Below are 487,153 nucleotides of genomic sequence, written 5' to 3'. Positions count from 1 at the left end.
TTACCATAATTGCAACACACCATAAACCTGTAGCCTACATTTTTGAGTACTGCCATATCCTGACACTTTATACCTGCACTTTTCTTTACCATGAAATGGTAACTTCCCTTTGTTGGGCTACAACATCAAAACACATATTTTTTTGCATCATGCATCATTAGAATCATCATGCATCATTATAATATAATCCGAATAAATATTATATTATATGAGTCTAATAAAAATGACACTGTATTTCAGAATCAGCATCAGCCTTACTGATCACATAAAAACACAACAACAACAAAAACATGAAGAACATCAAAGGTGAACAAGAGTAAACATAAACAAAAGTTAACCTTAAGGATTTGATAAAGGATTAATAAAAGTTAAGTTGAAGTTTTTGTACATTTTTAGTGATAATTATGAAGTTTTATTATTTAATCATTTTTTTAATTCCTTTTTTTTTGTAATGGTTTTGCTACTTTTTCATGTGTAAAAAATCAGAACACTTTCTGGTCCTCTCAGCCAAAGGTAGTAGCAGAGGAGAAACACTGGGGGGCAGCAACACATTACCGCTGAGTGAAGTCAGCCTCAAGAGGAAGAAGAAGGAGGAAGCGGTAGGTACAAACTGAAAACAACACAAAAAAGCAGTGCAATGTTTGGACTCTTCAAGAAAAGTAAACCCGTAAAAATAAGGAGTTGTCATGAAAACAGAAAGTACGGAGTTGCAGCAAAAGATGTGAAGGAGTTGCTCAAAAAAGGTTGCAAATTATTACAGGTAAGCTCGGGTGTTTTGTTGTAGTTTGTTTTAACAGCTGTACACCGCCAGTTCCGCTACATTAGCAGCGACGATATGGTTAAAAGGGGAAGACGGGAAAGCCAGAAACACAGCTGTCATACTGGAGCCGCTGGTGGGTAGAAGTAAGACAAGTGAGGTGCACTCATTTTAGTGTATTTTCAGCGTTGGTGCATGTAGCTATTTGGTAACAGCTGTTTGATAAAGGGGTACAAGATATGCAAACTACTTGATAATACACATGTATTATACTCAGGAGGACATAAACAGTCATCAGAGGTAGGTAGCAACAGGTTAGAAAGTTATACACAGTATACCAACCTCGACGAGTGTGCATAAATGTAATTTAAGAGCGCGTTTTTAAAAACATGTTGCTGATCCAGGTTGTTTCAGAGAGATTAGCCGTAACAGTTCATCTCAGTTCAGATGAGGGCGTACACGTAGATACACAGCACGAGATACACGAGATAAATTTAATCTTCACAGACTGCCATAGATAACTCTGTGGTGTGAGGCAACATTCAACCTAAAGATCAGGAAAAACACAGGAACTACAAAAAAAGCATATCACTGTATTCTGTCATCATAACTCTCGGTATGCACAGTGGTTATATTGTGAGACTGTGAGTGGAAGATAGTGTGCATCCCCTTGAATAATGTTAAAATTAAAAAATACTTTTGAATAACTACTTTTTTTTTAATAACTCAGAGTGTGTGAGACTCTGTCCTGCACATCGCTTACAATAAAATTAATCTCTTTGGAAGAAAATGAAAGAAATATCTTACTGTGGTCTTACATTTCACTCAAATTCAAATATCCTGTGTTATAATTCTTATTATTTTAAACATTGTTATCATTTCTAGTTGCCATTGTCTGGTGCACATGTTTGTTTGTATGCGGATGGGACAAAAGTGACAGAGGAATTCTTCCCAACTCTGGCAGACAACACTGAGCTTGTTCTTCTCTCCAGAGGTCAGACGTGGAGTGGAGGTAGGTGAATCAATCTCAGACAAAAAAAAATCAATTCTAAACTTGTGTATCTGTTACTTTGACCAGTGAGTTTAGAGCTACGATGGTGTTATTGTTGCCTGACCCCTTATAACCCCTGTGGTTCTGCTCCCAGTTGTTTGCGACATCAGTCAGTTACTGAACACAGACCGGCATGCGGATGACCTTATTGAAGCGGCGAAAGGGCTCCTGTCTGATGAACAGTCTCATAAAAGGCGTAAAATCCTGACTGACCTGCTGCGCAACCTGGAGGACAGATCTGAGCTGGAGAGCAGAGAGGAGGATGAAGGCTGGTTCAAAGGTACAAAGCCCAGTGGAGAGTCAGGCCATCTACACTTGATACCATGACACAGAAATTCTAACTAAATAACTTTCAAACTAACAAACTTTGTATTCATTTGCACATGCCAGGCTGCAAACACGCTTAAGTGTTAATGTGTGAATAAAAAACAAAAAAGGTGCCAGTATACTCCCATGAAAACCAATAAAAAACACTAACTGTGGGCTACAGATGTTCCACTAAACACCTAATCTTCAGTTCTTCTGCAGTTTGTCGTTCAGTGTGGTGTCATTTCAGGTGTTGATGCTCGATTCAAGACAAAGTCAGCATACATGAAGTTCAGCTGTGAAAGCAGGATAAGAAGCTACATGAAGGAGGTAAAACTCCTTATTCTATGAATGAATCTCAAGATGTCTGGCGTCATTTATAAAGGTATGGCTCTATGTCTCTGTTCTCAGGTAAATGGTGCTACCAAAACCATACAGAAAGCCAAAGTCAAGGCAGAGTTTCTGACAGCAACCAAATGCCTGGCAGAAATGCTGAAGGCGGCGAAGTACAACGGCTGCTACTTTGACAGGACTGAGAAGGAGCCAGATCGCCTCTGTACTCAGGAAGGATGGTTCACCTGCCAGGTATTTACAGAAATAAAACCACGTACCGAGCTTAAGACGAGTCATCTATCTGTTGGCTGCATTTCTATAAATTCCACCTACACTTTCGACAAAACATCTAAAACATTTTGAGAGAGCTGGACCTGTGTTTGATTCCTCCTCTTCCCTGCTGACTCCTCAGGGATCATTTGAGCAGGAAGTGTGCTCATCTCGCCACTCCATCAACCCCTACGGCAGCAGAGAGAGCAGGATCGTCTTCAGCACGTGGAATCTGGACCACAGGTTGGACGCTTCAGCCTTTAGTCAAAAGCATCTCACTGTCACAGAGGGCAAACCAAGGCCAGCTATATGCTGGTTATTTCTGATGCACTTAAAAGCAATCATCCACACATTGCTTTGACATATTGTAATAAGTATTTGAATTATCTGACCACACGGATGTGACCCATCTTTTAAGTGATAGCATCAAAGACGTGCCAGAGAACGATGACGGAGTTTTAGGACCACACTGAGGAAAAAAATACATTTTTTTTTAGACTTCCAGAATGAAGCCATAATACAATGAGAGAAAAAGTCACAATATTAAGAGAAGAATGTTGTCATTTTACGAGAAAAAATTCTTAATTTTGGGGCGTCCGGAGGCTGAGTGGATAAAGCAGGCCTCATAAATGAAGGCAGTGTCCTTGCCGCAGCGGCCGCGGGCTTGATTCCAGCTCGCGGCCCTTTGCTGCATGTCATCTCTCTCTCCTCCTTTCACGCTTTTGATCTGTCCTATCTAATAAAGGCAAAAATGCCAAAAAAAAATCTTTAAAAAAAAAATCATAATTTAATGACAATAAACTTATGTTATTATGAGAATAAAGTCATAATTTTACAAGAAAAGGTAATCATTTCATGAGAATAAAGTTGTAGTATTCAGAGAATACAGTCTTAATTTCACAAGAAAAAAAGTCTGAATTTTACGAGAATAAAGTTGTATTTTTATGAAAAAGAGGATATCATGCTACAAAAACAAACATACTGCTAGCAAACTATAAAACAGGCGGGAGCAAAGGCAGCTTCCTTGGCAACCACTGTCCCTGGTGTCGTGCCGTGCCACACGCAATCAGCAGGTAACCTGTTGACCTGTGCTCTCACCTCTTTTACTTCATCAGTCTTACTTGCTGAAGAATCAGTCAGGTTTTGGTGAAACAGTGATCTGATTAAACAGTTACCAATAACAGTGGGTGATGACGCACTAGGTTGACCATGATACCTCCTCGTAGAGGAACAAACTTGATTTTCTCCATCTCGTGTCCAGGATTGAAAAGAAGAGGACGATCATTCCCGCTCTGCTGGAAGCTCTGCAGAATCACAAGAGCACCGACGTCAACTTGAACTACTTCTACTGCCTGCTGTTCACCAGGGAAAACCTGAAACTGGTTCACATCGTGTGCCACAACAAAGGAGCTCACAACCTGCTGTGTGACACCGAGAAGATTTTAAGACAAGCGAGTAACACAGATGGCACAAAACAGAAGCTCAAAGGGAAGAAAAGGCGCTTGGTGTGAATATTTTTACTTAACTTTTATGCAAAATGACTGCATTGATTTGAAATGTGATGACATAATGAATTACACTGATGAGATTTGTCTCAGGTCCACTGTAGCGAGATCAGATGGACAACAACATGACCTCCCCTCTATACCTCACTTCATTTTTTAAAAAAAACATATTCTGCTTTCTGAACCAGTGTAGCCTGTCGAGCTTAAAAAGACTGGCAGTGCTTTGTTAGATAAAAATAATTACACTGAAATCATGAAAAACCTTTATTTTTTTTCTTAATGTTGGCACGGTAATGTTAAATGCATGAATTTATCACATTGGGGTATTCACTCAGTCAGAAAGTTGCATAGGAGTGAATAGCGCTAGTGCAATTACTGCTAACCACAAAATCTGAAAACTCAATTTCATTTAAAGTCAGGTTTAAGTTATCCTCAGTTTGCTTATATGCTAAAAACCTTTAGAAGTTTTTGAGTCCATATTTGTTTTAATAAAACATTTATATGTAGAATTTTTTTCATACTTGCAAATGTAAACCAAACAGGAACCTCAGGCCCAAACAGAATCTGTAGATTATTTTAAACCATTTTTAGTGGTGACCAAGAAAAAAAATCTGCAGAATGTTTTTTTTGTTTTTTTGCTTGTAATCTGATAGAAATATTCATTTTTAAGTTTTTTTTTTGTTTTTTTTTTTTTAAATCAGCTGAGGTCTTATTAGAATTCTGTGTGGGCCTGCTAATCAGGGAACATTATGAGCTGCATTGATATATATATTTATGTATGTTATTATTACAGATGTGTTGTATGGTAATCAGCTGCCAAAAACAAAAAAACTCAGCACACAAAGTTGAGTTGAGGAATATTAGACACTTAGTGAGCAATGACATTCATCTTAAACACTGAATATATGATATTAAAAAGCTCTTATTATGGAAATGCTCTTTGGCGCGTGCACCCTCCTTATTTACCACATTTATATACAGAAACCAGAAGATGAAATCTGTCTTTGCGCTGCCTTTATCAACACATGACATTTGCATTGAAAAGTTTAGAACTCTAAATTTGTAGATTTGTTAGAAGAAGCTTTTTAAAGCTTCTGGTTTTATTCCAACACTGTTTGGCATCTTCTGTAAGGCTAATCTCACACTGCAAATTTGCACTAAAATTAGGAAGCAGTATGTCATGTGAACCGACTTGTCTGAATAAAGTGCCACGCAAACATGCCATCCAGGTAAGACCAAAGTTGTCTGTACCATGGGTGGTGTGAGCATAAATTCAGCAATAAATAATTAAACAGGCACTATTGTATATGTTCCCAACATGTGGCTATATTTATCCCGTCAATGTAGCTATATTAAAAAAATATAAAATTAAATATTTCAAATTTCAGTCTTAGTACTACGAGTCGAAAACAATTCAGCATTTTTGTGCATTTGGACGGTCCTCATAGTATAGTCAACAATTGTATATTTCAAACTGTTGAAACAGTGATAAACACCAGCCGACGAATTCTGTGATGCTCGAGATTTTGAGTTGTGAAGAATATTTACATCGTTTGCATGTCTGTCCGTCCGTCCTGGAAGAGGGATCCCTCGTCAGTCGCTCTTCCTGAGGTTTCTACTTTTTTCTTTTACCCCTGTTACAGGGTTTTTTTGGGGGAGTTTGGGGGAGTGTTTTGTGATAAGGGGCTTTATAAATAATATTGAATTGAATCACTTCAGCACATGGAAGTAGGATTAAAGCAAACACGCACTTATACAATGTAGGCTTGTGAGCAAGATTCAGCAACAGCAAGTTAAAGCCTCCTAACTCCTCACCAGTGACTCATGAGCATCATCACGCATGGTTTTCGTGTGACGGCGTTATGATTTAAGGGCTGACTGAAGGCAGCATCTGAATACGTTTGGCCGCTTTTTTGTAAGTGCTGAGAAACATATGTCCTTCCACAGGCATGATTGTGAGTCCATCACAGTCATCAGTGCAGTTATTCTTCATTAAGTGTCCTCTTTGTCGTCTCGCTGCGTACTGCTGAGGCCCGCCTCCTCTTCATCACTGTCCTCTGGTGCATAGTAATGTCGTCTCCTGTTCTCCCTGTCAACACGGGCTGAAGACGCTGACGATCTCTGAGGAAAGTCCTGTGGAATTTAAGTCAGATTTTTGTAATTCATTCAACATGGACATAATCTTCACCTAAGCAAGGAAATCTAATCGCTTCAATATTAAGAAGCAGTACGGGTATACCACGTACATTGTGATAAGTGCATACATGGATAGCATTAATGGTTTTATTACAGTATACCAGTCAATTGGCAGTGAAGGTTTCTTAAGTCAGTTACTCAACATTTGATGCAGGTGCTGTGGTTATGAGAGCACCCTTTCTCTACATTTTGTCTTTGATCTAGAGAATGTCTTTGATATTACGTCTACAGTTCAATCAGCATCCTTTACTTTTACACCAATGTACTTTTTCTAATATTTGTAAGGACACAGGACAAACTGACCAAAGAATGACTGTATGCAACAATTCTCTTGAGGCAGTGTGTCATATTTTGAGCATGAGTTGATGAATGGAAAGGCAGAGAGGCACTTGTACAGCATTCACTCATGGTACTGTTAGCACTTTTCTGTAGCAACACAATGTTTTATTCTGCATTTTTACAACCCTTTTTTTTTTTTTAAATACTTAAGAAATTTTGCTGCACATCCACAGCTGGGAGTAGGGATGCTGGGGATGCTGCAGCACCCATACATTTATTTCCCCAAAAATAAATAAACCTGAAAGGAGAGGCCACACTTGAGGTTTTGCACTGGGTTGCACCAGCTTTTCATCCTCATGGTTACCATGTGCATCAGTTTCATGGCTAGCAAGCATCATTTCATAATGTAGCACATCATAGTAAGCTAGACAGATATTGAAATATCATGTCAATAAATCAGTCTTGACTGGATTTTTGTGTTGCACAATTTTGTGCAGGTAATGAATAATGATGTTGTGTACCAGAAAAGTAACTATTTTGGGCCAAAAGTAACTATTTTGTTATTGCTTAGAGTTATGTTGTAACTTAGCTCTTTCGTCAACCAGCTTTAATTTACTAATGCATGAATCACAACTCTAATAATTAACATTAGAACTCGGTTAAGTTTAGACTTACACACAGCTGGTGCAACAGGCTGCTGTGAAGAACACTGTAAATAATGTTCTTTTATTTTAATGCTCTCGTGCCTCATTTAGACTTTTTTTTTAAGTCTTCACAAAGAGGTGCCAAAAAGATTAAATGTGCAATTTGTGAGATACATTGAAACAAAAAAAAAAACTTTACTCATTACCAACCTAGAAGGGAAAAACAAATATCCAAAATGTATACAGCCACTGTGACACGTTGTTTAATTTTGCCTAGTCAAGCCTGCCCGTATAGTCAAAGATGTTGGTTCATGCTCTAAATGCACTCATAACATTTCTGCCAGTTCAGTCAACCCCCTGTTTCGGATATGTTCCATGACTGCGCTGCGTCATCCTAATATCTGTTCATAACAGTTAAAATTTGCGCAACTCCGTCCCATGCTGTTACGCCATTTAGGTTGTCAAACTGTACAACATTTAGTTTGAAAACAGATGCAGGTGCTGCTTTATCAATTGAATGTTAAGTTTTTAAGCAGAGCTGCTCCTAAATTGACCATGAGTTGGAAAATATTTCTTCTACATAACCATTTTTCACTCAACCCAACCTGAGACACAGATTGTCCCTGTTATAAAGATAAACCAAAACTCCTCACCTGTACTGCATCCAAGTTCCCAAAGAACTGCTCCACAGGAAGAATCTGATTACTGTCGTCATCTGGGAAGATGTTTTTGCTGGTTTCATCACAGTCCATGTCCTCAGATTCCTGTTTGTCCCAGATGCTGTACATTCCGCAGCTGTCCAAATCCAGCCCTGTCCTAAGTTCATTTTCTTTGCCCTCCTGTCCTTCGAGCTCTGGTGATGCCGAGCATCTCCTCCTGCCTGCCGACTGCTGACATTCACAGCTGATGAGCGAGAGTCTCTCCAGAGGATCAAGTGCTTTACTGTAGCCACTGATGACTGAACTGCTCTCTGCTGCTGACTGTGTCTTTGGACTTTTCATACATTTCCTCCTTGTAGTGGAAGCCTGTCACAGAAAGATATAGACCAGGGTTAGAATAATTTCACAGTTAATCATGATTCAAATCCTTTGGTCTTAAACCACTGTACTTCGTCTAACACCCCTGAGGATGCAAGACACATTTAGTAGCAAGCCTAACGTGTGCGTCAAGTACAGCTCTCAGATGTGAAAGTCAACCAGTTATAATTGTCCATATTATGAAAGAAACATCAATCATGGTACAATATAAGTTATGTAAAGAAAAACATTATTCGACTAAAGACGTATACCCAGAAACAGCAGGACATAACTGTTGTATTTACACGCTCTTTATACAGGCTGGTCTCTACCGCATACATGTTAACACAAACCTTTCTGGAGCTGCTTTTCCTCTTCCTGGGCTTCAAGCTGTCGAGTTGACCAGGCATCTGCAAATCAAGTTGGTTTCAATCAGCAGGGAGACAGAAATACACCAAGTTTCAGTTTCAGTGCATCAAGTTTTTTTTACTTGAGCATACCAGCACACAGATAAGGCTCGCTTATCGACAGATGGTATGCTGTCTTGGATAATCACTGTCATGTTGCTTGAGTTTAGTTCATGTATGATGTTATGCAAGCCCCATGTCCTGTGAAGTTATGCTCCCAGGAAACACAATATTAGGAGAAGACATGACTGGATATATGAATGTTTTACACATAGTGTAAAAGAGTGGGGTGTGTTTTTTAGCAGATAGTACTACATTTGAGACTCCTCAGGGCTTCCATTCTTCATGCCTTTCACCAAGGGTTAAAGGTGGTTAATGAAGTAGAGTGACATTTTTGGATTTAGAGTCCACAATGTTAAAGGGAAACGCAACACTACACTGTACACCCTTTAACCCTTTGAAAGCTGGATCGACATCACTTCTGTTGTGCTCAGACACATGTATTTAAACGCTGAGCAAATCTGCTTTATTTCTTTTATGGGGAAAAGGCAATGGCAAGAAATGTTCCACAAAAAATAAATACATAAAAATAAAACGGAAATAGATTTAGAAAATTATTAAATAATAAGTTTAGGGAAAAAGGTCCAGATACGTGCATTGAAAATTATGTTACAGAATAAGCATTATTTTTAAGTACGTTTTCGTCTTCTCTTTGTTTTTTTGTTTGTTTGTTTTTTAACTTTTCTTTTTCTTATTTTTTGTGTGCCAATTTTCAGGTAATTTGCCTTCTCTAAGTTTCTTGTTGTCATTGCCTTGTTTACTTATTTTCCTTTTCAGAGGGTTAAAATGAACACGTTTTGAAACCCACCACGGCTGTGTACAGTCGCCTGAGTGGTTTGAAACCCCAGCGGCCCTGTATCCTCTTCTGGCAAAACTCCTCCCAAATTGTTGTCTATTCAACTAGGTACAGTTTCACGTTGATTCACATGGCAAACGAGCGACTTAAACGTTGTCTGGCACACACTTCGTTGTGGAAAAAGCCAAGAACCCACTAGAGCTAGCTAAAAGAGTCCGATAATGTATCTCGAAACACCAGCTACAAGCTAATGAGGCTAACAGGATAGCTACCAGTCACTAATGTACTGGCCCTCTGCTTGTTAACGTCACCAAGCTAGGCTAAACACCTACCTTACGCATCATTTGACGGCGTAATGCTTCCGTTATTTAGCGACCCCGGTGTTAAATTTTGGACAGTGTTGTTCCTTGTTCTTCTCCAAGTCAACTGGCTCTCGTTAGCAATAAAACTACTACAGCAAGTGACAATTTATGGCGTCTCGTCTGGAGCCGTCTCGAGGGTTATTTCCTGCTCGCGAGGTTCACCCGGAGGTCAGAGTCATTCGTCACGTGAGAGAAACCACAGGAAGGAAAAACTGATATTTTGGTAGGACAGCACCACCACGTGGCTGTTACAGTGCCTGATATTTTGGCCGTTTACTCTGAAAACCCGAGCAGTATTGTAGTGTAATTGAGTAATAATCATGGATGTATTATAAGTATTATAATAATACTTCGCTACATTACGTAAGTATCTTGGTGGGTATCTGAACTTTACCCGAGTTTTTATATTTCTGTCAACTTTCACTTCTATTCCACTATATTTCTTAGACAAAATGTATCCTTTTACTCCACTACATTTCCTGAATACAATGTAAGCCTGAAGCCCATGGCTATAGCCTACTATTACTCTGCTACATTTCCCCTAAGCATTTCAGTACTTATGACAAAATATGGAAAGAAGGGAGGAAGTAAGGAAGGGACTGACAAAAGGATGAAGGAATGGGGAGAGGAAAAAATAGATTTTTTCTTCAAATACTTTTAAGTTAGAAAAAAGACACTGTTTTTCTTTAAGTGTTAGTGTTATAGGCTCAACTTTTAAGGTGGTTAAACTTCATAATTCTCAGAATTCTGATCGCTTGCTTTTTTGTTACCAGTATTTAGTTGTACTTTAACGTTCAATACTTAAGTACATTTAATAAACTAAGATTTCTTTTGCGATATTTAAGTTCAGTGACTATCAGATACTTTATGACTTTTACTCAAGGAATATTCCAATACGTAACTTTAATTTCTACCAAAGCCATTTTCTGATAAGAAATCTGTACTTTTTCTTCAAGAATGACTTTCAGGTACTTCAGCCACCCCTGAACACAGGGTCTAAAGTTGTGTGTTGTTTTCCTGGATTCCTTGGTATAATAATGAATCAGCCATAATTATTTCCACCAAAACAGGGTTTCTGCCATTTAAGATAATTTTATTGTGTGGCTCACATTATATTGATTGTTTAAAAGGGAACAAAACCTAAATAAAGCATTTCAGTATGTTATTTCCATGACCTCTAAAAGTTTAATCAATATTTGTGAACACAAGCTACTCACTCTCAAAGCCAGAAACCAAGGAAGTCCAAAACACAGTGTCATTGGATATAAAGTCGGGAGTTGCTCCATAGAGAATCAAATGGAGCCTGATTTTTTGGACCAACAGAAAAGGTACCCATACTCAACAATTTCATGGTTGTTCCCAGTGTCATCTATAATCTTTCCAAATTCATTGTCTATGGAGCAACTCTAGATTTTATTCCCTATGACATCACAAATTTTAATTTTGGCTCTCTAGCTTTGGGATTTGGGAATGAGTTGTTCATTTTTACTAATAATTTTGACCAGTCTTACACCATGGGAACAAAATATATACATTTTGAATCATGAAGGTTGCTGGTTAAAACTGTAGATAAGAAATCAGGCAGCAAATGTCTGTCAGAGTCTTTAGATGGTGGGACCAGTGCAGGTTAGTGACAGAAGCTGGAGATCCAGCTGCAGCTGTCTGCGAGCAGCTGCAGGTGGCAGCAGAGGGGAGGGTAGCTGGTAGAGGCTGGGGGTGGAGGTCTTGCCTCAGCTGTCTGCAAGGATCTGCAGCTGGCACATTTTAACATGCTTTGATTGTAGTCATTGCAATAAAATGAAGACCTATTTAAACACGATAGAAGGTTTTCTACATTTTTCAGGATCATAAAACAGTGCTTTATTTAGGCCAACATTTGTTTCCTGAACACTTGTGTCATTATTATTTATTTATTATGCTTTGTACTGTTTGTTTTATTGTATATTTTGTGGATTTTATTGTCTATAGTAACTTGTACCTTCTATAATACTTTGTACTAGACTACCCAAATACATGCATAAGTTAATGAAATGAATGTATTTATTTTACTTACGTAAGTCTCTTGTTTAACCCTTAAAAACCTGGTTTGACATCAGTTTTCTTGCGCTATATTCAGTCTCTCATGCTAGTTAACAAATATATAATATATATGCCTCAAATATGAGCAAATTGTTTTGATTTCTTAAAATAAAAAACACACAGTGAAAGACAATGACCAACTTGGCAGGAAATGTCACACAAATTTCAAGATTTAGTAAAAAGTGACAAAGAAAATGACCTGAAAATTAGTTTCAAAAAATGAGGGAGAATTATTAGAAAATGATCAAAACCGACTTGTGATGTGGAGTCTGCCTCTATGATGTATTTTTGTTTCATATTTCTCTGTACTGAAACAGTGTGTGCCATGTACCATGCCATGAGAAAACTTCGATAAAAACTTGAATTCCATAAAAAAAGAATATGATCAAAACCTAAATGTGTCCAGAAAAAAATCATTTAAATTACAGTGATGTACAGAAATCTTAGGCCACCTGAGAATTTGTTATTTTAGAAAGGTTACAGTGATCATAAATATTTATTTCTCAGTAATGTCTTTACTAATAAACAAACAAGAATATACAGGAAATATATATACAGTATTAAAAACGCAAATACTGCAGATGAGAAAAACTTCTGTCTTTTTTTTTTTTGATCAATGAGTATATATGTGTATATATATGTATAAAAAAAAAAGAATGTTCTTGGTTTTTTTACTGTTCTTTTTTTGCTGCTGCTACTGCTTTTTTTCATGTAATTTCTTGCTATCTTTTGGGCTATTTGTTGTTAAGTTGCTCATTGCCTCCTTCTGTTTTTGCAAGACATCAAACCAACTTGTTCAGGGTTCAAAGAGTTAATTGTTGCAATTATTCCACCATAATTGCTGTTGTATTTTACTTATAATTGTAATACCTTGTAATTATGTAGACTAATATTGTTTAAAACCAATAGACAGATCGATCTTTCAGTCTGATGGTCTGCACTGTAACGTGGTGGACACCTAGTGTGTGTGTGTGTGTGTGTGTGTGTGTGTGTGTGAGAGAGAGAGAGAGAGAGAGAGAGAGAGAGAGAGAGGGAAATGGGAAACCTGCTGGTCCCAGATCAGCGGGGATCATTGAGGGAGGAGATATTTGTGGGAGAGAGACGGACATCCTGCAGCAGGTCTCCAGTCCGCCTGAGAGAGAGAGCAGGCAAGAAGTGAGAGGACATGTTGTGTATCCTTCATCATTTTTCCTCACCGAGAGGAGATGCGTGACTCTAATGAGTGCCAGCATGGCCAAAAGGGACCCCGTGGCCACTTTTGGGTCACGTAGCCAAGGGCACAACCTCTGGTGTCCAAATGGAAGGCGGTGATGGACTCTACTCGGACGCACAGTTGTGAAACACTATGATGGGTCTTTGGGCGCCGCAGTGAGAGCCATGGATCACTTTTCCCGGAGAAAGCGGATCGGTCTGCTGAAGCCCCTGCTGAGTCTGTCTCTAGTCTTCGCTTCTTTTCTCATGATCCACAAGCTGAAGCTGGCAGAGAAGGACGGAGTGGGAGTTAAACACATAAGAGATGCCAACTGGTGCGGCCCCGAGTGTTTTTCTTTTAAAAAGGGAGTCGGGAAAACGAGTTTGGGGAGTTCAGACACTCCAGTGCTTAGCACGGATGCGCAGCGGGTCTCCAACGGGACTCCAGCTACCTGGGACGCGCAGGTTCTCAACTGCAGCGAGGACGCGTCAGTGAGGACGCAGGACTGGTTCCGGCGCTTGGACCCGAGATTTCACCAGTTTGTTCTGCACAGACACTGCAGGTACTTCCCCATGCTCATCAACCACCCGGAGAAGTGCGCGGATGGAGAGGTGCACCTCCTCATGGTGGTCAAGTCCGTGATCGAGCAGCACGACCGGCGCGAGGCGGTGCGTAAAACCTGGGGCAAGGAGCACACGGTGGATGGGAAGAAAATCAAAACTTTATTTCTTTTGGGGAGCCCCACGACTGGCAAAGACACAAAAAATCTCCAGAAACTGATCGAGTACGAGGACAGGATCTATGGGGACATCCTCCAGTGGGACTTCATGGACACCTTCTTTAACCTCACCCTAAAAGAGGTCAACTTCCTCAAATGGTTCGACATCTACTGCTCCGACGTCCAGTTCATATTCAAAGGAGATGATGATGTGTTTGTGAACACGCACAACCTGTTGCAGCTCATCGGCTTCAAAGTGGAGGAGCGCAAAGATGCCGAGCTGTTTGTGGGGGACACCATCTCCAAGGCGATCCCCATCCGGAACCGGCAGAGTAAATACTACATCCCCAAAGAGCTGTACGATAAGCCATATCCCCCGTATGTCGGAGGCGGGGGGTTTCTGATGTCCTCCCAGCTGGCCAGGAGGCTCTTCGTAGTCTCGGAGGATCTGGAGTTGTACCCGATCGACGATGTGTTTTTAGGGATGTGCCTGCAGAAGCTTCACTCGGCCCCGGAGATGCACCCGGGCTTCAGGACCTTCGGCATCACCAGGCGCAGGGTGAGCCCCATGAACAGCGAGCCGTGCTTTTACAAAAACCTCATCGTGGTGCACAAACTGAGCGCGCAGGAGCTGCTCAGGATGTGGAACGTGGTGCACAACGAGGATCTGATCTGCGCTCAGAAGGTCTCCATGTGATTGTATTGAAACTAAATTAATTCACCAAAGCTGAACTGAAAACACAGGAGACTTGTTTTAAATTAATCACGCATGCACTGTGAAATCTGACAAGTTTATCTTACTGAAAATAATCTTGGAAACCATTTACATTGAATAAGTAAAGTACAATTCATCTTAATTTATGTTTACTGTATAATTGTGAAATTTTACTCGAAATGTATTGGCATTTACTTAATTTTGTTAAGTTGTTGCAACTTAACAACGACAAGTGAAATCACTTTGTTCTTTCTAAGTGTTAACTTCAGTAAACTAAGTTAGTCTGACTTAACTCGATCATCACAGAGGATTTTGAGATCTGCGAGTTGTTTTGTTAACATGTTTAAGAAAACACAAATATAATTGACTAGTTTGCAATCAGCAGCATAACATGCTAAAACTTAGAAAGATTGATTTAATTAAACTTGTCATTTTAAGTTACAACAAATTCACAAATCAAGTAAATATAACTAAATTTTAAGTAAACTTAACAATTAAAGTAGACATAAATTAGGCATAATTGTTATAGCCTACTTACTTACATTTCCTAGAATAAAAAAGTTAGTCAACTTGTCAGATTTTACAGTGTGATGATCTTTACACATCTCTACTGAGTCATGTAGACCGAGGAAACTATGAAAAAAAATACACCTTTTATCCAAATCCACATCCAGATTTAGCATTTTAACATCTCCTATGTGTAAAATTCAAAAGGTTACAAACTCTCCTGAACAAGTTGGATTTCCTCCTCACTACTGCAACTTTGATTTTCCATTTTGTGAAACCACTACCACACATCTCCACAGTGTGCAGACATCCCAGGAAAGTTTCTCAGTCTTGGTGCCTTTTTCAGGTTGTACATTCATCGCTCTCGTCGTCTTAATCTGAGCTCTGTTGTTGATGTTGAGACACGGTTGTAATGGTTTTAGTGCGTGTTTGTGCAGGCATAAATAAGACTGGACTTGTTACATCCAGGTGTTCCTCTCAAACAGCTGATTTTATTGTCAATTCGAGTGTGACTGTCAAAGTGAACTAAATGGACTCAGCATGGAATGAACAGCTGCATTGAGTGATTACTTTGTAGGGTGCTGAAATTGTAAAAAATTAAATGATTGGTTGTAAGTTAATATATTGTTTCATTCCACCTTTTGTTTTTATGTTTTTAAGTGTCAGATCATGTGTATGATTTGCAGAGGAAGGCCAAAAAACCAAAGACACTAAAGGGATGTAATACTGTAGATTCATGTATGATAATGTCAATAAAACTGAGCTCTTTGACAGCTTTGTAAATACAGAAATAATGTTGCAGCATTTAATTCAAATTGATGTGTGAACAGCTGGAGAACAGCACATTACTGGGAATGATTTGGATATTATCCCCATGTCAAGTTCTGCTGTCAACTGTAACATTGTCTAGAAGAACTAAATGTGTTTGTGTAGTATATTAGTTTACAATTATTGCTAAATAGAAGGCTGTTTGAACTGGTAATGACCCCAAACATTGACTCTTAGGTTTAACTCTTTCAAACCTGAGCAAATCAGCTTGATTTCTTTAAAAAAAACAACATGGGAATAAGGCAACGAGCCGTGAAAGAACAAATGGCCCAATAAATAACAAGAAATTGGTAAAAATTACCTTAAAAGTTAAGTTAAAAAAAACAATAACCAAACACACACAAAAACCCCAAACAAAACAAACAACAATCAAGCAAAAAAAGAAAGTAAAAAAACACACAAGGCAAAGGACTTGGAAAAAGTGCTTAAAATTATAATAAGCCTGTGATACAACTTTAATATAAAATTATAAATTATAAAATTAGTTTTTGAAAAAAATCCCTAGCTTTTTCTCTAGCTTTATAAAAAATAATTTTCTAAATCTACCAATTTCTTGCAATTTGTGGAACATTTCTTACCAAGTTGCTTATTGCCATTTTCCATGTTTCTTGAAGAAATTGCACCAATTTGCTAAGGGCAAAAAGGTTTGAATACTTCTCAAAGGTGTCTGAAAGAAATTTGATATCTCTCTAAATTTCAAAGGGTTAAATAGTATCAGAAACCATATCTGCAATGTTCAGCTAAATGTTGTTTACTTTATTTAAACAAATACAGATACTTCTGCAGAAAAAAATAGCCATTTGAAGATTCTTATTCAGAAAATACTGACTACATAAAAAACACGAAAAATATAATTTGCTGCAATAGTCTCCAATACAGAAGCGTGTTAAAGCCAAAGTGATGGATTGTGAAGTTAAAACCAAATATACTCTCATATACATCCCCTATATTTAACTTGTTTCTCCACTGATGTAACAGCAAGTGTTATCACACACATTAATAAAGAATTTGCCCCACTAATATTACAATTTGCAAAAGAATATTCAAAAACATCTCAGAGTAGTCTTACAAATGTTTCTGTTTTAGCTCTTGTGAGTGTGAATGAATCACTAATATATAATACAATCAACATCGTCATAACACTGTGCAGGACAATAGAAGTAGTAAAATTGTAGAATTAGTGACAAATCTTGCAAACCATTGTTCTTAAACTCTGAGTTTTGTGTTTGAAAGTCAGTTTGATGTGCTTTGAACTGTCCGTCTCAGTCATATCCAGCAGAAGTTGGAGAAAAATAGGTGTTACAAAAATTCCACTGTATATAGTACATTCATGTCCACTGTGGATTTGTTTTTATTTCAGTTTCAATAAGTTAAGTTAGAAGGTTTATTTTGTCTCTCTCAATGGACTTGTAGAGCATATAAAACTGCTGTCTACTCAAGATTGTCAGTAGGTGTTAAGCAGGGAAATAAATTAAGTTCATACTAAACTGAAAATTCAACATCATCCCTTTGGCAAAGTGCGTCTTCATTCCTTCGTTATCCTTTGTTTACGGCAAGAAATGACCAGAGCATTGCAAACAGATGGCAAAGCACAAAGCTGATGGTAAAGCTACACTCAGATCGTCAGAGGCTTAAGGCTGCTGGCGCGTTGCCACGAAAAGAAAGTCCTCTGCTTGTAACTAAACCTCACTCCTCGTCTCCTCTAATTGCTGCCTCTATAAGAGCAGTGTTTCTGAGTGTCAGTTGCTGTCACCGTGCTCTGTTAAGAGATTGATTACACGCTGAATGGGATAACACTGGTTATAATGGGAAGTGGTCACTTGTATTAGTTTTATTTGGTTTAACTGAAGAGTTTATGGTCTAAATATAATTCTGAATATGCTGAAATCATTTTCTAAATGGAAACAAATTGCCCATTTTTATGTTTTTTAAAAATAAAATGTTCAAAATTATAGCAGCAACGGATCACTTTTGTAGGGCAGTTAGTTTACTTGCCTTGTCAAGTCTGATAAAATAACACTAATGATGTCATAGTGATGTCATCAGGGTTATATTAGCTTGGGTTCGGTAAAAACACATTTATAAGAGTAACCCTGCATTGCACGCAAAAGGTGTCCTATCTACCTGGCAGACAAGGTCTAAGAAGATGGCGTTAGGGGGTCTTTTTTTTTTTTTTTATCAGATCCCTTTTGAGTTACTTAAACTAAATGGATGTACAATACCGGATCAATGGACAAACCCTTTAAGCTGTAACAATCCCCACCATGGTGGCTCCAAAGGGCAGTGGGCGGTATGACAAATTAGAGCCTGAAAACCGAGACATCCTGTAAGGAGATAATCAGAAAAAAGCACACACGTGCTCATGTTTACTAACCCGACAGGTGTGTGACGCCAGAGGCCTGACATACAGACAACAGAGACGAGAGATCTAACACTGGTGAGTCCAGCCGTCTCTTCTCTGTGTAGATTTTCTGTCACTGACCAAAACGGGACTAGAAAGTTTACAAAGTAATCTGAATTAATATGCAAAGCTATCGCATTCAACACCATTTAATGTAAGTACATACACTGATAAGACATAGGTATCTCCTTTTAGGTAATCTTATAAAAGATGTGAAACCTATCAGATGTCTTTTAAGAAAGTGCAGATATACAGGAGCGTTAGACCTGGAAATATAGGAGTGGGGTGCTTCGAACCAGTTTCAGTGCTTCCCTGGTGGATGTCCTCTGGCCAGAGGTGCCAGGGCAGGGATCCGGCTTCCTCTGCCCATAGGCCTGGCTCTGGCCCCGACTGACCACGCCTGCTTCAGCCTGGCTCCACCAACAGTCCTGCCTAGACACACAAACAAACAAACACACGCACACACGCACGCATGCACGCACAAACAATGATGTCAATACAGCAAACCTCTGACAGAACTATAACATAAAAGACCTCCATCTGTTCTTGTGTGCAATTCTATTTATCACAAAACAAAACAGCCTGCATAACCTGTGATGTGACTATACACAGCAGGGCTTTATTACATCAGCAGTTTGTGGTGATTTGTGATATGTACAGTAAGCTACTAATCATGCACTGTCAGCTTACTTGTGGAATTAGACAAATGTCAGATCACTGATGAAAAAAAAAAGTTCACAGTACGTTGACTTGATAAAGCAATGCCACTAAAATACTTCATTACAAGAAAGAGTCCTGGATTCAAAATATAGTCAAGTATGTACAGAAGAATTAATAGATGTACACCACCTAGCCTCACCGCTTCTTCAACGTCATTCAAAATTAATACACTTTTATGGAATTAAACATGAATCATTAGGAAAAAAAGGGCAGAGGCGCTATTTCACTTAGTAAGTGTTACATATTTAACAAGTGTGGCTCCTGTTTGGGACATCATCCATTAATAAGATTAACGTTACCAAGATGTTTAAGGATCTGAGTGGCTTACAATGCCACCTTTATTAACTAGTTTTTGGGGGAAACCCTGAAAATGTAGAAATATTGACTGGTGAGCCGTTAACTCTTTAGAGTGTTAACTTTGATGCTGTAGCAAAGCACTCATTGGATGATGGGACTTCTGAAGGTTTTCAGAACCTGTATGGTAGAAAAAAAAATCCACCTGGGGTTTCTGGTGTTAATGGCTGTTGTGTTTTAATAATACGTCTTGAGGAGTTCAGTTCAAAACATACATATATTGGCCACCGGGGGCAGCAAACACACCTTGCTCTGCTACTTTATCAGGAATGCAACAGAGGAAGAGAGACTGGTTAATAACAGTGCTGCAGTCAAATAGTCTTTTTTTGCTTAGCAAGGTTACTAACTGGGTGAAAACAACCAAAAGTATCTAAGTGGCAGCCATAATAAGAGTTGCCAAATTCCCTAAATGCTAAGGAAAGGTACATTAGTGCTTCCTTTCTGAGCATAGGATACAGTGGACCATCTTTGGCAAAAACACAGGAGATAATGCCCTCCCACAATTCTTTAGAGCAACATTTACAGCAACTTACAATTCACATTACCCAAAAATAAATAAAATTCATATCATGCATAAATTTATTTATCAATTATTTTCATACAGTTGTACTAATTGTGATTCATATAGTAAATATGAGTAGACAGGAGTGTGAGCAACTATTCTCAATGTGACAACCATTTCATTTCACTGTTGACTGGTAACCTACATTTCTTTTAGTTAGTTATATTTTTCATCAGGTTGTCTACATGTATGCATGCATGGAACGACACGATTGCAAAATATCACCCAAAATGGATACATCAACACCCACTACACTGGGCTCCGATTTTAACCTGTCACTATTTTTATGTGTCTTATTCTGTGCTCTGAGGCAGGAAGCCATAGTGGAAAAGCTGCAACATGAAATTTTACCAACAAGCATGGGCACTTTGTATAGCTTTCACACTGAGCGTTGGGGAGGTGTGTGTAAGCAGAGAGGGTATGAATGCTTTACCTTGTGCTGGCTGAGTTCTCTGGGACACCGCAGTCCTGCGTGAGTTTTGTTTACAGCCCTCCCTGCCCATGAGGTGAGCCTTCCAGGCCTGGAACAGGGACAAAGTAGCTCAGTGAGTTCGTTCCTCTCCCAAGCACTCTCTCTATCAGGACAGCCGCGGGTGACTGTAGGCTCAGTCAAGGCCCGAATGGCTGCCCTCCCTCCCACAAACACTGCAGTCTTTCTTTGGTTCTGCGCTCACAGCTCTGGCAGGGAGAGTGTGACTTTCTCTGAGTGTTTTTTTTATTTTATTCATTTTTTAGGGTGTGAGAGTTGGGCATGTTGAGAATCAGATTTTGAATGAGACTACAAATGAGTTACAACTAAGGTTAAAAAGTGTCAGTGGTTTGAAGGGAATAAAATGGTTAAATGTTAAAGTACTGAATAATGCAACCATGTTGTATAATTTTCATGTTTAATCATCAATTATGCTTTTTTTGTTGCCAAAATTAGACAAAATGTTGCCTCAGAGACTCATATTTATTCTAAGCACATTAACAAGGATAATAGGTATTTTCAAAGCAAACATTGTCACAGCAGCAACAACACAGGTGTAATTAATACCATTAACTAAGACTGTATTCCAGCTACATGTGCCAGCCCCAGTATTATGCATGCTGTCTCACTGGCAACGCTCAGTGGGATACTTGAATTGAGTGTAATGTTATTTGTTGTGCTGTGCTGTGGCTGAAACAAGTCAAAATGCCTGCTGTCATTGATTTAATACTCAATTGAACAATGCGAGAAAATGCTGCTGCATTTAGACCTTTATGCATTATATACATCTGGCCGCACTCTAGTGAGTGAGATTACATCAGGTGTCTTCCATCAGCTGGCAACAGGAAAGCACCAGCTGTCAAATCACTGATTGGTTGTCAAAAGTTTGACTAAAAGTAGACTGCACTTCTTAAAGTTCTTCTGCCTTTATTCATGATTTATTATGCATTTATGTATTTAGTCATGCCTTTATTTTTTCTTCTGCATTTATTCCAAACCAACTGCTGCCACTGCTCAAAGTCACTGTATGCATTAGGGGTCGAACAATACTGGATTTTCAGGGCTGACACCGATACCGATTATTCGTAGTTAATGAGACCAATAACTGATATTTGGACATGATATGCATTTACATTCAAAATGAGAATATTTCTGTCAATATTTAGAATTTGGAATATAACAAACTCCAGCACAAAAATTTGTTTAAAAGCCTTTGGCAAATGTTTAATCAAAGCTGAAAAGTCCAACATCATATAAAGAAAGTTCAAAACAACTTTTTTTTAAAGTGAAAATTTAAATAAAAAATGAATAAATAAATGCCAAATGCCAAATATTGGCCCCAATAATCATCCAGGCAGACATCTGTCTACTCATGGTATGCATCATTCAAAGCATTAATGTAGCAGCAAACAGCTGTTTGCCATGTAAAAATAAAGTGGAGTAATGACATTCTGAGCAGAAGACGAGGCCACACTCCCTCTGTGTGTGCTGTAATCTATGCTTTGTAATAGATGGTCCATCTGCATGTGCATGTAAGTGCATGCGGGTCCCTCTCTATGTATCCCATTGGCTGGCTAATAGTTGACACTCTGCACCACAGTCATATGGTGTTTAACACTGATATCGGGGCGTTGTGGAAGCGTAGCACCCACCCTCCAGTTTCCTTTCACATTAACGATCAGTGCTGTTGTTTGTGCTGTTTATGGAGTTAGCACAAGTACCTGCTAGCCGCCGGATCAGTCACCTTCATGTTGAGAACCGTGTCAGGACAATCAAACCTCACACACTGAATCATAGACTCTTAATGTTGCATACATCTCCTTTAACTAACATTACTTACTATCATTTAAGTGTCTTAGGCCAAATCATTATTGCTTCTTGAGCAAAATAGGCCTTTGTTTTGTATGAAAAATAAAAAAATTCTTTACGTTCACTACTTTTTGTTTTTCAAGCAGTTTAAAGTTTCCTTCTGGATCGGCCAATCAGAACTCAGGAGCGACAGTATTAAATGCTGCCGGCACACTTACAAAAAATAAAAAAATATAAATGTTCAAGAAGTCAAAAATTATAAATGACCTCTCTTAACCTTACAAACAGCAATCCAAATGGGTCATGTGCCATTCCCATTACAAGGTCCCAAATGAGTCTTGTATTTTTGTAATTTTTCACCAATACCTCTCAGAGTTGGAGGAGCATAATTTGAGAATCTTCTGCCTTTCTTGGATGTGGTATCTGTTTGTGTGGCTGCATCACCAGAATCAAACCCTGATTTCCCTCGATTACCTGTGGTCATCACAGTAAGCCCAGAAGTACCATAATTTGAATGAGATGTCTATCTTCCATCAGTGATTAGCAGCCATTTTAATAACATTAATGAAAACAATCTTCTCCTACAAGCCCCACAACATGTTATGCCAAATTCTGAGGTTTTAAACACCATTTTGGATTCTTGTATTCAAATTTTGTTCAAAAGTATCATCTCCAAAATGCCTGTCCTAAAGTGGCCCTGCCTGTCCTATTCTGGGTCAGGGCAGGCACTGGTAAGACTGATTCTTGTAGCTCTTGTGGCTCCTTGAAAGACGAGTTGCATGATTTATTAGTCTCCACGATGACAGAAAGGTAACGAAAGACAAATGAAAGGCTATACTGTTGTTCCATTTTTTAGAGGGGCAGAGAATCTTGTACGCTGTATCTCGCTTTGAAACTTCTTTTGCACACAAAAAGTGGATGGACACAAAGGATTGGCAATGAATGAGGGCGCTGAAATACGAGCACTGTTTACTTATAAAGGATTATAATAAACTGTTTTCCTCGAGGTAATATTATGTAATATTCAACACCGGGGTTACACTCAGTGCACTATTGTTGAGTTATCCATTTTGATTACATTGTCCACACACAACACTCAGCCGCGAGCCACAGCTGGAAAGAAAGGAAACCTGAACTTGTACCAATTGTACAAAATACACAATCATTAACTTTTGTCCAGTGCTGATGATTAGTGTCACAAGCACTGCATTATCCTCAAGCGCTCTGACTACAAAAAAGATTTAGGGAAAGCTGTCAAACTATATATCAAAATATACTTTAAAGGATATTTTTGTCATTACTTCTTCTCAAACTAATAGGAATGTGAAGAATGTGATGGTATCTACTTTACCTTGAGACAAATGAAACAGCCCATTAAGAACAAAGGCTTCATGTCCTTTGAAGTCTTTGAAGGCCAACAATAGCCTTGTTTTACCTCAACACCTGTTTGTTCCTCAAGCCTAATATTAAATGCTGGTCGGGTTTCTGTGTCGATATAAAAGAGGGAGACGAGAAAAGCTCACTGAGTGAAATTCAGCCTAAGTTCTGTGAAAACTTAAATCGAAACTAGAGTTACCCTATAATTATCTAGGAGGCAGCTCTGTACAAGAGACTGTTGAATATTGCAAAGAAACAGTTAGTATACAGGCAGTAGCAATAGAGGAAAAATCAATACAGCATAGCATAGTATAAATAATTTATGCAGCAAATAAAAGTTAAGTTAATATTGTATTGTGACATAAGTATCATCATATCATCAGATCAGATTTGGTCAGTAGACTGAAGGGGCACACTTCTTCCACTTTACACTTATGCCACATTTCCGCCAAAAACTTTCCATATTGTACCCTTAGAACTGTACATAACCTGTACGGACATGTACATAAACCGTAGATCTGTTTTGGGTTTCCAGCGCAGTATTTGTATTATGTAAGCGAGGTTGCTACCAGATTGTAATAGCCGCATAAGCTCTCAGTGTGTTAACATGGACATATGTGCCCCGTTTATGATTGTGTTTTTGGATTATCTAATTTATGTGTTTGAGCATGTAAACACCATATTCTGTTTAATAGAAACCTGAATATATTAGCTGTAGCACTGAAAGAAACTGAAATGAATATGCGGAATATGAATAACCCGATTTCTCTGCACTCACGTAAACACCATATCCCCAAATTTGATCACAGTTGAGATAAGCCTCATACACCAGTTATTCATGTACATGAAAACACATTCAGTGTATTTCTGCACCACCCTGATCATCAATGGAACAAGGTTACGTTAAATTTTCAGCACAAAAATGAACATGCTGGAGTCTTTGGAGCACAACAGGAGCGTCGTGCTGCCATAACATGCACGAACGATGCTTCACCACTTTTTCTTTCAGGTGAAAAAATAGAATATTTGCAGTTTGCATAATCTGGTGGAAATTCATACATATTTTTAAGCACTTAAAGAGCCATTCATCAGTAAAGCTTAGTCATGCAGGAAAGCCAATGAAAAAATGAAATGGTCAGAATTATCACATAACAAGCACAACTAGTGCAGTTTGATGTCACTTGTGTAGTTTACATGTACATAAACTCACCTTCTCTCCAGGTGTGAAGTTGTTGTGACACAAAGGACAGTGGTTGGAGCCTTTACCCGAGATGGGGGCTGACAAAGAAACACAACACCTTTAAGCCACCTCTTACACAATTACAGAAAAGGTCCCCTGAACATGTCAGAGAAAATGATGAAATTACACGTCTGAGACAGAAATTTTTAAAAATACAATACACCTTTGAGGAATGGGATCAAAGGGGTGAACATAACCAACCAAAGTTCCAATTCAAATGTCAGTTAACCCTCTTATAACATACAGGAGTAGGGTAGACTTAAAGGTTATGGTAATTCAGTACAAAAGGCACACTGGTGTCAATTATCTATGGAGACATATGGCTGGTAACAGAGACGTACTGTACATCCTGATACAGTAAGCCTCCTTCTTCAGGTTAGTTGGTACAGTTTCAGTGAACTGTATGCAACTGGAATAAAACAACCAGGAGATTCTGATGATAAGCGGCCCTCAGCTTTCAGACAGTCAATACTGGTATCAGGGCTGGGTAGTTTACAGAAAATTTACTTAAACACTATGGAAATACTGACTCATATCTTGAAAGCTCTGTGTAGCAATGTCAACATGGAACACATTTTCCATGTTTTATAAAAGCTTTAATTTTGACCACAGATTTGTTGTGCCTATAACAAATGGAGTCATATATATTAAAAGAAAACGACACTGGGGTGCTAAAACAAGGCAAAATCCAGGCTGTGGAGAACCAAGATTAAAACCAGGAAGATAAATACAGTATCAGAAGTATGTTTATCTAACTGGGGTGGGTGGACTGATAGTGAAAAAGTGTCTTTTTGAAAAGAATGTAATGGTTTATCTGATTGAGGAAGAGTTTTGTGTGCTCTGTGAGAGGTGGAAGTAGAGCTTTGAGGCAGAGGTAATTAGAGAAATGGGCAGTTTGCTCTGACAAACATCATTGGGCGGATATGAAAAATTTTTCTGGAGACAAGTCTAAAGTCAACAAAGTAAGCATTTAGCAGCAAAAACAAAGACTTCAGTAGCCTCACAGGCATGTTACGAAGTTGCATTGTAATTGAATTGTGTCTAACATTGTAGTGTAGGAATGATGGCGTGTAATCCCCCAATGTAATGACGATATAGCAGGACAAGCATCTTTACACTTCACTGCCACCAAAGTAATCAAAGTGTTTGTATACCAAACAGTTAAAAACTTTTTGAATGGCCAAACAAATCACCTGACCTCATATTAACTGAGCATGTGTTTCTCTTAATGAACCCCCCAAAAAACAAGCAAGATATGCAGCTGGCTTCACTCAGGGCTTCACAGAGGATGACCAGCCATGATACAAAGTTTCTGCTCCACCCAGTCATTTACCAGAAGTATCTACAATCAAATTTAAATTTGATCCCTTTGTGTTAGATTATGTTGATTCATCTATTTACATTTAGTTGAGCTTCATACATTGAGTACATTTTAGTTAAAATTGGGGAACTATGTATAAGGATGACAAGGATGCAAACATGAAATTACAGCTGAGTCGGCACATGTGCCTCTTAGTCCATGTTCAAATTTGAATCTCAATGGACACAGTAACATTGCGCGTGCTGTATCTGTTAATGTCACAGCATTGCAATTAGACTTGAGCCCCAAACATTGGCTTGTGTAAATGTTACTAAAATCTGAGTTGTCAAATTCTGAAAAATAACTGGATCAGAAGTATATTTACAGATGAAGCGCACGTCTGAAAGGAACTTATCCCCTGATTATAATTTCAAATATTGCTGTTAATACAACAGTTATCAAAGTTGCAACTAATTTTGCCACAATGTTGCCATTTCCACCAGAAGGTGCAAAAGTAAAGCAATATTTGTGTAACAGAAATAAATTGGTTTTATTTAGTAGTTTTATTTAAGCCATTTGTCAATGACATATGAAGTAACAGTTTTTCCAGTAATTTTTTTGGTCACAACGAGAATTAGGCATCCTGGTGGACTTGCAGTGCTTTTTATCAGTCTAGACTGTTTGTATGCGAATTGCTGAGTGTTGGAGATATCGACGATAGAAATGTCTGCCTTCTCTTTAATAAACTGGAACTAGATGGCAGTCGGCTTATAGAGATCAAAGAATCCAAAAATACATTTGAAAAACTCAACAGCAATGTCTCTTCATTAGAGACAAAAAAATAATACAAGAAAAGTAAACCCTATTTAAACTAACTGCATGATTTCCATTATATAAGGTATTTTCAGAAAATTTCCATTGGCAAGGAGGAATAAAACTGAAAACGTACGGTTGCAGGCGGGTCCCTGGGCATGGCGAGTCAGATCTTCAGTAGCCACGGCCTCTGAGCAGCGTGGGCACTGGCTGAACCTGGAGCTGTTTTCACATTCCCCCAGCAGGTGCTCTGTGAGGCTGGCTATCTCGACTACCTGTGAACACAATGCAGAGTTGACGTCTTTGAGCTTAATTACTGAGGTGGTGATTAAATAGCTGGGACGATGTCCTTTCACAAGGACTTAAAAAACCTCTGAAAATGTCGACCTGTCTACATTCATCGCAGCGTCTCAGCATAGGACAGTGTTTCCAGTAGTGAAGGTCCAGTCCATCCTCAGTGAATGACTCATCCTTTTTGCCGCAAAATATACACAAGCTGAAACACGAGATCAGACTCCAGATCAGATTATATCCCTTCAAATTAGATACTAAATACTGATACACCGTTTGCTAATAAACACCTCAACGGGAAATATAATTGACCAAGTGAAAACTGCACAGAATACACTAAACCTATTAAATTGGGACTAGGCTAATATGTTATGTAAATCTTTTTTCTTTTTTTATCTTTTATTTATTCCAGCAATTATCTTAAAGATCTCCATTGTCACTTACTTGTCCAGATAGCTGATAGATTGTTGGACGTCAATATCATCTGTTACCTTGTTCTGCAGCACTTTTGTGACAGCTGAAAGCAAAAAGACAATATCTGTTACTTGTCATGACTGAACTACTTGGAGGCTACACTTTGTTTTGTTTTTTTTTGTGGGAAAACTTGCTAAAATAGGCTATAAACTGTTGTGCCATTGCCAGTAGACAAATATGCATTTCTTTTTCATTTCATCTTATCAATTTATTTTTTTTCCAGCTGTGCAACTTTTGACGTCACAAACACATGGCAAAACAAGTTAGAAAAGAATAGAAAGCAGCATGGAGACCAGGGAAAATGTTACAGTTGTTACTGCTTTGTTATATCTGATATTTTTTCAGTCTCCCTTTTAAACTTGGTGCCAAATAAAATAAAATAAAACTACAGTTGTAAGCAGCAAAATGATCTTATTTTTTGCTTACACTATTTCTATAGGTTCATGATACAAAAGACAGGCAGTGTCGGTGTCATGTCGTACATGTTATATTGCCTACAAATGGAGCTTTTGTCTCTGTTATTGACATGCTAAGATGAGCACTATACATAGAGTTCAAGTGGTTAAACTCTCGGGAGCACTGTTGCTGAGCAACTGACAACAAAAGTAGATCCTCTTTGAAAATGGTCAATGATTTGGCTGTGTTTGCATTTCAATGCCATGCTGAAGAAACAATAAAGAATGAGGACAAAAGTGTCTAACTACCAGGGGCTCTCCAATTTATGTTACAAGTTGTGACCCCCAAGGTACCCTCAAATTTTCCACTTGTATATTAACAGGTTCCATTTGTATGACTCAAAAGACTAATTAGCACCATACTGATGTTTTGTACCATAAAGTAATATATTGTGATGCTTTAAAGCAATCCAAATCCGATCTGTTTATGTTCAGTATATAAGGATGTTTAACTCTACCGAATAATGTCTTTAATGTGATTATGTTATAAGATGCTCTTATCTGCTTCTGTCTAGTAAAATGGGTGTACAAACTTGGTTTGCCAGCTTCTGGGGACTCATTTTTGGGAGCTTCTTTCTCAGGTGTTTGTTCTTTGGTGGTTTCAGCCCCTCTCTCCTTCAAAAGGCAGACAGAGAAATATGAATAGATGTCAGACAGCACAGTTCCAAAAAGAGTTGCTATTACACAGTCAAAGCTCTGCGCAACTTTAACAATGACTCGAGACTGAGACAGTCATTGATAAATGATGGGCCTCCTCTTCATGAGACTCTTAAGGAAACATAACATGTTACTATCTGTTCATGTGAATCCATGAGTTTCTCAAAACCTAAAGAGTAAAAATTCTATCAAATCTGCGTGGAGTCATAAAGACAAATTAGTAGCCATTACAAGAAGTGATGTAATTGCAGTCTGATGACAGCTCCACCTACTGTGATCTCTTTCAAGGCAGCCAGCTGCTCCTGAAGGGAGTGGATCTCCTCCTTTTCTTTTTGCCCATCCTGCTGACCACCTCCCTTCTTCAATGTCTGGATGAAAAACAACATGCCATACGCCCATAGTCAGAGTCAGTTTGTCAGTTTCATTTTCCTCTGTGTTTGCTTCCTTTATTCTCTCTCCTGTTAATATCATTTCATGATCACAGATTACACCAGCTTTCATCTCGTTATTTTTGTCTGTAAGAGTAGAAGAGCTTAAAGCTCTGCAGACTCTGAGGGCCATTACGTGATGGGAAGGCTAAGTTTCAAATAAAGCCAGAAGGAAATTAAACTTTGTCACTATATTAGTCACAAACTTGACAACATAGCATCATTACATCACGTCAGCTTTCTGGCTGCATTTGTAATTACAGCTAACAGCTGTCGTTTACCACATTATGTGTTTATAATATTAGAAAAGTCAGTCAGGCTTGTTATTGATGCAGCCTTACACACAGTTCAGTTGGTGACGACATGAAGCATTAAAAAAATAAAATAAAATAAGATGCATGGATCTGCCATGGACATTTTGTTTAACCAGATGAGTAAAAACCAGACTGCATCTTGGCTTTGGAAAAGAAAGCAGCAGAGGCAGTTGTCTGTGCAACATGAAACTCTGTTACTGTCAGAGAAAAAAAGACATGACGTCATATAGTCCCCTCTACGAAGCTCATCTCTTTTCAGCTTGAGAGAGTGCTCCCATCTGCCATGTCTGACAGTTTCACTGTCCATCTACCAGCTGCTCCTCGCTGACTACAGTCTGTTTATAAGGTGTGAACACATCCTAGGTCTGGCAGTTTGATGCAAATAATTTTTAACAGTGAAGATGTACTCCAATATAAGCATCAGAAATGACACATTTGTCATTATAGAAATATGTGATTTCAGTTATTTCATTCTTTTTTATATTCTATTTCTTCTTCAAGTAAAAAAGTGAGCATTAAGGAGAGATTTATTTGCAGTGAAGGAAAAAAAAACACTTGCCTGAGTGTCCACCAGCTTTCCATCAATCTTGGCAAAGCCGTCAAAGAGGGATTTGAAGAGGAAGTTCTTCCGTGCAGCAGCATTGTTTGGTGGAAGGTAGTTGAGAACAGCAGCTCTGTGCTGCTGGTACATGGATAAGATGACACGTACTGCCAGCTCTCGAACCTCTGATGTATTGTGCTCCAAAGCTGCTGTACAGAACTGACAGAGGAAAACAGGGCTTTCTATTAACATGTGAACATTGAGCAAAGATTTTGACTGACTGAATATTATTGTTCCAATATGTACGCTATTAGGCAGTTTGGCTTTGGTTAGACTTACTGAAGACTTTTTTTGTTGTTGTTGTTGACATTTAAGTTTTTGGGAGTTACAAGTAACATTTAAATTTTGAATGTTAAAGATAGAGAATGAAAGAAGTCACACACACACACACACACACACTACACACCTTGTAATTCACACTTTGGGCTAGGTTGTTTGGTGATCAGAAACCTGAGTGGACCACAAATCAGCACATGAACTTGAATAACCTGTCAGCTTTCTGTTGTGACCTCACTCATAAACATCATGTAAAGCAGAAACCACAAAAACCACACTGTAACCAGGTTTCTAATGCAGTTTTCCCCTGTGCACTCGTGAAGGACAAAGACATCCAGACTGTATCACTGCAAAGCAGCAGAGTGACAGGAGAGATCACTGCACATAGTGGAAAACTACACAAATATCCTCTTTAAGTCTAAATAAATTGGTTCCCATTACTGAATATTTGACTATTTGTAATCCTGTTTAACCTGATTTCTTTGAGTAATGTAACGTAATGTGGCATTATGTGCCCTCATCTAGTGTCTTCAAAAACTAAATTATGTACGCTATTGTGCCTTTGTTCATTTTTCTACCTCCTTTATTTCACTTCAAACAACTTAAATTACATTTTTGGACCTAGTTCAAATGCATTTCTTAGTCTTGTGTAAGCTGGTTACAATTGCACTGTGCTTGAAAGGTGCCATACAACTTAACTTGCCTTGTCTTTCCTCCAGTATGCTGGGGAAAATATTTAGAACAAAATAATTATGAAGAAATATTTGTAGTCTATTTCATGAGCATAGCAACAACATTGTTGAGGTCCTCTGAGGGACATGCACATCATGACGTAAAAAGAGCCCATATCCGACATAATCTGTGTGAAGAGAGTCGTAACACAATGGCAATCCCGCCAGTAGAGAACATTAACATTCAGAAGTAAACTGTGCACAAAGGCCACCCATCCCTTGCTCAACAGGCTCAGGGACAGCTTGCCATTATTCTCTGTTGTCTCTGCTGACCACTTCTCATTTTAATTACAGGAAATTCAATCACCCTCCTTATTCGCTTTGGCTCCCGCCTCGGCACAGATCGCCCAGGTAACAGCAGGGGAAAAAGGAAAAATTCTCAAAATATAGCTGGGCAAACACTGTAGAGCTGTCAAGAAGGATAGTCACAGGATCTAAAGCTGCAGATACCAGGTTTTAGCTGTACCGCCTTCAATGGCACATGTTTATGCAAGCACATGTAGTGTATAAATATCTATGCGCTATGTGAAAGGAATCTTTTTCTTTTTCCACTCAAACACATATACGATTGAAACGTTTTGTCTGATTGAGGTGCTTTGTGTGGTCTGAGGAGTAAGACTGCTTTTGTAATGTGTCAGCACAAAAAAAAGTTTACTGCAGAGACTTTCTGTACTTCTGTATTAAATGACATGTTGCTTGTCACGGCTAACCAGGTGTCACAACACATCATCAAGCCATTCATTTCTGCAACTGAGTTTCAGTCTAAACCTGGTGTCTCTTACATGTTTCTCATCAGGCAAGCTGAGAAATAAAGCACAGCCCTGCTGTCACATCTCAATCCAGACGGGAAAGGTTTCCCAGGCAAACATGGGAGGCAGCCAACACAAAGGGGACAGGCGCTGAGCAAGCATGCTCAAACATGCAAACGCAGGCCACCCAATGCCACCTGTGTGGCTTTGGTTTCAGAAGGCGGAGAAACTCAGAGGACAGACCTAACAATTTGCTCTTGCTGATAAAAGATATGCAGAGTCAAGAGGAGGGCTGGGTGAAGGGGGATGGGTGAAGGGCCGCTCGTAAACTGGAGAGGGGAGGACGGGAAGGCTTGGTCAACAGTTGGATAGTTTGCACGTAGATATTAGGTCAGTGCTGGGAACCAGAGGAGTGTAGGAGATGTTAAGTGGATGCCAATGGTGACAACATTGACTCAACTGACTGGAGCTTACTGACTGCCTGTTTGGGTGAATTGAAAGGCCACAGAAAACCAGGGAGGGATTGCTCCCCTTTCAGTTTGTCACACTGTAACTACTAAGTCAAATGTAACGGAAAACAAGTTTGATGGAAACCTACTTTTAATGTCGAATGATACAGGTATATACTGAATGTACCTCCATACAGGTCACATGCTTTTATGTTCAAGAGGATATGTCGTATTGTTATTTCCAAATTGGAAAGAGATTAATTTGACACAAAAAAACGCAATAGTAGTTGACAGAAACTCAAGTGTAGAATTTTGTCAATACATACAGGAGCATTTTTTGGCTGCCGCTGCTAATATTTACATTTACAATGTATTTGCAAGATTTTGCAGCTATAAAATCCCATAAAATGTTTTAGTGTCCCCAAAGTCTTTGAGTACGAAAGTTGGACGTTTGTTTCTCGTGATATAATGGAATAATTCTCTCATTATCCCAAAAAGAAAAGCAGTAACCAAAGCTTCTCTTGACTCCTATACTCTGAGGTGTTTGGGGTCAAAATGTCAAAATTTGGTTGTGAGGGAAACAAAATCTTGATTTCTTGAGATATCGAGATAGTTAACTTGTGATCTTGAGCTGCCCGGTTTGATAATTTCAACCATGGCTGCTCTCTGCTTCTGTATCAGAAACCTAAAATAATTCAAATTAAAAAAGAAGAAAGAATGGATGGATGCATTCAGTAGCGGTTTTTACACTGCCTGTTCAAGGCGGGAATATCATGTTATTGTGCTTCCTCGCCATTTTGCCGCCCTATCTGTTGGGAGAGAGTTGTCTTGCCTTCAAGCCAGCAGCAAAGGTAGTAACAAGCCGAAACAAGGTCTGTGTAAAAAGGACAACTGAAAGGCTGGAAACGTGTATGTGATCAATCGGTGATAGATTTAAAAAGCAGCTATTAGTAATTGGCAACAAAGTCAAAGAAAAGCAGAGGCCGTAAATGTCTACAAATTGGAAAAAAATGGGGTTTGGAGGCTCCTTATCATCTGAGCAGAGGACAAGATCAGCCCCTATATAACAGGGACTGTAAATGATTGTTATTGCCATGTCATGCCATTGTAATTGTTTACAAATTGCTGCCAATGCATGTGTTATATGTTACACTAGAGGCAGATGCTGTTGTGCTAATCATCATGCCCATCACAATTCTTTTGCTTCCACAATACCAGCATGCTTTCTAAATCAGACACCGGAGCGGAATAGTGCCGCTGTTGATTTGTTCTGTGAAAAAATGCAAAGACGGCATAAAGAAGGGACTTTTACCATCATGACGTTGTCCAGGGTGAAGCCAGAATTATCTGTGCCCAGTTCAGCAAGTAGCTTCTCGAGCAGCTCGGCCCGACTCTGAGCCAGACGAGAGGGGAAGTTGGATTTGAAGGGCTTCACCAGCTCTCCAGGGATTACCTGCAGGGTGCGTACATCCTTCAAAACAGCAATTTCCTAAATGGTGGACATGAGAAAGAGGCAAAGACTTTGAAATTTGTAAAGGTCATCTGATGTCACTATAAACGTACAGTATGCTCCTTTAGATTAAGTCATATGTGTGCTGTTATCTGTTAACAAAACATATGTGTGTCATGCGACACATGGTAATTTGTCATTCAACACAGGCATCTGTTGAAGAAACAAGTCATGACAGAGATCACAAGTGTACAATGAAAGTAGGACGGAAGATGGCTCTTGGAAAAACTTCTCTCAGTTGTTTGCCGTTTCAACCGCGTCAGGTGAGTGGAATGTATGTCGGAAACAAGGTGGACACACACACACACACACACACACACACACACAAATTGTATAAATTGTACTCATTGTAGAAATAATGATTCAGTCACTTCTCTAATAACAGAGTTCTGAACAGATCTAGAAGGGCTGGGCGATGATTTCAGAGGGCTGAGACTCATGGTAATGGCCTGCACAATTGTGTCCTGAGTTGAACTCATTGAAACAGAAGCTACTTTAGGTCATAAAGACCTCTTTCCCTTTCTTACTCACCACACACACACCCATGAATGAGCTACACTGCAACAGACACCAGTTAGCAAATGCACATTACGTGTTCACACCAACTTCCAGTACGGGCCACAAATGCCAAACACCACCTCTTCTGTATAGCACCCGAACTGCTGGCTCTGCTCCAGTTAAAGGCTACAAGGAACCAGTCTCAGCAGTCAGTGTGACTACAACATGGGGCTTGTTTTTAGGCTGGGGCAGAGCATGACAACACCTTAGACACCTCCTAACTCACCCTGTGTATCAAGCTGCAGTATAGCACACTGTTGCATGCAGGCATGAATCAGTCTCTGAGGTCAATGTTGTGTTAGGAAAGCTAACTTGAGACGTTACGAGATTCTTTTTAGAAACAAAACAAATAATATACACAACAGGATCTGCACACTCTATTTGATTAGTATTACTTAAATACAGTGCACAGATGCTAACGTGCAGAAGTTTGTTTCTGTATTTGTCCTTCCAGCAACTTAAAAAACCTCTCAGCTAGGTGAGTGGTGGATGCTTTAGCTCTTAAACAAAACATAATAAAGAAAACTCTACCAGTAAACAAAACTGGCTAAATCTGAGAGCTAAGGGTTACCAGCAAAACAGCAACACCTATGGTTAAGCTATTCGGTAAATCGGCAAGTTGCATAAAAACACACAACCTCATTCATAAGACACATTATCAGTTACATAGACTCTGGTGAAAAAGCAATACACGTATGAAAGGTGTTAAAATAAATGTATCCATTATTCTTCCTAACTGCAGTATACAGTGGTGGTATAACATTACAGGCTAAATACAGGAACTGATCTACAAAAACAAAGTCTTCATTTCATTCTGTTAAACAGTATAATCATATTAGAGAATTACATTAGGTCAGGCAATCATTTTAATTTATCTTCATAAATATCTTTCCTGTTTCTTCAGATGCTCACTCAAATAAGCTTAGTGTTAATAGAGAGGCACATAAGTCTCTTTCAGAATGTTTACAATTCACATGAACTCTGAACCTTTTTTGGATAGTGCGTCTTTCCTGGAAGAATCACGCACAGTTTTTGAGCGATAAAGTAAAATATTCCAATAAAACTACTGCGTCAATCCAAAAACACAGAGATAGACCGAGCACACATGGGGAATATTTTCAAAGTTAGCCTTTGGAGGAAATTTGAATTGGATTTTACACGTTGGAGCTCTGACCCTCTGTTTGCTCACTGTGTGGCGTGGAAATAAGGCACCTTTTTTCCATTTTGAATGCAGACTTGCACCGACTTACCGAAACCATTATCTGTGTTAACATGCACATAAAAACCCCAGTTAAGCACACAAATGAATAATATTAATGTGTGTCCTGCAGGTGCATATGAATCACTGCCAGTAAAGAGTGTATTTATCTACTGTGATTATTACTCATACCAATGACACTATTACTTTACTGACGTAAAGGTTATTTATGTACGTGCTTACAGAAGGAATTCAGCCTGAGAATTATACCATTAATCCATTAGCAGATTAACAACAAATTTGTTAATTGTTTAAGCCATTTATCATGCAAAAATGCCTAATACTTGCTGGTTGCAGCATGCCGTATGTCACAATTATAAATCAAACCCTACAATACAACTAAGCTTTTCTATGAATAATTTCTGCAGTATACCATTGTTTAATAATCACACACAAAAATAGTGTCTGCAGTATACTAATGTTAAATAATGGCACAGAATTTTGGTTCTGTACTTTAAGGCTATACTAACATGGTTACAACAAAAAAAATGCATGATCTTGCAATGTAATTGCAGTTTAGGCCTATTAAATTCATTTAGGGCTGTATTAAAATAATGTGGATAGTATCCTCCCTGGTTTTAAATAACAAGTTTCATAACAAGGATACTCCAGTTCAGTAACTTGAGGAGTAGCATATAACAAAAATAGTACCAAGCATACACGGTCATCTTTTTACAGTTTGCTTTTGGCTTTAAGTTGGAGTGTGAGATTCAGTTGTTAGCATAAATAAATGTCAAAATAATAAACTTCCCCTGCGTACAGTGGTTGCTGATGAGGTTAATGATTTTTATGTGTATATATCGATTGTCAATGTTAGTCATAGCAACTCTCAATATTACAGTGCTGCTTCACTGAGATTTGCGCAAACTTACATTAAGTTTATTTATATAATTACTTACATTGACAATTTTATACATTTATTTATTTTTTAAATGCAATCAATTGTTTTTCTTAACAATACCAAAACAAGAAAGCAGACAGAAAATATGTCTATGAAAATCATCAAGAGATGAATTTCATAATGTCTTTTTATCCCTCAGAAATCCAACCTCTTGAAAAAGACAGTTTAGTAAAGAAATTATCATCTGCTTATACCTAATCTAATAATTCAGAACTAAGAGGGTTGCGAGATTCACTCATTCATTCTTTCACAGTTCAGCTGTGATCTTATGACTTTCTCAAACAGCTGAAAATGTATAACCATAACAGATCCACCCTTATATGAATCATAACATTTTTTTCTCGTCTTAGTTCACAAAACATTTCCCTCCTCTTTGATGACTACAATATCTCCTTCAGCCGTCTGCCTGTATGTGGTAATAATGAGATCAAGGTCGACATGATGAACAAATGAGGATTTCTATATGAAAGGAGCAATGGCTCTTATATATGTACCATCAGCTCCTGAAAGGGGAGAACTGATTCAGCATCAAACTCTTTTGTATTTTGCTCTGTTTTTTAGCTGTCTTTGAGGCTTAAACAGAAAAAGATGGAACAAGAAGTAAGCCAGAAACATTTCTGGATATTACAGGATAACTGTTCATCTGTACATGATTACTCTATGTGCACACTGTTTTGTGTACTGCTGCAGTATCATTATTTTGAGGTAATTTTTCTTAGCACTCTCAGAGGACATGTACTATCATCTCACTCCTCTTACTTGCCCTTAATGTTGTCAACACTTAATTGTGTATATTCGTGTATGCATGGTTGTTATTTTATTGTATCAGTGCAATGTTGTATTGGTTTGATTTCTAATGTGTTTCGGGTTTCGCCTTCATGCTGGTAACAGTTCCAACCTTATGCGGGCCTGCCTCATGGGATCGGGAGTGTACTTAAGGCTTTTTGGGTTTGTTACTAGATGACAGGAGTTCCACCTAGTTCGTGTGTGTTAAAACTTAATTTCCAGAAATCAATTCAAATTTTGGCTGTAATAGCCATAAACAAATGAGTCTATCACCAAGGATATCAAAAGCCTCTTCAGTATGTTGCACATTGTTTTATGGAGGAAAAAAATAAAGACTGTGGTAAAAAACAAAAACAAAACCATTTTACAAAAATTTTACATAAGGAAAGATAGCGGAGGTAGACAAATTCATCATCTCTTCAGTCAAAGCAAAGCTGCTATGGAGGTAGAGGGTAGTCTGACAAGAAGTAAAAGGTTAAATGGAAATCGACTTGTGTACCATGTCAGTCCAGTGTGTTATTATACCTGTATGAAGGCAGTGGCCGCGCCCCGGAGGCGGCTGGCTGAGTCTCCAGTCTTTGACAGCAGGTTGGGCCAAGTCTGATCTATGCAGTAGGTCACCTCTGCCCGGCCCAGCCCCAGACTTGGGATCAGCTGGCTCAGCAGAAGCCGTAGCAACTTCAAGGAGGCGTGAAAAACCTATGGAGAGGGGCAGTGTTTGTTTAGCTCCAAATTTAGTCGACTTTCCAAGAAAAGTTAGCACCAGGCTGATGTCAATTAGCAGAGAGGTGAGACTTGTCAATGTTTAGTTTGAGTTGGTTAGAGTATGCAGATGGAGAGAGACAATGAGCTCAATTTAATTACTGGCGCATTTTTAATGTTTGGGCAGTTTTGTGTTTGCAATCAGTATCAGGAAGACATCTAACAAATACCTTAGGCTACATTCAGTCTCACAATGTAATGACATGACCTGCAGCTTTGACCACTGAACTGCCAAAGAAAGGTATATATAACATGAAGTGAAGTGAAGCACATTTATGGAGCAGCAAATTACTTCTTGACTTCTTAATAGAGCATTCTGTGTATCAATGCGGCTAGGAAAATGAATCACTAGAAGTATTGCAGCACTAATCTTTTCATTACCATACAAGCTGTAGATGACTTCCAGAGAGGGGTTACAAGGCCATCCTTGTCATAACTGTTTGTTTAAGGAAGCCAGCTTTGGGAGAGAGAACTAGGGTTGCATATGGGACAGGGGGGACATTGTTAAGAGTATGCATGTGTGAGTGTGTGCTTATGATTTAACTACATGAATGTTAGTAACTGGATCCAGAGAACATGATTTATAGACGACTTTGACAGTGACAAAGTAAACATATCCATAACGCCTCAATAGGGCGGCTTCACTGGCAGCAGTTCCTGTTCAATTAACGTGGACATTTACAGCAGTCAGAACAGGACAATTTTCTTTTGGGGACAAACTCACAGATGATACTTTATCCAGGAGGGCCTTCTTGACCAGGACGACTGCAGCTCGTATCATGTTTCTCAGCTCCTCCTTGGGGGTGGAGGGTGACAGCTCCAAAAGCTTTTTGTGCACAGCCAGGAGAGCATCCTCTCTGTGAGACCAGGTTTTGGAATACGCCCCAGCCACCTGGAAAAGAAGAGAGACAAAAGACTGGTCAAGGGGCAGGAAGATCTACCATTGGTTGCTTGAGTTCATCCTGCAACCCCCCCTGCTCCTTTCTTTGCCAGCTGCACACAAGGATGTTTAATTTACAAAAAACAACAGCACAAAACCGTTATCGGTCATTTTTTACGAACTAAACTATAAATGGCTGATTCACATGGCTAATACTGTAACTAAGACATCCCCTGAAAAGGCATATTTTTACGTTGATAGATGATCAGATATGATCTAATTATAATTAATCTCGCTTGAGCATTTACAGCAGTCAAAAATGTCCGCAAGCTGGGGAGACAATGAGGTCTGAGAACTTACTTACTCTCAGAGCAGAGGACGAGATCATCCGCCATCAATAATCCTACTGATAAATCAATAATCTATAATCATTATCACAGTGGTAATGATTGGTGTTGCCATGTAATGTCATTGTTATGGCTTTGTAAGCTGTCTGAATTGTATGTTATATGTCAAATTCGACGTCAAAGCTGTCTTCTGCGTTTGGAACAGTGGCATGACATCTGAAATATACTGGGGTGACATCATGCCGGTGTTGTTCGGATCTATGTAAATTGCAACGTAACGAGAGGGCTGTTGATAAAACTTAATCTGGACAGCAGAAATAGGGCTATAATATCAGAGTGCAAGTTAAGTTCCCAAAAATATTTGTCAGAGTAAATATTTAGAAAAAAAACATAGAAAGTAAAACCCTTTGTTTGCTTAGCAAACCAACATTTTCCGCCTTTGTTTTTCTTACCAGGCTTTCTCCATAGACCTCTATTGGAAGACCAGCCTCTCTCTGGGCCTTCTCTGTCAGGGGCTCTGGCTCTCCGCTTATCACAGGGCTGCGTGGAGTCCTTTGGGCATCAGGTTGGGGCGAGTGCTGCTCTGCAGGGCTCGGGATGGCCTCCACAGGCCAGTCTTTCCTCTGAAGGGCTGGTAGCGGCCTCTCATCATAAGGCACACTGGTTACCTGTAAGCAAAAACGTTGGTATTTAAAGTTTGGAATGTGATATTAACATATAATTTACAACTTCCACTTTTTTGTTTTATTAACATACAAGTACTGTATTCAAATTTCTCAGCACACAAAATAATACAAAGAAAACTGATCTACACTTTCAGTCTGTCCATCCTTTTAAAAAATTGATCATCTCTACCCATGTTCACTATCTCTCACTAGCATTTGATCACTGAATAGGTCGATCATTCAACATCATGATGACAATGAATGTTTAACCCCATCTTTACAAACCCAGTCTCCATCCAGTCCACACTGTCTTCCATGCCCCAGGGCCAACTGGCACCCTTCTGCCTTGTACAAGGCTCAAAGCCCTGCCCTCAGGCCAGGTTGGCAGCCGCTGGAGTCAGCCAACTGTTGCACGCTTTTAATTAAATAGTGAAACCCAACCTCCAGTAGGGCTGGTCTCAGGAGGTGGTGAGTAAAGCATAAAAGCCCCCACTGGTCATAATCTCCCCGTGTGCTCTGTGTTCCAACACTACAGAGGCTTAAGGCTGGAGACATGTTCCCAAGGTGCTAGGTTATTTTTACAACAATAAAGGGATTCATGCAAGCAGAACAAGCTCAAGGTGTCTACAGTTGTATCATTAATGAGAAAACACTGGGTTTGTCAATACTGACTATCCATACTGTCTTCAACAAATGAGTATTGGAGAAGTTGCTACAGTTTTTAAGTATGTGCAGGTGTTGGAGATGTTGTGATGTGCTGCATTATCTAGGCATTTTAAAAAGTATCACGTACATCAAGCTTGGGCACAACAGCAGGTGTGCATGGCGTGTCAGGTTGGCTGCTCAGTTTGGATGCAACAGTTCCTGCGTCTGACTGTTGGTTCTGATGAGCATTAGGTTTCTTCCCCTTCCTGAATGTGTCTGAGGACACAAGGGGCTCGGTAGGGACCGAATGGTGACTTGGAGAAGGCAGAAGGGAGGGAGGATCCCGGGTTGGGGATGAATCTGTGGCCTGTGTGATCTGAAGACATGGTGGGATGACAGAACAGAATTCAGTTTACAAAGAATAAGCCTTTTTTTCTAATATCCCATAATTTCTCATCTTGTTTACCACCAGAATCTTGGACAAAAACATATTGAGAAGAGATGCCACACTGTAAAATCTAACAACCTGATCTTACTGACTCTTTACTTTATATCTATTTGTAGCTTAAAAATGATAAGTGAAATAAGCGTATTCTTTTTTAGTAAGCAAATTTATCAAACCAGGTTAGTCTGACTTAACTGAACAGTTGTGTTTACTTGGTTGTATTGAGGGAACTGATTGAGTTTGACAAATAAAGTCAGAGTAACAAAGAAGGATTAGTTCATAGGATTATTTTAATTTGAACTAAATACTATTCTGAGAATCTTGAGACAAGACAACTGTTTGTATGAAACAAATGAAATCATACAATTAAAACGAACCCTCTTAAAAGGCTTACAAATAAATCTTAAATATATATACAAATATTCAGACAAAATCTTTCTCTTTGTTTACTTAAGATTTCAACAGGATTCCATGTCAGGCCGATTTATGACAAGTTAATTCACTCGTCATTTTTAAATTACAAGAACTTCACAGAAAAACTAGAATAAACTGCAAAATTAAGTATGTAAATATACATAAATCAAAATTAATGTTTATATTTGCTTGCTCATATTAAGGCAATTGGTTTCCTTGATTTATAAAAGTAAGATCAGCTTGTGAGTTCACAGTACATCAGTGGTTGGTGACTGACTCACCGTTGCCTTGTCCAGCAAGTTGTGGACCTCCAGCTGCTGGTAGACGCTCCTCCTGTACTCCTCCATCAGCTCCTTCTTCTTCTTGGCCAGATCATAATCTTCCTTTTCAATTGCACATCGCTTTTCAACATCATACCGAGCCAAGCGCTCCCCCACCTGAAGAGTCCCAGACAAAGAGAGGTAGAGACAGCTCTGCAGTAAAAATGGGAGCTGCTGAATGAGTCTGCTCATTGTCTTGTGTTGTCTTAGGATTTAAGCCAGTGTGTGTCTTTTGATTATTAGCTGCTATCTTTACCTTCTACAGCTGACACTTTACGAGTTTTCCATCATCTGTACTTATCTTACAGATGAAAGTAGAGCTACTGCTGAAATATCGACTGCATTTAGAAGCATCAATCATTATCATTTCATTAGGGAAAATAGAGTTTTTACACTGTTCATGAGCTTTTAAGTTTAATCTGCTCTGGTGTTGTTCTTACCATGTTGTTTTTTTTTAATGATTACTCCAGTTTATTACAACTTTGATCTTATTGAAATGCTTTTTTAATTGACTCCATTTCCACCTTCAAATTCTGTCTGGAAACACACCTTTTCAAGGTGGCATATTCAGCCTGATGTTAGGGTGACACACACGGAGATTTGCATCATAAAGATTTTATAATAATGATTTTATACCTGGTTTTTATAACTATGGTTTACTTGTTTACTACTTGTTTTTAACTGTGTGTTATAAGGTGTCCTTGCGTGCTATGAAAGGCTCCCATAAATAAAATGTATATATTTTATTTTATTTATATATTTATTATAATTATTAATCTTATTGGTGATAACAACATTGTTCTCATCAAGCGAATTGCTGAGACCTGGGAAAGTAGTGACATTACTAAAAACAGTTTCAACAGGCAAGAAACATTAGTCATGCGATCAGACAGGTTGTAAAGAAAACCCCAGATTAGTACCATTTATTTGGAGGAGAAAACAATGTTGAACGGTAGAGGTATGACCAAGTCGGAATAACTTCCTGGTTCAGCTTCGACAGACTGTACCTTCTGTGCACTGTTTTACCGTGCACTAAGGGATTATTACCAACATCTGAAGTGCACTCACTTTCAGTTTAACCTCTGAGGAAAAAGACATAGATAATCTGGCTAAATTGTCAGCTTGTTTACAACCTGTCTGATCGTAAAAATGCTTGTGTTTTTTTTTTACAGCCTTGGACCTCATTGTACTGGTGTTACTGTGTTCCCAGAGCAATTTCAGCAATTACTCTTGTGAGCACACTGTTATCAAAACCAACAGAAACAACAACCAAACTTAAACAAATCAGACCCAAAGTGTAATTACTCAGAATTATCCTATAAACCAAACTAGAGCATATTTGGGAATGGACATGGATTTGACACAGGCAGTTCTGCCCGGCCGAATACTACAGCCCTGGTTACGCATAGCAGTAAGTGTGCCACATGATGAAACAGGCTGGATATTTGACAGCAACTTCCAGTAAGTCAGGAAATTCCATAAAGCTGAATTAAGTTGCTAACAAGGTGCCAAGTGACACAGCCTGAGCATCAACACTCTGTTTTGGACAAAACCAAGTAGTGCAATTAACACTGAAACTCCAATTTATATTCAGGTTTTCTAGCATGTAGTTCTTTCTACGCCATGAGCACCACTGCTTCTTCCAATCAATGCCAAGTTGGCCAAATAGCTGAAGAAACATACCAGGCCAATTCTCTGCCTTTTGTCTTATCTTCTTCTGTCATGTCTTTTTAGATATCAAAAAATAATAACCATTCTCTGACATCCTAAGGGTGCAATGACAAGGGATTTTCAGCATGACTACATTGGTGACTGCTTTTTCCTCCATGTTAACAAGGTGCTAGTGAGTGGGTGTATGTGTGTGTGTTATCTGGTTACGGAAAGCCTTGTGGCTAGGAGTGGGACAGACACTACCCGAAGACCATCACTGCAGCTGTTGAGCCTATTAAGAATTCATGGTCAGCATGGTAACGTTGTATACAAGGAGGTCAGTGACAGGAATCTGAACAATGTTTAACAACTACTGTCACAAACGGTGGTGAATTTACACTTGGTGTCTGTCAGAGAAATACAAGCCTCACAAAGCTGAAATTTGCAAGAGCGAAATTATTATCAGTAGCAGTGCCAGTGGGTGGAATTTGGGACCTGAATTACTTACCAGTTGTTTGCAAAGTAAAAATAACTGTCGAAAGTCAATAGAGATAACATGGCCTAAAGGGGTCGAGAACAATGGTGGAAGAGTGTTAGTTATGTATCACATTTAATGAGATCATCTTATGTTTTCACACATGAAAGCTTTATCTACAGAGTAGCTAGTAGCTGTAACTGTCAGATAATTGTTTTTAAACTGAAATGTGGTAGGATAAAAATCAAGTAGAGTACATGTACTTGTTTACATTCCATTACAGGTCCAGACTGAATACTGGGAGAACAAATCCCAGTATTTTCCCTCTTGCCAAAAATCTTCTGCCTTTTGCTGGAAAAAAATACTTCCCTTAACAAGAGATGTTTAGCAAACGTCTGCTTGTGTGACTGTGAGCCTGTGCGTTCACATGCTACTTGTTTGTACTAAAACAAAGGCACATTTTCTAAACCCCAAACTGTCACAGCTAAATAGTGGAATCTAACCTTAAAATGCTGTTATGGTAAATAAAAGGGGTCAGCTGTTTTTCAGCAGCCTGTCCCTTCTTTAGAAAAATAAAATAATATTCATTAGAAAAGGTGTGAATGGAGCAGAATGCAAAATCTGTAATACAAGTGTCTTAAAGGAGTAGTTCAACATTTTGTGAAATATGCTTATTCACACTTTTTGCAGAGTTAAAGGATAAAATTAACACTGTTCTCATGTCTGTGTGTTCAGTGCGGAGCAAGAGCCAAACAGCGACTGGTTTACTTGAGCTTAATAATAATCTTAGAACCGTATTTAATTTTTTGTCGGCTTTAAATATAAACTAATTTATACGTTTTCAGACTGTGAGTAACTCCTGAAGAGAGAACACATCCTGCTATTTGAGGTGCATACTGTTCAAACATGTGAGCAAATATTTGGTGTCGATGTGTTGTAGTCACCCAGTCTGCCTCCCAGCGGCTACAGTACCTTTTGCAGGTCTGCGATGGCCTGCTTCAGATTCTTGGCCTGCTCAAATTTCTCCTGCCGTACCATGTCCTGCTTCTTTTGGTCCAGGAGTCGGATGATGTGGGCAACTTCGGGGTCCTGGTACATGTCAAAGGCCAGGTCGTCCAAGGGGGAGATGGACTCACATTTGCTGGGTGTAAGACAGGACACAAAAACAACAATTGAAATATTAAATGAACTGAAATCTTAAGACATTTCCAGCTATATGAAAGCACTCTTCTGACAGGTCTTAACTTGTTACACTTGTGAAACATGTTGAATATAGAAGTGTCTAAGTTCATTTGAGATAATACCAGTGTAGAATACATATCTTATGATCTGTTAAATATGCTCAGTATTGTGCAAATCCTGATCAAAGGGGAAAAACACTGACCGACCCCCAAAGGAGTGAGACCATGAGGTGAAACGTCCCTTGGGGATTGATTTATTAAAAAAAGAGATATTTCGAAATGTGTTTTCCTCTTTGCACGAACCACCACCTGCATTGTCTTCAAATGCGAGTGACCTTGAATGCCTTATTGGTTTTCTTCCAGACTAAATGGCTTTGTTGGACAATGTTATTGTCACAAACAAAGAAACCAGGGTTCAATGGCCTAGCCTCACCCCATGAAGGTCGTGTCCAAGGCGGCCTCCAGCTGGGTACTGTTGAGGTAGTGTTCGATCAGCTGCTCTCTGCTTGGCTGGGGGTAAACAGATGGACAAATTACACACACGTGCATATATACTCTTGTATTACTGTTGAAAGCAAGATCTGATAATTGTTTTCCAATCCCATTAGCTTTAAGGTGACCTTCACCTTAAACTAACCAGCCAAGCAGAAGAAGCAAAAGTGACAGTCAGCAAGACAGACTTAAACAAAAAAGTTCTTGGACCTTAAAATGAAAGTAATACAAGTACACAAACGCACAAGCACAAACACATGCGCACACACACACACACACACACACACACACACACACACACACACACACAAAAATCCCAACCCAATCATTCATTGGCACCTCCAAGCTACAGCCGTATATGGAAACTTGTAATCCTCTACATACACTGCTGTCACCTGAAATGTGAAGTGGCCAATCATTATCCGATTAGGAAACAGTTCCTACTGATGACATAATTTTTGCAGTGCTTCGCTGAACCAGCATTTAATATGATGAAGGCCAAACTTCCTGTTAACTATTAATTAGCTAGAACAACAACAGTACTGTCCACTTATCTAATCACACAGTACGTCATTATTCTGCCTGAAAGGCATGGAAACATAACTAAGAGGAAATAAAGAAAACTGTGATGGACATCTAGCTTTATCTACTTTATTAGTGACCTGAGTTTAAAATGTTACTAACCTATTTTGAAGTGTAAATGTCACATTATCTTCATTAATCATTTACACAGATTACGCATGATATTTTTGCGCTGGTCATAAGCACATTTTAATGTTGCTAAGGAACAGATGCTAAGGAACTACTTCTTAAAGGGTCAGTTCACCCCCTTCCCCACCAAAAAAAACCATTCTGCCTACACTCAAATAAAATTAAGGTTAATGAAATTTGGTAAAATTATTCATTGAAAATCATGTTTAAAACTCAACAGCAATATCTGTTTCCAGAAACAATGCACCTTTTTTATCTGGACAAATCCACAGACAATTTTCTGGAACTACTGTGTTCCAAAGAAACAGCCTCTATGAAAAGTGGTGATGGTGTGTTGTGTAAATTATCCAGACACACATCTCAGTGAAAGAGACCCCTATACCTTAAACCACCATACCAATATAATGCCTTCATCTGACCAATCCATCAAGAGAAAGACCAAAGAGGAAAAGACAAAAACTGTAAATAGAATAAATGAAAACATGTCAGAGGAGAGAGAGAGAGAGAGAGAGAGAGAGAGAGGGTCCTTGGATGGTCTTTTCATAAAACTGGGCTGTCTGTCAGTAGAAAGATGCAAATACTTTTGAAATTGGAACTAAATGACCAAAGAAAACTGAAAAAAGGACTGTGGCATTTGCTTTTGCTCAAAAGGCACAGCGGCCGCAGCTACATCTCCAACCTGTGGCCCTTTTCCTGCATGTCATCCCCTTTCTCTCGCCTTTCCATTTAATCTGTCTTGACAAATAAAGGCAAAAAGCCCTACAATTAACCTTGTTTTTTTTAAGAGGTAGAAAAACTACAATTACCAGAATGCATTGTGCCACAACAGACAAATAAACACTCCCACTAGTGGGTGACTTGATGCAAGTCTGTATTGGCTCATCCATAAACAATATGGCAGCTGGCTGGTTACAAATGATCTCTTAATAAAACACTAAAATGCACTAAAATATGTTTCTGAAAGCATTTGGAGTGAGAAACTGACAATGCAGTCACAGAATCTTGATTTATCAGCACTTCTTAATAGACTGCATGATCTCTGTTTTGTCTGAATTTGAAAGAGAGGAAAAAAAAGGGGGCAGCGGGCATACAAAAACCACAACATACATCACAAAAATAAATAAATCAAGTTGGAGCTCAAAATGTAAAAGTGACCTCAGGATGAAAATCTGATTTAATTTTACCTGCATCATTTAAAAACCTGGAGACTGGCAACTCTAGTTGGAGAACGACAGAATGGAAAGACTGACAAAGAACCTTTGACCTTCAAAGAGCCGATTTATAGTACGATGGAGAGCTAATGGAGGCCATGCAAGCAGCTTCAGCGTCTCTGTGACAGCAAAAAAAGCTTCTGTTTACCATCAGTCATCACAATTTTTTCACTGCTGTGAGCATCGTGAACAAAATTCCATTCACCTCGTTTCCACTGAAGTGAACGCAGAGATCTCAAAGACAGATCTGTGTGGGTACATACCCCCTAGAGGTAATGAGAAGATTTTTTTTTTCTTCATATTTTGGACAAACTGACACTTTTTAAGTGGCACATGCTCCTTGTATATACACACACACACACATACACACACACACTCAGTGTCCCTCCACAGGACCAACACAACTTCCACTCACAGAACAGATATAAGAGAACAAGATCTCGCCGACCCTCCAGGCAAGATCACTGCTGAGGTGGAGGTGCTCAGAGTCGGATTAGTGGAGCAACAATGCACGGCCTGTTCACTGGAATCTGTGCAAGTGTGTGTTCGTGTCTTTCCATGTCTCTGTGTCAGTGTGTGTGTGTGTGTGTGTGTGTGTGTGTGTTTTAAGGTGCTCCCTCTCCTCCAGAACCTGTCTGTCTGCAGGGCTATCTGATTACACTGGCTAACTAAAGGCCTCCTGTGTGATTATATACTGTCCTCCTTTTGTGTCTCATTACTACATTCCTGACACATACACACGCACATACACATGCGCACCATTCAGGTAAACACGTGTGTTTATGGACATGCTTTTATAGTGTCTTTGGATCAGTCAATATGAACAAATACTATATAAAACACCCATGCAATATAGTATCTATTATATCTCTACAATCCAGTCTAATACACCATTAAATATTGCCTTAAAACCCATAGGTAAGTTGAATCAACAACCCTTGGACATAATTTCAACAAATTTTAAGCTTCCCATCATTACGGGCAATTGTACTAGAAGTGCATCACATTTCATGGGCATTATTTGTCCATCATCATTCATATTTTTAAATAAAAAAAGAAAGAAAATACAACTTTTCACAGAGCAAAGAGCATCATAACAAAAAACAACATAAGTCTGTTTTTTTAATAGACCCAATTCCCAAATTTAACATGGCAAAAGTAGAGCCACAAATGTCAGAGGATGGATGAGGAAACATCAATCAACCCTGTCCTAAGTAACTGATGACAGAGAAATGTCCCACAGCACAACAGCCCCACCTAGTGCTGTGCAGATGTAAGTTCAGTGATAATTGATGAGTGACTGACAAGTTTGCCAACTTACAACTGTGTTAAAAGCGTTGCCATCCAGAGAATCTCCCAGAACGTTAATGGCAACCAAAGCAACCTGAAATCAGACACAGATGTTGGTGGTGACTGAACAGAACTGCCAAAGAAAATCAAATATCAATGCATGAAATAGGTAGGTGTGTTGGGAGGTTGTAGTGGAACAATTTTACTGCAGTTTAAGGTTAAACTGGTGATATTCTATAATTTATTATAACCAGCAAATCACATTTAAAAATACAAGAGGCATTAGACGAGTGAGGCTATGCTGAATATGTCAATTTACTGTGAGGAATATCTAATGTTTTAACTCTAGTTGATGCTGTATTTATGTAATTTTTCATTGAATTTATTTAATTGTACTGCAGTTTGATGTTTGTTTGTTTGTTTGTTTTTATTTTAAATTAATTATTCATTTATTAATGGCCTAATTGCATGTCAAATTTGTGATTAACTTCCTGTCCTCAGAAAGCTATTCATAATTTACTGACATTTTTATTTGATAACAGACTTTTCATTGAATAACTGATTGACTGAATATCAAAACTGGAAAACACTCTCTGTCAATCAAACAAATCATAATTCAGCTAATCATCTGCATGCATGTGCTATTGTAAATGCAAATGAAGCTTATGAAGTTGAGGGTATAACAGGAAAGAATATATCAGCAAATTATTCTCAAGATTGTCTAATACAGGATTCATTATGCACAAAATTTCAAAGTAATCCACCCAATTTGATATATGAAGATATTGTTAAACTACATATAGATTGCATACTGCAATCCCTCTTAAACAAAGCTATTTTTAACCCACTGTATCCATCAGTCACATTTACAATAGTCTGTTAAATGTCCTCATGTTGACATAATACATCATTATAATGAGACTCAAATGTTATCTGGTGTGTTGCCATAGGATACCAAGCTGATGGCAGGTGAAGTGCTGCTGCTGAGAGCCTCATGAGTCAGAAATGAAGACAAAATAATTATGTGCTTCAAACACAGGAGGGGATTCCAGAAAAAATAGCCAATCTAAAACACACGTATTTGAATAACACTGGTGACAGATATGACATGATAAAATAAGACTTTGTTGTTTATTTCTCATTAATGTTAGCCTACTTGGTCCTGGTAGGCAACATCAACCAAAATACTTTTTCACAACTCACAAACAAACAAGAACAACACACAAATCATGTTGTTCACACACACACACACACACACACACACACACATATATATACACTGTATATTTAGGTGTATTGTAACGGTTTAACAGACTACCTGATTGTGGTGATTGTAATGGTTGGCATGGTTCCTATGGAAGGTTATTCTCAGGTAGGTTCCGATGGCGTCTACATGGACTGACTTCAGTTCCCGGGCTTTGAAGCCTGTCTTCTCATTGTCTGACAAAGACACATACCTGTGGTGAGAGCACAGCGTTCAAATTATCTACTGAGATATACAAGACAAAAATGTATTGCTACATTTTAATTCTATGATGATATACTATATAGCCACTTTGATTATCCTTGTGGGGGAACAATTCCAATTGTGTGCCTTGCTACCATGTATATACTTTGGCTACAGGACACTCCCTTCAAGGACCTTGCTAGTTATAGTCTGAAGACCAGAAACTGTCCAATCAACATCCACTGTTTGATATTTACCAGTAAGATATTGTTAAACCCATTTGACGGCCATTTAAGTTCAACTAATGACTCCTAATTTCTACAGAAAATACCATAACCTACTTGCAGACTACCAAATGCATTTTGGAAATCCAACATGAGCTTTGTCGCCTTCCCTGTATGGTTAGTTAGATACAAAATCAAAACCAGATCAAAGAAAATAAGCAGAGTCTAAAGAGCATCATCACCAGGTGCCTGAACAAGACTGTCCCTATCAGAAAATTCAAGCAGACAGCACTGGTCATTCGATCACTAGAGAACTTGTTGAACCTGTTTGTGAAAATACCCAAAACGGTGAAGGTCAAGTCGAGCCTGCTCAAGACTGCAGTCTCACCCGAGTCTGCGAAGCTGCCCAGGGATCCCTGAGGTGTTGATTTCAGGGAGGGTGTCTCCAATGTGGAACTCCACCTTGGCTGGGATCAGGTACTGGTGGGCCAGCAGCTGCAGTTTTCTCACCCTGCTTCTTTCCACCAGCTGGAGGGTGATGTGCTGAGGGTAGGGGCACAACCTAAGAAAAATTTGATTCACACAATATTTAGTTTTTAATAACGATGGAACAAATTAACAAAAAACTATAATGGAATGTATTGCTTTTACAGCCTATGAAGGTATGAAGATGCAATCAATGAATGTGACATGTTTCTGAAACTAAAGTGCTGTGTTATTGTACCTGCTGGATCTCCAGCCATTGACTGTGGGTGCATGGACCATGAGCTCCTTGGCACTGAAATTGTCCTCATGACTTGAAGAGTTGACCACAATGAATCCTATCTTCCTGGGCATCCCTCTGATGAATTTTTATACCTGATATCTAATATCTGAAAGAGCAAAGAAATTCAATTGGTTGTAACCATTAATGCAAATATATATTGAGTGTGATTATTCTACAGGCCTGAAATGTGTGCGTATGAACATCTTCCATTACACTGACATAACACCTGGAGCTGCTCTCCTTACAATGAGTGACAACTTAATTGTGGGCTTCAAACGTTGCATATCTAGTTTAGACCAAGCAACTACATCCTTTTAATGTTTGGGTATCAAACCTCTTTAGTACCAACTAAAGTATGTCCATAGCACCAAGTACTATTAAAGACTGACAGTTGGCAGTTAATATCTGGTCAGATGTTCAGTCTTGTTTACTAATCCTTTGATATGATAGTCCCAGATTTAAATTTTAATCTGCATTTTATTCAAGTAGGGTTGTTGTAAAGGCGCTTGTGTTCAACATGTAAAAACTTTGGCTTCTTTTTATGATAAAAAATAACATGATTGTGTAGAAAAAATCTGAATATGCATGAATGTACGGTAATGGAAAAAAGCTTTAGTTTAGGTATCAGTAACCAGGCTGATGTAGTTTATCAGTTCTAGTGCTGACATATTGACCCGACCATGTTTAAAGGATATTCTTGAGGACTGTGGCAGCACTGTAATATGGTGAAAAATTACCAACGTGTCAGGAATTAAACAGCAAGACATATTTTCAGAAAGACTGCAATAGAACCAATACATGTATTTCAGTACATAACTTTAACAATAAAAAGACTGTGGCTGTGTTAAATTGTACTTTATTCATCATCTATGTGCACTGAATGTATCGTGTCAGTAACATTAGCTGTAACGTTAAGCGTGTCGAATACAAGAGGCTTAAAGACTTGTTGAAGGGTTAATTAGTGTCACAGGAAATACTACACAGCCAGTTTACTGAATGACGTTTGGCGTGTGGTTTTATTCTGGTAAAATAACTAACCTGGAGAGAGCAAACAGCCCCTTTAAGTAGGACAAAGAAGCCCCTCTTTCTGACTTGAACATATTGGGCGGAGGGCATTAACTACTCAGTGTGCCAACATACTAGCTAGTCTTACAGTAGTCGTATTATGAAGGTATTTTACCCGGCTAAAATTCAATAAATGTCCTGACAACCGTCAATAATTATTTCCTAGCTTTTGTTGTTGTACATTACAGAGTAAAAATACGTTTTCTTCCATGTATTTCAAAGATATCTTACCACAAACATCACCGTAATGTTGACAGCTCGCAGTCCCATTTCATCTCCATAACCACCGCCGACAACAACCATCGCGGCCCTGCGCAATGGTAGTATGTCGTCATTAGCAATGCATTGTTGTCAATGTAGTTTTATACGTATGCAAGGATTTTTTATTTTTATCTCCTTAAATTAACCGTTGTTTATTAGAGCCACCTCTGATTGTGGTATGTTTCTGAATATACTTTTAGACAATTGTTATATCGATAAGTATTCAAACTGCAGTTTCTTTTGGAGCGTTTTAATAACTTCTTCCTTAGTCCTCGGCGAGAAAATGCGGGTGGAGCGTGCTTGTTACTACAGGAAGTTGAACATTACGTCTTCAAAACAAAGGCATAGCATGTAGCTGGAACTTCGTAAACGTGTTAGTAGTTCGCAAAATGTAACACTTGTGATTTGAATATTCCGCAAAAAATAATAATAAAAATGAAAGTGTGCCATAAGTTAACAAGAAATGCACATGTCGTTTTATGAAAGCCCATGGGGTAAATAATGCAAGTTTTCAAAGTGGCCAACATTAGTAAAGTTACTTAATGTTCAAATCCGTTGAAGTGTCGATATTCACTCTTTGGTACAATTAAATCGACGGTGAATTTATTATCCACCAACGTATGTATAAAGAGTATAATGATTTATTTTGAAATATTTAAACGGATGTCATGTGTTTATTTGTCTCGAGTCTCTCTTGACAGTTGGTGTGTAGCAGTATGGGTGACATGGAGGAATGGCCAGAAATAGAGAAAGCAGCGACAGAGAAGAGACGTGAGTTGGTTTTCCAGGGTCCAGCTGTCGACAAGAGAATTTCCTCTAACGGGGGACTCGCCTCTGCTCTCTACTCCCTCACCCTGCTGAATTATCTGGAAGTTAGCCAGTGCCCGAGTTTGACAGAGATCCACGAGGACATCCAACATCTGACAAACCTCCAAAGCCTCATCCTGTGCAGGAACAAGCTCGCCTCCATCCCAGATGTCTTCGGTAGCCTGAAGTCCCTGAAGGTCCTGGACCTTTCAGTCAACAACCTCCGTGTGTTACCAGAAGGAATCACTCAGTTAAAGGAGCTAAACACTCTAAATGTGAGCTGTAACAGCCTGGAGGTCCTACCAGAGGGACTGAGCCAGTGCACCAAGCTCTCCACCATCAACATCTCCAAGAATCTCATCACCTGTTTCCCTGCCGATTTCTACTCCGAGAGGCTGGATCTCCTCAGCACACTGGTCGCCTCTGACAACTCTATTGAGCAGCTGAGTGGAGATGTGCACAAGCTAGCTGCCTTAAAGGTGTGCTTTTGTCAGCAGCTAACAAGCAGTTCTTATGTACACATGTCATCTTTAAGTGAAGATTTTCTTTAAGAAAGGATCTCCTGGGTGGACCAAATTTACGACGAATTTTACAGAAGGTGTCACCATGTATGGTGTTGATCTGAAATTATAGCTAACGAGATTTCACATTTGGGTATATGCTATGCAACGTTAAAAGTCAGATTTTTAAGCAGAGTTTGGGAGGTAACCGCCACAAGACAACCCACAAGTTTTTTATCTGTGCCAGCTATGTATAAATCAGGGTCCCAAAGTACATAGGAAATCTCGAAAAGTCATGGGATTTCCCAATCTTACTTTTCATACCTGGAAAAGTCATGGAATTAAGAAAAAATAATTATAAGTTAGAAAAAGGCATGGGATTTTGTTGTGTGCAATGAAACGGGTACACTATTTTAGAGGTGGAAATTACCAGAGACCATACGATATGATATCACCACAATAATTAGGTCACAATACAATAATATTGCAATTTTAAACTTGTTGCAAATGTTGGCTATTGCAATAACACATCTTTTGCAATATATATTGTGATTAGTTATCTTTTTTTCAACTGGAAATTGTGACATAAAGGAAAACTTTTTCAACATGTGTTTTGTCTGATGAGATTAAATTTTAAAGATAAAGTTTTTCACTTCAGTCATTTTTATAGCAGCTAAATGTATCTAGTGGACTGAAAAGCAACTGATTTTAGTATTCTAGAAGGCTGCCAAGAGTTTTAGTTATATTAATAATTTAAATTTATAAAATGGATTCTTGGTGCTTGTGTTTCAATATTGCCATGCAAATATATCGCAATACTATGCTGTATCTATGCTCTAATATAACCTATGTAACACAGTAACATAGTATACTCGTTTCTGCTGTTGGTTTTTCTTTACAGAACACTTGATGTCTTTCCCAGAGTGCTGAACTCAACTTGCGCATTTTGTTTTGTCTTCGTAGGTGCTCGATCTCTCTAACAACAAGCTGAGAGAGATCCCGTCTGATCTGAGCGACTGCCCCAAGCTAAAGGACATCAACTTCAAAGGTAACAAGTTAAGCGACAAACGTCTGGAGAAAATGGTCAACGGCTGCCAGACTAAGTCCATCCTCGACTACCTCAGAGGAAAAGGAAAAGCAAAAGGAGAGGACGGAGGTGATGCAGATGGGGGTCGCAAGGCAGACAAAGGGAAAAGACAGCAGAGGAAGAAGAAGGAGAAGGTAGCGGAGGATGAAGTGGAGGATCTGAACAAGATGGTGGTGAGGGTCCTCCACATTTCGGACACTTCTACAGCACCCAAAGTCACAGTGAGTGCAGAGGTGAAAGATGTTCGACCATACTTGGTGTGCTGCGTGGTCAGAGGCATGAACCTCAAGCCTGGGAATGCTCTCAAACGTTTCCTGATGGCTCAGGTGAGGTCAAACCCCTCATAAGGTGGTATATACTTGATTGTCTTAGTGGTGCATGACTAATAAAATAAGTGTGCTATGTGTCACCAAAAATGACTTTCCTGTTTTTCTAGACAAAGCTTCACGATGAATTGTGTGGTAAAAGGACCACAGCAACCATTGCAACCCATGATGTGCAGCTTCTCAAAGCTCCCCTAATTTATGATGTCAAACCCCCGACTCAGCTGAAGGTATGTTAACGCCCATTGGTCGGTGCGTTATTTTCAGATATCGATCCAATTATATGCCAGCCAGACAGGAAAAATGTGTAATTTGCATTAATCAAATCAAACAGATGAAATAATCAAAATCCAAAGTTGTAATCTAGAGTTCTTTAGCCATCTGGAAAATTCTTGTGTGAGATCTTGTCATTTTCAGTTGAGTTGCTGTGTGGTTAATTGTAAATGTCAGCGTAAAGTTTTCCAAAAAATGTCTGAGTTTTACAAAAGAACACAATGTTTGTTAGGTTGTGCCACTGGGTCGGAAGGAGATGACGGCTGTCGAGCTGATAAGACACCTTCAGCTGGAGGCTGACGAGCTGAGGAAGCAGAAGAAGAGGCAGAACGTCACTGGCCTCCACAAGTCAGTCAAACTTCTGACTTTTCTGTACAGCATGAGCCCTGTGAAAAGATCACATCATATCATAGTCCATATCAGAGAGAAAATCAGCTTCAACAACCCCTCTCCTACAAAACATTATGAAGTTAGTTTTATTTCTATTTAAAAAAAACAACAACAATCTTTTGTGGTATTTTAGTAACACAATTGTCTATCCTGTATGATATTTAAATGTGGGTGTGTCATCTAGATCCTTGCATAGTGGAAATATAAAAGTTCTTACCACAATAGCCCAATGTGAACTGTGTTTTATATGCATTGCATACAGTTTTATTATCGTTAAGTGCAATTTTGGAGAACGTTAAAGAACAGGTGCAGGTTGTTCCCTTACTCCTGCTGATCAGATAGGTAATTCAGGAACCATGAACAAGCTCTAGAATAAAAGAGAAAACAAAATTTGACAAAAATTTTAAAAATATATAAAAAATTAAAATAAAACATTACATTAAAGCGATGCGCAGTATATCTTTGTGACTTGCTTGCTGTTACATTTGAACACGAGGGCAGTGTAAGTGTGTTGGAATGCAGCTTTTTCAGTTTTCTTTAAACGTCAGTGGGAAAAAAGTTGTACGTGTTGTGAACACACTGCAAGGCATAAAAAGCTTATTAAGCTCACATTATGGCTGCAGGCAGTTGTAATCAATCTGTAATAAAAAGAAAAATGACTTTCTGTTAGTTTTGTAGATGGTTGGAAGACAGGAAACTACTTGATAAAATCAGTGTCACACTCTTAGAAAGAATACCACCTGCTATGTGTCTATTACATATACAAAGTCCCTTTATAATGTAATCCCTCAACTATTTTGTTTTTTTTACAGATACCTGCAGCTTCTACAGGGTAAAACAATGTATCCCTGCCTCGTGGATGCAGAGGGACATGTAATATCTTTCCCACCTATTACCAACAGTGAGAAAACCAAGGTGTGTGTGTGTCTGTTCCCTTCCTGGAGTTCATAATCATGTTGTCCTGTAAGAGAAGATTTCATATTTAATACTGTCATATGGTGTAAATGATGCTGACAGAGAAAACTGAACCCAAAAACACATCTGATAAGGCACATCATCCTGTTGTAGCCCACTGATTGTCTTTGTGTCTTCTTATGATGAAAAAAATGGCATGATTGTGCTTAACAGATCAAGAAGACAACCAAAGAATTGTTCTTGGAGGTGACGAGTGCAGTCAGCCTGCAGACCTGTAAAGACGTTATGGACGCTCTGATTGTGGTAAGCTTCACTTTTTCCTCACTTTTTGATCTGTCGTGAACAAATGAGTCAAGTTTATTACTGCGTGGGATTTGATTTAAAAGTTCCGATCAATATCATTTTATCCCAAAATGAGCCTGGGTTGAAGAATGGACCTTTGTCATAGATGTTCATGTCAAAAAACTAAAAGTCACCTCCGACCTGTGTTGGATGCTCTGTCACTTACAGATAATATGGCTTAATCAATAATTTCACGGTAACATTAGGTAGAGGGTTTGTGTGCAAGAGAAAGTAATTTCACAGTAATATGTCCTGTGGACAACTGGTAATTCTGGTTCGATGAAAGCTCTCGAAGAAACTTCACTTTTAGGTCTCTGAAACCATTTGGATTCATCCTAAAGTTGATCATGACGTTCCACAGGTGCATTCATGAAAATGTGTCATCTGGACAACAGTTTTGAGTCAGGATTCAAGATTAAAAAAACTTAATGTCCCAGAGAGACAATTTGCTTTACAGATAGTAATCCGATACAAAAACAAAGCAGTACACACAGCACAGCATTGATGACACAATGGCATGACATCCAGGGTTATAATGTGTTTAAAAATGTAATAAAAGATGGAAAAAAGGACAGTGTGTACCTATAGTGCTACATTCGATGAGATTCAACCTTTTTATTGATGGAAGCATCTGAAACTCAAGATATAAAGGATGTTGAGGGTCCAAAACAGTAGTCTTCTTTGCCTTTGAGGTGACCATGGAAGTTTATTTTGAAAAAGACACTATGTAACCAGCAAAAACTGACATATCCCTAACCGTCTAAAACTGACGCTTTAGGGGTACCTAAAAAGCATTGCAGGTTGACGTGTAGGGTCACTGACAAAGCATCTGTATTTGATTAGTTGGGAGTGAGAATGTGTTGCCTGTGTCTTAATGTCCACTGCCTTTTTCTCCCCTCACCCCTGTTTTTGTTTTTAATTTTTAGGCGAAACCTGAAAACCGTAGGACATTTATTTTGATTTTCTAATGAAATGCATCGAAGAAAACTGAAATAATTTAAGAAATTAAGCAGAAGATTTTTTTTTCCCCAGAGTCTTTGCCGCACAGCACCATTTGTTTAGAAACACTTTAAAAATGCAACGACAAAATCACACGCAAGCTTTTAAAGTGTATTTCTTGTTTCATCACAGAAAATGGCAGAGCTAAACAAGTTTACTGCGGAGCATAGGGAGGAGGCGGGGTCGGACGGGGAAGGGGACGGTCCACAAGAGCCTGCTGGTGAGATCTCCAGTGAACTCATTGTCCAGCAGGTCCGCACAGTGGACCAGGACGGTAACCTGAAGGTCGTCTACCCATCAAAGACCGACCTCTCCAATGACATCAGCAACTTGACCGTCATTTGGTAGCCGTGCTATAAATAACCCCTGATGTTTACACTCATTCACACGCTACATGAAGTAATTGTAACAGATTAACGTTGTGGGACATTAAGGCTAAGGTTTGACAATGGCAACAAAATTAAATCATTTTACTTCAGGGAGCACGGGAAATCTGATCCTTTAACATTTTTTTCATGATTGTGTTGCCTGTTGAAGAATGTTAACATTTCTGATTAATGCACAGGTTTTTGGACGGCATGTGGTAAAATGTTTAAAAAATAATAATTTTGCAGAAAAACCATTAGAATGACAAACCATATGTCCAAATATCCTTATTTTTCTATTATTTACAAATTAAAGAAAATTGTCCGTTGGTAAAAAATAATCTTGCTCAATTTATATTTTAACTTGGACTTGTCTGTAGAACTGAAACATTTCTGTGACTATTTATCAACTTAATGATCCCTTTAACCTGCATCAAATAACATCTGCCTTAGACTAAATAAAAGATACTCCTGTTTTCAGTCACTTTGTTCATATGCCACACACAGTGTTTTGCATTTCATTGAAGGGTCTGTAAATGTGCGTCTTCTTTGTTCAGCTGTTGTAGCTACAGCTGCTAATGCTAACTACCAAACTGTCACACACAGTCACTCAGAACAATCAGGTTGGTTTAGATTCAGATCTCTCCATTGAAGATTTAAACCTCTTAACAACCTGTATGGGCAAACTATTCCATACTGGTTTCTTTTATTTGGAGCAGGACTCTACAGTTAGTTTTTACATTTCTTGATTCAGTATATGACACTGTCAAGTATTTAATTTAATGCACTTTTATTGTGATATGACTGAAATTCAGTAGGTTAAGGAGTTGGTGCAGTGGTTCCCAACCTCCTCCTATCATTAAGGAAACTGAAGACCCCTGACTAAGTGACATATTTTATGGATAGCATAGAACAGCTAATCTTAAGATACAATTAATCTAAATGTAGTAAGCTAACTGCAGGGCATTTGTGTAAAACGAGGCACACAATAGAATAAAGGCCATTTGGGTATTAAAGAAAAAGAAAATAAACATTGTTTGGGTAAAAAAAAAAAAAAACTCACTGAAAGCCACTGAAAGAGCTCAGAGTAGCTCATGTTTACACATATTGATTGAAACTTCCTTGACCATGGAAATAACATGTTGGAATTCTTAATAGTTATGAATCCGGTACAGCATTCTGGTAGTTTTTATTTTATTTCTTAAGCCAACGAACAAAATGCATTTCATTCAAAGTATGTGTATTGGGATATGACTCAAATTTCAGTAGATTCATGCACTGGAGTCTGGCTTGTATTATCTACGGGATCTGCAAAGAAATAAAATATAAAATTCAGACAAAAATAATTCAAGCAACTGTCAAGTACTGCAGATAATTTTAAGATACTTACACTCGCATATGTAAGCTGCTTCCAGGTACTTGTAAGTGCCGCGGCAGGGGTCGCCAAATACTGAGTTGAGCACGTTGACAGTGCAGCTGTTTCTTCCATTACAGCTGTAGATGCAGAGAAACATGATGGAATACAGTACATATATATATATACACACAGTGTTTGCTGGTAGATATCATGATTTTTGCAGATTGCAATGGGTGCAGCATAACACACAAACACAACCAAATGTCCGTGTATTTTTTGTACATAATGTGTGCCTTGGCCCTGGATGTTCTTTGTGCATGTCTACCCTCTTTTATCCCCTTTCTTGTCAGTTTTGATGTTCTTTTAGCAGAGATTGTGCAGCTGTACCTTTCAGCAACTTTGTCAGTGGGTCTTGAGCAGGTGACGTTTTCAATCTGATTGGAAGGCCGTTGGTAAGAGCAGGTGGTTTGGTCACGGCGTCCATAGTCAGCACCATACACAAATATCACCTGTCCTACGTCTGTCCGAAAGAGCAGGGACAATCAAAGAATACAGAATTGTAGCTAAGAGTTAGTTAGATCAGATTATTTGAAAATGTAATTATGCTTATGCTTATCATATTAATTCACCGTAAATGCAAAAAACAGAGAAAAAAACATTACCACACTTGAGGTGTGCCACAGAGCCCTCACAGGCAGACAAGTGAACTGTCAAAGTGACATGAGTGAATAACATTAGACTTTACACAATAATGTATGCAGCTTTTTAGTTACATGCAGGCATGTGACTTACTTGCTGGGAAGCAGGTGTAGGTGGTTTCCAGGTATTTGTAAATGCCGCGGCAGGGATCTGATATGGCACGGACAGTGTTTATGTTTAGTTCACACTCCTTCTTGCCATCACACCTGTAGGAAACACAAAAGGAGCATTTTTTGGGCACAAAGCAAAACCGCACTAAAACGAGAGAGTCAGAGATGTTACTGTTTAATCCCCACACTTTAAATGCAATATGTAGTGTGAAATGTAGACTTGAATACAGGAAACCCATTGTGTGTTTTTGTATGAGGGGGGCTTTAATGATAGAACAGAAATAGCATGAAATGGGGAGAGAGAGAGAGAGGGGGTAACATGCAGCAAAGGGCCAAGGCCAGAATCAAATCCTCGGCCGCTGCAGCAAATACACAGCCTATGTACATGGGGCACCCGCTCTATCCCCTGAGCCACCAGGCGCCCCTCTTTATGTATTATAACAGTATAATGTCAAATTAATTTCTCTGCACTATGTTTGGTGAGAAAATATTTTGGACCAGGGATTGTATGGGGGATTGTATGTAGGGTCTGTCAATAGATTCAACCTAGTCATTTTAGTCTTTCAGTTTCACAAAAGAAATCTGCTGTAAAATGAATTAATCCCTATACAACGCAACTGGAAAATACAATGAGTCTGTGTCTCAAGGTGCATTATTAAGAGACTCATTGCCAGAAGTAACCACAGAATACATAATATATATATATATATATAATTAAAATTAAAATGTGTTACTGACACTTCAACACAATTAAGGATAGGAACTAATTTTATACAATTTCAATATTTGATTGATAACCAATGTAGGAAGAACAATTATGCAACTGCCAACTCACTGATAGTAACAAGTATTATAATAACCAACATAAACCACAATGTTATGAACAAGCACATTACTAACACTACCAAAAAGTGCCTTTTATGTTGTAGAACATGCATAAAACAGGGAACTTAACAGCAGCCTACAAATTTCTTAGTCCAGTGCTAGGCATCACGGGCGCTGTGGGCGTCCTATAATATATTTTTATCCTGTGATTGTTCATGTAATGTGTACCTTCTTTTGACCACGTCCACTGCGCCCTCTTGAGCGCAGTTTGTATTGGCAAGCTGTCTCGATGGTCTTCCCACACTGCAGGTCTCATTGTCTGCGCGTCCATACAGCACTTCCTGAACAAAGATCACTCCAAAGTCTGTTACACAACGAGGGACAGATCAGAGACCAGACAGAGAGTGCCACTCTAAAGAAATGACTTTAGGAATAATGTCTAATCTTTGAATGTTGACCGAGTCATACATTTCTAAAAGCTAATCTGGTGTGAACATTTTTCTCACTTTTCTCCTGTCTAACATGAACATCATAATGTTGCTTTAGATGAGACAGAAAATCAAAGCTCACCTATTTTTCTGGGGTTTAAGGGTATTTCAACTTGCGATGGCATAACTATAAAATTTCTGCCACAAAGGGTCTCTCAGCCAAAACCATAGGCTGTAAATAAAGATATACATCATATCTTTATAGCCTATACATATTTACACATATTTGTGTATAGACTATGGTCGTAACAGTGACAAAAGAATTTGATGTCACGAAGTAGCGTGGGATCATGGGACTTGTTGTCTTCACTGTTTGTTAACTGCCGTCACTGATGAAAATTTGTTCGACGTGACACACGGGAATCACATTCACTGAGAGGTAAATGTATTTTATTTAGATTTATTTATGTTGTGTTTAGTCACGTGACGATTTATTCTAATGAAACAGCCATAAGTGCAAGCATTAGTTCGGCTTATGCAGTTTTTTTTGCAATATTTTACCGAACGTATTAGCTTGTTGGCTAGCATAAGCTGCTAGAAACGCCCAGTATTGAGCTCTAAACCCCGGACACCTGTTAGCATGTCATTTGTTCCCTCGTCTCAAAGTAAGTTGTTTTTTTGAATGTGTTTTTGGCTCGAAGCATTAACAAGATCTGTGGTTAATGAAAGCTTAAAAAAGACTTAAGCGTTTACGGCATAAAATACGTTAATTAATACTCCACTTATCAATGTTTAAGCCTATATGTGTCTTAAAAAAGGGGGTTGCTAACAAGTGGCTAAGTGAGCCGACAAAACTTCACCAAGCAAAACTTTGATTAACATGACTTGACAGCCTTGTAGATGGCAACGTACCCGTAGTTTTTTTTTTTTTTTTTACCTCTGTTATTAGGTTAAAAATTCCTGAAAGTGTTGTTCATATGTGGGGATTATCTTTCTGAACAAAACGAATAAGTATCATAAACATTATTAATTTCTGTAATGATCCAAAATCCAATGGGAAAATCCCATAGGCTTTTGGAGGAGGGAACCAGGGTGATGTTACCTTTTGGGTTTGCCATCCGTGGAGCACTCTATTATGTTAAGCCAGATTGATATTTAAAGGTTAAATCATGTTACCTCAATAAATTAGGCCTCTGCTGTGTTGCAAAATGGCATGCAGTTAATGAAAAATTGTGGTGTGTGGCAGAGATATGCTGAATTCTTGTTACAAGAGAGGATAAAGTGTGTATGACGCCACTGACAGGCAACCAAATGAGTCCCACCATCACCTTCAATAAAATGACATATTTCTCTGTGTTTGAACATTGAAGTATTTGGTGTAATGGAAGTACACAAATCAATATAAGATATAACATAGGTCTTGTTGTAAATAATTTGTAAATGTCGCATATTATGTCTTTAAATGTACAACTCATTGTGGACACAAAGACTTTTAGAGTTCAGTCATACCGCAGCTCAGGCGCTGGACATTCCCACCATTGCCACAGGTGACAACTTTCTCCGTGGAAACAACTAAAATAACACATATGAGAGCACAAGTTGAGTTAATTGTGTTTTGAAGCCACATACGGTATGTAGAAAATAAATGCAAGCATCATAATTATCACATTCACCTGTTGTCATGACCAAACATGTTGTCGCCAGCACTGGAAGAGAAACATAAATGTCAAATTGTGTCAGAAAAACATTACCAAAAGTTACAAAGTCTTACAAAAAGAAATTGTTTATTATTTATTATTGTTATTCTGCTGTGTCAAAGTAGAAAATGGATTTTTCATAGCAGGCACTTTGACTTGTTCAAGCAGGAAAAGGACAGGTGGTGCTAATAACATTAAAAATGGCTCAGTTTTGTCCTAGTAGGCCATGGCAGTGCAACAAACATGCATCATAACTTGGCCTTACTCATGAAGGCCTAATAGAACACAGCTACACAGTAACCTGGATCGACATTGTCTTTCTTGTGCTGTGTTCAGACACCCTCACAAATGTTTAAACCTTTGAAATCTATGCCAAATGGTTTGCTTTCTTTTGAAACATGGGGGAAAAAAGCAGAGCAACATGGCAGGCACTGTTGCAAATTGCAAGAATTTACAGGATTTGGAAAATCATTTGTTTTAAAAAGCTAGGGATAAATATCCAAAAACTATAATTATCATTATCATTATTAAATATTTAAAGTTATTATCATTTATTAAGCACTTTTTTCAGGTGTTTCCTTGTGTTTTTTCTTCTTTTTTTCTTGAATTTTTTGCGTCACTTCTTTAGTTTCTCATTGCTGTCCATTTTCTATGTTTTAGTAAATGTGGAATATTATTATATTATTATGTTTTCTTACTACCCATAACTCAGACAATAATTTGATTGTACGTACAAAATGCACATTTATTTATACATTTCAAGAGCTGCGTCATGAGGACTGGTTGGTTGTGTTTTTCTGGCCTGGCTCTTGGTCCCTGTCTCCTTGTGATGTGCCATCCTCGAACCATCCACTAGATGCCCTCAGACTCACCTGATATTCCCTCCCATCCACAAACCTGTTCCCACTTTCCTCCTACGTCTATACCAGCACATTTCCACTTGTTCTCTAACAGATTGCCTTATGCACTCTTCACTGAGCAACCTTGCCTTGGAGTACTGCCCTAACTTTGAACGCCTGCCTTCTTTTGCCTGCTCACAGCCTGGTTACATTGGCCTTTCTCTGTTCAGTTGCATGATTTCAGTAAGGAAATTCTTCTTACCATTCGGTCTTAAGAGTCCTATTTTTGGGGCCGTGTCCACCAAATTGTAACACATAGTGCAGAACAATTTTCTTTCAGTGATTGTTACTTCCAGACATAAGTTTTGAACATGATCCATCAGATATTTGTCATCATTTGTCATCATCACGGCAACAGATGTTTAGTAATCAGAAATGCAAACACGACAATGTTTGAGGTGTAATGTGTCAAACTGAAAAAGCACTGCTTCACAAAAGTTATTGCTGGCAAATAGTGAAAAAAAACCCCAAAACAAAACGGTGTTGATCGGAAATAAACCCTTTGTTGGAAAAAACAGAAAACACAGCATCTAATGGGACAGGTTTAAAGTTATTAATATGGAAAATATGCTCATAAAGTAGAATATGTTATTTTCAGTGGCCCCTTGATGTGCCTAAGAAAGTTTTTTTTTACTTTCTCACTCAGTAGCAATATATATGTGTTGGGTTGACTTTAATCAGATATATTAACTTTGAAACCTGACCAAAATAGCTTGATTTCATCCAAAACTTGGAGGGAAGGTATTGAGCAATGAAAAAAGAAATGACCCAAAAAAATTAGCAAGAAATTTGTGAAAAGTACAATCAAATAACCTGAAAATTAGTTTTACAGAAATAAAAAATAAAACAAGGAAATGACCTGGAAAAATCATTAAAATGTATAATTCTGTAGCATAATATTAAGTAATTATGAGAATTAAAAATAGTTTTTTTCCCCTAGACATTTTTCACTTTTTTTATATCTTGTAATTTGTGGAACATTTCTCATTGAGTCGCCCATTGTCTTTTTCCCCTTTTTAAAAAAATTGTATTAAAGAAATCGCACCAATTTGCCCAGAGGTTTAAATGCTTGTTAAAGGCGTCTGAAAGCAGCACAAGAAAAACAATATCACTCCAGGTTTCAAAAAGTTAAAGCTTTTAGCTTCTTTAGCAAGACATCTCGAATCTTACCTAATTTCTAATTTTAAATGAACCCACACAATTACTGTTAATTGTCATTTGTGTACTCACACAGAGCGGTGGTGAAATGGAGCATGATGTTAGAGGACCGGCCTGAGGAACAGCGGGACTGATGGATGCTGGAGCAGATAAGCCTGTGTTTCTTCTGTCTGGTGAGGATCTGTCTTTGCCTTAAATACAAAACAATGGCTTGATCTTGCACAATTGGCTCCCATTCAGCTATGCAAAAATGTAAAGAGGAATGTAAACTAGAATGTCTTCTTTCTAAAGGTGTAACAGTGATGAAAGAGGACAGTGACCAGGATGATGAACCAGAGATTTCTCAACATGCTGACTCCAGTTACGGAAATGTCACAAGGTGAGTTGTGCAAAAAAAAGAACGAAAAAGTTAAAGTGAAATGTCAGAAGAAAATGGGTGTTCACAAAGTGCATTACTTGTTGCGTGGTGATGTTGGGATATGTCGTCAGCCTATTGAGAGATGGTTTTTCCAGCCTGACAACAAATTCAGTCGTTCATAACCTCACACTTTTTACATTTTCTTCGTTGAAGGACAGCTCCCGATCTTTTAGATGCATATAGACCTGGAGTAATTTTTAGGTTGTATTCTTGTGTGACTATTTGGTCTACCTACTGTATATGTCGCTTACCCTCCTCACAAAGGGTGTAGGTTTGTATTTAGGGTTTAGGTTCTCCCCATGTAATTTTAAACATCCATTACAATATTTATGTATCAATTTTTGCCTTGTCTGCATCAATTTATGGCCAAGATATCTTAAATTTTGTTGAAATAAAAGTCCTCTGCTACTTTTATGTTTTTATTGAAAACAAATGCATACTCTAAATATTAAGGCAGATGTGCCCCCTGTATCTACTCTCAGCAACTTGTGACAATCAGTTTTGCTTGGTTAGCAATGTCTTCATCCATTAGATTAACCGGTTTTCTAGCTAACAATAACATGTTCTCAGTTACTGCAAACTGACAAACAAAAGGAATTTTTGCATTGTTATTTTGTCTGTATACTTCCTGGAACACTATTGTTATTTTTTTGTCTCTGGACTTCCTGGAAGACCATGAAAACATCAGACACTGAGAGTCACTGCAGTAGAGCTTTGCTTGTGCCCGTTTCTTCAGATTTTCTTTTAATAATCATCAGCACTATAGCCATATATTAATCACAAACTGACAAGACACGCAGAACTGATTGAATGTATAATTTAATACATGTTTATTGTGTTATTTCAGTACATTTACAGAGACTCCTCTGGAATGTTAATGGGATCTGCAAAAAAAATAAAAAGGTCTGATGAAAAATTCACTTATGATAAATCCGAGTGACTGCACAACATGTGTTATTGCAGGATGGTTAAAAAATGCATTTTACTCTTAATAAGCACATATCATTGTGTCCAAATTGAGAGCCAATCAAACTGAACTAAAAATATAACACTTTTGGATTAAGGATGGATTAAGAATTTAAGAATTTTATTTATTTATTTTTTTTCATTTCAAATATACTTATTTGGGCATGTTATGTTATGTTCAATCAATCAAACAATCAAACTTTATTTATGTAGCGCTGATAATTCCCACCCAACTGGCCTTTAGGATACTTACATTCGCATATGTAAGCCACCTCCAGGTACTTGTAAGTGCCGCGGCAGGGGTCTGTAAACACTGAGTTGCTTGCTTTGATATCGCAGCTATTTTTCCCATCACATCTGTGGAGACAGAGTGGCATTGTGAATACAGGCTTGATTACACCATGATTCTGACTGAGCTGACAAAGAGTGGGCAACTGTACTTGTCAGAAACAACGCTGGTTGGGTTTGAGCATTCAGTATTTTGGATCTTAGTGGCTGGCTGTTTGTAAGTGCATGTGGTCTGGTCTCTGCGTCCATAATCAGCGCCATAGACAGTTATAACCTGTCCAACATCTGGCAAGAAGAGGCAGGAGAGTAGGGAAGATTATAGCATTTAGAGACATGTAACCAACGACCAAAGTAACATATTGACGATTAAAGTGGCATGAAAATACAGTAAATCATGCGTTTTCATTGTAATGCACCAAACACACAGAGGAGAATATGTGATCTTACCACAATGCAGGTGTGCAAAAGAGTGCTCACATGTCACCTGGTGAACTGTCAAAATAACATGATATACATTACTGCATTATTAAAACCCAGCTGATGCACTTTTTAAATGAAAAGTCACCCCTCCTCTTGTGATCTTCAAATCAGATCACACAAATAAAAACAGTGCAATTTAGGTTTATTCCATTGTTGAATTACACACTCCATGGGAACATAATACTTCCTGTTTGAATCACCCAAAGCTCTCAAAGCAGGGCCAAAAAGCTTAAAGGGATAGTTTTGATCTTTTGAAGTGGGGTGGTATGAGGCACTTATCTATCATATTACCTACTGTAGATGGAAGTCAGTATGCCCCTAGTTTAGAGAAGCAGGCTGAAGTACTGACACAAAAGCTAAGCAATGCACTGCTTTGAAGGGGGGCAGTTGCAAAGCAGCAAACATTTTTTAGCCACTTAAAAGCTCACACCCCCACAAATATATATATATGTAAGTATATAAGTGTACGTTAAATTGATTTAAAAAATGTGTGCTTTATTTTGACAAAGAGCCATTTCCAACAGCCTCAGTTCCCCATCAATGTTTTCACTAAAGCCACCAGACTCCATTGACAAAAACAGTAATTTTGGCACACTGAACACGTGAACTGCTGGTCTAAGACTTCCTCGAATAGTTGGTTTTCTGTATTATTGTGTGACTTTGGTGAATCAGAACTAACCCTTTAAACACCAAAGTCTTACAATAAGACAAACACACTAAATAATTGAGGCAGTGGTAGAGCAGCAACTCTTGTGTTCAGTGATGTGAAATGACTGTGTTTCTCCATGGAGTCTGGCTTTGAAGAGACTGTTTTAACAGTTTCAGTTTCCTGTTGGAAATCGCTGACAGCAAGGTAAGCATTTAAAATATTCCAAAGGTAGTTCACACTTAAACTGAAACTGCTTTTTTTTAAGGCGGCTAAAATAAATCACTGAAGTCCAGTTTTTTTACTATACATTTTTTGACAGTAGGCATAAAATGTCCAATGCAACAAGCCATGCATGAAAATCTTGACAAGTTGGCAAACAGAAACTATATCGCTATAAATAAAGTAGTGAAAAATATCAGGTTGGGCTTTGCAGCTTTAGTTTCATGCAGACATGTGACTGACTTGCTGGGAGGCAGGTGTATTTGGTCTGTAGATATTTAGAGGTGCCTTCACAGGGATCAGTTGTTCCAAAGATATCCTTGCTCACTTCACACACCCTTTTTCCATCACACCTGCAGGAAGAACATAAAACAAAATCACAACAAAACACTACAGTGTTGTGACTTTGTGCCATGCAAAAGTCCAATCTCTTCCTCGTTCTGCAATGAATCAGTCACCTTTTTTCAAAAGGAAGCTGAAGAATACACTTGATACTTAAGCAATATGCTTCTGAAGTAATGCACTCAGCAAGTGTGTTTTAAGATGTGTATCTATCAAGCATTGATGACAGCAGCTGCTTGTAATATTAACTGCAGTAGAAATGTTTGTACTATTTTTTGGTCTGGTTAAATGTTTTTTGTTTCTTAGTTGCTTCATTTAGAACACATATAATAAAGAACAGTATACTTTTATTCTATGATTGTACGGTACATGTAATGTGTACCTTTTCTTAAGGACATTCACTGTGCCTTCTTGAGCACAATTTGTATCCACAAGCTGTTCCTGAGGTATTCCCTCACTGCAGATCTCACTATCTGCACGTCCATACAGTGCTTCTAGCACACTGATCACTCCAATATCTGTTACACGGCAAAGAAGGAGAAATTAGGAAATGGGTCACTGTTGAACCGCATTCTGTGACCCATCACAATCCATGATCTAGCCCCTAAACCCTAACCACTGTCCAACTCACAGAACTCAGTGATTTTTAAGGATGTCTGGTACTAGGTCACAGAATCTGACAAGGTACAGGTTTTGGTGTTACGCTAATGATCACCTTATCTTGAAACTTACTGGCAAAAAAAAAAAAATCATGGCAGCAGATCAATATTTATATCATTTTTTCTCATACCTTAACAACAGTTAAAATAGAAACTAAACAATCAAACCAGCACTTTAGTGCTACTAAAATTCATATAAGCAGTGTTGTAGTCAAAACATTTCAGGACATAGAGGCATACCACAGCTTAGGCGCTGGACAGTGTCAACATTACAAGTGATAACCATCTCTTTGGCCACAGCTAAAAACAGATATGGAAGAATTAGTTTAACACAAATGGCATATATATATAAATGTATCCAAGCATCTTCATAACAAGCACAAAAATATTTACCTGGACTTACAAGCAGACAGGTCGCTGCCAGCACTACAAAAGAAACAGAACTCAAGAGAATCAAAGGGATCTCATTTCACAAAATCACTGTCCAAAATGTACTTAATGAATAGAAAGCATTATTTTTATAACCTTCTTTTTATTATTATGGTCGTCAGTATACTCACAGAATGTGATGCTGAAGCGAAGCATGTTTTTACAGGTCCAGTACTCGGTGAGCAATAAGACTGATTGTGGTAATTTCATAAGTGGTAAGTGATAATACACACTCACTATTTATTCATTTGGAAGTGGGGCAGTCTGTCATGCAAAGCAAACCTGAACTTTGCTCCTGTGGCTCCTATTCAACTGGCTGGAATTTCCCAAATTTGAAAGGAAACAGGCACACATACAGGGAAACGAAGGAAGATATGTGAGCGGAGCTGCAGTCTAATAAAATATTGGCTATTCCTACTTTTTCTTAGCTATGTCAAAATAAGAGATACATTTATTTAGAATAACATTTAATACTCAATTGTAATGATTGCCATATTCTACTATGTGTTACATGGAAGTGTGTACAGTGTGTGGTTACAGTTTTGGCTACAAAAACACTACAGGGAAAAGATTTGGGGTTAAATATAGGACCTATTTGTGATAACAGTCTGATCTACATACAATACAAACAGTTTATACCATAAAAGATTATATGTTTTAAACTCTCTGTATTTCTGCACGACAGGGTTGAGTCATTTTGTTGTTGTTTTATTTGAGTAGGGTTGAATTTTGGTTGAAATAAGGCGTTATACTGAGTGGTGTGCTTGCTGATTTGTTTATCTATCTGCAGTTCACACAAGAAAAGTACAGGTGTCACTACCAACATTTTATGAGCTAAATTCAGTTTGCGGCTTCATTTTCAGGGTCCTGGTATTGTCCTGGTTCACTCAAGATATCAATATCTGTGTTTTACTTTACTACTATGATAAGTCAGAATGATGTAAAATGGCCCATTTTAACTATATAATAATGAAAAATGTATTATATTGCACTGTTTAAAACCAGGTTTACATAGCACTGCAAAACAAACTTTGCAGTTCTGGATACTGCAAGATAAACAAGAAAACAGTGTATTACAATTTGTCAAGATGCCAAGAGACAAAACAGTGGATGATTTGTTTGAGCTGGTTGAAAGCAGGGCGTAGTTTGGCAATGTCATTGTATTAACTGAGAGAAACGACTGAATAACAAACCTGAGATGTCTCTCAAATTACACTGGGAATTAAAGTGCTAATGTAAAATTTCCAAAATCTAATTTAAGGCCAAGACAGGAATTTTGCTTTGAAAATCATAATACATTTGGGCAATAATATAATCTCCTTAAGAATATTATGTAAACATGCTAGGGTTGTCCCTTGTCTCTGCTTCTTTTCTCATTGGCATTTTATCCTCTTGCAGTCACTATAAGAGCACAGTTTATTATAGGGGGTGTTCTGGTTGCACAGAAAAAGGATGTCATTTTATGCAGATGATATTATGTTGTATTTGACAATGTGCTGTCATTGCTCCTTGCCCTTTGCACCCTGCAGATGAATATAGATTCATCTCTGGATACAAAATTAACACACACAGATGTGTGACAGGAAGTATTTTCTCCTCCTTCGCTGGGAAGGACTTTGTTTTAGAACTAGATCTGTGCCTCAGAGGTACTGTAATATTCAAAGCAGACTGGCAAGAATTATTTCAACCATTTGTGCGTTCTTAAAAATGTGAGAGTGCAATACACTTATGAGCTAAAAGGCTTACCTTCAAGACAGAATAAAATATAGCACATATAATATCTGAGTTGAGATCAACAAATTGCCTGTCCATAGTATAGAAGAAGCTGCAAGTGCAGATTAGGAGTCATGTGCAGGACTTGTTTTGGAAAATGTGATGCTAAATGAGAGTCGGAAAAACAACTTCAGGCGTACAGAAATCACAATGTTCTTGTCATGATGACAACTTGCAGCAGTATCAACCAAAGCGGGAATAAAATGTGCCCATCAACAATGTTCTGTTGGCGCCTACATGTCTGAGGGTGAGGCATGTAAGGGGTTGCAGTGGTTTGTCAAAAAAAAGGTTGTTGTTGTAACCTGACCGGGCCGTGGAAAATCCAGTTAGCGTTTAAACTGTATTGATTTTTCTAGTTCAGAAAAAAAAAGAACCTTTGCAGCTTGGGGCTCTGGGAGATTTTGGTGATGAAAAGGTAGAAAAGTTAGGAAAAAAATAGAGTTTTTTGTGGCCTTTGGAAATCAGAAGGATTTTTTCAGCAGTCAACTCTTATAACTGAAACACATCTTTAAAAAAAAAGTCACCAAAACGTTTCTCACCAATACATTATTCACTAAACTTGACAGTGACCCTGGATAACTCTCTTTTCCATGCAGCTTATCAGCGTTCACAAGTCAGTCACATGTAGTTCTCATCAACAGATACAGAGTGCAGTATTAAATATAAAATTTAGCTTCATCCATGTAAACATTTTACAACTTTCTTGTATTGTTTAGGGTCTGTAAATAAATCAGGAAAAAAATGAATTGTGTTATTTCATATTTATTATATAGTCTTGTAATTTTACACACCGTTTGTGCTTTGTACCTTAAAGGTCCAGTGTATAGTGTGTGTAGGATTTAGTGGCATCTAGCGGTGAGGTTGTAGACTGAAACTTCTCCTGTGTGCCAAGCATGTAGAAGAACTTTGGTGACTGAAGCGAAAAAGCCCGATCTAGATCCAATATTTGATTTGTCCATTCCAGGCTACTGTAGGGCGGCATGGCAGACTCCATGGAAGAGGACCCACTCTGTATGGACTGTAAATATAAACCGCTCATTCTAAATGAATGAAAACACAACCTCTCTTATTGTTTAGGTGATTATTAACTAATGAATATATGCATATTTTATACAGTTTCTACAATTAGATGCCCCTAAATCATACATACTGGACCTTTAACTGAATTATTACCCATCATGCCATGCAGACTGATCTATTATGAGAATATGGTCACATAGCTTTGATTAGTTCTAGCAAATAATTCAGGCCAATTAATTATTTAATTACAGCAAAGTATATCTATATGTATATGGGATAATTGAATTAATTGAAATAGGTTTTCTGGCAAAAAATGTTTACAAGCTTTAAGAGAGAAAACAAGTCTATGAATCTATGGCCATGCTATAGGTTCTGTGAGGCTGTTCAGGATATTAGAGATAAACATATGTGTGGAAAAGTGTGTATTTATCTGAGCAACTGGAATGCAAAAAAAAAAAATGTTTAACTTAAACTTAGTAAATGAGTTACTCGTGAGAATATGATCAGTAAAAAGGGCACCTTTTTGTTTTCTTTGATTTTTAATGTAATGCTTTGATCTAATTTATTCTTTATTATGTGCATTCCTCTTGGAAAATTGCTAACAAAGACAGAAATAAACCACCACAAACAAACAAAAATGAATCCATTTTTAGTTTTGCAGAGCCCCCTGGTGGCAGTGGAAGAAAAATAAAAAAACTCAACAGAAGTGAGTCAAAAACACTATCTATACTGGTGTTTGGAGATTTGAGTTTAGTCAAGATGACTCACTGAGTCACTGGAGAGCTCAGTGCATTAGAGTGACTGTAGCACTGTGTGTGTTGGAGCTGGACTAGGAAGCTGATGAGCCAAAGAATATAAAATGCTTTCTCTCTCAGCGGGGTGACAACACCATTGAAGTCTTATGCATATTTAATTATGCAGGAAAAATGGGAGGCACAATTAACTCTCATAGGTGACTCTAATCTTTTATATGGAGAGTCTTTCCTTTTCTCCACCCTCATTTTCACAAAATAACTCATGAAAAATCCATTTTGTTGAAAAAAATCAATATAAGAGGACTTGAAATAAGAGTCTTTTATGTCAACTTGCAGAATAAAAATTGAACATTACATTGATTGTCTGTTCTTGAAATTTGACAGCTGCTGTGATGACAAGACACAAAGTATACTTAAAAAATACCTTACCTAAACCTCATTTTCACAGTACATAAATATCTTTCCAAGATGATACCTTTACCCAAAAAGTTAATTTAGAAAAAATGTTAACACACAGTAAGACGTAATAGAAATGTACACTAAGACATGATTGTTAGTCTGTGAAAGAAAACCACAATTTAGCTATTTCATACACTTAGCAACTCTGCTGAGGCACAATCCCCACAAATTACAGCCATGTCGTACGGCAGTGAAACAAATTATCATTCCCTGAAAGTGAAACAAAAATTTTCACATTTGTACTCTGCAGATCGCTACGCTTGGGTTTGAAAGTGGAGAAGTTTGCGAAGGAAGTTAAAGGAGCCCGGCATTTGCTTGTAGAGCCCTTTTGCAGAGTTTTGGGAGACTTCATGGTTAACCTGGAAATAAGCACAATCAATTATCAGATGTGTCTATGGTTAAATTAAAAAGCTCTAAATGGTAAAGGGGATTCAATAGAACACCGGCTAGTTCTGCTGGTGTAATAAGAGAAGCTCACCATCATCAACATTGTTACCAAGTCATTGGTAGCAGCATTTTCCTCAAGGATACTGTCCAGTGTTTCGACGTACCAGGAGCCCGACTGGGTGTCTCGCCAAGAAACGTAACCTGTGTTTGTCACAATAGGATATAGAAAGACATGTATAGTCAAGTCTATGCGACTGTACTGTAAACACAGATGCATGTATACAACACACACACACACACACACACACACACACACACACACACACACACACACACACACACACACACACACACACACACACACACACACACACACACACACACACACACACACACACATATACCGGGGAAAGTAGAGTAGGACACCAGAATGTCACTCGGAGTGGGCAGTGAGGCTCTAGCATCCGGTTCATCTGACATGCTGAGAGAGTCGCTGCTAGATGACATTGGAATGGCGTCTGTCTGATCATCGGCTCCACCGATGGCTGGTTTAACCTCATCTGGGGACACCTCAAAACCTGTGTCTCTTTCACCTCAAGGACAAAAACAAATGCTTCCCTATGAGACCACTTTAAGTGATTTTACGCAGGCTATGTTACTTGTTCAACAGTAAATTCAATGTTTGTTACCTCCTCCGCAGGCCTGAATGAAGAAAAGTTTGGGTTTGCCCTGTAGAGATGGACAGTGCTGCCCGTTTAGGTAGTTTGTGATATGCTGAACAGGAACAAACTGTCCATCCACACCGTACACGGCACCAGGGAAGCGGTTGTGACTCACCTATGAGCATAAATATAAGCGTATAAGTCATTGTGATCTGAACTTTTAGCAGGTCAGAGAGGATGGTGTTTTCTGAGGAAAAAACATACAGGACTTTTCTTACCTCAGTCCCATGGGACAGCATGATAACCACACAGCAGTCATACTGTGAATGGTCTTTCTTCGATAAAGCTGACAGTTGATGTTTGATTTGCTGAAATGCAGTGATAAAAGTTAGCTTTAAAACTCTGAACTCCAAAGTTTTATTTGTGTTGTCAGGCACAGAGGCAAAAGAAAAGCCTCTTACTCTTTGTTTCAGGTTTGTCTTAACTTCCACAATGAAGTTAAGTGCCTTGAATCTTCTCTCCAGCTTGTCACAGTCTATGTTTGACCCTTTGCGATTGCTCAGCTCGCTCGCGGGTTCAAACTCTACGTTGTTTATGATGAGGCAATGTCCACATGGGCTGGCGTCCATTTTATAGCTCTGATACAAACACAGAAAAAGGGAGACAGAGAAAGAGACATGTAAATATATACTCTGAATTTAGCAACAACTTTTGTCTTTCTGTTGGTTGTAAAGTGTGTGATAAGTCAATGGTGCTTACCTGAATGCTATCCCGTCTAGGTCTTGGTGGTGGCCTCGGTCTTGCGTAATCCCTTTCAGGTGCTGTGACATAAATATCAATATGTGTTAAGCATCAAGAAACTTACCAGCCTGTCACTAGCATGTAAATTAATCACATATCTTACATGGACTGGGAGTAGGGTTGGGTCTCGGTAATGGATGGACAGGGACATCGTTTTGTCTTTGCTTATCAGCATCCACAGGAGAGGCTGTTTAAGAAACAAAGAGCACATACACATATAGGCCACGTGTATTTGTCAATATGATTAGACCAGAGAGTTACAAATCATTGTAATTATTAGCCCAAAAAGAAAAAATACTTAAATATATCATAGTATCACAAACTTACAAGTTGGGAGAGGCAGAACAACAGGACGGACAGACCGAGTTGGTTTTGCAGGTTGTAGTTGAAGTGCTGGAGCTCCACTCTGAAGACGCTCTGCCAAACTGTGCTGATCTGTCTCCTGAAGGCACTCTAGAAATAATGGAAAGGCCCGACTCCCACGAGTCTCCAAGTCCTGGACTAACTGTCTGGCCTGGTCACGTCTAGTCCCAGCATTCTGACAAGACAGAGACACAGTAATGAGTGCTGTTCTAAGTGTAGCCATCCCACAAAGACTTGGAAAAGTGGAATACCACATGAATTATTAATTGGAATATGTTATGTCCATGGCCTAGGAAAATGCAGTCAATATTTGTGAATATGAGCTACTCTGTCTCAAAGCCAGAAACCGGAGAACTGAGTACACTTGTGATTTTAACATGTATAAAATCTGAAACTGCTCCTTAGACAATGGATAGGAGTGGGTTCACAGAATGGTTGTTTTGCTTTTTTATAGACTGAATTAAAAGTTTGTTTACAATAACTTCCTGGTATAAAACCCCCGTGTCAAGCACATAAAATCACACAACGCTGAGCCAAAGCTGTGTCCATAAGTTTTTAGCAGCATAAAAAAGTAATTGTGCTACACTTAGAGTATTTTCACTGCTGTACCTTGACATCAGACAGCCCTTTCGGATGGAGAAATAAAGCTGTTATGTCAAAGCCACTTGACTCTATTGACAAAAACAGTAACATAACATCATAGAACAGGGGAGTTACTGGACTACCACTGCCTACATTAGTTAGTTTGTCAGGAAGAGCAAAGGAAATTTTCCAAATATAAATTTCACTTCAACTGATAGATTTAAACTGACTTTACACACCTCTATCTATAGCCAGGTGTCTACCCAAAACTGTTTTTTTTTATTATTTACACAACTACAGAGTTCATACTCAAAGTAGCTTTATTCTGCTGTAGTTTTCTCACTTCTGAAACAGAAAATGTTCCCATATACTCAGAGCATTCCCCTCGGTGAGCTCAGTGTCATCTAGAAAAGTAGTTCTTAACCTTTTTTGTGTTATGGACCCCTAAATTGATACACATTAGATCAAGGACCCACATTTGATTAGAATTTGCTTTAGCAATCTTCATCTGAAAAGATGCTGGTTGTTAGTTATGTGTATGCCCAGAGGTTTATAGTTGGACGCTACAAGTGAGAAGATAACCATGGAGGAAGTGAAACCTATGATCCCATTTTTCTTGGAACCCCCTGGAACTGCCTCTAGTACACCTGGGGGTCCCCGGACCCCTGGTTGAGTGCCACTAAACTGTAAAATCTTTCCCAAGTCATTGTCTATAGAGCAGCTCCACATTTCATACCTGATGGCATCACATATTTGAGTTTGAGCAGTCTAGATTTAGGATTTAGGACAGAGTTATCCACGTTTGCTTCTATTTTTGGAGTGCCTTAGACGATCGGAATAACATATAGACATTTTTTTAAATGGGCGTAGCTTCCCTTTAACCTGAAACTTGACGCCATGACCTAAACAGCTGTCTTACCTTTATCTCATCGATCATGTCCTGTGTGAAAACACCTTTTTCCAGAAGGCCGTCATAGAGGTCTGATGGGTTCAACTCTTTTACAAGAGTGCTCCTGTTGCTCCGAAGAGTCTTTCTATGACTTTCCTCCATTCTCCATTCAATAATAACGACTTCAGTGAGGGAGACAAAGACGTGTCACAAAAGCTCTAACCTACACCGTTTGTTAAAACTACAGAGATGGTCGGTATCCTAAAAATGAGAACAATTACCCCACTCGTTTATTAAATGGAAATGACACCGTGTTTCTATAAAAATATTAGAAGTTTCCTTTTCATTTCTCTGAACTGTGCTCGGTTGCATTAGCTATTTCCTTGTTTACATCACTGTTGTCTGTGATTGGTCCGCTGAGTGAGCACAGGGGGAAAAAAACAAGGTGCGTTTGATTTCAATTACCGCACGCTGCAGTGTCACAACCGGCGCGCTACGATAGAGTCACACTAAAAAGCGCGACGCGACGGGTAATAAACTGAACACACGCACACGAAGCATGAAGTGTCACCAAATACTCAATCTCCCGAAATGAATTTCGACACTTGGCGCCTCCCCCTCTACTCCTACTTCGCAGCAGCAGGTTGTGAGCTCGTCCTGGAGGAGCTGTGGGATGCTGCCGAACACACCCTGAACATTTAGCTGTCTGTTCACATCAGCGTTCACCGACAAGCTGGACAACATCAAAACCTTCACCAAATATGTGGCGTAGTACCGGCTGACTGCATCTGCTTCAGGTGACTGTAGAGCTGTTTCGTTGAGACAGCTAACCTCCGTAGCATCGCAACTAACCTTAATAAAAAATTAAAAATGCGTGAATGCTTTTATCCTCGAGGAATAACGTTAATGTCACAGCCCAGTGACATGTCAGTCGGATAATGATATTGAAATGTCTGTTGCTTTATTAGTTAGATGACATGAACCACCTAGCTTGCCTAGCTTCTGTGGTTAGCGTGCTATAATGCCATTTTCATTTAGCTATCCGGTTGTTATCATCATTTTTCATCATAACTATGATCACGTCAGTATGGAGGAAAGCCTGTTTGAGATTTGCATGTCAGCTAAAGGCTGTGTCATGATTTCCGCTGTTGGGTTGAATAGTGTTTGCCAGTTGATGTGTGTTTCCTTCTACCTAAACCTGACCCAAACCCTGTAAAGGACTGTACAGAGGGGGGTGGCTGGGATGTGACTTTTTAAATCTTGATCCTCTTCAAAGCTATAAATATTTTTTCCTAATCAATTACCCTCCCTCCACCATTTTTTTGTGTTCACACCAAAGGTTGGTAGTATTGGAACTTATGCAACTAGCAAACAGTGCAGACGTTTGTTATCACAGTAAAAAAAAACACAATTTCACAAGTAAAATGTAAATCCTCTTCGAAAATGATGTGTTGAAGACCTTGAGAAATTTTGTTTTTCCACTTTTTAAGTTCCTGGCTATGAGGAATGATATGATTTTGCAGATTTATAAAGAAAACATGCCTTTCACATCGGCTTGCAGGATTTGGGGTTCAGAGGTTACTTTTTTTTTATTTCTTTTTTTTTTTTAATTTAGTGAAGCAAGACAAAACGTGAGAACTGGCAAGACAAACAAAGCTTAATACATTTGGTGACATGACAGGTTTGTAACAAACAAGAGCAACATTGAAAGAAATTATGAAAAAGTAGAAAAGAGAGAATCATCATAAGGGACAGTCAGTTGCATAGGGTTGCTTTGTGTGTGTACTTAACAGATGTTACTTAAATATAATAATATAAATAGAAAATACCAACATTTAAAGTTTTATGTCCCTCACCTAAACCAAAATAAAAAAAAAACACGTCTATCCCAAGTGCATATTTTTTTGCACCACCCCTTCCCCTCATGAATAATGAATAGTCCCTCACCCTAAACACAAAGGGAGGCGCTTGCATTAACAGGTTGGAAACAGTATTTCATTGGGGAACACATTTTGACACAACACCAGTCTTAAAACCCTCAGAATGAATCCACTAACTTGATGGTGATGGTTCTGCTATGTTCAAGGTTTCTGTGATGGCAGGGTCAAAGATGTCTGTGCCTCTGGCTGTAGTGGTGATCCTCTCAGTGCTGCTGACAGGAGCAACACTTGCTGGGCCTGAGATGGACCCATACAAAATCTTGGGAGTAACCAGGAGTGCAAGCCAAGCTGAGATCAAGAAGGTCTATAAGCGTCTTGCAAAAGAATGGTAAAAATATTTTTAACGTTATACTGACCTGTTTTTATTGACCTCATTTAATTTTTTATCTAATGAGCATTTTCTTCTCAAGGCATCCTGACAAAAACAAAAATCCAGGTGCTGAGGACATGTTTATCAAGATTACCAAATCTTATGAGGTTAGTCATTTTTCAAAATGGAGTTTAATATATTGTGCAGCTTGTGTGTGTGTGTGTGTGTGTGTGTGTGTGTGTGTGTGTGTGTTTTTTTTTTAAAGGGATAGTTCAGATTTTTTTGAAGTGGGGTTGTATGGGGTATTTATCCATAGACACTAATTCTTACAGTACATGTCAGTGTGCGTGCCCCCAGTTTTGAGAGGTAGGCTGGAGTCTGACAGGGAAGCTAAGCAATGTGCTGCTGTGGACCGGGTCATTAACGAAATGCCTTAGCCACCTAAAAAAACAGTGTCAGTCTAAGTGTATGTTATATTGGGAGTATTTTCACTACTTTACCTTTCTTTCACCTTGTTTCGATGGGGAAGCTGTTAACAGCTTCAGTTCCTGTTGTTGCTGTTGTCAAAGCCAGCAGACACCATGGAGAAAAACAGTAATTTTACAAGGTTCATGGAAAACCTGAAAAAGTCACTGAAATTTTCTAATTGCACTTTTTCAGGCCCGGAAATGCCACGAAATTAGTCAAAATCATTGAAAGTTTTGGGAAAGTCATGGATTTTTTTGTGTGTACTGAGATTGTTACAGTAAACGTCTGTGAAAAACCTTTGACTAAATGTAATATAATCGTAAATTGTTTTATGTAGCTGTTGATTTAACGTAGCTTTAATATACATTAGTGTCTGAGGATTTGTTTGCCATCATGTACATTGCATCATTTTCTCCTTGGGTTTGTCTCTCCCTTCTTTTATGCCAGCTAGCTGAAATTATGTTTGAATAGAGTTGAATCTGAAATGTTTGAAAAAATGCTGGGCAAGTGGGGTAAGACAAAAGACATCATTGTCATGACTTTGATGAATCTGAACTAACCCTTTTAAACACCAGAGAAACACAGTAACCTACTTTTTCTCAGTAGAGCCTGGCTTTGAAGAAAGCAATAAAACAGATGAATTTTCACGTAAGAAACCCCTGTCTGACATTAAAGTAGTGGAAATACTCTCAATAGAGCATATCCTAAGGTCTGATGAACTGATATTGATTTTTTTGTTTAGGTGGAATTTTTTTGAGGTTGCTAAAATACATTTTGGTGCTTGCTTAACTTGTTGGAGTCCAAAATGCTCCTCCAAAATGGGGGCATGCCGACTGACATTTACTGTTTGTCATACAGTGGATGGATAATTACCCCGTACAACCCCATTTCAAAAAAATCTGAACTGTCCCTTTAACTGGTATGTGTATTTGAGCTGTGATGAGAAAAGCCAGTAACATACTAATGAGAGCAAGATGTCTGTCATATTAACATTTGTTCAATCCCGAATCTAGATCCTGTCCAGTGAAGACAAACGTGCCAATTATGACCGTTATGGGCAGACAGATGACACCCAACCACACGGCAGCGCCCGCTATGGTCATCGCCAAGACAGCTTTTACTTTGACGAGTCCTTCTTCAACTTCCCTTTCAACAGCAAAAACCATAGGGACTTTGCTGACAGCAAGTACACGTTGCACTTTAACCAGTATGTCAATGACGTGGTGCCTGACAGCTACAAGAGACCGTACCTGATAAAGATCACCTCTGACTGGTGCTTCAGCTGCATCCACATCGAGCCTGTGTGGAAAGAGGTGGTGCAGGAGATGGAGACTCTAGGTTTGAAATGAACCGATAAATCATCCAGAATTTTCTAGCTTTCCTGCTGTTGAAGAAATTGCATACATAGAGCTGAAAACGTGTATGTTTGTGGATATCTTGTCTTTGCAGGTGTGGGGATAGGCGTTGTGGATGTTGGCTATGAGAGACGGTTAGCCAATCACCTCGGTGCTCACCGCACCCCATCAATACTGGGAGTCATAAATGGCAAAGTGACATTTTTCCATTATGCTGTAGCAAAGGAGCACCTTAGGCAGTTTGTGGAAGATCTTCTTCCTCAGAGACTAGTGGAGTGGGTAAGTATCTGCCCATCTTGAGATAAACGTTCTATTAGGGGTCGACCGATATTGGTTTTTCAGGGCCGATACCGATATGGATTATTAGTAGTTAATGAGACTGATAACCGATATTTGGAACCGATATGCATTTACAATAAAAATGAAAATCTTTCTGTCAGAAATTGTTCAAATGCCTTTGGCAAATGTTTAGTCAAAACTGAAACTCTCAACGTTCTATGCAGCAAGTTCCGAGCAACTTTTTTTTTATTGAGTCAAGTGAAAATTTTGATAAAAAATTAATTAAAAAAGAGCCCCCTGAAGTTAAAGTTCCTCCCATGCTGAAGCTTTCTTTGAACTTTTTAATTTATCTGCGCCCATTCAAATAAAACGCAGGTACAAATAATCAGTAAAATATCAAATTTCGGGCCCAATTATCCACCAGGCTGATAATCTGTCGACCCCTAATATGTATGATCACAGGGAGGATGACCAAAGTATTGCTTTATTATGTAAAGTGTATGTGAACAGATTAATGGCTGTACGTGAACAATTCAAAATGATTTAAATATTGTGAGTTTTCCATACTTCAAGGTCACCGACAAGAACGACCTGCAGTTCTTGAGCAGCTGGCATGAACTCAACAAGCCACACGTGCTTCTGTTCGACCAAGTGCCTGTAGTTCCTCTGCTTTACAAAGTAGGCTTCTGCTTTGCTGTTTTTTTTATGCGAAATATAGTTCAGGTGCTACTGATAGTGACTACATCACAAACATGCCAGTAACTAATCTCTGCATCTCCACAGCTGACAGCTTTTGCTTATAAAGACTACTTGCAGTTTGGCTATGTGGACCAGGGCCTTTCAGAGACTGCTAATCTGCAGAAACAGTTCAATATCAACACTTATGCTCCGACCATGTTAGTCTTCAAAGAGAACATAGACAAGCCGGCTGACATAATACAGGTAAATCACAGCAGCAGGGAGACATTATTTATTGCTTTAAATATGCTTAACTTTTTGCGCCTTTGTTGGCTGAAATGTTACTTCACTGATATTCCATATGGTTATGTTTGTCCTCTGCAGGCTAAAGGAATGAAAAAGCAAATTATCGATGAGTTCATGTCAAACAACAAATTCCTCCTTGTGCCACGGCTGGTCAATCAGAAGCTCTTTGATGAACTCTGTCCTGTCAAACAGTTCCATAGACGCAGAAAGTAAAAGAACCTGACATTTATATTCGTTTTCTATTTTAATTTCCATATTTAATTTGAGGTGTTTTAAGATATGTAGATTACATTTACTAAGTTACTTACCCATCTTTCCTCCCCTCAGATACTGTGTCCTGCTGATCACAGGTGATGAAGAGACCTTTTCATTTGGAAATCAGGCGTTTCTATCATTTGCCTCTACCAACACCAAGGAAGTTGTGAGATTTGCATATGTGTATCAGCGGCTACAGCAACCTCTTTGTGACATCCTCATGCAGAACAAGGACAGCACACAGTCACCAGCACAGGTACACGCCTACATGTCCAACACTACACCTGCCAGTTCCTCTGTGAATCTATATATGGGGATTTGGTAAATGGTATCACTATGGGAGATGAAATGTTCGAAACCACCTCAGCTTATTTGTTTTAATTATCAGTGGGATATTGTTTAAGTTCAAGAATTTGAGACAAAATAATAATTTCAAGGGTTATTCCTCACTGCCAAAACAAAAAGCGTGAAAAATATGTTGTTAAAAGTAGTTGTGTGTCATAGTGTGTTAATTCCTTCCTATACACAATTTAACTGTATTTTCCAAACAAATCTTTGGACTTGGGTTACTTCTGTATTGTTCAACCTGGATTCTATTTAGTGACTAATGGAGACAATAATTGACGACACTGGTCCAGTATTGAGTGAGAAGACTGCGTTTAACAGATGTTAAACAGGCTGCAATGTAACATGGATGAGCAATTGTGCACTATTAATTTTCGTGCAGTAAAAGTCCTTGTTTTTGCCTCAGACAGTCTCAGATTTTTATTCTAAGTCTGACAATATTATGGAAAGGATCCTAACAGAGATATACTTTTTTTTGTTAAAAAAATAAGAATCCTTTTTGTTTAACCAGAAACAGTCTGGAATAGCTGTTGTCAAACCCACTGGTCTCCATCTAAATAATGAGTGGTTTTATCATCAAAAAAACAAATTTCATTCAAAGTCAACAGAAAAAAAATAAAATTCACAAAAATCATCTTTGTTCATCTTTCCACTGCCCCAAAAATCCAACTCTGTTAGAAAGAAACTCCATAATCTTAATTCACCCAGTTAGATCTGAAAATATCCTGACTCTTCACACGCAAAAATGGCTGTTTATTTAAATGGAGTCTGGTGGGTTTGCAGTTACTCATTTTGGGTTGTTGCTGGTTAAACAAAAATGATCTTACTTTTAAACAAAATGGTCAGTCTCAGCAGAGAACCTTTTCTAAACTGCTGTCAAACACTAAGAATAACAATCTGAGCCTGTCAGTAGCAAAATAAGCACCTGTAATGGATGTAAATTGACAGGGGTTACATTACAGCCTGTTTCTCTGCTGCTGGCTGCAGCTCTCTTGCTCAACACAGGACCAGTTTCATTTGTTGTCTCCTTTGGTCATTTAAACACAAAAGCAGGGGAAATAGGGTTAAAAATGACCAAAGTTAAATTCACGGTCCCATAAAAAGTGTATTATTTAAGATACAAATAAAAGGAAAGTGCTTTTTTTCTCAGGTGGTGATCCTTGAAAGGCGTAATGCTGCAGGGAAAGCCTTGTTCAAGCCAGTGACTGCCTGGAACGGCAGCGAGGAGGATAAACAGTGTCTTCTGGAGGAGCTGCAGCGACTACAAAAGGACCCCTCCATCCTCGTCCATGATGCCATGCTGCCTGAGCTCAACAACGAGTTTGCCTCTGTATGTTCTCTTTGAGTGAAAGTAGTCTAAACAATAATTGTCCGTGTGAAATATCAACCGCCAGTCCTTTACTAAATGTAATAATCTCACTCTATAGATGTTTGTAATCCGATGGATCTATGCATCTTACGATTACCTCTCTGAAGTCATCGATGATATTCTGCACAACAACTGGTAAGTAAAAATCTATCATTTCATTTCATAAAACAACCAGCTTTTGAACTGTAAGTACAGTGTTTTTTGTTGCACTAACACATCTGTGATGATTTGCAGGCGTGAGATGATGCCTCTTCTGTCCCTCATCTTCTCTGCCTTGTTTATCTTGTTTGGAACTGTGGTCATCCAGGCCTTCAGGTCGGTAGCTTAACTCAAACATTTAGACTGCCAAAACTGTAACTATAGCAACATCACCCGTTCCCAGGATTGGTTTAAGACACAGTATTAAGAAATCTTAAGACAAGCCAAAGAAAACAAAGTAATAATAATTTATTTTTACTCTCCCAAGTATGCACATCTCCTTTCGGATTTTTTTTTTGTGTGTGTGTTTTTAGTGACTCAAGTGAAGATAAACAGACTAAACCAAAGGCAAAGGATGGAACAAAAGCAGAAAATGGGTCTCCAGGGACCAGCAGTACTTCAAGGCAAAAACACATTTATAATTTCCATATTAGCGCTTTATCAAGTGCAGGATTCATCACCATGATTTAAGCTTTCTATTTTTGCTTTGTATTCTAGTCGGCCTCCGAAGAAGAATTTTGTGGAGGTGACAGAGCTGACGGATATCACTTACATGAGCAACTTGGTAAAGCTGAGGCCAGGACACATGAACATAGTGCTGGTGCTCACTGATGCCTCCAAAAACATCCTGCTTAGCAAGTTTGCCAAAGAGGTGTACTCCTTTACCGGGTAAATGTTCACTTTTTCTCGTGCTGAACGAAAAGGTTGTTTTTATGTCTCTGCGCCGGTGATGCCTATGGCTGGAGTCTGTCTGTCCGTCTGTCCCATTTTAGTGGATGTGATATTTCGACATGATATAGGACGCCTTGACCTCACAAAGCATGGTTATGAATTCTTTTACTTAAGAATTCATACACTAACTATGAAAACATTTCACACAAATGTCCAACAGGATTGAATAAGGGGAAATTTTGGAGGATGGTCAGATACTGAATTGATGACACTAATCTTGGGTGTCCACCTTGAAACTATGCTGAGTGTTTGGATCTTCTGTGCTGCAGGAGGGAAAATGTTTGTGAAGCATCCATGTTTTCACAGACATAATTGTAAATTGTGACTGCGACTTCACTAGTGTTCAGATGCATACAACCGCAAGGCGATCATTCTAATTTTAACATTTTTGTTAAAATTATTTAATCCTGTGTATCTATACGTCATCACATTCATTCTTTCAACCCTCTCCTAGGAGCCTGACGCTGCATTTTTCCTTTCTGAATATCGACAAGCACGGCGAGTGGATGAACACACTGCTGGAATACGCCCAGGACGCCATGCAAATCGATGCTGATGAGGATGACGCGGGAAACCACAAGATGGACTACACTGGCTATGTGCTGGCACTGAACGGCCACAAAAAGTACCTCTGCCTGTTTAAGCCCGTCTACACTGGGGAAGACCTCGACAGTAAGTCATCTGAAGATGAAGGTGGCACATCAGGGGGGAGGTCGAGGTCCAGTTCCCGTGACGACCACCCCCCGCGCAGATCCAACCGATCCCGCAGCTTGTCCACCCTGCAGATCCACCACAAACTGGACCGCCTGGGGTTGTGGATGGAAAGACTCATGGAAGGCACTTTGCCTCGCTACTACATCCCCTCGTGGCCAGGACTGGACAAGATCACCCCCAGTAAATAGATGGTGGTGAGTTAGAACTGCCCCCCCCCCCCGGGTTCTGCTGAAGTTAGGCTAGAGCTGCCTTTTTTTTCCTTGCACTTGAGATATTTAATAATCTTTAACGTTGGGTCAATATATAACAAACTTGCATTTAGTTCAACTACTGTGAGACAGGTCCTTTAGTGCACCTCTCTTATGCTCATCGCATGCTGTTTTCAACTGTTGGTAGGTTTATTTTATTCAGGCAAATGCTGCTGCTACAGAAAACAGAAAATAAAATCACTGTGGCCACCTGTACTCCTGCCTTCATGACCATCAGTCATACTCACACACTCTAAAGGAGGCAGGAGAACTACCTTTAGTCTTCATTGATGAATACTGTGAATAGAGATGCATGTCTCTAACACTAAATGTCTTGCCTTTTCATGCATCTCAGCCCAAGTTTTGTTCAGATATAGATTATCTCCTGAATGCTGACTCGCTTGTGCAATATAGCGCACTGCTGTAACGACGACGCCTTTTACCCTCAAGGGATTCTCCATGTTCTTCCTGTTCATTTTGTCACATAAAAAGAAAATATTAGTTTTGTTTACATGGAAATTGTCTGTGTTTTAAAATGTCCTTCATAGCAAGCAAGAATTATTTAGCAGCCTTGGTTTATTTAACAACCTCAGTTAGCCAGTAGCTTTATGTAGCAACCATTATCATCAGGCTGTCCTTTTCGTTTTATGAATGTTTCCCAAATGCTATGGATTGACTGATAATCATTATTTCATCTTAAATTATTATGAAGTCAAACTTACTGTGCGCTTGCTTGGTTTAATAACTTGTTTTGTCAGCACTGAGTGTAAAAATGTCATTGATATAATTTTGTTGGTACGATGTGATGTAAATTTTGTACATAATCATGTTATCTATAGGACTCGTATTTTAAAGAGTATGTAACTTGAAAGATAAGGTAAGTGTTTTACATGGATTTATCAAAATGCTGTAGTTATGTTTTGTTTTTTTTTTTCATTAAGACTTAAAAAAAGATATCTGCCACTGTCAGATGTTTCATTTGGTCTTCAGTAGTGTATTTATCCTCTTGTTGATTGTAATAAAATGCTTTATGTTTGTTAATTATGTTTGCAGAATTGGCCTTACTTATCAGCTGATTCAGCAGGACAGCCTCATCATTCAGCATTCAGCTTTTTGTGAGAAATGTCAAGTACCTGACACAGGTCATTTTCTTTCTTTCTTTTTTTTTTTTTTTTAACCTTTTTTCCCCCCATATTTTAGGTAATTTTCTTGTACTTTTTACTCTTTTTTTGTGTTACTTTTTGGGTCATTCCTTCTTCATTTTCTCATTGCTGTCTGTTTTCCTGTGTTTTTGAAAGAAAGCCTGCCAATTTTCTCAGTTTCCAAAGGCTGAATGTTTACTGGTGCGAGGCTGAGCTATCGTCACCCACTCAGCTTTTACCTGGTTGTTTCAGGAGGTCTGAGTAGACCCACACTCTCTAATATCGCTAGTGATTTATCATTTATGGAAAAATGCACCACCTTAACACCCTTATATTCTGCTTAGATATATGCAGTATAGGACACAGTGCTCCCTGCATTTGTACTGCACATTGACCCTATATGTAAATCATGTGCTCTGGTTTAAACTAATATGGATAATTCTCACGTTACTGGGCTGGTGAGACGGACAAGGATGAATTCTGTTACAGAGTAGATGGGAGAATAAACTGCCTGACATCCTTTGAACACACCCATCTTTAATGTTTAATTTGGCCTGCTCATTTTAATTGAAAGTTGACCTAATAAATGTTCATATACTATTTTGAAAATTCAGTAATGTCCTGCCCATGACCTTCGTAGACTACTGTGGTTGAACAGATTAGATCTCACAGGTGAGAGATAATGTGAAGTGACACCTAAAGACTGCTGAATCTACAAAAGTAAAATGAATTTTCTGCTGTGTGATCCTCTTAATGTGCCGTGTTGTGGTGTGTCTCATTCATGCTGGAGGCATTTGCAAAGCTTCCCAAGAAGTTTCCCAAGGTGTGTGAGCTTTCTGCTTGTTGTTTAAACAGCTGTCTACTGTGAGAAAATATATCCAAACCTGATGATTAGAGAAGATATAGTCTTCACATCGATGTTCCTTCCACATGTAACGACCGAGAAAGGTAAATCTATCATTTTCACTAGGTCTCCATAATAATTTGCAACTGGTACTTTTGTCTTACACTTCTTTGTCTTCATTTTTCTGAGACAACAGGCAGCAGATGTCCTTGGCACTGCACTAGTGCCATCCTGTGGAGGTATTTAACTTCTACAGCATCCTGCTTTGCAGATGTTTCCAGTCGGTCTTGAGGCGGACCAAACATCGTTTTCCTTGCCCACCTCCACCATACACTCTTAGCCCTCAAACCAAACTCTAATTTTGGTGTTCTCTCTCTTTCTCAACAGGCTGGGGGCACCTTTTTGGATGGGGGAATATCTCCATGAACTCTCAAATTCATCCAGTATTTGAATAGGAGCTGTTTCCTATGTGGCATCTCACCTGTTTCAACTTGCAGGACACTACATCATACAGATTTCTCCTTCTTCATTGATTTCCATGTCGTCAGTGCTCCCAGCTTTGCAATTCAGGCAGAGTAATGGCTGGTCCATAGAATCCACTGAGACAAAATGATAGATGTAAGGACAATCCTCTGCAAAAACCCACCTGCAAAACTGTGAAATAGGACTGCAAAGCTTAGAGAAAAAACATTGCATGTTAACACCCACATCACACCCACATATCTTTTTTTTAAGCTTTTAAGTCAGGTCACCTGCACTGCACAGTAGGCTATTACCTTTTTTTAAAGACAATATTTAGTCAGATAGAGGACCACTAGCCTTAGTTTTACTATTGTGTCATATCAGCAAATCAATTTGATCATCATTGTATTTTAATTCAATCTCTTATTTTGTGTTTTTGTTAAATTCTTTTCCAGTCTAGTCCATGTGCACACTTCCAGCAAATACCACCAGTACTGGGATGCAACCAGTAACCTAATATGTTTTTTTTCTTTTTAAATTCTTTATTGAACAAACATAGGAATATCAACATTAGCCTGTATTCACACACTGAACTGTCCTGTCAGCGCTATATTTTTACAAAGAAAAGACAGTATTGAAGTAGAGAGAAAAATAATGAAATGAATGGCAAAGAAAAAGCACAAAGAGAAAATAAAGAATAAAAAAAATACATAGAATGAATATAATAATACTAATACCAATAATAATAATCTGAAATGCATCGTTGGTTCATATAGAATGTATTAAAAACCCAGTTATTGGTTTATTGCCTTTTTATCTTTAAGGTCTCTTATTCTAGTGTCATATTGTTGTAGTTCTTGATAGGAAAGATCAAAGTCAGTAGTCTCATGTTAAGTATTGGTAACGTGAGCAGGCCCATAGAGGACCAGGTGGGAGAAGTTGACCTAATGTAGTGAAATAAAGAAATAAAAAAGAACTAGTTTTTAAATGTAGGCCTATGTACAGTCAGGGTTAACAAACGGCGCCACTGCAGGCGGAGCATCTCCTGTTCCTGTGATAATATTGGCGCAGGTGCTCCTAATTAAAAAATGTAAATGAGCTAGGTGAGGGCCTGTGGAGAGCTGAGGCGGATGGATGCAGCATTGTTAGAAGAGAAAATGTTATGATGTAGTCTCTATTACAGCACATTCCGTCTGTTATTGGCCCCTTTACTGCCTAATCGGACTGTTTGAAAGCGCCATTAGCGGCAGAGGAAGCGACAACTGCGACAAACAATGAGGATAAAACCGTTCAAAAAGAAAGAGCCAGGAGGATTTTAGGAAAATTTCTACTGGAAAATCCCGCCATAGGCTGAAACTACAAACTACAAACTACAATGCAAGGTAAGAAATGAAGAAATTCAAATGATGTGTTTATTGCTGTGTAATTTGACGTGTGTGTGTGTGTGTGTGTGTGTGTGTGTGTGCGCGCGTGCGCGCGGTGACTTCATGTCTGCTAGTTTGTGTTCTGCTAATTTGCGTCACTTTGAATAAATTGTGTTTTGTCATTAATGCAGTGACAGGCACCATTATATCACTACACGACCTCTCAGTAAACTTGTCGTGTTCTGGGTGTTAACTGATAGTTTGGTCTCACTGTTTTAAAGTTAAAGTCTTCTGGCTCATTTTTTCCTTTAACTCCTACAACGTTTTGTCGTGATTCTGCCACAGGAGGGCGCTGTACCATCAGGAGTGGACTTGGTCTTTTTATGCACATTGAAGTTTCCTTTTATCTGCAAATTGCACATGGAAGGGTTGTTCACGGGCATTTAATGCTGGACTAACTCAGAGGTATGTAGTCCTAGAGGTCCAATTTGCCTTGGTATCACGTGGGGCTCAGAAAAGTTGGAAGTTATGCAAGTTTAGGGAGAAGTGAGGTAATAGATGTGTAATTTGTGTCTCTCTTGCAAGCAGTCCCAGTCAAGTTGAAATTTTGTCCAGACTGTTCTGTTTTCTTGAGCAGGCTATGTGTGGGCTAAACAGTTTTTGTAGTCAACCTGTCCATTTTTTGCTCAGACAATGTATAACTTTACTGTATAATAAGCATGGTGTTGCTCGCTATATTGGTGGTTATAGTTCTGTTGCGCAATGCTGTTTATATGCAGCACACCTTATACTTTTATTAACAGTAGGGCTAGCACACCTCTAGAAATACTTGATTTACTAGTAGAACGTTCATCATCGTACACACTGTGTGCATATATGTGTAGTAAATATGCTGTATACGACCTGACTGATTTGTAGCGCTTTAATATGTCCATTAAGTCAAGCAACACCTTGAAAAAATACATTGGAACAAACTTTCTGTCCTGTCTGAACATCCATCAGAATATCAGATACACTGCTAATATAAAGGAAAGTCCTATTCACAACGGTTCTGTGTATCTGAATTTGATACCACAAATTTTTACAACAAAATGGACATGATCCTTGCCTGCTTTATGGTTTGTCCTTGTATGACCAAGGTCAGTACAGTCAGTAAGTCTAATAACTTGTCTGTGAGAGTCACTTTATGATAAATCAGCCACCCAGTTTAGTTGGTAGAGAACTGGACTTACAGACTGGAGGTTTGGGGTTTAAGTCCCCCCTTTAGGATTCACTCAAATTAAAATCCAGAAAAAGACATAAGTTCCTAATGTCCACTCAGTATTGCTATGAGAATAATAGGAGCCCAGTGTATCATGACAAACAGTTGGTGGCACAACTTCTCCAATTAGATGCAGAAGAAAAGGGTGCTATAACATGAAGTAGCTAAAAGTGAGCCAGTCAAACCTCAAACTGTGGAAAACACAGTCGAAAAATTGATGTAATAACACCATTTATTTTTGTTTCATGTATTATTCAACAGTCTAGTTGTCCTACACATATCTGATGTTTTTGTCTGTTGCTATTTTCTAGTCCCTTTAGTGGAGTGCATGTCCAAGCCATCTATTTCATATAGTTTATTTGCTAAGTATGCTTCTTTTAGTTGCATTTTGCTTTTGTCGATACATTATCTTTTCCATGTCAGGTGGAAGGAAATATTCTTACCCTTAACTGCATGTCTTGACAGATGTAGCAACAGTAACGAACTGCGTTGGGCTATGGTCACGCTTTGCACTGGTTTCACACTGTCTACCTCTCTTGCTTTCTTGCACTCACTGACCCCTCTACATTGAAACTATGCTGTCAATACAGCCTTTTAATGGCCCCCATGTGTATTTACTTATCTGATAGTTAATCTATAAGAGCAATAAGAAGCAGGGACATGCGAACAGAGCAAGGAAAGGTCAGATAGTAGTGGAGGTAAGTGTCTTCTTGCTGTTAAGGAGTTCATATTGGATGTGTTTTCCTTTCCTCGTTGCAGATATTCATGGTTACTTTTTACTGTCTTTTATTATGGGCTTTGCTGTGTATGTTTTTATTTAAGATAATAATGACTTGACAATGTTTGTTCAGTGTTTTGTTAAAGGAAAGTCACTCCCTTACTTCCTTCCAAATTTCTTGGCAAACATCTAGCTGTATGTGTGAGAGAGATGGTGAGTGTGTATCCATGTGTGCAACTAGTCACAAGTGAAGAGTTTAAGTTCCTCTCCTTGTGTTCAATTTTAATTACTGGAGCCTCACTGACTGTTTCCTGTGTTTGAATGTGTTTATATGTGTGCTTTTTGGTGTGTTCTTGGCTATATGGTGTAAATTGATAGGACTAAACCGTAAGTCACACACACATTCGAGTTGTTTTTATTTCTTTTAACTTTACATAATACAGTACCTGGAGCATGACAGTAGATCCCACAACTTCCCTGTTGGACAGTGATGGCAATAAATACCTCCGTCTTGTTGTTATTCCCTTTGAGATTGGCTAATATACTTGTGCAAAAAGTATGATTTTATAGGGTTTTTTGTTAAATAAAGCTTTTTTTCTTTAATCAGGGTCTTTTACTGGACTGAATATGCAAGGCTGAAATGTAAATGCTTACTTTTAGATAGATAGATGGACAGACACTAAAGAATACAGCTGGGTCTTGAATGGCTGCTTTGTGCTTTAATGTTAGACCTTCAAGCTTCCTCGAACACTGACCTATTTTAGCTAGGTTGAGACCGTGCACATACACACACACACACACACACACACACACACACACACACACACACACACACACACACACACACACACAGATCTACATCTTAAACTTCAGTGCCTCCTGAGTCTGACTCTGCAGTTAGCTAAATCCATTTGTTATTTCACCAAGGGACTGAACTCTTAAAGCGGGTTAGAATTTGAGGCAAAAGTCTAGAAAGGATAAAGCAAGTGAAAGTTTGAACAAAGTTAGAAGTGTGTTTGCGTGATGTTCTTAAGTATCTAAACCTCCTGTAATCCCACATCCTGAGTTGGCTGAATTAACAATAATCAAACAGCCCTGGAGTTAAATCTATACTTTAGTTTGACTCCTGCAGTGGGATTTGAGCTCAGCCAGATTGCTTATTGAAGAAAACGTCATAGTATAGCATGTCTAAACACACCGTAGTATAGCATGTCCAAAAAAGTTGACCTTTTCAACGTTGAAAGACATCACTGGGATGCATGTTGAAACACGTCGTGGTATAGCATGTCGTAAAATGTTCTGAAAAACTCAACTTTTTTAATATCCAAAAATGGCATAGTATGGCATGCCGAAGCACGCCATACTATAGCATATTAAAAAATGGTCAAAAAAAGTCTACGTTTTCCAGGTTGAGCCAACATTGTTTTAACTCTTTGCAGCATTTTTTTGTCCATTTTTAACTGATTTTTAAATTCTGGAATCTTTTTAACCTCCTAATTCATTGCTTGAATCTTAACTATTTTAATATTGTTTGGTTTTTTAAAAATATTTTGTAGGCTGTTTAAATAAAGGTTTTATAAACCTTTTTATGCTGGTTTTAGAAGTTATTTACAACCAAGCACGTTAAATAAAACGATCAAATATGTGAACTGGAAGCCAAGTCTCTGTCTTTCTTACAGATGGATCTGTATTTTATAAAATTCTCAGGTAGTCCAGGTAGAGTATGAATCCCACCTACCTTCCCTCTGGTTACAATAGCATGAAGAAAAAATGGCCAAAAACTGCATAATATAGCATGTTGAAAAACATGGTTGAAAATGACATAGTATAGCATGTCGAACAATCTCAAATTTTAAAATGTCCAAAAGATAGCTGAAAAGAAAAACAAAATCGCAAATTATAGCTTGTAGAGACACGTCAGCATGTTCGGAAAAAAAGGCCAAAAACATCATTATTTGGCAGGTAAAAACAATGACCAAAAAAAAAAAAAAGACCAAAAACGCCATATGCAAAAAATGTCAAATTTCACCATGTTATAAAAATGGCTGAAAATGACATATTGTAGCTTGTAAAGATGTGTCATTGTATACGAAGTAGAAACAAAGGCCAAAAAAGGCCAAAAACATCATGATTCAGCATGTCAAAAAATGACGAAAACGCCATAGTATAGTAGGTCAAAAATGTCAAATTTTGACATGTCATAAAAATGGCTGAAAATGAATTATTATACCTTGTAGAGACGTGTCTTAGTAAACAAAGTGGAAACAAAGGCCAAGCTGGTGCTGATTGACAAGCTGCTGCCCAAACTGAAGGCGGACAGGCACAGAGTCCTGGTGTTCAGTCGGATGGTCTGCTGTCTGGACATCCTGGGGAACTACCTCATCCAGAAATAATGAACGCCATAGTATAGTATGCGAAAAAAATGCCAAATTTTGACATGTCATGAAAATGGCTGAAAATGAATTATTATACCTTGTAGAGATGTGTCATAGTACACAAAGTGGAAACAAAAGCCAAAAACGGCCAAAAACATGATTATTTAGCACATCAAAAAAAATGACAAAAAACGCCATAGTATAGTATGCGAAAAAAGTCAAATTTTGACATGTCTTAAAAATGGCTGAAAATGAATTATTATACCTTGCAGAGACGTGTCATAGTAGTCAAAGTGGAAACAAAGGCCAAAAAAGGCCAAAAACATCATAATTTAGCACGTCAAAAAAATGACGAAAAACGCCATAGTATAGTATGCGAAAAAAGTCAAATTTTGACATGTCTTAAAAATGGCTGAAAATGAATTATTATACTTTGCAGAGACGTGTCATAGTAGTCAAAGTGGAAACAAAGGCCAAAAAAGGCCAAAAACATCATAATTTAGCACGTCGAAAAAATGACCAAAAACGCCATAGTATAGTATGCGAAAAATGTCAAATTTTGACATGTCTTAAAAATGGCTGAAAATGAATTATTATACTTTGCAGAGACGTGTCATAGTAGTCAAAGTGGAAACAAAGGCCAAAAAAGGCCAAAAACATCATAATTTAGCACGTCAAAAAAATGACCAAAAACGCCATAGTATAGTATGCGAAAAAAGTCAAATTTTGACATGTCTTAAAAATGGCTGAAAATGAATTATTATACCTTGCAGAGACGTGTCATAGTAGTCAAAGTGGAAACAAAGGCCAAAAAAGGCCAAAAATATCATAATTTAGCACGTCAAAAAAATGACGAAAAACGCCATAGTATAGTATGCGAAAAATGTCAAATTTTGACATGTCTTAAAAATGGCTGAAAATGAATTATTATACCTTGCAGAGACGTGTTATAGTAGTCAAAGTGGAAACAAAGGCCAAAAAAGGCCAAAAACATCATAATTTAGCACGTCAAAAAAATGACCAAAAACGCCATAGTATAGTATGCGAAAAATGTCAAATTTTGAAATCTCTTAAAAATAGCCGAAAATGAATTATTATACCTTGCAGAGACGTGTCATAGTAGTCAAAGTGGAAACAAAGGCCAAAAAAGGCCACAAACATCATAATTTAGCACGTCAAAAAAATGACCAACGCCATAGTATAGTATGCGAAAAAAGTCAAATTTTGACATGTCTTAAAAATGGCTGAAAATGAATTATTATACCTTGCAGAGACGCGTCATAGTAGTCAAAGTGGAAACAATGGCCAAAAAAGGCCAAAAATATCATAATTTAGCACGTCAAAAAATTGACCAAAGGCGCCATAGTATAGTATGCGAAAAATGTAAAATTTTGAAATCTCTTAAAATTAGCCGAAAATGAATTATTATACCTTGCAGAGACATGTCATAGTAGTCAAAGTGGAAACAAAGGCCAAAAAAGGCCAAAAACATCATAATTTAGGACGTCAAAAAAATGACGAAAAACGCCATAGTATAGTATGCGAAAAATGTCAAATTTTGACATGTCTTAAAAATGGCTGAAAATGAATTATTATACCTTGCAGAGACGTGTCATAGTAGTCAAAGTGGAAACAAAGGCCAAAAAGGCCAAAAACATCATAATTTAGTACATCAAAAATGACGAAAAACGCCATAGTATAGTATGCGAAAAAAGTCAAATTTTGACATGTTTTAAAAATGGCTGAAAATGAATTATTATACTTTGCAGAGACGTGTCATAGTAGTCAAAGTGGAAACAAAGGCCAAAAAAGGCCAAAAACATCATAATTTAGTACATCAAAAAATGACCAAAAACGCCATAGTATAGTATGCGAAAAATGTCAAATTTTGACATGTCTTAAAAATGGCTGAAAATGAATTATTATACCTTGCAGAGACGTGTCATAGTAGTCAAAGTGGAAACAAAGGCCAAAAAAGGCCAAAAATATCATAATTTAGTACATCAAAAAATGACAAAAACGCCATAGTATAGTATGCGAAAAATGTCAAATTTTGACATGTCTTAAAAATGGCTGAAAATGAATTATTATACCTTGCAGAGACGTGTTATAGTAGTCAAAGTGGAAACAAAGGCCAAAAAAGGCCAAAAACATCATAATTTAGCACGTCAAAAAAATGACCAACGCCATAGTATAGTATGCGAAAAAAGTCAAATTTTGACATGTCTTAAAAATGGCTGAAAATGAATTATTATACCTTGCAGAGACGCGTCATAGTAGTCAAAGTGGAAACAATGGCCAAAAAAGGCCAAAAATATCATAATTTAGCACGTCAAAAAATTGACCAAAGGCGCCATAGTATAGTATGCGAAAAATGTCAAATTTTGAAATCTCTTAAAATTAGCCGAAAATGAATTATTATACCTTGCAGAGACATGTCATAGTAGTCAAAGTGGAAACAAAGGCCAAAAAAGGCCAAAAACATCATAATTTAGCACGTCAAAAAAATGACGAAAAACGCCATAGTATAGTATGCGAAAAATGTCAAATTTTGACATGTCTTAAAAATGGCTGAAAATGAATTATTATACCTTGCAGAGACGTGTCATAGTAGTCAAAGTGGAAACAAAGGCCAAAAAAGGCCAAAAATATCATAATTTAGCACGTCAAAAAATTGACCAAAGGCGCCATAGTATAGTATGCGAAAAATTTCAAATTTTGACATGTTTTAAAAATGGCTGAAAATGAATTATTATACCTTGCAGAGACGTGTTATAGTAGTCAGAGTGGAAACAAAGGCCAAAAAAGGCCAAAAACATGATTATTTAGTACATCAAAAAAATGACCAAAAACGCCATAGTATAGTATGCGAAAAATGTGAAATTTTGACATGTCATAAAAATTGCTGAAAATGTATTATCATAGCTTGTAGAGACGTGTCATAGTAGTCAAAGTGGAAACAAAGGCTAAAAAAGGCCAAAAACATCATAAATTAGGACGTCAAAAAAATGACCAAAAACGCCATAGTATAGTATGCGAAAAATGTCAAATTTTGACATGTCTCAAAAATGGCTGAAAATGAATTATTATACCTTGCAGAGCCGTGTTATAGTAGTCAAAGTGGAAACAAAGGCCAAAAAAGGCCAAAACCATCATAATTTAGCATGTCAAAAAAATGACCAAAAACGCCATAGTATAGTATGCGAAAAAAGTCAAATTTTGAAATCTCTTAAAAATAGCCGAAAATGAATTATTATACCTTGCAGAGACGTGTCATAGTAGTCAAAGTGGAAACAAAGGCCAAAAAGGGCCAAAAACATGATTATTTAGTACATCAAAAAAATGACAAAAAACGCTATAGTATAGTATGCGAAAAATGTCAAATTTTGACATGTCTTAAAAATGGCTGAAAATGAATTATTATACCTTGCAGAGACGTGTCATAGTAGTCAAAGTGGAAACAAAGGCCAAAAGGCCAAAAACATCATAATTTAGCACATCAAAAAATGACAAAAAACGCCATAGTATAGTATGCGAAAATGTCAAATTTTGCCATGTCTTAAAAATGGCTGAAAATGAATTATTATACCTTGCAGAGACGTGTCATAGTAGTCAAAGTGGAAACAAAGGCCAAAAAATGCCAAAAACATCATAATTTAGCATGTCAAAAAAATGAGGAAAAACGCCATAGTATAGTATGTGAAAAATGTCAAATTTTGACATGTCTTAAAAATGGCTGAAAATGAATTATTATACCTTGCAGAGACGTGTCATAGTAGTCAAAGTGGAAACAAAGGCCAAAAATGCCAAACACATCATAATTTAGTACATCAAAAAATGACAAAAACGCCATAGTATAGTATGCGAAAATGTCAAATTTTGACATGTCTTAAAAATGGCTGAAAATGAATTATTATACCTTGCAGAGACGTGTTATAGTAGTCAAAGTGGAAACAAAGGCCAAAAACGGCCAAAAACATCATAATTTAGCATGTCAAAAAAATGACAAAAAACGCCATAGTATAGTATGCGAAAAAAGTCAAATTTTGACATGTCTTAAAAATGGCTGAAAATGAATTATTATACCTTGCAGAGACGTGTCATAGTAGTCAAAGTGGAAACAAAGGCCAAAAAATGCCAAAAACATCATAATTTAGCACATCAAAAAAATGAGGAAAAACGCCATAGTATAGTATGTGAAAATGTCAAATTTTGACATGTCTTAAAAATGGCTGAAAATGAATTATTATACCTTGCAGAGACGTGTCATAGTAGTCAAAGTGGAAACAAAGGCCAAAAAATGCCAAACACATCATAATTTAGTACATCAAAAAATGACAAAAACGCCATAGTATAGTATGCGAAAAAAGTCAAATTTTGACATGTCTTAAAAATGGCTGAAAATGAATTATTATACCTTGCAGAGACGTGTTATAGTAGTCAAAGTGGAAACAAAGGCCAAAAACGGCCAAAAACATCATAATTTAGCACGTCAAAAAAATGAGGAAAAACGCCATAGTATAGTATGCGAAAAAAGTCAAATTTTGACATGTCTTAAAAATGGCTGAAAATGAATTATTATACCTTGTAGAGATGTGTCATAGTACACAAAGTGGAAACAAAGGCCAAAAAGGCCAAAAACATCATAATTTAGCACATCAAAAAATGACAAAAACGCCATAGTATAGTATGCGAAAAATGTCAAATTTTGACATGTCTTAAAAATGGCTGAAAATGAATTATTATACCTTGCAGAGACGTGTCATAGTAGTCAAAGTGGAAACAAAGGCCAAAAATGCCAAAACATCATAATTTAGCACGTCAAAAAATGAGGAAAAACTCCATAGTATAGTATGCGAAAAATGTCAAATTTTGACATGTCTTAAAAATATCCGAAAATGAATTATTATACCTTGCAGAGACGTGTCATAGTAGTCAAAGTGGAAACAAAGGCCAAAAAAGGCCAAAAACATCATAATTTAGCACGTCAAACAAAATGAGGAAAAACGCCATAGTATAGTATGCGAAAAATGTCAAATTTTGACATGTCTTAAAAATGGCTGAAAATGAATTATTATACCTTGCAGAGACGTGTCATAGTAGTCAAAGTGGAAACAAAGGCCAAAAAAGGCCAAAAACACGATTATTTAGTACATCAAAAAAATGACAAAAAACGCCATAGTATAGTATGCGAAAAAAGTCAAATTTTGACATGTCTTAAAAATGGCTGAAAATGAATTATTATACCTTGCAGAGACGTTTTACAGTGGTCAAAGTGGAAACAAAGGCCAAAAAAGGCCAAAAACATCATAATTTAGCACGTCAAAAAAATGACCAAAAACGCCATAGTATAGTATGCGAAAAATGTCAAATTTTGACATGTCTTAAAAATGGCTGAAAATGAATTATTATACCTTGCAGAGCCGTGTTATAGTAGTCAAAGTGGTAACAAAGGCCAAAAAGGCCAAAAACATCATAATTTAGTACATCAAAAAAATGACAAAAAACGCTATAGTATAGTATGCGAAAAATGTCAAATTTTGACATGTCTTAAAAATGGCTGAAAATGAATTATTATACCTTGCAGAGACGTGTCATAGTAGTCAAAGTGGAAACAAAGGCCAAAAAAGGCCAAAAACACGATTATTTAGTACATCAAAAAAATGACAAAAAACGCCATAGTATAGTATGCGAAAAAAGTCAAATTTTGACATGTCTTAAAAATGGCTGAAAATGAATTATTATACCTTGCAGAGACGTTTTACAGTGGTCAAAGTGGAAACAAAGGCCAAAAAGGCCAAAAACATCATAATTTAGTACATCAAAAAATGACAAAAACGCCATAGTATAGTATGCGAAAAATGTCAAATTTTGACATGTCTTAAAAGTGGCTGAAAATGAATTATTATACCTTGCAGAGACGTGTTATAGTAGTCAAAGTGGAAACAAAGGCCAAAAACGGCCAAAAACATCATAATTTAGCACGTCAAAAAATGATGAAAACGCCATAGTATAGTATGCGAAAAATGTCAAATTTTGACATGTCTTAAAAATGGCTGAAAATGAATTATTATACCTTGCAGAGACGTGTCATAGTAGTCAAAGTGGAAACAAAGGCCAAAAAGGCCAAAAACATCATAATTTAGTACATCAAAAATGACAAAAAACGCCATAGTATAGTATGTGAAAAATGTCAAATTTTGACATGTCTTAAAAATGGCTGAAAATGAATTATTATACCTTGCAGAGACGTGTTATAGTAGTCAAAGTGGAAACAAAGGCCAAAAACGGCCAAAAACATCATAATTTAGCATGTCAAAAAAATGACAAAAAACGCCATAGTATAGTATGCGAAAAAAGTCAAATTTTGACATGTCTTAAAAATGGCTGAAAATGAATTATTATACCTTGCAGAGACGTGTCATAGTAGTCAAAGTGGAAACAAAGGCCAAAAATGCCAAAAACATCATAATTTAGTACATCAAAAAATGACAAAAACGCCATAGTATAGTATGTGAAAAATGTCAAATTTTGACATGTCTTAAAAATGGCTGAAAATGAATTATTATACCTTGCAGAGACGTGTCATAGTAGTCAAAGTGGAAACAAAGGCCAAAAAATGCCAAACACATCATAATTTAGCACGTCAAAAAAATGACCAAAAACGCCATAGTATAGTATGCGAAAAATGTCAAATTTTGACATGTCTTAAAAATGGCTGAAAATGAATTATTATACCTTGCAGAGACGTGTTATAGTAGTCAAAGTGGAAACAAAGGCCAAAAAGGGCCAAAAACATCATAATTTAGCACGTCAAAAAAATGACCAAAAACGCCATAGTATAGTATGCGAAAAATGTCAAATTTTGACATGTCTTAAAAATGGCTGAAAATGAATTATTATACCTTGCAGAGACGTGTCATAGTAGTCAAAGTGGAAACAAAGGCCAAAAAAGGCCAAAAACATCATAATTTAGCACGTCAAAAAAATGACAAAAAACGCCATAGTATAGTATGTGAAAAATGTCAAATTTTGACATGTCTTAAAAATGGCTGAAAATGAATTATTATACCTTGCAGAGACGTGTCATAGTAGTCAAAGTGGAAACAAAGGCCAAAAATGCCAAAAACATCATAATTTAGCACATCAAAAAATGACAAAAACGCCATAGTATAGTATGCGAAAAATGTCAAATTTTGACATGTCTTAAAAATGGCTGAAAATGAATTATTATACCTTGCAGAGACGTGTTATAGTAGTCAAAGTGGAAACAAAGGCCAAAAACGGCCAAAAACATCATAATTTAGCATGTCAAAAAAATGACAAAAAACGCCATAGTATAGTATGCGAAAAAAGTCAAATTTTGACATGTCTTAAAAATGGCTGAAAATGAATTATTATACCTTGCAGAGACGTTTTACAGTGGTCAAAGTGGAAACAAAGGCCAAAAAAGGCCAAAAACATCATAATTTAGCACGTCAAAAAAATGACCAAAAACGCCATAGTATAGTATGCGAAAAATGTCAAATTTTGACATGTCTTAAAAATGGCTGAAAATGAATTATTATACCTTGCAGAGACGTGTCATAGTAGTCAAAGTGGAAACAAAGGCCAAAAACGGCCAAAAACATCATAATTTAGCATGTCAAAAAAATGACAAAAAACGCCATAGTATAGTATGCGAAAAATGTCAAATTTTGACATGTCTTAAAAATGGCTGAAAATGAATTATTATACCTTGCAGAGACGTGTCATAGTAGTCAAAGTGGAAACAAAGGCCAAAAAATGCCAAAAACATCATAATTTAGCATGTCAAAAAAATGAGGAAAAACGCCATAGTATAGTATGTGAAAAATGTCAAATTTTGACATGTCTTAAAAATGGCTGAAAATGAATTATTATACCTTGCAGAGACGTGTTATAGTAGTCAAAGTGGAAACAAAGGCCAAAAACGGCCAAAAACATCATAATTTAGCATGTCAAAAAAATGACAAAAAACGCCATAGTATAGTATGCGAAAAAAGTCAAATTTTGACATGTCTTAAAAATGGCTGAAAATGAATTATTATACCTTGCAGAGACGTGTCATAGTAGTCAAAGTGGAAACAAAGGCCAAAAAATGCCAAAAACATCATAATTTAGCATGTCAAAAAAATGAGGAAAAACGCCATAGTATAGTATGTGAAAAATGTCAAATTTTGACATGTCTTAAAAATGGCTGAAAATGAATTATTATACCTTGCAGAGACGTGTCATAGTAGTCAAAGTGGAAACAAAGGCCAAAAAGGCCAAACACATCATAATTTAGTACATCAAAAAATGACAAAAACGCCATAGTATAGTATGCGAAAAATGTCAAATTTTGACATGTCTTAAAAATGGCTGAAAATGAATTATTATACCTTGCAGAGACGTGTCATAGTAGTCAAAGTGGAAACAAAGGCCAAAAAAGGCCAAAAACATCATAATTTAGCACGTCAAAAAAATGACCAAAAACGCCATAGTATAGTATGCGAAAAAAGTCAAATTTTGACATGTCTTAAAAATGGCTGAAAATGAATTATTATACCTTGCAGAGACGTGTCATAGTAGTCAAAGTGGAAACAAAGGCCAAAAAAGGCCAAAAACATCATAATTTAGTACATCAAAAAATGACAAAAACGACATAGTATAGTATGTGAAAAATGTCAAATTTTGACATGTCTTAAAAATGGCTGAAAATGAATTATTATACCTTGCAGAGACGTGTCATAGTAGTCAAAGTGGAAACAAAGGCCAAAAAGGCCAAAAACATCATAATTTAGCACATCAAAAAATGACAAAACGCCATAGTATAGTATGTGAAAAAGTCAAATTTTGACATGTCTTAAAAATGGCTGAAAATGAATTATTATACCTTGCAGAGACGTGTTATAGTAGTCAAAGTGGAAACAAAGGCCAAAAACGGCCAAAAACATCATAATTTAGCATGTCAAAAAAATGACAAAAAACGCCATAGTATAGTATGCGAAAAAAGTCAAATTTTGACATGTCTTAAAAATGGCTGAAAATGAATTATTATACCTTGCAGAGACGTGTCATAGTAGTCAAAGTGGAAACAAAGGCCAAAAAAGGCCAAAAACATGATTATTTAGTACATCAAAAAAATGACAAAAAAGGCCATAGTATAGTATGCGAAAAAGTCAAATTTTGACATGTCTTAAAAATGGCTGAAAATGAATTATTATACCTTGCAGAGACGTGTCATAGTAGTCAAAGTGGAAACAAAGGCCAAAAATGCCAAAAACATCATAAATTAGGACGTCAAAAAAATGAGGAAAAACGCCATAGTATAGTATGTGAAAAATGTCAAATTTTGACATGTCTTAAAAATGGCTGAAAATGAATTATTATACCTTGCAGAGACGTGTCATAGTAGTCAAAGTGGAAACAAAGGCCAAAAACGGCCAAAAACATCATAATTTAGCACATCAAAAAATGACAAAAAACGCCATAGTATAGTATGCGAAAAATGTCAAATTTTGACATGTCTTAAAAATGGCTGAAAATGAATTATTATACCTTGCAGAGACGTGTCATAGTAGTCAAAGTGGAAACAAAGGCCAAAAAGGCCAAAAACATCATAATTTAGTACATCAAAAAATGACCAAAAACGCCATAGTATAGTATGCGAAAAAAGTCAAATTTTGACATGTCTTAAAAATGGCTGAAAATGAATTATTATACCTTGCAGAGACGTGTCATAGTAGTCAAAGTGGAAACAAAGGCCAAAAAAGGCCAAAAACACCATAATTTAGCATGTCAAAAAATGACCAAAAAACGCCATAGTATAGTATGCGAAAAAGTCAAATTTTGACATGTCTTAAAAATGGCTGAAAATGAATTCTGATACCTTGCAGAGACGTGTCATAGTAGTCAAAGTGGAAACAAAGGCCAAAAAATGCCAAAAACATCATAATTTAGCACGTCAAAAAAATGAGGAAAAACGCCATAGTATAGTATGTGAAAAATGTCAAATTTTGACATGTCTTAAAAATGGCTGAAAATGAATTATTATACCTTGCAGAGACGTGTCATAGTAGTCAAAGTGGAAACAAAGGCCAAAAATGCCAAAACATCATAATTTAGCACGTCAAAAAATGACCAAAAACGCCATAGTATAGTATGCGAAAAATGTCAAATTTTGACATGTCTTAAAATGGCTGAAAATGAATTATTATACCTTGCAGAGACGTGTCATAGTAGTCAAAGTGGAAACAAAGGCCAAAAAGGCCAAAAACATCATAATTTAGTACATCAAAAATGACAAAAACGCTATAGTATAGTATGCGAAAAATGTCAAATTTTGACATGTCTTAAAAATGGCTGAAAATGAATTATTATACCTTGCAGAGACGTGTCATAGTAGTCAAAGTGGAAACAAAGGCCAAAAAGGCCAAAAACATCATAATTTAGTACATCAAAAAATGACAAAACGCCATAGTATAGTATGTGAAAAAAGTCAAATTTTGACATGTCTTAAAAATGGCTGAAAATGAATTATTATACCTTGCAGAGACGTGTCATAGTAGTCAAAGTGGAAACAAAGGTCAAAAAAGGCCAAAAACATCATAATTTAGTACATCAAAAAAATGACAAAAAACGCCATAGTATAGTATGTGAAAAATGTCAAATTTTGACATGTCTTAAAAATGGCTGAAAATGAATTATTATACCTTGCAGAGACGTGTCATAGTAGTCAAAGTGGAAACAAAGGCCAAAAAGGGCCAAAAACATCATAATTTAGCACGTCAAAAAATGACCAAAAAACGCCATAGTATAGTATGTGAAAAAGTCAAATTTTGACATGTCTTAAAAATGGCTGAAAATGAATTATTATACCTTGCAGAGACGTGTCATAGTAGTCAAAGTGGAAACAAAGGCCAAAAAAGGCCAAAAACATCATAATTTAGCACGTCAAAAAATGACCAAAACGCCATAGTATAGTATGCGAAAAAAGTCAAATTTTGACATGTCTTAAAAATGGCTGAAAATGAATTATTATACCTTGCAGAGACGTGTCATAGTAGTCAAAGTGGAAACAAAGGCCAAAAAGGCCAAAAACATCATAATTTAGCACGTCAAAAAATGAAGAAAAACGCCATAGGATAGTAATGGGAAAATGTCAAAATTTTACATGTCCTAAAAATGGCTGAAAATGAATTATTATACCTTGCAGAGACGTGTCATAGTAGTCAAAGTGGAAACAAAGGCCAAAAAAGGCCAAAAACATCATAATTTAGCACGTCAAAAAAATGACCAAAAACGCCATAGTATAGTATGCGAAAAATGTCAAATTTTGACATGTCTTAAAAATGGCTGAAAATGAATTATTATACCTTGCAGAGACGTGTCATAGTAGTCAAAGTGGAAACAAAGGCCAAAAAGGCCAAAAACATCATAATTTAGTACATCAAAAAATGACAAAAACGCCATAGTATAGTATGCGAAAAAGTCAAATTTTGACATGTCTTAAAAATGGCTGAAAATGAATTATTATACCTTGCAGAGACGTGTCATAGTAGTCAAAGTGGAAACAAAGGCCAAAAAAGGCCAAAAACATCATAATTTAGCACGTCAAAAAAATGACCAAAAACGCCATAGTATAGTATGCGAAAAATGTCAAATTTTGACATGTCTTAAAAATGGCTGAAAATGAATTATTATACCTTGCAGAGACGTGTCATAGTAGTCAAAGTGGAAACAAAGGCCAAAAAAGGCCAAAAACATCATAATTTAGCACGTCAAAAAAATGACCAAAAACGCCATAGTATAGTATGCGAAAAATGTCAAATTTTGACGTCTCAAAAATGGCTGAAAATGAATTATTATACCTTGCAGAGACGTGTCATAGTAGTCAAAGTGGAAACAAAGGCCAAAAAAGGCCAAAAACATCATAATTTAGCACGTCAAAAAAATGACCAAAAACGCCATAGTATAGTATGCGAAAAATGTCAAATTTTGACATGTCTTAAAAATGGCTGAAAATGAATTATTATACCTTGCAGAGACGTGTCATAGTAGTCAAAGTGGAAACAAAGGCCAAAAAGGCCAAAAACATCATAATTTAGCACGTCAAAAAATGACCAAAACGCCATAGTATAGTATGTGAAAAATGTCAAATTTTGACATGTCTTAAAAATGGCTGAAAATGAATTATTATACCTTGCAGAGACGTGTCATAGTAGTCAAAGTGGAAACAAAGGCCAAAAAAGGCCAAAAACATCATAATTTAGTACGTCAAAAAAATGACAAAAAACGCCATAGTATAGTATGCGAAAAAAGTCAAATTTTGACATGTCTTAAAAATGGCTGAAAATGAATTATTATACCTTGCAGAGACGTGTCATAGTAGTCAAAGTGGAAACAAAGGCCAAAAAAGGCCAAAAACATCATAATTTAGTACATCAAAAAAATGACCAAAAACGCCATAGTATAGTATGCGAAAAAAGTCAAATTTTGACATGTCTTAAAAATGGCTGAAAATGAATTATTATACCTTGCAGAGACGTGTCATAGTAGTCAAAGTGGAAACAAAGGCCAAAAATGCCAAAAACATCATAATTTAGTACGTCAAAAAATGACCAAAAACGCCATAGTATAGTATGCGAAAAAGTCAAATTTTGACATGTCTTAAAAATGGCTGAAAATGAATTATTATACCTTGCAGAGACGTGTCATAGTAGTCAAAGTGGAAACAAAGGCCAAAAAATGCCAAAAACATCATAATTTAGCACGTCAAAAAAATGACGAAAAACGCCATAGTATAGTATGCGAAAAAAGTCAAATTTTGACATGTCTTAAAAATGGCTGAAAATGAATTATTATACCTTGCAGAGACGTGTCATAGTAGTCAAAGTGGAAACAAAGGCCAAAAAATGCCAAAAACATCATAATTTAGCACGTCAAAAAAATGACCAAAAACGCCATAGTATAGTATGCGAAAAAAGTCAAATTTTGACATGTCTTAAAAATGGCTGAAAATGAATTATTATACCTTGCAGAGACGTGTCATAGTAGTCAAAGTGGAAACAAAGGCCAAAAAAGGCCAAAAACATCATAATTTAGCACGTCAAAAAAATGACCAAAAACGCCATAGTATAGTATGCGAAAAAAGTCAAATTTTGACATGTCTTAAAAATGGCTGAAAATGAATTATTATACCTTGCAGAGACATGTCATAGTAGTCAAAGTGGAAACAAAGGCCAAAAAGGCCAAAAACATGATTATTTAGTACATCAAAAAATGACAAAAACGCCATAGTATAGTATGCGAAAAAAGTCAAATTTTGACATGTCTTAAAAATGGCTGAAAATGAATTATTATACCTTGCAGAGACGTGTCATAGTAGTCAAAGTGGAAACAAAGGCCAAAAAAGGCCAAAAACATGATTATTTAGTACATCAAAAAAATGACAAAAAACGCCATAGTATAGTATGCGAAAAAAGTCAAATTTTGACATGTCTTAAAAATGGCTGAAAATGAATTATTATACCTTGCAGAGACGTGTCATAGTAGTCAAAGTGGAAACAAAGGTCAAAAATGCCAAAAACATCATAATTTAGCACGTCAAAAAAATGACCAAAAACGCCATAGTATAGTATGCGAAAAAAGTCAAATTTTGACATGTCTTAAAAATGGCTGAAAATGAATTATTATACCTTGCAGAGACGTGTCATAGTAGTCAAAGTGGAAACAAAGGCCAAAAAAGGCCAAAAACATCATAATTTAGTACATCAAAAAAATGACCAAAAACGCCATAGTATAGTATGCGAAAAAAGTCAAATTTTGACATGTCTTAAAAATGGCTGAAAATGAATTATTATACCTTGCAGAGACGTGTCATAGTAGTCAAAGTGGAAACAAAGGCCAAAAAGGCCAAAACATCATAATTTAGTACATCAAAAAAAATGACAAAAAACGCCATAGTATAGTATGCGAAAAATGTCAAATTTTGACATGTCTTAAAAATGGCTGAAAATGAATTATTATACCTTGCAGAGACGTGTCATAGTAGTCAAAGTGGAAACAAAGGCCAAAAAAGGCCAAAAACATCATAATTTAGCACGTCAAAAAAATGACCAAAAACGCCATAGTATAGTATGCGAAAAATGTCAAATTTTGACATGTCTTAAAAATGGCTGAAAATGAATTATTATACCTTGCAGAGACGTGTCATAGTAGTCAAAGTGGAAACAAAGGCCAAAAAGGCCAAAACATCATAATTTAGTACATCAAAAAATGACAAAAACGCCACAGAATAGTATTCTAAAAATCTCAAATTTTGACATGTCTTAAAAATGGCTGAAAATGAATTATTATACCTTGCAGAGACGTGTCATAGTAGTCAAAGTGGAAACAAAGGCCAAAAATGCCAAAAACATCATAATTTAGTACATCAAAAAATGACAAAAAACGCCATAGTATAGTATGCGAAAAAGTCAAATTTTGACATGTCTTAAGAATGGCTGAAAATGAATTATTATACCTTGCAGAGACGTGTCATAGTAGTCAAAGTGGAAACAAAGGCCAAAAAAGGCCAAAAACATGATTATTTAGTACATCAAAAAAATGACAAAAAACGTCATAGTATAGTATGCGAAAAATGTCAAATTTTGACATGTCTTAAAAATAGCCGAAAATGAATTATTATACCTTGCAGAGACGTGTCATAGTAGTCAAAGTGGAAACAAAGGCCAAAAAAGGCCAAAAACATGATTATTTAGCACGTCAAAAAATGACCAAAAACGCCATAGTATAGTATGCGAAAAAGTCAAATTTTGACATGTCTTAAAAATGGCTGAAAATGAATTATTATACCTTGCAGAGACGTGTCATAGTAGTCAAAGTGGAAACAAAGGCCAAAAAAGGCCAAAAACATGATTATTTAGTACATCAAAAAAATGACAAAAAACGCCATAGTATAGTATGCGAAAAAAGTCAAATTTTGACATGTCTTAAAAATGGCTAAAAATGAATTATTATACCTTGCAGAGACGTGTCATAGTAGTCAAAGTGGAAACAAAGGCCAAAAAGGGCCAAAAACATGATTATTTAGTACATCAAAAAAATGACCAAAAACGCCATAGTATAGTATGCGAAAAATGTCAAATTTTGACATGTCTTAAAAATGGCTGAAAATGAATTATTATACCTTGCAGAGACGTGTCATAGTAGTCAAAGTGGAAACAAAGGCCAAAAAAGGCCAAAAACATCATAATTTAGCACGTCAAAAAAATGACGAAAAACGCCATAGTATAGTATGCGAAAAAAGTCAAATTTTGACATGTCTTAAAAATGGCTGAAAATGAATTATTATACCTTGCAGAGACGTGTCATAGTAGTCAAAGTGGAAACAAAGGTCAAAAAAGGCCAAAAACATGATTATTTAGTACATCAAAAAAATGACAAAAAACGCCATAGTATAGTATGCGAAAAAAGTCAAATTTTGACATGTCTTAAAAATGGCTGAAAATGAATTATTATACCTTGCAGAGACGTGTCATAGTAGTCAAAGTGGAAACAAAGGCCAAAAAATGCCAAAAACATCATAATTTAGTACATCAAAAAAATGACAAAAAACGCCATAGTATAGTATGCGAAAAAAGTCAAATTTTGACATGTCTTAAAAATGGCTGAAAATGAATTATTATACCTTGCAGAGACGTGTCATAGTAGTCAAAGTGGAAACAAAGGCCAAAAAATGCCAAAAACATCATAATTTAGCACGTCAAAAAAATGACCAAAAACGCCATAGTATAGTATGCGAAAAAAGTCAAATTTTGACATGTCTTAAAAATGGCTGAAAATGAATTATTATACCTTGCAGAGACGTGTCATAGTAGTCAAAGTGGAAACAAAGGCCAAAAAATGCCAAAACATCATAATTTAGCACGTCAAAAAAATGACCAAAAACGCCATAGTATAGTATGCGAAAAATGTCAAATTTTGACATGTCTTAAAAATGGCTGAAAATGAATTATTATACCTTGCAGAGCCGTGTTATAGTAGTCAAAGTGGAAACAAAGGCCAAAAAAGGCCAAAACCATCATAATTTAGCATGTCAAAAAAATGACCAAAAACGCCATAGTATAGTATGCGAAAAAAGTCAAATTTTGAAATCTCTTAAAAATAGCCGAAAATGAATTATTATACCTTGCAGAGACGTGTCATAGTAGTCAAAGTGGAAACAAAGGCCAAAAAAGGCCAAAAACATGATTATTTAGTACATCAAAAAAATGACAAAAAACGCCATAGTATAGTATGCGAAAAATGTCAAATTTTGACATGTCTTAAAAATAGCCGAAAATGAATTATTATACCTTGCAGAGACGTGTCATAGTAGTCAAAGTGGAAACAAAGGCCAAAAAAGGCCAAAAACATGATTATTTAGTACATCAAAAAAATGACAAAAAACGCCATAGTATAGTATGCGAAAAATGTCAAATTTTGACATGTCTTAAAAATGGCTGAAAATGAATTATTATACCTTGCAGAGACGTGTCATAGTAGTCAAAGTGGAAACAAAGGCCAAAAAGGGCCAAAAACATCATAATTTAGTACGTCAAAAAAATGACAAAAAACGCCATAGTATAGTATGCGAAAAAAGTCAAATTTTGACATGTCTTAAAAATGGCTGAAAATGAATTATTATACCTTGCAGAGACGTGTCATAGTAGTCAAAGTGGAAACAAAGGCCAAAAAATGCCAAAAACATCATAATTTAGCACGTCAAAAAAATGACAAAAAACGCCATAGTATAGTATGCGAAAAAAGTCAAATTTTGACATGTCTTAAAAATGGCTGAAAATGAATTATTATACCTTGCAGAGACGTGTCATAGTAGTCAAAGTGGAAACAAAGGCCAAAAATGCCAAAAACATCATAATTTAGCACATCAAAGAAATGACCAAAACGCTATAGTATAGTATGCGAAAAATGTCAAATTTTGACATGTCTTAAAAATGGCTGAAAATGAATTATTATACCTTGCAGAGACGTGTCATAGTAGTCAAAGTGGAAACAAAGGCCAAAAAAGGCCAAAAACATCATAATTTAGCACGTCAAAAAAATGACCAAAAACGCCATAGTATAGTATGCGAAAAATGTCAAATTTTGACATGTCTTAAAAATGGCTGAAAATGAATTATTATACCTTGCAGAGACGTGTCATAGTAGTCAAAGTGGAAACAAAGGCCAAAAAATGCCAAAAACATCATAATTTAGCACGTCAAAGAAATGACCAAAAACGCCATAGTATAGTATGCGAAAAATGTCAAATTTTGACATATCTCAAAAATGGCTGAAAATGAATTATTATACCTTGCAGAGCCGTGTTATAGTAGTCAAAGTGGAAACAAAGGCCAAAAAAGGCCAAAACCATCATAATTTAGCATGTCAAAAAAATGACGAAAAACGCCATAGTATAGTATGCGAAAAAAGTCAAATTTTGAAATCTCTTAAAAATAGCCGAAAATGAATTATTATACCTTGCAGAGACGTGTCATAGTAGTCAAAGTGGAAACAAAGGCCAAAAAGGGCCAAAAACATGATTATTTAGTACATCAAAAAATGACAAAAACGCCATAGTATAGTATCTGAAAAAAGTCAAATTTTGACATGTCTTAAAAATGGCTGAAAATGAATTATTATACCTTGCAGAGACGTGTCATAGTAGTCAAAGTGGAAACAAAGGCCAAAAAAGGCCAAAAACATGATTATTTAGTACATCAAAAAAATGACAAAAAACGCCATAGTATAGTATGCGAAAAATGTCAAATTTTGACATGTCTTAAAAATGGCTGAAAATGAATTATTATACCTTGCAGAGACGTGTCATAGTAGTCAAAGTGGAAACAAAGGCCAAAAAATGCCAAAAACATCATAATTTACTACGTCAAAAAAATGACCAAAAACGCCATAGTATAGTATGCGAAAAAAGTCAAATTTTGACATGTCTTAAAAATGGCTGAAAATGAATTATTATACCTTGCAGAGACGTGTCATAGTAGTCAAAGTGGAAACAAAGGCCAAAAAATGCCAAAAACATCATAATTTAGCACGTCAAAAAAATGACGAAAAACGCCATAGTATAGTATGCGAAAAAAGTCAAATTTTGACATGTCTTAAAAATGGCTGAAAATGAATTATTATACCTTGCAGAGACGTGTCATAGTAGTCAAAGTGGAAACAAAGGCCAAAAAAGGCCAAAAACATCATAATTTAGCACGTCAAAAAATGACCAAAACGCCATAGTATAGTATGCGAAAAAAGTCAAATTTTGACATGTCTTAAAAATGGCTGAAAATGAATTATTATACCTTGCAGAGACGTGTCATAGTAGTCAAAGTGGAAACAAAGGCCAAAAAAGGCCAAAAACATGATTATTTAGTACATCAAAAAAAATGACAAAAAACGCCATAGTATAGTATGCGAAAAAAGTCAAATTTTGACATGTCTTAAAAATGGCTGAAAATGAATTATTATACCTTGCAGAGACGTGTCATAGTAGTCAAAGTGGAAACAAAGGCCAAAAAATGCCAAAAACATCATAATTTAGCACGTCAAAAAAATGACGAAAAACGCCATAGTATAGTATGCGAAAAAAGTCAAATTTTGAAATCTCTTAAAAATAGCCGAAAATGAATTATTATACCTTGCAGAGACGTGTCATAGTAGTCAAAGTGGAAACAAAGGCCAAAAAAGGCCAAAAACATGATTATTTAGTACATCAAAAAAATGACAAAAAACGCTATAGTATAGTATGCGAAAAATGTCAAATTTTGACATGTCTTAAAAATATCCGAAAATGAATTATTATACCTTGCAGAGACGTGTCATAGTAGTCAAAGTGGAAACAAAGGCCAAAAAGGGCCAAAAACATCATAATTTAGCACGTCAAAAAAATGACAAAAAACGCCATAGTATAGTATGCGAAAAAAGTCAAATTTTGACATGTCTTAAAAATGGCTGAAAATGAATTATTATACCTTGCAGAGACGTGTCATAGTAGTCAAAGTGGAAACAAAGGCCAAAAAATGCCAAAAACATCATAATTTAGCACGTCAAAAAAATGACCAAAAACGCCATAGTATAGTATGCGAAAAATGTCAAATTTTGACATGTCTTAAAAATGGCTGAAAATGAATTATTATACCTTGCAGAGACGTGTCATAGTAGTCAAAGTGGAAACAAAGGCCAAAAAATGCCAAAAACATCATAATTTAGCACGTCAAAAAAATGATGAAAAACGCCATAGTATAGTATGCGAAAAATGTCAAATTTTGACATGTCTTAAAAATGGCTGAAAATGAATTATTATACCTTGCAGAGACGTGTCATAGTAGTCAAAGTGGAAACAAAGGCCAAAAAATGCCAAAAACATCATAATTTAGCACGTCAAAAAAATGACCAAAAACGCCATAGTATAGTATGCGAAAAATGTCAAATTTTGACATGTCTTAAAAATGGCTGAAAATGAATTATTATACCTTGCAGAGACGTGTCATAGTAGTCAAAGTGGAAACAAAGGCCAAAAAAGGCCAAAAACATCATAATTTAGCATGTCAAAAAAATGAGGAAAAACGCCATAGTATAGTATGTGAAAAATGTCAAATTTTGACATGTCTTAAAAATGGCTGAAAATGAATTATTATACCTTGCAGAGACGTGTCATAGTAGTCAAAGTGGAAACAAAGGCCAAAAAAGGCCAAAAACATGATTATTTAGTACATCAAAAAAATGACAAAAAACGCCATAGTATAGTATGCGAAAAAAGTCAAATTTTGACATGTCTTAAAAATGGCTGAAAATGAATTATTATACCTTGCAGAGACGTTTTATAGTAGTCAAAGTGGAAACAAAGGCCAAAAAAGGCCAAAAACATCATAATTTAGCACGTCAAAAAAATGACCAAAAACGCCATAGTATAGTATGCGAAAAATGTCAAATTTTGACATGTCTTAAAAATGGCTGAAAATGAATTATTATACCTTGCAGAGACGTGTCATAGTAGTCAAAGTGGAAACAAAGGCCAAAAAAGGCCAAAAACATCATAATTTAGCACGTCAAAAAAATGACGAAAAACGCCATAGTATAGTATGCGAAAAATGTCAAATTTTGACATGTCTTAAAAATGGCTGAAAATGAATTATTATACCTTGCAGAGACGTGTCATAGTAGTCAAAGTGGAAACAAAGGCCAAAAAAGGCCAAAAACATGATTATTTAGTACATCAAAAAAAATGACAAAAAACGCCATAGTATAGTATGCGAAAAAAGTCAAATTTTGACATGTCTTAAAAATGGCTGAAAATGAATTATTATACCTTGCAGAGACGTGTCATAGTAGTCAAAGTGGAAACAAAGGCCAAAAAGGGCCAAAAACATCATAATTTAGCACATCAAAAAAATGAGGAAAAACGCCATAGTATAGTATGCGAAAAATGTCAAATTTTGTCATGTCTTAAAAATGGCTGAAAATGAATTATTATACCTTGCAGAGACGTGTCATAGTAGTCAAAGTGGAAACAAAGGCCAAAAAAGGCCAAAAACATGATTATTTAGTACATCAAAAAAATGACGAAAAACGCCATAGTATAGTATGCGAAAAATGTCAAATTTTGAAATCTCTTAAAAATAGCCGAAAATGAATTATTATACCTTGCAGAGACGTGTCATAGTAGTCAAAGTGGAAACAAAGGCCAAAAAAGGCCAAAAACACCATAATTTAGCATGTCAAAAAAATGACCAAAAACGCCATAGTATAGTATGCGAAAAATGTCAAATTTTGACATGTCTCAAAAATGGCTGAAAATGAATTATTATACCTTGCAGAGCCGTGTTATAGTAGTCAAAGTGGAAACAAAGGCCAAAAAGGGCCAAAAACATCATAATTTAGCACGTCAAAAAATTGACCAATGGCGCCATAGTATAGTATGCGAAAAAAGTCAAATTTTGACATGTCTTAAAAATGGCTGAAAATGAATTATTATACCTTGCAGAGACGTGTCATAGTAGTCAAAGTGGAAACAAAGGCCAAAAAGGGCCAAAAACATCATAATTTAGCACGTCAAAAAAATGAGGAAAAACGCCATAGTATAGTATGCGAAAAAAGTCAAATTTTGACATGTCTTAAAAATGGCTGAAAATGAATTATTATACCTTGCAGAGACGTGTCATAGTAGTCAAAGTGGAAACAAAGGCCAAAAAAGGCCAAAAACATGATTATTTAGTACATCAAAAAAATGACGAAAAACGCCATAGTATAGTATGCGAAAAAAGTCAAATTTTGACATGTCATAAAAATTGCTGAAAATGTATTATTATACCTTGCAGAGACGTGTCATAGTAGTCAAAGTGGAAACAAAGGCCAAAAAAGGCCAAAAATATCATAATTTAGCACGTCAAAAAAATGACCAAAAGCGCCATAGTATAGTATGTGAAAAAAGTCAAATTTTGACATGTCTTAAAAATGGCTGAAAATGAATTATTATACCTTGCAGAGACGTGTCATAGTAGTCAAAGTGGAAACAAAGGCCAAAAAAGGCCAAAAACATCATAATTTAGTACATCAAAAAAATGACAAAAAACGCCATAGTATAGTATGCGAAAAACGTCAAATTTTGACATGTCTTAAAAATAGCCGAAAATGAATTATTATACCTTGCAGAGACGTGTCATAGTAATCAAAGTGGAAACAAAGGCCAAAAAAGGCCAAAAACATCATAATTTAGCACGTCAAAAAAATGAGGAAAAACGCCATAGTATAGTATGCGAAAAATGTCAAATTTTGACATGTCTTAAAAATGGCTGAAAATGAATTATTATACCTTGCAGAGACCAGAGACGTGTTATAGTAGTCAAAGTGGAAACAAAGGCCAAAAAAGGCCAAAACATGATAATTTAGCACGTCAAAAAAATGACCAAAAACGCCATAGTATAGTATGCGAAAAATTTTAAATTTTGACATGTCATAAAAATTGCTGAAAATGTATTATTATACCTTGCAGAGACGTGTCATAGTAGTCAAAAGTGGAAACAAAGGCCAAAAAAGGCCAAAAACATGATTATTTAGTACATCAAAAAAATGACGAAAAACGCCATAGTATAGTATGCGAAAAATGTCAAATTTTGACATGTCTTAAAAATATCCGAAAATGAATTATTATACCTTGCAGAGACGTGTCATAGTAGTCAAAGTGGAAACAAAGGCCAAAAAAGGCCAAAAACACCATAATTTAGCATGTCAAAAAAATGACCAAAAACGCCATAGTATAGTATGCGAAAAATGTCAAATTTTGACATGTCTCAAAAATGGCTGAAAATGAATTATTATACCTTGCAGAGCCGTGTTATAGTAGTCAAAGTGGAAACAAAGGCCAAAAAAGGCCAAAACCATCATAATTTAGCACATCAAAAAAATGACCAAAAACGCCATAGTATAGTATGCGAAAAAAGTCAAATTTTGACATGTCTTAAAAATGGCTGAAAATGAATTATTATACCTTGCAGAGACGTGTCATCGTAGTCAAAGTGGAAACAAAGGCCAAAAAGGGCCAAAAACATCATAATTTAGCACGTCAAAAAATTGACCAATGGCGCCATAGTATAGTATGCGAAAAAAGTCAAATTTTGCCATGTCTTAAAAATGGCTGAAAATGAATTATTATACCTTGCAGAGACGTGTCATAGTAGTCAAAGTGGAAACAAAGGCCAAAAAAGGCCAAAAACATGATTATTTAGTACATCAAAAATGACAAAAACGCCATAGTATAGTATGCGAAAAAAGTCAAATTTTGACATGTCTTAAAAATAGCGAAAATGAATTATTATACCTTGCAGAGACGTGTCATAGTAGTCAAAGTGGAAACAAAGGCCAAAAAAGGCCAAAAACATCATAATTTAGCACGTCAAAAAAATGAGGAAAAACGCCATAGTATAGTATGCGAAAAATGTCAAATTTTGACATGTCTTAAAAATGGCTGAAAATGAATTATTATACCTTGCAGAGACCAGAGACGTGTTATAGTAGTCAGAGTGGAAACAAAGGCCAAAAAAGGCCAAAAACATCATAATTTAGCACATCAAAAAAATGACCAAAAACGCCATAGTATAGTATGTGAAAAATTTTAAATTTTGACATGTCATAAAAATTGCTGAAAATGTATTATTATACCTTGCAGAGACGTGTCATAGTAGTCAAAAGTGGAAACAAAGGCCAAAAAAGGCCAAAAACATGATTATTTAGTACATCAAAAAAATGACGAAAAACGCCATAGTATAGTATGCGAAAAATGTCAAATTTTGAAATCTCTTAAAAATAGCCGAAAATGAATTATTATACCTTGCAGAGACGTGTCATAGTAGTCAAAGTGGAAACAAAGGCCAAAAAAGGCCAAAAACACCATAATTTAGCATGTCAAAAAAATGACCAAAAACGCCATAGTATAGTATGCGAAAAATGTCAAATTTTGACATGTCTCAAAAATGGCTGAAAATGAATTATTATACCTTGCAGAGACGTGTCATCGTAGTCAAAGTGGAAACAAAGGCCAAAAAGGGCCAAAAACATCATAATTTAGCACGTCAAAAAATTGACCAATGGCGCCATAGTATAGTATGCGAAAAAAGTCAAATTTTGCCATGTCTTAAAAATGGCTGAAAATGAATTATTATACCTTGCAGAGACGTGTCATAGTAGTCAAAGTGGAAACAAAGGCCAAAAAGGGCCAAAAACATCATAATTTAGCACGTCAAAAAAATGAGGAAAAACGCCATAGTATAGTATGCGAAAAAAGTCAAATTTTGACATGTCTTAAAAATGGCTGAAAATGAATTATTATACCTTGCAGAGACGTGTCATAGTAGTCAAAGTGGAAACAAAGGCCAAAAAAGGCCAAAAACATGATTATTTAGTCCATCAAAAAAATGACGAAAAACGCCATAGTATAGTATGCGAAAAATGTCAAATTTTGACATGTCTCAAAAATGGCTGAAAATGAATTATTATACCTTGCAGAGACGTGTCATAGTAGTCAAAAGTGGAAACAAAGGCCAAAAAAGGCCAAAAACATCATAATTTAGCACGTCAAAAAAATGAGGAAAAACGCCATAGTATAGTATGCGAAAAATGTCAAATTTTGACATGTCTTAAAAATGGCTGAAAATGAATTATTATACCTTGCAGAGACCAGAGACGTGTTATAGTAGTCAGAGTGGAAACAAAGGCCAAAAAAGGCCAAAAACATCATAATTTAGCACATCAAAAAAATGACCAAAAACGCCATAGTATAGTATGCGAAAAATTTTAAATTTTGACATGTCATAAAAATTGCTGAAAATGTATTATTATACCTTGCAGAGACGTGTCATAGTAGTCAAAAGTGGAAACAAAGGCCAAAAAAGGCCAAAAACATGATTATTTAGCACGTCAAAAAAATGAGGAAAAACGCCATAGTATAGTATGCGAAAAAAGTCAAATTTTGACATGTCTTAAAAATGGCTGAAAATGAATTATTATACCTTGCAGAGACGTGTCATAGTAGTCAAAGTGGAAACAAAGGCCAAAAAAGGCCAAAAACATGATTATTTAGTCCATCAAAAAAATGACGAAAAACGCCATAGTATAGTATGCGAAAAATGTCAAATTTTGACATGTCTCAAAAATGGCTGAAAATGAATTATTATACCTTGCAGAGCCGTGTTATAGTAGTCAAAAGTGGAAACAAAGGCCAAAAAAGGCCAAAAACATGATTATTTAGTACATCAAAAAAATGAGGAAAAACGCCATAGTATAGTATGCGAAAAATGTCAAATTTTGACATGTCTTAAAAATGGCTGAAAATGAATTATTATACCTTGCAGAGACCAGAGACGTGTTATAGTAGTCAGAGTGGAAACAAAGGCCAAAAAAGGCCAAAAACATGATTATTTAGCACGTCAAAAAAATGAGGAAAAACGCCATAGTATAGTATGCGAAAAATTTTAAATTTTGACATGTCATAAAAATTGCTGAAAATGTATTATTATACCTTGCAGAGACGTGTCATAGTAGTCAAAAGTGGAAACAAAGGCCAAAAAAGGCCAAAAACATGATTATTTAGTACATCAAAAAAATGACGAAAAACGCCATAGTATAGTATGCGAAAAATGTCAAATTTTGAAATCTCTTAAAAATAGCCGAAAATGAATTATTATACCTTGCAGAGACGTGTCATAGTAGTCAAAGTGGAAACAAAGGCCAAAAAAGGCCAAAAACACCATAATTTAGCATGTCAAAAAAATGACCAAAAACGCCATAGTATAGTATGCGAAAAATGTCAAATTTTGACATGTCTCAAAAATGGCTGAAAATGAATTATTATACCTTGCAGAGCCGTGTCATAGTAGTCAAAGTGGAAACAAAGGCCAAAAAAGGCCAAAACCATCATAATTTAGCACATCAAAAAAATGACCAAAAACGCCATAGTATAGTATGCGAAAAAAGTCAAATTTTGACATGTCTTAAAAATGGCTGAAAATGAATTATTATACCTTGCAGAGACGTGTCATAGTAGTCAAAGTGGAAACAAAGGCCAAAAAAGGCCAAAAATATCATAATTTAGCACGTCAAAAAAATGACCAAAAACGCCATAGTATAGTATGCGAAAAAAGTCAAATTTTGACATGTCTTAAAAATGGCTGAAAATGAATTATTATACCTTGCAGAGACGTGTCATAGTAGTCAAAGTGGAAACAAAGGCCAAAAAAGGCCAAAAACATGATTATTTAGTACATCAAAAAAATGACAAAAAACGCCATAGTATAGTATGCGAAAAAAGTCAAATTTTGACATGTCTTAAAAATAGCCGAAAATGAATTATTATACCTTGCAGAGACGTGTCATAGTAATCAAAGTGGAAACAAAGGCCAAAAAAGGCCAAAAACATCATAATTTAGCACGTCAAAAAAATGACCAAAAACGCCATAGTATAGTATGCGAAAAATGTCAAATTTTGACGTCTTAAAAATGGCTGAAAATGAATTATTATACCTCGCAGAGACGTGTCATAGTAGTCAAAGTGGAAACAAAGGCCAAAAAAGGCCCAAAACATGATTATTTAGTACATCAAAAAAATGACAAAAAACGCCATAGTATAGTATGCGAAAAACGTCAAATTTTGACATGCCTTAAAAATAGCCGAAAATGAATTATTATACCTTGCAGAGACGCGTCATAGTAATCAAAGTGGAAACAAAGGCCAAAAAAGGCCAAAAACATCATAATTTAGCACGTCAAAAAAATGAGGAAAAACGCCATAGTATAGTATGCGAAAAATGTCAAATTTTGACATGTCTTAAAAATGGCTGAAAATGAATTATTATACCTTGCAGAGACCAGAGACGTGTTATAGTAGTCAGAGTGGAAACAAAGGCCAAAAAAGGCCAAAAACATCATAATTTAGCACATCAAAAAAATGACCAAAAACGCCATAGTATAGTATGCGAAAAATTTTAAATTTTGACATGTCATAAAAATTGCTGAAAATGTATTATTATACCTTGCAGAGACGTGTCATAGTAGTCAAAAGTGGAAACAAAGGCCAAAAAAGGCCAAAAACATGATTATTTAGTACATCAAAAAAATGACGAAAAACGCCATAGTATAGTATGCGAAAAATGTCAAATTTTGAAATCTCTTAAAAATAGCCGAAAATGAATTATACCTTGCAGAGACGTGTCATAGTAGTCAAAGTGGAAACAAAGGCCAAAAAAGGCCAAAAACACCATAATTTAGCATGTCAAAAAAATGACCAAAAACGCCATAGTATAGTATGCGAAAAATGTCAAATTTTGACATGTCTTAAAAATGGCTGAAAATGAATTATTATACCTTGCAGAGACGTGTCATAGTAGTCAAAGTGGAAACAAAGGCCAAAAAAGGCCAAAAACATGATTATTTAGTACATCAAAAAAATGACCAAAAACGCCATAGTATAGTATGCGAAAAATGTCAAATTTTGACATGTCTCAAAAATGGCTGAAAATTAATTATTATACCTTGCAGAGCCGTGTTATAGTAGTCAAAGTGGAAACAAAGGCCAAAAAAGGCCAAAAACATGATTATTTAGTACATCAAAAAAATGAGGAAAAACGCCATAGTATAGTATGCGAAAAATGTCAAATTTTGAAATCTCTTAAAAATAACCGAAAATGAATTATTATACCTTGCAGAGACGTGTCATAGTAGTCAAAGTGGAAACAAAGGCCAAAAAAGGCCAAAAACATGATTATTTAGCACGTCAAAAAAATGACCAAAAATGCCATAGTATAGTATGCGAAAAAAGTCAAATTTTGACATGTCTTAAAAATGGCTGAAAATGAATTATCATACCTTGCAGAGACGTGTCATTGTCGTCAAAGTGGAAACAAAGGCCTATAAAGGCCACAAACATCATAATTTAGCACGTCAAAAAAATGACCAACCATAGTATAGTATGCGAAAAATGTCAAATTTTGACATGTCATAAAAATTGATGAAAATGAATTATCATAGCTTGTAGAGACGTGTCACAGTAGTCAAAGTGGAAACAAAGGTCAAAAATGGCCAAAAACATCATAAATTAGCACGTCAAAAAAATGACCAACAACGCCATAGTATAGCATGCGAAAAATGTGAAATTTTGACATGTCATGAAAATGGCTGAAAATGACATATTATAGCTTGTAGATGCGTGTCATAGTACACAAAGTGAAAACAAAGGCCAAAAAAGTCCAAATACTGATGCTCTGTAGATGGGAACCAGTGATCTTCTGGGCATAAACCATGCCAGGTGATGTTTCCAGTCGGTTTGCTTTCTATTGCTGCTCTGTAGAAGTTAACCAGGATCTAGCTCTGGAATTTAGTTTCCGTAGAAAGCAGAGCTTTTTCAGTCTGGGTGGTGATGTGCGATGACCAAGATAGGTTTTCAGTGATCGTAATTCCAAGGAACCTATAGCTGTTCATGTGCTCCACATAAGCTCCACTGACGTAGACAGGGGTGTGCGTCCACTTCTCCAGTCGGCTTCATGGGAGAGATCGTGTTGAATGCTGAGCTGAAGTCAACAAACAGCATCCTGATGTAGCTGTTCTTGTTCTCCAGTTGATCAGTTCATCCTTGAGTCTCAGTGGATGTTTGTGCCAAATCTGCGGAAACTGTCGCAACGCCATCTTCAGATATTGTGTTCACAAAAACAAGATGGATGCAAGGTCACAGTAACCTTGACTTTTGACCACCAAATTCTAATCAGCTCATCGTTGAGTCCAAGTGAATGTTTGAGTCAAATCTGAACAAATGTCCTCGAGGCGTTCTCAAGATATCGCGTTCACAAGAATGGACTGGACAGATGTACAGACGTACAACCTAAAAACATAATGCCTCTGGCCTGAGCTATTGCTTCAAGGAGACCCAATGAACTGTTATTTTTCTCTCCACATTGCCCTCACTTTAGTCACATTTAGCCTTTCATAACTTTTTTGTTGAGCTGCACAAAAAGTGCTCGGCTATCACAAAGACAGAAGAAGGTAGGAAAACAAGGAAGAAGAACAATGGCTATCATACCTTAGTATGCAGAAAATGACAAGAAAACAAACCATGCTAAATTCCAACATTTATTTGTGATTTCTATGACAAACAGGAGGCAGTTATAATATCTCGTTTTACAAGCTACATTGGTCAAAAAAAAAATAAATAAAAAAAATCCCCCACCTTTTTAAAAATCCACTTGGATCAAATTTTCTCATTTTACCTATTTCACATTTGCTGCCACTTTTTGTTTTTAATCAGCCTCTAAATTGACCTATGTACAGAAGAAATGCTCAGGTGTGGTCTAAAAAGGGAGAGAGCTACATATTGCCACAGCGAACTTGTTCAGATCAGCTGTTGACATTCAGCTTTTCTCAAAGAAACAAATAGGACAGAGAGTACAAAGCCTTCTTTTTAATTTGCAACAGAAGTGGACACGTTTCCTGACTGTGTACTCATTTTATTTGTCTGTCATTGCATTCTCCTTTCATTCAAGAAACAAGCGTTATTAAAAAAAGACGCGAATAGGTTATATAAAGCGAATATACAGGCAGTCTCTAGGTAATAGTTTAGCTTAAATTATGAACAGCTAAGAATTTATTTACATACTCCCAGGATGTAATAATCATATGGATGGTATGGAAACACATCTAAAAAGCTGTAAAGATTCATGTTGCTTTTCTAACAGGTTTACGGACACACAAAGGGAATTATGAGACTCATAGTTTGTGCCATGCCCACCAGTAAGAACTCATCAGTCATTGGCTGGTGATGCTGTGTGACCTGTAAAACTGTCTGTCATTGGCTGCAACGTCTAGTACTTATAACCTGAGGGGGAGGAGCAAATGTAACACCTGACAGAAAGTTGAAAAGGCTGGAGAGGCAGAGACAAAACCGACCAATGACATGAAAGTCGGAAAGAGATTTGAGCCTTACGTTGACTGCGCCATTTTAGGTCTTTATAGCACATGCAAGAAAATACATCCACGTTGCAATAATTACTAGGAGCTGCGAGGTGTTTTTCCAGCTTTGATATGTCACGTCTGATGTTGTTATAGGAAAACTCATTGGAAATGATTATCATTAAGTTTTTCAGTAATATAAAGTCATTTTTGTATATGTAGTCAAATCAGGTTAAAAAAACATGAGAGCTTCCCTATTTTTTCGCACCCTCTAATGCAACATGAACTTAGCATTAAACTACAGTGGCAATTTATCCACAGCCTCAACACGTGCTGGCATCATCTAGTACATCACAAAATACAGGCCTATGCTCAACTCTGCAAAATCAGCAGAGAACCTAAGACTCGAGGTTGGCTAAAACATTTAACCAAAATGTAACCTTGGTCCGAATTTTCAACCGTTTGGAGGTCTGGTCACGTAAAAGTGAAACAACTCATTTCTAAGGCATACTGAACTCCTGACACCCCAATCCCTCAGTGGCCTGCAACACGTATTGTCTGACATAATTTATGTAGCAGCACAACCATCGGAGATTAATGTAAGCACAAATGAGTCTACATCTTCAAGACAACAAATTAAGACATGTAATCTTAACTTCAGATGTAATTAAAAATCATGCAGTTTGTACTCAGTTGGAGCCAAATATTTGCAGAAAAATAAACCAAGACATCTTTGTAGAGGAAAGGCACAAAGCGACCTTCTCATTGATAGTGAGACTAAATGACAATAGGGCAGCACCTGGTACACAGGCATCTGTTCAGAAGATCAGTATGTTATGTGTTATTTAATGACGCGCCTCAGAGTATAGTAATGGTGTAAAAAGTGTAAGAGGTAGAGCAGAATCTGGGAAACCTTCTCACAGTTGAACATTGAGCTGGGTACCATTGGGGACTTTTAAAAAGATCTGCATTAAAATCAATGCTTGAATATTTGTACTGAAATCATGAATGACAAAATGACAGAACTGATTTAGTAAAACATGCCAAGGAATCTTTTTTTGTGTTTGTGAGAAGTAGATCGTGTCAGATTTGTGCTTCTATTTACACGTTCAGACCTGTTATTGGCATTTGTTTGAATGTCAGACAATTTCAAACGCGGTGGATTAATGGCTTACTATGACATATTCTGTAGTTTTGTAGTGTATCCAAAAAGCAGAAATGGTGCCAGACCTAATATTAGGGTATGTTATAGGTTTCTTTGTGGTTTTAGGTTACTCATCTGGATGTGTGGTAGAAGAGACTGTGGGACGACTGAGTCATTATTGGACCGCGGCCACACTCTGTTCTGTGTATCAACTTCTCAAGCTCTTTTTTAAGGTACACAGAGATTGTTGGCAATGATTCTGCAGCCATAATGACGACCCCCAGGTTACTGTCCACATTGAAGGGAAAAATGTATTCAGTTGTCATTGATTTCTCTCTTACACCACTAATGTGTCTTAAGTATTTTGAGTGGACATAACATGTTCGTTGCAGTATATACTGTAATTTATGCAAGATGCTAGATTAGTGGCTTGATTTTGTCAAAAGTGGGAAATGTATCATTACCAGTAAATTCCTGTAAGCTCTTGGTTGGAAGACACATGGACGTCTGCAATTAAGTGTTTGTCTGGCTAACCGTACAGATTTTTGTTGGTATGCTGAAATTTATCGTGCTTTTCTGAAGTGTGGACTCTGGATGTGGAGCAGCCGTGACTAGGAATAGGTTTCTTCACTTAAAACCTTTGTTTTAAAATGGCAGCTACACATGCAAACAGCTAAGCTAACAAAGCTAGCACAAACAGAAGCAGTTTATTTAGCCAAATGTTTATCAAATATGAAATTGATGGAAACACAACCAAAACATGAAGGGCTAAGCAAACAATGTATTATGCTGCACAAATTCTAAACTGAAATTTGGTTTTTTTTTTTAATTGCCATGAATCTGAAATAACTGCAAAGGAAGGGGCTACAAAGTTTTCAGAGCCGGAGTATTTCCAAAAAGTGATTTATTTTTCCAAGTAAGGAAAAGCTAGTTCTTACAGACTGTAGCAGTTTTGCTCAGTGAACCAGTCAGCTTGTTAGTGAGCTATGTCTTACTGTGTTTCTGCCATGTCTGCCCTTTCTGTTGTCATTCATGTTGTCAACACATGATGTCTTATCATCAAAGTCATTCTCTTCAACAGCTACACCAGATGTGTGTTTAATTTTCTGAATTAACTACAAAGCTTTCTAAGGTAAAATGAAGGAATGTAGAGAGGAATGAATGTTTACCCAACGTTATTAGCTCTGCTTTTCAGGACACTTGGAAGGATTTTCATGAAGTTCTATGATTTCGTCAGACTGCTTAGCTAAAACTACCTGTTGTATAATTGTGGTTAAAAAATCAGTCTTTTCCTGTGGCAAGTCGCTTTTGAAGCGGTGACTGGTTTCAGACGGTTGGTTTTCTACCAGCAGTGAGGGCTGGAGCGGAGACAAACAAGCAGCATTTAGACTGTGGGTTTTCTTCACTGTGTCATTTAAATACGTACACTGTTACTGTAATGCCCTGTTTTAAACTGCTGACTCATGAAGCGGTGCGCAGAGATGGAGAAACACTCTGCAGCTCATACACAAACAGAGACATATCGAAATGGATGGTCAGCTCACAGCAGACTTTACACTAAGTAGCACCATGATAACTAAATAGAAAGAATAGAAACAGGCTAATATATCAGCAAAAAACATCCATATAAAATAAATGAAACAAAAATAATTTACTTTCCAGAGATAAAATAACCCTTGGTATAAAAAAAGTTAATATATCCTCCTATACCTGTAAACCATCCTGTCGTCCCTCCACTGTGGTACAGTACTTTATTGTAGCTTTAATACAGCCTGATCACAATTATGTGCGTAAAAACAATTTTTACCCATTTTTTTTTTTTAAAAAAAGGCCTGCTGGGCTTGTTGGTGTGTTTTATATATGGAGTCCAGTTTTGGTGTGAGCTGACTAATAGGTAAACTGACAGGCACTTTGAATATCTGTTGATTGATTAAAAAGAGAAGAGCATGGCAAACAAAGGGACAGGAGAACGAAATAGAGTGAAATCCCTTTCATCTATGATTGTTTTTAGTTTACATTATTTTATATTTTCAGTTCACCCATAAGACCATTTGGGTGAGTTCCCATCTATCATTTTTTTTTTAAAACCATTTACTTCTTTCTCAAATATGTCTCTCAAGCGTGCAGACATTCTACTTAAAGACAGTTTATATTGTTGGATCTGAGGGCCATGTAGGTAGAAAGGAATATACATCTTTCATCTGAAAATATTACATTAAATAAGTTAAAAAAAAGAATGTATTTCTTAAAAAGTAAAAGCTGTCAGTGCGTAACTACTCTGACTGCAGATGGACCTGTCACAGCTCTTAGCTTGCTGTTTGCCAAGATTACCTTATAATGCTACATTTTCAAAATGCTGATAGATTTTGTACAGTAGCTATGCCATCCGTGTGGTACTATGACATGAGGACAGTTGCGCGCGTGAGAGGAGCGTAGAGGTTGTATTTTTAACTATCCTCTGCCTTAAACCTACACTGGTACACCAGAACGCTGAGAATGAAATGGTTAAACACACATTACAAACACAACACATTTTGGAAAGACTCCCTAATAAAAGGAATGCATTGACTGAATTCTCCTTGGACATGGTTTCGAAATACTGAGCGTTTCTGGACGATGGTAGATTTTGAGTTAGGACACACATCATATCTAATCCCATGATGCATAGAGAGTAGGGATGCACTGATAAAGCTGATGGATATCAGGTAAATTTCATTACTGTTAGGAAAACATTTAATCATGAAAATCAGATTTACAAAGTCACGTGACACAAAATTCAGTGTAAACCAACTTAATTATCATACTTTTTCTCTATGTCTTGGTTTGGGCTTCTGTAGCATGACCCCAAACTAGTTGTTGAGGCACTCTGAGCAACTGGTAAAATAAGCACTTAAAAAAAGTGATATCAGTGCATCTCTGTTCAATGCCAACTGAAATTTGCAGATGGGGTTTTAGGTTAACCGATCGGAAATCAATCCGCGTAACCAACTTCATCAAAGGATTAGAAATGAAGCTTGACATCTGTGAAGGAATATCTAAAAAATATGAAAGGAACAGGCACTTTCTGCCTGTTTTGACAGGTTGAAACCAAAACAGTATTTTTTTTTTTTTTTTCAATCAGACTTCGGAGGGCAACATGTTTGTAGTAGTTTTTTGAGTCACGGCTACAATGCCACAAAATGTCCCCGTATTTGTGGCTTAAGTCCTGGGAACACAGTGGACAGGGGCTTTTTTTTGTTGTTTAGGTTTGCTACTAAGCAACGATGATAGGAGGTCCACTCGAATCAGTTGAATGGTCTCATTTATGGAGTTGTAACCTCCAAACATCCATTAGTGGAGTCTAAATCTGGTCAAAGTGGGATTTGTAGTCCAATGGTCCTTGAGTTTTTCCTTTTGAGATCGACTGTATAAGGAGAAACATTGAATGCTAGTCTGCAGCTGACGCAGGTGTGTCATCAAAAAAAGTGGACAATTTCAGATCCATGTTGGTGACTCTCGCTGGAATGTTTTTGTGCTAATCAATCAAAAAGGCGTAATTGCATTTCCCAGCACAACATGTTTATGATGAGGTTCAGGAATAAATCATCTGAGCTTTCCGCCAGATTACTCTTCTGAGACTGATGGTTTCAGAGTTTCTATCACAATTTGGAAGATCCTTCCAGCTGTGACGGATGTCTCCTCTCCAGGTTTATACTGTAGCTCACAAAGTAACACATGCACTTTTATATGTGAATTCAAACTGGGAGGACGTCCTTTCTTTCTCCTTGTTCATCTGCAAATCCAACATGGCTGCTGGTCCAACAGCATGGTGGCAAGGTAACATCATCAAGGTGGATTCTCAGTCCAAAAGTGGACATTTGTAGTACCTGTTATTCTGTAAATTGAGGGGGAGGAGAGGTTTAGTAGATCCAGTCCTGACATCATGGTTTGACTTGTTAGACTTTTCAGTTCAATGAGTTGTTGTTGTTTAGTGTGTCAGATTGCGTTTTCTGTACTGCTGGTAGTTTTTGTGATGGTTGGATCTGTTGCTGAGTTTCAGTCCTACCTGTCCTTGGCATCAGAATGGTACAGTCCAAAATAAGCTGAATATTGCCCAGGTGTGTGTGTGTGTGTGTGTGTGTGTGTGTGTGTGTTTATGAATGTGTTTGTGTGTGTGGCAGTGGGTTTGTGGGGCAGTCTGTGCAGTGTGCTAATGGTGTGTGTTATATTTGGCAGTGCACCTGTGTGGCAGGTTGTAGGTGTGTTTGTACATTTGCTCATGGGAGAAGTGTGAGAAAGTGTGTTTTCATGGCAGTGGTGTTCAGTGTTTGTGAAGAATCAGTATTGCTTGTGTGTGTCGCGTGTCTCTGAATGTGGCAGTAAATGTGTCGTCACTCATTGCAGGTGTCCCCCTTCTCCTCGGTTGCCACCGGGGGCTCTTGTGGGCGGTGCTTGCACTGGCCGGGCGAATGGCGGGTTGCTGCTCTTGATGGTCGGGTGAGGCAGGAGGACTGGGCAGCACAGTCACAGGGTGCATCCTGGGAAATGGAAAGATGTCTTTACCATACAAGCAGTTATGATTTTTTTCATATTTTTGATAGAGTTTAAAAAAAGACCATACTAGTGCAAGATTTAGCTTCTCAAAACAATTTTTTTTGTGGATCATTTTAAAAAACATATGGAATTGAGTGGAAATCAATGGCTGCCTGGGATGGTAGGAAAACTATGCATAAGGCGAAAAACTTTTAGCAGATGTTTGAAACTTGCTTAAGCTGAGGATGCACATTGTGATATTTGACTGTATTATGAAAAAGATTTATGCTTACGCTGAACCCCAACTAGCTGAAAGCAGCAAGCAAACAGCAAAATAATGAAATATGCTGTATATTGCAGTATATTATACGTATAATTAGTAGTCAACTATGTATTGGTACAGGAAAACAGTTTCCTGTGATGGTGACTGTAATCATAGTCTACCTGCCTCCTGTGTGTTGTCTGTGTATTTATTCAGTGAGTCACTGACGACAGTATGTGTTCTTTACCAGAGGTGTGGACTCCAGTCGCTTGACTTGAGCTAAATACACAAATTTGATGTCTTTGGACTCGACTTGACACAACAACAAAACACTGGCTACTCAAACCCAAAGAATTAAAGGTATGTTATTTTAAAGGTGTGCCATCAATGAATTATTAACCTTTCATTTCCTGAACCAGCTAACTTGAATGCTATGCAATCACAACAAGTCAACACTTTATTCTGCAGATCAACTTCGTTTGAATAAAATCTGAGAACATCCAATCCAGTTGAAGGAGAGAGACATGAAAAACCAATGGTGTGTTACTGATTACTAAACAATGAGTGCCAATGCTTAGCTAACATTACTACTCTGTTGTTAAAATTGTAATACATTTGAAGAGCGCATTATGACTTATTTGGGACTAAAAACTCAATGTTTAAACTTGAGTTTAGACTTGCATGTGACTTGCAAAACAACGACTTTGTCCCACCTCTGCTGCTTACTGACTACCAAAACTAAAACTATCTATGTGGTTTGTCAGGTCTTTGCTCATTCTGTGTAATCCTCTGCAGTGAACACCAGTTCTGCAGAAATCTTTGTTGATGTCAAATTACTGTTACAGGTAAGGCAGTGCACACTTTTAAAATTGATCCAAATTTAAACTGGACTGATAATGCAATGGACAGTCTATTCCATTTCATGGAAACTAACAGCATCTGAATCGAATCAGAACAGTTGGAAAGACATTAAAAATCTAAACTGTATAACTCACTTTTGAAAGCATTACAAAGAACACACTGAAATAGTTACAATCCCAGATTAAAGTCTGTGACCTCAGTACATGTTATTTAATGTAAATGGGCTAAAACAAGCAAAACCACTGGTATGGTATTTTTTTTTAAGTTTAAAGTAAAAGCACACCTCTGTTCCAGATCCTGCAGCTCCTGGGTTGGTCGTTGTTTCTTTCCCTCCTCCCATGATACTGACCATCTCCTCCCCAGCTGTCTGTCTCATAAATCTCTTATTGACGATCCTGGTCACATTGTCATTGCTTCCAGCCAGAGCTCCCAGGCCTCCAACCGCAGCTGATACGCACTCTGGCTTCGGCTCATCCACACCGCCAAAACTGCCCAAGACACCCAGACCCCCGAGGCTGCCATGGGAGTCTCTTTGCGCTCTCTCCCCAGGCAGGGTGACTCCTCCCTGTGCACGGCTGCTGCAGACATTCCTGATGAACTCCTGGACCAGGCCCCCGTACCGCTGAGAGCCGGGGTCAGAGCCACACGCTGCAGCACCAGAGGGTTTCCCTGCAGCAGGAGGCTGACGTGCAGGACTGGCACCCTGGCTGGCCCCTAATTGCAAACAGGAACCCAAGACAGGTATTAGAATTATTTCCATAAGTTGTAGTTTACAGGACTAATTAAATTCTGGAGGCATGTTTACACTGTGAGGTCAATGGCTTTCAACAGGATTGAAATATGTGGGTGTCAAAGCAAGATCGGAAATTTTTACTTAGGTCCCATCCTCTCTCACATGTTGTTTGTTGTTTGTTGTGTGAATCGTCACAATTAAATTACTGTCATTTCCATCTCTACTCTGATACGTTTTCCTTGGTTGTCATGTTATCGTCCCTTTTCCTAAAAGGGGACGTAACAGTAGAGATGTTAGTATAATCAGTACATTTTGATGCATGTGAGATCTTCTCTTTAAGACTTAAATTTTGATAATAAACACTTGAAGAGGAGTGATTTGATTTTATAGTTTACAGCAGATCATTGATTGTTTTTTTCCAAGTACGAATTGGCAATAAATTTGGCTATTAAATGATCAAATTTGAAGAGTAAACATTAACTGCCAGCAAACATCACTGGCAATAGATTGGCCTTTCTTATGGCAGGCATTTCGTATTTTGCAGGAAAACGACAGGTGTATATAACAGTCTCCATTTTATTCAAGTGTCCCGTTGAGCCAGTGTGAATAATATCACAAACCTGAAACTAAAGAATTCAGGCCTCATTTTATTCTGTGATATGTCAAAGTGTTTTCCATGACAGCGTTTTATTTTCCATACAGTCTCTGACCTCCATCACCCCTCCAGAGCGACTCCGTGCTTCCAGAGTGTTCCACCACGCTGAAGAGGCTGGAGAGGCCGTCGGTGAGGCCGCTCAGGACAGGGCTGTCCCTGGTGGTGGTGGAGCGGGCCCAAGCTGAGCCTCCTCCTCCACTGATGGATCTTTGCTGGAGGCTCCACAGGCTCCGGTCCCTGGAGGAGGAACTACCGTCCAGTCTGGAGGTGGAGCCTAAAAGCACAACAGTTAGATATCTCGTTCTCCCAAACAAAACTGTTCATATCATGAAGCACATCAATGGAGCTGTGTTAACAATTACAGATAGCCATCATGAATTGGCTTAAAAATATTCTCCAGACTAAAGGCACCATGACACGTGATGTTTTGAAAAAAAAAAAAAAAAAAAGGCTCAGAGAACAAAGAAATTACCAGAAGACACTCGACGTTGTAGTTTCGGGGATCCATACTTGGGTGAACAGCACGGCCTCTCGATGCGGCTGTGAACTTTATCCAGGGATGTTGATATCTGCCGGGTTCTGGCTGATGCCAGAGAAGACGTGGTTGCTGACGAGGGGCGAGGGGACCAAGCTTTGGAGTGTAACCCCGTCCCCCTGCTGCTGGGAAGGTGGTCGGTTTGCAGCCCGATGCTGACATACTGCAGAGCAGTCTGTGTGGACCTGGTGGACATGCCCACCGTCTGGGTAAAGACGAAAGAAGTGATGGAGAATGTTTAGAGTGTTGGAGAAAACACGATGAAGAGTATTTGGAACAACTACTGAAGAGAGTATATTAATATACTGTAAAAATATTTATCTTAACATGTTATATTTGTCTCTTTGTGAGTCCTGAACGTTTAATTTCGTAACATCTGCAAATCAAGTCACATCATTTCAACCCATTTACAGTGCAAATCAGCTTGTTTTATGAAATTTTCACACAAGAAAAATGTTGCTTTGTATTAGGTCCAAATTAACTAACAACAATAAACACGTCTTGTATGATAAACAAAAGACCACAATTACTTGATATGATAGAGAATCATAATAAAAAAGTAATTATTATTATATCTTACCATGTATATTGGATATTCATGACATCATTTTACTGTGGTATAATCAAAATACATCTTCAAATTTTGATTTGTCCTTATGAGCAGAAAATACAGCATAATCTTTTGGCCATAGGCCTTCATCGCACGCCTGTTAAAGTTATATGAAGTCCCATGGACAAAATATATTTGAAGCTTTATGTTCAACAGAACAAGTGCCTCTTTTGTGCATGAAAATCAACATAAAGGCCAATAGTTGGGCTATGAGACATTCATTTAAAAAAAACAAAAAAAACAATCAAAAAACAAGAACTACCTGATTCCCAGGTTCCTTGGTGGATTTTCTCTCTAAAGAGGAAGAGCGTATGGCCTGGCGGACACAGTTGGTCATTTCCTTCATGTCATCACTTAAGTTGGCTGAAATCTCCCCGATCTCGAGGCCGTGGAAAGCTGACGAGGACGACATCCCATCAACCGAACTACCAACACCGTTGTTAGTGACACTGGGGATGGAACCAGTGATACAGCCGCTTCTGCTCTCCAGCAGCTCCCTGTGCTGCGTGGACAGCGAGCTCAGCCACTGCTCGTACGAGGAAGAAAAGGAGGATGCAGGTTGTTGCTGCTGAACCTCAACGGTTTCCAGTGCAGCCACGCCCACGTCTGAGCCACTCAGTCCCAGGGACGAGCTCCCATTCTGGGCCTGCTGTTGCTGTTTGGCCTCCTGGCTTCTTCTTTGTTGCTCCATGCGTCGTGCAGCAGGAGGGCTGTAGTAGATCCGGATGCCGGTGCGGTCTGGAGCTGTGTAGCTCCTCTGGACTGAATCCAAATCCAGCTCTGAAGCCACTGAGCTGCTGCAGGAGCCACTGGGGCCGTCCCAGGTTTTACAGGTGTCCCCAACCTGTGGAATCTGAGATAAGATTATTATGAGTCTACATTTTTACTATGCTGTCCTCAGTCTGTGGAGAGGTAAGGAGAGCAGCAACATGCCCTAGCAACCGGATGGTATCTACACAATAGCTGCTGATTTTAATTAACTCATCTGTCAACTCCAAAGATGTAGCAGGATCAAGGACAAACTGTAATTTCATTTTTTAAACTCTGTTTGAAAGAGTTCATTTTTTAAACTCTCATTTCATTTTTTAAAAATCTTTAAAATTTCATTTTTTAAACTCTGTTTGAAAAATGACTAATAAATCTACCTTGTAACAGAATTTTTTGATGATTGTTATACAAATCAATCAGCTAATATTATAAAATCAAATAAAAGTATAAATATATATGAAAAAAATGCTGAATGATGAATAAATGCTATTTAATAATAATTAAAAAATGATAAATGCTTAATGTATAAAATCAGAACTTATTCACCTCATTAGTTAGGTTGGTCCAATTCTTCCTGGTGAGGTGACCCAGCCCTGGGACTGCACACTGGATCCTTTCCTCCTGATTGGCTGCTCCGTTGACTGCTGGGCTGTCCAGCTCGGATGTGGATTTGGTTCTATCATTGAAAGAGGAAGAGGGCGTTGATGAGGAAAGAGAAGCTAAATTATGCTCTGCTGCTGCAACATCTTGCAAATAAAAAGCATCAAAAAACATTCCTAGACTGAAAGTTTATTTAAGAAATGTTCTGATTTCTCCCACATCATGCTAAGGATGGATTTTAGGCTGTAAGATAATGTTTTTTATTGTTACCTTGGAGATCCTGTTCCATTAGTGACGACTGTGTCTGCAGAGGACTCACCGACGAATGACTTTGACTGTGAGGACCAAAGAAATCATTAGTCAAAAGGAAACCACAGAACTATCTTTTTCACAGCTGAGTTGCATTTTAAAGACCTGCATCATCTGCGCAATTTTTTTCCTGCAGCATTTTGCATTTCTACATTTTTTTCACACCCTTGAAGACATCCACTGTAGACACATTCCTTTCATTGCCATCCACTTCCTCTAGAGCTGTTTTGGCAGGAGGAAGTGGAGACTGACTAGTATAATCTATCTGTAGCAGACAGCATGCAAGCAAACACACACACACACACACACACGCGCGCGCGCACGTGCGCGGATGGTGATGCTGAGTCAGTGCGTTTCACACTTGAGAGGTGATCTCGCTCTCTGAAGCCATTTCCCCTCAGAGGAAAGAGACAGAGAGAGAGAGAGGAAAAGGACATCTACAGATAATGTGCTTAGTTGTGCAGATACACTGATGGACTTTCACCAGCAATGCACTGAACTGCAGTCCAGGCTGCCGGCATGTGTATCATATACTGACAGAGAGCTAAATACATACTACATCAGTGACTCCTAAACAGGGGTACCCGAGCCAGTACTTCTGCAGTTGCCAGGGGGAAGTAAAATGTTTGTAGAGCAGCTCAACTAATTTTAAAAAGTGGAAATTATGATTTAATAATAATTTTAAAAAATCCACATATTAAGCAAGATCTAACACCATGTAATAAGAGTGTGTAAAGCAATGAGCAGTCAGATTGAAAAAGTTTAAAGTAATGGGTTGGTCAGCTAAAAGAAATGGATACGAGTTAAAACAGATTTGGAGTAATGGCTAAACAACCAAAACAGGTTAATTAGTATGCTAAAGATCATGAGAAAAAATGGTTGAAATGAGCCAGTTTCTGCCACATCAGATATAAATGCAAATATAAAGGGCAGGCCCATCTGTATAGTTTCCCATGTTTTTTTGTTTTGCTTTTTCAAATGGAAACTCCCACTAGGTCATTGGCATAAAGTAGTGATTTAGTTAATAGATCCACAGTTAGTTATTACCAACAGTAGATGGCTGTCGACATGTCTACTAAGTAGACAGGAGTATTAGGGCAAAGAAGCGAAACAACATATTACAGCAGTAAATGCAACGTTAGTTTAGTCCTGAAAGTCATACAATAACACAAACAAACTTTTGATCAGAGGCAGCGGCAGACCAGCAACTTCCTGTGTTCTGTGAGACAAAATACTGTTTCTGTCAAAGGTGTGGATGGGAGCGGCAGCAAAGCATATTTTAGCTCTCTAAAAAACGCAACACCTAAAACATTTTTTTGAAGTGTTTGCCATTATTTTGCTGCTTTACCTTGCCATCTCACTGCTCATTTCTACCGGAAACTGAAGCTGTTTTATCATACTCTTCAAAGCTGCCAGACTCCTTTGACACAAACAGTAATTTTACTTCACAGCGCGCAGGAGTTGCTGGCCTACTGCTGTCTTGATTGTTTAGTTTGTTTGCTATTTTGTGATCTTTTCATGTGGTAAACTGCAGAAACATATGTCAGGTCACGTAGGAAAACATTATTAAAGGGGCTTAGGAAAATAGCAGTTTCATGCTAAAACATACATACTCTGACCAAAAATTTGAATTTAAATATAAGGAATATTTCTGAAAAGCTACAGAGTGATATAAAAAGCTAAAAATCCTTTAAACACAAGTAACTAAAATCAGTTCAAATGAACACATTAGAACATAAGGTACCACCGCCCTACTTAGTACATGCCACTGCATATTGGTTCCACTTTACTGTGTGTTATTTTTTGACTAGTTTTACCACAAAATCTTCCTGAATCCACCTGAACATCCCATCATAACAGGAAATACATCTACCTGAAACATAATTCATGATTCATAATTCAAACTTTGGTCCAACAGACAGAAAAATCCATCTTCTTTTACACTCACTGGCCTGATGGGGGCACTACAGTCAAATGTCAGAAGTCTGAAAGACCCCATAGTATATAACACAAGAAGAGCAGATAGGAGATAAGATTTGTGGGTGACAGAGCGTGACCCAGACACACTCGGAGACACTGAGACAGAGTGAATTAAAGTATGACAAGCTTTGGTCTCCTGCCAAGTTTCCAATGCAGGACACGGTCACTTAATGGAAGGTGTGAGACGGGATCCCACTCCACAGACAGGAGGACGAAAGGGAGGGACAGAGGAGGACAGAGAGGAATGATTAGAAAGCAGAGAGGTGGAGAAAGGGAGGACAAAGACGCCCTCAGACTGAAAACCTCAGAGAGAGGCAGACCGAGAAGTGCTGACCTACAAACTGTGTATCTGGAGCTTAACTTGTGTATTTGTGGAAAAACTAATGACAACTTTGAAACACTGATGCAATCCCTCCCAGACATGTTGCAGCAGCTTGGCAGTGACTGCCCTGGTGTGTAATCAGCAGATCGGGCTGACCATGTTTTCCTGGTGACCTCAACTTCACATTAAACTGCAGTAACACCAGAGACTCCTTACTCACATTATGGCATTAACAGCTGTGTGGTTTCTGTCAACATCAGCAGAGTCTCCTGAGAGGAAAATACCACTCTAAAGACAGCAGTAATGTGTATTGTTGGTCTGCTTTTTCCATTTCTAGTGTTGATACAGTAAAGTTTTGACAACACAGAAACTTTCAGCGGGATAAAACATGTCGGATTTGGTGTCACTCCCTCAGAATCAAAGAGTGAGAGCTTCTTTTTCAAGAGCGATTTTTAAATTTTTTTTTTATATATCTTCCAGTATATAAAGGGGTTTTGAAATAGGGATGTGATGCTTTTTTTTTTCAACTGGAAAAAGTCACTGTCTTGCTTTTCGTCTGTGTTAAGACCAAAAATAGCATTGCATTAAAAACACAAGCAGCTGCCAGTGTGTTGAAACAGTGAGAGGATGAAATATGTCCAGTTTGAGTTAAGATCAACAGTTTTGAAGCCAAAACACAGCACACTCGTTTATGATACTTGGAGAAAGGATTTTACGTCTCTGGAAAGTTCTCTTAATGATTCTATTGTCTGTTTCAATGTTTGCAATTCATCTGTGTATGTAACAAAAATTACTGTATTTAATATAGGATTTATACCGAAAGTAAACGAGGCCTACAGTGGAAGTTGTAAAAAAAATCATCTTAATTTCTTCAGTTCTGTTTCCTTCTTCCATTTACACTCTTTATATTATATGTAAAACATCATCCGCTCAAAAAATAACATAGGGCCTTATTTTAACTATCTCTTGCGTATGGTCAAAAGCGCATTTAGGGCAATTCCAGTCTAGCTCCACTTTGTTAAAATGTGCATAATCTGGACTAAAAATAAGGTGCAAGGGGCAAAAGGTTTGTATTCAGTCCCTTAGTTAATCATCAGGTGTGTTTTGGGCTGAACATAAATTCAACCAATCAGAGTGTCATCCAGTCTAGCAGGAAAATACTCTGCCACTCTAACTTTAGATTGTTTTTTTATTTGTTAGTTAATGGTGCAATCCCTTGACTCAAAATAGCAGTGATTTACAATGACGGAAAAAAAAAAAATATATATATATATATATATATATATATATATATATATATATATATATATATATATATATATATATATACAGATATTTGGGCCATATTGCGTATACTGTTAGAAGAATAAACAGTTGTGCATGCAACGGGAGGAGGTCCAGATGAAAAGTGTCCATGAAAAACGCGCTTTTTGATTTGACTCAGTTATGACATTTGTGGCTAATGTTCCTCAGGTGAGAAGAAGGAAAAGTAAATATTACTTCAATAATTCAGACGCTGTTTGCTCCTACATATATTTAAAAGTTCTCAGCTGCATTTGTTGCTGGAAAATAAGTTGGGGTTTTTTTTCACTGTATCAGTGGGTTTTTGGTGTAATGTTAATTTCAGTCAGAACACAGCCTAAATCCGATAGTTATGGCTCTCCAACCATGAGTTTATGTTAAATTTTAATTAAATTTCAGAGAAACCTGGGATATCAGGGGATGGGATTAAATGCACTGGGACAAGTGCACCAGGTAACACAACTGATCCAAAGACCCGATATCAGATGTCCTCCTTATCTCAGACTGCTCAGATTCCATCATTCCAAGACACACCAGCTTCTTATCTCTTCTTCATCTCTGACATTCATCTCTTTCTCACACACACACAAACACACGCGGCTCACAAGCAGCCCGTCATACCTTCCCCTGTTGTGCAGTGGCCTCTCCCAGTCTCTGCTCCCACTGAGCTCTCTCCTGGCTGAACCTCTCCAGCAGCTCCAGCTTCTCTCTGCCCCAGTTCCTCTCTCCGATCTGCAGCTGATTGGTCCGCAGGTGGGTCATAGCAGAGAGACAAGAAGAAGAAGAAAAAAACATTAGAGGAGGAAGAAACAAAATCGATGTGGAACAGCTTCTCAAGTCTGAACAGGTTTCTGAACACAGCTAAGTGATTTATCTCTGAAAATGTCTAAATGTTTAACCCACTTTGAGCACTTCTGCTTTTACAGTTTACAAATAACACAGTTTGTTCTGTTCATGTTAATCAAGTCACAAATTTTGCCAATTACCTTCCAAGCCACCTTGGTTGACTCACACACACGTAGTCTACCTGTTTTGTTAGATCCATCACAGCCGCGTAGGATTCAGCCAGCAGGTGTTGATGTTCTTCACGCTCCCTCTTCAGCGCCACCTTAAGGTCCGGAGGATCGGGTGCATCAGTGGCGGACAGAGCTGCTGCTTTTCCTGCTTTCATCTCAAGCTAGAAAGAGAAAGGAATAGAAATTATTGTAGATATCAAAATCGCAATTAAAAAAAAACTTAAGTACAGGGGGATCTGTAAGTAGAGAGCTTTCTTTTGTTGGAATCACTTAAGTTTGATAAATCCCTACTGTTAGACAAGTTGAGTTTTCTTAAAAGTAGTGCTGAAATGTAACCAAGTACATTTCTTCAAGTACTCCATTCACTCTATTACAATTATTAAAAAACATTATTTTAGTTTACAAATTAAGATTTTAAATTTCTCAAACACCATATTAAAATATACAAATAAAGCTGAAACAATTAGTCGATTAGAAAATTAATTGGCAACTATTTTGACAGTAAGTAAAAACATATCATGGTCCCAGCCTCTAAAATATGAAGACTTGCTACTTTTTTTTTTAAGTAGCTGAAATGTTTTCATCCATCAAATCAATAAATATTTCTGCAGTATGTACTTTTAATACTTAAATAGTACTTACAGATAGTACTTTCAATGCAGGACCTTTACTAGTAAAAGAGTATTTAAACAGTATTGTATTAGTAATTTTACCTAAGTAAAGTATCTAAATACTTCCTTCACCAGATTGAAAGCCATATTGCAATGTAAAAATAGTGTAAAATAAAACAGGATAAGAATAAAAGCTATGCATTTATTTTTTAGGAGCAAAATAAAAAATAAAATCAATTTAAAATAATATATATATATATATATATATATATATATATATATATATATATATATATATATATATATATATATATATATATATACATACACACACACATATATAACCAGAAGTTTCCTCTTTTGGACAATAAGGTTATATTTGAAAATGCACAAAAGCGTCAAAATAAAAGTAATCCTGATGAAACAGGCCCTTTTATAGAGGGTTAAAGTAATGATTGTACTGTAGTGAATGTATAAGTGGCATCATCATATGATGATTTTATAAGATGCAAAATTCTTACCTGCAAATAAACTAGTAAAAATGCTTTAACAAATTGCTTAATAAAATGATACAGCAAAAAGTAAAAACAACCCTCTTGGAAAAAAAGTTCAATATCGTACAACATGAAAATACTAAAAAGTAAAAAGTCCCTCAAACATTTTGCTTCGCGACTGCCCTTGATTAAATGTTACTTTCCACATCAAAGTGTATGCAAGTTTGACTTGAAAGGCTTTTTACACACATAAAAGCACACAACACACAAATAATTGTGTTGCCATCAATGCAACCATGACTCATTTGGCCACACAGAGATTTGTAACGGGAAATCCCAGCTTGTCCACGTGGTTCATCCTCACAGGTTTTTTAAATTACCTCATCAATTTCCGAGGCAACATCCCGACAGGAGGCAAAGTCTCCAGGCAGATGAGATCCTTATGAGGGCTCACTGCTGCTCATGAATGATGTTCATGTTATGGTAAAGGTTGGGATAAATTATGGACAGAGCATGGAAAGAAACCAAAATCTTAAGAATTGTCTCTTTTTTTTCCCTCTCCTCCGCTGCTATTTTTCCCTCTCCCTCTGTGTACTTCTAACCCATCCTTCTCACCCCTTTGCCCTCTCTCTTCTTTCTCACCCTCTATTTTCAAGCTTTCTCCCTCCTTTTTTCCACTCTCCATAAATCTGGCCTGTAGGTGGGATTGCTTGAAATTTTTATGAGCAGCTCTGCTTTCCCTTTTCCTCTGTCTGAGCCTCATAGTTCACACAGACGACACAACCGGGCCCATCAATTTCTCACACACACGCGCGCGCACGCGCACACGCACGCACGCACGCACACACACACACACACACACACACACACACACACACACACACACACACACACACACACACACACACACACACACACACACAAACTTACACACACCAGACCCATCAATCCTCTCTCAGTCTGGCTCTGTCGCACTGGCATCCGTATATGGTGCTAATGGAAGTGCCTGGCAGCCAATCACAGCGTAACACACTTACACATAGCCCAGCTCTCCGTCTCCTATGGCAACAGAGCGTTGCTCGTTAATGATAAACGTGGCCTAACGAGCCCCATGTTTTAACGAGGTTTATTGCTGAGGCGTTAAGAGAGAGGCGATTTTATTGGATGACTGGCATTTATTGGTGTATGAGAGACGTCTGGTTCACGACTCGCTACTCATCATTTAGCAAGTTCAATTACTTCTGCTTATTCAACTAAAACCCTAAATTTAGGAGCATATATTTATTAATTAAGTTTTACTAGAATAATCACTGAAAGAGACATTAGGGACTGAAAGTCAGGCACTGATGAAATGTTTGCCAGTGCATTTTTCACATGTATTTATAATGAAGCCATTTTTCACAGACATGGAAAGAGGCATAAAAAGTATTTGTAGGAGCACAGAGCTGAGAGCTGCTAACAGCACTGTGACAACAAACACCCATTAAACCCAACAAGCTCTTTAGGTGCTGAGTGGGAGGTCAAGAGGAACGAGTTAATTTCACTAACATTAGACCCACTGTTATTATTATTGTAACAATTAGAGAGCATATGAAAATTATGAATCCACCTACATGTTGTTGCCATCATGATCATTATGTAGTGCTTTAAAAAAACAAAAAATCAATATTAAATAAGGAACAATGCCTGAAGAGCAGAGGTATGGACTTGAGTCAGGTGACTTCAGTCAGACTCAAGTCACAAATTTGATGACTTCAGACTTAATTTGACAAAATCAAAAAAGACTGGACTCGTTACTTGTGACTTGGACTTGAGCTATTTGATCCAAAAATATTTGATATTTATCCCCACGCTTAAAGAATTATGTTATTCAGACAGTATGCCACAAATCAAATAATTTTGCTTAATTTCCTGAATCAAATAAAGTTTAAAGCTGACACTTAATTCCCTAGGTGAATTTGAACATATCTGACAGCATCTGATCAAGTTGCAGGAGAGAACCACAAAAAACTAACATTGTCACTGAGCAGCAGCCGGAAAAAACGATACCCAAGATAATTTTGTTTATGTACAACAAAAAAGTCCAACAAACCTGCTTAAACACGTTTAAAAAGCACTCAATATTATAACATACATTTAAAATATTACTGAATTGTATTTAAGACCTAATGATGACTTATTTTGAACTCAAAACTCAAAGTTTAGGACTTGGGACTTGGCTTAGGACTTGTCAGTCTCCACTTTGCACTTTGCTCATCATGTAAGTGCAAAGACTTACTTGTGACATGCAAGACAATGACTTGGTCCTACCGTCGCTGAAGTACTATGTGCTATGCAGTGCCTTTAAAAATGATTTGCTTGTTTTATTACATTTGATTTGTTATTAACTTTGATATTAAAGGGGTTTTTTGTTTGTTTTTTAAATGATTGACTACAATCACTTTGATTCAGTGATTTAAAAAAACAAAATATTAAAAGGGCAGAAAGGGTTTTGAACACTTTATATAGATACCGTTCAGCAGTTTACTGTTGAAGCAAATGATCTGGTAACAAACAGTAATTGTTTATGCAAACATTAACACTGGTCAGTGTAACAGTGAGCCTGAAGGCATTGTGAGCTATTTTGGGCAGCATAACATTTGTCTGCAGCAGATTTTTAGAGTTGATTTTATCTGTTGCTGTTGTCATAACTTCATACCACCATCAGCTGTTAATTCTAAGGCAACTTCAACACTCCCGAGTGATAAAAAATGTGTGCCAGGTTTATAAATAAAAACATAGCCTAGATATTACATAATAAATGCAGATGTTAAATATAGAAATGTAAGTAGTTGACTGTGTATTTAAAACTAAAGCTCTGAAGTCTCCACCTCAATTTTGGCTATTTCTGTCACTGGCTGTTAATAAATATTTTCTAATATGTAAACAAACATTAAAAAAATATTCAGAAAAGCATTTTGCCCACAGATATTATTTTGTAGAGATTCAAATCCTCAATTTACCTCTGACTTTCTTGGGTAAGGATCTCACATGGGGACTCAAACGCTGATTCATTTTGACAGCATGTTTACACCAGTCAGAAACAGAAATGCATGTGAAAAAGGAGGATGATGAACCAGATTTCTAACTGAAGGTGGAAAAATGTCTGTTGGTTAAAAAAACAAACAAAGTTGTTTTAAACGCCATGTAAAGAGTTCCTCCTGATACAGCGGCACTACATCATGTTGTTGTTTTCAAGTTAAGGCTGCAATGTTGGGTTCTTTTAGCTACAATTAAGGTTTTTTCTCTAACCTTAAAGCTACAGTTTGACATTTTGGGAAACATGCTACTGTATGCTAAATATAAGGCTGGCGCCAGAAGAAAGCTTCGCTCAGCACACATACTGGAAACATGCAGTAAGATACAACATGTTAATTAGTGAGCTTTAGAGTTTCTGACAGACAGACAGAGCCAGGCTAGCTGTTTCTCCCGGCATTTAGCAGACGGGGAGAGGTATCTGCTTGACAAAGTAGGTTAAAGGAGCTGCATGCAACATTCAGAGTATAAACTAAGATTACCCAGGGTTTCCTTGATATCCTTTCATTTGTGGCAGCCCGCCACGATTAAAACATCTGCCACCACATATAGATTTTATATTTTTGGAGCTGGCCTGTCCATTAGAAGCAGCGTTTGAATGTATATACAGTTTGGTCACTCATTGCACCTCTTGTAGTGCAGAAAACTCTGGGCAGAGATGGCAGATCAGAAAACACTATGAGTCACTTCTGGATAGTCATGTGTTTCATTTAGAAAGAAACAAACAAGTTTGTCCTTTACATATGAGGACTTGCTGAATATTGAGTTGCTAATGCACTTGTGCTACACGTTGATGTTTCTGTTGTCTGACAGCACAAATAATCTTTTATTTCCCTGCCCGCCTCTTTATCTTCATCCTCCCTTTATGAGTGATGTGGACTCAACAGATGTGATGAGCAACAACAGGTGTTTGTAACATGTCCTACAATCAGGGTGGATGACTGATTAAGAGAAAAAAAAGAGGGAGTGTTGTACTGCATGCATTCAGAGCTCTGGATATCATTTGTACTTCACTGATGGTGTTTGTTTATCAGGCTGAATGGCGGATAGAATTTCCCATCAAGCCGTTTGACAGGTAGGACAGTGTTTGAAATTGACTTGACTTGTTCGACAATGCAACAGCTGGAGGAGCTGCTGCATGCTGCCAGGAAGCGTTGGCACTGATTTGGTTCAGTGGGCCAGATATTGTCCACACACACACACACACACGCACACACACACACACACATGCCCACGCACATGCACAAACACATTACCAGGGCAGATTGATGGCATGCTTTACAATGTGCATTGTTGGCAGAGGAGAGATTGGTTCCAGCTGTGGCATCCAGGGTAACACACACACACACACACACACACACACACACACACACACACACACACACACACACACACACACACACACACACACACACACACACACACACACACACACACACACACACACACACACACACACACACACAGTGACAGGCCAGAAATGAGAGTAATGGCATAAAAGTGTTGCACAGATGTTTGTGTTTCTCTTTAAATTTGAGAAAAATTTGTTATAAAGAGCTACATAATGAAGAATGAAACTCAGATTTGTGTGTGCGTCGACATCCAGCACGCTCGCTCAGCTCAACATAAATTGATGATAAATTGGCTTCACGCAAAATGAACTGCAGTCGGGTGATTTGATTGTTGGATTAAGCCACAAAGTTTTGTCCGCAAATTTAATCTTGTAAAATCCTGCCGCTACATAATATTTAGGGAAAAGGAGAGCTTCTTATCTCTTTGCAACGCTGCTCGCATTTTCTATTGGCTGCCAAGGGACGTTGCCAAACCAAACAGAAGACAAATGATCTCGCACCACAGCACAAGGGCAGAATCTCTCTGATCATGACCATGAGTAATGAGTTTGTGTCAGTGTATGAGTGTCTCTGTGTGTCTTTGTATTTTGGTACTGGTGTGGACCAAAACACATTCCTCATAGTGAGGACATTTACTACCTCACAAAGGGGCATTCCAGTTTTACATTTGGATATAAAGAGATACTTCGCCAATTTGCAACCAGCTATGTATCTATCAGTGTTGGTCACATGTGTAAATGAACTGTGGTAAACTCCTGCATTTTGTCAGTGCCCAGATCTCGCCGCTCATCTCCCATGAACTAATCAAATCTGCAGTCGATGACATGTTTTTGCAGGCTTTTGAGTTGTTGCTCAAACTAACTCATTGTATTTCCTCATTTTTGTATGCTTGCCAAAACAGACACAAAGAGTATAGACGTGGATCAAGAGGAAGAGCTGCCCCTCAATCTCTAAAACTCAAACCAAACACCTATCAAAAGGTATGACTAGGCAGTGCTAATCAAATATGAACCAAGATTCTGTTACTGCATTGCCTGTTTCTTTCCTAAAATGTCTTCAAGTATTAATGTACTGTTTAACTGTAGTCAAGATTGTCACCATATATAGGCAACTCATATTACATCACCCAACAGTGAGAGAGTTTAATGGACCAGAGCAGCAAGGTGCATTCTGGTAGTTGGAGGATGTGTGGCTGTCTACCTCTTAATCAAAACAAAGAAAAAAGAAGAAGAAAAAAAAACCCACTGATTTTATTCTCTGGCACACCTGTCTTACAGGTATGCAAGGAGATTTATGCTCAAGTGTAATTTACTTTCCTTATACTTCATTCAGTGTATTCCTACATCTCCCAGACTGCCTTTCAACAACCCCCATGAAACAGGAATACACTTGTTATATTCTGTAAATGACAGAAAACAAGAAGAAAGGAAAACTTTTCTTAATGCTACATTAAATTTTGGTCTATATCCTGTATTTCCTTTTAGATTGCTTTAAAAGTTTTCAACTTTTATACACATTTTTGGCAGCTGGAAATGCCCTAACATGACGCTATACTGTATTTCTTACCTTACCTTCAGAATTTGAAAAATAAATAAATGAATAAATTATAAAAAAAAAAAACACAAGATTGTAAAATGTAGTTTATTTTTTTAGGTGGCTTCTTGCTTTAGAGAGTATGAAAAGGTTTAAGGATAAGGCTGCTGTGAATGGCGTCATGCACTTACCTGGTTTGACAGGTTTTTTTAAGAAACAGATGTTGTAAGAACTTAATGTTGAAATAGAAAGCGTGCTTTTACAAACTGACACGCTCCAGCCTGTGTTAATGCTGCTTGTGCTGGTTCTGTTAAGGACTAAGGATTTTGTGGAGCATTGATTTAAAATGTATAAAAACTGCATATTTGACAGGCTTCTAACGATGGGTAGTAGAATAATATACTTTTAGAGAACAAAAGTAAGAACACATAAAAATGCTTTTTTTTAAAAAATAAAATTGCTAAACTTTAACGGGCCTCTCTGTTTCTTCTCTCTTTCCTTTATCTCCCTCTCTTCTCTCTCTCTGTCTCAATTACCAGGCGGTAGCACACAGGCTGCGTTCTATCTCAGAGGCTGTTAATTAACACTGACACAATTACCGCCTTTGCTGCTGTTATGAAACAGACAGAGAGACGATGAGAGGGGAGAGGAGGATAAAACATGAAACCATAAATCACAGACTGTAGACGCGACAGACAGACAGACAGACAGACACACACACAGACAGACGGAGAAAGGATGAAAAGCTCAGATAGACAAATAAGCCACTTGATAGTTGGAGAAGTAGAAATTGACCATCTAGAATGTCACTGATTTTGAGAACCACTTGTCAAAATGAATACTGGCCACTTCAGCACAGGTGCACCACAGATGATTCTCTTTTTGTTTGTCTGTTACCCATCACCTCCACTTCAACTGTCCTGACACATGAAAAGTCTACTGGATTCACAATGGCCTATTTATTTTGTCAGACTTCGTTGGTGTTAACTTTAGCAAACTTTTCTGTAATCCACGAACAAAGTGCTCCACTGCTGATTTATTGAGGATCTTCCCTCTGCATTGATTTTTCTCCTTGTCCTGAATTTGTTAAGCTTTGCTCGACTTTCCCGGCATCCGAGTTTCAAATGGCTTTTAAATGTCAAGACTCAAGATACTGCAGAGCAACCAACGGAAACTAGATCATTTTGTTTTCTTAATGGACAACACAGTGGTTGTAGAACATAAAAATCAAAGGAGTATGATGCATTTTGTGCACTGTTGCATCAGAACCCATCTCATTATACCAGTTCAAATCTCCTAATGGACTGCAGTACTGCTCACTTTGATTGGAGCAAAGGGCTTTGGGCTATGCCTTGCTTTTTGTATGACATTAAAAAGCATGTGTACTGGTTTCAAGAAATATATAAAGTATAGCTTTTTTTTAAAGGTCTGTTTCAAGTAAGTGGGAAGTAATCCACTGCAAGATTAAATATGCATGAGTAATTAAACAATCAAATTTTAAGTCTAGATGAAGAACAAAAGTTTAGTTCTTGCTCATTAAAAGTTAATTTGGAGCTCAACTAAGCTGCTTAAACACAGCTTTGTGGATGTAGTTTGATCAGAGTTGACTGACAGCAGCCTGGAAACATGAATCCTTAGTCCTTATTGGTGCACAGAAATATGTGAAATTATCTTTATTCCAGACTACTGTCAACTTCAAACCAATGCGAGGAGCAACAACAGCACAAAAAATAACTTTCACATATGACTCTTGAAACAGAAAAAGTATTCTCATAGGAGCCCACTATTCATACTTGAGTGATTTTTTCCTGTCTTTCTGTCTGAGTTTATAAGACTATGTCTTACCTGAGTGATGAGGCTCTTTAATTCAGTTCTCTCCACCTCCCATGACGCCTTGGCCTTTGCGAACTGCTGGGTAAGTTCTTGGGAGCCTTGTCTCTCCTGTCGTAACTCTGCACTCAGATCCTGCAGCGCCACCTTCAGGTCTGCCAAGGTGCTGCTCACGGCGCTGGACTAAAAGGAAAGATTCGCACATAAGAGTGTGTCTAGGTGTGTGTGTGTACGGTTATGTGATTTATCTTACCTTGATAGTCGGGCTGAGGGGTTGTTCGTCTGCAGCAGCTCTCTTGTCAGTCTGGTGGGCGGGGCTTGTCAAGTTCTCCTCCTCCAGCAGCAGGTAGAGGTCCTTCAGACTGTTCATCTAAAAATGCAATCACAGAGCAGGATCACCTGTCAATCAGTTATCTCTGCCTTTTATATTATATAACACCAAAACGTGTCCTCTGGCAATTTTATGATTCCTTTTTTAACTTCTGCATGGACAACAGTTTTTTCATCTAGCTATAACATTCAAAATTTGGTACAATACAAAACACATTTTTATTTCACATTTTATGTTTAAAAAAGTGACTTTGTATTGGGGTCTTTGGGTTTTTTTTCTGCACCACATTGAACTTCAAAAGATTTCAGCTTTTGCTGGTTGAAAAGCTGGGATGACATCATTCCACCATTTCTGGGGACAAATGAAGATATCCTCTGAGGCTTTAAGGACAATGGAGTATTGATTTCAGATACAGAGCCTAGCTGCAAAATAAATGACTAAATATCTTCTTCAAAAAAGGAAATACTGTATGTCAGCAGATTGGATGGTCAGCTATAATGGCTATAATCAGTCAATAACCTATTGACTCTGCCAGACGTTTTTCCTGTCCGTTCTCTCATACCTCCAAGATGTCTTTCCACTCTGTGTCCTTTCTGCAGCCCAGCCTCCACTGTTTGAGGAAGCAGCGCAATTTGAGGCTGAGCAGTAACAGGGCTTGTTTGAGGTGCTGAGACTCCTGGACCAGCAGAGTCCTCTCCTGGCCCCATAACTTCTGCTGAAGGCGAGCTTGGAGGCCTAAACTCTGCAGCTGGAATTCCCGACGGAGCAGAGCCTTTTGGTGCTCCTCCTGAAGCTGAGACAGACATGAGAGACAGAACAATAGGGGAGGAGTTTTTTAGCGTTTCAAGACTTGAGACACCAACATACAACAGCACCAACTCCACAAAAAACATTGGGTTATTTTAAATTGACTGCCAAAAAAGTGGTGCTTCTGTTCATGTCTGTATAGAGTGGTGTTTCCATATGTCGGTGTGAGTTTCAGAGTGTTCTGTTTAGAAGGTAAGTTTATAAGTTTGTGTGCTCTGACAGTTTTCAATGCTGCAAACGAACCTGTGTGAGTTTGAGAGTGATTTCTCTCTGAGTGTGTCTCTCCTTCTCCAGCTCCCCCTGAGTTCCGAGAGCCGAGTCCTCCGCTCCGGACAGCCGAACCTGAAGGTCACTGAGCTGGACAGGCTGGAAGAAAAAAAAAAGGAAGTGAGGAAAGAAGGAGTGAGGGAAAACATTAAGGAAGATGGGATGTGGAGTAAAAGACAAAGTAAGAATAGAGAGCTAAAGAAAGAAGGAAAGGAGAAGCAGATAGGGAAACATCAGTGAGAGGAAACATGGAGAGAAGCAGGCAGAAATTTAAGCAAAAGAATCAGATGTAATATGAGGAGACGTGGTGAGGGAGGAGAGAGTTAGAAGAAATGAAAAAGAAAGGAACAGCCAAGTGTGAGAAGCAAATAACATGGCAGTTTTGTGCTAGAACACCCTTTAAATCACACCTCAGCTGCGGCACGCTACTGTATGTACACACACACACACACACACACACACACACACACACACACACACACACACACACACACACACACACACAAAACACACATCTCATCTCACGCACTCTCCCATGCCTCATTTGGCTGCTGAGTGAGTGCGATCCATCGACCCACCACTGTACCATTAATGTCCTCTTTCACCCTCCACTGGGCTCAGCCTCTGCCCTCCATCACCCTCCACCCTGAACACCACCCGGGCCGCTCACAGCCTCGCTGTCAGCCAGAAAAAAACACTCTGACCTCTGTTTCAATATGACTCATTGTTGTGAAAAAGAGGCAGCTGCTCGTGTAAAATGTGCAACATCATTTTAATCTGTAGCAACACAAAAGCAAATGTGTGAAGAACAAGAGTATTTAATAATAATCTTTAACAATACAGTAAAAGAATAACAGACTCATCTATCTTTTATCCTCTTAAAGATATTTAACAAGGAAATGAGGGTTTGTAAGGTTAAAGGTCATCGCTGGCTATTACGCTATTTCATTAAATTTCAGCATTCCCATGCCCAAAAAAAGTTACAAATATTTTTTTTACTGTGTAATTAAGGCAGTGTTACCCACCAAAGAGGATGAGTTGCTGCTTTTTGCAGAGACTCAATTCCACTCTCCTGTCTGTGCATTAAGTATGGAGCTAGAGTTGAATAACTTTTTCCATGGAACAAAAGAAAATGGAAAATTCAACAATATATCATATTTTGCCGTATTTATTAGCAAGCTGGCTAAAATTACCAGCAAACTAGTTTTCTTCTACGCTCACAACTTGCACTGCCCAAGTTATTGCTGTGGCAGGCAACTGTCGCTTGCCTGCATTGGCTGTGTGACCGTATGCTGTGCAAAATAATCAGTGTGTCTAAACACTGGGTGTGTGTGCTATAAACACAACTGTTTCATTATAAATTCTGACTCTTGTCATCTTTGTCTTTCATTCTATTTCAGACTCTCTTTCCCATTCATCCTCTAAGGCTTGGATAAAAATGCAGGAACACGCACACACAGCCGTGGTTACCATGGAGACACGCCAGCAAAAGGTCAACCAAACAAAGGTCTTTTCTTCCCATCAATCCCACAGCTGACGGTGAAGTCACTGTTTATGTTTGTTTACAACACTATGTTGCTAGCTGAGTTCACCACCACTGTACTTCATCAGCAACTTAAAATTACAGTGTGTGTGTGTGTGCGCGCGCGCGCGTGCGCAGATGTGCATGTAAATGAGCCTTTAATTAACCTCTGCACATCATCGTGTGTTTTCTTAGAAGGAAGTGATGTGAGTATACACAGAACGTATGGACATTAGAGGTTCGTTTCCAGAGGCGTAAATATGTTTTTTGTTTCAGATTCAATAACTCAAATATCAACTGTAAACCTTAAATGTTACTAATGGAGGGTAAAAGTTCATTTTTGACCCCAGAAACAGGAATCTGAGCCACTAATTTGTAATACAAGGTCTATTTAACAAGCTTTTTCCAGAGCTTTTAACCACAACTCAGATTTATTCATCGCTGGAGCTTCAGTTTTAAGATCATCTTGAAAGCAGAAGACAGGACTGACAATCAAGTGAGCAATTGGGTCAGATTTGAGGAAACCCTCATAGACCATGAGGGTGACCATGACCTTGAGATTTTGCATTTACAAGGATGAGACAGATGCAAGGTCACAGTCACCTTGACTATTAACAACTGAATTCAAATCAGTTAATCCCTAAATCCAAGTGGACTTTTGTGCCAAATTTGGAATTTAGTTATTTTTTGTTCTTTTTATTTATTTTATTTTTTAATAGCATTATTATATTCAATATTTTGCATATGCAATATTACATACATACATATACAATATATATACTCAGCCCCTCTTCATTCTCAGCTGCAGACATGAATGCACCCAAACACATGTACACGAGTGACCGACAACCACCCATAGCATAGTAAAAATACTGATTCGAATATCAACAAAAGGAGGAATACTGTCATGTCTTTTTTGTTTGTTTGTTTGTTTTTCTTACTTTTGTCTTGTACTGTTTCGTCAAGTCTTGTCTATATTCCCATCTATCCCCATGTACGTATTGCATTTCCTGTCGATACCCTTTTGTAATGCCCCTTACAATCACTAATATTTGCACTCACTAATTTTGTTACATTTTTTGTACTGCTCTTCGCACTCATTAATAAAAAAAAGGAAAAAAAGTTACCTCAGCGTGTTAAGATTTCATGTTCACAAGAATGAGATAGACAAGGTCACGGTGACATTGAACTCTAATCAGTTCATTGTTGAATCCAAATGGAAGTTTGTGCCCAACATGAAAAGAATTCTCTCAAGCGTTTCTGAGATATTGCGTTGAAAAGATTAAGGACAAACAATCTGAAAAATAATTAATTTTACTGTCAGCTTCCTTAGTTGCTTTATCATGTTGGACAGGCTGTTAAAAGAGCAGACTAAACGTTTTGTTTGTTGCCCTGAAGACATTCTTAGACTGTGACCAGCCAAAAGCTTTAGTGTGTGTCTGTCTGTGTCTGAGAGAATGAGAAAACTTTAGCTTCAGGCTCTGGTGTTTATGCTCGTGTCTGTCATGATGTGAATGCTTGTGATCGCGAGCGACTCACCAGTGCATCATCTGCCTCCTTCTCTCCCTGTTCCAGCTGGCTGTCTTCCTGCTTTAGCGTCACTTCGCTGTCTGATTGGCTGTTCTCCTCAGTTTGACCTTTAACCTCCGACTCGAATTGGTCCCTATAATCAGGCTGCTGCATGCATGCATGGGCAGGTTAATGAATAAAAAACAAACAAACAAACAAAAAATTCAAGAGGAGAGAGGGAGGAACAGGGGAGGAGGAGACGTGGAACAGAAACAAAAAGGAGGGGCGTGATAGAAATGAAAGAAAAACAAGACAAACAAACACAACAATAAGAATAAAAAACAATTCAACCAAAATGGCGTCCATCCGTATGACAACATTGAGAGGAAAATGAAAAACATAAAACAGAAACAGTTGAGTATGGATCTCACAAGACGAAGAAAAGGATGTAGAGGAAGAAGAGCTTGGTCAGAGAGGAGAAGGAGAGTGTGGAGAAAAGAAAGAAAAGGAGGATGGAGGGTAGAATGAACGGCTGAGGGGGAGGAGAGGAAAAGGAAACGGGAGAGGACAGAGAGGAGTGGGTAGGAGGAGGAGACAGGGGAGAAACAGAAGCGGAGGATAGAGGAGGAAAGGAAGAGGGAAAGAGGGGAGAAATAAGACGAGAAGGAGTAAGGCGGTTAGGATGAAAAGTCGGAGCGAAGGGGCGACGGAGCAACAAGGTGAAAGAGAAGAAGGTAAACGAGTGTGGGTGAGGAAGCGAAGCAAGGAGAAAGGAGAAGAGAAGCGTGGAAACGAAGGACAGACAGCGATGTGAGGTATGCAAAAAGGAGTCAGGGAGGCAGTTAAGGAGATGACAAAGAGGATAAAGTGTAAGGAGTTGGAGAACGGAGGTTTAAAGGAGGGAAGGAGGAGATGAAAGTCATGTGCAGAAAGCGGCGGTTCATGGTGCCCGTGCAGAAAGAAGGAGGGGAGGAGGGAGGGGAGAGGGAGAAAAGAAAAGGGAGGAGAGATCGGAGGGGAATTGGGACTCAGAATTGGCCTCTAATGGAGTCTAAACATCGTCACGTGCGCTCTTAAAACTATAATTTCATCACAGCCTCCTCTTGACAGGTTAACTACATTAGATTAGAATAAAAAACAGATTTTTTTAAGGAACAAGTTCGTCATGCTGTGGAGGCAGCACACCAAACTGCAAAAACATCCATCTCAGGTACATTTTATCCACTACTAAGTCTTAAAAATTAATAAAATTGAAAGTGTGGTGACAAAATCTTTGAATAAACAATAAAAATGATGGATTGTCATCAGATTTTACTTTTTTTTTTTTATACGTGTCCCTGACATATATGAGTATGAATTCAGAGCCTCTGCTGATTCCAGTGTGCATTTATAACTGTGGATCTTATACTACTATCATTATATAGTCGAAAATACTGTGGATGCTCTGAATAAATCGTAAATCACTGACAATCAATTGTAACCAAAGAATTTCTCAGTGGACTGAAATGTGATTTAAGAAGTATGAAAGGAAATCCATTTTAGACCAAGCTCACGGTCTCATCTGTTGCTTTAAGGAAACTGTGTGGTGAACACTTCAATATACCAGGTATATTTCTGCACCATTTCCTTTTTTGCATAAAATTAAGGATTTTAGTAACTGCATTTACTTGATTTTTGTTCCCAGACTCCAGAATTTGTCAAGTTTTCAGTGGTTTAAAAGTCTGTTTCTACCAGTGAGGGCTATACTGAATTGACCGAAGCCTTGCAAACTATATTCAAAAAGTTGATTCAGAAATTATTAATCAACATTTTAAATGTTCTGATTTATTTTATTGCAATTTTTGTCGCAGCATATAGTTGGAATAAGCCTGAGGGTACGATTATTATTTCATCAATAGTTTATGCCTTCGTGTTTTTGTAATGATGAAACTGATCAGTTATATGCATCATTTAATTTGATGAATAACTTTATTCAAATTGAGGATATTTTGGGGTGTTGATGTCATAAAATATAACAATAAGACATTTTAAGTTTCATTCAAAAACCTCAATAAAAGCTTTGAATGTGAAAAATAACTGACAATCAGAACAGCCTTAATACCGATATAACTCCACTTATTATTAAAAAAAAATGCAGTTAGTCATTTTAAAATACATTACTCGGGATCTGGTACCATGAACCAATTAATAGCAGCTAAAAAGGCGGACAGCAGCTTTGTACCTTTTATGTTTCATAACAAAATATTCAAACCAATATTGTGTCACATAATGCTTTTATATGTACTTTGGTAGTTTAAGATCTGCTAGCCAACTACATTGCATGACACTACAGATTATACATCATTAAATCTTACTAGGGGCCACACGATCCAATCTAGCCTCAGTTATGACGCCACAATAGTTTACACTATGGATGTGAGGAAACCTCTGGATATAAATGTAACGTTAAATGAAAACTGATATGAGCAATATTTTTTAACCACACCTAAACCCAGACCGTATGTTAAATTGATTTTATGATATGCTGATGAAAATATATATAAATAAATGGTGCTTTATGTGCTTTTCATAATCCCACTATGTCCATGCATACAAACAGGCTCCATTTGAGGCCTAAAGCGGCATCTAAATACCAGGTTAGGAGGTAATTTAACAGCATGCAGAGGACACGGGTGGAATTGTAAGGAGAGGTTTACACTGACAGCTCAAATCTGAATTAATCTAATACATTCGTACAGTAAAGACAGGGTTTTTTCCAGAATTTTTCATTTACTTCCGTCACTCAAAAGCACTTTGTCCATTCACAACCATGCTGGAAGCATTTCAGTGAGCACTTAGCCACTAAGTTGCATCAGTACATCAGATTTGAGCGTGTTTTGTAAATCCACTCTCCACTGTGTGAAGAAACTAAAGCAGCGTGTTAAGATGGGATTGGAAGTGTTATTCAGCCAAACTAATGGTTAGGCACTGGACAAAACAAAAAACTGAGGAATAGAAAAACAAACTTGTGACAACAAAAAAATAAAAACCCAACAAAAGTAAAAGCTTAAAAAAGACATTGATATTAAATTAAAGACACAGAGTGACAAGGAGTGAAAAGTAGGAGTGTGTCTCTTGTCTTTTACCTTCTCCTCGGCAATGTTCGGTCCATTCTGCCCGTCTCCAGAGCAGGGGAGGGAGGTGCAAGGTGAGGCCAGAGGAGATGCTCCTTCCACCTGAGGGTCCCTCCCACCTGCTGGGGGTTTACCCAGGCCGTCTACCCGCTCCACAAAGGCCTGTAGCTGTGTGTGTAGGGCCTGGAGCCTGCTGGTCAGAGCTCCAACCAGGGGCCGATCAGCCAAGTCGGACAGCTCCGAAATCTGCAGCACAAAGAAAAAACTGTTTATTACACAGTCATTCGTTAAAGGCAGTGTGAGGAAGCAGCATGGGCCAATGAAGGATAAGGTTGTGGGGATGAAAGTGCAGGTGGCTGAAACAATTAGTGCAAGTGCCAAATTTGAGGAGAGTCCCTCCAGGCGATCATCAGATATTGCAGTCACAAAAATGATACAGATGCAAGGTCACCATGACCTTGAACTTTGACTACCAGAATCTAATCAGTTCCTCCTTGATTCCACTTGAACATTTGTAACAAGTTTTGAAAACAGATTCCCTCAAGGTGTTCTTGAGATATCGCTTTCACAAAAATGAGACGAATACGAGGTCAATATGACCTTTGACTATCAAAAGCTAATCACTTCATCCTTGAGTCTACTTGAACGTTTGTGCCAAATATGAAGAAATCACACCTCCTCGAGGTGTTTTTAAGATAACACGTTTACAGGAATTAGACAGATGATGTCACAGTGACCTTGACTTTGGCCTTTGACCATCAAAATTTAATCAGTTCATCCCTGAGTCCAAGTAAATGTTTGTGCTAAATTTGAAGAAATTCCCTCTTGAGATATCGCATTCACAAGAATTGCTGGATGGACAGACAGCCTGGAAACATAATGAATGTGGGCTCGGCTATCGCTGGCTTGGAGGCATAAAAAGGCCCAAAGGTCAGTATTCAGGTTTTATAAACTTCCTAAAAAGCTGAAAAGGTTTCATCTGAGAGTATCGTGGAAGAACAGCACAGCAGCCAGAGGACACGTACCTGGCTGTGAGGCTGAGGTTTCTCCAGGTCACACGGCTCCGCTGCCTCGTTGCTGCAGACCTTGTGATAGATGGATGGGGAGGAGAGGCAGTTTGACTCAGGGGAGGTCAGGAGCTGTATCGCTGTGGAAACCAAGCGGGCCTGGTCCCTCATGGCTAGCAAGGCATCATGGTCCTTCTGCCCCAGGTACCCAGGGAGTGTGGTTGTTGCGTCAGCGTTGTCCTCGATCTTCTTTTTCCGTTCTTTGATCTCCAGGGCGTCCGTCTCACCCCCTACTGGCTCTTTGCGGTGGGGCGGGCTGAGGGAAAAAAGAGAGAGCACATTTATAACTGCTAATGCATGTTTACTTAAAATTTGAGAATGAAAGTTCATTGTTGACCTAAAAGTGTTTGGAAAAATGAAAATTTTGATATTCTTATTTGTATATTGACTGGGCAAACTCCATCTGCTCTAGATGATAAAAAACAAACAAACGATAAGTTACCAAATAGACTTTGTTGTGAGATTGTTTGCAAGGTCAAGAATTGACTTTTCTTTTTTTAACCATAAATATGGCTTCTTTTAATCTTAACCAAGTTTACGGATGTCTGAAAAAAAAATCTGTCTTTAAAGATTCAATGCAATTTTGTTTTTTGTGACCAAGTGGCCATTTATGACAAATTTGAGGAAATCTTTTCAAGGCGTTTATGAGACATCCTGCTCATGAGAATAGGACAGACGACCTGAAGGAGGCATAAGAAGCTAAGAGAGCATGTGGAATGTAGCAAAAAATAAAAAATTTAATTAAATGAAAAATAGATACACCCAAAGCATACTTCACAGCATATGATCGTAACAATCTGGTCTGACTGGTATTCATTCATTATCAAGAAAGTTATTTTGCTACCAGAAAAAGGAAACTTTAACTGAAGCATTTCCACTATAAAACCACAATTTTAACCACTAATGTTATAAGGGAAAACTTACCTTGGGAGGCACTCAGCTGAGTCTCCAGCCTCGGCGTCAGTCTCCAGAGCCAGTCGTAGTGAGGAGGAAGAGGAGGAGGCAGAAGGAGAATTGTAGGAGGCCAGATCGCAGCGCTGCAGGTTGGACAAAAGCACCCGGTTCTCGTACTGCAGCTTCTTCACTTTCCCGTTGAGTTCTCCAATCTGAAGCCTTGCCAGTCTGAGCTCCTCCTCCTGGGCTGGGGCGTCTGTGCTGATAAGCACCGCCCCTTCCTGTATGGAGTGCACAGGGCTGTCGTTAAGCAGCCCGTCTGTCAGCGACGCCAGTGAATTGGACGACAGCGTGGTCGCTGGTGGCGGTAGGTCAGATTTGTAGCGGTTAATCTCATTCATCAGGAGCTTGTTTTGTTCCTCCATCTCGATGAGAGACCTCCTCAGTAGCTCCGCCTCCTCCTCTACAAACTGAAGGTGTCTCTGGAGCTCCATGACGTTTTCAGATGAGGCTCCTCCCCCAAGTACCATGGCTCCTCCTCCAAGACCACCGCCGACACCAGTAAGCTCCTGAGGACCATCTGAAGAAACAATGAGAGGTCAAGCAGATAAAAAAGCAAAGGGAAAAAAACTAACGTGTATCAAATAATAATCATAAAAATATAAATATCCAATATCTTAAATATGTCTGAAAAGAGCAGGAGCAATCTGAGGAAGGAATAGTTCAACATTTTGGGAAATATTTTCTGTTTTCATACAAAGAGTTAGATGAGAAGATAACAGAAGCATATTGATGCCAAGCCAGAAAAAAACATATATCAGTATCAGGTAATAACATGAAAAGTTTCTTGTTATAACATGATGTTTTTCACATTTTTACAAGATATCTTCATATTTTAACAAGAAACTGTAATATCGCGTGAAAACAAGTTATTGCAGCATATTGTTATAATGTCAATTCTCAGTTAAGGAAACAGTGTTGGAGAACAGCTAAATTGAGGAAATTGACCCATCTACATGATTAAGTCTTTACTTAATGCCTTCATGACTGATGAGATGAGTTTAAAAACCACCTTGTGGTCCCTTCATGTCGTCCATCTCAGCTCGGAGCCCCCTGTTCTCCACCTCGAGCTCCACGATGCGTCGACTCAGCAGATTGGCTTCCTCCTCCACCAGCTTCAGGTGAACTCTGATCTCTGCCTCACGCGTGTGGGGGGAGTCTGCAACCTGAGGGGGAGTCAAAGAAAAAAGACATAAGGAGCAGAGAACCATTTTCTTACTCACTTCCCACCTGTTCATTCACACACTTTTAAGCCACGATTGACCTTTAAGACCACTATCTTGAATATTTAAGAGCTTATCAGTGCTTTTACCCTTTTTATCCATATTTTTACCTCCATGGTTGGAAAAGACAAACTGTCATATTGATAACATTATAAATAGTCATAACATTTACCAACAGTGGATATTTAAATCCTCATCACACAACAGACTGACACCTGATAATACAGAAGGAAAACTATTGGCGGCAATCTGTTTGTTGTTTTCGGCATTAGTCACTGAAATGGCTCCGAAGTGAGCTGGATTTAATGAGCTCGCTGGAATGTTTTTGGCTGTTTCTTAAACAATACAAATACACCTCTGTAGAGTTTTCCCAGGCGTTTTTTGGCAGTTTGGTTTTATATGAGTACAAAGGGTGGGGATACTTCACAAACCATAACCACTACAATAGCCAAGTGGCACCGTTTTGCAGCTCGAAGGCAAACATTAAAAGACAGAGCTAAACTGAAGGAAAAGATGGAAACATTTTCTTCCCACCTCCTCCATTGTTTTGGTTTTGCTTCATGGCCGATGACAAAGTAAAATCTGACAGACTTGTTGCTCCTGTATAAAACTGCTCAAAAGTGAATATCTAGGTCCTCCCCTCACCTCCTCCACGGTGAGCGAGGCGTTGACGTCCCCGTACATAGACCTGTATTTGGCCAGCTCCTCCTTCATGGCCTCGCTGTCTTTCACCAGCTTAGTCAGCTTCTTGCACATCAGGGCTGATTCCTCTTTGGCAAAGTGGAGCTGACACTTCAGGTCTGAACTGTCCTCCTGTCGTGACGGGACAGAAAAAGAGGAGAGCACCGAGGTGACATTGATACGAAAACTGCTGTGTCACAGAGAGGCTGACATGAAGCACACAGATCTGTTATCATGCAATGTACAGTTGCCATTTTAGGACTTTAACTCGCCATTAAATCATCAATAAGATGATAAACCCTTTATTAGTTGTTTGATCTTTTTTAGTCATTTAAAAAAGCCAAACATCTGGTAGATCTGTAGGTTCTGTCAATTTCACTGTTTGTTTAATGAATCCTCTTGTTGTTTTTTAACTTATTTTGGTCAGACAGATTGTGATAGACAATTAACTAATTAACTGAAACATAATCAATAGATTAATCAATAAGGGCAACAATCATTTGGTGCTGCCCTCATATGAAGTGTTTGAGTTAGGAGAAAATGTTAAGAGGCAGCTTGAGGTTAAGAGGCAAGAATGCTGCTGATGATTTTCATGTTTCTCTACTAAACTCTCACTATGGAATTCACTGATTTATTCATGGGATAAATCGATTCAGTTATGTCAAATATAGCAGGTTAAAAGTGGCCAAATGGAAATTTTGAATGAGCTTCGTCACAAGGAACATCACAGATTGTCATCTTGACAATCAATAAAATGAAAGCCAAATGGACCAAACAAAAGAAATACTCAATTTTTGTAATTTGCCATAATTCAGAAATAAAAAAAAACAGGAAATGCTTTAATATTGATTGGAAAGGACAGAGAACAGACAAGATATGAGACAGACGAAGGAGGGCACTGCAACCCGTCTACCCAGGGAAAGACGTTTCATAGAGATGGACAGAGAACCTGACAGGCAAGGAAACACACACAGAAAGTAAAAGCTGCTGAGATTTTTATAAATGCATGGGAACAGTAAAGTTATATACTCAAACACACACACAGTACACAACAAGCTGACTTAAATCCATCCAGCGAGAGAAGTGGATATCTGACATTTAGAGTGAAGTATGTGATGATTTCTTTCATTGAATTATCTTCTGATTTCTTGGGTATTTTTAAACCCATAGTGACGTTTGGGCATCATCTCTTACTTTCATACAATGCACTAAACTGTTTGCTTGTCTTTCATTTGAACTGGAGCCACAGTTCGTCACGGCCCTGCAACTCAACTGGGATGAACTGGTTTTTCATTCTATTTAAAATCGCCTTGAACTTGGAAAATAATGACAAAGAGCTATTTGACTAACTTGCGGCTTTCAGCTACCAAATGGTGAGGTCAGAGTCGTGCTGTGTTTGTTCCTCGTGAGGTTTTCAGAAAAAAGAAAAGAGAAACTCCAGAAAACACACTCATTAGTGGTTCACCTCAGACGTCAGACAGCATATGAAATGAATGTTTACTAACTAACCAGGATACAAAATACAGAACTCTGAGACTTACAGCAGCTCACAAATTACACTATGCACAGTAGGTGGAGCAGTATCATATTTACTGCAGTACTTAAAAACTACACCGATTAGTATTTGGAGTTATAGGACGACTGTGTCATTTTGCATAGTAGCCATTGTGGCCTAGACTAACAGTTACTGGATAACGGTCAAAGGTAAAACATGGTGTCAGAGTGGCACAAGAGGAGAACCATAAAGTCACTAAAGTGACTCAGTAACACAACAATATTTAAAGTTTGCTAATGTTAGAAGTGTGAGCTCCAGGTCCCACCAGACCAAGCAAAGCTGAGGCAGGAAAAAAACTGAGTGTATTGAATTGAGCGTGTGTGTGTTATTGCTTATGAATTAAACCTCTGTTTGTAATATGAAGAATGAATTATGTCTTTTTTCAAAACTAACATCGTCATACTGCAAACGCTGAATCAAATGACTCAGTTGTCAATGGGCCCACTCATACTGCGGAAATCATAGAATTATCACCAACTCTGTGACTCTGTGCTGCATTTTAGCGTCTTAACAAATAGCTTTTGTTTTACAGCAGATTTAGTGTATGGCTCAGTCTCACTGCTCTCTTAAACCTAAAAAAAAAAAAAGCATACAGACAATAGTTAACGACTAGCTGGATCAGGATGGTGGACCATTTAGCGTCTAAAACGATTCCCCTCAGGAGTTGGTAACGACCAAAACAGAACTAAAAAGGCTTTGATACCAAACCTGTTTGGTTCAGTCAAAATTCCCAGTTAGTGCAATTTATCTGAACTGGTGTGAAAGCTGTCCATAGAACCCTGTTGCGGACCAAACAACCAAACCAAGACAGCCTCAAAAAGGATCATCTCAATCCGCTGTTAATAGGACTCTGGTGTGGTTTGTTTGTGGTGTGAAAGCAGACAAACCAACCACAGGAGTTTTTAATAGCAGATTTGATTTTAAGACGACATCAAAAGCTAAAATAATAATAGATCCATTTGCTGATCATGAAATCTGTCCACAACCTTATAATTGATCTTTGTGTAAAACATATTGATGCTAATAATTTGATGACAATGGTAACACGTATGCACATCGACTTTAATCTAGCATGCCTCCTCCCTGGAATATAAAATAAGTCTCAAAAATGGGCAGGACTGGGAGGGGCTAAGACACGCCCAGTCTTCCTGCCCCTTGATCCACAGCACCTCCCTGCGGTTGGTGAAAAGGTGGCAACAGAGGGCTTGGTTGGTGATGAAAGCAGGTTCCTGCTACCAATAGCAAAATTCAATTGCAATAATCAGGTTTCAAGCTTTTGAGGGCAGTCACTATTTACATTTACACAATTTATGTTCCATTTTTTGCATATTTGTTCACAATATGTAGAATTTAAATGCTTTGCACTCAAATGTCAAGAGTTGTACCTGAGTCAATCAACATCACTACAAAATGCCCATATATATTGCTTTCCAACTGAGTGAAGTGGTTTGAGGGTTTGGTTACTCTTTTAGTCTATTAAATTTTTTGTGACAGTAATCACACAATAATAATCCCCGAATCATTACTGTACAACAAGCCTCCTCTTCCTCCTGTCCCCACATGTTAGTCATTATTCATAACATGCGGTCAATTTGCAGTCTAACAATAAGAGTAATGCTCATAATCAATGATGCTCATAATTAATTCTTCGGGAGCGCTTTGACACCAAAGAACGTAAATATACACATAAGAAGCATTAAAGTGCTGCAAAAGTCACGAGAATTTGATCACCTCAAGCGTGTCCTGACGATGCAGGATGACAATGAAATAACTGTGCAATCAAAAAGTTTGACTGTCATTCATAAATTCATATTTATTCCTCTTCGTCAGTTTGTAAACGTTGGTGTGGACATGAATCAGACCAGAACTAAAGATGACACAAGATATCATTTATTTCTTTGGTCTGACAAAATGAACTACAGGTGTGAAAGCACCCATAAATTAACCAGGTGGCCACAAACATGACTCCATATATATGTTAAGGGCTCTGTGTCTGTTGGATGTGTACAGAAAAATCTGTTTTGTAACACAATAACCAAACCAACTTTAGCAGGGATGTGTTTCTGTTTGACTTGTTGTTGTGTTTTTTGCCCCCTAGTAGCCAGAAAATCAGTTGCTGCAGCTTTAAACTTGCCCCCTTTTTATAGGAGTAGTAAAAGACTCAACATAAACATACATCCCTGTATGTATCTCTTTCTCACACTCAGTTGTAACTACTGCTGACCTGAGGTGACCCCATGCACCTCATTCCTCAGAAGCAGCTCTGCGGCTGTATTTGTTTTACGGCCTGTGGAGCATTCCCAACCACATTAAGCGAGGCGAGGGCCGGCGAATTTACAGCCATTTATGGTATGTGGCTTAGAGAGGAAGCCTGGGCTCGCATCGGCAGACGGAGAGCGATGGTGGGGAGAGTATTAACTTTACCGCAAACACCTTCTGTGGCGTTATGTTACTCCTGTGGGTTCTTTAATCTGTATCTCTATGTGCTCTGTCGTTCTCTAAAACCTGATCCTCTAACTGCTGTGGTGCCTTGTTCACGTATGGGGAAAAAAGTTCTTTCAGCTGTTTGAACTACTTTAGTCATTTGGAAAAATAAAAGAAGGCGAGGAAACTTTGAAAAAAATGAATTTAAGAGAGAGACAGAGAGGGGAATGAAGAGGTGATGGAGAGTAATACAGGAAATGCTGATTTATCTCCTCCAAACTGCACACGACTTGTTTGGACAGATACAGTGTGATCCCAGAGGAAATAGGTCACAGATGACAGAGAGACACATAGACAGCACTGTCATGAGCTGAGAGGCGAGAGCACACTTAAAGGATCCAACATGATAGATTCCCAATGTGACAGTTGTGGTCGGTGGCCCCATACAACCTTAACGTTTCTATTCTCAACTCAACTGGTGTTTAGACAGGGAATAACAAAATTAAACAGCTGTTTCAGGGAGGATTAACTATTAAAATGAAAATTAACTTTGTATTAATTAGAGTGCAGCTCTCCAGAAGCATAATAATAGGGACATAAAAATACTTTCTGCTTATGCTGCAGGAAATTCCTCATGGTATTAGATGGAGGTCCTCAAAATGATCACATTTCGCTTTATCACCACTGTGATGATTATTTACGTGCTGGTATGGGTGGCAACATGATGAAGAGAATAAACTGTCTTTGCAGGAATTAATTGGTGGAGTCCAAAAGCATGTTTCTAAATGACTCTGATTCTTATATATTTAAAAAAAAAAAGCCAGTGCTGCTATATTCGACTGACTCAGCGTTGGGAGGAAATAACCGTCACAGTTCCTGTGGGCTCATGTCACCTACAGAACATGCAATTACATTTTATGCAGAGACGACAGCTGCCCCAGGTCATGCTGACACCATAAAAAAGCTATTACGAAAATAGGATGAAAATGATTGTCTATACTTGATTTTTTTTAGCTGTTACCTTGAACTGCACCCCTGAATATGATGAGGAAATGGACAAACATCCCAGACAGGACTGCTGTTGTAATAAAGTAATGTAATGCAATGTAATACTGAATCATGTAACTGTGTACAGTGTGCACAGAAGTGAAATCTTATTTATTTCACAACTGTTGTTATTGTTTGAAAGAATATAGCTTTATTTGACATAATATTAATGGATAGTGGTGAGAACCAGGGGGCTAAAGTAAAAATGAGTCATTGTTTGGGGCTGAAAGGGTGTGCGCACTCATTCGCTGAATTTTTTTAATTTCTTTTTTTTTTTTTTAAAGGCCAAAAAACGTTCATAAAATACATATTCTCGTCCACATATTTTGAAGTTTTGCAATTAAACAAACAATAAACAAAGTATGGTATTTTTTTGGCTGTCCAGTAAAGCTGGTCAAATATCACTTATATCCAACTGGTTCTCACACCCGGATAATGAATAAACTATTATATAATGCAAAACTGCACCATAATCTTTGATAACGAGGAAAAACTTTAATGACATCTGTGGAGAAACTGGTTCATTGCCTTTTGAAGGAAATAAATACTAAGAATGTAAATAAGCTTTGGGCAGCAGGAACGACAGAATAAAAACAGAGTGGGTTTTTTTTGGACGTCTATCACACTTGTTATTGGCTGTAACATTTGTGTCTTTCCCCTCTTTCTCCTCTTCCCTCTAACATGTTCTGCAGCTGTTTTAACTCAACATACTCAGCGATTTGTTAGTCATGATTGTGTTACATCTGCCTTTGCCTGTGCATGTGTGTGTGTGTGCATGTGTGTGTGTGTGTGTGTGTGTGTGTGAGTGTGAGTGTGTGTGTGTTACATAACTCTCTCTTCAGGTTCCACCGTCTTAAAGGTTTAGCTGCTGATGCTGCACTCTGTGTATCTTATTGATTTGTGGGCCATTTGGGAGAAAACATGGCTCTGTGTGTGTGTGTGTGTGTGTGCGCGCGCGCGCGCGCGCGTGTGTGTGTGTGTGTGTGTGTGTGAGTGTGTGTGAGTTACCTGTGGACAGAGCTTCTTGTCAGGTTTGTTGTTGGGTCGTGCTCCTCTTTTCTTCTGGGAGTTCTGCAATAGAGACACACACACAGTGTCATTAGTGAGACGTGACACCACATCGACTGTGAGCTGTTTCAATAAAATGAAGGATGTGTTCAGTCTGAAACAACACACAGGGAGAGAGAGATGACCTGCATTGGGATGGAAAGGTGGGATTTAAACTTACGAGTGGACATTTGCCAAACGTCCCAAATGTCTTGATTTTTACTCACATTTTAAAAATAACACAACTTATACAACAGGTTTGTTTCAATCTCACTCCCTCTTGACTTTAGCCATTTGATTGTTTCACTCCCTTCTGTTTCTCTTCTTGTGCGCTGAGTTAAACCTCTAGTCAGTCATCAACAGGCTCTGCGGTCTGAGATGCCGATTCAACATGCCGAATCATCTGAAACAAAGTGGACAAAGGCCGACTAGTTCCAGCAGTGTGGGACACACTGCAAAAACTAGGGCGACAGGCACTTACCAACAACCCAACATTAACCAATGGCCGACCATCGTCCTTGTGTTTCAGGACCCTTGGATGAGAAGGTCAACACCACACTTATGTCTATCTGATAAGCAAGTAGCTACAGCCAGGAGGCAGTTAGCTTAGCTGAGCTTAGCATAAAGACTGAAAACCAGGGGGAAACAGCTTCCCTGACTCAGTTCAGTCTTTAAAAAAAATGTTGCCCCACAACATCCCAAAAATTCACTTATCGACATGTTAGGTCTTGTCTCTGTAATCTGTGCAAACACTGAGGTGTAAAAATCACATGACACATTCCCTCTCCCTCTCAAGCTGAGCCCAAGATGTCATCGCTACGATGATGCTGATCATCCCCACAATGATTTTGATCACCACGGCGACACTGATAAGGGGGTGGAATTATAGCTTGAGAGGAGAAAGCAGAAGAAAGAACAAAAGCTTAGATGTAAGATGTAATGACTGGGCTGCACTCCTAATAACTACTGCACTCACGCACCATCCTCTGTTCATCTGAGTGTCTGCCCAGTGCATTAGACTCTCATAAATCATCATGCTTCCTTCTCTTTAGAGCCAAGACCAATAACACACACACACACACACACACACACACACACACACACACACACACAGAGTAAGGACAGACGCTGCAGTGCAAGTAGCTAAGCTCATCTGGCTCAGCCCGTTTCCATGGAAACAAGCTACTCTCTCTGCAACGAGCCACCGACAACAAAAGAAAGAAATGGAGGGAAGAAAAAGGTGAGAAAGGTGGACAGGGAAATAAGAATAATTCTGTTGTCGCTTTCAATTTAGATCTTCCCAAAATGTAAATGTAGTGTTTTTAAAAAGTGAACTGTTAAAACACTGTGAGGAATTTCTCAATATTTCCCCTCATGTCCAGGTGGAGTTGCAGTGCAGCATCAGCATGAAGGGGACTTGCTTATTTTTCTGATTTTTATTTCCACTCCTCTTTCCCTCTCCCCCCTCTGTCCCTCACCCCTCCTCTTTCTCTCCCTTCATCACTGTTTGGGCTATTTCTCAACCTTTTAATTTTTCATCTCCTGCTATCCTTCCTTCCCTCTCATCCCTCTCCTCTCCCCTCGCTCCCTTCCTAAATCACTCGTCCCCCTCTCCCTGTCTCCTAACCCATTTTAACATCACTTTATCAGGGTGTAAAAAGTCCATGAACAGCTCTAAACTCCCTGATCAATAGGCCCGCCTGATAATGGAACCATTGATTCTGGCTGGAGTTGAACAGATGTCGGGACTATTGGATGGGGCTTTTAGCTGAGCGGCGCTCGGTTGCGGTGGTGGTGCAGGGGGGGGCTTTGATGGAAAAAGATAGAAATGAATTTGTGCTAGACTCTTGAGAGGGAGCTCATGATACCAGATATCACACCTTGTTTCATTTGCATGAGCGATTCCTGAGCTGTCAGCAAGAGGAAGAGATGCCTAATTTGCAAGACAATTAAAAAAGACTTGTGAGACTCACTTTTTCAGCCTGTGGAGAAAGTGATATTGGCAAGATGAGTGATGTATGAATACCTCCAAAAACATACTGTTACATCACTAATTAAGGTGGAGCCAGCAGAGGGACATTTTCAAATGCTACAGTGGAGTGTGATGGAGATTTTACATCTGTGTTTTCACCTGTATAATATTGTTTTGGAAATATTGAGATAATGACAGGGATCTTACGGATATGTTTTAAGTTATAGTTAGAATCATAGCCATGTTTTATGCCTCTGCGCACCAGTCAAGTTGAACTTACAGTTGACATCCATGTCTGGGAAATCATGTATGCTTCACAAACTTCATCCCGGCAGCACTTTTTCAACGTAGGCACCCAAGATTAGCATCACCGATTCAGTATCTGACCAAAAATCTCCCCTTCTGTTTCTTAGGTATGACACTGAGTTACAGGCCAGAAAGGTGTTTTTGCAGAACATTATAATGTCACAGTGAAGTTCACCTTTGACCTTTTCAATATAAAATGTCTTCACTTCATCATCATATCCTTTTTTGTGAAATTTTGTCATGATTGGCATATACGTATCAGTTATGGAGAAAAACACGTTTTCACACAGTGACCAGAGCCTGGTTCTCATGTTTCTGAGCCCGCAGGTCCAGTGACCTTGGACCACCAACATCTAATCAGTTCATTCTTAAGTCCAAGTGGACATTTGCGCCAAATTTGAGGAGACTCTTAAGGCCTTTTTAAGATATCCTGTTCTCAAAAATGAGACAGATGAAGTCACAGTGACCTTGACCTTTGACCTATGACCACCAAAATCTACAAAAGTCATCCTTGAATCCAAGTGGACACCAAATTTGAAGAGATTCCCGTGAGGTGTTCTTGAGGCGTTCTTGAGATATCGTGTTCACAATAATGGATAGACAGACTGCTAGGCAGCCAACCCGAAAACATAACGTCTCTGTCCGCAGCTATCTCTGGGGCGAAGGTATAAAAAGTATACTAATACAAATCTAGATGCTAGTAACTCTTCAAAACTTCCTCACAATCAGACATGGTCATAGCTGTCATCCCATTCTATTTTAATAAGCCTTTTCCCACAGCAGACATTTCGACTTGTCACTGCAGAAAAAGCACAGGTGTTAATGACATTACCGATGGTTCTGTTCTGCTCAGGTGTCCCGGTAAGTCATGACAGTGTGACAGTGAGCCAGCATGCACAGTACCAGGACTGCCAAAAGAGCTGCCTTGACTGTCAATCAGCTGTCTGAACCTGTCCTGACTCGCTCTGACTGTGACATTACAGAATTTACTGTAAAATACCAAATACCAGCATAAAGTGGCAATTAGATACACTTACAGCCTGAACCACAAAGTGCTGAGTCTGTCTAAACTTGTCTAAACTAATAACTATCGGTCTGAAATGTGTGTGAGTTGCCTTCAGAGACATATTGCATCAGCAGGCAAATCGCTGAATGAGATGTCAGTTTAACAGCTGAAACCATTGCCTGAAACAAGGATCATTTTTTGCTACATATCATGTGTTGCACTGTCTATTTCCCTCTCTATGGTCTCACAATATCAGGGCCAAACAAAAATGTTAAAGGGATAGTTCAACCCATAATCAAAAGAACAAATTTTAACTTCTTACCTGTAGTGTTATTTATAAATCTGGATATTTCTGACATCAGAATATTGGAAATATCGGCCTTTAGATGTCTTACTTGGACCTTGTTGTGAGCAGTTTCATGTAGGAACTATTTTCTTTCTACCTAATTACACCCGCCCACTGTAACTACACAGAAGTAAGCGTGCATTATGGACGAGAGCCTCGTGCTTGTGACAGTACATGATGTAAACATTATAATCGTCCTTCCTTGGCTGAGCTGTAAGGTTAGCTACCTCAGTACTGCAAGTAAAAACACGCTTCCTTCTGCGTTGTGATTCAGTTGGCATGGGGTAGTTTGATAAAAAGAAAATAGTTCCTACATGAAACTGGTAAGTGGGTCATGATATCTGGACAGAGAAATTGCTGTTGAGTTTTTCAAAAAAAATTTTTTTGGACGCTTTGAGCGCCACAAGCCGATTGCCATCTTGCTCTAGTTTATTGGAGAGAAGGCAGACATCTCTACAGGCGATATCTCCAACACTCTGCATCTCACCAAAACAAACTAGACTGATAAATAGCTCTACAGGTAAGAGGGAAATCATGTATCTTTGACTTGGGGCTGAACTAAGCCTTTAAAAATTTACTGAAACTAGTCATCCCTGTATGTCTGCTCCTCACGTGTCTGCTCTGTTTCTGGGAAGCTACTTTATTGTCTATAACCTTGCACATCAAATTATCTCTTTTACAGAAATGTGCTTGGTAATGTTTATTATTCATTATGTAAAAGTGCTCCCTCTCTCTCTGTCTCTCTCTCTCTCACACACACACACACACACACACACACACACACACACACACACACACACACACACGCACACACACACAGCGACCAGCCTGGTTCTCATGTTTCTGAGCCCGCAGGTCTATAGTTACACCGCAGATAAGATAACAGGTTGACTTCCATGTTATCTGATAACATATTTAACAGCCTCTGCCTGCGTCTCCTGCTCTTCCAACAGCAAAGGGTTTTGTCAGGTAACATTTCACTGAAATTGCTGATTCTAAGAAGGGGAAAAGCTGACTGGAGTGGGAGCTGGATATCGAGAAAATAGTGGAAATACTGTAGGATGAAAAAACCCCAGAAAGAGGTAGTTTAATTTTCAGAGAAATAACTGCATGCCATGCCCTCCTTTGCCTTGTTGATGAAGGTAAACTGATTGGGACAGAGAGGGAACGTGGAAGAGATGGTCGATGACAGAGAGATAAGATAGAGAGACGGATAACGATAGCAATGGTAGAGCGAGATAAATAAAGGGAGAGTGAAAGAGAGAGATGTTGTCATTTCTCCGTCATGGATGAGGAGGCACAGCAGTGTGAACTCTCCGCCTTCAAATCCAATCTGATCTGCAGCTCAACCAGCCATGACACTCGGGGACACAGAGCACGGCGGGATCAAACACACCGAGAGAACCGATGAAAGGAAAGGCAGGAAGAGGTGGGTGAAAAATGTTGATGCTATGGGCAGAGACGGACAGGAGACTGCTGAAACGTGATGAAACAAAACTATTGCTGAAACTCTGGATATGGAAATGATTGACCTCTGTGACGTCATGAGACTGCAGGCAGGGAGCAAATGAGGAAAAACACATTCAGAATACTGTTGAAAGTTAGTGAAAAGAAACGATAAAATGCAAAAATATTCAGCCTTCACAGCTGTAAATAGACACAAAGGTATGAAAACCGTGTCCTACCACCTCAACATGCACTAATCAACTGCCTAAAATACTCAAAAAAAGCTGGATAGAGATGTAACTGTCGTGGCGACAGACCAGAGTACAGTGCCTTCAGTTTTTACAGGGTGCTGATATGGTTTCTGAATGGAAATGGTTTTAACAGCCTAGACGGGTTATGGCCCGTCACACAGGTTAACTGACAATAGATGAGATTGTGCTCTGGGAGAGAGGAAGAAATCAGATTTGCTCTCAGTGTACAGACTCACCTGAAGCAAGCAGGCATGAAATCCTGAGAGCTGCACAGCTGAGAGGACAACAATTTAAGTGCATGTGTCCAACTGGTATTTTACTCTTTTTTATTTTCTCCACTCTTCACCTTTTCCAGTCAGACGTGTTTTATTTCCTTGTGAAGCACTCTGTGATGCTCAGTGATATAAATAAACTGTACTATTCTTAAAAATTCCTATTCATGGCCACTGCAGGGCTCAAACTTGTGACCCATGTTTCAAAATTAGAAAGTCAGAGGAGAGGATCAATACTGCTGTGTAGGTGATTAACTTAACTTAGCATAAAGACAGGAAGCAGGGGAAAAGAGCTTGCCTGTCTCCCTCCAAAGTTCGTAAATATGCCTAACAACACCACCAACTAATAAACACTTTGTATCTTATGCTTTTAATCTGTAAAAAAGGCTCATCACAAGTACTACTGGACCAATCAGACTAATATTTTGTGAGCACATTTATGACTATATGCTCAAGGACCTCTTGTGGTTGTGTTGATAATGTTAAAAAAACTCTATCTATCTATCTGCTGAATATTTCCATACCCTATATGTTTTGATCCACTAAAGTTAGGCATGTTACGAGATAAATTAGAACTAACCCGTTCTACTGTATGGGAGCTGGGAGGGACCATTCCATCGGGCATAGCTGCACAGTGTAAAGGCTGCAAACCAGTTTTGTTTTGTCCTCTGCACGGCATCACACCACAACTGGAGTATTTTGTGAGTGGAGCGTGCCTGATTTTTGACTTACAGATTTTGCTGATTTTATCATGTTTTTCTTGATATTTGCACATCTATCATAAGTAAGTGGGTTACAAGGTTAAATATTCTTTTTTTTGTCCATTTTAATTGTGTTTATTGTTGATGTCTAGTTATGTAGCGGCTCAATTAAGAAGTCAAGGCACATATTCTTCTGAACCTCTGTAAGCTTCTGAAATGCATCTGCAGGAACCACAAAAAATGTCTAGAGTGGCTGCTGTTAGTCTGGGTGGAGATCTGCCCACTACTGAATGAAATTTTCTAGTTGTCAGAGTAACATACCACATTTCCTGGTTACTTTAAAGATGATAATATCTCCTGTTTCATTTCACAGACAGCAGTGGAAACATACCAGTGTAACAACCATAGCAATTTTATGGTTGCACGACTTCGGTTCACTGCTACAGTAATTTCGGCCACAGCTTTGACAATACCGTGCATTTTCTGTGGATGTTTATGACAAAGTGATGTCTTTGATATGGAAACATGACATTTTTGGGGTACAAAATTACACCAATGTGAGAAACCTTAATTTTTCTTAAGAAAATAGCATTCAAGGTTACTGCTTCTATCATATTTCCAAAGTTGTGTTTGTGACACAAAGGAACCCAACAGACTGCTTTTTAAGTCACAAGGTTATTATCTGACTTTTTAAAAAAAATGTGGCGCTGAAATTCTACGGCTGATATTCTCCTCTGAGGGCAGAAATTAGATAAGATTGCCAGAATACTTGGTGAAAATGTGTGTTTAAGTGTGTGAACATAAAGACAGCGTGGGTTTCTGGAAAGGAAAGTGATTTATTTGAGGTGCAAAACAGAGGGAACCACTCTTGCAGGCGAGGGACCAGTCTCAGCCTGAAAGGACACTCTCGTCTTCAGATCATCACCATCACACACACTTGAACAAAGGGTCGACACAACACAGCACACAATGGGTTGCATAACCATGGTGTGTGTGTGTGGGGGGGTGCGGATGGATGTGAGATGAGAAAAGGAGAAAAGTGACAAGGTGACAATTTTCTGCTAAAATCCTGCTATTTACCAAGTAAAATCAATCCAATGATTTTCATATAACAATAATAACCAATGCTAGTAATGTTGCGAGCAAATTCTAACATCATATTTATTCTTAGTCACACTTGATAACAGCTTTTAGTGAATTCCAAGGATGCAAATGCAGCGTTAAGCAGCTCTCTCCACTTGTCTGCTGCGGAGGAAAGCAGCTCAGAGCACAACGGAGCAGAGCAGATAAGACGAAAGCAACACCAGTGTTTCCCAAATCCCCAGTCTGTTCAGCTCATTACTACGCGCTCACGCTGTTTTCACACTCTGCAGTGTGTCGCACACTTTAACACACATTTTGTGAAAACATTATAACACCCTGCTAGCGCTGAATTAGGAAATAAACAGCCCATTTACTGTCTGCGCTTTGAGCATAAAGCCTCTTTGTCTGCTGCGATGTTGCTGATAAGCCTGAGCTGAGAATCAGAAATGAAATAAATCTGACTCTTTGCCCTCCAGTTGTTCATTACGTACAACACCAGCATTGTGTGCGTTAGTCCATTTGCTAAGAATCAAGCTTCACATCACCTTAACCTTTCTGCAAATAATGCTGCTATGTTTGAGGTATTAAGGGGCGTGTGATCTTTACTGTTTTCATTCACTTTAAATGCATGATTTGAAAGTCTATTTGCATGCTTTTTTGAGTTGTGTAATCCATTACAGAGCAGAATACTGTATGTCAGCAGTATTTTATGTTACAATATTATTATGAGCTGTGCAACTTAAGTTACGCAACACTGATTAAAAAAAAAAAAGATGAATGTTCATGAATTAGACAAGTCAAGCAAATTACCAGAGTCTGCAGCTTATTGATTTTCATACTACAAATACAGACGTGAATGAAAAGCAATGGCTGCCTGAAGCAGAAGAAAAATACAACATGACTTCACAGGCCGGATAACAGGTAAACAGTAGACAGCGGCATCCCTTTGCTTTAAAAGCCAGATGTTAACAGGTGTTAACAGGTTTTTTGTGCAGTGGGAATTAGGCTTTAGTCTGTAGCTGCAAACTACCCCAAGTGTACTGAACTGCGCAAATGTCCTTTGTACTGCTTATGAATTTAACTTTCTATATGCAAGAGGAAGATTGTATATTTTCAAACATGGTACATGATGTCACTTAAATAAATTTTAATGACAACAATTATGGTACTCAGATAGGAAACTGTTTATGTGTGAAATTAGCTTTGGATGCGCAACGCAGGACCAGACGTAACTGTGCAAAAATGTATTTTGACTCCTTGTGTCTCTCCCTGTGAGGTGATTTTCACACTCTCACAGAAAACAAAAACTGTTGAGATGAAACCAAGGGAGGAAAATATGTGTCAATAGTGTGGACAAGCTTTCCAAAAGCATCATAACTGTCTCTGGCTCATTAACGCCAGAAGGAACTATAAGAGCTCAAATGAAGGCCAACAAGCTGTCCATTAAAGGTGAAAATATGATCTAAACTGCCATGTTTCTGCATGATCGCACTATTCAGAAAATGGCTTACGGAAAAATCACGAAAGAAACATCTGGAACACTGAAGCATTTTTTATCTGGATTTTTGGCATTTAGCTGACATCAGCTTGGACTTATAGTCAAATGCAAGACAAAGCCTTCTTTCTCTCCTGCACTCACAGTTACTGTGAGTATCTCTCTGTGTCCACATCACTGCAGGGAAGCTTGTGAGGGAAAGAGATGTACATGGAGAATGTTTTATTAAAACAGCTCGAGGAATTCACTTTGAAGCTGCTGAATGGGAATCTGAACAGCGTTGCGGTGAGGAAGATTAAACGAGTGACTTCATCAGGAGACGAGTAGGAGGAGGAGCAGATAGCTGACCTGAGAAATATTAATCTGTCCGTTCCTCTCCGGTGACTCAGGTTGTTGAGGAGATAAGGTCGCAACCCCGGCAGACTGAGACAGACAGAATGATACAAATGGCGTTATTTTTCTCCCAGCCAGGCAGCGTAGCAATGAAAACTACATCGTACGGAGATGCTCAGAATGACTCACAAGGAAAACCCCATCGTGTCAGTATTGATTAGGACCAGATTAGATCAATACAGTCTTGTACCCAGTTACAGTATTTCCAGTGTAATTTTATATTAGTGCTTGGAAGCTTTTATTGAGCTTCATATATTTTTCCTGTGTTGATACTCTACAAGAAAACATTAATCATTAACCCTTTGAAACCAGCAGAGAAATCACTTTTCTGATTTCTTTAAAAAAAAAAAAAACACGGGGAAAAAGGCAATGAGCAGCTTGATAAGAAATGTTCAAAATGCAAGCGATTCATAGATTTAGAAAATTCATTTTTTTAAAGCTAGGGAAAAAATATCTAGAATTATCATAAATGCATATTTAAAATTATGTTACAGAATTATTCTAGTTTTTGATCACTTTTTCTAAGTCTTGTTTAACTTGTTTTTTGTTTGTTTGTTTTTAATTAATTTTTATGTAATTTGCACTTATTTCTTGCTAGTTTTGAGTCATTTCTTCTTTTGTTGCTTCTTCCAATGTTTAAAAAAAAGCCACATTGCTCAGGTCTTAGGGGTTAATTGATTTCTCTGAATATCACTAAAACAACAAATACTTTGTAAACATATGTAAGACATGCCATGTTTAACATCATAGTCAATATATTTTTTGATACTGTCAGGCAAGATGCAACCAAATACTTTGAGTCTCTCTTTATTTAATAAATTAATCATATAATCCTTGTGAAATAAATTTAATAAGTGAAAAATAAATAAGTGAATAAATAAGCGAAATAAATTTCAAGTTAATTTTCTTAATGCACAAAAACAAGAGGGACAAACTGCTGCATAGAAGACAGGAAATCAATCTAAAGCTTATGACACAAATAAAGCAGTTACTTGGCTTCAATATCACCACCAGTATTTTCTATAGTTTCCTCAGGAAGAATAAGGGGAAAAAAACCTCAACGTCAATACATCTACCAAAAATTTACAAAAACTTGACCTTTTTTCAGCTTGTTGCAGTATCTTTAACTGAACTGAGTGCAAACTTTCGTCACCTGTCCTGAGATGGCTCTCCTGACAAAAACGGGTGTTAATCAATCTGCTGCAGGCTTAATGTAAAATTCGACACTTGCTGATATAAATGAGCGGACCCAACTGTGAATCGGCCGCAGTTTTCCGGTAAATCACCTGAAGCTAAACGGATATGCTGGAAGCAGACGCTCATTACACTTCTACAGCTACTATCCAGGGGCCTCATTACAGAGAAATACCCTAACAGCCTGTCCTATATGAACTTAAAGGGACAGTTCACCCCAAAGTCAAGAATACATATGTTTCCTCTTACCTTTAGTGCTGTTTATCAATCTATACTGCTGTGGTGTGAGTTGTGGAGTGTTTGAGATATATGCTGTAGAGATGTCTGCCTTCTCTACAATATTATATATTATTATTATTATGGAACTTGATGGCATTTGGCTTGAGGGGCACAAAGTGCGAAAAAATACATTTGGAAAACTCAGTAGCAACGTCTCTGTCCAGAGACCATGACCAAGTTACTCAAGATAATCCACAGACCTTGTTGGGTGCAGTTTTTTGGCAGGAACAATTTTATCTGTACCGAACTACACCCACCAACCGCATCACAGCGCAAAAGCATCCATGCAATTTAAAGTTTTGAACTGCCTTTCCGGCATTATATTTTATTGTTGACATTGTTCTCCATCTTTACTGTCACTGCCATACAGACCAAACAACAGTAATAATGACAATTTTAGGAGTTTTTATGCCTCGGCGCTGGCGATAGCTGTGACTAGAGGCATTGTGTTTTCAGGTTGTCCATCAGTCCATCCCATTCTCATGAACGCAATATCTCAGGAACGTCTCCAGGCAATTTCCTCAAATTTGGCACAAACCTCTACTTGGACTCAACAATAAACTAATGGTATTTTGGTAGCCATAGGTTATAGTCACTGTGACATTGTCTGTCTCATTCTCTCATTCTTGTGACCCGATATGTCAAGAACACCTTAAGGGGAAAAGTTTGGCACAAACATCCTCTTGGACTCAACAATGAACTGATTATAAAAGGTCAAGGTCACTGCGTCCTTGCACCCATCATATTCACATAAATGCAATATCTCACGAAGGCCTTTTAAGGGATTATCTCAAATTTGGCACAGACATCCACTTGGACTCAACAATGACTAGATAAGATAAAATGATGAAGTGATGACCTTTTATTTCCTAAAGGTCAACTTTACTGTGGCATTAAAATGTTCTGCAGGAACACTTTTTTTGTCCATTACTCAGCGGCATATCTCAGAAACAGAATCCAAGATATTTGGTCAGATATTGAATTTGTTTCACTAATCCTGGGTGCCCACCTTGTAACTTTGCTGATTGTATAGATCTTCTGTGTTGCCAAGGGGAAGTTGTTGGTGAAGCATCAATGTTTTCACAGACATGGAAGTAAACTATAAGTCCAAACCTGAGAAATCCCTCAGATAGGATTCCTATACTAATCCCCCCCCCCCCCTTTTTTTTTTCCAAAAATGTACTTAGTAAACATGTTTCTATCATAAAAAAAATTCTAAAAGCCATCCTAAACTGAGATAAAATGCCTGTAATGAGTCCCAAGCTATGCAAGTTTATTTCTGTTTTCTTATTCACTTTTATGTTATTTAAACACAATTATATAAAAGCTCGGCCCTGCACAATATGTGAAGCATCTCAAACATCTGAGGCTGGTATGTCTTTAAATCTGCCCGCTGTGTCTGTGGTTGTATTTTTAGTTGTGCAAATGAACGGTGACATGATGCAACACAACAGTGATTCAGCTCACATCCGTTTGTGTGTGTATCAGCGTAGCCAAGAGAGTGAATGGTCAATTAGCATTGCATTAGCATAGCATTAGCACAGCAACAAAGCACCGCAAGACTGATATGAGATGGAAATGACACTAAATCTGGAGAGGAGCTATACACTCTCTTTCTCTCTCTCTCACACACACACACACACACACACACACACACACACCAGCCAGTTTCTCTTTCTCTGCCACCTTGCCTTCACTTTGTGTTTCCCTACGTCCACTTTCTCATTTACCCCTTTCTTTATTTTTCCTGTCCAATAAGTTATCATGGCAACAACAGGCTGTATTTGAACCAGTCTCCTCCTCTTCTTATGTTTATTTTGGCTCTTCCCACACAAACACACTCGGAAATATGCAAACAAAGGATGAAGGAAGAGAAGAAAAAAGATGGAAGGAGGAGGAGAGGAGAGGAGGACGGAAGGAGGGGCAGCTCTTTGTTACCAGTAGCGCTGCTCACTTCCAGCCACTTCCATTAGAGAAAAGCGTGTGTGTTTGTCTGCCAATGTGTGTGTGTGTGTGTGTGTGTGTGTGTCTCCAGACACTCTGCTTATTAAGGCAGTGTGTCAGTGGGTGACCTTGCGCAAATGAACACCCCCTTCAAGTTCAACCTGAATGCTTTATATTGATCTGAATTATTCATGTGTGTATCGTGTGTGTGTTGTGTTCAAATGTGTGTTTAGATGTGTGTATTTTGTTGTCTGTAAAAGCAATACATGGGTCTGTGTGTGGCAGATGTATAAGTGTGTGTGGAGGGATTTGTGTTTTTTATGTGTGTGTGCCCAGCGGTGTTGGGAGAACTGTGCGTGCAAGAGGAGACTGAGAGGAGTGTGTGTGTGTGTGTGTGTGTGTGTGTGTGTGTGTGTGTGTGTGTGTGTGTGTGTGTGTGTGTGTGTGTGCGCGCGTGTGTGTGTGCGCGCGTGTGTCTCAGGCGCCAAACCTCAGCACCAAATGCCACTCTCACCCTCCCATCCCTCCTCAGGGTCCTATTGCCCCTAAACCCTCATTAAAGGGCTAATTGTCTCATTTTATGTAAAAACCAGTTAATTTCTGTTTGGTTTGCAAATTTCTGCAATTAATGTTTATTTTATTTATTAACTGATGCATTAGTTATTTAGCTCCGTTAACTGATTCATCATTGTATGCCCACCTCAGGCCTCCAGAGCCAAAGATGTCTTCTTTTAATAATTAATTCTGTCTGAACAACAATGTAGGAGAAAGATTGTAATACCTGAAAAGGGAACCAACAAATCTATTGTGTTTTGAAGGATTAATCAATTATCTAAATTGTTATGGATACATTTTGCATTGACTTGTTGTTTAATTAAAACTGCTGCAGATTAATTGTTTCGGCTTTACAGTACAGCACAGCTCAGGTTTACACTGTACGGAGAAACAAACAGGGCTCGGGGCAAGAATGTTTGATAAATAGAACAGTGTTTTCCATTTCACCCTGTCAAAGATTTTATGGTGAAGTTCTGTTTTGTTGGTGCAGCTTCTCTTTATTACTTGGACATTTTCCAGTTCCTAAGCTTTTGATCAGAAAAGGCATTAACTAAAGTAACTGCCATGTTTACAAGATTACAGGGACAGGATACATGTTTTAAAAACAAGTTAGTGCTTAGGGATGGGCAAGTGTTTCAATTTTTGAATCATCCTTTCTCGGGCTGGATCGATAGACGATCTGATTGTCAGGGAGTGACAAGAGTATGAAGACACTGTGGAAGTCACATCACAGTAAGCCAGCGAAAATGTCAGCATGGAGGATGTAGTGTCAAAGAAAATCGTAACCAGGGATCGACAGATTATTTGCCTGGCCCATTATTGGGGCCGATATTTGGCATTTTGCCGATTATCTGTACCTGCATTTTATTTTAATGATCGCCAACAAAAGTAATAATTAAAAAGTGCAAAGCATGCGATGAACTTTTACTTTGTAAAACCTCAGGGCGCTATTTTTATTTATTAATTTTATATTAAAATTTTCACGTACCTTTATACAAGAAAAAGTTGCTGGAAACTTGCTGTGTAGGATATTGATTGAGATTGTAGAGATAAATTTCTATCTATTTCTGATAGACAGTTTAGCTAAAATTGCCTCAATATCTACATAGGAAAAAACAATAATTTATCACCCAATCGATCGTCGATGTATGATCCAATCTCCAATCACCACAGGCATGATAGTGGTAGAAAACCATATCTAAAAATAAGTGACAGAAACATGTTCTTCTGTTCCTGTCACTTTCTGCTTTTGTTATAAATTATCCACAGGGAAGATAGACACGCCACATTCTGGGATGTAAAATTAAACTCCATCTACAGCATGCAGCACTAAAGCTACAAACTTATACCACCTGGGCAAAGCGGGAAATCCATGATTTCATGTGATTGAGGGGGAGTGAGTCTATTCAAGGGAGCAACAAAAAACATGACCCTGAATAAACCTGATCATGGTTCTCACCCTGGTAAAATCAAAACCAGGTCTGTAGAACTGATGAAGAAGACAGAGTTTGGGGTTATTTAAGAAAGACAGACATCATGTGTAGTGAAGCAAATTCAAGACAGTGTGTTAAACATGAGGGGAGGACACAGGGGGTGGGAAAAGGGAAAATAGGTAAATGGGCCGAGAGACAAAGAAGAAGCTCAGTGTCTGGAGAATTTAATATCTGATTGTCTGACTTCCTCTGAGGAGCAGCCCCAGCAAGCAAAGCACGCTGCATCCATTTACATCCCCCCGCCTGCCTCCCAACAAAACGCCTCAACAACCATAGACCATGATATGTTGCCGTGGCGACGGCTTTTGCAGCCCGTCGCCAAGGCACCCTGTTGGCAACACATTAATGAAAAGACAGAGAGAGGAAGAAGAGGAAGGAAAGGAGGAGACGGTGATGGATGGAAGGAAGGATGAATGATAAGAGGGTCAGAAGTGGAGAGGAGGAGAAAGAAGGGGAGAAAAAAGATGGAAGTACAATAGAGAGGAGGAGGAGGAGGAGGAGGAGGAGAGGAAGGAAGGTGGATAGATGCAGTGAGAAACAAATCAGAGACAAAGAAAGTACAGGAAGCACAGACCCTTAAAACACTCTTGACACGAGGCAGCTTCACCGCCTCAAAACAAAGCACAAATCATGACTAATGATTACAGCTCTCTCCTCGAGTCCTCCTCTTTATTTATTCTCATTTAGGAAGCTCTCTGTTAATGAGACCAAATAATGAAATCATTCTCAAGCTGCCTGTATGCAGAATCAGCTAAACCCAATTTACATAAATCCCATCAACAGCAACACCTCAGCGTGTATTTGAACATCATGTCTGTGTATAAAGACTGAGACATAATGAAGCCGGACTGTAAACAGCCGCTCTGAGATAACAGGGAAATGATGAAATTGTTGCAGCAAAATACTTCTGTGCATTCTCATACAATTTATTGGCTTAATAACAACATAATGTTTGACATTCTCTCAAAACCGTAACTCTGCAGCAGTGGTAATGGCATGAGGGAAATAACACAAAGCGATGGGAAACTTATTGCAGGCTGTAAAATGGCTTCCTGTTTCTTTTACTCTCATTCTTTTTCCTTTCTTGCTTCCCTCCGTGCAGAAAATATCTCAATACACTGTGCATATATTTGAAAATATGTTGTAATTTTAATTCACAAAGCAATGTGAGTCTTATAAACATGATGTATTGTTTAATATCTGCATATTTTGTAAACATGGAAAAAGCTTTTCTCCTCACTGGTGTTCTGTATTATTGTATTTGTAAATATGAGCACAGAAAGAAGACCGCAGATGATTCATGGCTTTGTGAGTCTCATATTTTACTTTTTCTGGTAAAAAACATCTTGATGATAAATACATGCTGTTCTAATGTGTTATGTGTGAGCTGATCGGATTTATCGATGAAAAGAGCAGCTGCTGAAGATGCAAGTGAAAGCAAACTTGTAGACAGAGCTGAATATACGGTTAGGTTTTACTTTTACTGCGTCTGTCATTGTGCTGCCCAGTCTGTTCCCAGAGTACTCAGAGAGTGTGGTGCAATGACTGACAAAATGGTTTATATATATTTTAACAGAGCTCCTAATGAACAGCCCAGCTCTAGAAATGTATAAAATCAATACATGGCAGCAGAGATTTTAACCATGGCAAGCCAACACAAATAAATCAATGTAAAACACTGCACTACCTAAATGAGCAGGGACAACTAAACAAAGCAATTTACAATTTTAGTAAGTAAGTAAAGTTTATTTGAAATAGCACCTTTCTCAGAGCAAGGACACAATGTGTTTCACAGAAATAAAACACTTTAAAAATAAGTCTATAAACCATTAGTGTTGTCGCAACACTGTAATTTCTGACTTTGATACAATACCTTGATATTCAGAAACATTTTCAACACCACCGGGGAGAAAATGACATTAAGTGCCTACAATTTCAAGTTTTTAATGAAAGATAAATACAGGATAACAAGATTAAATCATGACGACTTTCTTTGGTTAGTTACAGACAACAAAAGAATGACTGTTTTATACATTTACAAAAATAGAGAGTGAAAAGGCGTAGCTGGTGCTGCTGTATTAAGCAGAAAATAAGTACTGAAACTGAAATATTCAGAATAGATATGAATTGATATACTGATATTTTTGACAATACTAGAAACAGTTATTTGTTTATTCACCACTTTTCTATGCTAACGATGTGGCTCAAATAAAAGTAAGAAAGTCTGACGTGATGCACGTTGTTCTTGTATTGTTTTTCATGATAAACAGTCTCTATTAGTGTATGATTGAACTTTTTGTTGAGTGTTAAACAATAAAAAATGGCAATAAATCTTAATATTGAACCACAATACTTGTAGAATCCAAATACTTGAAAAACATATCCCAAAATTCATCTCATCCCTCAACCTTCACACCATCCACTAAACCCACTGACAGAATAGATTCTCACCGAGCCATGATTACGACCGCCCTGACGCTGAATCTAAACTTCACCTTATAGTTTGTCCACAACATCACACCCAGTGATTTCCCACGTCACCATCGATCTCAACAAAAGGCCAGCGGCACAGACGACCTCTGTGGCCTCCAACAGCCGAGATCCGTTACCTGTTATCTGCTGCTCACAGAGGATTAAAGCTGCACTCAGTGAGTTTAGCTGATGTCTGCCTTACATCCATTTTGTCTCCTCCTTTGTGCTTTAATGAAACACACACTGTAGGAAAACAGTCACTTTCTTTTGAAATCTATATTGCATGTTAAGACCTGGACGCTCTGTTGAGACCTTTTAATATTGCTTTATTTTGGTGCACTTAGTTTTAGATTAGAGAATTTCTGAATATGTTTTTCCTGTTTTTCTGGACAGATAATTGAACTAATAAAATTAGCTAATTTGGAGGAGTAAAGGACAAAATGTTCCAGCTCCAGAACTTTTACATCATCATTACAACATTTAAACCAAAACTAGCTATTGTTCAAGGACAGTTTTTCTTGAAATGCTGCTATCTTTCGGTGTTACATGTCAATTTTTTTTTTTTATCTTGCTACTAGTCATGCTAGAATACAGATAAGGTGATACACAACTTAGTACATAATACTTTAATTTGAGTGCACCTACATTAGTATCACTCCTATGTAGCGACATGGTCTGAGCTCCTGTAATGGCTGTGATTGTGATCAGCAGTAATTAAATGAAGACGTAATTAAAGATAACCTTCTTTGCCTGTCCTCGAGGCAAACAGATTCGGATCATTGTTGTGTGTCGTAAATTACTATAAACAGTTTTTCGTTTTCGCTCCTCACCATAACGTGTTTACTTGACATTCTGCCCAGTCAAACAAGGGTTAAACCTCCCCTTCCCGTCCCTCCCTTCCTTTCTCACTTGCAAGCACCTGAGCTGCCAGCAACTGTTACCACAGTGTCACAGAGAGAAACCATATGTGAACGAGAACACAGAGACACCAACGACACAAGCTTCTCCACCAACACAGAGAGCCTCCATCTGGTGTGAGTGTGACAGAGGGCGTCCCAGCAAACCACAACACAGCACCCTGTTAAATCCTATAAATAGAGAGCAGCATCATGCAGCAACACCTCTCTGCCCTCTCTCACTGCACAGTTCAGATTTTAGAGTGTGGCATCTAACAAGTGAAGCCTGATGTGAACCTTTAGTTCATATTTGCCAGATTAGAAAGGGTCAGCGAGTAAGAGCTGTTGTGACAAAGAAGAAAGTCAAGTTGAAACTTGGTTGTTTTGATTTGTTTTTAAGGGTAAAGGTCACAAAATTCAAATAGCAGAAAATAAATAAAAAAACCTCCCACTGCTCTTAAAGGCATAGTTTGGATCTAGTGGGGTTGTATGATTTACTTATTCATAGTTAGTGTATTAGTATGATAGTTGATGGCAGACGGCACACACCCAGTTTGGAGAAATTTACTGACACAGGAGCTACGCAACCTACTGTTGTGGATAGGGCAGCAGCAAAATATATTTTAGCCACCTAAAGAATTCAATGTCAGTTTAATAAGTGTACGCTATATTGGAATATTTTCACCACTTTACCTCGCTGTCAGACAGCAATTTCCAACAGAGAACTGAAGCCGTTTTATCGTTCTCTTCAAAGCCAGATTTCATTGGGAAAAACATTAATTTAATGACATTAAACACAGTAGATGCTGGTTCACTGTCGCCTCAATCATGTAGTTAGATTGCATCAATGTGTGACTTTGGTGTTTAAAGGGTTAGTTCAGATACACCAAAGTCACACATTAACACAAACTAACTAACTGATCAAAGCAGCTGTAAACCAGCAGCTCCTGTGTTCAGTGAGCTAAAAGTAAGTTAGTTTTTGTCAATGGAGTCTGGTGGCTTTGACAAGAGCATAGATGAGGAACATAATATAAAGCGCTACATATCAATATAGCGTCGCTTAAACGTATATTCATTTTTAAGCGGCTAACATGTTTTCCTGCTGCCCCCGTTCACAGCAGTACATTGCTCAGCTTCCATGTCTGTTCTCCTGCCTGCTTCTCCAAACTTGGGACGTGCTAACTGACAATCTGACTCTTTTTTTTTTTTTTATACTTTATTTTTATTATTCATATGAACATACAAACATGTAAGGTCTGGGTATTACAGTACAACAGGCAGAGAAGACAGAAGACAGGTAATAAAAGGATCTCCTACATTGGCTGATTGTAGCGATCCCATTTTTCCCAGTATTTATCTCCCTTCTCCTTTTGTAGTCTAAGGGAAAAAGTCATTTTCTCCATTAAGCGGATGGAGTTAACTATGTTGATGAAAAGGGAAATAGAGGGTGTGTTCCTCTGTAGCCAGCTTTTGGTAATTGTTTTTTTGCTTGCAGCCATAAAAATCTTCAGAAGGTAAGTGTCCCTCTTACTGAGCCCTTTTGGAATAATTCCAAGGTATAAAAAGGTGAAAGAAAAATCAGTTTTCAGATTTATAATCTTTAAGATTAAACTGTCCTGATCACACCAACAAACAAGGGGTCTCAACTGGGCGACAATCTGACTCTTGATAAGTTCCTCATAAAACCCCACGTCAAAGGATCTAAACTTTCCTCCTAAACTCTAACTGTTCTTCTGTAGCATCAAGAGGAGTTTTATGTCAGAGTACACTTTGTTTTTGTGCTACAGGATAGATGACTCCTAAAGCAAAGTTTGTCTGCCAAAGTCTGCACTGAAAAAAAGTATTTATGCAAAGCTATTGACCTCTTTGCTCAGCCGCTCATACATATGCATGTACACACGCACGCATGCGCACGCACACACACACACACACACACACACACACACACGCTGACACGTCCATATGACCCCCATATGGCCTGTGGCCTCTTGATAAACATGGTTTACATCTTTAATTAGTTCAGATGTCATATGCAGTTTCACACCTGACACAGATGCGCACACACACACACACACACACACACACACACACACACAAGTCAGCAACATATCAAAGTGGGAAAGAGAGTGAAGTGGAGCGTGTATGACAGGTTGACTGGGTTGTCCAGTGATTTGCAACGTGAACTGCATCGATTAAGTAGGTGTTCGTATGTGTTCGGTTTTTGTCACAGTGGTGAGCTGCATACATAATAACAACAATAATTATTTCTCATAATAATTCAGTGATGATGAAAAGGTGTCATGTCAAATATTAAATACTGAAATGATGTGTAACATGTGTGAGACCAAAGCATTAATGTAAAAATATATTTTTAAAAATATAACATTAATTCTATGAGGGCTACTTAACCGCGAGTCTTACTTCCAGTGCCACAGTCGAAGCCGGTTGAAGGAAACCATTGTGTGTTTCATCAAAGCACAAGTGCTATTAAGCTCTTTGTGCTTTGAATAATAACGGCCTGTTTGAGCTCCCTGACAGCAGAACAAAGCAGGGATCTGACGGACATGTCGGGGCTCTGGTGACCTTTAGGTGTGCCTGACAGTTCAAACACCACACGAAGATCAAACACAGGCACCGCACAAAGTTGATATGAATAACTGCTAAACATAAGTCAATCATGTCCGCAGACTATGCTCTAGAGAGTCATTGGACTTATCTCACTCTTGGAAAGGAAAACAAGAGCAAATTTTTCTTTAGTAATCAAAGTTTTTTGTAAATATGAAATTAAAATACATTTGGGGGGGTATGGTCAATACACCATAGCATTGCAATATTTCTGCATGGCAAACTTGTTTGATACAGAGATGCAAAGTTCCAGTTTTTTACTATAGAAGTTATTAATATTGCAAATACAAATTTTAACTTTTTGTAGCCAACTAGAACAGTAAAATCAATTGCTTTTTCAGGCCACAAGCTACATGTTGCTGCAATAAAAATGATTTAAGTTTGTTGAACACACTGAAGATTTTATTTTATTTGATTAAAAAATTATGTTGACAAAGTTATCTTTGAGAGACATAATTTGCATTCAAAAAAAGGTAATAAATTTCAATATATCGCAATATATGTCATTTAGTCAAAACCACAATAACATTGCATTGTGACCTAAGTATCCTGATAATATTGTGTTGTGGGGTTTCTGGTAATTCCCATCCCATATATGAAAATAATGATCTCTCTGCACTTTCCATTTTGACTCACTGAGTCGAATTTGGAGGTAAATGTGATGCGTTGCTTTACAGCACAGAATGGGAATAAAGCACTCTTCCTATAGACAATTCAATGAAAGACACGTTTACAGTCAATGACAAACAAAAAAGTTTTGTTCTTGCCTACTGTGTTTAGAAAAGTCCTTCAGTGCAGACTTAACTCTAATCATGTTTTGCTGTAGTTTATGTTAAATTCAACATAATATTTCTGTCCTGAGTCCTATTTTTCTAATGGGAATAATGCAAAGCCCAAGTTGTTGTTGCTATTTAAGTTAATTAACATCATTTAAACTTGGGAAAAAATCGCTATTGTTAAGGTTTTTCTGGTTTAATGCCTTCTCCGGGGCATCAAAGTTGATTTACAAAGTATTTCATTTTTATGCTGTAAAGCGTCAGTATCTCTGCCTTAAATCTTTTTAAGGACGGTAGAGGCACTGAAAGGCTAATGGAGAAAAACAACATGTTTTCCCTCCTTAGTAAAGACAAAGAGGGGAAGAACAGGCGACAACCTCGTTACTGTGGCATTAATGGGAAATTATGGTCTTCATTTTGAGCAACATTGGTACAAACAACAACAACAGTGATAGACAGAGGCGACTCGTCACCTGCTGTTACATTAATTACAGCGGTAAAAAGTTCGTGGGTGAATGACTGATGTTGAAAACTGCGGTTAAGTATCGAGGTTTAAACATTTAAGACCTTTATTTACAATGTTTTATCTGTGACAAGTGATATGTACCTGATGTTTGGCAACATATACTACTGTCACTCTTAAACTTTTGTTTTGCATCAGTGTGAAAAGTATTTACCAATCACGTGTTTACCCACTCTCAGGCGCTGTCATCTGAGACATATCCTCCCCAAAGTGTCAGATATTCTCCATGTTTGTTGACAGACATTAAACATACCGGCCCTCTCTCAGCCTGTCTGTTTATTCCCTCTTTTTCTAATCCTTCGTTCCTTCCTTCCATCAGAGTCCAGTAATCCTGGCAATCAGCCCCTCTGACAGGAAATCAAACAGGATATGACACGCTGATTAGAACCTTAACCTCGCTGTCTGAGGAGAAAGAGATGTGACCTCATCTTGTCCCAATAACAAGTCAGCTTGTGGAAAAAACTGCTCAGCCACGCTATATGCTCTGCACACGTACAGGGCTTCGTAAAGTGATACCCTAATAATACAGTGCAAGTTTTGCATCGAGCTCATTCGTTTTAAAGTCAATTCTGTTTTCTTCTTTTTCCTTTAATCTGGCCAGTGTTATGCATTAAATAGTGAGATATTGTTTCTACCTAAAATTGCACACATTCACATTTGTTAATAACAGTGAATTGCTTTTTATAGTTGCTAAACTCTTAAAAATACATTTAATACTATATTGCAGTATTTCTTTTTGGTTTTTTTTCCCTTTTATAAGTTTTTTGTTATTGTGCTTTTCTTTCTTTTTTGTTCATTTACTGTTCTTTCTTTCCTCTTTAACTTGTCTTTCTTTTACTTCTATTTTTCTTCTTTTATCTTTCTTTTTCCTTGAAATTTCTTTCTAAAATTTCACTTTTTTTCTTTTACTTTTCTTTCTTGCTTTCTTCCTTTACTTATCTTACACAACTCTTTTTTCTTCTTTTACTTTTCTTTCTGCCTTTCTTACTTGGTTTCTTCTTTCACCTTTCTTTCTTTCATGTTTTTGCCTCTCTTTTACCGTTCTCTCTTTTTTACCCAGCTTTCTTTCTTCCATACCGATATCATTTTTTCTTTCTTTCTTTCTTTCATACTGTCTTTCTCTTTCTGTTTTTCTTTCTCCCATGCTCCAGACAGAGTAACTCAGTAGTAACACACAGGATCACAGACAGAATTGTGTGAATTAGTGATGATGTTTGACGTGGCGTTGATAATTACATCACGAACAGGGGTGGAAACTGCGGGAAAACAAATGTTCTCCACATGGCACAGACTGAACTGATCTGACCCAGTTACAGGCTGCTGTGGCCTGATTATTGAGGTAAACGTGGCTCGCACAGCTGCTGATGCAGGCACAGAAACACACAAATGAACACAGACATGAATGTGTTCATATATTAGCCTTGAGTTAGGGGATGAGCTTAATGTGCTTTTAACAGGCCAGCTTATCGACCTGCTGCCTGGCTGAAGTTATTACGAGGGAGTGGGAAACGCCGAGAACAGACAACATCCCCGATCACAGATAAACAACTAATGAACAAGAAGATCATCATGAGATGCTGCTGTGTTTTTATTGTGTGGCTGCTTCTGTCTGCATAGCACATTTTTCCCATGGGACAATAAAGTTTAGAGCTGCATAAATTACAAGCAGAGGAAGAGAGGAGACATGAAAGAGGAAAAAAGGAAAGATGAAAAGGAAGGAGAGACCCAGCAGAGTAAACAGAGAGGAGTAAAAGATCAATTAATAATGAATAAATATCTAAATAATTCCCCAAATGAAAACCATATTATGTCTCTACTATCATAATCTTGTGTTAAATATTTTCAAATCAAATATGAGCCAATGAAGTCAGCACTAAAAAGTATGCAACACTCTGAGGAAAGCCTGTGGCAAAAGAAAAAGAGAAGTCAGTTTTCTTCTGCTGTGCATCATTAAGAGTATTACATACTTATTTGTGCGTGCTGACAACTTCATTGGCTAATTTTGTAATTTATGTTGATAGCACCCATTATACTCTGAAGACTTTTGAGTCAAGCATGGCAGTTTTTCTTTGTTTGAGTTGTATATTAATCACTGAAAAAATACAGTTATGATTAAAATAAAATAAATACTTAAAGCTGCATTAATTGGGTTTTTTTGCCACTCAAAGGCAGCAAAACAATCTCTAAACACATTATTGATGTATTATTTTAAAATAATCTGATGTATGGTACATAAGGACTATGTGTAGTCCATTCTGATCGACATTTATACCTGACAGAATGACCTACTCCACATTTAACCATAATTATACAGGTAACAGTTCATTTTGTTACGAAAAAAAAAGGATCAAGGCATCACTACTTTGTAGTTGTAGTTTGTAGTTAGGATTGTAAAGTTCGATGTGTAAAGCGACCTGGATACAGTGTTGGGGGTGGGACTCAGTTCCTCCCTTTGGAAGTTGCTCAGTGGCGCATAAAGCCAAAACGGTCCAACTGCCGCATATAAAAGTACATGGATGATCGCGCTGCCTTCGCATCATTGGGTACATAGAGTAGGTGCACTAGAGACTTCCCATGGCATTCCTGGAAAAAACTAATTTGCTACCTATAGAGCCAAACAGAAAACATAAAAATGACCTCAAAAAGGGATTGACACAGCTATTAATGTTGTTGTAGGCTGATTTACAGAAATAAATCATCACATTTCTTAAACTGACATGACAAATGCTAAATGTTCCTTGTGACTACTACAGCTTCTATGCTGACTGAAAAAGATGATGAAGTGGCTGAGTCACTTGCAACTGAATTGTATGGGCAAAAACAGTATGCAAGACTGAGTAATGTGAAATAACTTGTGAAAATAACCAGCACTGTTTTAACAGTGAATTGACTTGATTTAACAAGAATTGTTTTTTCATTTTTTCATTCAGAAAGGAGCTGATAAACAAAACAGGTTTTCATTCACTTTATATAAAAAACAAAAAATAAATAAATAAATAAAAAACCCAATTCAATTTTACACCAGTGATAGTCTCAACACCAGAACCCTCCACTCACTTGTTATATTTATAGGGCAGTTTGTCGCTCTCTGTCTCTGTTGCAATAAATTACTCTGGTGAAGCCTTTAGCAGAGATTCAGGCCCTGGAAGGGAACACACACACACACACACACACACACACACACACACACACACACACACACACACACACACACACACACACACACACACACACACACACACACACACACACACACACACAGTAGACCACTTCTTTCTGCTACACTGCTCCTATCAGATCAGTGCTGGGACCAACTAGAGGTAGCCATTAATTTTTGACCTTAGTTTGACAGAATAACACAAACCCGCTTTACTGAACCCTCTGAGAACGGAGGAGGGAATCACCAGATTGCTCCGAGTACCCAAAGATAACTAAAGGAGGGAAATTACCACCGAAAGCTTGTGAATCTTTACTCCATCTGGATAGTCCACACTTAACAGCCAATTTAACAGGCAGCCAACTATCATTCTTAAATCCAATTCTGCTCAATAAACCTCAAATGGCTTGTAAAAATATTAAAGTATTTGAAAGGTGAATTCTGGGATTCACCAGCAACTGTCAATTACATCACAATAATGTTTTACTGAAGAGGAGAAAAAGCTCTCCAAGCAAAGTTGCTTGCTTACCCTGAGCCACCAGGCTCATTAATTGGTTCTCTAAAAGTACAAGTTCACACAATATACAGTGTTTCTCACAATCAAGAATTAAGAAAAGGCTAAGTTTCACTTTTACTTAACGCTCTGCTACTCCATCTTCTTAGACTGCCAAGACACCCATCCATCCATCCATCCATCCATCCATCCATCCATCCATCGGGCAGCAAGCAAGGGCATCCCTCTCTCCAAAAATGTTCCAGCTCCTTTTGGGGGATCCCAAGGCATTCCCAGGCAAAATGACATATGTAATCCCTCCAACAGGAGGTGCCCAAGAGGGATCCTAATCAGATGCCCAAACTACCACAACTGGCCCCTTTTGACGTGAGTATTGCTCTACTTCAGACTCCCTGCAGACGTCTGTGCTCCTCACCCTGTCTCTAAGGCTGAGCTCAGCCACCCTCTGGAGGAAACTCATTTAGGATTCGTATCCACAATCTCATTCTTTCAGTCACTGCCTAAAGCTCATGACCATAGGTGAGGGTTTGAACGTCGATGAACTGTTGAAACAAGAGCTTTGCCTGCCGGCTCAGCTCCGTCTGCACCACAGTAGTCAATGCATCAGTGCTGACACCAACCGCCAGTCCATCTCATGCCCTATTTTACCCTCACTTGTGAACAAGTAAGATATTTGAACTCCTTCACTTGGGGCAGCAACTCACTCCCGACCCGGAGGGGGCAATCCAATCCAACGCTTGAGGTCACGATCTGACACAGCCGATAGAACCCCATTGTCTGCAGACAGCAGAGATGCGACTCTGCATACTATGACAGCTTCCTCCTTTTGCAACTCTCTGCTAACTAAAAATCAACATGCAAATTCATTCCTGTCAGCAAATCAACTGGTTTCTTCGTGAAATGTAATGCTGGTGTGATCAGACCTTTGTTTTTTTTTTTTTTATTTTTCAGGAGTTTGCCATAGTCTTACTTAATCACTCCAATTACTGTGTTTGCATTTAATTAGACCTCAACTAAAACCTTAAATATATTGATAATACAACAACATTGCTTTTAATGCAAAAATGTGAATCAGCCTTGGTTGAAGATTTTTTTTAGCACATAGCTTCCCCTTTTTGTCTTCAATTTCTGTAATTACCAAGAAAACCATGTTCAGTTTTTTATCAGCATTCTCATGCATGTTTACATTTTGACATACATATGCCTCTGCTGTCGTGCAGCTTAAAATTCCCATCAAAACAGTAGTTAACTCTGTTAGGAACCTAAGACAGCGGCTGTTTAATGATGAAGTTTTTCTTTTCTAATTATGATCACATATGGTTTAAGTCCAGGCTTGCACTGCTGCCGTGGGCGATGTTTGTGCTAATTATGAGAAATTCTATTCAAGGGAACATCCACAGTTGTTGTAGAATGGCAGGACACTTATAATCAGTCTGAGATAAATAATAAGAGGGTGATTCATCAATTTTCCAACAGGTTTTAATCTGTTTCTGCATTTTAATAGCAGCATATTCATATAGCTGCTACCTCACTTACACTAGCAGCCTCTGAGACAGTGAAAGTGCTTCAGTGCAGCAGACTCAGAACATGTACAGGTTAATGATCTGTAACGGTGGTGATATTGACCATTTAACCAGTGATGGTCTGGCCTTGTGCACTGCTGTGATGTTGTAATTCCCGCCATTATCTCTCCTTGCAGGTAACCCTGACGACAGTGCAGCGAGGGTACAGAACATTCAGTAAAAGCAGCTGAATGCGTGCGTCCATGAGGGGAGGATGAACCGTAATAAAAGAGGACAAACCTTTAGCAAACTGACCTTGACAACAGGACACATTCAAAGGATTCTTTTAACACTTAAAGCAGCAGAGGGCCATTTCACATCCTGGCAGGCAACGCTGCTTTGAGAGGGAACTGTTTGAAACATTTTTTGCTTGCTAAAGTGCAGCTGATAAGCTCCTGTTTTCTATCTAAAAGCCACTATTCGATGCTTTATACTTAGGAAAGGAAAAATGTGATATCAGTTCATGTTTCTTGCTTATGTTTCAAAGAAAGTCTGCCCTCGAAACAAATAGTTTTGCATGTTTTAGACCATTACCTACAGTCCATTTTTGTTAAGTTTACCATTTTGTAGGTTTGTTTACAGCCAACATGTGCGTACTTATGCACATGTACTTTATCCTTGTACAAGAAACCAAACCACCACATGTAATTAATTACACTGAAACATGTCTTAAAATTCTAATATATCCCAGACATTTACATGTTAACAGATTCCTCTATCAGCTAAAATCTACAGTGCGTTCTTCTGATGAAGTGGTGCTCTCTATATTTGGTCCACTGGTGTCCTCTACCATCACACAAAAGGACACAGATAAATCTCTCTCACTGTAGGATTATAGAGTCATCCACTCCACTGAGCATGTCCAAACCCCACACCTCATACACCTCACACACCTCTCTCCTCTTTCTTATATTCCATTTTGTGTATTTCCACAACCACATTTTGGCTTTTCATTGTCTTCTCCACCCTCCAAGTTCACCAGTTTGTCTTTTCATAATTTCATCTCACTTCTCTCTGTAGCAGTGTTCTTTAGGCTTGCTCTCTCTGTCACGTTTTTCACTCATCCTTCACTCTCGCTCCTGAAATCCTCGGCTCTACCCCGTATCATTTTATTTTACTCAAATTCAAATTTTGGCATGAGGAGTGACAAATCAATGTTGTCAAAGTATTTGCATTCTTAAACTGATTGATTATAGATATAAATAGTAAGGCATTAAAGGTGTCGCTTTTAGCCTTGTTGCTGTAGCCTGATTATTTTTTAACTAAAAAAGGACAATGAGACATGTCTCAGTATAAAATGTGGTAATTATCTGTTTAATCAAACCAAACCAAATGACTTCAGTGTGTTTCAAAACCTGTTCAGAACCACCATCATGTCATTTTTTCTGGATCAATATGTGTAACAAAGCAAACTGTAAAGTGTTTTGGGAGGCCACAGTGACTTTTGACTACCAAATTCTCATCAAATTATTATTGAATCCACATGGACGTTTGTGCCAAATTTCAAGAAATACTCTAGGTGTAAGTGAAAAATCCCGTTCATGAGAATAGAATGGAGGGTACGTCTGGAGGGTTAAACAACACAAAACAGAATACCTCCTGCCACAGCTATGAGGTGAAAACACAACCTGACAAAGCCTGAGAGAATTAAGAGCTGTTAAAACCAGAACAACAAGTTGTGCTGGGATTTAGGTCATTTTCAAATTTCAGTGCACAACATCTACATTCAAATATACAATTTGGACAACTACAATGTGAGTAGAAAAGGTTTCATTCAGAAATTGTGGATTGTTTTTTTCAAAATGACTCATGTTCATTTGAATGCAAGTCAAGACAATACCACAGTTAAACCCTGTGCCTTCTGTGTGCTATGGATGGGGATTATGAAATTCAGCTTGAAGCACATGATATCACTGATATTCATATCTTAGTCCATCTAAGCCCTTTCTGAAAAGTCAGGTCATGCAGTAAAACACAATTTCTCTCTCTCTCTTAACATCTTATTCCTCCTCCTCTGCTCTCCTCCACAATTGTTAACACAGGGACCCTTAAAAGCACTTTTCTCTTCAGGCAGTTGCACAATCAGTCCCTGCCACCACCAGCCATCACATAATAATCCCTCTATTTCTATCTATTCCAACCAGTCAGTCAGTGTGTGATTACATTAGAGCTTCTCTTCTCCGCTCACTGGAGCTCCAGATACCCATAGCTCCATTCTGCCCCATTAACCAGTCAGTGATTGTTTCTGCACTGGGTGGCTGGTCAAGGCTCATTGCTGTGTTATAAGTAAATTATCATAATTTCAGACAGCGATAGAGAGAGAGCTATTATGAAACAATAATATTAGCTTTCTGATGTTAGGTAAACTCATTAAATAATCAAAACAGTTAGAATACTTTGATTGTTAAAATGCAAATTATCAAACTGATAATACACATAAGTTGCAGTTTTTTTCCTAAAGCACCAATTGTTTAATATATAAGATTAATGTTAAATCTAAACTGGATTGGGCAATCAGTGATCACACTTGTGCACTGTGTTTTTTTGGCTAATTCAGCATTTAAATTGATGTTAGGCGTGAGATTAAAACAAACTTGTTAGATTAAGTAAGGTTTTTTTTTTTTTTAGCTATTAAGCTCTTACGCAGAAATGGTTCAGAATTGTTTGTGTTGTTGTTCCTTGGTGCATAGTAAACAAGGTTGGAAATGAACTTTTTTGTCCACCAGCCACTGTGGCTGACAGATACCAAAATCTTCCAGCCACTCCATAGCTGACCATAGTTTGTTTTTTTTTTGGCTGGTGAGTCAAGCAAATCTAGCAGCTACTTGCATATTTTTCCAGCATTTGGCTGGTGGCTGGTGCTAATTTCAAACAAATGATCTTTGTTCTTTCTGCACTGAGTTGTGTTTTTTATGTGCTGACTGGATTACTATAGCATTACAAATCTGTCCTGTTGGTCTTTCGATTATCCCTTTTGGAATGACGAATACAGACTACCGCCACCTGTTGATATGGAAAGTTATTTTTCCCTCAAGCAGGTGCAGAATGTACATGCTAGTTGGCCATTGGCTGTAGTCATTGTGGCGTGTTCACTTTTTGGCAGAGAAACAAGAGACCTGAGGCAATGCAAAAGTTGGCCATCATTGCCACTAGCGCTTTGATGTATGTTTGGTGTGCCTGGGACTCTAGTCACTATTCAGTTCATGCTGTGTATTGTTGCACATTTACCCGCTACTTTATCATTTAATGTCAAACCTTCCTCGGGGGTGAAAGGCACACTAAACACAAAGTGCAAGATTGTGATAAAAATGTTTGCATCTGAAGATTTCATTCTTTGATAGTTGACAGGAAGCTGGATGTAATGGAATACAGCGCTAACATAAAAACTCATGATAAAACTGAAAAAATCCATTTGAGGCCTGAAATCTGCCTTGATAGATTACCTGGAGTGCTTTCCTGGTCTTTGGAGACTATTTACAATAACTAAATTGATATTATTGTTTAATATGTTTGAAAAAAAATGTCAATGTCATTGAAACTGACAAAGTAAAAAGTTTTATGACCTGTGTGCTACTGCACTTTTCAGCAGTGGTATTTTATTCAAAACCTAATTAGATTAAAATAAAATTAACATAACTGAATGCTTATTTGCTTTGGTACGATACCAATAGAATATCGCCTTTTTGGGACATGCATTAGATTAAAGCAGTAGGATTAATATTTGTGCCCCATCAGTCGGACAGTAAGATGTCTTTGCATATATTAGAGCAAAATCTTGAAAGTTTCAGTTTTAAATCCAGCAAAAGTGAGATAAGATGTTGCAGAATTTCTTCAGCTCTTAAATCCTTCATTATTTTTCAAAAGAGGTTCAGAACTTTAATATCAGATCATCTTTCAGTCCAAGCTATTGCCGCCACAGTCAATCTAAAACCAAAAAAAAGAGGTTTTATATGGTGATAAATGCCTCTTGATTTATTCAGTATTGATCCATGTCTTGCTAAGATGTAAACTCACTTTTCATACCAAACCTGGTGCACTGAGCCTCACACAGGCAGACAGAACAACAGACAAAAATGTTCGTGTCAGCTCTTCTTCCTGATCCGAACAGAAAAGACTGTCGCAGCCATTCAGCATCTTTTATATAACCTGGTCATCAGTGGAATCAAAGGAGCAGAGAGAGAGAGGGACGAGGGCAGAGAGATAATGTGCTTTTGTTCCTGTCCATCCATCCCAGTTACATAATCCATCGGTTAGAAAAGGAGACACGGATTAGATATACACATAGGAAGGATAGATATAAAGCGGACATACAGTGGATACAGAAAATATTAAAACTCTGTAAGGAAAATAGCTGCTTCGTACTTATCTCAGACAACCATGAGAAAGTAATTCGTGCATAAGCCATTTATTTTGGAAAGCTGCAATCACGTGACCAATATGGTCCTGAGCAGACCAATTAGGAGACAGGTGGATGGGTTAAGAAACACAGGACTTACCCCTGGGACTTTATTTCAAGAGACCAGTGTTCGGTCAGTCATTTTAAGGTGCAGCATCATCATCTTTCCTATCATAAACCTTACCACACTAACTTAAATGGCCTACACCTTACCTAAGCTTTATTAATTAACATTATTAGGTTTAACATTAATTGCATAACTATAAGTTAAGTACCTCGTGTCATTCATGGGCACTAATTTGCAAGATACTCTACAATCAGTTGTGTGTGCATTTTGAAGCACATGACAGGAACCATTGTATGAGGACACATTGCTATATTTAATGGAGCAAGAGTAGACTACTTTTAAAACCTAACAAAGATATTATTATTTTAATAGTAAATGGCCAAATAGAAAAAAAAGCAAATAAGTAAGTACAAAATGTTCATATAACCCATCATTGTACAGTAAATCTGTTTAAATACATCTTTGGATATAAGTACAGAGCATCATATTAAAGTTAAAGCTAACAAAATCAATACAGGCAGCAACTCTGGAACATTACTTACAGGATGTAATTAAGTTTTCTGAGAATCATTATCCAATTGTGGCAAAATGTGCCGCAGTTAAAAACATCATTGCCATGTTTTGTTTTTGTTTTTTGATTTATTACTGATATCAATGTATCTAAAAGCAAATGTGCCTCTGGATACACAGCAAAAATGTCAAAGCGGTATAAATGTTTCCACAACACGATAACCCGTTCAAATATATACTTTCTAAATGCATTTATATTTTTATAAATCAGACTGAAAGGTCAATTGTCTTAAATGGTTTTGACAACTCGTTTGCATGTGTATTGAAATTTCCATGCATTACAAAAGTGGTAGTAAAGGAAAGAATCAATGACCAAGAGAGAACAAGATAAAATGTTCCTGCTTCTCTTGTGTATTTTCACAGATTTTTATATTTTTGAACAACTCAGATGAAAGCCTCTGGACAACACAGACAGAGACAAACACTAGTCCTAATACCTGTACAACCCTCAAACCCTGAGTACATAAATACTAAAATCAATATTGTGTCTGAGACTGTCTGCTGCTGCTACCTGCACTAAATGATGAAACAGTGGTCTGAATATGTTTCTGGCATCATTTTGAAAGAATCTGCAGAGCTACTTAAGGTATAAATGTCATAATGTAATTGTTAAAAATTCATCTCAGTTTGGGCTTAAGTTGAGCCGGAGCGCGTTTTTTTCCTGAGAGGATTGTACTAGTCCTGATTTTGTAGAAAAAGACAAGTGGAGAAAAAAGGGAGATGAGAGTAAAGTGATGGGATGAAGGAGAGCAGTGGCAAAAAGGAACATAAAGAAAGAATGAACACAAAGTGAAAGGGGAAACAGTGACGTGAGGAAAGAGGAGAGTAACAGAGGAGGAACCTGTCAAAACACCACACAGCAGCACTGATCCACACTAATGAGCGCAACCCCATGGAAGTGCAGGACTGTGAATTATGCAACACTGGCTTACAACTACGAAAGAGTGGCAGTGAAATACTACGAACAGATCATCTTCATCCTCATGTAACTCTTCCCCTTACAATAAGTCCAGGGCAACAGCTTAACAGTTTCTTTACCAAGTCACTGCTGGGAAACATAAAAGAATGAAGTACATTAGTAATAATAGCACCACAGAGGCTGTTCTAACCACCCAACTATTACCCCACCCCAATTACATTACACACCTCTCCACAGCTCACCATCTTTTACACTGAACATTATATTACATTTTGTACTTCAACTGTGTCATAAATTAGGGGTTAATACAGGACAATATTCACATACTGTATAAGTGAATGTCCTCGTGTACTATTAGTCATGTGAGAGTTGGCCTTCAAAGATATAAAGGCCTTTTTATCTTGTAACACATGGTACATTGATGAAGCAGCTAATTCATTACACTCGATTTGTGTTGGCGATAAGAGACAAACCAACAGTGAACCCCTTCGGGCAACTTTTTTTTCTTACTTGTTCTCTATTAAATAAAGATTAAAATTCTGATTCTAACGGGAGAAACAGGCTTTCCTCTGTAATGCCCTTCCATAAACACTATTGTCACCCTATATTTTTCTTGGTGAGACAAAAGTAAGCTGTAGTGACTTTTAGATATTTACACACAGACTGTTATGTGTAACCCAGAAGTTCTCTTCCACCTTTTCAAAACTTTTTTGCCATCTTACTTCATCTAAAGTACTTTGAAAGCACATGTAAATGAGGGATGGTTCACATCAGTTTGTAAAAAAGATAAGTGGCATTCACTGCTAGTTTTGTTCGGAATAAGCCACTACTGAACTACTGATTCAACTAAATGAAGGTAATTCCAAGAGTTCACTTTCTTTTTCTTGGGACTGTACTTTGTATATAAATTCTTATTGTGGAATTACTAGTGACTTTTTCTTAGATCTACAGTTAGATTAACAGTGCAGCTGCAAAACTACTACAATCTAAAATGTGCAAAAAAGTGTGAATAATTATCTACTTTTATTTCAAGAGCAAAGCAGGCAATAATGCTAGCTAGAAATTTGTATATTCAAGTTTTGGGTTAGTTGTCCTTATTTTATCAGAGCCACAAATAGATTTAATATCCAATTGAAAATGACAACCAACAACAACAACAACAAATAAACTTGTACCTCAGGTACCTTCTTCCTACAGTAGAATTCTTCAGCATTTGGTCTAAAGCTCTAGAAAAAAGTGATAGTGAACCTTTTTCATTCTCAAACTTCAGTGTTCCTGCAATTAACAATAAATCTACATGGTTGAACTAATAAATCGGGTCCTGCATGTTGTAAACATGCATGTTAAATTTTAAATTGTTAAACTACTTAAATGCTAACACACCCTTAACATCATTATGAACTTGAACAACACATTAACCAAAAGTTATCAGTCATTAAAAAGCAATTATTTTCTGTCTCAACTTAAAGCATAATCTTTCTCCTATATTAAACAGTCAATCAGTTTACAGTACAGAGCTCGACTTTCTCTCTCCCCGCCAGGCCTACAGCTGCTGTGGGACATCACAGCAGGGTAACCATAGCAACACGCGACACCAGCAATGTATCCATAGTAACTGCCGTGCAGCCAGACCAGCATCAGCGGGAGGTGCCAGCTACTCATTTTCCACGTCTCCACTTCCACATCACAACAAGAGCCGGCAGCGCAGTGATGATGTCACGTGGCCTTACTTTGGAACAAGGAAGAAGGAAGCAGAAGGAGAAAAGGAAAGAGGGAGAAAAAAAGGGGAAAAAAGAGGGAGACCAAAATGGAGTGAGGAGAAAGGAGAGAATATGAAGGAAAAGAGGAAAAAAAAACAGCAGGCTGAAGAAAAAGAGTGATAATAGGAACAGAATCAAGTAACACACACACACATATACAGTACACACTGTGAGCTCAACCTACATGTATGTTTTACAAATGACCTGCTGCGGCACGTTTATCTCCTCACTGTGGCTTAATGCAGCCGAGTGCTGCTGTTGCAGAGACACGTCAATGCACAGCAGAGCTCACATTCATGATCCATTAACAATAAACCTCCCCATCCATCATCAGCCTGTGAACCTCTCATCCACTGGCAGTAAACACTAACAGGGTCAGTCAAGTCCTCTCATGGGGAAACTGCTCCTTTCAGTAGAAAAATCAGAAATTGCTTTTGTTAAATTTGAATGTATTCGATTTGAGTTTTTTTCCATTTCTTTTCCATCATTTGTTTCCGTCAGTCAAATAGTGTGAACAGAGCAGTTGAGTCTAGTTTCCTGGATTTCTGCTGAATAAGTGAGTTTCTGTAAATCTTTTCTTTCTCTGTGAATGCTAAACATTTTTCTTGCGCTATTGTTGGAGTTTTTTAATTTTCTCTTGGCAATGCAATGGATGCCCATCTCAGCTTTATTACAACGTCTCAGTCGCATAATCTGGTTGAAACAAAAAAATAAATAAATAAATTTAGAGCTTGAAGATCCAATCAACACTAAAGTGCATGCTATGCAAGAGAGCCAATAAAATGGATTGGTCAAAGTTGTGGACTTTACAGCCTTTCTTGGTGATTATACTGTGGTAGGTACCAGCTTGGTGACAAACTGCCACTGGCCTGTGAATTTTATACCGACAAGGTGCATCGGTGTCTGAAAACAACATTTACTGACAAAGCAGCAGTATTTGACAAGTTGGGCCGCAAAAAGGTGCCTCTTTGTGTCGCTATCTGATGCCGAGCTCACTGACACAGAGGGGGAATTCCACAAGATGGGAGAGAGAAGGGGCTGGAAAAAAACATTTTACCCTCTGTCTACATGCATCACTTTTCTTACAGTTTTTTACATGTGATGCATTGTGTGTGATGCACACTAGCAAAAAAAAAAAAACCTGAAACCTCTGACACAGAATGGACTTGTCAATCCAGAGAGCAGAGTTTGTATTAGCATAATGGAAGGTTTGACAGCAAACATGGTAGAGTGCGCAGTTTTTGCAAACCAGACCCTGGAGCTACCTTCCACTATCTACCAAAAAACCTCATCAAAGCAGATATTGTCAGCCAGTAAGTTATGTTTGAGTTGGATTACTTTGGATTACTTCCCCGTGTGCCAGAAGATCTTTACCTTGAAAGAGAAACCATGATCTTAATGTTAGAAACATTCATTCATTCATTCATTGTCCATAACCGCTAGCACTCTTAAAGGTTGCAGGGGGCCGGAGCCTATCCCAGCTGGGATGTTTAAAACTGCAAATTTAAAATAACAGAAGGTAGTCCTCATCCTATAGCATTGCTATAGGGGCACTGTCTCTAAATTTCTGGCTGTGATTCAACCTAACAGAAGAAGGTAATGACCTCATATGGCGGTCTATTGTATATCTTGTTTGCTTTCGCAGTGGAAAAGAAGAACAAACCCTTAAACTCAACTGAACTCAGTAGCCTGTGATTTGAGCCTTTGTAGAATACTCGCCCTCCAGCTATAATCATCTCCCAGCAATATCAAAAAGCAACTCTAGTTTATATTTCATATGTTTAGGAGTTTAGAGCTTCTCTAGTGGTTTCTGAAGGTGTTTCAGGAGTTGCAGCATTTTCCCTTATTTGAAGCTGAACGTGAAAATCCTCTCAATTGGCTGTTTCAAACAGCCACAGTGAGATCAGATAAGATAGAGAGGAAACACAGGGACTCTGTACACAGCTTAATACCTTACACCTGTAATGTAGTTAGAGCTGCCAGGACTGCGCGGGAATATCAATGAATGACCACATTCAGGCTGCTTCATCTATCATCCACACAGCATTAAACTCTCTGCATCGTAAATCACTGCAATATATGTCTTTTGTCTCATCTAATTGCAAAGACAAGGTCAACTGCAGCGTTTAAACAAAGGAAATAAAAGCCAGATCACCTTAAAACATGACCTGTTGAATATTCAGCCTGAATGTAAAGAATTTCACCTCACATACTAGTACTGGTATTCTGGTTAAAGAAAGGCAAGCGCATTGGGGATTTAAACAATTTTAACATCTAAATACTAAAGAAGCTCAAGGGTTATGATATTATACAGGGGTACTAAAACTTTACTTGTACACAAAAATCTCCAGAAGCACAAACAGAACAGATTCCAAGCTGCTGAATGATGGTGCTCAGGTTTTGTTCCCACAGCTCTGTGCCAGAGGTGCTCCTTGGAAAGCCTGGCCTTTTCACTTAGCAAAGTGTGAAGCCGTTAAATTCAAAGGCACTCCATCCTTTTAAAAATTTAAATGCTTGTATTGATTTGAGCTGTGCTGCCTCCAGCCTCCTCCGTTTATCTGCTCCACAGCGAGAAACCATCAGTGAAACCACAGACAGACTGAAACTGCTGTGCACATTAACAATTACGCTGGGAGCTTTTATTCACGTGACACTGTAAAAATTCATACATGTCACAGTCAAATGCGGTTGTTTGTGATTATATCCATTACTGCACAGTAGAACATGAAAATCAAATAATTGCAATATTAATCTAGCTTCAAAGGACGTTATGTCTCATGGATCAAATTGAAATAAAAGCAGTCACATTGCCAGTAACACCAAGTTCAACTTCTAATGTATATATAATGTTAGTTTGAAATCAAGTATGGGTGACCAGGGGTGTCTCTGAATAAGGACTGCTGTTCGCTACAGGGTTAGCCAAATTAGCTGTCTGCTGATTTGTCCAACTCTTTGGTCATGACCGGAATACCTTAACAACTATTGGACAAATTAACTTGAAATTTGCTATAAATATTCATGGTCTGCAGATAATAAATCCTACTGACTTTGGTGACCAAATTACTTTTCATTCAGCCACCAGGAGGTCAAGATTTTGATGTGTAGAATACTTTGGTTTGTCAGTCCCAGCTACACTTTGTTTTTAGTGGAAATTCAGAAATTTTAGCATGCTGGCATATAAAGCTACTATACTGAACATAATTAACTTCATAAGCAGAGGCAGGTTGCATCTGATTAGCTAAGCAACAATACCCAACGCAATATCATATACTTACAAGAATAACAGAATGTGATGACTTGTTCTCGGTCACATGACATGGAACTTTTGCAGTGGTGCTACATTAGAGATCTGATAGTGCACAAAAAAATCAGGCCCGGCCCTACATGTATGTATCTTTTATTTTTATTTTATAATTTTTTTGTTTAGGGTAAAATGCTGATTGTAATAAACTTCTATTACTACTACTTACTATTACTACATAAACCTGTACAGTTTCTTTTACTATTTACACAGGTATAACAAGCTAAGGGCTAGCGTGTTTCCTCGCACCGCTGCTCCTTCTTCTCTTCTTTCTGTTATTAGTCTGTCATCTTGTGCACGACAGGTTCTGCAAAGAGGCCCCTTGGTGTATTTAGTACGATCCATGGCGATGCAGCAGGCAGGCGATGTTTACCACTCCCACCTGCACGCTAGGCTCATCTCTCCCGCTGCTGGGGAGGTAGAAGCAAGCACTGCCATCTCAGTCGCCTTGCAGCCCTCCTTTCTCTTTCTCTCATTTTCTGTCACTCTCTCGCATGTGCTCTCTCTCTCTCCCCTGGTTCTCCACATGCTCCACTTTCCCCCTCTCTCCTGCCTCTCTTTCTCTCTCATTCCCTCTTGATTTAGTCCATTAAAGCATCTGCCAAACTGCCATTTAAGCATGAGACACTTCACAACAGCCTCATTAAACAGATAAATAAATAAATAAAAAATTGGCCAGAGCCTGACCCGATTCAGCTCCATTCTGCGCTTTTAAAGGTGAACACTGCGTATCTCAGGGCGCAGCCATCGCACCATGACGTAAAAATAGGTGACTGGGATAGTTGCGTGCTACAACGACATTGCTCTCACTTTTGAGTGCACCTTCCGTGCATTTACAAGAACAGCAATGGATTTGGGGGCGCAAAAGAGGCCCTTAGCGTAGCTGTGGACTATTAGCCATGTTACATTATATGTACCTTCCTGCATTTCCTAGTACTACTTGCCAAATGCACACCTTTTTCATAGCAGACCCTTTGACTTTGTGAACTTTTCATGAAAACCTAAAAGACAAAACCATGGCTCTAAAAGATAAATTAACCCAGCAATGCATAAAAATTCCTTCTGTAATATTACTGTCATTGTTCTCAGACAGCAGAGTCTGGGTAGGGTAGCAGTATAAATGGTCTGCTGCAGATCACGACTGACATCAGGACGTATAATTCATGTATAATTCATGAGCCAAGAGCTGCTCAGCTTCACAGTCTGACGCGACACACATTTAATGGGCAAATACACACACAAACACACAATTATACTTTCATAGAAATTTTAAAAAATGCTTTAAAACACAAACACACACACACACACACACACACACACACACACACACACACACACACACACACACACACACCCTCACAAAGGAAAGTGGAGTATAATCTCAAGGGAGCGGAGATGGATCTATGGTCCATGCTGTATGTAAGACAATCAATAGATATTCACCCTAACACTCTCAGCACACATACTCATATACAATAGGAAACCTAAAGTGTATCCAGTGTGTGTGCGTGCAGGTGTCTGTGTGTTTGTGTGAGTGCTTTTTATCTCCAGATACAATGGTTCCCAACTGAGACCAGAGTGGAACCTTTTTAGCAAACCCCAGTTTGTCCCCCATTCAGTAGGTGAGATAATCTGCACTCCAGTCAGCTTTTAAGAGCTGTGGACACTTTAATGGGTGAGAGAGAGAGAGAGAGAGAGAGAGAGAGAGAGAGAGAGAGAGTCCCTCCTCCTCTCTGTCATCCATCTGCTCGTTTCTTTCACTCTGTTCTCGTACAGTATTGTCCTCCACCAGCCGCCTCTAAGGTGTCCGTTCACCCACTGTGTTCTTTTCTTCCCCTCTTTTTCCATCTCCACCCGCCCATCTACTCCATTTTGTCCTGTGTGGACATACAGACCTACTGCCTAAAGCTTCCCATCCATCACTGAGTGTATCTACTCTCCATTTAACCTTCATTCCCTTAGTCTCTATCCTTTACAGCCTACTCTTTATTTATATGGGGCAAATGTGGAGAATTATCGCATGCAGATGCAGTCGAAGGTGAGGGGAAAGCTGAGCTGACACTCAAGCAGTAATTTGGTTAAGTTGCCATGTACAGGTTAATCAAATTTTGAATACAAACAATTTTTTTTTTTTTTCTTCAACTGTGGTTATTACATGTCTGTTAAAAATTGTAAAAAGGGGAGACCAAATTGGACTAAAAGGGCACCTTTGTTGTAATATCAACATAAAAAGCATGTGGTAAACCCACAACTAACATCTTTAACAGATTGTCCTCCTACACTTGCTCTGGGTCTCTGGAAGAAAAATATAAGACTACATACAGAGTTTCCCCCACAGTCATATTTATTGTGGCTGGTTATAATTAAGAGATCTGCCGCCATGTATTGATTTTATACTTTCGGAGCAGAACCATCATTAGGAGTGCTACTGGAATGTGCGGTTATTCTTTGCACCAAACTCTCGAAGCTCAGAGCAAACTCTGGGCACAGATGGAGCAGTAAAACAACAGGCATACTGACAGTAAAACTTAAAGGTGCATTGCACTGGGTCTAAAAGTTTGCTTTCACTCACCTCTGCAGCAGCTGCTCCTATCATCCAACAATCTGATTTGATCAGCTCTTACTGAACCCACAGATCAGTTATTCACCCTGCTACTCAAAGTGCTGCTGAGGACAAAAAGAACTCATTGTAAGTTCTGCCTGCGCGGCCTTCAGGGACCCGCCAAAATGTCCCCATTTAGAAAGACATACTCCCGTTGTCAGCTACCTCCTTGTGTAGATTCTAATTCAGCGGGAAACACTGCTACAGAAACTTAAATGATGACTGAAAAGAGCATATTTCCACCTTTTGATATTTACAGACCTGTTGCCACTCAAGGCAACAGTGGAGCAGTCTGAAGCTTTCAGTGTACCACCTGATGCAGAGAAAATGCAGGAACAATTATGTATGACATTTTCCAACAATGGACTTGCACTTTTTGACTGCAAAGTTATAATCAAGATGAAGCTGAATCACTCAACGAAATCAACAGATGACAAATAAAAGCTTCTCTGTGAGTGAAACCTTTTCAAAACTTGTTATACAAAATTAAGAATACATCAAGGTCAACCTACGAGTACTGTACCTCTCACCTCTTAACGAGGTGACATTTCATAGAGATGAGGGTAACACCTGATAAGAGCCATGCGGCAGTCGTTTCCTGGTTGTAAAGTGTCCTGCAGTCAAAGCTGAGCATTTCTCGGGTATTTTACAAAAGCTTTTAATGGCACTCAGTCAATCAGAACTACAGGTCAGAAAAGCTTTTACTAGAAGCACATCCATTTGTGCCTGTTCCCCTTTTTTCTGTTCTTATTAAACTATCTTTCTTACCAAAACTCCCTTTCAAACTATCATCACATTCTTCCATTCATCCAATCTATCAATTCTGAAAACAATATTGCCAACCTTTTTTTTTTGGTTCAAGCGACTCAAAAGTGAAGATTTGCTCATTTTTTCAGTTTTATATGATTGTAACTTGAGAATCTCTGGGTTTTGGACTGTCGGTTGAACAAAGCAGGCGATGCAGAGACATCATCTTGGGTCTAAATAACAACAATTTAAGCATCAGACTCAGTGAGTGGACAAAAGAAAAAGTGCTGTTTGTGCCATTGTACTCCAGCTGGAGCTTCTCCCTACTCACTACTGGGTTTCTATCACTGAATGGTGTCTACACATTCATCCCTCCTTCTCTGAATCTATCCATTGTCCATCCTCCTTCTTTGTATCTCCTCATCCTCTCTTCCACTCTTGTGTTTTTTACATTGTTATTACTCCCCAGTCACCTCAAAATGTCTCCATCAGTGACTCCAACAGTTCATGGCCCTTCAGTATGAGGGGCATCTCAGACACTCGTGTTCCAGCTACTGAGGCATGAAATTGCCTCTGCACCCCCTGCGGGCCCCTAAAAGATGCTCAACTCTTGAAATATTGAACACAAATATTGGCAGTAAGGAGAGGGAGGAACATGAGGCGGAGGCAAACACAATGCTAATCATCTGTGTATAAACGCATCATCATGTCAAAGTGGCGCTCTGTTAGCTCTGTTATTCCTCAGTGCTTGGAAAACATTGTTGAAAAATTAACCACAAATATATTTGATGGTGGGGAAATTATGAGAGGCTGCGCAGTTAAGTGTGGTTTTTGTTTCTGACTTGAAAAAATGACAGTATAGGCTGATTCCTGCCTGCATGTTTTTGTTGGTTTAAGACTGGTCTATACAGGAAAACAGCAGCATTGGTTGTTCAGAAAGCTCAATACGACCTGCATATATTCAGAGACAAAGCAGAAAATAGTGTTGTTATTACAGCAGCTAGAAGTCAGGGCACTGGGTCAGAGCAGTGGATGGGAATACAAGGTGTTTGACTTTGACACCAGAGACTAGAATTCACTTCCAATCTCCTACCAACACTTAATGCTGATTTATTTCAACTATAATGGCGACATTTTCAACCTTAACCAAGAAATGTTGAAACCAGTGATACTCCACTTGCGCCCTAGATGATCACTGTGTGGCCTGCAATAGGGTGCTGGATGGCCTGCCAACTAGTTTCTTTTCACAATGAAAATAAACTGATTCACAATGGGGATTTTTCTTGTACTCTGAATGTAAATCAAGTACCAGAATGCATCACAAAGAGCATAAAAATAGAGCATGTTTACTTAAAAAAACAAGAGGAAGATCCCCCAGACCCTCTGACAGACGTCCAGGCCCTGAATGTCCCTGAATGTGATTTGATGTCTCAAATCTTAGAAGCCCCTATACCTGACACCTGACTTGCAGTCAAATGGCTGCAAATCAATCAGTGTGCTCTAGTTTCTTCTTCTGCCATAAAACGTTGCAGATCAGAACACCAACATTATGAGCTGAAGTCATTATAAAGATCCACTGAGTTGAGAGCTGAGAGCTGGGAGCTGGGTGATATTCCTCTTTAGGTTATCACTATTATACTACAGAAAACTATATGCAGTCTAATATAAAAATCCTGTAGTGAATCCTAACTTCATTCAAGAGTAAATTGTGCAGTTTTTGTCAACTTCATGGCCGTTTTGGATGATGCAGTTTGTGTTGCTGTTGGAATGCATTGTTTTGTACTGAGATGTTTGAAAATACACCTCTTAAAGTACATGTATGTAAAGCCGACAAAAATTTCAAATGTGCCTTTTTCACTAGTTATATATACAGACTGTTTAGCCAACCTGGTCATCAGAACAAATGTTGCCATTGTCACTGCAAATTAGGATTACATTTGTTCATTATTATTTAGCCAATATGTTGAAACTTTATGTTTCTTAACTTTACAACAAGGCTGTGATTAATATGTGATTGTATTTGGGCACAAAACCCACTGGTTCGGAAAACATCACGTTTTGGCTTAATACACCCAAGTTTGGGGGCACACAGCAACAGGTCCCTAAAAAACTCCCAGGGTTGCTGTGTGTTGGTCTTGAACAGTGGTCTGAAGTTGTCTGCAGCTTGTCAGGCATCTTTCCATCCACCATCCCCTCACCCTCCTGATGGCAGTCAGCTCCTACACTACGTCACTTTGGAAATGTACAAATGTTACATATTTGTGATTTGCAGAAACGAACAATGCCAGTATTTTCTTGTGGTGACTGGGCTGGTCCAGAACAGAAGCTACAGATAAATGTGTGTAATATTCTTTGGTTTGCTCTTGTACTGCTCTCTCTCTCTCTCTTTCTCATGTGTGCCTATAATGCCTTGACTTCCCCAAAGGACTCTCTGCTCTCCTATACATTATCATATGTACGTGTGTACTTCTCAAATGATCAAGTGTGTGTGTGTGTGTGTGTGTGACCTCTGCCTGTCCCACTGGTACCAGTGAAGCTCCTGTCGACCCAGAAATGCTACCGGCAAGATTCCCTTTGTTTTTCCCTGCCTTCTTTCGTTCTTTCCTTCCTTTCTTTCCCCTGACATTTGTTTCTTTCCGTTTGTTTCTAATACCTCCCTATCTCCTGTTTGCTTATCTGTGGTTTTCTTGTCTTTTCCCCATCTTCGTGCCCTTCTCTTTTGGTAATACCCTCCTTTTATGTTTTACTTTCTCCTACTTCTGTCTCTTTTACCGTGTTCACAAGCTCTTTCTGTCTCATCATCTCATTTTCTTACCTTCTATTGTACTCTTTTTTCCTTCGATATATCACTTTCTATCTGCCACTCTCACTCTGAATCCATTCCCTCTCTTTATCTTTTGCTCATTTTCTCAGCTGTCACTCATCTTTGTCTTCCCTGTATCTATTGTTTTCTTTTGCAATATCGCTCCTCTTTACTTTCATTCCCTCTTCACGCTTACCTGGCTTATCCTTTCACCAAACTATTTTTTTTTCTGATAGTTTCTCCCTCTATCAATCTCCTCTCCATCTCCTCTCTTTTCTTCAGATAACATCAAATCTTGCTTGTTTTCCATCTTAGTGTCCCTCTCATCTCTCGCTTCTCTCCATGCAGCATCTCTCAATCTCTGCTTCTTACATTTATGTAATAATTCAATTACAGCGTGTAGTTTTATGATTACTGCAGCTTTAGTGAAATCCCTGAAATAGAAATGTCTTCCTTATTCAGTTGTCTTCTCTAACTCACCCATCACACTGTCTCTGGTGTTTTGTGGCTCTCTGTTCTTCTAAGACCATCTTCATTCTAATCAATCACCCTGACCCAGATAAAGCTAAGTTTAAACCCAGGCTGCTTTGATGCTCTGACCCATTTAACGGCACTTGGTGTCCCCACAGACAACACACTGCTTTCATTGTTGGCCTTGAGATAGGCAGCGGGGGAAATAACATGGGTGCCATGACCTGCGTGCTGCAGAAAAGTAGATACGGGGGGGAGAAGGGGCTTGGCAGAATTACATCACAGCGTTTTTACAGCATCCTGTGCAACAAGTACCTTTAAAAAAAAAGTTAAATTTATGATCTTAGCCCAGAATTGATTACTTTTTTTTTAAGTATCAATGACAGAAATACTCTCTTTTTCTGGATCATCCTTCCTAATGAACTTTGTAACTGATCGATTGGTTGATCAAGAGTAAATTAATCAGCAACTACATCAAAATAATCCATTAATTGGTATTGTTATTAATTGACATTTTACAAGCAAATAACCACATTTTCTTGTCTTTCTCATATATGACAGCTAATCTATATAATTGAGCACAAAATTTCTAAGGCATATTAATGTGAGTGTATTATTGAACTGTAGTGTGTGTTGTATATTCATTGCTGTATTGTGCCTTTCATTGTTTATACTGTATTGTGGTTAGTAATACTGTAGGCCTACATGTAATGTACTTTAGACAGCCTACATATCCTGTGACTATATGCTGAGCATGTTAATAAGGGAGTGAAAACCAAGCAAAACAGCCAGGGGGTTCAGCGGGTTAATTGAGGCCTTAAATATAAACACCCTGGTTCTACCTTCAAATTGTCACACTAACGTTACAGTATAACTGACCTTCCATAGACCTTAAACAAATCTCGAGCTCCGTTATGCTGAAGGACGTCGCAGTAGCATGCACATAAAATATACCCAGAAAGCTGCCAGTTTTGTGGAATAATCATACAAACGCTCAGTGCTGGCATGGACATTAATAAACACACTGTGGGCTAACCTGCATGTGAGTGAACGCCCTGTCTGTCTTCACTTTCAAAAAGAAAGAAAGAACACACAACACACAAGCATGCACTACACACTCACTAGCACACACTGCAGAGTCTCAGGCTACCCTTGCCCCACATCCCTCAACTCGCTACAAAACAATAGGCAGCACTTCCTGAAAGTCAGAAATAACAGGGAACGGTTTCCTTCAGCTGTAACTGGGGAATGAGAGAGAGAGAGAGAGAGAGAGAGAGAGAGAGAGAGAGAGAGAGAGAGAGAGAGAGAGAGAGAGAGAGAGAGAGAGAGAGAGAGAGAGAGAGAGCGTGCATTGAAAAGTCCATGTACCCTGCTATTTATATACCCTATTTCAACATGAGCTGTATTTGGAATTGCAATTTGGGACACTTCTGAATCATCAGTTTATTTGAATTTTTGTATCTATCATGACATTTAGCAAAAAGTAGTGCACAGTCTACTAACAGTACTTTTTTCTATCTATTATGGGAATTTTCAAGACTGTGCACTATAGTCACTGCAGTGTGCAATAAAGAGATCACATTTCACATTGAGAATTCTAGGTGTGTCTCCATCCACCTGTTTTTATGGGCATTTTCAATTGGCAGATTAAAAAATGGAAATACTGAAAATCTGTGGAGATAAAAGTCAAATTTCACAATCTAGAATTGCCACCTCCCAGTTCTTCGCCTCTGTCAACCAGTCAAGTTGCATTAACAGTTAAGATCCATGTCATCACTTCATAATTTTATTACCTTAGACATTTGTGCAAAATTTTGTCATTATTAGCCTAAAAAAAGTATTGAGTTTATCAGTTCATCTGTGTGTTCAAGTGGATGTTTGTGCTAAATTTAAAGAAATTTTCGAAAGGCATTTTTGATATATCGCATTTGCAAGAATGGAATGGATAGACAGACAACCCGAAAACCTGAAAAATAGCACGTTCAACACTTTCTTTTAACAGTGACCACGACCTTTCCCTAACCATATCACTGCTGTGCCAACACACTGTAAGTGAGTGTGTATGTGTGTAAGTAAAGACTTGGAACATAGGATGCATCATTCAATATCACTAGTCATTTCTGCTGCACCATAACAAGCTCTTTTCAGATACCCACGTCTCTGACAAAGCCAGACTGTCAAGTGTGTTATATATAGAGACTGTTTGACAGAGAAAAAAAGAGCATAAAAATGTACTTTTTATATGCTGGTATGCATATGTGCCCAAGCAGAAAGAGCAACCATATCGTCCTCAACAGACTAACTCTAAATCACCGCGCTATCAAACACACAAACACACACACACACACACACACACACACACACACACACACACACACACACACACACACACACACACACACACACACACACACACACACACACGTGTTCAAAAAGAGAAAGAAACCTTTTGAATGACCTTCAGGGGAAACATGGGAATTAAACGCATGCAGAGAGAGGAGACAAGGGGAGTATGTATATACAGTATATAACATGAGAGAAACAAAGAAGAGAGGCTGGAAAAGAAAGAAGAAAAGACATGATGTAAGAAAAGGAGCGCGAAAATAAAATAAGAGAATCAGGGAGTGACATGCTGCATTTTCCCTTCGCCCTCAAGTCACAGAGGATTTTTTTCCAATTAAGGCTGTTATCTCCTCGACTGCCAGCCCTCCTGCAAAGACCCCACATGGTACAGTCTCCCCTCACTACCTCTTTTTTCTCTGTGCCTCTCCCTCTGTCCTTTACTGTATAATTTCCTTCTTTCTCTTTACAGAGTCCTCTCCCTTTGTTCTCCATTAACTCTTCCTGTTCCCTATCTAAGTTGAATACTTCAACAAAGCATAGTTCTGCTTTGTATCTCTCCGTTTCACATCCCTCCATCAGTCTACCTCTACTTCTTATAATCTCTCTATTGTGTTTGGTCACCTTGAGGCAGTGTGGCCACAGCTGGAATACAAGCTTTACTGGTCAACTTCTACTGCAGTCTATGAACAAAGGAGCACCGGGATTCAGCCGGGTATCACAGTACAACAGCTTGCAACAATGTGAGCATCTAAAGACAAAGGTGTATTGCCTTTTGTCTGGGGAAAAAAGGCAACAGTGACAGGAGTTGATTGTTAAAGAAAAATGTAAAATGTTGTTAAATTGTGTAGCTTACAGGTTCAAACCATTAGAGATGCTGTACTGCACATGACCTCCTTGAACATTAGGCAGCATAAAAATGGTAAAAACTTTCTTTAAAATGACACATTAAAGACTTAACGGCTATGAGCATTTCATTGTGTGGTTGAACCAAGAGGGATAAATAAGATCATTTTTAAGCACCCAAGATGATACATAGTAGTAATAACAGCAAACAAAGCAGTCTGTCATTTTAACCCCCCTGTAAACTTTATTTAAAAAAAAAAAAATTTCTCAATTAAATTAAGTATTTATGACTTGTAAGCAAATTATCACAATTAAAGTTTGTAAAAAAAAAAAAGCATCTCTAAGTAAGTGAGCATTTCTTAGAGTTTAACAACCCACCTCATCAGCACCGAGTGGGTGTGGTTTGATCAAATTTGTTTTCTTGGGATTTTATTTTAGATTTATACATACATATATAGAAATTTCTAACACCTATTAAATATAATGTTAGGCTGACTTATTAAATAGGTTTAAATGGCCTTTCTGTAAAGTGAACTTACTGCACTTGTTATATCACCTCGTAATGCTCAGAAAATATTTACATTTTGGCTGAATTGTTGTATTCAAATTCATTTCCAATGTATTGAGATTTTACAATGCAATATCAGTACCAAAACAATTCAGAAAATCCTACTGAGCATTTTTAAGACTTTTGAAAAATTCATTTAATTCATTTTAATAGCATTTAAGGCCTTATTTTTAGATTAATGAATTCAATGGCTTTTGATGCTTTGAAAGAATCAGCGGGAACCCTGTGTTTACGTTCAGCAAAATTAGGGGGTCATCATTTTATCTGTCTGCATTCACACATATAGAATACTGTATATCCTGACTGTTAGCACAACTTTTGTATGCATAATCTGTGTTAGCTATAGACTGAAGCAGGAATGCATGAGGAAACTATCGTCAACTCTTCTGTTAAATGTACATCACTCACTGCACGGAGTGAAAATGATACATCAGGCCGAGGTTAATGGCAGCTGCAACACAATGAATGTAGCTTCGTTCGCCCTTACAGGGTCAAAGTCCATCATTTATTCTGCTTATGATCACCTCATGAACACCTTACCCTCTTTATTCTCCTCTTTGCTCCATCATTGCTCCTCTACAGGCCTAAATCGCACATTCACGTATGAGGCAAAGGGACACGTATAACAGCGCAGTGGGAGTGAGCACAAAAGTGAAACAAAACTCCAGCGACACATAAATTGCAGCTAGTATTGTTTGTCTGTTTACACCACACACTGTGATTCACACAGCCACAACAAAGAGAAAGCAAAAATTGGTGACAACCAAAAAGAACCAAAACAATACCCACAGATCCAGAAACCAGTGCGCGCTTCTGTTTGTTTTGTGTGCAAATGTTGCTCTTTTTTTCCACAACTGGCTGCTGAAATCCATGAGACTTAAAGCTCAGATTCCATCCTCCACATACCTTAGACATCAAACTCAGCTTCATTATCTTCCCCACCGTCCCTTCTTCCTCCATCCCTTCAATCAATCCTTCCCTCCTCACCTTCAGATGACAAAGGACCTGAAATAGTCGCACCCTATACATCCTCCCCTCTATTTCTACAGAGATCATTTCTCTCCCTCCTTCTACACTCCCTAAACTACATCTCTCTGTAATGCTACCCCCCTCCCTTCATCAGATGTGACCTTGCCTCCTTCAAAGGTCAAACAGCTGGAATGGATCGATGGTTTCAGAGATGACTGCATCAGGAGAGAGAGAGAGAGAGACGAGAGGAGAGGAGGGGGAAGACGGAAATGAAGAGGTTTGAGTGAGGGAGGGAGTAAAGGCTTTTAGCAGGCGGTGAGAGGGGAAGACAGGAGGAGGAGGAGGAGGAGGAGGAAGAGGAGACGAGGCAGAGAGGAGATTTTGAAAGAGAGGAGGGAGAAGGGATAAAGAAATCCCTGCATCAGCATTCCTCTGGGTCTCTGTGGGAGCAGGAGGAGAGAAGGGAGGGAGAGAGGTGATAATAAATGGGGAGAGAAAGACAGAGGGAGGGAGGAGTGGATCTGTGAGGGAGGGATGGGAGAAAAGGAGGACAGAAAATTAGGAAGAGAGGGAACACAGCTCCACGTTTGACTTAATTGCATTGATTGTCTCTTTACCCACAGGGAGGTAAACAATAGAGATGCGTGTGTGTTTATGAACGCAGTTATTTGTGTGTGCGCTAGATGTACAGATACTCTAGCAGACCAAGAGTTGAGATAACAGAGCAGGCCTCTAACACACATCTTCACAGATGGCCAACACTGCATAAATATAACATAAAACAACCCGGGTGTTCACATTTAAGACAGTGACGTTACAAGAAATTAACACTTATTTTTAATTCTCTATGGTCTGTTTTTGACATGCTCTGTTTTTAGAACAGCGTTCTGTCTGGACCAGTTCTACAAAAAAAACAAAGTGCTAGACAAGACCTGGATCAGGTCTGATGAAGAGAGCATGTAGCTCGAACTGTCAACTAGGCAGTAATTTATTTAATTTATAAAAAATATTTTCAACAAAAGTTGAACAAAACCAAAATCAAAATGTAGCTTGCTTATGGCACATCTATATAGAAAATGTTAGTAGCATTTTTTAGCCCTGTGTTACACACAGCTGTGCATCTTCTGTAAAAAATAAATAAAATCCCGCTGTCTACAGAGGCTGTATAACAGCTGGCATTTCACTCGGGCCATACACCTTCAAAAAAGAGCTGAAGCATATTTTTATCCTGACTGAAGTGACTGCTGCTTCTAAAGAGCCATTCACACACTACACCACTGTGTTACAAGTCCTAGCTTAATATGTTTTGTATTAGGCATGGGACTATGCCCTTAAAAGAAACAGATAATTTACTTGCAACACAGAAAGAACACACACTATGCCAATGCATTAAGATCTTTCATGTCTTTTGAGGTTTAGGGTTTTGCAGCCTGTTTTTGCAAAAAAGTCTTTTATTGTTGGTTGCCCAGCTGTCTCTTTGGGTGCTGCTGAATATTCATTATTATTGCAATAATGGAAATTCATTTAAATCAAATATTGTGGGTTTTTTTATCACGATATATGACAAAAGTGTTTATCTTCCCATCCCTTTGCCTTTGAATGCCTTTATTTGATAAGACAGCGTAAGCGTGAAAGGGGGAGAGAGAAAGGAGCTGATATGCAGCAAAGGGCCAAGGCCGTAATCGAACCCACGGTTGCTGCAGTGAGGACACTGCCTCTGTACATGGGGTGCCCTCTCTATCCACTGAGCCGCCAGGCTCCCCTTGATGCTTCTTTTTTATTGATCCTTTAAATAAAACCATTTGATGTATATTTCTATTATAATTTGTGCTTTTAGGTCAGTCACACCAGCTTGACAAGGACAAAAAAACTGATAAAAATCAGTTTATTTCTAGATCAAATATTGCTGTTACGTACAAGTATATAGCACTTTCTAACTAAGATTATTGCAACTGTTTCTCCTTCAGTTTTTGTGCATGAAACATTAAGATTGTTGGGTTTGCAAAATACCACTCAAGTTCCTAGTAAAATATCGACGGCCTGCAGCAGTAGAATAGAAGTCAAGCCCTGCGCAGTATAGCTCTGCTTTGTAAAGAATATCGATATCAGTTCAGACTGGAGCCTGCAGCCGTCACCAGGACACAATCAATAATTCACAAACCTCCCTCACACCTGTGAATCTCCAAAGCCTTGCTTGTCTGTGTTCTTCTGTCTCTCTGCCTTTTTGTCCACTTTGCTGGTCTTTTTTTTACACATATGTCTTTATTGCCTCTCGATCCACATGTTTTCTTATCTACATCACTTTTTCCAGTTTTTGGGCCATACTTCAATTCTCCTGTTCATCCTTAATGATCAAAGATGAAACACAGCTGAGTGAGACATTCCTGTGTGGATGTGTCCACACACAAACACGGTTCCCTGAATCATATCAGCTATGTGAAGAATTCCCTTCAGTGAAGGGTTAGCGAAACTCGACACAACACACCCAAACACAGCTTTTGAAACTACGTCAGTCAGACTGTTGGCAAACAGCTAGAGAGCCCCACAGTCATATGGTCAGTCAAGGCTCAGGCTGACAATGAATCAACAGTATGAAAGATGAGACACTGTGTTAGAAAACATCTGGTACTTTGATCAAAAAGCCAAAGCAAGCCTGTGAACATCAAAACCTAAGGCGAGAAGTTGACTACAACTCCCATGGAGCATTTTGTTTGAAACATCAAAGCACCAATCTTAAAATTCAGTTGCTAACAGCAAGAATGGGCTAATGATTACACTTTGTACGAAATTGACAATAAGCAGTTAAAATCCCGAATGGCAATGTCTTTGGAACTCACTACAGCTTAACTCTGATTCATGCCACTGGCTGGCTTCTCCACCATTGCACTGACAGCTGGTGATCATAATAATATTAAGGGCCGTCCACTAAACTGAAAAACATGATTTCTCAGACACAATGCTGAAATAATCAACACTGATGGACATTACATAAATCCACAGTACTGTCAAAATACCCTATAGCATTTCTATGTTAAGAGATATTGTGAATTTCATTTAACAAACCAAACTGTTGAAATGGAAATTAGAAGTGGGTTCATCTCTGGACCTGGCAATGCAAACGCAAAACATATGACACAATTGACTACTCGATAACAGGTGGAGGATGGGGCTGACGATATGGAGAAAATATATATCACAATATTTTTGGCCAAATGCCTCATTATATATATATTGTGGCAATAATGTAGGGTTGGTGCTTTCACAAAATATTTACACAATGGGATTTTAACCATCTGTAATGTGGATATAATGACTGAGTGGTTAAACTCAAATAACAGAACATCTAGAATAGTCTAGTAAGTTCAGAAATTCCATTACATTACAGAGAGACAGCACTTACAATATTATGACATAAGACAACATTTAGTCTCATTCAGTCTCAAAATACTGATATAATATCAATATATTACCCAGCCCTAGTGGAAAATTTCAACAACTTACAACATGAAGGACAACAATGTCACTCATGTGTGACTCAATAAAAGAGGAGTCTTTGCAGTCAGCATGTGATAAAACTGTCATACATTGTGGTTGAGGGAGGAAATGAAGTATTTGCTAGTATCTGCAATCTCTGTCTTTCGATCACTATCCAATCATCATGACTACAGGTGATGATTGGAAAGAATATATAATGGTAAATTCAATTTTCATAGCAATTCAAGGCTTAGACTGATACATAATCATCAGAATGAAAGATGAGCAACTGTGTCAGAAAGGATCTGGTTCTCTACATAAAAACAAAGGATAAATGATATCTGGGTTTTCTTTTTTGCAGATATACAATATGCCGTTATCACAACAATCCATTTGGTCGATACCCAATACCAATATGGATGTATCGACTTTTTTCCACACCTAATTCTAGTGTTCATCGAGTTTCTTCTCTAGTGAAATTAACGTGATACTATACATACTCTTATTGTGATGGCTGTCCTGCAGATGGAGACATGACATACTATGTTTTTCAATGCATTAAATGCATTCATTGTGCAAAACAAGAAAAAGCACATTATCCGATTCCAATACTTCATTTATTCCAATACTTCAAAGCCAATATTGGCTTATATTGATGATTTGCCGATATTATTGTGCATAATATAAACCAAAGCCTAGAAATCATCTTCAACTCCCATTAAGCCTTCTGTTTAAAAAAAAAGACATCAATGCAATTTTCACCAATATGTTTCACACTAAAAGCATCATAATAATTTTATAGTCATTAGCGAACAAAAAGGTAACCAGTGAGTTGCTAGTTAAACTAACTGACTATCTACTGCCATAAAATCAACATCAGGATACAGTGAGTGTCCCTCTCAGCCATCCACACTAAGCAAACTGCCAATTGTATCAAGAGAACACACAGTCCAGCCAGACTGGAGCAGACAGACCCAGATCTCCTGCCAGCGAGCCAGCCGTCCACCCAACCCTGACCCACATCAGGGGCCTGGTCCTGGGCCAAGACCAGGAGCATCAGCCCATCAAACACTGAGGGACAGAGACAATGAGCAGAAGCAAGAGAGAGAGACAGAGAGAAAAGAGTGGAAAGATGGGGCTCATGTTATGTTTTTCACTCAGATTACTCTGCTGAGAAGGGAAACAGTGGAGAGGTCAATCTTATTTAACTCAGAGCGAATCTAGGTCCACTAACATCACCTTATTTTTAGTTATTTTCCTTTCAAAAGAGTGCAACACCGACTCCATGTGTTTATTTTCTCTACAGCTGGCCCTAACATCAAATCTTATTCTCCCTTTTCATTGCGGTGCTTTATTGGCTGCACTTGGTATAACTAAAACGTCCCTGGAGTGGCAGCCGAGTGGCAGAAACAAAGTCAACACTAGATGAGAACAGAGACGGGCTCTCCTGAGGCTCGCAGGCAAACTGAGTGCAGTAAACAATGTTTTCTTCAAAAGGCAGAAAGGACGACGTGCTAAATAAGGATTTGCCTGAACCTCAGTGTTTAACTGAAATTTCCAGGTTGGTCTGAAACTCAAACAGACACTTCAATCTGAACTTAAACCATAGTAATCTTCTTCAACAAGTTCATAATAGCACAGCAACCTTTCGGATGACTACTGCTGCAAGGAAAACACAAGTAAATTCTGTTCATTATGTGTTCATTACAGTTTCCTTGCACACTAAAAACTCCCAACATTTAAAAAAAATAGAAACTGCACCATCTGCCTCTGCATCAACCTTTCAGCCACATACATTACTCCAAATATCTATGAACAGCCACACTAACAATCAGTATTTATACCACTGAGTGGGCCAGCTCGCCCTGCCAAACCCAATATTACCTTCATACAGCAAAGTTATGAAATTTTGATCCTACCTTATCAATCTCCTGCTGGAGGACCTGTTTGGCAACCTCCAGGTCCTGCAGTCGGACCCTCAGCTCCTCATTCTCCTGCTCCAGACGACTCCTCTTCTTTTCCACACTGTCCAGCTGACTGTGGAGACGGATGGACACGTCCTTCGCCACCTGAGAGGGTGAAGATAAGGAGATTTATGCTTAATGCATCTCTCAATCTTTCATACAAACACAGTGGTTAAAAGTGGAATTATGGCCTCACAGTTGTATGCCTTTGTGCACCAGTCAACTCTCCATGAGATATTGCCTTTATGAGAATGGGACAGATGCAGACAGATGTCACAGTGATCTTGACCCTTTACTGCCAAAATCTAATCACTCACCATTGAGTCCAAGTGGATGTTGGTGCCAAATTCGAAAAAAAAAATCCCTTAATACTTCAGAAATTGTGTTCACAAGAAGGAGAACAACAAACAGACAGACACTCTAAAAACATAATGGCCACAGCAATCTCCGGCATGGAGGAGTAAAATATAACATCCTACAAAACGCTGCACATAAAGCATTTCATAAGAATTAAATGAAGAATTATTTAATTTGGCATTGCATACTTTGTGGCTTTGTTTTAGGTGTGTGGTAAGGTGGGATGTTGGCAAGTAGCATAAATTGTTTCATCTCCCAGGAGACAAGTTTTGATTAAACCTATAGCACATGTCACAAAAAAGACACATGTAAAGGACCAGTGTGATGGATTAAGTGGCATCAAGGGGTGAGGATGCAAACCTGAAACTTCTCCCAGGTGCAAGCATGTAGGTGAACTACGGTGGCCCATGCAAAAAACAACAAATGGCAGTATCTTAAGTTAGTGTTTGGTTTGTCCATTCTGGGCTACTGTAGAAACAACATGACAGACTGGAAGAGGACCCGCTTCATATAGAGACATAAACGGCTCATTCTAAGGTAACAAAACCACGATTCTTCTATGCAGGTGATAATAAACTACTGAAAACAAAGTTAGGAATACTATTTAGCATTTCTGCCAATAGATGCCTCTAAATCCTACACACTAAACCTTAAACAAATTTTTTTAAAAAAACTCACATTTTCAAACAGTGGCCTAAACTGAATTACTCAAACCATACTCACAAAAACATTTCAGGTTAAGACATGACTTATATTTTCCCCCCAAAATAAAGTGCATAAGCTGGTGTGTTGAGAGTCATTTTTCAGTAAGCAGATCTTCATTTGCCAGAGTTGATACAATAACCTTTAAACTGTCATCAGTGGATATTGCTCAGAAGATTACTTTTCATGTTGCTAATCTCTGTTCAGGTAAAAGAGATGGAACCTTGGCTCTATTTCATTTAGTTCTCAAGCGTCAGATATGTTCCAGGAACGCTGCCAGAGCAACCAGGACAAGTAAATGCTGGGTATTTAAGCTGAGTCTACAAAGTGTGTCATCTCTATCAACAGGAACTTTTTTTCTTTTAATCTAATAACGCCAAAAAGATAATTAACACCACTCTGGCAGGAGCTGATCTTTTATACATAATGTGATCTTATGAAAGTCTGATTGTTTCCCCCTAAGGGTATTTAGTCATTAAAAGTTACTAATGTCAAAGAGTCAAACTAGGACAAAGTTGACTCCCTGGAGTCTGATATGAAAACTGCACAACAGGACACAAAAAGCAATAACAGCATCTGATAACTGAATTGTGGTTTACTGAAACTTGTGCAGTTATTATGTTATAATTTTCAAAATTAGAATTAGAATTATGGTACACAACAAACATTGCAATACTGTTTGCTTTAGTTATCATTGGTTTGACTCCATTAGATTGTACATGAAGTGTGCAGTTGTGTCACAGAAACACAGTCGGTAGGTATACACCGTTTTATCAGTCGCAGTCGCATTTTATCGGTCACAGCCAATATTTGCCTTGTTGACTGCCATCGGCCTCTCTGCAAAGAAGTTCACAGGTGGCAGTGGATGGTGTTTTTCTGTTGAGTCATGTCAAATTTAAGCAGGTTAAAAGCAGGGCTGACATCGTCCCAGGAACAATAGAAAACGTGTTTGGGATGAACAGAGATCTTCCCTGAGATGCCTTCAGGACCAAAAGATGCAATAAACTCACTACTGACGCATTAGGGGACGCACCTACTTTTTCGCCAATATGCTAAATTATGAACACCAAATCTGTATTGAAATTGACCTGAAAGCTAGTTAAATGTTAGCAGCCAGTGGCTAGAACTTACAGCTCACAGAGATTGCATTGAGTTAGACTAAAGTGTAAATTCTAAGACTCTCAGGCTAATTTTAGGTGTATTTTTGTAGAATGTCTTTTTTTTGTGAGAAACTTGGATGAATATAATTGTTTGAAGGAGAAATCTGTTGATGTTTTCACAGGAATAATGCAGATATTAGAGAGGAAACTGTGATATATTATACACTATCAAAGGCTTCTGAAGTTGTATTTTACTTTTTTTAAGGTACAAGGTAGATTTATTATATTTTAGTTAGCTTTAAAAAAAAAAAAAGAAACTGAAACTGATATTAAATCTTGTCCTTTAATCCAGCTACATCTTTTTGTGATGTTTTTCATGTGAAATGTTATACTAAAAGTTGTTACCAAATGTGGATGGTCGAATTTGTGTAACGAAGGGCTGCATTACGTTAAACTGTTATTTTATTTTTTTATTATAATGGAGACATCTTTATTTCCCTGGCACAAAAGGGAGAACAAATAACAAAAATACAAAAAAAAATCAAACAACAAAAAAAAATAATTGGTTTTTGACCTTGTTGTTATTTTAAACACTTATCAGCCTTAAATTCAGATCTATGCTTTACTGACATTCAGTGTTCTCAATCTGCACCGAGAGACGGTATTAACGTTGTTCATTTCAGTGACTCCTGTTCTTGTTACAGTCTTTAGACCAGAGGGGACATTTTGAATGGGCTATAAAACTTTATATTTTGAGCTATGATGATGGCTATTTCCGACTCATACTGCAATATAAAAACTTACGTTGGTATCTGGTAATGTATTTTTTTATGCTGAATTGCAAGCAGTATAATCGGTCAGTATCAGTTATTAAAGTTACACATGATGTGATCTGAATTAAGGCTGAGATTGGCACAAAAATGTGCAGTACTTTTAAGGACACTGTTTTTCAGAAAAAGTGTCAGGCAACTCCAAGAAGATGCAACAACTGATACTTCAGTTTTTTATGATTCTAAAAGCTTCCGTTGACTTCCACACACACAAAAAAAAATACATTGCTCAACATAAGTTCACCCACTAACGCTCAATCAGTGCCTATTATTTATAAAGAAAACAAAACTATAAAAAGGAGAAAAAAAGGTGCAGATAAAAGAGGTCAACTGCTTTAATAAATGTCGATAGCAACTTAAAAATGATTGCCTTGGTTCCACTGACACTAACTAGGGGGGCTTTTATTCTAAAAATCTGTATTAGATTTGATGAAATGAAACTTTAATGATTCCCATCGGGAGCTGAGTAAATGGATATACTCAGTTTTAGAGAAAAACGCCTGCATTAAATCAATCACTCAGTAGCTCATAAATGTACTTAGACCCCATTAACCTCAATACTGATTTAATGTAGTGGGAGAGGGTCTTTAGTATCTGATGATTTAACAGATTTGTGTTCATAGATTTTACTTTAATGTTAACAATTAGTGAGAGTGGGTCTGAATTCATATATTATTCACAATCATTTCATAATGTATTTTGGACTTTGATTTAGTCCCACCTCAGAAACGACGTAACATACACAAAACGGTGACAACATCGAACCACTGTAGTAGCCTTCTGCCCTGCACAAGGGCCCTGCCAGCTGCTTTTATATGATTTCATGGAAACAAGGTAAAAAAGGTCAATCCTTTTAAAGCAGAATTATGTGACAGTAGTAGGATTTGGTCATTTCTGTGCACAAATAATTTTGACTGGGTGGTACAGTAGCCTGACTTTTATCTATCTTTTAAAAAAGCTCTTCAGTTGGTTGGTTATTACTTGACTTACTGCTGACAGTGAAAAAAATCATTCATTTCACACAATAAACAAACATATCTTGAGGATATAAAAATCAATATTGTAATTAAATGTGAGTAACTGTCTGCATGTGAATCCTCTTTTTGTGTGTGTGTGTGTGTGTGTGTGTGTGTGTGTGTGTGTGTGTGTGTGTGTGTGAGCGTGTGCGTATTGTCTGATGATTCACACTTGTACTGCTCATCTGCAAAGTCTCTCTGAACACAAGTTGCAATTGTGTGTATTTACTGTGAGTCTGTGTGCCAGAGTAAGTGTGTTTGTGTGTGTGTGTGCGTGTTTGAACCAGTGCCAGTGTGCAGCTGAGTCCCACAATGCCCCTCTGTACTGCCCACTTTCACTCTAACCAATGTCTCCCTGAGCTCCACCATGCGCCAATTCATGTTTTAATGTGCGTCTGTCCTTGTTTGTGTGTATGTGTGTGTGTTTCTTCTCTTCTCTGTATATCTCCTGTATTTCTCCATCATTCAGATTCTCTCGTGTTTGCATAGCTCCTAATAGCTGCCCCCCTACTACGACTTTCTTCATTTTTTCACTTTATGCTAGTACAGCTGAAGATTGGACAGGAAAGGTGGGAGAGAGAGGTTGGGGGGTAACATGCAGCAAAGGACTGAGCCTATATGGGGCGCACGCTCTACCCAGTGAACTTAATGTTGCCACATACCCGTCTTAATTTAGGTTACTATCCTATGATTTACACTTGCTGATCAAAACAAACACCTTCCTGATGCTTACACTTCTATGCTAGGTGCAGTATCTTGATAGTTAACATAAGACAAGTTGATGTCAACTTCCAATTCGAAAATTTTAAAGCCCCAGCAGAGATGTTTTCCCAAGGACTTGCATATTCAATGGCGGGTTTTTAAAGTGGTTGCTGCTCCATATTGTGTATTGAATTGTACAATAGAATCAGTTAACACCACACTAAAACACATGAAATGACCAATTAAGCAACTTTAAGTTGCAAGGAAGGATAACTACTGCTAAGCATATGACCATTGAATTTATTTTTACTTTTCAATTACTGAATTAAAAGCATGTAGCAAAAAATGTTGAATGGTAAAAATCCTAATGTCACATAAAAATGGTTACCTGGCAACAGAATAGTAGCAACAGCACAAACTCTTTTAATTTAGCAACAGCAATGATGCCTCTTGTCCGTAGGGGGTCGTGTAGTTCCATGTAATCTCTTACATTGTTTTTTATGATACTTTATGAATTATGTCTGATGAGCATACGCAACTTAAAATAACTCATAAATAACTCAGTGTTGACTTTTCGGTATACATGGGACACAAACAGCTGTCTGCTGGGTCAAAGACGTGACTGTTTGACCAAACCACCACCCTGAGCAACTCCCTTCTCGAGCTTTGTTGCCCTTCACTTCATAACCTGACTTTCCCCTTCGCTCCTGACAGCCTACAGAGGATATGGTCATGTGATCACAGCTTCACGATTCCATTATAAGCAAATAATATTGCATTACTTTTCACTTTTCATATGTTTAAGTACAAACAATGAGAACAGCCTGAGTGGTTTTATGGGAAATTAAAAGTGTATGTGCCTAAACCTAACCAAACCTTAACCATAGCTGTGTCGATTCAGAAAATGCTTTTACTTTTGGGTGAGTGGTCTGTAATGGCTTTGGAAGGCACTAAAAAAAAATGCTGTCCTGCCAAATGTTGCGCCAGATCGGAAAACATCTGTATGCATCTTTCTGAAGGGAAGTTATCACAATATATTTTTCATTTCATTCACAGGAAATCCACCTATAGAAATAACTAGAAAATACTAGAAACTAGAAATCTAGAAATCTGTAGCACTGACTGAGCCATCAAACTCTCTGCACACTTTAATCGCACAAAGAAATGCTAATTTAGCTCTTGAAGCACGTTCTGTTATAAATGATCTCCCATGTGTGACAATACAAAGAAAACTCAGTAGATTTTCTCAATAGTCTTAGTCACTTTAGCGATAGTTGTGCAATTTTGACTGTGGTCACTATATAGACTGTAAAGCATGGTGCTGTATAGTCTCTGGGGGCTTAATTACATGGCACATATATTCTATTAACAGATAATCAAAGCAAGATGTTGCCAAAATCCCGCCCACAGTGTTTGATAGGCAGCTCTGGGCAGCGTGGTGGAGACATGACAGCACTGAGAACTTAGCAATAAATATGGACATGAAGTATGAAGATCTTGCAGATAACCACTTTAATCAAAAGGATATTTTTTTCATATCAATTTGCTCTCTTTGTGTCTTTCAAGCAGATCAACAGTGCACTTCAGCATCAGCATTTGTGTATCAAAACACAGAGGAGTTCTTAATGTGAGTTTGCTGAAAGCCCCCGGAGCTTTATGCGGATCGAATCAGACAGAAAAGGTTATTGATTAACACCGACGCATCAATATTCCAAATAGAATAAAAACAGCTTTTATTAATGAGATGTTTTTAGCACTTCAGTTTTATGGGTCTTCATCTCCCCTCCTCCTCTGCTCCTCTTCTTCATTACTCCTTTGTCAGCCTTTGACTCCTAATAAATGCTGTATTGTTATTCTATGTTAAAAGGAAACGTGTCGGAATTTAACGCCATTGATGCTGTGGTTTTACCCGGCAACAGAGCTATAGGATGTAATTAGCATTCAGTTAGTGTGCTCCCGGGCTGAGAGAGTGTGTGTGTGAATGTCTGTGTGTACAAGTGTGTTTGTGTTAAAGAGTGTGTGCGCTTGTCAGAGAGAGTATGGAATCAAGACAGAAGAAGCAGAGAGAGGGTTTCTTGACTGTTCTTTTAGTCACTCTAAAATTACACAACACACACACACACACACACACACACACACTGGCCACAGGGCAAACAGTAATATCATTCAACAAGTGGCAGTTAGTCATCAAATAGATCTCTTTTGTGTACGCTGTGTGTGTGGGGGTTGAGTGTTTGATAGCGCTTAACAGCCAGTCTTCTTCCTCCTCTTATCCAGCCAGTCTGCACACACACACACACACACACACACACACACACAAACTTTGCTGGCTGCATTTAAAACCGCTCTGATAAAATCTACAGGGAGGGAAGTTGTTTAAGAGCTGACCGTTATGGAAACACAACATTTGTGTTGCAGCAGCAGTATCCAGTATATTTATCTGAGTGGGGCCAGCTCCCTGCTTCATTTCCATATGTTATGGTGTGTGTGTGTGTGTGTGTGTGTGTGTGTGTGTGTGTGTGTGTGTGTGTGTGTGTGTGTGTGTGTGTGTGTGTGTGTGTGTGCGCACTTCTACTTTTCTTTGTGAGGATCAAATTGCGTTCTGAACTTAAAATAGGAGAACATTTTGGGTGGTCCACTTCCTCATAAGTTTTTTTTAGGAATAATGTCAGATTTACCCGTAGGTTTAAGTTAATGTTATGGTAAAGATTGGGGTTTGACATGTACTTTTGTGAGGTGGTTGGGGGCTGAGGAAGGCATTTTGTCAATTAAGGTCCTCACAACAAGGGAGAAGTATAAATAATAATAATAATAATAATATAATAACTTTATTTATATAGCACCTTTAAAAACAGAGTTTACAAAATGCTTTGACAAGCAAGGCAAAGCAGTAATGAGAGGAGTTTCATGCATAAGCAGCATGACAAAAAAGAGCCAAAAAGTAATACTGAACTAAAGCCAGACAAACGAGAGAGACAAATGCATGTATGTATCTTGAAGTATATGATCTTGATGATTGAAAAAACAACAAAAGCAGGTATTTTTGAACAGGCATTTGGGACATTTACAGCTGTGTTAACAGTGACCAAACCTGGTGTTTAAGTCAAAACATGATGGTTTCCTCATCCTAACCAAGTGATTTTGTGTCTGAACATAACCACACCATAACCACTGCATTGCCACGACATAAAATGGAAAATTAAAATGCAAAAAAACATTACGTTTCAGTATATCTACTAATCAGTAACATAGACGTTACATATGTCCTGTTTGCAGAAACATACAGTGCCAACATTTATTCTGTCGACAGAGTAGCTTATCGTTTAGATTTAAACCTCTTCCGTTTAGGAGCAGTGGGTGGCTGCACAGCACCTGGGGATGACTTCAGTCCTGCCCCAGAGCGCTGACAGAAGAAACTCCTACTGAAACATTCATGCCTTTTGGTGTGGGAGGAAACATGTGAAGGCTTCAGTCAGCCCTGATGGGGTTTGAAATCAGGACCCTCTTGCTCTGAGGCGACAGTAACAAACACAGAGCCACTCTGCTTGAAATTAATTTAACGCAGCACTTTTCTCCACTTCAGTAAAACAAGCTCAGAAGCATTGTCCTTTGTTGTTCTAAAATGTCATTTGTGGGTAAAAGTGCTTTGAGTGGTATTGTTGTTGGTGTTTTTTTAAATTTACCAAGAACAATAATGTTTTTGTTGTTGAGCACATGTTGGAACCACAATTGTATTTATGGATGCTCTTCCACTTTGCTTTTTTGTCTATTTCAGAGTATTCTAGCTTTCTGCAGTGGTTTAGCCTTCTTGTTGTCACGTAAAATAAGAACATAAACATTTATATTGATGTTAGATCTGACAGAAACACCCCCTCAATCTGTAGATCTGTAGTTTTATTTACCTCAGCACTCTACAGCGGCTCAGTCCTGCATGTTGTTGATTAAATCACAAGTTGTGGCTTCATGTCGCGGCAGGATGACTCCTTTAAAAGCGAAAAGCATCTGAGGTCTTGCAGTCAACCTTGGAGTTGACTATATTGTTTTTTTTAATGAGCTATGAAATGTGCTTACAAGGTGCAGCTCCCTATAGAATTATTGACTGCCTGCTGTTTAGCTGAAGCCCTCAGTTTATCATAGAGGAGAGAACTGCAGAATCAGCTTGCAGATGCGCAGACAGACAAGGAGTGTCGGTGATTCCTTCACTATCACACCAATGGCTTTTTAATTAGCTGACAAATCAAAATAAACTGCTGCTTTCTTCTCTTGCTGGACACCAATAACAAGTAACAAAGTTAAATAACCAGTAACTTCTATGCAGTGGTTAAATACATTTGTCTTTCTTTTGCTTAAAGGCTTATTATGCAGGATTTCCTGATAAACAATTTACAGACTCATACAGAAGTGGTGTATTTATCTGCAGGGACTCTGCCATCTGCCTGTTTTTTCTTGTTTTCTTCTCATTTTGCTATGTTTGGAGCATTTTCTGGCTGCAACCTTTGGGCAGTGTTGAGTAGCCCTCAGCCAATAACAGGTTTAAGTTGGGAGTTTATTGAAAAGGTACCAACCAGACCATTGGCAGCACACATCCAACAGGATGCTGCAAAAATCACGAACACAGCACCAAAAAAACCCAAAACAAAAATAACAAAATAAACTAAGCAAAACGAACACCAGATAAAGCCCAATCAAAAATGAGAGCAATTTCAGATTGGCCTTCACTTTCACTGGCGAACACTGAAGGAAAGGATAGGGAAGAGCAGTTAGCTTAGTAAGCTTCCAAAGTATCAGCTTTTCGATTAAAACAAATGTAATGTTCCTACAATTATAGCTTGCAGTATACGCACCAAGCATAAACCTCTGGGGCTGAAGAATGAAACACAGTCAACACAGTTTCTGAATCAAATACACTCCTCGCTCCTCTACAGCTTCACCCTCTCCTCTAAATATGGTCACTTCTGGCTCCAAAAATCCAAGACAGTCGAAATGCCAAATTTGACGTTTTAAAATGATAGTCCACAAACCAGTGGGTAATGTCAAATTACCCACTGGTTCAAATTTGCAGTCTATGGTATGCAGAAGCAGTGTTGGGAGGAGAGGCCAAGTTTGATGTGTTTACAAACAGTAACTTACAAACAGTAACTGACAATTCCTGCATAGTATACCTTTAAGTCTTAGAACAATTCTGTTAAGTTTAAAATGTCTATTTTGTTGTACTGTATAGTCTAAATTGTTGCATTACATTTTGCATGTACAGTCTTTTACTAAAATATAGCTACAAGAAATGCAGTAGGTTATAAAATATGGGATTTCTCTATAAAACATAGCACAAAATAGAAATACTTACAGTACAAATATTTCAAAATCATAATTGTGTAATTCTACATAGTTACTTTCCACTTCTGCTTCTGTAACATCCTGAAGGTGTTGTACTCTGAAGAAACACTGGCTTCTGATTACCTGGCAGAGGACGGTGTTTAACTAAAGAGCTGCATGGGTTGGTGAGACAGATGACAACTTTATTATGCATATAAAACAATGAATGACAACTGGGAACACACTTTTTGGCTCTCTACTTGTTATCTCCCTCATTTTTACGCTGTGGATTTCTGGCAAAAGTCTCGTATTGCATCAGTTCATCACTGCTGTTTTTGTGTGACAAGAAGAAACTTTACAGCCCTGGAACCAAGTCGCTATATCTTACCACAATGTGTCAAACCTACCGGCATCCACAGTACAAACTAAATTTCCATATCACTAATGTAGCTGCTGGCTTGCTCACAATTTTTGATTTGTGATTGTGATTGTCAGCTGTAGAATACTGCTTAAAATGTCAAGACAGTTTAAGCATTTCATTCAGGTCTGCTTAAAGGACTGTGCAGGTGGCTGTGAGTGACTCTGAGGAAGCCCTGGTGTTGAAGTTTTAGTGTTGATGCTGTTGACCTTTTTGACTTTCGTCCAACATTCTGGCCTCTCAACACCCATTTAGAGGAGGTTACATCACAAGTAATCTGCTTCGTGTCTATATATAAAACCATTATGTGTGAAAGCGAGTGAGAGCAAGAGAGCCAGTGGCGTGACAGCTGTTCCAGTACAGGCTGTGATCCATCTATCTTTGGATAAAGAGAGACAAGAGAGAGGGAGGAACGCGGCAAAGTGACAGAGGGCGGTGGAATGTGATGAATTCCCACAATCCTTGACATGTCATTTGGCAGTTGGAAAAGCGTGATCTCACCTCTAAATCACCAACCATCATTCTGTCCATCCATGCGTTCATGCATGCACACATACATACTGTACATACATATGTTGTGTAGATACAGAACTTGATATCAAAGAAGTGGTAAGAGTATTAGCAGCACTGCCTGATAGGGATAGTGACTGTTTTCATTAGTGACTTATCTCTCAACTATCTTTTCAATGAAAATGATAATGGCCGTAACTTGCTCGCAGCCCATGATGGGATGACGACTTCACTTTGCTCGTTTTTGCCATCCGAAATCAACATGTTATATAGTCACTTATATGAAACAGAGAGAAGCAGAAACTATCACATTTGAGAGGCTGAAAACAGTGAATGTTACTTGTTTGCTTGATAAATTACTTAAAAGATATAGATTGTCACACTTCACAATTTCCCTTTGCATTGACTGCAGTTAATTAGCCAATCATCTGGGTAGACTGGAAAGCCCAGTCAAAGCTTGGCCAGTCTTGGAACTGGTGACATTAAGCCTCTGGGGACAATAGCTAATATTTCATTTGCAGATATCCAGGGCAAGGCTTGCATTTCTGTGCACCGGTCATTTTGGCTATCTCTATTGTCATCAGATGCTATATGGCATCCGAGACCACAGTTTAGTCAACAGGTTCCGCCTCAGTTGTTTTTCTTCTCTAATGTAAGCTGCAAATGTTAGCATGCCCGATGTACTGCCTACAGCAGTAAGCTCGCATTATTTCCAAAGACAAGATGCAACCTATTTACTTTCTTTTCAGGACCAGAACATCCACCCTGTGGTAACCAGGATGCAACAATATCAGAGTTTAGAGTAACAATAGCGATTCTGTCCTGCTTCTCTTTGTTTTTTGTAAGTTAACACTCTTGTTACTCCATCCAACCTTCTGCTAGATAGCATTACAACTGCCAAAATTATTGGTTATTCTTATCCTTTCCTCTTCCTCTTGTGAACATGAAGCATACTGTTGTTGCTCTTGTTCCTATTGGGAACAGGGATGTTATGAATGACATGTGCATGGAAAATGTACTTCCTACAGTGTGTGTGTTTGGTGTGAGAGGGAGGGGGTGGGGCTTTACTGGAGCTTATACAGTACACAAGCTAAAATGAATCCAATTTTAGCTTTTCCTCCCCCATCTCTCTCTCTCTCTCTCTCTCTCTCTCTCTCTCTCTCTCACTCACACAGACACACACACACACACACCATAACATATGGAAATGAAGCAGGGAGCTGGCCCCACTCAGATAAATATACCGGATACTGCTGCTTCCCAGCTCTAATCTAATGACTGTGTGTGTGGACTCCTGTGCTTCTATCTTTGTGAGAACCAGTTTGAGTTTAAGACACTGAGATTGAGGACACTTTCGGAAAGTTTCATCGACTTGGGGTGAGACATGCAGTTGTTAAGGTTAGATGCTAGTGAATGTATTATGTCAGTTAGGGTACTCATGCTCTGTGTGACTTTAAGAGAGGAAGGATGACTCTTACAGTGTGTGATGAAGTCCATCTTCGACGGAGCACGCACACGCACACGCACACGCACACACACATGCACACACACACACACACACACACACACACTGTCTGCAGTAACAGCAGATAAAGTATATATAGTATAGAGATGATTAGTTATAAAGGGTGGGCGCTATGTTTACATTACCTGTAGTACAGACTGTACACTGGTGACACGTGTTGCACAAATTTTATACATGGCACCATAAAGTTGTCCTGGTGTGCAGTCTGTGCTGTAGTGGTCTGTGATCTCTCCTTATTTGGGCAACAAGCAACTAGCTATGCTATGATAAGCACACAATGTGCCGTGCTCTATACTGAAGAAACAGAGATGAAACTGATATCTATCTTCTCATCTAGCACCTGGTGAGACAGAAAAAAAGGTGATTTTCCAAAATGTCAGATACTATGCTTTCAAAGGATCTTTTAACTCAATCTTCAAGTAAACATCTTCACTCAATTTTAAAGATCTGGTTAAGATCATATGTCAAATAGGTTATGTCGGACCTTCAAGGCAAAGGCATAACCGATTCTCTTTGGAGATATGAACAACTGCTGTGTTGACATCATGAGAATCCTAACAACTATTTCCTCTGTGTGTGTGTGTGTGTGTGTGTGTGTGTGTGTGTGTGTGTGTGTGTGTGTGTACAGATGTCTAGCCTGTGGGAATGGGAGAAGTGTGTGAGTGGGACAGGAAATGATGTCAGACATTCTCATGGAGACTATGACAGCTGTATCGTACACACCACAAACACACACACACACGCAGGTCACACGCAAGGTTTCTAAAACGACAAAAAAAGAGCATGTGACACACACAAACACACAATCTTTTTGTTTCTCCCTCAGCTCTTTTTCTATCGTTTCTCCATCTGCCTTCATCATTGTCTTCTATCACCAGCCCCCACATTCTCCCTTGAGAAGCACTAAAGGTCACATGACCCAAAAGACAGACCAGGAATAGCAGTTCACAAAGTTTGAGCGAGCAAAAAGACAGAGTGAGAGAGTTCATGTGTGTGTTCCAGTGCACCAGTTCAAGTGTGTGTGTGTGGATTTGCATGTGAGTGAGTCATCACATCAGGGCCTTAAAGCATCAACAGGAGTTAAGCCAATTTCTTTTGTAAAGCAGCTCAGTGTAGAGCAGCTCAGCAAGTTAAAGGTCAAGCTGGACCGTGGAGTGCAGCACTCACTGAGCATTTCCAACAGCTGCACTTTACTTTCCAACAGTGATGAAGAATCTCTGAAACATCATGTAATTGTCTAAAAAGCATCCACTACATTTGTCTCATATAACAAGGACATTCATTGTTCTTCACTTACTAAGAGGGACTCTCAGCAATCAGTGTAATCACCAACTCATTTGCATTTTATCCCAATTTTTCTCCCCACTTCCTTTTCTATGAAGTTTTTTCTGATTTGTACGCGTTCCAAGAGAGGCATTTTAATTGTGAAGTCTGGCAATCTGCGTCTTCTTCCAGCAGGAAACAAAAAATTTTGATTTTTTTGCGGGCACAAAATTCAAGTGATAATCAGTTAAAATCACTTTCAAAAATCATGGTATTTTCAGCAAATATAAACATCAAAATAATGACCCTAATGAAGGCCACAAGCCGAAACGCGTCGGCCCAATAAAGTTGTTCCACAAAGTAGTGTTGCTGGAGCTCAGAAACCCCCACTCGGCCTACAAATAAATGTCATCCCTGCAGCCCTCTATTAGCTAAGCTGGAAAGTTGCCCAAAAACCAGGAATCCACAGCTTTTGCAGCTGCTACTTTTAGTATTCATTTTTGTGTTACACTTGAGCAGCAGTAGAACTGTTTACAGTCCTTTTTTTAACTGCTGATTAAGTTTTTGTTTTTTTCCAGTAGAGCTGATTCAGTGCTGAGTCACACCGGCAGGAGTGAGTGTCTGTTTTTATAAGGCTAATGATAAAGTCACCAGAATAAACAGAGGAGTGACTGTGAGAGGACGGCAAAAGAGAAGCTTAGCATGGGATTAATGCACAGTTACACACTCATGCATGTGCACACACACATCATGGTGTAACTTGACCAGTCGTCTGAGTCTCTGGCGGCAAGACGACACAATCAGCCATGTGTTGTGAGAGGTCAGGTTAGTCTCCTAGCAGTGTATATTATTTCAGTATCCTGTGTTTATAATCCCTCCTTCCTAATGCAGTCAGCAGATGCAGATTTTGCTTGTTGTCTCTATTTTTTCTACATTACTTCTGACCTCACTCTTCTACTCTTTACCCCAGCACTACCATTGGCTACTTAAGATTTAAATTCAAGTCAGACCTCTATTCAAATCAACTAATCCGTCTTGAATACCTTGTTTTCCCCGCCTCTATTTTTGTTTCCGTTTCTTTGATTTTTGTTAGCCTTTTTCTGTATATTCCTCCCCGCCTCATCTTCCCTCTCTGATTGGCTGATTTGAATTTTCAAAAAGTGACCAAACCCCCTTTTTTTCTCCCTCAGAAACACAGGATGTACGCTCATCCTTTTCCCTCCTTCCTTCCCTCCTTCCTCCAAAACAACCAGATGGTGAGACAGCAGCGGAGAGACAGACAGCAGCAGCCGGCGGAAAGCCCTTGGAAAGTGACATCACAGTCTCACTCTCAGACACCCTCTCTCTCTCAGAGGGTATAAAGGCCTCATTGTGTCCTCTATCACATGGAAAACGTTGGCGGAACGCTGTGAATTTGACAGAGTGCATCCATAGTCCAGGGTCAGCATGACAAAAAACACACGCACAGAAGCTTTACCCTGCACTCAGTGTGTTTGTGTAAAACCGGCCTTCACCAGGGATTCCTGACATGATTGGGATGGCTGGTGTGTGTATGCACACTATAAAGGAACAGAGTTGTCTATATGTAAGTGTGCAAAGTTGGTCTTTAACATGGGTTTCTTGGCATAACTGCTCTGTGCGTGCGCCTGTTAATGTACATGTGTGAGCTCAATTGAGAGTCCTAATGTGCCATTCAGTGTTTCTAAGCCAGTGGGGCTTTTAGTCGACATATATTTTAAACGGGGAATTTCCTGAAACATATTAGAGGAAGCCTGACCTCACCACACTCTCATGACTTCAACTGTGTGGAGAAAGAAGGTCATAAGAACAGCCTTGAGAGAAACACTGTCCAAAACAAAACATGGCATGTATGTAACAACAATAAGGCATATTTTAAGTGCTTAAATCTTAGGCAACAATGATTAGGGTTTTTTGTTGTTTTTTGTGTGTTTTTGGCCATTTCAGAGTGCTAGGATATGATCATAAAATGATTATCAATGCATCTTAAAGCATTTTTTCATTTCTACACATGATTTTTTTTCTCTGTCTGTGACTACTTGCCACTTATAAAACAGAGTGTATTAGAACGATCCAAGATTCAAATAACCAGATGGACTAACTTGCATACAGTGTGGCTCGTGTCCAGATCCCTTTTGCCTTTAACTTCATAGAAGACAAAATGGTTCCATGTGCTAACTTTTAATCCAGGCTCTGCAGGTCATAATGCATCCATCTGCAGTTGCTCACGCTCAGCCATCCTCACCACAACACAAAAATGTCGCCTAGCTTAGACTGTCAACACAGCATATATGTTTACATCCGTGATGTTTCACCATCCGATTGGTTCAGCCGTAAGAATCATCAACACGACGCAGTGCCACACATGTGTACTTCTGTTGTGTTTAACAGGGTTCCCACACCTTCTTAAACTTAAAATTCAAGGTCTATTCAAGGACATTCCAAACCGAATTCCCACAAATTTAAGCACCCGATACAGCTTTCACTTTAATCATGCATGTACAAGAGTGTTGCACTCTCTCCAGGTAAACAATAACATAAATGCTGGAAATACATGCTGACAGCAAAATCAAGCCTATTTACTAATGTTAAGTTTTTAGAAAATCATTAGATCTTCAATTTCTATTGTTGCACTAAATATATAAATTCAAGTTATTTTAATGATCCATATCTATTCATGCCTATCTTAAAAAACTTTCAAGGTCTCTTTCCCCCTTCCAATTTCACAAACTTTTGAGGATTTAAAGGACAAATGGGAACCGTGGTTTCACAGCATTAAATTTGGTCAGCCGTGAGAAATGCACAGCCGAGTCTAAAAAAACTGTTAAAGGCAATTATGATGCTGAGGACGCAGTTTTAAATTTGTCATTATTGACTTTTCTGCATCGGAATATAATCTTTCAAGAGAAATCGATTTTTCCCCAACACCTAGCTTTGATGCAAAATTGGAAGAACAGATAAGAACAGATTCTATTAAATGAAAAGTCACATTTTATGTAACCAGATCTTTATCTAAAAAAAAATAAACTGAGGAGTAAAATACCTAGTCGACAGGCCTTATAAATATCAAAATTATGTAAACATTTCCACAAAAACTGAGTTTTGATTTCATGAAGATCCTCTGTAGAAGCTAAAATTGGCTTGCTGGCTTTTTTCTGATAACTGAGACCTAAGAGCATTTTAGAGTAGAGACTAAGCACTTCTAAATCAGTAAATTGGCTTACAGCCACACTTTGACATCTTATTCCAGAAAATGTTCTTAATCCTGCTTCTCATATAGTATACTTTATCTATTCCTAATCTCAAATTGTGACACAACTTCAGGACCTCTGCTTATTCCACACCGAGCTCCATTCAGCCATTTAAATCACTCTCTCTCAAACACACCAACACTTACTTTGACGTCTTGCTCCAGCGTTCGTATCAGTTCTCCATCCACCTGCCCTGTTTGGGCCACACGGAGAGAGCGTCGCTCTGCCTTCCTCAGCCGGTACTGCAGAATGCGGCAGGTCTTATTTGCCTAAGAAACAGAAGCAGAGCGAGTGGATGACTGGCCAGATGATTGATTGGCCACTACCTGCAATTTGCACCCTCAGCCTTTTTAAAGTTCCAAATAAGGAGATAATGAAAAAAAGAGAGCACAGATTCAAGGAGTGTGCTTTCTTTTATTCTACATAAATCAGTCAGTTGTACCTGCTCCAGCTGTTGCCGTAGATCCTGCAGCTGGTAGACGTCATCTTCCATGTACATGTCCCTCATCTCCAGCATCTCAGACCTCAACTCCTCCATCTCATCCTGCAGACAGTGAAGAGGAAAGAGTGTATGAGTGCATCTGTCATTTTAACAATACTCCTCTGATGCAGGAAAAAGAGCTGTTACATGCTGCAGAGATTTCCAACTGTAACTCCCACGTGCTTACAGCATTATGTGCACATATTTTCGCCATAAAGGGAATCCTTTAAAAGGTTAATAGTAGTCGTAAGAGCTTTTAGTATATTTGTCATAAATGCAAGACAATCATCATCATCAAAAAAGCATAACCTGGTTCGTAATCCACCCCATCAATCACTTCTGGCAGTCATTAGCTGCCACATTTTCGTCTTCATCATCATCATTACCAGCCCAGCCATTACAACAATTAGTGTTGAAATTAACCGTTGAGTAATATTCTCAGATAAAAGAGGTCATCCGAAACAGAGATCTACATGCACATTTAAGTAGTAGAATGGTGCACCAATTAATATAATATGACACTGTATTGATTTTTCTTTCCCACCCCAGAGGTCAAAGGTCACAGTCAGGTTATCAGATTACTGTCAAAGAGACCCTTAAGAGTCCCTGCTGGGAGAATTAGAGTAAAGGAAAGGAAATTCCCACACTCTAAAAATATGGTGTAAAAATATCCAAACAAAACTTTGCAAAACTATTGAATACCACCCAAAACTAAGCTACTGCATGTGAGAAATTTACAATAGTGTTGTTATCTATCTTTCTTAGAGACATATTACTAATTAATAATTCATTTCAGCCCAACAGCATAAACCGCATTATCCCGCTGAATCACATCTAAAGGTGCAGCTCTTGTATTAGCGTACATGTCTGCACTGAAATGAACCACACCCCGAGAGAAGACGTCTGGGTCGCTGGGCATTGTGGGACAGCAGGCTGGGTGTTACACAAGAGTGTGTGTGTTGGCAAAAAACTGTGTTTATGATGTGTAAGCAAAATACACAAATGGAGTACAAGCAAGGCTGTAGTAGTAGTACAGTAGAGAATGTGGGTCAGCCTCTGCAGAGCTCCAACTGTAGCAAAGATGCGTAACTCAGGAATGTGTGTCTATGTGTGCATGTGTATGTGCGTGTGCGTGTGTGTGTGTGTGTGTGTGTGTGTGTGTGCGTGTGCGTGTATGGGGGGGGCATCAAAAAAGGGCGGGATTGCGTGGGGTGTGTCTACTACCTGCAGTCTGTGTGAGTTTGGATTATAAACATGTTGAAATAGTAAAATGTGTGTGGTTTAGTGTGCAGCAAACTGTATGTGTGTGTGTGTGTGTGTGTGTGTGTGCGTGTGCGCACGTGTGTGCAATCTTGAGAAAGACATCTGTAAAATGAGCTAAAATAGACTGCAACAGACTGCAGCAAGAAGCAATCTGCACAACACTGACCGCTGTGCTACACATCTGCAGTACAGTGAAGAGCAGAGCACGATATCAAAGAAATAGAAAATAAGGTAACTAAAGAAAAGAGGACAGGGGAAAGAGAAGAAAAAAGGGAAGAAAGGAAAGACTAAATAGGAAAAGGGGAGAAAAGGAAAGAAGACAGAGAGAAGGGAAAGAGAGGAAAATACAAAAAAAGGAAAGAAATGGAAAAAGCCGAAGGAAAGGAAAGAGGAAGAAAGAAAAGGACAGAAAGGAAAATTGAGGGAAAAGGGAAAGAGATGAAATAAAAACAGAGATGGGAGCATGAAAAAAATGTAGATGGGGAGGGAGATAAAACACGACAACCGAGAGTGAGGATGTTGAGGACATGGAACGAGGGAATCACAAGTTAATGCGGCGAGAGACTGAGCGAGAGAGAGGTGGTCTACTGACCTGCTTTACGCAGCTAACTAAAGAAGAACAGGGAAGATGGTTTCTGTCCTGAGAGCAACCAGCCAGTCAGGAGATGGAATCAACCAATCAGATGTCAGATTTTAGTGAGCCAGACTAGACATAAGAGCTCACTTACATCTGTTGTGATAACGGTCCTCATCTGGTGCTGTAAGGTGAAATCTGTTTGTTTTGTTAGCTTTGGACTACACCAGGCTAACTGTTGCTATTTCATTACAGACATCAATATTTCATATCACACTGCACGATCATTCTGCTGTATTTACTCGGAATAAGACATAAATATACACAAAGTGGATTTGGAAGGATAAAGAGTTAATAAAGAAGCTTGGCATGAGAAAGTTACATAAAAGCTGCCATCATGTGTCTGCCTGCCACATGCACTATACCTTCAAAAATACTGTATTTTCTGTATTATTAGAGAAAGAAAAAGTTCAGTGGGATTATAAAGTATTTAGGCTAACATGAAATGGGTATATTTAAAAGACTTCAAGATTCAGAGAACTGCCTCCATACAATAGAGGAAAAATTAACTCAGCTGTTTACCTGTTCTACTAAGGCAATTACTCCTAATTGAGGACAGTAGTGGAAAGACTAACCAGTCATCTATACAAGCTTAGCCTGCACAAATGCTGAACTATTATCTTAAATTGTAGTCACAGGACCGACATTCCTCAAAAATTAAGCTCAGCAAGGCCCATCTTTGTGACTGTGTCAGGCTCAGCTGTAACACGAGGCCAGCAGTAAAGATGTTGTTAATCACATCTCAACGCAGAATGTGGACCTGCATGATAATTGAATTAATTTTTGGAGTTCCTGCTGAGTGAGACCTGCAACATGATGTGTGGAGCAATGACAGACAATTAATCAAACTGCTGTTAACATGTCAGCAAACATAAGTATGTTCTGGCTGAATGAAAGCGGGAAGTAGGTGAGGCGGTAGTTCGGCAGGTAGCTGGAAGGTTTGTTTGTTTACCATGTTCTCCCATCGCTTCAACACATAAACATCCTACACACTGAAATATTAATTCACAATAACAGAGATTCCAGCAGCTGTTGTAGTCATCTTGATTTCCTAATTGCCAACCAAATGGCAAACAGGAGCTGTTGGTGCAACAAACAGTCATACAATGCATGAAGCTATAGTCAAATACAGACAAACATAAATTCTGCCATGACAGAGAAAGAAGGATGAACATTACGGGCAGGAATGGAAAGGATGTGTGGATAAGAGGCGGAATCTAAAAAAATAAATCGGACACAGAGAAGGAGATTGAGGGGGAGCCTGACACCACCGCAGCAGCGTGTTGTTTTCATCTTCTGATTACTAACCAGGTGTTCCTCACAGCTGCAACAACAGACACAACAGCACTCACTTCACTGCCAAGCCTCCCATGAGGCTTTGGGGTGGTCCAATAGGGTAGCTCTGTTACATGCTGTCCTATATATTTAAGCAGCAGCAATGGAGTGCCACTGACACACACAGACACATGCACACAGGCATACACACAATTGCTGATGTGCACCTCCTAGAACAGGGATACTCAACTTGATTTGCCCGGTGTCCACTTTTGAAAAAAAAACAACAAAAAAAAACAGGAGACCAAGGGCCACATAAAAACACAAATTAATATTATTTATCAGATAAACAGTCCTGTCTCCTTGAAATTACTTCTTTATATAGCTAATTTAAAACAGAAAACTTATTTTTGAGGGAAACGTAACACCCCTGTTGGGGGTCCAGGGGATACTCACAGCATGATTTTTATAAATAAGCTATATTTTGATGCTCTGCGTGCACTCTGGCACCTTATCTACATTCAAAGTACAAATACAATTCTCAGTGTGAATCAATTAATTTTCATTGGGAATTAGAACATTCTTAAGACCACCCAGCGCTCACTTGCAGGCCAGATTTGGCCCACAGGCTGTAAGTTAAGTAGCCTATCAGTGTTCTACATTAAAGTATCCATGAAAATATGTGCTGTATAAGACTAAAAAAGAAGGCTTCTGAATCCTATTGACATCTGAAAAGCTTTCACTGAATCATGACTTCAGATGGATAGCATATTCAATCAGAGTTTGGGCAACAAAAAATGATCATTTTTGTGTAAACGACATCAATAAACTGTGAGAACCGTCTTCAAAGTGCTCAATTTTTCCCTACCAACAGTCCAAAATCCAAGCTATTCAACTGACATTTATGCAAAAGACAGAAAAGCAGAAAATCCTCACAACTGAGAAGCTGGAACCAGCAAATGTTCGAATTTTTTGGCTTGACAAATGGCTTTATTGGCTAATCAACTAATGAGCATCTGTCAGGGATATATGAAGCAATATTTCTAAATATGTTGCTGATGAGCATAACTAAAAACAACAATTATGTGATTTATATCATGATAATCAAGATTATTCATTGTTTTTTTCAGACTAGTGGAACTGTATTACGTTTACGTCAAAGGCATTGTGGCTTGTGTTTACAAAAGCGGCAGGTGTGTCACTGTTGCCATAGTAATCAGTAAAAAAAAAACCCTCTGCCACATGAAGGTCCATCAACAATCTCTGACACTGTTGTAGAACTATCTGAGAAAAGACAAAGGGGTTCTCCTGTTTAGGCAAGTGCTGTTGATCAATCACCCTGCACAATCAATCTCTGACAATTATTGGCTTGTCTGGTAACTGCCAGTTAGTGCTTAGGGACATGCTAATATAATTGATCCTTCCCCTAATCAATCATTCTCAAGGCTGGATGGATACGCTTGACCGGTGGATGCCTGTATATTACATTTACACTGCCTGCGGGAGCTGAGAGACGTCTTTAGTATCACAATGTGATGACATTCAGACCACAGTGAGTGCAGGGACTTGTGATGATGCGGGGTGGGCTAGTTGTTGATTTGAGAGCTGATGTTTTGGTAGTTGGGGGAACAGTAGATGGTATTGCTGTCAAGTTTTGTGAATGCATGATTTTGACCATTTCGTGTAAAAAAAAAAAAAAAAAAGGAATCAATGTTTCCCTGATGTTTTACTCTTGTAAGGATGGAGAATACTCTCAAACAGCATCTTGACATTCATGAGATACTTCATCTCCCCACTATGCCAATACCTTAGTAAATTAGCAGCAAAACAGAGTGAGGCAAATTTCTCTACAGGCTTCAGAGACTGACAGCACCTGAGGCTGTTAAGTAAAATTACATCCTCACCTCTCTTATGTGAACTGGGGGAAATACAACTGACTACACTGACTGGCAAATAATGTTAAAAAGCCATGTTTGCCCAAAATACACCCACATTATATCTATAACTCTTCACAGTATTTCACATTTCCTCTACACTGAACGTGCAGATATTCTATTTGAAACATGCCATTCTGAGGGTACGAGGCTGCATGTTTTGCTCATGTGCTACTGAAGGTGCAGACTCTCGCTATTCAAAACATCATCCTTGTAGTGAGTAGCCTTGGATAGCATCCAAAGGCATCTCTCCACGATGGGAAACAAGTCAGTGAAATGGTAAATAAATCCAAAATACTGGTAAACACCATGATTTGCATCTTGGTCTAATGACAATGAATGATAATGAAAATTAAAAAATATACAAGCCACCCTAAACTTTGTTATCACAGCAAGGCTACAATGATCATACATACCCATTTCTCAGTAGTTTCTTTACTGAAATACAGCCACAAACTAGATCAAATATGTATTGAGTAGTAAAAACGCAAACATTTCAGAATAAAACAAATTCAACAGACTAAAGTTGCAAGTTCTTAGTGTGACCTTCCTTTCCACTTAGCATGTCTTGAACTCTCATGGGCAGACAATGAGATTTGCAATAGTAATCTTTGGGTGTATATACACCAGGCTGCAATTAAGACATGTCTAATGCTCAATATTGATTGTTTGAGCTACCTTTTGTTATGGTTGTGTCACACCTCACTGACTTCAGTCTGGAAAAGCTATTTTGTTTTGTCTTTTTGGTGTTTGGACCCATTGTGTATGTTCACTATATCTTTTGTTTGCATCTCAGTAAGACAGGCTACTTTATTAAAAAAAAACTGAGAAATAAACACACACACACACATACATATATACCTGCCTACAGTACTGAGCAGTATATATATATATATATACTGCTCAGTACTGTAGGCCTATATCATATTGTATTTTATTTGTTGTTTAAGACCTTTCCCATAGGATCCAGGCCTTGAGGCAAACATTTTTTAAACAACATGGGAAACATGGAGCACCTTCCGGGAAATTCAGAATCCACATATTTATAAATGACAGTTAGGAAATTATATTTGACTTACTTTGAGGTAATCATTTTCAGATCTGAGCTCTTCTATTTCCCGGACAAACTCCTCGTGCATGCCGTCCATGAACTCCTCTGTGAGGTCCGAGAAAGCCAGGGATGTGCTGGCAGGCACCCTGCTGTCAAACGAGGTGACCGAGCGCTCCTCGCCGGGGGATATGCTCCCTTCCCCGGTCTCCACGCCCATGGAGAGACGGTCTTTGTCGTCCCTATCCGCGAAGGAACATGTGGTCTTGGCGGCGGCTTGTTGGCTAGCTCTGTCCGCCAACACGCCATCCCTGAGCGACTTGTCTCCGTCCGGCCCACCGCCCCGGCTGCTCCTTGACTCGGCGTCGCTGCTCACAGCGTCTGTGGAGAGCTTGTTTTCCTCAGAGGCGCAGTCCGACAGCTCGGAGCTACTGTCGGTCGGGGAGAGCTTCCCGGTGGTGCAACCGGAGTCCTTAGATAAATCGTCGGACCCTATGCTGGCGTCCGAGACCTTCCTCCTTCCTGCAGTGCTCTTGGCCGCCTTGGCTGTTTTAGACAACGCGGCGGAGGACAGGGAGGATTTGCCCGCCGGTTTGCCAGCACCGCTCCTCTCAGCTTTACCGTCCTTTCCAGCAAGACTCCCCACGGGGCTGCGCCTGGAAATACGGCTGCCCAGGTGGATGGCTCCCGGCTTGACGCTCAGAGTCGGGGTCCCAATCCCTCCGCGAATCTTAGTGAGCGACCAACCGGGTACATCCTTCGGTCTGGCCGGGGACGGGGCTCTGTTTATCTTCTTCTTCTCGCCCGGAGGCTGAGCGGACACCATCGCAGAGAGCCCCGCAGATTGCTGCTGCTGAGCGGGCACCGCGTGCTGCGTCTGCCCGCTGTCCGAGCCCTCCGTCCCGCCTCCGCTTTCCATCTTCTGCCGGAGATGGAGTCTCCGTTCCTTGGGCGAGGCGAAGACGAGGTGAGTCGGAGAGTTATGGACATCAACCTCCTTTGTTTTTGTCATTCATTCCGTTTTGGCCAGAACAAGAAAAACTGAAATGAAACCTCCTATTTGGGGAAACCGGAGGCAGAAGTTGGACTGTGAATAAACAACTGCAGAGCAACACAAAAGGAGGGGATCCTCGCTCCGGCCACAATGAGAGCTCCTGGAGGGCAGCAAGGCGAAGAAGCAGGAAGCGGAGTCCAAAAACTGCAGAGACGCAACATATAATCCCGTTTTCCACCGTGTGTGTAAAAAAACTGCAAATTATTCCGCTTTGATTTGATAAATCCTCCCCTCTCTTCAGGATGTCTGCCTTGATTGCAATAACTAGCCGGTTCCTGCTCGGAGGAGTTGTGGGTGAGAACACAGAGGCAGTGTGGTGGGTATGGTTAGGTCCCTCTCTCCGCCCAGATAACGGGATGTAGCCCTGGAGGAGAGAGAGAGGGAGAGAATCTCATTTCTGCAGCTCTCTGTCGCCACCATTGCAGGATATTAGAAGGACAGTGGGGGCAGGCAAAAGAAAATAATGTGCATGGATGATCTGAGAGATGCATAATAAGCAGGATTCTCCGAGGCTCGCTGTGCTTTGCTTTAAAGCCAAAGCTATGTATGCAGTGATAAAATGCTATAGGGGCATTTGCAACAAAAATCCACTTTACTTATAAATATTTATGTACAATTATCAATATGAAAAGCAGTAATGTGTGGCAGCATAAGACCACTCCCCCAAAATTACACACCATTTACTGATTCTGACCCCTCTTGCCTCTGTCTGCACACTGTCATTACTTATCGTTTGTGTTTATTTTTATGGATATGTGATCAGATTGGAAACACTTTATCGATCCCCAGTGTGGTATAAATAAGTACCAGCACAAAGTATGTAAAATTATAAAATAAAAACAGTAATAATAAAGACAAGTAGCACCAGTATGTAAATCTTAAAAAATTATAAGTATGAATAATTTACTATGTATGCAAAGTGTGTAAAAATGTAATATACAAATACAGTAGGCCTAATAATAAACAATTAGCACAAGTATGTGAATATTTAAAATTATAAATATGTATAATATGATAAGTGTGTAAAGTGTGGAAAAATATAAAAAGGTTTAGCCTTGTGCTACAATGCAATGTATAAGTATGTAAAGTTAGAAATATAAAAATATGTAGTTAGAAATGTAAAATATAACATTTGAGAAAACCAGCAGGAGCGACTGCACCAGGCTGCATGCACGTTGGTGCATGCGCACTTCATTAACCATTATATTATACTGTACCATTTTACTGATCACTGTGCAATGCTGCATGCAGCATCTAGCCAACAGGATGAACAGATAAACACACAATGGGTTGAGCTGTTTTAAAGCATTGGTAATTTATAGATATCATTTGGTTTGGCACAAGTATCTCTCCTATGACTACATTTTAAATAATCCTGTATTTTATTGTTTAAAGCTTCTGAAACTCAGAAAAAAACATAATTTTCTGCCTGAAAAATATCATTAACATCTTAACATCTGTAGTACCTGGGAAATATTTTAGGCCTACATTAGAGTGGTACACCATCATGTTTTATTGCTCCTTCAGAGGCAAAAAATAAATAGTTAATGGACCACATGAATACAAATCTATTGATAAGCATTAAGTAAATGCCATTCTTTCTAGTAAGAGTTTTTAAATATGATAGTTAAAGATAACTACAGATTATTTTCTACCAAATATCCAACTTAATCTTTAATACAACATTTTATCCTAATGATATGTCTGTATGCAGTGTTTCTGAATTCACACATGGACACAGCTGTTCCTATCATGATTAATTTATCACTTTATGGGATTTCATGTGCACATGATAACACAGTCTCTCTCAGATTACCTCTCTCTCTCTCTCTCTCTCTCTCTCTCTCTCTCTTTTCTCTCTCGCTCTCTCCTTTCCTCCTTTCTCCCTTCCTCTCAGCTACAAAAAGAGAAGAAAGCCCAGGATTCATCAGTCCACACATTTTCTAATGCAGTTACTGGAACACAGCCTACTGCACTCTACCGGCTAGAATCAGCTGTTGTTATAATAGACAGTATTTTTTTAAAAGCCACAGATCTAAAGTCAGGAGGGGGTATACACCAGACTATCACAGGGCTGACACAGACAATAATTCATGCTCACATTTACACCTATGAGAAATTTAAAGCCACCAATTAATCTAAACTGCATGTCTTTGGACTGTGGGACGAGGCCGATGAAATTAAATTAAATTAAATTAATCAGACATATTAAATATGTCTGACTAATGTGGGGACATCAGCCCCCCATATGTTCAGTTCCTGTGTAATACGGAAGGCAACCTTTGCTTTTAAAGTGATTGCAATAATTTCAATACAGTCATTTTTAATTCTACAGTATTTTTCCCTGATAAAAATGTAATAAATGAGTGGATGAGTGATTATAGCCAGTAATGAGAGTAGATAAGCATTAGATAAGTAGATAAGAGTAGCTGCACTTAGGTGGTTATTTACATGATACTAGTCAAACATTCAATAAATTGCCAACAGAAAGACATTTCACTAACACAACAAATGTCAACCTCATGGTGGTGCTACAGGGAAAGTCAGGGGAACACCACAGTCATTAGGATTTGTCCTCTGGGGATCATGAGTATTAGAACCAAGTTCTAATAGACCATCAGCTTTATATACTTGATGATATTGGAAACAGCGACATCATTAAGTATGTAATTCTTGATCACATTGTCCCAAAATGTGACGTAACAACACTCCCATATGCAGAATGTTTCTTGATAGATATACTATATACAGAGCAAGCAAGAACCATTACGTTAATGGGTAAAAGTGTATTTCTGCAGTTTTTTTCCACGTGTGACAGGGACATTATGTCATCTGCAGCTATTAGCAGATGATGTATTTCATTATTAAAGCAAAAAAGCAGAGAGAGACCTCCTCCTCTGCTGCCATCTATTCCACATCTATAATAATAACCATATTCATGTTTCTCAACCATGGGTGCTTTTTTTCCTTAATAGTATGACTGCATACACTCTTACACACAATTACATCCCAGTATGACATCGATGTTAATGCAGCAGTACATTTACTCAGATTTGCTCTCTGATCTTTTGTCTCTGTTGTGGCTGTTTGTGAAACTGTGACCATGATCAGATTAAAGTCTCATCAGAGAACCGACGCGAGATGTCGATACAGTATGCAGTGGCAGAATGATACTCTGTGAATGATTTATGAGCTGTAACTCTAGAACGGCAAACATAGAACTGGAGCAGTTAGAACAGATTGTACCACTCTGGGATTTTTTATGTTCCAGTATTATAGGTCTTGTTTGATGTGACCTGACTGACCTGATTGTTTATATGCACGCAAACAATGTGACTGTTCAACCATCATTGTACCATGACAATTAGAGTAATACAGGTTTTTCAGACAAAACTGATTATGGTGCCATTATTCTCCTGCCCTGCTGTATGACTGGTTGTATACATTCAAAAATATATCATGATTTACTTTAAAAAGGCCCATTTTTAGCTTAGTTCAGATATTTACTGCACAGTAAAGCTTAAGCAGCATAACGCAGCGTTATCGTTATTCACACGATGGGTAGTGATGGAGAATCATCTTTGGCTCAGTCAATTATAGGCAAACTCTATTCTAAATCCAATCTGTGCTGAGGCGTTTCATTTCACATCAAACTGTTCATTAAAGGAAGAAATCTGAAGTGTTTTTCACAAAACTTTCCACTCCACTCACATTTGTATAATTCTGTGACATTTATAAATCCTCTAGCATTGAGGGGTGAATTTGAAATGATGCAGTCTTTAAATCATTCATGGCCAATGATCCTGCCGTGGCAGTCACAGAAATACATCTGATAGACTGTATATCTGTATTCGCATCAGAAATACTGAATGGCTGCAAATAAAGAGCTCACAGTGATGAAAAGCTGTTTTTAACACTTATTGTCTGGAATCCTTTTCATGAGGAAAATCCTCCTGTGCGGAGAAAGTGCTGCATTTATATTTGTTTGTTTTGAAGATAAGAAAAAAATAAGCAGCTTTGAATAGTTTGCATGCAAGCAGCTTAGCTGAATGATGACAGAATCAAACTCAGAGAAAAGGACAATGTTTAAGTAAATCTACGAAAAAGATGCCACAGCACTGACTGCATCATTCAATATTTGGAGGATCAAAACATCAATTAAAAAATACAATTATCGCTCCACAACAAAAATGCTGTAACCACTAGGACACAAAAATATCACCTCTATATTCATACAGTGCAATTTCCATGATAATAGTTTTCTTTCTTCGGCCATTCAAGTCCCCAGAATAAAATGCTGGCATTGTATGTTTCTGCAAACCACAGATATGTTACATTTGTACATGTCACACGTGTCCAAGAGACATAGTTTAGATTATATGTCTATGAGCTGAGTTTCTCATCAAGAAGAGGAGGGGATGTTGACCATTGTTTGAGACAAACAAACAACAAAAGTGGATATTTTTAATGACAGTTCAGAATATTTCCAGCTGTGTTTCTAGTGTCCAGACTGGGTATTTAAGCCAAAACATGATCTTTTCCAAACCATATCCAAGTGTTTTATATGCTTAGAACTAACCACGTTAACCACAGCTTTGTCGTGACATAAAATTGAAAATCGAAATAAATAAATAAATAAATAAACCTGCAGTTTCTACATATCCACTAAAATGCACAATATATTAAACATTTAAATGCCAAAATGTATTCTAGAAACTGTCACTACAGTACCAGGACCCTAAAGCTGAAGAAGCAAGAAGAAATTCAACCATCACTAACTTTATTATTTACACCTGTACTTATGTTGTCTGTGAAAATGGACAATTTTGCCAAAATGATCCTGCGCTGATAGTGCACAAACTGGAATCCAGTTACATGAAAGGTTCCTGTTACACTGACTTTTTTGCTGCCATTCTGTGCATTGTAATTCTATGGTGAAGTTGCACACTTATCAAGGGTCCAATTCAACATGGAAATTGCCATTTGGATTAGCAGAATGGATCTTTGAATCATTCATGAACAGGCATCTATCCAATGTTGCATATATAGGGGTGGTGAAAGGCATTCATTGAATAATTAAGCAGAAACCCAAGTGCTACACAGCCGGACCCCACTAATAACCCTTTAACATCACAAAATACAAGATAGTGAAGCCAACTCACATAAAGGGAAATACCTGTATCAGAAGGGCAGTGTTGCAACCATCCCTCCAATGTTACTTCAGTTTGCTGCATGTTGGTATCTGTAAAATTGTAAGACATTAATTAGTCGCCCTGTCGAAAAGACTTCTCTAACACACACATTAGCAATCTTACTTAATCCTGTCATTAGAATAGCGTTTTTACTGTGTAGGCTATGTGTAGCTCGGCAAAAAATCAGTGCACTGTTTTCTCATTTTAATGAAGTAGCTTCTGCTATGTCTATGCTAGCATAGACGTGATTTAAACATGCTAGTTGATTTAAAAGTAAAATCATTTCTGGTTAACTTTTACGACGTTCTAGTGATGATGAAGAGCTGTTGCTCATAACGCAATTATATGTATTTAAAAATACAACTTCAAACCTTTGGGGGACTTGAAGCAATTTTTGTTTTCCTTCATGTTTCCTGCGTTTCAAACTGCAGCTAAATGCAACCAGTTTAATCCTGTAGTGTAGCGTTTTTAAACGGGGACGGGACCATCCCCCGGGGGGCGTTCAGAGGGCGTCGGAAGAAACACATTTGAAAGGGGGCGGGGGGGTTGAGGTGTTCTCGAGGAGCGTTTGTGTGTGTCTACTTACTAATGCCAGTTTAGCCCTGCAAGCACGTTTCCTCTTAATATTGCCACCTTCATCTTTCTGAACCCCCCCCCCCCCCTTTTTGTTTACTTTGGAGCAGCGCCCCAGTGCATTCAGCCACTTCACTTAACTTTGTGCCGCACAAAGAGAGTCCCAAACGCATCTATGCCATATGGCAATCAGTGTATGTATATCAGGTGATCCGAATGGTAAACTAGGTGCTGAGTAACAACTTTTTCTTCTTCTTTTTTTTTCAAAATATAATGACTTAATTCTCGACATCTTAGAGATTTCTGAGATGATTGTATTTTCAGATTTTGAATTGACACTTTGCGTTTCCCATCACATAAAAGATATTGAAGCATGAAAACTCCAGTCCGATGGAGAAATCACTTTGGCTTTTTATCGTGGGAACCTGGGAAATACTAACTTTCACGTTGGCCGATAAAAATGTCATCCATGGGTTACTCTTTTCTTGTGCGTCTTCCTCGAAAATGTACCCTAACTGTAGCACATTGAACTTAAGTAAGCCTATGAGACTAGAAAAAGTAAAATAGGAACAACAAAATATGAAACTACCTTTTTCATTAAAAAATCCATTCTCTCCACTTACCTATATTTTTTCCTGCTGTGCTTGCCTTGATGTACAGTGGCTGCAAGGCCTAAACTAGACCTACTTTTTAAGTGGCCACGGACAGTTTAAATGCTCTGGGCATCCCTGTGCTATGGACATAGAGCGTTCTCTGTCAGAAAGAAGACAGGCAACCAGCCAGCCTGGCAGTCTGACGGCCAATCATCTACCAGTCATCTGCCACTCATTTTTATCTGAAACGATGGGTCAATCTGCTATATGTAGTTTCTGGGTTAATCAGTCAAGTAGATTTGTCTCATGTATTAATCTAAAAAGGTTTTTTTTTTTTTTTTAGGGGTGATATCTTAATTTTGCTTCATTACTTGCTTCCTTAATGCAAACAACCATGCCATTCCACCTCTCCACAATGAGTACACGTGTGAAGGAGGTGATGAATGCCTCACGCCACCCCTCTGTCGTTAAGGCCTTGATGTAAGACCAGGGGGAGGAAACCCAGCCAACCAACCAGCAAATACATATTAACAATGGGCATATTTTACTAATTGTCTATGAAAAAAAACACCCTGATGTGCCTTTCATTGCCGTCCTATCTGGGTATTAGAGTGCATGATTTCCAGTCTGCTTTGCTGAGAGGAAAAAAAAGACGATAATAGAAACTTGCTGTCGTTGCAAGTTATCTTCAGTCGAGTAATTGGGAAGCAGTCGGTGTGTGTGTTGGTGGTTATGAAGACAAGCTGCATCAGCAGTGCCAATTCTATACACACTGCCTGCTGACATGCGGGGACAGGTACATTCCTTTTATATTTGCTCTCCTTTCATTTCATTGTTGCCGTATGTTATTTTTTACATTGTTATTTCCATTATTGTAAATCATTTAATGTACTTTGTGGGTGTGTGCAGCCTATTTCTTTCTGTTTATTTCAGTTTAGGTTTCTTTAAGGAGTAAAGTGTTTGACTGTTTCTTTATATTTTCTTTAAAATTTTCAGTTACATAAAACTAAAACAGTTTTACATATATTTTTTCATCTATGCCACATTCATTATTACTGCATATTTCCAGTCACTTTCATGTTTTATCACTGTGCTACTGGAATGCACTGAAAGTCTGTGTTGTCAGCCTCAGCTGATGATTTTGAATCCCTCTGCGAGAGTCAGAAAGGAATATGGTCTCCTGTGAGTAAAATGAGTCTCATGTGGCCCACTTTATCTGGTATAACAAGTTTTTCCTCTGATCTACCTGCCTGCTGGGTACAGTAGATGGCCTATATATAACAGTATCAAATCACACACCTCTTGCTGACACTGCCAGATCTCACCTGGGGCTCCTTAAAAGTGTGGAATGTGTGTGTGTGTGTGTGTGTGTGTGTGTGTGTGTGTGTGTGTGGGTGGGTGTGTGTGTGTGTGTGTGTGTGTGTGTGTGTGTGTGTGTGTGTTTTGTGTGTGTATGTGTATGTGTGTGTGTGTGAGAGAGAGTAATCCCATACTCTTATCATTGTTTAAGACCAAATAGAATAAGAGAAAATGTGAAAAAAATGTGAATATTATGATGATTTGGCCCCATTATTGGATTAAAAGTTCAAACTGGCATTTCTCTGCAGCAGTTTCCACACCTCATTAAAACATTTTAAAAATATTATCCTACATTTGGAGGATGATCAAAGTCTCTGCCCTGTTGGAGTGTCTTCGAGCAAGGCATTCAGTCCCTATGAGCACCAGGGGTTCTGTTTTTTAGGTAATGTTTTGCATGCATGCACAAAAAGACCTAATATGAAAGGGTTTTAGGTTCAAATGTACATGTGCACTGTTTAAAAAAGAGAGAACCAACACAAAGCTCACTGGAATTTCAGATAGATAGATACATAGATTATGAGGCATTATACAGCAATATATAAGTTGTAAAAATACTGTTAATGTACATTTGCACATCATACTATGTTGGAAAGTCTCTTTTTTACCTCAGTTTTTATATTCCACTTATAATTAATCTTGATGATGTATTATAAATTATACCTCCATTATGCTTTTATAAGTGTGTACTGTACGCACTTTTATTCATATACCATGATGTGATAATAGGTGTGTTCAATAAATACACATTCTTCTCACCAAAAGTCTGTTTCAATGATTCTGTGACCTTATTTGCATCACAACCTTGTGTGTATCACAAATGATTACAAACAATTAGATAACTAGCTATTTTAAGACATTAACCAATAAAATACCAGTTATCCAGATTCTATTCCACAAGGCTGATAGACAGTAGACTGCCATTTGAAGGGTTTGTCTATCTTACACCTCCATCTAGTGGTGAGCAGAGTAACCTGCAGTCAGGACTGACAGTGAAGTGCAAGTGGAACACGAGGAAGAAAAGCTTGTTTCCTGGTGCACTTTATGGTAAAGTTTAAAGCATTTGCTTGTCCAGAAGTGTTTTTATGTTGAAAGGCAATTTGTCACACACAGCAAAAAGGAGGCAAACTTTTCAAATTAAAAATTAAATATTTAACTAGCTGCTTTTTCCTTATGATGTATAGCACTATGAAAGAGAATGTTTTTCCCAAGGAAAGATATTTTTGATTCTTTGAAGCAGTTATGAAGAACAAGTATAATTTACACCTCTCTTTGTGTTTTGCACTAAGCACTGCATGCAGACAATGGTTCTAATTTTGTTGAGTCTCTGTGAGATATTTTTTCAAATGTTCAGCACTGCTAATAACACATTCCTATTGTGCATGCGTGTGTGTTACATATGCTTTTGTGAGCATGTGTATGTATACAGTACATGACTGTGTCTTTGTGTGTGCGTTGTTGTGTACAAGCACGACTCTGTGTCCCACTGAGAGCATGAATAGAGAGCATTTTCTCCTCTGTGCCACTGTTCTGCTCCCTCCTCATCTCTTGGTTTTTCTCATCCTATCCTCTGTTCTCTCTTTTTTTTTCCTCTGATCACACCATCGTGATTGTTATGTAATGGTGGGAAATGAAATACAGTGCTTGTCTGTATGATGCTGCCCACAACAGCAACTCGTTATTGAAGAATCTGCTTTTCTGAGTGCAGTCAGTTTTAACAGCAAGGAAATTTGGCACTTCACAGATTATTTTAATGCTATCTCTACGTTTAGTGCTTAACCTTTGCTATCAGTCAAACAGTGTGGGGTGATCTGTAATATCTCTGTCAGCATACTTTCATATTTTTTGTTTTTCCCATTTTTTGTCTGTTCAGTGTTTAGTCAAGATGACCACCACTGCGAGTTTTAAATAACACAGTCTGACTGAGGCAAACAAATAAGAAATACATCATGTCTTGTATGTCTTATAGACCAGCAAGTTTGGAGAAAAAACTAATTAAAAAGCTTTATGCAACTGATTATAAGCTGTTTATATCAAACAATGATGTGTGGAACAAAAATGATATGTCTTCATATAATCCCCAACATGGCAAATCAACACAGTTAAGACTAAATTAGAAGCTGGCAAACACAATAACATGCACACAAAAAGAGAGTGTACTGGAAATACGAGACCATACACCTAATTCTTTGTCATTCCTGTGTTACTTTGTAAGCTGGCAGTCAGCTGTATCAAACATATCAATGACAGGCTGCATTATTGATGAGAGATAAAACACACTGGAAAAGCTGATGTTGCATAAACAGGGCTTGAAATGAGCATGAGCTATCAAAGGCAAAATGTTATACCACAAGAACTGTGGAGCTGGAGAAAGGAACATTTTCCGTGACAAAGTTAATAGTTTTTCATAATTAGAAAGCGAATGGATTTTTAAATTCTTAACCTCAAGTTTTATTGTCATCATGGAGTGATGTTTTCAAACTCCCAGAAAAGGGGACAGATTAAGAAGTAAAGATTCAAAATGTTTAGAACTGTAATTTGAACAACTATCTGCATATTTTCTATCAATCTACAGATCACCACCATTTTCACGGTCATCATCATCACAGTCACAGTCAACTGCTGACATGCAACATCCGCAGAGCCACCCAGTACAATGACATGCATTCCAGTCATTCTCATCATTTTCAGTTAATCTGCTTTAGCGATAATGAAGGGATGTCTGGAATATGAATCCATTAGGGTGTGGTGTTCAGTTGCCACCTCTGTTACACAATCCACCTGGCTTCATGTTGGTGCAACAGATCTCAAAATGGTTTCAAAATAGAAGCAAGCTCAAAGAATTGTAACTGAGATAAGTATGTTTCATTGACTGATTGATGTTTGATTTCATTACTTAAGTTGGGGGAAGGGATGGTGCAAAAAAGTGCAAAAATATTTTTTAAAGCTCTGGGGTGGGGTGGAACTTGGCTTAGAGGATGCAACTTTAAATTGTTGTATTCTGTATTTTTATTAAATACCATCTGAACCCTTAAACCTTACGGTGGGTTTGAAAGTCATCTTTCCTATAAAAATTGCAAAATCATTTATCATAGCCAGAAACTGTAAATACTAAAATTATCGTTTTAGCATTGTTTGTTTTGGTAATAAGTCTTATGTTCGTTGCATAGGCTCCAATTCCTACATTTGATGTAAATATGAAAAAAAACAGGACTTGCACAGAGAGGGAGTAGGCAAATTCAAGGACTTTCAAGGACTTTTTCAAGCATTTATTGTCAAGATGAAACTGTTTTCTCCACACAAAAATGGGTTGCAAAAGAATTGTGCAAGTTTGTTCGTGGAGCAGGCATGCTACCAGGGCCTAAAATGGACAAATTAATCAGTTGGTTATCATTATTCAGGCATGTGATTGACAAAGCTCAACCTTGCAGCCACGGCTGACATTGCACCGCTGTGAGTGTTTTGCAGGCTATCTAAAGGAGTTTATTAACCTGTTGGTGCTCCAAGCTCATATCGCTCATACAGCATTAGAAAAAAATTCTCAGCCTCCTAGTTTAAAACATTTATCCAATATGTGTCATAAAATAATGTAGCATTCTGTTCTCCTCTCAACAATATTCAAGTACTTTATCAAGGACCAAATTAAAAATGTCTGATTTTCAAGGTATTCGGGTACTTATATTTCTGAGCATCAAATTCAAGTGCTTCAAGCACCTCAAGCACCTTGTATAAACCCTGAAAAACATAAATGGGGCCCATTTATGGTGTAGGGAGGGCCATGCATTTCCCCCCAGTCACTCAGAGAGGCTCAAGGAAAAATATTTGTAGCTTTGGAGAGGGTTTAGATAAAATAATGATTTTTTTTTTTTAAAAAAAAGGCACACCCCAGCCACCCCCCTCCTCTGATAAATAGAGAACAGTCCCTAATAATAGTAACAATAATAATAAAAACGTACAAAAACTATAGTGAAACTGATCAAAGTATGGCTTGGATATGAAATATCAACATGATAAAAAACAAGAAACAAAAATGAAAATGAAACAACATGTTTTTTCATATGCATATGGCTAACATTATCCTTTCAGTTTTCTACAACCATTCAACATTTATTATTATTAGACAAGCGTTCCATTCCTTACACCTCATTGGCTGCAGACCGTGTCTGTCATTTGTGTGACCACGCCCCCACTGCCAGCGACTTCCGCTTCTGTGTCAATCCAAGGCTGTACACTAAATTCCTGCTCATATCTCTGGACTTGTCAAAACATTCTCTCTGCACATCCCGCCGAGGTAAGACGAAAGACATTTTAGTGCTCTGTCTATGCTCTCGTGTTGTATTTTCACTGCCGACAATCTAGCTTTGCATTTTATGTACAAGGAAGGTTGCTAACTATGCTAGTTAGCCACCTTTTTTTTATTAGCCCACCCGCTAACGTTAATGCTAGCTGTCAAAAAGCTCCCTGACGTCCTGTCAGAGTTGAAGCTGTCAGCTTGGTGTTAGTTGTCAAGAACAAGCAGTACCCCATATGCTTATTTAGTTGCCGTTTTCTCTTTTATAATTGTTAGCCAGGGTTAATCAAGTTTAGATTTGTGACTCTAGATCAATTGTGCTAATGTTAGCAAGCAAACAGTTCACGGCAGCATAGCAGTTGGGATGGGTTCTCCTCGGCACTTCAGTGGCGAGTTGGACATTGCTAAGTTGTAAATGAAGATTTTATCAACAAAACACAGCATTTATTAACCAAACGCAGCTTTACAATTGAGTGATATATTTATTTTAACTACCGTTATCCATTAGGCGCTTTCTAATGCATTAGGACGCTGTAATTACAAAGTTATATGACAGCAGTGCGACTGACAGTTCAAATCTGCCCACGGTGAAATGTGATGGAGACGCTTATAGCCAAAGAAGAAAGGGCTATGTAGATAAGGAGAGTAGCCTACTGAGGTAAACCTGTCATATTCCCTTGTGTAAGAAATATTTGTGAAGGGTCACCAGCAGCATCTATCACGAGCAAGGCGTAGGCAAAAGTCGCCTCCTATCGCGTTTAACTGGCTCAGCAAACAGTGGGAATGTCCCCCTGCCTGTTTGGCTTCCCACTGTCTCATCACCATCTAGATGGGACTCACAGGAGAGACTAAATAAAGCTTTGTCTTCTAATGCTGGTGTTCTCTAGGTCAATGACACCGAGGTTTGCACTGACACAGCAGGCTGTTTATCTGCTCTCCTTGGTAGACACATCTTTCAGCAACAGATTTTATTCCTGCACCAACTGGCTTGTGATGGTTTTGAGAAGAGGTGCTTACACAAAAAGACAGAGTGTGTGTGCTGATACATACTGCACTGATATCTTGTTGTTTAATATACTGAAAATATTTTGACTATACCACTTGGGAACCTTGCATAACAGTAACAGACAAAGACGCAGACACGTTTTTGGTAGTGGCTTAAGGAACTGATACTGAGCTAGTGAGACACTTCATCCTGTTAAAACAGGACACTGATTATTTATTTTTGTTGATAAATCAGTAACAATTGTTGCCAGACTGATATGTTGAATGCTTATATTAAGCGCTGCACTTGACTAAAGTTAAACAGCAATAACTTTTTCACACTGACTGAAACATAACTGATGACAACTTTGTGGGCTAAGATTTAGGTAAGACTAATAATGTTTTGGTAACTACTGTATGCATATTTTTGTAATTTGTTTAACAGGTTAAATTATGTATCTTTTAATTGAAACACTTTGTAGAAACTAGATAGAATATGAAATTTCACTAAAAATGTGTGAGATGTTGTATTCTTGATGTATACTTGATAAGGTATATATGGCAAGTGTATATTATAGTGTCTGATAAAAGACTATGTTTTATGTTTTTTATGTTTTTAAGACTAGATATAATCTTATGTCGTCTTTTCCTGTTTTTAAAGGCTGCATTACAGTAAAGTGATGTAATTTTCTGAACTTACCAGACTGTTCTGCTGTTGTATTATTTACCTTTACCTACTTATCATTATTTCCACATTAGTATATTTATATCACAATGTCACATTGTGTAAATACTTTGTGAAAGCACCAACAACCAACCCTACAACATTGTCGCAATATAGATGTTGAGGTATTTGGTAAAAAATATCGTGATATTTGATTTGCTCTATATCGCCCAGCCCTATTAAAAATTACCAAATGATCTTGACGGCAGACACCTGCTGATTTTATTGCTACATTTCACAAGACACCGGGTCATTCTCTGTGGAATTACTGCTGTTGTCATTTTGTTATGCATCTTCCTCCCAAGGTGCCTTAATTACCTCCTTAGTTAGTTGCTATGGCGATGGTTCCCATTTGAAAGGGGAGCATCGAATTGTACCAATGGGCCATCCACCTTGCGGAACAGCAGAGTGAGGCAGGATAGATTTCTGTTTGTTAATTTAGTGGTTAGCTGTTATTTCTGCAATCACCTTAAGAGATGTTTCAATTATGCAATATGTATTTTTGAGTTCTGTGGTTGAATTTAAGGGAACAGGAAAGAGATTTTGCAAGGCATGTCCTAAAAGCCAAGTTTCAACACAGCTGAGAGGAATATTGCAGTGATCCCACGACCAATGCACGTTAAAGCAGATGTAAAACCAGTAGAAACCTTAATACTTTGGCACCCAAGTTGTAGTTTTTGGATTTGGAATATATTTTGTGGTCTCTCAGGAAGAATTAGATGTTAGAATTTCCCATTAATGCCTATCGTATTACATTTTAAATCATATTTATAATATGAAGAGCTAACAATTAGTCTTTATTACAACTGGGCTTCATTTTGTTTTTGTGCATGGCTATATCTCTTGTCACCTGGGGATGAGGCAGAGTTTGAGCTAGTCCAGGCAACCATCCAGGCAACAGAGAAACAATACTGGATGTATAATTTATGATAGAGCAGGGTAACGGGTAGCCAATCAGGATCCTGTCTGATACACAGCCGTTGTATTGTTTTGCTCTGCTTTGTTTGGCTCACGGTCATAGGGAGTGCATGCTGGTCAATGGGGACAAACTGAGAAGACGCCTGCTACAGACACACCAGTATATCAGAGCGCTGTTATTATTGGCCAATATGGGTGATAATAAGTGATATATAGATAATCATCTGTAATTTCCAGATAGTGTTTGAAATATGTTACTTTTGACTTTATTAGATTTATCACTGTATGTCAGAGCCATGGGGGGACCATGTACAGTTCAGAAAGGTAACTGGGCAGCTTGATTTGCTTTTCGTTTCCTTCTTTCCTGTTCTTGTTTACTGATGGTGAAGACAGCATCAACAAACACTTCTCGCTCGGTAATGCTCTCTAACCACAGCACATGAAGACAACGTTTTTTGTGATCTGGTTAAGTTTTCTCACTGCACAAACTGATGGTAGAGAATGTAAACACAATTTGTTCTTATGATACCCCATAGATTTAGAAATAATGTGAAACGCATTTGTTCAGAGCTTTTAAAACAATCAACAAGTTAAATTGAAAAAAATAATTATAGATTTATCCCTACACACTTTCGGCAGGGCCACCTGGAAACCTCAACACAAAAGCAAAAATCCATCATAACCAGTCACACGTCAGCACAGTCGTTTTATAGGTACTCAGTCAGGAGTGCCATTTGCATTTTAGGGTGGACGCATGACAGACGTTTTGAGAATATGCTGAGCCTGTTTTCTATCCATATACCTCTGTGATGTGAATGTAAGACTCATCCTAGCAGGTTTTACTTCTTAGCAGGTATTGCTGGAACGTGCTGACTCACGCTCTCTAAATGCCGATTTGTGCGCGTGTGTGTGAGAGAGACTGTGTGCTCAGCATCCTGCTTAGAATGAGACAGTGCTTTTTTCCCTGAGGGTTTACACTGAGTTCTAGCACACGTTGAACACATCAGGATTCTCCTCTGCATAGGAATTAAGTCTAGTTTTCAAGTAAATCAAAAGTAGTTGGACATATCCATTGTCAAAATAATTAGTTTTAGTCTTAACATGGAAGACCATGTCTTGAAGGGATGCACAATACTGGAATTTTTGCCAATATGCCGATATGTAACAAGTCATTTGGCCAATAACAGATACCAATATCGATTTATCCACTTATTTTCCCCACCTAAATGATTAAGTATCTACTGTAATGGAATTAACATCATATTATGTATACTCTTATAGTGATGGTCGGATTCCGATATTTCATTTTAAAGCCAATATCTGCCAGTACTGATGACATGCCAATAATACCAATATTACCATGCCTTGGTCTTGAGCTATTGTTTTCATTTGTTGATGATGGACTTGATTCACATAACTTCAATATTAGGGTTTCATATATTCACTGTGGAAGTTATTTACTTATCATTTCAGTGCTGTTAGTCTGACTCATGCAGCTGTGTTTGTGTAGCTGTGTGGGCATTGTTTTTTTTTTTTCTTCCTGGCCAATGTTTCTTCACCCATCCTTTTTTCATTATGCAATAATTAAAAAGGTTTCGTCATGTTCCAGGCCGTATGTGCTTAAATCCTTGTTATTTACATTAAATATCATTGAATGTCTTTGACTTTTAAGTTGTTTTGCGTATGATGCAACCCAAATTGCTGAACTGTTAATATCAATGTGTGTGGGAGGGTTAGAAAGTGTTTATTCCTGTTGTGATTTACTTCCGGAGCTCATCATCTAAGGCTGAATGCCTGATGCAATCTAAATGTTGCACCAGACTCCCTCTCACTGTTGTTGGTGGATATTTTTTGGGTAATGGTAAAAATGTTTTTGTTGCCTTTATTCGTTCTGTTCCAGTCTCATCCCTTTGTTCCTTTGCATGTTGTTTTGATTCAGTTCAAAAAGAAAGAAAAGATGCAAAGGGGGGGAAAGATAGAATGGGAAGAGACAAGATGAGATTTGGTTTACAATTAACATTAGTGCTTTTTTTCAGCCTCTGTTTAGGAGTCCAGTTGCAGTTACTGCTTTCTTCTTCTGTCATATTTTTTGCAGTTTAATCATACTTCCTCATTTCTAGTTTTTTAGCTGCACCAGTGTGTGCTTTAAGATGATAAGGTACAGTATATTGCTGCTGTACCTTTGAGTTTTATTTTCATTCTGCTGAACAGCCATTAATGTGGCCAGCAGTGCAAGTCCTTCCTCTGCAGACCAGGATAGATGTTGTTGACGTTAGCACTTACAAATTGCTCTAGTCAGTCGATAAGGTTAGTCTTGTGATTGAGGTTGAGTGAATTTGATTTCATACTGTGGTCGTACTCTAATAAAAAGTCGTTTGTGGGCTATTGACTCTCCGTTGGTAATGATCTTGTGATCCATTCTTCCGTTTCACTTGCCTCAGGCAGCACTGATGTGTCCTACAGAGGATATACAATAAATGATTTTTAAAGGAGCAGCTGATGAAGAATGAGGAGCATTAAAATTTACTTTATATATAGCTGTGCTACGCTATGAACCGATTATTTAGTTCCCCTGCCTTTTAAGAATTTTCCCCCACAGTGTCAAGATCTTTGTCTGGGTTGTTAAGATAAAAACCGGGACTCTGTGTTTTACTTCTGCTCCAAGTGCAGAAACTGCAGTTGAAATGCAGAAATAAAATCACTATGTAAAAAGATTAAGGGGCTCCTGCAAAAACTTCTGCAGTAGAAAAGGATCAATTGTCCATTCTGAGAAGCCACCGGTCTGGACAGACAGGATTCTGTTCAGATGAGACACCAGCTGGTTACTGAACTCCACCAATCCTACATTTCTTTCAGGCAACTTGAATTAAATTGTTTCTCTCTCTAATATATCATGTTCTCACAATTTACTCAAACATTGTTCATTCTGTTGTTGGTTATATTAAAGCTTGATATGGTCGAGTTTCTTGTCTCAGTGTCCTTTAGAGTGTGTGTGTGCAAAATTAACCTGCAGTATGTGTTACACGGTCTGCAGAGGTGTGTCACCTATTGAGTGAGGTGGGTGTAGACGAAAAAAGATGTGTGTGTGTGTGTGTGTGTGTGTGTGTGTGTGTGTGTGTGTGTGTGTGTGTGTGTGCTTTATCATTGCTCAGCACTGGGCTTTGTTGCACATAGCAACAGCTCTTGTCTCTTAATTTCTTTCTCCTCATCGTCTCTCTCTCTGTCTGTGTCTGGTCGTCTCTCTTGTTGTCCCCGCGGCTTTGGATGTTTTTGTCGGCCCTCAGAGGACAGCAGAGACAAACGTTGCTAGGCTGTTATCTGTACACTGGACTCATGAATGGAACAGTCACATCGGTAGGTTTGTCTTTAAGGTTTCGATTTGCGGGGAGCTTATTTGCCAGGAGAAAGTTTGACAGTGGGGTTACTATAGTAACATGCTTTGATATTACCTGTTTGTTGTGAGAGGACAAAATGAAAAGGTGAGGTCCATGGGGTTAGTAGAATTTGCTACATTGAAGGTTTTAATAATTTAAAATGCAACATGCTGATACCTTTATCTGATTTGGACCAACAGTAGTAAAGTTAATTACTTTGACAAGTGGTCACTTGTCGGGTTGGCTGGTATAGCTAAATTTGTATCACGATCTATTTAATTTTATAACAAGGTAACAGTATATATCATGACACAGTAATTGTTATGTAAATTCAATTAAGAAAACAACATACCGTACTTCAAACAAAACAACAACTGCCTCACATGAGTTAAAAACAGAAGACTCAAAAAGTAAAACTAGAACTCTTTCAAAATTAAAGCTTTAAGGTTCCTGGGAACAATCATGTTAAGCGTTTCAGGTTTCGCACTTACAACTCTGCCTGAATCATGTTTTCTTGTGAGGCAGTTGGATTCGTGAAATCATGTGAAAATCCTGAGATTGCATGTGAATCCATCCCCGATACGCTATGTAGTCTGCCCCGAGTAAGTCCTGTGGTAGAAAAAGTACTGCCGAATCTCTACTGTTGGACTGTCATATCACCCAACCCTAGTTACTAGTCACCAGTATTGTTAATTTTGTCTTAATAAATAAATGGTCCTGTATCAGTTGAATCTGTTAAATTTGATGGGGAACTTTTCTCATCTCCTTAGATACGGAAGTTTAACTCTTAAGGGTCTTTCCATTCTTTGTCTCTCCAGCGTGTCTGGTTTTTTCTTTTTTTTTTTTCTATAATTGTAGTGAGCTAATCTATAGAGTATGTGATCATTTTAAGGCCCAGTGGGGTTTCAAGTCTGATGTAAACAAATGAAAGTGAGCACAATTATCTATATCTTTTTTTCTGTTGTTAGATGAAAATGAACTGGTTTATTTGCATTTGGTATATCTGTTGGAAAATATAATCTAGAAATTAAATAACTCTGTTAACATAGTTGGGTTATGGTCAGGTTTTTCCTACATGTACTGGTACTTCATTTAACACAAAACTGTCAACATAGTGTCACAAACATGAGGCTGTATTGACCTTCTCTGTTACTAAAGTTAATCTATAAGAGAGTCCTAAATTGATGTCACTTGTCCAAGTATGGAGGAGTGTGTTTGTGGTGTGTGTATGGTGCCATGTCTGTCATGGTTACGTAACAGCTCACGGGAGTCTTGAACAGAGTGAGCAACATGATCTGAGAGCCTATGGCGGCCAATCAGAGAGCTCTGTCTCTCTTTCTTTGTGTGTGTGTGAGTGTATATATACTTAATTTATTTGTGCTGTTATAGGATAGAGAGGTGAGGTTTCTGTGTGTACCAAAAAATAGTATAACAATTGCTTTTCAGAGATACCAGTATATATTAATTTCACTTTCATTTGGGATTGTTGATGCATGTATGAAATTCAAAGAAACATTTGTCTTACAAAAAGAAAAGTAATTCATATCAAGATCTTTGCCAGGAGTCATTCTCTGATTTTCAGTGCCTGTTTCTTTTCAAACAAGCAAACCTAATTATTGAGGTCTATATGTCCAGTGTGCTTCCTCAACCGTGCTTCAGAAACACTTACAGGAGTAGAATCTGTTTAACATCTTAGGAAGGCCATGTATAGCCTTGAGGGTTGTAGTTCAACCACTGATTGTCATACTTTTCCTCAAGCGTCGCTACATAAAAAGAAGGAATTTTCTTATGATCTGTTTAGCTTCTGCTTCTGAAGGGTTGTACAGTAAGAACAATTTCAAACATGAGACTGACTCAGTATTGTGTGGATGGCAAGCACCAAGGACATTATCTGCAACCTGATGCTTCCTGTTGCTTAATACAAGGTTATAATTGTGTGTTGACTCTCAGGAGTGGTTTTTGCTCATAACTGGACGCAGTAAATGGTAAATCGTGAATGGACCTGCACTTACATAGCCCTTTTCTAGTTGTTTGACGACTCAAAGCGCTTTTACACTACGAATCCCATTCATCCTGCTACTCAGATTTCAGCCATTCAGTTTTAAGCCATTCATACACATTCACATGCGGATAGAAAAGCCATATGGAACAATTTAAAGTTCATTATCTTGCCCAAGAGTACTTTGACATGTTGACCGGAGGAGCAGGGGATCAAACTGCCAACCTTATATTAGACAACAATCTGCTGTATCTCCTGAGCCACAGCCGCCCCATTACATTATACTCAAGATATTTAGAGAGATTCCGACTTGTTGAATTGATGAATTGTGTGGTACAATCAAGGCAGGCCGCCATACCAAAAAAATGTTGGAGAAATCCTTGCAAGATGAATAATTCAGGGTATTAATAAATTTCATTTTGAACAGTCAACCTGACTTGCAAAATGGAGCAATTGTTTCCGGTTAATTTACAATGGGTGTAAGTGAATAATTGTTGGATAAGTACCTGGTTTTATGTAGATTCTTGTGATGTTTGCAGAACATGGGTAGAACATTGAGTACTGATGAAATATGCATGATAAGGGTTATCACAGTTGTAGGCTTGGTCATGTTTTGGTACACAAGCTGGCGACTTCAGGAGCAGACAGTAGCTGTTACTGTGTCCTCAGACAAAGGAGACACATGTTGAACACTTTAAAAGTTAAATTGTCATATTTACTTTTTGGGAGTGCATTTGTTAATGGGATTATGAGGCCACGCGAAATAACAGGCTTTGTTGTGTAGATCTTGTGGCTGACATCATACGTATGCTGATGAGCAGTCGACTCCTATTTGAATTCTCTTTATTCCATTTGATTGTTTTTGAAACAAGTAAGAAATATAGCTTTGTCACCCATTATTTAATTTAGTTTCTAATGCATGTCACTAGCTGCTGGACTATAGTTGGAGTTGTTTGACTTCAAATTAGCTGTTAGAACCATGAATACCAGCTTGTCATCCATTCTATCCACCTTATCGATCATGGACTCAAGGCCCAAGTTCATTTGTGTGCTGAAGGCGTCAGCTGTCACTGGCAGAGGTAAAACCCTTCCATTGTGTTTAAAAAGGCAAAGAGAGGAAGGGAAAGAGAGCGCTGTTCCCCCAAATTCAACATTTCTCCTACAGAAATAAATACCTGTATTTACCTTTTTGGGGATATTATTTTTACTGCAAGTATGTATATATTTTGTCATGCAGACAAACTTAGAAATAGTAGATTATTATTCAATATTTCCATGTAAGAATAAAGCCTTACTCCTCTACAGGAAGAGTAAGTGCAGATAACATTCAACGATTTTGTCTAACTTAGAAAGTTGTTCCATTTATTGTTTTTACATGGCTACATGGCTGTGTGTAATGTCCAAGACCACATTTAGAAACAACTAAAAGCCTGAAAGCTAATTTATTACATCCCCTAGCTGCCATTGTAAACACACAGGGCAAAGGGTAATGATTGGTTTTTGAAACACTGAAGCCAAACAGGAAAACTGTAGAAAAGATGGGAATACGAACTGAACAATACTCAGTAACATTTTTTTCAGACTTTAAACTTTTCCTTTGTTTCATCCTCCAGCTCCCCTTTGACATCTGTCTTTATCTTTCGAGGGCTGAAAAGCATGCAAAGTATGCATGCAAAGTATGTAAGCATATAAAGCCTTAAAATGTCAACATGGAGGCTCATCATGAGCTGTGATGAGAAGGGAGGCTGATGAAACTTGCTCAGTAAGCAATAACAAACACCATATTACAGGTTTTGTTATATAGGCATTACGGTTTTATACTGGAATGGTCAGGACAAACACTTGACTAATGTATTTATTTATACCTATTTCATGTATTATTATTATTTTTTCTAACAGTGGTCAATGAAGACTGCATAGATTTATACTTTCTGCCAAATTAGGTTTTTGCACTTAAGCTATGTCGTGATTATTGCTGGGTTCTAACATTTTTTTGTGTTGGGGCTAATGCGATAGCAGAGTTTTGGGTCACTTTTGTTAGGGGAAGGTAAATGTGTCATTTTAAGTAAAGAATTTTATACAGGGAATAGGTTATTTGTATATTATTTTGTAAGTCACACACTCAGAGACATCACAGGCTTCCTCAGACTGTTCATTCACACCCATTTCATCTCTACTCAATGGTACATTTTGGTCCCAAGAAGTATTCAGTGTCCAGCTTTAGTATTGATGTTCAGAGCCATGTATACCTTAAGATGAAGAACTGTACCTAGCTTTACTGTGTCTTTACACGGAGAGCCCTGCTGTCTGATTATGTAGTCTTATACTGAGCTTCTACTAATGATGAGTCAAACAAGTCAACATTTGTTGTATTTGTCATGTAGGCCGTGTCATTGTAATGAAAATATTTTATGCCAATTTGGTTCCCTTGCACTGTTACTAATGTGGAGGTTACAGTGGTGAGTGAACAAATGGAAAAATGATGTGTCACTGTGTATTCTGTGTCACTGTTGAGAATATGGTGAAGTGGGCAGTGATACCAAACAATGAGTAAGTGATAGAAATCAAATATTACCTTTTATACAACAGAACGATGATACCTGCTGCCATCACAGTGAAGCATTTGAATTTCCTTCCAAAAGCTATTTGAGTTTTTTAAGGGTGACTCACTATTTAATAGGATATTCATTAACCTGTTCAAGTCACTTCATCCTGTATAATGAGTTGAGACATTAAACTGATGTATGGTTTACTAATTATAGCCATGTGCCACAAATATGGCAGCACATGTTTTTACTTAACCTTATTGAATGCATTTGTTTTTTGCAAAGATTTTACACTGCAGACACTGTCCAAGGCAAATTTCCCATTGGGACAATAAAGTTTATCCTCTCTATCATCCTGTCACCTTTACCCATTGACTTTCAAGTTGATTGGAAAGTGAGAAGGTGTCATCTAACACTACGACTTACGTAGTTAAAGCCAGTTCAGTTAAAGGCTAAATGTCATGTTCTTAAAGCTAAATTAGCCAAACGCTAAGACGGTAAATGTACATCACTTGCTCAGTTACCAATTTCTGGTCAATTAAAAAGAAAAGCCTTTGATCCAGATTAATTTTTGTAACTTTGAGCAAATCACACAAGCAGTCAATAAACTGTTTCATACATAATTAATGTCCTGCTTTTAAGTTATTTGTTTAAATGTAAAGACTGAGTATGGTATATAACAAGGATTCCTGAAAACAAATGTCAAAGGCAGACAGTGAAGACAAAAACAAAACAATGTTCCAAACAACATTATGCTGTTTAGTCTTGCAAAGAACCATTTGTTGCTATATTGACATTTTAAGTTGTTGTCTAGGGTCTTGAGTTTACAATGATGACGGGCCAGTGTACCAAACAGAAGGTTACAAAGACCCAGAATGCCTATGACACTGGTACCCCGATTATGTAACTACTGGTGTAGAAAACTCTCTGTTTGCACTCAGTGGGCCATGATGGACAAGACTGTCACTCCGCCAGCCTAAGCAGATTCTCAGCTGGTGGCCTAGATAGCTGGGAATGAGCCTTTTGTGTCATCTGAAACTTACAGTAAAATCAACAACATCTCGGTCTAACAAAATCAAGTCCCAGCTGTATACAACTTAGTAGTTTAACAGTATATACAGTATTATCGCTCAAATGGGGATTCATTAATAATAGTATGTTTTCCCATTGTATATTTTTTCCCAAACATATGTATTCCTGTCAGAAACTATCAGTCAGTCCAGGACGAGTCGGTCCTGACTGTGGCTCTTGGTAACACAACTTTAATGGAACAAAATGACTCAAGACTTGTTTGTTTTGTCTCTTTAGGTAACTAATTTTCATCACTCAACAAAGCCAAAGAAACACAACCTGAACTCAGAAGTAACACCGGCTGTCCAAGTTCTGTCTGTGAATCAAACTGCAGATTTGCTCTGATTGACTGCTGGTGTTGTTTTTCTGGGACATTCCTTGGATATTAAAGCGAACAGTGTGCTGTGGTGACACCCCAGAGGAACGCTGATCGACAGGTCTCCCTCCAGAGGACCTCTGAGGGGTCGCCATCAAAAGGAACATGTGCTAGAAGTCGAACATCTGTCCTGAACGACTGGTCGGCTTTGACTGTAGAAGATGAACAATGAGGATGAGTTCTACGACGCCGTCACAGGTGGGAGTGTGTGTCTGTTACTTCTGATCTTTTCAATTTTTTTTAACTTTGCTTCTATCTGATGGAGATATTTCTCAGATGGTATAAAGGTCTTTCTCAAAGAAAACAGTTTAGTTTGTGCAGATTTTCCTGTGTTCTTCCTCAGAGGGACAAAGCACTAATGTTGTGAGACCAAAAGCCAAAGATATGCCTGAAATTTCTGGACTTTGACACAATTCTTGATGGTAATTTGATGCCTGTTGTCCATAAGCAGAAGTCTTAAAAAATTTTCGTAATGCCACAAACCAGATATATTATGTATGCATCAGGGACTGTGACACAGTTTTTGTTGCAACACTTGAGGCTGTCAGTCCTAATTAGACAGTCTGATTTTGTCTCTATTATAGAAGCACAATACACTCCAATGGAACCTAACCTGCCTTAGTCTGATGATTAGCTCAATAATTCAGAGGTCTGCTGTCTTGTGGTCATGATCAGTCATGTCAACAACACCCTGGATTCTTGGAGACTGTATGGTTGTGTTCAGGTCTTTGTCTTTTTGTACTGCATTTTCAAAAAAATAAAGAAATAGGCAGAGGGAATAGCCATTAGTTAAGCTTGAGTGTTTTTTTTTTTTTTTAGAAGAAGTACTAATTGAAAGGGTACATTTTCTGTTTTTTTTTTTTATTTATCCAGTAGACGCAGAGAAGGGGTCGAGGGGGGACACTGCCCAACATCAGCACTTAAAGTCTATCTGATATCTGTCTTGAGGAAATTTTTCCTGGTATCACATCTTGAGTAAGGCAGTTAAAAGAAAAGTAACTTGTATTTAGGATCAACTGGTTTCAGGTTTCAGGTTTCTGCTACTGCAAAAAGATTGGCAAGGGGTTGCAGTGTTCACAAAGCTTCAGTTGCTCATAATGAACATTTTCTGAGAAAAAAATGACATTATGACATTTTCTAAGACTTTCCACTCAAAGTAAAGACTGGGCCCTGGTAAAAATAAAAGTTATTTACAAAGCATCTTAGCCCTCAAGAGAGTTCCTAAAGTTAAATAGTAGGGACCAGGACTTTTGAGAGGCTTGAGAATTTCTTAAACAGAGAAGAAAATGGCTGAAAGACAAAGAGGTGGGGGAAATATTCTCCAAATGCTGAATGACAGTGACTTACTGAAATGTGATTGGTACTGCAGGGATAATGTTTGGGGTCGATCTCATAGATATGCACTCACATCTCCCACCCAGCATAATATCAGTATGACATCAATATAAAGTGATCACAATTGTAAGATATTTGGCAACTTGAAAAATGCAACAGTGATGCCTTGGGTTGGTCTCTACCTCCCATCCAAATATCAACACTTCCAGTTTCATATTGTGACGCAGCTCATTTCATTTCTCCTGGGTGTCCACACCTTCCAGGCTCACAAAGGGACAACCAATCACATCTGTTAATGTGTCATACCCAGCCACACTTCCTCACTAAGTTTCTGTCCCTTCCTTGCTCAGAGTTTTTCTGAGAATTGAACTAAATCATTCCCAAGCCATGAGACCTCGATAGAAGTGTTTGGGCTAATTTAGGATCTCTCTGAGAATAATCTCACAATGTTTGTGAATACTGCCCAAGGAGTCAGTGGGTTTTATGCATGCCAATTTTACAGTTGAGAGGAAGGGTCTGATATCCATGCAATAACTAATTACAGAATACATTTGCTTTCATTCACGTGGATGTTGTTCATGAGTTTTGTGTCTCTCCATTGTCACCATGGCAGTTTACGTGGTGTAACAGGACGAGCATTCCAGGGATCTGACTCGCTAGACGGTGGAGAGAGGAACTTTGAACAGATGTGTTTTTTGGAGAGCGTTTTATTCTTCTCTTGGTTTTGGAACTTGCTAACACATCCTGAAGCTGGATGTGCTTCAGTCACTCTCTGAAATGTTGACTTTTGATGTCTGTAAAAGTTGTAAAGTGGTGTGAGCAGTGATGAATCCTGGGATAGGATTATAAGAAATGAGAGCACATTGACTACATGGATTTTGGTGGCATTAAGCAGTTTACTGTGGTAGATAGTTACAGTGATCATGTTGGGTTGAAGGGCAGGGCAAACCAGGGTGTTGCTGTATGTCAGTAGTTATTAGCATCATTGTTTTTGTCCTTTTACTGCCAGTTGTGTCCTTGTTGTGTCATATTGCTAGGCTTGCAAAGTGACACACGGTCATTGTTATGCTGCTATTTTTTTGTCTTAGGCAGGCTGTCGTTTCCATGCAGATATAAATAAATATTCAAGTGCGTGTGTGTGTGTTCAGCTATCTTTGTGTCATTATTATGATCGTCTTACTAATGTGAGACAGATGCAGGGCAGGGAAGATGTATTATTCATGAGTCCATGTGCACAGGGTTAGCTGTGATCGGCACCAGGTGGTTTCTAGTTTGGCCTTATTGTCTTGTTTTTTTCCACATTGTTTCTCCAGTGTTAGGTAATGGGTGTGTCCTAGGATTTATTGAAATGCCAATATTCTTCTTCGTGATTTAGGCTCATTTAACCACTATTATGTCAAATCATTTATATAATGATCGAAAGCTACCAGATTTGGGGCCAAATATGAGTTTAACATTTGCACATAGTGAGGGCTCTTTAGATTTGATATTCATTGTATCATCATTATTTAAAATGACCCTATTATATATCAAGGTGAGGGGCCTTTGCATGAAAATGTCTTGCCTGATTTTGTAAGAATACACATCTAGTACCTTTGACATACGTCTGACAGCTGAGTAGGTGTGTTTTCTAAATGATGACAAACATTTTGGTCTATTTTAAGCTGCTGGTAAGGCCCCACCTTGAGTTCACCACATCTCCACCCTGCAGCACTGAATACTCACATGGCATGGTTATGTTCTGGTTACTGCCCACACGTAGATCAGTATCAGCACATATTCTGCTAAATCTTAGTCAATAACATGCAGGTTTACTGTTGTCAGGCCACACAATGCAGCTTTGTTTACAACAAATAGTACAAAATTAGGCTGACATCAACTAAGATAATATTTAAACACCACAGTGTCTGACAACCTGTTAGTCCATACTGTCTGTGTGACTTTTTATTACTGTTGTGACTCTTGTTCATGCTGTCATTTTCTCTTTTTTGGCCCTTAATACTGATATTTTTTTCACTGCACGATAACGTCAGGAATACAGTGTATTTTATTTTTGACATATTGTTGCAGCTATTGCAAATACTCAAACATATCATGCCTCCATATGGCTGCATCATGACAGTTTTTATGCATTTTAAATCTTACCATTGAGCCTGGCATTGTATCTTGACACTTTGGAATCTTGACCATGAAGTTTTTGAAAAAATCATATTATTTGAATTTCTAAAGTGGCGCACTGCTTTATCAGTAAAGGGGATAGTTGGTGTAAACAGTAACAGGCAATCAAGAAAATTTGCTAGTCAAACATGGGCAAGAAGTTGCTGATGCAAAGCAGTACGCAAATGTATTGCATTGACTGTGACCATTTAAAGTTGCAAACAAAATATTAATGTTTGATCCAAAATCAGCTGCCAGTAAAATCATAGAGTCCAATGTGTCTCTATGTATTTGGCCATTTGTGTCTTTTACCTGTTGCTTTTTGTTACACTGGTGAATGAGCAGCAAACCTGATATGTTAAAACATAATGTCACATTTCTCTCCCACAGGCCTGGACTCGGACGAGTCGTTTGAAGGGGTGTCAGAGGCCAGTTTCCAAGATGCACTTGTGTTTGACAGCAGCAGTCAGAAGAACAACGGATCGGTGCCGCAGGAGAACGGCATCAAGAAACACAGGTATTGCTTCATTCCTGCACCACATTCCATCTGCACTGTGTGTGTTTGTATGTTTGTAGCTACATTATGTCTTTTCCAGAAACCATTTGAAGCTTCCCACTGAAACCATTAGAAAGTGAAAGGCAGGACATAACTCTTACTCAGTGGGGTTGATGGTTGATTGGTGACCATGCCACCCTTGACCTGTGATTTTTGGATTTTAAAGTTTTCACTGAAATTTATTTAAACATATTCTAACTGGAAGCTGACATGTGTATATGAAAAATTAGAAAAACTGGAAGTTGTGAGCTAAAAAAAAACTGAACCAGTAATTTAAGAGGCAGCTTTGTTCCAGTACATTTCAGATAATCTTCAACACATGCAAAGAAAAAAAAAAGGCAGGCTGATGCTGTGAGTGAAGGGAGATCCTGCTTAATACCAGGGGCTAATTTAGCCTAAGAGAAACTGTGAGGACAGAAACTTTAACCCTAGTGAGAAAGTTGTGTTGACCCTGTTGCTGTGCATGACTCATTCTTTTAAAAGGTGTGATTGGTTGATGAAAAAAGGGTGTTGACACCCAGTTAAAATGAAATGAACTGCATCGCATGAGACTGAATCATTTGTGATCACTCTACAGATGGCAGGTTGCTACCAGAGTTATTATCTTTTGTATTTCTCCATCTATTTCATTTTTAATTTTTGTTTTTATTTCAGTTAGTTTTCAGAGTGGGTTTGCTAGTTTCACTCTAGTTTTTATTTATTTGAATTAAGTTTTTAGTTGTTACTTTTAGTCTTTTTTAAATCATAATATGAGAATATTTGTTAGGGGAAATATATTAGAAGTTAAAAATGGGTATTACAATATAAACAATGTATTATGAGGGCAGTTGACTCACAGTCATGTAGACATCCCAGTCTCAGTAAACACATGGACAGATGCCTCCTCATGTTTGTTGCGTCGACAAATCTCACCGAGTTGACAAAGACTGAAACTAAAGACATTTCAGGTATATTTTTATTTCAGTAAGTTTTGTAAGTACACAATTTCATTGCAGTTAGTTTATTTTTCCCCTAAGGTGTAGTTTCATTTTCATTTTCCACTACTTGTTTTAGTATTTACTTTAGGTTTATTAACTGTAAAAACCTTAGTTGTAACCGACCCAAGTTATCACCGTTGCATTTTTCCAGGTGCCAACTATTTTGTGACCACTTTGTTTTATCGTTATATGGATATTGCGTTGGAGGAGAGATGTGAGTGCATCTCTAACTAGATAATTTGAGATGCTTTGTTAAAGTTTTATCTTTTTTTTAATCTAAATTCTTATAAAACATCACAATTATAAGACATTCCTCGAATTTCATCAGCAAAATCTGTTGGGTCGGGAATTTGTGTGTTATGTGTGTATGTTTCGGCGTCTGCTGCTGCCCTATGCAAGTTAACTTTTTTTATCCAGTTTTTAAAGTTTTTAACCACTTCACATGTGCTATGTTTTAGTCATTGGTTGTTTATAGCGTGTCTTTTATCTGGATGGAAGTGTTTAAACATCGGACTTGTGAATGTGAAGATTTTGAGTAAAGAGCTGAGCTCGCAGCCCCACTCCAAAATGCTCTCGTAAAACACTGACTTTAACAAGATTCTCGTTTTTGTGTGCTTTTACTGGTTTGATACAAAGGGATCGCCTGCCTCGGAGTTTAAGGGGCCTCTGGGGATATTTCGGCTCACGGTTGAAGCCATTTAAGTCATCTTGGTCGTGTATTGTACACTTGAGTGACTAAGTCTTTGAGTTATAAATACAAACGTGATGGCTGTGTGTAAGTGTTGCCTTCCTACCTCTTCAAAGCTGAGGGAAAGCATCTGTGGTCTGTGGGCAGATCTCAAGGAGAAGGACAAGATACTCCTTGATTTTTCCTCTGTCGCCTCATCCCAGGCTAAACACATTGCAATCCTGAGATCCTCTGGCTATGAAAACCGGAACACGTCCACATACAATGATACAACTCTGCCATGGACCGGCTCCGTCAACACCGAAACTCCAGCTCCTGGGACTGCCGCAAAACAACCTAAGGCCCAGTGTGTTCTTCAGGGTGCAAAACCCAAAACGTCAGCAACCTCCACCCTCTGTCTGGGCACAGCTGCATCACGGCGTCTCATCGGCAGGGATAAGGTGAAGGCTCCGGTGAGCTTGACTCCCCGTAAAGGAGCCCTGGTCAGTGGTTCACAGGGGCAAATACGGTGCTCGCCTGTCCCCCCCCTCTTCTACCTGAGGACCTGCTGCCGGCCAACAGGTTGGACATCTTAGTCTGCAGGAATTCCCTCCTGTGGGCCCAGGCTTCAACCCACCACCTTCACCCATACCTCCGACCAGCTGTGGCTCTCAGCTGACCAAGGATGCCCAGCCGGGCCCCTGTCGACCACCTGCATCAGGAGCAGCCGTCGCCTAGCAACATCAACAAAAGGCTCCGTCAGGTCTGCGTACCCAGGTGCGGCACCCTCCCGCGGTGCTGGTTTGCTCGAATTTATAAATTTATTTATTTATCTATAATAATAATAATAATAATAATAATAATAATTATTATTATTATTATTATTGTTATTTTGAATATGTATTGGTGCTTGTTCTTTTGTTTTTGTTTTTTTAAGTTGATTGTGTGTAAATTGCAATGTACACTCTGCGCCATTGAAAATAAGGGTCTTCCTCAATGGCTCCCGACTTAAAGTATAAATAAAAAAATAAAAAATAAGAAGCAACTCATTGTACTATGAAGCTTTATGAGAGCAACCTCCTGAGCTTTATTTCTAGGCTTCATCACCTAAGTGACGTGCAATATTCTGAGAAAAAGATAGGAGATATGTGCTTATTGTTGTCTGTGGGGGAACTGAATACTGTATGATGTTAGATTTGGGGTGAATTGTTTCTTTCTTTCTCATTTTAACATTTGCCATTTCTTTCCAGAGTTCATGTAACATTTCTGTTTCTTCAGGACTGCTAACAGACCTGACAGACCACATGCTCAGCTTATCTACAACCTTGGTTTTTATTCTGACCTGTTTGTTAGATCAGATACCGTTGGTACTGATAAACACTAAGAGAAGAAGCTGTGTCTTTTGCTGTCAATGTGTGTTTGAAGAAAAGATTTTTTTTGGCGGGGAGAACAACCTTTAGGTTGTCAGTTGGTTTAATGATGCTAATGCTGAGTTTTTTTGGGGGGGTGGGGGGCTGTGTATCTGTGTGTGGGAATGAATTGAGAACATGCACGACACACGAGTTTCCATCCACATGTAGCACAAAAGAAAATGCAAAATTATGACAAAAAGAGCTTGCAATGGTGGTCCAATCAGATTATTTTCAATGCACAAATTGAAATTGTGCATACTGAGAGATGGATAGAAACGCACCTACAGTCTTTTTTTTTTCCCCATCGCAGGACGTCATTACCCGCGCCCATGTTTTGCAGAAACAGCCTCGGTGTCTGGAGCATCCTGAAGAAATGCATCGGAATGGTAAGGACCCGCAGATTTCCAGATGCATATGCTGCTTTTCTAAAGATGCAGTAAATGACAGAATCAGTACACCAATGCCAAAATGCCTGGACAGATGGAAACTTCTTTAATGGGAGGTTTAGATGACCAGGCCAGTTAGCTTAGTGTGATTTCTAGCACTGAGTGGTTGATATATTAGCCTTTGTTTCCAAATAAAACAACAAAGTAAATTACAAAAAAACAGGTTTTCAGTAGCCACATGTCATTTTAGGGCTCATGTCACCAGAGACAAGGCAGTGTTTGTAACTGTCACACATATGAAAAGACTTTTTTTAGTGTACTATATACTGCCCAGAAATGGTGTCAGCATCCATCTGTAGATATTTTCACATTATCTGTTCTTATTTGTTCAGTCAATAGTGAGAGTTCAAGCCCCAGAGAGGCAGAACCCTATTGAGTTTGTGCTGTTTTTTGTTATTATTTGTTGTCTTATGCTGCAGCTCAAACTGCTGTAAGCTAGAATGAGCCAGAAACATGAAACGTGGTCCAATAACTGGAATGATGATTGTAACGATAACAGCAGAATGTGAAAAACAAGAAACTAACTCAGGTTACTTTTTCAAAGCCAAAAATCTGCTCACTGCTGCTTGCAGTTTTGATTTTAGCAAGAGATCTGAGCGACTTCCTACTGATGGCCAAAAAAAAGGGCTTGACCCCCAGGATTGCCGCTTGCAGCTGTGATTTTATCTTGTATATGTTAGATTTGGGGTGACTGGGATGGAAAGCATCTTAGAAATTCAAATGATTTGGAACACATTCTGTCAGTGGAGGTCAAATCTAAAATACAGGCTTCATGTTGTGCTTTTCACAGGAACTCTCCAAGATCACGATGCCCATCGTGTTTAACGAGCCTCTGAGCTTCCTGCAGAGAATCACAGAATACATGGAACACACATACCTCATCAACAGAGCCTGCTCGATGCCCGACTCCATAGAACGCATGCAGGTCAGACACACACACACAAAAAACACACACACACAAACACGTCAGCCACATGCTTTTCACCTCCTACAGTTATTGCATTCATCACTTTATGGACTTTAAATAAATACATGAATAAATAAACATTGTGTTTATATTTTTGATGATCTGTAATTGTCTTCAGGCAGTAGCTGCTTTTGCCGTGTCAGCAGTTGCATCTCAGTGGGACAGAACTGGAAAGCCCTTTAACCCTTTGCTGGGAGAGACCTATGAACTCACCAGGTACACACACACACACACACACACACACACACACACACACACACACACTCACACACACACACACACACACACACACACACACACACACACACACAGTGCCCAGTTTGAACAGTTTATATAACTTCTGTCCCTCTCCACTGCCTCTCACAGAGATGATCAAGGTTTCCGGCTGGTATCGGAGCAGGTATCCCATCATCCCCCAGTCAGTGCCTTCCACGCAGAAAGTCTGGTCGGAGACTTCGTCTTCCATGGATCCATCTACCCCAAACTCAAGTTCTGGGGGAAGAGCATCGAGGCTGAGCCTAGAGGAACCATCACACTAGAGCTGCTCAAGTGAGTCCCAAAAGAGATGCTGGGGAGGGCGTGTGTGTGTGCGTGTGCGTGCATGTGCGTGCTTGCTTGCGTGCGCGCATGTGTATGTATGTATGTATTCATATCACAAAATTTCTGATCCAAAATCAGTTCCTCTTACATCTTTTCTTTTATCCCCTCTGTCACTTTCTTTATCCATCCTCTCTTCCTGGTTTCTCCTCTCCTCCAGGCACAACGAGGCGTACACATGGAGTAACCCTTCCTGCTGCATACACAACGTCATCATAGGCAAACTATGGATAGAACAATATGGCACAGTGGAAATAGTCAACCACAGGTAAACTATACACGAGGTGTAATCTTGTAAATCTTGTTTTATCCATCTAATACTTTAGTTTATAAAAAGTCAGAAAATAAAAATGCTCAGCAGACTTTTCTAAAGCCCAAGGTCACGTCTGTAAATTGGTCGTTTTGTTGGACAAACTGTCCACTGTTCAGCATTCCTGCCTGGCGCCTTCATTTGCTCCCAGTCACAGTGTTTACTCTGATACTTAAGACCGCAGCTTGTTGACTCTCTGTGTGACTTCTCAGGCAAACAATACATTGACCACTTTTTAAACCTTCCTACCTTCCGGCTACCTTCCAGCTTCCCCGGATGAATGAAGTTTATTTATCCAGGGAAGCTCTGCAAGTCTTGTATTATCATTATTTCTGTCACGCTCTGTCGTATTCACACAGTCGCACAGATTCACACCAGGAGCTGCGAAGCAGTCAAATCACAGTGTTGCAGTTTTCTCTTGCTCTCTGAGCTTCACTGTTGTGCTGTTTGGATAAATGCCTCGTGCATGGAAAACGGGGCAAACTTGATTGACATTTTCTGCAATCATTTTGAGGTCAGGTTTGTCTGGTGTCAGAACACCACACCACTTAGAAGGGTTTAAATTAAATTATACTCAGGATACGCGGAATCGCAATTAGTAAAAGTACTCTTTCCTCCTGAAGACCAGAAACATCCATTTGAGATTTCATTGCATCTTTATTAAAAAAAACAATAAAAGTTTGTCCATAATTTAAGATTCAAGGTCACTTTTTCCGCTCAGTTCAGCATAGTTCTGAAAAAAAAAAAACAAAAAAAAAACAGACAACAAAGCTTGGAGAGAGATGTTGACGGATTCTTCTTCCCTCCTCTTTTCTCCTGCAGCACTGGAGATAAGTGCGTGTTGAATTTTAAGGCATGTGGGTTGTTTGAGAAAGAGCTGCATAAAGTGGAGGGATACATCCAGGATAAGAAGTAAGAGTTTACTCTTTCAGTATCTTGCTGTGTCACCTTCTGTATGCATATTCTATTTTCTAGTTTGCAACATTTAGAAAGTCTCTGATTTTTCCTCATCTTTTCTGTGCACCTCTTCCTCTTCTCCCTCTCTTTCCTTTATTCCTTTTGTTTTCCTTGCTCTTTCCTCACATCTATTCTTTTTCTTGGTTGACTCTTGTCCTTTTTATATAATTTCCTTATTCCCCATACTGCTTCTTCTTTACTTTTGTTTTCTCCTGACCCTCTTCCTCCCATTATTCCTCTGCTTCCTCTCCTCCCCTCTACGTTCTGTCTTCCTCTCTCTAGTAAAAAGAAGCACTGTGTCATCTATGGGAAGTGGACTGAGTGCATGTGGAGCGTCGACCCTCAGGCCTACGAGGCTCACAAGAAGTCGGAAAAAAGAGGAGACATCAAGAAGCACAAACATGTGAGAGCAAGTGTGAAAATCTGTGAATTCACACCTGACTTTTCTTTCATCTGAAACTGCTGCTCGTATTTCTTCTCAACATTTTACGCTTTGCTCTTTTGTGTCTGCTGTTTTTCAAGCAAACTGAAGTTTTTAATGCAAATCTAAAAATCTTAGAGGCAGTATTTTACTGCATTTATTTCACCCGTATTCTGAATATACTTAAATTGCTTTTTTTTTTAATTGTTGTGCTTTTGGTGTTCCATTTATTTGTTTTCTTTTTCCTCTTGATTTCCTGTCGGTGTGCACAGCATTGTGTGTGGTCTGTTTCAGGTAAACCAACAGGCTTGTGTTGGCTGATGCTGAAGTCTTTAGCTATTCAGCTGTAGTGGTGATTTGTAGTGAAACATTAATAGCTGCAACATGTGTGTAGCCTTTCTGGCAGGTTTAAAAAGACTACTGAGGCATGATAGACGCATCCTGTAGATATAGTTCGAATAAAGTCACTTCTCATGTGATGTAAGGTGTCATTACCCCTAAACTTCAACATAGAGTCTTTTCAGAACAACAGCAGTTAAAATGAAGTGAATTTTTATTTTTAGGAGGAGCAGCAGGGAGCCGAGAACGATGATGCAGATGATATGCCTGAAGTCCAGGAGACGGTTTCTGTTGTACCAGGAAGCACTTTGCTGTGGAGGATAGACTCCAGACCGGAACACTCTGCTGCGGTATGAAGATAAAAAACACAATCAGTGCTGTTGTACTTGAGATTGGTCTCGGTCTCAAGACTAATTTTTAAAGGTCTCTGATTTATCTCAACCACATTTTTGCTCGGTCTTGTCTCAGCTTCAGGATTTTTATTTCAGTCCTTCGCCAGCATCTAAGTCTTTAGACTGCATTTATCAACACACTTACACACACTTTCTTTATACCTTAATTCCCTCTCTTCCTTCTGCAGATGTACAACTTCACCAACTTTGCAATGTCGCTCAATGAGCTGGAGCCCGGCATGGAGGCCATCTTGGCCCCCACAGACTGTCGCTTCAGGCCTGACATCAGAGCCATGGAGAATGGCAACATGGGTAATTACATTTAAACGGCCCTAATCAGTGTTTAATGGAGTTTTGTTTAACTGAACATACAGCGGCTTGTGTGGCAGAAACCTGATGATATGTATTTTTCTCTCTGTATGTGAAAAAAAACACTTTTCTGTGATGCTACTTTTCTTCTGCTGAGTATCTGAAAGTCTTAAATGACTTCTCATGTGATACAAAGAAAAAATATGGGACAATGCTGCCCCCTGCAGGGTGTCACTGTATTACGTCATCTTGTCGACCTTTCTTTCTTTTGCAGACGAGGCCAGTAAGGAGAAGGAGAGACTGGAGGAGAAACAGCGAGCTGCCCGCAAGGAGAGAGCCAGGAGTGAGGAGGAGTGGTCTACAAGGTGGGAAACACACACATACTAACTAACCAGCGTTGAACTGAACATCCAGATGGTGCAAACAAAACCATATTGTTGCGAGCTTTCACAGCACACTCCTTCGTAGTTTCATATTGGATCAAACTGATGATTGAGAGATTAGGTGTCGGCAAAAGATGCCCAGTTTTAAGCATGTCAACATCTCCATCATCTGTCAAGACCTTTGTCAGTGTGATGAGAAAGATAATGTTTTTTTGAAGATTTTGGAAGGAAACTTTAAGGAGAGCGAGGTTGTAAATACAAAAATCTGTAATACTTGATGATTATTCTTCGAGCTTCCATTTCAAAAGGAATTTAGTTTGGAACTCTTTTGTTTTTAACTCAAGTGCTGTTGTGACGGACGTAATGAGTGGAGTTTCTTTTATTGGAATCGTTAAAGAGATTCATGTGTCACTTAGACGTCAGGACCTGGCCCTTTAAGTTCACTCTGAAAGTTGCTTAGGGCAAGTTATTAAGTTTCCTGTCTTTTTCTCGTGTCAAAGTAGGTGTCAGTGTTAACAATGTCAGAGAGAGCACGAGGCAGAACTCTTAGGTCACAAAAGATGAAGAAAACACCTTCAGAGCGAACAGCAGGAACAGCAATCAGAATAACGCGTGTGGACCGGGTCAAACAGAAACGTCAAAGAAACAGTAACTGAAGACGTTGCTTTCTGTTGTAGTGCTCATGTCATGATGCATCAGCGGGTAAACTCTGCAGCTGTTCGTCTGTGTTTGTGTCTCTCAGGTGGTTCCAGATGGGCACTAACCCGTACACCAACTCCACGGGCTGGCTGTACACCGGCGGCTACTTCAATAGGAACTACAAAGACCTGCCTGATATCTACTGATAGCCTGCTGGCCTTCATTTTCCTCCTCTTCCTCCTCTATAACCTGCTATGACCTGCCTGTCAGGAAATGGAGAGAAATGCTAGAATCCGCACACCACCTTCATCGCACTGCCTTCATCACCATCACCTTTAAACGGACCGACAGATTGACAAGCAGCTGCGACCTGCTCGACATCCGCCGAGTCGTCAGGTCTTTTTATCTCCACTTCAGTCTCCTTCTCGTCATCTTGTGTGATCACATCACACTGCAACCAGCAGGCGTTTCCCATCTCTCTGCCCCGGCATCGTTTAGAGCACAAGAACCATTTTATCCCTGATAAATTGCAGCGGCAGAGAGCTGGTACGTGTGAAATGGCGGTTAAACAAACCCACAAACTCACAGATCAAACCTGAATGTTCTTTACAATCAAACTTTCTCCTTTGAAAAACCACCCACAAGGCAGGACGGCAACATTTAAAACGGTCACATATTACATTAAGGAGTGTGAGTAGAAAAAAAACATGAAGTAAAACATAATGATCACATGGATGGATGTATGGATCTGGACAGTCAGTCAACAGGGGAATCAGGGATGTGAATGCTCCTTTGACTGAAGATGAACCTTGAGGATGCTTTTTCTTTTTTTTCTTTTTTTTGAATACTAAATATAAATAATAACAGTTGACATTGTGCTCTTTGAGGAACAAAATTAGAAAGAAATAATGTTTGTTGAATTGGTCAAGATGAATTGAATGCAAGCCTGAGCTCATTATCGTCCACTAAAACATTTAGTATCCTCCGTTACCCTCCCATCAACCTTCTGCTTGAGTTTATGTATTAAAACAACGTCAAGACAACTGGCGGAAAGCCGACGTTTCCTCGACAGAAGGGTGGGATGTGCAGCTTGAGTGGGATCATTTATGCAGCTTGATAACTGGCTGACTTTACTTAAGTCATAGCTGAGAGTTACTGATATTAAAAACAGTCAAGTACAGAATACCTGATGTTTCAGCCTCCTGTTTTTAAATCTTTGCGAGAAAATGCAGAAAAGCTCTCATGCTCAAAGCAAATTTAAGGAACAGTTGTTTCCCCTCCACAGGCAGGTCAGAGGTCGGGGTCAAGGACACCTCAGCAGGTGTGTGAGCTTTAATATAATAATCAGATTTAAGTAGTAATAACTTCTTACAAAACCATCCTGCTGGCCATGTTAACTACATGGAGAAGGTGGATTAGCTGTGTGAATGATGGGAGTTTGACCATGTGAACCCTTAGGATTTACATTCATATGAATCTCTCACATTATAGCAGGATTACAAAAGCAAACAGTCATGTCAGTGTAATATAAGGCAACGTGCAACGCTAGATATGATGCTGTCCGGCTGGGCTGGATGTTAAAGAACGGATAGATTACTGAACAGGCGCAGAAGTCACCTACAAAATGTCATGTAAAGAAACATAAAATGACTATAAAGTGACACAAAAGACTCAAGAACTCTTTTCCATCAAACATGGAACCATTTCCAAAAGTTGGCTCTCAGCTTTTCTTAACCTGAAGTGCGAACCGTGACGACATCAGTGTGCGTTTTATATTTACAAATTGAAAGGAGAGGATGGAAAAGGCAACAGTGGAGAAATCAGTGTGCAGTGGACTGATATTTTTGCCAAAATAAAAAGCTTGGACAGCTATTGATATCTGTGATGAAAGAACAAAAGCTTGCAGGTAATCAGTGCGATTCGCCATTTTGCTGATACTGTTCACTTCCACTGTGCATCGCCACAAGAATCCTAAATGGAACCAGTTCAAGAAACAGAGCTTATTTGGTGGAAAAGAGACAAAACATCAGTTTTTTAGTGTCTCTTCTGGTCTGGGTGTCTTGCTCTCACACAGAGATGTGGGGCCTTTAACATGTCTGAGTCCAGGGCCCTGTTGTCTCGTAAGCCATCCGTTGTTTTTCTTCTGACACTGATTGTAGAAAAAAAGGTGACCTGCCACATATTAACAGTGAGTTTCACCCCTAAACTAAATTTTATTAAAAAAAAATAAAATAAGGAGTACTCGAATGAATGTTAGTACACAGAAAGAAAGTAAAGACACTCCTGAGAGGGACTGTCCACAGCTCTGCGGCGGACAGGAGAGCGAAACAGCTGAGCACACTGGATATTAAGTATTTGTACAGAAACTCTGAACTCGGTGAGTCGTCAACATCCTGCGCACAGTGATAAATAATCCCTTTACCTGTTGCTTTGCTCTATTTGAAGCAGATACAAATCGGAGGTTGCGTGGCTCGTTTGTATAAAACCATGGTTTGTTTCGCATCAGAATTTAAATTAAATAAATGTATCATGACCTTGTTACTATAATACACAAATCCTTCACCCGACCTGCAGACCTGTGTGCACTGATGAGGATGTGACTGTGAGAAAACGACTAGTTTGAAGAGCTTTTGTGGAGTAAAAAACAAAGAAAAAGAGCCTCTCAGTTGTTCTCCTTTCAATAACAGGAGAAACATCTATCGAGCTGCCCTAGTTAGTCCTAGAAACATTATTTTTAATACGTTTCCCCACATTTTCCTGCATTGTGTTTCCTGCAGTTTAAAAGTCACGTTTTCATCAGTGCATTTAGGAGCTGCGACGTATTTCACAAATTCTATGCAACTTTTGCACCTCAACATGAACAATACATGTCTGATATGTTATTGTACAGCAGCTTTACATCCTCCCCTCACCCCCAACACACACACACACACACACACACACACACACACACACACACACACACACACACACACACGCACACACACACACACACACACACACACACACACACCTTTAGCCTCTCATCTGTAGTCAGATGTATCTCCAGCTAATGATTTTGCCTTCTTAGTTTCTTAATATATTCCAAATAATTGGAAATAATTAGAACTTTTGGGGACTACACATCTTGGACCAACTTAACTTTTCATTTGTGTGTTTTTTTAAATTTATTTCCATGTCATGCTTAATGCCTTCTTTTTTTCGTTCCCGTGTTTGTTTTGTGTCTTTTAATTTATGTGTATTATTTATGATGTTTGAGGTTTTATGAAATACTTCTTTTGTCATTTTTTTTTCTTCTTTTGCTTATGTAGCTAATTCAAACAGCTCTTGAGTTCTTTCACTTAAACATGGATCTGTTTCTTAGAGGAACAGAGCGTCTAATCGGGGCTTGAAGTGAGCATCATTCACCAGCTTGTACATTGTACCGTGGCTGTTGCTTCTGTCAGATTACTAGCCGGTGCAGCGTGTAGGTAGATTTGTCATTAATAATTGAAACACTACTTGAGTTGAAGTTTACACAGGTCAAATGCTACAAATGAACAAACCTATAGTTGAAAACAAGTTTTTGACCATGATGTAATTTCAGCTATTGAATGGTCCACGCAGCGAGTAAACATGGAGCGGTGTCATTCACCAGTGCTGATTCAGACTCCACCAGACTAACGTTACGCCATTGAACTAGATCTGTGTTGCTTTGAGTGTCGTTTCTTTCTTATAAAAATGTCTTTTGTTGAGTTTGACTCTCCTTCTCTTGGGCTGTGTCACGGGGTTGTCGATGTTCTGTATGAGTACAAGTGCTGCACAGAAATAATCACAAGCAAAATGGCATATTATTTTGTGCAACTGATTTATTTTTATAGTATTTAAACCGTTTTTGGTGAGAACATTGTACCAGATGTTTTATTTTGAGGTGGGGGAGTGTAAGGGGTCATATCCAATCTGTGGACATCTTGGTAGATTAATGAGGGGGGAAATGTCTACTAATAAAATCCTAATTTCAGTTTATGACAGTGTCTGCTTCTTCTTTGAATAAAACGAGTACCAAGGAACATTACAGCACAGCTGTATATACTGAGTCAAACCACAGTACTGAAAATATCTGGTTCTTATTATCCTGCAGTCATTTACTGACTGCTTTCATGTGACAGCAATAAAAAAAAAGAAAAAGTAGAAGAAATGTAGAAGAAGAACTGATGCAATAAGTACAGTTCTGTGTAAATTTGTACTTTTCAAACTTCTGAGTATGTTTTACACATGTGCCTTGTCAGTGTGGGATGTTTGGACTCTGCACAGGCTAACAACAGTTCATATGCAGCTGTTTATTCCAAATTGGGACAAAAAGTTGGGCAAAATTTTAAAAAGACCACAGTTGCATCTAAAACTTGGTAGTTTTCATTTGAGCTTTATACTAAACAAATAGTCCCTGTGAAAAAAGATATGTTGCTGACATAAAAAAAAATAATTGAAAAAATCAGGACAAAATCAAGACAGTTTGTTGTTTTTATGTATTTGTCTTTTATTTATTTTTCCTGATTGAAATGTATTGTAAGGTCATAATTTGTCATTCATCACATTACATGGCATGATGCACCAGGTCTACTACACCCATTTACAGGAGGAATACACGGAAACATACACAAGGTTTTACAATGGGGAAACAGGAAGTTTAGCTCATTGCACTTACAACAGTGAATGGAACACCTTGTAATCATTTTTAGGCTCTTGACCCTTTTCTGTATTTTATTTTCACCCTCTTTTCTTTATTCAGTTGGGTAATTACATTTTTTTTTTTTTACACATCTCCATTGTCAAATTCTCCATCTCACCCTCTTCATCTCCATCTCCCCAAAAAATGATCTTTCCACCTCGAAAAATTACATGGAAGCCAGAATATTTTTCCCTTTTTTTTTATGTTTTTGATGTCATCTCATTTTACGAACACAACATGAATAGAAACTCTACACAGACCAATATGTTTTTAATATTTTTTTCTTATATCCGAATACAACTTTTTAATGAGTTTTAAACAGTCTGCACGAGCCAGCCACATACGTACACGATGCGATTTTTGTCGTTTATTCAAATTAACAACTGCTCTTGTAGGTTTTTGTTGTTTTTACACACACAAAGTACAAGTTTGGGCAGGGAGGTTCAGGCTTGCATACGCTCCAGCACGTGTCGCTGTGTGGTGTGCAAAGGCCTCTCTCATGCCTCTGTGTGCACGTGTGTGATTTACATGTTGCACAGAACATGTCCTTCATGGCATTTACATATTTATTCAAAGCGGACTCTGGTTCTCGTCTGGTATTTACACTGGAAAAAGATGGCAGCCCGTGAGGTGGGAAGTCGAAGAGGTTCAAAAGCTCAGAGGATGGGTGGGGTCGGGGGGTAGTAACTTTGGGCAGGGAAGGTGTCCAGGTCATGCACTTGTAATTTTATTTGATGATTCATTACAGGTGAAAGATGAATAAACGCTCCCTGATGGTTTTACAGTGAAAGATGGACTTTTCTGTTTCTTTTTTTTTTTTTTTTACAACCTCTCACCTATGAAACATTTACTTTTTATATATATTTATATTTATATATTTGTGTGTGTTTTAAAATCGTTCTCCGGTCCTGCTATACACGTCGACTGTCTGCACGACTGACAGCAAGAGCAGTGGTGACAGTTACTACACTACGTACTGTACAAGCACTGGATGCTACCTTTTTGGTTAAGAACACACAAACACACACAGTCCGGGTTTCCCAAAAGCATTCTAAGCTGCATTTAAATACCGTCAGCTCTTTTCCAGCTCTTTGTGGTGCTAAAAGTTTTCCGTTTCATGGCTGCACAGTCAGAAAAACACCAAATTCTGATAACAAATCAGTGCCACAAAGGGTGAAAAAAAATGATTCTCTGACTGTGTGTAAATGCAGCCTTATTGCTGAGACTCTTGATGTCGGATTCAAAAACGAGTCAAGTCTTTTGAGATTCCTTCTTTTTTTCTTTTTTTTTTTTTTACACAGATCCGATGGAAGCAACCTCTCTTGGCTACATGTCCCTTTGTGTTCTATTGCAAATTTTAAAACAAGAGTTTTGTTCCAAAGCAGAATTTAAAAAATGAATTTTAACTCCTTATATTTAGAAGTGTACATTTTTAAATTAAAATAACTAGTTTTTCTTTTTTCGGGGTGGGGGGGACTTAAAGAAGCTATTCCCGAGCAGATCTCTGTTTAAATTAGTCAACATTTTGATTTGGAACACAACTCGTAAGTTTTATCTTTTATTATTGTCTACATTTGTGCTTCAAACACCTCTGAAAAACCAGGCTGTGGCTTGGTGATTTTGCTCACTGGTGATTGCTGTGGTCTGAACTTGCGCTCCAGGATTTAGACAGACACCATGCAGAGTATAGACAGAGACCACGACTGGCTAGAGGGCAGTAACAGGATGGCTTTCTTCAGTGACCAGTATTGTAGTACAAAAGCCCTTGCTGCTATGCATATTTAAGTCACCTTCAGTGGCTGTATTCACACAGGAGCAAAAAATGACATTTTTTACACATTTTGACACAGATCTCGTTATTTATGTCTTCATGGCTGTGTCATTCAAATAGTGCTGAAGATCACACCTGTGTGTCATAAAGTGTTTTAAAAAAAATCTGATTTATTACGCCTGCATGAATTCAACCGCTATTTTCTATCGTCTATTGAACATCTCAGCTGCGATGCTGCATTTAGTAGTGTGCTTTCCTGAGGCAAAAGTGATTGAGGAACATTTTATTGAACATTTTATTTTTTTACAAACTTCCAAAAACAAACGACATACAATAGAGGAAGTTGCTATTAATTTGGATAACTTTAAACTTTCTCTCATATTATTTCTTGTTCTACTTTGAGACTAATTTGATGCTTCCATGGTGATGTCACTGATCAGGTGGCAGTGTACCCGCAGGGACGCGGTCTCTCCAGGCTCGGTGCTGTTTGTCAGGGGCCACGACCACATTCAAACAGAACCAGAATAATCAGACTCTTAATACTGGAGCTAAATGTAACTCAGAGGCCAAAACAAAACAAAAAATGTCAAGTCAATAAGCATGATGACCTGTAATCTCGCACATAAAGTAGGGCCAGGGAAACCTATGGAAGTAGATTTTAAAAGAACCAGTTGACAGCACATTACCAGAAAAATGGCATATCAAACACCCACCAATCTATTTTTTTGTGATAAAATAAACAGGATGACATCAAAGACTCCAAAACTTATCTTCAATGGACATATTTTTTTCTGTTTAGGCAGACTCAAAAACAAAACGAAGCAAAAAAATGTAGATCTTTCAGATTAATGTGGTTGTGCATTAATCTAGCAATAGATAACATCTGCATGAACATCATTTCTCACTCTGTGTAGACTTTAAATGATTATTCTTAAATTGTCCTTCTTTCTTTGCTCCCAGCAAGTTTTCTCAATATGATAAAAATAAATTCTTACATATAATAGATAAATCATCTCATAAATGTTTCACGAAAAATATATACCGACTTCTTTTGCACAATATCAGTGACTTGAGATAAAGTTTAGGGTTTGTAAAGGAGATGGGAGTTAACAGATATTTGTTTTCATGCCTCATAAAGCACCTCTTTTTAAATCTCTATTTTTATGTATAGCTTCTATGTAATTGCCTGTTCACAGCATGCTGAGAACTCCAAAAAGGCAGACGGTAAATTTGCAAATAACTTCTTCTTTTTTTTTTTTTTTTGATCCCAGGAATTTAAGTTCCACAGTATTTAGCTTATAAATTAATATTTTGTGGCAGTGCACCTTTAAACACACACACTCTCACCCCAGTTAATTCAATATAGGAATGCCTTGAACAGTACTTCACTAGTAGCCTACAACCATTTTTCTCAGTCAAATATAATCTTTAATCTTTAATATTATATCTATAATATGTATATATATATTTATATATATATGTATGTATCTGAACTGGCTTTGTGTTTCATCTAGATATTCTTTAAATACTTTTCTCTGCAAATAAAAAAAGTGCACATTCAGGTCACTGGATATTCCTGGCCTTGGTAATAAATAAAAAATAAATAATAAATACATAAATAAAGCAGAGCTTGTTTTTTCTTCACTCTTGTGTCAACAAAAAGCATATGAGGAAACATATTTAAATTGTATTATATATATGCTATATCTATATAAATCTTTATTTTTGTCCATATAAATCTCTGGACAACTGTTCCATATACTCAGTTACCCTCTTGACAGCTGTTCTGATGCTTTTAGAACAAGTGTGATAAATGCCTTTTATTTCCTTTTTCTGCAAAAACATACTTCTCGGATGTTGGTATGTGAAACAGCCAATGGGCCAACGTTTATCGTGGAACATCCTTTGCCAGAATTATTTTTGCTTGTGAACTTTTTAGTTTAACGCAGTTTTCCTTTAAAACAGACTTTTTTCAAATGGCATTTCTTGTTAGGGAGCAGAATATTATTTTTATGGCAATTAAAGAATATCTACTCCATGAAAAACATACTGACTGATGACAGTGATGCATCTGTGGCAGCAACACTGCCGTGTCTTTACTCAGAATCTCACCTCTAATTTCCCAGCTGTCCTGAACACATCTTTAGAGACCCTTTGGCAAAGAATCCCAGTTGAGGAGAAAAGGGGACCCTGAACCCGGTGCCAGGTTAACACAAATAAAACAGAGATCCTTTGTATTAACTCCTAACTTACCGGTGACTAATATGATACACAAACAAATTCACAGAATCTCATTTTGATCTATGAGTAATGCCAAAACAAAGAAATTTTGATAACAAATCAGATGTGTTAAACAATGATTGTGTGACTTTTCCCATTTGTGTATTTTCACTTCCCGTTTCTTCCTCATGTTGTTTTTTTTTTTCCAAATATGATTCATTGCATAGAAGGACTGGAGATGAGAGGTCGCCTCTTCTGCCCACCATATTTGTTGTGGTTGAACTCGTGTTTGTTTTCTTTTCTTTTTCCACATTGGATGATGGTTGTTAAATACACGCATACAGACCCCCACACACATACATACAAACATTAGGAACAGAACAATATAGAGGTGACTTTGAGGTTTTCTGCGCCGGGCGGCATGCGAAGGTTCCCAGCGAGCGTTCACACAGACAATATACAGCAGAAGTTGGTTGGTTCGTTGGTTTTGCTGAAGGCCTCGCAATGTTTGGCCCGACAGAGAATGTTTTTTGAGTACCGAACCGCAGATCCCACAATGCACTGCAGGAGCAACAGCAGGGAGAACACTGACCTGAGAAGTTTCCATGACAACTGACGGTCTGAGAGAGAGGTTTTCAGGGGTTGGGTTACAGGTCTGGACGCCTTCACGATAGAAAATGAAAAGTTAAAAAAAGGCAAGTGACTTTGTGACACACAACCGAGTTTTGTGTTAGTTTTGGTTCCTCAGTCACATGGGTGCTGATTTTGTTTTTTCTCTCTTTTTGACACCATTTTTCGAGTGTGCTTTCACACGTGCTGTGCACATTTGACAGAGTGACGACACATGCTGACACACACTGATGTGTAAGGAGCTCGGTGGGGCTCCCGATAAACATCCATCTTGGAGGATCAGAAGAATCACACTGAAACCCAAACCCCCGCAGGTGACGACGTCTAGTCCAGTTCTGCCGCGATGTGTGACTGGTCTGCTTTTCAGTGCCTCTCTGCTGCCCTGCAGTGCTTTCAGATCAGACTCCAGCTGGCCAATACAAGCAGCGTATCGCTTCCATCCACTGACTGGCTGATTGAAGACGCGATGCCTCACTGTTGGTTGGAGGAGAAGATCTGGGTGGTACCAAACTCTTGTTTACAGGTGAGCTCCTGCTCTCTGGTGTATTAGTACAGCAGTTGTACAATATTGGAGTACGTTTGGTGGTACGTTTAAGTCAGACTTAAGCGGTACATCAGTGGTAAGTAAGACAGACGGAGGCAACACATTTCTACTCCACCAACTGTTAAAATGACACAATATTGTGCTCTTTACTCTCTTACTCTATTGCTTTTATAAGTATTGATAATAAATAAGAGTCAGAAAATAGACGGGGGGTATGATGGAGGTAACAAAAAATTACAAAACATAAATAAAAGAAAAATAATTTTACAAACAATTATCAAAAACAAAGTTAATTTAAAAAATATAAATTAATCTTCCTGTGGCCAGTGCTCCAGCTGATATTAGTACATAAAAAAGGGTGGGATGAAAATATGCGTTTACAGGATGTAATAAAAAAATATGCCAGTTTTACTTCAAAATAAAATATTTAAGAATGATTAAGGCGATATTTGTTAACCTGCAACATAAAAACCAGGCGAATAACAAAACTAAATTAGAAAAAAATGAAAAGATAACACAAGAAATGATAACCACCGACAACAACATGAGCAATGTCTGAGAGCCAAATGTTGTGGAGCAGTTGGAGAAACTCCATCACCACAAGCACTGCAGGTAAATGTTGTCTTAATGGCTTTGTAATGGCTGAAAAACAACCCGACCACATACAGCTTCACTGCAAATACCAATAGATATTTTTTTTTCCTGTAAAAAAACGAAGGCTCCTCTTATTCCCGTGGCCTGATTCCTGTGTGTTGCTCCGGAAATCTCTCTTCTTTGTTATTGTTTACGTCGTCTAGCTAAGATGTGTTTCCCAGTGTCTTTATGGCCTCTGTTTAGTAACGATGAACAGTGTAAGGTCTTGGATATAAAGTTCCATGCATTCCAAATTCCTACATTTTTTTTAAATCCACTATACACTTCTTTAAAGACATGGCAAGTTGAGGATCGTTGGGCGGGGATTAGAAATAAAGAAGAATCGGCATTCAAGAAACGCAGACAGGTGAGGAAGAGGGGGAGCAAAAGGTTTTAACAGTTCCAATCTGGAATGTAGATAGAAACAAACCGTGGAAAGAAACGCAAGCCGACACACCGGTTCTCTGCGTGACGGCTACGTCGTTAGCATTGTCTTATTCATTCAGTGTGACATTTCCATTGATTCCTGACAGGTGATGTAAAATGAGGTCTTTAGTACCAGAAAAACCTGCAGTACTTCAACAGGTTTTATTTCATTTTCCCCGCTCTTTTTAGTTTGTTTTTTTACTTTGAGAAGAGACAGAAAAGAGAGAGGCAGCTTTGTTGCTGTTATTCGTAGTTTGAGCACAGGACTGTGAAACCAAGGATCCTACATGCCACCATGCCCGTGGTGAAGCTACCATCTCCTGTAAGCAGGAAAAAGCAGCTCTCATATAAACGGTGAAGTCGTCAGCGTATGGGAGTAGAATTGCACCACTCTTATTTCCTTCATTGAAGCTGCAGTGTTAAATCCACATGGAGGGCTGAGGTGGAGCATGGCTTTCACTGGTTCACTCATCTTCAACTGCTGCAAAGATCTCCAGTGATCTTAGTAGAGCTTTCTCTACTGGCATGGACAGGGAGCGGCAAAACCCAAAAAACCGACATTTTTGGCTGCCAGTTGCTCTTTTGTGATTAAAAGGTGGAGATGTATCTAACTGCTACAGGTTATTTCGAAAGCTTCGTGGTAGTGTGGTGAAGACTGGGGACGGAGCATAATCCATGTAAAGATGCATGTTGGCTTGGCATGATCTGTGAAAAAACAAAAAAAGTCATTTAGGCCTCTGTATATTTGATATGTTTATAAAGATCTTTGTAGATTACAATAATATCAGTGCTACATTATATTCTTAAATGCCTTTCCAGTCACCCAATGTCATTTTACAAAACCATAAGACCGTAAATACATCATGAAATTAATAACCAAATAACAAAAAAAGCCAACAGTGAACTGATAAGCAGATGAATGGATGTTTACTCATAATTAACACGTTGCTCTATTGTACAGTAACCATAGATGCTTTGCATGAGAAGTTTTATTCCGCTGTCACTCCACCAAAGTGGCCATCTGTAACTTTTGTCTTTTTGTAAATAAGAAAAAGCCTTGAATATTTCTCTTAATTAAATACCATGGCAAACATTGTTTAGCACACACAAACTGCTGCCTTTTCAGTATGTAAAATTGTACTCAACAATTTGTTGATTACAAAACTCTCTCTTGTAGCACAGGGGTCCAACAAATCAACAGTGTCTGGGTGTGCTGAGCATTGAAGTGGAAAATGCAATGGACCTGGAACTTTGCAATCATTTGTGACCGTAGACTAGATCACAACAGACAGGAGGGGGAAATTACACAATAGTCAGAATCGATGATCTGATTCAGTGCTATGAGTCTAATTTTATCCAGCTGTCTTGTGTATTAAAGGTACTTGGAAGTTATTGGTAGAGAAAGTAATTAGTTTGGAAACATTTTTTAATGACAAAGACACACAGGGAGCTTCTTTACTCAAATGAGTTATTTCTTTATAGAGTTGTGATGCTGCAAAAATGAACCTGGCCACTAGGTGGTGTGTAAGCCCAGGAAATGCATCACTGATCATGAAGGGTCAGCCAGCTCATAAACCAGTTGTTATTGATAAATCAAAGGCGACTGGACTTCTGCTCCAATCAAAAAAGCTTGCAAATATTTCAATTATGTTTTGGGAAAACAAAACCATGTTTTCTTTTGAGTTTTACGAAGTGAAAATCAACAAAATGGACCTAAACATGGACAGAATTCAGCAAAAGCCCCCAAAACAGCCATTTTTTTGTTGTTGTTTTTTTCTAAAAACCCATTATTCATATGTTTTTGTGTGTTTCCAGCATGAGGCAGCTGCACCAGGCCGTCGGAGAGCATGGCCAGAGATATTCCTAACATCCCCCGACAACATGTCATCCTGTGCTGACACAGCACCTGTCGATACAATGGGAAGGGCACATGTTACGTTGCTGCCTGAAATAAAACAGGAGTGAAGTATCTTGTATAATCTGGCACTTCAAATTTGCTTCACAGCCCTGAAGTTGAAGCCTTTCATTGTGCAATCTAGAAGGGCTTCATACACTTTGCCTTGGTATTTGTTCAACTAGAACTTATTCCACAGTCTGCGTGCTGCAGACTCTTTCTTTCCCATCCTTGCATCTAGTCATAAACCTTCTCCCTGCTTCAGACCAAACAGAATGAGAGAGCTCTTCAGAGTTTACATAGACACCGCAGTAATTAGCCACAATGCAAAACACCTGTGTGCCCCACACACGAGCATCGCCTGCAGCCACTCAGGCCTCCAGTGTCTCTACAATATATTTCCACCATGAGTCCTGCAAATGACACTTAAATGCAAATATTCTGCATTGCTGATTTAGGCTCAGTGTACCTTGTCAATTTAGGAAGAAGTAAGAATGACTTTTAATAGTTTTCATCACTTAAACCTGTAAAACATACTGGCACACACACACACAATGACTTAATTTGTCATTTTTTGTGTCATGAATGGCTTAGATTTATGTATGTGTCTTACTAACATTTGTAAATAATCATAAAAGATACGTATTTATTCATTTTTTGCCAAATAGGGAATCAGACCTGCTTTTGGAGTATATAATCACACACACACACACATTGTCTTTGCCCCCTCTATAAACTGCAGTTTTCTGGGAGCTGTGTTTCTCAAATGAATATACACTATATGCATTACTTTTTTTATTTATTTATTTATTTATTTTAGAATTGCTGCCTTCTGATTTTCTCTTCCACTGTGCTTGACTCAGATCAACTGCTCCAAACATGCTGTATATTTGTATGTGACCAGCATCAGACATAATCCAGTGAACACACGACTCCCCCAAAGGGCTGGTACACAACAAACAGCGATCTGACTCACTGGACAGAGAGATGGAGGGAGGGGAAACGCATTATATGACCAAAAGGACACACAGTATAGACAAATAGTTCCAGTTAAGGGATTTTTTTGAATGCAAAAGCATATGATGACATTTCTGACAGTTGTATCTTTTCAGTGTTGTGGTAAGAGTTTGGGGAAAGCCCTTTTCTGTTTCAACAACACATCTCCCCCGTGCACAGTTTTCCAGCTGGTGCGAGAGAAGTTGGCTGATTTGCAAAGAGCCGGACCCCAACTCCATCCAACACCTTCAGGTCCGGACACCCCAAACTGACATCGGAAAACTTATGGCAACAAGCCTAAGTGTTGTGTTGCCTCACATCGCCTGTGTGTACTTGAACACACCAGACAGACTACGAACGACGGCCAACTAGCATGTATGTTCTGCACCTGCTTGAGAGGAAATAACTCTCCATACCAGCAGGTGGCAGTAGTCTGTATTCATTATTTAAAAAAGGGAAACCAGAGAGCTGACAGGATGCATTCAAGACTTTTGTTAGCTTGTTAGCACATTACCAAAATCACCCGATATTGAAATTATATTTACTGTGCGCCAGGGAACTTTGAGACAAACAACACCAAACTGTTTCCGCTTAAGAACTGTGACTAAAAAATAATCTCGCCTAAAGTATCAAATTTGTTTTGATCTCACTCCCTTTTGACTTTAGTTGTTTGTTTAATGTCCCCTTCTTGTGCGTTGAGCTGAACTGCACATCAGAATGAATTTATTTATCAGATTCAACATGCTGAATTGGCAAACAAACAAAAAAAAAAAAAAAAGCCCACGAGAGCCAACCAGTACCAACAATGAGGGGCACACTGCAAAAACTAGGGTGAAATATGGTCCCTGGTGGCTCGACATTGACTGACGGCCAACTGGCGACTTGGTGTGTTAAGACCCTTAGGGCTAATACCCATGGTTTAGAAATGAGATGTTCAACTATCACATTAAGTTTGACATGTTTTGGGGCTCAGATACTTCTGACCATATAGTGTATCCAAAGTTGAGAGAGCGAGACATTTTTCTCCATAGGTGGGTGGAAGCAAGTACAAACAGAAGAGAACAAAAAAGGGTTCTTCACAGTTATAGAGGAAACAAGAACTGCAGAGAAAGTGAGAAAGAAAATCCTGATAGAGAGAGGAGAGCGATGAAATACAGCATTAAAGTGAGAGCAGAAGAAGAGGAGAAAGCAGTGATGTTTGACAGCAGCAAGAGAGTGTGGGAGGAGAGAGAGTCACATGAGGCAGTTAGTCATCGCATGACTGCACAGCACACAGACACATGCAGAGTCCAGGCTCAGTACATTATCTTTTATGGCACATATGCAACGCTGTGCTCACTCTGAAATACAGCAGCAACATCAATGCTTGCTAATCCCCCCGTGGTGCATCAAACATTTCCAAACCCACTGCACCAGGCAAAAGACTGTACTTCCAAAGGAAAAAAGAAGAAGGATGTAACCAATTTTCCTATCTGTGCTTCTTTTTTTACTGCCTTAAATCACATAATACACATTGACACCCTGTATCAGAATGAGCTGGTATTACTGCTCAAACCTATCTGCTGAAAAATACAGTCATACATGACAAATTTGCGATATCTTTTATGTAAGCGTATGCAGTTGAATGTGTCTGCAAAACATTCACTGTCAATTTTAACTTCGCTACAAAATCTACTCTCGGCAAATAATGCTCGAAGCTAACTAATGTTCCCAGCAAAACAATGCTAGCAACCGTGACTTGAATGGTCATGACTGCCAATTGTTCCAACAGCTCATCAATCTGAAGCCCCAATAGCCAGATATATTGGACCAAAGTCAATTTGTCAAAATAGCCTGGTATATTGAAAACAAACTCCCTCAAAAAGACGCATATGGATAATTATTATGCAGAATAATGTGTCATCAGACCTTCCTACTATGGCAAAGGCATGACTTACCCTACTCTGCCTCTGATTGGCTAGTTTAGTTGGTTAGGTTTAGACAAGAGGCTTGAGATTGGTTAGTGGATGGGTCCTGGGACGTTCACCTGGGAACCTTGTGTTCGCTTCCCGTATGAATGTAGAGCCAAATCATGATGTTTATTTATACACCTGACCATGTGTGTTTGTTGCCTAATACTAACAATGTGCTTCTGTTGAAAACCCAGCATTGGTTGCGGTATCCCAGGAGATCAACAGCAGATGCAGGAGGATACCTACAGCTGATATGTAGATGCAAAAGCCCACTGACAAAGCGGCGATAAGTGACGACTTTGGACAAGAACATGTTGGAATATCGAGGTGAACCAGTCAATGGCAGAGTAGGTTATGGCTGACAATCTTCTGTTTGAAGATTGCCTCCGGACAAATGGCCCTTCAGAGCAAAGCACATTTGTTTTTGGGATAGTGAGCTGTCAGTAAAATGAGTTCACAGTCCAGTAGAACATTTTTCTGACTATTGGGGTTTCGGAATTATGAGCGATCAGAAATTTTTTGTAATGTACAGTATGTAGGTTAAACCTGTGATTAATCGAACCTCTACTTCTTAACCTTTATCCTACAAATACTGTATTTGTAAGGAGTTAAAGCTAATTCGTGTGAAAAACAAATTATAGGTAGTACTCGAGCACGGTCTGACTAATTTGGCATGTTTATAGTCCATTTAGGAAGAGTTTTTCTTTATTAATATTATAATTTCAAATGCATTTTTTTGTTTTATAGGAGTTTGTTTCACTGGTATATATTTAAGCTGGGAGGCCTTTATTTAGTCATCTCAAAGAGAAGATAAAAAACCCCAAAATATACCTTGGATATTTTTAGATTTCAAAAGGCACCGATGGCGCAATGATGCAGAGTCATTGCACAGTCAGAACAAAAGGGAACAAACTAGGTGTTGTGAAAGACGTCACAGTTTGTGAGACTCAGTGTCTCACACTGAATGGTGATTAAAGATGCTGATGCCAGTTTAGTTTAAGTTTTCGTTTTGAGCAGCGTTTTTCTTTGATTCTTTGGGTTATCAAGAGACAAAGTGAGCTATAAGGCTGATCCTCTTTGATGTTTCACTGTCGTTTAGGTGAAAATCAGACATTTATCAGCGCCATGTTCTTGGAACAACAACTGCTTTTGCTGGTTTGGTTCTGGCCGAGCTGACTGCAGGCTTTTAAAACTCAAACAATCCAGATGCCAGTGATTTCAGGAGCAGACCACAAAACAACAGCTGCAAAAACACAGAAGCAACGACAAAACTGGCTTCAGGCTGCACTGGAGGAACAAGCAGCGCAGGCAGCTTGTCTCTGCATGACAAAAATTGAGATATGGAGATGGAGAATTACAGATGTACAAATGCCCTGAAGACAAAGTGATAAGTAAATTAAAATTGCGCTTTTGTGCTCAGTTTGTTTCTTGAGGGTTAGAAAAATGTTGTTCTGTTTCCTCATTTTAAAAAAAGATGCCCTGTGGAGTTTTGTTACGAGCAAATTATATTTACATTTGGTCTTACACACTAAAATATAATGTGTGCCATGTTGAGGTTTATGAAACATGCCAAATATATTTTGTTTCCTCATAAAACAGAGGTCAAAAAGTGCACTGGGAGTTTTAAAAAGTTTCTTTGAAGACTGTTTGTTAACAATATGGTAAACCTTCCAAGCTAAAGAAAAGTACGCAAATATAATAACTCATATGGGTTTCAAAAGCTGAATTCTTCTTTAAAAGCAATAATTTTCAGGTGTACTGAGTCATCCTGCAAAATCACATGATCTGGATGATGCAAAACCTACATAAATATAGACTGTCGGTTACAGTGGGGAGCTTAATGATGCTGTAAATGAAGCTTTAATATCTTTCCGTCAGCCATGAAAATGACTACTTTAATAAACACGCACAGAATCAGTGCTAGCAGAACACATTATTCTGCTGTAGTTAACTTTCCAGTTTTAATTTGAATCTTATTCACTTGTACCTCCTTTCAACCAATTAGCTTTGGTTCTTGAACCAGTTCCTATCAGGAGTTTTAGAACTACTTTTGTGTGGAACCATTGTAATCAATGATGTCGCACAAATGGAGGGCATTGCACAAAGCACAATGAAAGTAAACAGTTGTAGCAAAAGGGCAGATCGCATTGCAATCAAACTTTTGTTCTGTTATTTATTTGTTTCTATCCAAAAAACACAAGCGTCACCCAACTACTGATGGGACCACTGCACGCTCTTCTTTTCCAACAAATTTTCCCTTGACTTCTCCATTCTCTCTTTCAAACATGTAGAATATAACAGGCCCACTGATGTCGTCACGGTTCACATTTCGGATCAAGAGAAACCAGCCATTCTCATTCCACACCCGTCACATACCGCCGCTTTGTTAGTGATTTAGTGTAAGATAACGACACCAAAAGCCACTCGGCATGGCAGTATGATACACTGACAATTTATAACGCGTCTGGAGGGAATCTGATGTGGCCATATGATACACCGCTGGACAGCATCTGGTTGATTCACTGATGGTTACAATGTAATATAGGGAGCTGGAAGGCCCTTAGAGGATGGGTGGGTAAGAGGGGCGGTCGTTCGGATCCAACAAACCCTGGACTTTCACCCAAAAGCCCCGTGTTCACTTCCCAAATGAACGTAGAGCCAGACCATAATGTTTTTTTTTCTAAATCAAACCATGCGCTTTTGTTGCCTAAACCTAACCCCCTGTACCTTTGTAGCCAAATTCTAACCATCCTCTTTTGTTAACATCCCAGCGTCGGTTGCCAAGTGCTTTTGTTGCCAAAACATAACCATGTGCTTTTGTTGACATCCCAGCGTTGGTTATGGCATCCTGGAACATCAACATTAGGTGCAGGGGGATACCTAGATGTGAAAGTTTACTGAAAAAGTAGTGATATGTGGCGACTTAAGATGACAATATATTGGAAATACCTTCTATTTTTGGTTCCAGCTCAGAACTAACTTTTTGGGGTTGTCTAATTCTAATTCTTCTAAACCTTCCAAGCTCAGGATTTAAACTTTTCAGACACTGATTCCTTTCAGTTGTAGCTTCAAGAAAGACGTGGCATACTTCAAACATGTGAAATAAAATCCTAATTATGATAACAGTCAAACGAAAACTACAAAGTAGATGTTTAGTTTTTTTACTCTGAAGAACAGAATTTGGAGGGGATAGTTTTACATTGCAATGGGATCAGTTACGCAAAGTTAAAGGTAACTTACTTTCTGGCTGCCAGAGAGGGAGCACGTTCTCTCTGCCAGTGTGTGCCCAGGCCTGAGACATGAAGTATCCGAAGGATTCCAGTCCTTGTTGGCTGCAAGAGGAAGCAGCAGAGATGTTATTATTACAATAGAAACATCCATCGTATGATATATAGAGACATTATTGGACCGGACAAAAAGTACTCTGTGTCCCATTGTGTCCACTGAATTTGTTGTCAAGAGTTAGATGGACGATTCGCAAATTGTGTCAAAACGTGTAAAAAAAAAATACTTGTACATCATGGAATTTTCCATATAGTGTACAGAATTTTATTTAAAATAATGTGTGGGTGTTGCCCAACAGAATTATCAATTTGTTCCTCTCCATTTCCACCTTAAGTCTGACATTGCGTCCACTCTACCTGATTTCCATGGGGGGAGGGCAATTCAGTTTTCCAAACCAATCACTAGAGACCAATGTATCACCCTAAATCTAATCTGATTCGCACACTGATGCGTAGCCATGCCAATATACTGGTTTTGCCAATGCAGGGTTCCCACAGTCATGGAAAACCTGGAAAAGTTATGGAATTACACTATCACATTTTCCAGACCTGGAAAAGTCATGGAATCAGTAAAATTATTGGAAGTTTTGGAAAGTAATGGACTTTTGATGTATGCAATGAAACTGTTGCAGAAATCTTCATAGATAACCCTAAATGTTACGTAACTTAACAGCAAATTTATTTTGTGTTGCTGTGGATGTAAAGTATAGCTCTAATATGTCGATGTGTGATAAGATTTTGTTTACTATCACATACTTTTCTTCATTTTCTCCATTGGTTTGGTCTCTCCCTTCATGTAGCTGAAATTATGTTTGAATAGAGATTTAATCTGATATGTTTAAAAACGTTGGGCAAATTTGCCAAGAAAAAAAAAGTTGGGTCCTTGGAATGGTTTTGAAATTTTGTCAGTGAAAATGTGTGGGAACCCTGCAGAGGTTTTAGGAATGGAGTGGAACAAAGAAAAAACACTGCAATGTTAAGAAGACGTCGATTTAGATCAGCTTCAATAGCAGCGTCCTCCTTGTGGTTGCCATTGTAACTATTCCTTCCGGTGCATCGCTTGACAACATCGTCAGTCCTACCTCTGGTGCTGATTGGATCAATTACTTTTCAATCGAGACTTTACTGTTTCATGTCACAATACCAGGCAAATGAGTAAAGTTGCTGGAGTGGGAGGATTCAAATGTCTGGAACCAGGAAACTGTGGGTAATTTCTCTGTGAACATTTTTTAAGATGCATTCCTTAACATGTTAAGGATTACCAGTAGGCACTATTAGTTCTGGTTAGGCTGTGTTTATTTCATATCGGAGTAGAAAATACTTGCCAGTGTCAGATTTGTAAATACGGTTCATGTCAAAATCCAAGATGTGATTACAACTGGGAAATTGGAAAATGGATTTTTCTGAAAGCTCTGATACATCTGACTTAAGGCCTGATGATACACAAATGACTGAAAAACAAACAAACATTGATGCGTCATGTTACCTAAAGCCCATTCCAATTGTAATGGATATAATGTTACATTGTCAATTCACATTATATTCTAAAAAGACCATCTCTCATTTGACATGAATATGCTGTTGAACTGGGACAAAAGGCTTAAGAGTTTAAGTTGCAACCAAACATGCAGTTTAATCACTGCAGCAGCTGATTACAATAATCAGCTCTTGTGCTTGATGGTTGAGGTAATTAGTGAAAACAGCTGGTGAATGAAATCTGCAAACTGTTGGCCCGGCCTGAAACTGTGGTAAAAGATAAAATGACCGACAAAGATTTACAGTGTTTGCAGGTTAAATGATAATGTAAATCCTCACCAGTATGCTCAGCTCTTCTCTCTGTTCTCCTCTCTCCTTTCTGCCTCTCTTTGAGTAAAAGAAAAACAGGAGAAACTTCGCAGGTTTTTCTGGTACAGGGCCTCGTGACTTCGTCATTTCACATTTACATAGTCCTGCAAACAAATGGAGAAATAGTCCATTTAAACACTATCTTTGATTTCATGTTTAAAAGGCAAATCTGGAGTCCTTTTAGAAAGAAAAACACTGAAAATGCCTTTGTAAGCAAAATGCAAGTCAAGTCAAGTTACAAATCATTAACATCCTTCTATGCAGCCCATAAAAATAACATTTTCAATGTGCAGGCCCAACGATAAAATATTCAACATATGCGGCCATGCAAGGCCTGCCTGCCACTGTCTTATTTATTTTTCATTGTTCTGGGACTTTTAAATATCAAAACCTGTTGAAGACTTGTTTTTGGTTTCGTGTCTTTTGGAAGTCCAGTCTTAAGTAAATCAAATCTTGAGGGAGTCAAGTCCACGTCCACAGCTCTGGTGGTGGTGGCAGCATGCACAGTGTGTGTATGATTGACCTAATGCTCCTACATCACAGCACTGTGTATTCAGCTGTGATAACTTCCTGTGTAAACACTTATCCTGTCGGTTGCAGACAGTGCCTCATAGTAGGAATAAGTTGTCATTGTGAATGTTAAATTTTCACACCACACATGCAGAGCAGCCAGAGGACCCAAAATAAGAAACACAGACAGGGAAGAAAACACACAAACACTAAGACACAGACACACTGCTTTAAGAACACACTGCCTTTTCTGACTAAACCACTTTAAGACGCCCACTCTCTGCTGCCTACAAGAGTCAAAATACAACACGCTGTAGCTCTCTGTCAACATCCCTGTAGACTTTGAACCAGTAGCATCTCAGATATTTATTTTTATACCTAATGTTGAGACACACTTGTTCACTGACAGAAAAAATAAAAGTTTCCACCTCTTTGTAAATGAATCATTGACCAAAATTATTTTTGCTGTCTGATAATTACCTCGTATCATCGGAGAAACAAAAAAAAGTGGTCTTCCCCTGCATTTCCAGATGTAGTCATGCTATGAACTGTATCATGACTTTTATTTAGGAGAGCTCTAAAAGACTCATAAATAATAAGCACAATCTTCAGATCTGAGTTGAGTTGCAAACTGCTTCTTTCAAACTACTTGAGGGAAGATGTTTTGAATGTAAGAGTCTTTCCCATAAAGTAAAAGCCCCGTTGGATAATACATCATCCTCCTACTGTGTTTTCAGTGCTGCTGTAATATAAATGATCTGTCTTATGCAGGTCTGACTTTGTGCACGACTTATTGGGTATACATCAAAGAAATGGGCAAAAGAAAACATGTACCTTAATCTTAGCACCTCAGAAGAAAGAGGTGAACTTCTTGCCAAAACCGGAGATAGCTGGAGAAAGTGGACAAGAAAAGAGGTTAAGTAGATATTAAGCGAGTTGTGAGAACTGAGGGACTTGGTAGTACAACACGAGGGTGTAGGTTTCATTTTAACACTGGGGATGACATATATTCAACAGAGTCTGTGGGTTCACCTCCAAGAAATTTTGAATATCAAACACCTCATTACCGGCATCCTGGTAAATTTGCACATTTTATGGCCTTTCAAAAATAAATTTTTGCAACATTTGCATACAACTTCCAATCATTGCTGGGAAGTCAATGTGTCTAAAATGTAACTTCTCGAGGGAATTCGAAAAACATTTCTGAAGAAAAAAATAGAAAGAAGTCAAAACAAAACCAATAGGGATTCAGCCCTTTGAGCTTGAACCCATAATTATACTGTATAATGCAATGAGGCTTTCGGGCATTTTCTCTTGCTTTCATTTCTTTTTTCTGCTATAGATCAACTTTATCATTTCATGTAACCCCTGCTGAGTCAACAAACATGTATGCATGATTTACTCTTCAGTCCTCATTTGTGTCTTTTGTTTGGGGGAGTCACCTCTTTGCAGAACCTTCTTTAATGATAAATTAATACATTTTAATTCATTTCTAAACCCCTGGACCTAAGATCACATGTGTTTCAGCAGTTCTGCTTCTGCTCAAAACTTAACACGCTCAAAACATTTCATTTGAGCTCTCTGAGATTTAAAGGATAAAGTTGTGATATTTTGAGAAAAAAGTTATTTAATGGGAATAAAATTGTAATATGTCGTAATAAAATCTACCTGCCATTTTGGCACATTGGTTGATGTGTAACTTGAATGTGCTCTTATGGGTTCATATTAATGCAGCAACTTGGTAATGTGCAAGGCTATAGAATGGACATGGCAGTCATGTTGTGTCTATTTGTGGATGTTTTGCGTCTCCTCAGTCAATCTGCGTTCCATTTTAGCTGTTTGATAAACTGTTCAAGAAGAAGAAATGTTTACAGTTGCTGACGGCAATTTTAGCCCATTTGGTCCTTGGGTTTGGGACCAGTAGGTTGATCCAATAATCCATCCATTGGTTATTATTTAGGGCAAGTAATAAAGTAAAGTAGTTTGAGAAGTGCCTTTCTCCAACAATTATGAGGCCAGTAACATGGTGATGATAAATAGCAATAGTTGATACCTTCCCAACACAACTGATGTCACTTATTAGAAGTGTGCTTTTTTAAATGATTTGTTTGATGTACCTTCTCCGAGTTTGCCAGCCTGCTCAGCGGCGGATCCAGGGAGGATCTTGGACAACATGCTGTCTCCCTCCATGCCAGGCTGACCTGCAGCTGCACTGCCAATACCTCCTGGCCTGGGCGCTGCCTTGGAGCCTGGACAGGAAAATAGAGAGATGAAGAGAGGATAACAGGACAGAGGAGAGAGCAAGAGGAGAGGAAGGGAAAAGACAGAGAGGGATCAAGAAATAATCAGTATTTGTGCATGTCTAATAATAGATGGCATCTGTCGGTGTGCATATTTTTTTTTTCTATGATGACATCTGTGGTGTCAAGTCAAGTGCTCTGTGTCTTATTATTGCATTATCCAAAAATCACTTGTAAATCAAAAAGCATGGGAAGTAGAAAAGATGTCTTGTCCTTCAGTTGCAGTAAGTGCTCTTGTTGAATTTTCCCAGCCCTGGTAGTCTACTGATGTAGCGCTTACCTCTTGGCTCTAGCCCTCGTTACTTATAAGGTCTGACGATACAATACGATATGATGCAATGCGATATACTTTATTGTCACCGATGCTGCTCCCATAAATGCCTTCACAGTCACAATAAAACAAACCACACTTGAACACAACAGCACTTGCTATACCAAATCGCAGCATAAATTGCACATACAAAATTCTGCACATATATATTGCACAAAACACATTTTGCACAGACCCCATTGTTAAAATATCATGGAAATGTTGCACAATCGCTGCAGCCTTAAGCAGTATTGTTATAAAAAGCAGCAGCATGAGCCCAGGTCACCAGCAGGGCAGCGCCACCAGATTTGTGCTTGTGTTTGAATGTATATGGACTTCCTGTGTTTAGTTGCATGACACCCCGAGACCTCCTCCCTGTTTGCTGTCAATCTAACTAACTTTCTAATTACTTATCAACAAAGCTATGCTAAAGGACTGACTCATTGACCACAAAGTGATCATTGTGACTCGTTACCCACTAATGAACTGTGAAACTCACCAAAAATAACACTGATATTGGACAATTCTCTAAAATGCTGGATTACATTAAATGCCAATTTTTTAAAAATTATTCCTGGAAAAAAAAAACTACAATAAAATCAAGCACACTGTCAGTATTTATGATCAATTATTAGGTAGGTTCAGAGTTTGAGACAATCAATGACAAGATGTTTAAAGTAAGGAGTTAAGCAACTAAAAAACACTTGCTGGATAGGGAACAGTCTATGGCAGCAGCCAGGTACGCCTACAGACAAGGCTGGGCCCCTGAAAAGGTCTAGTGAATGGGCCCTTGTTGAATCAATGTTACTTAAATGAACACATGCATGTGTGTGCGTAATTAGTAGTTAGTAATTATTTTCATCAAAGATTAAACTGACAATAAGTTTAATTAAACAATGAATTGTCAAAAAAATACTGAAAAATAATTAACACATTGTCCTTAGTTGACATATTCAGACATCTTGTTTTGTCTAACAAATGCCCCAAAGCCACAGGGTATTCAGAATATTCAGAAGCAATTATTCATATGAGAGAAGTTGTAAATTATTATTTTTTTGTGTATGTTTTGCCTAATAATTACTTAAATGCTTGATAGGGATGAAACTGTTGCCGATTACCTGTTGATCAAATTAAATTTGGGATGCAAGAGCTATCCGTTTACTTACCAAACTACAAAAAAGACAAATGACCTCCTGCATCAGCACTGACTTTTAGTATAAGATATAAAAGTGTTTTACAGATGTTGCCAAGAAACTGACTCCCAAGAAACTGAACTTTGTAACTGCATTACTTAATACCAAATCAACTAATTGACCAAGTCTCTACTTAGTGACTTGGCACACTCAGGCTGATCTGCTGCCATGAAGTGAAACCCCTCCTGTGTTTTCCATTGTGGGATTATCTGCAGATTAATCTCAGACTGGATGAGACAGCACACGCTGGTTACATAACACAGACACAGTGGGCAGCAGCTGGCAAGACGTGAGGATGTTGGTGGGATTCTGTGTGCATGTGATGGATATACTCTACCTATGCCTGTGAGTGGGGGCTGGGCAGCTTTGTTGGCCATGACGGGCGCTGCCTTTGCTCCAATAGCTGTTACTGGAGGCGTGTCGATCTTGGTCTGCTGTGATACAGAAAAAGAGAGAGTATGAGAAAATGAAACAGCAGGAGTGACAGTGTAAGGATAACATAAAGCTCATCATTTAGTAACACAAACATCACAGTGGGACTTCATACTTTATAACAGTTAAACAGTTGGAAATTGAAGACAATGGGGGAGAAATAACTGTTAGATATTCACAATATGCAAAGAAAAGAGAAAAAGAAGAGAGAGGTGGAGAAACTGACAGAGAAAGCTGCTCCCCTATTGTGAGGTGACACCTTATTGATTAAACATGAATGGTGACTGACAGATGAGTTTTAACATTGTGAACGCAGTCAGCTGTCAGTTATCTACGTTTGCTTGAAGGTCCACTCAGACTTTTATAATTGAGAATATTTTATCATAAAAATAAATAACTTTTGGGAAACATCTCCCATTAGGTTCAAATATTTCATCACTGTATTTATGTTTTTATTGTTAAAGAAGGTAATAGGACAATCACATGGCACATTTACACATGCTTACCCGAAAATCTGAGGAAAACTGAAAAATGGTTCATTGTAAATTTAAGATCAAATCATATAAGCCAGCTTTTGAATCTTGAGATTGCAGTCATTATTAATTCATTTTTATTTTTCTACCTTTTATTTTGGGTAAACCTCTGTTCCTGATGTAAGATCATTTGAATAATGTGTTGTTTTATTTTTTTAAACCTCTTTTACTTTTATTCTTTTATCTTCATATCGAGTATTTCAGTATATTTATTCATTTCAAGCAGATATTCAGTGTAAACGTGTTTGCATTTGCCTCCATTGTTGCAATGCTATGACACATGAGCAAACGCTATCCTTGAATGTAAATCATAAGATGCAGTTAAAAGCTCTGGATAAAAAAAGCCAGTAGGTAAATCCTGGGTTAAGATGATGTAATTACTTGGTAAAACAGATGGCTGGTTGCTCTGCATAATGAAATGTAGATGAAAACAGTATGTTGGGCACCCCTGGAAAACAGGGAAAAAACAGGATACTGGTAAGCAAGCCAGGCACTCAAAAAATACATCAATGAGGAAGGAAATCTTATGTAAAAAACCTTTACTGTAGTGGCTAAATCATTAAAAGAGCCAACATATTTGTCAGGGCTGACAAAAACCTACAGGATTGCTTTCCTGCGTGTCTTATTTTACTATTTCAATGGTCATGAGTTAATTTTCATGCACAAACTGTATTAGAAACGATGTCTAAGTTATGTTTACTTTATATTTAATTAAGTTTATCTAAAAATTTAGCTGTATTTACTCAATTTTGTGAAGATATTGCAACTTGAAAATGACAAGTGGAATTATCTTGATCTTCCTTAGAGTCCTTGAGCAACTTGAGTAAACCAACTTAATCTGACTTAACTTGATCACGACAGAGGGTTTTGATGAAGTTAGGGGATCTGTGAATTCTGTTTTGTTAACATGTTTACGGAAATACAAGTATGATTGACTAGTATGGAACCAGCAGAATACAGACATAGAGCACAATCAACTTGGTTTACTGAAATTAGTAAAACTTAGAAAGATTGATTTAATTAAAATAGTCATTTTTCCCTGTCAAAAACTTCACAAAATTAAGTAAATCAAACTAATTTTTAAGTAAAGTTAACATTTAGATATAAAGTAAATAGAAATTAAGATTGCTAGTTATATTTACTAAAGTTTTTCAGGGCAACTGGTTTTCTATATTGTTTTTAAAGTAAAATCAACTTGTTAGATTTCACAGTGTATTGTTAGGGTAGTTTGCATTTAAGCACTTTAAAGTGCGCTTATCTGAATGAAAGGTGGTGCATGAATATAGTGAAATTGATTGGTGTTTGTCTTAAATGCTGGCACTGTAGACGTCTCACATTTTCTTGCATCATTCTCCCTCATCTCTCTGGTGGACTGTTTTGGACATTTTGATTTCTGCTGAGTCACTGTGAGCAGATAGAAAGCTTTTGTGTTGCTGTGTTTCTTTCCAGCTCTGCCCTCAACACTAAGCAACACTGGCTGCTGTTGCACTAACAGAGAGTCGCTCGAGGAAAGATGCAGACCAGACCTTTTCTGATATCAATCACTATAACAGTTGGTTCCATCTGAACACAGGAAATATGGCCCTGTTTTGATCTCTCACCATGTTTATGTTCTTATTTTGTGTCCTCTGTTTTCTGTAAAGCTTTCTGTGTCACTCCTGTTTAAAAGCATTCCATAAATAAACTTGACATGACGTGAAAGACACTGGACTGATACCAAACAATCACATAATATTCTGTATTTGTTTCCCCACTGAGTCCAGTTCGCTGCAGCAAAGCAGAGGTGGGGCATTAAGATGCACCATGCAGCATACAACATTTCATTATTTACAGCCACTTAATCAATGCTTTAATTACACAATGGGTCTAACATAAGAGTGTAAGCGTATGAGCTTGCAGACTGAATAATAATCACATGACAAATGCTATTTACTGTTTACGGCTTTCTGTCTGAGCTATTCCACAGCAAAGCTTTCACAATAATTTCTAAGACACATTCCTGCATAATATGATATCAGACCATATGAATTATTTCACCTCGCTCTCCCGCTGATGATACAACAATGCAGCAATATGAAAATCACGAATGCCTTTCAGCAGTAAAAGCCCATCATGAAAAATTCTGGGACATGGTGACAGTGGCTGTATGAATTTCATTGGCAACACATTCATGTATTTACTAGAGACAGAATGAATTCAGGAGGAGAATCATTAAACTTTCTGAATCTTCGTGTTAAGCGTCACAGACTGCAATAGCAAATAGATACGCATGGATTTATGATTATGGAGTAAATGCAGAGTGCAATAGATTTTTGCAGGGAGACATTTTGAGGGCCAATTTCAGGAGTGTCTCGCAGACAGTGAATCAGCTACATTCAGTTATCAGCTGCCTCTGTGTTAATCGCAGTGTTAGATAAGGCCTGCAAACAGAGGCATGGCAGAATTTAAATAAACCATCTGAACTGGGAGGAGATGGACCAACTCTTATCTCTGGGAGCGTGGAGGGACACAGGGGGAGGAAGAGGGAAAGCAAGGGCTGAGGGTGCAGAAAAGAGCTGGGGCAAATAAATAAATGAATGGGAAAAAGAGGAAGATTAAGGTTGGAGGGATCAATGAATAGACGATGACAAATGGAAAGATGCAGGAAGATGAACTAGCAAACAACTTGATGTTAGAAAATATTAAATTAATACGAGCAGGATGGGCAGAGAGAGATAACTATTTTTTTATCAAAACGGTTTGTTACATCAAAACGACAAAATATCAATAGACAGGTATATTATTAAGCACTTCTCTTGTGACCTCAGAAAATAGAGAAAACTAGCTTGGTATGACAATATCAGAAAGTAATATTTTTGTGACAAAAAAAGACTTAAACAGTGGTGGAAGGTAATTAAGTACATTTATACTTTGTCTTCATTCCATCTTGAAGACAAATATTGTACTTCTACTCCACTTCAGTTTTTTGATAGCTTTAGTTGCTTTACAGATCGTGATTGTTTATCCAAAATATAATCAACTAAAGTCATTAAAATGAGCTTCATCTTTACCAGCTGCAACATTAAAGTGATGGGCATGTGAATGCATTAATTATTACAATCCCAAGATTTGACATTTATTTTTCTGAAATGGGCCAAATCCTGTGTAAGGAGTACTTTCATACTGGTACTTTAAGTATATCTTGATGATGATACTTTTGTACTTTTACTTAAGTAAAGATTTTAAAGCAGGACTTTTACTTGTAACAAAGTCATTTTACACTGTAGTATTGCTACATTTACTTGAGTAAAAGATCTGAATACTTCCTCCACCGCTGGATATTACAAGCCTTTGCTGGACCTCCATTGAGAGGATAGAGAAATGAATATGTGTGTGCGAGAGAGAAATATGAGTATAATCTGTGGTGCATTTTAGCTGCAAGACAACATCATTAGAAGAGATACAGCCATGGACGGATTACTAGATGGGCCTACCGGGCACAGGCTCAGATGCCAAAAGTGTCAATTATTTTGTGTCACTGCAAAGAGACACAAAATAAGTAGAAATAGGGCAAAACAAAACCAAAGAGACACAAACTACCAAAAAAGACACAATATGACTATGAAGAGACACAAAACTATGAAAAAATGATCTCAAAGAGTTATAAAATAACCACAAAAAAAGGGCAAAACACCCAAAAATACACACAAAATAACCAAAACAACAAGGCAAAACAGACTCAAAGAGACCAAAACAGGGGACATAAAAAGGCACATGACTTTACATAGAAAATATGACAAAAAAGACAAAAAAAAGAAGCACAATCACTATAAAATATGCGTGTGTGTGTGTGTGTGTGTGTGTGTGTGTGTGTGTGTGTGTGTGTGTGCGTGTGTGTGTGTTACCAGTGCTATGTAGGGGAGGTGGTTGAGCCTTTTTAATGCCTGTGCTCATGTATACAGTATGCAACATACTTTTCTTATTTCAAAATGTCACTTCAGTCACACAACATGCAGTTCTGTAAATCTGTAAACTGAATAGACTTCAACGCTGATGTAGGCAACGATAGAGTGACCTGGAGGGGCATGACTAGGAGGAATGGCCTGCCCCATCTTCCCTCTCTGTACTTACCATGGTAGCTGGCGCGGTTCCTGCCGGACCTGTCTGCCTGGCCTGTCCCATGGGTCCACCTGCTGGTCCCATCTGCCCTGGCTTGGCCTGGGCCTGGCCCTGCCCCATTCCCATCCCCATCCCCATGCCTTGTCCCTGGGCTGGGGGCTGCTGCTGAGGGCCAGTGGTCAACGCCGCACCGGGCTGCCCTGGCCTGGCCGCTGATGTCTGGGCTTGTTGTTGGAGCTGTGTCCTTTGTCCTGGAGCCCCGTCTGTCTGGGAGCCTGGACCGCCTTGTCGCCCTGATCCTGTAGGCCCGCCGGCAGGGCCCTGAGCCCGGCCAGAGCCACTGCCGGACCTAGAGGAGCCTGGATGGAGGAAGGCAGGGTTGTTTTTTTTAATGAGAAACTTGTGCTCATTGTTCCAAAAGTGTCTTATTTTATCATAAGGACAAGAAAAAGGAAAAGAAAGAACATATCAGTAGTCACCTTTTACAGCTGATGTTGTAAAACAAGATATAATATCAGCAGTATTTTACACCCTGCTGGTCTTAAAATGGTATCAAAATGCAGGGGATGACTGACAGCTCAAAGTAATCATGTGGGCACAAAGGATTCAGTGAATACATTTCTGATCTTTGCATCATCTGGTCCTTTTCTTATGTGAGCAGTTCCTCGATAGAAAACCTAGACTGATAAGCTTCAGTCACTGAGGTCTAATTCAAACAATCTGATTATTTCTTAGGACCTCTTTATGCTCTCGGTCCCAAATGTTCAGACAGAAATAGTGAAAAGGGCTTCTGGGTATTCTGTACCCTCAGCCTGGAATTTGTTGAAAAATGACTTGAAAGTCAAGGCGCTCGTGTCACTAAATGTCTTTAAATCTAAAATGAAAGAGCTAGGAGCAGATTCTATAGAATGTCGTCCTTAGCCTGTCTGGTTGTACAAATGAACCCCGGAGAATTCCCTTTTGACTGATAGATAGTTCTCTTTTAATGCTTATTTTAGTGCTTCTGAATTGTATTTTGTCTCCTTTAGTGTGTCTGTCTGCAATTTTGTGTTTTTCCCTGCTGACTATGTTGGCCAGGTCTCTCTCAAAAAAGAGATTCTTAATCTCAATGGGACCAACCTGGTTAAATAAAGGTTGAATAAATAAATAAATTTCTGTGTCTGAGAAAGTTTTGCTTTTGTGAAACTCTAATCTGCTGATTAAGGTACTGCAGTATTTATTTAATAAAATGGTTCTGTTATTATTACAGTGGCATTTCAATTTTTATTAGATTTTATACAAAAGCAGTTGACAGGTGAAGCAGCAATGAAAGAGAGAATGACATGCAACAAATGTTGTGAGCAAAGATCAAACCAGTGATTTAATGAGTACACTGCTAAGAACACAGCCACAGTGCTGCCCCGAGAGAAAACATTTCCTTCGAGAAGTCATGCTTGGTATAGTTCATTAAAAGCTGTTGATCCCTGAGGGGACAGATGATTGTAAAAGAGCATCAAACTCAGTCTGAAAAACAGGGGATATTAAATATTTTTTGCCTCAGAACCAAATAAGAAATTCAGTGGGATCTTATCAGAGGATCATAATTTATTATTGCTCTGGTATTAATTTGTCAGGAAACATAGTTTAGGTCTGTGGAATAAATGTATAAAATTGGCATTTGACTCATTCAATATGGGTCATGCTTTTATTTATCGTGACTCAACAATGTGTGCAGCAGTTAATAAGATTTAGCTCATTGATCAGTAACATTACATCATCAATGAGAAAAGAGAAACTAATTTTTTAAAAGCATGCTGCCTTAATGAAGCAGCGATGCATCTACAGCAGATATGCAGCTTGCGGTGCCGTGGCTGTCCACAAGTCATAGTTGTAGCGTGTGGCTTTAAAAATGTGCAGCGTGCGGCGCTAAAGCAGCACACACGCAACAAGAGTAAGAAGTAGAAAGAAACTGTACGTTAAAGTGCTCAACTCAAGTCAACAGTGTCAAACTACTTTACTAGAGCAGATCAAACTGTCACCTACAAGGATGCCTTAAAGTACAACAATAGTACCAGTGTTACACATAAACAGCTGCTTCCACTTATTGCTAGCACCATAACAGCAGCAACAATATCGAGTAGGAGCACCATCACATCACCACAGACAACTGAAAATAACAGGTCTGTTTGTAAATTTCAATGTGACAGAAATTAGACTGTTTGCTGCAGTGCCTGAAGGTGGCTTTAGGGACATCAATGAGTGTGAATAATCTGAATAATTTTGTTACCACTGCTCTTTCCTATCACTATCAGTCATTCCTATTACTATTAGTCTGTTTATTTTAACATTTGTAAATGTTTTGAAATCTGTGGACATTTGTGTTTGTTGGTGAAATGCTACAGTAATTTGACAAATCATAGTAAGTTAATCTTGTATTTCAAACAGTTTGAGCATGTTACCATAGTGCATCATTGAGGGCTTTTCTACGCTTTTAAAATAGCCCTCTAATGACCAGAGTTGGATATCTCTGGTAGTTGTTGAACATAGATTTCTTTGAAGAACTTCTTTTTATGTAATGCCATGTTAAATAAACTGAATTATGGGTATTTAGAGGGGAATACTTATGCTGAAAGGAAACAGGCATTCTCTCACTTTGGTATGAGAATGGGCTCGAAATTTGGAGTACCTCATGGCTCTGTTCTTGGTCCTTTGCTTTTTTACATTTCACCTCTTGGTAAGTCCTGTCTGTCCCAGAGTTAAAAAGATGTCATCAGGCTTCAGTGCCTTTTTCTATCGTGCGTTCTACCTCTGGAAAAACCTCTATGTCTGTATTTTAGAGGCTGACTCTGTTGAAGTGTTTGAATCCAAACTTAAATCTTTTCACTTTAACTTTCAGATATTTATTATTTTTGGATTACTCTAAGCCTGGTATCTGTTACCATTATCCTTCTGAAAATGGAAGGTCAATCTTATTAAAAATAATCAGTGTGAACCATTAAGCCTAGTACTAGAGTCAAAGTTTGACCTGCTGACTTGAATACTGTAAGGTTTCTAGAAACCACTGCACCTCTCTAATGTACTGTTTGTTGTCCCACAAACACAGCTGCGTGCCTTACTCTCTCTCCCTAGTTTGCTCTCTTTGTTCACTCAAGCTTCTCTGTGCTGGACCACTGGCCATCCTGGGACCTCTCTCTCTTTCTCTCCCCAGTTGTCGATGCCTAATTCCAGATGTTTGGGATTTAGATCTTTGTCGTTGTCACTCTCTCCCTTTGTGTGTTTGTTTCCTTGTGTTTTGTGTCTCTTGTATGTTTGTGTAGTCTGTCCTCTTTCCAGGTCTCCATGGTGGCAAATTGGTAATCTACATCTTATGTTTCCAATCTAGCTATAATTTCATCATCCTGATTGTCTGTTTTGTATCTTAAAAAAATCTTTCTATCATTTTCACGACAGCTGTTGTATATCTGTATATCCTGGATAATGGATCGATCCTTTCCCCCGCTGTGTTTTCCTTTTACCTCCCGTTAAGAGGTTGTTTTTTTGTGTGTGGAATTTTCCTTGTGATTTGTGATATTGGACTGTATGATTAAAACTGATGACTTAAATTTGAATTAGAATCATGCCTGTACATATCAAGTAACAGACATATAATTTGTTTTAAATAGAGACATTTTGGCACCACTACTCATTCTGGACAGGCGCCAGCCTGCCTACACTGGCCAGATTCTGAATGAGGTCTAATATTGTAGTAGTCATTAAATTGATGAGCAAATTACTTTTGAATGATGCATTTTTTAGTACTTCTTAAATATATTCCAAATGCTCAAATGACCTTGTACAATTATATAACAAATTATCTGCCAAATTATTCAACTTTTTAGAATAATTTTATAACATCTTCTTCTATCTGTCAAATATTTGGAGATAAAATGGAGACAGGGAGCTGTAATTATAGGTTATCTTCTACTCTGATGGTGTAAACGTAATGCTATTGTACCTGACATGGAGAAGCACTTTTTGTCAGGTGTCAAACTGCCCTGTGAACTGCAGGGGAGGAGCCAGACATTGTAAACATTCTGGACTTTTTTTTTTTTTTTTACCAGCCATAAGGACAATTTTTCAAGATATTTGAGGTAATGAAATGCCTAAAATTCTGTACCCCATTTGGGAAAAACACGATAGTTGGCAAGAAACCTACCCTGTAGTGCCAACATTCTGTTTTGTATTTAATTGTTCCCTGTTTCCATCGGCCTAAAACCAAAATACAACAAATATTGAGGATGACTAATTTCAACTCATGCCACCTAAAAGGAGCCAAATATTGTCTCATGATACTCTTTTTAAGTTACCAAATATAGGAAGGGTCGGAAATTGAACATTGATTTGCCAATCCGGTCAGAGGGACTGAGGGGAAATGACACCAAATTTAAGGTGTTTTAAAAACTTTAAATATTCTAAGCTTTTGAGAATAAATCTTTGGTTGGATTTAAAGAAGCCATCCCCCAAATCTACCACAAGTATGTACCTGGTGGTTGGCCCTGCATGTCCCCTGGCTGCTGGGACTTGCTGCGTGAGGAACGGTGTGGGTCCCCCTGTCTAGAGGAGCGCTGTCCATGATGGTGCCCAGATGGATCTCGGGAGTAGTCTGAAGAGTGGTACCCGGACCTTGACTCGCCCCGCCTTCCTGAAGATGAGGATCGTCCCGCCGGGTCATGGCGCATTGACGGGTCTTTGGGGTGCCCCTTGGATGACCTTGCGGACCTTGGCTCATCGGAATGACGTGATGCGGATGAGTGTCTGCTTGAGCTGCCATGATGCCGATGGTCACGGGATGAAGAGTGCCGCCCTCCATGACCATACTCATCTTGGGGCCACAGGTCCTCCTCAGGAGGCTCATCGTAATCGTGGTAGGTGTGTTTGACACCGTGCCTGCTCCTCCCAGATGAGTGGCTACTGCCGTAGTGTCGAGAACTGGAGCGTGGCTTCTCAAACCAGTCAGTTTCTTCTTGGCCCAGATGGTAGGCTTTGGAAACCGAGAGCAGATCACAGTCAATCTCCATGTCGTTTGGAGACAGCGGCATGCAGGCTGAGAGAAAGAAGGAGGCAGGAAGAAGAAGACCAACCGCATGCAAAAAAAAAAGAATAGGGGGAAGGAGACACAGAAAGAAAGGCAGAAAATAAAAACAAAAGATTTACATCCATGCATTATACACTTCACGTCACTTTTACACATTACACAACAATATGAACAGGATAAAACAAACACTGCAATACTGTCCGTTCCGGCAGCTGCTTTTGTGCTCAAATGTTTTAGCTTAATATTTAAAGCCAATGATATGGAAAATAATTTTTTCCTTAAACATACTTTAAACAACTGCCTTAGTAAAGGTTAATTGTTATTGGCCCTCTTTGAAAATGTCTAAATATAGAACTGATTATGAGGGACTGTTTTGCAGTGTAGACAAAGAATTCATAAATCAAAACACATTTAAACCAAACATCAGTGCCAATGGCATAATTAAAGACAAAACCCTTTAAGAAACACAATGCATCTGTGTCGTGCAAAGAAGACCTTTCAAGTGAATCAGAGTGTAGCGAACGAAGAAAACGACCACGCTGAAGAACCATGCGAGTATTGGACAGACAGACGACTGGACGAACAGGCGGAAGGACGGACAGGCAGGCAGACAGACAGACAGCAGTCCACTGATAAGAGAGCTCCAAGTGACTCTCAGGAAGAAGAAAACATCAGCATGCAACGGCTATCTCTGTCTCTCTTTTTCTCTCTCTTTCTCTTTGCTAAGCCTAGCCTCTGGGTGGGTGGGGGACGTTTAGATAAACGGTGGGGGCAGTAGAAGGTAGTGAGACTGTGTGGGCATTCAGCTCCCACAATTACCTTCGCTGTCTGACACAGCACAATGATAATCGTCTATAATGTATGTATCATCCGATTTGTAGACATGTGTCCGAGGAAGGTCCCGAATGTGGTCTTGTACGTCTGGAAGCGAGTGGCTGGAACCATACTGGCCATAATAGTAATGATATCTACTGCTGCGACTGTCGTATGGGTCGGGACCTAAGCTTGACGAACGCCCGGAACCCATAAACCTCCCCATTGGACTGAGTGGGCTCTCCTCTTCAGAGTACTGCCGAGTTGGGTGGCGTCCCCGGCTGTAGCCAGATCGGTAGGAGCGGTCGTCCCTCTCATAGGATCGGCTGCGATACCCAGAGTAGTCTCTAGCTGAGATCTTGTCCATGCCGTAGCCATGGGATCGGGAGCGGCCGGTGGAGGTGTAGTAAATCCTATCGTCCTCCTCCACCAATGAACCATAGTATCGACTACCATGAGTGGTGCCAGTGACGCCCTCGTAGGTATTCCTCTTGAAGCCATAATCCTCGATCAGTTGGCGCCCTCGAATGTGAGAGGAGGGGTAAGCCCCACCTGCTGCTGTGGAATAGGAGGCCAGGTCTGCCTCCACATCCCGAGCCTCCTCAATGGGGGAAAACTTGGAGATTTTTTGCTCCATACTCCCCAGTTTTCTGTGCTTGCTGCGCTTGGTGGACATGACAGCAGGAGCCAGAAGGCTTCTGGAGGACGGCGAAGGTTTCTGTACCCCGGAGCGGATGCTGCCATGTTTGTAGTCATAGTCATAGTAATAGGAGGATCCCCCACCCATGCTAGCGCTCACGCTGCTGCTGCTGCCCCCTACAGGTCCGTGCCTGTAGCTGCTCTTACCCCTGCCGTGGTGGTCGTACAGCTCTTCCTGCATCGCTGCTTCCTCTTCAGGTGCCCTGCCGTACGAAGAGCTGCCAGTTCCCCCACGCGTTGTGCCGCCAATGGTGCTGCCGTGGCCATGGATGTCGCCCGGGTAACGCCCATGATGCATCATGTCCCCTGTCGTCGTGCCCAGCCCGTCTTTTGCCGTCAGCTCGCTTACGTCGTCAATCATCATGTAGTTTCTAGGGATGTTCTGCTCTAAGCCAGGAGCCCCATACATCCCATCTGCAGTGCTATACGTGGAGGGACTATCTACAGAGTGCCCATAGGCATTGGAAACTGTAGAAGTGTACTGTCCATAAGAGCTGGCTGTGGTGGTGGTGTAGCCATAAGTATTAGCAGTGGTTGTTGTATACTGGCCATATGAACTAGCTGAGGTTGAAGTATACTGGCCATAAGTACTGGGTGGCATGGTAGAGTACCCACCGTAGCTGCTGGACACTGGTGCTGAACCATAGGGCCCATATGAGCTGGCCATGGTTGTCGATCCAGTGTACTGACCATAAGAGGGGGCTGCACTGGAATAAGTAGCATCCTGGGCTGTGGTGGTGACCACGACTGTGGGGTTGCTGATTGTCTCGTAGTTGGTGGGCATCTTGTGCTCCAGATCGGCCAGTGAAGTCTGCCTTGGTCTTCCCGGGTGGACTGTCAGGATATCAGCTTGGGGCTGCCCAGGGTAAGGGGTGGTCTGGCTGGGGTAGGAGGACACAGCGCTGGGATAGGGTGAGCTGTGGGTGGGGTATGGGGGCTGACCGGGTGGTGCAGGCCCAAAACCTGTATGCCCTGGCTGGGGCTGAGGTGCAGCTGGTATCCCCATGTCTGTCTGGGGGTATGGGGGCTGAGTTTGGGGATAGGTGTGGGAAGGGTAGGAGGATTGAGACTGGTAAGAAGGTCCTGGAGGGGGGACATGGCTCTGGAGGGGCGTGGGCTGTGGCAGTGCCTGGGACTGAGACACTGTTGGGTAGGGAGGCTGGTTGAATGTCGAGGTCTGGTATGGCACACTGGATTGCTGACTTGGTGCTGCCTGTTGGCTCTGGGGGTACTGACAGGAAAGGAAGGATGAGGTGGGTGGATATTGCGCTGCTGTGTTGAGGTCGCTGGTGAACTGGCTCAAAGGGGCAGTGCTTGGCCTCGTTGACAATAACCCATTGGTCTCATGAGATGCAGCTGCAGCTGCTAAACGTAGGTTATTCAACTCACTGTCAGACATGTAGTCCCTAGTGTCCCCCATACACCTCAGGTAGGCAATATCCCTCCTCTCCCGTTCCTTGACCAGTGTCTCTTTCCTTTGGTGAATCCCCAGTTCTAGATATCTCAGTTTAGCATCAATTTCTTTCTCTTCCTCCTCCAGTTCAGCTTGCTGCTTTCTCAGCTTGGTTGACTCTTGTTCCACGGCCTTCAGCTCGTGGGTGAGGTCTTTGAGGAGGCTAGCTTTGGCAGCCAGACCAGACCTGGAGCTGGGCTTGAGGCTGGGCACGGAGGGCAGGTAGACCTGTTGGAGGGCAGGTGCCATCATGGGCAAGTGAGCTGATGCAGTGGTCTCGTCTGGAGGAGGGCTGGGCAGGGTTCGCTTGACCTTACGAAGCAGTGAGCTCTGCTGTAGGGCTGCCAGCTGGAGAGAGAGAAAGAGAAGGAGGGAGGGAGGAAGGGATGGGAGAGCAGGAGAATATGGAGAAACAAAGAAGCATGGATCGGAGAGAAACAGAACAACAGAATACAGGAGTGTGGAGAACAATTGGAGATAGGATGGTGAGTCAGGGAGAAGGGCAGAAGATTTTTTTAGATATCAAATGTGAATGTGAGATTGACAGAGATATGGAAGGGTAAAAGACAAAGGCGGCATATGAACATGGAAGAAGAAACGATTAAGGAGTGAAGGATGAGGAGAGAAAAAGTGGAGGAGAGGAATGGTGAAGACAGAGAGGAAAGAGAAGGAAAGAAGGACAGTGGGGGAGTAGTAAGGAAATAGGTAGAGGTAGTAAGGAAAAAGGTAGAGGGGAGCGAAGAGGTTGTAGAAGGTGATTAATGAAGAAGAATCACAGTGGGAGGAGACAGTTGAGGGAAGTGGAATGACATACACAGCAGATGAATGTAGAACAGGAGGGAAAGGAAGGAGGAAAACTCAAAAAGAGTCAAAGGTCAAGGAACAGAAGAAACAAGGAGAGGACGCAACAACAGGGATATACAAGGGAGACAAAGGAGACACATATAGACACAGAGACAAGGACAACAGGAAACAAGAGTGGAGTTTGTATTAGAGGACATACAAAAGCATTAAAACTAGTGCCAATTGTGGTGCAGTTTTATGCTAATTAATCGACTTCATCCAATAGAAATGTCTTAAATAGTCAAACTCAACTATCTGCAGAAATATTGAGTAATAATGAGTAATTTTTTCTTTAATTCTAAATTTTGGATGAACTATTGTTTTATAACAAGAAGAATGCAGGGGAATGACCGAACCAATTATATTGTAAAAGCCTTGTTTACTGCACGCCATCACTGAGATAGTCTGAAAAGGTGGGTCTTCGTCTACTTTAAAATGAGTGTTTGTGGCAATAGTTATAAGAGAAATGCTTAATTGCCTTTCAAGTGTCTAGGAATAAATCTCCTCTCAGTAATAGATTAAGAAGTCGGGAGCATTTATCCATGGTCTATATATATATATATATATATATATATATATATATATATATATATATATATATATATATATATATATATAGAATGCTACTGAGTTGGTTTGTACCTAAACTCATAAGGGATGTTACGAACACATTGTTGAATCTTAGGAATGAATCTTAGGCAGGTAAACATTATAAAGCAGCCACATTGGTGGTTTGGTTTTGTACATTTTCCATATGTTGAATTAGTTTGTTTAATTTTGCAAAGGACTTTATGAATTGCTTCTGATAGCCTCATGCTTCAAACTTAAACTTCAAATCTTAAGACGAAGCCTACTGCACCATGGTCCCCACTGTAAAGCTCAAGGAAAACATGCACAAAAGACAAGAATTTCAGTGTATTTAATTATTGTTTTGGCTGTATATTTTGCCTGAAATATGGAACCAGTCTGGATATAGTTTAAACCAGCTGAGTACTTGTATCTTATTCAGATGAGTCAACATTTTCTTTGGGCCAATCAGTATCATGAATGAAGGGATGTTGGATTATCTTCGTGTTTTTAATGTGTATAAATATTTTATCATCTCTTACAAGCATGTTTGATAAGGGCATTTCGAATCTGTAAATAGATCACACAGTGTGTCATGTGTTGTTTGTCATGTCAATCTGTGTGGGGGTGGCAACATAGAAAATAGAATCCCTTATTAATTAATCATATAATCTCAGTATGTGGGCAGTGAAAACATACTCCTGACACCTCAGAAGATTAGGAGAGAAAACAATGTGCCGTGTGAAACATCTGTACATAACAAAGGAGCTGTTCATCACAACATTCACATAATAACAGCTATGACTCAATATTAATGAGGAAAGGCGGGCCATTCTTAAGAAAGCAAATTAAAAAAATATTTAAGTCATTTCACAGACATGTCCCAAAGCTCTCTGCTTTGTTTTTGTTTATCTTGCCATATGCTGCAGACACTTGGGAGTGATTTTACAACACAACAGGCGATCATGTGGAAGCGAATTTGATTTGTTGATTTTAATTTGCTGCCTTGTGTGTGTGAGGCATTCTGCAACTTTGATTTTGAAAAGTGCTCAATAAATCAGGTTTATTAGTTTATTATGATGTGTTCATTCTTTCAGCTATCAATCAGATTTTTACAGGTATCAGTTTGGAGATTTATTGCTCAGGTCTTGAAAGTATGATGACATTTAATTTATTACTAATGCAAAGGATTATGACAATTTTTCCCCTTCTGCTACAATCCACGGTAAGTGTTGTCCAAATCACAGTTAAACATAATTTGCAAATAAATAGATCAGACTGTACTATCATTATAAATCTACAGAAGTAACATTGACGGATACATTTGAAACATTAACTAGCTGTCTATTTTAGTATAACATTTAGTTTGGGGACAAATTTGACAGTGGACTTCATTTTGTATTTATTGTTTAATAAGAGTATCTGTTACTTATTTCAAATTAGGGATGGGTTAGCCTTAATAAAATCTGTTTGTCCCAAATTTCATTAGAAAACAAAACAATACTAACATCTGAAAAATCCACAACAAAGAGAATGAGTCATCATAGCATTTATATTGAACATTCATAGCACTCACAAATAAAAACAGGGGCAAAGTGATATGAAAGGAATGATTTCAATCAAAGTTACATAGAGGCCATTCAGTATTGATGCCTTTGGCAAGTTTTGACTCCACTGAACAACATAAAAGTGAGTCAAACTATTGAGTACAGCAAAGATAATGATTGCATGACCATGTGCCGGGCCCTGCCCAAGGTTTTAAAACATTATCAAAGAGTCAGTTTTTCATTCTATTGATGATGATCCTGTCATGGTTTATTGATTGATTGCTTTTGTTATATATTTTGTCACATGAGTTACTGCAGGAAGCTCTAAAGATCTGATTTCTCTTGGACAGCGGTATTAGGCAGCATGAATAGCATTACCATAAAGATATGGAAAGAATGAAAAACATCCAGTCTGTTTGGTAGTTCAGGAAAAGCATTATTTCCATCAAACCTTCGAGCCAAACTACCAAAGACACATTTTGTTTTTTCCCAGAAAATTTTAAGCATCCAACACTGAAGTTTCTACATTTTGGTATTTTTTTTATGCACAGATTTGTGCCTTTTCTGCATCTATATTTGGTGTCAGTTTCTAAAATCTTTTTAAAAATGTCCTGCTAATTTCATATTGTTTCTTTTTCTTTTTTGGTGGGTGGAGGGCAGAAAAGCATGTTATAAATTTTGTAGGAGACATGTACCCTGCGGCAAAATCTACGCTTATGGATGACCACTGAAGTACTTAGGAAGCTGTTTGAACTTTTTGGTGCAGCGGCAGTTTATCACAGTAACTGACCGGTAGACTACAACTATAGCTATAAGTGAATAATAACTGTTTGTTTTTTTAAACTTCACCAATTAGCTACACACAGTAAGATACCATCTATTCATGTCTTTGTTTTTACACTGAGGTTAGTTTACAGCTGAAATACTTGCTTAGGTGGTCACTAACATAAGAGTGTTGTGTGCCCAATAGATGTTTGTGTGCTACACATTACTTGGCTGCAGATCTCAAGGGGTGTTAACTTTTAATGAGGTCAAATTTAGTCCTAATTTAGTCAGTTTTTGTTGGCATGATTTTTGACAACTGATTTGTGGTCTGTTTTTCATGAGACACAAATTACTTATACAACAAAAATATACTTTTGCTCCATCTAACTGATAACATCACCACCTAGGTGTCTTATCTAGACTGTGCCTTGACTCAATTTTAATCACGTCATTTTCTGTAATCCTACATTTATCTTTCATTGTGTGCTAATTTGTGTGTCAGCATGGTTTGAGTGACTTTACCTGGCTCTGGAGAGCTTGCTGCTGGTAGAGGGACAGCCTGGCCTTGGTGTGCTCATCTGTGGTGGGGCTGAGGGGCTTGGGGTCTGACATGGACCTCTGGGTGCTCTTGATGGGTCGGGGCACAGACGGGTGTCTCTGGGGGGACTCGGCTGTGTAGGACTTTTGTTGAGGTGTGACATGGGCTTTGTTCAGTCTCTCGCTGGACAGAGATGTCTCCAGCAGGCGGTGAGGGGACACCGGAGAGACAGGGGAATAGAGGACTTGTGGGGATTTGGGGGCTGTCTGCTGCTGCCGGATGATGCTGGAGATGGATTCATTGTGAAGATGATTGTGAGGCTGGTAATTTATGTCGAGTGGGTCGGGGCGGCGGCGTTCAAATTTGGCTGCGTTGGCTGCAATGTGCTGCTGTTGGCGCTGCTGGGTCAAGAGATCGACAGAACCAGATTGTTGCGTTCCCGTACTGGTGGAGGAAGAATATGGACTGACCGTGGTTGGCACACTGAGCTGAGGGGCTACAACACCCTGTGACTGGGCTTCTGGGTCAGTCTGGCATGCCAGAGACTGTCCTTTCTGGGTGCGCTCAGGTCCGGAGATGTAGTGAACAATCTCTACTTTGTTCGGGTCTGGTACTGTCACATGGATTGCAGGTGAGACTCTACCTAGATGCTCCACTTCTGTCTGGCAGGACATTTCCCTGATGGTCTGGATGGCGATACTGGAGGATACCATCTTAGAAGTGTCGGTCTTGGTGTCAGTGGCTGTGGTTGACGAAGTGGCACTGCTGCCAGTGGTGGCACTGGATTCAGCATGCCGGGAGAAACGGGAACGTCTTCGGCGGACCGGGTGCTCCGTCTCAGCTTTGTCCTCATCATCATCTGTCTGGACAGAGCAGTCAACACTGCGACCACGCCTTCTGGTACGGTGACGCATCATGTATCTGGTGATGGAGAGAAGACAATAAGGTATGATTTCTTTTGAAAACATGGGGGGAAAAGGCAATGACCAACTGAGCAAGAAATGTCCCACAAACTGCTAGAAATTAAGAGGTGACAAGAAAATTACTTAAAAATTAGTCTTAAGAAAGTGGGGAGGATTTTTAGAAAATTATGCAAAAAACCCTATTTTTTCTTTAGATTTTTGCTTATTTTCTGGCAATGTATTGTTAAATTTCTCATTGCTTTCCATCCATGTTTGGAAGGAAATCAAACCAATTGGATTTAAAAAGGGTTAAACAAAATTGCACTCTGTATTATAATGTGCTAACACCAAAACTTCACCTCAGACAACAAGTCTTAGTTTGAACATTTTCTGGTACTGGATGTTGTATCACCTTTTTGTTTTGCACAATGCTTTATGCCTTTAAAACTGTGAAATTGTTTATAATTATTCATTAAGCCTGCATCTAAATCTCAGCTTGTGCTTTGTTTTTTGATCACAAAAAGATGTATCAGAGTAATCCTTGCCTAATACACACACACACACACACACACACACACACACACATCTACCTCTCCTCTCCGTCTTCATCATCTGTCTGCACACAGCTGTCCACGATCCTGCGGGGGGAGCCATAAAACACCACGCTGTCTCCGTCCAAGCTGTCCCTGCTCAGCCTAGTCATGGAGCTGTGTTTCCTGATGTTGCTCCTGGTCTCCATCATGTGCTCCTCCTGGCTCCGCAGACACATCTCTGACGAGGAGTTAGGGAGGGAACGCGAGCTCATCTGAGAGTCGTTGTAGGGGTGCAGGGGTTGTCCGCTCATATCCATCTTAAGAAAAAAGAGAAGAATATTCAGTTGACAGTAGAGAAATCATTTTGAGAAAGCACTTCTAAATTCTTTTGCACACTGAATTGCTTTAACAGACAAACTTTTGCCAGCCCATTGAACTCATGACTTTTTAGAATAAATATGCTGGCAAAAATAACCTTTGGGGATCAACTATGCTGTAGAAAATACACTGTAGAACAGGGATACATTAACTTGCTTTACTTGAGGGCCACTTTTGCAAAATAACAGTCGCAGCAGCCCCAAATGTTCCTAGGTTTTCAAGACATTTCTAGGATTTTAGGACATTTCGATGATTTCAGGACATTTCTAGGAATTTAGGATGTTTCTAGGAATTAAGTTTGTTTCAAGGAATTACGTTTGTTTCTAGGATATGTGATTTAGGAGATTTCTCGAATTTTAGGGCATTTGTAGGTTTTCAGGACATTTCTAGGATTTTAGGACAGAAAGGGTGTAGGTGTAGGTGGCACGTTTTTGATAAACAAGCTCTATTTTGATGCTGTTTTATGCACTTTGGCACCTTATCATACTAAAAGTACAAAAACAATCCCCAGTGTGAATGACATTTTTTTTTTAAATTGTGAATTAAGAAATGGTTGGCGGGCCACCTGGCACCTTATCAGGGGCTAGATTTGGCCAGCGGGCCGTGAGTTGAGTATTACTGCTGTAGAATAAAGGGAAGCCGTGTCAGGTATGTAAGTCCATGCCAGGGGTCAGAAAAGCTGTAAATATTATTATGCTTAAATGTGTAAATATGCTTCTTCTTTACTCTCTGTGACCTAAAATTTTCTGCCACTGCTGCTCAAGAGCTGAGGCCCTCAACATCAATGCAAGAGTATTTTACAACAGTTGTGAGCCATCTGCTGGTGTTCGTTATTCCCCTTACCTGTATGCTCTGAGCTGCAGCTGTTTTTTGTCTCTTCTGCTCTACAAGCTGCTGCTGGAGCTGCTGCTGTAAGGACTGGATCTGGTCTAGCTGGGACTTCTGCTGGGCCAACTGCTCTCTTTGGAGAACTAGTTGTTTCTCGCGTTCATGTTGCTGCTGCTGAAGAACCTAAAAAGTGTTGGTGGAAAGGGGAAAAGACAGAAGCACATGTCGGCAAAAACACAGAGAGAGGACAAGACAAGAACAGTATGAAGAAGCAAAGCATGACAGGGGTGAGAGTGGGTGGTTGAGAAGAGAAAAAAATGTATGATGGAAAAAAAGAGAATATAAAAGAAAATAAGGGAAACAGAGAGAGAGAGAGTGAGAGACAGAGACAATAAAGACAGAAGAGGACAAGGTTGTTGACTTTTGGCACATCCGGTTGTAAAAAAGATGACCAAAGACACCTGACATTGACTGTGACATGGAATATTCTTGTGCTGATGGATTAGTTTTCAAAATGGTTTCAAGTTAGTCAAACTTCTATATATTGCAAAAACGAAGAATGGAAGTGCAACATAAATGAAGTGCAGCATGTAGCCTGCTGGTTATTGCTGTTGCCAGTCATACAATGCTCATAAGAAAATATGTAAGGCATTTTCTTTGTTGCATAAATGACAGGCTAGTGCAAATAAGGAGTTAGGGGCTTTTGCTCATTCTGTAGGATATGAGATGCATATTATACATTCCATCTCTAGTTCATTCTCATCAAAGAAGGCTTCCACACCTGTTTAACTGAGTTAACTTGAAAGATTTTCAACTGCTTGTTCTATCAAAAAAGAAGAAAATTTTCATGTTAGCCCTTCTGGTATCTGTTAAATCATCTGCACAATGCTATTAGGACCTGAGAAAAGTGGTATATTCAAATGTTTCTTGCAATTGATTGTTAGACAAATACAACCCAACGGTATCCATTTTCTTTTGCATATAAAGCAAACCAACAAATGGAACATGAAACCAAAATCTGAGCATCATCAATTTCTATCACACATACAGTACATAATACAGGCATGTTCATGCACACTTCATATACAGGAGATGTCCGGTAGAGTGAACTTTATAGCATGCAGACTATATCTTTTAAGGCTGGCTGGATGCAAACATTTTTTTTTAAACAAAAAAGCCACCAACCATTACATTAAATAACATTTTCTCTGTCAATGACATTTTAACAAAGTCTTCTAAAGAGAAATGTAATGGTCTCATTGGCAAAAGAAAACAAACCCTTTAATAAAACTGTCAGATTGTTGCATGTACTTTTTGTTGGAATAAATAGGAGGCATGCATTGAAATACATGCATATACTGTATACCATGTAGAATTAGTTTTTTGGATTATGTTTGGGAAAAATGGACTGTATCTTGCAAGTTATTTTACTGGTTGCACATATAAGATGTGTAATTGAAAGCACAAAACAATATAAATTATATAAAAGGCTAATAATGCAATAACATATACCACAAATAAGACCACCACAAAAACAGCAAAACACAAACCAATATTCATAGCAAAACCAACAACCACAATACATCAAACAAGACACCACTGATCAAACTCTGCATTCTGCCTCCTGTTTCTCCCTCTACCTGTTCCTTGATGTTCTGCAGCTCATGTAACTCTCTCTGCACCAGCATCTGCTCCTTCTCCCTGTGCAGCTTCAGCTCAATCCTTTCTCGTTCCAGCTCTTCCTGCAGGCGCAGTTGCCGGAGTTTTTCCAGCTCAACCCGCTCCCTCTCCATCTGCAGAAGCTGCTCCTGCTGCCGATGCAGCCTCTCTGCCTCGGTTTCACCCTCCTTGTGTATGGCACCTGGTGGAGGGAAGGGAGGAAGACCCCCTGCAATGGGTAAACCACTTGTAGGGGCAGCAGGGCCGAGTGGAGGTTGGGTGTAGCCGTGAGTGTGTGAAGGAGCTGAGGGTGGGTATGCATGGGCAGCTGGAGGAGGCTGTTGTGGCTGTTGAGCAGTTGTCACTTGTTGCTGTTGTTGTTGTTGCTGTTGTTGAGTGTTAAGGTGGGCCTGGGACAGGTTTATTGGCTGCTGCTGTGGCTCCATTGGCATAACAACTGTCCCTTGCACTGAGGTGACCTCTGCTGAAGAGGATGCACCTTTACCGAGGTAAACTGGTTCATCCTGGACCGTGGAACTAGTAGTTGTCATGGGAATAGACACTGGGGCACCTGCTGGTGCGGAACTTGTTGCAGCACCAGCAGTTGTGGCAGTAGTTGATGTTGTCTGGAGTAGGCCTGGTGCTGGGTAACGGACTGGAGCTTGTCCAGTGAAGGGTATTCTGGGGCTCATTGGTAGTCTGCTAAGACTGGACAGGGGCACAGGTGTCATGTTAGCAGAGGGATATGGCCTGTAGACCCCCCTCAGTAATGGACGAAGAACAGAGGCAGGCTGAGTTGTGATGGGAAGTGTAGAAGCGATAGGAGTCTGAATAGTGGAGTAGATCATCCCATCAGAGGACCTAATAGCAGCAGGGTACATGGCTCTGAGGCTGGCCTGCCTGGCATTGATAAGGTTGGTTAGAGCTTGACTGTGGGAAATCGGCTTCCCATCTAGTCCAAAGAGGAGGTTTTGTCTCATGCTGAGACCTGCTGCAAGTCTGGAGGCTGCAGGTCCGGTTGCTCTCCCCAAACTACCAAACTGCATCAAGTCTGGGTTGCTTCCATATCGATCCATGGAATTGAGTGCTGCACACATCCGACTGATCTCCCTGGCAGTTGTAGCACTGTATTGAGCCAAGTTAGCTTCTTGGAAGCCAGCAATGTCACGAGCAGAGTAGCCATAGTCTGAACTGATGTTAGACAAGGAATTATATCTCCTGATAGGCAAAGTTTGTGCCGTGATGTCTCCTCCATGCCGTAAATCTGTATAGGAGCCATACTGCATTCCAATATACCCTCCATAACCCTGTTTCATAGCAGTAAGATCCATAGCAAGTTCTCCTGACGGTTGGATGTGTGGTTCTAGTTTAGAGCGGTAGGACTGTAGCCCAGCTTCAGCTAAGTTTGTATCAGACATTGAAGGCTGCAGCCTACCTGGGAAAGGTAATGTGTAGGCCTTACGTTCATCCACTGAATATTCATGGTACCCTCCAGGTTGTCTTTCTTGGTCAGATTCATAGGTGAGAGGTGGGGCAGATGGAGGCCTGATTCCCTCTTTCTCACCACCAACACAGCTTCCACCAAATGGAAGCCGATAAACAACGTCACAGCAAGCTGGTTGGTTGTCAGATTTAATTTGGCCTCCAGTCAGATCCATAGCATCCTGTCCTTCTTCAACCTTCACCAACTGAGTCACTGCCCTGGCTTGCTCTGGTCCTCCATCAATTTGTACTACCATGCTATGAGGTGATTTACCTCCTGATATCATACCAGGAGGACTGAGCTTCCCTTTCAGCTCTACCGGACCAGTGCCATACAACTCAGGGTTAATGACTGGTGATACAGCACTGACCACAGCTGAGGCAGCACTAGTCTGACTGACTAGCAAGTCTTTTTTCAGCAAAGGTGAGATCTGTCCAGTAAGGTTGTACCTGGCCAAAGCAGATGCCTGTTGCTGCTGCTGTTGCATCTGATGGTGCTGCTGCAACTGCTGTTCAAGGAGTTGTTGTTGCTTCTGCAGCTTCTCTTGCTGTATTTGTAGCTCTTTCTGTTGGATACTAAGGTCTTCCAGTTTGGCATCAATTTTTGGTATTGCTGGGTCAATTGGAGGGGAAATTGGTTTGTTCTGAGAAAGGCACACTGCCGAACCCATGCCCTGACCTAAATCCACTCGGTTTTGATGGGGATCACCATAGACTGTTGGCTGTTTGGGCTGGGTCATGAACATGGAAGCAGCCACAGTGACACTTACAGTGGTTGGTGTGGTGATCTCCTGTGTGTTCAAGTTCATAATCAATGGCTGAACAATCGTTGAATGTCTGCTACCCTCTGGTCCACCATGGTATTTCCTGCTTTCAGTGGCCAAGGAGGTGAGATCCATTCCCTGGTCAGTCATTATAATAGGAGTTGGCTTGGTGGCTGTTCTGAGATCCACAACACTTCCACCTTGGATCATATGGCCTTGCTCTACCCTAGAAGTTCCTGGGACTGTAGATATTCGACAAAGGGAGATATTGTCCATTGACATGGACCCTCTGGTGTACATGCTGGCTGTGGTGACCATACTTGTTCCCACATTTACTTTCTCCACTCTTTGTGTTCGGTAGAAGCTTCGTGTAGGAGACTGTTGGTAAGGTGGCGTGTCTGGAGGGCTTCCACATGGGGAGTAATTATCAAATGTTGACTGGCGGCTAAATCGGGTAGGTGAAGACAAGGGAGAAGTAGCAGTATTGACTGTCGTAGGCCTAGCTGGGCTTGCAGGTGGGGAGTATGGTGCATCCTGGGAAGACTGCTGACGATAGAGCCGTGGGGAAACGGATCGATGTGCTGTTTGGGTTCCCTGAGCCGTCACTGGAGATGTAGGCCCAGAGCCTGCTGACTCTGACATTCGTAAGGCTGAACTGAAAGTCTGTGTAGAGAACTCAGCTGTATTCCTTCTGGAAGGTGAACGAGTGGGGCTCTGTGGTGGTGGCGATGGAGAAAGAGGAGGACTGGTGCTCCTGTAATAAGTAGTATACTTGGGAGAACGTGGCTCAATAATTCTCTCAGTGGAAGATGTTGAGCTGTCTCGCACATGGACTCCCCTGCTCTCACCTATCCTTCTTGTGATCACTTCTCTTTGACTGTAGGCCTGGGTAATCTCTGCAATCTTGCTGCATACACTTGACACTGTAGCTGAAGATGTGGCAGGACTTGATGTGTGACGACCATATACTCCAGACTGAGTAGATGTCATGGTGTGACTTGAACTAGTCTGAGAAATAGTCACCGCATCTCTGGCATAAACTCCATATGCTGCAATTGTGGTGGCAGCCACTGTTGGAGTTATTCCATTCTTTCCTGCTTGGCTTTTGATCCTGTCTTTGTGTCCATCCTTTGCAGAGAAGTGTTGTGTTACTCGAACATCAGGAATCCGCCCTCCAGTCTCGGCAAAGGAGACAGGAGCTGAGATCTGTGTGGGGCTGGTCCCTGGAGTTAGTAGAGCATTGCTTTGCTCCAGTAGCTTAGCAAAGGCTGAGCCTGTGTCTAGGAGCTGTTTGTCGGGGTAGGAACTCTCAATCTCAATCTCTACTTGCTCATCTGTGGCCTGCTGCATTTTGGTGATGTTCTGAGATGTTTGTCGGATCTCTTCATAAATATCCGTTTCTGTCTCTGCCGCCTCATTGTCATATCCTGTTTGATCATCATATTCATATTCGTCGTCATAACCTTGCCCATTGACATCCTCTTCGTAGTACTGCCCATGTCTTCCATGTTGCTGCTGCTGTTGTTGTTTTTGTTGTTTCTGAAGCATCTCTGCCTTCCTCATCATCTCCTCATAAACCTCCTCAGCACTCTTTAATGGTTTGGAAGTTGAAGATGGTGCTGTGGTTGTAGTTGTAGTTGATGATTTCTCTATTGGTGAGTAGAGAGACATAAAGGTAGGCAGGTTGTATTCGCTGCCTGACTTGTAAAGTTTGGACTCGTATCCTTCAGCCTCTGAGTCAAGACTCTGAGGGGAGTATTCAGAAGCAGAGGAACGATGAAGCTCCTCCATCTCGGCAGCTTGTCTCAGCTCCTCTGTTGGAGAAGCATCTTCAATGGGTGAGAGATTACTTGGTGGTGTCTTGGACCTCTCTCTGCGCCTCTGAGCCCTCAGCTCCTCCTTATCCCTCTTGGTCTTTCGTGCTGTGCTCCTTATTCTCTGTTGTTCCACCTCCCTCATCTTCTCCTGCTCTCTCAAAAGTTCTTCTTCCTCTCTCAGCTCATCCTCCTCAGAAGAGTCTTCAATGGTGGGAAGGAGAGGGCCATGGGAGCGGTGGCGTGCTTTCCTCTGCTGCTTGGCCTCTTCTAGCCTTTGCCTCCTGCTGGGGCTACTGTCACTGTCCTCCTCCATTGATGAGATGGAAGTAGGCGACTGGCCAGAGCCGTAAGAGGATGAAGTGGCTGGCAGAGTGGAGGAGTAGTCACCTCGAGAACGCTCCTCTGGAGATCCTGTCAGGCTCTCCATCTCTAGCTCTGGTTCTCGATCAAGGCTCAAGTCATTTTCATTGCCCAGCTCCATGTCTCGGCTGTAGCTATTGGTGTTATTGAGTTCAATGGTTTTAAAGCGCCGTAAGCCTCCTTGAGATGCCATTAGATCTTCCTCACCCTCCTCCACTGAGCCTTTATAGACGTCGGTAGAGCTCTTAGTTTCCTCCTCAAAACTGCTGGAGTGGTGCTGAAGACGTCTTTTCTCTTTACCTGAGTCAGAGATGATATGTTTATGGTGGCTTTTCTTGGGTTTCTGGTAGCCATATCCTTCGTCTTCCTCGTCTTCCTCTTCCTCCATTTCCTCTTCCTCCTCCTCCTCTTCTTCCTCCTCATTTTCTTCATCAGCACTCATCTCCATTATTTGTCTCCTCATGAATTCCTCATCTGTCATCTCGGTGGGCTCAGCCTCTTTTTCTTTCTTTTTCTTCTCCTTCTTTTCCTCCTTTCCGTCCTTCCGTTTACCCTCCCAGTCTCCTGCATCCTCTTCCTCCTCCAGTATATCCTCTAGTTCCTCGTCAGAGTCATATGCATCCGGTGGGATTGACAGGGAGCGTGGGCGCTGCTTTCCTCTGTCATCCAAGTCTCTGTCTCTGTGCTTCCTTCCCCTTCTGTCCGGCTTCTCTTCAGAGAGGCTCTTCTCCAGCAAAGGCCTCATAGAGCTCTCTAGTTTGGTGATTTCAGACGGGCTTGGTGGGGAACCTCGCCCACTGATCCCCCTCTCACTCAGCTTCATCTCCTCTTCTTGGATAAGACCTGTTATTTCACTGTGGGAGCTGGAGATGCCATCAGAGGAGTAACCGGTGTCACTGAGGCTCTGTGGGCTGCGTGACAAGTCATGGGTGCTGTTTTTTGTATCCTAAAGAGAGAAGAAGAAAGACAGAAGAATGTATTAGATTTGGGGAAGCTAGGGTTTTCAATTTAAGTCATAATGTATGCAAAGTGTGAGAATGTGTTGATGCTGGATCAGCACATCAATATGCATTCAATTTAAGCCCACATATATTAAGATTGTTTTATATAGAATTAATGGGTTCTGTCCAATTTTTAATTTTAATCTAAGAATGAATGTATTTTTTTTATTGCAGATTGAAGTGACATAATTCACCAGTGCCTTTACAATACTGGACCAATTAAAAATTTGTCAGAACACAGGATATTTGCAAAGTGCTAAATTTTCAAATATATCATTGTTACGTTTGAACGGGTATGCTAACACTGTAGTCTGTAGCTTTGAATAAAAAGGTATTGTAAATATGTCATTGGACTGCATTCTGGTCCCCACATTTCAAGAAAGTGATGACCCTTAAAACTCTACACCTAAAAATATCTTGATAAATTCAAACTGCAGTGAATTTTGTCAAAAGTCATTAAATAGCTTTTTCAGACATTCACGGATATTTGGCCATTTAATAGGTTTTTAACAGCATATGATTAATGCCACTTATCCATTATTTTTTGGAACATTAGCTATCACGTAATGAAGTGTTATAAATATACTTTACTCTAAACAAGAATGCATGAAAGTAGGGCTCCCTTCATCAGGTTTGAAAGTTTGGAAGTCTTTAAAAAACATCTCTTGCTACATGGTTATAAGATTAGTCTTTATGGAATTTAGTAACAATATCTGACTTGCTTCATATGAATCCTAAACTCCCATTACAGAAATTACATTTAATTCTACAAGACTTCTATTGAAAGCTCATATGTAGGTCAAAATTGAATGCTAGAATTTATGTCATAAAAAAGGTTGCTAAATTGCACAAAGAAGAAAGAAAAAGTGACAGGTCTGAGATAAGACAGAACATGTAGGAGAATAGGCTTGACGTTGTCTTTGATTGTCACCATGGATGTAGAATTGTACAGGAAAACACTTAACAGTTGGGTGTAATAATTTGCCTTTCCTATTTCCAAAACTGAATAAACCGTATTGAACATATGATCTTCTAACAACTATAACAGCCCTTTGAACAAAATCTTCAATAATAACTTTTTTAATTACAATGTAGTTACAATTCAAATATGTAATAAAGAATTATGCAACAATATAACTTCATCAAAATTATCCAGAGTATGGTGGGATTTTATCTAAAAGTACATGACAGCATTGAGATAAATTACATACTTATACAGTTATCATAATGTGGCTTATAGTTATTTGATTTGTAAACAATTTTTGAGCCATTGATGAAAAGAGGTTAGTTAAACTGTGTTTTTTAGGAGTGAGAAAATTTGTTTTTTGATGATGAGTGATTGTGGAAGTTAACACAGAAACTACTCAAAACTCATTCATCAATGGCTCTGTCTCAGATATTTGTTAATAACATGCCAAATCATAATCTCAAAGGGACTAACCTGGTGAATGAAAAGGGGATGGAGGACAGAATACAAGATTGATAAAAATGCTAAAAAAAAAAAAATTCTAAAAACTTCTTACAGTGGTTACAAAAACTTCAGAGGAGACTTTACTTTTAGCTCTGTGCACTTTAAATTCCTAACAGCGCCCTAGATGAGGAGGGTCTGCTCTGCTTTTGAAAAGGCCCAAAGCAGCCAGTCTTTATAAATATTTCAGCAGGAGCGATGGCTGCCACTGAGTAAGAAAAAGCATTATTTCACTCTCTCTGTTTCTCTCTCACTCCCTCTCCCCAAGGTAGTCCATGAATGCTGCCACTTGCAGCCTCAGCACTCTGTGAGGAGGGAATCAATGACATGCTTTCCAACAGCCACGGACATCCAGCACCACAGGAGAAAGTAATTGGTTCAATTTACAATTTTAAATAACAAGGCTCCATAGAAAATGCCATTAAATAACACAGTTATATTTTGTGATGTAAAATACCGTAAAATACCCAGAGTTAGGCATACAAGGTAATAATCCTTTTCACTTTGTAGTATACTAAAAGAAAATATGGGCTGGGCTGTGATCATCCAACTGTATTCACATAAAATATAGAGACATTTTTACAAATACAGACATTTTGTACAAGAAGTGCAATTAAAATAAAACAGGCTTTAAATAAAAAGGAGTTCAAGAGTCAACTCTGGGTAATTATGGAAGCAAGAAATGCAAAAACATTGGAACTTAAATTTTCTTTTTTTAAAGAAAAGATAATTTAAACAGAGCATGGCAAAAATATAAACAGGGCAAATACAATATACAATACAATACATCTAGAAATTTGGTCATTAAACCCCAAACCATCCCATCCCATTGTAGATACATGGAGGCTCTCAGTACCACTATAAACCTCGAGGCTTCTCACTTGTCATTGTAATTACTATTTGATGTTTTATGCAAAGGAAAAAAGTTTTATCTAAAGGAAAATGAAACAAATAAACTAGGCAAACTGGCAAGAGGACGTGGAATTGCAATTGTGTTTTGCCTTTTATTTCAGTTTAAGATGAAAACAACTTTAAAGTATTTCATAGATCAGTGACCATTTACAAAATCTGACTATTTGTAATCGTAATAATTTGTAATTATAGCAGCATGCAGCAGTCGTGAAACATGCAAGAAAGATCTAAAATATTCATAACAAAATTAAGGGAAATTTGTGTTGTAATTCTCTACACTTCATAGAAATTGTTACTTTCTGACTGACTACTTATTTCCTGTAGTTTGCCAGAAGAAAGAAGAGTCCAGCAAACTCTTAAAAATGGAGTTTGATTTGGTGTTGCATTTACTTACTGTGTTCAGAAAAAAAACAGTGATAGTTTGTCAACCTAATACCTAATGTAATCTCACTGATCTGTTCAAAGTGACCTTTATGAACCTTTAAAAGTGCTTATCTGAGCGAACATGTCATGACACGTATGTAATAGAAACTATATTCACATTAACATAAATGGCCTCAAGTTGCCACTCTTATTCATTTACTTACATCTGGAGTCTAAACACAGCATTCAAAACCTTGCAGGAAACGTTGGGGGAAATCTAACAAGGCAACACACAGCTGGTCGATGGCAGGATCCATGGTGATTACACTGATATTGTTTTCATTAACTTTGTCTTGGCTGGATTTTTGGAGGTCCAATATGGGCAAATTCCTGTAGACTGCACATATCTGTTGCTGAACAAGAGCTCCCTTTAAGCTCATTAGGGGGACGGAAAAACTGCATGAATGCGAAGCAGGGCCACGGTGAAACAGCCATGCATACTCACATAACTTAACTTATATACATGCTTTTAAAGTTAAAAGGGTCAGACACCAATAGCTATTTTGGTACATAAGCCTGTATGTTACACTCTAGTTTCCAGAGAAAATTTACTGCAAATCAGCTTGAGGGGACAGTTCGCACAAAAATCCAAAACATATTCATGACATAAACATAAACATACTCTTATATTTAGAGATATTGATCAGTCCAGATTGTTTTTGTGTGAGTTGTGTTGGAGATATTGGCCACATAGATGTCTGCCTTCTCTCCAATATGATGGGATTAAATGGCACTCGGCTTGTTGTGCACAAAGTACCTAAAAATACATCATTGAACAATGCCCACCAAAAGGAAGCGTGGATCTTCTCATGGACAAGACGATCGTGACTTAATGTTAGCAAATTCAGTGGTGTTTGGTGAGCTAGCTGTAGATAAACACTTCCTTCTGAGCAGTGATACGGTTAGCGGGTGTTGTTTGGTAGAATGAAAATAGTTCCTGAATGGAATTGCACATGACAAGATCTGTGGATTATCTTGAGTTACACACTGTTGATTTTTTTCAGGTATTTTGTGACAAAACGAGCATCGCAAGGTGAGTTCAACCTAATTCCATTATATTGGAGAAGGCAGGCATCTCTGCGGCTGATATCTCTAACACTCAAACCAAAACAATACAGATTGGTAAACATCACTGCAGGTGAGAAGAAAAATATTTATTTTTGATTTTGGGCTGACCTATCACTTTATTTATTTATTTTTTTGTATTGGTATATTACTTTGTCTTGTTTATTTGGGTCACTTTGCACAAGCTCTGAAACCATTTTACAAGCAGAACCAATTCTTGGTTCTTTTCCAAAGTGTAACATACAGAGTTGTACACCAAACTAAAGCAATAAAAAAGGAAAAATCAGACTTACATCATAGTGCCTGGACTTCTTGATTTCCTTGATTGGTGTGATCTGCTCTCCTTTCTTCTGGGATGGTTTGGTGTCTTTGGCAGTTTGGTTCTCAGGCTCAATTTTGGGCTTCTCCTCTGTGGGTTTTGTAGGTTTCTGGGTGTCTGTGGTTGATACTGGTGGCATAGCTGGTGTTGTGGTCTTGGTGTCAGTCGGTTGTTTGGCAGCAGTGGGTGCAAATGGTGCGCTGCCCCCAGTTCCTGCCTGCCCTTTCTGCATTTGTGGCTGTCCTGGCCTGGGCCCCTGCTGACTGGTGGGTTTGTGGAGAGGGCTCTGCTGACTGGTTGGCACCTGGTGACGGGGCGAGCCCATTGGCTGGTGCTTGGGAGATGAATGAGGAACAGGAAGTGGAGGTTCGTCTAGACCGCCTCCAGACATCAGCCGCTGGGTCTGGCAGTTGAGACATAACCACTCTTTTTTCTGAAACACAGAGGGGACAACAAGCAAACACGGTTAGTGACAACCAGCTTGTTTTTCACAACAGTGCAGCAATGTTTTGTTATTGTGTTGTCAGTATCAGGGTTTACCACATATTCATGTATTTGTGGCAGGCCCCCAAGATCAAAACATTTGCTGCCACAAATTGATTTTCTATTTTTGGAGCTGGACCATTCATTGGGAGAACTGTTGGTATATATATACTGTGCGATTTTGCATTGAACCACACTGTCAGAATGCAGAGAGTACTCTGGGCACAGATGGAGCAGCAGATCCCAGGTGCAGCGAAAGTAAACTTGAACGGTAATTGCGCTGGATCTAAAAGTTTGCTTTCACTTCCTATGCAGCAGCTGCTCCTCTTATCCGTAAATCTGATTAGTTATGACTACATCGAGAGATCAATTATCCTCCCTGTGAGTCAAACTCCTCAAACTGCTGCTGAGGGAAAAAAGAACCCATGACGAACTCCACCTGTGCTGCATTCACAGACCTGCCAAAATGTCTGTATTCCAGAGGGAACACAGGTCAGTTACCGCTGCGCATAGATTGAACTTCTGTGGGAAACACTGACAACAATGTGGCAGACAAACACACCCTGATTGTATTATAGTTTCTCAAATTCCAAAATCTTCCTTCAAGCTCATTGTTAATGCTTTGAAAAGGCTGACTTGATGTTTCAAAGCATCAGTGAAATGTGAAGGGAAAGGCACTACTGGGCGCAATAACAAAATCAGGTGTATGTTCATAAAACTATGACAAAAAGAGCCCTATGTGGATTATGTGACAATGGGACCCTCGGCACAGATATGCAAAAGCCCAACCACCTCTCATACATAAAAGTAAAACACATAGACTTTGCGGTGTTCAGCTCTTTCATGGTTTTGTGTGTCTTTGAGAACATTTTGTGTCTTTTTTGGTCATTTTGTCACTTTGTGGCACTCTGTGCCTTGTAGGCTTGCTCGGTAATTCAACAATATTAATTACTAATAAAGTGATATTTTGAATGAAATGTCACTGGCTTGTATACCAGGTCTGTAAAAAAAAGTTTGGTTATTATTGCTCAACAGCAGGAACTGAAAAAGTGAGTAGGTTCCAGGTAAGTGTGTTTTTGTGTGTGAGTGTGACTTAAACACAATTTAACCCTCTGTCTTTCTGCAACTACTCCTCGACTTAATTATGTGTTCCTTGTTTACCACCTCCGGTTAAATAAGTCTAACGGTGTACTGCGCTGATTAATATTCCTTAATATTGAATATGTCGATTCCAGTTAAACAGCAGACTGCAGAGACAGACGCACACACACACTTATGCACAAAGTCTTCACACTCTGGAAATCTTATTTCCAGACAGAGCTGTCAGAGCTGCAGCAGGCTAAGCTAAGCTGGCGTACAATTCTAAAAAGCCAAGTCATACTGACAGCTATACCCTATTTTCATCACATCGGCTCCACTCACCTCTCACACTGTGAGGCAGACTGATGAACAATTAGACTACACAGACACACACACAAACAAACAAACACACACACACACACACACACACACACACACACACACGCACGCACTTTACATTATCTAAATTTTACCATACTTATTTTTAACTGGCTAATGTGAATACATTGTTATGGTCTTTCTAGAAAAAAAAACTCAATAAAAAAACAAAAAAAGCATTTAAACAAAAGAGGCAGAAGAGAACCAACTCACTGTGAACATCGATAGCCGCTATGACTGAAAAGACCGGGTGAATGTCAGTATCCCACCCAAAGTTTGATTGACAGATGATCACTGAGAAGTGCCACCATAAAAGCCATTATGGCAAGTTCAATGACATAGTGCCAGAAAAAAAAAGTTATTGGCCTTTCTTTAATTCATATTATGTTAAACACTAATAAACACATTTCGCCAACTAGCATTTATCTCTTCTAATCTCCTGCTATTCAATATTAATTATCTCTCCAGTACTGACACCTTCTGTTTAACTGATGCTGTTTTGGACTGAAGAGCGGCCATATTAATCATGTTATGAATAACTGACAGATGCAGCCCTCCCTACAGAACACTTATCTGCTGTCTCTGTTCTTTTCCACCCACTCATCAAATCCTCTCCTCACAAAACTCACCAAACCTAAACCCCTCTCTCCTCATCTTTTCTATCTCCTCTCTCTGTCAAGCCCCCTTAATCTCTCTCTTTCTCTGAATAACTTTCAGACTTTATCTTTTATTAGGTGTCATACAAAAGATTCCACCATGACTAATGACTAATTTCTAAGGAAAATTAGAGTAATGACAAATGTACACAAGTGGTGAAAATCAATTATGGTGTTAACAAATTAGTGATCATTTCAGTGATCAAATGAGATACTAAAGCTAAAAGCTTAATGCTTTACTTCAACACTATTGCATTATTAAAGCCACTACAAAAAACACAAACTCTTTCTGAGCATTTCTCTCACACCAAAATGATCAAAATGATTCAGCATTACAACTACAAAGAACTACTTACTTGGAACAAATGCTCAATCAAAGTTAGGTGCAGACAAAACTTCATTTGAATGTGCTGAGCTTTCTGAGCAAGAGGGATGTAAGACATGATGGAAAAAAGTCAACATCTGAGATTCTAGAAGCAGCAAATGCCCGTGTCCTTTAATTAATAAAATATCTGATGATAAATTTTCTGTTGCCTAACTCCCTGATTAATTAACTGGACATCCTGAATATTGTGACCTTTAAATCTTACAGATCAATGTAAATACTTACACATACACGTTTGTCTCCCCTGGCCTGAGGTAGTACAGAATTTGTGTATGTTTGTGTGTGTGTGTGTGTGTGTGTGTATGTGCGTGTGTAGGTGCATCCTCTCAAGCAGCACACTGTACAGTAGTAGCCTCTGAGACTGTTGAATCATTTTTAAGCTCTGAAGTGAACTCATTCACTCGTTTTCCTAGAGCTAGTACATTCAGTCCTACAGATCACATCACGTGTGCCTGTGTTCAGCGTGTGTGTGTGTGTGTGTGTGAGTGTGTGTGTGTGCTGTCCTGCAGAGTAGCCCGTCGCTGCACCACTTAACCTACATAGCACAAACAATCTGGCCTTTTCTCCTCCTGTCAATAACGCTCACTAAAAAGCTCCATCAGTTCTAATTCTGGATTCAGACTCTTTCACTCTTTCTTTCTAAGTGTCTGTCCTTTCAAAATTTATTTAGTGTCAAAACATATTGTTCTGTAGTATAGTTTTCCCCTCGGGCTCTCTATTTTTTTCATGTTCCATTTCTTTTCACCTCGTTTTCCTTATCTGTTCTTTTCCGTTCACTCCCTTTTTTCATTTTTCCTTCATCTCTTTATACATTACATAAAAGAAAATGCAATGGACCCATTTTTTATTAATTGCATACCATATCTCTACCGCCACTGGATTTGATTTATGACAAATCTGTGTAAATAACTCACCACTGTGTTCAACCCCTATTTTATCTCTTGCCTAAAGAAAGGCTTCACAATTAGTCATTAATTAGGGAGAAGTATTTGTCATATTTGGCCCTAAAGGAAACTGCATCCTCTGTAGGGAATGTTTAGCATTGCCTTATTTTCCCTCTCTGTCCCTTTTTATGTCCCTGCGTATATACTACTACAAATACCATGTGTGTGTGTAGATTGTGTTGGGCCTTTAAACATCATGTCATGATTTGAAAGACTCACTTAAACCCCTATCCAGATTCTGATAGACCTGGGTTACGCCAAAAGAAGATACTTCCTAAACTTAAATCACATAGTTAGTGAGGAAAACAAAAAATATAATATTATATAAATATTTTTTACTAATTCACTTTTGTATTCCATTGTTGGATTACAGCATGCAAATCATTACAAAATACTCTAAAACACAACCAAATCGGCATTTTAAAAAATATGTTAGCATTATATGTTTCTTCAAACCATCGATCCATTACATTTGCACATTATCATGTAGCATATAATGACACTTTATGTTTCAATAACTCAGTGGTAAATGCATGGTTAAGTTTAGGCACAAAACATTAGGTTATGGTTTGAAAAAAAGATCATGTTTTGGCTTAAATTACCAGATTTTGGGGCTCAGTACCCACTGGAAACAGCATTGTCTGAAAACAACAGCTTTCTGTGGCATGATCCTGGATGGAAACAGAATGATGTCCCTGTTAAAACCAACCATTTTTCGTGCTGCTATCCCACTGACAGGTCGCTACAAAGCACCAAGGTTCAAAGTCTAAAAAACTGCTGGAAAAACACTTATTTGGAGCCCAAAAGGCCAATGGAAACACACCAACAGGTCTCTAACATTCAACCGTTTCTGTTGTTTGTTGGTTTGCAGCTTGGCAAGCAGCTTGGTTGGTTAAACACCATCCACCGTCCCCTCCACTGATGATGACAAAGTCAGCTTCTGTATGTCACATTATAAATGTTAATATGATATGTATGATTTATTGGTTTGCAGAAACATACAATGCCAACATTTTCTTCTGGCAAATGGGCTTTCATACAATGGTTTTGTATGATGTGTTTTTTCAGCCCATCCACCACATCCCAAGGCACACTTTTTCACTCTTTATACTACATGATCTGATTTTCTCCTGGACTCTCTTTATATGACAGAGGACAGCCTGCAGCACACAGGTTGCTTAATCACAGCCTACTAGCTCACGGTTACATATTATACACTAATCATATTGCATTACTGTTTGCAGGTATAAGTACTAACAGTGAATGAGAACAGCCTAAGCTATGACAACCTCACCAAACCTCAGCACTCCCACCACTTAATATACTGAGTACTTCTCTTGCACCAAAGTGTCTCTGCTTCTCTCAACTTCAGTTCCCTTCCAGTCTGACTCATTCTCATCCTTTTTTCTACATGTTTTACTTTTCACACATTTGCACCTGCAGATTCTCTCTTTTCTCTCTTCACTACAAGATCGTTAAACTTCCATCTTCCTCTCAGTTCTCACCCTCCTTCTCTCCTCTCTCCCTGTCACCCTCCGTCTCCTTTTCTCTCCCTCCGACAGAGGAAGGGCTATTTTTACCCAGAATGCCACTGTTCTGCTCGAGCGCACCCTTCCCTAGCGCTGGCTGCTGCTTTAGGCTGCACTCTACTGCACCACACATACACTCATAGCATACTCACACACACACACACACACACACACACACACACACGCAGTCACACAGTTCACATCAATGTAAAATGGAGGAGGCCTGTGTAGCTGAAGGCTAACCAGAAGGAAAGAGAGATGACAAGCAGAAGGAGGAAGAGGAGGAGGGGATGGGGAGAACAGGAGTCCACTGGGCGGAGGAGAGGAGAAATGGGGGAAGTGAGTGACACCATACGTGCACATGAATGCGTGCACACAGACAGTTATTCAGCTCAGCCTCTAGTAATGTGGCTCCCTGCTGTGTCTGATGTAACTGACTTGAAGAGAGGGCAGAGGAGAGAAGGGGCGGTCAGGGAAAGAAGGAGAACCAGGGGAGTAGGAGTGAGGTGGACAGGTGATGATGGTGATGTTTTTGTGTATGCAGTAAACACATATATGTCTACTATACTTTGGAGGAAATGTAACTGCTGCCTGTATCCGTGTGTACATGTAAAATAGAGAAGAAAATGACAATGTCATCTTCTTAATTCATGTATGCCCATTGTTGCGCTGTGTAATGAGCATGTGCCAGAAAGAAAACCAGCAATGACTGACTACCATTTTGTTTACATTTTGTAAGCACTGCTTGGTCTGGACAGCTTTACATCTTAAATTAGTATTGCTTCACCACTAGGGCTGGACCTTAAAGGTATTAAGTACCAATATGCAGCTCCCTACAGCACTACTTCAGGCGTCTGCTGTCTGCAAAAAAACGGCTGTTTTGGAACACTCCCAATCGAATCGTTTTCTTCGACAATTGACATAACCTTTATCACCACCTACTCAGAAAATGAACTACTTTCATCCGAAGTAATTATTTCTATGAAAAGTTAATATCTCAAAACTGATGTGGTAATAGCTTATTGGAGTAATGCAGAATGCAAACCCTTCAATGTGAAGCGAATATGTCACGTCACCACTACATACAAGTACTAACAACAAGCCATGGCTGCACAACGTACTTCCCTGAATGACACAAAGGCATGCATCATCTTCATCATTGTCAGCCATGACAACCTCACCGTAAATCAACTTAATATGAAACTTTCCCCCAGCAATATCTCTTAACCCCCAGGGTCAAACACACTGATGAGCCAATCAGGGGGCAGACAGGTTATGATTGATGGCTGACTGAACCCATTAGTTCATGTCAAAATGCAGCTACAGCATCTGCTGAGTTGTGCATTTCCCCTGAAAATAAAGCAGACTGCCAAAGTACAGCAGAGCTCACTCATGAAAGAATGTGTAATGATACTGAACACACAGGTTACAACGCACTGTAACATAGTTTCCTAAAACAGCTTGTAAAATCACATCACCCTGCATAGAGAAAAAATCATTTAAAATATATAATATCCAAATATCTTTAGAAAGTATTATTCTTACCCACCAATTACTGAGCAGAATTATATATAATTTCCTAAAAACATAGCTATTGTGACTGTCTTCCATTTTCCATAGCTGCATCCTGATTTCCTGACTTGTTAATTATTTTTACACCAATATACTTGAACTCAAACGATATTGTGTGAGTTTTGGGGTAGGTTTCACCGCTCCATGCTCAGGTTGCATCAGTTGACGTACGTGAGGAGACTCTAACATGACGACAAAAAGCAGATTTCATAGGGAGCTCTCCCACATAAACTCTTATGTCATCTTAGTTCCTTCCCTCCTAAGCTCTGCTTCTCCTCACACTTCACTTTTTCTCCCTACTTTTTGTCTTATGGGATACATTTTGAATTTTTGGCGGCATTTTCTCTCTGCTCTCTTCTATTTCTTGCCAACTTATTCCTCGCTCTCTGCCTGCTGTCCGTCATGAATGTTTTGTGTGTTTGGAAACAATGCACTCAAAATGGATGTCAGAAAAGAGAGGAGAGGAGTAAAAACATAAAGAAAGAGTGCAATAAACCAACAATGTGATAAACAAATATCCACAAGGTGAAATAAACTGTGATTTTTATTTATTATCATTATTAGTATCAATGCAGTGGTGAAAAATATGTACTACATTTAGTTAAGTCTACTCTACATTTTAGAGGACAATATTAAACTTTTTTGTTTGTACATTAAATAGGCTATAGTTACCTCTGACTCTGGAGATTTTACCTTAACAAAGGCATGATAAGCCTTTGTACAATGTATTGTCAGATATCTATCTGGCCTTACAAAAACAATGTGTGTAGTCGGGGGCCCTTGTATTCAGTCTATTATACTGATATGTATACTAATCTATGACTGAGCGTGTCTGCTAATCGATTACTGAGTGTGTCTGCTGTTCAAATATTTATATATTTGATAAGTGCTTTTTAATTGCCTGTCCTCTTATGTTACTTGCACCTGATCATATATAGCAATAATAATTTTGTTGTATATTCTATGTACAATGACAATAAAGGCATTCTATTCAATTCTGTTCATTAGTTGGTAGCAAAATCTGTCTTCTTAACTCATGGTGTTATTACAATTACTGTTGGATACCCAACAATGTAAGTCTATTGAATATTTTACAAAGAAGAAGTAAAACTTAGAGAAACACCCCGAAAAAGAGGGATTTTTGTCCCTCATTAACATCTCCCCACCCCCTCAGATTTATCTTGTGACCCTTTCGAGGGGGCCAGGCCCTTAGGTAAGGAACCACTGAATAAACTGCAAGTTATAAAGTAGATGAAACCATCTCCTCAAGCATCTAAAGCTGCAAAATGTTACTTACACAAAAGAAACTGGTCAGGTAAGCATTTTGGGATTGAACAATTTTAAAGGTCTAGTCAAAATCTGATGTTACATCAGTTTAATTAATTATACCTGAAAATAAATAATCTTACTGCTGACCATTTTATGTAGGATTTTATTCTGCTTGGTTTGTAGTTTTCTTCCTTTTTAGATCCTAAAATACTCATTTCTCTCCTGCCTTCTGGGTAGACCTTTATTTTAATACGCTGTAGAGCTTAAACCTCAAGATATCTGCCAAGGCTGCACAGTTACAAAGTTACAGTTCAAAAACATGATAACAAATCATGTTTCAGGAGTCTGGTTTCTTCATTAACCCTATAACGCTATTTGCATCATGTCTGATACACTGCTTTCTGCGCCCTCCGTGTTATCTATATTAACATTACTTAAGCCTTTTTTTAACAGCTCATCTGTAGTCTGAAAGGCTACTGGAGGTTTCAAGCTATTCACCCTATAGTAGAGTGTTAAAAAAGACATGTGTGAATGAGTCATTTAAATACCTGCTCCAGCCAGCAGGAGCAGTGTTGAAAATAACACTCACTCACTTTCAGGTCCCCTCTTGTCTAAAATTTTCTCCAGAGGCTTTAAGACATGATTTTAATATGATTTAGATTGTGACCAAGAGGGGATTGTTCCCTGTTGGATCTGTAGTCCCCTGTTAGTGAGTGTGTAATGATGGCTAAGTCCACTGTTATATAGGTTTGCAACTGCGTGCATGCACACAAACACACACAGAAAGAGAGCGAGAGAAACACACTGGCTGGATTTAAGGTGGAGGACTACATCCAAACAACACATTTGCACTGTTAGAAGAAGGAAATGCATGGATAGAGAAAATAAGAGGAGGAGAAAGAAAAAAATGAGGCAGTAAGGGAGGAGAAGAATTTAGAGCCAGGGAGGATGTAGAGGATAGATTAAAGAAGTAAAATGAAGCTAGAGGATGGAAAGAGTAGATGAAGAAAATATGGGAATACATTAGAGAAAGGGAGTAAGTATAAAGAGGAAGGAGAGATAGGAGGGCATGAATTAAAGGAGTAGAAAACCAGCGAAGGAGAGAATAAGTGAGAGATAAATTAGAGAAGGGGAAGAAAGGTAGGGGAGAGAAACAAGTGGCAGAAAAAAATGAGAATAAATTAGAGGAGGCGATGAAAACAAGAAGAGGAAAGGAAGCAGGGAGAGAGAGGAGAGGGTGTATGGAAGGAGAGAAGAGAGGAATGACACAAAACCCTGGTTATATAACCAAAACAGGTTTCATTTCCATTTCACAGATATTTTAAAAATCTCCTCTTCTCATTTGATCACCACAATGGAGCCTCTTTAATTACGTAACATTGTTGTGAGAGGCGAGAGGAGTGGGCACAAGGCTGTAAATGTGCGTGTTTGTGTTAATGCGTACACATTATGTTTTATTGCCCACATTACACTGTCACGTCTTTCCCTTCCTACCTATTTTCTGTCCGACCGACCAACCAGCAATTCTTTAGAGCCAATATACAACCAGATGAGGTTGATCAGCCAACCTCTTTCCTCCATTAATACTACATGTAGGAGGATCTCATTAGCATATGTTGTGAATTTAAAGCTGCGTCAATGATTTATTCTGACAGTAGATTGTTGCAGAGAGTTGGACATATTGGTGTCTGCCTTCATTTCTGATATAATGGAACCAGATGACACTAGATGCTGCGAAAAAATACATTTAAAAAACTCAACAGCAAAGTTTTCTTCCAGAAATCAAGACCTAGTCACTCAACACAATCCATAGACCTTGTTGTGAGCACTTGCATGTAGGAACTATTTTCTCTCTACTGAACAGCACTCACCACCTGTATCACTGTGCAGAAGGAAGCATGCATCTACTGCTAACTCAGCTAGCACCACTGAGCTGGCTAATGTTACAACTCAGCCAAGCAGGATGCCATTAATGTTTACATTTTGCACTGTCATGAGTACAAGCCTCTTTTCCATGTGTAGATGCATGCTTCTTTCTATGCTATGGTTGGATTTGGGATTTGGTAGAAAGAAAAAAGTTCCTTCATTAAACTGCTTACAACAAGGTATGTTGATTATCTTTAGTAAACAGGTCATGGTTTCTGGAAAGCCAAAATCTCTTGAATTATATGTATTTTTTTAAGCTTTGAGTACCACAAGCCCAGTGTCATCTACTCCCATTATATTCAAGAGAAGACATACATCTCTATGGCTGATATTTACAACAACAACTGACACCAAAACAATCTAGACTGATAGATAGCACCACGGGTAATAATTTATGTTTTTGACTTTGAAGTGAAGGATTCCTTTAAATAACTTCATCACCACAAACTTGTTTGCGTGACATGTGAAAAGTGTGTGACTTGGACAAAGGAAACTACATTTTGTCTCCCATTTTCTGCCAACAGGCAACTCTTGTTCATTTTAACTATGACCATGACCATTCCCTAAACTCAATCAAGTAGTTTTTATCACTGAAATTAACAAAACCTTAACCATAGAGGACGCAAGTCAGGAGAGAGTCATATGAATCATTTTTGTAGTGGACATTTGTTTTTTGTTTTTTGAAGGCACAGACTTTCTGATTGGGGGGTTGGATCAGTCACACTCAAATGGGTAGGACTTTTGCAGGACTTGTTTGAGTGCAGAATCATCCCTTTTATTAGAGAGAAGTAGACAGAGACAAAAGAGAGATAAATAAAGCTGAGGTAACTGGAAGACGAATAACTAACTGAATCTCACACTGATTTATGAATTCACTGGAGACTGTCCTCTAATTTGGTCTTTGAGCAGCTCAGCTGCAGTGGATAGAGGTTAAGTGCCTTGCTCAACACCCCTTTGACATCCACTTTTGAAGGAGAGTTGTCCTGCCCTGCTTCTCTCAGACAGACCAGGGAATTTGGACCAGCGAACTGACAGTGACCAGTCAGTTCAGAGTCAGAGGCCTTTGTGGTTGAGAGACGAAAACCGACCAAAGGCATGCCATGGTTTGTTTAGAGTTTGACCCACAAATCTGTCATGAGAGCTAATTTTAACAGACTCGCTGTCTCATTGGGACTGACTGACGCGCAAACAAAAACAGACACACATGCATACCAATAAACACCAATCAGGTACACGGGGCAGCAGTACAATCTTTGCAGTGCATGTGTGTGTATCCCTTCAAGAGTTTATGCATGGATATTTGTGTGCAATATTTGTGTTTGTGTGTGTGTGTGTGAGAGAGAGAGAGAGAGAGAGAGTGTGTATGGGCTTCAGGGATCAAAGGATTTTGACTCCTGCAGTAATGGGATGGCAGCTAGCCAACAGAGCTACAGTGGGCCTGGCTATCTCAGTGCCGGGTCAACTGGGAACATTAGGGCCAACAAGCCAGCTAACTTTAGCTACTGCTTCATCACTGAAAGAAATAAACACTTTAAAATGTATGTATCACATACATACAGGGTTTGTCATGCATTTCTTTAGATTCCACTCATCATTATTGTCTATATCATCAGTGAATCCAATTAATGTGTGTAAAATGTGAAAGAAGTAGCTGAAAATTATCACCAACTAATGTCTGTGATTTACCACTGACAGTATGTGATTCTGGGCACCATGTACTGTATATTTTGTTGTATTTATGACTAATGTCTGTATATCAAATTGCCCTTTGGGGACATTAAAGTTTCACCTAACTCTACCTTTCTTTACCTTAGCAGCATTTTTGGCCTGTTTTTGCTCACTGTTTTGGTTTTATGGCACATCTACTGCATGATTCTTTTTAGCAAACAAGCTCTGATTAGTTTAAATGCAAAGTTAGCGACTAACTGGCACATTTAGCAGCTACAGAAACTTTTTTTCAAATGGACAGAAACTCCACTTGAATGTTAATGCTGGGCAGTGGTTTGCTAACGTGTTCGCCATAAAAACTTTATGCAGCTTTTAAGAGGAAAAGCTTCTAGAGAGACTGCTTGCAGAAGTCATCCCTGTCTGTGGCTACATCATGAAATATATATTGTGTCTGCCAATTCTGTGTTTCTTTCTTTTTTTAATTAACTTATTTTTTATTCAAACTTGAGGCTTTTCGTTGCTACACCCTCATGCTGACTGACTTCAGTTTTGCTGCTGAATAGCTTAGAAAACAACAACAAAAATGCTATTTGAAGCAATAATACTTAAGCTAAATTTAGCTCTTTGTGTTCTAATAATGTGACTTTTCCGACATTTCCAAAACTCTGCTTCTATTCTTAGATACCGTAAAGATACAGGTCCTATTTCTGTTGTGTTTATTTGCAGAGCGGCTGCACAAATTACCTCTGTGGGGACACAAGAGTTTACCAAGTTGAACTTCTCACCCGGCTGTGTGTATCCACATTTGAACCTCATCATCAGTGGTGGGGGGGCTGCTGGGTATTATTAGGATTTAATTGATCTGGCCTTGGTTTTAGTATGAGAGAGACTGCACCCTTTGAAGTGCTGAAGTGTGTACTTTGAAGTGCAGGAGGCAGTCCTCACTTGGACAGGAGCATTATGGGTAAGGGAGATTGCTTGCTCATACCGCAGGGCGAAAAGAGAGACATGATCAGACAGATGCTAGAGAGGAAGTTGGGGGGTAAAAAAATCTTGAGGAAAGTTTAGCCGAGAGCTTATAGAGCAAGGAGAGGAGAGGAGAGGGAAAGTCCTCGGTGTGAGATGAGTGAGTGAGATGGAAGGGGAGGGATGAGGAGGCTGAGGAATGGAAAATAAGTGGGGGAGGGGGTGGACGTAAGAGAAGATGGAGTGTTGCAGCGGGGAGAGAAAAACATGGAAAACAGAGAGAGAATGATTGCAGAGAACTAAATGAGAGGGTGTTGAGGGTGAAATGAGAGGGGGAGGAAAATAAGAACCTCTCTCAGCTCTGGTTTCCTCCTGTTTATACCAGCACAGTATACATGAATCAATACAGGCATAACAGAAACTGCACAGACCCAACAGTAAAATGTTTTATAGACTGAAATGGAATTCACTTATAATATTTTGGTGCAGAAGAAATGATAAAATAGCAGCATTTGTGATGGGATGATGCAAGATCTCACTTTGCATACCAGTCAAAGCAAAACATACTTTTGTAAGTGCACATATCAGTATGTCACTAATATTGCAATTTTGTATAAAAGGAATACTTCATCCCCCAAATTACCATTAATATATATCAATTACTCACTCTGTGTAACATTGAATTCAGAAAGTAGACTCTTCATGAATAACTTCTTTGGCGATCACAGAACCCACAAGCAGAGGAAATTCTCGATGAATCGAAGTGATTAAGGTACACGTTTAACAACAGGAAACTGTAATCAAACATCCATTTACAAACTCTGATACAACTCCTGCAGTATAATCCAAGCCTCATTTATTTTGTCATATTTATTCTCAAACTGAACTGAAAGTGAAACTTAATCTATGCTCTCTTCAAAGCCAGACTCCATTGACAAAAACACAAATTTTACCTAGCTGAACTCAGGAGCTGCTAGTCTACTGCCTTGATCTGTGATGTGTTTTACTATTATTTTTGTCTTGGATTCACAAAAGTCACAATAACAATACCACAAACAAACTACCAATTGAGGCAGTGGTAGACAGCCAGGCCTGCGTTCAGTGAGGTAAAATGACTGTTTCTGTTAATAGAGTTCGGCTTTGAAGAGAGCATAGATAAGTCTTTAACTTTCCGTTCAGTTTCCCATCAGAAAAAGCTGTCTGAGAAAACTTAGCATACAAAGGGATAAATGAGAAGTAGGTCATATTACACTAGTTGTGTGAGAGTTTGTAAATGGATGTTTTGCTAAAGTTTTGCTTTTGTTTGATGCAATGGCATGTGACTTTAATTCATCAAGATTTTCCCATCTTTGGATTCTTTGTTCACCATTGAGACATGGGGTGAGTAATTGATGTGCTACATATGGTAATATTGGGGGTGGAGTATTCTTTAAAACTAGGGGACAACTCCCCTTCAAGATTTATAAAAAAACGACCCAAAGTAAAACCAGGAAGGTGCTTGGAATTTGATAGTACACAGATTTAGCCACTTAGCCGCTCACTGACCAGTCCCTGTTTTAACAGATAAGAAGTGAGAGACTTGACTGGATGCGATGGTCTCTTCCAACACTGAATAGATTAATAAATATATAAATAAAAATGGAGTTAAATGTGTAGATGTTAAAACCGCAGCCCAAATATCTCGAAAAGGTCTCCAAAATTGTTTTACTTCTGTTTCTTAACTCTGCTATAATAGAAGGTTTTCTGCCATTTTGACAGCTGTTGGACTGCAGGTCACTGTCCATCAAAATGCTTGCAGAAAGGGGAAGGAAATTGGGGTAGCACAAGGGGAGAGTAATTCTCAAAACAGAATTCAACAAGAGAAAAAGTAAGGAGAGTCGGACGAGATGTGTAAAATGGAGGATAGAGCAGAAAAGGAAAGGGGGAGGGAGAAGAGAATGAGGGGGAAATAAAGGCAAAATGTCAGAGCAAAAGAGGCAGAGGGAGAGGATAAGGATATTAGTGAATTAGAAAAGAGAGATGAGGGAAGGATGAGGGGAGAATGAAGAGAGAAGAGGAGGAGAGAAAAGAGAGGCGGATTCCAAAAATGTACAGTGAATTAGTTCTGCCTCATGAAACTGGCAGTTCTGGCTGAGAAATGCTTTGGGGCCAGGATTTTTGTGTGCGTATTTGCATGAATAAGTGTGTGCGCTGCTGTGTTTGTCCACATATAATTTGTGTGTATGTTGTGTATATTCTGTGTGTACTTTTGCATGTGTGTGTTTTTGTGTTGCAAAGAGCATCACAGCCTCCCCAGAACAGAGCTGATGCCGTGTTGACATTTAGACAAAAACACAAGCTTCGTCTTTTAAAAGAGCAACTGTGAGAGTGAAGCTCGCAGAGAGCTGACAGGGTCAGACATGACTGCTCCTGAGTACAAAACAGAAAGGTGGAAAACAAAAACACAAACTGTACCTGTCACATCACTCCACATCACTTAATCTTCAACTCATTCCTTAATGCTACTTCGGAAAAGATTTTTCATGGAAAAACACAAATTAATAGTCCTACTCAGAAACTGAAGCTAATTTCTAGCCTGGACTCTATGATTCAGAAGCAATGCAATGAAGCTTAATTTAACCGTCAAAACCTAAACAAACTGGTTTAATCTCTTTCAAAAACATGGGAGAAAAACAATGAGCAACCCCACAAGAAATGACCCCAAATTAGCAAGGAATTAGTAAAAAGTTACAAGGAAATTAACTAAAAATTAGCACACAAAAAGGTAAAATGTAAATGTCATTAAATAAAAGAAGAACAATCAAAGAATTTAATAATTATTTTTCTAGTGTCTTTTCTCTCTCTGTCTCGCTCTTTTTAAACTAATTTTCAGTTGATTTTCTTGTCAGCTTTTCCTAATTCATTTTAATTTCCGGGACATCTCTCACATAGCTGCTCATTCTCATTTTATCCATGTTTTCAAAATAAATCAAAGTAATTTTTCTCAAGTTTCACAGGTTTAGATGAAATTGAATATTCATGGAATATTGTGCTATTGTATCCTATCTTAAGCTGCAGTAGTTTCGGTCAATAAGTCCTCCAACCGATATGTCCACATAGCTAAAATTTTCTTAAGAATATGATCCACACGGTCATTGTCTATATTAGTACGTCAATGATGGAAAACAACATAGCTCGTACGTGACTGTCAGTGGTTACAGTTTAAAAAATAACATTATGAAACTGCCACAGTTATGGTGGCATGCTGGAGTAACAGATAGGACACAGAACACAGGACTTCCCCCGGGAGACCAATGTTTGGAAATGTGTGAACTTTGGTACTTAAGATACATCCTCACTTTCTCTTTTCCTAAACCTAACCACAGTTACTTTACTTGCCTAAACGCTGACCTCCTTAACTGAGGTGATATTGTGTGCATTTTTGTTGGATATCATACAAACCGTTGTATGAGGATATGTTGCATACATCGACATACTATGTTAGCCTGTGGAAATAACTTAGTGTTGACACTAGGTTTCACACAGAGCACAAACACTGGTTTCCTGAATGAAAGTCCTGTGCTTGTTTGATCCATCCGTCACCCTTACTCCCACCCTAAGCGGATATTGGTGCTCTTTATACTGCATCTCCTGACTTCCTCCTTTGCGTCTGTAATAATTACTACAGCCACCAAAGGTCACATCAGAACAAAAAACGCACATATTGGTTGTTATTCCTGCTTGTAAAAGTGAGTGAGTGTTTGTTTTTAGGGAGGAGGAAAGTCTTGGTTTGATATATACTGTTTGTTTGGGTGTCAAAAAACTTGAGCTGTCAGGATGAATCTAAACACAGTTTATACCTGGATTCAATATTTCAAAATGATTCTGTTTGAATACTAAGTATGTGTTAAATATGTCCTCACATGACAAAAAGGTTGACATTCTTGTAGAGGTCCACCTGGCTTCCAGCACTGATATACAGTATGAACTCACATACACAGACACACGCAAGAACAGCGTGTAAAGGTCAGTGTCGTCTGTCCTTCACTGTCTAACTCGTTGCCTCTGTGTGTGTGTGTGTGTGTGTGTGTGTGTGTGTGTGTGTGTGTGTGTGTGTGTGTGTTTTGACCCTGAATAACAGTGTGCTGAGTCAGCCTCTAAAATCACATTCACTTTTTCTTATGCAGTGTGCAGCCAAACAGTATCTGGGTCAGTCTGCACTCTACCATTTATGGTAATTCAGTGTCTTGCTCAAGGGCATCTCAACAGGTACAGCTTTATTTGAATTGCAGTGAGACCTTCTGCTTGTGTGGCTGCTCATTGGAAATTAGCTACATGTGCTGAGAAGTGAGATTACTTGCTATTATTTCACTGTGCTTATTTTAAGCCATGACTACATATATACATGTATTGGCTTTTCACTTTTTGAGCTATTTATGAGTACAAATTTCATAGGCATGTACACTGTATGGAGGATGGCCGAATCCCCAACAACCTCCTCTATGAAGAGCTCGCCTCAGGAAAAAGGCAACTAGGGCAGCCACAGCTACACTACAAAGAACCAACACTGACACAAATACTTGGGAAGCCAGAGCAAAAGAAAGAGCCACATGGAGGTTTGAAATCGCAGCCGCCTCAGTGGGACAAGAAGAGGGTTCAAAGAAGCGCAAAAAGCCAGTCTGTAAGACCAGCCGCGCCTACACCTGCAACAAGGTGCCAGAAGGACTGCCACTCCCATGAAGGACTCTACAGTCATAAGAGGCACTGCTTCATCATCACAAGGGGCAACTAAGAGTGAAATGGTCCCATGAGGCCTACCATTATTAAAGCGTTATTTTGCAAATCACTAGGTTTGTCTGTTTTAGGAGGGAATCTTTTTGTATGAAGTAAATACAATACCCTCTTACAGTGCATGTTTACTAGCTAGGTCTAGAGTCGCCTGTGTAATAGGAGGCCTGTCGCTGTTGGTTCTGACAATACATACAGTGGTGAAAAACTAGTCCCATCAAATTGGACGAAAAAGTGACAAAAATAAATGAATACGTAAAAAATGTGTACATGTGTTTTTTTCAGATGCTGAGTTGCAGAAATTTTCAGACCTCTGTGGAGTGTTCTGCTGCATTAAAACCCGGGAATCTGGGAAATACTAAGATCTAAGTCTAACAGTGACATCCCTGTTACTGTTCACAGCAGGCATCCGTCGTGTGTATCTGTGTGTGTGTAAACCGCAGCTGCAGGATGATGTTTGTGCAGCATTTGGCATTAACTCCCTCATCATCACTAGTAACACACAGCAGGGAACACACACTCGCCAGCATACACATGCCTAGACATAACAAAGATGTATTCAGACACCTGCATGCACACAATTTCTTGCACGGTGTAGATACACGTACACAAAAACACACTCACAAAGCAGGGAGCTTTACCCTTACACCCAATCAGATCTCCCTTCAGGAGTGTGCTCACACTGTGCTGTGGAATTATCCACCTGCTCTGAGAGATGGAGGCACCTACTGAATCACTCTGCTGCAGCTGCTTGTTTATTTTTCCACTTTTTCTTTTATTTGCCATACATTCAGTGTCTTTTAAATTGTTTTATGTCTGCTCCCTTCCTACTGGCAACGACTCTTCATATCCTCTTTGTTTTTTTCTTTTCTTTTCTGTTTTTCTCTCTCCTGCACAAAATGTCTCTTTTACCATTTCTCAGAATATGTTTTCCCATGTAACAGTTGGCATGTTCAAATGATTAAAAAAGGAATAAAGTTTAAATGTACAGTGTGTGGGATTTAGGGAGTCACAGTGGCAGAAATGGAATATAAAAATACAAAACGTATGTTTTCTTTTTCCTCATATCGTTGTGTTTTTGGGCCTATGAATGGAGATTACTTTGTTCACCGCCATCTTTCATGATACTTTAGAAAAAAATACTAATTGTAGTATTTGGGTTAACCCTTTGAAACCTGTAGGGACGTCACTTTCGTTGTGCTGCTTTCAGATGCCTTTCATAAGTATTTTGAACCATGAGCAATTAACTGTGATTTCTTTCAAAAAGGTGGAAAAAAATGGCAATACGCAACTTGGTAGGAAATGTTCCACAAAATGCAAGAAATTAGAAGATTCAAAAAATTGGTTTTAAAAAGCTAGGGGAAAATGTCTGTTGAGAAAAAGAAAAAAGCTAGGGAAAAACTATACCTATAATTATCATAATTAAATATTTAAAATTATGTTACATAGTAATTCTATTTTTAAGCACTTTTTCAATGTCATTTCCTTTTTTTAATTTATTTTTTTTTACTTTCTTTAATTTTGTTTTTTTTCCCCAGGTACTTTAATTGTTGTGTGTTTTTGAAAGAAATCAAGCCAATCTGCTCAAGTTTTAAAGGTTTAATGCACATTTTACATATGTAAGGGGAAAGAGTGAGAAAGATTGATTAATTTTAAAAATGGGGGCTGCAGAGAAAATCTAAGAAATAGTAGAAGAGCTTTAGACAGAAAAAAGAAACAAAGGTATGGATTGTTGGCTAATGATGATAATATTTAAAGCTGTGTACCAGGGATATCATCTGCTCCCCCTCTCCGTGCTTTAGTTTGTATGTCCATGTATGCAAGTGTTTATTCAGTGGCTGGTTGTTAGAGGATGTGCAGTAGCTGCAGGGACAACACGCTCACTACAGGGTGATTATTTGTCATCTCTTGGCAGTGATGACACTCTGCCCATCTGCCACTGCAGCTCAGATAGGCATTGATTAGGTGTCAGTGTCAATGCTCTGCCCCTATCGTTTGTCCATTTTACACAGAGAGGCCTAACTAGAAACTGCTGTCCCACTGCTGCGAGGGCAACCAAACGTGAAGACAGAAATCAAAGACGGGGGGAAGACTGTATTTCTGAATGCTCTTTAAAGGATTATTCCTATTTATTACAACTGTATTCGTGTTTCCCTCACAATCAATCAGATAAACATATTGTAAACATCAGGTTAGACTGTTTAAACTCACTAAATAAAACATTACAAAAATGATTTTACAAACAAAGCTCTTCAGATTGTGTAGAGGTGTGTCTGTGTTACATTTAGTCTATTTGTGTTTTGCTGTGGTCTAAAGAACTGAAGCAAAGAGGAAGCGACTATTCACAGATCGATAACCAATAACCATTAATTCACACACATGGCTAGGAAGACCCCTGACAGTGTAATCAATAGAGAGAAAATGGGAAGGGACGCATGGAAGAGCTCTTTCCTGATACTACACACAGAGGAGAAACAAACATGTATACTGACTGCTGTGTTTTGTCTAGTTTCATACAGATGCATACATGTTACATATGTACAGGGTTTATTGTCGCTGTGTCAGAATTTGCATATTTTTTTTCTTTGCTGGAGCTTGTCGGAGAAAATCAATATTTGTTTCATATTTGTGTGTGCAGTCAAGAGATTGGTCACATAGGATGTGTTTAGTCTACCCTCACAATCACTGGAAGTTTGTATTTAAAATAGTTTCAATGCATATACCAAGCCGAAGTGTCTGTAATAGCTGTAGAAATATTTATATTTTCTAGAGTTACCTGAGGACAAAGACTTGCAGAAGTAATTCAGCAGCTTAATGTAAAAAATTACATAAAATTGAATAGCAATTTTTCATCATCCAAACATTAGCTAGTGACAGATAAAGCTGAGCCAGCAAATACACAGGGAAGTCACCCTGAAGTCCCTGCAGACTCTCCTCATGTGGATCATAATAATTCATGAGTGACAGCACAACTGTAAAATGCAGTGAAGAGTCAAAGGTGAGATGGAGAATCCAAAGCAGAAGGGGGAGATAGATAAAAATTTTTAAGATGTAGTTCACCCTTCCAATCCCTTAACCCTTTGAAACCTGGACTCACATCACTTTTCCTGTGCTGCTTTCAGACACCTTTCAGAAGTATTTAAACCTTTGAACCCTGAGCAGATTCATTTGATTTCTCTCAGAAATACTGGAAGACAGACAATTGGGAACTAAGTAATTTCGAGGGAACTATGTTTAAAATTATTATTATTATAATTATCATTTTTTGCTAATTTCTGGGTCATTTCTTCTTAAATTGTTTACTGCCTCCCTCCCACATTTTTGAAAGAACTCAAGCCTCAGTTGCACTGGTCTGTGTCAGTCAATCAATGGAATAAAATTAGCGTGCAGCATTTCTTTGACCACGAGGCACTGTCAGCTAGAATAGACCATGAGAAAAATTTACACAGCAGCTACTGTCAAATGCTAAGCCTAAACTAAGCTATGTTTTACTGTTATTGACAACATATTGTGGCATGCCACCACTCTACACACACACACACACACACACACACACACACACTCATTGCATTGCACAACACTGAATTTCTCCGCTGGGACAACTTAGTGTTGAAACTACCTTCAACTGTACAGGAAATTTACTGCCTTTCAACAGTTCAGTACACGCACACAAACACACACACACAAACTCCAGTACCGCAAATTTTACTGTGCGGAAGAGCTGATTGGTCAGTAAGAGGGCAGACTCTATACTCCCATTGGATTCAGAGAACCCTCGACTGTAATTTGATTCGCCAAAGTGCTCCAGGGGGTGTTTTCTAATTGTTTTATGCTTGTGTGCACAGAGGTGTGTGTGTGTGTATGCGTGTGTGTGTGTGTGTGTGTGTGTGTGTGTGTGTGTGTGTGTTAGCTGGAGAGGCAAGATCAATTACCTCCCTCTCCCAGGGGAGTCACAGACATAGTACACCTGCTCTTCTTTCTCCTTCACTTTCTGTTTGCCATAAAACTCTCTCTGTTGTTCTGCTTTATTGTCATACTTACTGACTTGGTTTCATTGTTACACATGCATTTTTTTTAACTACATATAAATGACTGATGAGCTCTAATCTTTAACTATTGCTGTGAGGTTATGTTATGCAAAAACAAACAATGGGAAAATAACCAAAACCACATATATTAGTGCCTTTTCCCCATTTGAATTAAATATTTGTGTGTAAGTTAGATCCTACATATTACATGATTTAGCCTAAAATAGTGGATATCATTACACATCCATGTAACTGTCCTACATTACTGGTTAAAATTGTGAATGCAGACATATAGTCATGAGTCTCATCCCATTTATTTTATGCTTGTGTATTTTTCCTCCTCTTCTGATAGAAAATGTATGCTTCGTCAACATTTAAAAAAGTCTAGTTATTCAAAGTCCATTATACTTCAGAATAAAAACAGACATCCCCTGGCTATCGACACTATTAGCATAATAAAGTGGAGGAAAGCATAGTATGTATTTGTGAAGATGGTAATTTGAGCGGTGGACAAGGACAGAAGTGGAGCTGACAGTCTGCTGAAGAGACATGCCACTAAATATAGTGATTCATTATAAATATGAGGCTTCAGCCGGAGTTTGACAGCTGCACAGGAGCTCCCTGCTGAGATACAGTTCTTCACTCTCATCATCTTTTTTCTGTTATCTCTTCCTCTGTTTTCTACTGTCTCTCCCTCTTGATCTCATCCCTCTTATTTCCCCATCACTGTCATCTCTTTCATTTCACAGAAAAACTGAGTTTGGAACCAACAAACAGTCTGTGAGTCAATAGGCTGCTCGGCTGTGCTTTTTCCGATATTTATCTAGCAGTTGGCCAGCAGTTAGCAAACTCAAGGAAATGCTATAATTTGATCTGACTGAGGTGGGCAGATTGTTGAATTTAATAATTTGGTACATTGTAAACCAGACCTTGTTTAAGTTAATATGGTGGGAGTCAAGTTTCACGACTTGTCAGTGCAGTTCTCATTTCATGTTTCAAATCCTTGGGGCAAGTCCAAGTGAATTCATAAGTCCTTAATTGTGAGTGAAGATTAACACAAAGGCCCACTGATGAAATTATTGCATTATTTATGTATAAGCAGTTTCATGAACTGGGTGCCAGGGGACACCTTTGCAGAAAAATGCTGTATTAAGTCATTGCTAATGCAAACCAAAAATTTCGTTCTGCTACAGCTTCACATTAAAAGCATTTAACTGGTAATACAAGAGTTGGCTTTTATTATGAAGTAATCACAGAAAATGTAATGTGTTTGTTGGTTGGATTAGCACTACTACTAGTAATGCGGCCATTCTCAGCATTACTTGACAGTGGATCAGTTCCATACTAAAACAACAGTTTAAATTGCAGCCCCAGAACTCTGTAACCTGTAGTGTTAAACCGGATTTGCTGTTATCACCAATAACAACAGCTGTCATAAAATCAACCAAAACTGAAATCCACAAGACTGCCACCTAAATAGCAAATATGCGTGGCTGTGCAAACCCTGTCACTATTATATTATTTCTTTCTCTAGGGTTTTATATCTCAATACTTCAAAAGCAATAACAAAATTTGAAAAAAATAGGTCCTAATCAAGACATGAGCTGTCATCAACTTAACAAGAGGTGACCAAAGCCATTGCTGAATAGTAAATTACTGAATGAGGAAGACAACTAATTATTTTTTTAATGCTAATAAATACAGTGCCTTGCGAAAGTATTCGGCCCCCTTGAACCTTTCAACCTTTCACCACATTTCAGGCTTCAAACATAAAGAAATAAAATTTTAATTTTTTGTCAAGAATCAACAACAAGTGGGACACAATCGTGAAGTGGAACGAAATTTATTGGATAATTTAAACTTTTTTAACAAATAAAAAACTGAAAAGTGGGGCGTGCAATATTATTCGGCCCCTTTACTTTCAATGCAGCAAACTCACTCCAGAAGTTCAGTGAGGATCTCTGAATGATCCAATGTTGTCCTAAATGACTGATGATGATAAATAGAATCCACCTGTGTGTAATCAAGTCTCCGTATAAATGCACCTGCTCTGTGATAGTCTCAGGGTTCTGTTTAAAGCGCAGAGAGCATCATGAAGACCAAGGAACACACCAGGCAGGTCCGAGATACTGTTGTGGAGGAGTTTAAAGCCGGATTTGGATACAAAAAGATTTCCCAAGCTTTAAACATCTCAAGGAGCACTGTGCAAGCAATCATATTGAAATGGAAGGAGTATCAGACCACTGCAAATCTACCAAGACCCGGCCGTCCCTCCAAACTTTCATCTCAAACAAGGAGAAAACTGATCAGAGATGCAGCCAAGAGGCCCATGATCACTCTGGATGAACTGCAGAGATCTACAGCTGAGGTAGGAGAGTCTGTCCATAGGACAACAATCAGTCGTACACTGCACAAATCTGGCCTTTATGGAAGAGTGGCAAGAAGAAAGCCATTTCTCAAAGATATCCATAAAAAGTCTCGTTTAAAGTTTGCCACAAGCCACCTGGGAGACACACCAAACATGTGGAAGAAGGTGCTCTGGTCAGATGAAACCAAAATCGAACTTTTGGCCACAATGCAAAACGATATGTTTGGCGTAAAAGCAATACAGCTCATCACCCTGAACACACCATCCCCACTGTCAAACATGGTGGTGGCAGCATCATGGTTTGGGCCTGCTTTTCTTCAGCAGGGACAGGGAAGATGGTTAAAATTGACGGGAAGATGGATGGAGCCAAATACAGGACCATTCTGGAAGAAAACCTGTTGGAGTCTGCACAAGACCTGAGACTGGGACGGAGATTTATCTTCCAACAGGACAATGATCCAAAACATAAAGCCAAATCTACAATGGAATGGTTCACAAATAAACGTATCCAGGTGTTAGAATGGCCAAGTCAAAGTCCAGACCTGAATCCAATCGAGAATCTGTGGAAAGAGCTGAAGACTGCTGTTCACAAACGCTCTCCATCCAACCTCACTGAGCTCGAGCTGTTTTGCAAGGAAGAATGGGCAAGAATTTCAGTCTCTCGATGTGCAAAACTGATAGAAACATACCCCAAGCGACTTGCAGCTGTAATTGGAGCAAAAGGTGGCGCTACAAAGTATTAACGCAAGGGGGCCAAATAATATTGCACGCCCCACTTTTCAGTTTTTTATTTGTTAAAAAAGTTTAAATTACTCAATAAATTTCATTCCACTTCACGATTGTGTCCCACTTGTTGTTGTTTCTTGACAAAAAATTTAAATTTGATATCTTTATGTTTGAAGCCTGAAATGTGGCGAAAGGTTGCAAGGTTCAAGGGGGCCGAATACTTTCGCAAGGCACTGTATGTGCTGATGCATCAAGGTGTGACTCCCGACTGTCCCTCCACACAGCAACCCTCCATCCTTATCACCACCATTGTAAAGAAGGTACTCTTACAAAATAGTAAAGTATTGTATTATAATGACACATTGCTCCATATACCAATTAAATCATATTAAAAATGATAATGTAGAACATGATACCAGATATTCATTCAGGCAGCCAGAAACAGCTGAGATCAGCACCATGGACAGAGGCAACATCTAAGTGCAATTGGCATAGCTCGCCAGCAGGGGGACAGACAGCTGCTGCTGATGCTATGAGAGCTTTTTTTTCTGATTTACTGGAGTCTGGATAATGGAAATTACTACAGGGAGCAATAGGGTGCTGGTTAGTTTGTCAGAGAGAGGAAAATGGAGAGTATTAGCATTTTAAATATCACAATGAAAAATTATACAGAGGGAAAAAGAGGAAGAGACAGTAGAATAGAGAATAACAAAAAAAGAGATAGATACTGTAGAGAGGGAGAGAGCAGCAGTAGAATATAAACCACTGAGCTGCTGGCTGCAGCTGGATATTTCTAGTTCTACACACACACACACACACACACACACACACACACACACACACACAAACACTGTATAGTGGTCCAGAGCTGAAAAGCATCAATCGAAGGAAACAATTACACTGTTCTGGTTTATGGCTACTATTTTCAAATCTGTTGTGGTGTAATTTAATCATTAGGAAGTTGCAACCAGCTTAGTGGAATGAAAGGTGGGCTGTCATAAAAGACAGTTCTGCCATTATGCAAATTTTCATTTCATTTTCATTAATATAAGCCAAACTTAGGCTAATATTCAAATTCAAAAGTCCAGTTTGCTATTTAATTCAGTTTAGTTTTTTTAAGTTTAGGACTCACATTGTCTGCCGGCTTAAACATTTAAGTGTTTATTCAATGCACGTATTTGTCAGTAGAGGTTTGAATGTTTATTCTTACAATAATTGTAAATTTTCACCAATAAAATGAAAATGTGATTTTTGAAAAAAAATAAATAAATAAATTAAGTCCCAGTTTTCTCATAAATCATTGATGCACAAAAGGATAAAAAATTATCAATTTATTTCATCTTCAGACTGGCAGCCCTGGACCTCTACACCACCCTGACATTTGTCAAGCAACTGCACACAAACTGACACATACATTGATACAATTGCTCATACGATACATATTTCATGCATGTAAACGTACATTATACACATGAACTCTAAACAAAATGTACTGAGTCAATTCTGTCGTGTGTGTATTCTCGGTCCTTGTCTCTATATCCTTTTCTTTCCCTACACCTTCTCTTTCTTTGTCACCCCCATTCTGCATCATGGTACAGTCCAATCCTCTCCTTTAGCCATCCATCACATTCTCTCTCTTCCCCCCTCTATGTGTTTCTAACTCGCTCTCTCATGGTGTTCGTAAGGACCATTATTGCTCAGATTTGTCACCATAAATGCAATAACAGTGTGTGTGTGTGTGTGTATGTGTGTGTGTGTGTGTGTGTGCAGGCATGTTAGGATGTGGAGGTGCTTTGCATGTGTGCTAACTGGTTTTTGTCTTTTAGCTCTCTCGCTCTCTGAAAACCATTATTGCCGAGATTTGTCACCATGTGCAATGTGGAGTGAGATACAGGCTGTGTGTGTGTGTGTGCATCTGTGTTGTGTGTGTATTTACCACATGGTTATGAGCTGATTGGTGGGCCCAAACATGAGACCCTGCATGCGTACATAGGGACACATACGCAAACACACACATGCACCAACACACTGCCATTAGTCATCATGTCTCCCACTGATCTGAGCAGAACAACAACATGCTAGTGACAGAACTAATTCAACACCCACGCTTGAATTACATAAGAAAATCATTTAGTTGTGCATGTGCGTATGTGTGTGTGTGTGTGTGTGTGTGTGTGTGTCTGTGTGTGTGTGTGTGTGTATCTGTGTGTTTTCCAGAGTGGTGCTTGAAATGTAAGATCAAATCAGGACGGTAAGAGCTGCTTAGTTGCCATCTGCTTTTTGTGTCAAGTGTAAATAACCTGCTCACAATGTTAACACTGTTTTCTGTCATTCTGCTCTGATGATGAGACACTATTTGTCTTCACTCCTTATAGTACAGTAATGTATCATTTGGAAAGACACTTGTGATTCTAAGCAATGGTCAAGGTGTCTTGAAATGGATTGATAATGGAAGAAGTGGAAGTGGCATTGAAATTTGCATTGTAGAGTGCCATAACAACAACAGGAAAATGTGCATTAGATGGTTATAGCAACAGATTTTGTTTGGTGCATCAAGTTTAAAGTTTCCTTGGGAAAACTCGCTCTACAGCATGGCATTCTCAGAAATGAAGCATAAGATTATATTACCACAATTTACCCTGTGAAACCTGGGGCAACATGACTTTTCTTATGCTGCTTTCAGATGTTTTTCACAAGTATTTAGACCCTTAAGCCTTCAGCAAATTGGTTTCATGTCTTTCGAAAACGTGACAAAATGCATTAAGCAACTTGGAATAAAATGTTCCACAAATTGCAAGATTTGCTGCTCATTGCCTTCTTTCCATGTTTTTGAAAGAAATAAAGTCAGTTTACTCAAAGGGTTTCAAAGGGTTAACCAGCATACATCTTGGTGTTTACTGACATATTTCCTATGCTGGACATTCAAATTGTCAACAGGCAGGTAAAGCGATGTCAAGAAAACTATTCTGTTTGACCAAAAACCTGGACCCAATTATAAATACAGAGCTGTGCATAGTGGGTTCAGCTATGGACCACAAAATTTCAAAGTGCAAAGACCAGTACAAGAACCCAGCAGCCACCCCTATCTTTCGCATTCATATTAGGACGATGATTTATGTGTTTTTATCAAAAGTTCATTTTATCAGACATCTGCCAGCTAATAACAAAACTGGTGCGGTCTGTCACCAGAAGTTTAATAGCGGTATAGTTGCAGTTTAGAAGAATTTTATCATACCATTTATTATATCAAAACTGGAATCACTTTGACAAATACATAGACTACTGTAACTGACATAAACTTTATCTCTGAGGTTAAACACGGAAAAAATATATGATTTCGGGAGAGTATGCTGGAGGTTTCCTGACCAAAGCTGCTCAATGTGTTTTAATTGTTCCTTGCTTAACAAATGGCAAATAGGACCAACCCTTGCAGTGTTGTGTGGGAGGGTTTTACTCACACCAGCTTCAGGGGTGCTAGTCTGTAAATATTGTAATGAAATCTGGCTCACATTGATTTAAAAAAAAGCTGCTAACCTTCCTGAAAGAGTTCAGTTAATCTGTTTGATGACAGAGTGTTTTAATGACCCATGAAATTCTTTCATTTTACGGACAAAATTTAATTCAGTTTTAAGTGATGGGTATTAGGATTGGACATCAGCTGTGGTTTGATTGTCCAGGGCCACAAAAATCTGTGGCTGCCAGATATTGCTAGTAGATGACCGAAACAGAGGTAAAAACACGCCAACACAAAGTTACAGTTACACAAACATCCTGGTTCATTTGCTCCTGTTAGTTCAGCATTCTACGACTCATCACTGGCTGGACCAGGCTTGATTCTAACAAAGTACTATTGTCCTGGTTATTATAGAAAATGTGTTTGGGGTGAACAGAAATCTACCCCTGGATACCTCCAGGATGAAAGTGGTTTTATGCGTATGTATACCTAGTGCTCAGTAGATGGCAAACTGAATCAAGCTACTATAACAAGGGGAACAATTAAGTGTTAGCAGCTAGCGGGCAGCAGAGTTCTGCAGTGTGTTTAACTAACAGAGGAAGCAGCTAACTGCTAAAAACAGCAACACTATGTTTAGAGGAGCATGAAACACTAAACAGAAAACTGCCATTTAGTGTTCCAACAAAACATGTTAATAGTAAAACAACGTAACATAACTGAAGTGCTGAAGTAAATTTTATTTTGATTTGTATATATTCTTTTGTTCGCTGTACAATCCCATCAGTACAACAATGTGGTCACGCTATACCCTCTATTCAATATGTTGATTAACATCATCACTTCTACTTTGCACATTTTTGCTATAGAGTGCCCCTGAGAAAATATTTTTCTGTAGGCCAATCTGGAACCTAGAAACTTTCATCAGGCTTTGGACCATTGTAGAAATAAGCTCTGTGGCTAGCAAATGTTTATGATACTTACACATTTTGTTCAGAAAATTAATCTTCACAAATAAACACCACTGTCAGGATTTTTGAAGCCAAAATGGAATTGCAAGAAGTAAAAAGTTATTGCTAGGCTACAAAGAACCATACTACAGTTGTGTCGATTAGGGCTGCACCTAACGATTATGTTTTTTTATCAATTAATCTATAGATTATTTTTTTGATTAATTTATCAATTGTTTTTTTAATTGATCTAACTATTTTTTTTGATTACTCAATAAATATAACAACAAATTTACTTAAAATAACATTTTAAAACGTGTCATACATAGCAGGGCATTACTTTCCAACAAAAATAGCCCAGTCTTAACTTGTAATCTGTGTTTTACAGTCTGATATAAAGTCTCTCCAAAATAAAATTAATGCAAGAGCTTGTTCCACTCAAGTAAAAGGAATGAAGTGCAATCTACATTTACCAATCCAACAGCAAAATAGATTCAAAAAATGTAAAATTCAAGTCATGCACCTCAGATGGTAAGTACTACTGAAATTGGGTCAAAATAACCCTATGTTATACCCTGTTTTGGGTATAACCATGACCCTGTGGTTTTATACCCATGTCCAGCCAACAATGGCCCCATGTCCTCCCACATGGGAGGTGACTGGTGTTTACCCAGGTGATAAGATCTCTAGTTGGGGCCCAAACCCACTTGGTACCCAGGTAGCCATAATAACATAACTATGTGCATAACCCATGTGGGGTCCACTTGTGTAAACACATCCATGTGCACAATTAGCATGGGGACAATATTGAAACCATGGACAATAACTTTTAGGGCCCATTTTTTTGACCCAGTTACTACACATGGGCTCCACATACCAATGCCGGGCGGGTAAACTTTACCCAGTACTAGGTCAATACTAGTTTGACTCAATACTGAGTTCCACATTTGACAAAAATTGTGTTAAAGTTTTGTCAGTATTTTTTTAAAGTGTATATATACCCTTTGAAACCTGAGCAAATTGGCTTGATGCAGGACATTTTGTGCCTTTCACAAGCACTAAAACCTTTGAAATAAGCAAATTTGTTTGATTCCTGTCTTGTGAAATAACTCATAAGTGATAAAGAAAAATTTTTTTATGATTATTTGATTCTAATAATTATATTTAAAATGTACACACAAACGCATATATACACACATCTGTATGTGTATATATATATATATTTTTATTTATTTATTTATTTATTTATTTATTTATTTATTTATTTATTAATTCAAATGAAAACACAAATCTTACATCATTGCATGACATCACATTCTGTTCCACTTTGTGATGTCATACAGAATGCAGTAATGTAAGAAACATTAAAGACTGCTTACATCACAGTATTCTAATTTTCCAGTCCACTAATAGACACTTCACTGGTGCTTAAAACAGCCATTGTTTCACCAAAACCCAGAGATATTTGAAGACAACTGCAGCCTGCTGGCAACACAGCAATTAAAGAAAAAGACCCGCGCAATGGTAAGTAACTCTTAGTTAACTTAGTTTTCTTAAACACAAAATTATGTGCTTGACGTCTGTCTCTATAAACAACATTGTCATCTTTTTTAGGCAAAAGATAATTACCCGCATGGTGTTGGAGAGCCCTTACAGGGAGCCGCAGGATCACATGTCAGTAAAATGCACTGTAGTGCAGCTCCTTATCATAAAACTGACAGGTAAGTGTTCACTTCAAATTATTTCATGTGGGATCTGGACGTTACCAGGAATACGTCTGCACGTTTCATGCTTATCACATCAACGTTAAGTGATGTATGAGCTGATTTTGTAATCAGGAGGTAGAGGGAATGGTGATTGGCACGCCAAGCTGAAAACCCTTGCTTGAATCCAATTAACAACAAAACCAGTTGTGATTTAGCAAGTCATCTGTGTGTTTCCAGTGTCTTTTTAGGCAGCAAACATGGGTGTTTACTAGCAACCTGTTGCTGTTTTCCTAGCATTATGCCTCGAAAACTGGCTATTTTAAGCAATTTCTTCCTCACCATAACCAATGTTTTTGCGCCTAAACCTGAACACACGTTAACCAGTGTTTTTGGAATATAGACTTTTAATGTATCTGGTGCATAATAACATACATATGTAACCTATTTCCGGTTTGCAGAAACGTTTGTGCAATTGGGTTGTAATAGTATTTACAAGTGTTATCAAGTGTAAGAAAAGGGAGTGGTGGTGTAGAGCTTTAAAATGCCTTCCCCCAGCTGTTAGTGGTTTCTAATTACATATTGACAGGGTATGGACATGGATGGTTGACTGAGTGAGATTACTAGGCACATTACCCCATAACATAGGTAACAATTAAAATACATTAACTAGTTGGTATAATAACAGGTCCCTTGCTATCTGCTTGCATAAATACAGAAGTAAAAGTTGTGATTCACAATGTTATTACAGAAAGAGTGAATCAAAATATTTTTCTGGGTGTGATGCTACATTTCAAAATCTCCTGGAAACCACATATAAAATATGTGTAAGCAAAGTTGACTAGAAAGATTGGTTTTTACCATATTTGAATTACTGTGTGGAGCTCTGGGGCAACACCTACAAAAGCACTCTATAAGCAATATGCATACTACAGAAAAGAGCAATAGGGATTGCAAAGAACACACAAACAATTTGTTTTTAAGGTAAATTGATATGTGTGAATAGAACAAGGGCAGGACAAAACAAGCATTTACTTCTTCCTACTCCCTTTTGTACATGAAATGTAAAATGTATAACAATATAAAATAATTGAAAATCTTATATTTATATTCACTTTTGGTTTTTTTTAATTATTATTTTCTTCATTTATTATTTCTTCAGATGTTTGAAATAATGTTCAGTTCAATTCATTGTATGATTTTTATTTTCACAGAGTGTTTCCTTCTGTGGATGAAGAACTGGCCTATCTCATGTCTCATCTCAACATAAAGACTTGTGAGAATCCACTCCCTCCAAGTCCTACAGATGCTGGAGACCATCAGGATGATGAGACTCTGCATTTGATGCCCCTCAGTCATCTAGTGGATATTCCACTTCCTTTAAGTCCTCCACCTGCTGATGATGTGATGATGTGTGAGGTTCCCCTGCCTCCAGGTCCTCCATCTGCTTCTCTGGACAATGAAGTGGCCCGTCCAATGTCTCGGACTCTCTCAGCTTGGGAGGTTCCCCTGTCTCCAAGTCCTAAACCTGCTTCTCTGGATGAAGAACTGGCTGATCTAATGTCACGCCTCAGGATAAAGACTTGTGAGCTTCCCCTGTCTCCAAGTCCTCCACCTGCTTCTCTGGATGAAGAACTGGCTGATTTAATGTCACGCCTCAGTATAAAGACTTGTGAGCTTCGCCTCCCTCCAAGTTCTCTGGATGAAGAAGCTGATAATGAAGTGGCCTATCTGATGGGCCTCTTCAGGCCTCTGACCCTGCTGCGTCAGGAGGTTCCATTCCCTCCAACACCTTGCCCCCCTGGGGATGTGCTTGGAATAGGAGACCATCATGAGAAGAACCCAGAATGCATTTCTGCTCTGGACGATGAGGTGGCCTCTCTGACCTCTCATCCTCTACACAAAAATGCTTCTGTGGATGAAGAACTGGCCGATCTGATGTCTCATCTCAGCATGACAGCTTCTGAGGTTGATGAAGAGGCCTGTCTCATGTTAAGGCCTCTTAACCTGCTGCCTCAGTAGGTTCCACTGCCTCCAACCCTGTCTCTTCCAAAGGATCTGCTTGTCATCAAAGACCATCATGAGAAGAATCAGGATTTTGAAGGCACTGGGTTTCCCTCTCTGGACAATGACACTGACCCAAATAATCCCAACATGACGTCTCAAGAGGTTCCACTGCCTCTACAACCTTAACCTGCTCACGACAATTAGAAAACGTACCCAGGTTGGAAACACATCAGGTTTCCTTCTCTGTATGATGAACTGGCCAATCTGATGTCATGCTGTCTCCGCATTAAGGAATGTGAGGTTCCACTGTCCCGGGGGAGGTTGGGAACATGAAATCCAAGTGCTTGTCCTTGGTCTTTGTTCAAAACCTCCACTGTGGAAGCGGCTGTGGTCAGAAGTTCATCTGTGCCTGTCATGGCGGCAACTAAAGCACCTGCTGGTGATCAGCAGTGGTGAAGGAGGCCGTCAGGCTGAAGAGAAGATGTACCTAAGCATTGTGTTTCCTTCTCTGGATGATAACAACACTGATTCAAGTCATCCCAATGTGGCGCCTCAAGAGGTTCTTCCAGGACCTCCACTTGCTGCTACATTACTTCCGAAGATAGACACTCATTAGGACAATAGCTCTGATTGGACAAACATCAGGTTTCCATCTCTTGATGAGGTGCCTGAACTGATGTCCTTCACCAATCTGGGTGAATCTCCTTTGCCTGTTGACATTCCACAATTGGCAGAGAAGAGATTCCCCAGTTTATGTACTGTCTTATTTCATGCATTTTATTGTCTGGATGACAAATAAGCCTAGTAAATTTATTGAGGCTTGTTTATTGTCATCCTAAATGTATTTCTGAATAAAAACTGTCAAGCATACATTTTCTATGATATAGTAAATCACTCAGATTAATGGTGAAGAATGCATGAATCAAAAATCACAAACAGAGTGGGACTGCAGAGACATACATTTAAAAAAATGAAAAAACAAAACAACCCACCACCAAAATCACCAAAAGAGAAAACAAAAAAACAAACAAACACACAATTGCCTTAAAGGGATGCAAAATGACCACAAAACACAGAAATACCCCAAAGGAACACAAAATGAAGAGAAACATACACACACACACACACACACACACACACACACACACACACACAAAATGATCAGAAAATGCTCTCAGATACATTGCGGTGCCAGTGGTGGTGTGTGTGTTTTGTGTCAAAGGCTACCTTTTTAACACCAAGTGTTGTCATACAGATTGGTTGGATGGATGGTAATGTAATAAGAAACATGCACACTTGCACAATACTGTGCATACATGCACAAAATACATAATTTCACATTAATGAGTGTATATAAAAAAATCTTAAAATCATTACACTGTCAGAATACAGTATATAAAAATATTTTAAAAGTCACTGAAAATGTCCTTAAAAAGTCACAGTACAGCATGTCATAAAAATATCAATAAGCCATTAAAATCTGTCAAAGTATGATAAAAATTATTAAAAAGTAATTAAAAAAGTTATAGTATAGTATGTCATTAACATTATTTGACAAAATATTGAAATAGTCAAGTAAGAACATAAAATGTCAAATATATCATAGTTAAGTATATCAAAAATTATTAGAAAGTAATTAAAAATGTCCTTGTATAGCATATAAAATATATTAAAATGAGTCAGCTGTATCATTAAAATGTAATTTGTCATTAAAAATGTTAGTATAGTATGTCTTCAAAAAATATTGGGTGGGGGATCACAGAGGCACAAAGGGGTGCATGTTTTGTGTGAAAGGCCTTTTCACGACCAAAAGTTATCATGTAGATTGGTGGGAGGGAAGGTAATACAATAGGGCTGCACTTAACAAATTATTTTTTAATTGATTAATCCATTGATTATTTTTTGATTAATCTATCGATTATTTTTTTTATTGATCTAACTATTTTTTTTATTACTCAATTAATATAACAACAAATTTACCAAAAATAACATTTTAAAACTTGTCATACACTGCAGGGCATTTTTTCCAACTTAAAACAGCCCAATCTTACCAGGTAATCTGTTTTACAGTCGGATGTAAAGTCTCTCCAAAATAAAATTAATGCAAGAGCTTGTTCCACTCAAGTAAAAGGAATAAAGTGCAATCTACATTTACCAATCCAACAGCAAAATAGATAAAACAATGTAAAATTGAAGTCACTTTTAGGAGGAGTAACAAAACAGTCTTTGTTACAGTAACAAACCTCAAATCTAGCAGTCCGACAAAACATCTTACAGTAAAATCAGCACAATTTCAATAACACTAGAAGTTTTCTCTAACAGAAATAATTATAACTTGTCCATTCTTTCTGCATCAAAATAGTCCAGCCTTAACTGGGCCTTAAGGCATATCACTGCCTGCTGATATGAGAGCTGTAGTTTCACATTTATAAGCACATATTCCACTCATTTATCAAGTTATACAAGCTCCTGCACAGCTGACAACCCCATCCTGTAAATGTCTCAAAATAAAATGTATTGTATCAGCAACTGATAGCATTCTGTTCACAGAGACACAGTCAGATAGCTTTTGTTTTGAAAGGGAAGCAAGGAAGTTGAGGTAAAACAAACATCTCTGTATTTCCTCATTTCTGTGACAAAGAGAGACTTTGAACTATGGTATAAAGTGGTACAGAGTCAACAAACGTGAGCGTCACGTGGAAAAAAATAAAGGCGAGCCACCATTTTTCTAGATGTGCTGCAGCTGACACGCAGCTCAGACGCGCCTGACAAGCTCTACTCGGGCGGGTAGTGTGCACGCTCTAACTTGATAACGCGCGCCAAAACAAAAAGCAACACACTCGGCGCTCTTTAAGCCCTCATGATGAGCGCTGTGTGAAATGGTACGACGCGTCGACACACGTCACATGAATCGATGTATTCATATAATCGATTACGTAGACGTAGTGTTCAGTGCGCTCATTTAGTCACTTGTTAGCAACACATAAAAGCTTCAAAGTTCCAGAGTGGGGTATTAACTGACGCATTTTTGTTGTAGAACAAAATGTTAAAGTCACCGAAGCTTGTGTTAACCGCAGACCTTATTTAAGGCTTCCAACCAAAAAACCTATTGATTTTGAGAAGAGGGAACCAGAGGAGCTGAATTGCTAACAGATCTCTGGGTTTTAGGAATCATTACTGGGGTTCTCTATTAAGCTATATGAAACTCAGCACTTCCTGCACCATTGTTTCAGACTATATCATTAAATTGTTCAAATGACTTCTTCCCCTTCTTCCTGCAAGGCTTTTAATGTGAAATATCTGCAAGAAATTATGACTTTCATTGACGTTAGTTTAAAGCAGACATGACTGGAATTATTGAGTGATGGAATTAGTGATTGGCTTTTACTTGATAGTTGACAGAAACCCTTGACAGTACCTCGTGTGCTCATCTCACTCACAGACATGTAATTTAATCAAGGCTGTAACAGTTTAATGGAAGCTTATACATTTCCTGTCACTGGTGTATCATGCCTTTCATACTTGTTACCTGACATAATCTGTATTTTTCAGTCCATAAATATCCAGCATACATAATCCCGTGAATCCTAAAGCCAATGAAGCAACAAAAAATAGGGGAAAAGAGGAGACAGAAGAAGAAAAGGTCTGAGTGGGTGGAGGAGAACAGCTGGAAGGAAGGAGGGAGGGGCCAACGGAGGAGGTAATGGAGCACAAACACATCAGGCTTCAGTCTCGAGGGCAAGACAGCCAGCAGAGAAAAACACCCCCACAAACACCAACAGAGTGGCGCAGCCTGCCTGGGAATCATCCATTCAGTGAGCAGCACAGGGGAGCTGGAGGAGAATACAGTAAATGGATCTGGCTGGGTATATATTCTAATCTCTCTCTCTCTCACGAGAGCCGTCCATCCCTCGCTTTGTATCGCGACCTCTGACCACTTCTCTCTCTCTGGTTAATTCTCGTGCTCGCTCTGTCAGATTCGTTCTCTGTTTTACGGCTGAGTCATCATTTAAGTCTTCCCCTTGATTTCTCTTTTCTCTCAATCCTTCACTTTCAATCTCTCTCCTCTCCTCTTCATCTTCCTTTATGGCTATCTGGTGCTTCCCAACTTTTTTATCAGATCTTTTTTTTCCCCATAGCCCCTCATTATCCTCTCAGTCTCTTTGTCTCTCTTGTTGTCTGTCTTTCTCTCCTAAATATAGACTTTACAACAAAATACTGCTAAAGACTTCACTGTGCTATACTCCATGTCTCATCTGTGTATGTCTGTTTCCATGTTTCCATTACATGGTACAGCATGACAACCTGACTCACTCTTGTTAACACAAGCTTAAGAGACTTTCCTGTTTTGTTCTACGACATAAAATATTTCAATAACTAGCCTATTCGCAAACTTTTAAGCTTTTATGTGTCCAACCAACCAATGCGTAACCAGGGTGATGTTAGCTTGCAGGTTGGCCTACAGAAAAATGTCATCCCTGGGGCACTCTAATGCAAATGTATATTTTTTAATTCACTTGACCCCGATTTTGAGACAAGACAAGAGGCCTGCAAAATTGCGCCGTTCATTGAGCTTTATATTATGCTGTACAATTCACAAAGTACCGACGTTTCTTTGTCAGGATTCTGATAAAAAGCCCAACAGGTGCTGCATTGCAATGATATCATGGCAGTTTCATGAAGCGTCACAACAGCAACAACCCCAAATATGCTGAAAGGGCACCATATACAGTGGAAAAGGGAAACAATGGACATGACCTGGTACCAAAAGTGAGTTTACTGAATTGACCTGAACAATGCATGGAAACTGCAGTGTCTCTAATGGCCACTTGAGGCTGGCTCTAAAAGTGAGTCAATTCCCACAGACATCCCAAGGTAAAATCCTAAACTTTACAGCAGAAATAAACATGTTTACAGCCTGGTACAAAAAACACTTTGGTCTCTGTAGCCAAGTTCATCATTTATGACAACTGTACAGGGGATGAATTATATAATTCAAAAGTTTAGAATTCAAATAAGGCTTAAAGTTATGCAAAACTAATGGCATTCTATGGGTTGTCTGCCGATAGTGTCTTGTTTTCTCAGTCCAATCCACCCCTTACTCCTCCACAGCACCAGTCTCTCCCTTAAATATGGCCACTTCTGGCTCTAAAAAGCCAAGATGGTGATGATCCAAATACTAAACACGAGGCTTCAAAACAGAAGTCCAACAAATCAATGGGTGATGTCACAGAAGCTATGCAATTGTTTTTACAAATCACAAGTTTCATCACTCTTATATTTATTGTTTGGACAACAGTATGTTGTCCACATTTGCTGATATCACAAAGTCTGCTACGATACCATTCAGTTAAGGAGCCTGCAATCAATATGAGACAATATCAGTAAATATCTTCATTGTCTTTTCTTGGTTGCTTACCATTATCTGCATGGTCTTAGCACTGGTCAAATTTTTAGGAAGGAGGTGTGCTTGGACAGAAATCCCATGGGAATAGCAAAATAACGGTGTGCCTAAAAGATGACAATATGTTAATGTTTTTATATTGCATCAATAACATTGGGTCATTCATTCATCACTGAATCAATATATCCATCCAAATCGCTGCATTGCTATACCCCGAGTGGAAATGCCCCATATGTCAGTTGTTATCTAGGAACACTTAGCTGCCTGTGTACCTACAGTATGCATGTGTGTTTTTGTGCATCTTGGATCTAAATGTGTGTTTGTGTTCAGCACTCACAAGTCCAGTGTGCTCACATCTATTGGTATCAACACACACATATGTTTGAGTGATGGCCCGTTTATATTTGCGTGCCTACAAATCTTTATGTGTGTCTGTCACATCTGTCAGTGTCAGCGACGGGCAGCCACACATACAGGATATGACAGCTGATTGGCAGACGGACCACCAACATTCGTCATGGCAACCACAGAGGACATTGCCCAGCTGTCAGGGTGGAGTACATACATCATACTGGAGTTATTAAGGTTTCCAACTTTAATTTTATTGTGTGGACTCACATATCCACATGAGCCTACAGCTGACTCATTTGTGAATAATTCAAAGGAGATATTAGTGATTTATTTGTCTTTGCAAAAGACAGTGAATCCCTACCAGCTGTGACCATGTGCCCTGCAAAAACATTAATTTATCTTCTCAGTAGCTCTGATGTACCACATTATGATTAAGATTGCCCCATTGCAAAGCTACAGCAGGATGGGAACATAATTGATATCTGCAATGATAGGTACCATTTCCCTCAGAGTAACTTGTGGAGGATCCATTCAATCATTCACCACCTCCAGCTTTTGGAGGCCTTTCTATGACAATTGGCTCCATAGCTGGTGGTCAAAAGCTCTGATAGTGTTTAAGGTCGTTTGAAACCTATTGAAGGAGCACTTATTTCTTTCTCACAGACACTTCTCACTACATTACAACTGTCTCATTACTTGAATAAAAAAAATGGAAAATGATTGTTTGGCATCTGTTGTACATCTATATCCTTTGTCTGCTGAATGAAAAGGGAAGGGATCATTTTTGAACAATTTCTCCAGGAAACAGGACTTCTGACTCAAATTTGAGTGAAAAAAGCAGGATTGAAAGATTTTAGATCAAATGGAATCAAATTTTCCTCATTACTGTGATCTTGCACGGTGGTGACATGAGTCTGATCTCATTTTGTGAGTCTAATCTTGTGACATTCCTCCACTTTCCCTATTTCTTAGTTTTTGCCTTTGACCTCACTCATTACAGGAGGTCCCAGAGCAAAATAATATAATCAGAAGTTCTTTTGCTGTGCTCATGGGCTTCGCAGAGGTTTCTCAACTTTGTGAATTGATAAAATATAAAGTTGAGACTTGTTTAAGCTGTCTTTGGGATCTCGCTGTTTTCTCAAGAGCTGATTATTTCAGACAAATATAAAACTGCAATGAGAAAGAAAAAAGCATTTTGAGATCTTGAATTAGGATTGGGCTGGGACAAAAGGAAGTCTATTTCTCATGAGCTGAATTTAAGAACTATGAGAAAATATGCAATCTTAAGCTCAGTCAGGTCAAAGAGAAACAGACTGGACAAAGAAGAGGTCTCATTTTTGATTTGACTTCCTCTTCGATAGTCTGAAATTTCTCCCAATGTGTGCTGTGCAACGTGATCCCAATTCTTAAACTTTTGTAATTGAGGTTGGCGCAATTTATTTAAAAGTGTGAGTATTTCTTGGGTGTCAGTAGGTGGTCAAAAATTCAAGCTTTAGAGGTAGCGGGATCCCTACAAAGTGTTCAGCATTTAAAAGAGGGATAAGAATCGACTTGGACTTCAGTGGTCTTGCCTACATTAGTCCCCTGAAGTCTGTAGCAGTTGCTGCAGGGGTATGTGATTTGTACATTTGTAAACTGGACATTGGCACAGCCTCCTGTAAAGTCTACGGGTTATTTTCATGATCTTACAACTTTGCATTGTTGTGATGTGTGCCCATGTTTTCGTCCATTGCCTTGCCTGTCTCTTTTATTTTAAAAAGATAATAAAAAAGCTTCTCATAGATGAGAAGACCAACAAAAGATGGCAGCATCTTTTAGACTTTCTTTTCTCATCATCTTGCATTTAAAGATTAATCTTTTTATTGACCATCAGTCAACATCCTCAGCATTTGCTATGATGAAGCTTTTTGTTCTACCTTCAGCAGTTTAGATAATAACCTTCAGCATTTAAACTCTACTTCTCGTGGATGTCTCCGATTCTCAAGATGAAATGAATCAGAGAAAAATACCCAAAACTGTGAATGGACTCCAGTGGAGAGCAGACGGAGGTGTGAATCATTCATCTGCTCTGCTTCCCTCCTGAGATACAGACAGGGAGCAGGTGAATGGAAAAAGGCGTGAATCAATGTTCTCTCTGTCTGTCACAACCCCAACACACACACACACACACACACACACACACACACACACACACACACACACACACACACACACACACACACACACACACACACACACACACAGGAAGTGTGGGAGTATAAAAGGTGCATTGACTGAACAAATGAGACTGGTGGTACCATAAAAAAAGAAAGACAAAACAAGGACAGGTAGATAAAACGAGTGTGTCTGAGTAATTCACCCTTTTCACTCGATAATCAATGTGAGTCATAACTGTGTGTGTGTCTGTAGTGTGTTTCATTTAAAGAGCACATTCCCCTTTTATTATGTAAATTATTGTGTGTTATTATATGATCCCTCTTTTACACACAAAGAAACACACACATAATATAGATCATGAGTCACTCATTTTGCCTTTTTTTCCTTAAAAAATGGTGTGTCAGAGAGAGATAACATGTAAAAGAAAGGGAGATCAATGTGTTTGTCTTTGATATGAAAACATCAGAAACCCCGCAGAGAAACATGAAGAGCCGCGGGGGCAGAGAGACGTAAAAAGAAGCATTGCTTTTTACTTCAGTCCATAGACCCACGCAGTACGCTAAGTCCCTAAGTTACAGTGGCTGCCAAGCTCCCTGCTGTCAAAGCTTAAGTATGTTGCTGCAGTAAAATGTACGCTGTGTTTAAGATCCTAGGAAATCTTTGTGCCAAAAGGAACAACAAAACCACCTGGAAAAAAAACAAACACGGAAACACTTTTTACCGTTTTCCTTTTGCTACGTTTGTTGCTTTTATTTTGTCCCTGGCGTAACATACAAGAAGTCACTTTCCACCTGCCGCCATGCAGGTGTCTCAACACTCCAGTGCCTTGTACACCTGATCCACCCATGCAAATGAAAACACTCTGACTCGTGAGCACATGTTGAGCCCAGTGTTAATAAAATGACAAAGGAATGCCTTTGACTTTTGGACAAAGAGAAGTGTGTTATCAAGTTGTAAATTTAAAAACTGGGTAGACTCAAGTGAGGATCCTGCCTCTGCCTGATGCTCCACATTTTGCAAATTTGTCAATTGTGTCCCTCTAGTTTTTGTCTTGTTGCAGAGAACGGGTTAATTGCTAACATTTAAACACAGCAATAAACAATTTACAGTTTTGTGAAGGTGGGTCATCTTTTCTAAGGCAAAGAAATCAATGAATCTATAGAATTACTGAGTATATATGGGGATGTTTGTGGTCATTAGTCTTTAAACAGCTGATCTATAAGGTGGAAAACTGCAGTTTCATACCTGCAAGTTGGCATTCACAATTAAAGCAGAAAGCTTTAATTTCATTAATATTATTTAAAAGCCACATAACTTTTTATGGATTGAAATACCTTGTTATTTATTTTAAATAATCGTGGAGACCTATTTAATTTAACATGTACAAATGCACTTCCTAGAGCAGGATATTTTAGCTGTAGCCACTGTGCTTTCTGCACAATGCCACAAATCTTGGACACAAAATGCAGCAGCAGAAAACAAAATGTTGATGGAGCCATTTTTCTTCCCTTTTTTCTGTGCTAGAGGGTTGTGTTTGTAACGACCTCCTGCCAGAAATGAATTCTGACTTTCTTCTTTGAAGAGACGCTGTATCAAACTGCATTTCCTCTAGTCAGCCGTTACAGCTCAAGATCCAGTTTAAAGTCGACAAGTTTCTCAAACGGAAACCTGCACTCAGCTCTGCAGCAAACTCTGGGGACAACAAGCCCCACGTCAATTTAAGACGCTATTACTCCAGCCAGCCATAATGACTCAAGAAGATCAAGCCTCCACTCTACATATTGCTCAAAGAGAATCCTTCATTATGGCTCAGCAGCAGACTCAGTTCCAATAAAATTATTTTTTTGTACATCTCATCTGTGGCCTCAGGCAATGACTTGGTAAAACACTACTCTTCTTGTTTTCCATCACTTGTAATGGGCAAAACTGTTACTGAAGTCCAGAATCTTAATATCACTTTGGTTCTCCATTATTGCTCTTCTTCAATGGTTTCGTTCAGTGCTGAGTCTCATTTCCTCAGCTGCATACAGTACGTCTCTTAAACAACTCTGTATTTTGGGTTTCTACAACAACATGTTTACATGCCCTGCATACAATCTGTGGCTGGAACACCTGTATTCACCCTGTCTGAAGGTCGCCTCACCATAAAAACACAGTTTGATTGCGGGTCTTCCGCATCTGTGTTCTCTGCGTCTCTGCACCATCATTACTTTTATGGAGAATTGCAGCATTTCCTCCAGTAAAAAAGTCACCAATAAAGTCTCTAAAAGAAAATCTTCAAAAGTGGACTTGTTCCAGCAGGAATCTGATCTGGAACCAGAGAGATATTAACAACATCTGCAACTAAAGATGACATGTTTCCCTGACATTTGCATGTAGCTACATGTGGCAGGTGTTGAACCCCATCCAACACCCTGGGATGAACTGGAACACTCACTCACTGGGAGCCAGAGAATAATGGCCGAACCTCACTAATGCACTTGTGGTTGAATGAGCTCAAATCCCTGCAGTCAGGTTCAAGCCACCCAGAGGAGTGGAGGCCGTTACATCTGCAGATTAATGCCAATGGTTTTGGACTTACAAATACACCAATCGCATTGGTATCCAGTTGTCTACATATTTTGTCATGTTTCTCCACACCTTTTAAAACCTGAGCAAATTGGTTAGATTTGTTGCAAAAATGTAGGAAGAAGGCATTGCGCAACTTAAGAAGACATGGCTTAAAATTAGCAAGATATTAATAAAACATTTACACGAAAATAACCTGAAAATTAGCCAAATAAATAAATAAACTAACAAACAAGAAATTATCCCCCAAAAAACAGTGCTAAAATTGAAAAAATAGTATAATTTTATACTTATACTTTTTATAAGTATAATTTTTTTTCTAACATAACATATTTTTAAATATAGAATTATAATACTTATGAAAATAGGTGTCTGGACATTCCTCCTTTTATTTCCCCTTTCAAAAAATAGTTTTCAGTTCCTTTTTTGTCATTTTTTTTACAATTTTTGGTGCATTTCTTGCAAAATCACTAACTGCCATTTTCCCAATGATTTAAAAAAAAATAAATGAATTTACTCAGGTTGCAAAGGGTTAAACTGCTTGTAAAAGCCGTCTGAATGCAGTACAAGAAAACAGATGTCCAACTAGGTTTTCGAGCGTCAAAGAGTGTATACCACAGAAGTCATTTTTGGCCAGCACCAATATTTCAGAAACCAGTTTTTTAGTGGCTGAAGTATTTGAGCCTCAGTTTTGGTAAAAGTCATCTTTTACATCTCAGCACCTTTACAGCACACTTACAGTCCCATACAGCCAATACTATTTTCAGGAGTAGATGCTATAAAACACTCCCTCTCTCTGTTCTTATTTCGCATTCGGCACAACACACGCAGGTTTAAGTCAGTTGAATCCTGCATTTAAGATCTACAAAAACCTCAGTTTCAGCTGTGTGTGTTTTTTTTAATCTCTAGGGAAGAGATATACCCCCTTGGATTCATCCTTCACACTTCCACACCTGAATAAAAACAAGGCTTCAGCTTCTGTTTTTGCTCTTTGCCCCTGAAAGGGAATTCCCCTCTTTGCTTCTGCTGTATCGTCCCTTTACCTTTGGGTTTTAACATGTTCAGAATCACGCACTGTGCTTCTGTGGGAGTCTCTTTTTGTGTGTGTGAGGGGTGCTGTTAATCAGCTGTGTAGCCCAGGGGAAGGAACAGCTCTCCTCACTGACCCATTTAAAGGCAACATGGTGGAGGGAGTAGAGAAAGTAGGACAGGAAAAATACAAAACTTAAAAGGTACCATGCGCAGAGACTCACAGGCTAACACACAGACTCCGCACACATAACTCCTGGAGTCCCTCAAGATCTGTTGTTTTTGTACCAAAGATGAACATATCGATCTGCCTATCGCTGTCTCTTCCCACACACATTATGCCTTTATATTCAACGTGTCTTCACATAAATGCCCTCAAGAGACTCCAATCTGGTTCCATTATTCTTGTAGGGGTGTTTTTGTTCCCAAACTCCCCCATCGTGGACAGTGTTGCATTGCTGTATGTCCCTGTTGTGATGTTGAGGCTCTCCAAAGGAGGCACCACTTGACGGTCCCCAGGAGGGCCATTCAGCCTCTCTTAGAGCCTCCACTATCAAATAACATCACTACCACTGACTGTAGGGGGGACAGTAACACACCTGATCATGAAAAAACACTGTCTCAAACATGCACAGGGACATACACAGACATGAAAAAAGCAGGGGTATGTCTCTAATACATGCAGACTTCCGTCTAAAGAGTTTTTTAACCCAAAACATGGGACAAGACAATGAGCAATGAAATGACTAGGACATTTATTACCCATGTTTTTGACAGAAATTTCACTAATTTGCTCAGATTTCAAAGGTTTGAATGCTTGTGAAAGGTGTCTGAAAGCAGCACAAGAAAAATTATGTCACTCCAGGTTTTCAAGGGTTAAGGGTAGAAAAAACCTGCTACAGTGACAAACCAGTTTCTTTTAAATATGGAGCTGTAACTCTGTAACACACGTTTAGTTGACGCCAACAAAATCACAACTGGTCATGAAGGATTATTTCCACAGACTAATTTTCTGTCTGGAACTATTTATAGAGAATGTGCTCACCTGCACTCCTGAAAAATTTAGCAGGACACATTTTAGAACAGTGTGTTTCCTTGCAAACATCCCCAGCCGCTCCTATGTGGTTATAAAGCAGGAACAAACTCAGTGCCCTCCTTCTCGTCCTCCTGCCACTGCTGTCTTTCTGTACCACTGCCACTCACTCTGTATCTGTATATCTAAACTTGAAATCCAAAAAATCAAGTCAGTATAGCAAGCTTCAGATAATGTTGCAATACTCAATGCCTTTAATCGAAGGTAAAACTCTCTCTTTGTTGCTGCTTTTAGTGATGTTGATTTGCAAAGCTTTTAGATCTGAGCTTTAACTCGTCTTCTTGCATCTCTAATCCTGTTTTCTTTACTTCTACACTCTGTAGTTTGTACTTTTAAAAACAAGTACAACTTGTGGACAATAACACAAACAGCTCTGTTTGTGCTGAACTCCACAACATTTTGCTCAAAGATCTCTGTGAGAGTGGCTGATCTGTGCATCTGTGCTACAATTTAAAGAACAGAGTGAAACCTTTATCTTATTTGCTTTACTTTGCTTTAGGTAATGATTTACTTCTTAATTTGCCGTCACTAAAGGTAGTGGCCTTAACAATATATTACACTACACACAAAACAAAGTGTCTTTGTAAGCTCAAGTTCTTGCTTTATAGCACGCACTTCATTCCAGCAGGAAGCTTTATGTTCGCACAAACACACAAAAAGAGCAAAAGCACCCAAGATGGAGCTGTAACTCATCCACACAACAAGAGCCTCACACAGCAAGAAAGTAATGAGGAAGAGAAGAGGGTAAAGATAGGGGGGAAAGGATGGATAGATGAGAAGATGAAAGAGCAAGGGGAGACAGATTGAGGGGTGGAGGCGGACTAAAGAGGGAGGACAGCAGGATGAACAAGGGTAGAAGAAGAAAGGGAGTGGGACAAGTGGGGGAGGAGGGAATGGAAGATAACGTGGTGGAGAAATACACCTGCAGGAGAGAAGGACAAACAGCGAGGTAGACAGACTGAGGTGAAAGAGGAGACCGTGGAGTGACTGCAAAGAAGAAAATAATTGAAAAAAATAAAAGGCAGAGGGATACAATGCGAGGAGGAGGAGAGGGATGAAAATGAAGAGCAAATGGAGGTGAAGACGGGACGCGGGAGAGGAGGAGTGATCGGAGGGGCTGAGGTGAGGTTGTAAACATCAGAAAACATCTTCATCATGGTGTGTGAGTGATTCATGAGGGTGGAAACAACCTTGGAGGACTCCAGACATCAACAGACTGGGAGCGCTTGATTTACATCACAGTAGAGGTCAAAGATTATTTACTTTTGTTATGCCTTTTCCGCACATACACTATTTTCGGAAAAATAAAATAACTATAGCAACTTTGCTTTTTTATGTCACAAGAAAAGAATAACAGGCTGGTCTTCATCAGACTTCAGTCTCATCACATTCACAGAAACTTCTTAAAATGACACTTGCAGTTCCCGCCTGGCTAAACTAAGTGAGACAAACCCAACACGCCGTCTCAGTATACGTCATCTGCAGGTATTTAAAGAACTGACTGTGAGAAGTCAAGATAGCACGCGATGCCCGGCGCAGACGTCAGCACAGCACTCAGTACTCCAAGAGTTTAAAGCCTGCCTGGGAGATGTAAAGTTTGGAGGAGGATATATAAAGGATGCATATGGTTTGACAGAGATCATCCTTAGGTGGAATTGTCAGTTTAAGGTATTTTATGGATTTTGGGACAGAGATATGTAAGCATAAAAGTTTGATGTCATTAAACTAACATCAGATAGTCAACCAAAATGTTCAAGGTACATTCAAATATTAAAGGTGCTCCTAATTTGGGCATCACACTGAATCAGTGTAATCTCCCTCACGGAGCATGGTGCATTAGTGTAATGTTAAGGACTGGTTAAAAAGTTGTTGGGAGCATTTGGGGTCATGTTTTATAGGTTGAGAAACATCAGCCCAAAAGACTGGCAGAAATTAGTGGTTCAAATCTTATTAAAGCTTTACCTGACAGGAATTCAGGTTTCTGTCTCCATTTGGCTCCATCAAAATCCATGAAAGAAAAAATCCAAAGTATCTGAAGTCTGAGAATATTCCAGAGGGGCTGAGAGATTCTGTTTCACAGCAAAAAGTATGTTCACAAATCCAGACATCTAACCATAAACCTTGGCCAAAGATGTTTTGTAAGTAGAAAAGTAAAAGTCTGATTTATTTGCCCCCTCAACACCCCCATATTACACTTTAGAAAAGTAAGATGATACTCTCATCCACACTGAGCTCTGACAACACGTTCTAAAATTCCTAAAACACGCCGCTTTGTCAGTGACTAAATTTGATGCATTAGGTACCCTCCTGCATCTGTTGTTGACATTCCGGGTTGCAAATTCGCAAATCCTAGGATTGCGAGAAATGGCACACCTTTCTTACTCTGCCTCTGACTGGCTTACCTTGATATCCTTACCCTAACCCTAAACAATGCTCATCCTCTTGCCTAAACCCAACAAACCAAACCAACAAAGGAAACGAGTACTAGCTAATTATAGGAAAAGTAGGGCAGGCCTCAATATGCAATTTTAAAATGATTCTGTCTTTTCAAAATATACTTCCATTTTCACAAGAAATGTTTCTGCTGATTACATTACAATGTTTTTCAAAATAAACTTACAGAAAATGATTAACCTCTTTATTTTTACATTATTTTCCTTTTGCAACAAAATAATTGGGTTTCAGCAACAAAATCACACGGTTAAGTAACATAAAACCGTGGACTGAAAGGTCCGGGTTTGTTAGATTTATCCAGAAACCCTTCTGCCCAACTTTCTCGCTTTTTATATTAAGATCCTCAATGCGTATCATACCACTGCAAAAGATGCCTCTTTGCGTTGGTGTTTGACATCGACATCACTGACAAAGCGGCAGTATATGGCGACTTGAAAGTGAGAAGTGGAGTGGAGTGACAGGACCTGAACTACAGGACTTGAACTACAGTAAACCCTAAATTCTTCTGCATTATCTTGTTTGAATAAAGTACCTCAATTTACTATCTAAAAAGCTTAAAAGTCTTGAAAAACTTTCATAATGTAATGCAATGTCATGTATGCAGCATATTTTGCATCATCTTACATTATTAAGTGATTGTCAGTCAATCATGGTATTTTGTGTGCATTTCACTGAACTGCATAGTAATTTTTTTCCAGCTTTGACCTCTTGACTGGAATTAAAAATATAAAACTCTGCATATTTCCTGAGACACAAAGAAAATAGAAAGATGTCCCTGTTTGTGCAAATGAATTTGAAGAATGAGATTTTGTTCATGACTGTATCATGAATTTGATGAGTAATTTGATAAGCAACTGGCTGAGAAAAAAAGGGAAAAGAAGGCAAACAACACAAGAAAAAAAATACTTCTGTTGCAGGTTTCTCAATGTACATTGCATGACTTCTTAAAAAAGTGAAGAGAGTTTGGTGTACTGAATAAGTCAAGAGCTCTTAGACAGAGAAAGAGTTAGAGAGAGAGGAAGAGCAGTGAAAGAACTAAGAAAAAAGTAAATGTAAAAGTGGCTGAAATACAAGTTTCCTGCAAAGCTGTAAGAACAAAAGAAGACAATGGAAGACGATTTGTGAGAGGCGAAAGAAACAGAAATGAAAGGAGAAATGTCACAGACACAGGAGAAAAGGAAAAGGAGGAAGAGCTGCAGAAAGTTAGAGGGCTATATTTACACTCAAAGCAGAAGGGTGATCAGAAAGTTGCCAGTTTGAATCCCACCTGGGAGAATCTGGGTGGGAGAGAGAGGATGAAAAAGAAGGCAGAGAGGACAAGATGAAAGGAACAGATGGAGAGGAGGCGGACGGACAGAGGCAGGGAGAGGAGAAAGAGGAGAGGAGGAGAAGGAGGAGAGGAGGGGAAGGGCCGTTGTATTATTAATTGTGGAGAGATGTCCTGAAGTGCAGGAGCGAACCGTCCATCCATTAGGAACTCGGTCGCTCTCGCTGCTGCTCTCCTCCTCTATTTTTGTTCTGATTTCTTTCTAAATAGAGAAGCATGACTCACTTCATCCTCATTTCCTATCCTTAATTCCTCTCTCCTTGTCACCTCTCCTTTTTAGTGCATGGCAGTAGTTTTGGACTGAGTCTTTAAGGCCAATAGTGACACTTTTATTCTTAGATTTCTGGACCATGTTCTGCAGCAAAAAGGTATTTTTCACCCATTTTAAACATAACACTATAATCAGTCTCCCTTAAAAAAGACGTGAATATTCATGAGGTAGGGAGGCATTTCCTATTGATTGGTAGTTTGATCATTTTTGCATATTCACAGCTCTTTGATTTAAACACTAACACTCATCTACACATCTCTCGGGAAAATGACTCAATTGGAAACCAGATTCAACACACATCCAAACAACAGTCAGACAGAAACAGTGAACACAAATAAGATACAAAGAAAGATGTAGAATAAGGGAAGGAAGCAAATGAGGTAATTACTAACACTATTAATAATACTTAAAGTACATTTAACACATTTACAAGGTTATATACTGTGTAAACACGCATTATGAATGTCCAATAAACATACAAACAGATGAAAAGGTATTGCAGTGTGTGTGTGCGTGTGTGTGTGTCACAACAATTACAGTGTGCTCAGCTGTGCTGGTCACCATCTCAAAATAGTACAGACAGAATGAAGCAGATGTCGCTTTGTGCAAGACCCCCATGCATCTCCCCTATCCACACGCATGCACTCACACACACCCGCACTGACACAAACACAATGTTGGATAGGAACACAAGTGTACACACACATACACAAACATATATATATGGGTTGTTAATCTGACTGGAGAGCCACAGTGTAGTGGACAATTATGACTCGCACATCACAAGCTGATGATAAAGACTACTCAGTTTGTGTGTGTGTGTGTGTGTGTGTGTGTGTGTGTGTGTGTGTGTGTGTGTGTGTGTGTGTGTGCGTGAGAAAGACAGAGAGAGAGGTTGGGAGTTGGGGGCGTGGGTGGGCGTTATTCTCTATGTAAATTCAAATCAGACTTGGTCATCATCTTTAACTTACAGATGTTAGTTTATGGCATTTATTTGTCTGGTGTGGACTAAATGTCACACAGTTTATGAAACCTTGTGCAGCTTTCTCTTGCATTTTATTCCTGCTGTTTCTCCCCTCTATTAGCTTGCTTCTCTCTAGGTGGTCTGCCCTTGGCTCATCAATTTACCGATTGTTATTCTTTTATTTATTTATTTCTCCCAGTTGGATAAAAAGCAAGAGAAACAGGTAGAGTGAAAGAAGAAGAAAAAAATGGGAACAATAAAATGAAAATAAATAAAACTCCACTCCATTAGCCCTAATGACTCCCATACTGCTTGTAGCAACATTTAGAACAACCAACCAGTGCTATGGGAAGTTCTCACACATGTAACCTGTACACACATCATTAAATACACGCAGAGAAACTCATTAAATTACCCATGTTAACCTTTTGGCCACTGTGGCATTTTCCTGCGGCAGAGCGTCTGACTGTGTGAGTGACAAGACATTGTAATAAGATGGTTACTATAGCAGCAAACAATGAGTCTCAGGTAGAAAAAAAACTCTTTTGACTGTGACTTTAACTATGTGAGCAAACCAGGGAATCTGCTCTAGATTTTACGCCTGTGGTTATTGGGGGGAACGTGTTTTAATAATACAAGCCTTAAGTGTTCTGGGGGGCGGTGCTCTGTGAGAGTGCAACAGACTGACAGCAACTTCGTATCAGTTGCTCTTATTCTGCCTCACGCTCTGTTATCAAGTAGTCAGTCAATAATCACCTCTTTTCCATCATGCAGTGAGCAAACGCAATGTGATTTCATGGTGTGCATAAGGTGTAAGTGGTTTTCCACACAACAGCAGGGAACAGTAAAAGAAGTTGGTAACATTACCATGCATTACCTTTAACTGCTTCACAATAAAAGCCACCTTGTGGTTCGGCAGTTGACTGCCCCTAATGTGAGGCAGCAGCTGTATGATCTAAAACACCTTACAAATTAATATAATTCTGTAACATCATTCTAAATATGTGATTATAATAATTGTATATATACTTATAAGTTTTTTTCTTTTTCCCCTTGACATTTTGCCTAGTTAAAAAAATATATATTGCTATATATTGCTCATTGCCTATTTCCCACATTTTTGAAAGAAATCACACCTATTTGCCCAGGGTTCAAAAGTTTAGATACTTGTAAAAGGCGCCTGAAAGCAGCACAAGAAATGTGATGTCGCTTCAGGTTTCAAAGGGTTATGTAGTTTCCATACACAAGTAATAAATTATAACAGAGCACTAAGGGAAAAAACAACCCAAAAAACAAACAAAGAATTAGAGAAAAACATGCCAACAGTGGGGAACAAGTCCAAGTCCCTGTCATCATGTATGTTTGTTTGGTTTGCATCTGAAACATGTGTTTGCAACTTAATCGACCCAGACACACCTGTAAGTGTATACCTCCATTCAGAGGAATCTCACCTATATAATGTTAACATACACAGTCACACACACACATTTGCTCACACACCAATGCAGATGAAATGTCACAATCCCTAATCAATTTCCTTCAGATGTGCAGTCCCCCCCTTGTCTCTCTCTCTCTCTCTCTCTCTCTCTCACACACACACACACACACACACACACACACACACACACACACACACACACACACACATATTCAGGTAGACTGGTTGCAGTTATCCTAATAATTGTTCCGACAGCAGATGTGACAGCTGTGAAAGCCTGAATGACAGACCGGACAGAGAAATGGCCTCATTCACTCATTCACTAACACCTGCTTATTCAGTGAAAGGTGTGTGTGTGTGTGTGTGTGTGTGTGTGTGGGGTGCATGTCTGTGGTGCTTCAACTTTCAGACCTGAGGGGTGTACCACAAAGCGAGATTAGTGGCTTAGCAAGGTCTGCTGAGTCTAATGCTGGGGTTTTCCGTCCTACAAAGAGGGCTCTCTTTTAACCTGGCAAGATCACCATGGTAACTTATGTGGCAAACTTAACCTGGTTGGGAGCAGGTTCTGTTCTGAGTTTCATCTTGAAATCAGCTGAAAAGTGCCTTTAACTACTTCTTTGACTATTGTCACTCCATTATCAGTGTCAGTGTGTGAGCCACACAGACTGCCAGCTGAGACAATATAACAATATAAATACACTAAATTCAAATTGTTATGCCATAAAGTTGCATAAATGCCACCAAACAAAGCCTTGCAGTTACAGTAGCACTTGGTGTATGCATTGTATCGCGTTTTTTTCATTACATGGGAACCTACAGTTTATCAGTGATGCAGAAAATCTGAACAAGAATATTATTTATTTTATTGGCACGGTTGTTGTTGCTCTCAGTGCACTACAGAATGTGTCTGCAGTCTTCTTATCCACAGTGATGCTTCTATAAAATCACAGGTAGCATTTAACATCAACAGTTCACTATATCTTTAATGAAATGTAGTATAATTCCTTCAGATCATACCATAGTGTTGCCACTGTGGATTATGTTTATACGTTTGGCTCTGATTTGCTTAAGTCTGTTTTTACACCGCTGGTAAATTATAGCTGATAGTTACCTGGCATTTATCACAGATCAAATTTAATCAGTGAAATCATTTTCACTTTGATTTGTACAAAAACTAAAGTGATTTATAGGCCTACTTCTCTTTGATTAGAGTCATACAGCGTCAGACCTAAATATAATTCTTGATTATAATGTTTAAATCCACAGCATCAAGTTCAAAGACTCAGAGCTGCAGACTGCAGCTGTCGCGTTAGAAATAACAGAGTGATGTATTAACTCAAACAATAGGGGATTTTCTGCCAGCATTCCTCACTTGCCTTATTTTAAGCTACAGTGTTGCTTTTTATGGTGATACTTTATAATATTATTCAAAGGCGAAAGTGGGGTCATATGATCAATAATTTTTAAAGTGTCAAATGACGCTCTGAATGCATCACTATTTTTTGACATAGTTGATTATCACCTTTGTGATACTTGTTATTGCTGACTTAGGCTTTAGGCTGTGACAAGCTAGCTCAGTCAATGAGAGCCTGGCTGTGCAGAACTGGCTTCGTGGTATAGCCCTGTCTAATATCTTTTCATGTTGAATTCTGAGCTCAAACTCTCGTATAAATATATGCAACATGCACACAGACACTCTGTCCTTGCCAAGCACAATCACATTAGACAGGACTGATAAAAGGAAGAATGAGCAGATTGAAGGAGAAAGAAAGGGAAGGAATGAAGTAAATAATTATGAGAAGCAGGCATTACGTAGAGTAGCAGAGAGGACAGAGGGGACAGGATAAACCTTGTAACTTCTTACTTTTTGGTTCCAGCAGACGCTGCCTGCCCCTTACATATTTCATCTCTCCAGCTATTTATATAAAAAAAACCTGCTAAATTATTGATATGTCAGGAACGCTACCCTCCATGTTTCTCTATCACACAACGTTCCTGTCTTTTTCAAACACTAACACTCATCTGCACCGCCTTGTCAAGCACATTTATTTTTCAGTAAAGGCACAAGGTTATGTGCTGTCTCGGTTCTAGTGCAGCTATTCTCAACCATTGGGCTATAGCTTGGCGCGACACCTAGTGGACTGCAGAGATACTGCAAAATGGTTATATTAAATAATATAATACATTTTTTGGTAATTTACAAACGTAGTTATATTTTACATCTAAATGTGGTAAATAGAAGAAATTTAAAAGAAAAAACATAATTTCAATGACCAATCATGTTTGAGAATCATCACAACACATCACCGTGTTTTGCCAATGTAGCTGTTTCCTCAAACTCACTGCCACAAAATGGTTTGGTTTTTGAAAAAAAGAACGGTATAGGAAGCAACTCTGCGAAAGCAAAAGCTCCACAGCATGTGGTGAGTAAATATGACCCTGAATGCATTATATTTGAATTCAAATTTGTTTTGGTCATCACAGCTGAAATTGGCATAACAAATATTTACACCAGAGTTTATTTCTTTTCTTTATATATATATATATATATATATATATATATATATATATATATATATATATATATATATATATATAAAATTTACTTATTTTATTTCTTCCTTTTTTGTTTGGGAAGGTGCTCCTTTTTTTAAAATCTAAAACCCCATTTCTTGTGGTGAAGAGTAGAGTGATCTGTTCAAATTAATTTCTAAAGGAGACAACTCTATCCTGTAGAACATTTTGTGCATTAGCATATTAGTACATTTGCATTTATTCAGAAACTGTATATATTTGTTCGGTGAATAATTGTATTCAGTGTGTACATGGCATACTGGGAACAAACACGCAGTAGAAATTACATTTGCATGTAAGCTTAGTGAGCTTGATGAGCAAAACATAAAACCTACTATGGCAGAAAAAAACTTCCTGAAGAAAAGTGAAATGTTTTACTTAATCTAGTTAGAAATTCTGACATGAGGTAGGACTAACTGAAGGTTTGAGATTAACCTGTTACCATGGTGGGAAACTATAAACTATTAAACTAGACTGTAACTACTCAGGCACAGTGGTATTTTGAGCTAAATGCTAACTTGCTTGCAATGACTTTGCAAACATGCCAATGTCTTTCATCTTAGGGCTGAAATACATAAGACATGGATGCTAAGGCAGGGCAGATTTTCTTCATCTGCTGCACAGACTCTGTCTTTGTAGTGTGTGGTTGTGCCAGCCACACTGTGTGCATATTGAGTTTTCAAAAGTGATAATGCATTTGTCTATGCAAGGTTAGGAAGTGCAGGCAAAATGAACTACTTCTGATTTCTGTACTAAACTGTATTCATTTGGATCATCATTGCATTGATTCAACTGATTTATTTTATTTTAAATGTACCCACAAGGTTATTCTGCTGTATCAAATAGCCTCTGGTACAATGAGGTATTTATCTAAATTATTTTTAAACAGATAATTCTCATTTTTACAGCACTATGATGTTTGTACCTGTTGGAGGGTTGCTAGCAGAAAAATAGAAAAAAATAGGCCAGCTTTATAAAAATAGAGATGAGCAGTGTGTACCACACGCCTGCATGCTTCCATGGCTAGTGTAGAAGCTTCAGTTGATTATAATGGACACACTCTGCTGTGGTATGCACCGTGGCCATGCATGCGCTATCTCGCCATTAGTGTAGCCTGTTAACATGCTAACATTTGCTAATAGGCACTAAGCACTAAGTGCAGCTGAGGTTGATGGGAATGTCATTAGATTTGGAGGTCCCTAAAGATGGTGCTAGATGACAAGTCATGGGATAGCCAAAGTTAGCTCATCCTATGAGGAACGTGAATATCTGTGCCAAATTTTATAGCAACCCATTTGACGGTTGCTGAGATACTTGAAATGAAAATGAAATTGTCAACTTCATAAATGGGAAATCCTGGGGGGGTGGGGGAATGCCATCCATAAAAATGGTTGCTGAGATGTATCAGTATGGACCAAAGTGGTGGACAGTCCAACTGACTGGCAGATTGACATGCCATCCCTAGAACAGCAGGGTTAGCGTTGATGAGCAAATTTAGCGTAACCGTCAAACTTCCTCAGCAAAAACTGTGCTTCTGTGATCTAATCGCTCTTTTCTCGCCATCTTTCCCTCCCTGTCTTTGCTTGCTCCCTCACTTGATTTTTTTCCCTGTCTTTCTTCCTACTGTTCCACTTACTGTCTTGTGTGTGTGTGTGTGTGTGTGTGTGTGTGTGTGTTAGTGTTAGTGCTTGTCTTCCCTCTGGACTAAAAGCCGTGCGTGATTCAGCTCTACATGTCTAGTTTGCCCTCAGCCTCTCTCCATTTCTCTTTCTATTTGTCTCTACCTCTCTTTATCTCAATTTAGGTAAATGTGTCTTTTTAATTCATCCGTGTTTCTCTGAAAGTCTCTCCATCCTTCTTAATTTAATTGTGAGCTCTTCTTCATCACTTTTTCTCTCTCTTAGTTGTACCCTTTCCTTTTTCATCATCTTTATTTATGGTCTCCATCTCCTCCGGTCCTAATTGTCATCTTTCTTTTTTCCTGGTTTGACTAGAACTCAGCAGGTAGCAGTAGATAACAAAAACACTGCGTCATCATCATCTTTTCTCTAATTCACTGGGAGAAATCATGCATGTGCTGGTCATTATATTCATTTTTTAATCCCTCTGACCTTTCTCTCTCCCTTCTCTCTTTTCTCTATTTCCTTCCTCTTTCTCTTCCTGTTTTCTCTTTTCTGTTTCATTCACATCCTCTGGAGAGCTGCAAGCCTTAACCCACATTACACACACACACACACACACACACACACACACACATGCATACTCTTTCTTTACATAATAAGTCTTCTTTATATCTACATGTGTGACAGTTAACAACGTTAATATCTCACGGTCTAAATAACACAGCATATCTTCCCTTCGCTGTGTGTGTGTATTTATTATATCTTGTATATTATCTCAGGGTCTTTCTAGAGGCAATGACAGTACATTACAGTACAATACTATGAACCACTGTACTCCCCAGAGACCCTGAAGGCGTCACGCTGCCTCAAAGTAAATACAACACGAGTCATTCTCAATCTGCCTGACTGACTGACTTACTGATTTACACGCATCTTTTGCTTCTTTCTCTCTTTTCTTTCATCTGTTTTTTCTTTCCTCTAAGTTTCTTTCCTGCATCATTCCTGTATCCTTATATATGTATTTCCCCGCTTGCCTTGCCTCTGTTCATTGACTCCCCCTGTACGCCTAAATCCCTCTTCAAGACTTCCCTCCTTTCATAAATCTCTCCAATCTTTCCCTCATTTCTTGCATAGTTCCTCTATTGCGTACATCCTTGATTCTTTATTTTCCTCTTCCTTTTCTAACTTCCTTACTTCCATTTGTCTTCCTTTCTTTCTTTCCTTTTCTGTTGCTCCCTCACTTCCTTCTTTTCACCTCTAAGCCTGCATCTGGATCGATAAATGGGAGGTGAGAGAGCAGTCAGCCTTTACACCTGTTTCATTGTGGCGTGAGCTGGATTGCTTTGAAGGAAAAAAAGAAAGCATAACTGAAAAGGATGTCTGTGTTGTGTGATTCAGCTTCCCTTGAAACCTTCATTCGCTCTTATTCTTTGGCTTTTTGCCCTTTCTTGGTCTGCAGTCTTTATCTTTATTTTTCCATCTCTCTTTCCTCTGTCTGTTGCCTTTTCTCAACCTTCCACTCTCTCATGCTTTCTTCCCTCATCTATCTTTATTTTTTGCTCGGTATATATTCAGCTCAGAGTATTGGCCTTTTTTTTTTACTTCACCCTTCATCTTTCCTTCTCGCTCTTTCTTCACCCTTTTCTCATGGACCAAGTATCCATGAAAAAGGAAAATACTGTTTCCCCTCTCTTGCAATATGTGAAAATGACACTTCACTCATTTAACAGCTAATGGACTGGGAGCCATGTTACACTGATTTCAAAGTGACCCAAAAAAAAATTCTCAGCCCAATTTTTTGGTTGATTTGTTTGCTCTGTAACTTGTAATGAAGCTAAGATTGTTTTCAAATTTCAGTGGTTGCTATAATTTTTTTACTGGCTTGTTTGCTGAAGAACAGTTTGTAAGCATGTAGCATACATGACAAACCATGTTGTGCTGCTGCTGTGTTGGTTGCTGCTTATCTTATGGTCCTACAGATTTATAGCCCAGTAGCTAAATGCTATTTGGCGCTATTACCCTTGGGTTAGTACATTGTTCTTCAGCCATTGAACTGAGCCTCAGCATGGTCATCTTAGATTATGCTACAGAAAAATGCAACATAAACTCCCATGCTGTTACAGTTCTTACCAGGTATTTCTTTTGAAATCGTGCTCCAATTAGTAGGATTACTAGTCTCTTTTGTGTAAATGTAAATGTTAAATACAGGCAACCGTAGCATGAAGGCATGGCAGAGGAAAGAGAAGTCTTGCATTTCCATAGTTACTCTAGTTAGCATAACATGCTGTATAAATGACTAAAGACCTTGTGCCCATTGTTGTGCATGTTAGTTTCTTTACATTTAAGGTGTTTTTGGTCATTTTTTCCCCCAGTTGTTCAGAGGTAGTGGTTGAGTAAGTAAGGGTTACTTCGATAGTTTTAATAAACAATTAATGCACCAAAGTGCAAGGACAATGGTCAACGGACCTGCACTTGTATAGTGATTTGCTAGTCCTTTTTGACCACTCAAAGCACTTTCACACTATGAATCACATTAACATTAACCCATTCACATACACATTCACACACTGGTGGCTGAGGTCAATGTACATGGTGCCACCTCCTACTCAGTTTTTAACCATTCACAAGCACTCACACACTGATGAAACTGCCATCAGGAGCAATTTGGGGTTCAGTATCTTGCCCAAAGATACTTCAATATGTTAACCGGGGATCGAACTGCCAATCCTCCAATTAAAGCACAACCTATTCTTCCTCTGAGCCACAGCTACCCCAAGGTGCATGTACATACGTTCATGTATATCAACCATACGTATACAGCAAAATACCCATACATAATAATATGGCGGGAGAGTTCAGGAGTAAATTAAGAGATAGAAAGGTTATGGAAGACTAAACTGATTGAAAATTAAAAACTAGGCTTTAACAGGAAACCAGACAAAGCTGGAGGTATGGAGGGGGCTGAGAGGTAGTTAGAAAGATAGAAAAAAACAAACAGATATCACAGAGGGACAGAAAGAAAAAGAATTTGTGAAAGAACAAACTAATCTGAAATGAAATAAAGGCCTATAAACACTGATGATGATGAAAGCGAAAGAGAGGAGAAAAGACAGTGAATTCCTCAAAGGAAAGATGAGAAGTTCAGGTCTAACGGCATCCACACAGTGAAGAGGAAAAAGCCCAACAGTGGAATGAATGGCATTTTCTATTTGTGCTGTATGGTATCGATTGTCTGGGAGAAGATGATTCTGAATGTGTGTGTGCGAGCACAGCTCTTGTTCCGAAATATATGTGTGCAACCAGAGGCCGTTTGAGGCAAGTGGGGCAAAGTCCCACCTGCTGGCAACAGAAAAAAATTGGTTTTAGTGCTACCCAGAGACTTAGAAATGGAAATAATACCGGATTAATGCATGTTATTAATGGCTGTTGCTGTCTGTTATCACTGTTCTACAATTTAAGGACACTGGCAGGATATAATGTTTTTAAATGGTGCTTTAAATGTGCATGGGAATAGCCCCATGTTCCTAATGTCAAATGCCCCAAGTGTGGGAAAACAACTGTATGCATGCCTAGAGCCTTTGTCAATGAAAGCAAATGGCACCACATTTGATACCACATGTGGCTGATTGCCTTTGATCCCACTAAAATTTGATTGGCTATTTGTAAAGTACTGTTGTTGTTATTTGCTTGTCGTTGGCAAAAGTTTTTATCTATTTAGGCGATACTAATGGTGGTCACGATGAACGATGTTTATCTTTTACAACACTAATCTGAGTATGCTTTTTGTATTAAACTTATTTAACACTTTGTTGCCCACCAGTTGTGAGATATAGTAATAGACAAAATCTCTGGTAAAAATAATCAGATTTAATGAGGAGTCATTCTCAAGGTAAAAATGGGTAACTGAGTTTTTAGAGAAGACACTCGTTTGTTTCCTGTGTGTGTGTTATTGGGAGCAGAGAGTACCTGGTCAAGAGCAGGCTTTCGTGATCTGTGCATCTCTCTGAGAGGATGACTAAACATGACAGCAGCAGGACAACCTAGTTAAACTGGGCATCATAGCGACCCAAAAGGACTGTGCTTACAGTGGTAATTGAGCAGTATTACAGCAAGTTGAGGTCCTGTGTGTCCACTCCACACAAAATGTGTGGGGAAATGTGAAAAAAATGCATTATGTCTACTCGTGAAATTGTGTAACTTTCTGGTTTTGCATCTAGAAAGTTGTTGCTGTCCCACTGTTTTTTTTTCTGCACTGTGTACCACATTATGTTGTAAAGCATGCTTTTCTTGTTGGAATACATATATGTATGCATCTGCGTGTCAGAGACTTTGTGTGTATGCTGTACTAAATGTATGTGTAGCACTCCTCTTACCTCCACCAGATGTGGCGTGGGGTTGAAGCCACACAGGTTACACACTTGGCTGTGACACTGCGTACAGGTGTTGTAGTTGGGCGGGTCGGAGCTGCCGATGTTCAGCCCCGTTTTGCAAAGAGGACAGTTCACTTTAGGCTTTGCAGGCTCTGGAGCAGGCACAGGGGCCACCACGGGCTCCTGCTTTTGCGGCGCTTTCTGCAGATGAGCAGGTGTTTGCTGTTGTCCTTGTGGCCCTTTTTGATGATGAGCAGGTGACTGCTGTTGCGGCATTCCTGGTTGATGGGGCATGGTCTGTTGCTTCTGGGATGGTGTTTGCGGTCCACCCATTTGGGGACCTCCCATTTGGCTTGGTGCATGAGGACCCCCCATTTGGCTTGGTGGATAAGGACCTCCGGTTTGGCTCTGCATTTGAGGACCCCCCATTTGGCTTGGTGGAAAAGGGCCTCCCATTTGGGTCGGCGCGTGAGGACCACCCATTTGGCTCAGCGTGTGAGGACCACCCATCTGAGTTGGAGCATGAGGGCCCCCCATACCAAATGGTTTGGTGCCAGGGGCCCCTTGTTGTTGCTGCCTGTTGTCAGGAGATGCATTACTGAACACCACCTTGCCTCGTGCAGGGCTTGGCTGGGTGGAGGCGGTGGGTAGAGGGTCAACATTTATCAGGGTACTGGCCTGATTGAGCAGCGATGCCCCAAAGCCAAACAGTTTGGTCAGACCGTCCTGGGCAGGAGGGGCCTGAACCTGAGGTTTGTGGGCTGGGGAGGAGCCGGCGCTTCTGGTTTGGTCATGGTGCCGTGCCATAGACTGGTGCATTGGAGAACCGCGACCCAAATCGGGCTGGGAGGGAGCCTTGGTCAAGCCAGGGAGGGGCACAGCACCAGGGTGAGGAATCCGTGGACCCCCAGGCTGATTAGGACCTCCAGCAGCTCCTGGGGCTCCGGGGCCTACCTGCGAGTATGGGTCAGACCTCATGCCCTGCTGAAAGGACCCTGTCTGAGGCTGGGGGCCGCCAGGTCCAGGGTGTCTCTGCAAGCCTGGGGAGGTATGAGGCTGAGTCTGGGGCCCTGGCTTGGACGCAGGGTACTGCTGGGGATGAGATTGGGGATACTGCTGGGGCTGGGACTGTGGCTGGGTCTGGGGGTAAGGCTGGGACTGGGAGTAGGGTTGAGTCTGACCGTAGGGCTGAGACTGAGGCTGCTGCTGCTGCTGCTGCCGCTGCTGTTGGGTGGGCTGACTTTGTGCCAAGGGTTTGGGCTGTGCTGCTGCTGCCGGCTGTGTTGGCTGAGGTGCAGGCTGCTGAGGCTGGACAATGGGTTTGGCTTGGTGGGACGGAGAGTGAATCTGCTGTTGGCTCTTGGAGCGAGGCGTGGTCATATCAATGCCAAGGGCTCTCTGCATCTGACAATTCAGACACAGCCATTCCTGGACCTGCAGACAGAAGAGAAAGGTTAGATGTTATTTTAATATTCCGCTATGAAAAAAATGATACAAATTTGTTTGTTTGTCTGTCTTATAACATCATATTAATATTGTTTATCAGCTTGTTCCGACTCTTCATTGAAGCTTAATAGCCTTACTGAAAGAAAACTGCTGTTATGACTTTACCAATCCATTAAACAGAAATATTCTAGATTAATTGCCCATCAGCTTATTAAGAATTCCCCCAAATTTATCATGATACGTATGGTCTTCTTTGGGACAACGAAGATAAGGATCTGTGGGTCATAAGCATGCTTGGTAGCGCATGCCTGTGTTACTGACTGGGTCTGTGAGGTCGAAGAGGTTATGATGCTGTTCACTTTAGTAATGTAAGAAAGGTTTTTGCGCTTAAACCAGGTAAAAGAAACCAAACAAATAAAGATAAAGAAAAGTGTAGATACAAAACATTGCCATGATTCATTGGTTTTTCCTTTCAAAGCTGACTGCCATTGATTACTTAAAATATCATCGCTGACTCAGACAGGATGCGCCAGTGTCCCATCTAAACCACATGGACACTGTATTTATTCAGCCAACTTCAAAGCTGCAAATGACAGAGAAAGTGCATTTGGATGGCTACACACAGAATATGGTCCATGTTTCTTCCTGTGGAAAACAGAAGTGCAGAGAGAATAGTTGTAATCAACCAGAAATAGAGGGAGAGAGAGGTAAATCAACCACAAATTGACTGCAGCACTGAGTGATTGCTGAGCCGAAACCGCAACCTGACTGAAAAAGCATTACATCTCTCAGACACACACACACACACACACACACACACACACACACACACACACACACACACACACACAAATCCACATGGGTACACAGGTATGCGCACACACACAGAAATCAAATGACACAAGCGAGACACAAACAGATATAATAAGAGACACACACAGTCAAACAAGATGAATACGAAACACCCCTCGGCATCTAAAAATAAAAAAAAGCATCACCCCTCCTCCTCTTCTCCTGTCTTCCTCCTTCCTTCTCTTCTTCCTCCAGATGAGAGCTGATACTCCCTTGTGTCCGGACCTTGCTTGGCTCTCTAATTTCTCCCGACTGCAAAAAACACACAGCTCCTCTCTGAACTGTGTCAACCTGCTCTCATCCTGCCTTTCTTACTGTAGCTTTGCATCCGCCACAGCGACCGAGCTGCAATAAATAGTGCTATTTTAGCTCCTCTGCAACCAGAGCAAAGCTAGTAAATCTGTGCACGTTTCAAGCGTTTCTCCCATCCCCTTTCCTTCCCACAATGCAATGCGCTACTGTATCACCCCGCCCGTTATTTTTTTTCTTTTTTTTGCTAAGGACAAGTTGGCTCCTTGAATTTGAGGGGAAGATGTGGGAAAAAAATGTCTGCATCAGTCACGTACCCTAACTAAGCACTTCCTCCCACTGTGCTGTCCCAGCCTGCTTTGCTGTCTGGCATTTTCCTGCTTGACAGCATTACTGATCCCATGTTCTGTTAACTCAGCGGCTACAACACTGCTACAGCCTGACATCCTCCTTTTCTCCTTAACATATTCTCTTTGTAGCTATCTCTCCTCTCCTCTCTGCTTCTCTTCTCCCTTTTTTCCTCACATCCCCCCTTCACTTTCCAATTTTTCTTGCTCTCCGTCTTTATCCTCATTTTTCTGCTCTCTCTGATCAGCTCGAAAATGTAGGTCTCGTTCCTTGAATAGCTGAAGCGGAAGGAGATTTGAAAGTATAATTTTGCTGTGCAGACTCCTCCCACGTTGTGCTGCCATAATTACATCTGATGAAGATGGCGAGAGGGAGATGAAGAGAGGTAGATAGGGAGGAAGAGAAAGGGGGGGGGGCTGATTTTAATGAGTCCCCGTCTATCCCTTTGCTTTATAAGCAACATCACAAGAGACACTTGAATGAATGAGGGATAAAGCGAGGGATGGAGGGACGGAAAAGAGCAGGGAGGAGATGGAAGGGAGTGCACAGCGGAGGGAGAGGAGTCAGCAGTTTTTTAATCCAGGCAGCTCTTCAGCTCTCATCATGTCAAGCTTAATCAACAGCACACCCGCACAGAATATCCACTTCTGCTTCACTGTGGTTGAAACCAGTGAATACTTCACAAACCTGAGTCCTGTTGCTAACAAGTGAGGTAGAATCATGCCACTTAGGGTTTGTTCAGTGGTCAGTTTACCTCGAATGGCATCTAGCCATAGCGATTATTGGTTTAATTCGTTGTATTTTTGAGGTATTAGTCTCTGATGTTTGTGCTTCCATACAGTGGAGGTATATGGGATTTTATGTGTTTCTTTCAGCACTTAAATATTGTATTCACTGTTCATTATTCAGAACATACAGAAGCATTCCCTTTCTGTTCACCACTTACTATGTGATCATCTGTGAACGGTTTTCATTGGGACTAACTTTTGATAAAAAGCCGTTTCAGTGAAAAGTGTTGACATTGCGGTCTCTTGTATTAATTTGGCTGTAAAAAGACATGGTTATATTTCTAAACCAGGACAAATAAAACCCAAACTATCTTCGTAGCTGAATACCACTAGTGCAAGTAAGATTTCCATTTAAATTTATTAATTTTGGTGAACTGACCCTATAATGCATCTGCAAACATTCTAAACTACAAACGTGTGTTTCACGTGCCTTTAATAATGCACCTGATTTCACACAATTTTTTCTCAAAGGGACAGTTCAACCCAAAATCAAAAGAACACATATTTCCTCCTACCTATTGTGCCATTTATCATTCTAGATTATTTTAGTGTGAATTGCTGAGATATTGCCCAATATTACTTCTTCTTCGGTGCTCATGGTTTCAGTAAAATGAACTGAATGACTAAATTGTACAAAATGTTACCAAGCTAGCCATGTGTGTAGCATCTCCATATTGACAGATGTTTTAACATATACATTTGTTTGCGTTATCTAAGCAGCTAACTTACATTATCTCCAGGGGGTGGCCAACAACCCGCTTTTATATATGTAAAGAACTTCTATCAACATGAACTGCATGGTAACCAGACTAGGCCTCTAATTAAGATAGCCCTTTATATGTCTGAATGTGTCGCCACACTGGGCTAGTAAAAAGGACTGGGCGTCTTATTGGGACTGGGCTTATATTTGAAGTTTGACAGTAATAGCACTACAGTTAAGAGGAAAAATATGTATTTCTGATTTTGTAGCAAGCTGTCCCCTTAAATGTGCAGTTTGTAGCATAAACTATGGTATGCTTCATAGTCGTGCCTTGTATCACCAGTTATTATATTATTTATTGATCATCGTCGTCATTAGTAGTTATATAAGTAGCCTAACCTATTTTTGAGATTATATTATGGCATTCGTATTATTTTGGTATATTGCAAAACTGATTGTTGGTTATTACAGAAATCCCTTGCAAGCACACAGTGATTTCAGTTTTGTGTAGGCATAGTAGGTCCAGCCAACATTTTCAACAAAACAACCTCTAAACAGCATGTAACAGGAAGCAATGTCAGTACAATGCAATAATTTAGTAGGGTGATACAATACGCACACTCACACAGAGCTACAGCACAAAGCCAAATTTATATCGAGAGTTTTTATTCAGTTATTTCTCTCTTAACCTTTTACCAGGGAGGCCCACTAAGATGAATAATGTCTTTTTTTCAAGAGAAAATTGTCAATGAAGCAGCATGCAGCAACTTAAAATGTAGCATCTGCCAGTTAATGCAATAACTCGGAGGGGAGTTCTACAAGTGAGTGAGCAGAAATAAAAGACTACATGCCCTTGATTTTAGAATAAAGCTCTGTTCTTAGAATTGAACATTTTCACATTTTCTTTAATGGTTTTATTACTACTAGTACATTTATTTCTTGAATACCAGCTGCTTAAACATAAAATAAAGATTAATATATATTGAATGGAATTGCATATTGTAACTGGGACACAGTATTTATGTTTGATTAAATAATAAAACACCAGCCTGCAGCCTGAGATAAAATGCAGACAGACAATATCCAACCTTGTTTATGAGCAGTTGCCATCACCTGACCCTCAAAAAGTGCTTCAGGCATCATGTTAAAGCCCACAGCTTTGAAGGGGACTGATAAGCCCATCAAAGGACAGCTTTGACAGGTGTCATATGTACCTCTGAGCATTAGAGCACATGTGTCACCTCAAGTTATAGCTCATTTGCTGCTTTCTGTGTGTGGTTCACAAACCAGTCAGTTTTCATATGGTGTGTTGGTCATCTCAGGCAATTTTCGGGCCTGTGGAAGTTATTACAGGAATAAGTGGCTGAAAATGTCTTTTCTGAAAGGAGGAAAATGAGCCCTGACAATCTTAAATGACGCTGACTCTGCACTCTCCAACACTCTACACTAAGGAGAAAAAAGGTCTGTAATTTTCCTGAAAAACTAATTTCAGGCACATTTTTTGCCTATTTCTCCCTGTATTTGTATGATTGTATTTAAAGAAAAAAGTACATTAATAAGAATATCGGTGCTCTGTTTGGAAGTTCTATCTAATTGATCAATCACAAAAGCAAGGTCTGTAGATGATTTTCTCAGCCATTTAGTTTCAAAATAGCACCTGTTAGGTCTAAAATAACAAATAACATCTGGCAATTATATATATATATATGTGTGTGTGTGTGTGTATATATAAAGAATTTCATTACCTAACGACAACATATGTTGTTTGTCAGTGTCTTTCAAAATGACCCATATTTTCGCTCTAAATATGATTCATGAGCATTTTCTCATTTGCCATGTTGTTGCCATGTTGGTTATGGTCTGACTGATGTTAAGTCCAACCGGAATTAATTTGTATGTTTTTTTTCTGCTACAGCATGCATAACTGCTCTGTAAATCTCATGTTCTGTATTCTCCTTTGAGAATAAAATCAGAAAGCGAACTAGACTCATACATATTTTACATATTTTGGTTTCATTAGGGAGATATTTAATTTCGCATTAACTCATCAGAATACTGCTAGGTCTGTGTTTCAATATGGTCAATAAAATAACTTTACACTGTATTTGCATAAAGCATCACTGTGTTACCATTATCACATTGATAACGGCCACATTCTCTTAAAGACTAATTTTTTCTTCCTTTAAAAAAACTATATGTCAATACATTTTTAAAACACACTGACACTATTTTCAGCTGCAAAAAGAAATGACTACATATTTCAGTTGTACTACAAGGCAACTAACACTAATGGTTTGTGGTTGAGAGACAGTTATGGTCATGATGTAAGGAAGCTGATACTGCATGTTGGTTTGAGACAGGATCGACAGCGATGTTAAAGTCAGACACTCTGCAACAACATAACAGCCTATTCCTGCTTTTCCTTATGAAAGAGATCATCATTACTCCATGTTTGTATGATCTGAACCAATCTATTAGTGTGTCAGGAGCACAGCTATACCTGGACCCCACTTCTTCTAGCTTTCCAAAAGTACCCACCTTACCCTTTCCTCTTGTTCGCTCTTGCATTCTGCGCCCCTCCCTCCCACACTATTTTTCCTCTTGCTGTTTCTTGCTCTACCTCCTCCTCTCCATAGCATCCTTCGGGGGGTCTGTCGTACCCGGGTGCGACAGCGGATTCCCTTCTGAAGTTTCTCAACACAGACAGCACGCATAAGAACTCCAAGCAAGTTTAAAGCCTCACACACCAGTTTAATTAATCAATCAGTTTCATTAATTAATTGTTTTTGCTGATGGTGTAGTCTTTGTGAAACAGTCATGTGTACTTTTGTTTAGTTAGCTAAACTGTACTTGTAAAGGGTCACATGGTCAAAACCAAATATTGTTTGATTAGAGATCGAGCTCCTTAATTTAACACAAATGTAGGCAGAATAGCATTAATGGGTGTGTCACATCACCTACTTGTTAAAAAATGGAAAACAGGTCCCACAAGAATCATCTCACAGAAGTTAAAGTATGTAAATGCACTGCACAAACACTCACACCCAAGACTAGAAATATTGCTTTCCCACAGACATACTCCACTCACACACTGCAGACCATGACTGCAGTCTCTCATCCCCAGCTTATCCTAAGTAGCTCAGCTCTCCTCAAACCTGCAGGACTCTGATTTCCTCGATCCTCAACTTCTGTCTTTTTTTCTGTCACTTATTTCCCTGTACACCCCCCCAATCCACACATCCACCCACACAAACATTCATCCTTACACACACACACACACAGAGAGAGAGAGAGAGAGAGAGAGAGAGAGAGAGAGGTCTGAGCTCCTCTTGTAACAATCATTAACTTGGAGGTCAGATCCATCTATTCAAGAGGCTGAACTGTCAGTATTGAGCCTCTATCACACACACACACACACACACAAAACACACACACACACACACACAAACACACTGAGAGGAACCCTCAATTTGATTTATTTCACCAAATCTATAGGGAAATGCATTTCATGATAAAAAAAAAAAAATCTATTACTATCTCCACATTAATGACCGTTGCAGCACTAGTCAGCGGCCCATTCGGCAGAAGAAAATGTTCTCATTGTACATTTCTGCTGTCCATGGATACATTACATTACCCATTTCATTATTATCAGTGTTTCTAAAGTAACATAGTGTATGAGCTGATTTTGTCATCAGGAAGTGGAAAAGATGGCAAATGGTGTGACACTTGGTGAGATGGCCGCCAAGCTGCAGACTACTGCAGACCCCTGTTCGAGATCAACAAACAACAACACTGGTTGTTTACTGGCAGTCCTTCGCAGCATTTCAGCCATTGTTTGTGGCACTGAACCTGGGTGTTTTTCACCAACCTGCATGTGTATGTGTTTGTTACCAACACATACCTGCATTTCAAAGTTTGGTGGCATGTAGGCCACCAAACTTGGAGATCAAAAATGCATTTTTTCTGGCGACTGAGCTGAAGTCAGAGAATTGCCACAACAGCTCTTGTGCGTAATTTGTTGTAAGTTCACATAAACAATGTGAACCTGCATTATCAGGATATGATGCAGGTTGAAAACATCAAGTTATAATCTACAACTTCCCGTTTTGTCACATTTGATGCAGTACTGTGAAGTTTGTTCAATGCACTTCTTGGAGCACACACAGCTAACATAGGCACTCTGCTGCAGATATCTATGTGCTTTACCAGATTAGCAGAGTGGAGCGTAAAACATGAATAAAACTGAATGCCAACTGCAATATCTGTCAAAATAGTTGGTGTGATACTTTGTCCAAATCATGCAGCTCTACATTTGAGTACAAAAGAGGAATGGAAGTTGCACGGAGCAGAGTTCACTGTGAGTCTTATCTAATTTGTCATTAATTAGCCTAGAGTCATGGAGAGGGAAGCAGAGAAGAGGTGGGAGGACTGAGATCCAATCAAAGAGTTAAAACAGCATAGAGGAGGAAATCTATAATGTCTCCCTTCCTTGCATCTCCATATGTTTTTGTTTTTTCTGCTACCCTCTACTACTTGCATAACTGAGCAGTGGGGTCGTTCATGTAGCCTGTGTTCAATGGCTTAAATTACACAGGATACAGTATTTATAGAACAAAACAATATAATAAAAGACTAAAAACAACATTATGAAAATAGAAATAAGAGAAAATTGAAGGCAAATATTTTTCTTCCAGCGTTGTTTTGCAAGTGGATAATACCTGATCATCAAACCCTATGCAAACGCACGCTTACACACACACACACACACACACACACACACACACACACACACACACAAAAACACAAACACACACACTGACCTTTGAAAAGAAGCCACCATTCTGTCATCAGATGAGGAAAAAAAAGGAAGTCTGAACCTTTAGGCCTTGATGACAGTTTGAGCTACTCACTGTGCCTGTCACAGGCAAAGTGTGACATGAACACAAACCCAGTCACACTCAAAAAAACACACACACTTACAGCACACACTCACACACACGCCGACCAGCTGTCAACATAAAATATTCATGTCCCAGTTCTCCAAACACTACAAGTACTGAACAGGTGTTAACGCCGGAGAAAACTTGGGGTGTGATTCGCAACATCGGCAGACACTTCACCTTTGCATTCAACTCAACACAAACAAAAAAAACAACTTCACACCACCTCCCAATAACTCTCTTATTTATATTTAATTTTGAAAATGCATGTATTTCCAGGAAGTTGTGGTAATAATCATATATGCAGTGCTCCTTCTGCTGCACAATCACACATAACCTGGGAACTGTCCAGTGCAATCAGCCACAGTCCTGTTCTGCTGGCACTCCACTGGACCATTTGGATGATTAATGCCGTATTCAAGGGCACCTCAATAGATTTAATGGACCACCACATATGTAGAAGCCCCATCACTATGAACCATCTTACAGTGGTTTCTCCTTTGATTTGACCTCCTTTGTGTTGCAAAGTGGCTCGAACCTCACAACATAAATACAGCACATTTACAGTTTATGTACTGGTCCATATCAACATGTCCTTACAAACTGTATAAGAAAATGAATGTTTTGTTCTAATCAAAATGGGAATGGGAATGTTCCTGTAAGTGACAACACACTATGAGGTGTCCTGAGTACAGTAAAACAAAAGACAAGGTGAAAGGGAGAAACAATATCACAAATCACAATGGATTTTTCTATATTCTGCATGTCTTTTAATCCAATGAGAGTCAACTAGAAGCATAACAGAAGCAGAGGTACTGCTCCTATAGTTACCTACAGTTTACTTATACACTTACTTCATTCCAACATGACTTGGGAAATTTTGAACCCCACAATATATGTTTAATTGACATGCACGTTGTGTAAAGACGCAGACAATGGTGTGTTGTCATGATCCTGGGTTTTTGTTATTTGCTGTTTTGATTGGAAAGTCAATCTCTTCATGTGTCATGTGTTGTTTTAATTGTACTTCGTCTGTTGCTATATTCAAATGGATTTCTTGAAGTCGTAGTTACGACATGGAAAGCCTTGTGCAAGACATGCTTGGCGTTCAAGTGGTTAAGTCAGGAGAGGGCCGCTGCTAGGCAATGGCAACATGGGCACTTCTGTCGCCGACTAGATGCCAACGAGGCTAACAGTTTAACAAGCTACAAGTAATGCAAAAGCATAGTGTCGGGGAAAAAATGAGGCCATTGGGAATATCAGAATTTTCCTCAGACATGTTAAAAATGTACAAAGAACAACTCTGTACAGCCTGCACCATCCATGGCCTGCACCATTTCTGGAAACTTCAGCAAACACAAAACAACTTGTGCACTCTAAGCTTCCTCCAACTTCCTCATACATATCCCATGAGGGGGATGTTCAAATGGACTCCTCACGTGATCAAGGTAACACAACCTTTACGCTACACCACTTAATTTCCTCCTTTGCCTGTGTCATAATTACGATAGCCACCAAACAAATAACCTAATTATGTTGTTATAAGCTCCTTGCAATGACAACCTGTTCACCCATTTAGAATACGCAGGCAGGTGCAGTGACGTTTCTCTCTTTCATAACTGAAATCTAACTAATTAAGTGCTATGGTGAGATGTACCCTGAAATACACAGAGGATTTTATCTTTAACATCTATCCATGTATTGAATGATACTTTAACTTAAAACGTAGTTTGTATGTGTATTTTTTTTGTGTTATGCAGCCCTCCAAGGTGGCCACTGAAAGTTTCAACCGTGCCGTCCACATGGCACTGGGCATCAGGTACGGACACATCATAAGAAGTGAAAAACTGAAATATGAAGTATTTTCTTAACCATAACTTCTACATTCAGGCTTTGTCTCTGTGACAGTATTAGCAAAATTGTATCTGTCAACAGCTGCTCCAGAAAACAGTGGGGGGAGTAAAACAGCACAGTAGGAGCGGAAGCAGCGTATAACAGCTGCTTCTAAAAATTACAAATTTGAGATCTTTCATTCCATAATTTCCCTAACTATGGAGAAACAGTGGAAGGTCTGTTATAGAAGTACAAGTACGACATTGTTACAGGGGCCTTTATTGCATCAAAGTGAGGTAGAATTAACTTGCCATAAAGCGTAATTGGCTCAGAGTCGCTGGAAATGTCACATGTAATGTAAAGTAAATGAAGCCCACCGCAGGCATTAGAGGATGTTTGTGGTTTGGTGTTGTGGTCTGAACAGCTCACTTTCTCTGTCGTGGGACCAGGCTACACACACACTAGACTGTATATACACACACACACTAATACTCACATGTAGTGCATTAAAGAGCATGACATGCTCCTGTAGAGTACATATGCACCTGCACACAGGAACATGTACACAGTTTTTAATAGACCTGCCTGTCATCATAGTGTGCTGCCTTTCAGGGCAACACAGAGAAGCGAAGGGGGAGGAGGGCAACACACAACAGTAGGGGTGTCTGTAGATATGCAGGGCGAGGATGAGGATACGCTGAATGTACAGAAGAACAAATGCTTTTTTTAGGTTGAGTCGAGTCTATTCATGGAGTAATTTTATCTACCAGGTGCTCTTCGAAAAAACAAAAAAGCAGAATCTAAATCAGGGATAGAGGATAAAAACAACTACCTAAAAAAATGACAGAAACTATGAAATTATGTGTGATTATGCCAATTAAGGCACCCACACATGTTTTCACTTGTTTTGGCTGATTGGATCTCTCATCAGGACTCTGTGGGCGTAAACAGACTGTGGTTGATTGACATCTCTCTCATCCTTCTATCAGCTCTGATAGGACAATTTATACTGTTTTGATGATTTGAAAGCTACAAGAAAAAAAAGGTGAGTGTTCTTGCATACATCTTTAGTTATCTCAGATATGTCCCATCAGCAAACATGGAAGGTGTGGGGACTGTCATTCATTTTTATATACAGTTCATGATTTAGCATGTTAAACAAAATGGATGTTCTTGCCATTTTGTTTCACTTTTCACTTTTCATTTATTTAGTGGATATTGTGTTAATGTTAGCAGAATTTTTTTTCTTGGGAGGTTAGGGTCTTTGCCTTTTTTTTTGTCTGAGGAGCTCAGATGTCTTTGTGCCTTTGTCAGTCAACATTGTTTTCAATCACCATGACAGACAGAGTTGCTGTTGCAAGGAACCTTGACTTAACCCTTTGAAATCTGAAAAAAAGAGCTTGATTTCATTCAAAAACAGGGAAAAGGGCAAAGAGCAACTTAGCAAGAAATTACTCAAGAATTGACAAGAATTTAGTAAAAAGTTACAAAAAGTTAAGAAAATAACTAAATCACATCGATCACAAAATCACATGTCAACATCCATAGCGCATGGTGCAAACAGGATCAAATTCAGGAAGCGATGACTGGACACATTTCAGTATTACTTGGTACTAGGTTGTTTTGTTCAAAACCTTATGGTTACCCATACCCGGCCCTACCTACGAGGCTCTGATTGGTCAACTGTTTCTTGAACAGGCAAAAACTGTCAGTGAGCTCATCAACAAATAAGAATCACTAAACAAACAAGGGATGCAGCTGGCAATTCAAAGGTTTGATATATATGCTTTGAACAAAATGTTTTATTTTCCATTGTGGAATTTAGATGAGACAAATCTTTAAGATACTTCTGAGAAAACTAATGTAAGCTCTGGACTCAGAAGTATATAAATCAGAACCAAGAATGTATGCATGAATAGAGGCATACGCATTTTAACATGCTGTGCAAAATGGCAGCAGCAGTAAAATCTGAATTTACTGAGGGCATTCTGGTGGTACGAGACACATGCTTGAGGTGAAACTGCATGAAAATGACTAAATGTTACAATTAATGTTAGGTTTGTAATGCCGTATATGAAGAAGGACAATATGTGAAATGCAGCATTAGTGGGTCGGCGGGGAGCACATGCTGTATGTTTCACATTTATCTTGACTGTCAGTCATTGAGTGGAGGCTCTTATGCAGAGTGACTCCAGTGAGTGAACAGTTTGTCTGGCCGCTCGCAGTCATGGCAGTAGACTAATGTACTGATCAATATTCCACACAGACAGAGGACGTTCCAGGAAATATTCCCATGATGAAGCACTGAGATTCTAAAGCTAATTTTGGAAACACTCACCAACACACACACACACATTTTTATCCCTTCTAAAGACTTGTGAGGACACCCACTGACATAATGGATCCTCTTGCTTCTTACCATAACCTTTCCCATTACCTTGAACATCACAAGTGTATGCCTACATTATAAGCTTGCTCTACTTCTGACCTTAACTAAGCCTTAAGGTTCCCAAAAAGTAATTTGAAAGAAGAAGAGACGGGCCAAAATGTCCTTACTCGAAAGGTCTAGAACTAGTCAAACATAGAACTCTACAAACATCACATGAGCTTATTGCACTCAAGCATCACAAATGCAACCCAATTACAGGAACTTACTAAAGGACAGAAACAACATAATTGTGAGGACAACTAAGAAACGGAGCTATCACAGAGCAAGGTGGATCCTCAGAACCAAAATGACACTGAATATAGACTTAAGATTGATCCGAGAGCAAGTTAAAGTTTGACGTCAAAACTGCATATTTTACAATACTAAATAATACTTAAATATAAAAGTTTAAAACTGAGAAAGAGATCAATAAAATGTAAAAGGGCTTAATACATGTGCAAGAAAATATAATAAAAATGTTGGTCTTTAGACACACAGTCCCAATATTCTTATGAGGACAAAAATGTAAAGGCTCTTCTCGTAGGTATTAGTGCATTTTCTAAACTGACTGATCGGAAGTTGTGCCCCCCTTAGTCAACGTTGGTAGGACAGACGGGCTTGACAAAAACAAACATGGTGGTTCAATTTGGCTGGATTTAGAAATGGAAAATATAAATTGAAGGAATGAAGAGGACTGGGTTTTTACTGGATACTTTCATTCCTATGAGGGCATGAAGCCAAAAACTGCCCGTATAAAATAACTAGGGCTGGGCCCCACTCAGAATTATGCCAGTCGAATCGGATTAGGCAGTTCAATATGAATATTCAATGATTTGTTTTCTTTTTCATATAAAGGTTCAAAGGTTTAAAGTACAACACACACCGAAAAAAATGACTGCTCGACTTGAAGTAATCTAAGTCGGCTGGGGGTCTCCAACTGATGATTCCAATCTCCGATTTTCAAGGTGCAGCCCTAAAAATGACCCGGATGATCGGTGCTGCTTCAGTATCATAGGGCCAATAGAGCAGGCACACTAGAGACTTCCGCCAGCAGAGCCGGCAACTTCTGGTTTAGCAGTCTGCCAAATGTAATGTAAATTATGTGATTCAATCTTGCTGCTCTTGAGACTTTCCAAACAGACTAAATGCATTCAATTCCTGTTAGTGAAACGAGTCATATGGCAGGAGTTGTGAAGCTCAAAAAAATGTATTCACTGATTTACAGCTGCCTCTTTCTCACTGTTTATAAATGGGAAGTCTTTCTGAGTGCAATGGCATCAGAGTATGTAATTCTTCTGTTTGGCCACAAGAATATTGGCTTCAAAGTCTGGTGCACTTCCTGTGGGCCTGGTTTATCTGGGTGCTACTGTGTGTATTTTTGGCAATATAGTTTCATGGAGCCCACAGCAAGGATGACATTATGCAGTGGAGGAGTATATTCACAATGGAGGATAGGCGTTGTGTATATCCAAATAAAAAATAGAGCAGAACGTAGCCTTACAGATATAATATGAACGGAGGAACTTCATATCATCTTAAAAATACGTCAGCAATCAACCTGTCCCCTTCAAAACCTCCTTAACGTTTCCGCACATAAAAGGGGGATGCAAACCTGTCAGGCTATGATTCTCTTGATTTAGCTATGCATTAGTTCACTCAAGATGTAACAACATACAATTTAATGTGTCTATGAAGATTGTTACACCAATGTAATGTAATTTGTCAAGTGTCGCTTTTACAGGTACGCAAGCCACCCGCCGGGTACCGAGCTCACTCAACTGTTATTGGAGCACAAAGCAAAAACGGGCAGGACTAACAATTTGTACAAAAATGAGACGAAGGACATTATACTACATTTTAGATAATTTTTATGCTTTACTGATCATTTTCTAGGAAGACATTTTGGCATGTCGCAGTAAGAAAAGCTAAGGTGGAAATAATAAAATCAGTGATGGCTGAATTCCACTTAACTGCTTCATTTTCGGGGTCCTGTGGTTGGTTATTCTGGCTCACTGTTACAGCTTACTGATGCAATTAACAAAGCCATCGTTAATGTAGACACCACTCTCTGTACTATAATTACGGCTGATAGAGATTTATGCTGGCATTAGATGCGGGGAAAACCTGCCATTCTGCACCTACAAAAAGATTGATGGCATCAAATAAGGGAGGGCTGTGTTTGACAAAATGAGATCACTTTGACAGATTAGATGCTGAAGATTTTAATGATACTGAATTATCACTGTTAATAAAAATGAATACACAATGAAATTGATACATTTTGAAAACATAAGATGTCATCACTCTTAATCATTAATTTACTCATTTATCTCATTCTCATTTTAAAGTTTAGGCCTGCTTTGTAGAATATGACTTGTTTATTTACACATGTTGCCCTCTACAGTTGGTTTCCAAGTGAACCAGGATCTTGGTTGGGGTAACCATTTTCTTCCAAAGAATTTTAAATTCATATATGACTCAAGAGATATTATGTGGCATTTGTCAACCAAACCAAATCTGGTTCCAGTTCCTGTAACTCGGTCAGTACTTCTGTGTTTATGATACAAAGGAAAATGCATAACAAGAGCCTTTGATTTTAATCTTTAGTTTTAATCTTGAGTAATTTTGTCATACTCATGTTGCCAAAGTGGAGGAAGTAGTGGCTATCACATGTCAACATCCATGTTCTCATATAGCTGGAGCCTTGTGTCCTGAGATTTTCTTAAGCCTGATTCACATCACCTCTATTTTTTTAAAGAACTGTTTGTGCTTTAGGCGTCTGTGGAGTTACTGAGCCTCCCGAGCTAAATGATTAGAAAAATCAGAGAGTAAATATTCCAGAGTTCAATTAAACATCTAAAGCTGGCTTTATATTCAAAGTGTTCCTCTTTCATTTCCTATAACCCACTAATACTTCTTGAAAACAGGCTGCTGGAACAGAGAGAACATCTAAAGACACGGAGAAAGACTCCTTCATTCAAGACCTAATAGCACCTCAGCTGACAGTTCATTCTCTGCTTTGTCCTGATGAATGGACTACACACACACACGCACGCGCACACACACACACACACACACACACACACACACACACACACTCACAAAGGTCTATCTCAGCATGATTACCATCAGCAGGCTCCTGGCCAAGAGAAAGTCATAAAACACGCTCACCTCTCACTTCTGAGGCTGTGCACCAACACACACACACACACACACACACACACACACACACACACACGACAACATCCATTCCAGTTTCATAAATCCTGTTCTTATCGTGCTATCTCTGTCCATACTCTGTTGTCTCAGTCTTGCACATCAACACACCCCTGTGCAGATCCCCAGTGTCATCTACTCACACACACACACACACACACACACACACACAGGCACAGACACAGGCACAGGCACGAACCAAACCTTCTGTGCCATTCATCCATTGCCTTCCTTCACTGAATAACCCCAACTGGTCGATTGTATTGACCGCTATCACACTATAATGCATGTTTCTTAATTAAAATCTGCCTCAGCACTTTGAGCCCAGTCCAATATGATCACAGCCTATATGTGAACTTCATGTTTGTGAGTAAGTATGTGCATGTACATGTGCACTTTCAAGCACGGACAGACAGACAGACAGACAGACAGACAGACTGAAAACAGACTGACAAACAGACTGACAGATGTAAAGCATACAGGAATTTAGTGACTGACACTGACAAACACAAAGAAAAAGAAGAGAAAGAGAGTGTGTGTGTGTGTGTGTGTGTGTGTGTGTGTGTGTGTGTGTGTGTGTGCGCGCGCGCATGTATGCTTGTGTGTGTGTGCAACTTGTGATTAAAAGCCTGGGTCTAAACTGGTGCTCTTAGATCAATAGTAGATTTGAGTCAGACAGAAAAACAATACGGTGAGGTAGTGCAATAGACGGATTGATGAAAAAAGTAAGTACGTAAGTAAGAACTCATAAAGCGTTTGGAAAATGGAAATGCAAATGGATAGAGTGAGCAAAGGGAGATATTGAATAAAAGGAGGAAAAGGGCAGAAAAGGACAAAGAAAGTGAGAAAGGGAGCCATCAAAAGACACAGGAGGAAAGATGGAAAGACCAAAGAGAGCAAGATGAAGAGAGAATCGGGGGATTGACGGGATTTCAATGCATTTTTGATGAGATGATAAAGAATGTTGTTTACAGTGCATACAGTACACAAACATGAAGAATCACATCACTTCAGATGAATGTTTGTTCATTTGTGTTTACTTGCTCGTCACATAGACTCTTGTTTTGCAGACCCAATGCGCGACAGCACTTTACATCAATACCCAAGCTGCTCTTCACCATGCATTGGTTTAATGTTATGTTTTGTTTTAATCAGGGTCCAGCTGATATCAAGATATATACCTTTCAACTGCATCTGATTCATCAGCACATAGAGTTTAATTGTCAAACCACATCTGCAAACAAAATAACAAGGGCTCTGTGCTTCCTCTGTTATGTTATTACTGTCAGGTCAAGGCTCAGAAACTAAATCTGGACAATAAAGGTTCTAAACCAAAAACTTTGTTGGGGACTAACAGCTCTTTTACACAAGATGATCAACGCTTTAATTGTAGAGGAGAGTCTATTCTCGCAGACGGTTTGTATGTTTTCCTATGAAAAATGAATGCACCCAAATTCATGCATATTCCATGTATTTTGAAAGGCTGTGATCATGTGACCAATGAGCTGATGCAAGTAAACAAGAAAGCAGTGATGGGGCAGTTTGGTGCAGTGGGTCAGTCACAAAAGAGAGGTTTTTCTCCCAGGACTTTCCCATGGAGACACCGGTTTGGAACCGTGTAAACATTGATTCATTTTAAGCTATGTACTCACCATGTTTCTTTTCTTAAACCTAACCACAGTGACCCTGCTTGCCTAACCCTAAAGACACACACTCATGTTTCTTTTTCTAAACCTAACCATAGTAACTATTATTGCCTAAACCTAACCTCCGTAACTGTACATTCAGGATGTAACGTCATTTGTGGGGCGCTAATTCGTATGATATCATACAAACCACTCTATGCAAACACATTGCATCCACATAGGACCCTCACCGACATGGATGACAACATTTACGTCAAGTGGACCGAAGCCGACCCCACCGGACCCTTGTGAACACATGGACATGGATACTTTGAATTGCCTTTCAACATGTCCAAAAATAATCAATACAGCTGTTATACAATACTGACCATTATGTCAAAGACCTGTACTGTCTAACTGGAGATGCACCAGAATGCATGATCTTTGACTTTACAATGAATAAGTAACAATACACAGCATGGTGTCCTTATGTGAATATTTTTAGTGAATCCTGATATGAATCACTTTTTGTTGGCTGCAAAAACTGAAAACAAAATGAACATGTTACTCACAAGTACAACTGTGCCCGATTGTTCCCTAGTCTCCAGGTACAATTACCCGCAAACTGACAACTAGCACAAGAGATGTGCCTCATCCAGAAACAGGAAATGCTTTTTTTTTTGGATGTTCATGAAAGCTGCCCAAAGTGGCAGATGGTAAAACAACAGAAATGCACACAGCTGTACCCTCTTCACTAAAACACCCACCAAAAAAACATTTTTGACAGTGAAGGAAAAAAGCAAGGAGAAGGAGAGCGTGACAAGCCGGGGAAGACCGGAGAACCTCAACTTGCCAATTATTCATTAAAGAGAGCTGTGCCAGCTAAAGGGTTCAAAACTGATATTAGAGTTTCTGTCTGTCTAGAGACATGGTGGGCATGGTTTCCACTCTATTTCAATTCAGCAAAATGCTGCGTATGCTGCCTTAAATCGACAAGCAAACAGCAAAGGAATGAAATACCAGCACCCTCATAACTAATATGGACTAATACACATGGCTTGTAGAGGCTGGATTAAACTGGAAATGGCACCATACTGTCTCTGGCAATGTAAAGTATGCTGAGTCATCCCTTTTTGCAGTCAAAAGTAACGTCAACCTGTTTTTAAATGTATTGCTGCAGGTGGTACACCATAGGTAAACAAATTCGGGCTCTCTACATGTAATGGGCTGACAACATTTTGTAAGTGCTATTCAAGGAAATGCTTCATTTTGGTAGCATTTCCCCAGTTCCCGGTTTTAATGAGTACATTTTTTTGTGTTTTTTTATTTACATGCTTATGCATGTGTGTGTGTTTGTGTGTGTGCGTGTGTCTTGGGGGGTGGGGGTAGATTTTGGTTTTATTGTATAAAGCACTTTGTGTTACAGTTCATCTGTATGAAAAATGCTATACAAATAAAGTCTGATTGATTGATTGATTGATTGATTGATTGATTGATTGATTGAAGGGTGAAGACCACAGCAGCATCTATCAAACTGAAGTGACATTTGGAGGTATATTTATGTAGATGCTGTTTATTGTGCTGCACAGCTAATACAAACTAATGCTAGCAGTGCACTTTTCCCCAGTGAATGTTTGTTTGATCACTTGTTAAACAAGATAAGCTCTTGTGTTGTCTTGCTTACTGCTGTCTGGTTGTTAGTCAGTGTAAGCATCTGCTTATGATAGAATGATTTGAATGTCTGTTTCAAATATCTATATCTATCTATAACTATGTAGACTGAGTCCTAACCATATTCTGATTAATGCAAAAACATCAATTTCTCCCTTACACTGATCTTTCTTTTCTAATGAAACCACTGTACAAGTGATTTGCAGAGCAGAAATCTATGTTTTAGCAGACTAAAAATTATATTTCAGTTGGACTGTGCGATGCTGACTGTATCTCCACTGCCTCCTGCTTCTCAGCTCAACATCATAAGCGCTAGCTCTTGTGCAAACTCACATAACAAGTAGCACACCGGCACGGCCAAATGTAGCCAGTTAAAAAGTGCCATTCATCAGTGGCCTGTTGTGGTTCACAGATGATCTGCACTGCTTCTCCTGTAAAGCACCTGACAGCAAAATTTCCACTGTTTTCATTCCCAGTTAATCAAATACCAAGGCTTTTTCAAGCCTCTTGGTATGTGATACGGACACTGCAGTCGCCCTTTGCTATCTCTAGTAGACACATTGTGCTTTCAATTACCTCCCATGATGGAGACTGAGAAAGTTTGCATGTGATGGGCAGGAGCAGAGGAGGAGGGGGGTAAAACAAACACAGACTTTCAAACAGGACGCCACTGTTTGTGTCCCGTATATTACCAAAATCAGTGCTGTTTTAAAAAACGACATCATTGCAAATGAGGGCATGCTCTCAATGATATCTCGAGATTAAATAAAGGTTGAATTAAATGAATAAGAAAGTTAGTGCTGTTTTAATAATATACAGCATAGATAACTTTCATCCATTTGTGAGGTACTGACCTTACTGATGTTACATACTTATTTTAACCTAAAACATGAACCAAGTATTTATTTGCCAAACCTAACAGTGACAAGTTCAGCCATGTGTTACAAAAAGTTTCACCCCTAAGACAAAATCACAAACCGGAGGCCCAACAAAGAATATGCCTGCGATTAGAACACGTTGGACATTCACCACTGTGGACATGGGTATCTCCCCAATGGTTGACAAAGTTATGGGTGTGTTGGAGGTAAAGATTAAAAGAAAAATGGAAAGTTAGACACACTTAAAATTTTTATGCTTTTCACAGAGGGTATAGGTGACCCGCTAACAGAGTTTGATTAATTGGTTAAACATTTTAATTTTCTGCTTTAGTTAGATAGTTTTGGTGACTTGAACAACCCCATAAGGCACACGTGATATTGAGGACATTGCACCAAAGGGTGTCTGCAGTCTTCAAGAGAAAGAGGCCGATAAGACATCTATCCACCCAGGAAGCCGGCCAGACAGCGCAGGCCTGTTCGCAGAGGTATAACAGTGTGAATGAGTCGTATCACCTCCACCTCAAACAGTCTTATCATGCAAGGACAGCACCCAGGCAGCCTTCTAAAAACCTCCTACGGCCAGTCTCTCCCTCTCCATCAACAACCGCTCTTTCCCTCCCGCCCTCCTCTTGTCCTTTTATCTTCAACGTATTCCTCCCCTTCGGTGTGTGCATGTGTGATAGGGGTGGACATCAGTGGCGTGTGCATGTGTTTGAGTCTGTTTCAGAGGGGGAGGATGATCAAAGTGTGTGGACATGCACAGATATGTGTGTGAGAGATCAGTGACGGAACGGGAGTGTGTGGCTGTGTCCTTAAACAACTTCTCTCAGCTGACAGGTGGTTGACAGACTGATGTGACAAGACTGTCCTCCTCCGAAGAAGAAGGACAGTGTCAGTAATCTCAGCAAAACAGCATTTGTTTATGTTAGAAGAGGAAAGCCTACAGCAGCTATAGAAATTATGGCTCAAAACAATGGACATTGACATAAGACACCTCAGATCGTTGTAGTTTTCTTGCTTAAGCATTTCCGTCATCATTCCCTAACCATGTGGTTTTTATCACAGCCAGACAGCAATACCATGTTCACCCCCAAACCCTGACCAAATATTTTGTTGTTGTGCATAAATTGAGCAAAGTCACAGCAGTCCCACACCATTACATTTATTTGAACTTCAACACTGATGTGCAACAGACTTGAAAGGCATTGACAAATGCTGATAGTGGTGTCAGGTCAGAAAAAGCCTCTGTGAGACGTTCTAAAGGGCAGCTTCAAATGACATTGTGTTGTTAAATTTGGAGGACTTGTGTGTGACCAAGTTTGGTAAAAGGATTCCTAAAAACAAGACTGATGTCAAGAGAGGAAATAAGCGGGCACCATCGTAGACAGACAGCACTTTACTGGACAGATTTAAATTATAAAAAGGTATAATTAAAAACACACTGAGTAATATACTGAGCAATATTTGTTGCATTAAAACTGAATGAAGTAACTTCAGGTTATGTGAAATGGTAACACTTATCCCTTTTCAACATTTTTTGAAAAGTTCTCAGTATAGGTGCTGTCTGTCTGTCTGTCTGTCTTTCTGTCCATCTTTCCATCTGCAGGCATCTGTGAGTGCCAGCAAAAGGCATTAATCATTTAAAGTAACTCATTATAAATTCCTGCGCTTGAACTCCTGGGCTTGCAGCTGCACTCTGTGTGCATGTGTGTATTTGCACATTTGTTTCAATGTGAGCACTAAAGTATTCATGTGTCTGAGAGTTTGCATGTTGATCTTAGTGTGCTCTGTGTGCTCTGTGTGTGTGTTTGTGTGTGTGTGTGTGTGTGTGTGTGTGTGTGTGTGTTAACGCAGATGTGTAGAGTGCATGTGTCCAGGTGTGTGCTGCCTGCTTGGAGCCTCTGCTTCTCTGCTCTCATGGTTAATACATGTGGAGAGACAATCCTCCTCTCTCCAGTTTCCTCCCCTCCTTCCTCCCCCATACCATCCTACTTCCCTAGAATAGGCCTGACCCTCACAATACATGCAAAAAGATAACTCCCATTCCCCTCCCATTACTGCTACACACTTCAGAAGACCAGTCAGAGAAGACACAGAGGGAGAGAGAGAGAGAGAGAGAGAGAGAGAGAGAGAGAGAGAGAGAGAGAAAGGGCAAGAAGATAAGAGGTGGGAAAAAAAGAGAGGAGGGGGTGATAAGCAGACATGAGGGCATATATTAAAGGTAGGGTGAGGAGAGGGCGTAAAGGTAGAGGAAGAAAAGTCTTCCTTTAAAAAGACAGCAGAGTAACTCCCTCTGATATCTATTATAATGACAAATACTAACATTAGAATGATGGTAAAAGTACATTTCTGTCAGTTAAGTGCTATGGACTATGTCCTTGCATGTAATGTAAAAAAATAAATAAATAAACAGCATTATTTTAATGTAAATATATTAATGTACTGAATATGCAGTTGCAATCAAATACTCCATGTTCATCTCATGGCCAGACTGTTAAACTGTCTATTTAAACTGAACCCTTCATTCTTCAAAGATATATTCTTAAATTTTATGCTGTAACACATTACAGTCAGATATTACTTGTTAATTCTCATTTGGACTCCACATTGAGGTTTTGTTTTCTCGCTCTATTTCTGTCTCTCCAGTAGCTTCCTGTGCCAGGCAGGCTCGGCTTTAACCAGTGCCAGGTTAGAAAGGCAGAACAGGCACAGGCTACAAACACACACACACACACACACACACACACACACACACACACACATTCATAGGGCAGCTATGATACTTCTGCTTGGCTATATTAGGAGATAATCCTGAACTGGCCGTACAATGACACACACACACACACACACACACACACACACACACACACACACACACACACACCAACACAGTTTCCTATAACCCATATCTGCTATTTAGTGGAAAATGTGTTCAACTACAAAAAAGGACAGCATGTACAGTGTATTGCAGTAATATTTTCCCTTGCTGGCACTGAAAAAAAAAAATGCCATTTGGCGGAAGCACCTCACTCTACTATGAGTGTCAGTTTCAACTCATACAGCCCCAGTGCGAAACAAAGCAATATGTTTGAGTCCAACTTTTGTCAAATCTGTTTTTTAAGTGATGGCCATCTTTAAACTGTTTCATTTGCAAATAATATAATGAAATAGAGGGAATGCAGTTCTCATTTTTCAAGAAGGCCCCATGTGCAGTTGTCATTTTAAGGGACTCATATTGGTATAAAATCCAATTCATTTAAGACACTTTCATTTACACACAGCCAAATATAGTACATCAGTCTTTGATGGCCAGTTCACAATTCTAATTGTAATCTCTTTTATTATTTTTTTCCCAGGCTACATGGCAATTAGGATCCGCCCTCCTCCAGTCCAGAAGGAGGTGGTAATGCACCTGAGGGTGTTGGATAGCTTCTAGGGAGAAGAATTAATTGAACCTACGTACATAATCTTTATTAAGAAAGCTACTGAAACCCTACAGTCTCTCCTAATATCGGGAGCTAATAAACACTGACTAATAGTGAAAACCCAAATGTCAAGCTAGCTCACTGCAGTTAAAGATGTGCCTAACACCTCACATTGCTTTAAAAGCCACACTTTCTATGTAAAAGTTTACTCACTAGCTATCTAACAGTAATTATAACATTACTGTAATACCCTGTTTTTAACATCCAAAAAAAATAGGCGATACAATGCTTTTCCATTTGAATGATGTTTTAGCACTACTGCAATTAAGATGGATGGTATTTTGAGGCGGCCCATCAGTGCAACATGCTGGCAAAGGGACTTAAATTAGGGCATCGGGCAGTAGGGGTGTTGTATTTCCATCAGTGGTAAACAGAGGCAAACAGAGCTGGAGTCAACAAACACCTGAAGACTGCAGTATTTGTCCCGGGAGTGAATGCTGATTATACGTTTTCCGTTTAATACAAAAGACAGATGTTAGTCGGTGTTAGTGGGGTTTTTTGTCCTGTAGGAAAGAGGCATTGGCCACATTATACAAGCTGTTGGTTATTAGCTTACCACGTGCAAAGCAACTGAAGAGCCTGGTGCTATGCTAACTTTTAGCCTACCACATAGATTTTTTTTTCATGCTGTAATAATAAAATTTGTCTGTTGGCCACAGCCACTGTTAGGTTATTTGCTCATGATGATCTGTAGAAATCAGCTATTTGGTAAACTTTCCTTGAGCTGTGAGCTGAATTGTTCGTATTGAGCAATATATTGAACAACACAGTGAATGATAGTACAGCATTAACCTGCATCTGATGCTGTCCACTGAAACCAGTATTATTAGTGCACAGAGGCCTACTATTATACAAAAAAATGTAAATTGACATGAATAATGGAAACTAGAATTTCTCTAAAAAAGAACACTACTAATAAAAAAAGTAGAGAAATACAGATAGAAAAGACAGCCTGCTGTTGTTTTTTATATTTACATTTTGTTGTGTCTGCATCTTTTGAGGTATCCCTGGAAATAGGAACAGAAAGTAATCATTTCTGAGAATTCTCATTCATATGCATTATATCTCGAAACAACAGACTCAGTGACTAGGCAGGAGTCAACAAGCCAGAGTGAGCTATGTGAAGACAGAGAGGAAACAGAAGGTAAATGTTGTTATTTAGTTATACTTATGTTGTGCCTTATTTTGTATTACTGTACATGCATGTTTGTTTCTGTGTTTGCATGCACAGTGTGTGTGTCCCCTGATAACCCTGATAACGTTGTTGCCATCACAGTCACTCCCGGCAGATTTCCCTGCCTTGCTGTCCCAACATGCCCACGGAGCTTCACGCATGGAAACATACGGCAATGCACACACCGTAATACACACACACCACAGATACAGTGACCTTCACCGTGGATGACCCGGTTTCCGTGGCGACAGACTTGTTCGCCTGTCAAGGTGTGAAAACTATTTAACGGCCAGGAGTGAGACGAGTAGAGGGAAAGTATAGAGGTGTCAAGGAGGAAATGACAGAAAGAAAAATAAGAGGAAATGGGATAGAAAAAAAGGCGAGAGCTCAGGTTGAGGCTTGGGAGGACAAAGGGGAAACAGAAGAATGTCAAGTGGAGTGGAGATTTTTAAAAAGAAGAAAGTGTACCTCTGACTAATTGGAAAGAACAGGGCAGTAACACGGGCAGGGTTAGAGGTGATATTCCTACTGGGGCCACTCATAGTCAGAAAGGGTCTAGTGAAGATGAAAGTGTCCTACAAAACTGGAAAAAGGCTATTTAAAGTCGGGTCATCTTCTGAAGCGTGCATTTGTGATTCTGTGAGTAATCAACACTGCAGAAAAGCCTTTTCAATTGGCAGGTCATGAAGTCTTGTACTTTTGCTATTCCAGGGGTGTGCTGTGGACCACTTTATGTAAGAGTCAAAAGCTGTTCAGTTATATTGATTGACAAATGTTAAAGGGAAAAGAACAAAACTATCTAGTTTGAACTCTGTTGGAGAAAACACAGTTATGCAATGACGTATATTTTTTGACATTTATTTACTTTTTGTGTTTTATTTTCCCATATGTGTTTACCTCTGATGCACTTTACTTATTAAACTGATTTATGGAGTATGTGAAAGACAAAGACTACTACAAAGCCTAACATTGTGGAAAATGGTAGCAAAGAGTTTTTAGTTTTGAGAAGAATTTTGGCTTAAGAATACTATCAAATACACACTGTACATGAAGACTAGACATCACTGATACCTAACTTGAGGCCTGTGGGCCAAATGTAGGCCGCAATAAGGTGCTGGGTGGCCTGCCAACCATTTTCTGATTCAAAGTGAAAATAAACTCAAAATGGAGTTTGTTTTAAAAGAAAAAACTACACGTGACAACAAGGCCCAAATGTACTCAAATCTTAGAAACAACCCTGCATACACCTGGCCTGTGCAGAGCTATTACAACTGAATTCATCTCATTTATCTGATAAATATTATTAATATTTGACATTATTAACTGGCACCTGGCCCCCTGTCAAACACGGCTCCTGAGCAAAGCTAGGTGAATATCCCTGCTATACATGTTTAACATACTAAAGCTTGAATATGATCTTTTTATATAATATAAGATTGGCGAGGGGTTAGCTAGATAGCTAAGTTGGCAACCTGCTGTTGTTAGTGATCTAACACAATATTTTGTGATCAGCTTGATCTCACTCCTAGAGCGTCAAAGAACTCTGCTTGGGCAGAGGACCTACGTGTCAGATACAGATGCATAATGCATCCTATTGTGTCTGTAAATGAGGCACCAGGCTTTTAAACAGCTACAGTGTAAACCCATCAGTATCATTATTAGACGTTCAGAGCAATGACAGTACTATAAAGAGCAGACAGTCCACTTAGGATGCACAGCAGGGGTGGTGAATGGGTCAAACAAGCACAGGACTTTGACCCAGGACACTGGTGTTCATGACCGTAACCACATAGTTTTGTTGCCTAAACCTCACCCTCTACCCCACTGCATCATGATACAGCACAAAAGGCTGCCCTTGGTGTCATTCTTTTTTTTCAAAGTGTCAAAATATGACAAGCAGGGACAAGCTCACATTGTTGTAGTGATTAATCAATTAACCAAAGTTTTGTCATGACAAAATAGTGGAAATAGTTGGGCTAGGCAGATGAAGAATTGTTTAAGGGAAACTTCCATGTTTTTTTTTTTTTAACAAGCTCTGTGTCATGGCATTGTGGGAAGTGTGTGCAAATAAAAGATGTTTGATTTTCCTCTGTGCTGCCAGCATTTGCAGTTCCCTGCCCATCTGCTGACAAATCCAAATCCACCAGGTAATGAAAAACACACCATGACATGTCACTGATTATGCCGGTGGATAAGCAGGGAGTTCTGGGTGCTGACAGCGGGGGAAGCCCAACATCACCTTCCATCTGCACAGTCTGCTCACACTGCGATGACACAGAGCTGGTTAAAAATCAGCAAAGTGTCCTTTTAATAGAAAATGACACTATAGAAGCCAGAGCAGATCCATGTGGTCTTAATTAGCTCATGTAAGCTAAAGCCACATAATAAATTCACTTCTCATTAGCCAGTGGGTGTATGGGTGGCCAAGGTCAGGGCAAAATGTCCCTACTCCATTTAGTATAAGTTGTCAGCTACTCATGTACTGTACAAAAACCTATAATTACACCTTAATGGCTAAAACAACAAGAATGAAAAAAGGAAAAGGTTAAAGGCAGACTGCGGCAGTGAAGGTCTGAACACCAGTATGACCTTTTCAAGAGAGAAGATTGGATGGAAGATGACTTTGGGGTGATGCCAAAGTTGCTTGTTTTTTGTTGGATTTTGTTGGATTGGTAATTAACTGAAGTGATTTTCTTTTAACCAACCAAATTAATCTTTTCACTGAGCCACTCTTTGTCAGGACAGAACAATGACATCATTTGTGGTCGCAGTGCAGAAGAAACCTAAGGGAAAATCTGGTTAGTCCTTCTTTACAGCAAATGTGAGTCCATAAAAAGTGTATGCTATACTTGCTGAACCAATATGCGTGTGGGAATGTGTGTCAGTGCCCACATATGGGAATTTACATACAGCAGGCACACATTTCTAGATTTGTTCATAAGTCTACTGTGTGTGTGCCCGTGAGAATATCTGTATGTGTGTGCATCTCCACTGAGCTGTCAGCGCATCTGGAGGCTTTCAAATAGGATTTCTGCTGCTTGGCGAAGGTTTATGCCGACATTGGGGCTTTTGATTCGCCGCTCACTCACGGATGGCCATGCATGACAGACTGCTTCCTCTACCGCTGAGAAAGAGAGAGGGAAAGAAGGGAGAGACAAACTGAGGACGAGCAGATGGAGAAAGTGAGAGGCAGACAGAAAGGAGGAGGAGGTGGATAAAGGGTAGCGGGTGTTAGAGAGAGAGGAGGAAGGAAGAAACATGGACCTAAATGCATGGAATGAGGGAAGAAGAAAAAAGACAGAGAATGATGGACAGAGAGAAAAGAGCCTGAGCTTTGTAGTTAGTTTGGAGAAGAGGGGATATTTCCAGCTCTGTGTGGAAACTGCTTTACCCACATTTCAGAGTTGAAAGGTGATTACTTTCACCAGTTAAAATGAAACTTAATTGCATGTCAGGATTCAAGCAACGGCCTTAAAATCTCCCTGGCAGTGACAACCCACTAATGACTAATGTAAATTATTTGCGGCCGTATGATTTCACCTAAGCCAGTGTTTCTGCATCTCAGTAAGGATTACTGTTATAGAAAGCCTCCAAACAGCTCAAACTGTGTGAAAGAGTTTGCCAATAATCATTTTCAGTGGAACAGGCCAGCTCTTTTTTTGGAACTGTAATACATTTGGCTTGGTTTCACCTGGGGGAGCTACCCTGGAGCTATTGGGCTAGGACTTTCACAGAAGCCATTTAGTTAGTTACTTATACTATCACTGCAAAGGCTTTGTTTGTGTTAGAGAAATATTTTTTGGGAAGAATGGCTTGGTTTGGTTAAATATTGAAAAATTGAACACATCCTGCTCCAACCCTCCGTATCAGATATGTTACCGAAAAGTCTTTTATATAAAGAGAAGTTTGTTATGAAACATTACATAAAGATCTGGGCAGCAGTTGGTGCTCCACAATAGAAGGAAAATGAGAGACAATAGAGCAGTGATGAGCTGACACCCAGCCACTATATTTATCTCAGTTCTAGGTGTCGTCTGAATTATGATCATTATCTCCCGTCTGTGGTGATGAAAATATATCCTCTCATTTAGGTCAAGGTAGTCAAGTCTGTCATTACAGAGAAAACTGTCATTGTTTTAGGTCCTTATTAGCAACTAGGTCCATTCCTCTAGAGGGAGACTGCCATTAGGGTGATAAATATATTACGTCATTAGCGAGAAATGTAGGAGTTAATTACCAAAGTGTCATTCCTGGAAGGTGTATCATTAACATTATTGTTATTATTATTATTATGACCAACGGCTGGATTGCTTCCAAGAATAGGACAGCCAGCATGCAGAGAATTTGACAGCCGAGTTGGCAACTATGTATACTGCAGTAGTACTGTATGTAATAATACACAATCACCCTTTTATCATGCAACCGACGCTCCTTACATAGCTTACATAGTGAGCCATTTCTATTCGCTGATTAAGACTGCAAGATGCTGTTGATAAAATGTAAGAGCAAGTAACTGGACTTCAAGGTAATTCCTTGGCTGTCCCACAACTTTGAATACATTATCTTATTCTAGAGGAGGTCTATTTTATGATTTTGCTTAATTTTTTACTGAAACAAGCTTAAGTATAGTCTGCCAAGTGTTCACAAGACATGATATCATATGACGATTATGTTGCCTTTTGCAGTTTGCATCGTGATGACGTAATACAAAAGCTCAAAAGTGAAATGAGCTTGAATGCTCTCTTTGTCAGAAGTCAGCCATGGTGATAACTCATGAAGTCACCAGTCATAACATGGTAAATCTGTCTATATCCAAGCACTTGTCTGTCTCCCCTGCCTTTTTCCCTCTAAACCTTGTTCCATTACTTTCTCTTTTTCTTTGCCTTCTCAAGATTTGTTCTCTCACTTCCTCCTCTCTCTTTCTCACTGCAACTGTCTCTGTCAGTTTCTCTACCATTTCCTCACACTGTGACACCTTTTTATCTTTGTTCCTTATTCATTCACACCTAGTTTGAAAAGTAAAAGTGCAAATCAAAGAGTGAGAGATTGAATGTACTGTTACAATTATAGCAGAATTCACAAGAACTAACCTCACTAACTTCACAAAGGATGATAATAATTCTACAAATAATATATTGAAGCCACCCAAATCTCCTAGAAATGTTGTCCCCATATTAATAATTTGGAACAATAAATGTTTTGAAAGAAATGTAATGCTGTCTGCAAAATGTTCATACTGAATATGGCCTACAAAACATTTGTGACAATGGATTTAATTTGGTTTACCTCAAAGAAACTTAAGAATAATGTATGTTTTCATGGTCATGTTTAGACACTTGCTAAGGTTAGGAAAAGACTATGGTGTTGAAAATGGACACAGTCCCCACCCAAAAACAAAAGCCTAAGTTGTGTCAGCTCCCAAAATGCAAGAGTTGGGAACAAAGGAGGAAATCAGGTGACATTATTATTGAGCAACAAAGTCCAAGGAGGGTTGAGGTCAAGGTTGATGATATAAAGTAAAAGTTGTAAACTAAAACTTTAAAACAGTCACAGCAAAACACTGTGTGTATGTGTGTTACTGAACACTCATAAATAGAGTGTGTGACAGGCAGGAGCTAAAACTTGAGAGGAGGGAACAGAAAAACACAATCTGCAGATTTCTCCGGAAACTAATTAATCCAACACACACACATACAATCACACATTTCTATTAGTAGCTCAACGTGCACGCTGAGTGTAAAATTAGTGCGCAGTCTGTTGAACAACAAACAGGCTACAGGGAGGAAGACGTGCTGTCAGAAGGCTTAGATGACAAATGGCTTAGAGACAATAGAGAGAGATGGATGCAGGTAGCTGAGATGAAGTGTGTGTTAAAAGATATGTCACCTTTTATTACATTATTTATGTTGTTTTGTTTTTTTTGTTCAAAGGCATTGATGGTAAACGTCTGATAAGGGCAGCTAAACACAAGTACAGGGAATCACCGTGTGAAGAAAGAGACAGAAATCAAGTATCAACATGAGCTAGATGTATGTTTATCAAAGTACAAAACTCAAAACACTGTTTCACCATTTTCATTTACTGTATATCCAATTTAATGCTACAACCTTACATTTGCAGTTTGAAATATGGTCTGATACACATGAAGTGATGTATTCAAAGGTATATTACGCAGGAATTGTCAGTTACTGTTTGTAAACAGTATTGCTGGAAAACGTGAAAGCCAAACAAAGATTCACTCTCTTTCACTAATTTTGCTACTTTTTTTTTCAGCGTTGTGTCTGTCATTTTCTTAGCTTCCTCTTGGACAGCTGTGGTCATGCGGATGCACACAAGGTTCTATTGATAGCACAATTGATGGTCTACATCCAGCCCCCCACAGTTAAATGGAAGGCCTGGAAGGTGAGTTTACTGTGCTGATATTAGGTGAAACTGACACTAACAGGACACTTCTGGGTCCTGAGTGAATGTCTTTTGAATATCATGCACACATCCATATAGGGGTCTGTGCAGACCCTTGCAAACATGGGTGGATGACAACATTATGTCACATGGACACTCATGGAAACGAGGGCACAAAAGGAATGAACTGGCCCTTGCTGTATGACATCTGATTGAAAAACACATTTACATTTACACAATGTAAACAGTAGCGAAGACTCCCATAAGGCCACACTGAATTCAAGATCTTGAGAAAATGATAAACAGTGGTGTCTTTTCTCATGTCAGCCTTGTTACTGGTTACTTGTTGTCACGAGACAGACAGAGTTTCCATTTCCACTGCATCGCCCACTGAGGACACTTTGGATAAAAGCCTCCACAAAATTGCATGCATGCAGTCCTCTCACTAATGGCTTATTGAGTCACTTTTATCAACATATTTGCACCAAGATCCAACACTTATGCATGTTGCTCTGCAGCTATGTTTGCCATGGAGTGAGTGCATCAGTTTGCACAACCACAGGCCGCTAATGTGTTTTCCATCTCTGAGACTGAAAGCAGTTGAGTCCCATTTGATGCAAATCATGGGATTTAGTTGACAACAATCAACACATAAATAGAGGAAAAGCATGGCATGATTTTGCTATAGTTTTAGACTTAACTTAGGCAAAGTTCCTGTGCGGCAGCATGTGTTTAGACAATAATACTTTGCAAGTGAGGGAAGGTGAGCAAATGGTTGCTGGTTCAAACTCTGTGAGCATGTGACAGTAGGGTCTACAGTATTATTAAACCGCTGAGGTGCATAAAACATTGAAAAGCCATGGTTGATTGTTGACATTGTTGTCCTACAGCCAGAACATCTGGAAAAGGTGAGAACCTGCAACCACTCTAGACATCATTTTTATGTCCGGTATTTAGATATGAGTCACCTCACTGACGGTTTTCAGCATCTTTCCCAGGTGTACTTTTTCAGGGAATGAATACCTCATATAAATGAGTTGCAAAATACATGGCGTGTGGGTGTTTCAATATCCCTCATTCATATTCATAAGAGCTGCAACACTCGGAGTTTATCCTTTTAAGGTGCTAAACTGACAACGCCAGCTCACAGCACACATGAAAACATCAAATGAAAAGGGGTTCATCTGGTTCATTCCAAGATGCTACTTATCCATTTTAGAATGAAAAATGCTACATGTAATTTTGCAGTAGACATTTCTACAACACAGATGATGAGTCTGACTATTTTTAAGTAAAATGAGTCAGGATTTTAACTGCAAATGTGCTCTACACTGATGATGGAAATTCATTTTTAAGGACAGTGACATCTTTTGATGAACACTTCAGAATCAAACTGATGATTTGAACTTGAAGACAACTACCACATACAGTATGTTGCTGAGTAATAAGACTAAGCATTTATATCTATGCTAGCAGTTTTGTGAGGCTGTACGAAGGCACAGCAATGTTTTACGCTTGATGCTAATGCCAGCATGCTGCCACAGTCATTATGGAAATGCTATCACGCTGATCTTTAGCAGATATATTGTTTATACCATGCCCATTTTATAATTAGCAATAAGCAAAATAAAGCTGAGGCTGATGGACTTGCCATTAGTTTTGTAGGTATTTGGTCATAAACGAAAGTACCGCATAAACTGAAATTTTGTCATGATGATGGTGTTAAAAGAAAATGTAATGGATTACAAACGTTATTACAGCTCATCCCGTGAGGGACATAAATTATCCAAAATTTCATGTAAATCCATACAGCAGTTTCTCATTTCGCTCAAAACCATAAATGCAAACCTCATGTTGGTCCTAGAGGAAAAGTCATAATGATTCATATGTGCAAACTGTTGACATGTGGATCTTTTGAAAGATTTCTATTCCTATTAAGTTGATGTGCTTAGTGGGCACTAAATCTTCCTGGGATAGAAATGAATGATTTAGAGTCAGGGGGCATTTGTTACTCTTTTTTACAGTGTCCATATGCTTAGAGGCTCTGCACCAGCAATTCTAAATTTCCAGTGACTTTTTTATGACTTTTATCACTTAATAGGTAATTTCTACCATTTATGACTTTTTTTGTATTCTGCATTCAAGAGCATGGTAGGATCACCGAATCAAAAAAAAAATTATATGGTACATTTCAAACCTTTTTAATCTACTAAGAAAAAACTCTAACGTAAAGCCATATTATACTACAATCTACACTATGTCCATCTTGATGCAAGACATATTCCATAAATCAAATAACTCATCATTAGGTCACAAAGGTAAATTGTACCCTGAGAGCCACATTTCCTAAATGTCACCCTACCTGAATCAAATACATCAACCACAATATCTCTCTCTGATCCTCCTCTTTGGCCTGATAATTGGTGTCACTCTCCTGGTTTAGTCTTCTAAATGTTAACTGATGCAAAAGGCATCAGAGGGTAACAAGATATGGACTCTGGCAGTGCTAATGAGATTACCAGGGCAGAGAGTGCCATCGATTAAATAAAATAATGATCTGTGATTTTAGACAGAACAGGGTGGTTGAGCCTTGACACACAGCTGCAAAGGAGTAGCAGAAATGTTATCATTATGTGCTTTAAAAATCAAAAGCGACAAAAAGGCATATGCTCATTTTAATTTATCTCATTTTGATTCCCCCCCCCCCCTTTTTATCAAGAGTTTTTTTTTCTTCAGTTATGTTTGAATCTTTTTAACATGATGAAGATACTTGAATTAGATGTCATGAAGGGACTTCACGTGGGGCTTTGTGTCTGTTAAATAGTCATTATGAAACCTGACCTGTTTATATACAATAATCTCTGTCTTGCCTGGCTAAGTCTGCTAAATGTTATCTCATGCAAATGGAATCAGGGCATAATACGATGGATATGGAGCCTGGCACTGCTTATTAGATTACCAGGACACACATCGCATTGATTAGCTGTGATAATAATGGATAATGTTCAGTTTAAGTATTAATCCATAGCTACAGACACAACAATGCTGGAGCTTTGCCACATAGATCTGGGGGAGGAGAATATGTGAAGATAAATTTTAACATTTACAATTGAGTTTTTAATTAAGTTTGAATATTTATGGACATTTTTTCCTCCAATATAAAGTTAAAAAAAATATCAGGGACTCAACGCCACCACTGTAAACATGAAATTGTCAAATTGTCTGTGTACATATCTGACAAAAAAATGTGTTCAGCAGTTAGTTGTAATTCTTATGGTTAGAAGTTAATCAGGGCACATGGCATGTTAAAGTGTATTCATCTCATACAGCCGTGCAGCTTAGTCGCCTAATGTTAACCTTCAGAGAGTAACAAGGTTTGCAGGGTGGTAGTGTTTATTAGATTATCAGGATTGAGGGAACATTGATTAGCAAGGACAATAATGGAGAAGAAAGTGAATGTTAATAGGAATAGGAAGCTAATCCATAATTCATGGGAACACAAACAATGGCAGGACCAGTGCATTAATCTGGAGAAGATGGAGGACTTGAGAGTCAAATGCAGCAGGGTTTTGTTGCATTTGTGTGTGAGTTTCAAACTTGTAGATAAATTCATGTTTTTGGAAAATATTAAATTACACAAGCATGTAAAAATTTTAAAAAATAAGTCACTTTACCCATCCTCCTGTACAAAAATGTGAGGAACAGAGTAGGCTTCTTTTTTTTAATTACAGTGGTTGGATTTTATCCTGTTGTGTTGCATTTCATGTTATGTTTTCCACTTTGCCCTACAGGAAATCCCTGTGGTATCCTTCAATTTATTAACATCACAATTTATTGCAAAGGAATGAGGACTGAATAATGATGAGCAAGTGGGGGGTTAGTGTATTGTGTATGTGTGGGCTTCCACATATCAACACCTGTGATAGTGTGTGTGTGTGTGTGTGTGTGTGTGTGTTTGTGTATGCTGTTTTTGTGCATATGCGTGCACTTTTGCTTGTATATTAATCTATCACAAGTGTACTCCAAATCCCTAAATCAGAGGCTTATCAGCTCCTCCCTACTTCCATTTCATTAGCATTATCCACTATTATTAACCTGTGGGATTTTCTCTCTGTCTCTCTCTCTATCTATCTATCTATCGCTCTCACACACACACATGCATGCATGCACACACACACACACACATACACACACACACAGGACCAGATGTACAAGCACCTGAGCAGAGCAAAGCACCAAGGCTTGGTCTTGATGCTCCCACATGAGCCAGACAGAAGCTGCCGTATTGTACATACAGTGAGAGAATTTCAAATCATAGCCAGTAAAACCGTCATGACACACTGTGCTAAGAATGACTAAGGCTTGCGTTAAAATAAACTGCCAACTGTTTAATGTTTTCTGGAGGCTGACATGCTGCTTTCCCTGCCTGGGTTTTGGTTTCAAAAGTAAACTTGCTCAGGTAAGATATTGGCACTGTTTTGCTTGTTTTGCTTGCACTGCTGTACAAAATCAAGCGCTCCAGTCTGACAGGTCTAAACAATCACATGTCAATCACCTGCCTCATAGAGGTTTGCACTGAAGGTGAGTATTTTTGCCACATAGATCACGCACTTTTATGTTGTTGTGTATTAAATAAAAAGTTTAAATTAGTCTTAAGAAGTATTTCCCTGTTGGAAAGACACATTTTTCATAAAAATGAGCTGTCTATGCAGTAAAGAGACACAAATTCTTTTGAAATTGGTGCTACCAGACCAGAGGATTGCTTTTGCTCAGGAGACAGAAATCCTACAAGTACCAAAAAGCACTGCACCACACCGGACCAATACACGCTCCCGCTGGTAGGTGACTTAATACCAGATTGGCCGTTTTGACTCAGTCAACAATACGGCGGCCGACTGGTTACAAATAATCTCAAATTACAGTTAAACCGCAAGCTAAATCATGTTTCTGAAAACGTTTAAGGCAAAAAATAGACAACATAGAAACAGAATATTGGTTTATAATTTATAGGCACTACCTAGTTTTATTGTTTGATCTCAGGTTTTTCAGTCTGTTTTTTTTTCATTACAGCAAAAGGTATGGCTCTCAGTGTCTGTTCACAAATTCTCATATTACAGCTAAACAGTGCACTAACAAGGCATTTTAGGCAAGATAAGGCATTATAGTAACAGATTCTTGGTTTGTATTTGATCAGCAATGCCTAGTTTTACCATTCAATCTGAGTTTGAGAGAGACAGCAAGAGAGAGAGGGGCGGCTCTCTTTCGATCCACTTTTATACTGTTTGTGCCTGTGGTGGCGGGCATTTAAAATGCGCAAGTATAATCTGTAGTTTTAGCAACAGCCCAAGAGCAAGCAAAAATGCGGGAGGAGTTGTGAGATGAGCAGGGAAATCTGGGCAATGGTAGGATGATGGGAAGTTTACCACAGTTCATGAACACAAACTGACCACATTATGATTTTCCAAAGTGAGTGGGAAATTGGCAAAGTATCCTTTTAAAGATACACTGTGTCAGAGCTGTGGATTCCAATCTAATATTATTTTGAAGGCAGCCATTTGTTGTGAATCAGCAAAATTTCACTGATTAAAATTAAATACAAAAACACCTCTAATTAGCAGTACAGTATATCAGTGTTGTTGCCTCTAATAGTATTAGTCATTTACTATCGCGCAGCAGCGGATGCTAATTTGCTAGCATGGAGCATTAGGGTGAATGATGTACCAGGTACACATGGATGATTCTGGTGCCAATGTTCTCCCCCACAAAACGCAAATGAAAAATGAGACACAACCACAGTTGTTTGTTTAATCTAGCAGAGTATTTATCATGCTGTCCGCCAATGATATGCCCCTGGGCCTGACATCAGTGGGAATCAATGGGTGATGCCAGCATTGCTAATATATCAGACGTGGCCTTGTGCTTCTGGTTGTGTTGTCTGTCTGAAGTCTTTCCTGTCTGCCCAGAAATACTGAGATTTGATATTTGTCACCAGATGCTGACACCAGGGCTGATAGTTTGAACCCGTCACCAAAGGCGAGCATCAACCTCCTCTCAATCAAAGAGAGCCTCTTAACCTCCTCTCTCCGCCTCATCCCTCCATCCATGTCTGAAGAACTTTTGTCGCATCAATCTTTTTTTTCTTTACTTCTCTGTCTCTTTTCCCTTCATCTCTCTCTGAATGCCAAATACTGTGGTGTTTGGCTTCCTGTCTTCACATCATACCTGTGAAGAGTACAATGAACTCAAACACACACATACACACAAACTGTCACGACCCATGTGTCTTGCCTTGGCACATTAATGGAGATTCTGTCAGTGCCTCAGGAAGGAATTACTGCCACTTGCTGAGCCCTCACACTCACTGTCTATCACAAACACTCACAAAGACCTATAGTACGAAGTCATGCATACACGACATACACAGCTTCTATACTTTCTTGCTTTCATGCCTTTGCTCATCCATGCACTTCAAATGTTTGCTCTTAAAATGACATACATGAATAGAGACATAGTCACACTTTGATGGCATTATTTTGTTTTCTGATTTTCACCAACAAATAGGAAGGTTGTTTCACAAGGAACAAATATGTTTAAACTGGTTTCTGGTTGGCTTGCACTCTCGCTCTCTCTCTCTCTCGCGCGCTTTCTCTATCTCTCTCGCTCTCTCTCCCTGACCTCATTTATTTCTCTTGCCTTAAACCATCCATCTCACTTCTTCCATCGCTTTCTCTGCACTGACTCGTTCACTTCATTCACTCGCATCAATTCAATCTCATTCAAGTCAAAAGTGCATTATTGGCATGAAAACAAAAGAAGCTAAAGCCAAAGCAAAAGTATCTCTCTCTCCTCCCTTGCTGAGTCGAGCAACAGGCCAGACAAAATCTTTATCCAGTCGGTCTCAGCTGGATCTGTTTCCAGACTCAAACTTTAGTTGTGTGTTGGAATAATTCCCTATTGTTTATCCTCTAAAACTGAAACATTTATCTACTCTGACTTCTGTCTGCCGACAGGATTAAATTATATTTATACACAAACACTTAGACCCTCACTATAAATCAGCATCATTTGATTATCGATTCCATTTACGCCGACAGAAAACTACAACAGTCTTCTCTTGTTGCATGAATTCACAGTGGCAAAGTAAGGATGGGTGTTAGAAAAAAACACAAATGTTAAACCATTCTACTTGCACACACACACATAGATCAACACACTCATACATACATCTCCTTGTCAAACTTGACCTACCTCAGTGAGGTGTGGGTTGGGGTTGAATCCACACTGGTTACAGACAGTGGCCTTACACTGGGTGCAGGTGTTGTAATTGGGTACAGCCGGTGGGTTGGACAGCTCTGTGGTGGTGCACACTGGGCACAGTTTGCTGCTCGGCATAGGTGCTATCTGTGGCACCGAGTAGGGCGAGGTGGGCGTCACGCCACGGTCAGGAGACACAGAGGGAGAACGGCCTGTCCTGGAGCCGCCCGAACCACTGAAGTCAACTTGGAGGTTTCGACGTGAGGCGTGCTGACCAGTACTTTGTCCTCCATGGCCTCCCATGCCAGACCCAGCTTGACTGTGACCCATCCCATGGCCCGTCCCTGGGCTGTGCCCCATGCCGGGCCCCTGGCTTGATTGCATGTGTCGAGGGGAAGTCGGAGTCTCATGAGTGGCCAGGCGATAGGGCTCGCCAGCTCTGGAACCGATTCCTCCTCCTCCGCCCATTCCTACTCCCATCCCTCCCATACCTCCTCCTCCCATTCCTCCCATTCCTCCACCACCTCCATGGCCTCCTTGTTGCACGCCAGGCTTGGGGCTACCCATTGGACCCACTGGACCCCTGAAATAAAGGAACAAAGCAAAAGAAAAAAAATAACATAAAACATTAACATTAACAAGATTAAGACATTAACAATTTAAATTACAACTTTCCAAAAGATAAAATGACATAAGACATTGTTTAAGAGGTCTGGTTAGATTCACCCCCAGTATAACAGAACTGAGCTGCATTCAGTCGCTACAACATTGCAAACAACATTAAATATTGTTTACAGCGAGCTCTTTAAACCATCAAGAGTAACCAGGTTATTGTATTATAATGCTAATGAAATGATTGGTGGCTAAACTTATCCCCCAAAAAGTTAGTTTTACCATAGTCTGGCAGTCATAATGGCCCGAGAGGCCTGTCGAGCTCTCCACATTTTTGGATGGTGTTTTCTTGATTTTACTTTCCCCCCAAATCCAAAAATACAAGAGCAAAATTGTAACGAATGGAATAAACAATGTGCTTGTCATGTAGCTCTTCCCTCTGTGTTTTAGCAACATATCATGTATGTAGCCATCAACTACATATTTAAAAGCCCTTTACAGGATTTTTGTTCTACAGGTCAACTCGAAAGGAAGAAAAAGAAAATCAATCAGTTCACTAGCTTTATGCTAACAATAGCTAGCTAGCTTTCAGTCAAAACTATTCACAATGGCCAAACAAAAACGACCAGGCTGTTTCAGTCAGCCACTGTCTGAAATCAAAGACCCTTTGTTTCAAGAATGTAGAATTGTAAATCTGCCACAATTATTATCATAAACCTATAATGTGTTGTGCAAGAATGGATAGCCCGGCAGATATACAACAATGAGTGTAACTTGTAACATGTTTTCTAATTCTTTTAAACATACATCCTATGTAACGGTTCGGTTTTAACGACTCATTACTAAGACAGATCACTATTTTGGCAAGTGAACAAACATGATTACTGCCTGACCACAAAACTAATTTCAAAACAGTATGTGTCAGTGTTAATTTAAATTTTATACAACTAATTTGATGCTGAATGCAGTTACAGTGGTGGCATTCTTTCTGTAAATGTAAGGCTAGTCGATGCCACCCCCGTATGCCAATTAAATCAAAGACATATCTTATTTTATTGAATGTATTATTATATGAATGAGCACTACAGGAGAGTCTGGCCTGGTAATTGTCACTGTATTCTAACAAATTCAATTATCTTCTCACTGCCAGAGAACCAGCAGCAGAAACAACATTAAAAACCAGCAAAATAATTACTGATTCATTCGGTGGTTGCTGCAGAAAGCCATGAAAAGACCTCCGAACATCCACGGGCATCAACAAATTAAAATGGAAAATAACAGGCTGCGGCAAGACCAACTACTCTCTCACACTCACACACACACACACACACACACACACACACACACACACACACATTTCTCCTGTGTGTCAAAGGCAACATGCATACATAAGCTCCAGGCAGAAAATAACACACATGCACACCAAGACAATGTTCACTGAGGGAACACCTCAGGGAGGAGACACAAACACACCTGAAGGGAAGCAAATCAGTACAAAACTCTGCCTGAGGACATGTCTATATTATGTAAAAGAAGTTGATGTTAACAAAGAATTATTCTTCAAAGTTGTTTTTTCCATCTTTGTGCTTGGGGTGATAAAAACATGAGTTACTCTTTTTGATAGAGTACTTCAATAAACACAAATGTGTTTGTGTGTACTGTATTTCAGTAGCTTTTCTTATGGTGAAATTCAAAATGTATGAAACCTGTTTCTTCATATCCACTCCGTCATCCTGTCGTTTTTTTCTGTATGAATATTTAAAATCCAAATTTGTATTACTCTGTACAAGAAATACTTTTGACCCTGTTACAAATCTAAAATACATGTTAACTAGCATGCGGTAACTATTATCAGATGACAGAGACATTCCTCTTCTGCACACTGTTTTCATTTTGGAAAAGAAAAGGAGAGCGAAAACCTCATTACAGTTTAAGGCTTCCTGTTTATCTATTAATTCATGCAGCATCTTTATGTCCCCAAAACTTGGTTGCTTTACTAGTGTCTTGTCTCATGTATAATACCATGTATTGACATGTATTCATCCCAAAGTGGGACACGATGTTTCACCAAAGAAGATTTTTTTATTCTATGATGAAATCGGTAATCTGCCTTTGCTTTATATGGCTCATATGAGTGTGTCTGATCTGCTGAGGTAAGTTAATGGTATATTCAAAGTGCAGCAGGTTTGATTGAACAGGTTTAGGAACTCTATCGTTCCTCAGTCTGTCAAATCAATCAGAATATGGCTTCTAAGTAGCCTCAGAGTACCTGGGTCAAACACTACATGAGTGGACATAATTACTCTGTTACACAGCATCCATTTTTCTAACTGTTCTTATGTAATTTGTAGTTTTTGTACAGTTTGTAGTATGATTTTATTGTTTGGTAAAATGTTGCTTTATATGTTTTTTAGTGTTGTTTATTGTTTTTATGTGTATTTATGTGAAACAGTTAAAGTCCTGGGACGCAAGACAAATTTCCGAATTTTGGCAGATAATTATATGAAATCTTAATCTTGAAGCAAGTAAAACTAGATACCTGAGGTTAGAGAAAGATCACCTGATGAAAAACACTAGTATTGACTGTTTTGGGAGACAGGATGCAACCTGCTGTCTTGAGTGTTGAGGTCACACATGGGCAAGAGGGTAAAAGTCACTATTCTATTGTTTTCTGTTCTGTTCTATTCTATTCTACTGCCTGTGCTGTCATTGATTGAAAGAGTCTAGACTCTGTGTATTACTAGCTTTAAATGGTTACTGCACACAGAAATTGGAAATGTTGATTTACTGAACTCCAGTGTCACAATGTTCCAGTCTGCCTCTCCTCCCACTGAAAGGTTTGCTTCTTGTGGACAGTCTGGCTGTGACAAAATATCTCTCTCTCTATGGTTCTACTTTTGCTCCTTTCCTGTTCTATTTATCTTCCTTCTCTGAAATCTTTCTCTCCATAAACTTTACTTTTTCTCCATCACACCCCCCTCTGTTTGCTCAATCGCTCCTCCCTTCATTGCCTCACTGTCTTTCACTCTTTATTATTTTTTCACTGGGCCCTTGCCATGCCCTTGCTGCCCCAATGTTTTCTTTTTCCCTTTGTTGAATTTCGCCCTTTTCAACATTTTTATTTCCGCTCTTGAAAAGGGATGTGGACCTTAAGCAACCCTATTTGTCTTTGCTATACCAAGTCTACTCGTCAAAAATGCTCTTGTAGGTCAAAGTCAGAGAGTATGACACTTTACATGTTTACTAATCATGCATTTACTTATTAATACTGAAAGCATTTGTAGTGGATAAAGTAAAGGCTAAAAGTTAACGTCACAGGGCTAAAGTAATTTTTCATTCATCTTCCTCATAGACAGTGTTAAATGAGTCACAGCTTGGATCAACATGAAACTCTCCTGGTTGAATCATCGCTACTGTGCTGTGCTGAAAATGTGCTTCTTTGAAAAGTCAAAGGTACAGGAAGTGTGTGGACATAAAAACTGAAGGATAGAAATCAACCACAGCTACCAATGCACATTCCAGAAAAAAATATCCAATCACAGAGCAGCAAGGCTAACAATGGTTGGAAGCTAAAGATTTTACATCTTAAGCTTAAACTAGATCATGTTTTCAATTTCTGGGCCTTCTGGGCTTAGAAACAAGTTATGTATAATTCAGACAGGCAACCATAGGATGAGACTGTGGGATTAATATTACATCCATGAGAGTTCAGAGTTTCTATGTTCAGCAACATTGATGCAATACATTAAATAACAATCTGAAATGTGAATACAGAATGAGGAATACACACAGATTAACTAATATTGTGTATGTTTAAAGAATGTTTAAGCACTGTGATTAAAAAAAATAAATGAGGATTAAGGTTAGCATTTGGTTTAACTTAATCATTTAGTTATGATACTTCAGGTCAGGTCAGGGGTGATGAAGACACTGTTTTTAAATGAAAAGTCCCAATATGGAAAACAAGTGTGTGTGTGTGTGTGTGTGTGTGTGTGCGTGTGCGTGTGTGTGTGTGTGTGTGTGTGTGTGTGTGTGTGTGCGCAGTCAGAGTTTAGGTGAGGTCACACCAGTCTCACATAAATGGATACCCATGTGAATAGCTTGGTAACGTGCAAAACTGAGATGGTGAACGTAAACATTATACCTGCTAAGCGTCAGCATGTTCGCATTGTAATTGTGAACATGTTAGCATGCTGATGTTAGCATGTAGCTCAAAGCATGAGCCATAAAGTGTTCAGAGATTCAGAAAACGTTATTCACTGCACCAAAGAGCACATTAAGGTCATCGCTGTGCACATAAGACCAGTTTTACTTATGTGTAAATGTGTGTGTGTCTGTGAGCATGTGTGTGTGCATGTGTGTGTGAAGGGAAGAGGGGTGACTCAACAAAAACCTCAAAGCTTCACTGATTCACCCAGCAGAGACATTGACGAAGACGGGGTAAGAGACTTAAAGCTGACAGAGAAACTGATGATGGGAAAGGAGGTTGAAAGAGAAAAAGAGAAGCAAAAGAACACAAGTTACAGTACACTTACAGCAAAACGGACTCTATATTTGACCAAAAATGATTCTGTTTGTATTCTTTCACCAACACCTGGTGTCCGTCGGCTGTTCTGTTGCTATGACAAGCCCTACTGGCACACTTCGATAGCAGTTACAGTTCAACGGACATTGTGACACTCTGTTCTCGGCTTAATGACAATGAAACTAACTTGACCACTACTCTGTGCTTTTGTGATCATTCTTGTTGATGTACTAATAATTGCTTACAATACCTTTAGGCTAACTCTTGATAATAGTGTCTAATCTTTGTCAACTCATTTTCAGATGTTATTGGAGAAGGTTTCTCCACAGCCATACATGCTGATATAGATCCATTTTTGATAAATATTCAACCTTTTAAGAGAAATTGTTTCCATAGCTATACTGATCAGACCCAGTCTCTGTTCCATTCATTATGCATTGTGGGTGAGTCTTTTGGCACATATGGAACATTATCCTGAAAATAATATTTAAAATGCAAACAGTTTGGCACATAACACAGTTTAATTACAAGAATGTATTCTTTGGCTTTCAAAAGCTCACATTGGAGGCCTGAGAACCAGATGAATCTACGAGCCAATGTTTAATTAAATGTGTCTGGTCCGCTCAAACAGATTTCCGGCTGACCTGGCCCTGTTTGGGCCAATATCAAATATTTGTCTAATAGGCATGTTTCAGGCGATGACTGACACCGTCCCTATTTATGCAAAATACATGATGACGCCATTGTTTGTTTGCATCCTCACACTGGGTACACTACGACTACCTAAACCCTGCTTAGTAACGAGGAGCACCACTGAAGTATTTTCAAAAACAACCAAGATGGCTGCAGCTGATTTTGATCTTGCTGTAGAGGTACTGTTTTCGAATTCTGATGGCAAAAACGGCAATGCTCATTCACTGACATACTAATGCCACACAATCACAGCTCATTACTACATGCTGTAGTGGATTCAAATTTGTCTGTTGTTCTGCTCTATAGCACATTTTGTTGCTCAAAATTGGTTTTGGAGAGAGGATTTTCTCTATGACCACTGATGATGCCCGCAGTCAAAACTGAACGTGACCAGGTTAGTTTATGGCTGGACTGTGCACTGTGGTTCCCAACCTTTTTGCATTTAGTCATCTTCGCAGAAACTACTGAAAGGCTGAAATAAGACTACTGTCTATTTTATTTTGTTTTTTCACTTTTTTTTTTTTAACATCCTTTAAAATCAAGAAGTCCTCACGACCCCCCTGAGAAGCTTTGGCTTCCCCAAATTCCTGTAGCTCAATTACATGTTTCAATGCAGAACATTACACATTAAACAGTGTCACACAGTGGAGTGGAGCTGCTTTCTCTGGAGGTGTAGCCTCCAATCATTGAAAACACATCCTCCCTCCTCAGTTCCAGTTGGACCCGGGAATGAACGTCCTTGTGTGATCGGCGGAGGCTGCACTGCCTTTGGGTACCAGCCTATTGCTGCAGATTACCAGATAGAGAATTCTGTCACTGCAGCGGCACATGGTCCAAAACTTATTTGGTCTTACATGGTCTTATTTTCTTCTTTTCTTTATAACAGCAGCTTCACCCATTCTGACATTGTAACAAGTAGTAGTCAATAATATCTAAAAAATGTAAGGCACATGTCATACAGACAGGGCTGTTCATCAAACAAAATAATCAGGTGATCCTCTCTCTCCTATGTCCAAAACTGACATAATGACTGTGATTGACTAGTTTGCTATCTAGCTTTCTATTTCCACCATGCTGCCATGTTACACTGTTTGCAGAGAATGAGGAATAACTTTACAGTGATGCAGGACTGCCAACATCTGTCAACCTATTCATCGTGTTCGTGCCTATTTATTTTAAAAGAACAAGAGCCAATGGGGAAACAGCAACATCACTCCATCAGTCACACTGATCAATGCTGCAACCTCATCACTCAGTCAGTCATTCACTCACAGACATTTGTATTTATGGGGCTGGCCTCGCAAGCTGCGGTCCAGCAAAAAATAACGCTCTCATATATAAGGTCACCATGAAAAAAATAGACAATGAATAGAAGCAAAAAAAGAGAAATATAGAGGGAATGGGAGATAAGAAGAGGACACATAACAATGAGAGTCCTGGGGGTACTTGTTTCGTTTTTAGGAAGACACCGTTTCTAATTGCTGTGAGAAACTGAGCCTGACATAGGTGACAACCCAAATAATAGGAACAGTCCTTCTCTCTGTGTGTTTACACACTCCGCCTCTGAGTTGCACTGGGGACATTTATCACTGTCGCAACCCAGGTTTTAATGACCCAATACACATGCTTGTTCAGTCAAAGTGATTTCACCCAGTCCCATAATAACCCTCAATTTACTGTCTGATTGTGGAAGAGAGGGATAAAGCTTGGCTGCCAATCATACATAAGTGACAAAGACAAGGACAGATGAATAGAGAGGGGAGGTGATAGAAAGGGAAAAGAGGGATGAGGATGTCACACTAGCTACGGTTACATGCACACCAGTATTTCCATTTTATTCCAAAAATGACTATATTCTGAATTTGATGTGGGTCATATAAACAGCATATTCCATTTAAACTGGGCCAAATCGGTTCACTTTCTGAATTTTGCATTTTTCTATTAAGACGTGAGATACGTCAGTTCTATTTAGGTTTTAGGAGCATTACTTGAGCATACATACAGCACATTACAAATATGAGTCTCAACTGGGGTTTTCACTGTCTGTTTACGGGCAGCTCTGTAATTTGTCATATATACGTTGCACACAAGCCAACTGTTTTTAAAGGAGTGGGGTAGAGATGCATGCAAAAGAAAATCCCACATTTCTGGTCGTAAGTAGAAAGACTCCTGCTTTTAAATTTTATAAAAGATGTGGATGTCAACAGGTTTTTGGATATGCACAAATATCGCAGCACTGACTTTTTCAAGAAACACGTCAAGTCCAACAAGTCTGCCACTGGTGGGACACTATCAAAAAAATGACAAGCAGCTCCAGCTGGTCTAGTTCTCTATATTTTGTTGTAATAAGCGGCATATTGGGGCATGTTAATTAGAGTATGCACGGCTGTATGCAAACGGGAGTATCGGTGAAAAATGCATTTTTATTAAACATGTAAATAGCTTAGTAACAATACTGTCTTTTTTTGGGATAAGGGCTAAAACGGGGACTGTTTTGTGAATGTAAACATACTCAGTGTCTTATAGGACTTGTCATACACTGAAGTTTTAAATGTCAAAAAGAGGTTTCACTATGGTGGCCATTTTCAGACTGAAGCTGTCACTTAAGTAACCACATTTATATCATGGAGCATTCAACTTTAAGTGATGGGTTGACTGGTAACCTGTTTTGAAAATATAGTTCATCAGATCAGCTCTTGTGCTAGGGAGGAACGGGTGGACTGCTGTCTCCTGCCTGACTGCAGTATTTCATTTGCAATCCCAGAAAATCCCCAGAGGAGATGCTTTTAGTTTTTATTGATGTTAGCCTTAGTATCTTTCTTTTCCAGTTAATACGCAGAGCAAGGTTTAGGTAGGATTTACCTGATCTTGTTCCCCATAGCTGGGTACTTTCCTTATCCCACCTCTAGGCCTGCAGCAAAACAAGTCTATTTAGGTTATTGGTGGACCCAAACTAAACATCTATTTCCTCCTCCTCCACTATTCCTCCTCTGCATCCATTTCTTCCACTCTGGGCTGTTGACAGAATTGCTTTTGTACGGCCCATTTATTTCCATCTGCCTCCTCTCTCTTTTTGCTTTCTCTCCACCTCGCCTCCCATTATTTTCTGTCCTCTCTGTCTCCTCTGTTCCCTCTTTTGTCTTTCCCTTTCTTCATTCCCTGTCTGTCAGTATTTCAGAGTTGTACAAATATAGTTTTGAGAGCACAAACTCATTAATTACGCTGAATTTAAAAAAATATATTTCTCACATATTCCTGCACACGACATTCGTTATCTTGGAAGGTCAGCCCACGTGCTAGACACCAATAGAGAGTTCACCTAGATAGTTTGAACTAGCTTTAACAAATTAACAGATACTGTGACAGTTTAATTAGCATGTTGTTAGCTTGATAAAGTACTTGGTTTTTCTTAGCTCCTTAAGGCAGAGTTTAACATTTCTTTGACAGAAAAAGTTAAACTTCATTTTCAAAAGCAGTTTAGTCAACTAAATTTCTTGTTGCCTCTCTTTGCCTCTTTTCAGTCATTCCTGTCTGCTATTTTCCCACTTTCCTTGTCCCTTTCTTCCCAATCTTGTTATGCTACATATTTAGCACAAGTCAGCTCGCTAACTAGCCTGAATAAAACAAGAATATACTTTACAAAAATAGAAATAAATGTATTTCTGTCCATTATCATGTTCTTGGAAGGCCGTCAGTCTAGCTAACAAGCTAACACAGAGTCAACTTGTCTTGTTTGAAATTAAAGGACAGCTTTAGCAACTTAACAGACACAGTAACAGTTTGGCTAGCATGATGATGCTAACGCAGCAGACCACTAAGCCTTGTTTATGGTTGCAACAGTTTTTAAGAGCATAGGTAACTTACTAGAATTAATACAAAAGTGGACATAACTTATTAATATATATATATATATATATATTAATTGTTTTTACTCACCCTTTTGCAGGGCATTGGTGTACTCAGAAGGTCAGCAGGCTAACGTTAGCTTACTACTATGGGAAATTAATAACATTAAGGAGGCTCAGTTCCATTAAGTGTCCCTGTCAGCTATTTCACTGAGAAAGCATGCACAACACAAGAACCTCACCTAAGTGGAATGCAGCCATAATTAATGTTATTATAAACAGCTGTGCTCTTCCTACTGTTATATGTCAACATGTCTGTGCTGTGTGCTGTGAAACGGTCTATCTACCAACATAGCAACCCTCTAAGTGCTTTAATTACTCCAAAAACACAAATTCAGTTTGGTTAACATGTTATCTGTTTGTGTAACATTAGCTTGCAGTTCTTGTCTCTATGTTAAACGTTTTTAGGCGGAGAAAGTGTGGCGTATTAATGCTCTCACAGTGGCTCACTTACTGTTAAAACTGTTGATGGAGTTAAAAACTAAGCATGCAGTTTCTACCCACCTCGAGCTGGTTGTAAGACTGAGTCTCTTCCTTCTCTGCTAATCCTCAGTGACTCCTACAGCAGCAGAGTCATTCCTCAGTTTAGGCAGGAAACTCATCTTCTGAAAAAGTATATCAGGGCCCACTGAGTCAAATGTAGTCACTAATTCAAACTAACTTATTGTTGTTAGGCTAAACCAGAGCCCTTTACGAGTTTCCTATCCAGCTGATTTGGTTATTTGAAAGCAGTTTGAGTACTGATTTGTTATCTTGGGTAACCTGTGCTCTTATTAAGGCAAAATTAGTGGAGAGTTGAAAACATGATCAGCATTCACTTGATTGGGTGAGTTATGATCATGTGATGATATCTACACGAGGCAGGTGTGTTGAGATGCAGAACTATCTAAGTAGGCACTGGGACATCAGATTATTTTATTTTCTCATTTTATGTGTTATTGCATAGTTATGGGTGTCATGTTGTTCTTCATTGTGTTTTTACAGACTTTGAAAAATGTAAAACAGTCAATGAGTGATATTGTTGCATTATTAGTGAGGTGTTAGTGAGGTTCTTAGCATGGACTAAGGAGACACTTTCAAGAGATAATCATAGACCTGTCGTACAAATAAATTCCTATGATAGGCAAGTTTAATTGCATAAAGAATTTAAGCAAATTGAGGTTTGCCGTAAATTGTTTAATACATTCTTATGTTAGAAAGACAAGTTTTAATGTCAAATTAAATACAATAATTGTCAATGACCTTTTTAAAATTTGAATATTTTAATTTAGTCCATATCAAATTAAATCTGAGTTGATCCTCTTTTTTTGTTGTTTTGTTGTTGTTTTTTTACTTGTGTTTTTATTTTTATTTAGTTTGATCATATTTAAGTATAGGTAAGTTTTCAGTCTGGGAATGATTGACGTTGTCAATAATAATAATAATAATAATAATAATAATAATAATAATAATAATAATAATGAATATATAGAGGACATACTGGTTTGTTATTTTTATTGCCTGTAATATAACAGATGAAGCCAGCTCATCATCAGCACTGTTTGATGATTGATGATTTATTGGTTTCACCTGGGCCAGAGAGCTGATTGACTCCATGGCCGTGGGAAGTAGGGGTGCACCCCCTGCTGGAAAAAGTCAACATCACAACACTCTCTTCAAAAAAGAAAAAATAAATGAATTTTAAAATGTTTATTTTTTTCTGTTGCTATTAACCAAAAAAACGAAGGCTTATGTAAGTTTTAAAAAGTAATTATAAACGCCGAATAATTAAAAGTTAAGTTACCAGTACCATTAAAATAACGCTAAGCATCATGGTCAACGGACGTTACGTAGGCTACGGCAGGTTAGCCTGCCCTATCAAGAGCCTTTGCCTGTGTCATTCCTGTTCAAACTAGCTAGGTGACCCAATGGCCAAAAACGAATATCGTATTTCTTTTGTAAACCACAGAGTGACTTTATCTCATCGAGCTACGCCACTTTTGGAGAAATATAAGTGAAGCACACACCCAGCCAAGGTAGGCTACCGTGTCTGTTTTATTAAGAGCTGCAGCCCTACAGTTAGCGCCATTAATTGGGCAGCTATTTTACGCTGATTATTGTGCTTCATAAATGTATGTGGCTGTGTTGTTTAGTGCTGTGCAAGTTGGCCTTTTGCATTTTTGAAACTGCGCATTTGGATATCTTCTGGTCTGCTGTGGGCAATGTGTTGATGGCCCCGTTTTTTGTTTTGTTTTTTTTTACTAAGCAGGCGCTTAATAGTTTACAGACTAGCACACTTTTTTCTGGCTTCAGTCATTATGCCGATGATGATTTGTGTGTGTGTGTGTGTGTGTGTGTGTGTGTGTGTGTGTGTGTGTGTGTGTGTGTGTGCGCGTGCCCTGTCAATGAGTCAGAGATTTAAATACTGTGGTGTATTTTTGAGGTTAAAATACTATGTGTTTTGGACATGTCTGCAGTGCTCTGATTGACTTAACCTGTAAAACTATGAGTAATCTGTTTGCGCTCGTTCACTGTGTGCAACGGGGTTTGGTGACACATGTTTGATCCATATTGCAGTCGTTATATTATGTTATATTAGAATGTTACAATATAAAGGGATTTTTCACTATATATGCCATTAGAAAAAATCTCATTAAAATCGAATCATATTTAAGAAGATCATCCTGTTGATTGTATTAACACACAAAATACAGCTCTTAACACAGCACCACCAACTAAAGCAGGTCTTCCCACGTCCCTGATTGACTCTGCTGCCAATGCTCTTTTCTCCTTACTCCTCTATTGGATGATTAAACACAACACACGCTAATGGCTGTCACTATGGGTACCATGTCTACTGAGTATACAAACATACTGTATGCATGCACAAGTTGAGGCAATGAATATACATTAAGTTAAGCATATGTATGTATTTTGCATATATTTTGAATGACATATAAAGCTTTGTTGATCCCCATGGGGTAACTGGGCCCTTAGAGCAGCAAATTATAACAGGAAAATGAACTTTCTGGATTCAGGAGCAGTATAACTTGGCAAAGAAAATATGCACACATGCCCCCACACATATTCTCACTTGTGCTTGTAACTGGTATGAGGAGTGAGTGGGCAGCTCAACAAGCTATTTTTTGTGTGATAAGTTTGCTCTGTATTAACCATACCATGCATTTTTTGGTGTTGTACCATAACTGACATTATGAAACATGGAGAAGTTGAAGAAAAAGAATCAGGCGCTTGTCATTCAGGGGCGGTTACTGTTGCTTTTTTCAATCTATCCTAAGACTACAGCAGGTGATTTCACAGATTTACGTGGTCAAGGAGGAAATGATCAGTTAAATCAGGCTCTTTTTGCTGTGGAATCCTGTCTCAGCTCTCCGTAGCACAATTTGACACATCTAGTCTATCATGTAGCAAATGATAATGCCCTCTCGATTCCAGCAGAAATGTTTGTTTCAATCTGATACAGAATAATAGCCGGGATACATCATGTTTATTACTCCTCATGGAAAGGCAACAACACTGAATGCTGAAATAATATTTGTTACAGTGATACTGTGATCCCAGGCATGGCACTCTGGTATTTGATTCATCTTGCTTAGGTTAATGTTATATAACAGCTGTCTGCTCCACACATTCAAGCTCAAAAACACATAATCTCTTCCTTTACAGTTGTTGGCGATAATATTGTGATATGGAAGTTGTCATTAAATAGGAAAAGAGGAGGAACAAAGACAGGAAGAAGATGATCTAAAAAAAAAATAAGTTTATAAAATGCTGTTTTATGTGTAAAATCAGTCTTCTTTGATGCAAAAAAAAGGCAGCATGCCAGCATGAGCACTTGCAAGATATGACCCACCATTGCTAATTTAAGCATATCTATTTATGCTGATAAAACACAAAGTTTAACTTTCTGCAAGTGTTACAGTCCTAATTACAGCTTCAAGCTTTTATTATGAAACAGCTTGGAGCTTGTTTGATGATCTCAAAAACTACCCAAAAAGTCATATCATCAGGCGTTAGATAATCATATCCATCAGAAGATGAACTTTACATCAATACAGTAATCCAACATTAGAGATGCGAAGTTTTAATCAGCGGATCACCATACAAGAGTATTGTACAATGCATTATTATAGTGTGTAAGCACTTAGTAAAGATAAGCTTTGTTATGTAATCAGGGAGTAGCAACACACCAGCACAGATGTGCCATACACTGTGATGCTCATGCATATTCACACTAACACACAGACAAGAGGCATGCATCTGAACACCCAACATGTTCTTATCCCAACTCGTCACATGTTGTCGCTTTGCAGTGGAGTTCCACGCATACGTATTTTGAATTGGGTACCCCTCTGTGTGTGCTGTATACATTCAGATGACACAACACGCGATTATGTTTAGGCAACAAAAACACATAGCAGCCAATGCTGCAATCTCAACAAATGGTTGAGGATGGTCAGGATTAGGGGAAGGAGGCATATGGTAAGCTGAAAAAAAAACCATCACATTCACATGGGAAGTGAATAGCGGACTCTAGCATGAAAGTCCACCACCCCTCCACCCTATAGGTGCCCTCACGCACCTTATATTATGGCAGCATTTCGCCGACCTGCTGCATTTCATGCACACGTGACTGGTTCCGTCCCGCCATGTTCTCAAGTGACGCTACCTGTGTGCATATCGTGGACGGAGCGGGTGCTGTCTGGCTGTCCACCAGCATACAGTTATACTGCACTGGTTCTGTCTCGGCTGATGGCGTCCAGCGACGTTTCATGCGCATGCGAAAGGCGCCTTTTGGCGTCGCACAGTTACACCAAAAGCACTGACAAAGCAGCGCTATTTTATGATTTTGGGATGAGAATTTGCTAGAAAATTACACATTTATGCACAGGAAAATATCTACACACACAAACACACACACACACACACACACACACACACACACACAAACTGTACTACCAGCACATGTACTGATGGCAGTTAGTAAGGCAGTGCAGTGTAAGAGGCTTTTGCTGCAAATGACTTTGTAATGATACCACATGGTGCTGAGTAAAGGCCACAAACACTGACCTGGATTTAAATAGACACATCCTACAAGGCTAAGTAATGAATTTCGTTAATGTGAAGGTGATATCCACCCCTTCCCCAAAAATTGCCTCCTACTATCTCTAAATGTTCTAAAATGACAGAGGATACAGGTCGCGATCGAGGATTTTTTTTTCTTCTAATAGAAAAGAATGAAATGGAGGTCATGGACAATTTCTTTAGTGCCACCGCAGCTTTGATAACACTTTTCATTTAAATAACCATCGGTGGGATGCAGTGTTGGCCCGTCACAGTAGGTGCTTGATAGCTGCTGTTTGATTTACAGCACGAGAGGCTTGAGACTTACAGCACTAACTGTATTCTAGGATACCCAGATGTCTATCTACACACGGGCACATGCACACACACATGCACATTTACTGCATTTTGCAGCACTATCAGCCATATGTCTAATGTACCTCTGCATCTATTTATGTCTGTAGCCGATATCTTTGTAACCTTCTGGTGAGTTCTCAGCAGATGGCTACTAAAAATGACAACCACTGTGCTGTGAATTTGTGTGCATGAATTTGTTTAGAAAGATGTGAATTTATGAGTCTGATATTAAGAATGCAAACAGTGTTTATGTATTGCTTTATTGATATGCATTTATATGCATTCAGAGTGCATACCCTGTTTGTTTATGTGAGTGTATCCTGGTTATTGTCATGCATACAGTTTGCTCCTCTCTGTAACGAACGGGTCTCCAGCAGATGTGCTATTTCGCGTGAACGGTGTGATAAAATGATAGTTACCCGCACACACACACACCTGTCTACATTTACCTCTCAGTGTGAGAACAAGCTCCCAGTGTTCTCAGCAGTTGAAGATGCCATCAACTCCCAGTGTGTAACAGAGTGTTCATTACGGACCATATACAAACACATCGCTGCTGGCAACCATGCATAGAGATTGCAGTCACATACTGTAGGACTATATACACATTTACAAACAACTTCTCTCTATTTCTCTCTCCCTCTAACTCTCACACACTCATGCACATGCACACGTCTAACTTTCTCTCTCTCTCTCTCTCTCTCTCTCAAACACACACACGCACACAGCCGCCGCAGCAGACACTGATTGAGATGTATAATGCCTCATCAACTCCCCTCCCAGTCAAATCAAGTCCCCAAGAAAGAAAAGGCAAGAACAGAAATTGGATTTTGAAAATTATATCTATCCGTCTATCTGACTGTCTGTCTAGCTGTCTGACTGAATTACTTGTTAGCTTACCGTCTCTCGGGCAGGCTAACTACATGACTCACTAACCTGCTGGTTGACTGGCTGCCTTTTGTCTGACTGGTCAGCTTATTGACTGATTGATTAGACAGCAGAATAACCGATGAGTGAGCGATCATTTTGCCAATTCATTGATTGGCAAAGCGGCCAACTACCTTGGTTAGTATTAAATGGTTCAATTGGCTAAGTAGTTTCTTGGCTGACTGAGTGGGTAGCGTTTATTTTAAAAGGCAGATCCATCTCTGTTCTTTTCCTTGTTTTTCAAATGGAAACTTGGACTCAAGCAGTGACGTAGGTTACAACGCTGATGCTGAAGAAAAGTTACTGTTTTTGTCAAAAGGGTCTGGTGGCTATGGACAGTCGTAGCAGAAAAACTTCTTTTAGCCTTTTTAAAAAAAGGGGCACCCAAGAAAAAAAATCAACATCAGTTAAAGTGCTATCTTACTTTACTCTGCTGCCAGACAACACCTCCAAAAGGGAACTGAATCCGTTATCTATGCTATCTATGAAATCTGCACTCAATAAGTTTTTTTCTAATTTGACAAGCATTCACTTGTGATGCACTATTGTGTGTAGCTTTATATTGTGTTTTGTGAGTGATGTGCTAGTTTTGTGTTTCATTGTCTGTCTCATGTCTTCTTCTTTGTATCACTTTATATCATGTGCTATTGTGTGTATTAGTTTCTTGTGTTTTTTCTTTTTCTTCTTTTCCTTTTTTGTACAACTTTATATTATTATGTTACTGAGCTGAGGGACTGCAGGTGCAAAATAGCTCGAGGCTATAACCTGGTACCGTGCATGAAATGCTAACATTTATGTTTTAGACTGTATACAGTCCCTTTGAGATAAATAAATATCTAAAATCCACCAGGCTTTATTAACAGAAGCAGTAATTGTACTTCACAACACACAGGAGTTGCTGGTGTACTGCTGTCTTGATCATTTAGTTAGTTTGTTATTGTATGACTTTTGTAACTGAACTAAGGTGGTGTCAGCAGCAGTATGTGCATATGTTTATACAACATGTGCAAAAACCTACAGTAGGTAGTGTCAGAAAAAAAATGTTTTTTTTTTTTACATGGCATTTTACAGCTAATATATACATACTTAGGCTGAAATTAAAATGTTGGGCGTTTAATACATCGGGAACGCTATTGGAAAACTACTACTGATATAAAAACGTAATAATAATTATAATAAAGCTGCCATTTAAAATGTCAAATTGTGCATTAATTTGACAATAGGTCTTTGATGTGATTAGCCTAATTTCAGTAAATTAATTGGCTAGCTCATCATTTTACACACATAGCATACAGCGACTGTTTTACAGATAAAACTGCACAAGTAATGTCCTCTAGAAATAACCTCCAAATACAATAAATTTGCAACAGGATAGGTTTGAAAAGAACCTGTCTAACAGCATTCAGCACACAGACATTTCCAACTCTAGGAAACTGTTGGCATACAACACAATTCAGGCAGCAATTACATTTCCTTCCCACATTTCCATTACCGACTGATGATTTACAGCACAGACTGGATGATTACTTTGCTACCTTAATAACTGGCTGCCTGTCTGAGTGAATAAATGACTACCTGACTACCTGACTAGCTGTCTCAATACTTAGCTGGCTGACTGACTACAGGCGCTGCCTCGGTTTGGCTCAGACGCTGAAATGAAAGCAGCCAAATTCTGACAAATGGAGGCTGGTGTGAAAATGATCAAAGGGAAAAAGCAGTGAGATGCAGGAGAGAGGAGAAGAGAGAAGGAAGGTCTCAGGGAGGAATTACCCTGCTTAGCATGCTGCCCCACACTTGGAAGCCTATTCTTCACCCTCCCTCTTTCTTTTTCTATACATCCACACATTTATACATATTTATGCCTGCAGACACACATGCACACACAAATCGAAATCCATTTCAAGGTGTTTTCCCTCCTGCTGTACCTGCTCACTGAATTCAGTCTGACTCCAGGCCGTTATGAATCAATTTCTCTCGACTGAAAGTCTCATCAGTATTTGAGTTAAATAGTGTTTGTAGGTTGAACTGATCCATAGACAAATAAAAGTTGATAAGGAAATGGCCTTAACATTAGCTTCTTTATTTAACGAGGGGAAAACGTCTGGGAAACTATATTTAGAATTCTCTTAATTATATATAAAAATTATGTTACAGAAAAAAATGCCTTGTTTTTGTCTTTTGCGTCTTTTTTTTAGTTCTTTTTTTTAATTTTTCAAGCGTACCAATTTCTTGCTCATATGTTATCAGTTTTTTGATAAGTCGTTTGTCACCATTTATCTATGTTTTTGAGAGAAATAAGCCAATTTGCTCAGGTTTCCAAAGGTTAAAAACAAATTAGCTGTCACTCCCTGACACACTGCGGATGGTATATAACTTGTCACAAGCCACTTTTAGACATCCAAATCATAAAAGAGACATCAAAATGAAATAGCACATAGAAAATGCTTTAAACCTCTCAGGAATCCAATGACATTTTTTTCTCTACATTCTGAAATAAGAGGAATTCAGGGCACCAGCGGGGGATCAAAGTAGTTTCCCTTTCACTGCGGAGTGAACTTTTTAAACACCCCTCGACCATCTCCTCTGCACTTTAATTGAATTCCTATCAGTGGTGTGTCGCCTCAGGACGAGGGGTGAATAAATGCAATTTAACGGAGGAGAGCAAAAACCTGAGGGAGAGGGAGGATGTGTGGACACGCATGGAAAAAAATAAACAGGCAAACATGTTGCTTTCAGTTTTAGACTCCAAAAGTGGCACTGAAAGTAAAATATACATACAAATATATATATTTAATGTGTGTGTGTGTGTGTGTGTGTGTGTCAGTGTGTGTGTCAGTCAGTGTGTGTAGGATGATGCTAGATAAGGGAAGAATGTGTGCGTGTATTAGTCATGTCATGTATATAAATCTGTTCACACAGTCACATTGTGGCAACTTGCTATCCTTTTGGAGAGAAAACACAAGCCTCGGACTAATACTAAAACTTTGTTTGTGTGTGTGTGTGTGTATGTGTGGGCGCGTGCGTGTGCGTGCGTGCGTGCGTGTGTGTGTGTTTGTGTGCATGCTTAGGATGATGCAGAGTAAGGCAAGAATATGGTCAGTGTTAGGTTGAGCATCTCTACCTTCCATAATGTGGCATATTTCCAAGTGAATAGTTATCAGAGAGATTTAAATCACGTCGGACAGATTTGATTGTGTCACTCTAAAGTGGGTGTGGCTTAGAAAATAACAAGCAAAGGAGGTGTAGATGAATGAAACATGTCTCACTTGTTGCTGGTGTATGTACTTATTAAAACAGTTTACTGATAAACAGCCTTCATCTGGTACATAAATACACATCGCAGCTGCAACAGGGTAAAATCAGTCATATTTTCTGTAAAATACATAAAGGGGACAGGACATAGATTTTCAGTTATCCTCAAGAATATAAAACTACACTACTACTTTTAATATAGAAACTTAATACTGACAAACCAACCCCTTTCTAATTCAACTGAACTCCAGCTCAGGCTGATGTATTTTATCAGCAGGAAAAAGAAGAGAGACTGTGATCAATATGTAAATATTGATCACAATACAACATAAAATTTCTCTTTATATATACAGTAATTGTGTTTGAATACATGCACTCTTCTCTCGTTTCCCCGTGTTGAGCACGCCCCACTTTCTCCTTCCCTTTGCAGTGTGTGCCCTCGCCGTCCGTTGCCCAGCCTCTCCTCTCTCTCCCTCTATGATCTCTGTTTACAGAGCGGCTTGTTTGCCTTAATAGGAGTCATTTCATAATTACTCTCATTAAGTCAACCAACAGGCCCACAAGGGGATCAACAAAAACAAAGGCAGCATTGTGTTGGGGTGAGCACAAAGCAGAAACAACATATTCCAAACCTCACAAAATCAGAGACGCACCTGAGCAGAAGAACAACGAAGGTTTGCTGAAGAAGTCTGAATGAACTCAGATAAGCTGTTGAGAATTTGATCTTGTAGACATACAAGGACAGAGGCACCACATCAATCAAAACATAAGCCTTATTAACATTAAAACACGCATTTCTAACCCAAATACTTACTAACACGCAACTTTGGAAGAAGCTGAAAACTTTGTGCTAAATATACTTTCACAAGTGTCCTCTTAAAGCTTTCGCGTCTCCAAAAATTCTTTAAAATGGAACGAAGACAGAGAAGTTCAAAACTAAAGGAGAAAAAATAAATCCGAAGGCAAAAAAAAAAAATTAGACATGAATGTGGCTGAAATGACTTGCCTTTCTCTAAGAGCTTGATTAGTCAGAAACTAAAATGTGCTGGGTTATTTAATCTGACAATTTAAGCCTGACGTCTCTGATGATCTCTGCAGCGACTTTGAATCACTGAAGATCACAACACAATTTTGGTGGATTTTATTTAAAAGAATCTGGCAATTAACATTTTTTAAATGTGACTTTCCAAGTAACTCGAGTGAAATTCAACTAAATCCTTCAACAAATTCAGACACTTCCAAGGGCTCTGGACAGCACCGCGCATGAACAAATTTGAAAGGATCAGATTATTTGAGATGACAGGGGTCTACTTTTTCGTAATGTGCTTTGGGACACACGCACACGCACGCACGCACACACACACACACACACACACACACACACATACACATAGAGTGTATGGGAGGTAAATAGTCCACTGGAGTGAGAGAACACTCTTCCCCTGAGGCGAGCACTGACCACTGATCACTGAATCTGTGTGTGTGTGTGTGTGTGTGCGTTCTTGCAGTAAACTAAATATAACTAGTGAACAGTGTCTCTAATGTTAGGGGTTAATTTTCCCCCCAAAACATTTGTGCCATTTGACTTTTTCTTTAGCACCAACAGTAATAATAGCAGGCACTGTGAGCTTGAAATGTACTTTTATGATACAATAGGAAGAAAAAATGTATGTTTTGCCATCATGGAGATATAGTTAGAAACAGAAAGCACTTTGCCATTAATTATCAATGCAAATAATCAGTGGATCAGACTACAAAGGCAAAGCACTTCCTGTTGAAGATATCGCTCTAAAGATGAACTAAACTTGCATTACAGCGACACGTACAAACGTTCAAACTGCTCCTCGTTATGAAGCAAGTCCAACAGGTGATAATGAGAATGACAAAAATGACATTTTTGCTACAGTTTCTACAAATTAATTATATTATAATGAACAATTATGCCGTTTAATTTATAGTAACTCTGGAAATTTTTAATTTGGATGATTAGCAAGTTGGCTATTTATATGGCAACTAAACCTTCCATCAGACTTCCTGCTTTCACATAAAAATAGAATAGGTACCCATTTAGTCTTTTTTTTGTAAGGTACATGTTAGTGTTTTTGGGAATGTGTTTTGTCTATCTTTACCTGAAAAAATGATCTCTTATATCCTTACTTTTAAATATGATTTCCCCCAACAAGCCATCATTTTGCTGCTTTACCACCAGCAGTAGCAGCAGCAAGCTATTTCATGCTGCGTGTGTAATAAAAGGATTAATTTTTGCTGCTCAGACTCAGAATGGGCAGTAAATGGGACAGGGGGATATAAATAGAGACTACCTCACTCAACACTTTCTATTTCCTGACACAGATTGCTGCAAAAGAGTCATAACTGGGGAAAAAAAAGCTTTTAGCAAAATCTTTTCTCCACAATCATCATTATTATCAGTGTTTTGGTGTTCCTAATCATGCATCTTTACTATGATTTGGCCTTGAGGGATTTTCTGTGTCTTGCTTGCTGTTGCTCTCTTTAAATCAGAATGGACCAGAATAATAAGTGTGAGATGACATGTTGGAAATGCAGGTAGTGACATGGCTCAGCATGACAGAAGAGTTTACAAATTAGGCTGCAGTAATGGCTCCACAGTAGAGTTCCCAGTTGACCTTTAATACAGCTTTCACACTCAACAATTTAAACTATCATAAATTATTCTTATAATATTATCTGAATTAAAGTTACACTGTGGGTTTTTTGACCAGTATTAATGCTATGAAGCAATGGGCCTCATGCAAGAAACAATATACCAATTAATTCTCTTATTTTTGCTCCTATCCAGTTTTCTTTTTTTTTTGCTTTCCTCTTAGGTAAGTGAACATTTTTATGAGTGGTCGATATTACTTGTACCAAAATAAGAGAAAAACATATTGCTTTCACAGTCCACAAATTGTTGTCCAGCACAAGAAAAAAAAACTCTCATATTTGAGGAACACTTAAAAAAATGCATGGAAATCACTGACTCAGATTTAGATAATGTTTAAGAGTAATTACAATGATGGATCGTTACATTTTCAGGGCTAAAGAGATACTACTATGCTTGGTGCACTGGTCGCAAATACTGTAATTTCAGTTATTGTGCTGAATGAAATTAAGTACATTTACTAGTACTGGACTTGGGTACAAATCTGAGATTACTTTCACATTACTGGAGTATCTTAATCTCATGCCACTTTCTACTTCTACTCCATGACACTTTAGAGGGAAATATTCTACTTTTTACTCCACTACTATTTTTACATAAGTACTTTACAAATTAAGATTTTTGTGCACAACACAAAAATATGAAAATATACGAGTGCAGCTAAAACAATTAGTTGATTAATTAGAAAATTAATTGGCAACTATCAAGTCAGTCATTTTTCATGCAAAAAACATTTTGTGGTTCCAGCTTCTCATATACACTGTATGTATGAGGACTTGCTGCTTTTTCTTTTAATTATTTTGATTATTTTTGATTGATCAAATTTATTTAAACCATTTTGCATTTGTGCAGTAGGCGTACATCAGTATACCAGTATCAGTAACTACTGCAGTCGTTTTTTTCCTACAGCCTTTTTGGTGCCATCTCTCCAGTCTTGGCCATGTGCCAGAGTCTTTGCACACGGCACAACACCCTCCCTTAAATCGCTTTTAGAGGGCATTACCTTTGCTAATTGGTAACTTTTGATTAAATGGGATTCTTCATTGAGCACACCTGGTCAGAGCAGATTTGGATGGTTAAGAGCATTTGGTGCATCTGGAGATGACTTCTCGTGTTTTCTCTTACCAGAAAATTAAGAGAAATTTAAGACGCTGTTTCTGCATGAGGCCCAATGTTTTCAAGACAGGCAGACAGACATGAGAAAAGCACTGTAAGCTGGCAAGCTTTAATGTACAGGATACAGGATTGAAAATGTCCCAAAGTTGGACAGTGAGCTGTCAAAGTCCTTTAGTCAGTGGTCAGTGATCAAAGAGACCGCTGAGCCAGTTCAGCTGGAAGCTCCAAAAACGTGAGTAAGTGAACCTTAAGTTGAGATTTTGTCAAAAGGATTTTTCCGATTTTATTTAGTCATTTTAAAAGACTTAGTTAGGATTAGAAAAAGTCGAGGCTGACTTGACGCCTGAAAGGAGACATGAACTCCAGTCATTGTAGTCAAAGAAAAATGCATTGTATACCAATAACCTACAGTACACTGACATCTCAGATGTTTTTGCTGTTTTACTCAACCTCTCAACTCTTCTTGCACCAGAAAAAAAAAAGAATAAATCACAACAATAACTCAGCCTGAAGTTGCAAATTAGTTTGTGAATTTGTAAGATATTACTGCAGTGACAGGCTGAGTTATTGTTTTTCCCCTGCTGTTGCAGAGGAAGATTGTGTTTTTTGTGTTTTCACTTAATAATTAAACTGTTTGTTCTTGTTCTTGTTGTTCTTATCAATATTGATAAGCTGCAAATGCACAACATTTTTTCTTTTGAGACTTCATAGTCTGTCTTTCGATTCATTCTTATTCATATGGGTTTATTCTTGTGTTTGATTACATAACATTATTGCCTTGTGCCTTGCTAACTGGATGCCAGCGGTAACACTGATCAATTTCAGCCTTGGCACAGTTTTTTTTGTCATTTTTCTTCTAAATGATTTTTCTAAAAGTCAAAGTGTTTTTCTTGTAGTTAGTTGCCTGAATGTCTGCAGTACGGTCCTAACAATATGGTGGTTTGAATTAGAGAAGAAGAAGAAAAAGGAAGTTGCTCTACAGAAACAGATGGGACAGAGTTGGTGCCAGGCTGAAAATGGTGCCATTAGGCTTTAGGTTGGAGACACAAAGTATTTGCTGCTGATTTGATTTTATCGCATTATTAGCCAAGAGGCTCACAGCTGGCACGCACAAATTAGCACAAAGCTAATTTCTCTTGTAATCAGACTCGTTGGTTAAGGGCTGCGGTGAGACATTGATCATGTGCGGTGTTCAATGCATCAACCTGGAGCTTTCAATCCAGAGTGGTGGGTGAGCATGTCTGAAACGAGATCCTGGGTTTTTAATTGGGCTGCGGAGGCCTCTGAAGGTCATGAAACTCAGTGAGGACTCACTTAAATACAAGGAGGATAAAATCAATAAGGGCGAGACTGGAGTTATGAGGTTGCTGTGTGACAGCGAGGATACGCAGCCCGTCCTTGGCAGAGCCACAACACAACAGAACTGCTGAGCCACAATATGTCCTGCTGGATTTACCTCTCCCTCCGTGTGTCTCTCTCTCTCCTGTTACTCTGCTCATTAACTGTCATACAGGACTGTCAAACTGGATCAGAGACAGGCAGGCAGACTGCTCAGTGAGGCCTTTGGAAACATGGAGGTGTTGTACCAAAAGTGAAGTAGAGCTGCAGGGCTCGCAGACAGCTGCTCACTTCACAGCACAAACACGTCTCACATTTGTCACGTATAATCTCCACTTTGTTTGATTCATGGCATTTTCCTCAGTAGGTAAGAGTTGTCGTTGCTGGGGGTTTTTTTCTTCTTCTTTATAACACCACATATTCCTACTGTTAAAATCATCTATGATTAGAGGCTGGGGTCATTCCTATAGTGTTGGAAAATCTTGCTCCCTAAAACAAAGAAAAAAGTTAAAATCTTTGATTTTGTAAGTTTCGGGTTTTTTTTTTTTATCCTTTTATGATTATCATTACTAAATTACTTTCATCACAGATGTAAAGTGGGAGGCTGCTGGTTTCAGAAGTATTAGAGGCCATTTTAAGTAAGAAAAAAAATGGAGCTGAGGGCAGGGGCAATATTCAGAGTATTAAAGTCATACATTTATGAGATAAAAATGTGTATGTTCTCTGAGATTAAAATCGTATGAGAAAAAAAACAAATTCTGAGAAAAAAAAAACTACCTGTAATACTTTTTGAGATTATAAAGGCACAAATTCGCACAGAAATTAGCAATGGAATCACAAATCTAAACACATATTAAAGCTGTATTGGTGTAACAACAGGTTGGCATCACTAGATCTCTACATAATTGTAAATAGTACTACATGAACATGGCTAATTGTTGCACAGATTTGCATGTTTGCAGATGTTTTGGTCTAAATGATATCAAGTACCAATTATTATGTTTTACTGGTGTACCGTAAAATAAAGTGCAACCGTGGCAGCCTCACAAAGTAAAGCGATATAGCTTATTTATAAATAAATACATTTACAGCTTAGAAATTCAGTTTTTTTTATTGGAGAATTACCCTCCTGCCCCTGCTCCCTTTTATTTATTTATTTATTTTTTTAAATATACAATGGCCCTAATAAGCATCATATTTGTTTAACATTAATCTAAACTTGCAGTATCTGATTTTTTTTTTTTTTTAATTTTTTGATTTTGGCTACTTGGGGTGAGCAGGAATAAGATTTAAATGCAACAGTGACATATTATCATCTTTAAAACTGGTATGGCAAATGTGTTGTCTGTATGTTAACAAACTACGGGTTATTCAGATATCCAGTAGAGCAACGTCATCGTTTAGAAATGTGCTTCCTCCCACCTGGCAAATACACGGCCAATAATCACTTTCTTTTCAGTGATGTTTTGGTCTTCAGTAACTCAAACACTGCTGTTTGGTGCTGAGCAGGAAGCGCACAGTGGGTGTGATTATAGTAACTGCGATGTCCTTAAATGACCAACAGTTACAAAAGACCTACTCCAGTTTTGTTACTGAGAAATCACTGCTGTCTCCATCGTTTCAGCATGAGGAAAGACTCTAAATACTACAGTGCCGATCAGCCCTTAGCAACTGTTGCTATGGCTGATTCAGAGTTGTAGCTAATTTAATTTAAAAAAAGATTCAGAATTAAACAGTGAATTGTTTTAAATTGATGAACTTTTCACAATTGCACACCGCACTTATAAGCTCATTTAGGCTTATTGGGTGTTTTCCACCTAAATCTCTTTGAGAGTCCTCAGCTTCTCTTAAGTTTTTACTTTCATAGACATGTGACTTTTTATCAAAGAATCAAATATTTTTCACACAACTGTTTATCTTACTGCTGATAATCCAACCAGGAGAGTTTGGTGTCAGTCAGAGAACATGTTTATGTGGGCGACAACATGAATTTAACTTTTACCTCAGGTGCTCTGGACTAATTTGCTCTCAGATCAGCCATGGCCAATTTAATGAAACAGTGTTTTAAAAATGACAGTGCAGTTGGTTTTTGGACTTTTGAGTGTAAGTTTAGTGAGTTACTCAGTAGCCGACAGAGATTTTAGGAGAAGACCATGACATGAGTTATTTCACACCTTTTGAAAGCTGTAAAATATTTGTGACAGGTCCGAGCTGCCTTACGGAGAGGAAATACAGACCTACTGAACCGCCTCAGCTCAGAGACCGAAACCTCTTTGTCTTTTTGTGACAGACAATACATTTGCATTGGACTGACTCCCAACTAAAACAGTATCTCTGACATCTTACTTTCTCCTCTTGCTCCTATTCCCTCTCTTCCCCAAACATCAGCTCCGGTACTTTATTATGTATAAAAAAGCAACAAAAAAACTGTTGACTGTACACTGCGTCTTTATTTTTCTGCGGCATATTTCAAATGTTTCTAAAAGTGGAGACTTTGAAAGCATGGGAGTTTTTGTTTACCCATGCTGGAACGGGGTGGCTCATTATTGGATTCATGTTCAAAATCAGACAAGTCGGCGTGATAACAGGAACAGAAGCCGCAGCTCCTTTTGAAGCTGCTGAGAAACCGCTCGCAAACCTTTGAACCAACCAAAGTGACCTAAATTCAAAAATCCCATTTTTTCCAATTTCATGCTGATAACAAAAAACATCCCATTTGAGTGTCTTTCGCTGTGCCAACCCCCCCACTGAGTCCAAATGACTGCAGGAGCACAACTGTGCTGAAAATTAAACTGTGTCATCCAGAGGAAACTGTCGCTTCAGTCGCCGAACAAGCACAGAGTATTTAATGATTGGAGAAATGGAATTTTGAGTTTAAATCTTCTTAAACTTTATTTAACTAGCATGTTGTCACCGTATTTTACCCACATAAAGTCATTGATTTAGAATATGAGTTTCAGTGTACAAGACGATTTTAAAGGGACAATTTACCCCATGAATCTGAAATACATATCTTCCCTCTTATCTGTGGTGTTATTATCAGTCTGTAATGTTTTGGTGTGAGCTGCTGAACATTGTCAACTTTGGCCGTAACCTCCTCATGAATATACATTTTATGAAAGTAGATGGTACCAGGCCAGCCATTAGAAATTTTTGACAGGGGGACAAAATTTTCCAAAAAGGCTTGCAGTACTAGTTGTGCCAAAAAAATAAACTGAAAAACAAGTTTCATGTAGGAACTATTTTTCTGTCAAACTACACCCAGCGTGTATCAACAGCTCACCTAACACTAACTAACTAACACGAACTAACTAACTAAACTGCTAAATTAAGGAGGTCGACATCAATGTTTACATTTCGAATTGTTACGAGCCACTCATCCATCCATATCCATCTGCGCAGTGATACGGTTGGCGAGTGTAGTTTGGTAGAAAGAAAATAGCTGATACACGACACAACAAGGTCTGTGGATTTTCTAGAAGGGGACATTGCTGTTGAGATTTCTTTCTTCTTTTTTTTTTGCATTTTGTGCACAACAAACCAAGTGCCATCCAGTTACATTATATTGGAAAGAAGGCAGATATCTGTACTGTCCCTTTAAAAGTCTGTTGATGAGTCCTTAGTTTTCTGTTTGAGCATGAAGAAAAGCGACCTTTTTTTCTTTTCATCCACCATCTTTGAATAAACCACAGTGGCAGATAAAGCAGAGAGCAGCAAATCAGTTTAATGTTCCGTGACAAACAAATAAGAAAAGGTTGAATCTTATTGACTAAGAAAAAACACCCATTCATCAATGGGCTTCACAATACAGGAGGAAGAGTGTAACTTGAGCTGATGTACAAAAACACACATACACAAACAGCTATGCTGTAGTTTGTTCCAGGTGGTGCTGTGTCTGTACTTCTCAGCTTTAGCAGTTGCACATACACAGTGTATGCACAAACACCATACTAAGCCCCAACATCAATACAGGTAACATTTACTGTCAGGTGGCGACAACATAATGAGAAAACACAGCGTGACCTTCACTAGTGCAGCGGGGGAAAAATGACCGAGCACAGCATAATATTCTGTGACAAACTAATGAAAGTCAGAGGAAATGTATCCCCGACTGAATGAAGCAAACAGCGAGAGTATAGGGTGCCATGCACCCACAGGCATCATCACAGTGTGGACAGAAAAAGAGAAATAGGCCTATAGGCTACACCTCAGCAGCACTGAGTAATCTACAATATGCCTGATGTATAAAATTTAACATGTGCCATATTCAGGTGGAAGAAAATGTCATAGATGCAACAGCTCAGAGGTAAAAGACATCCGAAGTTGATCATTTTAAAATGTTTTGTTTGATAACTTTTTGCTGTTTTTGAACGCAGCTGTTTAATCGATCACTTAACACAAAATGAGTTAGAACAGTGCAAATGCAGTTTTGTCATGTATATAGTGTGATCATACTTGACTGTATCTGTAGAATTTAGATATGTTGATCTCCAATCCCACTGCCAGAGTGTTGCCATTGTACGTTTCTGAAAACTACAGATATATGTTCTATTTGTACGTTTAAATGTTGCAGATTAAGGAATGACATTTATATTAAGAACTGGTAAGGTATGTAAAGTATAAAAAAAAATAATAATGTCAATGATTGTTAACACTGTCAGAAAGAAACTGTCATTTTTAGTGGAAAATGCAAAAGGAATTACATGCCAATAATGACTTTGGCTTTCAGTCAAAACATAAATACAAACAAATTTTACAGATGTTAGGCATACAAGATCCAACTTGTACTGTTCTGATGTTTATGCACATTATGTTTAAGGTATGAATGTGTGCAACATCATGTGTGATTCTGATCTTTTGAACAGTGGTGAAGCTGAGGCCAGTACCTGGTTCAGACACAAACCAGACATAAAAGCTGACCTACACTGCAGACACAAGCAGATATATTGCGGGCCGTTTCCAGTCTCATTGTGCTCTGAATGTATTTTTGAAGTGCTATTATTTATTCCTGCTCAGAGCAATCGTCCCTGTACTGTTCCTGCAAAGCAGCTCAACAGTCTCAGTGCTTCATTCTAGGTCAGTTATTACGAGAAGTGGCTTATTCGTTAATTGTTTGCCATGCCGGGTTTACATGGATTAAACCTCTTCAATCCAGCCCTGCAATGTTGGATTGAAAACGTTAAATACAAGCCAAAGGGAGACTAAGTACCTGTATCCAGGTAACTGTCAGGGCAGGCTGCTGTGTGTCAGTGTCTGGAGAGTTCGTTCTGACCAGAGCTGGCTTATTAATCATCTCTTGTCGTGTTGGTTTTCTGGAAGCGACAGAGGAGCCGTGCAGTTTGGTTGTTGACCCTGCAGAGTTTCGCTGTGCGTCGGGTAACAGCTCGCCTCAGAGCCAATCAATTTGTCAACACCAGAGCTTCACCCAGACAGGATTTCTTAGCATGGTGAGAGGAACCCTCAACCCGCAGCTGGATCACATGACACTGAAACACTCCGTGTGAAACCAATAGATGTAGAATTCTTCCAGGGAGAGTAAATATTCATGTAAAACAACAATTAAACTGCTGTTGGTTCCAAAAAAATGAAGATTAATTTAATGCAAACCTCATATCTGGGTGTCATTGGCGGGGGAGATATGGCAACATACAATATTTAGTCCTGTATAGGTCAGCAGGGAGGATGAAAATAAATTTCATTGCCTTTGTCAGCTTGAGTTGTACAGTAACTGCCTGCCAAAAGTGTCCCTTTGTGCTTCTATTGTGCATTTTGACTTTGGAGTACAGGAGAACTCTTTATTCTAGTCCCACTAGAACCAAATTAGCATACAGTGAAAAACATATCTGATATTTCAAACCCAGTCAGGGAAATATCAGTGCTTATTGGGAGGATTTAAAGTTTGTTAGAGTTTTTTGTTGGAGTTCTGGTGTTTATTTCAAATGATAAAATAAATAGTACATGTAAATCATTTTATATGACAGATGTAACTGATCAAAGATCATGAGAAGTCTAACACAAGACACATCAAAAGTAATTTAATATATTTTAGCCGCTGAGCAAACAAACGGTCTCTGCCCGTGTGATATGATCTTAATTGTGTGCTTTGAAGGGCTATTAAAGAACATGAGTAGTGATGAGGTTTTGATTAGCCTTTTTCTGGCCTTGAAGGGCTAATCAGTGAGCTCTGGACAGCTGAGATTCTTTCTGTTGTGTAAAAAAGGCAGCTGTATTGGCACTGAGTAGCTTTTCTTCTTTTTAAAGTGAAACTAAGTAAACTATTTCCTTAAAAAAAGCACAGTCATGTTATGTAAGATCTGTTTGGCCTAATAGTGGAGACTTCCAGTGTCTTATTCCTCAACAGCTCCTGTTTGACCTTGTGGTAGACACAGGACTTATGCTGTTTTAGGTCTGAATAGTCCACCCTGGCACCTTTGTGGAAACTTGCAGTGCTGGCTGAGGTAGTTCAGGCGGTGCTGCGCTCTGCTCACTACACGAGGTCAGGGCCGACTAGACTGGTGTCTGTTACAAATCCCTACTGAGCCCTGGAAGGGGACCGACAGCCAAAACCAGGAAGCCTCCGTAATCTGGACTTTTGATCCTTCATTCGCAGAGATTTTAAAGGGTGCTGCAAGTCCCAGCCCATCTGTGGTATGAGCTAAAAAAAAAAAAAAAAAGCAAACCTATCTTAACTTTTCATACTGCAACCTTAGAACAAATTCATGGATAAAATTTTGTGGATGTTCTAAACTTTACCTGGTCCACTGTGAGCCCTGAACTGAGATATTTCAACCTGAACATCTGAGTGTCACACACCAACTAGACGATAACTAGTCTGCACAAAGTTTTGATCCCTTTTAGAGTCCTTCTGTTTATTCATTTACAGTGAGGAATAATAATTTAGCCAACACAGAGGCTGCGGTAATGGTTGCTATAGGAGCAGTTAATGTTCTTTCACAGTGATACAGAGCATACTATGTAAGATTTTCTGGAAAAATTGATCTATAGACAAAAGTAATCCCTCTCAATCATCACGTATGACCCTCTAAAAGTTTTTTTTTATCTGCCCTCTGTCTGTATTTTCTAATTATTTTGCTGTGTCTGGGTTGTTTTTGGGCATGTAAGAGCATACAGGTGAGGTTAGGACCTCAAAAAAAGGTAGTAACCAGGTGCCAGACTGTAAGCAGAAGGCATCCAAGAGGTAGCTATAAAAATCTTGGACACAGCACTGAAAAAGCAAATATAGACAAGCGAACAAAGCTCTTTCCAAAATGAGAGGGAATCTGGGGTTTCACTTTCACTTTGGCTGGCAAGTATGAAAGGGGAGGAGTGACACTGAGTTAGCCCGTTTTTCATTGGACAGGTAGGTGCCGGCGTTTAGTTTAGTTAGCTTGATAAAGTATCAACTTTTTCAAAAGCAACTGTCATGTTTCGTCCAGGTTGCTTAAGTTTCCTTTTTGTGTTCTAGTCCTGTTTCATTGTCTTGTACTTCCTGTTTTATTTTGATAGTTACCTCTTCACTCAGGTCCTCCATTTCCTCCTTGCGTGTTTCCCTCCTGTGTGATTACCTGCCCCGCCCTAATGTGCTGCACCTGTGTCTCGTTGTTTCCCCTCCTTCAGAGTATTTAGTCTCTTTGTCTTCCTCTTTCTGTGCCATTGTGTCTTGTTCCCCTCTGACATTGTCCTAACATTCCCTCTGTGTGAGTTTATTCTGTGAGTCTTAGTGTTTTTTGTTTGTTTTTTTAGTCAGTTTCTGCGTTTTTTGACCCTCCTTTGCCTGCTGATTTTGTATCACTGCCTTGCTGCCTGAGACTTGGCTTGACTTGACACTGACTGGTTTTCTGTGTACCAACATAACTTTCATTAGACCTGCTTTTGGGTCCAAGTTATTGGTTGAAAGTTGACTTTCAGCAGCCAGTATAGCTGTGTTGCTCTCATCAATGCTTGTTGCCATTATTGTGACCATTTTTCTCTCACTATTTTTCATAGCTTTAGCTAGTAGAAAGCAAGGTATATGCTGGAAGATAACATCCACATTCTTAACCCTGCCTGCTCGGATTGGTTGATTGTTTTTTCCAACTACCGGAGACATGCGTCAAAGGGCACCAGACTTCACTGAGCAAATCAGATATGTCAGGCATGTCCAAAGTCCGGCCCAGGGGCCATTCGCGGCCCTCAGACAGACTTAAAATGGCCTGCCGCTGGTCTTTCAAAATATACTATATGTGGCCCACCACACAATATTGGTTAATCAAGCAAGTTAACTTTGCGTTTCTGTTTACCTCACGATGGTGTTTGTCTATGTGTTAGTCCTGCCAAGTAGGAACGATTCACCTAATGTGTTCCTTTAGAGCCTGATTTGACATTCATTTTGTTGGCACCTTTCACGAGCATTTTTAAGTACCAGGACCTGAGAAAATTGTCTTGATTTATATTGAATACATGGGGAGAAAGGCATTGACCAACTTGGCAAAAAATGTCCTGAAAATTGTTTTTTTTAAAAATCATTTTAAAAAAGCAGAAGGTCACAAGAAGTGAAAATTGAAAATTAGCTTCAGGGAAATTATTCTATTTTTATCAATAAATAGGAAGAAATGTCCAGAAAACTATGTTTACAATTCCTATAAACATGCATTTAATTATTTTCACATTATTGAATTTGACCCCCATCCAAAAAAAAGTTTGGACATCCCTGGGATATGTGGGCTACAGTTCAAGGATCTACAGCCAGGCTAAAATATGTTATGCATGACCTCAGGTTTACAGTGTCTCTTTGGTGGGATGGGAGTACCTTTGGCCAAAAAAAGAACTTTTTAACCTGCTTTGCACTCATGCTTTTAATAACTTATGGAACTTTTGGTATGTTTTTATGTAAATCTACTGGGTGCGAATGTTAATGATGTTTTTTGAGCTTTTAACCAAAGGTGATTTTCTGTCACTATGTGATAAACAGTTAAGTTTTCTTGAATCTTGAATGGTATAAGCATAACTGTAATAGTCATTATAATCTGAAAACTAGTTGCTTGGTTTGGTTGTTGCCAAAGTTAATGTGAGTGAGGTTAGGTTAGGCCTTTTCATGTGGACATTTGATAGTGTCCCCTGTCTGTGTTATACTATGTGTTGCATTGACTTTTTGGCCCCGAGGATAAGTCCATCCCAGTCCTTGTACACCAGGACAAATTCCTACACATTCATTTTGCGACTGCAGTAGTTTTTAATCTCCTGGTTAAAGGATCCACTAGATAAAACATGATCCACTAGTGTCTTTGCTGTGATTCGACAGATTTCACCCCTCGCCCTGCTCAGATAGCCGTATCACCTCTGTTCAGTCTATTTCTGGGTTTCACTCATAAGCTCCAGCGACAGCATCTATTTGCTGAAAACCAATACTGTCTTGGGCTGTGATATTGTTCTTATTGCCATCTTATCTCCCGATGCAGCCACCCAAACACATTTAGTATTTGGAGGCTCCCGCAAACATGTCCTCCTGATAACACGGGGTGTAAATATATAGAGAGCCTCTGTCTGTCTGTCGCCCACTCTGTCACACATTCACAAACACACAATTCGTAAAAGAAAAAAAATATTCTCACTTCTCAAGCTCGAACAGTAACACGCCCACAGAAAGGAACACATTCTCTCTTGTTTTCGTTCACAATTGCTCCCTGACACATCCATGTTAGCTTTTGGAGCTCATTTTGAGGACGAGGGTAGGCTGCAGTTTGTGAACCTTCAGGCAGTTAAAGATGGTGACTAAGAACGTGCTCACTGCCTTTTCAGGATAAGAGTCAGAAAGTTGACCTACAGTCTCAGCACAGGACAGTGTCCTCCAACTGTATAGTTTAAAATCCCCCAAGAAAGGACTGAGAAGACAGAACTAACAGTGACAAGATTACGTTAGACAGAGAGCTTTAGGCAAAATGGGCTGTCCCAACAATAAAAACCCTGTTTGTGCATTTTCTTCAGAAACCTTGAGTCAGTTCTTGTGTCTGTGCGTCCATTTCCATCTATATATCTCTTTCAAACTATATACATATCTGAGGCTTCAGATTTGGCTGTCAGACAACAACCTGTAATGTAAGAAATGACCAAATAAATCCAGGTTTGCATATGGCTTGTTCACCGGATTTGATTTTCCAAAAACAAATTCAAAATTTTGATGCCATGAATCAGCCGAAACGCAGATCTCAGAAGTGAGAGTGTCCTGTTGTAGTTAGTTTTCAAAATGGTCTGTAACTATCCAAAAAGGAGGTGATGATCTGATCACTGTGATGGACTGTGTGTCTCAAAGCAGCTCATTAGTGACTATGTATGTCAAGATAAAAAAGCAAAGACCAGTGTCTTGTGAGAGCTCGGGGTCAAATAAGAAGCAATTTTAGGTACAAATGTAGCTGCCAGTGGACTTTAACTGTTTACTAAAAGTCACAGATCATTCCCCCAAGAGGAAGTGAACAGAATATTCAAATTTTATTTTTGCTTTCAAAACCAACCTGTAGTTATTTCTATTTCTATTGAAATATACACATATTCATATAACAGTTTCATGTCTTTCGTGTCGTCTTTAGTGTCAGTTTTTCTTGAGTAGGTTGATTCAATTGACTCTCCCAAAAACGTGGATACAATGTTTTCGTCATCCACAATATTTTGACCGTATGAGGCTGAATTCGCATCAGTGATTTAGGAACAATTTTTCCTGCTGTGCATAGAAGCAATAGGCTACTCATGTAACATTTATCAGCATCAGAACACATTAAAGCTCCACTTATTTTTTACAGACAATAAGTCAAATCCATGTGTAATATGAGGAGCATTTGCTTGGACAGATGAAACCACAGAGAATTATCACTCAACTCTGCAGCTCTACAGAGCTTTTAAGCTTCTTTTGAATCATCGCTTTGGTTTGATGCATATTTACTGTAGCATATGGTTTAGTCTCAGTGTCAATTCAACCTCTTATCCAACAGCAGGCAGCTGTTTTCAGTGAACAAACCTCCGATAAACACACTGTGCGTCACCTGCCCACCACCAAACAGCAGAATATAGCAGCTTAAAAGACAGATATTTTTTAGGAGTTGGTGGAGACCAAAACCAAGCTTTAAGTAGCAGTCCAATCATCAGAATAAGTGATGGCATTGAACATGTTTGCAAACCACAGATATGTTAAATTAATGTTTCATATGTAGTGGATACATTTTAATGTCTAATAGAAAATTTCTGTTTTTGTCACTAAAGACACGGCTTCAAATGTGAACATTGGCAATCTCACCTAGGTGTCACGCCATCGACCATCCCCTCCTCCGCCTGATGAGAAACTCAGCTCATATAAAGTAATCTGAATTATGTTAAAGCAGAAATATTGATATGATACATATGAAACATACAAGTGTAGCCTATCCATGGTTAATAGACACATACAATGTCATAATTTTGTTCTGGACTCTTGACAGAACAGAGATGGGATGTTTGATTTGCATTCATTAGGCGAACACAAACACAGAAGCTATTCTGTTGCAGCGATGCCTCATACATTATTTTTGAGTAAAGAAGCTGAGCTCGGATGTTGGATAAAAGTAACAGACTTAACCAAACATCCACAGCCACAGTATAAACTACATGTCACCAACAATGCATCTGTGCTAGCTACAGCCCGACATTCAAACTGAAATGTTGGTCTACATCTACTCAGCATCACACATGATCATTTTCAACCTCACCATCAATTTCAACAAACAAAAGGCTAAAAGACGGCTGGTAACCAGCCCGCTCAGCAGATCACAAACTGAATCGTATCAGCGTTTATTCCTCTGCTGATGTGAGAGAAAAAAATCACGTCACTCTGAGCAGGACCGTCAGCAAAAAGCATCGATAAACTCTGTCGCGCTGTACACGCCAGTGACAGGCTGCTGCTTTTCTGCAAAAGGTGAAAAAACAAAGTAACACTTAAACCTGCACACACACTTCTGCTCAAACACACACACACACACACACACACACGCACACACACACACTCCTCCTACATGCATGCCTCTGTGGAAAGTGAAAATTGGTCTCAAGGGTGGAGCATGTTTGGGAAAGAAAAAAATACAACAACAAAGTCAGTGATCACACTCTTCTTCTCTCCCCAACATACTCAGACTTCACACTCTCCAAAACAAGCAGTCTCTCTCTCTCTCTTTACACAAACACACACACACACACACACTTACACACATCTTTATAAATGTGTATAGACAGTAAACTGCGATGATTGCCGATGGTTGCAAGTCACGGAGGAGCTCCCCACAGTTACTGATCATATACACAAAACAGTGAATGTGTGACACACACACACACACACACATTCGCATCCACACATTTACACAAATGTATACACAGCCTGGCCTACAAATAAGTATGAAACATGAGTGTGAGTTGAGTCAGATACAAGTGATGCCTCAGAGAGGGAATGGTCTGCTCCATTTGTGCTGTAAGGTTCTCTCTCTGTGTCTCTCTCTTTGTGATGATCTCTCACTCCTCTCTGTTTCCTTTATCTTCAGCCATCTGGATATCCATGTATCCCCCTTCTCTCTTTTCTTTAACTCACATTATTTCCTTAATGTCTCTCTTTAATTTGTACTCCGTCTTTCTTTCTATATCTGCTCACCCTTCATTATCACTCTCTCGCTCCCTTTGGCTGTAATGGAGGCTCCATCTGTACATCAGAAGCCCTCCCTGTTTATTCTCCCTACAAACTCTTTGCCTTTTTCAACTTCAGCTTTCCTCTCCTTTTTTCAGTTCTCCTCAATTTTCAGTGTACTTTATTTACATGTCTTGAATTAAATACAGTTTTATTGTAAATTGCATGAACTTCCCGTTGGGATTCCTTTAGTGTTGATTGTTCAGGAGGATTTAACCAGGCGCTGAATTATCTACAGAGGTCTCCTCCTCTCTAAAACAAATGAACCCGGCAATTTAAACCACTAATAACACTGAATAAAGCAGTTTCATGTTACAAATCAGTGCTTTTTGTCAACGCAGTTTGGCTCGTCACAAACAGGCTGCTGGCCCAGCGCCTGCTAAAGTGGGCTCACCTTTCTTCTCTGATGACTTAAGATCCAGATGTTCAGGAGGTTTTTAGCAGGAGCCACGTTGTCTGCAGATGTCTCCTTCTCTCCAGCAGACCCAGTGATTTAAACTGGTAAAAACATTTCAAATGGCAGTTTCGCACTGAAAAATCTGTGTTTTTCAGCTATGTCCGCCTCATTGTGGAGGGGCTGCTAAGTACTTTAGCCAACACTAAATCGTGAATGAAGAGTCACTGTTTGGTTTGTCCATTCTGGGCTACTGTAGAAACATGGCAGTGCAACATGGCGGACTCCAAGATTGAGGACCCTCCCTTGTCTGTCTATTTAAATGGCTCATTTTAGGATAACGAAAACAAAATTATTCTTATCCTAAGGTGATTATACACTAAAGAAAACATACTTATCATATTAAATTCCATTTCTGCCTGTACACCCCCCTAAATCCTACACATGGGACCTTTAAAAGAGAATCTTTGAAAGCTAATTATGAATTTTAAAAAAAGTATTTCTTACAGCAAGTTTAAATCAGATTTTTCCAGCAATATAATGTAAAGATATTACTGGTTGTACCTGGATGATCCCTGACTGGAGGCAACACCTTATGATCTATCACTTCCCCATCACTCCCCTCCCCCTCCCTGTGTCCCTTAAGGTTTTATCCTATTGTGCACTACACTTGATCTGTTTCCTCCAGCTTATATTCCCTCCTTCTTCTCTCTCACTGTTCTCTCTCCCCTTCACTTCCTTCTTCTTCTCTCTCTTCCTGTCTCCCTCTTTCCCCTCACTGTGAGCCTCTCTCTCTCTCTCTTCTTATCTGTGTGCAAAACCCTATATAGCACAAGGGTTGTATCTCATTGTAAAGCCAGAGCCATTTATAGGCGGCAGGTTATTGGTTGAGAAGGGGGCGGGGAGAGAGAGAGACAGCTAGAGGGGGAGGGATATTCACAGAAGCAGCAAATGTACAGTATATTTGCAGAGACTGTGCTGTAAAGAAGAGCGACAGCGTTACTTGTTCCAGCAAATGCCCCAAAGAGACATGTTTACATTCAAGTGACAGAGCTCTTTCACAGCCCTAATAATAAGGACAGGAGCAAAGGAGGAAGGGAGCTGAGTGGCTTCCGCTAACCTCAACTAAGTACTTATTTTAACCCAAAGGATGATGTTTCCCTAAACCTATAAAGGTCGTTTTTGTGCCTAACTTAACCATCGCGTTGTAACATCATGAATTGCTTTTATTTTCAACAGTGACTGAAAAGCATGAATATATGATGTCCTGCCAATAGGGGTTATTAGATCACAACACATCAGTGTTCTGGAGGGCTTGGGACATATTTTGTCTTTTCACTCATAATGTTGAGGATTTCTTACATTTGAATAATAAACAGACCAGTTACATATTGTCATTGTTAAGTGTAATTTTGGCAATATTTTACATTTTTATCATTGTGAACAAATGTAATAAAAATGACTAAAAACTAGCAATGTATGAGCCCAATAACTAACTAAGTGAAGTCTATGTATCCAAATCTGATATATCTTCATCCTCTGTGCCATATAGCTCCATTGTTTAAAAAAAAACAACACTGTTGCAATGAATCCTCATACAATGCTTCCTATAATATCATACAAAAATGCACACACATATCTAACAAATTAGCACTAGGTTAACTAGGTTTAGGCAAATTTAGTTATGTAAGTTGTATGTAAGGAAAGAAATATAGTTGGGTGTCATCACAATACATATTTAGTTTCACACTAAACGTAAAGTTACGTAGGTTACGTTTAGGAAAAGAAGCATGGTGATGTCACACCTTAATATAACTCGAAGTTCTCTTGGTTTAGCGTGGGACACAAACACCAGTCTTCTTGGGTAAAGTCCTCTGCTTGATTGACCAATCCCACCACCTGCCTCCTTACGCAAAGTTTTGCTCCTCAAAGACTTCTTTCTTTACTCTCGTCAACTGATTGTTCACCTGATCACAGCCTTACCAATTACATGATTTATATATGAATTTCTGGCTCAAGATTACGTGGGTTATGGCCAAATTCTGGTGCATTGTTTTTCGTAGGTACGATTACAAAAAGCACATGAGAACAGCCTGAAAGGATAAGTTCCTTAGCATGTACATGACAGGTGCTGTAGTATATTTCCTACATACAGCATCTTGTGGCCTCGAAAAGACATGATTGCCATTCATCCACAGCTGAAAATAGTCCCCAAAATTGCACTCTTTACTCCTGTTGGAGTAACTTTTATTACCAGCATCTAGCCATTTTAGAAAATCACTGCACCTTTTTGATGCAGTGGTTTATTTTTGGAGCATGTTTAAAGATTTACATGTTCAGTAGGAACCAGCAGGCTTGGTCTGAGTACCACAAACAGAAGCAAAGGCGGACCAACACATTGTTGGTTTTAGTATTTCCATGAGGTTTTGTTGAAAATATTAAATTTAAATGGTAGCTTTATTCTTTATAGAAAAATACAAATACCTTTGCATATTGCATTACATTTTCATTGAAAAGAGCTTAAAATGACAACAGAGCAGCATGTTAATCTAGAGGCAGAGGGGGAAAAAGAGTGGGAGAGAAGGGAGAAGGCTGAGGGAGCATGGGAATGTGCAGAGATTGAGTGATAAAGGAAGAGAGCAACAAAAGCAGTTGAATGAAGAGGATGGGAAGAAAGGGAGACCGAAAGGAAGGGAATTGAGAGAGAGTGACATCCTTTCTCCTTTATAAAGACCGCAAGTGTGCACAGGATATAGAGAGAGACAGAGAGAAAAAGGGAGAAAGACAAGAGAGTCGCAAAGCGTGCGAGAGCACAGAGGAGACAGGGAGCGCGAGAGGGAGAGAGTGATGGGAGCAGGCAGTCAGGCAGAGCAGTGCAGAGGAGGGAGGGAGTGTGTGAGAGTGTGTGAGAGTGAGAGGGGCGGGGGGCGAGCAAACACGCTCTGCACGTGATCCAATCTGTTCACATGGCCTTGTATTACGCCTTTATAAATACTTAATGTGAGGCGCTTCTTGCCGTGAAACCCCTCGCCTTGTACCCAGAATGGATTTGAAATGTGGGCGCCGAGTTTGAGGTCTGAAACTAGGAGTGCAGGTACCTTCAGAAATATTTGATAAAAGCACCAAAGAAGAAAACTGCATCACTGTGAATACCCTAAACGGAAAAATACAGAAACAACAGCATTTTCAGCTCTGTTGTCGTTCATGGGAAGCAAGCTGAAGCTGTCATCTGCTCTCCGAGTCCCCGCGTTATATAATGATGGATAGGCCTGTGCTGCTCTGCTCTTCTCTCCTACAGAGGCATGAATCAAACCCAGGATGTGTCCTAAATATAACCCTGGTGTGTATAGGCCAGCTGTAGCCCTACTCTGGCATTATTTCCACAAGACGTCAACCCGATTAGGTCTCTGTGCAGCAGCCTGCCCGCAGAGGGGGTTTATGGATGAGGTGGCACAGTAAACTGGGATTCCTGGATTGTGGCAAAGATGAATAGTTGTAGCATATGTGCTATCTGAGCCGAGCTTAAGGAGAGATTAGAGGTGTAGGGGAGAAAGTGACCATACTGAACATCTTTGGAAAAGCTTGTACTATGTATGGATACCTTTTGTTATACATGATGTGTGTTGACTGTTGCTCAGATTTTATGTCAGGTCATGTTAGGACAAATGTATCATAGTGTGATGTTATGATCAGGCATATCTTATGGTGTAGTATGCATGGTGTTTGATAAAATTACTTCTAACCAGGGTACTTGATAGCATATTAAATGAAAGGTTCATACTTTATATGGCTGACAATTGGTGTTATATTGTGGGAACAGGGTTGCATATATTTTGATTAGAAAAACAAAATGTCTAAGTGGCAATTTCATAGATACAGAAGTCAAAAGTTGCCCTTTTTGGTAATAAAGACTAGCACAACTTTCCCATGAAATGACTTGACACTCATTTCTTTGATTAATCTGCTAAATTTCTATGGGCTAATGTGTGCCTTTTCTGCATTCATTTATGGTGTTTAAGTCATTAATTTTGTCAAAAACAAAATCATCTGCTTCTTTCCTGTTGTTTGTTTTTATTGGGAGAAACAAATGTGCATTTTCTAAATATTGAAGGAGTGTTGGCCTCTGTGCCCCCCTGAAATCGACTCCTATGTGTATGTGTTAACAATAGTGGTGCATATCACCAGAGGCTCCACAATACAATATCATCACAGTGCTTAAGTCACACCACAATATTACTGTGATTTCAAACGTTTTATGATATGCTATATATTGTGATTTATTACCTTTTTCCCCAAAGAAAAACTTGTCAAGATCTGCTTTATCAAGTAAGGTAAAGTTCTCAGTCTGTTCATGTCACTTAAGTCATAGTTACTGCAGCAAAATGTATCAAGTGGACTGAAACGGAATTGATTTTATTAATCTAGTAAGCTGTATTTGAAATATTAATAATATATATTTTAAAAGGAAAAACAATACTTGGCATCACATTATTTTGCCCATGCAAAAACAATGTTATTATATGCTGTATCGATTTTCCTCCCACCCACAGTATGCAAGAGCATAATTCAGTGACATATGGTGTCTGTTACAGTGCTGTTGATGTTATGGTTATTTTATAGTCTCTTTAAGACATCCTGTTGGACCTTGAAGACACTCTATACTGACAATATCAGTATTGTGAGATGAGACTGGAAATGTAACTTTGCATATTGTATTTGTGATATAGCTTAACTATTGCTTGGTACGCGCCATCTGTCTGTCACACGCCTCTACGTCATTAACGGGAAGCGTTGGCGTCGCTCATAGTACCAGTACTACACACTCATCATCAAACACACGCCTACATAGCAAGGCAAGCCCCTTAACGTACGAACACACACGCTCACATGCACAAACACACACATTCAGCAGCTTCCCCTCGCCCGTGCGGAACCGAGCGGGGAGGTATCCAGCTGCATCACATCTGCAGCTCAAACCACAAAAACGTCCCAGTGGTCACGTTTCTTAAATGATAATGGAGGGGGGAAAAAGGGGGCTTGGCTGTGCATTTTTCAGCGCCAGTCCCATTCAACACGATACGCCAAAGCACAACCGAGAGGGAGGAAGGAGGAAATACTATTAAAGCACATGACACGGAATAAAATCCCAATCTGAGAGCAAAACAGCCGCAGATGCTCGCTGATGACACTAACATATAGAGCACAGGGGCCACCTTAATATGCAATGTCAAACCTATTTTGGGAAACACGTTAAAATGAGCCATTCGGGCTCAGCGGTGCAGCTGGTAGCGTTTCAGCACCGCGGACAGCTCTCCTGTTTTCAGCACCACAGATCACTCCTCTGCTGTTAATAACACACCAGCACACGCTCATATGTCCCCCTTAAAATCACGCACGAGAGAGGAAAACACTTCGCAACACCCTGTTAATCCCATCTCTAAAATCTGAAATGACATCTGGTCTCTTATCCAACCGTTTCAAACACACACTGGGATGTAGTAAACCCAGAGCACTTCACCCAGCCCCGTTAACCCGAGACACCTCCACCACTGCTGCTCCTACCTCGTCATTCCCATCCCGGGGCCTCCGATCCCCATCCCTCCCCCGGCAGCGGCTCCGTTGACCGGCTTCATGTGTTGTCCTGCCCCCGGTCCTGCTGCGGGTCCTCCGGGCATCACCGACCCCATCATCCCGGCGGCTCCCGGCTCGCCGGGCTGCCCGCCGCCCTCCATGCTCGCTTCGTTCCCCATCTCGGTCTCGGCTCAGGAGACGGGAGGGAGGTGGAGAAAGGTAGTAGGTCAAATCGGCGGTGTCGCTTCTATGTCGCTATGTTGTCGTTTTATTTTCAATATAACCAAAAAAGAATGAATGGAAAAAAGGGGGGGGTGAAAACTGGGAGAGCGAACTCAGCGTTGCTCCTCCATCACCGCCATCATCATCATCAGCTTCAGGACCAGTGGGCTGCCTCCTGACGTGATGGCGGGAGCGCGCCGCGCGGTCACGGCGACCGTGAGGGGAAATAAAAGCGCGAGAGGCGAGAGAAAGCGAGATTAGATTAGATTAGATCAAAGTTAAATGAGCCCCGTGGGCGAATTTGGGTCGCAGCAGCAGCAGCAAGATTAGGATACAACGATCAATGTGGAGAAAAATGGAAAGAGGGGTGTATTGTGACCTCCGGATGGCAACATCATTAAGTAAAAAGACACAAATAGAGAGGAAATTCAATTATATTTCTCAGCGAGATATTCATTCAGGTTGTTTTATCCCTGAACATTACCTCCCCTCTGTTCATAACTCGCACATCTACCGCATTGAGATTTATGCTGTCCTATAAATTGGTAAACCGATTTTAAGCTCCTCATCCCTGAATCAAGCAATAAAGTTCAACTACGCGTTAATAAAAATAAAGTAATAACACATTATAGTTGTACTAACAGAAAGGAGTCATTGCAATGTATGAATAATCGGCATGATGTAAAATGTGTTTGTCTCAAATCAGAGCTAATTTACCAGAAATGTCAAATTACTATCCTAACCGGATCAAATGAATGAATTTACAAACGGCTGTTTGGAGAGCACAAGTGCGCAACCACAGCAGCGGGCACGCGCTCTCCGGCTGTCGGTGCCGCGGATGCTGAGCAGTGAGTGAAGGCGGAGAGGAAGGGAGCTACAGTATACGTGCGCGCCCACGTGACACTTTCTCACTCTGAGAAGGGCATGAGGAGTGACGTGAACGCGCAGATCGACTGCACCGGAGCATCACGTGTCCAAAAACACCCCATGGTGTTACACACCTGCTGGTACTCACTATTTATTCAGATTGATTTCCTCCTGGTTGTACACTGTAGCGCTCCGGAAAACGTTTATCTGTTGAGTTTGATGCATTGGACAAGCTACTGCAGGTTTTGTGTGTGTGTTATGCAAGTTATATGATATTAAAGACATGTGAATAACTAATACATTGGATGAAAAGCTAAAGCTATTTCACAAAATATTAAAACCACCTGAGTTTGATCAAACTTTTAGTGGGCACTATGATTAAAAATCAGATCGCCTATTTAAACAGAAAATGGTCAAAATAATTATATAATCATAATAATTATTATTATTAGTAGTAGTATTACAAATATATTAAACAGTAAATAAAAACCATGAAAACTATAATTTATGGTTATGTTCCCTATATTTTTAATATTATCTTCTAATAATGTCTCTCTCTTTCTCTCTCTCTTTTGAAAATAATTTAAAAGTAATTTTCTTTACCTAACTTTTGCAATGTGTGGTACATCTTTTGTCAAATTATTCATTGCCTTTTTAGCCACAAGGGCAATTTCCCCTCGGGGATCAATAAAGTATTTCTGATTCTTATTCTGATTCAACAAAAAACATACCAATCTGAATGTAAAAGGCATCTGAAAGCAGCACAAGAAAACTGATGTTGGTCCAAGTTTCAAAGGGTTATTTTAGGTGAATTATGTGAAATATTCAGTAGAAACATCATTACCTGAGGGTTATGTTCTTAGAGCCATTTGTTTGTTTGTCTGCTATTAATGAGGATATGTTAAAATGTGCTGCAACATTTAAATGAAAATTGGTTAATTTAGGCCAATAAACAAGTGATTAACCTTTGCTGCAGCCTGCAGCTCTGGATCCAAATGGGTAAAGATGCAGGTGCAACTATGAGATTTGTTTTTAAACCAGTTTGAACATTGTGATTGCATTTGTTTGAAAAAACTGTTTTCCATTTTCTTAAAAACCACTGCACTTAATTAATAAACATGGTATATGAATGTTTTGATTGTCTGCCATTGCCCCGGGGTCCAGGACCCTGAGGTGCCCAGATTTATTTGTGGTCATTTGATAAACTGAAATCTTTGTTTGGAAATAAGCACAATTGAAGCAGTGTTGTGGTGTTGCAGTGGGCAGCACTGTTTCCTCCGAGCAAGAGGGATCCAGGTTGAAACCTACTGGCCAGCTTGATCCCTTCTGTGTGGAGTTTTGCATGAGTGGGTTGTCTCTGGGTTCTCCCACTTCCTCCCATAGTCCAGAGAAATGCAGGTTAGGTTAATTCATGATTCTGTATCCCCCATAGTTGTGCATATGAGCATGAATGTTTGTCTGTCTCTGTGTGTCAGCCCTTTGATAGTCTGGTGACATGTCCAGGGTGTAGACTAGCCCACCTTTTGACCCAAAGTCAACCAGGATCTGCTGCAGTCCCCCAAAGACCCTGAGTACAGGATAATCCCTTACAGACAATGAATGGATGGATGATTTAAACCACTGAATCAGCTGATCAACGCCTTTAGGCCAACTGTTAAACTGTCTCTTTACCTCATGTTTTGTGCCAGGTATGTTATCTTGATGGAGAAAACTAAATACATTTCATTTAACTAAGTTTATTTCATTTCTTTTTGTGCATAAAAAAAATCAAATTTAGTAAAAAAAAAATAACAAAGAACACACCTTTAACAAACATGTGTAGTTCATGTGTGTAATGGTAAAATGTAAACCTCTCTTTATAATGTAACCAAATTACCAACAATAACTCATAACTTCTGTGTCCACAGTTGTAACTATACCCCTGCATGTGTCAAAATGAATTAAGTCTGTAATTCCAAAGTGAATTTATGGTATATTTCAAATATTAAATCTACAGTTTAATCCTTTGAAACAGGAATGTGAAAAAAATCTTTCTAGTGACGAACTCTGCACATACAGTTTCATCAAGGTCAGATATTTTAGGGGACATAAGCACGACAAAAATATATTTTAACAGTTTTTAACAAGAACATATTTAAGAGAGAGGGAGAGTTTGAGAAAAACAAAATGAGAAATGGGGCATTAAATCCTCCCATACAACAATAACAACAAAGTCAGTCAGATAACAGCCTCCGTGCAGCATCTCACCCCCTCAGCCGCTGGGAAAAGGTCCACTCTCTGTTCCAATGCCAAGTGTCTCCCTCTGCGGTCAGACTTTATAGAGATGAATAAACCCTGCCAGCTAACTTCAGCGCTGCATGTGTACTGTGCAGCGTCTCTCTCAGCATAGAGGAAAGAGACAAAGTGCTGCTGGTGCTGCAGCTACAGAAGATAAAGAAAAACAATTCTCCTCTAAGCTTCTTTCAGCTTTCAAATTTCATGAATAATGCCATTAGTTTCCATTTTTTTAGAAACTTTGTCAGTTTTGGTCACATTTTTTTGTTCAGTCCAAGGCTAACAGGGCTAAAAACAGGCATGTCCTTGTTCACTTTTCAAAAAATTGAAAGGGATTGTGTTGACAACTTTTAACCCCTTGAAATGTGGAATGACACCAGTTTTCTTGTGCTGTATTCAAATGCCTTTCACATGCATTTAAACTGATTTGACTTTTTTTTTTTCAAAATATGGCTAAAAAGGCATTGAGTACCCAAACAAGAGATGTCCCACTGATGGCAAGAAATAAGGAAAAGGTGACGAGAAAATGACCTCTGAACATTAGTTTTTGAAAAGAGAGAGAAATTATTAGAAGTTAATAATATATTTTTAAACTAATATTAATAATAATTACTATTATTATTATCATTATTATTATTATTAGTAGTAGTAGTAGTAGTAGTAGTAGTAGTAGTAGTAGCAGCAGCAGCAGCAGCAGCAGCAGCGGTATTTTATCTTTAAATTATTTTTTTTTGTCCTTTTTTTGATACATTTTAGGTTATTTGTTACATGTAACATCTTCCCTTTTTTTGAGAAATCAAGCCAATTTGGTCAGGTTTCAAAGGAATAACAGAACACCAGGAAAAGAAAAACACAGAAGAAAAC

At 39.0% G+C, this 487,153-nt stretch overlaps 11 protein-coding genes and 1 long non-coding RNA gene across 23 annotated transcripts; 6 read left to right on the top strand and 6 right to left on the bottom strand.

Annotated features, from left to right (window-relative positions):
• Positions 1-605: 605 nt before the first annotated feature.
• dffb (DNA fragmentation factor, beta polypeptide (caspase-activated DNase)) lies at positions 606-5,160 on the top strand. Its single transcript, XM_042491382.2, has 7 exons — positions 606-760; positions 1,643-1,769; positions 1,903-2,088; positions 2,365-2,444; positions 2,526-2,699; positions 2,860-2,960; positions 3,979-5,160. Exons 1-7 carry the CDS (start codon positions 638-640, stop codon positions 4,226-4,228), a joined length of 1,041 nt encoding a protein of 346 aa, XP_042347316.2. The 5' UTR covers positions 606-637; the 3' UTR covers positions 4,229-5,160.
• Positions 4,474-10,154, bottom strand: c9h1orf174 (chromosome 9 C1orf174 homolog). The gene is made up of 4 exons (XM_042491383.2): positions 9,953-10,154; positions 8,711-8,767; positions 7,995-8,366; positions 4,474-6,355 (listed from the first exon to the last, which is right to left on the bottom strand). Exons 1-4 carry the CDS (start codon positions 9,962-9,964, stop codon positions 6,215-6,217), a joined length of 582 nt encoding a protein of 193 aa, XP_042347317.1. The 5' UTR covers positions 9,965-10,154; the 3' UTR covers positions 4,474-6,214.
• Positions 10,155-13,159: 3,005 nt separating this feature from the next.
• Positions 13,160-16,618, top strand: b3gnt7l (UDP-GlcNAc:betaGal beta-1,3-N-acetylglucosaminyltransferase 7, like). The gene has a single exon (XM_042492348.2). The coding sequence runs from the start codon at positions 13,439-13,441 to the stop codon at positions 14,666-14,668; it is 1,230 nt and encodes a 409-aa protein (XP_042348282.2). The 5' UTR covers positions 13,160-13,438; the 3' UTR covers positions 14,669-16,618.
• Positions 16,619-16,756: 138 nt separating this feature from the next.
• On the bottom strand, positions 16,757-52,921 carry cep104 (centrosomal protein 104). Of its 2 annotated transcripts, XM_042492177.2 has the most exons (23): positions 52,726-52,921; positions 51,388-51,535; positions 51,052-51,225; positions 50,311-50,449; positions 49,024-49,086; positions 45,722-45,798; positions 45,080-45,248; positions 41,944-42,099; positions 40,952-41,179; positions 39,946-40,161; positions 38,991-39,158; positions 38,030-38,203; positions 33,804-33,980; positions 30,245-30,445; positions 29,216-29,311; positions 28,820-28,901; positions 27,802-27,874; positions 27,454-27,562; positions 27,203-27,341; positions 24,924-24,991; positions 20,492-20,579; positions 18,689-18,854; positions 16,757-18,345 (listed from the first exon to the last, which is right to left on the bottom strand). In XM_042492177.2, the coding sequence occupies exons 2-22, from the start codon at positions 51,498-51,500 to the stop codon at positions 18,724-18,726; spliced, it is 2,841 nt and encodes a 946-aa protein (XP_042348111.2). In that variant the 5' UTR covers positions 51,501-51,535; positions 52,726-52,921; the 3' UTR covers positions 16,757-18,345; positions 18,689-18,723. The 2 variants fall into 2 exon arrangements, with proteins under 2 accessions (XP_042348111.2, XP_087938553.1); XM_088082427.1 differs by having other exon boundaries at positions 16,757-18,854.
• A 507-nt stretch (positions 52,922-53,428) lies between these two features.
• Positions 53,429-59,240, top strand: lrrc47 (leucine rich repeat containing 47). Its single transcript, XM_042491318.2, has 7 exons — positions 53,429-54,041; positions 55,026-55,475; positions 55,586-55,702; positions 55,978-56,093; positions 56,948-57,050; positions 57,264-57,353; positions 58,524-59,240. Exons 1-7 carry the CDS (start codon positions 53,472-53,474, stop codon positions 58,737-58,739), a joined length of 1,662 nt encoding a protein of 553 aa, XP_042347252.2. The 5' UTR covers positions 53,429-53,471; the 3' UTR covers positions 58,740-59,240.
• Positions 59,241-59,921: 681 nt separating this feature from the next.
• Positions 59,922-70,631, bottom strand: LOC121947571 (rhamnose-binding lectin-like). Its single transcript, XM_042492679.2, has 17 exons — positions 70,511-70,631; positions 70,344-70,376; positions 70,191-70,250; positions 69,674-69,809; positions 69,193-69,302; positions 68,049-68,093; positions 67,754-67,886; positions 67,543-67,670; positions 66,002-66,271; positions 63,849-63,881; positions 63,685-63,747; positions 61,976-62,111; positions 60,906-61,018; positions 60,776-60,820; positions 60,501-60,633; positions 60,147-60,250; positions 59,922-60,064 (listed from the first exon to the last, which is right to left on the bottom strand). Exons 1-17 carry the CDS (start codon positions 70,587-70,589, stop codon positions 60,012-60,014), a joined length of 1,674 nt encoding a protein of 557 aa, XP_042348613.2. The 5' UTR covers positions 70,590-70,631; the 3' UTR covers positions 59,922-60,011.
• A 3,600-nt stretch (positions 70,632-74,231) lies between these two features.
• casp9 (caspase 9, apoptosis-related cysteine peptidase) lies at positions 74,232-78,482 on the bottom strand. Its single transcript, XM_042491873.2, has 10 exons — positions 78,101-78,482; positions 76,564-76,774; positions 76,340-76,423; positions 76,195-76,256; positions 75,897-76,073; positions 75,714-75,803; positions 75,463-75,610; positions 75,178-75,366; positions 74,865-74,974; positions 74,232-74,745 (listed from the first exon to the last, which is right to left on the bottom strand). The coding sequence occupies exons 1-10, from the start codon at positions 78,230-78,232 to the stop codon at positions 74,641-74,643; spliced, it is 1,308 nt and encodes a 435-aa protein (XP_042347807.2). The 5' UTR covers positions 78,233-78,482; the 3' UTR covers positions 74,232-74,640.
• Positions 78,483-78,671: 189 nt separating this feature from the next.
• dnajc16 (DnaJ (Hsp40) homolog, subfamily C, member 16) lies at positions 78,672-88,308 on the top strand. The gene is made up of 15 exons (XM_042492472.2): positions 78,672-78,867; positions 80,157-80,338; positions 80,421-80,487; positions 81,802-82,126; positions 82,238-82,422; positions 82,996-83,100; positions 83,206-83,364; positions 83,485-83,615; positions 83,734-83,917; positions 85,157-85,336; positions 85,434-85,510; positions 85,610-85,690; positions 85,888-85,977; positions 86,072-86,242; positions 86,760-88,308. Exons 2-15 carry the CDS (start codon positions 80,166-80,168, stop codon positions 87,205-87,207), a joined length of 2,376 nt encoding a protein of 791 aa, XP_042348406.2. The 5' UTR covers positions 78,672-78,867; positions 80,157-80,165; the 3' UTR covers positions 87,208-88,308.
• A 1,971-nt stretch (positions 88,309-90,279) lies between these two features.
• LOC148188763 (uncharacterized) lies at positions 90,280-133,268 on the top strand. The gene is made up of 3 exons (XR_015777548.1): positions 90,280-91,097; positions 132,117-132,437; positions 133,132-133,268. It is a non-coding gene; the product is annotated as an uncharacterized LOC148188763 (long non-coding RNA).
• On the bottom strand, positions 124,088-247,022 carry mtcl2 (microtubule crosslinking factor 2). Of its 3 annotated transcripts, none has more exons than XM_088082424.1 (24): positions 245,698-247,022; positions 239,474-239,575; positions 239,178-239,300; positions 221,982-222,131; positions 166,930-166,992; positions 160,860-161,027; positions 160,004-160,157; positions 158,962-159,511; positions 157,996-158,293; positions 156,983-157,216; positions 153,888-154,025; positions 150,803-151,021; positions 150,315-150,545; positions 149,675-149,791; positions 149,437-149,604; positions 140,538-140,687; positions 140,132-140,248; positions 135,868-135,932; positions 135,544-135,673; positions 134,492-135,082; positions 133,557-133,824; positions 133,140-133,358; positions 131,980-132,410; positions 124,088-130,578 (listed from the first exon to the last, which is right to left on the bottom strand). In XM_088082424.1, exons 1-24 carry the CDS (start codon positions 246,676-246,678, stop codon positions 130,432-130,434), a joined length of 5,814 nt encoding a protein of 1,937 aa, XP_087938550.1. In that variant the 5' UTR covers positions 246,679-247,022; the 3' UTR covers positions 124,088-130,431. The 3 variants fall into 3 exon arrangements, with proteins under 3 accessions (XP_087938550.1, XP_042348526.2, XP_087938551.1); XM_042492592.2 differs by having other exon boundaries at positions 150,803-150,925; XM_088082425.1 differs by having other exon boundaries at positions 153,888-154,022.
• Positions 247,023-258,597: 11,575 nt separating this feature from the next.
• LOC121946821 (oxysterol-binding protein-related protein 2-like) lies at positions 258,598-287,586 on the top strand. 2 transcript variants are annotated; one of them, XM_088082422.1, is made up of 15 exons: positions 258,661-258,725; positions 264,636-264,705; positions 270,579-270,915; positions 274,600-274,726; positions 278,132-278,207; positions 279,058-279,192; positions 279,353-279,450; positions 279,601-279,783; positions 279,992-280,099; positions 280,964-281,053; positions 281,381-281,501; positions 282,083-282,208; positions 282,439-282,562; positions 282,834-282,924; positions 283,685-287,586. In XM_088082422.1, the coding sequence occupies exons 3-15, from the start codon at positions 270,879-270,881 to the stop codon at positions 283,785-283,787; spliced, it is 1,419 nt and encodes a 472-aa protein (XP_087938548.1). In that variant the 5' UTR covers positions 258,661-258,725; positions 264,636-264,705; positions 270,579-270,878; the 3' UTR covers positions 283,788-287,586. The 2 variants fall into 2 exon arrangements, with proteins under 2 accessions (XP_042347522.2, XP_087938548.1); XM_042491588.2 differs by lacking the exon at positions 264,636-264,705 and having other exon boundaries at positions 258,598-258,725.
• Positions 287,587-292,563: 4,977 nt separating this feature from the next.
• On the bottom strand, positions 292,564-483,307 carry bsna (bassoon presynaptic cytomatrix protein a). 8 transcript variants are annotated; one of them, XM_088082414.1, is made up of 18 exons: positions 482,918-483,307; positions 439,814-440,402; positions 400,531-401,961; positions 340,024-340,482; positions 330,420-335,807; positions 329,561-329,602; positions 328,795-328,962; positions 327,631-327,890; positions 326,123-327,059; positions 319,733-322,226; positions 318,362-318,922; positions 313,873-314,219; positions 309,135-309,231; positions 307,112-307,243; positions 305,829-305,884; positions 304,455-304,588; positions 302,596-302,687; positions 292,564-295,218 (listed from the first exon to the last, which is right to left on the bottom strand). In XM_088082414.1, exons 1-15 carry the CDS (start codon positions 483,103-483,105, stop codon positions 305,844-305,846), a joined length of 13,134 nt encoding a protein of 4,377 aa, XP_087938540.1. In that variant the 5' UTR covers positions 483,106-483,307; the 3' UTR covers positions 292,564-295,218; positions 302,596-302,687; positions 304,455-304,588; positions 305,829-305,843. The 8 variants fall into 8 exon arrangements, with proteins under 8 accessions (XP_087938540.1, XP_087938541.1, XP_087938543.1 ...); XM_088082415.1 differs by having other exon boundaries at positions 309,135-309,228; XM_088082417.1 differs by having other exon boundaries at positions 318,362-318,859.
• Between the last annotated feature and the right edge of the window lie 3,846 nt (positions 483,308-487,153).

Source organism: Plectropomus leopardus, chromosome 9, assembly GCF_026936395.1.
Source record: "Plectropomus leopardus strain MGB_pleo_1.0 chromosome 9, ASM2693639v1, whole genome shotgun sequence".
NCBI lineage: Eukaryota > Metazoa > Chordata > Actinopteri > Perciformes > Serranidae > Plectropomus > Plectropomus leopardus.
The sequence above is the reverse complement of the archived record's forward strand: the minus strand, read 5'-3'. Positions and strand labels throughout refer to the sequence as shown.

Bases quoted from the DNA above. Each gene is read 5' to 3' on its own strand.
- dnajc16 (XM_042492472.2), top strand. From the start codon at position 80,166: ATGGCAGGGTCAAAGATGTCTGTGCCTCTGGCTGTAGTGGTGATCCTC. The intron at 83,365-83,484 runs GTAAATCACAGC...TGTCCTCTGCAG, and splicing joins AGCCGGCTGACATAATACAG to GCTAAAGGAATGAAAAAGCA. The intron at 83,918-85,156 runs GTACACGCCTAC...TTTTTTTCTCAG, and splicing joins GCACACAGTCACCAGCACAG to GTGGTGATCCTTGAAAGGCG.
- c9h1orf174 (XM_042491383.2), bottom strand. The intron at 8,367-8,710 runs GTTTGTGTTAAC...TTTCTGTGACAG, and splicing joins GGAAAAGCAGCTCCAGAAAG to GCTTCCACTACAAGGAGGAA. The intron at 6,356-7,994 runs GTGAGGAGTTTT...TAAATTCCACAG, and splicing joins GGAACTTGGATGCAGTACAG to GACTTTCCTCAGAGATCGTC.
- mtcl2 (XM_088082424.1), bottom strand. From the start codon at position 246,678: ATGACAAAAACAAAGGAGGTTGATGTCCATAACTCTCCGACTCACCTC. The intron at 222,132-239,177 runs GTAAGTGTTGGT...TCACCCTCTCAG, and splicing joins CGCTGGAGCAAGACGTCAAA to GTGGCGAAGGACGTGTCCAT. The intron at 160,158-160,859 runs GTGAGGGGAGGA...ACTCCCCCTCAG, and splicing joins CCTCGCTCACCGTGGAGGAG to GTTGCAGACTCCCCCCACAC.
- dffb (XM_042491382.2), top strand. From the start codon at position 638: ATGTTTGGACTCTTCAAGAAAAGTAAACCCGTAAAAATAAGGAGTTGT. The intron at 1,770-1,902 runs GTAGGTGAATCA...TTCTGCTCCCAG, and splicing joins AGGTCAGACGTGGAGTGGAG to TTGTTTGCGACATCAGTCAG. The intron at 2,700-2,859 runs GTATTTACAGAA...CTGACTCCTCAG, and splicing joins AAGGATGGTTCACCTGCCAG to GGATCATTTGAGCAGGAAGT.
- LOC121946821 (XM_042491588.2), top strand. From the start codon at position 270,879: ATGAACAATGAGGATGAGTTCTACGACGCCGTCACAG. The intron at 274,727-278,131 runs GTATTGCTTCAT...TCCCCATCGCAG, and splicing joins AACGGCATCAAGAAACACAG to GACGTCATTACCCGCGCCCA. The intron at 279,451-279,600 runs GTACACACACAC...TGCCTCTCACAG, and splicing joins GAGACCTATGAACTCACCAG to AGATGATCAAGGTTTCCGGC.
- b3gnt7l (XM_042492348.2), top strand. From the start codon at position 13,439: ATGGATCACTTTTCCCGGAGAAAGCGGATCGGTCTGCTGAAGCCCCTG.
- bsna (XM_088082414.1), bottom strand. From the start codon at position 483,105: ATGGGGAACGAAGCGAGCATGGAGGGCGGCGGGCAGCCCGGCGAGCCG. The intron at 401,962-439,813 runs GTAGGTCAAGTT...TTCTGTCTGCAG, and splicing joins CCAACCCACACCTCACTGAG to GTCCAGGAATGGCTGTGTCT. The intron at 305,885-307,111 runs GTACATCAAACA...CACTTTCTCCAG, and splicing joins GGCTGGCAAACTCGGAGAAG to CTATCTCCGGTTTTGGCAAG.
- lrrc47 (XM_042491318.2), top strand. From the start codon at position 53,472: ATGGGTGACATGGAGGAATGGCCAGAAATAGAGAAAGCAGCGACAGAG. The intron at 54,042-55,025 runs GTGTGCTTTTGT...TTGTCTTCGTAG, and splicing joins ACAAGCTAGCTGCCTTAAAG to GTGCTCGATCTCTCTAACAA. The intron at 57,051-57,263 runs GTGTGTGTGTGT...TGTGCTTAACAG, and splicing joins CCAACAGTGAGAAAACCAAG to ATCAAGAAGACAACCAAAGA.
- cep104 (XM_088082427.1), bottom strand. From the start codon at position 51,500: ATGCCCAGGAAGATAGGATTCATTGTGGTCAACTCTTCAAGTCATGAG. The intron at 45,799-49,023 runs GTAAGTTGGCAA...GTTTACCCCCAG, and splicing joins GCAACGCTTTTAACACAGTT to CCAAGCAGAGAGCAGCTGAT. The intron at 33,981-38,029 runs GTATAATAACAC...TCCACCATTTAG, and splicing joins CGGCCACTGCCTTCATACAG to GAAATTGCTGTTTTGAAGGA.
- casp9 (XM_042491873.2), bottom strand. From the start codon at position 78,232: ATGGAGGAAAGTCATAGAAAGACTCTTCGGAGCAACAGGAGCACTCTT. The intron at 76,775-78,100 runs GTAAGACAGCTG...CTGTCTTGTCAG, and splicing joins ACATGATCGATGAGATAAAG to AATGCTGGGACTAGACGTGA. The intron at 75,367-75,462 runs GTAACAAACATT...TTTGTCCTTGAG, and splicing joins CATTCAGGCCTGCGGAGGAG to GTGAAAGAGACACAGGTTTT.
- LOC121947571 (XM_042492679.2), bottom strand. From the start codon at position 70,589: ATGAAATTACCACAATCAGTCTTATTGCTCACCGAGTACTGGACCTGT. The intron at 67,887-68,048 runs GTAAGATCACAT...TCTTCTTGCCAG, and splicing joins TTTTGCACACCTGCATTGTG to ATGTTGGACAGGTTATAACT. The intron at 66,272-67,542 runs GTGGGAATTATC...CAGCATGTTGAG, and splicing joins GTATCCTAAAGGCCAGTTGG to AAATCTCTGGTTCATCATCC.